Source organism: Petromyzon marinus, chromosome 7 (assembly GCF_048934315.1).
Source record: "Petromyzon marinus isolate PM22_M1 ecotype Great Lakes invasive population chromosome 7, UKy_Petmar_22M1.pri1.0, whole genome shotgun sequence".
In the NCBI taxonomy this organism is placed as follows: domain Eukaryota; kingdom Metazoa; phylum Chordata; class Hyperoartia; order Petromyzontiformes; family Petromyzontidae; genus Petromyzon; species Petromyzon marinus.
Window position 1 is genome coordinate 16815459 of NC_133673.1, and position 534904 is coordinate 17350362.

Genomic DNA, 534904 nt, shown 5'->3' on the forward strand with positions numbered 1-534904 from the left:
TAGCGGTGGTGCAGTGGTTAGCGGTAGTGCAGTGGTTAGCGGTGGTGCAGTGGTTAGCCGTGGTGCAGTGGTTCTCGGTGGTGCAGTGGTGCAGTGGTTAACGGTGGTGCAGTGGTTAGCAGTGGTGCAGTGGTTAGCGGTGGTGCAGTGGTTAGCGGTAGTGCAGTGGTTAGCGGTGGTGCAGTGGTTAGCCGTGGTGCAGTGGTTCTCGGTGGTGCAGTGGTGCAGTGGTTAACGGTGGTGTAGTGGTTAGCGGTGGTGCAGTGGTTAGCGGTGGTGCAGTGGTTAGCGGTGTGTAGTGGTTAGCGGTGGTGCAGTGGTTAGCGGTGGTGTAGTGGTTAGCGGTGGTGCAGTGGTTAGCGGTGGTGCAGTGGTTAGCGGTGTAGTGGTTAGCGGTGGTGCAGTGGTGCAGTGGTTAGCGGTGGTGTAGTGGTTAGCGGTGGTGCAGTGGTTAGCGGTGGTGCAGTGGTTAGCCGTGGTGCAGTGGTTAGCGGTGTAGTGGTTAGCGGTGGTGCAGTGGTTAGCGGTGGTGCAGTGGTTAGCGGTGGTGCAGTGGTTAGCGGTGGTACAGTGGTTAGCGGTGGTGTAGTGGTTAGCGGTGGTGTAGTGGTGGAGTGGTTAGCGGTAGTGCAGTGGTTAGCGGTAGTGCAGTGGTTATCGGTGGTGTGGTGGTGTAGTGGTGGAATGGTTAGCGGTAGTGCAGTGGTTAGCGGTGGTGCAGTGGTTAGCGGTAGTGCAGTGGTTAGCGGTGGTGCAGTGGTTAGCCGTGGTGCAGTGGTTCTCGGTGGTGCAGTGGTGCAGTGGTTAACGGTGGTGCAGTGGTTAGCAGTGGTGCAGTGGTTAGCGGTGGTGCAGTGGTTAGCGGTAGTGCAGTGGTTAGCGGTGGTGCAGTGGTTAGCCGTGGTGCAGTGGTTCTCGGTGGTGCAGTGGTGCAGTGGTTAACGGTGGTGTAGTGGTTAGCGGTGGTGCAGTGGTTAGCGGTGGTGCAGTGGTTAGCGGTGTGTAGTGGTTAGCGGTGGTGCAGTGGTTAGCGGTGGTGTAGTGGTTAGCGGTGGTGCAGTGGTTAGCGGACTGCGTTACGAACCCGGCTTCGATTCCCGCTCACGGTCAACAGCAGCGATCGATATCTGAACTTGTCTTAGGCCTCCTTTAGGTCGACTCAGCCTTAAATCGGAACCTGGTGTGGTGTGTCGGCATCAACACTGGGGAGACAGCCAACCGCGTGCCCGCCTTAATAGGTGCTCGCTAATTGCCTCAGCGGTCTCTTAACGGGTATACCCGGCCGGAGGCTTTGCCTTTATTTTGTCTGTCTGTCTGTATGTTTGAGTGTGTGTACGTCGTGTGTCTGTATGTTTGATTGTGTATACGTTGTGTGTCTGGATGTTGTGTGTCTGTATGTTTGAGTGTGTGTACGTTGTGTGTCTGTATGTTTGAGTGTGTGTACGTTGTGTGCCTGTATGTTTGAGTGTGTATGCGTTGTGTCTGTATGTTTGAGTGTGTATACGCTGTGTGTCTGTATATTTGAGTGTGTATATGTATGTTTGAGTGTGTGTATGTTGTGTGTCTATGTTTGAGTGTGTATATGTTGTGTGTCTGTATGTTTGAGTGTGTGTACGTTGTGTGTCTGTATGTTTGAGTGCGTATATGTTGTGTGTCTGTATGTTTGAGTGTGTATACGTTGTGTGTCTGTATGTTTGAGTGTGTGTACGTTGTGTGCCTGTATGTTTGAGTGTGTATACGCTGTGTGTCTGTATGTTTGAGTGTGTATATGTATGTTTGAGTGTGTGTATGTTGTGTGTCTATGTTTGAGTGTGTATATGTTGTGTGTCTGTATGTTTGAGTGTGTGTACGTTGTGTGTCTGTATGTTTGAGTGCGTATATGTTGTGTGTCTGTATGTTTGAGTGTGTATACGTTGCGTGTCTGTATGTTTGAGTGTGTATACGTTGTGTCTATGTTTGAGTGTGTATACGTTGTGTGTCTGTATGTTGTGTGTCTGTATGTTTGAGTGTGTATACGTTGTGTCTATGTTTGAGTGTGTATACGTTGTGTGTCTGTATGTTTGAGTGTGTGTACGTTGTGTGTTTGTATGTTGTGTCTGTATGTTTGTGTGTGTGTACGTTGTGTGTCTGTATGTTTGAGTGTGTATGTTTGAGTGTGTGTACGTTGTGTGTTTGTATGTTGTGTCTGTATGTTTGTGTGTGTATACGTTGTGTGTCTGTATGTTTGAGTGTGTATGTTTGAGTGTGTGTACGTTGTGTGTTTGTATGTTGTGTCTGTATGTTTGAGTGTGTGTACGTTGTGTCTGTATGTTTGAGTGTGTATACGTTGTGTGTCAGTATGTTTGAGTGTGTATATGTATGTTTGAGTGTGTGTATGTTGTGTGTCTATGTTTGAGTGTGTATATGTTCTCTTTGGTTCTATTGGGTAAAGTCACGTAGGTAAAAAATAAAATAACAAAAATCACGACGTTTCGGCCACAACACAAGCGGCCTTCATCAGGTGAAGGGACGAGATTGTCTGGAGGACAGCGCTGGAGTGAAAAAGGCCATGCTCAGATCACGACCTTTAAGCTGTGTGAGAAGAAACAAAGCGCCTTGACAAAGGAATTAGCATATAATTTAGCATTGAAATGGCTCATTGAAATAGCTAAGTTAAAGTATACACATCCGCACAGGCACCCCTTGAAATAGCTGAGTGATTAGCTTGTAACTGGTCACAGAAATAGCTATGTTAAAGTCAGAGCATATACATTCACCGAGGCACCTAGTACAAATCAAACAGGAGAATTTGGCGAAACACAACCACGCTCAGACCGCGGACCTTTAAACTGTGTGCGAGCAAACAAGGTGTGTTGTGGCCGAAACGTCGTGATTTGTGTTATTTATTTTTTTACCTACGTGACTTTACCCAATAGAACCAAAGAGTATGGATCCTAGCAGTCACGAAAGCTTTAAATCTAGAATTGTGTATATGTTGTGTGTCTGTATGTTTGAGTGTGTGTACGTTGTGTGTCCGTATGTTTGAGTGCGTATATGTTGTGTGTCTGTATGTTTGAGTGTGTATACGTTGTGTGTCTGTATGTTTGAGTGTGTACGTTGTGTGTCTGTATGGTGTGTCTGTATGTTTGAGTGTGTGTACGTTGTGTGTCTGTATGTTGTGTCTGTATGTTTGAGTGTGTATATGTTGTGTGTCTGTATGTTTGAGTGTGTATACGTTGTGTGTCTGTATGTTTGAGTGTGTGTATGTTGTGTGCCTGTATATGTTGTGTGTCTGTATGTTTGAGTGTGTGTATGTTTGAGTGTGCATACGTTGTGTCTGGTTTTTTATAGTGTGTATACGTTGTGTTCATTTTAGTTCCATTTATTTGGTATAGCCCTGTGAGCCATTCAGTTCTTGAATCGGGTGCAACCGCAACAAACAAAAACATGAACAAGAAAACATCTTAAAGTGATTATGTGACTGTGCAAACAGAAAATCCAGGGAAAAAAACATCAAAATATTCCTGAAGTAGCACCATACACCAACGCTGTGCGCAAAAATCCCAGTGGGATGCAAGTCAAACAACAACAACAACCACCACAGTACAACTAAGATTAAGGCCATCAGTCTAACTCCGTACTACAATAAACAAAAACATGGCCAAACAAAAAAAACTTTTCGAAATCACCAAAATAAAAGCCATGAATGCAATGTAACAGTGATCATAGGGACTGGACCGAATTTTTAACAATAAAATACATAAATAACATGTAACACCAAACCCTAGAGCCATATTTTAGGCCACTGAATAGCAGTGGCAGCTAGGGGTGGACAACTCCTCTAGAGCAGTTTTGAGTGAAGATCTCATAGGTAGTGATTCAAGTTCCAGTTTATTGGCAATAGCATTCCAGACCCTGGGGGCATCAATAGCAAAGGCCCTACCTCCGGTTTTTGTATGGCAATAGGGAATGTGAAGCTGGTAAATGAGCGAAGACCTGAGGTCAAATTTGTTCTTTGAAACAGAGAGGAGATCCAGTAGGTAGTCTGCGGATTTTTTTGTAAGTACATCGTGAATAAATAAGATCTGGTGCACAAGCCGTCGAACATTAAGAGATGTTAAGTTTGACCCAATGTAGAAATCACAGTGGTGAGTCCTATATGGGGAGTTCAATGCAAATCTTAAGGCCGAGTGATAGATGAAATCAAGCTTTCATACAGTACACAAAATTCAAAAACTAGTATCTTGCACTAAAGATGCATTACCTGAACTATCAACAGAAGGTGTATATCGGATTAATTGTTCATGTGGCAGCTGCTACATTGGGTAGACGGGACGTAACATCAGCGTAAGACTAAAAGAACATCAGAGAAATATTAAATTATCTCAAACACAACTGTCGGCAGTGGCAGAACATGCTTGTCAACAAGGACACTCAATTGATTTTGACAATGTTGCAGTGGTGTGTAAAACGAATTATTACTGGCAAAGACTAATTAGAGAATCCATTGAAATTGAGAGGAACAAGAATAACTTTAATCGCTCTGACAGCTACCGGCTTAGTGCGGCCTGGAAGCGTATCATTAAATAATACACATTACATTTAAAGAATTACTAATCTACAACTCATTACTAATCATAACCAATGACTGATTACTAATCGATTATATAATTACAATACCCCCCCTCCGCCTCTAATCAATGCACCTGATATGAGTTAAGTGATGACGTCACCCTGCTGCTCTATATACAAACCGGGAGCAAGCGAGGGCTTTACCATTCTGGCGAATTGCTTGATGATGCTGGATGTATTTACCAGCGAAACGTCGTACTCAAACTGTAAATGTGGATTAACTCTTCAACACACCGGTGGGCTGAAGTAGTGAATTATTTGTCTTTTGTCAACGTGACACTTTTTTTGCTGATTGGCCGTGTCGGGTGGTGGAGGGTTACGACACATTTATAAATAAACGCGATCTAACCCAAAAACCTTTATTATGAATAATATTGGTCGCGAAAGCCTACGTGTTAAACTGAAATCAAGCTTCTTCAGTACAGTATTTGGGGCTGATTTATACACGATGTCACAGTAGTCAAGTAGAGGCAGTATGGTAGCTTTTATCATTTTCAAACGGAACATTGGGGGGAAGCAGTGCTTGTGTCAATACATAAAACCAATTTTTATTTTTGTCTTTTTATCAATATAATCAATGTGATCTTCAAAATTCAGTTTTGAATCCAGGATGACCCCAAGATACTTATAGATCTTGACTTGCTCTATTTGATAATTATTCAAGGAATGTAATTGTGGAAAAATAACTTCCTGCTTTAGTCCCGGTGAGAAGCATAGCACCTTGGTTTTGGAGGTATTCAGGACTAGTGTAAGAGAAACTAGCTGATGTTGTAGTTTGTTGAAATCGCCCTGGAGCTTAGCAATCACGTCATCTGGAGAGCGGCCGGCAGTAATCAGTATCGTGTCGTCTGCAAAAAGATTTACCCTGGGATGATCCAGGTCAGTGCCCAAGTCATTGACATAAAGAGAAAACAAGAGGGGGCCGAGGATGGAACCCTGTGGAACCCCTTTTGTTATCTTAACACTGTTTGACCTCCAACCATCTGTGAATACAGTTTGGGTGCGAGAAAAGAGGTAATTTTTTAAACATTGTACTGTGTTTTCGGAAAAACCGAGGCAACTTAGTTTACTAAGCAGGGTGTTGTGGTCTACTGTATCAAAAACTTTGGACAGGTCAAGGAAAAGACAGGCACAGTACTGCTTATTATCAAGGCTATTGTAAATTTGATTCAAAGAGTCTAATGCAGCAGATGTGGTGCTGTATTTTTTTTGGAACCCAGATTCTTTTAGATGTAGTAGATTGTTGGTGGACAGGAAACTGCTAATTTGGTAGTTCAATAATTTTTCTAAAATTTTCATCAATGGGGACAAAATTGAGATAGGTCGGTAGTTATTGGGATCATCTTTAGGGCCCCCTTTGTGAAGTGGACGGACATAGGAATGTTTCCATTCTAGAGGAACTGATGCTTCTTTGATGGACAAGTTGAAAATATGGGCTATAGGTTTGTATATTAGGTGACCAACAGTTAGTAGAGCAAAGACGGGAAAACTATCTACTCTGGTAGAGGAGGACCCTTTGAGGTAGGACAGTTATTTCAGAACATTACTTTCGTGGATTGGTTGGAAACTAAATTCGTTTAATGTTTGGACAGGGGTGTAGGAATTTGCATGAGCAGGGGTGACTCCCAGTACATTATCAAAAAGATTACCAGCTTCAGAAAAATGAAGGTTAAAATTGCCAACTATTTTTTTGGGATCTGAAAAATATTCCCCATTTCGGTTAAGCTCAACGGGCAGATTGTCTGTTTTGGATGCCTTTTCGATAGATTTGATTGTTTTCCAAAAAATCCTGGCATTTCCATGTGATTCCAGGAGAGTGGAGGAAAAGTAGGCATTTTTTGCATGCCGTATTTTTTTGACGCATCTATTCCTTATAATCCTGTATTCTAGCCAGTCATTTACCAAATTACTTTTCTGAGCACATGCCCAAGCCTTGTCCCTAGTTTTCATGAGCTTTGTAATCAAAGGATCATACCATGGTGGGCGGTTGCCTTTAGTTTTAAATCTAACCAACGGAACATGTTTGTTAAGAATTTTGAGAAACGTGTACCTGAAAGTCTCCCAAGCCGTAGTCAGGTTGGGGATATCACAGACCTTATCAATATCCGAGTGAAGCACATCATTTGTAAATGCCTGAGTGCTGAAGTGCCTCAAAGAGTGCTTCTCAACAATTTTAGGGGGGGCTTTGGGTCTGGCTGATGATCTCACCCCAAAAATGAAGGAATGATCACTAAGGTTATTACCCAGAACACCCGTCAGTGCGAAATTGTGAGGGGCATTTGTCAATAGAACGTCAAGCCTGTATGTTTGATCAGTGGGGGAGAGGGCTGGAATGGGGTAAGGGGTGAGGGGGCGCCTAGGACCGGTTCACACATCACTCGCCACTGGTGTTAGCCGTGGCTGGGAATCGAACTCAGGTGGCCAAGTTCTTAGCGCAGTGCGCCGAACGTCGAGTCACCACCGCTCCCCGCCACTATCACCTGCGCGCTCCCAGATTGCGCGGTGTCCGCCTCGCTCGTCTCTCGCGGCGCGATAGGCGCGCGATGCCTCCCCGTAACGAGGGGATGTGGTGCCACAACAGCGAAGCCGCTCCGTCGAAACCGGGGCCGTCGCTGTGCTGCTGCGACCGAGAAGCCACCCGGCTCCCATCACAGCACTTCCCCCGCCCCCCCCCCCCCCACCTAAACACACACACACTCAAGTAGGGCCTCATGGGGAGGGGGGGGGGCACCTGCCCTGAGTTTTTTACCCGAGAGGCCCCCTCGTGAGGGTGCTCCACGGTTTCTCAGGGTCAGGGGATTGGCAGGCACCCCCCCCCCCCCCCCCCCAGGCCAAATGGCACTGCGGCGCCGTGGCTTAACTTAGAATTAAATGACCACGGCGAACTCACTGAGAACCGCAGTGAGGAGATGCCCAAGACACACACGGACCAGCAGACAGGTGGGGAGCGGGGCAGCGCGGGTTAAGCCTCTCTACCCATGATGCACCGCGGATTAACGGCCCTACCCATGATGCACCGCGGATTAACGGCCCTACCCATGATGCACCGCGGATTAACGGCCCTACCCATGATGCACCGCGTATGGGCGGTGCGAGGGCTTTGAAAGGAGCATAAAAAGGGACGCTTTGGGGAAGCACGGGGCCATTTTTATTTGACTGGAGATCAACAGGAGGGAGGGATCGCGGAGCCGTCACCTGACTGTTACTCGCACGTCCGTGAGACGGGGCAGAGAACAGCCAGATTCTGTTTACAGCATCGTCTATCCGCGACCTCCATCGCTGCGAGGTCGGACCGTAAGTACGAGAGAGGTAAGACAAAGGGACGAAATTCGGAGAGAAAATAGAGAGCAGACAGGTCGATTAAGTATCAGGCAGTAGCGAGATAGGTTAGACCTGTCCTGCTGGTCCGTACTGACACGCACAGTCTAGTTCGATACTCGCGGGGAATAAAACCACTAATAGGATAAAGCTGTGTCGTGGTCACTGCGAGTGCGAGGAGGGAGACGGAGTGTTTGGTGTTCGCATACCGGTACGAGTGTGTACAGAGTGTTTTGTGTTCGCGCGCATACGCGGCTGTTTGCAGCGAATAAGGGAGTAGAACGTGCTTAGTGTCCGTACCTGTACGATCGTTTACAGTATTGTTCAGCGCGCGCGTACCTACACGAATATCTTCGGCGGTGCCCAGCGCTCGCGTACCTGCGCAACAGCCTACAGTAGCGCTTTGCGCTCGCGCGCCTGTGTGACGGGGTGGCGGGCGCGCACTCGCGCGATTGTCTAATAGCGAATTAAGCGCCTGGCGTGCGCGAATACGCAGCTGTGTAAACAGCCAGTTAAATCGGAGCAAAGTAATCGCGGCGTGTTTGTTTTTGCTTAAGCGCGTGGAGCGTGGGTGGGAGGGAATCCCACGGGGGCGCGCCGCGCCTGTTTATTCACGTGCAGGACGGGGTTTTACTTTGCGAGCGCGCTCACCGCGACACGCCGCCGTTGAACAGGGTAGCGCATCGCAAGCGCAAAGCGTACGAGCCGCTAATTAAGCTACGCAAACGCGGTCGACATCCCAGGCAGAGGTACAGGGGGGCGAGACATTAGGAGTCCGTAGTCTGGACCTGACAGAGCAGCCGGGGGGTAGCGGTATGAATGGAACGGGGGAGTCGGTGGGCAACGGCCCCGACAATTCAGTGATGGCAGGGGACGGTAGCCCCCACAGGGACGAGAACCCGGGACCCTGGCAAGGGCCGCGGGGCTGCGAGACGCCGCCACGGTGGTTCCATTCGCCCGAAACACAGCAGCCCACCCTCCCCCGCTCTCGCTCACAGTTCCGCGATGTCCTCAGCGACCCGCCACCAACCACCCCCCCCCCCCCCAGAACATCATAAATGATGAAAAGCATTCATCTTCTCTGCGCGAGAATCCGGGACGAGATGCGATCATTGGCGGGGCCCCGAACACGGAGCGGCATTGCTGACTCGGCCGCTTCATCAATCCGCCCGTATCTGATTATTGTTGTTATTAAGTTCAAAGCCGCGCTCGTAATGAATGCGTCAATCGCGTAAAGCGACGCCTCTCATTTGGAGCGACCGCTTTGATGCCGGCGCGATCCCCGGGTTCCTTTCACCGTGCGCGTTTTGATCACTTCGCGGACACACAACTGTCGCCTGCCGGTAGCCCCACGTTGCCTCCCCGTGTCTCGGTGTATCTCTCCGTGTCTCGGTGTATCTCTCCGTGTCTCGGTGTGTCTCCCCGTGTCTCGGTGTGTCTCGGTGTATCTCCCCGTGTCTCGGTGTGTCTCCCCGTGTCTCGGTGTATCTCTCGGTGTCTCGATGTATATCTCGGTGTATCTCTCCGTGTCTCGGTGTATCTCTCCGTGTCTCGGTGTATCTCTCCGTGTCTCGGTGTGTCTCCCCGTGTCTCGGTGTGTCTCGGTGTATCTCCCCGTGTCTCGGTGTGTCTCCCCGTGTCTCGGTGTATCTCTCGGTGTCTCGATGTATATCTCGGTGTATCTCTCCGTGTCTCGGTGTGTCTCCCCGTGTCTCGGTGTGTATCCGTGTCTTGCTGTGTCTCTTTCCGTGTCTCGGTGTGTCTCCCCGTGTCTCGCTGTGTCTCCCCGTATCTCGCTGTGTCTCTTTCCGTGTCTCGGTGTGTCTCCCCGTGTCTCGCTGTGTCTCCCCGTATCTCGCTGTGTCTCTTTCCGTGTCTCGGTGTGTCTCCCATGTCTCGGTGTATCTCCCCGTGTCTCGCTGTCTCTCTCCGTGTCTCGCCGTGTCTCTTTCCGTGTCTCGGTGTGTCTCCCCGTGTCTCGCTGTGTCTCCCCGTATCTCGCTGTGTCTCTTCGTGTCTCGGCGTGTCTCTCTCCCCGCAGTTCACTTTCTCCGTCCGTGGCTCTCTGCACCTTCCAGTGACTTGCAGCTTCTCCCGAAGTCTCCTGCTCCTCATCTTCACTCGAAGTGTCTGTCTGTGCCTCCCCACATGTCCCAGCTGCCCCCCAGCAGTCCCCTGCCTCCCCCTCGTTAAGGCGTCCTTTCCTTCGCCGTGCCTCTACATGGCTTTGCCTCTGACCCCCCCCCTCCCCCCTATTTCTTACGGCTCCCTGCGCCTCTTCATGTCTCCCAGAGGGCTCCCATACGCCCAGTAGCTCCCTGTAACTCACTACCTGTAGCTTACGCTGCACCTGATGATGCCGACCCCCTGGCTCCTCATGGCTCCCTGGTTCTCATCATTCTCGGCCACCTGTCTCTCGGTTGCTTTCTGTAACGTTCTGCGTCGCATCGTGTCTCCCCAGAGCTCCCCTTGGCTCCCTGCGCCTCGTCTCGACTCTCCGTCCCTCCCCGCGGCTCCCCAAGGCCCCCAAGGCCGCGGTTCAGACACTGATTCAACATGAAGTTTCAGAAAAACGAAAGGAAATCGATGCGAGACGCAGCTTCTGTACCAGCAGCAATCGCCGCGGAGAATTCCCACGACGCGGGCAGCGAGGCAACTCCGGGGTGGAGTCGTCATCAACGCGGAGTCGAGCTTCTGGGTTCTAAGTGTGCAAGTATTGTTGTTTCATCGAGTCACCACCTCGCCACCACGTGGTGACTGCTCTCCATGCAGTCAGACCTCGAAGGCTAAGCAGGATTGAGGCGCGTTAGTACTTGCAATGGATACCACCACCGCTGCTTGCCAGCTGTTGTAGGCGTGGAGCTGCTGGATGTTGTTAGGAGATGGCAGTGCTGAGTGTCACCCCCTCGTGTTTATGCATGGCGGGTTTTCTCCGGATTCTCAGGTTTCCTCCCACAAGAAGTCAAACGCTCAATAATAATTGGAATTGGCCGTGAATCCCAATGTGGCAAGTGGCAAGGTCCTCCTAGAAAAAGGACACTTGAGGTTTTCCTGGATAAGTGACGGACAATCTTATTTAGTCTCGACTTTGACCGCTGCTTTGATTCCTGAACGTCCCACGCAGACCCCTGCAGTCCCTTCCTCCCTCACACCCCCGTGAGCCGTCGATTCCCCTGCCACCAGCCTCGCGGTTAATTAAGGCTCTGGGATGGAGCCCCGCGCGCAGATGGGATTCTGAATGATGAAGATGAATGGGCTCGTAATGAAGTGTCTGATAATATAATTCCTCCCCCTCCCTTCCCAATGGAGTCGTGGCTCTTAATGACAAATCTCGGAATTGGGGGGGGGGCGCTCTAATCCCACATGGGGAGGTGTCAAATCCTAAATGTCAATCTTGCGTGAGTCATATTCTACTATCCCCACGTGTCGTGCAACGTCATAAGGGAAGAGATGAGTCGTGGCATTTTTATAGTGACGCTTAAATCACCCAGCACCTCAAAGTAACTTCCATCGCATCTCCCCTCAACCATTCTTCTATGTCCTTCTACAGTCTAGCCAAGGAGACTACAGTGGCAGCTGTCCCTGTGCTGCAGCGGTCTGCAACCGGACAACTTTCTTGGCACGTGAGTCGCATGCGTGCCATTAGAACGGGAGGAACACGCGACGGGTAGTAACCACAGCCATATCGAGATGTATTTGTGGATGTGATGTGCCGGGGTGAGGAAACATTTTCTGGGTTTGTCGACCGGTTAAAATTGAATCATCGAGAGGAGGGGAATCTTTGTCGTATTATGTATCAAAATTAAATTAAATGCACCGCTGTAAGTGAACGCGAGCGTGGGAGTATGTGCACGCTTGGGTTTGCGCACCACTTATATCAATACGTACGTGTTGCACGAGACATTATCTGTTTCCCGCAGCGAGTAGCGGCTATTCGCGTTCAATCCGTCTTTCAACCACCCCGGGGGATCGTGCCATGCGTGTGCGACCACGCGCGCGTGCACACACTAAGGCAGAAGAAAATACACAAACACTCACAAATACACAAACACGCATGCGGCTTTCATTCCTCGTCGCGGTCATGGGGTCGCAATCTGAACGCCAACACAGACGCGTGCACCTTCTGCACTCCGTGCGTCACGCGCTGACATCCGAGGTTCTGGGATCTTGGTTCTGTCGCCTGAGATTTTACGACGTGTGATCTGAGATCCCTCTGCAATGTGATATCTGCGCTCTGTGGAGATGTGAGATCTCTACTTTGAGATATGTGCTCTGAGATTTGAGACGTGCTCTACGAACTGTGATCTGATATCCAAGCCCTCAGATCTGTACACTGATATGAGACCTGTGCCCTAAGATATGAGATCTGTGCCCTGCGCTATGTCGCTGAGACTCTGCTCCGCGTCTGAGCTCTTTGCTCTCGTCTCTATATCCTCTGTTGTTTGCTCCAGACGAGGAGAGGCGCAATCATTTACCGCGGAATCTTCACCCAATAACTGATCACGCTGTGATCTCGTTTTATTTTTAAACCCAGTTTTTTTCTACGGTAACGCGAGTACAAACACGTTTTCAATCGATACAGCTCTATTTCCAAGTAGCACCTTGCTGCTTACAGCCGTGGATGAATGTCAATCCCATTTGTTAGGGCCGAGGCGCGTGGGGCAATGAGCCCCGTCGGACACCCCCCCCCCCCCAGGAACGCAGGGGTCCCCACACGTCCACTCTGTTGGGGCGGGGGGTGGGGCGAGGGGTGCTGCCAGATGCTGGATGCGACGTCGGTGTGGGCCGGACCGTACGCGCCAATCACCGTGGGGCGCGGTGATGGAAACTGAAAGCCACCGGGAGCGCGGCTCCTGCCCTGCGTGGCTCGGAGTGAAACACTCGCCAACACCGCGGGGCGATGTGGACAGCAGGGGGCAGTGCAGCAAACCCCATCGCTGCACTGTACTTCTATGCTCCCCGTGGTCTATGCCCCGCACCTTCGCGACTGGTGAGTGAAAGTCAGCTCATTTGTAACGAAAATTTTTATTCGCCACATTTCATTCACAACACCTTGTAGGAGGACTCCTGATAGAAGGTGGACGTTCGAACAGCGGCCCTTCTGCAGAGCGGACATACCTACAGTGACCAGCGCGATGAAGAGCCCTCAAATAACCCTGTGAACGGCACACATGCTTACCATGGCCCAAGATTTTTCAACCTGCAGTTACCGAGACGCGCAATGACGAAGCATCCGGTACGGGGAGTGAAACGTCGGACATCGTGTCGGACAACACACGGTGTGACGCCAAACCCCATCGGACAACCCACACAGCACAACCGCGCGTTTGCTCAGCAACGATATGGCGAATGCGTTCCACTGCATGCGTAGAGACTGGGAAACTCGACAACACTGAGTCTGGGGTGCTCGGCGCTTCTCTTAGCGGTGGCGTTAATTTTTAATGTTGATCCTCTCTGGTTCTTTCGGATTTTTAAAGTTTGTTTTCCTTTCACAAAGCCGCCGAGTGCCCGACCAGGCGCGGTTCGCACACTTGGGGCGTTGGGGCGCCGCCCCACCAAGCGACTGGAGATGATAAATACTTTTCTATAAATAGTTTTGTTGTGTTTAAAAACATGAAAATATAATGATTCTTTAAACGTGAATTACCTAGTGAAGACAACATTTTAAGTTGTTCGTATTAGAAAGCGCTGCTGCAACACCACAGTCTGATTTGTGCCTCGGGGAGATTTCCCTTCGTCTGTTGCGTTTCAGCTTCGCTTTGTAGCCACGCCGTTGGAGACCCATTCAGGTGTCACAACGCGTGGTGGCACTGCAAATCGAGCAGCAGCTCACGGCCTCCACGCTCTCGGCTTTTGGCAGTGTCCAAGGGGTTGTGTCGTGTGGACTTGAGGCTCATGGGGACAGCATTAGAGTGCTTTGTTGTTATGTTTCGTATTGTTTATGAATGCCTCACCGTTGGTAGATAAGACAGTTGTGTATCACTTTCACGAGAAGGCCAATGACATGACGAGGTGCTTCTTAATTATACCACCATATTTTCAGAGGTCACTCACAACAGCCCCACCTAGTGGACATATCACGAGCCGCTACTGTGCCCGACTTTTAAGTTCAGAAGTGGCAAATGAAGTGTCTCTCCCACTGAGACGCAGCGATGTGTCTCGGCGACTTCTCCTTCTGCCTCTCCGAGGTCTGACGCACGGCGGCGAGGCCCCGCATGGCTGCCCGACCCCAAAAAAGCGACAACGCGATTGGAGGATGGAGGAGGCGGCGAATCGGAAGACCTGGCAAAGGTCCCAGGGATGGATTCCGGGCGGGGCTGCGGTGAATGTGTGGACCTAATGCTGTTGGGTGGTTGGATACTTGCTAATGTAATTTTAACTTTGATCATTACCTCTGTGTCGATAGTTCAATGTGCCATTGTATTGAGGGACTACTGCTGTGTGGTGGCATCTTGGCGTGGTCTCGGACTATGTTGTTGGTTTTGCTGCCTTTTCCCAATCTTGATACGTCGGACTTATATAATGAATTGATTGATTTTTATTTAGTGACTTCACCATTTTCTCCACTTTTTCACTCCTATCGTTTGATGTATTGTTTGCTGTTGCAGCTTACTGACCCGCTCATGCTAAACATTTGTGAAAAAGAGCTTCAGGGCTCATCGGATTCTTCCAGTCTAAATAAAGATTCTGAGACTTGGTGAGAGTTAGGGGCAGAGTCACTACCACTAGCTGGTTGGCTAGCTTGTGAGGATTAGAGCTAGCACTCGTGGCTGGTTGGATACTTGGGGGAGGTTCGGGGTAGAATCAGGACGCGTATCTGGTTGGCGAGTTGGTTTGGGTTATAATCATAGCTGGGTGTAGTGCTTGTGTGCACGAATGTGCCCCACGTCTTTAAATCAGCGCTCCCCACGTCACGTGTGGGGCGCGTGTAACAATCATCAGGCGCGTGCAGCATGTAACGACTTCATATGTATTTGAACGGAGCATTGCTGGTAAGGGTGGATCGGTGGCAGCCAGCAGTGAATTGACAAAATCCTGTGAATTATGATTATTATTGTGATTATGATTATTATTGTGATGATAAGATACCCCGAAACGCGTACCCGGGGTAAGTCGTGGAAAGCCACGACACACCCCGATCTGTCGGTCCACGTGGTAGAAAATTAACGCCCTTGCCAATGGACCAAGCCACCTGGCATTTACCGTCACGCCTTGGCTAGGCGAGACACGCGTCGCGGGGGGGGGGGGCTCCTTGCCGAGTCTCTGCCAATTAGCCGAATTATCGCGGCAGCGCGCTCGGTAAAGAGCCGCGTTAATTGGGGACGGTGACCGAAAATAATCATCACCTAGAATAATAATCACCTTCACGGGGAGACGGCGTTGGCCTCATCAGCGGTTCGGGATCTCCATTAACAGCTGGCGAGGCTCTGCGTCTTGCATCACGCACCTCGCACCCTGCATCACGCACCTCGCACCCTGCATCACGCACCCTGCACCTTGCATCACGCACCCAGCACCCTGCATCACGCACCCTGCACCAGGCACCCTGCATCACGCACCAGGCACCCTGTATCACGCACCCTGCATCACGCACCAGGCACCCTGCATCACGGACCCAGCACCCTGCATCACGCACCCAGCACCCTGTATCACGCACCAGGCACCCTGCACCACGGACCCAGCACCCTGCATCACGCACCCAGCACCCTGTATCACGCACCAGGCACCCTGCATCACGCACCCAGCACCCTGTATCACGCACCAGGCACCCTGCACCACGGACCCAGCACCCTGCATCACGCACCCTGCATCACGCACCCAGCACCCTGTATCACGCATCCAGCACCCTGTATCACGCACCAGGCACCCAGCATCACGCACCCAGCATCACGCACCCAGCACCCAGCATCACGCACCCAGAGCCCTGCATCACGCACCAGGCACCCTGCATCACGTACCAGGCACCCTGCATCACGCACCCAGAACCCTGCATCACGCACCCAGCACCCTGCATCACGCACCCAGCACCCTGCATCACGCACCCAGCACCCTGCATCACGTACCAGGCACCCTGTATCACGCACCCAGAGCCCTGCATCACGCACCAGGCACCCTGCATCACGCACCAGGCACCCTGCATCACGCACCAGGCACCCTGCATCACGCACCAGGCACCCTGCATCACGCACCCAGCACCCTGCATCAAGCACCCAGCACCCTGCATCACGCACCTAGCACCCTGCATCACGCACCCTGCATCACGCACCCAGCATCACGCACCAGGCACCCTGCATCACGCACCCAGCATCACGCACCAGGCACCCTGCATCACGCACCCAACACCCTGCATCACGCACCCGGCACCCTGCATCACGCACCCGGCACCCTGCATCACGCACCCAGCACCCTGCATCACGCACCAAACATCGCAGTAACTTGGAACACAGTCACGCATGGATTAGTCCAGGGGTGGGCAAATTTTTTGACTCGCGGGCCACAATGGGTTCTAAAATTTGACAGAGGGGCCGGGCCAGGAAACAGATGGATGGAGTGTTTGTGTGAACTAATATGACATGTAAAAATCATTACATGAAAGGATTTGGCCTTTAACAGGTAGCAAAGCATTTATTTGCAAGGCAATTTAACAGATTGCACGAACATGAACAATACAAAAACATGTCGTAACGTGACTGATCAAACATCATGAAAACATGTGAGGCCTGCGCCAAAACCAATGACCTCACTTGAACTTCTTTATTATCTACATTAACAGGTTAGGGCAGCCACGCAGGCTGTGTGTCGGAGATTTGGCTCCAACCTCGCTGCAGCAACACATCATCACTGTCAGTTTCAGTGGGAACAGTGTTGTTGATCTCCCATTTTTGCCAGTGCATCCAAGTCTGGAGTTATTTTGGTTGTGGCAATTCTCAGGATATATCTGAGGTGCTGATCCGTTAACTTTGATCTGTGACGGGCTTTGTTGGCGTTCATGACGCTGAATGTCTGCTCACACACATAAGTCGAGCCAAACAAAGTCAGCATCTTCTGTGCAGTCCTCCAGAGGTTTGGAAACGTGGCTCTGTTAAGTGAAGTAGAAAAGTCATCCAGTTTAACAGAGTTTAACTTCTCCTTTAGGACGGAGTCAGACTGAAGCTCTATCAGTTCCAACTGCAGCTCCTGTGGTGCTGCTTCAGAGTCTTGTGACAGGGGACAGGACACCAGCTGAAGTGACTGTTCAATGTTTTCGAAATCAGAGAGCCTAAAGCAGAATTCTACGTGCAGGTCCTCAAGTGATTTGCTGTATTTTTTTGCGTTTCGCGGTGCCTCTTCCTGCATGGCAAGAGTGGGGAAATGAGCGAAAGATTTGTTTGCAATTTGTCTGGAGAACAAAGTGAGCTTGGATTTGAAGGCTTTCACATGTTTGTACATGTCGTGAACAAACTGATCTTTCCCCTGCAGTTTCACATTCAGCTCATTCATGTGTAAAAATATGCCCACAGCAAACGCAAAGTCACTAAGCCAGTTCTTGTCGCTTAGCTCAGGGAATTCGTCAGATTTCCCCATCAACTCCAAAAATGCGATGTCCTCTTTCAGCTCCCACACTCGTTGTAACACTGTCCCCAAACTTAACCAGCGGACACGAGAGTGGTACAGCAAGTCCTGATGATCCGCATCAGTTTCCTCCAGGAACGTAAAGCTGATGGTGCTGAAGTCCCCTTGCTCGTATAAAGTTAACAAGTTTTACGGCTGGATTCATGACATGATTAAGCTGCAATAGAGACTTACACAGGGATTCCTGATGGATGATGCAGTGAAGAAAAATAAGATCCTGGTCAGGGTTTTCCTCTTTCACTTTATTCTGGATTCTTTTCAGCAGCCCAACATTTTTTCCAGTTAAATTTGGCGATCCATCCGCTGTGACATTGACAAGTTTACTCCAAGGTAGCTTCATTCTTTCGATGACAGCAGACACCTGGTTATACAAGTCCTCTCCCCGCGTTGTTCCTTTCAGGGACTCCATGGTCAAAAACTCCTCTTATCGCAAAACTGCCAATGCCTCGGATAAAAATGAGGAGCTGAGCAGTGTCTTTTACGTGCATACTTTCATCCAGTGCTAGTGAATATAACTCAAAGGAATCAGACTTTTTGTTTAATTGGCTGGCTATATTTTCATCAATCAGTTCCACACGGCGAGTCACAGTCCTGCGTGATAAACTTTTCAAATTTGCTTTTGATCTCCGGACACTAGATGTCTGCTGTCTGTACCATGCATTCTTTTACAAACTCGCCTTGGGAGAAAGGCTTGCTAGCCTTTGCTATTCCGAATGCCACAAAAAAACTTGCCTTGGTAGTTGACTCTTGAATCGCAGTTTGTCGGTGAAAAAAAATGTTGCTGAGTCTGTAAATTAGCCGCCAACCTCTGAGCCGTAGCCGCTCGTTCTTGCGTTGACTGCTTGCTAGCGTAGTTGGCATGCTTCGTAGCAAAGTGACGGCTGATGTTGTACTCCTTGAAAACTGCGACAGATTCTCGGCATATCAGGCATACAGCCTTCGATTGGACTTAAGTGAAAAAGTATTTTGTTGTCCACTCCGTGTTAAACACTCGGCACTCATTGTCCACTTTTCGTTTCCTTGATCCGCTCATTTTACAGAAGGGCTCACAGGGCAAAGCGAAAAAGTGAAGGGTGCACCGTATCTAACTCAGCAATGTAAACAAAGCCTGAAAATGGCGCTGACGGCCCGCAATGCATTGCGAGATCATGTGCCCTTTCGAGCCCTATACACCACACTCCCGGTCAAAGTGCGCCATCTAATGGGGAAATGGGGGCATTACAGGAGAAAAGTAAAATTTAATTTAATGATAATATTTGGACAAGTTAGGCGGGCCGGATTAAAAAGCCCAACGGGCCGTGTACGGCCTTGGGACCGTACTTTGCCCATGTCTGGATTAGTCGATAAATATCGATGGCGAAGCTTCACGATTGTTAATCTTAAGAATCGCGAGGGAAGAGTCCCGACGTGCTTTGCATTGTAGGCCTCTTTGTTTTATCAAAGCGGGAGAGGAGTGATAAAACAAAGAGGAGATTGCGAGCGCCGTGGGGGGGGGGGGGAGGTGGGCCGTGGTAACGAGGAGGAGCGTCCCGCGTGCGTCGAGGTGTTTAATCAGTGCGCATTCCCAGCTGCGGCACCGATCAGAGACACGGAAACTGACGGAGAGCATTGAGCGGCAGTTGCTGCTGCTGCTACTGCTGCAAAGGGCGCACAGAAGCACGGAGAGCCGCACGCCACCGTGGAAACGGAGCAACGGGATCGGTTCTAGTGCAGCAGTGGAGATTGGTGACGGCAGCATTGGACCGTGGGGGGAGGGGGGGTGGCGACGGGGTAGGCATGCGTTCATCCAGCAGTGGATAGACAGTGCCTGCTATGACGACACGTTGTATTTTAATGGGTCACCGTGACACATCCAGCCACTCGAGGCCGCTACATTAAACACAATGTTAAATAAACAATGTACTGTTGAGCCGAATAGAAACCACTGAATCGCGGCAATTGTATTCACGTTGGACTTCTTTCGCACCGTACGTAGCCAACCGTGATACTCGGAGGTGCGGGAGAAGGACAACAAACTTAAAACACACGAAACGAAATGCCACCGGAATCGCTGCACTCGACATCACCCGACGCTGCCCAGCTCTGCACTCTGCCCCGGTGCCGCCTGCCACACTCAGTGGCCACGACCCCCACCTACCCACCCGGCACTGACAGCCGGAACCTCACGGCCACCCCCCCCCCCTCCAAAACCGCACTCCCACATTCCGAACCCCACCCCCCATTCCACTCCCCGAACCCCGTCTCCTGCTCCTGCGCATCCCAACCCAGGCCCGTGCACACCGCGACTTGCACTCCCTGCACCCTCGTCTCCTGTACACCACCACACCGCGCACCACGAACCTCCTCCCCTAGCTGACACCCAGCACGTCACACCCTGCGCTGCGCTCCGCTCGTCACCACGCGCCTGCGACCCCGTCCCCTGCGCTCAAAAACCCACAGATGCCACCACTCCCTTCCAACGACAAAGGTTCCCCGTGTAGCCTTGGACAAACTGTTGGGGCAAGTGCTATTAGCGAGAATCTATAAAGGCCGGCACGGCACACGAGGAGGTGGGTTGCCAGCACCACGCCCGGCCGCCTTTGTCTCCCCAATGGCGATATTTACACATCGTACCATGTACTCATTTGAGACTGAGTTTACCTAAGAGAGGCCCAATGGCAGTTCAGAGAATCGCCACCACCGCCGTTGTTGTTGACCACGAGGGAGTGGTGGGGTCGCGCTCACCGCGACACCACCACTGCCACACCCCCCGCCCTCAGCTCCCAACACTCTCACCAAACCACGCGCCCCCCCCCCCGTCCTGTCGACTCTGGCCTCCTCGCCCTCCCGCCCGCCCGCCCGCGCGCAGACCAACGTCACCCGCGGCACAACAAAGACTCCCACGCGCCGAGCGCAGGAAGCGAGGGAGGGAGTAGCGAGAGGGAGCGTTCGGAGGGGGGCACAGCCAGTCGCGGGGGAAGAAGGGGGAGCTACTCGCGTCGTCTCAGCCTGGTAGTCGACCGCTTGCTTTTACTCTCCTGCCGCACCAGCGCTGTCGTGCGGGGCGCTCCCTCCCTCGACGAATTATCTTGCGCAGGGCGCTTCGTGGCCACTCGCGTGCGCAGGGTGCTTCCTGGTCAAGCGGCAGCGCAGGGAGCGTCCGTGGTCTCCCTCTCTCTCGTGCTGCAGGGCGCTCCGTGGTCTCTCTCCCTTTCGTGCTGCAGGGCGCTCCGTGGGCACTGCGTTCTCCAGGGAGCTCCGTTGGCCTCACGGTTGCGCAGGGCGTCCCTGTGGCCACTCGCTCTTGCAGGGGGAGCCTGGGCCCCGCGACTCCCGGCTGGCATCCAGGAATTCGCGAACCCTGGGACCGCGCGCGGGAGACGAGGCCGCGGGAGACGCGACGCGTCTTTATCCAGCGAGGTGCCGAGATGATATCCACATGCACACACGTGTATACACATGCGTATACACACACGTGTACACACATGCATGCACACACGTGTCCACGCATGCGTATACACACACGTGTACACACATGCATGCACACACGTGTCCACGCATGCGTATACACACACGTGTACACACATGCGTATACACACACGTGTACACACATGCGCATGCACACACGTGTCCATGCATGCAGACACGTGTCCACGCATGCGTATACACACACGTGTACACACATGCATGCACACACGTGTACACACATGCATGCACACACGTGTCCATGCATGCGTATACACATACGTGTACACACATAGGCTATACAAAAACAAAGACATGCACAAAGGGAGCACGTACGCATGTTCATGCGTGTCCATACACACACGTTTATACACGTGCACGCACACACGTGTACGCACACACCCCCGCATACAAAGACAAAGATCCCTGTATAGCCTTACCCAAACGAGACTGTTGGGACAAGTCCCGTATATGCACACATGAACGTATATACACAGTACGTGTACGCACAGACGTCTGTACATATACACCCACGCACGCACGTGTAAACAGGTACACACGCACGCACACACGCACGCACACACACGCACGTGTAAACAGGGACACACGCACGCATACATAATGAGCGCGATGCATTTGCAATTCACTGCGCGATGCCCTTGGTGGGTCCCACTTTGCTGGAGTTTACTGGAGCCGTGAGCTCTGCGAGATCAGTGCTGGGTCAGTGCTGGGTCAGTGCTGGATCAGTGCTGCGTAAGTGCTGGGTCAGTGCTGGAACAGTGCTGTATCAGTGCTGGATCAGTGCTGGGTCAGTGCTGGATCAGTGCTGGATCAGTGCTGTATCAGTGCTGGGTCAGTGCTGGGTCAGTGCTGGGTCAGTGCTGTATCAGTGCTGGATCAGTACTGGGTCAGTGTTGGGTCAGTGCTGGATCAGTGCTGGATCAGTGCTGGATGAGTGCTGTATCAGTGCTGGGTCAGTGCTGGGTCAGTGCTGGGTCAGTGCTGTATCAGTGCTGGGTCAGTGCTGGGTCAGTGCTGGATCAGTGCTGGATCAGTACTGGGTCAATGCTGGGTCAGTGCTGGATCAGTGCTGTATCAGTGCTGGATCAGTACTGGGTCAATGCTGGGTCAGTGCTGGATCAGTGCTGGGTCAGTGCTGGGTCAGTGCTGGATCAGTGCTGGATCAGTGCTGGATCAGTGCTGGGTCAGTGCTGGGTCAGTGCTGAAACTGTGCTGGATCAGTGCTGGGTCTGTACGGGATCAGTGATGGATCAGTACTGGGTCAATGCTGGGTCAGTGCTGGATCAGTGCTGGATGAGTGCTGGATGAGTGCTGGATCAGTGCTGGGTCAGTGCTGGATCAGTGCTGGATGAGTGCTGGGTCAGTGCTGGGTCAGTGCTGGGTCAGTGCTGGGTCAGTGCTGGGTCAGTGCTGGGTCAGTGCTGGATCAGTGCTGGGTCAGTGCTGGATCAGTGCTGGATCAGTGCTGGATCAGTGCTGGATCAGTGCTGGGTCAGTGCTGGGTCAGTGCTGGATCAGTGCTGTATCAGTGCTGGGTCAGTGCTGTATCAGTGCTGGATCAGTACTGGGTCAGTGCTGGGTCAGTGCTGGGTCAGTGCTGGGTCAGTGCTGGATGAGTGCTGGATGAGTGCTGGGTCAGTGCTGGGTCAGTGCTGGATCAGTGCTGGATCAGTGCTGGATCAGTGCTGGATCAGTGCTGGAACAGTGCTGGATCAGTGCTGGATCAGTGCTGGATCAGTGCTGGGTCAGTGCTGGATCAGTGCTGGATCAGTGCTGGATCAGTGCTGGATCAGTGCTGGATCAGTGCTGGGTCAGTTCTGGGTCTGTGCTGGATCAGTGCTGGATCAGTGCTGGGTCTTACGGGATCAGTGATGGATCAGTACTGGGTCAGTGTTGGGTCAGTGCTGGATCAGTGCTGGATGAGTGCTGGGTCAGTGCTGGATGAGTGCTGGGTCAGTGCTGGGTCAGTGCTGGATCAGTGCTGGAACAGTGCTGGGTCAGTGCTGGATCAGTGCTGGGTCAGTGCTGGATCAGTGCTGGGTCTGTACGGGATCAGTGCTGGATCAGTACTGGCCACAGCACCCCCTTGTGCGTCGTTTCGACCTCATTTGGTGCTCGCTAACGGCAATTGTCCCAAACAGAATGCAGACTGTACGGTAGGCCTTTGTTATTGTTGTTGTGTAAACGTGTGTGGCTGTGCAGGTCTACGAGCCTGTTGGTGTGTCTGTGTGTGTTTGCTCTGTGCGTGTCACTTGACACCCTGGCCACCCTTGCGAACGAGCTGTTCAAGGGATTGTCCAGTGGAAATATTTAAAAAAATACTCGGAGAGAGAAAACTTCATATCACAGCCCCAGCTCTCTCTCTCTCTCGCTCTCTGTGATAGATGAAGAGAGCGCGAAAGAGGGGCAGGTGAGAGGTGAGAGGGGAAGGTGAGAGGGGAGGTGAGGGGGGAGGTGAGAGGGGGAGGTGAGAGGGGGAGGTGAGAGGGGGAGGTGAGAGGGGGAGGTGGAGGTGAGAGGGGGAGGTGAGAGGGGAGGTGAGAGGGGGAGGTGAGAGGGGAGAGGGGGATGTGAGAGGGGGAGGTGAGAGGGGGAGGTGAGAGGGGGAGGTGAGAGGGGGAGGTGAGAGGGGAGAGGGGGATGTGAGAGGGGGAGGTGAGAGGGGGAGGTGAGAGGGGAGAGGGGGAGGTGAGAGGGGGAGGTGAGAGGGGAGGTGAGAGGGGGAGGTGAGAGGGGAGAGGGGGATGTGAGAGGGGGATGTGAGAGGGGGAGGTGAGAGGGGGATGTGAGAGGGGGAGGTGAGAGGGGGATGTGAGAGGGGGAGGTGAGAGGGGGAGGTGAGAGGGGGAGGTGAGAGGGGGAGGTGAGAGGGGGAGGTGAGAGGGGGAGGTGAGAGGGGGAGGTGAGAGGGGGAGGTGAGAGGGGGAGGTGAGAGGGGGAGGTGAGAGGGGGAGGTGAGAGGGGGAGGTGAGAGGGGGAGGTGAGAGGGGGAGGTGAGAGGGGGAGGTGAGAGGGGGAGGTGAGAGGGGGAGGTGAGAGGGGGAGGTGAGAGGGGAGAGGGGGAGGTTAGAGGGGGAGGTTAGAGGGGGAGGTTAGAGGGGGAGGTTAGAGGGGGAGGTGGAAGGGGGAGGTGAGAGGGGAGGTGAGAGGGGAGGTGAGGGGGGAGGTGAGAGGGGAGAGGGGTATGTGAGAGGGGGAGGTGAGAGGGGGAGGTGAGAGGGGGAGGTGAGAGGGGGAGGTGAGAAGGGAGAGGGGGAGGTGAGAAGGGAGAGGGGGAGGTGAGAGGGGGAGGTGAGAGGGGAGGTAAGAAGGGAGAGGGGGAGGTGAGAGGGGGGAGGTGAGAGGGGGAGGTGGCCTGGCTTGGAGTAGGAATTATAAGGCACTACCACTAGAGTATACGGTATGCCTATCCATACTAACCCTATATTATGAACCAATTTATGGGAATATAAAGCAGTTCACAACTCACGCGAGATGGATGTGTGGTTCCAAAATAACTCGGCGTTCCGTACTGTTCGAGCTGAGCATCAGCTCTCGTCAGGCGGTGGATGTGACCCCCTCCCCCGCTGCTCCTGCAGGGCACGGAGTGGAGACGCTGGCTCGGAGAGGCTCGCGGCGCCCATGGCGACCAAGACGCACGGGCCGCTGCTGAAGAAGCACAGCCAGACGGATCTGCTGAGTCGGCTCAAGACGCGCAAGATCCTCGGCGTGGGAGGCGAGGATGACGACGGAGAAATTCATCGCTCGAAGGTGAGTGGCGGTGATTCGTGGTGGCGACATTGGTGGAGGTGGTGGTTGGTCTACTCGACCTCAAAGGAGTGCCGGGTACGGCGTGTAAACATCGTTACTGGGAAGACAAAGGCGGTCGTGCGTGGTGCTGGCCACCCACCCCTTCGTGTACCGTTCCGGCCTTCATAGGTGCTCGCTAACAGCTCTGTATGGCTATAGGCGATGTGTATTATTGTGAGAATGGCTGTGCGTGCGTCAGACAGCGCCTGCGGACAATAGCGCGTGGATGGGTCGCGCAGTACGTAACGAACACAACACCGTTGATGGTGGTGGTGATGGTGAAGTGCTACTGATGAAGGGGAAGGGCTGGGGATGGTGGCGATGACTTTGATCGATACCCCGTGGCGGGGCGTGTTGGCCCGAGCTGACGCTGCTTCTGCTGAGGCACCGCGTGCTGCTGATGAGCTCCATTCAGCGCGAAACGCGCGCACGGGGAGACGCGGGTCGTGTTCGAGGTTGGGTCTCGCTCCTGTTGCTCGGCACTGCGACAGGTGCCTGGACCCTCCCGCCCTCCCCCTGTGCCCCACTCCCTCTCCCACGACCCACACCCCCCACGGGAGCGGTTCACCGAACCCATCGACTTGATGTGCAAAGCGCGCATCGCACGTGGCCGCGCCGGTGTCCGTGATGGATAAAGAGGCGGGGAGGGAGGGTGCGGGTAACACCACAGGCACGTAAACAGAGAGCAGCAATGTAAATAGATGACTCCATGACGTGATGGCCGATGGACGAGACTGGTAAGGGAATGGCAGGCAAAGGAGGGGCGCCTGCAGGGTCGTGAGTGACCACGGTCGCTGTGGCCACACCACGTGGTTAGCTCCTACAGGGTCGTGTGTGGCCACGGTCGCTGTAGCCACACCACGTGGTTAGCTCCTGCAGGGTCGTGTGTGGCCACGGTCGCTGTAGCCACACCACGTGGTTAGCTCCTACAGGGTCGTGTGTGACCACGGTCGCTGTGGCCACACCACGTGGTTAGCTCCTACAGGGTCGTGTGTCACCACGGTCGCTGTAGCCACACCACGTGGTTAGCTCCTACAGGGTCGTGTGTGACCACGGTCGCTGTAGCCACACCACGTGGTTAGCTCCTACAGGGTCGTGTGTGACCACGGTCGCTGTATCCACACCACGTGGTTAGCTCCTACAGGGTCGTGTGTGACCACGGTCGCTGTAGCCACACCACGTGGTTAGCTCCTACAGGGTCGTGTGTGACCACGGTCGCTGTGGCCACACCACGTGGTTAGCTCCTACAGGGTCGTGTGTGACCACGGTCGCTGTGGCCACACCACGTGGTTAGCTCCTACAGGGTCGTGTGTGGCCACGGTCGCTGTGGCCACACCACGTGGTTAGCTCCTACAGGGTCGTGTGTGACCACGGTCGCTGTGGCCACACCACGTGGTTAGCTCCTACAGGGTCGTGTGTGGCCACGGTCGCTGTAGCCACACCACGTGGTTAGCTCCTACAGGGTCGTGTGTGGCCACGGTCGCTGTGGCCACACACGACCCTGCAGGTGCCCCTAGCGACGCTCTCAACAGGCCGCCAGCCGGCGACCTCCCGTGCCTGCAGTGCCCTCACGCCGAGACGCGCGCGACCTTTGCACGCTGGCCACGGCAACTGAGGCGACAGACGAAGTCCACGAGGCACACAAAGCGGAGGACGGTTGACCGACGCGGCCACCGCGTGTGCGAGTTTGCGCGTGCCTTTGTGTGTACTTTCCGTGTGTACACGGGTGGTGCTCTCCGTGTGTACACGGGTGGTGCACACGTGTGTGTGTGTCGTAGTTTAAGTGTCTACGTGTGTTTGCACGCGTGGGTGTTTGTGGGTGCATGTTGGAGAGCGGTGGTGCAATGGTTAGCACAATGCGATACGAACCCAGCGATCCGATTTTGATTTCTGCTCACGGCCAACGTCAGTGACGAATATCTGAAAGAGTCCTGGGCCTCCCCTAAGTCGACTCGGCCTCAAATTAGTACTTGGTACGATGTGTAAACATTGCCACTCGGAAGATAAAAGCGGCCGGACGTGGTGCTGGCGACCCTTCCCTTCGTGTGCCCTGTCGGCCTTCATAGGCGCTGCTCTCTAACAGCACTTGCCCCTTCAGTCTGCTAAGGCTATACGCAGGAGCGTTGTGTGTGTGTGTTGTTACGCGTGCAGGTTCGAAGGGTCCAGCAGTTGGGTGACAATGGGGCTCACTGTGCGCCCCCATTGCAGTCGTCGCACGCTGCCAGTGGCTGTAATCGCGACCGTAATCGCAGCCATTGGCACAACATCGCGACCGGCAATGAGCCGTGGTGCGGTGGTGAGCGCACCGCGCTGTGATTCCGAACGTCGGAGTTCAATTCGCGGCCACGGCTGTAATCAGCGACGAGTGATGCTCCGAACCGGTCCTGCGTGTCCCCCCCTCCGACTCCATCGCCAGCCCGCGCGAGTGACCAACACGGTGAAGTATGGCTAAACAACCTCCGTGAGCGACACGGGCATGGGGTGGGCCTTCATCCAGCAGCGGGATCGACACGGGGCAGTGCTACAATGATTATGAAACTGGCACTGAAGCGGGGGGGAGGGGGGTTGGCATGTTTCCCTCGCCAAACCTCGCAGCTGCAGGTTGTTCCCGCCTCGCGTGGTGCGATCTGCCTCCTCGCCCTGCGCGCAGCCAAGAGGAGCACTCGGCAGACAGAGCTCGCAGTGTCTCCTCCCGCTGCCGCAGGTCTGTGAACTGGGAGCGAGTGGGGTGGGGGGAGCGCAGACGCCAGGCCTCACTCCAGTGAATTTGGCCGAGAGATTCCTCGCGCGTCAGACAAAGATCACCCGTGTAGCCTTGAACCCATCACTGGGACAAGTGCTGTTAGCCCAGAACCTAAAAAGTGGGGTGGCCAGCACCACGCCCGGCCGCCTTTGCCTCCCCTGTGGCAATGTTTACACACCGCCCCAGGTATTCATTTAATACTGAGTCGACCTATGGGAGACCCAGGACCGGTTCAAATATTCGAACGTAAAATAGAACTCCCCTACACTTCAGGGGTTTCCCCGGATTCTCCGCTTTTCCTGACCTTAACCCTCGGCTTTAAATCCAGAGCAGCAGCAGCATCATCATTATTATTATCATGGCCATTATCATTATTAAACTTTCACAAGAGACGGGCGATTTCATCAAGTGGCTCTCAGCTGCGTCCGCACAAGGGAATTGATTGATCGAGCGAGCGAGCCGCCGGACCGCTCCGTGCTCCGCGTGAAGGGTTCCCTCTCTCTCTCTCGCTGCGTGGACGTCTTCCAAATGTTTCACAATTCGACACCACGGCCACCACCACCAACGCAGCAGCAGCTGCGCATTTACCCCGGCCTCGCGCCCCGTGGTTTCCCGCGAGCCCGGGTTTCCCAACCCGCAACCGAGCTCCTCCGCGCGGCTCTTTCGTAACAGCGGTCTGCGTGACGCGTGCGCGCACACACACGAGCGTGTCTATACGCACACGTGTACGCGTGCACGCGTGCACGTGTGTGCCGTGCAATGACTCAATATCCTCCGGAACGCTGCTGCTAAGGCTGTGTCTGCAGTAAGGATTATCGGTGTAAGGCGCGCTACCACCAGAGTACAAGGTGCGTCTAGACGTGAGAGAATAGTACAGTACAACAGTAGATGTTGTTGTTGTGCTAGACATTGCCCCACAATCTAGCCCGGTATCAGCCTATAGCAACTTGTTCTATGAATATGATCCGCGAGATTTTGGGCGATTTCCCTTCTTCATTGCACATCACGCAGAAGAGCCATTTCCCGAAACGTCGCCGATGCTATACAAATATAATTGTATTTTAGGCCAGCGTTGTGGACAAGTGTGGCGAGTTGTTGATTATTCTAATGCGCCACTGCCAACGCAGCAGCAGCGTCACCAGATGATGCGCGTCATGTAGACAGTGGTCTGAAGAGATCGCGGGCACTTCGGGAGATGTGGGCCAACGTCGCCCTTTTGTGCTGTGCCGGATGTGTGGCGGCGGTGCCTGTAGCTCTTCCTTTGCATTTTAGAATCGTGTCGTGTGTTGTTCGCCACGACATCCGACGTTTCGCTGCACGTGCCGGGAGCTTCCTCGGTTCGGACAAGTTGCTCATAATCAGTTCCTGACGAGGTAGCTGTATTCGCACGTGGAGCGAAGCGTCGGACATCGTGCCAAACAATGCTTTGGAGGGAAAAATGTTCCTCAATTTTCTGTGATCCTTGGTAATATAAAAAAACGTAACGATGTCTGCACCACTAACAATGGGGGGAAATCGCCAAGGCAATCGATGGGTTCCGGCCGGTTCATCACCGGTTATAAATAAAGACGATCATCTCTGTGTCTATATTCGTCTCTCTCACAGTCTCGGGGCAGAGATCTCAATCAGCACTGCCCGAGGGAGTAAAAGTCGTTTTTCTCCTAAACTAACTATCTCTTTGATGGCCAAGAGCCCGCTCCTACGAAAATAACCAAATCCAACTCAATGGCACCAACCTTGTAGCAACATATTTATAGAAGGCAGACGTGTCGGGCAACGGCCCTTCTACAGAGCGGACACATCTGCACTGACCAGTCCGGTGAAGTATGGTTGAATCACACCCATCTGCACTGACCAGTGTGGTGAAGTATGGTTAAATCACACCCATCTGCACTGACCAATCTGGTGAAGTATGGTTAAATCACACCCATCTGCACTGACCAGTGTGGTGAAGTATGGTTAAATCACACCCATCTGTACTGACCAGTGTGGTGAAGTATGGTTAAATCACACCCATCTGCACTGACCAGTGTGGTGAAGTATGGCTAAATCACACCCATCTGCACTGACTAGTGTGGTGAAGTATGGTTAAATCACACCCATCTGCACTGACCAGTGTGGTGAAGTATGGTTAATTCACACCCATCTGCACTGACCAGTGTGGTGAAGTATGGTTAAATCACACCCATCTGCACTGACCAGTGTGGTGAAGTATGGTTAAATCACACCCATCTGCACTGACCAGTGTGGTGAAGTATGGTTAAATCACACCCATCTGTACTGACCAGTGTGGTGAAGTATGGTTAAATCACACCCATCTGCACTGACCAGTGTGGTGAAGTATGGCTAAATCACACCCATCTGCACTGACTAGTGTGGTGAAGTATGGTTAAATCACACCCATCTGCACTGACCAGTGTGGTGAAGTATGGTTAAATCACACCCATCTGCACTGACCAGTGTGGTGAAGTATGGTTAAATCACACCCATCTGCATTGACCAGTGTGGTGAAGTATGGTTAAATCACACCCATCTGCACTGACCAGTGTGGTGAAGTATGGTTAATTCACACCCATCTGCACTGACCAGTGTGGTGAAGTATGGTTAATTCACACCCATCTGCACTGACCAGTGTGGTGAAGTATGGTTAAATCACACCCATCTGCACTGACCAGTGTGGTGAAGTATGGTTAAATCACACCCATCTGCATTGACCAGTGTGGTGAAGTATGGTTAATTCACACCCATCTGCACTGACCAGTGTGGTGAAGTATGGTTAAATCACACCCATCTGCACTGACCAGTGTGGTGAAGTATGGTTAATTCACACCCATCTGCACTGACCAGTGTGGTGAAGTATGGTTAATTCACACCCATCTGCACTGACCAGTGTGGTGAAGTATGGTTAAATCACACCCATCTGCACTGACCAGTGTGGTGAAGTATGGTTAAATCACACCCATCTGCACTGACCAGTGTGGTGTTGTATGGTTAAATCTGCACTCTGTTTTTCTCGTGGTCCAATTCCTCGGTCCACTCTCGCAGGCGGGAACCCCCCGACAAGCCGTGCCCAGCGTGACGTGGCTGATGATACCGATGACGTCATCACGCTACTCCCCCATCACCTTCCGTCCAGCGGCACACGCGGGATTATTGGAGGAAGCGAGCCGATAGTCGGCAGATCTTTCCACTAATTTCTCCTTGGCTGGACGCCTGTGCCCAACATCTTTGTGCCACGTCCCCCGCGGTTCTCCGTGACTCCAGGCGGGGGCCTGGGTCGATCTCCAGCTCGGTTCCACGTGAACTATTCCCATAAACCGCGTGAACTCTGCGTGGGGTGGGGGAGGGAGCGGTGGCGCAGTGGTTAGCGCACTGTACGAGGAACCCTGGCCATGGCTGATATCGGTAATATCTGAACTGGGCTTGGGTATTCCCCCCCCCCCCCCACGCCGTCCCCCGCACTTTATCAACCTGCGCTGACCAGTGTGGTGAAGTATGGACGATCGTGTTAAGAGCTGTGAGAGGTTGCGTTGTGGGTAGCATGGGGCAGTGCAGTAGTCTTCTGTGCTCTCCGCCTTCACAACCAGCGCGCTGAAGTATGGTCAAATAACCCGGATGACTGACACGGCGTGAGAAGGCCTTCATCCAGCAGTGGATTGACAGAGGATGAACATGTTAGGTGTAACATTATTATTGCTGGAAACCCGACACGCTGTCTCAACACGTTTGATAGCCACGTGGAACGAATGGAACGCATCCGATAGGCCGTCTACCGAGGGAGATGGAGCGATTAAAGCAGTTCGTGAGCAGATCCTGGGGGTATTCATGACATCGCAGGATCGTGAGATGTGGCGGCTCCTTGGGGGTAGGACCTCATCTAGCAGTGGATTAGCCATGGCTGATGATGATGATGGTGATAATGAGCAACAGTTTCGTCTCATCCAACCACCACACTGCAACTGCAGGTCACAACTCACTTCGTCGTGTGTTAGTTTGTTGTCATTCCCCTGCACCTCCGATTTGCACGGTTGGCTACGTACGGTGCGAAAGAAGTTCAACATACTGTACAGACATACGTGTACTCACCCGCCCACTCACTCACCCACTCACTCACCACACTGCATGTCACAACAACCCAGCCACCCACTCACCCATCCACTCACCACACTGCATGTCACAACAACCCACCCAGCCACCCACTCACCCACTCACCACACTGCAGATCACAACAATGCACCCACCCACCCACTCACCACATTGCATGCCACAACACTTCTCTGCCCGCTTCTCCCCTCGCAATGCCTCACTTTAGAATCCCCATGATCATCATCATCCTCGTATAATAAATAACCTTTTTCAATTCTTGAGGCTGTTACAACTTTAATATCCGTGGCAAGAATTGGGTCGCGCGTCTCCTGTGCATCAAGCTGGGGGTCTAACAGGAGGAGAGAGAGCGCCGGGCGATGGGGGAGGGGAGATGGGAGGGGGGCGTTGGGGGAGGGAAGGGGGGGGGGCAATGGGGGTGCGATGGGGGAGCGGACATCAACAGCTGTTGCCACGATGGAATCTCGCTCTTGATTGCAACTGTCTGTCATCGTGCTGTTTGTTGCTGTCCGCTTGCCAGCTGTTGGTTTTTGTTGTTTTGGAATGTCCTCAACAACATCACCCCACGGCACGATCGTTAGGCTTGACATTGCAGAGAGCGCGCAGGCGAAAGGAAGCCTCTAGACAATGGGCGAGAGAGCAGCAGACCGGCGTGTGGACGAGGAGCCCTCGCCAGCTGTGGCGGAAGAGATTGAAGCGGATCAGCGTGGGCCGAGCCGAACACCAAAGTGATGGCGTGGTGCCCCATCCTGCGATCTGTGCCCGCGTTGTGAGTCACGGAGTGCTTATCGCCCTCGCTCCACGGACACAGAGGGACGACGAAGTCTAGACAAGCAAGAACAATCGTGCCTATGCAGGGATTCCGAAACGCGTTTTTGTTTGATTATGTAACCGCGTTGTTTCCCCAACATGCCTCTGTTCTCGGAAGTAATATTATGAAGTATGCGCTGTAATATCATTAGCCACGGTAACGGTAGCACTGAGGCCTTGCGCGCTGGGAACAGGGCGTCTGTAAACGCCGCGATGCACCGATGGGGCTCAAGTAGCGGCTGTGACCCGCACGTTTTTGGGGAAACCGATCGATCAATGTGGCCGGTTGCCTCCAGGGCAAGTGCCTACCCATAATAATGTCATCTGGTGAAGCACCGCCGCTCGCTCGCTCGCTCTCACAGAGAGAGACGGAGCGAGAGGGCACGACTCCGAGGCGCCAGGAGGAAGATCCGCAGATGAGGAGCGCTGAGAAGCCGCCACCGAATCCCCCCACAAAGCTCTGCTGTCCCCGATCATTATTGAGGGGTTCTCGACACAGCTCGATAGGAGTGAAGTTTCGTTTACATCGGATCAGCGGAACGAGTTATCGTGACCCCGCGTCGCAGACACAGACAGAGCGAACGCAGCAACGCTGCCCATCCGAACTGTGCCACGTGAACACGGTCCCCGTACCGCGTGAACACGGTCCCCGTGCCACGTGAACACGGTCCCCGTGCCACGTGAACACGGTCCCCGTGCCACGTGAACACGGATCCCCGTGCCACGTGAACACGGTCCCCGTGCCACGTGAACACGGTCCCCGTGCCACGTGAACACGGTCCCCGTGCCACGTGAACACGGATCCCCGTGCCACGTGAACACGGTCCCCGTGCCACGTGAACACGGTCCCCGTGCCACGTGAACACGGTCCCCGTGCCACGTGAACACGGATCCCCGTGCCACGTGAACACGGTCCCCGTGCCACGTGAACACGGTCCCCGTGCCACGTGAACACGGATCCCGTGCCACGTGAACACGGTCCCCGTGCCACGTGAACACGGTCTCCGTGCCACGTGAACACGGTCCCCGTGCCACGTGAACACGGTCCCCGTGCCACGTGAACACGGTCCCCGTGCCACGTGAACACGGTCTCCGTGCCACGTGAACACGGTCCCCGTGCCACGTGAACACGGTCCCCGTGCCACGTGAACACGGATCCCGTGCCACGTGAACACGGTCCTCGTGCCACGTGAACACGGTCCCCGTGCCACGTGAACACGGTCCCCGTGCCACGTGAACACGGTCCCCGTGCCACGTGAACACGGTCCCCGTGCCACGTGAACACGGTCCCCGTACCACGTGAACACGGTCCCCGTACCACGTGAACACGGTCCCCGTGCCACGTGAACACGGTCCCCGGCTGTCCTCATTCCAACTTGTCGTCGTTGAGCTCCAAGCGCATGACGCGTGTCGCTTTGTGGGATTTTTTCCACCTCCTGCGCAATCATCCGCGGGGTGGTGGCGCGTGACGTCCACCGGAGGTCACGCCGCAGACCGCGGGGTCATCCGAGGGTCGGGGAGCGCCTTCCCGCTGCTGCTCAGAGATTGCGCCGCTCCCACTGCCTCGGGAGCGGCGAGAGAGGCGATAGCGCCACGCACCCTGGTGGCGTGCGTGATGATGCCAGGGGCGTGGTGGTGGTGGTGGTGATGGTTGTGGCGGTGATGGTGGTTGTTGTGAGAATGTTGGTGACGTTGTCTTTGGTGGTTGTGACCGTGGTGGTTGTGGCCGTGGTGGTTGTGACTGTGGTGGTTGTGACTGTGGTGGTTGTGACCATGGTGGTTGTGACCGTGGTGGTTGTGACTGTGGTGGTTGTGACTGTGGTGGTTGTGACTGTGGTGGGTGTGACTGTGGTGGTTGTGAATGTGGTGATTGTGACTGTGGTGGTTGTGACTGGTAGTGATTGTGACTGGTAGTGATTGTGATTGTGACTGTAGTGATTGTGACTGTAGTGGTTGTGACTGTGGTGGTTGTGACTGTGGTGGTTGTGACTGTGGTGGTGATTGCGACTGTGGTGGCCGTGGTTGCGGTAATGGTAGCACACACTCATACTCCAGCATGGTGTATGGATCACGCAGAGGTTAACGTGTGATTCGAGAAGAAAAGAACCATGGACTTCAGCAATTTTAGGTGACCTAGCCACCACCTCGCCACCGTTGCACTTCGTCCAAAAATCCATGACTGAAAGCGTCCAGGGCGCAGCAAGGTGTTTGAGTTGAGAGGTGGGAACAGTTTGGGTCAAATGATGGGACATCTGGGTAACGTGGGGGACAAGAGGACGTTTTTGAGGCTGGGGGCTGGGTGACTTAAATCGTGACATTTCGCGAGCATTGCCCTCGGATTCCCCCAGCATTTCGCTACCCACCCCATAGACAGAACCATCGCCAAAACGAAAACTCGCACTGGGTGAGTCTGGCCTGGAGACACGAGCGGCAATATTTATCGTCAGTATTACCATTTTGATTTAAAGCTTTCGTGACTGCAGGGATTCATATTCTTGGTTCTTTCGGTAAAGTCACGTAGAAGGGAAGCAATAAAATAATAAAAGTAATACAATTTTATTGTTTTATATTTTTATTATTTTATTGTTTCCCTTCTACGTGACTTCACCGAAAGAACCAAGAATATAGTATTACCATTGTTGTTGTTGTGGTGTTTGTGGTAATACGAGTCGAGTAAATGTTCCAGGAAGTCTGTGGCGAGATGAGATTTACGCACAAATTGAGTCCATCCTCCCCCACCCCCGCCCCTCCCCGACCTCAATACCCCTCCCCGCGGGTTGTTGTTGGATGGTCACAGGGGTGGGGGTAACGAAGTTAGGGACAGGGCAGGGGTTGTAACCTCTTTTTTACTCAGGGCCAAATAGCATTTTATAATTAATGTGTCAGCGACCACACGTGAACAACGACAAAGATTACCCGTATAGCTTTAACAGATTGTTGGGGCAAGTGCGGTTATCAAGCACCACTGAAGGCTGGCACGAACACACGAGGGGGTCGGTGGCCAGCACCACACCCGGACGCCTTTGTCTCCCTAGTGGCGATTTCTACGCATCGCATCAGGTACTCGTTTAAGGCTGAGTCGACCTAGGTGAGGCCCAGTACCGGTTCACATGCTCGTCACCTGACATTGATCGTGAGTGGGAATCAAACTCGGGTGGTCGGATTTGTCCCCGAGTGCGCTAACCACTGCGCCACCGCTCCCCACACGTGAACACGGACGCGCCCACCTCGACAAGAACGTGCGCGTGCACTAAGGGTGAAGCGGCTCGTTCAGTGACAGAGGCGACCGAGAGAACGGGAATCGTAAACGTGGTGCCGCAGCCCAGCCCAACACCCCTCGAGGACCCGATTAGTACGACTAACATATTTTTTGCCGGCGTGGTGGGTAAATTGAGTTCGCGAGCCGTACCGAATTTCAAAGTGGTAGGCCCCGCGTGGCCGCAGGTCGTCTGAAATGAAGTCGCGGGCCGTGTGCAGCCTACGGGGCCGCAGGCTCCCCATCCCTGGCTTAAGGGAGAGGAGTTGGGGGGTGTAGGGGTGAGAACCGCCGAGCCTTGGCGTTCCTCCTTTGTTTGCTGAAGGACGGCGGCATTAGAAGTGTCTCCAGTGGCAGCGCGGGCCCACAGCAGACGTGCAGCCGCATGGCTCCAGTTCATCAGAGACGGCCTTGACACTTGAGGTGACATCGCTGGATGTGAACATGCTGGGTGTAGTACCGGCCCTAGAGGGGCCCGGTGAGAGCTGAATGATAGCGCTGGATGGCACCACACTTTGCGTGCACTGCCGATCCTACAGGACAGGGTGTGTGGGTGCCGGCCGAAGGATGAGGTTATGTGAGGCCATGGCACTCTGGTTGACTCGGAGGACACGTGACCGGTTAAGTCTACAAAGGGGCCCCAGGAGGGGGCTGGGGGTGGTCACGTGATTGGGACCCAGTTCCTTCCCGAGGATTCTGGAAGGTGGGCGTGGCCAAGGGCGGAGCCGGCCACGTCACAGAGAATATCAGCCGGGTCCCACTACACACTTAATAGGCTCATTTGCATAACGCGTTTTAAATAGATGAGAAAAACGCCCAAAATGTTATCCACGTCGTCTTATGGATGGACTATCCCCTGCCATTGTAATGTGGAGTTTACATCACCACGCTCGGAGATGAAGCCCGAGATGAGCGCTGCCCCTCTGACTTGACGCAGTCCCCACGTGGTGATGGGATTGCTCCACGCGCTCGCGTTAACCACGGAGAGCCCCCCTACAGTTTAATTGGCCTACTCTTCCACGATATCCAGACGTCTTGCTCGAGGAAGTGCCGTTAAATCGAATTCTATTCTCCTCTTTCGCATGATGGCAGCAGCTCAATGTCACTGTCGAGCTCTGCTGGCCACGAGAGGGCTTAGAGGGAGAGTTCGTGTCGTGTTCCTCCTCCTCCGTTAAAGGAGCACAGACCACAGTGGTTTCACTGTGCACTCCATAGTTTGACTTGCATGGCCACAACAGCACTTCTGTGACCGTGCCTTTCATTTCCTATTGAGGTTACGTAGAATAAAAGCAAAGTTTTTGCTTGTAAAATCAATCGGGCGTTTTTATATTAAAATTAACCTCGTTTGAAAAACATCCCGCTCGGGGCACGTATTGACAGGTCCGTGTAGCCTTAGAATGCCCGCGATTACCAGGCCACGCAGGAAATCCTTTTGTTCGAGTAATCGGTGCCAATTCTGTTGCCTCTCAGCGGCTCTGCCAATTTCCTCTCCGTTGAAGGAGAGTTTGTGCCTACCCCACCTTCCCCTCGCATCCTCGTCTTTTACAATTACACACTGAATTAATTAATTAGGTCACGATTGACTTAAGAAGTATACAAAACAAAAATTCACCTATATATGAGTGAATGGCTTAAAAAAACGAATGAGTGAATGAATGTTTGCACGATTAATTTGTGAATCAATGGATGAATGAATACATTAATAACTGAATTGATTACTAAATAGATGTATTTGTCTATGAACGAATGAACGTGCTAGTTCCAGAATGGATTGGTGATTGCATTCGTGAATGAATGCATTATTCAGCAAGTGAATGAATGACTAACTACATATACGAATGAATGGATGGATGACCTAACACGTTAATGAAGTGTTCATTTTATTATTGGGCTTGTTTACCCAGGAAATCCTCGCTGAGTCGCAAGACCCTTTTTCAGGATGGTCCTGCCCGTTTTTCGCAGGGGGGGGGTGAAGTTGCCGCCCTGTCTCATCCTCATTGCAGAACAGGCGGAGAGAGAACACACAGAGACTCCGCACGGAGAGACTCTGCACACAGAGACTCCGCACGGAGAGACTCCGCACGGAGAGACTCCGCACAGAGAGACTCCGCACGGAGAGACTCCACACGGAGAGACTCCACAAACAGAGACTCCATACGGAGAGACTCCATACGGAGAGACTCCACACACAGAGGCTTCACACGGAGAGACTCCGCACAGAGAGACTCCACACACAGAGACTCCACACGGAGAGACTCCACACACAGAGACTCCATACGGAGAGACTCCATACGGAGAGACTCCACACACAGAGGCTTCACACGGAGAGACTCCGCACAGAGAGACTCCACACACAGAGACTCCACACGGAGAGACTCCACACACAGAGACTCCACACGGAGAGACTCCATACGGAGAGACTCCACACGGAGAGACTCCGCACAGAGAGACTCCACACACAGAGACTCCACACACAGAGACTCCACACACAGAGACTCCGCACACAGAGACTTCAGACGGAGAGACTCCGCACACAGAGACTTCGCACGGAGAGACTCCACACACAGAGACTCCACACGGAGAGACTCCGCACGGAGAGACTCCACACACAGAGACTCCGCATGGAGAGACTCCGCACAGAGAGACTCCGCACACAGAGACTCCACACGGAGAGACTTCACACGGAGAGACTCCACACACAGAGACTCCGCACGGAGAGACTCCACACGGAGAGACTCCGCACAGAGAGACTCCACACACAGAGACTGCACACACAGAGACTCCACACACAGAGACTCCACACACAGAGACTCCACACACAGAGACTCCACACACAGAGACTCCGCACGGAGAGACTCCACACACAGAGACTTCGCACACAGAGATTCCACACGGAGAGACTCCACACACAGAGACTCCACACACAGAGACTCCACACACAGAGACTCCGAACGGAGAGACTTCGCACTGAGAGACTCCACACACAGAGACTCCACACGGAGAGACTTCGCACGGAGAGACTCCACACGGAGAGACTTCGCACGGAGAGACTCCACACGGAGAGACTTCGCACGGAGAGACTTCGCACGGAGAGACTCCACACGGAGAGACTCCGCACGGAGAGACTCCACACACAGAGACTCCGAACGGAGAGACTTCGCACTGAGAGACTCCACACACAGAGACTCCACACGGAGAGACTTCGCACGGAGAGACTCCGCACACAGAGACTCCGCACACAGAGACTCCGCACACAGAGACTCCGCACGGAGAGACTCCGCACGGAGAGACTTCGCACGGAGAGACTCCGCACACAGAGACTCCGCACACAGAGACTCCGCACGGAGAGACTCCGCACGGAGAGACTCCGCACGGAGAGACTCCGCACACAGAGACTCCGCACGGAGAGACTCCGCACACAGAGACTCCGCACACAGAGACTCCGCACACAGAGACTCCGCACACAGAGACTCCGCACGGAGAGACTCCGCACGGAGAGACTCCGCACGGAGAGACTCCGCACGGAGAGACTCCGCACGGAGAGACTCCGCACGGAGAGACTCCGCACGGAGAGACTCCGCACGGAGAGACTCCGCACGGAGAGACTCCGCACGGAGAGGCGCACAAGTCGGGCATCGGTGCCCAGGGCTTTCTTGCTTTCTTACCACTGCGTCACTACTGAATGAATGAGTGAATTGATTAGTGAATTAATTGATGCGAGCTGGTGTTGTGCGCGCCGCTGCTCTCGATCCTTTGCGTGGTTGAGTCGGCCTCTCTACTCTGTGAAGGAAGCGACGAATTGTTCACATGAATGAGTGAATAGAAATAACAACAATAATGATGATGATAGTTCCCAGAGACTCTAGGGGCTACGACGTGGAGTTTGTTGCCTCCCTCCTCCACGTGGGAGCGCGGGAGTCACTCCTGCAGGGGCCAAGAGCTCCTGGCCCCTGCCACCCACGATCTCCTCTCCCTGCGCCTTTTCTAAACCAGGCTCATCTCTGTATTCTGTTCCTCCGCTTGTCACTGACTGCCTCCTCCTCCTTCTCATACTATACGAGAACAACGTTTTTTTTCCTGACCCACTTCCTGCCTGGATTCCTGTCTGTCTGCCTGGCGAGAAAGTGCGCGTGCTCGATCGTGACGTCATCTGCATCCCACAGCGTTGGGCCACGTTCGTTCGTGCCTACGTCACGCCCCCCCCCACCCAACGTACACCCGAGCCGTGAATCATGCGCATAAGCTCGGGATACGCTTTCGGATTACCATATACCATTGCTACTGCATATTATACAAAAGATTTGCTGGCTGACTGGCTGGCGGAAGGGTCACGTGCGGGCTACTCGTCTCGCTACAAAATAAATATGCCGAGTCCGTCTCTACGGCGTCTTGAGACGCTGGCGCATTTGGACTCTAGAACTCCACATTGTACTCTATGGAATCCACTGTTGTATTGTAAGTGGACTTGTCTAGCCTCCCCGCAGAGCCGGATTGCGGGTGAATACGGCACCGAATCGAGTCTCGTGGAGCCGACTCGGGCTGCGCGGAGTTCGCAGCGGGCGCAACGGAGGGCAACGTAACTGCGCAGACATCGCTCTCATCCCTTCCACATCTGTCCCTCCACCGATAACAACAACAACGTACGTCCGAGTGACGCACCACAATCATCTGCATCCACCGCAATGTAAACAAGACGCGTACGTTATTGGCCGCGCAAGCTGGACATGAATTGTGGAAAAGCAAACACGTGCGTGTTTACTCTGTATGTATAAGCGAGGGCGAGCGAATGCGTGACCGCTTATCTCTGTGTGTGTGTGTGTGCCGAGCGTCATTATCGGTTCATCGGCCGTGTAAGTAACGCCGTGTGGGACGCTGCCCGGTCTATCGCTCGATACGACGAGTTCGGTCTTCTCGGCAGCAGCTTTGCCCTCTCTTTTCCATGATTTAGAAACGTGGAGCCCGTTACAGGAACACCTGCGCCGGCTTGAAACATTGAGAAGCTGGCCTGCCTGCGATCCGCTCTGGGCTCAACACCAATGGAGGAGCTCAGATTCTTGAAAGAACTGTACACAGGCCCATCAGTAAGCTTCCTGGCAGGCGAGGTGTGCGTTGCCTGTGGTCTCCTGTAGCCCGCAGTCCAGCCACCGCGTGCCCAAGTAGGCTTTGTTTGGGCGGATGGAGGGGATGCAGGGGCGCGTCACGGGCGAGAGAGGCGACAGACGCGGACGCCCTCTCCCCTGCAGGAGCCGTGATGCTGAACGCGTCTCCGTGAAGCTCAGAGAGTGGGGGGGGGCGTCGCGTGGAACGGTGGTTGGGGGGGGGCAGATCGAAGCCACAGGGGTCGGATGGCCCCGTACATCGACGCTGATGACTGTGATCGTGGCGACGGTGGATGCTGATGGCAGTGATGGTTGTGGTGGTGCTGGTGGTGATGGTGGCGCCACTACTAATGGTGGATTGCAATGCTAGCGCTGCTGGTGGCGGTGATGTTTCTCCATCGGGTTCTGCTTCTCCATTGGGTTCTGCTTGGCTCTGTTGATTGTGTAAATGATTGTGTGCGTCACGGTAGACGTGTAGGAAGTAAGTGTACTACCACCACCACCACCACCACACCGCCACCAGTACCTGCTAGAGACACGTGCAGGCTGCCTCGAGGTAGTCACCTGCAGTTGGCTGTCGTGGTTTTCGCTCTTTGTTAGTTTTACGTTTGCACCGCTGTCACCGCAGTATCACCTAACACACACACACACACACGTGTGTGTGTGTTAGGGATCCTGTGGAATCGAATCCTTCGTAACACAATTTCCACTGTCAATTACTGACCTTTACGTTTCGTGGACTGAATATAAATTGCAGCAATGTAGACTTGTAATGATGCGGCCTTTATTGGATGCTTCGTTATTTCATTCACAATCCGAGGGCCTCCCCACGCCGTGTCGGTCAAAGGGAATGTTTAGCGGCGCTTCACCACGCTGGTCAGTGTGGGTTGGGGCGCATGCACGACTTGAATTAAGGCTCCTGGCGTTAGCCGTGGCTGGGAATCGAACTCAGTTCGCCGGGGTTCAGAGCGCAATTCGCTCACCACTGCGCCTACACTCCCCTCTTGTGTAGTGGTGCATTCATAAATAATGCTACAAGACAATTCCGGGATATCTACATCTGTTGTATCCCGGGTGTCATTTGCTTGAGAGATAATTAGTCTCCATGGACTCTCACGGAGTTAAATGAAGGTCATACGCCGTAATTTTTTACGGCACGCGTTTAGGAGCCTTAATTCAATTTTTCGGAGAAAAAAAACCGCAATCACCTTTGCTGGCGAACGTTGATCAATCTGCGCGATGACGAACGAGTCACGGGTCATCGCCGGTCAGTGGCTTTATCGCCCAGCTGCCTGGGGCACCGTCGTGACGGGCTGATGGGCGCGCGTGCTAATGTCAGCGCGTTCCCCCCCACGCTGCGAACGTTATAATGAGGGAAGACTCCTCAGCAACGATGGGGACCCCCCCCCCCCCCCACCGTGTAGCCTACATAGACTGCTGGCGAAAGTGCAGCTAGTGAGCATCTGTGAGTGTAAGCGGGCACCTATGAATGCTGGCACAGAGCGCGAGCGGATGGTGTGGCCGGCACCACGCCCGGCCGCACTGGGGTGATCACGCCGCAACGGCTGCTCGTTGAAGGGGAGGTGCAGCACCGGTTCGGTTATTCGCCACTGATGTTGGTCGTGTCCACGCTTGGAACTCGGGTGGCCGGGTTCGTAGCACCATGCGCTAACCACTGCGCTACCCCTCCACCTCGGAGCGATCGCCAAACCCGATGCATGGAGTCGTTATACCGAGAGCCAATGGGAGCGCCTGACACATCCTACAATGACAACAAAAAACGTCCGCTGAGGGAGATGGAGCGATGAGGTCGCCTCGTGTGCAGGAGCGAGATGGATTTCTGCATCGCCGGACGGTGACGGCTTGGGGATTCCTTCATCTGGCAGTGGATAGAGCATTTCTATTGATGGCATACTGTACATTGTTAATATTTACTGGAAAAAGCCTCACTCTGAGTCTCAAGCCTCTTGTTTTCATGAGGTTCCTGCTACCCCGGGATGTTTTGTAAATGCCTTTTTTAAAAACTGAGAGGTTGGCTTCGTGTGGGAGGAAACCGGAATAGCCAGATAAATCCCATGACCGCGCAAAGCGAGGGGATAGCTCAAAGATCTGCGTGATCCACAAATCCTAGCGTGATCCACCAATCCTAGCGTGATCCACCAATCCTAGCGTGATCCACCAATCCTAGCGTGATCCACTAATCTTAGCGTGATCCACCAATCTTTGCGTGATCCACCCTACGTGATCCACCAATCCTAGCGTGATCCACCAATCCTAGCGTGATCCACCAATCTTAGCGTGATCCACCAATCCTAACGTGATCCACCAATCCTAGCGTGATCCACCAATCTTAGCGTAATCCACCAATCCTAGCGTGATCCACCAATCTTAGCGTAATCCACCAATCCTAGCATGATCCACCAATCTTAGCGTGATCCACCAATCCTAGCGTGATCCACCAATCCTAGCGTGATCCACCAATCTTAGCGTGATCCACCAATCCTAACGTGATCCACCAATCCTAACGTGATCCACCAATCCTAGCGTGATCCACCAATCTTAGCGTGATCCACCAATCCTAGCGTGATCCATCAATCCTAGCGTGATCCACCAATCCTAGCGTGATCCACCAATCCTAGCGTGATCCACCAATCTTAGCGTGATCCACCAATCCTAACGTGATCCACCAATCCTAACGTGATCCACCAATCCTAGCGTGATCCACCAATCCTAACGTGATCCACCAATCCTAGCGTGATCCACCAATCCTAACGTGATCCACCAATCCTAGCGTGATCCACCAATCCTAGCGTGATCCACCAATCCTAGCGTGATCCACCAATCCTAGCGTGATCCACCAATCCTAGCGTGATCCACCAATCCTAGCGTGATCCACCAATCCTAGCGTGATCCACCAATCCTAGCGTGATCCACCAATCCTAGCGTGATCCACCAATCCTAGCGTGATCCACCAATCTTAGCGTGATCCACCAATCCTAGCCTCCAAAGCGCTGGTTCACCACGGGCGCGCATCGCCACCGCCACGCCGAACGTCTCCGTGGTCACCGCGCGGTCCCCGACGGCTCCGCGCGGTGACCGTCAACTCGGGGGTGGGGGGAGGTGGTGGGGGCAGGGGTTAGGACTGTGGGGGTGGGGGGGGGTCATCACCAAACACTGGAAATGACCCTCTGTAACTCTTCCACTCACCGCGTTGTGTTTACATTTCCCGGTCTCGTTATGAGAGCCACGCTTCGCTATTATTCGAAGACCTTTGTGACAAAGCGGCGCTGTCGACATCACATCCATCATCATCATCATCACCGTCCGCTGCTGATGCTTCTGCTACCGTGACGGATGGCAGACGCCCGTGACAGATTTGTCAACGTCAACGTCACGGACTTGGCCTAGAAACGTGCCACGAACAGAAACGTCGCTGGACCAGACTCTCCACAACCCCCACCCCCTCCATTTCCGCCCCCCCCCCACTCCACTGTCCCCCTACGACCCCTTCAAAACTCATTTTCCCCTTTCTCCTGGGCAGTGATTTTCCAGCCGTCGGCTGTAAACTCGGAAATCAGTGTCCACTCCTTGCACGGGGTAGTTCACAGTTATTAGAGCCCTCTCAACGCTGAGGGTGGGTTTAGAGTATATGGATCTCAAGCAGAGAACCATATACTAACATGGAGAGCCATACACATTACTCACGCACAGACCCATACACTCATATGGAGACCTATATGACTTGACTGACACGATAAGACAGGGGCCTCGAGAGACGCACTGAGACACTGTGTAAATCCGCATTGTAATGCAATTATATTCACACGAGGGACCGCCCGCGGTCAATGCTAAGTGCTGCTAATGAGCACATGGTAACATTTGTACGGACGCACGCGTACACACACAAGGTCGCGCACGCGTGCACAAAGCCACAGATCCCCCGCGTAACCTTTAACAGACTGCCGAGGCAGTCGCGACAGAGACTACCCCCCACAGACAAACGAGGGGGTGGACGGGCGGTCAACACCACGCCCGACCGCCTGTGTCTCCCCAGAGCTTCTGTTTACACATCGCTCCAGGGACTTATTTCAGGCTGAGTCGACCTAAGGGAGGCCCAGAACCGGTTGAAATGTTCGCCAAGCGCAGTTGGCAGTTAGCACTCACGCACGCACACGTGACACACACCAAGAAGCCACCCCCTGTATAACATTTAGGCTGTGTTGTGTCGCGTTCTGTTCATACTTTCACACACTTGGGAAAGCTGTCACACATACTCACAGTGGGCACACCCACATGTGGCACACGTTTGACACGCTCTCTCTCATACACAACACTTCCGTATCACTTCATAGATATTTGGGACAAAGGCCTTTTGGGTCAAGTGCTGTTAACAAGCAGATTTGAAGGCCGGTGCGACACACGAGGGGATGGGTGGCCAGCACCACGCCCGGCCGCCTTTGTCTCCCGAGCGGCAATGTTTCACGTTGCGCCGGGTACTCCTTTAAGGCTGAGTCGACATCTGGGAGGCCCAGGACCGGTTCAGATACTGGTGTTGGCTGTGAGCGGGAACCGAACCGGAATCGCCGGGTTCGTAGCGCAGCGCGCCAACCCTTGCACTACTGCTCCCCACTGCCGCTCACACACAAACACAACAACAACACCCCTCGTTCCCCACTAAGTGGCGGGGATGTCACCACAGCACTCGTGCCATGCTAGGTGCACTTCGAGGCCACGTGAAGTGTCGAAGGCCCGCTGACAGGAGGTCACGGAACAGACCCAAAGAAGCCATGGGTTGACTGACTGAGATGACTGGCAGATGCACCAACTGTGCCCCCCACCGTGCCAACTTTAACACAAATACACACGCGCCCGCTCATCAGCTCATTACCCAGACGAGCACATTTGATTCTCTTATTCGGAGCGAGCAGCGGGAGCCGTGAATAGCGCCGCGTGCCATGACTCTGTTGGGTGAGGGCTGGGGGGGGATTTAGAGGCCCGGTGCCATTTGGCTTCTCCACGCGGCACGGGACGTGGATCCCAGCGGGCCCTGCTGCGTCTGTGGGGCTGACAGCGAGATGGCAGCGCCTGGGGACACGGGGTGGTCGCGGAGGGGTGGTGCCTCTATGATGGAGTTGGTGCTCCGCTAGAGGGAAGGTCGTGGTGGAGTAGAGGTGGAGAGGGGCTGTGGGACCGAGGGGGAGTTGGAGGTGGCAGAGCAGGATGGCCCTCTCATTATATGGGTGGTGGTCGTAGTTGGTGGTGGTGGTAGTGGTGGTGGTCGTATTGGTGGTGGACGTAGTGGTGGTGGACGTGGTGGTAGTGGTGGTCGTAGTGGTGGTGGTGGTAGTGGTGGTCGTAGTGGTGTTGGTAGTGGTGGTCGTAGTGGTGGTGGTCATGGTGGTGGTGGACGTAGTGGTGGTGGTCGTATTGGTGGTTGACGTAGTGGTGGAGGTAGTGATGGTCGTAGTGGTGGTGGTGGTCGTAATGGTGTTGGTAGTGGTGGTCGTAGTGGTGGTGGTCGTATTGGTGGTTGACGTAGTGGTGGAGGTAGTGATGGTCGTAGTGGTGGTGGTGGTCGTAATGGTGTTGGTAGTGGTGGTCGTAGTGGTGGTCGTAGTGGTTATATTGTTGGTGGTTATAGTGGTGGTGGCGATCGAGGGGTGGGGCCGATGAGGGCGAGTGGGGTGGGAAGGATGAAGGAGGAGGGCCTAGTGACTGTTTCTGGAGGTGATCATCAGTCGATGGTGGCTGTGGCTGTGTGGTTGCGCGGTCAGGTTGACACATGTTGCACAGCTGTGGTTTGCCCTGTGCTGCATCGGGGTTCGGGTTATGTAAGCGTTGGTGTTCGGGTTAGGGTTGGGATTATAATTCGTGTCTGGATGTTAAGGTTAGGATTAGATTTGTATTATGTTCGTTTTGGTTTAAGGGTTATAGTCAGGGGGAGTGTTGATTCTGGGATGAAGGCCGTGGCTCGTGTGGAAGTGTTGATGGAGTCGCTGCTGCTGCTGCTGGTGCCAATATCGCGGCTCCTCCACGTGCCGCCTGCAGGGCCACGTGGGTTCCCGCACCCGGCCCGCCAGGAAGCACCTGGGCAGTGGCAGGATTCGAATCTCTAGCCCTTCTCTGTCTCCTTTGCACGAACACAGTAACACACAAACACAGTAACACACAAACACAGTAACACACAAACACGGTAACACACAAAATAACACACAAACGCAGTAACACACAAACACAGTAACACACAAAAATAACACGCAAACACAGTAACACACAAACACAGTAACAAACACAGTAACACACAAAAATAACACACAAACACAGTAACACACAAACACATTAACACACAACCACAGTAACACTCAAACACAGTAACACACAAACACAGAAACACACAAACACAGTAACACTCAGTAACACACAGAAACAATACCACAAATACAGTAGCCCAAAGACAATAACTCACAAACACAGAGAGACACAGACACAATAACTCAAGCACAGGGACACACAGACACAATAACTCACAAGCACAGGGACACACAGACACAATAACTCACAAGCACAGGGACACACAGACACAATAACTCACAAGCACTGGGACACACAGACACAATAACTCACAAGCACAGGGACACACCGACACAATAACTCACAAGCACAGGGACACACAGACACAATAACTCACAAGCACAGGGACACACAGACACAATAACTCACAAGCACAGGAACACACAGACACAATAACTCACAAGCACTGGGACACACAGACACAATAACTCACAAGCACTGGGACACACAGACACAATAACTCACAAGCACAGGGACACACAGACACAATAACTCACAAGCACTGGGACACACCGACACAATAACTCACAAGCACAGGGACACACAGACACAATAACTCACAAGCACTAGGACACACAATAACTCACAAGCACAGGGACACACAGACACAATAACTCACAAGCACAGGGACACACAGACACAATAACTCACAAGGACAGGGACACACAGACACAATAACTCACAAGCACAGGGACACACAGACACAATAACTCACAAGCACAGGGACACACAGACACAATAACTCACAAGCACTGGGACACACAGACACAATAACTCACAAGCACAGGGACACACAGACACAATAACTCACAAGCACAGGGACACACAGACACAATAACTCACAAGCACTGGGACACACAGACACAATAACTCACAAGCACAGGGACACACAGACACAATAACTCACAAGCACAGGGACACACAGACACAATAACTCACAAGCACAGGGACACACAATAACTCACAAGCACTGGGACACACAGACACAATAACTCACAAGCACAGGGACACACAGACACAATAACTCACAAGCACAGGGACACACAGACACAATAACTCACAAGCACTGGGACACACAGACACAATAACTCACAAGCACAGGGACACACAATAACTCACAAGCACAGGGACACACAGACAATAACTCACAAGCACTAGGACACACAGACACAATAACTCACAAGCACTGGGACACACAGACACAATAACTCACAAGCACTGGGACACACCGACACAATAACTAACAAGCACAGGGACACACAGACACAATAACTCACAAGCACTGGGACACACAGACACACTAACTCACAAGCACTGGGACACACAATAACTCACAAGCACAGGGACACACCGACACAATAACTCACAAGCACAGGGACACACAGACACAATAACTCACAAGCACAGGGACACACAGACACAATAACTCACAAGCACTGGGACACACAGACACAATAACTCACAAGCACTGGGACACACAGACACAATAACTCACAAGCACTGGGACACACAGACACAATAACTCACAAGCACAGGGACACACAGACACAATAACTCACAAGCACTGGGACACACAGACACAATAACTCACAAGCACAGGGACACACAGACACAATAACTCACAAGCACAGGGACACACAGACACAATAACTCACAAGGACAGGGACACACAGACACAATAACTCACAAGCACAGGGACACACAGACACAATAACTCACAAGCACTGGGACACACAGACACAATAACTCACAAGCACTGGGACACACAGACACAATAACTCACAAGCACTGGGACACACAGACACAATAACTCACAAGCACTAGGACACACCGACACAATAACTCACAAGCACAGGGACACACAGACACAATAACTCACAAGCACAGGGACACACAGACACAATAACTCACAAGCACTGGGACACACAGACACAATAACTCACAAGCACAGGGACACACAGACACAATAACTCACAAGCACTGGGACACACAATAACTCACAAGCACAGGGACACACAGACACAATAACTCACAAGCACAGGGACACACAGACACAATAGCTCACAAGGACAGGGACACACCGACACAATAACTCACAAGCACAGTGACACACAGACACAATAACTCACAAGCACTGGGACACACAGACACAATAACTCACAAGCACTGGGACACACAATAACTCACAAGGACAGAGACACACAGACACAATAACTCACAAGCACTAGGACACACAATAACTCACAAGCACAGGGACACACAGACACAATAACTCACAAGCACTGGGACACACAGACACAATAACTCACAAGCACTGGGACACACAATAACTCACAAGCACAGGGACACACAGACACAATAACTCACAAGCACTGGGACACACAATAACTCACAAGCACAGGAACACACAGACACAATAACTCACAAGCACTGGGACACACCGACACAATAACTCACAATCACTGGGACACACAGACACAATAACTCACAAGTACTGGGACACACAGACACAATAACTCACAAGCACAGTGACACACAGACACAATAACTCACAAGCACTGGGACACACAGACACAATAACTCACAAGCACTAGGACACACAATAACTCACAAGCACAGGGACACACAGACACAATAACTCACAAGCACTGGGACACACCGACACAATAACTCACAATCACTGGGACACACAGACACAATAACTCACAAGTACTGGGACACACAGACACAATAACTCACAAGCACAGGGACACACAGACACACTAACTCACAAGCACTGGGACACACAATAACTCACAAGTACTGGGACACACCGACACAATAACTCACAAGCACTGGGACACACCGACACAATAACTCACAAGCACTGGGACACACAGACACAATAACTCACAAGCACAGGGACACACAGACACAATAACTCACAAGCACTGGGACACACAGACACAATAACTCACAAGCACTGGGACACACAGACACAATAACTCACAAGCACTGGGACACACAGACACAATAACTAACAAGCACTAGGACACACCGACACAATAACTCACAAGCACAGGGACACACAGACACAATAACTCACAAGCACTGGGACACACAGACACAATAACTCACAAGCACAGGGACACACACACACAATAACTCACAAGCACTGGGACACACAATAACTCACAAGCACAGGGACACACAGACACAATAACTCACAAGCACAGGGACACACAGACACAATAACTCACAAGGACAGGGACACACCGACACAATAACTCACAAGCACAGTGACACACAGACACAATAACTCACAAGCACTGGGACACACAGACACAATAACTCACAAGCACTGGGACACACAATAACTCACAAGGACAGAGACACACAGACACAATAACTCACAAGCACTAGGACACACAATAACTCACAAGCACAGGGACACACAGACACAATAACTCACAAGCACTGGGACACACAATAACTCACAAGCACAGGGACACACAGACACAATAACTCACAAGCACTGGGACACACAATAACTCACAAGCACAGGAACACACAGACACAATAACTCACAAGCACTGGGACACACCGACACAATAACTCACAATCACTGGGACACACAGACACAATAACTCACAAGTACTGGGACACACAGACACAATAACTCACAAGCACAGTGACACACAGACACAATAACTCACAAGCACTGGGACACACAGACACAATAACTCACAAGCACTAGGACACACAATAACTCACAAGCACAGGGACACACAGACACAATAACTCACAAGCACTGGGACACACCGACACAATAACTCACAATCACTGGGACACACAGACACAATAACTCACAAGTACTGGGACACACAGACACAATAACTCACAAGCACAGGGACACACAGACACACTAACTCACAAGCACTGGGACACACAATAACTCACAAGTACTGGGACACACAGACACAATAACTCACAAGCACAGGGACACACAGACACAATAACTCACAAGCACAGGGACACACAGACACAATAACTCACAAGCACAGGGACACACAGACACAATAACTCACAAGCACTGGGACACACCGACACAATAACTCACAAGCACTGGGACACACAGACACAATAACTCACAAGCACAGGGACACACAGACACAATAACTCACAAGCACAGGGACACACCGACACAATAACTCACAAGCACAGGGACACACAGACACAATAACTCACAAGCACTGGGACACACAATAACTCACAAGCACTGGGACACACAGACACGCGTCCTATTCCAATTGAGAGGAGTTCATGAAGATCGGTCCCGGTGTGTTCCCCGCGCCGCTACCTCCACCGCTACCACCGCCACCACCACCAGGGGTGACCGTCGGCATTGCCCGGTACAATGCGGGGGGATTGGGGGTGCGAGCCCCCCCCCCATCCCCCGCCCCCCGCGCGTGGCGGCACCGGGCGCGGGGTTTCCCAGGTGACGCCCCCGCGCCCGCCCCGCGTGCCGCTGCGTAATGACATCCTCGTTAATGAAGGGGGCTCCCACAGGAACCCCGTCCCGTAACCACGACCCCCTCTACCCCCTCTACCCCCACTGCAGCGGTGCCGGGTTTACAAGGCTCGTTCAGTTGTGTGCGTGTGAGACCGTGTGTCCGTATTGATACACCTAGCCTGGCACAAGCGCGGTGCTGTCGGCACGGGCTGCTGCTGCTGTTGTTGTGTGTGGGTGTTTGTGTTGTTGTTGTGTGTTTGTGTTGTTGTTGTTGTGTGTGGGTGTTTGTGTTGTTGGGTGTTTGTGTTGTTGTTGTTGTTGTGTGTGGGTGTTTGTGTTGTTGTGGGTGTTTGTGTTGTTGTTGTTTTTGTTGTTGTGTGTGGGTGTTTGTGTTGTTGTGTGTTTGTGTTGTTGTTGTGTGTAGGTGTTTGTGTTGTTGTGTGTTTGTGTTGTTGTTGTGTGTGGGTGTTTGTGTTGTTGTGTGTGGGTGTTTGTGTTGTTGTGTGTTTGTGGTGTTGTTGTGTGTGGGTGTTTGTGTTGTTGTGTGTGAGTGTTTGTGTTGTTGTGTGTGTTTGTGTTGTTGTTTTTGTTGTTGTGTGTGGGTGTTTGTGTTGTTGTGTGTGTTTATGTTGTTGTGTGTTTGTGTTGTTGTGTGCGGGTGTTTGTGTTGTTGTGTGCGGGTGTTTGTGTTGTTGTTGTGTGTGTTTGTGTTGTTGTGTGTGGGTGTTTGTGTTGTTGTGTGTGGGTGTTTGTGTTGTTGTGTGTTTTGTGTTGTTGTGTGTGGGTGTTTGTGTTGTTGTGTGTGGGTGTTTGTGTTGTTGTGTGTTGGTGTTTGTGTTGTTGTTGTGTGTTTTGTGTTGTTGTTGTGTGTTTTGTGTTTTTGCGTGTGTTTTTGTGTTGTTACGTGTGGGTGTTTTTGTGTTGTTATGTTTGGGTGTTTTTGTGTTGTTGTGTGGGTGTTTGTGTTGTGTGGGTCTTTGTGTTGTTGTGTGTTTGTGTTGTTGTGTGTGGGTTTGTGTTGTTGTTGTGTGTGGGTGTTTGTGTTGTTGTTGTGTATGGGTGTTTGTGTTGTTGTTGTGTGCGGGTGTTTGTGTTGTTGTTGTGTGCGGGTGTTTGTGTTGTTGTTGTTGTGTGCGGGTGTTTGTGTTGTTGTTGTGTGCGGGTGTTTGTGTTGTTGTGTGCGGGTGTTTGTGTTGTTGTTGTGTGCGGGTGTTTGTGTTGTTGTGTGTTTGCGTTGTTGTTGTGTGTGGGTGTTTGTGTTGTTGTTGTTGTGTGTGGGTGTTTGTGTTGTTGTTGTGTGTGGGTGTTTGTGTTGGTGTTGTGTGTGGGTGTTTGTGTTGTTGTGTGTTTGTGTTGTGTGTTTGTGTTATGTGTGTGTTTGTGTTGTTGTTGTGTGTGTGTGTTGTTGTGTGTGGGTGTTTGTGTTGTTGTTGTTGTGTGTGGGTGTTTGTGTTGTTGTTGTGTGTGTTTGTGTTGTTGTGTGTGTGTTGTTGTGTGTGGGTGTTTGTGTTGTTGTGTGTGTTTGTGTTGTTGTGTGTGGGTGTTTGTGTTGTTGTGTGTGTGTTTGTGTTGTTGTGTGTGTGTTGTTGTGTTTGTGTTGTGTGTGTGTGTTGTTGTGTGTGTGTGTTGTTGTTGTGTTTGTGTTGTGTGTGTGTTTGTGTTGTTGTTTTGTTTGTGTTGTTGTGTGTGTGTGTTTGTGTTGTTGTGTGTGTGTTGTGTGTGTGTTTGTGTTGTTGTGTGTGTGTGTTGTTGTGTGTGTGTTGTTGTGTGTGTGTTTGTGTTGTTGTTGTGTTTCTGTTGTTGTGTGTGGGTGTTTGTGTTGTTGTGTTTGTGTTGTTGTGTGTGTGTTTGTGTTGTTGTTGTGTTTGTGTTGTTGTGTGTGGGTGTTTGTGCGGTTGGCGAGCGCCTACGAGGGGGTGGTGTGGCGAGCACCACGCTGGCCGACTATTGCCTCCAGAAATCTGATTTTTCCACAACGCACCACCTGATTTTAAGGCTGAGTCGACCTAGTCTGCACATTTTAGGACTGGCGGCTCAAGTATTGATCGCTGTTCTTGGTCATGAGTCGGAATTCAACTTGGGGCGCCAGGTTCGGAGTGGAGTGCGCTCACCACGAAATCACAGCGGGGTGGTGGTAGGTTTACTAGGAATGGTCAGTGTGTGTGTGTGACACTGTGTGTGTGTGTGACACTGTGTGTGTGTGTGACACTTTGTGTGTGTGTGACACTGTGTGTGTGTGACACTGTGTGCTGGTGTGTGTGTGACACTGTGTGCTGGTGTGTGTGTGTGTGACACTGTGTGTGTGTGTGACGCTGTGTGCTGGCGTGTGTGTGTGACACTGTGTGTGTGTGACGCTGTGTGCTGGCGTGTGTGTGTGACACTGTGTGCTGGTGTGTGTGTGTGTGTGACACTGTGTGTGTGACACTGTGTGCTGGCGTGTGTGACACTGTGTGTGTGTGACACTGTGTGTGTGACGCTGTGTGCTGGCGTGTGTGTGTGACACTGTGTGCTGGTGTGTGTGTGTGTGTGACACTGTGTGTGTGTGACACTGTGTGCTGGTGTGTGTGTGTGTGTGACACTGTGTGCTGGTGTGTGTGTGACACTGTGTGTGTGTGACGCTGTGTGCTGGCGTGTGTGTGTGACACTGTGTGTGTGACGCTGTGTGCTGGCGTGTGTGTGTGACACTGTGTGTGTGTGACACTGTGTGTGTGTGACACTGTGTGCTGGTGTGTGTGTGTGTGACACTGTGTGTGTGTGACACTGTGTGCTGGCGTGTGTGTGACACTGTGTGTGTGACACTGTGTGCTGGTGTGTGTGTGTGTGTGACACTGTGTGTGTGTGACGCTGTGTGCTGGTGTGTGTGTGTGTGACACTGTGTGTGTGTGACGCTGTGTGCTGGTGTGTGTGTGTGACACCGTGTGCTGGCGTATGTGTGTGTGTGACACCGTGTGTGTGTGACACTGTGTGCTGGTGTGTGTGTGTGTGACACTGTGTGTGTGTGACACTGTGTGCTGGTGTGTGTGTGTGTGACACTGTGTGTGTGTGACGCTGTGTGCTGGTGTGTGTGTGTGACACCGTGTGCTGGCGTGTGTGTGTGTGTGACACCGTGTGTGTGTGACACTGTGTGCTGGCGTGTGTGTGTGTGACACTGTGTGTGTGTGACACTGTGTGCTGGTGTGTGTGTGTGTGTGACACTGTGTGTGTGTCACACACACACAGTGTCACACACACACGCCAGCACACAGTGTCACACACACACACACGCACAGACTGCCCTATATGACATCATAACAACAGTCTGGACCACTGGACGGGTTCCGCAGGATTGAAAGGATGCCCTGGTGGTCCCCCTTTTTAAGAAGGGGGACCACACAGACTGTAACAACTACAGGGGCATCTCACTCCTCAGTGTGCCGGAAAAGGTCCTGGCAAGGATTATTCTACATCGCCTTGCCAGGCACGCTGAGGAGAGGCTTGCGGAGCCCCAATGCGGTTTCAGGAAAGGGCGGTCCTGCACAGATGCCATATTTTCTGTTCGTCTGCTACAGCAGAGGTGTAGGGAATTCTAACAAGACCTACATCTCTGCTTTATTGACCTGGTCAAGGCCTATGATACCATCAGTAGGCCTGGGCTCTGGGTTGTTCTTCGTGCTTTTGGAGTACCTGACCCTCTGCTCACGATCATTAAGGACCTTCATGATGGTGAGCGGGCCCGGGTAAAACTACGTGGCCGGGAGTCAGAGCCATTCCCTGTACACCTTGGGGTGCGACAGGGATGTCCTCTGGCTCCAACATTATTTAACATCTATTTTGACCACGTAGTTTGGGAAGCCTTCAATAGCTGTACCGGGGGAATCTCCATATGGTACAGATATAATGGGAGGCTGATCGATGCCCGGGTGGGTCAAGGGATGGCTCCCTATTGCTCAACCACGTTATGTATGCTGATGATTTGGTAATAGCTGCTCATTCAGAGGAGGAGTTGGAGACGCTGCTGCTGAGACTGGAGCGTGCCACTAAGAGGTGGGGCCTTACCATCAGCCCCACCAAAACTAAGCACCTGCCTGGGTATTTTGTACCATCGGACACTCCACCCCCACAACTCCCAATCGGTGATGGGGCAGTTGTGGAGAGAGTGGAGAGTTTCCCATACCTGGGCAGTGTGCTTATGACTGGCTCCAGTTTAACAGCAGAGGTCTCACTCCGAATCAGTCGAGCAGCAATATATTTTCATCGTTTGCGTAACGCTGTGTGGAAGCTACCTGGTCTGTCGCTCCGCACTAAGCTTCAGGTCTTCTCGGCCACGGTCATTCCCTCCGTTCTCTACGCTTGCGAAACGTGGACCCCCCTAATGGAACATCTTCGCCGGTTAGAAACATTTAGGCTGGCCTGCCTACGATCCATCCTGGGTTTAACCAGACTGGATTGTGTGAGGAGCTCACAAATTCTTGAAAGATCTGGGCAAGGTCCCATCGGTGAGCTTCTCCGGCGGGGAAGGCTGCGATGGCTGGGTCATGTAGCCCGCATGCCCAGCCACCGCATGCCAAAACAGCTTTTGTTCGGCCGGATTGGGGGGGCTAAGCGGGCGCGGCACGGGCTAGAGAAGAGATGGAGTGATGTGGTACAGGAGGACGTGGAGCTGAGTGGACTTGCCGATGACTGGTACCAGCGGTGTCAAGATCGGCCTCTGTGGAGGAGGCTCGTGAAGGACGCTACTGGGCAGTTGGAGGCAGTCGCCCTCCAACAACAACGGAGGGCGGAGGAGCGACGCTCACAACAACGAGCGGAGCGCCGGGTGGCTAAAGCACAGCAGGTTGCCACAGTAGGGGGCACAGGTGGTGCATCAGCCAGTCATCTCAGTCAGTCGACCCGTGGCACCTGGGTCTGCCCCGTGACCTCCTGCCAGCGGGCGTTCGACACTTCACGTGGCCTCAGGGTGCACATAGCCTGGCACAAGCGTCGTGGTGACGTCACCACCACTTTGTGGCGAATGGCGGTTGTTGTTGTGTGTGACACTGTGTTGTGATGCGTGTGTGTGTGACACTGTGTTGTGAGGAGCGGTAGTGGAGCAGTTAGCACGCTACGAACCCGGCCACTCGGTTCTCTGAATCGGTCCTGAGCCCCCCTCCCTCTTCCGAGGTCGACTCAGCCTCAAATGAGTACCTGGCACGGTGTGCAAATATCGCCACGAGAGAGACAAAGGCGACCGGGCGTGGTGCTGGCCACCCACCCCTTTCATAGGTGCTCGCTAAAAGCGCTTTCCCCAAACGCCTGTTAAGGCTATACGGGGGATCTTTGTCTGTGTGTCCGTGACATTTTCGAGCGGCTCCGAGCAGGGAGGTAGAGGAAGGGGCCTCGTGGATCATCTCACGCACCCGCGCGCTCTGATTACATCGCGCGGGTGATGTTTGTTTATTTATTGCCATTAAACATCACCCCCCTCCCTCTCTCTCTGGGCTGCGTGCGTGGAGCGTCGCCGGTCGGAAGTGGCCATCGCCCGGACTCCCCCCCAACCCCGCCGCTCGGGACGTGAATCACGTGGGGCTGCTGAATGAATCTTCGTCTGCTGCTGTTGATATCTAAACGCGCGGAGATGGTGTGCCTCTGTAATGGAAGATTATTTAGCAATAGCCATGGTTGTGGGAGGGGGGGCGGGCGGGGTACGGGGGTGGGGGATGATATTTATTTTTTATGCACAGCGCTCTACTTGCCGATAACATAGCCCCCGCAGCCTATAACACCTGCTATGCATGGTGGTCCATCACTCCAGCATTGTCCAGCCGGTGTGGAAGTGGCGACTCCACATACATGGTTCCCAGAGGCAGCCTCCGCAGCAGTGAGCAGTGTTGACCATACCGTGCCGATGAGCCCGAATGAAGACGAAACCGGAATCTCGCAGTTGTCCATCGCTGCATCACTGCTGCTGTCAGCCGGTCGGTCACATTTGCTCACAATGATTGCGATTGGTGACCCAAGACAAAAGGGACCACGAGGGTACAAAGCGCCGTGCGCTTGCGTCTGCGCGTTGTCGCTGGAGACGCGAGGTGTTCCGGCAGCCTGCCACTCGGACACCGCTGCGTGGCGAGCGGCTGACACTTCACGTGCTCGGGCCCACCCGGGTGTGATTGGCCAAGGGCGAGCTTCACAGTACGACGCCGCTCTCAATGCCAAGGGAAAATCAGCTCTCTCTCCCCTCTCGGGTCAAACAAATCTGTGCCCAGAGAAGTTCAGCTGGGTCATAGGCGCAATATCAAGGATCAATAAATTATAATTGTAATTTGCATTGCAAGTGATCTACTCAATTGGTCACGGGGTTACGCAGTTGGGATGACACGGTACATTTTGTTGGCCCGTCCCCTTGCCACTCATCAGCAAGAAAGCCACAAACCAGCCAGCCATCAGCATCCCCAGGAGCTAGCAGCCTCCGCGGCGAGGTGCATTGTGGAAGTGTTGGTTGATGATAGGTAGATGGTTGCAGTTGCCAAGAAGACGTGTGAACTCCCTTGTAGCGTGCGCGATGTCTCTGCGGATGTTTTATGGCAGAATGTTCGCCAGAACAGGGAGCCAGGGGATTGGTGGTGGTTTCGATATTTAGGTTAAGACGCACACTGCGTTATTTAATTGTGCATCTTGCAGTTTTGTTAAGGAGCTGCCAGGACAGGCTGGAGCGCAGTGACTCTACCACTGACGAGATCAGTGAGAGGGCGGCAGGTCGCAGTCCGTCAGCTGAGATGCCCCAAGTCATTCCTGTAAGGTTCTGTAGCAGGACATCTCCTGATTTTGTATTCTATTCGCAAATCTATTTTATGTGGGGCTTGAAGGTCAGGCTTCTGTCCATGATAACCCACAGATAGCTTGGAGTGGGGTCATAGCGCACCGGGCGACTACAGAAGGACACATCAGGAGTGGAATCTACTGCGTGATTGTTCAGGTGGAAAGCGCTTGTGGTGGTTTTAGCAGGACTTGTTCTGAATATTGATAAAAGTTGCTGTGTAATGTAAATTATTATTTCTGTCTTCACTGGATGCTGCTGTGAATGACAATGACGATGCTTATGGTGAGTACAGTACTGCTACGAGTATTATAATAATTGTTTAGCTGCAAGAGCTGTGCCACGTTCATCTAGTGACGACCCCCTCTGGCAGTCCTCGGAGAGAGGTCGTGGCCAGGACCTTGTTGCCAAAGCTCGCTCGCTGCTCAGTGCCAGCGAGAGGAGCTGACAACCGCAATTAATTACGCGGAGGAAGCTCCGCTAGTAACTCATTAAGGCAGTGAGTGGGCCAGAGAATTACTTTGGGCAATTTTTTTTTCTTTCACGGAGGAGCGGGAGAGGCAATGTGAGGGGTTTACTGGAGCGGTAATGCCCCCCCCCCTAATGTGCAGCATCGCCTTCTCCTCTGTGTACCCCTCTGTGTACCCCTAATGTGCAGCCTTCTCCTCTGTGTAACCCAGTGCACCACTTGTCGTGCCGGAACGAGGACTCCGGCACCGCTATACCAATGGTTATTGTGCTGGCGTTTGGGGGATTCGTGCCCCCCAATTGAATAGCAGTGCCCCGGCCCGCCACCCCCACACACGCCGTGTGCCCCCCATTCAGAGCTAGCCCCTTGGGGTGGTCTCGGCTGGCCACCGCATGCTGGACATGAGTGTGGGAGGCCAAACGTGTGTTGTGTTTACTATCCACGTATACGCGAGTTAGTGTATGTATGTGTTAGTGTATTATGTGTTAGTGTATGTATGTGTTGGTGTATGTATGTGTTGGTGTATGTATGTGTTGGTGTATGTATGTGTTGGTGTATGTATGTGTTGGTGTATGTATGTGTTGGTGTATGTATGTGTTGGTGTATGTGTTAGTGTATGTATGTGTTAGTATATGTATGCGCCGGCTTGAAACGTCCGGGATGGGCTGCTTACGATCCATCCTGGGTTTAACCAGGCTGGATTGTGTATGTAGCGATCCTTGAAATATCTGTACACAGCCCCATCAATCAGTTCCTCCCGCAGGCGAGAGACAGCGTTGGCTGGCTCATGTAGCCGGCATGCGCATACACCGCATTCTGTTTGGTTGGATCGAGAGGGCTAAACTGGTGTGCACGGGCTCGAGAAGTAATGTTCTGTTGCGGTACAGAAGGAAGTGGAGCTGAGTGGACTTGCCGATCACTGGCACCAGCGGTGTCAAGATCGGCCTCTGTGGAAACTAAAGCGGTCGAGCGTGGTGCCTAGGAACGCCACTCCCTCGTGCGCAACGTCGGCCTTCATGGGTACTTGCCCCAACAGGAAATTTTTCCTTTACGGGAATCTTTGTATTTGTCTTTGTTGTACGTGTGCGTGTGTTTTTTTTTCCACGTGGGTATTTGCATGTCACTGTACGGGGAGTGATTGTGGAGCTGCTCGCTCGCTGCGCTCCGACAACGGCGGCAGAGCGCGGTGCCGGCCACCCACCCCCTCGTGTGCCGTGCCGGCCTTCATAGGTGCTGCTACTCGCTCACCGCACTTGCCCCAAGAATCCATTAAGGCTATACGGGGGATCTGTGTCTTTGTCGCTGCGTAGGAACGGGGACGTGTTTGTAGGGTTCACAGGAAAACACACGCAGAGAAACCTCGCCTGGGACTCGAGACCCGCGACCAGCAACTTCCTGCTCACTTCAGAGCTTTTCCGATTATTCATTAATTATAGCCAAACCATAGCCAATTACATTCGGATATATTTAACTTAAGTGTGTGTGTGAGGTTACCGGGAACAATGCATCATTTGCGAATAACAAACACTCAGCACATTTGTCACGAACAGTGGCCTGACAGAAAACATATATATGATCAAATCCGACGTTTCGAGAAACGGCCCTTCTTCTTTATAACAGAAAAAGGATAGTTGCCAGGAAAGTCACCTCTTGCATACATCTGTTGCTGTGAAGATGACGTGTTTTATGAGTGTGTGGAGACGTTTATTGCTTGGTGCTTGTGAACCACCGCCCACACAGGAGCAGAAGCATCACCACCACATTGTCGAGTTAATTGAGATGTTTTTTGGAGGAGGTTGCTGGGTGGCAGCATTCGCCCTCCCTCCCTCGCTCCGGCTCTGTTCGGACCCGCTCGGTGCCCCAGGCTCTCAATGTCCCCGGTCACGTGTATAGTCACACACACGCGTGTAGTGACACACACACACACGCGTGTGATGACACACACACACACGCGTGTGATGACACACACACACACACGCGTGTGATGACACACACACACACACGCGTGTGATGACACACACGCGTGTGGTGACACACGCACACGTATGGTCACACACACACACACACACGCGTGTGGTGACACACACACACGTATGGCCACACACACACACACGCGTATCGTCACACACACACGCGTGTGATGACACACACACGGGTGTGATGACACACACACGCGTATCGTCACACACACACGCGTGTGATGACACACACACACGCGTGTGATGACACACACACACACACGCGTGTGATGACACACACACACGCGTGTGATGACACACACACACACACGCGTAGTATGGCCAACCCACCGGCGATCCGCGCGATCTCGGAAGCTAAGCGGGCTTCATCCTGTTTACTGGTTGGATGGGTGACCACTTGCATACTAACAGATCCTCATCGGCGACTTCGGGGATATGTGCTGGGTAGGTAGAAGTTGGAAAAAAATACACCGTCGTACTGTACTGCTATGCTGCCCTCCATCAACAAATCTCACTGACCAGTATGGCGAAGTATGGTCAAATAACACCCACGACCCGCACGGCGTGGGGAGGCGCTCATCTAGCAGTGGATTTACGTGAACAATCGCACCTGGATCTATTTTGCAAGGGGGACCTATGATGTCACACACACACGTGCAGGGAACTTCTTAACGAGCTACACGTGGAACGAAACGTCGGACATCGCGCCGAGCAGCACGCGGCACGACTCTAAAACACACACAGCCGCACCGCGAAACCCACCCGCAGGGTCACGGCGAGTGGTCACGTCGCGACAAATCGTTGCGCAACGAACAGGACATTAAAGGCGATACAACTGTAAAAAACAGCCACAAAACCATCCCAATGGGCAGGCGCGGACCCAGACGAAGGCAAAACGCCAGCCGGCTTCACGGCCTGCGCCGAGGGCGTTGACCGCCGAGAGGAGGCGACGTAATTGCTCGTGACTGCGACATTGTTCGTATTTTCATGCGGAGATGAAAGCAAACCTTTACCTCCACCGAAAGGACACCTGCCAATGTGTGAGAACAGCTCACACACCCCCCACAACTCTCCCACCTTTCCTGCCCATCATCCTCCTCCGCTATCCCTCCCCTCGCACTGACTCTGAAGTGCAAATCTCACGGGGGGAGCTTCCCATCGCATCAAATGTTCCGGGCACGTATGGCTCGCAAATTAGTCAGCGATGAATTCCACTGCCGACTCATCGCCCCAAAGCGTCGGTGGGGGGGGGTTGAATGGGACTTAGCCCCCCCCCCCTCCTGAATTCTAAAAATGTATTGCCACGGGCATCGCAGCCTTTCCTCGTGCACGCCGTGGCTGAGAGCTCGAGCAGAATGCACGCTGGACAATAGCAGACCATTTCGCCACTCACGCTTATTTTGCATGAAAATGTTTGCCTAGATTTCGTTTCAAATTGACCGTGCCTTGCCCACCCCTGACGGTGCGTTAATAAACACGATGGAGGTGGTCCGAGTGGCTCCACGTGGGTTTTAACGGCCTCGTTGCGGACCTAGGTTCGAATCCGGGTCTCTGCCCCCCCCCCCCCCAACTGTGATCCCACCGGGTTCTAAGGTGGTGACCCCGTTGCGTAGCGCGGTCAGCATGGGCCACGCGGACCACGCCACAGAGAGTGTCACGGTGGCTGGGAGACGTTCACTTCCTCGCCTGGTGTACAGGAGGTCGTGGGCTCGATCCCGACCCTGACGCCTCTTGTATATTTTGAGTTGGCGTGTCTCTCCCCTTGGTCACGTGGATTTTTCTCCGGGTCCTCCGGTTTTTACCTCCACATGTAGACTCAATATGCGCTTAGAGTATGCTCTAAATTTCCACGTGATAAGCCACTTCGTTGAGCTATCATTTGTGGCCAGGTGGCTTCTGAAATAGAACAACATAGCTCAATGTGTCTCACCTGGTAAAAATAAAAACAAGTTTAGTTTTATAGTTATTAGGAGGGGGCCACCCGCTCCATTCCCCTCCCTCTTCACAGCCCGGCGCCTTTGCGCCAAGATCCGGACCGCGCGGCACCGTGCAGTTACATCGCCAGCACTCTCGATTGCTACGCCACGGCGGTGACCAATGGCTCCAAAAAGCCCATCACGTGAACTTGGTTTCCACTTAACTCGGCGCTCAGCCCTTACACGGGTCTATTTTTGGACTGAGAAGAAAAAAAAGTCTCCACCACGCATCGGTTGGGCTGCCGCGCGACGAGCGGCCCGCGTCTCACGCAGTGTGGAGAGGTGAGGCGCCACACTGCGATGGCAGGAAGCTCGCAAGGCGTTCTGCGGTGTCGTCTTCCGCGGTTGTCCTTTGCTTTCCGCGAGGGGTCCAGATACAAGAAAACGGGTTCCCCGACTCATGGCAGCGTGGCGCTGATAGCAGCTCATTAGGAGATAAGCATTTAAAAAGTAATTATATTTCGCAGCGTTATCGCGTGGCTGCGTCAGTATTTTACTGTAATTTGTTGTTATTATTCGTCTTTGTTTTCCCAAGAAACCCTCACTAATAATGAGTCTCAATTTTACTTTTCAGGAGGATCCTGAAAAGGAGTTTTTTTTTTTTTACAGAACGACGATTGCCGTGTGTTTCCCGGTTAAGTAAATCGCCCGTGTCAAGTGCACATTTGGGCCGTGACGGTGGCGCCACGTGGCCTTTGCTCATTTGTAATGACGTCACGGGATGTTTTACGTCCACTGTGACGCAGCCGACGCGATGTTATTCGCGGTTAATACACCCGCAGCATTAACCAGGACGGCCTGGGGTTCGCATTGCGAATTTATGCAACAAACCCTGACGGCGCTACCGCTGGGTGCTTGTATGTATGTTGAACTTCTTTCGCACCGTACGTAATCAATTATTGATCGGAGATGCCGGGGAAGGACAATAAACTAAACACAAAAATAAGTTCAAACGAAGTTATATTTCAATTGAGTATTGGTGTGGCTACTGGGTCGCGTCTGTACAAGAGCCTTGCCATAAAACCCATCTGCACTCGTGCCTATCTGTGTAAACGTCGCTGTGTGTGTGTGTGTTCTGTGTACACGTCGCTGTGTGTGTGTGTTCTGTGTACACGTCGCTGTGTGTGTGTGTGTTCTGTGTACACGTCGCTCTGTGTGTGTGTTCTGTGTACACGTCGCTGTGTGTGTGTGTTCTGTGTACACGTCGCTGTGTGTTCTGTGTACACGTCACTCTGTGTGTTCTGTGTACACGTCACTCTCTGTGTTCTGTGTACAGACTCGTGAATTGCGCGTTCAGTGCGTGCGCCATTCCCTCTTCGCTCACTTCACCCCTAGAGGGTGACGTTTACAACAACAACTTCACCCAGGAGGGGTGACGTTTACAACAACACCACACATCATGATGTTCGAACCGATCCTTGCCTCCTCCTGTGCCCTCCCTTCACCACCCCAGCCCACGACGGCCAGCGTGGGGAGGTATGGTCAAAAATCCCCCGTGATTCTGGAGACCTTAACCTTTGGTGGATTGAGAATGGCTGAACATGTAAATGGGGGTTGTGTTTGTCACAAAGTAGTCTGTCAACAAGATGCATTCCTGTGCCCCCCTTTCGCTATACTCATACCCTCCCACCTCGCCACCACTTATCTATGCAAACATCCCGAGATACGGTTGCATTAAATCGCTCTCCGCATCTCAGTGGCACGGCATGCGTGGTGTTAATGGCTGCTTTTGTGAGCTAATGCAATTGCGTGCAATGCCCCGTCGCTTATTTCAATATAAGATAGACCAGCCGGCACAAATGCCGACATCTATCATTGTATATCGTTATTTTGTCTTCTGCTGAGCCAGAAGTTTCACTGAATGCACGGGGGGGGGGGGGGATCAGCGTCTCGCTCTCTCTCTCCATCTCTCTCCGAGAGCCTCTCTCCACCGCGTCTTCTCGAGCCACGTCCTTGCCCCCGTGTCTCGCCCCACCGCACCCTCCCGATCTCCCCTCTGTCTCTCTCTCCTCCCTCGGCCCTGCTCCGGTGGCATCTGCACAGCGCTTCTGTCATCCCACTTCGTGAACTAAGCGGTTCATCATGAATATGGAGCTATGTGTGTGTGTGCCGTGTTGTGTTTGTGTTGTAACTGTCTGTGACGTGTTTTGTTTATTTATTTTTATTTTATTTTTTCACCTACGTGACTTTACCACAAGAACCAAAGAGTGTGTTTTGTATACTCTGTGTTGTGTGTATGTGGTAGTCTATGTTGTGGCCGTGTCGTGTATGTGTGTGGTAGTCTATGTTGTGGCTGTGTTGTGTATGTGTGTGGTAGTCTATGTTGTGGCTGTGTTGTGTATGTATGTGGTAGTCTATCTTGTGGCCGTGTTGTGTATGTGTGTGGTAGTCTATGTTGTGGCCGTGTTGTGTATGTGTGTGGTAGTCTATGTTGTGGCTGTTTTGTGTATGTATGTGGTAGTCTATGTTGTGGCTGTGTTGTGTATGTGTGTGGTAGTCTATGTTGTGGCTGTGTTGTGTATGTGTGTGGTAGTCTATGTTGTGGCTGTGTTGTGTATGTGTGTGGTAGTCTATGTTGTGGCTGTGTTGTGTATGTGTGTGGTAGTCTATGTTGTGGCCGTATTGTGTATGTGTGTGGTAGCCTATGTTGTGGCCGTGTTGTGTATGTGTGTGGTAGTCTATGTTGTGGCCGTGTTGTGTATGTGTGTGGTAGTCTATGTTGTGGCCGTGTTGTGTATGTGTGTGGCAGTCTATGTTGTGGCTGTGTTGTGTATGTGTGTGGTAGTCTATGTTGTGGCCGTGTTGTGTATGTGTGTGGTAGTCTATGTTGTGGCCGTGTTGTGTATGTGTGTGGTAGTCTATGTTGTGGCCGTGTTGTGTATGTGTGTGGTAGTCTATGGTGTGGCCGTGTTGGGTATGTGTGTGGCAGTCTATGTTGTGGCTGTGTTGTGTATGTGTGTGGTAGTCTATGTTGTGGCCGTGTTGTGTATGTGTGTGGTAGTCTATGTTGTGGCTGTGTTGTGTATGTGTGTGGTAGTCTATGTTGTGGCTGTGTTGTGTATGTGTGTGGTAGTCTATGTTGTGGCTGTGTTGTGTATGTGTGTGGCAGTCTATGTTGTGGCTGTGTTGTGTATGTGTGTGGTAGTCTATGTTGTGGCCGTGTTGTGTATGTGGTAGTCTATGTTGTGGCCGTGTTGTGTATGTGTGTGGTAGTCTATGGTGTGGCCGTGTTGTGGATGTGTGTGGTAGTCTATGTTGTGGCTGTGTTGTGTATGTGTGTGGTAGTCTATATTGTGCCGTGTTGTGTATGTGTGTGGTAGTCTATGTTCTGGCTGTGTTTTAGAGGCCGACGCGAAAGTTAAAAATTTACTTTCGGCCAAAGCCGAAAGTTTAACTTCACTTTCGACCGCGACCGAAACAGAAAGGTTTATAACCGAAGTTACTGGACACAAGATCTATGAAATATTTCATGATGCAATGCTACTTTAATTTAAAAGAAATCTAGAACTAATCATTCAGAGCCTGCAGTAAGAGTCGCTAAATATCAAATCTTTAGGTGTTACTTACTTAGTAATTATATCAAACCAAACGAATGTTGCAGTTAAGAAATACCAGTTTTTACTTATTCTCGCCCAGCAGGTTGATGCGCCTTGCTTGCATCAGAATCGACTTGAGTGAAGTAATCCCACACCGCATGATTAACTGCTCCGTTTATTAACTTTACATTTTTACTTCGCTCAGATTCGTAATTTCGTTATCACTAATTCGCTACGGAACTATTCACTAAGTGAATATCAATATTTGTCAGACTTCGAATCTCGGTATCAGCACGCGTGTCAACTTAAGCGAACGCAACACAAAAGCCAATGCGGGCAGACGGCTGGGAACAGACAACTCAGCACTTTGTTGTCCCGCCAAAGAGACTCCACGCACGAGCGTTATATTCTAAACATAGATCTTCCGTTGACGACCGAAAGTCAATATCAGTTTCGGCCGAAGCCGAAACGATGCCGAAAGTTCAAAATTGACTTTCGGGCAAAGCCGAAACGATGCCGAAAGTGGCCATTTGCCAACTTCCGGCGCCGAAACCGACACCGAATTTCGGTCGGCCTCTACTTTTGTGTTGTGCTGTTTGTGGTGTGCTGTTTGTGGTGTGCTGTTTGTGTTGTTACTGGCCGCTTTGTAGTTAAGGATTTGGGCGACGGTGATTTGTGAATAACTTTGGCGATAGCGCGTCTCCTGGCCCGACTACCCCCCTAGCGTTAGCCCCCTTACTCCGCATGCCTCTCCTGATACAGCGCCAGGCGTTACGCTGCACGTGACGTGTCATTTCGTTCCGTGTGCTCTTCGGCGTGATGTCCGACGTTACGCTGCACGTGCTAGGGGCTTTTTCAGGGCATTAATTCGGTTCATGAAGAAGCCAAAAAGAAATCGGAGAGTTGGATCATTTCATTGTCGCTGTTGCTCCTGCTGGCCGTGACGATGATGATGTTGTGAGTCGACCGATGCGAGTCCCCGCCTCCGGGACGTGTGGCTTGTCGGGCTGCCCGAGCGATGTTTTTGTCCCCACTACACGGACGGACACGTGACACGTGTAGTCATAGTGCAGTAGTGACACGTGTACTCATAGCGGCGTGTGCCGTGCCGACCTTCATAGGTGCTCGCTAACAGCACTTGCCCCAACAGCTTGTTAAAACTACACGGTGGGGGATCTTTGTGTGCGGGCAATCCCACACCGTCGCATCTCCTCCCGCATTGAAAGCCGTCGTTTGTCTCGCGTGGAAAAATGGCATCGCACCTCGTGCATTTTATGTTCCGGCGGGCTGTTGTTGTTAAAGATGTTGTTATTAAAGATGTTGTTGTTGATGATGTTGTTAAGGCCGCACGCCGGGGCGATGAATGTGGGGGACAGTTGAAGGCGATTTGCTCGCTCACGCCGCTCTGGCCTGCTGTGTGCCTCGAGTGCCCACACTTTACCCTAGCGCACCCAACCTGCTGGTGGACGCCTCTTCCGTGGTGACTGCCGCGCCGAGAGATCCAAGTGGTCTGGCGATAATAATTTATAGACTACGGTGTCTGCCGGTGTCGGCATGCGTGGGTAAACGCGTCTCGACGTCTCGCGATAAACCGCTCTGTGTGGTCTACCTCCCCGCCCCCCTCTCTGTGGCCGCAGATCAGCCAAGTTCTGGGCAACGAGCAGAAGTTTACGGTGCGGCAGCCTGTCGGACTCAGGTGAGAGGCGACGTGGTCGTGGGTTCGGTGGATTCCATCTCCCCCCCCCCGCACCATTGTGCATGCCCCCCCCTCCGTCCCTCGCACCTTCTCCTCAGGGCTGACCCCCGCCCTGCCCCTTCCCGTCACTTCCTCTGCACCCTGCACGCCTCGCTCGCCTCCTTCAAATCCTTCCTCCCAACCCCGCTTCCTCCCTCCAATTCCTTCCTCCCAACCTCGCCCCCCCTCACCACCTCACAGTCCCTGCCTCCTTCTTCATCTCCTGCCTTCCTCTCCTTCAACGTCTCTCTCCTCCCTGCCACTGCCCTCCGTTCTCACTACGTTCATCACCCCCCTCACTTCTCGCCCACACCGCCCCATCATCTCGCTTCATCTCCTCAAGGGAAACGAGCGTGGCTCTGCGCACGCGTTCACGCACGTGCACACGCGTTCACGCGCGTGCACACGCGTTCACGCGTACCAGCGCGCATCAGGGGGCAAAGATCTCCCATATAGCCTCCGAGAGAGTGTCGGGGAAAGTGTTGTTTGAGGGGGTGGGTTAGCACACACCACGCCCAGCCTCCCCAGTGTCGATGTTTACACACGGAACCAACTTCACTTTTCAGGATGGCTCGACCGAGGAGAGACCTAGGAGCGATTCAAATGTTCGCCACTGTTATTTGTCGTGAGCGCATTCGTAGCGCAGTGCGCTAACCACTACACTACCGGCTAACCACGATGCACACACAAGAAAGCAATCGGCAGGTGAAACTCGGATTTAAAATCCAGAGCCTCGGTGGTGTAACTGACACGGCCACGCCACGATCACCACCCCGAGAGAGAGTAAGACATAGACACTCAGACTCAGTTTTCAGTTTCATTTATTAGGAGGTATAACCCTGTGAGCCATGCGGCTCTTGACTCAGGTGCAACCGCAACAAACAAAAACATGAACAAGAAACATCTTTAAGTGACTACACGCAACAGAAAAATCCAGGAAAAAACAGCAAAGTCTTCAAGAAAAAACACCGCATTTCAACGCTGTGTGCAAAAATCCCAGTGGGATGCAAGTCAAATAATAACAACCTTAAGACAATTTATATTAAAGTTATCAGGCTAACTCTGTACTACAACAAACAAACATGGCTAAACCAAAACGCTTTCAAAATCACCAAACTAAAGCGATAAAAACAACTTAACAGTAATCATAGGAATTGTGATTAAAATTTAACAATAAACGATATACATAACATGTACGACCAAACTTTGCAGCCATAGCTGGCTGCATAAGTCACTCCATAACAGCAGGAGTATCAGTCGCAGTATGAAACATTTTCAATACACCTTTAAAGATTGGGGCTTCGATTCGCCCTCTCGGCTGTGTGCGTCCGCTCGGTTTGTGTACGTGTGGTGTGTACCTGTGGTGTGTACGTGTGGTGTGTACCTGTGGTGTGTACGTGTGGTGTGTACCTGTGGTGTGTACGTGTGGTGTGTACGTGTGGTGTGTACCTGTGGTGTGTACCTGTGGTGTGTGTAGGGGGGGAGCGGTAGTGTAGTGGTTAGCGCACTGCGCTACGTACCCGGCCACCCGAGTTCAATTCCCGCTCACGACCAATAACAGTGGCACATCTTTCAAACGGCCCCGCTGGATCGTCTCAGCCGTGAAGTTAGTAGCTATTGCAGTGTGTAAACACCGTCTCCTGTGTCGTGCCGGCCTTCATAGATTCTGGCACACATGGCTTGCCTTAACAACAGTGTTAAGGCAAAAAAACGGAGATCTTTGTCTTTGTGCACGTGTTTCTGACACGATCATTATGAATCCCATCAACCAGACAGCCACCTCGTTCAGTGATGCGATTCCGTTTAAAGGGAGCGCGTGTGTTTTATATTTAATGAGTTTAGTAACACCCAGCACCACCCTCCTATCGTCAGCGTGAATCATCAGCACTGACAAACCATCTCCACGCTCGGACTTAGAAATCCGCGGCAGTCTGCAGACAGCCGTGCTCATGAAAGTGAAGATAACGGCACCGCGGCTCTCGTTTCCCCAAGCGGCGCAGATTTTATTTATTTACTTATGTTACAGACGAAACCGAGGCCGTTTGAAATGCAATTTCCCGCAAATCTGTTTTATGGGCAACTTTTGCAAAGCTGTCGCTGCTGCCGCCCTCGCGATGCGCTTAAGAGATGCTGTCGGTTTGACGGTGGCACGAGTTGTTATGAAATCTCTGACGTAACTCGAGATTGTCACGGACCTGTCCATCTCGCCCAGAGCCCGTCCTCCCACCCGGCACTCCGAAGTGAAGCTTCTCTGTGGCTCACGCCGCACCGCGGTCCGTTTGGCCGCCGGGTTTCCAAATCGCCACCGCCGCGCTCACTACGGTGCAATGATAATGAAGCCCCTAATGAACTCTTATCGATATTAATGAAACCCGCAGCTGAGAGGAAATTACTGGGCGATAAATACCAAAGGAAAGCGGTCCGCAACCAAGGCGCATTGCACGCGACTGCTCCTCATCACCGTGACTATATACTGTATTTGTATGTGTGGTGCGTCTTTGTATCTATGCGTGGACTATATATATACAACATTTGTGGGCTATTCCCGGTTGCACGAGCAATATAAATGGGATGATGCTTATCCGAGAAACGAGAGATTTTCATTTTTGTCTCGTGTGGCTATAGACTCACACACACCACGATCGGAAAGAGCTGTCAATCACAGCCCCCTCCCTCCCCCCGTGACACCCCCCCCGACCCCCTCCACCTCTTCTGCCCCCCCCCCCCCCATCACGGATATTGCATCCGCTTGTCCATACAAAATATGAATCCGCATGGATGGTGATGCAGTGGTCAAAGGGCTCAGCTCCCCACAATTGTAAACATCTAAGTTCACATTCCGGGTGCGGGTGGGGGTGGTGGAGGGGACGACCCAGCTGGTTTTACCTCCAGCAGCAGCAGCGGACATGAGCGATCCACTGCTGGATGAACGCCTCCGAGAATCCGTCGCCACCACGGTCCTCTGTTGAATCAGTTTCATTCCAAAAGCTCAACAGGTATATCAACAGCACTGCCCTAAAGAGTAAGACATATATAATAGGTGACGTTTCGGACAATGACCCTTCTTTATACTATCTGTGACGTTCATACATTTAGGGCAGTGTTGTGCATTTCGGGCAGTGTTATGGACTAACAGTCGATATTTGTTAGTATCACGTTCTTGGAAGTCATCATCGTCATTTCATCATGTCATCAGTTGATGTTCTATTGATCAACTCGCCCCCGTCATGGGAATGTGGAATTTCGTACCAAATTGATCAGGGTTGCCAATGGCGATAACCGTCGCTCCACTCTCGCCAGGGCACCGACCTGAATCTTGATTAATCTCGGGAAACGCATCGCTCCCATCTCGACAGCTGTTGTCTGTTTCAGCTGGATGGGGGGCTGGTGGGGGGTGGGGGATTGAATGGGGGGCTGGGTGGGGGAGGAACCAGCCGAGATGATGCCGGCAGGGGCGCTTTGTTTCATCCTCCTGCACCACGCCAACCGTGCCCCGAGACTTACGGAGACAAGGAAGAACAATCATACCCACGCATGGGTTCGTTACGCTTTCCAACATGCGTTTGTCCTCGAAGCCGTTTAATAACGGCAGCGCTCACGCCCGTAGGAAGAGAGTGTGTGGGTAGGCCTCGATGAGACCACGGGGCTCAGATAGTTGCTTTTCCGTGGAGGGTGCATCCAAGCTGGTAGGGCTGGAATGCCCGGGCGGGTTCTTTTAGCGCTAGGTTTGTTTTTGTCTCCAACTTTTGTCCAGTCCTTTGATCAATGTGGCCGGTTTCCTCTCGGGAGAGTCCCTAATATCAGCACAACTCTATCCTAAAGGTTGATGTATATTGTATCACAGGCAGACAAGTGGCAGGGATCATTTCACGAATGCTTTCAACGCTGATCCATATTTATTTTGGGTTAGCCCACGCTTTCAGCAGTATCTGGAAAACGTTAAAAGGGAAATTAAATTACACTGCGCCATCACGCGATGCCTAATGTCTGTATAGCCCCTTGTTACGTGTGCATACAAGCAATAAACACGTTCAGAATCGCCAGATGAGACCTAGATGACGCTAAGGGCCATAGTCATCCTGGACTCTGCCCCGATGTTTATCAGCAGCCTTTGTTTATGCAGCCAAAGTCTCTGGAGAAAAGTCGCCTTTTTTGGTCGCATCAGCAGGGTGTGCAACCTGTTTTGGTCCAAAAAAAGGACCAAAAGGCTGTCAGATTGTATTGTTTCAAAAACGTAAATTTATTATTTGGGGAAATAAAAGTGGCCGGGCGAGGTTCTTGCCATACCACCCCTTAACGTCCCGTGCCCTACTTAATAGGTGCTCGCGAACAGCACTTGTCCCATCAGTCTGGTGAGACAATCCCTATGACCGATACAACACGGGGAAGCCTTCATCCAGCAGTGGATTGACAAAGGGACTCTTTGTTGTTATGATTATAAGGGGGGTTTGTCAGCTGCTACCCGCCAGGGTATGCGTGGTGGCGAGGATTCTAAAATCAACCACAACTCCCCCTCGTCCTCCTCGTTCCCACCTCCTCTCGGTCTCCTCCTCCTCCTCCTCCCTCCTCCTCTTTGCCTCCGCACAATCGCGCGAGCGTTCAATGCAACCCTGGACCACCCCGCGTGCCCCCCCCCCCCCAGTCAGCTCGGAACAACAACACCGCCTCCTCGCTCGTGCGGCTGGGCACATCTCGCTCAGTCTCGCCATCTGCTAAGGACGTTGCAATTGTGCCCAGATTCACTCTGCGTCGTTTGGCCGGCGAAACGCATCATTAGACCGGCGATAGACGGATTAGGGAGGTGGGGGGGGTGCTGGGCTGGCTGCCAAGGAGGTGGGGAGGGAGACAGGGGACTGTGTGTGCGGTCTGCGTGCTCGTGATGGAGGCGATTGCGTCCAATGGAGATAATCCGTTGCGTGAAAAGAGAAAGAACGAGTGTGGAGAAGCAGCGATTAATCGACGAAGTCGAAGAACCCCCCTAACATTTGAAGTCGACTATTAGCTGCGGTTGTTTAGTTGTACCGGCCCATCTCTTGGGGATCTTAGAGGCTAAGCAAGTTTGAGCCTGGTTAGTCCTTGGGTTGTGTGGGCACCACGCACAGCAGAGGGCAGGGAAGCAACATCCATTGTTATACTGTACTTCTATGCACTGACCGGTGCAGTAAAGTCAAACGACCCCCACGGCCGGTTGGGCGTGGGCAGGCCTTCATCCAGTTATGGACGGGTAAGAAGACCGTACACTAATTATGCTTCGTGCTGTGTACCTCCCAGCCGTGTTCTCGCGATGTACTGCATGTTGTTCGGCGTTTTGTCCGACGTGTCGCTCCACTAGCTTGGGAGCTTCCACACATTAGCTCACAACAGGGGCGCTCGCGGGCTTCACTGGCTCCATTTTCCACCCCGTTTCGATGGCTGGCCATGACCTGAAGGGCTCTCCTCTCTATCTCGAAGCCCCATTCATCGTCTCGTATGAAAGGGGACGAGAGCCTCTTGATGCTGTGCTCTTCTCCTTGCTGCCTACCCCGCGATATGGAATGCCCGCAGGATGTGATGGAGCCTTCTTTCAATGCCTCTTACCCCGTGTGGCTAAGTGATTAGCAGCGGCGCATACGAACACAAACTCAACACATTCACCAATGACGCTGCCTCTAAAAGGATATAAAGGTGACATTTCTGGCAATGGCCCTCAATCATTGCAGAGATGTATCTGTGTATAATAGAGACGCTACGAGCGCGGCGTCCTGATTTCAGTTTAACACGTAGGCTTTCGTGACCGATATCATCCATCTAACCCAATAAAAACCTCATCTCCTGATTTTAATTCCTTTCCACGGCTGCCACCAGCAGCGAGTGATGTGTCAACCAACCCTGAGCCCCCTTGGGATTCATTCAACCTTAAATGAGTATCTGGCGCACCGTGTATACATACATCATCAGCACTGGGGAGGCAAAGGTGGCCGGGCGTGGTCCTGGTCACACCTCACCTTTAGGTGCCACGCCGTTGTGAACACGTGCCCTCCAGCCTACACTGCCCGGCATGGTGAAGCGAGCACCATCGGCTGAGGCTGAATCCGCAATCAGCATCTGAACTCGCAACCTTCCACTTGGGAGCCGCTGGCCACCATCGCCGAGCCAGACGAACACAGATTGACGCTTCGTGTAAATTGATAGGCTTCTGATGTAAGTCAATAATCCCGCGTGGCCTCTCTCTCTCTGTCAGAGAGCCCATCATTGCCGTCAGCCCACGACGATTGTATCCGCTGCGAGGCAGCGATAGCGACGCAGCTGCTGCGTTTTTGGAGGCCCCGTGTATGGCCGCAACAAATAAAATCCATTTGACTTTTGTCGCAGGCGGGAAGAGAAGAAGGGCATTTTCACTACGCAATGTGGATTCCCATCGCCTTTCAATGCAACCGCAGTGGGTAGGTTGGCATCTCCGGGACAAGAGGGATGTGTATGTGTGTGTTAACTATTTAGTTCCGACGGTAGAGCAGGAGAGATGAAGACCTTGAGGCTGCACTTGAACACTACGACTCGTATGAACGAGTCCACACGACGTGAACGTGAAAGACAAATACATCCCACGTCGTCAGCTGACGAGTGACGCAACAGTCGACATCGACATGAGCCCCCGTGTAAGATCCCTCCACTTGGATCCACAAATTTGAGCCGGTGGTGACGTCACCGCGCACACTTGCGTGATGACGTCACCGGCATACCACAGCGTCGAGCCCGTTTCGTGCATTTGGCGGCCCGTGCAGGCAACACTAAACGCGGGACTGCCACTGATTGAATGTTGATGTGAACGACAAGCAATATTGCTGCTTTCGTTAATTTCTAATCTATTCGGTTGTTTAATTTTCATTCTTCGACTCTCCACACCCAACGTAGATTCACCGTCTGGGAAGTGACCCCCCCCCTCCCGCGACTCAGCAGCACTGAGGAGCGGGAGGGGGTCACAGGATACCTGAATCCCCTCTTCGTTGCCCGAAACGTTGCAAATCGGCGCGTCTTCAATAATCCCCCCGCTCCTCTGGATCTGTTCTCTGCCAGGATCATCTTTGCCGCGCAAACCCCTTTCAACCCCCCTCTCAACCCCCCTCTCAACCACCCCTCTCAACCCCCCCTCTCAACCCCCTCTCTCAACCCCCCTCTCAACCCCCCTCTCAAACCCCCCCTCTCAACCCCCCCTCTCAACCCCCCTCTCAACCCCCCCCTTTCAACCCCCCTCTCAACCCTCCCTCTCAACCCCCCCTCTCAACCCCCCCTCTCAACCCCCCTCTCAACCCCCCCTCTCAACCCCCCTCTCAACCCCCCCTCTCACCCCCCCCTCTCAACCCCCCCTCAAAACCCCCCTCTCAAACCCCCCTCTCAACCCCGCTCTCAACCCCCCTCTCAACCCCCCTCTCATCGCCCCCTCTCATCCCCCCTCTCAACCCCCCTCTCATCCCCCCCTCTCAACCCCCCTCTCAACCCCCCTCTCATTCCCCCTCTCAACCCCCCTCTCATCCCCCCCTCTCAACCCCCCCTCTCAACCCCCCTCTCAACCCCCCCTCAAAACCCCCCTCTCAACCCCCCCTCTCAACCCCCCTCTCAACCCCCGTCTCAACCCCCTCTCATCCCCCCCTCTCAACCCCCCTCTCAACCCCCCTCTCAACCCTCCCTCTCAACCCCCCTCTCAACCCCCCTCTCAACCCCCCTCTGTTTGGTGTTACATGTTATTTATGTAGTTTATTGTAAAAAAAAAATCGGTCACAGTCCTTGTGATCACTGTTACAATACATTTATGGCTTTATTTTGGTGATTTCGAAAAGTTTTTTGGTTTGGCCATGTTTGTTTGTTGTAGTACGGAGTTAGACTGATGGCCTTAATCTTAGTTGTCTTGTGGTTGTTGTTGACTTGCATCCCACTGGGATTTTTGCACACAGCGTTGGTGTACGGTGCTTTTTCAGGAATATTTTGCTGTTTTTTCCTGGATTTTCTGTTTGCACAGTCACATATAGTCACTTTAAGATGTTTTCGTGTTCATGTTTTTGTTTTTTGTTTGTTGCGGTTGCACCCGATTCAAGAGCCGAATGGCTCACAGGGCTATACCAAATAAATGAAAACTGAAACTGAACCTCCTTGCCTCGAGGGCGCCCGTTCCACGAGTGTTGTGGGAGGGGTGGTGTTGGTGATGACGGTGATGATGGTGATGATGGTGATGGTGGTGGTGGTGATGGTGTTGGTGATGATGGTGGTGATGGTGGTGATGATGGTGGTGACGGTGGTGGTGATGATGGTGGTGACGGTGGTGGTGATGATGATGGTGGTGATGGTGGTGGTGATGATGATGGTGGTGATTGTGTTGGTGATGGTGGTGGTGATGATGGTGATGGTGATGATGGTGGTGGTGATGGTAATGATGGTGATGATGGTGGTGATGATGGTGGTGATGGTGGTGGTGATGATGATGGTGGTGGTGGTGATGGTGGTTGTGATGATGGTGATGGTGGTGATGATGATGATGGTGGTTGTGATGATGGTGGTGGTGATGGTGGTTGTGATGATGGTGATGATGGTGATGATGGTGATGGTGGTGATGGTGGTTTTGGTGATGGTGGTGGTGATGATGGTGATGGTGGTGATGATGGTGATGGTGGTGGTAATGATGATGGTGATTGTGATGATGGTGGTGGTGGTGATGACGACTTCCCTGTGTCTCCCTCACGCTGTGCGCGTGTCTCTTGCAGAGCGTGGCAGGTGCTGTCCGCGCTGATGTTCACCTCGCTGGGCCTCGTGGTGAGTGGTGTTTGTGTGTATGGGCGTTTGTGTATATGGGTGTTTGTGTGTATGGGTGTTTGTGTGTATGGGCGTTTGTGTGTATGGGTGTTTGTGTGTATGGGTGTTTGTGTGTATGGGCGTTTGTGTGTATGGGCGTTTGTGTGTATGGGTGTTTGTGTGTATGGGTGTTTCTGTGCATGGGTGTTTGTGTGTTTGTGTGTATGGGTGTTTGTATGAATGGGTGTTTGTGTGTATGGGTGTTTGTGTGTATGGGTGTTTGTGTGTATGAAAGTTGACAATACGGTGCACAGCTGGTGCGTCTGCCAGTCATCTCAGTCACTCAACCCATGGCACCTGGGTCTCTTCCATGACCTCCTGCCAGCGGGCCTTTGACACTTCACGTGGCACATGCGCCGTAGTGATGTCACCACCACTTAGTGGTGAACGGTGGTTGTTGTTGTGTGTGTGTACACGCGTGCCAACACGTGCAGTGTAGTGGTGAGCACACTACGCTACGAACCCGGCGACCCATTTGCAGCTCACAGCCTACACCGGTGACGAATATATAAATATATATGGTCCCGGAGCCATCTCCCCTAAATCGACTCAGCCTCAAGTGAGAACCTGGTGCGATGTGTGAACATTGCCACGAGGGAGACAAAGGCGGCCGGGCGGTATACTGTCCACCCACCCCCTCTCACCGACCTCCACCTACGATCAAACAACTAACCCGAGCCCCCCCCACCCCCCGTGCCCCCCGTGCCCCCCCGTGGCCCCCGTGCCCCCTGTGTCCCCCCGTGCCCCCCGTGCCCCCCGTGCCCCCCGTGCCCCCTGTGCACCCGTGTCCCCTGTGCCCCCCGTACCCCCCCGTGCCCCCCGTGCCCCCCGTGCCCCCCGTGCCCCCCGTGCCCCCGTGTCCCCCCCTCTCCCTTGCGTCCCCAGTCCCTGGCGGCGCCCGAGGCGGCGTCCCAGGCGCTGTCCGGAGAGGAAGACGTGGGCAGCCGCATGGCCACGAGACTCTACGGGGGCGCCCTGCTGAGTGGGTCCCGCACACTCCGCCCGGTTCAACGTGCACACAGCAACGTGTACACACAACAACGTGTACACAACAACGTGTGCACACAGCAACGTGTACACAACAACTTGTACACGCGGAAACGTGTACACACCGCAACGTGTACATGCCGCAACGTGTACACAACAACGTGTACACACCGCAACGTGTACACTCGGCGACGTGTACCCTACACTGTGTACACACGCAATGGTGTTCCATCTGCACCGTGTACATTGTCCCCGTGCGCACGATAATCCGGCTCCCGCTCCGTGCCGTGAGTGTTCCTCACGTGCAAAGCAGCCTGCTTTGCTTGAAGATGGAGCTATGCACTTTTACATCTGGATTGAAAACTCATTCCTTTAAACTGCTTTCTTGTGGTTAAGTTTGCTGTTCTTCCCCCGCACGTCCGAATAGCATGGTTGACTACGTACGGTGCGAAAGAAGTTCTACATACATGCACGACGGCCCGAATTTAATGATGGATATTTTTTTTGTGCAATCGTTGATTAGCGGGCTGGCACCATGAACTCGCCACACTGGAGAACCCTGGCAATCCACGGGCGGCTAAACCCCCGCAAATTCAAAGCCACGATGATCGCAGCGTTGTCGGCTTAGCAACTCTGACCTCTGCGTGACTCGGCCGCCTCATTATTGAGTATTTTTAATCCATCCCCATTGCTATTCAAGTCTTGGCTCAAGACTTCCCCTCCGCCGATAGCAAATGCCGCCACCCCTAGAGCAATAGCTGCCGTGTCGGCCATGATGCAGCGTTATTCTTACTCACCCCTGCTCATCCTTTCACCTTCATCAATACCTTGTGTCCCCCCCCACGAACCCCCCACCTCCCTCCCCTCCTCTACAGCATCCTTGACATGCGTTTATAGCCGAACGTTTGACTGCATTATACAGTGAGGGAAACAAGTATTTGATCCCCTGATGATTTTGTACGTTTGCCCACTGACAAAGAAATGATCAGTCTATAATTTTAATGGTATGTTTATTTGAACAGTGAGAGACAGAATAACAACAACAAAATCCAGAAAAACGCATGTCAAAAATGTTATAAATTGATTTGCATTTTAATGAGGAAATAAGTATTTGACCCCTCTGCAAAACATGAATTAGTACTTGGTGGCAAAACCCTTGTTGGCAATCACAGAGGTCAGACGTTTCTTGTAGTTGGCCACCAGGTTTGCACACATCTCAGGAGGGATTTTGTCCCACTCCTCTTTGCAGATCTTCTCCAAGTCATTAAGGTTTCGAGGCTGACTTTTGGCAACTCGAACCTTCAGCTCCCTCCACAGATTTTCTATGGGATAAAGGTCTGGAGACTGGCTAGGCCACTCCAGGACCTTAATGTGCTTCTTCTTGAGCCACTCCTTTGTTGCCTTGGCTGTGTGTGTTTGGGCCATTCTCATGCTGGAATACCCATCCACGACCCATTTTCAATGCCCTGGCTGAGGGAAGGAGGTTCTCACCCAAGATTTGACGGTACATGGCCCCGTCCATTGTCCCTTTGATGCGGTGAAGTTGTTCTGTCCCCTTAGCAGAAAAACACCCCCAAAGCATAATGTTTCCACCTCCATGTTTGACGGTGGGGATGGTGTTCTTGGGGTCATAGGCAGCATTCCTCCTCCTCCAAACACGGCGAGTTGAGTTGATGCCAAAGAGCTCCATTTTGGTCTCATCTGACCACAGCACTTTCACCCAGTTATCCTCTGAATCATTCAGATGTTAATTGCAAACTCAGACGGGCATGTATATGTGCTTTCTTGAGCAGGGGGACCTTGCGGGCGCTGCAGGATTTCAGTCCTTCACGGCGTAGTGTGTTACCAATTGTTTTCTTGGTGACTATGGTCCCAGCTGCCTTGAGATCATTGACAAGATCTTCCCGTGTAGATCTGGGCTGATTCCTCACCGTTCTCATGATCATTGCAACTCCACGAGGTGAGATCTTGCATGGAGCCCCAGGCCGAGGGAGATTGACAGTTATTTTGTGTTTCGTCCATTTGCGAATAATCGCACCAACTGTTGTCACCTTCTCACCAAGCTGTTTGGCAATGGTATTGTAGCTCATTGCAGCCTTGTGTAGGTCTACAATCTTGTCCCTGACATCCTTGGAGAGCTCTTTGGTCTTGGCCATGGTGGAGAGTTTGGAATCTGATTGACTGATTGCTTCTGTGGACAGGTGTCTTTTATACAGGTAACAAGCTGAGATTAGGATCACTCCCTTTAAGATTGTGCTCCTAATCTCAGCTCGTTACCTGTATAAAAGACACCTGGGAGCCAAAAATCTTTCTGATTGAGAGGGGGTTAAATACTTATTTCCCTCATTAAAATGCAAATCAATTTATAACATTTTTGACATGCGTTTTTCTGGATTTTTTGTTGTTATTCTGTCTCTCACTGTTCAAATAAACCTACTATTAAAATTATAGACAAGTCATTTCTTTGTCAGTGGGCAAACGTACAAAATCAGCAGGGGATCAAATACTTTTTCCCACACTGTATACATCGATCATACAACAAAGATCCTCGTATAGCCTTTATATGCGTTTTGGGAAGTGCTGTGGGGCAGCGCTCATTAAGGCCGGCATGGCACACCAAGGGGTTGTGTGGTCAGCGCCACGGCCGACCGTCTTTGTCTCCCTAGGGCTGATGCTTTACACACCACGCTGGGTGCACGTTTAAGGCTGAGTTTACCTTAGGAAGTACACGAGCTGTCCTGAAATCACTCGCCATGGATGGTAGCCATGGTGAGGAATAAAATTCAGATGACTGGGTTCGTAGTGCAGCGCGCTAATCACCTTGCCACCGCTCCCCAGATGAATAGGGCCCGTTCCCATTGACTGCTAATGCTCCATTAGTCTCGACCACCGACAAAGAGAGGCAGAGGAATTCGTGTTCAAAGCGAATCAGTTGAACCCAGGGCTCGATCCTTCTCTGCGTATTCCCGGGTCTCTGGTCGACTGGAGTAGGTGACACGTGACTATAACAGTCGAAATATATCGGATGTGGTGTATCGGGTGGATGACTATTCTCCTACATTTTTAGGAGAATAATCATCTAGATTTAAAACTATTTTTTACTGCTTTTTGTGTTTAGTTTGTTGTCCTTCCCCCACGCCTCCTATTAGCATGGTTGGCTACATACGGTGGGAAAGAAGTTCAACATGCGGACATGATTTACCCCCCTCCCGCCCCTCCGTCGCTGTCTCCGCCTGCAGGCCTCTCTCTGACGTTCTGGAACTCCCTGTACACGTCAGACAAGGCCGTGATCCGCTGGAGCTTGCTCACCGAAGTCTGCTTCTACGCCATCCAGCTCGTGGGTACGTGGACCCCCGCACGCCGCGGAGCGCCCGGGCCCAGTCGGCTCCTCGCCCGAGAATGTCCGGGGAACGCCGCTCCTAGGCTGGATAGGAGTAGGGGCTCTGCCGCCCAAGGCACTACCACTAGAGCAGCAGGTACGCCTGTTCGTAATGATCCGATATTATTGTGCCCTGTACATCCATAATCCTATTGTACGGCAGAATCACGAGGGTAATACGAGGCGAGATGAATATGGTTGCGTGCAGAAATTATTCTGGGAAGGAGCGTTTTGTATTAAATTAAACAACCAGGCCAACGCAAAGACAAAGATCCCCCGTGTAGCCTTAACAGACTGTTGGGGCAAGTGCTGTTAGCGAGCACCTATGAAGGCCGGCATGGCAAACGTGGAGGCGGCTGGTCAACACCACGGCCGGCCACCTTTGTCTCCCCAATGCTGATGTATAGACACCGTACCAGTTACTCATGAAAGGCTGAGTCGACCTAGAGGATGCTCTCGTTACTGGTGTTGGCCATAAGTGGGAATCGAACTCGGGTCACCGGGTTTGTAGCACAGTGCACTAACCACTACGCGACCGCTCCCCAATCACGCACCCACCCACTCACATGCACACACTAATGTGCTAAGCACTGCACCCCGCACATACGAAAAGCCACACACAGGATTCCCACAAGTCGTTTAATTAAATGCGCTGGACCTGGAATGTAAAGTGTGGCTGCGAGCAATGTAGGGAGAGAGAAGAGGAGGCGGCGGGGGGAGAGCTATGGCCGCATTGTGTATGCCAGGGCACGCACACACCGCGTTACTTAACAGACGTCTCCGCGTGAATCACCAATTGCTGTAGCCGGCGCCACACATGGCGCTCTCTGCTTGCGGGGCAAGCGGCGGCTTCCCCTGAGCGCAGGGCCGGGACAGCGCCATGGCCGTCCGCCCCGGTTAATACAACAGGAGGATGAACCACACCTGGTTAATACAGCGGGTGGATTAACCACACCTGGTTAATACAGCGGGAGGATGAACCACACCTGGTTAATACAGCGGGAGAATTAACCACACCTGGTTAATACAGCGGGAGAATTAACCACACCTGGTTAATACAGCGGGAGAATTAACCCCACCTTTTTAATACAGCGGGAGGATGAACCACACCTGGTTAATACAGCGGGAGAATTAACCACACCTGGTTAATAAAGCGGGAGGATGAACCACACCTGGTTAATACAGCGGGTGGATTGACCACACCTGGTTAATACAGCGGGAAGATTAACCACATCTGGTTAATACAGCGGGAGGATTAACCACGACTGGTTAATAGAGCGGGTGGATTGACCACACCTGGTTAATACAGCGGGAGAATTAACCACACCTGGTTAATAAAGCGGGAGGATGAACCACACCTGGTTAATACAGCGGGTGGATTGACCACACCTGGTTAATACAGCGGGAGGATTAACCATACCTGGTTAATACAGCGGGTGGATTGACCACACCTGGTTAATACAGCGGGAAGATTAACCACATCTGGTTAATACAGCGGGAGGATTAACCACGACTGGTTAATAGAGCGGGTGGATTGACCACACCTGGTTAATACAGCGGGAGGATTAACCACACCTGGTTGGTCATCTACCGGTGGCCCACTAGAGTTCGGGTTTTCGGAATTACCAAGGTTAGGAAAATATTCGTTTATAATCCGCATGCTGGACCCCCACGAGGGCCCTGTCTCTCCTCTCACAGAAATTCGACGAATTATAATGCAAAGGCATAATATCTATTAAACAACAAAAGTCAAACAGCAATCATGGTCCGAGCATCTCATTGCAGGCCTCTTCCAAGGAAGGGTTTTGAAACGCGGCGAGGATTTTCTGGGTAAATGAAGGCCGAAACCGGGTTCATAAATAATCTAAGTAGGACTGCATCCAAACACACTGTATAAATAATGGGGGTCGTGTCCAACTGTGGGAGCCAGGGGGAGGGGAGCTGGAGAGGCACCCGAAGGCGATTCATTAGGAGCGCAGAGATTTGTGTTTATATTTTACGTCTGTCAGACTATGTGTCTGTCTGCCGATGTGTCTATCTGTCTATGTGTCTGTCTGTCTGTGTCCCTCTGTCTATGTGTCCCTCTGTCTATGTGTCTGTCTGTCTATGTGTCCCTCTGTCTGTGTCCCTCTGTCTATGTGTCCCTCTGTCGATGTGTCTGTCTGCCTATGTATCCATCTGTCTATATGTCTGTCTGTCTGTAGACTCCCAAGACCTCCTTAGCCAATCGCTCTGAGAGTTATCACACGAGCTGATCAATACCAATGCCCGCAACGGCGAAATTCTAGGACGAGATTGGCCATCGACAATCTATAACTCGAAAAAGTTGCCTTTATTTTCACAACAAAAGTGATAAATGACCTGTGCGCTGCTTCCCCCACTGCGGGGAGGGTGCGGTGGAGGAGGATGCCCGCGGGCTGCAGAGTCGCCGGGCTGGTCGCTCGTCTGCTTTGCAGGCGCAAGGGCAATCCGTGCAGGCTGTAGGCCAGGGAATCGACCCCCACCAAACACGTCTCTGCACATGATGAGAAACGCATCAGAGGCGTGCGAGCAAGCTAGAAGCAAATTACGAGTCGCGTCCCTGCACTGCCGTGTGGTGCTGTTTGTCACTGGCCCCTTGAGATGTTGGGCACAGCAACCGTGATTATGGAATAAAACACGCAAAGCCTCACTATTCAAATTAGCCAAATTCGAAACTCTCACATGCAACAGTACTCCACTGGGATGAATGTAACACACAAACACAGCAGCAGCAGCAATAGTCGCCGCCTACTGGCAGCAGACCAATGCCCCAAGCTCACGCTGGCAAATGAGACTCCCATCCTCGCCTCTTGAGTTCCCACCCTGGTTACACTCAACGAACCGAAAACTCTGAGGCAGCACGACGTGCGATTGTGTTCGTAGAATCTGCCCTGCCGAGATGCCCCGCGCGTCATGTCACCTGCCCGTGCCGCGCGTGCAAGGCACAAGGCCTTTATTTGGATCAACGAGAGATCTGAAACTGCGTTGCCCATGTGATTATAGGCAGGACTATGACAATAAGATACACGCTCTTACCGGGTTCATCCTTGTTAGGAAACATCAGTACAACAAAGACATCATTGCGTGCTGGGAGGACCGAGATTATGGTAACACTATCTCCAGGAGTGGCAGCCAAGGAATGTAACGCATCCGAGAGGACATCCATCCTGAAGATGGAGCAATTAACTCAGTCCGTGTGCGGGTGGATTCTTCATCGCAGAATCCTGAGAGGTGGCGGCGGTGGCTTGGGGAGATTCCAGCAGTGCATTGATCATGGCTCATGCTATTATAATCACAGAGCAGTCTAGAGAGCGCTATCGCGCTCCTATCACACCCACTCGCCTCTCATCTGTCTCACGCCGCCACCAGACAATCTCACGCAGTGACCGCTAACCTCGGCCTACCCATCCACCCGCACCTCATTACCTCTCGCGAGATGCCCCTGCTGCCGACTGACCGCAGGGGCTCCGCGTGACTGCCGACAGCGACGCCTCTGTCGGCACCGCACACTCTGAGCGCCGCTGCCGGGGGAAGGTGGAATCTCAAAATACGGGACGCACGTGGAGTTGGGACTCCTCGGAGCAAAGACTGGGGGCGGGGATGGTGGCGCCATGTGGAAGGGGGTGGCGCCGGTCTTCGTTCCGCTCGCTACAAACACTGATATTTGTGTGGCGGTGGTGGTGGTGGTTGGGAACTCGCTCACAAAGGGATTCGCGCAGCGAGGACGCCGGGAGATGCGCAGAACAGAACGGACCCTGCCTACAGAAGCGAGGGTGGTAGGTCAAAGTTAGGAACAATCGTGCATACTGTGTAACGCGTACCAACACGTTACACACTTTGTCTTTGTTGAGTGAGCAGTTGTGGAAGCCGACGGATAACTGTGCCAGGGCAAAACACAATCCCTTATTTCTAACAGATGACTTTCAGCGCAAAATGCGGCAGTATGTTTGCAAAGATTTCCTTTCGGCTCTGGGTTTCCTCTCCAAGTTGTGTCCACCGCTTTGATCAACGTGGTCGAATAGCAACCCAGCGTCATCCTGTAGTGTGGTTCACATTGGATCATATTCACGAGAGTTATCGTGACCCCCCCCCCCGCCCTCCTTAACGATACGAACGGACAGAGCTGATGCAGTAACCTGTCCAACCTTAGCCGCAAGGCATCAATACTCAGTCGGGGCCTACGCGGTCGTGGCCTGCGTGAACTGATTACGTTTCAAGTGTTCTTTGTTCAACGAGGTGAGCACTTAAGAGAGACACCAGGGTGAGCCTCATTTTGCAGAGTCACCCGTGAGGCATGAGTCCACCAGTCGGGGGTCATCATGATTGCTACTGCTGCTGCTGTGTGTGATCACAATTGGGTAATCTGCGGGCAAATTTCGAATTTCTCAAATGTTGGATCCCGACGCCTGCACGCAACGGCCTCTCCCTGGCGAGTGGCGCCACGGGGATTGACCGCGCGGCGCTCAGCGTCCACGAGGGCGGCGACGAGGAGGATCACTCGAACAGCGCACTGACAGCGCAGCGCACAGAGTCGTCATCAGCCATGATCTATCCACTGCTGGATGAAGGCCTTTTCCAAAGCCTACGCCTCTCAAGCAAGCACAGTAAATGACCAACGTTAATGTCGTATTAACAATGCAGGCAGAGTTACATATATCTTTAAAGTAAAACGTAAAATACCGTTTTGTTTGAATGAGCTGATGCTTGAATGATTGGCCAACGGTTTAATTATTGTCAGGGTTTCCAATGTGGAGCGCCTGGTGCGCTCTGCGTTAGGAGGCAGAAGAGTTGCATTGGCCGAGTCGCTGGCGCGGTGTCACGGTTCGCACAGCGGACTCGCAACGCAGAGACCGCAGGTTCGATTCCGTAACCCGGCACGGCAGCTGAAACTGTGGTGAAAGTTTCTTCACCGCCCCCCTCCCCCAAAGTCTATCGCACGGTTGTGTGTGGCGATTGGGGTAAGTTGTGTGTACGCCCACCTCTTCCAAGACGTCTTGTCAACGTAGGAAGAGTAGGCCAAATACCTTCTAGGACTCCCTCTAGTGGAGGACATTCCGCCCGCAGTGGCGTGAGCTGGCAGAGCTGCGCATTTTATTACTAAGTCGTTTAACCCCCCCACCACCACTCTCCATCCCCCACCGTGACCCCTCCCCCTTGCCCCCCCCCCCGCCCGCAGTGACGAGCATGACGCTGTGGGAACGAGGCTCGTGCCCAGCGAGTGCGCTCCTCTACTCGGCGCTGCGGGTAGCATTCCTCCTCGTCTCCCTGGTGTATTACTTCAAGATCGGGCGGAGGTGGCGCAAGTAGTTGAAGGGAGGCAAAGCTACCACCCTCTCCACGAAGCCCCCCACCCTCTCCAAAGCCCCCTACCCTCTAGCCCCCCACACTTCCAGTTCACTTGGTCTTGCCTTCTATGGAGAGCAGTGTGCGTCGTCTGTGTATAAATTCCCTGACCTACTCGAGCGATGGGTGGCATGGGATGTGTGATGAGTGTGGGTGTGATGTCTGAATGAGGGATGGAAATATACACACGCAGAGGCGCATGCACGTTTACACACGCTCACACTCACACACGCAATACACATACGGTACACTCATAAATAAACGTATATTCAGAAACACATAAACACACCTACACTCAAATAGAAGGCGAAGGCAAATATCGCCCGTATAGCCTGACTAGGCTGTTGGAGTGTGCGTGGGCAGGGGTGCGTGGGGTCCGTGTGCGTGGACAGGTGTGCATGGCAAGTGTTTGTGGGTAGGTATGTGTGACAGGTGTGCGTGGGTAGGTGTGTGTGACAGGTGTGCTTGGATAGGTGTTTGTGGGTATGTGTGCGTGACAGGTGTTTGTGGGCAGGTGTGCATGGTAAGTGTGGGTAGGTGTTTGTGGGTAGGTGTGTGACAGGTGTGCGTGGGTAGGTGTGTGTGACAGGTGTGCTTGGGTAGGTGTTTGTGGGTATGTGTGCGTGACAGGTGTTTGTGGGCAGGTGTGCATGGTAAGTGTTTGTGGGTAGGTGTTTGTGGCATGTGAGTGTGGCAGGTGTTTATGGGCAGGTGTGCATGGCAAGTGTTTGTGGGTATGTGTGCGTGGCAAGTGTTTGTGGGTATGTGTGCGTGGGCAGGTGTGCGGCTCTGCATGCGGACCGTGAGTCGCTGGTTTCCCCGTGCTCATTTTTAAACTCCTAGGTGTTCCGTTTTTCTCGTCTCGTGTTATTATGTTGTTCATGATGATTGTTATTATTGTTACTATATTATTACTGGATCGACGATTAAACAAAGGAAACGATTCGTGTGTGCGTGTGTGACGCGGACACGGCGAGGGGTTCACCTTTTCAGTTTTCCCGTGAGCTGCGAGCTTATTGAGGCGTTCTCCAGGGGTTGGTTAATAAAATAAAATCCTCGCTCAGTTTTGCTTTGTGGGGGGGGGGGGGGGGGGCACTGCTTTTGTCTCCGCGTGTTGTGTGTCTCGCAAATGTCACGGTAGTCACTCCGTGAGACATTCCGTGACAGCAGAGTGTCTCAGCTCGTCTCATTTGGAAGTCATGTGCGAGTCGTGGCATTTCCACGTTCCCATGATGTGGGACAAGCTGTACATTTGAGTGCAAGAGCGTTCCTTTACGATAGACTCGGTTCATCCCCCACAATAAACGCGATAAAAAATCGAATTCGCTTTCATTGTATCCCCCCCAACAGCATCAGAAAAAAAAAACGAATTCATAATCAACTCCGCGAACAATTTATTAACGATCTCCAGAGCTCCCTTACCGCAGGCGATTGAGCGAGACGGAACGAGAGGGATGAGGGAGGGCAGGCAGCGAGAAGATGTAAATTAGCTTTGTGAAGCAATTAAAGAGAGGCGGCGTCTCGAGTTGGGAGTGCTGGCTCATCACGATCCGAGGTTGCAATTAAACCAGGAGCTCGGGACTCCGCCACGCTACGAGTGTCGCCTCGCGCCACGGGATGGAGGAACGGCTCGAGTCCCCCGCTCCTGGGGAGGGCAGCGACGAGTCGAGTTGTCGTGGTGGTCGTGGCATGAGATGCTGCGAGAGTCTGGAAGGTTCTTCCTAGCGGGGCATCTCCGACAGAGCGAGGTGTGGCGCTCCACAGATTGCGAGGCACGGCCACTGCGGGTATCGTGGCTGTGCCGATATCCCCATCACTTGAAAGCATCGATATAGGAGGTACATAGCGACATTTTTAGATGTGGCTAAGAGACATCCACATGTTACATAAAAATAAAATCATGGAGGTATCAAGTCCACGTTTTCTCCCTTTAACTAAGTGACTCATGCTGAATATGCCGATTCTAATCGTGTGGTTGGCAATGTGCTCAGGGCCTAGATGTCACTGTCTAGGTCTGCTGCTAGCCAGGCGACAGGATTCGTTTACTCTTTGGTTCTTTCGGTAAAGTCACGTAGGTTAAAAAAATAGATCACGACGCTTCCATCGCAACACAAGCAATCGTCATCAGGTGGAACAACCACAGCAAGAAAAAACTGCTGAGGTTGGCCTACTTCAACTGCTGAAGTTGGCCTACTTCAGCAGTATGGAATCCTGCAGTCACGAAAGCTTCAAATCAATATAGAATTCGCTTAGTTTAAACGAGCAAGTTTAATGTTGCTGTTCCTCCAGCGTTGAAGGAGCGCAGACTACAGTGGCTCACTATCTGGTCCAGAGATTGGGTTGCATGGCCACAATCGCACTACTGCGACCTGTCTTTAATTTTACATTCATGAAGGCGAATATAATCGTTAGCGCAGTAGAACTCCGCTGTGAGGAGCGAACAGACGGATCCGATCTGTAACCTGGCCAATAACGATCGGGGACCATCCACGAGTTTGATTCGAAGCAACTTCCACGGTGCGCCTGCGGCCCTGGCAGAGACACGGAAGGGAAATGGTGACGAGTCCCTCCAGAGACACGGGAGGTGCCCACGCCCCAGGCCCCGGCTTCCTCCCCAGGGACCCCCAAAAGGTTTTTGGAAACTCCAAATGAGCCTCCCTCCTCGGCTGTTTCTGAGCCACCCTCTACGATCTGAGACCCGGGACAAACTGCGCAGCTCATCTCCCCTGCCCCCCACGTCTGTGCGTGGTTCAACTGCTTTTTGTGTTTAATTTGTTGTCCTTCCCCGCACCTCCGATTAGCGTGGTTGACTACGAAAGAAGTTAAACTTGCATAACAACTCGCGATTGCCCCAAATGCATGCAGCGAGGTCGGTACGCCCTGCATGTTTAATGAAAGTCTCCGGCGAGGCACCACCCCATTAATATTTGAGCATTCGCGGGATTTACACGGGGGCATGCATTATTTAAGTCACTACTCACAGCGCAGAGCAATCACATGTTGTACTGTACTTCCGTGCTCCCAAGTCTTTGCTCCCTAGACCTTCAGCACCCACCGGCTTGGTGCCAGTTGTGGCGGTGACGTGTGCCCAACGTAACCCCCACGACCCGCACGGCGTGGACACTTCGCTCGTCCGGCAGAGGAGTCACCAAAGGTTGCCCGCGAGCGTCACGCGCCGTGGACGCCTGCACGGCGCGACTCCGGTGCCCTCTGGCGGAGGTGAAGAGAAGATTCAGCAGCGGGAAAGCCACTTCAGAGATCCGGGTTGAACGAGAGCCGGAGATGAAATGCGTTGGTTAAGGCGATGATTCTGAGAAATGAGATTGTAAAGTGGGGAAATGACAGACGAGTGTCTGGAGAAAATCTAGGCCGTGAAGATGTGAGATCGCACATTTTTTAAAAGAGGCTGTAGAGATTCGAAATGAGATGGGAGGTAGAGCTGAGACGATATGCGTACGGGAAGATGGCAATCAGGGGGGTTGATGTTTCTGGGGAATGAGAAATGATGTTGTGAATGACAGACGCATGCACATGGGTAGGGACATCTTTCCATGCGTGAAGACGAACGTTCACGCGTCTTATAAATGCGGCTTTGGAGATAATGGATGAGTTCGTACTGCTGAGAGATGAGGCCATTGGCCGGCCGGGTGTCGCAGTGGTAAAGCTCCTGCCTCACAACACGAAGCGTCAGTGTTCGATTCCCGAATCGGGCTACATTCTGTCTGGAGTTTGTTCTCTCTCCCTATTCTGCATGGCTTTCCTCTGGGCCCTTCCGTTTCCTACCACAGTTACAAAACATACTGTACAATGTAACTGATCACACATCCCAACGATGAAACATTTCCGACGATCTACACAATTGGGATCACGCGGAGCAGTAGAAAAGTCGACCCCTCCTGCAAAAGTCTTGAGACTCAGAGTAGCTTTCCTGGGGAAACATGGGTAAGTTAAACATACCGTCAAAGTAAAGCTAAATGTGAAGATGAGAAATGGTGACCTCCAACCCCTGTGACCCGTTACCTGCGTGCGTGACCCGCAGGCAAGCCGCGAACACGACCTCGATAGGGGGGCCCTATCGAGGTCGTGTTCACGGCTTGCGGGTCGGGTAGATGCGGGAGACTCGAGTCCGTGGGGGGAGGGGGGGGGTCAGTCTTCTGCTGCGGAGCAGCGACGACAATTTCACGTTCAGGTGGTCAAGCCCGGATAACCGCGTCGGGAACAGCGGAGTCGTCGTGTATGCTCATGGCTGTGATGTCTCCTTCGTCTTTGTGGATCGGACATTTCGTCGTTAAATGTTGAACGGTCTGTTCTGGATGGCCGCAGTCGCACACGGGAGAGTGTTCAAGGTATCCGCGTCTGCCACGGCTTGTGCAGTGGATGCGATTTGGGATGGACCATGAGCAGCTTCGTGGAAGATGAAACCACAGGGAGCTTCTGCCTTGCCTCTTTCGCAAGGGGGGGGTCAGTGACCCCTGCTGTACACGCATGGGAATGCTGCCAAACCCATCGACCCATTCCTGGACACAATGTTCCGAACGCCACCCTTGCACTGGTAAGGGGCCGTCCATAAATGCCGTCACGCGATTTTGGACGATTTTTGACCCCCCACCCCCCCTAGTCACACGGCGTCACAAAAAGTCAGACCCCCCCCCTCAAATATGACGTCACAAAGCTCTGCCCCCCCCCAAATCAAACATGCGTCAAATCGCTTTAAACTATTGTCATTGTAGTGCGTATTTAATGTGGCGCTGCACTCTGATTTTGTAGAAAACATTTATGAAGTCTATTCAATTAATTAGAGCGTGTTTATATTTATTTAAAGTTGCGGATTTTGATGTGACGTCACATTTCTCCCCCCCACCCCTTCGTCACACATCGTCACAAATGTCTGACCCCCCCGCCCCAGGTGCGTGACGTCATTTATGGACGGCCCCTATAGTTGTAGCTCTCTGTCAAATCCACTGCTGGATGAGGGCCTTCCCACCACGCCGCATCGGTCGTAGAGGTCGAATGTCCATACTTCACCTCGCGCGGTCTGGTGAAGGCGGGGAGAATGGACGTGGGAGCAGAGGAGTGCAGTACAACACAACACGTGCTTTAGATGTTCTCTGCACTGCCCTCTGCTGATCACCACGTCGCGCTGTGCTCACCGACACAAACACTAACCAGGCTACAGGCTGCTTGGCTTACCACATCGGGTGCATTTCGTGTGAATTAGTCATAAATCACTCTATTTTTTTATTGGCACAATACGGTCACGTACACAATGTTTACTAAATGCTCATGACACTATGTTACACATATATGTGGCTTCTGAAGGCGGCTGGGTGTCCCTGATGTTTATACACAGCGCACCAGGTTACTCATTTAAGGCTGAGTCAACGTAGTAGAGGGCTAAGGGCCCGGTTCAAATATTCGCCACCGTTATTGGTCGCGAGTGGGACTCGAACTCGGTTCGCCGGGTTCGTGGCGCAGTGCGGCGCTGACCACTGCGCCACCGCTCCCCGCTGGGCGCACGCGAAGACCCGGAACTTATTTTTAGTTCCGGATGCGGCGTTCGTTTTTTCCGAGTCCGGGTCCGCGTCGCTGCTCGCCGTCCCTCGTCTCGTCCTCAGGATGTCTGAGCGCAAAGTTCTAAACGTAAGAACATCGTCAACATCACCACCCACATATCTTAACATCACCAACAACATCACTCAACATCACCACCAACATCACTCAACATGAAGCGGCACGAGCCGGCTTCGCTGAACCTTCGTTCGGAGTCGGCGGCCAGAGTTAGGCAAACCCGTGGGCTCCGCTAGGCGAGCAGGCCCTGTCAGGTTATAACAATTTAGAGAGTTAAACATGACAAACAAGTCACGCGTAGCAATTATAAACAACAACAACACCCAGTATTACCCTAATGTACCGCGACACTATGGTACAATAATTACACAGCATCAATACGACACGCGTTGTCCGCACACGCAGAGCGTTGGTAACACGACATTGACACGGACCCTCAATAAAACCGCTATCCGTGGACACCTCAGTGAATTGAAGGCGTTTCAATCGGAATGTTTAGCCAAATGCTTTACTGAGTAGCCTGTGGGAGGAAACTGGAGCACAGAAGGGGCCATGAACCAGCTTGCTGTGCTGCCCTCTCGCACATCCCTACGTAGCCCACCAACCCGGGCCTCCGAAACGCCGTATCCCATATGTACATATACGTGGATAGACTCGCCCCCGCCGTCGGAATGTGGAATTTCCGCCACTGCGTCAGGGCTGCAAACAGGCGACGAGCACCGCTTCAATGCTCATTTGAGCAGCAACATCGCCGTGGCTTTGACATGCAGAGTGTGGGTGCAGAGAAGCCCAAACATTACCGAGATCAAGTGTAACTTATACCATGTCAATACGGGTTTCGGCAATTGTGGCCATTGTTACATTCGTAGTCCTGTGTTTGGCTACTCCATGTTGATATTAGTCATTTTGATGTAACCATCAACTGCATCAGAACATCAACAGGCCGATGCACAAATCTCCATCATAGATGTCAAATTAAAGACAATACACGGAGTGCGATTTTGGCCTTGCGACCCAAACTGTGGCCCACTACGTGAACTCTCTCCTCAAAGCTTGCTCTTGGCCAGCACATTTAGTTCCTGAACATTGCCATCACACCCAAGACTAAAATAGTGTGAAAATAATGATAAAATGTTAATCCATAATACATGTTAAACTGATCAAATGTAAATGTATGTAAAACAAACATATTCTTGGTTCTTTCGGTAAAGTCACGTAGAAGGGAAACAAGGGCCTGGGTCACATCGCTGCAGACATAGCAATATCTAAAATCGCTGCAACCCTCAAAAACGCTAAGATGCCAGCTAGCAACCTCAGCAAAGATGAGCGTTTTGAATTATATAAATTAAAAAAGAGGGATGACATTGTCATCCTCTCAGCCGACAAGGGCAATGCCACTGTCATCATGGATAAAATAGAATATAACAACAAAATTCAATAATTACTCAACGATGGCAGCTATACAAAAGTAAAAAGAGATCCCACCAACAGCCTCGTCATACAAACCAACAAAATCATTTCTGATTCAACCGCATTAATTGATCAAACCAAACAGTTCTCGTTGAAACCTTCTGCTGCCAGGCCACCAAGATTATACGGCTTACCAAAAATACATAAAGTAGATACACCCCTTTGTCCCATCGTCTCTACGATCAACTCCCCCACCTACAAACTGGCTCGTTTTCTGTCTGAAATCCTGCGGCCTTTCACTGGAAAAACCACCTCTGCGGTACAAAATTCTACTCACCTGGTATCGACAATCACGGGTATTTCCCTGTCCCCAGACGACCTGCTTGTCAGTTTTGATGTAGTTTCCTTATTCACCAAATTCCTGTACCTGACACCATCACAATCATTGAAGACTTGGTTCATCAAGGACTAAACACTGAGGTACCCCCCCTGGTGAGACACTGCTTAACCAATACATACTTCACTTGGAATGGAACTTTCTACAAACAAACTGAGAGCACCCCAATGGGCTCCCCCCTATCTCTGGTTGTAGCCAACATTTTCATGGAGAAATTTGAGACTGACGCCATCCAGACTGCCACTGTGCGCCCAACCTCATGGAAGAGGTACGTGGGTGACACCTTTGTCATCTGGCCACATGGCCGGCCTGCTCTAGACCAATTCCTCGACCACATCAATTCCATACACCCAGCCATCAGATTTACCATGGAAGTCGAAAAAGATGGCAAGCTACCTTTTTTGGATGTCCTAATAAAAAAGAGACCTGATGGTTCAATGCGCCACTCTGTCTACAGGAAAGCTACCCATACGGATGCTTACCTGAAACCGGATTCCCACCACCAACCATCCCAGAAGAATTCCCTCATCAAGACTCTGCACCATAGAGCCCAATGCATATCCGACCAGGAACACATAGCCAGTGAACTCAAGCACGTACACCAAGCTCTTAAGGCTAATGGTTACTCCGACTACACAATCCGCAAAGCTATAACTCCAACCATGAAGAAGGACCCTCTTGAGGAGCCTTTCAAAACCATCACTTTACCCTACATTGCGGGGATCACAAAAAAGATCTCCAAAATTTTAAATAAACACAAGATCCAGGTCCGATTCAACACATTACATAAAATCCGTGATCTGGTTCTGTCTGTAAAAGATGTGATTCCGGACATACAGTACCCTGGCGTCTAAAAACTAAGTTGCCTCTGTGGTAGTAGTTACATTGGAGAAACCAAACGACATGTCTCGGACCGCATTCGTGAACACAAAGCAGACCTAAAACACGGTAGGACCAACACCTCGGCTGTGGCAGATCACTGTTATAATTCAGTAGGCTCACATGACATTGACTTCTCCAAGACAGAGGTTCTTTGCAAGCCATCTGGCCACCATAAGAGATTCGTTCATGAGGCTATCCACATATACAAACACAGAGGCAATTTCAACAGAGAAGATGGATTCTGGCTTAGCAATCTTTGGAAGGTTTTGATAAACCATTTCGGGTCTTAATTGATTGTTCACGCTTACGGTGGCTTTCAGACCGCATCCATTATTTTCGTCTCCCCCCCTCCTCTTTTCCGAACATAGATGGACTCGTCCATCTGAATAACTGCCAAATCGCTCTCCGTGGTGCTAACGTAAAAAAAAACCCGCCACTTTTTTCAAATTTTCATGCTGTGGTTTTCACACCTGATGATGATTGCTTGTGTTGCAGTCGAAACGTCGTGATAATTTTGTTTTATATTTTTATTATTTTATTGTTTCCCTTCTACGTGACTTTACCAAAAGAACCAAGAATATGAATCCCTGCAGTCACGAAAGCTTTAAATCAAAACAAACATTGTTTTTATCCTGGTAAGGTTGTGGACTATCCTTTGATTATCATAATGATTGTGTTCCAGCAAAACACCGAATGGACTGATTTTAGAACTAGTTCTGCATCTGGATCTTGATTTGGTGCCAGAACTAGAACAGACGTTCCAGGCTCAGGTTGGGGCTTTAGCTCGAACTGGAGTTGGAGCTCAGACCAGACGTGGTTGTGGTCCGTTATAATAACAATCAAAGCGGAATTATCTGTAAATAGTTGCATTGTCATTGCAATTCACTATGAATTATTCAATTACAAGTGTAATTGACCACAGGTCAAGCTAAACATGGGGCATGTTCAGTGCCAGACTATCCTAGTAGCACAAGTAGCTACTACACATGTAGCTACTACACAAGTAGCTACTACACAAGTGGCTACTACACATGTAGCTACTACACATGATGCTATGGGCCCCGCACTTTCATGGGCCCTGAGCAAAATGCTTTCAAGCTATCAATTCCGATTAATTGATTCTGCACTTGCTCTATTACTATAGTACTATACTGCCTTCAACTTTTATGAACGACTGGGTGTTTAAGGTTAGCGATATGTAGTATTATCTGGCTGTATAGCAAATGAAAAAATACAATCACTTTACTATGCAAGTAAAAAAATTGTGTTTTAATATTTATTTAGGGCCCCTTTATAAAATATGCTACAGGCCCCACACTCGCTTAATCCGGCACTGGGCATGTTGCTGAGGCTGGGGTTAGTGCTAAAGCCAGAGCATTTTGCTAAAGCTAAAAGTGAGGCGATCACTTAGAGTGAAGCATGATGCTGAAGCCAAGGACAATGTTAACTATAGATTGTTTTTCTTTAGCTTGTCTTTATATTAAATGCTATAGCTAGTTGCTTGAGCAAGTCCCAGTGCTAAGCTTTGGATATATCACAAGAGCGATAACTTGGGCTAGTAAGAAGAATAAAATGGTTAGCTAGAGCTGGACTCGTGAGAGGTGGCTACACGTAACCCTAGGCAGCTTACATTCTCAGGAGTTGAGCTGGCCGCGTCGCTCTCAATGACTCAGGAGTGTGTGTGTATGTGTGTGGCTCCTGCAGAAATACTACCCCCCCGACTTTGACCCGGCTAAAATCCCCAAGCTCAAGCTCCCCAAGGATCGTCAGTATGTGGTGCGGCTCATGGCACCGTTCAACATGAGGTGCGTGCACGTGGCTTGAGGTGGCTCTTGGACATCTAACGCCTAGCCGGTTCATTGATTAAAAGCATTTACTCCACTCAGGATGCATTCAACGAATTCTGCACGTAAGATCGATTACGGTTTGTATATCAATGCCAAAGCTATTTTACAGCCAGTGTGGTTGATGCCACCAACACCTCACTGTTGCTCTCTTCTGGTAGAGCCAATGGTTCGTGCAATGTCGACACGAATTACAGGTTGCAAGCATCGTTTTAAATAGCTTTAAATCCTTTATTGGTCACATACAAAGTGAAGCGTGTGGAACTCACTGTCTGTGCACATGAACAGGTCCACGAGTGTTACCATCTGAAAGACATATCTCAAAGATATTTATTTCACACCGGTTTTCGATTTGGTTTCTGCTGATTCGTAGGATTTTATAAAAAAAATGTTTCATGTGTGTGTATTTCTGTTCTTACAAGTACGTTGGTTTTCATTCCTTAATGTGCCATGAGATGCGGTTACAATGCAAAGTGCAATATAAGAATACATTATATTTTTTAAAAAAATTGCATGATTAACCTTCTTTGGTTCTTTCGGTAAAGTCACGTAGAATGAGAATAAAATAATAAAATTGTATTATTTCATTTTACGTGACTTTACCGAAAGAACCAAAGAAGATGAATCCTTGCAGTCACGAAAGCTTTAAATCGATACATGATTAACATTAAGGCCCAAAGAAGAACAGGGATTTAGAATGTGCGAACCCATCAGACATGAACATGGACTTGAAAGTTGCTGCACAAAGCAATGTGCAAGACAAACTAATTGATATCAATTGCTTGTGGTTGGTTTATGTTAAACTTTGCAGCCAGTATTGATTCTACCTACAGCACAGGAGCAAAAGAAGAATCGAACCGTGACCCTGAATCATTACATTTCTTAGCACGGTGAATAGCTACATTCGGAGAGGCTTTCATCTGCATGGTGAGGATTTGTAGGGGGTGCATTGTCTTGACTAAGCTGGCCCCTAGGGGAAATAACAATGATTTATCTTAGGTCATTATATTATTTAATGTTTGTACCCCACCCTCTAACGAGTAATGCATGCTACAACTGCGGCTGTTGCTGAAAATACATTTGACTTTAACGTGCACCCATTAGCGCTACTCGGCAAAAATTCATCTTTTAATTGTGGCCGTTGCATCCGGTGTTGCAGTTAGTGTAGATTTAATCACAGTGTAGCTAATTGTGGTTGCACTATTGGTTACGAAGCAACGATAGCTAAGATTGTATGTGTAAAGAATGATAATGCAGTAGTCCACACACTAAATTCTGAATATCAGCAACAGTGTCTGAGCCTGTCCAAAGTACTTTGTGATTTTGTAAACAGCAGCACTGGGGAAGAAAAGTGGTCAGCCGTGGTGCTGGTCATGCCACCTCATCTTGTGCCTTGCCTTCCTTCTTAGGTGATCACATAAAGCACTTGACCATGCCACCTGTAAGACTAAATAGCAATATCATTGTTTAAGAGTGTGTGTACATGTGTGTCAATGCTGGCACAATGGGTAGCTCAGATGGTGATTGGGCCAGTCAATTAACTCATAACACTTGGGTCTGTCATAGGGTCCTTTTGCCAGAGGACCTCTTACACTTCACGTGGCCTCAAAGTGCACATAGTCTGGCACAAGTGCTGGAGTAACATGACCGTCACTTCGTGGCGAATGGCGGCTGTTGTTGTCGTCGCCGTGCGTGCAGGTGTAAGACGTGTGGTGAATACATCTACAAGGGGAAGAAATTCAACGCGAGGAAGGAGACCGTGCTGACTGAGAATTACCTGGGCCTGCACATCTTCCGCTTCTACATCAAGTGCACTCGATGTGTGGCTGAGATCACCTTCAAGGTGTGCACAGCACTCGCTCATCCCCGTCAGGCCCACGGAAGGACAGGACTGAGTGAGGGAACAGCTTTACTGTGGGACACTGCTCTCACGATGCGACTGAAACTAGAACAACAAAGAGGGAACTCTCGCGCCCGCTGACCCAGTAAACAACGGCCATGACACGGTTACTTGGCCACCACGTTTGCTGTTTGTTATCTCTTCTGAGTTTTTTATGGTGTAACAATGCATATAATTTAGTGCTTCGACACGTGATGATTGTAAAGTCCCTGCCTGATGTTAAGGTCATCATTAATATTATATCAAATGTAAATGCTTCTCCAATGTTAAGGTAATTCAAGAAGTGTTTTCCCTGCAGCTTTCCCACTTGTGCCCTGCGACCTGATATAGTAAAAAAATCGTCCTTTAGTATTTAATTTTAAACTTTCACAACACGTTTTGTTACATTCTTCAGCTACTTTTCCAACCAAAGTTCTGGTCCTTTGAGTTTTTTCACAATTTTTGGCTTTTTTAACATTGGGCTCTGACCGATAAACTTATGGATACCATTATCGATTTCTTGCAATCTTGAAACCCATTCAGAGTGCGTAGTATTACAAAGACTCCTGCTATCTATAAACTTAGTGGCCCGTGCTTGTAATGCCTTCTTATGTGGCACCTCACCGAGAAACGATTGTCCCCATACATTCTCTCATGTATTTAACATTCTATTGATGGAGCTTAAACAAGTGATGGTGAAGTGGTTAACGCACTCTGCTACGAACTCAGCATCGAATGTTATCTGAACCTGGGCCCCCCACGAACCGTCAACAAGCTGCATTGACCAACATGGTGAAGTATGGGCAAACAACCCCCATGAGAGACCCAACTTGGGAAGACCTTCCCCCGGCAGTAAATTAACAATAGGATGTACATTGTAGGATATGTGTATTTGGTTCCAAAATAAGAAACCGAAACTGGGTAAAAACTTTCCGATCGCCCCGTATGAGGACTCATACAACCGTGGTTTGCGCTGCCGGTTTAACTTTGAGCACTCGCCCACCTCTTTGCCTTTCTGCCATCCGCAGACTGATCCGGAGAACACCGACTATGCCATCGAGCATGGTGCGACGCGCAACTTCCAGGCGGAGAAGCTGATCGAGGAGGAGGAGCAGAGGATTGTGAAAGAGCGAGAGGAGGAGGAGCTCAACAATCCCATGAAGGTGAGACGCGCGAGCTGCTTGCCCACGCGAGAAGGAAGATGCTGCAAGATGGCCACGTGGCGCGGAGTCACGGCGCTGAACTGGCACCACCGAGGTCCAGGGTTCGAATCGAGGCTGCAACCACCTTTGATTAAACTGGTTTCTTAAGTGCAATGAGATGATGGTTTCAAAGTGGTCCCCATCGACTGCACTTAATGATGTTAGCATTCCAGGTCTGAAAATTAAATATCAGTTTGTCATGCGATGGGCATTGCTCTCGTACGGAAAGAAGGGTGGGAAATTGCTGCTCTTTCTACTCAGTGGAGCAGTGGTCACTCGATGGGAGCTCAAAGGTAACTCTGTAGTATCCACTTCTGGATATTGCAGAGCTAAGGGTGAGATGCTCTGCTATTCTTCATCGCATGCAATGATGCCGATAGCACAATCGGAACAGAACTGGTAAAAAGAAGAGACAAAAGTGAAGCAAAGAGGAAAGCGACACAATGTATCTCGGTTGTTGAAAGCAGCCAGCTACAACTGAGATTTGCACTCCGCCAGGTCCTCGAGAACCGCACCAAGGACTCCAAGTGGGAGATGGACATTCTGGAGAACCTGGAGGAGCTGAAGGACCTGAACCAGCGGCAGGCGACCGTGGACTTTGAGGGGATGCTCGCCAGGCACACGGCACTCGAGGAGCTGGCACGGCAGAAGCAGCTGGAGCAGGAGGAGAGGGAGATACAGTGAGTGGGGATGGGGTGGAGGAGACGGTTGTGGGGAAGGTGGGGAGGGAGCGAGGGTAACACCTGTCTCCGTGCTGGGAATGTAATGCTGAAGTTCGTTGATTTCAGTGAATTCCTATGCACACGATGCATGCATTGAGTCGTGAATGGAAAAATCCATGATTTCACATTCTTGTATCATTTCATTATCAAGAGTCCCAAGTGGCATCAGCGTTTACTTGAACCATTCACGAACAAACTATCATCATCGTCATCATCAGCAGCAGCCACAATAAATCCAGTGATGTCACAATCCATCTATCTCCTACACTTGAGGTGATTTCATTGCATCACTTCCTTCATTGTTTTCTTGGGCACGTTTGTATATTTGTATGTATGTTCAACTTATTTTGCACCATACGTAGCCAACCTTGATAATTATCGGAGGTGTGGGGGAAGGACTCTCCAACATTCATCTTTACCCCTGATGTTTTAACAATTGGGGAGTTAGGCGCATGATTCGATGTGTGCATGCCTAGCACCACGACGCACGATTCAAATGCACTGATTGATCGTTACATCCCAACCGCTGACCGAGTCTACGGCCCCTCGTCGCGCAGGGAGATCATGAACGAGCGCAAGGGGAAGCGTCTGATCGACTCCGACTCCGACTCGGCGGAGGAGGAGGCAGAGTCTCGAAGAGCTCGCCTCTCGTCATCAGCAGCTCCGATGAGACCCACCGACATCCTCACGCAGGTCAGCCATGCCGTGTGGCGATATTCTATGTCCAAGCAAAAAAAAACACTTGACCAATATATACCAGTGGTCACTTGCATCTCTGAAATGTCTCGTGTACGTCCAAAATTATTGGACCTGGTGGCTCAATAAGTCAATGTTGGTTGGGGGTTGACCCAGCCCATCATCCCCCTGGGGTTAATAAAATGAGTGCCACTTTGTGGGGAAGTCAAAAGCGATTGTCCTATGGACATACTCGCAACCACCATGGGAATGTATACTTTCAGGGACAAGAGCACTGCCTCAATGTTCATTCGAGCAGGAAATAACTTAAGCTTCATTAATTGTGTAACTGACCATGTGTACGTGTTCAGTATTCATGACCAGGTGGGAGCCCAATGACAGCTAAAGTTTCTTGATTTAAAGTGGTCTAACACTACATTGCTTTATATTGGAGCTGGTTGGCTGTTCCAGAGGTCAGAGCAATCATCATGTGTGTGGAGCATTAACAAACTGTATTTGAACGGAGCAGGACTGTGGTGCTCGTGATCACACGGCACCCGACGACCCCGGGACACGTGATGACAGTAACGATGTGAATATTCTTGGGTCTTTCGGTAAAGTCACGTAGATATGTTAAAATAAAAAAAACAGAAAACTACGATGTTTCGATCACAACTCAAGCGGTCGTCGTGTTTTCCTGAAGACGACCGCTTGCATTCTTTGAACCTATTTACGTGACTTTACCAAAAGACCCAAGAATATGAATTCCTGCAGTCACGAAAGCTTTAAGTCAAGATTTAACGATGTGAAGTTAACGATGTCGGCGCACCTCGTCCGGTTGTCAGGGTGAAGAAGATCAACCGGCGGAAAAGAAGCGCAAGACGGAGACATGGGAGCGCAGCGTTGGCTCCATCGGCCAGGCGGGACTCAAGGGCCTGGTGGTCAGGAAACCGGCCGCGAAGGGCGCAGCAACAACGACAGCGGCAGCAGCAGCAGCTACTGCATTAGCTGCTCCGGAGACATTGGCAGGGAAGCAGCAAAGTGGAACCCACAGAGCAGCAGCTGGTGTGTTGAGACCGGTGGCTCCAGCAGCGGCGGCGGCGGCAGCAGCAGCAGCAGGGAGTAGCGGAGCAGGCCCAATGATAAACGGAGCTAGCGGGTTGAGCCTGCTGGGGGCATACTCGGACAGCAGCGGAGGGGGCAGCAGCAGTGACGAGGATTAGTGACCAAGTGCACACCTGTACGCACCACACACCTTAACGCAGCACACACACCTTGGCATCGCACACACACCTGTACAAAGTACAAAGATCCCCCATATAGCCTTAACAGATTGGAGGAATAAGTGCTGTTCGAGAGTACCTATAAAGGTCGTTTCAGCATACGAGTTAATGATTGACCAGAACCACGCCTTGCCGCCTTTGTCTCCCTCGCGGTGATATTTGCATATCATACCAGGTACTCATTTGAGGCTGAGTTGACACAGTACACACACCTGTACACAGTACACACGCTTGTAATCACCGCACACCTGCGTGCGACATGTCCGGTATGATTTAAAGCTTTCGTGACTGCAGTAATTCGTATTCTTGGTTCTTTCGATAAAGTCACGTTGAAGGGAAACAATAAAATAATAAAATATATATAAAACAATAAAACAATTATTTTATTGTTTCCCTTGAACGTGACTTTACCGAACAGACCTGTCGTCCCGACAGGTCTGTACCTTTCACCTGAAGACGGCCGCTTGCGTTGTGGTCGAAACGTCGTGAGAATTTTATTGTGTTATTTTATTATCTTATTCTCATTCTACGTGACTTTACCGAAAGAACCAAAGAAGATGTCCAGTATGGTTGCACACTGGGTCTCTTGTAAGGGGAATATCTCGGTTGATTCAAATAAAACGCGTGTTCATATGATTTTAGGAATTCAGCGCCCTCCAGTACTGCGTCGTTTCTCTATGCCGGTCTCTACTGGTGCCGTGCGTGTTTTCGTGGTGTACAGTTGTAAAAATAAGTAAACTTCACAAGATGTATGCTTTAGCTGAGCTGCTCGTGAGTAGAGGGATCTGCTGTTTGCAAGGACGATACATTTCTGTCCATACCAGCGATTTCCAATGAGCTTTAATCTAAATAAACTACAAACTATAATCATGAGGATGAACTGTGAATTGGAGACCTGATAACTGGTTTAAATTAAAACAAACGCTGAAGAATGAGGCTACCACTGCTGGATGTACCGTGATTGATTGTCGTTAAAGACCATGAGGTGGAGGCCTCCCGGCTAACATCAGTGGCCTCTCCGCATCGCTCCACAAACCCGCACTGACCAGCATGGTGAAGTATGGTCAAATAAAACCCCATTACCGAGACGCCCAATGCCTCTTCATTATTTTAAGAAAGTAACGGCTCGCTGACCAATGAATACATTTTAACACATTTATTTTATATCCCTTGCAACTCTTGTATCAGGATTTACCTTCAGCAAGAGCTGTACGGGGCTGAGCTCCGGAAAAATATTTCCACCCGCGCCCCACTGTCGAGCGACGAAATATCTATCCATGATACATGAATCCTTGTCTTTGAGTTAAGAATTGTTTAAGAGTGTCCCCGAGTGGCTCCGCGGAGGGTGGTGTGAGCGGTTAAACGTCTCTGAGTGTTGCAGTCAGGACACCTGCTGAGAAGCCACGTGTGTGTGTGTGCCCAGGTGACAGCCCATTGAGATTCATTGCCTCATTGGCGCGGGGGGGGGGGTGCACAGGTGGTGCAGGTGCGCGCTCAATGGTAATTAGGGGCCGTTCATTAATCTCGCGCGCTAAAGGGCAGCAGAGGAATCTCCAAGTTGGGGGGAATCGGGACGGTGATGGATGGCTGCATCGAGCGCGGCTTTGAATGACCTGTCAGTGGGAGGGGGGGTCAGTGGGAGGGGGGTCAGTGGGAGGGGGGGTCAGTAGGAGGGGTGGTCAGTAGGAGGGAGGTCAGTAGGCGGGGGGGTCTGTAGGAGGGGGGTCAGTGGGAGGGGGGTCAGTAGGAGGGGGGTCAGTGGGAGGGGGTCAGTAGGAGGGGGTGGTCAATAGGAGGGGGTCAGTGGGAGGGGGTGGTCAATAGGAGGGGGTCAGTGGGAGGGGGGTCAGTAGGAGGAGGGGTCAGAGACGGGCCCTGCTCCAGCGAGCCTCACCCTGCACTCCACCACCCTGCTCCACCCTGCACTCCACCACCCTGCTCCACCCTGCACTCCACCACCCTGCACTCCACCACCCTGCTCCACCCTGCACTCCACCACCCTGCTCCACCCTGCACTCCCCCACCCTGCTCCACCCTGCACTCCACCACCCTGCTCCACCCTGCACTCCCCCTAACCCCAACACCCCAACACCTCAGGCCAAGGCAGACATCGCCATGCACGCCCTCACGCTCGTCATGGCGACGATGACGATGGTGGTGGTGGTGGTGGACCGTGGAGGTGCCGTTGCTGTGCGGTCGTCAATATCGACACTCGCGAAGATGCCGGCGATTCTGCTGCAACTGTTGCTGCTGATGCTGAGAATGACTCGGGCAGCAGCGCCTCGCGGCACAGGTGGACTGACGCGGTGAGGGATCGCCGCGCTTTTAATTGGGGTCGCGTGGGGTCTCCGCGGAGAGGGGATCAGTGATGACCCAAGGCGACCCCGCTCCGACTCTCATCCCCGCATCCTCACCCTCATTACAACACCACCCCCTCCTCGCCCCCCTCCTCGCCCCCCTCCTCGCCCCCCTCCTCGCCCCCCTCCTCGCCCCCCTCCTCGCCCCCCTCCTCGCCCCCCTCCTCGCCCCCCTCCTCGCCCCCCTCCTCGCCCCCCTCCTCGCCCCCCTCCTCGCCCCCCTCCTCGCCCCCCTCCTCGCCCCCCTCCTCGCCCCCCTCCTCGCCCCCCTCCTCGCCCCCCTCCTCGCCCCCCTCCTCGCCCCCCTCCTCGCCCCCCTCCTCGCCCCCCTCCTCGCCCCCCTCCTCGCCCCCCTCCTCGCCCCCCTCCTCGCCCCCCTCCTCGCCCCCCTCCTCGCCCCCCTCCTCGCCCCCCTCCTCGCCCCCCTCCTCGCCCCCCTCCTCGCCCCCCTCCTCGCCCCCCTCCTCGCCCCCCTCCTCGCCCCCCTCCTCGCCCCCCTCCTCGCCCCCCTCCTCGCCCCCCTCCTCGCCCCCCTCCTCGCCCCCCTCCTCGCCCCCCTCCTCGCCCCCCTCCTCGCCCCCCTCCTCGCCCCCCTCCTCGCCCCCCTCCTCGCCCCCCTCCTCGCCCCCCTCCTCGCCCCCCTCCTCGCCCCCCTCCTCGCCCCCCTCCTCGCCCCCCTCCTCGCCCCCCTCCTCGCCCCCCTCCTCGCCCCCCTCCTCGCCCCCCTCCTCGCCCCCCTCCTCGCCCCCCTCCTCGCCCCCCTCCTCGCCCCCCTCCTCGCCCCCCTCCTCGCCCCCCTCCTCGCCCCCCTCCTCGCCCCCCTCCTCGCCCCCCTCCTCGCCCCCCTCCTCGCCCCCCTCCTCGCCCCCCTCCTCGCCCCCCTCCTCGCCCCCCTCCTCGCCCCCCTCCTCGCCCCCCTCCTCGCCCCCCTCCTCGCCCCCCTCCTCGCCCCCCTCCTCGCCCCCCTCCTCGCCCCCCTCCTCGCCCCCCTCCTCGCCCCCCTCCTCGCCCCCCTCCTCGCCCCCCTCCTCGCCCCCCTCCTCGCCCCCCTCCTCGCCCCCCTCCTCGCCCCCCTCCTCGCCCCCCTCCTCGCCCCCCTCCTCGCCCCCCTCCTCGCCCCCCTCCTCGCCCCCCTCCTCGCCCCCCTCCTCGCCCCCCTCCTCGCCCCCCTCCTCGCCCCCCTCCTCGCCCCCCTCCTCGCCCCCCTCCTCGCCCCCCTCCTCGCCCCCCTCCTCGCCCCCCTCCTCGCCCCCCTCCTCGCCCCCCTCCTCGCCCCCCTCCTCGCCCCCCTCCTCGCCCCCCTCCTCGCCCCCCTCCTCGCCCCCCTCCTCGCCCCCCTCCTCGCCCCCCTCCTCGCCCCCCTCCTCGCCCCCCTCCTCGCCCCCCTCCTCGCCCCCCTCCTCGCCCCCCTCCTCGCCCCCCTCCTCGCCCCCCTCCTCGCCCCCCTCCTCGCCCCCCTCCTCGCCCCCCTCCTCGCCCCCCTCCTCGCCCCCCTCCTCGCCCCCCTCCTCGCCCCCCTCCTCGCCCCCCTCCTCGCCCCCCTCCTCGCCCCCCTCCTCGCCCCCCTCCTCGCCCCCCTCCTCGCCCCCCTCCTCGCCCCCCTCCTCGCCCCCCTCCTCGCCCCCCTCCTCGCCCCCCTCCTCGCCCCCCTCCTCGCCCCCCTCCTCGCCCCCCTCCTCGCCCCCCTCCTCGCCCCCCTCCTCGCCCCCCTCCTCGCCCCCCTCCTCGCCCCCCTCCTCGCCCCCCTCCTCGCCCCCCTCCTCGCCCCCCTCCTCGCCCCCCTCCTCGCCCCCCTCCTCGCCCCCCTTTGGCGAGCAACCTAGCACGCAGGAGCCAGCACGCGCAAGGCAATTACCATTGTTTTAATTGTGATTGTTTTAATTGTGATTGTTTTAATTGTGATTTATTGTTTTAATTGTGGTTATTGTTTTAATTGTGATTGTTTTAATTGTGATTGTTTTAATTGTGATTTATTGTTTTAATTGTGGTTATTTTAATTGTGATTGTTTAATTGTGATTTATTGTTTTAATTGTGGTTGTTTTAATTGTGAATTATTGTTTTAATTGTGATTGTTTTAATTGTGATTGTTTAAATTGTGATTGTTTTAATTGTGATTTATTGTTTTAATTGTGGTTGTTTTAATTGTGATTGTTTTAATTGTGATTTATTGTTTCAATTGTGGTTGTTTTAATTGTGATTGTTTTAATTGTGATTTATTGTTTTAATTGTGGTTATTTTAATTGTGATTGTTTAATTGTGATTTATTGTTTTAATTGTGATTGTTTTAATTGTGATTGTTTTAATTGTGATTGTTTTAATTGTGATTTATTGTTTTAATTGTGGTTTATTGTTTTAATTGTGATTGTTTTAATTGTGATTGTTTTAATTGTGGTTATTGTTTTAATTGTGATTGTTTTAATTGTGATTGTTTTAATTGTGATTTATTATTTTAATTGTGGTTATTTTAATTGTGATTGTTTAATTGTGATTTATTGTTTTAATTGTGGTTGTTTTAATTGTGATTTATTGTTTTAATTGTGATTGTTTTAATTGTGATTGTTTTAATTGTGATTATTGTTTTAATTGTGATTTATTGTTTTAATTGTGGTTGTTTTAATTGTGATTGTTTTAATTGTGATTTATTGTTTCAATTGTGGTTGTTTTAATTGTGATTGTTTTAATTGTGATTTATTGTTTTAATTGTGGTTATTTTAATTGTGATTGTTTAATTGTGATTTATTGTTTTAATTGTGGTTGTTTTAATTGTGATTGTTTTAATTGTGATTTATTGTTTTAATTGTGGTTGTTTAAATTGTGATTGTTTTAATTGTGGTTTATTGTTTTAATTGTGATTGTTTTAATTGTGATTGTTTTAATTGTGATTTATTGTTTTAATTGTGGTTGTTTTAATTGTGATTGTTTTAATTGTGATTTATTGTTTTAATTGTGGTTGTTTTAATTGTGATGTATTGTTTTAATTGTGATGTATTGTTTTAATTGTGATTGTTTTAATTGTGATTTATTGTTTTAATTGTGATTCTTTTAATTGTGATTGTTTTAATTGTGATTTATTGTTTTAATTGTGGTTGTTTTAATTGTGATTGTTTTAATTGTGATTTATTGTTTTAATTGTGGTTGTTTTAATTGTGATTGTTTTAATTGTGATTTATTGTTTTAATTGTGGTTGTTTTAATTGTGATTGTTTTAATTGTGATTTATTGTTTTAATTGTGATTGTTTTAATTGTGATTGTTTTAATTGTGATTATTGTTTTAATTGTGATTTATTGTTTTAATTGTGGTTGTTTTAATTGTGATTGTTTTAATTGTGATTGTTTTCATTGTGATTTATTGTTTTAATTGTGGTTGTTTTAATTGTGATTGTTTTAATTGTGATTTATTGTTTTAATTGTGGTTGTTTTAATTGCGATTGTTTTAATTGTGATTTATTGTTTTAATTGTGGTTATTTTAATTGTAATTGTTTAATTGTGATTTATTGTTTTAATTGTGATTGTCTTAATTGTGATTTATTGTTTTATTTGTGATTGTTTTAATTGTGATTGTTTTAATTGTGATTGTTTTAATTGTGATTTATTGTTTTAATTGTGGTTGTTTTAATTGTGATTGTCTTAATTGTGATTTATTGTTTTAATTGTGGTTGTTTTAATTGTGATTGTTTTAGTTGTGGTTTATTGTTTTAATTGTGGTTGTTTTAATTGTGATTGTTTTAATTGTGATTTATTGTTTTAATTGTGATTGTTTTTATTGTGATTGTTTTAATTGTGATTTATTGTTTTAATTGTGGTTTTTTAATTGTGATTGTCTTAATTGTGATTGTTTTAATTGTGATTTATTGTTTTAATTGTGCTTGTTTTACTTGTGATTGTCTTAATTGTGGTTGTTTTAATTGCGATTTTTTTAAATTGTGATTGTCTTAATTGTGGTTGTTTTAATTGTGATTTTTTAATTGTGATTGATTGTTTTAATTGTGATTGTTTTAATTGTGATTGTTTTAATTGTGATTTATTGTTTTAATTGTGATTGTTTTAATTGTGATTGTCTTAATTGTGGTTGTTTTAATTGCGATTGTTTTAATTGTGATTGTCTTAATTGTGGTTGTTTTAATTGTGATTTATTGTTTTAATTGTGATTTATTGTTTTAATTGTGGTTGTTTTAATTGTGATTGTTTTAATTGCGATTTATTGTTTTATTTGTGATTGTTTTAATTGTGATTTATTGTTTTAATTGTGCTTGTTTTAATTGTGATTGTCTTAATTGTGGTTGTTTTAATTGCGATTTTTAAAATTGTGATTGTCTTAATTGTGGTTGTTTTAATTGTGATTGTTTTAATTGTGATTTATTGTTTTAATTGTGGTTGTTTTAATTGTGATTGTCTTAATTGTGATTGTTTACTTGTGATTGTTGTAATTGTGATTTATTGTTTTAATTGTGGTTGTTTTAATTGTGATTGTTTTAGTTGTGGTTTATTGTTTTAATTGTGGTTGTTTTAATTATGCTTGTTTTAATTGTGATTGTGATTGTTTTAATTGTAATTGTTTTAATTGTGATTGTTATAGTTGTGATTGTTTTAATTGTGATTGTTTTAATTGTGATTGTTTTAGTTGTGATTGTTTTCATTGTGATTGTTTTCATTGTGATTGTTTTCATTGTGATTGTTTTCGTTGTGATTGTTTTTATTGTGATTGTTTTCATTGTGATTGTTTTCATTGTGATTGTTTTCATTGTGATTGTTTTAGTTGTAATTGTTTTAATTGTGATTGTTTTAGTTGTGATTGTTTTCATTGTAATTGTTTTCATTGTGATTGTTTTCATTGTGATTGTTTTAGTTGTGATCGTTTTCGTTGTGATTGTTTTTATTGTGATTGTTTTCATTGTGATTGTTTTCATTGTGATTGTTTTCATTGTGATTGTTTTAGTTGTAATTGTTTTAATTGTGATTGTTTTAGTTGTGATTGTTTTCATTGTAATTGTTTTCATTGTGATTGTTTTCATTGTGATTGTTTTAGTTGTGATTGTTTTCGTTGTGATTGTTTTTATTGTGATTGTTTTCATTGTGATTGTTTTCATTGTGATTGTTTTCATTGTGATTGTTTTAGTTGTAATTGTTTTAATTGTGATTGTTTTAGTTGTGATTGTTTTCATTGTAATTGTTTTCATTGTGATTGTTTTCATTGTGATTGTTTTAGTTGTGATTGTTTTCGTTGTGATTGTTTTTATTGTGATTGTTTTCATTGTGATTGTTTTCATTGTGATTGTTTTAGTTGTAATTGTTTTAATTGTGATTGTTTTAGTTGTGATTGTTTTCATTGTAATTGTTTTCATTGTGATTGTTTTCATTGTGATTGTTTTCATTGTAATTGTTTTCATTGTGATTGTTTTCATTGTGATTGTTTTCATTGTGATTGTTTTCGTTGTGATTGTTTTCATTGTGATTGTTTTCATTGTGATTGTTTTCATTGTGATTGTTTTCGTTGTGATTGTTGTCATTGTGATTGTTTTCATTGTGATTGTTTTCATTGTGATTGTTTTAGTTGTGATTGTTTTCATTGTGATTGTTTTCATTGTGATTGTTTTAGTTGTGATTGTTTTCATTGTGATTGTTTTCATTGTGATTGTTTTCATTGTGATTGTTTTAATTGTGATTGTTTTAGTTGTAATTGTTTTAATTGTGATTGTTTTAGTTGTGATTGTTTTCATTGTAATTGTTTTCATTGTGATTGTTTTCATTGTGATTGTTTTCATTGTAATTGTTTTCATTGTGATTGTTTTCATTGTGATTGTTTTCATTGTGATTGTTTTCATTGTGATTGTTTTCGTTGTGATTGTTTTCATTGTGATTGTTTTCATTGTGATTGTTTTCATTGTGATTGTTTTCGTTGTGATTGTTTTCATTGTGATTGTTTTCATTGTGATTGTTTTCATTGTGATTGTTTTCGTTGTGATTGTTTTCATTGTGATTGTTTTCATTGTGATTGTTTTCATTGTGATTGTTTTTATTGTGATTGTTTTCATTGTGATTGTTTTCATTGTGATTGTTTTAGTTGTAATTGTTTTAATTGTGATTGTTTTAGTTGTGATTGTTTTCATTGTAATTGTTTTCATTGTGATTGTTTTCATTGTGATTGTTTTCATTGTAATTGTTTTCATTGTGATTGTTTTCATTGTGATTGTTTTCATTGTGATTGTTTTCATTGTGATTGTTTTCGTTGTGATTTTTTCATTGTGATTGTTTTCGTTGTGATTGTTTTCATTGTGATTGTTTTCGTTGTGATTGTTGTCATTGTGATTGTTTTCATTGTGATTGTTTTCATTGTGATTGTTTTAGTTGTGATTGTTTTCATTGTGATTGTTTTCATTGTGATTGTTTTCATTGTGATTGTTTTCATTGTGATTGTTTTAGTTGTAATTGTTTTAATTGTGATTGTTTTAGTTGTGATTGTTTTCATTGTAATTGTTTTCATTGTGATTGTTTTCATTGTGATTGTTTTCATTGTAATTGTTTTCATTGTGATTGTTTTCATTGTGATTGTTTTCATTGTGATTGTTTTCATTGTGATTGTTTTCGTTGTGATTGTTTTCATTGTGATTGTTTTCATTGTGATTGTTTTCATTGTGATTGTTTTCGTTGTGATTGTTTTCATTGTGATTGTTTTCATTGTGATTGTTTTAGTTGTGATTGTTTTCATTGTGATTGTTTTCATTGTGATTGTTTTTATTGTGATTGTTTTCATTGTGATTGTTTTAGTTGTGATTGTTTTAGATGTAATTGTTTTAGTTGTGATTGTTTTAGTTGTGATTGTTTTAGATGTAATTGTTTTCATTGTGATTGTTTTCATTGTGATTGTTTTCATTGTGATTGTTTTCATTGTGATTGTTTTCATTGTGATTGTTTTCATTGTGATTGTTTTAGTTGTGATTGTTTTCATTGTGATTGTTTTTATTGTGATTGTTTCAATTGTGATTGTTTTAGTTGTGATTGTTTTAGATGTAATTGTTTTAGTTGTGATTGTTTTAGTTGTGATTGTTTTAGATGTAATTGTTTTCATTGTGATTGTTTTCATTGTGATTGTTTTCATTGTGATTGTTTTCATTGTGATTGTTTTAGTTGTGATTGTTTTAGATGTAATTGTTTTAGTTGTGATTGTTTTTAGTTGTGATTGTTTTAGATGTAATTGTTTTCATTGTGATTGTTTTCATTGTGATTGTTTTCATTGTGATTGTTTTCATTGTGATTGTTTTCATTGTGATTGTTTTAGTTGTGATTGTTTTCATTGTGATTGTTTTCATTGTGATTGTTTTAGTTGTGATTGTTTTCATTGTGATTGTTTTCATTGTGATTGTTTTCATTGTGATTGTTTTCATTGTGATTGTTTTAGTTGTGATTGTTTTCATTGTGATTGTTTTCATTGTGATTGTTTTAGTTGTGATTGTTTTAGTTGTGATTGTTTTCATAGCAGCCTCTGCTTGCTGCTGCCCCCACGAGCGTCGCCATGGAAACCCGCGACTCAAGAGGCGGAGACAATGGGGGCTGCGGGGGAGGGGGGCGCGGGGTGGGGGGAGCGGAGGGGGCAGGGGAGGAGGTGGAACTACAACGGGAGGAAGTGTTGGGGGTGATGCATGGTGGCTGTGTGTGTAGAGGGGGGGGGGGGTGTACGGTGTGTGTAGGATGGCGTGGGGTGTATAGGAGGGGCTGTAGTGGAGGAGGGAGACGAGGAAGGGAGGTGCAGGGGGTAGAGTGAGTGGCGTGTCACAGGGGGGGGGGACAGTGAGTTGTGGTTGAGTGAGTGGAGTGACGGGGGGGGGCAGTGAGCTGTGGTTGAGTGAGTGGAGTGACACGGGGGGGGGGGGGTCAGTGAGCTGTGGTTGAGTGAGTGGAGTGACGGGGGGGCAGTGAGCTGTGGTTGAGTGAGTGGAGTGACGGGGGGGGCAGTGAGCTGTGGTTGAGTGAGTGGAGTGACGGGGGGGGGGGTCAGTGAGCTGTGGTTGAGTGAGTGGAGTGACGGGGGGGGGTCAGTGAGCTGTGGTTGAGTGAGTGGAGTGACGGGGGGGGCAGTGAGCTGTGGTTGAGTGAGTGGAGTGACGGGGGGGGGGCAGTGAGCTGTGGTTGAGTGAGTGGAGTGACACGGGGGGGGGGCAGTGAGCTGTGGTTGAGTGAGTGGAGTGACGGGGGGGGGCAGTGAGCTGTGGTTGAGTGAGTGGAGTGACGGGGGGGGGGGCAGTGAGCTGTGGTTGAGTGAGTGGAGTGACACGGGGGGAGGGGAGGGGCAGCAGCTCCTGTGCATGGCGGCACAGAAGCTGCTGCCTCTGCTGCGGGGTCACGTGCCAGCACCTCCGCGCGCAGAAGCCGCGTCACGGATGACGCGCGCAGTCGATGGCGCGCCGCGTGTCTGCCATGGCTTATGCAGTCCAAGCCAGTGGCTTAAGCGCTACGGTTTATGTAGGGGGTGTGTGAAGGCGGGAAGCACAGTGGTGGGAGCATTAACACTGAACCAGGCGCGTCCTAAAGGTGCCTTGTTGTGGCTGTACGAGCCTCGGGAAAGGACACTGAACCGTGCGATTGCGAGAAGAGGCCTCTGCGGTTCAATACTCGGTGCACGCGTCGACGACTTACTGGTAAATCAAAGGTGAACACTTGAAAGGGAAACAAAGGAATGAAGCCGACTAAAGTAATGTCTGCTGCGCGTTGTGACGTCACAGCGCACCGCGTGATGACAGACCAATCCTGATTAACTTGCCTCAAATATAAACATCGTTATGTTGGCCTGACGACGCAAGATTTTAATTATTCAATAAAACATTAACTCAAATTCTAAATGTAGAGTCGCTGTGAAGAATATTAATTACTTGAGAGATACGCAGACGACGGCATCCTGTTGCCTGATGATCTGACTGGTTTTTTTTAATATTCAGAATAAGAAGACGCTCCTTGGTATTAGTCTACAAAGCTAATATGGGGATGGACTAAAAAGTGTTCGTGTTGACAAGTGGAGATACTGGACGGAGTTCTACTCAGACAATTTGCAGGTGTGCAAATGCAGATAGGGATTTACTCATCATCCCCTCTGTGGTCGATACACTTTGTACCAAGTTGCAGGGGAAATCAACAGACAGCCCACGTCAAACGAACGTGGAATTTTCACCACTGGCTGTGAACAGGAGAGAAGCAGCAATGCCTCAATGCTCATTTGAGCAGCAGGAATTCACTTTACGTCAATTACAAAGATCCCCCGTATAGCCTCAACAGACTGTTGGGGCAAGTACTGTTACGAAGCACCACACCCGGCCGCCTTTGTCTCCCTCGTGTTAAATACATACACGAAGTGTCGGGCACGGTGACCCTGCCCCCGGTCTACGTAACCGCTAGAGCTCCTCCTCATCCCCCTGCTCCTCCTCATCCCCTCCTCATCCCCCTCCACCCCTTCATCCCTCTCCTACTCCTCTTCCTCATCCCGCTCTTTTTCATCCTCTACTCCTCCTGCTCCCTCTCCTCCTCCTCATCCCTCTCCTCCACTTTTTTACGATCAGAGGAAACAAGAAGATGCTCGGTGTAGTCGGCACTTTGCTTCGTTCATCATTTCGGTTTTTTGTTTTTTTTCAATGCTTGGCTTTATGTGCCCCCCCTCTTTAAATGAAAGATTGCACAAAATATTTAAAGCTCTGCTCCTTCTTCTTACTCCTTCCCTCTCTCTTTTTTCCCCTCTCTCTACCCCCTCTCTCTACCCCTCTACCCCCTCTCTCAACCCCCTCTCTCTACTTTTTTTCTTTTTTTTTACGATCAGAAGAAACAAGAAGATGCTCGGTGTAGTCGGCACTTTGCTCCGTTCATCATTTCGTTTTTTTATGTTTTTTAATGCTTTGCTTTATGTAACCCCCCCCCCCCCCCCCTTTTTAAGTGAAAGACCCAAAAAAATGTTTTTTTTCTTTCCCCTTCCCTCTCTCTCCACCCCCCTCTCTGCCCCCCCTCTCTGCCCCCCTCTCTGCCCCCCCTCTCTCTACCCCCCTCTCTCTCTACCCCCCTCTCTGCCTCTCCTCTCTCTCTACCCCCCTCTCCGCCCCCCCCCCCCCTCTCTCTCTGCCCCCTCTCGTCCTACTCCATTTGGCTCTCTCTCGCTCTCTCTCTTTTTTCTTTATAACTACGACAAGTGCACGCAGCCGTTCCCACAGTCAAACGGCCTCCGACGGGTAGCTAGATCTGCATGCAGAGCTCTCCGTCATCTGCCACCGAGCACACGGCCTCCTTCAGCGCCCACTGCTCCTTGAAGGCCGGCACGGCGTGGGTCAGCCGCGCGTGGCGGAACTCCAGCCACACCCTGGCTCCGACCAGAGCGCGGAAGATGCCCAGGCTGCTGGCTGGATGTTGCCCCTCCAGGGACACCTTCCTCGCCCTGTATATGGCGAGCTTGGCGTAGCCGAAGAGCACGTTGACCAGTCCCTGAAGATGTTGGGGTCCGTCGCCCTTCGGGTATCCCCCCCCTCTCTACCCCCTCACCCCTCTCTACCCCCTCACCCCTCTCGTCCTCATCTCTCTGATCCGCTTGCTCCTCCTGCACCGCAGGCGGCGCTCGCCCCATACAGCCCCGCGGGCGGAGAGAGGGGAGGGGAGAGTGAAGGGAGAGTGAGGGGGAGCGGGAGGGGAGAGGGAGGGGAGCGGGGAGGGGAGAGTGAAGGGAGAGGGAGGGGAGCGGGAATCGAAGGAGGGGAGAGTGAAGAGAGAGGGATCGAAGGAGGGGAGAGGAGAGCGAAGAGAGGGGAGAGAGAACAGAGGGGAGAGGGAATCGAGGGAGGGGAGAGTGAAGAGAGAGGGAGGGGAGAGGGAACAGAGGGAGGGGAGAGTGAAGAGAGAGGGAGGGGAGAGGGGACAGAGGGAGGCTTGACTGTAAGCGCGGCTCTCATTGGCGAGCCTCACCGCTGTATTGGGCACTGCAAGGCGGAGTCGCATTGGCAGCGGGGAGAGTAGGGACAGCAGGGAGTGCGCGGAGAGATCAGGGAGAGCGGAGGGAGATCAAGGGAGAGAGCAGCGGAGAGCCGGGTAGGGCGCATCTCGATTCCGATCTCAGGGCGATGATGACGGAGCGGACTCTGCCGTGCCGTCGGCGGCTGCGGCTGCGCTCTGGACGCGGGGAGCCGTGAGAGGAGCCAGGGCCGCCCTGCCGGTGAGGATGAGGAGGAGAGAGGATGAGGATGTGGGTGAGATGAGAGGAGGAGGAGAGAGGATGAGAGGTGGACGTAGAGGAGGAGGAGGTGGATGATGGGTATGGTGCTACTCGCTGTGCCGAGCCCGGATTGCGGAGCCGCGAGGCGGCGGCGATGGCAGCGGAGACCGCGACGCGGCGTGTTCGAGGGGTGAAGGCGGTGTGTGGAGCGTGTGTGTGGTGTTTGTGGTGTGTGTGGTGTGTGTGTGTGTGTGCTGTGTGTGCGGTGTGTGTGTGTGCTGTGTGTGCTCTGTGTGTGTGGTGTGTGTGTGGTGTGTGTGCCTGTGTGTGTGCTTGGTGTGTGTGTGTGGTGTGTGCGGTGTGTGTGCTGTGTGTGTGCTGTGTTTGTGGTGTGTGTGTGCGTGTGTGTGCTGTGTGTGTGTGCTGTGTGTGTGTGCTGTGTGTGTGTGGTGTGTGTGTGTGTGTGTGTGTGTTGTGCTGTGTGTGTGTGTGGTGTGTGTGGTGTGTGTGTGTGCTGTGTGTGTGTGGTGTGTGTGCTGTGTGTGTGCTTGGTGTGTGTATGTGTTGTGTGCTGTGTGTTATGCTGTGTGTTGTGCTGTGCTGTGTGTTGTGCTGTGTGTGCTGTGTGTGTGTGCTGTGTGTGTGTGGTGTGTGTGTGTGGTGTGTGTGTGGTGTGTGTGCTGTGTGTGTGTACTGTGTGTGTGCTGTGTGTGTGTGCTGTGTGTGTGTGCGTGTGTGGGGGATGAATTGAGAGGGTGTGTGTGCTGTGTGTGTGCTATGTGTGTGCTGTGTGTGCGCGTTCTGTGTGTGTGTGCTGTGTGTGTGGTGGTGTGTGTGCGCGTTCTGTGTGTGTGTGCTGTGTGTGTGCTTGGTGTGTGTGTGGTGTGCGTGCTGTGTGTGTGCTGTCTGTGCGTGCTGTGTGTGGGGTGTGCTGTCTGTGTTTGTGCTGAATGTGTGCTGTGTGTGTGTGGTGTGTGTGTGTGTGGTGTGTGTGTGTGTGTGCTGTGTGTGTGCTGTGTGTGTGCTGTGTGTGTGTGTGGATTGAGCGGTTGTGTCGTGGTTAGCGCGCTGCTCAACGAACCCGGCGGTCCGAGTTCGATTCCCGCACACGGCCACCCGTGCGAGTGACAATAATCTTCCTCGGTCTTGGGCCTCCCCTCGATAGACTCAGTCTCAAATGGGAAACAAAGGCGGTGGGGCGTGGTGCAGGCCACCCATCACCTCGTATGCTGAGCCGACCTTTATAGGTGCTCGCTAACAGCACTTTCCCCAAGTCTGTTAAGGCTGTGCGGGGGATCTTTGTCTTTGTGTGTAGATGGTGTGTATGTGTGCATATGTTCTCTAGTTCAGTGTACACATGCGAGTGAGTTGCATGTGTTTGCTGTGTGTGAGATCTGAGTGTACGTGTGCATGGGTATACTGTGTGCATGGGTATGGTGTGTGTATGAGTATGCTGTGTGTATGAGTATGAGTATGCTGTGTGTACGAGTATGAGTATGCTGTGTGTACGAGTATGAGTATCCTGTGTGTACGAGTATGAGTATGCTGTGTGTACGAGTATGAGTATGCTGTGTGTACGAGTATGAGTATGCTGTGTGTACGAGTATGAGTATGCTGTGTGTACGAGTATGAGTATGCTGTGTGTACGAGTATGAGTATCCTGTGTGTACAAGTATGATCATGCTGTGTGTATGAGTATGCTGTGTGTATGAGTATGCTGTGTGTATGCTGTGTGTATGAGTAAGCTGTGTGTATGAGTATGCTGTGTATACAGAGAGCTCTGGCCCACGATGGAGCAGTGACCCGAGGGGACTGCGCAGGTGCACCGCTGCACTTCACCGCTGCACTTCACCGCTGCACTTCACCGCTGCACTTCACCGCTGCAATTTGACCCTGAGCCTTAGCTTCCGCGCCACTTCACTGCTGCACTTGACGCATGACTGGCGCGTTACCTTTACACGTTAGTTCTGCACATTGCTGCTGCACATTGTTTGCTGCACGTTGCTGCTGCACATTTCTGCTGCACATTGCTGCTGCACATTGCTGCTGCACATTGCCCCTCGTTACCGCTGCGCTTGTGCCCCCCCCCCCCCCCCCCCCGCGGAGTGCGTCCTCCGTCAGCGCCGCCCGCTTCATTGTTTCATTCTCGACGTGCAGGAGCGAGGAGCGCGACATTCTATTCCATCATCTCCCTACAAGCTCCCACTCTCCTCCCCCTCCCCTCCCGCACGTCCTTCATCTCCTCTCGTCTTGCTCTCCCTTACCCCCCCCCCCCCGTGTCTCTCTATCTCTTCTTCTCTCTGTTATCTCCTCTCTCTCTCTCTGTTATCTCTCTCTCCTCGTTATCTCCTCTCTCTCTCGTTATCTCCTCCCTATCACCCCCCACCTCTCCCAGCTCTCTCCGTGCTCCTCTACTTTCTCCCCTATTTGCTTGTTCTCCCTCTCTTCAATCCCCACACTCTCTCTCTCTCATATCTCACTTTCCCCCACTCTCCCATTGCTGTGCCCCATCTCCTATCTCTCTCCCCATTCCTATCCCCTCTCTGTCTCTTAACCCCGACCTCCCCACCCCATCTCTGATGCTGTTACGCGTGGTCATAAATAGACTTTAGCACCAGAATCTATTTCTGGTTACCGGCATCCCCTCTCTCCCCCCCCCTCGCTCTCCCCCCCCCCTCTCTATCTCCCCCCCCCCTTCTCTCTCTCCCCCTCTCTCTCCCCCCTCTCTCTCCCCCCCCTCGCTCCCCCCCTCGCTCTCCCCCCTCTCTCCCCCTCTCTCTCCCCCCCCCCCTCTCCCCCCCCTCTCTCCCCCCCCCTCTCTCCCCCCCCTCTCTCTCCCCCCTCTCTCCCCCCCCTCTCTCCCCCCTCTCTCCCCTCCCCCCCTCTCTCCCCCTCTCTCCCCTCCCCTCTCTCCCCCTCCCTCCCCCCACCCTCCCCCTCTGCGTGATGGGTATCCTCCAGGGTTCTACAGTTTCCTCACAAATATACAGTACAGTACTGTGGTATAGATTTGCCAAAGATCCCGGTGTAGCAAGACCCTCCTGCGAAAAGAGTCCTTAGACTCGGCGAGGCTTTCCTGCACGTATTCCGTTCATGACGACACCATCATCGTCATCGTCATTAATCGACGTGGCTGGCGTCAGGCGCGAGATGTATAAGGCAATGGCGTGGTGTGGTCGTGGCTTAGGAGGTTGGAAGGGTTGGGGAGAGCAATGCCGAACGAATCCACCTCGAGACTCGCGTTGTGTCGTGCAAGGACACAGGTGGGAGGGAGGGAGAGGGGGGGGGGATGTCTACACGAGGGATTGTCCGGGACTGCCGGGTTGAGTCTCCATCGCTCACCGCGGGGTGCGAGTTGTCTGTGCCCCGCCACAACCGCGATGCCGTGGGTCGTGCCGTAGCCAATCGCTGCTAGCCCGAACCCCTGCCCAGCGCTGACCCCAGCGCTGACCCCTGCGCTGACCCCTGCGCTGACCCCTGCGCTGACCCCAGCGCTGACCCCTGCGCTGACCCCAGCGCTGACCCCAGCGCTGACCCCAGCGCTGACCCCAGCGCTGACCCCAGCGCTGACCCCAGCGCTGACCCCAGCGCTGACCCCAGTGCTAGCTCGACCGCTCGCCCAACCCTACCCCGAGCAGCCAGGCGCGTCCTGCCCTCTGAACCTCGACAGAGCCACAAGCAACACGATCACCTTAACACTTGCCCTAAAACATAACCCTATACGCTAGCCATAAAAGCTAACACTAGACATAACCTTCACCCTAACCACTATATCTAAACCTAACCCAGCCCGAACCCCTATCCACAGCATTAACCTCAGCCATAACTGCAAACCTATCACTCACGTTAACCCTGTGGTGCCACCCTAGAACCAGTATCATTACCGCAGCCTCTTGTGCCTCACCCTCCACCTGTGCCCACGAGCTCGAGCCCGGCGTGGTTGTCGCTTGGTGTCTTTGTGGTTGGCTGAGGTTGTGGCCGAGTGTGGTTTGTGCCCGAGTCTGACTGTGGTGGTGTGAGTGTCGTGTCCGCGTGTTTGTGTCTGGATGTGGTTGTATACCGAGGAGTGGTCGTGTGTTCAGCTTAACCCGTCGGCTTATGGATGGTAGTGTATCGGTTAGCGCGCCGCACAGCGAACCCTGCGATCTGAGTTCGATTCCCGCTCACGGCCAACACCAGTGACGATTGTTTGAACCGGTCCTAGGCCTCCGCTAGGTCGACTCGGCCTCAAATGAGTACCTGGTGCTGTGTGTAAACATCGCTAGTAGGGAGACGAAGGCGGTCGAGTGTGGTGCTGATCACCCCACCCATCGTGTGCCGTGCCGGCCTTTATAGGTGCTTGCAAACAGCACGACAGTCTGTTCAGGCTATACGGGGGACCTTCGTGTGAGTGTAATGTTTGACCTCGCTTGACTGTATCCGTTGTGTCCACGTGGTCGTGGATGAATGCGTGGTTGCGTTCGCGCATGGTCGAGGAGAGGTCGAGGAGAGGTAGCGAGGAGTGCTGGGGCTGTTGGATCCCAGGGGGAGGGAGGAGGCGGCACGGGGCGTGCTGCTGCTGATGATGATGATGCGCGCAACGCAGACTCATCCATCATCATGCCACCTCCACCCCGCACCCCATCCCCTCGTCCTCCTCTGCCCCCCCCCCCCCACTCCCCTCCTCCCCCTCTTGCGTCCTCATTGACATCTCAAATCTCTGCGTGACGACATCAAACACCATGATCATCACCATCACCATGATCATGATCATCATGATCATCATCAAACACCGTAACCATGATTATCAGCATCACCATGATCTTCATCACCATGATCTTCATCACCATGATCTTCATCACCATGATCATCATCGTGTCTCGTTCCCGTGTTCCACAACCACACGAACGAGACGACTGTCACGCGACTCTCACGCCTCACCCAGTAGCGGGGGAGGGGGGGGGGCGCTCATCGCGGCGGGCGCTTTTGCTTGATTTTCTTTTTCCCACCGTGAATCGTTTCGGTGACCGATCACAGAGAATAACGTCAACTATAAATACCGTCCACGTCAGAGACGGGGAGAGGGAGGGAGAGACAGAGAGGGAGGGAGAGACAGGGAGGGAGAGGGACCATCTGTCGCCACCTTCCCGTTGCCAGATGATGAAACAGTCATGCGGAACTGCGTGGTGAATGCGGTCAGTGAGGTCACTCGCAGTCTCCGTGTCTTCGCGTGTCTGTCCCTCTGTGTCTTCGTGGCACGAAGGAGAGAGAGGCGACCGGGCGTGGTTCATGACCACACCACCGTTGCGCTCGCTTGCACCACTTGCCCCAGGAGTGCGCGAATCTAAAACGGGGGCATCTGTTTATACATCGCCGCCGTGGAATAAATAAACACGAATGGCGTCTGTTTCATGGCAGGAATATTTTTATGTTTTATGAGAGAGGCAGTGGTGGGGAGGGAAGGGGGAGCCCGGGGAGGCGGTGATGGATTGCTTCATGTCCACTGTGGCCGTCTACTCGGGCGTGTACCGTCATTCATGTGCGTAGTATGTTGGACTTCTTTCGCACCGTACGTAGCCAACCGTGGAGATGCCATTGCCTCGCCAGTCTTGTGGTCTTGTCCATCGGCTACCATCCCTTTCGATCCAAGCCGGCTGCTCCCGCGAGAGTCAACACGACGCCTCTCACACGCGCACTTGTTCCGTGCTCCACGCCTTGCGCCCTCATTCCCAGCCTGTGCCTCTCCACGCTTCCCTTCGCACTTCGCAGTTTCTTTGCCGTCGCCCGTGTCGGTGTCCCGCGTCTCCCATCCACGTGCCGCATAGGGCAATGCGCACTGATTTAAACAAATGGTGAAATGTAAATAAATACAGTGCAAGAATGTACGGCCAAGTGTCAATGCACTGCAGGATGAATGCTGCCCCGCGCCTTGTCGGTCAAGGTATTTTATTTCACCATACTTCACCCCGCTGGTCAGTGCGGGTTGTTGAAGGGAGTCCTCGGGATCCGTTTAGATTTCACTCGCCACTGGTTGCTGATGTCAGCCGTGGCCAGGAATCAAAATCAGGTCGCAGGGTTCCGAGCGACGCAGTGCGCTAACCACTGTGCCACCGCTCCACCTCTGTGGAACATCACGCACACTGCATCCTGAACACGAAGAAGCTTGTCGAGAAATTGGATGCGAATATATTCTCCTGGGTGATGTGGGGGGGGTTGTAATGAGCAAAGTTGATGACCCATGGCTGTTCACAAATCGGGTTCGTGAGCCACAGAGAGACGGAGAGAGGAGTTTAACACGAGGCCCGTAGCCGGGATAGCTCCATTGACCCTGAGCTCCGTGGTTCACGCTGCCCTGCTCCTGCGTGATTCACGCTGCCCTGCTCCTGCGTGGTTCACGCTGCCCTGCTCCCTGCGTGGTTCACGCTGCCCTGCTCCTGCGTGATTCACGCTGCCCTGCTCCCTGCGTGGTTCACGCTACCCTGCTCCTGCGTGATTCACGCTGCCCTGCTCCTGCGTGATTCACGCTGCCCTGCTCCTGCGTGGTTCACGCTGCCCTGCTCCTGCGTGGTTCACGCTGCCCTGCTCCTGCGTGATTCACGCTGCCCTGCTCCTGCGTGGTTAACGCTGCCCTGCTCCCTGCGTGGTTCACGCTGCCCTGCTCCTGCGTGATTCACGCTGCCCTGCTCCTGCGTGATTCACGCTGCCCTGCTCCTGCGTGGTTCACGCTGCCCTGCTCCCTGCGTGGTTCACGCTGCCCTGCTCCTGCGTGGTTCACGCTGCCCTGCTCCCTGCGTGGTTCACGCTGCCCTGCTCCCTGCGTGGTTCACGCTGCCCTGCTCCCTGCGGTTATCAGATGTTGAGAGTATTCCTCGCGGGCTATGAAACCGCAGGACGTGTTTATATTTAAATAGCGGCTGCATCGCCACGGCTCAGCGCCAATCCAAACAAACTATCTCGCGAACTCCCAGAGCCTACGGAATGAGACTCCGGATTCCGGGCCTCGCGCATGGGAATAGCGGCAACGATCACGTCACATCGAGGACACCTTCCAGCCGATTTTGATTACACCAGATGAGAACTCAAGAAAAAGAGTCCACGATGGGTGCCATTTGCAAGCGTGACCTGTGCGTGAGTCTGCTGCCAGTAGCGGGTAATGAATGCTGCTGCTGCTGTGCATGATCCGAGTCGAGGAGTTTGCGGTGTAAGTTTAGAATTTGGTAAATTCGGACCCCGAGTCGGCCAAGGGAATCCGCCGTCTCCGCCACGGCTGTTCACAGCAACCCGAGGAGACGGAATTCGGAAGCTGCGATCGTAGTAACGTGGAGAACGCATCAACAGCCTCCAAGCGCTCACGAACCCAGGCTTCAATAAAGTCGCATATTCATCAATAATGGAGTGGGTTTAGAGAAAACGACCAGCCACAATAAGATGACGTGAAGAAAGTAAATTAAAATACGTTCGAAAGAGGGAAGCAGGCACTGAGACGCACCCTCGCAGTGGCGAGATGTTAACTCCCTCGCCTGATATGCAGGAGGTCGTGGGTTCGATCTCGACCCTGACGAATCCTGCTGTATATTTGGAGTTTGCCTGTTCTCCCCGCGGTCACGTGGATTTTTCCCCGGGTCCTCCGGGTTTCCTCCTCCACATTTATAATCAAGTTCGTGTTTGAGTACTTGTCTGTTTTAAATGTGATAAGCCACTTCATTTAGCTATAATTTGTGGCCTGGTCGCTTCTTGAAAAAGTAGCGACATAGCTCAGTGTGCTTTACCCTGGTAAAATAAAAAATATATAGTTTAGTTTAGTTCAAGTTGTTTCAAGCGACTCGGGACGATTATCATGTCAGACTGATGCGGACTTCACTCAGACCCCATTCAGCTAAGACGCTCTATTACGAAGACGACCGTAGCGCAAGACCGTCCATTCATCACCTGTGATCATCCATTAATCATCCATCAGTCGTAATCATGTACTCCGGTCATCATCATCAGTCATATTCGCCTCCGTGCCTGCTCGTTCTCTCTCTCTGTGTCACTGCCAGAGGGTGTCCACTGTGACCCACGTGAGTCCATCGAGCCACGAGCGCTCCGCTGACACTCAGAAAGGTCGTGAGTTCCAACCCCAGTCGGAGGTCCACTCAGCTCGTCAGTTTCCCGTGGTCAGTAAGACTGGCAGCTGTGGAATCGTCAACAGTAGTCATCATGTGGAAGGACTGGGCTCTTCCGTAGGCATGTAGACTTTCCACCATTGGCTCAGCGCCTCCAGTGGAGATGATGAGCGAACCCCCCCCTGCCCCCCCCCCCCCACTATATTACTGGTTTGAGCAGGGATCTAATTTTACCAGCGTGGTGTAGAGTAGTCACATAACCACCACCAGTGGGTAGGCCTTCATCCAGCAGTGGATTAACAGTCGGGCTGTGCATGACAGGCAATGGGTTACTGCAGTGCTTAGAGTCGGGGCTTTGCCAACTCGCGTGGATCACGGGGGGTGAGGAGGGGGGTGGGGGATAAGGGGGGGGGGATGTCGCGTCATCACTGTCACTGCTCCTGCTGGGAGAGTCGAGGAGTGGGAAGTCATCGCGCACCGCTCACTCCGTGTGGCCGTGCGGGGACCCCACTATCGGCCCACTGCCGGATGGAGGCCTCCCACGCTCTCACTGCGGGTTGGTGAAGGTGTGGGGGAGTGCCCACGACTGGCTTCGATTCATCACTCGCCGCTGATGTTCGCTCGCCCTGATTGAGAATCGAACCCAGGCGGCCGTCTTCATAGAGCTGCCCCCCCCCCACCCCTCTCCCTCCCCTTTGCCCGCTGCCTGTCTCATGAAAATTATAAATATCCCCGCCTTGGAACAGACGTCATCCGTGTGTATTTAGTCCACGGTGATGCATAAACAGATGCCTCCGCTTTAGCTCTGCCCCCTCTCTTGGAAGGGGGGCGAGTGGCGTTAGCGAGCACCTATTATGGTCGGCACAGCGGCACACGCGGAAGGTGGTGGTGGTGGCGAGCCCAGCGCCACCAGCCCTTGACCGTCTTTGTTTCCACAGCGCTCATGTCCATGACCAAGCCGTGTCACTAATGAATGTATGGGGGGTGGGGGGGGGCTAAAGATCCTTTTGATGGTAAGTCACGGATTTTAGGATATATACCGCGTAATCCCCGGATTATAAGACGCACCCTCAAGGACATTTGCTCTCGCTTCTCAGTTAAAGGGTGAAGGTGCAGCCCTGAAATTTCTCGCTCGCCACTTGTTGGCAGAAGGTGCCTTGTCCACCGAGTGAACTCCAGAGCGGTATTTGGCCTACTCTTCCACGCTTGCCAGGTCCTCTTGGAAGAGATGGGAGTACCCCACTTGTACCGCGGGGTGGACAGCGGCGGTCGTGGGGCGAGGGGGGAGTTTGAGAAACGTGTGCGCTGATTCCACTGCCGCGCCGGGACATGGCATCGAACCGGCGACCTCGGGATTGCAAGTCCAGTGGTGTGCTGACCATCCCACCGCCACTGTAGCAGTGTTCGTTGTAAATCAGACGAACGTTGCTGTCTGAAAAAAAATATCTATTTGCCGGGCTGAGCAAGGCGGGGGTGAGAGGAGGAGGAGGAGGAGGGCTGAATGTTTATCCCACTGTGAGGCTGTTACCAGAGGTCGCGTCTCGGTGTGAAGGACGTTTTGAGCCCTGGGACCTAAGCTGTCGCTGTTGTGGTGTCGATGGGGGCGGGGAACGATTGGCGGTGGGGGGGTTGGGGGGAGCCGCCAGGTGAATACCCATCGCGGGGCAAGGGGAGGGGTGGTTATCTCTGTGCCGTCTGCCTCCCGTGACCAAATCACCCCGGACACGGCCAGGCTTGTCGGTTCGGACGCTTCCTCGCTCCGTACGGCTGCTGATGTCGCTGCTGTCGAGCACCGCATTCATTTTACATCGAGGTGGTCGGGCCAGACGATTGCGCGTCAGGTGCATCGTCGCTGTGGTGATCACGATATGCCTCTCCTCTCTCGCGTTGTGAATCGGGCATCGAGTCTACGCTGTACGTCCCATGGTTCTGTTCTGCGCGGTGATCAGTCTCCACACATTAACCAGAGAGTTTTTATTTTTATTTTGCATTTGTGCATCATCATCATCATCAGCTGCCATGCTTCATGCAGTGGAAGAGTTTCAGGGGTTGTAGTCCATGAGCTTCAGGGTGAAGATCGAAGCCCAGCGATCTTCTGCTTTCCAAGGGTCGGGAGCTAAGTAAGATTGAGCCTGATTAGCACTTGGATGGGAGACTGGCTGAGGGATGCCAGAAGTCGTTGGCGGCTTGGGCTGTGACATATGCGCGGTGAATTTTACCATCAACACCACCGTCATCATGGGGCGTGGTGGTGCTGCACGCCCGCGGTCCAGCCCTTTGGAGGCAAGGGTCGGTGGATCACGTCGAGATTCGCGAAGCACCCAAAGTCGCCGGGCCACGTGCGAGGTGGCCAGGAAACGGCGATATGACGACAGCCAGTGGGTTCGTGAACCCATCTGTGCGGACGATGTCGGCGTCATCGTCTTGTGAAGGTGCTCGGGGTTCTCTTTGCTCGGCAGAGACGCGTCCCGTGGGGGTGGTGGGAGGGCGTAGGGGCGGGGTGTGGGAGCTGTGGTGGTTTGGGGGTAGCCAAGGGGTGGGCTACGGGGGGATTTGTTTTCGTAACATAACGGGGAGGAGGAGGAGGAGGGTGAGCCGGTAATTTTATGCGCCACCGCCGTGGGTGGTGTCGCCCCCGGCCCCCGCCGCTGCCTGAGGCGCGATGATCGCTCGGGCGATTGTGAGTTTGTGTGGAGAGGCTGCTGAGTCCAGCGGGGGGCAGGAGGCGGGTGATGGGGGGAGCATGGACGTGGGGGAGGGGGGGGATGCGTCCGATGTTCCCATTGTGTGCGTCACGTGGCTCACGGAAATTAATTGCCCGCAAGCTGAGAGGAGACGCTGAGACGCGGGGGGGGGGGGGCGTGTGGTCCCGGCCACACCACCCCCCTGGTGTGCCGTGCCGCACGAACCTGGCGACACGAGTTCGATGCACGCACACGGCCAACATCAGTGACCAATGTCTTAAGTCTAAACCGTCCTGCGCCTCCCCTAGGTCGACTCAGCATTAATTGAATGCCGAGTGCGGTGTGTAAACATCGGCATCAGCAGTGAACTGGAAACCCGATTACACTGCGGAGGAGCAGGACGGGAGGTGGGGGGCCGCGTGGCGGGCGAGTTGGGGCCCGCGCTGGGTTATTTGTGAGCCCGGGGCTCAGCTTCCTGAGCCGCTGCTTAGCCCTGGCTGCCTCCCTCCGGGTTTAATGCCCCACTTCCTCCCGCGCGAAATCAAACCGCGCGCCGCGCTCAAATTAGCGGAGGAGCAGGACGAGGAGGAGGGGGGGGGCGCGGATTTGTCCGATGCCCGGGGTTTGGCCACGGGGCGGCTGTGGGTGACGCCACGTGAGGCTCGCTGGGTGCACCTGTTAGTCATTTCAGACAGTTCGCCTATAACACCTGTGTCTGTCCCGTGACCTCTTGTCAGCGAATCTTCGACACTCCACGTGGTCTCAAAGTGCACCTAGCCTGGCACAAGCGCTTTGGTGACGTTACTGCCACTCAGTGGCGAATGGCGGCGGCTGTGGATGTCGTACCGTGTCTTACGCGATTCATGGTCCAGGATTTTCTGCGATCTGGACTGTACCACTTGCAGGGAATGTTCGAAGGGGGCTGTGAGCAGGTGAGCTGGCTGCAATGCCTCTTCCCTCATCGTCAGGGGCGCTTCTGCCAGGTCAACCTCCTTCGCCACGTCCCCCTACGGCGCCCCGCTTCTCGCCCATTACCGCTTCACGTGGGGGCGACACGCGGAGCGTTTGGGCGAGAGACGCGACGCAAGTGGTGGGAACGGGGAGGGGTCTCCCTGCTGAGCGCACCTGGGGCCCCCATCAGCACCCCCGCCAGGGATAGCTGCGGGGTCGTGATGGGAGGAAAGGGGGGGGTACCTTAGTCGGGTGGGGGGCAGCCGCTACCACCCACCGTGTTGGTGGAGCTCAGCTGCGGCTCGTAATGAATGGGTGACGGAGATCGTCTCCGTGTGGCGATTGCTCCAGCTGGTGTGGCGTTTCACGCGCGAACTGAGACGTGTATTGAACACGTGTGGGGCTTTCGGGACCAATAATAAGATTAATGATTGATGTTTTGGGTCAGATCGGGTAAGTACAATTTGTGTCGTACACCCTCCTCCACCTGACACGTACCAATCTATGTCTGGTTCATCGGCAGCAGCACACCGGCAATGTTGTTGGAGGGTGATCCACACAAGTTTAACCATTGAGTGCGGGTGTCTCGCTGGAAGTTTCAACCAGCATCATCAGGCCTCTCGCTGGAAGTCACAAACAGCATCATCAGGCGTCTCGCTGGAAGTCTCAACCAGCATCATCAGGCGTCTTGCTGGAAGTCACAACCAGCATCATCAGGCGTCTCGCTGGAAGTTACAACCAGCATCATCAGGCGTCTCGCTGGAAGTCACAACCAGCATCATCAGGCGTCTCGCTGGAAGTTACAGCCAGCATCATCAGGCCTCTCGCTGGAAGTCACAACCAGCATCATTAGGCGTCTTGCTGGAAGTCACAACCAGCATCATCAGGCGTCTTGCTGGAAGTCACAAACAGCATCATCAGGCGTCTCGCTGGAAGTCACAATCGGCATCATCAGGCATCTCGCTGGAAGTTACAACCAGCATCATCAAGCGTCTCGCTGGAAGTTACAGCCAGCATCATCAGGCGTCTTGCTGGAAGTTACAGCCAGCATCATCAGGCGTCTTGCTGGAAGTCACAACCAACATCATCAGGCATCTCGCTGGAAGTTACAGCCAGCATCATCAGGCGTCTCGCTGGAAGTTACAACCAGCATCATCAGGTGTCTCGCTGGAAGTTACAGCCAGCATCATCAGGCGTCTCGCTGGAAGTTACAACCAGCATCATCAGGCATCTCGCTGGAAGTCTCAACCAGCATCATCAGGTGTCTCTCCTGATGATGCGACCCGCAGTTTGCCGAAGCGATCTGACCCAAAATAAATCTCTTATCAATCGAGATGTGCTTTACTTGCCTGTCACATCTCCACTCCTCGGCCAATCACAGAGAGCGTCTGCCCTGTGGTCTGCGTGTAGGATTGGGTGGCTGGTGATTGCCCTTGAGTGGAGCGGTGCGTGTTTATTGGTGTGTGTTGGTGTGTCTGTTGGTGTGTGACCTCAGTGCACCTGCCCTGGCACAGGCCCAGTGATGATGTCACAATCACTGAGTAGTGAATGTCGGCTGTTGGTGTGTATGTTGGCACGTGCGTATCTGAATTCAGTCCTGGGCCTCCCCTAGGTCGACTCACCTTTACATGAGGGTGCAGTATCTAAACACCTGCAATGTGGAGACAGAGGTGACCGGGCGTGGTGCTGGCCACCCACTCCACCGTGCGCCGTGCCAGCCTTTGAAGGTGCTCGTCAGCAACAGCACTAGCGCCCAAAGCACGTTGAAGTTTTACAGGGGATCTTTCACTTTGCTGGTCTGTGTGTGTTTGGCGTGCGTGTATGCGTGTTTCCCTATGCGTGGGCTCCTATAATACACACATGTGTGTGTATGTTTATACACACACATGTGTGTATGTTTAACACGTAGGCTTTACCCTTCTGGCGAATTGCCCGATGATGCTGGATGTATTTACCAGCGAAACGTCGTACTCAAACTGTAAATGTTGTGGATTCACTCTTCAACACACCGGTGGGCTAAAGTAGTGAACTATTTGTCTTTTGTCAACGTGACACTTTTTTGCTGATTGGCCGTGTCGGGTGGTGGAGGGTTACGACACATTTATAAACAATGCGATCTAACCCAAAAACCTTTATTATGAACGTGTGTGTTTTGTTTATACACACACATGTGTGTGTGTGGTGTATGTGTATACACATGTGTGTGGGTGAGTATTGGGTCGCTGGTCAAGTTCAATTTGCAAAGGCAAATGAAGTCTCCTTGGAGAAGATGATTTCTCGTTTCACGCTGCACCGGAGTGCGGCGCCTCCATTTACTTCTCCGTGCATTCATTCCCCGTGAAGGGAGAGGCAGGGAGAGCGGCCGGGGAGAGGAGCGGGGAGATGTAAAGATTCGTCGCCCTGCCAGCCCGAGGCTCCCCTCCTCCCATCTCCCCCTCCTCCTCTGTTGCCTCGGAAAGGAATGCCATCTTAGACCTGACGTGGGGTTATTCGTGTTTCATGGCCTTGCCATACACACGTGTGTGTGTGTGCCGTCTAATGATGCTGGATGTGATTTCCACGTGTGTGTGTTTATACACACGTGTGTGTGTGTGTATATAAACACACGTGTGTGTGTGTTTATATACACACGTGTATGTGTATAAACACACACACGTGTGGGGTTCTTGGGGAGCAGTGGAGCAGCGCTGTGTTACAAACTCAGTGACCCCGAGATTCGTTTCCCGCTCATGACCAATGACAATGGTGATAATATGAACCTGTCCTGCGCTTCCCCTAGGTCGACTCAGCCTTTAACTAGAACCTCGAGCGGTGTGTAAACATCAGCACTGGGGAGACGACGGCGGTCAGGCGTGGTGCCGGCCACCCGCCCCCTCCTCGTGTGCGGCACCGACCTTTGGAGGTGCTCGCTAACAGCACTTGCCCCAATAGTTTATTAAGGATATCAGGGTGGTCCTTGTCGTTGAATTACACAGACAGGTAAATGCTGCCACAGTGATAGAATAGTTTGCACTCTGCACCTGCAATCCGGAAGGTCGCCGGTTCGATTCGATCCCCTGGCGTGGCAGGTGACACGACGGGCAGATTTATTAAACCCGAATATAAACTCCAAGGCCAAGGTGCAGCAGGGTGGGCAGACGGGGGGCAAGGGCTGATGGGCACCACGTGGCCCGAGGAGCCAGACGTAGTTGGCAGATTTAATTGGATTGGGTGCCGGAGCTCACTGAGCATGCGGCTCGCGTGCGCACGCGGCCCACCCCGCGAGTCCTCCACGCGAGATGGGACACTGCTTGGCTTCTCCCTTCACTGTACTCTCTGTTCTCTCTCCCTCTCCTAGCTCTGTCTCCTCTCGCAGTCCCCCTCTCTCTCTCTCACCTCTATATACTCTCCCTCACCTCTATATACTCTCCCTCTCTCTCACCTCTACAGTGAGGGAAACAAGTATTTGAACCCCTGCTGATTTTGTACGTTTGCCCACTGACAAACAAATGATCAGTCTATAATTTGAATGGTAGGTTTATTTGAACAGTGAGAGACAGAATAACAACAACAAAATCCAGAAAAACGCATGTCAAAAATGTTATAAATTGATTTGCATTTTAATGAGGGAAATAAGTATTTGACCCCCTCTCAATCATAAAGATTTCTGGCTCCCAGGTGTCTTTAATACAGGTAACAAGCTGAGATTAGTAGCACACTCTTAAAGGGAGTGCTCCTAATCTCAGTTTGTTACCTGTATAAAAGACACCTGTCCACAGAAGCAATCAATCAACCAATCAGATTCCAAACCGTCCACCATGGCCAAGACCAAAGAGCTCTCCAAGGATGTCAGGGACAAGATTGTAGACCTACACAAGGCTGGAATGGGCTACAAGACCATTGCCAAGCAGCTTGGTGAGAAGGTGACAACAGTTGGTGCGATTATTCGCAAATGGAAGAAACACAAAAGAACTGTCAATCTCCCTCGGCCTGGGGCTCCATGCAAGATCTCACCTCGTGGAGTTGCAATGATCATGAGGACAGTGAAGAATCAGCCCAGAACTACACGGGATGATCTTGTCAATGATCTCAAGTCGGCTGGGACCATAGTCACCATGAAAATAATTGGTAAAACACTACGCCGTGAAGGACTGAAATCCTGCAGCACCCGCAAGGTCCCCCTGCTCAAGAAAGCCAATGAACATCTGAATGATTCAGAGGACAACTGGGTGAAAGTGTTGTGGTCAGATGAGACCAAAATGGAGCTCTTTGGCATCAACTCAACTCGCCGTGTTTGGAGGAGGAGGAATGCTGCCTATGACCCCAAGAACACCATCCCCACCGTCAAACATGGAGGTGGAAACATTATGCTTTGGGGGTGTTTTTCTGTTAAGGGGACAGGACAACGTCACCACATCAAAGGGATGATGGACGGGGCCATGTACCGTCAAATCTTGGGTGAGAACCTCCTTCCCTCAGCCAGGGCATTGAAAATGGGTCGTGGATGGGTATTCCAGCATGATAAATACCCAAAACACACGGCCAAGACAACAAAGGAGTGGCTCAAGGAGAAGCACATTAAGGTCCTGGAGTGGCTTAGCCAGTCTCCAGACCTTAATCCCATAGAAAATCTGTGTAGGGAGGTGAAGGTTCGAGTTGCCAAACGTCAGCCTCGAAACCATAATGACTTGGAGAAGATCTGCAAAGAGGAGTGGGACAAAATCCCTCCTGAGATTTGTGCAAACCTGGTGGCCAACTACAAGAAACGTCTGACCTCTGTGAATGCCAACAAGGGTTTTGCCACCAAGTACTAAGTCATGTTTTGCAGAGGGGTCAAATACTTATTTCCCTCATTAAAATGCAAATCAATTTATAACATTTTTGACATGCGTTTTTCTGGATTTTGTTGTTGTTATTCTGTCTCTCACTGTTCAAATAAACCTACCATTAAAATTATAGACTGATAATTTCTTTGTCAGTGGGCAAACGTACAAAATCAGCAGGGGATCAAATACTTTTTTCCCTCACTGTATATACTCTCCCTCTCTCTCTCACCTCTATATACTCTCCCTCACCTCTATATACTCTCCCTCTCTCTCACCTCTATATACTCTCCCTCACCTCTATATACTCTCCCTCACCTCTATATACTCTCTCACCTCTATATACTCTCCCTCTCTCTCACCTCTATATACTCTCTCACCTCTATATACTCTCCCTCTCTCTCACCTCTATATACTCTCTCACCTCTATATACTCTCCCTCTCTCTCACCTCTATATACTCTCCCTCTCTCTCACCTCTATATACTCTCTCTCACCTCTATATACTCTCCCTCTCTCTCACCTCTATATACTCTCCCTCACCTCTATATACTCTCTCTCACCTCTATATACTCTCTCTCACCTCTATATACTCTCCCTCTCTCTCACCTCTATATACTCTCTCTCACCTCTATATACTCTCCCTCTCTCTCACCTCTATATACTCTCCCTCACTTCTATATACTCTCCCTCTCTCTCACCTCTATATACTCTCCCTCTCTCTCACCTCTATATACTCTCCCTCACCTCTATATACTCTCTCTCACCTCTATATACTCTCTCTCACCTCTATATACTCTCTCTCACCTCTATATACTCTCTCTCTCACCTCTATATACTCTCCCTCACCTCTATATACTCTCTCTCACCTCTATATACTCTCTCTCACCTCTATATACTCTCTCTCACCTCTATATACTCTCCCTCACCTCTATATACTCTCTCTCACCTCTATATACTCTCTCTCACCTCTATATACTCTCTCTCACCTCTATATACTCTCTCACCTCTATATACGCTCTATCTAACCTCTCTATATGCTCTCTCTCACCTCTATATACTCTCTCTCTCACAGTCTCAATCTCGCTCATCCACCAGTCTGCCTCTCTTACTCCATCTCACTCGGTATCATTTCCCCTCGCCCCCTCTCCTGCTCTCGTCCTTTCTGCCCTCCCATATCTCTCCCTGCTCTCTCTCTCTCTTTTGCCCTCTGCTCTCTATTCCCTCTCTCCTCTCACTTCCTCTGTGAGAAGGTGGTGGGGGGGCCTTTCCCCACACCTGCAAACCATCAGGTCGCATGCCCCATCGATGGATAGCGGATTCTAGCGCTGGCCAAGAGACGACCCAGCCATCACAGAACCACCACCACCAGCCCCGCTTTCCCCTGCCACCCTCCCCCTCAACAATCGCCGTGCACTCTCGCTCCCGCCCTCCTCCCTCCATATGAAAACTTCTTCCACTCTAGTGGAGACGCAACGCAGGAGATGGAGCTGAATCCGCGGGACGGATCTCATGATTCCGTCACGTGTCGCCCCGCGCTCACATTCAGCTGTGAAGAGGACTTCTTCCTGTTCCAGTCTGAACACAGAGGAATATGAATAGGGATAAATTATTAACGCCTTGCACACATCTCCCCCGTGAGCTGCTGAGTGTGATGGAGGGGCATGGTAGTGTTGGAGGGGGTGGTGTTGGAGGGGGTGGTGTTGGAAGGGGGGTGGTGGTGGTGATGGGGTGTTGGTATTAGAAAGGGTGGTGTTGGAGGGGATGTTGGTGGTCGGGGTGGTGCTGATGAGGGGGTGGCGGTGGTCATGGTGGGGATAGAGGAGAGAAGGCTTCTTTGGGCATGGGGATTGGAACTCATGCCATGTTTGTGCTCTCAGCTCTCGGGGGAGACACGGAGTCGTTTTGATAATTGCTGCTCAAAACGGCACCTTCCTTAATGCATTGTAAACAAAACAAATACCATGCTGATATAATTACAATGTGGAAACCACTGCACAATGAATCCGGCCACCCGAGTTTGAATCCTGGCCACGGCTACCATCAGTGGTGCGCGATATCTGAACCCATCCTGCGCCACTCTCCCAATGAACCAACGCGGCGAAGTATGGTCAGACAAACCCATGACTGACACGGAGTGTGAGTGCCTTCATCCAGCAGTGAATTTGCAAAGAGGCTGTAGATGGCGAATGTGATGATTATATCACATTCGGGGTGTCGCGGTGGCGAGATGTTACCTGCCTTGCCTGGTATACAAGAGGTCGTGGGTTTGATCCCGACCCTGACGCCTATTCTATATTTGGAGCTTGAACGTCTCTCTCCCCGTGATTCCGTTGAATTTTCTCCGGATCCTTCGGGTTTTCCCTCCACATTTAGAATCAACGTGCGTTTCGAGTCGTTGGCTGCTATAAATGTCCACGTGATAAGCCCCTTCATTGGGCTATGATTTGTGATAGCAAGGTCGTTTCTGAAAAAGAGCTACACAGCTCAGTGGGCTTCACCTAGTAAAATAAAAACTAGTTTAATTTAGTTTCATATACCGCTATAGCGCTGTGATATCATTTTGCTTTTGCAGACAACAGCTGCCCGAGGAGCGGGGCCAGCGACAGCCCTTCAGGGGTCTGCACCTCCTGTCCGCCCGGCTCGCCGCGATCGCCGGACAACAAAGCTCAGGTGAGCACGGGCAACACAAACAACCGCCCTTATTTATTTGATTCCATTTCATTCGGCGTATAAATGATAATAATCCGCCCGTGACCCGCCCCCCCCCCCCCCCCCCGGCGCCCGCCCGCCGAGGCCCGCGTCGGCCCGCGTCGTATTTGCTGAACGCGGCGGCGGGAGTGGGAATTCACAACGCCCCAAATCTCATCGTCACCGCGTTCGGTGACGCAAATTACGCAGGGAAGCGCCCATCCTCGCCAATTACCCGCGGCTGGCGAGCCCGCGGTGCGGCGGGTCGCTTATTATTATTATTATCACTGCCTCTGGGCTCTCTCGTTACGTTATTGGCGCTCGTTATTTATGTACTGCACACGCCTCGGGCGCGGGCTGTGCCCTGGGAGCTGTGTGCGTTGTTGTTGTTGTTGCGTTGTGTGTGGGAGGGGAGAGGGGGAGGCTGCGTAGGTTGGCAGTGGTGCAGCCACCTTGAATGACGTGGGGGTCCGGACACCACCTCCCTCCCCAACGTGTCTAGTGATGACTAAGATATACTCAATAGTGGGGGTAGCCGAAATATAGACTCACCCCCGCCATGGCAATGTGGACTTTCATCACTGACTTAGGGCTGTTAACAGGAGATGAGCACCAACAAGGGAATCTATTGGACTTTTGTTGGTTTTGGAATCCACGTGGTCCTCCCTTCAAGAAGGTGACATGGTCACTGATTGCACTGGCCACGGATTGTTTACGAGCGGTAGACTCAGTCGTCAGACAGTACCCAGAAGCTGCGTGGACTTCATAATAATCACGCTTCAGCAAACCGCGTTGAGGGACGAACCTCGTGGATCTGGTCTCCAATCTGGCCAAGAACCACCGGGAGCCATCGGTCAGTTTGACTCCACCAGCTAGCACGGTGCGACTGTGCCCACAGTAGGTGGCACTGGTGTAAAGCATGCGGGGAGTTGCCCCTGGGCCACGTGGACGGGGCACGGAGAAAATGCAGAGAGAGGGCAAGGCAGGGAAGGGCACCCTGCAAGTACGAAAAATCTCAAAAAGGGTCTGTGATGTCGTCTTCTAAAAAGTCCACTGCTTTCTAAAACATTTGGGGGACAACTGGCCCTTCCCCCCGCCCTCCCCCCTGCCCCTCCCCCCTGCACCCCCACGCCCGGGGCACCCCTGCCTTGCAGGAGGCACCACTGCACCCCACGAATGCGTGCAGTGTCACATTGCTGACGGGCCACCACTGCCAGGAGAAATGAGCGCTGAGCCACTCTCCACTGATTAAACTCGGTAATAGCGAGGGCAGGGGGAGCCGCGTTCACCCCCCACGCCCCCCTCCCGTCCTCCACGCTCTCCAGCCGACAGCAATCTATTTTGATTGCATCGCAGAGTGGCAGTTTGGGTAAAAAAAAACGTTTAGGGGAATTTCATCATAGCCGAGTGTTTGTATTAATGGCCTTTCTGCAATTAGGCGCCAATAGGTGTCCTCACAATAATTGCCGGTTTTAAGAAACGTAATGACAGCGCCGAGCAGAGTGCCATCGTGAAGCAGTCCCTGAGCCCAGGGCCAGCAAGCCCACGGGGCCATCACGACCTCCACTCATACCGAGACTCAGAAACACACGCAGAGAGAGAGAGAGAGTCGTAGACTCACACACACATCCATAGACTCGCACAGAGATCCATAAACTCGCACAGAGATCCATAGACGCACACCACCAGCGAGTCGCTACAGTCTAAAGTACCATGGACAGCGACCCCCCCACAAGCGGTGGGCTCGGCCAGGCTGTGGCTGTTGAGTGACACCGTGCCCCCCGGGGTGTCCGCATGGTTAGAGTAGAACACGCGGAGGAGTGGCAATGGAACGTGGTGGGGATTTTTTTTTACGAAGTATGGTGGAGCGTGGTTGATCGTGTTTGAGTATGAATAGAGCATGGTGGATGGAGCGTGCTATGGTACGGTAGAATACGATGGAGCGTCATGGAGCATGGTGGAGCGTGGTAGAATGCCCGGTCGATGCAAGCGCGTCTGTGAGGTTGTGAACTCGGGGAGTCACGGCTGCCACAGGGTTCATGGCACCGTGTGGCTGGAGCTACAGCCAATTCGCAGGGACAACCGCGAATCTTCGGTGAATTACAACAAATTCATCCACACATTGTGCAACGTTTGGAAACGTTAGGCTGTCAGACTGTACGTTCCGGATGTTACCAGACCAGCGTCATCGCCTGAAGTAAAGAAATGTTAAGTCTGACAGCAGCGGTCTGTCATGTATCCATGTGCGTATGCGGCGACACAGTATTACAAGAGATATGCGTGTGTAAGTGTACCTGCGTGTGTATCTGTGTGTGCCCGGTGTGATGTATAAACGTTACAATTGGGGAGTGAAAGGTGGCCTGGCGTGATTTTGGCCACATCACCCCCCCCCCCTTTGCTGTCGTTACCAAGTTGACTTCGTAATCGCCCAGCCATGGCTTTAACACAACGATCAGAATCGGTTTTACACGAAATAGTTCGCTTGTCACCGACCGCTATAATTGGCCACGGAATCGCGAGGAATCTCCAGAGAGGGGCCCCCGGGAAGGGACCCCCGGAGCGAGACTGTCCCAGCCCCAACGCTCCCTCAGGGTCCCAGAGGCGCGGCCCCTAATTGAACCCTCCGCTGGGCGGACCCCTCCCTCGATCCCTGTGAATCGGCGTGACCCCGCAGGCTGCTCAGGGTGGTGCGCTGACGCCGCCAATCGAGGATCAGTGTTCGGGTCCGAAAATGGAAGTGGCACGGAAATGCATGGGAAGCAGGGGGGATGTATCGAGATGGGGTTAGGTGTACAGTCACGACGATGAGGGTCAGGGATACATTTTTTTGATTAGAAATAGAGTAGGCTTAAGGTTAAGAGTGATCTAGTTAGGTTTGGGATAGTATTAGGGCTTGGGTAAGTGTGTGGCTTGAGATTGGGGAGGGGGGGTAATTGTAAAGGTTAGGAATAGAGTTAGGGGAAGGGGTGCAGTTAAGGCTATGGGTGGGAGTGGCTTTAGGCATCAGGCTATGAGTCTAATGAGGGCTCGCGTGAGTGTTGAAGGTGGGGAGAGGCAGGCGGTGTTGGGGTTGACGGTCGAAGCCATCTGCAGTCTGCGTCACTGCGTCTCGCCGCGTCACGGCTCCTCCCGACTGCTGCCCGGGTGAGCACGTGGGATCTCTCCGCCACCGTTCGTGTTTTGTTAATGGCAACACGACGTAACACAATTTAGTAGTCATTTTTATATTACTTTATAATAAATATATGTTAACTTTGAATCATATGTTCTTTTTTACTTTATGTGAACGAAAAGACACAAATTCGCACGTTTTCTCATTGAAAATAGCTACATTTCAAAATATCACTGTCCTGGTCACAAAATCAAAGTTTGTGGGGAATAATAGCCATTTTCTGTACTTTTGAGGCATAAGCAATTAGGAAATAACACTTACTATGAACAGAAAAAATGTGTCACACTGTAATTGCACCAACCCTTGGGGGAGGGGGCGGGGTGTGTGGTGGGGGGATGGGCCAGGGAGGGGGGGCGAGCGCGGATTCTCTGACAGGCGTCCTCCTGCGCCTCTTTAAAAGCTCCCTTCAGTGATCGGCCCCATGGAGCCCGCGCTGCTGCCACCGCCGCCGCCGCTGCCGCTGCTGCCGCGCGCCAACCCACGCGGCGTCGCGTAATTAATGACCGTCAGGTGTTCGCGTAATGAGTGCCCCTTGAAATTTGCGGGGCTATGCGCGCGGTGACATTTAATTTTCCGGAGCAGATGAGACCCGTGGTGGGGTGTGGGTGCCGTGTCGGTGGGGTGGGGGTGGGGTGGGGGGTGATGGAGGGGCTTCTCTTTGGAGCATTTTCCACGATGGCCTCACACAGCGCACGCCAGAGGGCCGCATTAGCTACCAGAGCTCATGCGGGTTCATGGCATGGGGGACCTTGAGGATGAGGACGCCGCCGTCATCGGTGGTGGTGGAAACCAAACGAGAGGGAGGTAGCTGATCTCCCGTCACGGCCCTGGCCGCAAAGGTAGAGATCCCCCGTGTAGCCTTAACAGACTGTTGGGGCAAGTGCCGTTAGCGAGCACCTATGAAGGCCGGCACGGCACACGAGGGGGTGGGTGGCTAGCACCAAGCCCGGCCGCCTTTGTATCCCACGCTGCACCAGATACTCATTTGAGACCGAGTTGACCTAGGAGAGATAATTGTCACCGGTGTTGGCCGTGAGTGGGAATCGAGCTCGGGTGGCCGTGTTCGTAGCGCAGTGTAGCGCTAACCACTACACTACTCCACCCCACTACCGCAACAATACCGCCGCAACAACACCACCGCAACAACACCACCGCAACAACACCGCCACGACGTGCAGCGACTTTCCCACCACTCCCCCCTGCGTGCACAGTTCCACTTAGCACCACCACTCCGTCTCCGAGAAGCAGCAGCAGCCATACACAGACCCACCACCATTACCGCCACAGAGACTCCCAGTGTTACCATCGAACACGACCATCACACTCAGAGACCTCCACCAGCACCAACACCCATACACAGCCTTCGAGCGCCACTATCAGCAACAAAAAGCAAGACCGCGCACACGCATCCTCGCAGCATCTTCACCATCTATTCCACAACCGGAATCACAACTACAAATACGACGACCAGTATCACCGCTACAAATACACCCCCTACCAGCCTCCGAGCCCCCCGCCACTCCATCTCCATCGCGAGCCGCAATTCGTGGTGCCGCTCTGGGACCTCGGATCGTGGCGCGCGGAGCCTCGCGCCCTCTTTAATATGGATATCTGTGCACGTGTTTACAGAGTTCCCCCTGGCCCAAGCGGACACAGGGATGGGATGGAGGGGGAGGGAAAGAGGGAGAGAGCGGGAGGAAGAGAGAGCGCAGAGAGAGAAAGGGGGGACGCTGCTCCGCCGCTGTTGAATTTTGATGATGAACCCCTCTTTTCTCTCTGAAATTTTCATTACCTCCAGGATTTGTGCCATGAATTGCGGATTACATTTGCGTCTCGTAGTGCTCTGGCTCGAGTTCAGATTGTGTTTGCATTATCATCTACTCATATTATTATTGCGCCACTGCGTGTGTGATTGTGTTCTCCTGCACGCGCGCACGCATGTGAGTGTGTGTTCCTTCCGTGTGTGTGTGTGCATGTGCCCCATCGCCCGCCCGCCCGTGTGCGACTAAGTGTGTGTTTAATATTGTTTAATGCTGAATCTGCCCGAGTGTTTGACTTTCATTTGTCGATGCCTGTCATGAAGTCTACTGCACCTTGGGTGTAATCTTTTCAAATTTAAATTTCTCCCCCACGGGCCAGAGGCGGCGCCGGGGTTAAAACGCTGGCGCCGTCACCACGGGACGCGATGTTGCTGCGGCTGCTGCGGCTGCTGCTGCTGCGGCTGCTGCTGCGGCTGCTGCTGCGGCTGCGGATGCTGCTGCAGCTGCTGCGGCTGCTGCTGCGGCTGCTGCGGATGCTGCTGCGGCTGCTGCGGCTGCTGCTGCTGCGGCTGCTGCTGCGGCTGCTGTGGCTGCTGCGGCTGCTGCGGCTGCGGCTGCTGCTGCGGCGGCTGCTGCTGCTGCGGCTACTGCTGCTGCGGCTGCTGCTGTGGCTGCGGCTGCTGCGGTTGCTGCTGCTGCTGCTGAGGCTTTTAACTTCGCGGGGTCAGCGTCATAAGAAGTCAGCAGATTACAAATATTCATTGGAAGGAGGTGGGGCGGGATAGAAGGTGAATGTTGTTGATACATTGAATGCATCTTCTTGGTTCTTTCGGTAAAGCCACGTAGAAGGGAAATAATAAAATCATAAAAATAAAACATAATAAAATAAAATTCTCACGACGTTTCGACCACAACACAAGTAGCCTTCCTCAGGTGAAGAAACAGAACTGTCGGAAAGACAGCGTTCCAATGAACACTGCTAAGCTTGTCAGAAATTAGCATGTAACTGGGAGATTAGCATGATATTAGTGTGAGGGATTAGCATGTAACTGGTCACTGATAGTTGGGTAGTTGCAGTTATTTAGTGTCAATATACTAAATGCATCTGTTGATATGTAAACTCTTACTTTAACATAGCTACTTCCGTGACCAATTACATGCTAATCCCTCCCACTAACATCATGCTAATCTCCCAGTTGCATGATAATTTCTGACTTTAACATCCTGCTAATCTATCACATTAACACAACTACTTCAATGCTAAATTATTCTGTTGATATGTAAACTCTTTTGTCAAGGCGCTCTGCTCCTCCCACCCAGCTTAAAATACGCTGCCAAGCTTAGCAGTGTTCATTGGAGCATTGTCTTTCCGACAGTTCTGTTTCTTCACCTGAGGAAGGCTATTTGTGTTGTGGCCAAAACGTCGTTAGAATTTTATTTTATTATGTTTAATTTTTATCATTTTATTATTTCCCTTCTACATGACTTTACCGAAAGAACGAAGAAGATGAATCCCTGCAGTCACGAAAGCTTAAAATCGAAACATTAAATGCAGTTTCAGTTACATCAGAATCTTGACTTATCCTGGAGGAACCTGATGAGCTATGAAGCTCCGTCCAGTCGAAGCGGGGTCAGCCAATTACGTCAACAAACAATACAAGAACGGATACGAGAGCAGGATAACAAAAACTGAAGCAAGTCACGCAAAAATAAATATGACTAGGGCATGGAAGTACAAATTGCACGCGAGATTAAAATATCGCTTCGACTCTCGTGGGGCAATCTAAGGGCAGAGTGCGTGGGGAAGCGCACCGCCTGCAGCGGCAGCAACGTCACTCGAAGGACGTCTCCCCTCTCCTTGAGCGGCTTTCTGACCCGCGGGCGGAATGACAGAGTGGGGCAGCGAGACTTCCGAATGGATTCTTCATCTCGTCACGGTTGTAATCATCTCGTGATTCACACGGCACATTGTATTATTACTACTACTACGAACAGAGACTTGTTTCGCATTATGAGCGTCTCTGCTTGTCGGAGCGACGAGACGCGTGGCAGGCGGAGCCCCCCCGGGTGAGGGATCTCGCTCCCGTGGTCCACGGCGACTCCGCGTCTATCGCGATGCCGCACCGACCCCGGGGAGCGGGGCGAGTGGAGTCTGGAGCGTGCAGTGAACATAATGACTCTCTCATCAAGACGATCCAACACGTTTACCATGTTCGTGTCAAGATGCGTTGCTGGTGGAGGAGTTTCCCGAGGAGAAACCGGCCACGTGAATCCAAAACGTTGCCCGAAACTTGCGGATGAAATCCAGCGCTTAAAAGCATTCGCCTTGACGGCCAAGACGATGACGCCTTGCGCCGTGACGTCTTCTATCTCGCGGTGCGGCTTGAAACGTAACATTATAGTCGCTCATTTTATTCGTCAGCAGATTTTGTGTCACAGAATCCGTGCATCTGCGTGCTTTTTCTTCCTGTGTGCATGTTGTGTTCCAGCCGTGGGGATGAATGAGCTCTGGGTTTTTTTTGACTGAAATTGTAATGAACGCCAGGAGGAACCCGGCTGCTGAATTAAACATCGGGCGCAGCCTCGCAGGCCGAGCCACTGGCTCGCCCACAGCAGTGCGCGCAACAAGGAAGAAAAACCATGCATATGGATGGGCTTTCGAACATCCAACATAATTCAGCGATTATAATGTTAATCACGAGGGTCTGGTCCATCAGCGCCCCCCTCCCCCGTCGGCCCGGAGAGAATGTGGAGTGGAGCTTCGTGTCAGGAGGATGCACGGAATATTGTTGGTGCCGCACAGGCATTATCTCCCAGTGCTTTGGCAAGTCTCAATCTCCCAATGCCTAAATACATCTCTTTTTTCCTCATGATATGTGTATATATATTCCATTGATGATATATAGTATGTCCTACTCCCAATGCCTACACATATCTATTATTTCCAAATGCTAAGCTATGTCTATACCTGGTAATTGAATACATATGTCTATCTCCCAATCTCGGGATAAATTTCCTCCTTGCAATGCCTGGCTGTGCCCGGCGTGCTGGTCATTCACGCTGCTGCACGCTACCTGGGGAAGCCTCGCTGAGTCTCAAGACATTTTCTCAGGAGGGTCCTGCCAAGTGTCCGCAGTAGGTGGGCGATGTTCCGAGGTGTAAATCCCAATTGAGTAATAGCCCGGTAATTTTTCAACTTTGGAATGTTTGGCAAATTCCGGTAACAGTGCATGATGGGAAACAGTGCTGTGCGTGTACGGTAAGCACACAGCGACTGCCGCCGCTGCTGCTGTCCGTGGTACTGACGCCCAGATGGAACCTGGGCACACTGGGCTCTAAGCTTCCCCGTGTAGCCTGGACAGACTTGTCGAGCTGTTAGCGAGTAACACTTGTAAAGGCCGATACGGCACACAAGGAGGTGGGTGGTAAGCACCGCGCCCGGCCGTCTTTGTCTCCCAATTGGCGATTTTTATTGCACACCGCGAAAGGTACTCATTTTAAGCTGTGTCGACTTAGGGGAGGCCCAGGACCGGTTAAGATCATCGTCACCGATAGCGTTGATCGTAAGCGGGAAATCGAAGTCGGGCTGCCGGGTTCGTAGCGCGGCGCGCTAACCACTGCGCCACCGCTCTCCACACGAGGCTCGTACACACGTACACAACACCCATACGCACGTGACTGCGTGCGAGCTGTCGTCCCTGTGTTCACACTGCAGCGCCGTTTAACGTGGCGAAGAGAGCCGTACACACGCAGCCGGTGATGGTTTAAAAAAATCATTTTCCTCCGTGCGCCTCGTCCAGAGTCTCGTGAGGTTTTTGCGGGGAACCGAAACCCGCATTGGAATTCAGCTTCTGGTGTCGTCGGGCCGTCCGTCTGTCGCTCAGCGTGCAGCAGCAGCAGCAGCTTCCCGCCAAGTCCCATTTCGGGCTCATCAACCGTCCAATAAGCCTCCTCTTCATAATAACAATAGTCGTGTAAAATATAATAATAATACTTCATAATAGCGCCTTGTCAAATCCATTACTGGGTGACTTCCTCCCAACGGAATGGCGGGTTGTTTGACCATACTTCACCGCGCTGGTCATTGCCGCTTGTCTATACGGGGGATCTTTGTCTTGTGTGTATATCGTGTGCCTGTGTGTGTGTATATATCGTGCACGTACGTTACACACACATAAACACACAACGTTCTGCACACTTTGACAGCTCTTTAAGGAATCGGCCCTTACTTATCTGCAGCGGGAATCTGGAAATTAACCTTATCAGCGTAGCGCAGGTGCGGTGGGAGATTGGGCCGCGTGGGCGGTGATGGCTGTAAGTGGAGGGTAACGAATCCGGTCTGGCCGCTCTTGATGCGTCTCAGTCGGCAGCAAGAAACCTGTGACCTGCTCGCGTCCCGGTTCGATCTCCTATCGAGCGCGTTCAGACCATGGCGAATCGCAATTCTTTACAATTAGTGTTGCGTTCAGTGCGGCGCTTGGACTCACACCGAGTCCAAACTAAAATCGTACACTCCTCTTGACCGTCAGCGTTCATCATCATGATTAACATCAGCAGCCATTACCAATCCACTGCTGGATGAAGGCGTGCCGAAGCCATCGCCATCTCACGTGGTCTTGAGGGTGTCACAGTTCACCCGGCACACGCACACGAGCTGATGCCAACGCTCCATCTCCTTGGTGGCCGTGCTCTGGGGCAAGTTCCCTCCCTTGGCCGCCACTCCATTGTCCATTTAAATCAGGGGTGGGGAACCTTTTTTTCTGCCAAGGGCCATTTGGATATTTATAACATCATTCGCGGGCCATGCAAAATTATCAACTTAAAATGTAGCTTGTTATATTTGGTCAAACATTTAATTAACTCACCCCTAATGTGATGGCTTGAACTGCTTCTCTTTGGCGAGGCGTGTGATGATGTTAGCTGGTATTGATGATGTTAGCTAGTATTGATGATGTTGCTACTCGCAACTGCTTTTCCAGGTTTGCTCCTAGATTTATTGAATTTCGAGTCCCGCCTGCGGTTGCCTTGGCAGGGCCACACCAAATGATTTCGCGGGCCTCATACGGCCCGCGGGCCGGACGTTCCCCACCCCTGGTCTAAACCATCGGCAATCATCCCTGCGAGCCCTTATCATGACCCTGACCATGACCCGGACCATGACCCGAGCCATAACTGCTAACACGAGACTTCACACTGAACCCGGATGTTGTCGCTGATCTTGACTCCGAGTATTTAACTCTTACAGCCACCCTGACTCGCAGCCTAACCCTAACCATCGCACTAACGCGGGCCCCAACCTTGACCCGAACCCTCACCCCGCTCCTCGCCATGTCCGTCCCGTTGCCGGTGTGAGCCGCTGGCTGCCGTGCGACGCGAGCGACGATGCGACGAGGATGACTGTGGGGGGCGAACGAGGAGGCGAGGACAGGCGTAGGGGAGTCACTTGACGGACGCGACAGTTTGTAATGTCACGGGCAATCTCATCGCCGTCAAACGGGACAATTGGGCCGTGGCGGGGGCCGTGCCGAGGCGAGGGTTGTGATTAGTTTTCGGCCCTTCTAATCGCGCCACTCCCTCCGCCCCCCCCCCCGCGTTGGCGCCGTCGCAGCCCCCTAATTAAATCGTGCGCCGCATGCGAATTTGCGTGAGCGCGGGGCGCGCGGCGTTCCCACCCGCAGCGCCAGCAGCACGAACGCCGCCGCTGCTGCTGCTGCGCGTTGGACCACAGCACGCCCCGACAACTCTTTGCGTGGTGATGGCGAGGACGTTCAGACGCCGACCTACATTGACTCCTTCACTACCCCAGTAACCATGCAGAACAATGGGGGGCGAGGGGGGGGGTAGAACATTCACACTGCACACAGAGGCGTGCCCAGGTCTGGAGTCGCACCCAGGTGATGTCGCTGTGAGGCCATGAGTGGAACCACCGCGTTGACACCCTGATGCCCAGGGTGGTCTGGATTGACTCCGTCGTTTATTCATTCACCCACTCACTCGTTCATTCTCTCAATCACCCACTCGTTTTTATTTGTTCACTCTTTCACTTATTTACGAATTCGTTAACTGTCCGTTCATTTATTATCGCATTCGTTAATTGCTTCATTCATCACTCGTTCATTCAAATTCACTCTATCATTCGTTCACGTATCGGTTCACAATAATTCACTCATGTATCCACTATTACCCTTATTAAAGCTTTCATGTGTTCCTTAATCCGCTCGCTTATTAATTTCGTTATTCCTACACTCAGTTACTCATTCGTGCATGCGCTCCTGTTGCCTACCCCGCGCCATGTGCCGCGTGTCTATTACCTCCCCTCCTCGTGCCACTGCTCCACATATCGCGCAGGGCTCCCCGCGTCGCGCTCGACTGGAGGTGGGAGGGGGAGGGGTGCAGCCCCCGGGGAGTCGGGAGAGTTAAAGCCCCGTGAACGTTTCAATTTCTGGGAGCATCGCCAGCATCGCCTCTCCTGTCCGCGTTCAATCCGGGAAACCCAGGGGCGCGGAGCGATGCGCGTTCAATAACAACAACGACGACGACGATGGTGAAACAAGACGCCGGAAAGCCAGTCCATTCGGCGAGAGCGCATGCGAGTGCGAATGTCGGCGAGGGGACACATCTCTGAGTGTGGGTTAGGGAGTGTATGTCGCTGTCACTGTGTCAGGGGCCAAGTGCGAGCGTCTGTGTGTCAAGGAGTCTGAGAGACAGTGTCTGTGTCTTGAGTGATGGTGTTGGTGTCATTGCCATGTCTTTCCTTGTCTCTCCCTTGTTTCTCGCCTTCTTCCTGTCTCTCCATCTCCCTCCGTCTCTCCCCTGCCTCTCCCCCGTCTCTGCCTGTCTCTCCCCGTCTCTCTGCACTCTCCTGCCTCCAGCTCCGCTTGCTGAGCTCTCTGTAAAATGGGCTTCTCACAAATCCTTTTTTTTTTTTTACAAATATTTGTCAGTTCGCGGCAGCTGCACATGTCAAGATTATGTTTCTCGTGTACCCGTTCTGAGCTGAATATGTTCACAGGGAGCTGTGGGTTCTTGAGTGAAATAAAACACATCTCGCTGGCCTAGAATTGTAAATGAATGCACGTAAAAAAGCCCTCCCAGATAACCTCCACTACCTCCAGCAGTACTGCGCGTGCAATGAGCGCAGAGCGTGGCAGCAGATGCCAGGGTGCTTGCTGTTTAATCATCAAACTTGGAAGGGGGACTATCACCGCCGATCGCGCGACGATTAATTATTCACCACTCGCGCTCCTCGTGACCCCCCCCCACTTACTTCATCCCAGGGTAAATATTTAAGATTCTTACAGAACTTTATTTTCAAACAAGACCGCCTGATTATGAAAGCCTCCGACGTGATTAATAATTTGAGGAAGGCAATTTTGCACGTGGTGTGGGAGTGTGGGGGCGAGGGTGTGGAGGGACCCTAGCTTTGCACAGATCCCTGCCCTTGATTGCTGTGATGCGAGGTGGCGGCTGCTGCTGCTGCTGCTGCGGCTGCTGCTGCTGCTGCGGCTGCTGCTGCTGCTGCGGCTGCTGCTGCTGCTGCGGCTGCTGCTGCTGCTGCGGCTGCTGCTGCTGCTGCGGCTGCTGCTGCTGCTGCGGCTGCTGCTGCTGCTGCGGCTGCTGCTGCTGCTGCGGCTGCTGCTGCTGCTGCGGCTGCTGCTGCTGCTGCGGCTGCTGCTGCTGCTGCGGCTGCTGCTGCTGCTGCGGCTGCTGCTGCTGCTGCGGCTGCTGCTGCTGCTGCGGCTGCTGCTGCTGCTGCGGCTGCGGCTGCTGCTGCTGCTGCGGCTGCTGCTGCTGCTGCGGCTGCTGCTGCTGCTGCGGCTGCTGCTGCTGCTGCGGCTGCTGCTGCTGCTGCGGCTGCTGCTGCTGCTGCGGCTGCTGCTGCTGCTGCGGCTGCTGCTGCTGCTGCGGCTGCTGCTGCTGCTGCGGCTGCTGCTGCTGCTGCGGCTGCTGCTGCTGCTGCGGCTGCTGCTGCTGCTGCGGCTGCTGCTGCTGCTGCGGCTGCTGCTGCTGCTGCGGCTGCTGCTGCTGCTGCGGCTGCTGCTGCTGCTGCGGCTGCTGCTGCTGCTGCGGCTGCTGCTGCTGCTGCGGCTGCTGCTGCTGCTGCGGCTGCTGCTGCTGCTGCTGCGGCTGCTGCTGCTGCTGCGGCTGCTGCTGCTGCTGCTGCGGCTGCTGCTGCTGCTGCTGCGGCTGCTGCTGCGGCTGCTGCTGCTGGGGCTGCTGCTGCTGCTGCTGGGGCTGCTGCTGCTGCTGCGGCTGCTGCTGCTGCTGCGGCTGCTGCTGCTGCTGCGGCTGCTGCTGCTGCTGGGGCTGCTGCTGCTGCTGCGGCTGCTGCTGCTGCTGCTGCTGCTGCGGCTGCGGCTGCTGCTGCTGCGGCTGCTGCTGCTGCGGCTGCTGCAGCTGTTGCGGATGCGGCTGCTGTTGCGGCTGCTGCTGCGGCTGCTGCTGATGCTGCTGCTGCTGATGCTGCTGCGGCTGCTGCGGCTGCGGCTGTTGCGGATGCGGCTGCTGCTGCTGCGACTGCTGTTGCTGCTGCTGCGGCTGCTGCTGCGGCTGCTCTGATTGCCTCCTCGCACCCCGAGGAGGGTCGCGAATCAAACCACGGAGCGGGGCGGGCCGCTCGGCGGCCACTTGGAGCCCGGGAGCGCGGCGGGCGGGTCGCGGAGATTCCATGGAGCACGGGCAATACTTTGGGCGAGCTGCAGCTACAGCGATAGCGATACTTGATGTGGTGTGCCGTGACAGCCCTGCGGTGGGGGGGGGGGGGGGGACGCGCCGGTCATGCCCATCGTTCACCTGCCACGGTTCCTTAGCATCACCATTGTCAGCAGCAATGATCGATCCACTGCTGGATGAAGGCCTCCCCAAATCATCGCCATCTGGGACTATCCTGTGATGCAACAATCCACCGACTATCAGCTGGGATTCGGGGTAATTTGTAATGGATCACTGGGGTGGAGAGGCAGTGCAGCAGTCCATGCACTCACGCCGTGAACGCGGAGACTTTGGGTCTCACCACGAGCGAGTGATACCTGGACCGGTCCAGGGCGCGCCGCCCACCCCCCTCCCCCCTCTTCATAAAATCCCATCGACCAGCAGGGTGAAGTATGGGCAAACAACTGCCATGGCTAACGGCGTGGGGAGGTCTCCATCCCGCAGTGGATGAACTGAGGGCTGCGTGCAGGTTTATTACTGTCAATGATTCGCCATCTCGTCAATGAATATCGATTCTCACGCTCGTGGTGCACGCATCCAATCTTGTGCATAATTGGTGATCATTTATAACCTGCGCAATTTACATGCACCACGTATTCTGCTGCTCCTCGCCCGGTCGCGATGTCGTCTCTCTGTCTCCGTCTCTTCCGCTGTCTCCCTCTGCCTCTCTTCCCTGCTGCTATCGGGCCCTACTCCGCAGCCAGTTTTGTCTCTCGTCAGCCGCTCCTATCGCGTGGCCTGCCCTGTCCCAGGCCCCTTTGGGCCAATGCGACGAACAAGCCGGAGAAAACGAGATGGCAAGGAGTCGATTGCTGACATCGAATTGCGACCCTGATCTTGACGATTCGTCCAATTGCTGCGTCGAGTGGAGGAGGGGGGTAGGGGAAGCAGGGGAGGGGTGAATCATCGTTACAAGCGCAGTAATTACCTAGCCGCTCGCTCAGGAGACCTGCTGCAGGGGAACTGGAGACGCGGTTGTTGTGGTTGTGTGATTTGGCCGAGGATAATTGCCCACATTTAGCATCGGGGTCATAAGACGGGGAGCGTGGAATTTGTTCGCTCGAGCCAATTATTTATCCTGCTCCTCCTCCGGCTCCTTCCCCTGCTCCTCCTTCCTGTGCCAGGTGAAACCCCACGCACGTGTCTGTTACTGCGCGAGTGAGTCTGTGAATCTGTGGGCGCGAGTGAGTCTGTGAATCTGTGGGCGCGTGTGAGTCTGTGTGAGTCTGGAGCGGCCACCCGACGGCTTCTGGGAGTCGCCAAACGGACTCCAGTTGTCCGTTCTGCAAAAAGCGGTGTGTGGGTCCCATACACCCAGAGAGGCCCACAGACATAGACTCAAACAGAGAGCCATAGACTCACACAGACCAATAGACTCGCACAGAGACCCATAGACTCGCACAGAGACCCACAGAGTCGCACAGGGACCCATAGAATCGCACAGAGACCCACCGACTTGCACAAAGACCCATAGACTCTCACAGAGAGCCACAGACTTGCACAGATACCCATAGACTCGCACAAAGACCCATAGACTCTCACAGAGAGCCACAGACTCGCACAGATACCCATAGACTCGCACAGAGAGCCACAGACTCGCACAGAGACCTATAGACTCGCACAGAGACCCATAGACTCGCACAGAGACCCATAGACTCGCACAGAGACCCATACTCGCACAGCCACCCGTCCACTCAGAGAGACTCAGAGCTCTCGTGGCCGCAGTGGCGGTGAAGAGCGCTCCCCTGGCGCGCGGCAGCAATCGGTAGGGAACGGAGATTGAATTCAACTCTCGGGAAATTCACCAAACTCGATTGACGGTTGTTGAATAAAGAGCGCAGCGCAGGCACAAGGAAACGTCACTATAATGCTACAGAGGCAGGATGATTGTGCGCGGTGCGGAGTGCACACGCGTGCTTTTGTGTGTGTGCTGGAGTGGTGGCGCCGTGGTTAGCGCAATGCGCCACGAACCCCAAGACCTGAGTCTGAATGGCGAAATGAACGGCGCTAACGCTAACAGCACTTGCCACGACAGTCTTGGTATAGACTATATGTGGTATAGTTGTCTGTTACTTGTCTGTGTATGGGGGGGAGCAGTAGCGCACTGGTTCACGCACTAAAATTTCCAGTTACAGCTCACATATGTGGAAATCATATTTCGACCAGTTATTGGCTTCCTATAGGGTTAACTCTGCTTTAAATTAGTACCTGGTGAGATGTGTAAGAATTATTACTGGGGAAGACAAAAGCGGCCGGGCGCGGGGCTGACCAAACTACACCCTCGTGTGCTGCGCCGACCTTCATAAGTACTCGCTAGCAGCACTTGTCCAAACAGTCCGCTAAGGCTCTACGGGGGACCTTTGTCTGTGTGCCTGTGTGTGGGGAGTGGTAGTGTAGCGGTTAGCGCGCTGCGCTATGAACCTGGCGACTCGGGTTCGATTCCCGCTCACGGCCAACACCAGTGACGATTATCTGAACTGGTCCCGGGCCTCCCCTAGGTCGACTCAGCCTCAAATGAGTACCTGGTGCGGTGTGTCAACATCGCCACTAGGGAGACAAAGGCGGTCGGGCGTGGTGCTGGCCACCCACCCCCTCGTGTACCGTTCCGGCCTTCATAGGTGCTCGCTAACAGCACTTGCCCCTACAGTCAGTTAAGGCTATATGGGGATCTTTGTATGTTTGTTGTGTAACTTCACTCGCCACACTCCGCGTGCACAGCCTATACTCGAAGCTGACACCAGCAGATTTAATTTCTCACGGGAGGGTTCAGGGGTTCGGGAGCAGGGGACGTCAACTGATGAATACAAATTATCACACGGCAGCAGGAGGTGGTGGCCGGGTTGCACGGAGGGCAGACACGGATCAACGGCACCGATGAGATTCCCTGGGTTTGAATCCGGGTTCCGGCGGTCCGTGATAAAAACTCTAAGCTCTCAAGTCGAGCGAGCTGATGGTCTCAGCCTGGTTACTAACGGGCCTATCAAAACAACCTCATTAAAATTAAATTGGTGTTAGCAGGTATTTATCGGTTTGACTCAAACCGGTATTTTGAAAAATATTGGTTTAGCAGGGGCAATGGGAAATCATAAAGAGAGGTCACTTGACGCGATCTCAGAACTAGTTTTGGGATACATGCTTCCGCGGTCTGCTCTCTGACATGGGGGTGATGCATTGCTCTATGAGACCTATGAATTGCTTATCCCTCTCGTAATGCCGACAGCAAACATTGAACAAACGTATGATAAAGAAATATACAGCTAAGTATATTTCAACGTATGCATTTCATACGGCAGAAATGCATGTGTTAGATGGCGCAGCGGTTAGCGCACTGCGCTACGAACCCATCGACCCAAGTTCGATTCCCGCTCACGGCCAATACCAGTGACAATTACCTGAACCGGTCCTGGGTCTCCCCTAGGTCGACTCAGCCTCAAGTGAGTACAGTACCTGGTGCTATGCATAAACATCGCCACTAGGAAGACAAAGGCGGTCGGGCGTGGTGCTGGCCACCCACCCCTTCGTGTGCGTGCCGTGCCGGCCTTTCTCGGTGGGAGGGGGGGGGCTGAGAGAGAGAGAGAGAGAGGCTTGGTGTGCACGTGTCTGCTGTGAGTCGTTTAACGGACGTGGAAAGACGTCACGAGGAAGGCGCACTCGGTGAAGCTAGGGGCTGTAGCTGTGCGTCTGGGGCTGTACATAATGACGGGCACTTCAACTCGTGCGGCAATGTTCACAGTTACGGGAGATGTCTCACTTAAGGTAAGTCGTGCAACTGGCCACAATCCCTGGTGGAGCTGTAAACATATCCCGAGCGGGCGGCGAACTGAGTTTGTTTCCTGCTTCGGGCCAACATCAGCGTCGAGTGATATCCGAACCGGAGCTGGGCATCTCCGAAGGCATGGGGGGAGGAGGAGTGGGGGCAGCAGTGGAGATTGAGCCACCTCGCCCTCACCAGGGTCGGCACCGTGCTCCTCTACTTAACGGCTGACCTGCTGACACCTCCAGTTTGTGTCGCCTCGGAGACGGGATCGTTACTTTGAAATTGGCAAAAGTGGGATCCGTTTGGCCACCCCCATGAGCCATCCCTAGCGCAGTCGTCAGCAGAGTCCGACCACGGGGGACTGCGTCCGCGTTGGAGACGAATCGCGTTCACTCCCTCCTCCCTCCTCCTCCCCCATCCTCCTCCCCCATCCTCCTCCTCGCCTTGCGGCCTCTCTTGGCCCTCGGTGCCCTCTCCGCGCGTCTCGATGGCTCGACAATGCAGTGGGATATTTGGCATGAGCGCGCAGTCCTCGGAAGAACCCAATTAGTGATGAATCTCCAGGCCCGGGGTGGCAGGCAGCCTCATTTGTATCGCATTTGACTTCTCATCCACGGCACTGATTGTATAAATGAACCAAAGGAGAACAATTAATTACTCGGACGGCATTATTTATGTATCGATTTAGTAACGAGAAACTCTCGCTTGAACTCTCTGCACCACTCAAACCAGATGCACCAAGCACCACGTGACCCACACGCACACACCCACGCACAGCATGAACCACATTCCTCACACACGTGACCCACACGCACACATCCACGCACAGTATGAACCACATTCCTCACACGTGAACCACACGCACACACACCCACGCACAGCATGAACCACATTCCTCACACACGTGACCCACACGCACACACCCACGCACAGCATGAACCACATTCCTCACACACGTGATCCACACGCACACACACCCACGCACAGCATGAACCACATTCCTCACACACGTGATCCACACGCACACACACCCACGCACAGCATGAACCACATTCCTCATACACGTGACCCACACGCACACACACCCACGCACAGCATGAACCACATTCCTCACACACGTGACCCACACGCACACACCCACGCACAGCATGAACCACATTCCTCACACACGTGACCCACACGCACACACCCACGCACAGCATGAACCACATTCCTCACACACGTGATCCACACGCACACACACCCACGCACAGCATGAACCACATTCCTCACACACGTGATCCACACGCACACACACCCACGCACAGCATGAACCACATTCCTCACACGTGAACCACACGCACACACCCACGCACAGCATGAACCACATTCCTCACACACGTGACCCACACGCACACACCCACGCACAGCATGAACCACATTCCTCACACACGTGACCCACACGCACACACACCCACGCACAGCATGAACCACATTCCTCACACACGTGACCCACACGCACACACCCACGCACAGCATGAACCACATTCCTCACACACGTGACCCACACGCACACACCCACGCACAGCATGAACCACATTCCTCACACACGTGATCCACACGCACACACACCCACGCACAGCATGAACCACATTCCTCACACACGTGATCCACACGCACACACACCCACGCACAGCATGAACCACATTCCTCACACACGTGAACCACGCACACACACCCACGCACAGCATGAACCACATTCCTCACACACGTGAACCACGCACACACACCCACGCACAGCATGAACCACATTCCTCACACGTGAACCGCTCGCACAGCCGCCGTGCTCCCCCAATCCTCACCGCGCCGCGCGGGAGCCATGGAGACGCGGTGGGGGAAGTGGAGGAGATGGAGGGACGCCGCTTTGCTGTGGCGCAAATTCCGTTTGGTTGTCGTTGTTTTCCCGAGAGACGACGTGGAACCAGATAGAATCGCAGCTCTGCTTTCCGAAACGCTGCTGTTCCCTCTTGTCTTGCTTCAGTGTTGACACTCACAATCCACGCCTCTCACAGCTGGCCTGGAACAACCACCCAGCCTGACTCAGAGCCCCTTCCGTCACAATTCACTGACGCTGCTTCGTCAGCTTCAATCGTTGTCGTCGTCGTCATCAGTTCTCATCACTCCGCTGCTGGATGACTGAAGTCCCAAGCCGTCGTCTTCTCTCACGCGGTCCTGCGATGTCACGATCCACGCAGCGACGTCACGATCCACCCAGCGACGTCACGATCCACGCAGCGACGTCACGATCCACGCAGCGACGTCACAATCCACGCCGCTGCTGCCATCCTCTCGGACGCGTTCCCTCCCTTGGCTCCCACTCAGTCGTTAGCCTCGACCACCGGACATCTCCCCCTCCAAACAAAACCACGTGCCATTTAGTGACTACTTCAGCCACCGCTGTGTTGGAGAGTAAACCCACAACATGTACAATTCGAGTACGACGTTTCGCTGATGATTACAACCAGCTTCATCAGGTGATAGCCAATATTTGTTTACGTGAGAAAGTTTACTTAATTGGCTGTGTGGGGTGGTGGCGGGTTTAACGGCGCAGTTATATTCATGTGAAATAGCCCAAAACCCTTGATTATAGAGAATATTTGTCGCGACAGCCGACTAAGTGTTAAACTGTATGGGTTGCTGCATTGTGGGACCGTGAAAGATGGCGGCGGCATGGGGGAGGCCTTCATCAATCAATCTTTATTTTACGTGCCAATATCGCCCTCAATAAAGTAGGCATCAGTGCACATTACAGCACCGCGGGAACGGTACAGGGGTCACTGAGCAACAGCAATGAAAAAGAAACCCGTCACGAGCTCAGCGGCTAACACCGGCTGAGCAAAGTAAATTGCAACCGTGAGCAGTGGATTTATCCAGCAGTGGATTTATCACGGCTGCTGATGACGGTGATAATGATTGTTGATGATTGTTGATGATTGATGATGATTGTTGATGATTGATGATGATGTTGACCAGCGAGCAGTCCCAAGAGAGACGCTTCTGCTAGGCAGGGTGAAGGCAGAGCGGGCGCTTTGAAGATTTAGAGGCGTGCACTGCGCCACCATCACACGCGGGGGCCGCGGTTCCGCCAAAATTGTGGCCTCCAGATCCCGGTGCGAAATCGCCATCCCAGGGATGGCGCGGTAATGAGCAACACCTGGCCATGGACGGAGCGGGAAGCATCGCTCCGTGAGGCAGCCTATGGGGTTTACAATCATCAGTGGCGTAGCTTGGTTTGCCTTGGGTCCTTGTTCAGGGAATGACATGCGGCTCTCCAATTGTTCCCCCTCTTTGTAGCCAGGCGCTTTGGCGGGGGGGGGGGGGGCTCTGGGCCCGTGGGCCCCTGCACATTGCACCACCTGCACATCCGCTTCGTGGCTACGCCCATGGCATCGCTCTGCTCACAGGAGACCACAGCAACACCCACGAAGCCACCACTCCGCCAGTTGAATCCTGGCACGTGGCAACTCCCACGTATTGCTCACGCTGGGGTTCGGCGCCGCGATTTGCAGGCCGCGCCGCGTGCCATCATCTCCCGGCGCTCGGAGTCCCCGTGTCGGCGCCGTGGGGTGAGCCGTTGGTGATTTCGCGGACTTGCTTCCCCAGGGGACGCAGTACATGGGTCTAATGTGCCTATAACAAGGCACATTAGACCCATGTAGCCCACATAGGAAGCTAGGGCAAGCGCGGTTAGCAAACGCCTATAAAAGCCGTAATGACGCACGAGGTGGTATGGACAGCACCACACCCAGCCGCCTTTGTCTCCCCAGTCTTAGTGTTTACACACAACGCAAGCTACTCCTTCAAGGCTGAGTCAACCGAGGGGGAGGCCCAGGACCCGTTCAGATATTCGTTACTGATGCCGGTCATGCAGAGTTCGCAGCGCAGCGCGCTCACCACTGCTGCACCACTCCACAAAATAACAATAGCATTGCCCAACAACAGCCGCGAATCACCACTACGTAGCGGTAATGTCAGCGCTTGTGCCAGGCTAGGTGCACTTTGAGGCAACGTGAAGTTGCGAATGCTCTTTCGCAGGAGGTCATAAGACAGAGACCCCCGAGTGGCGATGGGTCAACTGGCCCATGACGCAGCGCGCACCGTGCCACGTGTAGCTCACACGTCTCTACGAAGTGATGGGGCCCTGGCGGTGAAGTATGGGGCGAGCGGTGTCGACAGCCGTCCCAGCAGCACCTCCTCGCAGGTTCGCGAGGCCGGGACGCGCCAGCGCGCATCCATCACAGCCCCTGAACAGCCGCCAGACACGCGGGGGGGGGGGGGGGGGACCATCGCTCCATAAGCATCCCTCCCGCTCGGTCACGCACAGACGCGCACACATGCACAAACAAAGACAAAGGTCCCCCGTATAGCCTTAACAGACTGTTGGGGCAAGTGCTATTAGAGAGCACCTATGAAGGTCAGCACAGGCACACGAAGGGGTGGGTGGCCAGCACCACGCCCGGCCGCCTTTGTTTCCCCAGTGGCGATGTTTACACACCGCACCAGGTACTCATTTGAGTCGACCTAGGGGAGGCCCAGGACCGGTTCAGATAATCGTCACTGGTGCTGGTCGTGAGCGGGATTCAATCCCGGGTCGCCAGGCTCGTAGCGCTACACTACCGCTCCCCACGCACGCACGCACGCACACAAGCATGTACGCATACTCGCACATGCACATGCACGCGTGTGTTCTGCCCTGTAGCGTGACCTTGTGTGTGTGTGTGTGTTGGGGGGGGGGGGGGGTAAAATAAAGGTTGTTTCGCGCAGGCCTAAAGGCCCAACACCAAAGCGCCAGCCACAGACAGCCCCGCTGAACGTGTTCGAGATGCGAGTCGCGGTGTCCCGCGTCTTGCATGCAGCAAGGTTATCACGACTGCTCGGGGGTGGAAGACGCGATGGGAAGGAATTACAAAGTGGGGCAGTGCGAGGCAAGTTTAAAGGAGCCATACACAGCCTCTGAGAGGTGGGGTGAGGACAAGAGGCAATGTCCAAGTGCCCGCGAGGGTGGGGACACTCTCGCTGCTCGCCGCGAGAGGAGCGCCGCGCTCTGCGCGTGTCCATCCTGCATCTCCGCTCTCACCGCCGTGCGCACGCGAGGACGAGAGGCTGCCACGCTCACCGTTTGGTCATCCTCATGTTGTGCCAACTTGTTTGTCTTAACCATGACGATTTAGAAGGGGGGGGGGGTCCACTCAGCTCCACCCCCCGTCCACGCGGCGGCCTGTAAGGGGACTCTCCCTTGGAGAATCGCGGAGTCTCTGAGCCGGAGTCCCAAAAATATGGAACTGAGCGAGCTGGCGAACTGCGTTATCGGGCACTCACGTACAGTCCTTGAGCTTGGCCTGTAAGGGTGTCACCTCTGACGCACAGATATGCAGCCACATGTCCTGGGAAGAAGAATGTCTCACGATACCAGAAGAGAGGAGAACGACGTGTGCATGCATGGCCTTGAGCGGCGTGTTCATAAACAACTGACACACACCGGGACTGTTCATGCCCCAGGAAGACTTCGCAGGACAGCTGCCTCCAGAACAGGAGGATCGTGGGAGAATCAGGACAGATGGGAACCCCCATCCGGAAGAGGAGAGTGGCGGCGGTGTCGAAGATTTGGGTCGGTGGCGCAGCTATCGCGGGGGTGCGAATGCGGTGCAACTGCACCGGGACCCAGAAGTCGGAAGGACCCAGGATGAAGGCCTCCCCATGAGTCCTCGCCATCACTCGTCACGGTTTTGTGACGTACCAATCCACATAGCACCTGCCCACGAGCTGGTCTCATCGCTCCGTCTCCACGGTGGACGAACACCCAGACGCGATTCATACTTTGGCTGCCACTTCGCCACGATTCCAGAGGTCACTTTCACTGTCACGGTCGTGGGTTTTGAGCAGGGGAGGGGGCCCACCAACCCCCGCCCGCCCCCACCTCGCGGCCCTCTCCTTGGTCACGCCCCGTTGGTCGTCTCGGTGCAGCGGCCGCGCGATGCACGGCGTCGTCCATGCGATGAAGTCCCGAGCACGCGGTCGGCTCGATGCCCTTTGAAGTCGTCACGCGCCTCCTTACGGTCACGGGCGCCGCGGTGGATCTCACGGATTCTATTTGGGGCGTGTTCTCTTCTCCCCGATCGCTGCTCATCTTTAATTATTGCTCGATTTTAGGAAGGGTACAGATGATGGTCCCCACCGAGCCAACTCGCTGTGCTTCAGCCGTTTTACTTGCAGAGTCGCTCCTCCGCTCTCCGTTGTTGTTACTACCACACGCACACAAAATACAAAGATCCCCTATATAGCCTTACAGACTGTAGGGGCAAACGGTGTTAGCGTGCAACTATGAAGGCCGGCACGGCACAACACCCGGCCGCCTTTGTCTCCCCAGTGCTGATGTTTTACACACCGCTCCTGCTGCTCATTTAAGGCTGAGTCGACCTAGAGGAGGCCTTGGACCGATTCAAATATCGCCAACTTGTTTGTGGTGAGCGGAACGAAACTCGCACATACGCGCGCACACACATACCGCATCAAATGGTGTGTGTCAGTGCGTGGTGACGACGCCACATCGCTTGTGCCAGGCTAGGTGCACTTTGACGCCACGTGAAATGGCGAATGCTTCGCTGGCTGGAGATCACGCGCACACGCATACAGACATACAGACATCCACGCCAGAACACCCACGCGCACGCTCGCAGCCCACACGCACCGTGCCCGTGCCAGGCGAGTGTCACGGTGCAAGGCGGTGCTCGTCTCCGGAGTCAGCGAGGGGATTGTGCGGGGCGCGGGCGGGCGGGCGGGGCCGTGGGTTCTGGGATTGGGGGGCGGCGCTCTCTCGTTTACGAGGAGTTTGAACTTTCCGATATTTCGCCTGCGCAGCGGAGAACCGCTCTCGCGGACTACAGTACCACTTGCCAGTACCACGTGCTGGTACCACTAGCCAGTACCACGTGCTGGTACCACTAGCCAGCACCACGAGCCAGTACCACTGGCCAGTACCACGTGGCGGTTTGCCCTGAGTTAGTCCGCCCTATTGGCTCTGTGCCGCTCCACCTGCCCAGCCTCGGGCTCGACTCAAGCCCCCGGTCAACCTCGCCGGTCAGTCTCGTCTGGCTACGCCCCGTCCTGTTGTTGTTGTTTGTTTTTGATGGTTGTTGTTTGTTGTCAGACGGTAACTCCCCACAGCTGGGTAAGGCATTCTCATCCGGCCCCTCCTCTCCCCAGCTGAGAGTGTCTACATATGTGTGTGTCTACGTGTGTGTGTGTCTGCATGTGTGTGTGTCTACATGAGAGTGTGTGTCTACATGAGTGTGTCTACATGAGTGTGTCTACATGTGTGTGTGTCTACATGTGTGTGTCTACATGAGTGTGTGTGTCTACATGTGTGTGTCTACATGTGTGTGTGTGTCTACATGTGTGTGTCTACATGAGTGTGTGTGTCTACATGTGTGTGTCTACATGAGTGAGTGTGTCTACATGTGTGTGTGTGCTGGACTAGCGCTGCACGCCATTCCTGATTGCACACCGCCCGCCGGGGACAGCGGCGCTAATGACAATGAACATCGTCACACATGGGGAAGGGTTTCACGGTTTTGCTGTCCAGTTGTGTCGCATGTTGGGGGGCACGATGTCCGATCTTTAAAGTTCGCGAGGAAGCTCCCGGCACGTGGAGCGAAGCGTCGGACGTCGTGCGGATCCACGCGCGGCACGAGCCAAAGACCTCTCGTCTCGGATGGACGCGCGGCGCGGAGGCCGCGGTCAGGGGGCTCGCGAGGCGCCCCCGCGAGCCGCTCGCGATGTGCCGGCCAGCCTCTGTAGGCCACCGAACGGAGGCGTTGCGCGTCGTGTGTAACGGGCGAGAGTGATTCACGGGGGAGCTCGACTTGAGAGTCCGTCTCGGCTGTCGCCGGCTCGAAGGCGGCGAGCGCAGCGTCTCGCGTCAGCGGCCCGCGCCGTGCGGCAAATCGGAGGAATTCGAGAAGCCGTAATTGCATTTGACCGCGAACGAGAACAAACGCGGTCGGTCAATAGCGGAGCGGAGCGGGGCGGGCCTCGTTAGGAGGCCCGAGCCCTCCTGATGAAAGCGATCATCGACCGCGGCGAGGCGCGGCCTCTGCGCCTTTCCCTACCCGAGGCCGTCTCTCAACTTCTCTGCGCGTCTTTTCAAAATAACTTTTTTTCCCCGCATAGCGTCATCTGCGCTACAGTGGCGCGCGCCATCCTCCGCTCAATAAGACGCTCGTGACGGGCGCTGTAATGAGCGGTTGCTGCGCTGTCTGCCGTCAGCCGCAGGGGATTTGCATTGATTTGCGACGCACGGAGTTTGAGTTGAGCTCCGTGCGGTCGCGACTACGTGAAGGGGAGGGGGTTGGGGGGGTCGGTGCCGGGGGGGCACTGATGGGGCAACCCCCCCCCCGGCATCCCTGCAGCTTCACTCATTGGAGCGACTCCCTCACCCCGTGCTGTGTCACAGCCCCCCCTGGCTCCCGATCGAACCACGGATCCCAAGTGGCCCCGACCTCCCGCCTCCTCCTCCTCCTGCCCTCCGGTCACCCGTTTACAGCTCGGGCCGGTGATGCTTCAGCGCTGTTCGTCTAAGACCGCTCGTCAAGACGGTTCAGTCGTGTTGCTATTGTGACGTCACACGTCGTGCGCCGCGTGACGTCGTTTCCTCGTGCCTCCTCACGGCGCTGGCGGCGGTACTGTTCCCCCGAGCCCTTCGTTCCACCTCCTGAGAGTCACCCCCGCCCCAGGAACGGCAACGCGCTTTGCGGCCGGGCCCCATGGAAATCGCCGACACGCTCGGCAGTCGACCGCAGTGGGGTGGCTCCCTCCGCTTGGCGAGTGCCGGGCGAGAGAAGATGACACCCGGAAGCTTGGAGGGACGGACGAGGTCCGCCGTTGTCCTCCTCGTCGAAACGGGAGCGGCCACGTGAGGCGCGTCAGCCCGCGATCGCCGCTCCCCCCGCTCGGCCTCGTATTAATAGTTAAAGCCAGCACTGCAATTTTTTTTTTATCCAGAGACCTTTTCCAAGTGATGGAAGAGAGCGTCTTTGTGTGTGTGTGAGAGAGAGAGAGATTGGGGTAAGAGTGTATAAGGGTGGCGAGTGGGAGGATGGAGGGGCCAGGGCTCTAAATGTCACGGACGGTCGCTGTAAACAGTTTGCCGAGCAGCCAATTTTCCGCTGCCGGGTTTGTTGGGGTAGCCGTGTTTGCTAATTCGTCCACGGAACTCTCTCTTTACGAGTACGGAGCCTCCTATCCCGGCGTGCCAGCGTGCCCTGGAATATGCCAGCCGATGGCTGGGGGTAATTGAATTTAAGGCAATCTGCTTGTCCAAACTTGGCGATGAGTGTTTGTTCGCCGCTGGTTGAGGCCGGGGTTAGAGCGGTGAGGAATGGGAAAGCAGGGGGCTCGGCTAGGAGCGGGCGTGTATAATGGCCACGCTCCTCTGAGCCAGTTTGTAATTTGCGTTGAGAACATTCGATTGGAATTTAGGGACAAGCTGCGTGTGGCCGTGTGCTGGTGTGTTGCCGCTGCGTGACACCAGGGGAGCGATAAGTGAACCCACACCCTCGATCCATGCGGACTGCGCTACACGGACACCAGAGTCACGCATCACCGGCGTCACGTGATGACCGGTGTCATATAGGGGAATGATTTTAATTCGTAACGCGCTGCCGCACATCGCTCGCTCGCTCGCCCTCAAAGAGCGAGAACCATAGGCACGCTGGAAAGCGATCACGTGGTGAGCCGGCGCCAACAATTGCCCACGCTCTGCGGTCCTCTCTATATATTAAGATGTTATCGGCCACTTAATGGGCGTTATCGGCCACTTAATGGGTGTTAACGTGTGGGAGAAAACCCACACATGCCAGGGAGAAACTAAATCCCATGCAGACAGAAAAGGTGGAGTCCACATTTTTTTTTCTGTACTGCGCTGCTTTCTGACTGATGACCGATGATCACCGTTGACTCGCGATCACTGCTGTCTCCTGGGTGTGCAACTACAAGATAAGAGCTTCGTATTGATTGGGGCTCATCTCGGCTGCCTCTGCGGCGATGGTGGTGGAGTTATCACCATCAGTACAATCACATCGCCGTTGTCCACCTTCGAACTTGTCCTTGTACTGTGGTTGCTTATCCGTCTTCCGTTGAAATCCTCTTACATCAGGAGGAGGAGGATGTACCGGGGGAGGTTCAAGGTCCGCTCACCGTGGCGGCGCCTCATTTGTTTGTGGTTTGCGTGAATAAGGAGTGGCGGGGTGGAGGGCGATGGGGGGCTGGGGCGTGCGCTCGTTTAATTGAGTTGCGAAACCTTGCGGCGATGCAGGGGATTTGCGTCTGCTCAGAGAGCGAGAAGATAAATAAATAAATATTCCGCTGGAACAAAAATAGCCAGCTAATTAACTCTGCGCTCACGAGAGGCGCCCTCTGCCTTTGTGGAGCCCCTGGCTTAGGCTCCTGGCTCGACACGGGTAAAACAAATGTTTAAGAAATTTGTTTATTGTTATTTTTTGTCTCTGTGCAGTCGAGGTGGGGGGGGGGGGTAACCCTCACAGGCGGCTACTGCTGCCGCGATGGTTTAGCTTCTTGGTTCTCAAAGAGACGAGGAGATGAGACGCGGGGCGAGACCTCCGAGTGGAGCGGGCACTGCGAGGTCTTGGATGGCGGCGCTTTGTTTACTGACCCGGAGCACCGAGACTGTGGCGTGGCACGGGGTGGCACGGGGTGGCACGGGGCAGATCACGGTCAAGTGATGGTGGATTGAGTTGAAATGAGTTGGTGCAGGATGTATCGAGTTGACTCGGGGCCGATGAAGGTGGCCTCAGGTGGACTGAAGTGGGTCCATGTCGATTGATGTCAATCGGGTTTGATTATGGTGGAGTCACGTGGTTTGGGGTGGACTGTTGGCATCGCTTCGGGAGGAGGAAGTCCCCTGCCCTCTTGACCTTTTCTTAAGGATTAAAAAAATGTTTTATTAGAAAACGCTCCGGTCTCGAGTCTCCTCTTCAAGCGAACATGCTCAGTGGGCGCTACCTTGAATCCTTGGTAATAAATTGGCAGTGCTGGATATTCCATATTGCTGTGGCAATGCCAACTTTCTGTCTTGGGCAATAACGTCTCTCACAAATATACGTGGACGTGGTTTCCCCTCGGGATTGTGCGACTGTCCATAGCTGTTGCGACGGTCGCCCGCGTCAATGGTGATGATCGCGATGGTAATGTTGATGATGGCAATGATGATGATGATGGTGGTGAAGACGACGATGAGTGTTTACGATAGTGATGATGTTGATGATAGTGATTATGATTATGGTGACAATGACAGTGATGACGAAGACGATGACGGTGATGATGTCAGTGATGTTGATGATGATGGCAGTGATGATAATGGTGATGAAGATGTTTTAATAACCTGGGTGCCACCTCTTGGCAGTCCGAGTGACCTCGCTCTGGCGTCCGCGCGGAAGCAGATTTCCCACGCCTCGTGGCGGACAACGCTGCACGAGCCTCGTGATGCTATGCGGTCGCGAGATGCGAGATGTGGGCGATAGGAGGGGAGGTGAAGATGGGTGGTGGTGGTGGTGGTGGTAGTAGTGGTGGGGGTGCGCACCGGGCGCGTGTGTGTGATGCTGGAAAGGTCGCCGATGTTCCCCGTGTTTGTCCGCTCCGTTTGTTCATTATTAATGTCCGCCGGGCGCGCCTCGCTCGGCGCTGTCACCGCTCGCGCGCGACCCTCGACCCGGCGTCAGTCCGCGAGTCCGGCAGCGGTGTCGGCTCAGCGAGACGTTTTGGGGTTTTTTGTTTTGCGCCGCCGCGGAATTCGCACGGCCGCTTCGCGTGAGAGTGGTCGGGGTTGGCGAGAACGCGGTGGCGCCTCTCGCCAGAGAGGGAGAGAGAGGTGAGGGGGAGCGGCTCGTCGCTCGCGGCCAAATCTGACAGCTCCTCTTTACTTCCTCCTCCGATCCTACCTCCTCCTACCTCTCCTCCTCCTCAGCCATCTGCTCTCGGGCGTTCCACACTTTATCCGCGCTGCCAGCTGGCGTCAGCGGGAAACACGATCACGGTGGCCACGGGGACCATGCATGGGTTGACCTCCTGATCCCCTGCGTGTCCTTGAACCCCCTGTGTTGTCTCCTGACTGCACGGGGTCACATTTTGTGTGAGCCTATGGGTCTCTGTGGGATTCAATTGATCTCTGCGTGAGTCTATGGCTATCTGTGTAAATCTACGGCTCTCGGGTGTGAGTCTATGGCTCACTGTGTGAGTGTATGGCTCTCTCTGTGAGTCTATGGCTCTCTGTGTGAGTCTATGGCTCTCTGTGTGAGTCTATGGCTCTCTGTCTGAGTCTATGGCTCCCTGGTGTGAGTCTATGGCTCTCTGTGTAAGTCTACGGCTCTCTGGTGTGAGTCTATGGCTCTGTGTGTAAGTCTATGGCTCTCTGTGTGAGTCTATGGCTCTCTGGTGTGAGTCTATGGCTCTCTGTGTGAGTCTATGGCTCTCTGTGTGAGTCTATGGCTCTCTGTGTAAGTCTATGGCTCTCTGGTGTGAGTCTATGGCTCTCTGGTGTGAGTCTATGGCTCTCTGGTGTGAGTCTATGGCTCTCTGTGTAAGTCTACGGCTCTCTGGTGTGAGTCCATTAGTCTCCGTGTGTGCCTGTGGTGGGCCTCCAATCTCCAGAGCCCTTCTAATTGCATCTCCCCGCGTCTCTTCTCGACACAAGCCCGAGCCGCGTAATCCCGCCCACCCTCGGGGTCCCAGCGGAACGCGTAGCCCCCTGCCGAGTGTCGAGCGGCGTCAACGGCGGCGTGGGAGCAGCCACGCTCCTCTGCAGTGCTGCCGCTCAGCGGGGTTCACCCAGACCCTGCTCAGAGACACGATCGTCATCCTCCACGTGTGCTGTGTGAACACGTGCTAATATTGGGTAGATCCGGGGAGAAGATGTAAATTCATGGGTGTTGACTTAAATCAAAGGAGCGCTTTTAACCGAATTAGACCGTGGGGGTGAGTTCCAGCCAGCAGCATCGCATCTCAGCATATCACCACATCACCGCATCATCACATCACGACCATTACCACATCATCGCATCTCTGCATCACCGAGCCACCGAGCAGAGATTTCAAAAACACCGAAGCCGCCTGGGCAGAGACTCGCAACGTCTTCAGTCACTGGAGTCAGAATTAGTCACGTGTCATGACATTTGTGATTGGTATTTGACTGGCACCCCTCGAATTAATTGCTCATTTGTATCCAAATTACACGAGACGCGGTTAATTGGTCACTTGTGTCTACGTAGCATCACTCCACTAATTGGCCATTTGCAATTAATATTTTCCCTCTCTCTCTCTCCTCTGGGTCGCGGGACTTCCGCGATCAGAGGGACCCCTCCGGGCACCGCCGAGGTGACCTCTGCCCCCCTCATGTCCCGGATCGCAGTGGTTAGTGGACCACGCCACGAACCCGACGACCCGCGTTCGATTCCCGCTCACGGCTAACATAATCGGTGACGAATTTTTCAACCGGTTCTGGACCTCCCCCCTTTGTCGACTCGGCCTCAAATGAGTTCCTGGCGCGGCGTGTAAAGCGTCGACACCGGGGAGACAAACACGGGCGGCAGCGGTGCTAGCCGCCCCGCCCTCCCGTGCGCCGTGCCGGCCTTCATAGTCGACGCGGGCTGCACCACAGGAATTGGCGTTTTACAGAGCCGCGTCTGCATTCGGAAATGCGTCTCGAGTCTCACGGCGTCTCTAAAGTCGCCCCCGGGATTGGGGGGTGGGGCGTAGGGCTAGCTTGCATTGCTTTTATATGCAGTGCGCGAATTTACATTTTAAAGAGCAAGGCAGCTTGGACAGTAGTGCTCGTGCTGCGATTCTTTGGGAACCGGCCCGTGGGAGGGTGGGTGGGGAGTGGGGGGCACCCGCTCGCCAGCTACAACGAGCGGACCCCTTGCAGCACGAGGTTCCACTCCCAGCACGAGGTTCCACTCCCAGCACGAGGTTCCACTCCCAGCACGAGGTTCCACTACCAGCACGAGGTTCCACTCCCAGCACGAGGTTCCACTCCCAGCACGAGGTTCCACTCCCAGCACGAGGTTCCACTCCCAGCACGAGGTCCACTCCCAGCACGAGGTTCCACTCCCAGCACGAGGTTCCACTCCCAGCACGAGGTTCCACTCCCAGCAAGAGGTTCCACTCCCAGCAAGAGGTTCCACTCCCAGGACGAGGTTCCACTCCCAGCACGAGGTTCCACTCCCAGCACGAGGTTCCACTCCCAGCAAGAGGTTCCACTAACAGCACGAGGTTCCACTCCCAGCACGAGGTTCCACTCCCAGCACGAGGTTCCACTCCAGCACGAGGTTCCACTACCAGCACGAGGTTCCACTACCAGCACGAGGTTCCACTACCAGCACGAGGTTCCACTCCCAGCAAGAGGTTCCACTCCCAGCACGAGATTCCACTCACCGCAGGAGGTTCCACTCCCAGCACGAGGTTCCACTCCCAGCACGAGGTTCCACTACCAGCACGAGGTTCCACTACCAGCACGAGGTTCCACTCCCAGCAAGAGGTTCCACTCCCAGCACGAGATTCCACTCACCGCAGGAGGTTCCACTCCCAGCACGAGGTTCCACTACCAGCACGAGGTTCCACTCCCAGCACGAGGTTCCACTACCAGCACGAGGTTCCACTCCTAGCACGAGGTTCCACTCCCAGCACGAGATTCCACTCACCGCAGGAGGTTCCACTCCCAGCACGAGGTTCCATTCCTAGCACGAGGTTCCACTACCAGCATGAGGTTCCACTCCCAGCACGAGGTTCCACTCCCAGCATGAGGTTCCACTCCCAGCATGAGGATCCACTCCCAGCATGAGGTTACACTCCCAGCAAGAGGTTCCACTCCCAGCACGAGGTTCCGCTCCCAGCACGAGGTTACGCTCCCAGCACGAGGTTACACTCCCAGCAAGAGGTTCCACTCCCAGCAAGAGGTTCCACTCCCAGCAAGGGGTTCCACTCCCAGCACGGGGTTCCACTCCCAGCACGAGGTTCCACTCCCAACAAAAGGTTCCACTCCCACGCCACCTCTCGTCGAACGTTGCGGCATATCGATATCTAAGTTTTTATAGCGAAGCGAAGCGATTTTAATTTTTACCAGGTAAGGCCCACTGAGATATATTGCTCTTTTTCAGAAGCGACCTGGCCACAAATGGTAGCTCAACGAGAAGTGGCTTATCGCGTGGAAATTCATAGTAGCAGACGATTTACTCTCAACGCACGTTTCTAAATGTGGAGGGAAAAACCGGAGGACCCCGAGAAAAATCCACGTGAACACGCAAACTCCACGTACACAGCAGGCGAGGGAGTTCACGACTCGCCACCGTGCGCCGAGACCGCTGCTGCTTAGCGAATTCCATTCCGGAGGGGGCCCCGCGAGGGATCGGCCACGCGTTCCCCCCCATGCGGGCACGTGCTGGGTTCTCGTGATTCTGCGCTTAGAGGATGGACGCCAGGGCTCACGCCGGTCCCGGATAACACAGAAGCTGGGGCGGTCAATGTCCACATCACGGCCCGAGACGCGACGGCGGCGCGCTCTGATTTACCCGCGCCATCGCCGTCGTCATTAGCGCTGCTGCTGCTGTTGCTGCTGTTGTTATCATCATCGCTGCTGTTGTTATCATCATCGCTGCGGCTGTTATCATCATCGCTGCTGCTGTTGTTATCATAATCGCTGCTGGTGTTATCACTTATGTCCCGTGACGCAAAGGACGCGGCTGACTCCCAGACGTTCTAAGAACGGTGTGGGCGTGTGGGATGAGACTGCTGCATTAGTGTGGATGTTTGTCATCTTAAAGCCCTGATACGGTACAAGACATTAATTCCACATTCCTATGGCAGGACCTGGGAAATTCATAAGATCATTGCAGTTGACGAACTGACAATGCTATTCATTTAATGCCACCGTGGAAATAGGATGATGATGATGGGGTAGATCGATGCAAAAGCGAACATTTTAACTCGCGACCTTCAATTGTGCGGCAATAATTACAATGGAATTGGCAGCAGTAGCAGCGGTTTGACCGCTCAGCCACAGCACGTGCTGCGGTGTGCGTGCTTCAGAAATGTTGCGCGCCCTCCTCCCCTACTTCCACCTCGCCTCCTTCCCCCACCTCGTCCACCTCGTCCACCCCCTCCCCTGGCAACACGTGACGACGTAATGGCATCGTCTCTATGGCAACCAGGGCATCCTGGAACCCACCCCCGCGCCCCTCAACCCCCCCCCAGCCCCGCCCTCTGCCTCCCCCACTTTATCCTTTCAACCACTTCAAGTACATGACAACGCAATTTGTGTTGGGGAAAGTTTCATGACTCACAGTCATTTTTATATTTTCTAGGAAATTAATTTGTTTTTTTTTAATTTAAAAGTTCAGGCCTTGTTGCTTCCAATTAAGCAGTAAATTAGATATGTCTCGCGTTGTGAGGCGCGCTCCCGCTGCGTGTGAGTAATCGTTGTTCCTCGCAAGAGGGGAAGCATCCCTCGGGGCTGCCTTGGTAACCCGCTTGCTTCTTCCAGCCGATGGCCAGGAACAACGAGGCCACAGCATGCTGACGAATCCCGAAACATATGGAAACCGGTCCAGAGTTTTCTTGCCGAAGCTTAACTCAAAACTGGGTGGATGAAGGAGAGTAGTCTCCAAGCCAAGATGAGTTTGCGTCAATTTGGGTGCCTCTCGTTCGACTCTCGCTCTGACCATGTCCTTGCCAAGTCGTGGTCTCAGATGCCACTGTGTTCTGTCGCCTCCAGACGCGCGCTGCCTCGGAAGTGCCGTGTGAACATCTCACGACGACGATCATGATGATGATCATGATGATGATCATGATGATGATCATGATGACGATCACGATGACGATCACGATGACGATCATGATGACGATCATGATGATGATGATCATGATGATGATCATGATGCTCGCACAAATTCTGTTGGAAAACATTCGTTCAGGAGGTCGCACGATGACTGACTGATATGATTTTGCTTCAGCGCAGTGGGACAGTCCCTCGCGGCCGACATCTTCAGCCTCGAATCCCCGAACCGCATCGGGGTCCCGGCGCGGCGAGTTTGGGGTAGGAGCCTCGAGGCCCCGGTGGGACCAGGAGGGCAGCACGGAGCCAGTGGTGCGGACACTCGAGACGTCACTCGAAGTGCCAATTTAGTTCAACCCAGCACGGCATTGTTGAATCTAAAGACTCTTTTTCAAGAAGGTGCTGCTGTGTGCTGCTACACTGGGATATTTGGCCTAAGTTTATCAATGAGAGTTTGGCTTCATTAGAGAGGAAACCAGAGCACCCGCAGAAAAACGGGGTCTCGACGTTATGTATCATCATCATTATTACCAAGCCCTGGACTAGCCAATGCTGGATGAAGACCACGCAACGTTGTGGAATACAGAAAAAAATCATATTTTCTTAAATAATTAATCGTAGGAATGTTATGTGAATGAAGGATATATATGGATGCGTGTCCGTGCGTCTGCACTCTCTGCGCGCGCGTCTCTCGGTTTCTGCCGACAGATTTCACGGGCAGTAAAAACATTTTTGACATTTTAGAATGACGCGCACCGTATGAAATGTGGAAGACAGACGCCATTGTACACACACACACACAACCACAAAGACACAAGCACACACACAACAACAACAACAACCGCCATTTGCCACTAAATGGAGGTGACGTCACCACGACGCTTGTGCCAGGCTAGGTGCACCTTGAGGCCACGTGAAGTGTCGAACGCCCGCTGGCAGGAGGTCACGAAGCAGACCCAGGTGCCACGGGTCGACTTACTGAGATGACTGAGATGACTGGCTGATGCACCACCTGTGCCCCCTACTGTGCCAGCCTGCTGGGCTTTAGCCACCCGACGCTGCACTCGTTGTTCTGAGCGTCGCTCCTCCACCCTCCGTTGTTGTTGGAGGGCGACTGCCTCCAACTGCCCAGTAGCAGCGTCCTTCACGAGCCTCCTCCACAGAGGCCGATCTTGACACCGCTGGTACCAGTCATCGGCAAGTCCACTCAGCTCCACATCCTCCTATACCACATCACTCCATCTCTTCTCTAGCCCGTGCCGCGCCCGTTTAGTCCCATCGATCCGGCCGAACAAAAGCTGTTTAGGCATGCAGTGACTGGGCATGCGGGCTACATGGCCCAGCCAACGCAGCCTTGCCTGCGTCGGTTGGGCACAAGGTGTCTCATCTAAGGTGAGTCTACCTAGTGGAGACCTCATACCGGTTCAGGTATTTTGTCACTGACGTTGGCGACGTTGGCCGTGAGCAGGAATCAAACTATGATTGCTGAGCTCGCAGGACTGTGCGCTAACCATTGTACCACTGCTCCCCAGGCACACGCAGACAACGAATCACACAAGTGGTGCCCTGGGGTTGCGGGACTGCTGCTGGTGGTCGTAGCGTTGGTGGTGTTGTTGATCGTGAAGGTGCTAGTGGTTGTCGTGGTGGTGGTGGGGCGATGGTAGCAGTGAGATTTTGAGAGTAGTGGCGACAGTGGTGATGGCTCTGGTGTTGTTAATTTTGGTTGCAATGGTGGTGATGTTGTTGTTGGTTTTCATGGTCGTGGTGGTTCTGATTATAGTGGTGGAGCTGTTGGTCTAGGTGGTGGTGGTTCTGGTGGTAGTGGCGGTAGTTGTAGTAGTGGTGGGGCTCGTGGTTCTGGTGGTAGTGGTGATGGTTGTGTAACCCCCGTGAGCATTCACGACGAGTCGGCTCCCATCGTTAATGCAGATACCGCGCATCTATCAAACACCACGGTCCATAAATAATCTCACCGCCACCCTGACTCGGGCGCAAGACGCACGCGTCGGGTTGGTACATGTCTCTCACATGTTACATGTCTCTCACATGTTACATGTCTCTCACATGTTACATGTCTCTCACATGTTACATGTCTCTCACATGTTACATGTCTCTCACATGTTACATGTCTCTCACATGTTACATGTCTCTCACATGTTACATGTCTCTCACATGTTACATGTCTCATACATGGGAGTGAGCGAGTGATGCGGCACGGATATAGCTCAGTTTGTGCTTAGAGCGAGACCAGTCCTGACGGTGACGTTTTATTTTCAGCCTCCTAAAGGTTGTGGGTGATATTTCATTGCCATGGTTTTGTGAGCCCAGGACGACGATGAGCGTCTGCATCTGGAGGCTCTGAAGGGCGGACGAATCTGATTTTTTCTGACATCGAAATGTGACATCAGATATATATTTTTTCATCCGAAAACTAAAATATGTCAACGGTTGAGAGGGGTGGAGGGACGCTACGATTGAGCCGAGCTGGGAGCTGCGGCATAGACAGCGTGTAGCACCAGGGCTTTGTGGCGCTTGAGTCATCAGTTTTGTAATGTTATGATCATCGTCATCGGTTATTTATCTTCCGGTGTTTTACACTAAGTCAGTACAATGTATTACAAGCTGATAGAGCACAACTTTACGAGCATTTTTTTTTAAATCAAACCTACATCGTGTGTAATGCTCACGTAACGGGATACGTGTAAATGACGGGGCCTTACACTTTTTCCGAATTGTTCCTCTGGACAACCATCAAAACGTGGTCTTACAGTGATAAAAACCCAAATATACCCCAAGACACGTGGCTGCTCTTGTTTGCTTTATAGAGCTCAACGTGCAGTGCGTGTTGTCACGTGTTGCAAGTTGCGTTGTCACGCGTAGCACGTGGTCACGCGTAGCACGTGGTCACGCGTAGCACGTGGTCACGCGTAGCACGTGGTCACGCGTAGCACGTGGTCACGCGTAGCACGTGGTCACGCGTAGCACGTGGTCACGCGTAGCACGTGGTCACGCGTAGCACGTGGTCACGCGTAGCACGTGGTCACGCGTAGCACGTGGTCACGCGTAGCACGTGGTCACGCGTAGCACGTGGTCACGCGTAGCACGTGGTCACGCGTAGCACGTGGTCACGCGTAGCACGTGGTCACGCGTAGCACGTGGTCACGCGCTACTCGAGTCGTTTCACGCATCGAGCGTGCGGCATTGCGCAGCTCACCTGGGGCGCTGACTGTCATTTGTGATTTGGTTCAAGAAAAACTTTTTGATATTTTGTTTGTCGTTGTGATGAAAGCATGCCGAGCAGTGGCTGCCGGGTTTCTCACATACAGTGAGGGAAAAAAGTATTTGATCCCCTGCTGCTTTTGTACGTTTGCCCACTGACAAATAAATGACCAGTCTATAATTTTAATGGTAAATTTATTTGAACATTGAGAGACAGAATAACAACAAAATCCAGAAAAACGCATGTCAAAAATGTTATAAATTGATTTGCATTTTAATGAGGAAATAAGTATTTGACCCCTCTGCAAAACATTACTTAGTACTTGGTGGCAAGCCCTTGTTGGCAATCACAGAGGTCAGACGTTTCTTGTAGTTGGCCACCAGGTTTGCACACATCTCAGGAGGGATTTTGTCCCACTCCTCTTTGCAGATCTTCTCCAAGTCATTAAGGTTTCGAGGCTGACGTTTGGCAACTCGAACCTTCAGCTCCCTCCACAGATTTTCTATGGGATTAAGGTCTGGAGACTGGCTAGGCCACTCCTGGACCTTAATGTGCTTCTTCTTGAGCCACTCCTTTGTTGCCTTGGCCGTGTGTTTTGGGTCATTGTCATGCTGAAATACCCATCCATGACCCATTTTCAATGCCCTGGCTGAGGGATGGAGGTTCTCACCCAAGATTTGACGGTATATGGCCCCGTCCATCGTACTCTTTGGTTCTATTGGGTAAAGTCACGTAGGTGAAAATAAAATAACATGATGCGGTGAAGTTGTCCTGTCCCCTTAGCAGAAAAACACCCCTAAAGCATGTTTCCACCTCCATGTTTGACGGTGGGGATGATGTTCTTGGGGTCATAGGCAGCATTCCTCCTCCTCCAAACACGGCGAGTTGAGTTGATGCCAAAGAGCTCCATTTTGGTCTCATCTGACCACAACACTTTCACCCAGTTGTCCTCTGAATTATTCAGATGTTCATTGGCAAACTTCAGACGGGCATTTATATGTGCTTTCTTAAGCAGGGGGACCTTGCGGGCGCTGCAGGATTTCAGTCCTTCACGGCGTAGTGTGTTACCAATTGTTTTCTTGGTGACTATGGTCCCAGCTGCCTTGAGATAATTGACAAGATCCTCCCGTGTAGTTCTGGGCTGATTCCTCACCGTTCTCATGATCATTGCAACTCCACGAGGTGAGATCTTACATGGAGCCCTAGGCCGAGGGAGATTGACAGTTCTTTTGTGTTTCTTCCATTTGCGAATAACCGCACCAACTGTTGTCACCTTCTCACCAAGCTGCTTGGCAATGGTCTTGTAGCCCATTCCAGCCTTGTGTAGGTCTACAATCTTGTCCCTGACATCCTTGGAGAGCTCTTTGGTCTTGGCCATGGTGGAGAGTTTGGAATCTGATTGATTGATTGCTTCTGTGGACAGGTGTCTTTTATACAGGTAACAAGCTGAGATTAGGAGCACTACCTTTAAGAGTGTGCTCCTAATCTCAGCTCGTTACCTGTATAAAAGACACCTGGGAGCCAGAAATCTTTCTGATTGAGAGGGGGTCAAATACTTTTTTCCCTCATTAAAATGCAAATCAATTTATATCATTTTTGACATGCGTTTTTCTGGATTTTGTTGTTGTTATTCTCTCTCTCACTGTTCAAATAAACCTACCATTAAAATTATAGACTGATCATTTCTTTGTCAGTGGGCAAACGTACAAAATCGGCAGGGGATCAAATACTTTTTTCCCCTCACTGTAGAACATCGTCATGAGCAGCAGCAGCCATGATCGATCCACTGGTGGATGATGCCCTCCCCAAATTGTCGGCACCTTGTGCGGTCTTGGGATGGAAGCATCCCATCAACCTTCCGCACACGAGCCGATGGACCTCATTTGGGCCGTGTTCCCTCCTTTGGTTGCCACTCGGTCGTTCGTCTCGACACCCGCCCGTCTCCCCATCCCTCCCGGTCTCAACAACATCACGTCCGCCGTGAGCGAGGGAGTCGAACGTTATTCCGCGAGTCGATCGACGCACCGTCGCCCCCTGACTCTGCATCCCGCGGAGAGCTTAGTGAGATTCTCACCATCGTGCTGAAGCAAGGAAGACCTGGGGCGGTGGCTCTCCGACGTTGGGGGAGGGGGGTGGTAGTCATTGATGTTGGAGTATTTAATTTTTTCCCTGGGGGCGGGGGGCTGTGCTCGTGCCCGTGATTTGTCCGGGCGGTAGCAGCAGGTGCGGCAGCCAAGATAAAGCCTACGGGCGCACGTGCGAGCCTCTTGGCCTCTCTTGACAGATCACTTATTCCAGCTCTCTTCCGCCACGTCAAAGAAATTATCACGAGCCCGCCCTGTGCATTCCGTTCCTCGTTATCTGTCGCACAAATTGGATTTCTTTTTTACTCTCAAAAATGTGTTTAAGTAATTGGAATTGGGTGGGAAAAAAATAAAATCTGCTCTGTGATGGTGACACGTTTCGTACGGAGGAAGGTTCTGCTTTGTTTGCAGAGGGGGCTTCGCGGGCCCTGAGCGAAGATGCCCACAGGCTCGAATGGACAAGCGGCCAGCGACAAACAGCACCGCGCAACGGATTAGAGTGCGCAACACGCTTCCTGAACAGACGCGTGGGGCTCCCGTCTGTGCCATCCGTCCTGTGCTCGCGTCCCCGCCGCGCTCGCCTCCACTCATGCCCACGTCCACCCTGGCGCGGCCGCCGCCGCCTCGCAGTGCCACCGTGGGCAAGGCCACCGCTGCGCGAATCTGTTATCCTCTTAAGGGCTCGGCTGTCGAAATCGCGAAAGTTCGCGATCCCGAGGAAAATGTTTTGACAGAAACCACGGCGATGTCTCTACCATCGCGAACACCGGAGACGAACGTCGAGCAGGCCACGCGATTTCTCCAGCATGTGGCTCTAAATCGAGCTGGGCAGCAATCCAATTGCCTCGGTAACCGATGACTCATCGGATAACGTGAAAATAGTTCGGAAGGTGCAGAGCGGGGCTTGGCGATGCCATCAGCATCATCAGCCGCGTCACGCTGCGTGCCCAAGAGGCTCGTGGGCACGAGCTGGAGGATGTTGCATCCAGATATTCTCCAGCAATCGGTAGTTCATGGCTGCTGATGATACGGGTTTACGGATCGTGCATCTCGCTAGGATTTCCGTGATCACTCCTCTCGGCGTCAACTCCGATTATTCCCTCTCTCCCTCTCCTCAGGTCTCGGATAAAGCCGAGCAGAGCTCTCAGAGGAATCGGTGCTCACCACCACCCCCACCACCAACCCCACCACCACCTCCACCTCTTCCATGTGACAGGTGCCGCGTGCCAATCCCCACACGCCCCACCGCCACTGCCGATGCAGTGGGGCTCACGTCGAGTCGCAGGGGCGCGCGGTCGTACCAGGCTAGGTGCGTGCGTACCAGGCTAGGTGCGTGCGTTTTGTGTCGTCGCGGTTTAGCGGAACGTGGCCGGGCCCGCGGTCAGCGGAGCGATGCCTCGGGGGTTCCGTCCGAACCTCGTGGTTCTGAGGGCGCGGGAGCAGCGGCAGCTGCATCCACAGATTCGCGTTTGTTTCGTGGAACCCGACTCCGCCTCAAAGCTGTCGCGCTTGGACAGGAGAGCGCCGCCGCTTCTGCTGTGCAGTTGCGCGTCCCTTGCGGAGTAAAAAAACCACAACGAGATCGCACTCTGCCAAGAGTGCGAGTGGCGCGTGAAAGCGCGAGCGGTTTAGGAGCGGAGGAGTGGAACACTGCACGGGATGGGCTGTGCGTGTCGTGGTCTTGACGTGGACACCATTTTCGCGTCTTCACTTTGGCTGCGTTCCCCGTTGCCTGCCAGTCGCTGGGGCGAGGTCGCCCGCATGGGCAGATGCGGGCCGGGGCGGGGGCGGGCCGGGGCGGGTGGCACCGCGTGGCACCGCGTTTGCAGGGGCAGCGTTTGGGTGGCTCAATTGATCACGGGTTAATTGGTTTCGGTTCCAATGACGGCGGATTCTCTGATTCGATCAGAGCGCGGGCAACGGAATGTTGAAATGAGTGACTGCGAGCCGTGACACGGGGTGACTCCGCGGGAGATATATTCCGTGTTTCCATTAACCACAGGAATTGAGTTTGTACTCAAGCACCCCCCTCGCCCCCCACGCCCCCCACGCCACGTGTCTGGATGTTTGGCCAGCGCGAGGCGCCTGCCACGAGGGTGGTGGAGTTTTTTTTTCTTCTCCCGCTCGAATTTGCCGCGCAGTGCCGGGGCCCGAAGTCTTCGTCAGAATTTTAGCTCAATGAGCATCGCGGCTTTGGGGCTCATCTCTTGTTTACAGCTCTGCACAGATCCAGTGGTGGAAATTCCACATTCGTATGGCGGGGGTGAGTCGATATATCGACCACTGTTGACTTACCCACAACTCTCAAACCATCTGATTGCGAGTTGCTCACCCAACCGATCGGGCACCTGGCCAGAATGTTTTGAAAACTCAAACAAATAAATATATGATCGCGTTTGTGGGGGACGACCGACCCTCATCGATGTGGGTACTCTAAGTTGGAAAATCATGGAAGAGCCACCTTTTTTATTTTTTACAATTGAAGCTGCCCATCAACTGGCACCTCCGATTATAATCACGGGTGGCTACGCACGACGTTCAACATAGAGTATTCGGCTCTCAGGTTGTGGGAGACGGCCGGAGTGAGATTGGCGGTCCATGGGAGCGAGGGGAGGCTCCACGTGGCGCGCGATGGGACGCGTTGGCAGCTGCAGCGAGCCGAGATGGCGCCACACGCCCCACCTCGTCAGCTCCACCTCACGCCCCACCTCACGCCCCACCTCGTCAGCTCCACCTCATACCCCACCTCGTCAGCTCCACCACACGCCCCACCTCGTCAGCTCCGCCACACGCCCCACCTCGTCAGCTCCGCCACACGCCCCACCTCGTCAGCTCCGCGACGCGAAGCGGGCCTGAGCCTGGTTTGCGCTTGGATGAATACTCCAAGCCTGTAATACCTGGAGGTGCGGAATGCCAGAATTGTGTAGGTTTGGGCTATGAGATGGCCAGAAAATGTAGGTACAGAAATGGACGTTTGAATCAAACTGTGCAGAGCGTTAAGTAGTTAAACCCCCCCCCCCGTCATGCACGCGTGTGCTCTGTCTAAGTGCTCTGTCTGAGTCCTCCCACACGAAGACAAACGCCCATTCACGTTAATGGCCATCTCTTGAGACTCCTCAGTGAGGCGATTCGGTGATGTTATTTTCCACTGTGATGTTTCGCGGCTAACGTCAGTGGTGATGCCAGCATTGAAATGATGAGCACCTGATGAGTACACAGGAACTGGGGAGACAAAGGCGGCCGGGTGTAGTTTTGGCGACTCCATTCCCTTGTGGACCGTACAGGGCTTAACGGGTGCTCGCTAACAGCACTTGCACCAACAGTCTGATGATGACCGTGCAGGGCTGCCTTATTGTAGTGGCAGTGATGGTGGCACGTCTCTGTTGTTATTGTTCTAGATGCACCAGTAGAGACCGCTGTCATAGCGTCCACACTCTGCTCTCAGTCATCCTGCGCTTCGGAGCACGACAAGCAATCTGACTTTCATGTAGTAGCAGGAGTAATAACATGCCACGATCATATGTCTTGTGAGATTGTTGCTTTTATTGTCAAAGACTTTAAGACTATTCTCCCGAAAGAATAACATTAATATGAGCACAAGTTGAGAAGTTGTAACAATTTTTAATGAAACGCGTCACTCTTGTGTGTTCGCTACTCCCGCCTTCTAAGGTGTCGCTATCCGTTATTAAACATCTTCCAAACTCCTGCCACCAATTCATTCAAATTCAAAGTTTATTTGTTACTAGCGGAGAATTCCGTGTTGCCAGTTACCCAGCTAGTTTGGGTGCTAACAGCCCGCAGCAGCCACAAACAACAACAGCGTTCATAAGAGGAGCTCAGCAAGCAGCCAGCCAGGCCACTCGAGTCGTGGATGATGTCTATTCGTAGTATGATGGTGATGGGACAGTATATCGAAGAAAAGACCCCCGTATAGCCTTAACAGACTTTCGTGGCAAGTGCTGTTAGCGAGCACTGATGAAGTCCGACACGACACTCAAGGGGGGTGGGTGGCCAGCGCCATACCCGGCCGCCTTTGTCTCCCCAATGCTGATGTTTTACACACCGCACCAGGTACTCATTTGAGGCTGAGTCGACCTCGGGAAGGCTCAGGAACGATTCAGATAATCGTCGCTCGTGTTAGACGTGAGCGGGAATCGAACTGTGGTGGCTGGGTTCGTAAAGCGCAGCGCGCTAACCGCTCCACTGCCCCCCCCCCCCCCCCACCAAGTGCACTGTGATGATGTATCACGCATTGTGATGTATCACGCATTGTGATGATGCATCACGCATTGTGGTGATGTATCACGCATTGTGATGATGTATCACGCATTGAGATGATGTATCACGCATTGTGATGTATCACGCATTGTGATGTATCACGCATTGTGATGATGTATCACGCATTGTGGTCATGTATCACGCATTGTGATTATGTATCACGCATTGTGATGATGTATCACGCATTGTGGTGATGTATCACGCATTGTAGTGATGTATCACGCATTGTGATGGTTTATCATGCATTGTGATGAAGTATCACGCATTGCGATGGTGTATCACGCATTGTGATGATGTATCACGCATTGTGGTGATGTATCACGCATTGTGGTGATGTATCACGCATTGTGACGATGTATCACGCATTGTGGTGATGTATCACGCATTGTAGTGACGTATCACGCATTGTGATGATGTATCACGCATTGTGGTGATGTATCACGCATTGTGATGATGTATCACGCATTGAGATGATGTATCACGCATTGTGATGTATCACGCATTGTGATGTATCACGCATTGTGATGATGTATCACGCATTGTGGTGATGTATCACGCATTGTGATGATGTATCACGCATTGAGATGATGTATCACGCATTGTGATGATGTATCACGCATTGTGATGATGTATCACGCATTGTGGTGATGTATCACGCATTGTGGTGATGTATCACGCATTGTGATGGTTTATCATGCATTGTGATGAAGTATCACGCATTGTGATGGTGTATCACGCATTGTGATGATGTATCACGCATTGTGGTGATGTATCACGCATTGTGGTGATGTATCACGCATTATGACGATGTATCACGCAGTGTGGTGATGTATCACGCATTGTAGTGACGTATCACGCATTGTGATGATGTATCACGCATTGTGGTGACGTATCACGAATTGTGATGACGTATCACGCATCGTGGTGATGTATCACGCATTGTGATGATGTATCACGCATTGTGGTGATGTATCACGCATTGTGGTGGTGTATCACGCATTGTGATGGTGTATCACGCATTGTGATGGTGTATCACGCATTGTGGTGGTGTATCACGCATTGAGATGATGTATCACGCATTGTGATGATGTATCACGCATTGTGATGATGTATCACGAATTGTGGTGATGTATCACGCATTGTGGTTATGTATCACGCATTGTGGTGATGTGTCACGCATCGTGATGATGTGTCACGCATCGTGATGATGTGTCACGCATCGTAATGATGCATCACGCATCGTGATGAAGTATCACGCATCGTGGTGATGTATCACGCATCGTAGTGATGTACCACGCATCGTGATGATGTATCACGCATCGTGTTGATGTATCACGCATCGTGTTGATGTATCACGCATCGTGTTCATGTATCACGCATCGTGTTGATGTATCACGCATCGTGATGATGTATCACGCATTATGATGATGTATCACGCATTGTGGTGATGTATCACGCATCGTGATGATGTATCACGCATCGTGGTGATGTATCACGCATCGTGATGATGTATCACGCATCGTGATGATGTATCACGCATTGTGGTGATGTATCACGCATCGTGGTGATGTGTCACGCATCGTGGTGATGTATCACGCATCGTGATGGTGTATCACGCATCGTGATGGTGTATCACGCATCGTGATGGTGTATCACGCATCGTGGAGAAGTATCACGCATCGTGGTGATGTATCACGCATCGTGGTGATGTATCACGCATCGTGATGATGTATCACGCATTGTGATGATGTATCACGCATTGTGGTGATGTATCACGCATTGTGATGATGTATCACGGATTGTGATGATGTATCACGCATTGTGATGATATATCACGCATTGTGGTGATGTATCACGCATTGTGGTGATGTATCACGCATTGTGATGATGTATCACGGATTGTCATGATGTATCATGCATTGTGATGATGTATCACGCATTGTGGTGACGTATCACGCATTGTGATGGTGTATCACGCATTGTGATGACGTATCACGCATTGTGATGATATATCACGCATTGTGGTGATGTATCACGTATTGTGATGATTTATCACGCATTGTGATGATGTATCACGCATTGTGATGGTGTATCACGCATTATGATGATGTATCACGCATTGTGATGAAGTATCACGCATTGTGGTGACGTATCACGCATTGTGGTGATGTATCACGCATTGTGGTGATGTGTCACGCATCGTGATGATGTATCACGCATCGTGATGATGTGTCACGCATCGTGATGAAGTATCACGCATCGTGGTGATGTGTCACGCATCGTGATGATGTATCACGCATCGTGATGATGTATCACGCATCGTGGTGATGTATCACGCATCGTGGTGGTGTATCACGCATTGAGATGATGTATCACGCATTGTGATGATGTATCACGTATTGTGATGATGTATCACGGATTGTGGTGATGTATCACGCATTGTGGTGATGTATCACGCATTGTGATGATGTATCACGCATTGTGATGATGTATCACGCATTGTGATGATGTATCACGCATTGTCATGATGTATCACGTATTGTGATAATGTATTACGCGTTGTGATGATGTATCACGCGTTGTGATGATGTATCACGCATTGTGGTGATGTATCACGCATTGTCATAATGTATCACGCATTGTGATAATGTATCACGCATTGTAATGTATCACGCATTGTGAGAATGTATCACGCATTGTGATAATGTATCACGCGTTGTGATGATGTATCACGCATTGTGATGATGTATCACGCATTGTGATGTATCACGCATTGTGATAATGTATCACGCATTGTGATAATGTATCACGCATTGTGATAATGTATCACGCATTGTAATGATGTATCACGCATTGTGATGTATCACGCGTTGTGATGATGTATCACGCATTATGATGATGTATCACGCGTTGTGGTGATGTATCACGCATTGTGGTGATGTATCACGCATTGTGGTGATGTATCACGCATTGTGATGATGTATCACGCATTGTGATGATGTATCACGCATTGTGATGATGTATCACGCATTGTGATGATGTATCACGGACGTCCCGCTTCACTCGCCGCGATTCCTCGCTCGACAGCCAAGGGGCAGTGTCGCCCCATCCTCTCCCTCTGCAGCACGCACCCACACGCACACATCACAACACATCACACGCACCCCCACCCGTATCCCCCTCGTCACACACCCCCCGCCCCACCACCAGCAGCTGGAGGATCCTTAAAATCACAGCGGGCGAGTGCGAGTGGGGAGATGTTGGGTGAGCGCGCAGCGGAGACCCGGGGAGCTGCGCGGGGCTCTCGGCGTTTGGTGGGGCGAGTCGAGCGGCGAGTCGAGCGGGAGTCGAGCGGGAGTCCCGTAGCCCGAGTCGGGATCCGGGTCGCGGGATCTGAGCGGCGGAGACCGGGAGAGACCGGGAGCCGCGTATCGGAGTCACGGTGAGCCGTTACGTCTCAGCTTCGTGGCATGCTGATGGTGCTGATTAGGCTATTGCTGCTGCTGCTGCTGATAGTGATGCTTTGGTTGTGAACGAAGGGGGTAGCCCTATGAGGAGCGGGGGCGCCGCAGTTAGCGCACTGCGCTACGAACCCGGCAACCCGAGGTACGTTTCCGGGCCACGGCTAACATAAGTGGCGATACCATCATTGAAATGAGTACCATATGTGTGGTATATAAACAGCAGCACTGGGGATAGACAAGGGCGACCGGGTGCGGTGCTGGTAACACCACCCCGAAGTGCACCGTGCTGGCATTAATAGGTGCTCGCTAACAGCACTTGCCCCAACAGTCTCGTGAAGGATATCCGCGGGATCTTTGTCTTCCATGGAAGTCATGGCCGTTATGATGATGAGGATGATCACAATCATGATGATGAACATCACCATCATCACTGCTCGCTTTGAAAAATACAAATCCTTATGGCAGTGAGCAGGTGTGCTTGCAGGCAGTACAGCTGTCTCTGTGTGTGAATGAATGAATGAATTTGTCTTCACAAATAGGGTCCCGTTATCTCTTATCGTGGCCAATCGTCGCATTTTCTTTGCCTGTGGCTGGTGTCTGTGTGTATAGTGCAGTATAGTGCAGTGTCGTGCAGGCGAAATAGACAGTCTATGTCGACAGTATACCCTGTAGGCGGGTGTGCGTGCGTAGGGGGTCAGCGCTCTGCGCTAACACGCGCACAGCGCAGTCGCAGGTGTACACACAAAGACAAAGATCCCCCGTTCAGCCTTAAGATAATGTTGGCGCAAGTGGTGTTGGCGAGCACCTATTCAGACCAACGCGGCGCACAAGGGGGTGGTTGACCAGTACCACGCCCGGCCACCTTTGTCTCCCCAATGCTGATGTTTACATACCGCGCAAGGTTCTGATTTAAGGCTGAGTCGACCTATGAGAGGCCGAGCACCGGTTTAGATAATCGTCACCAATGTTGGGTCAGTGGGCTAACCACTACACTACCTCTCCCCACGTGTATGTATGTTGAACTTCTGTCGCACCGTACGTAGCCAAATGTGCTAATCGGAGGTGTACACTCGCAGACACGTGTACACACAAACACGTATACACACGGGTGAATGCGAATACTGCATTTGTACACATCGGTGTATGAGTATATGCAAGTGCACTCACAGGAGTACGCAAAGATCAACACACACACGGGTAAAACATACTCGTGTGCACCCTGGTGCACGCACACGTGTAGATAAAGATGACCACGCAGGTGCACGCACCAAGCATATGCACAGGGGAACAACACAAGTGTAGAGACAAATATCCCCCATACAGCCTTCGACAGACTGCTAGGGGAAATGCTGCGAGAGAGCACCTTTGAAAGCCGGCACACCAGGAGTTGGGTGGCCAGCACCACGCCCGGCCGCCTTTTTCTCCGCAGTGGCGATGCTTTGCACACCGCACCAGGTACTCATTTGAGGCTGAGTCGACCTCGGGAAGGACCTGGACCGGTTTGAATCATCGTCACCGGTGTTACGGGAATCGAATTCGGGTCGCCGTGTTCGTTGCGCAGTGCGCTAATCGCTACACCACCGCTCCCCATAACACACACCAATACCAACATAACCGCCATTCGTCACTAAGTGACTTCGGCGACACCACGGTGCCTGTGCCAGGCTAGGTTCACTTTGAGGCCACGTGAAGTGTCGAAGGCTCGCTGACAGGAGGTCTCGGGATAGACCCTGCAGGTGCCATGGGTTGTCTGACTGAGATGACTGGTGGATACGCCAGCTATGCCAACTTGCCGCATTTTAGCGCTCCGCTCGTTGTTGTGAGCGTCCCTCCTCTGCCCTCCGTTGTTGCTGGAGGGCGACTGCCTCCAACTACCCAGTAGCAGTAGCGTCCTTCACGAGCCTCCTCCACAGAGGCCGATCTTGACACCGCCGGCAAGTCCACTCAGCTCCACATCCTCCCGTACTGCATCAGTCCAACTCTTCTCCAGCCCGTGTTGTGCCCGTATAGCCCCCTCTTTGCGGCCAAACAGAAGCTGCTTGGGCATGCATTGGCTGGGCATGCGGGCAACATGACCCAGCCAATGCAGCCTTGCCTGCCGAAGGAACTCACTGATGGGAAAGTGTCGAGATCTTTAAAGGATTCGTCAGCTCCTGACACAATCCAGTCTGGTTAAGCCCAGGATGGATCGTCGGCATGCCAGCCTGAATGTTTATAACCGGCGCAGATGTTCTATTATAGGGGTTCACGTTTCAGAAGCTTTGTGCGGAGCGACGACCAGGTGTAGCTTCCACAGCATTGTGCAGCCGATAAAAAGATAATGCTCCCCGACTGATTGAGAGTGATACTTCTGCTGTCAAACCGGAACTGGTCATAAGCACACTACCCAGGTATGGGACACTCTCCACTCTCCACAACTGCTCCATCACCAATGGGGAGCCTAGGGGGTGTAGTGTTTGATGACACAAAAGACCCAGGCACGTGGCGCTGATGGTAAGGCCCCACCTCTTAGTGGCACACTCCAGGTTCAGCAGTAGCGCCTCCAACTGCTCCTCTGAGTGAGCGGCAATTACCAGATCATCGGCATACATAACATGGTTGACCAATAGGGAGCCATTTCTCGACCGCACCCGGGCATTGATCAGCCTCTCGTTATATCTGTACCAGATGGAAATTCCTACGGTAGAGCCATGGAAAGCTTCTAGAACTACATGATCAAAGATAACATTAAATAATGTGGGAGCCAGAGGGCATCCCTGTCGCACCCCAGGTGAACAGGGAATGGCTCCGACTTCTGGCCACGTAGCTTTACCCGGGACTGCCCACCATCATGAAGGCCTTTCATGATTGTGAGCAGAGAGTCAGGGACTCCGAAAGCACAAATAACTGCCCACAGCCCTGGCCTGTTGATGGTATCATAGACCTTGACTAGCTCAATAAAACAGCGATGTAGGTCTTGTTGGAATTCCCTACACTTCTCCTTTAGCAGACGGAAAGAGAATATGACATCCGTTCAGGACAGCCCTGGTCTGAAGCCACATTGGGGCTCCGCAAGCCTCTCCTCAGAGTGCCTGACAAGGTGATGTTGAATAACACTGTGTAACACATTTTTTTTGTTTCTGGGTAGTAAGTGTTATTTCCTAATTGCTTATGCCTCAAAAGTACAGAAAATAGCTATTATTCTACACACACTTTGCTTTTGTGACCAGGACAGTGATATTTTGAAATCTACCTATTTTCATTCACATAAAGTCATAGAAAAGTAACATATGATTCAAGATTAACATGTATTTATACTAAAGTCATACAAAAATTACTACAAAAGATTTAGACACCAAGGCGCACTACCATAGGCGGGACTAGCCACAGCGGACCGAATTCTCTGTGGGGAGGAACAACGTCAAGTGGTAGCCACTGGTGGACCCCCAGAAGGTGCTGATGCCACCACCGCACATCAAATTGGGCCTTGTGAAACAATTTGTCAGAGCTGTAGATAAGGGATCGGCAGCCTTCAAGTACCTTCAAGACGTCTTCCCTAAGCTGTCTGAGGCAAAGGTCAAAGCCGGTGTCTTCGTCGGACCAGAGATAAAGAAGATCCTGGAGTGCAATGAATTCCCCAAGAAGCTCACTAATAATGAGAAAGCGCCTTGGGACAGCTTTGTCGCAGTGGTTCGTGGCTTCCTGGGCCATCACAAGGTCGAAAACTCTGTGGAGCTGGTTGAGACTCTGGTGAAGAACTACGGCACAATGGGCAGTAGGATGTCCCTCAAAGTCCATATCCTTGATGCTCATCTTGATAAATTCAAGGAGAACATGGGAGCGTACTTGGAGGAGCAAGGCGAGTGCTTCCACCAGGATATAATGGACTTTGAATGCCGCTACCAAGGACAGTATAACGATAACATGATGGGAGACTGACTACATTTGGGGGCTGATTCGTGAAAGTGATTTACAGTATAATCGTTAATATCGAAAAGCTACTCACTTCTAAATCTTTTGTAATAATTTTGTATTACTTTGGTATAAATACATGTTAATTTTGATGCATATGTTGTTTTTTTCTTACTTTGTAAACGAAAACACACAAATTCGCCCGTTTTGTCATTGAAAATAGGTAAATTTCAAAATATCACTGTCCTGATCACAAAAGCAAAGTTTGTGGGGAATAATAGCCATTTTCTATACTTTTTAGGCATAAGCAATTATGAAATAACACTTCCTACCCAGAAACAAAAATTGTGTTACGTTGTGTAATCCTTGCCAGGACCTTCCCCGGCACACTTAGAAGAGAGATGCTCCTATAGTTGTTACAATCTGTGTGGTCCCCCCTCCTTCCAATGCTGCGGAACACGTCCTTTGGTCCAGACAGTTGTGATGATGTCATGGAGGGCAGTCTGCACACAGATGCCACTCTCCCTCAGCATTTAGCTTTGGAGATCGTCTCTGCCCGGCGCTTTTCCTTGTCTCCGACTTCGGATCGCCCCTCGCACTTCCTCCATAGATGGCACCTCAGCCAACCACTCAGAAGGGGTGGCTACCTCGGCCAACATTTGAGGCAAGGCAGCCCTAGAAGGGTCGTCTTCACCTTGCCCCATGATGTTGTCTGGCCTGAGGGAATTCCCCTCCCCCAAGACCTCGCAGAAATGTTCTGCAAACCTGCAGACCTGTTCCTGGGGGTCGGAGATCGGATTACCACTCTTTCCCTTAAGGATGGTGTAAGGTGAAGCGCTGCAAGTAACTTTTTTGATGGAATTAAATAGTGATTTGTGATTGCGGGCTACTGAGGCAGATTCCATCTCCTAAGTAACCCGCACCTACCGCTCAACCTTACAGCGCCATACGGCTCTCCAAATCTCCGAGTGAAGGCTGCGGTAAGCCTCCTCATTATCCGATGTTGGATGTTGTAGACGACAGGAGTGGGCCTGTCGTTTTCTCTCAACCAGCCGGGACACCTCCTCCTTCAGCCCAGGGTCTCTGGGGAGGTCTGGACCGCATACCCAATCCATCCGTTGCAGCTGCATGATCCACAGTCCTGAAACGGGGGCACGATGCTAACCCCAGCTGCAAGCGATGTTGAAATTCCTGCTCGCAACTATCCTCAGAAAGCTGAGACCAGGCCATTGTGGGTTTGAATGGGATCCTAGATGGACACCCACCACCGAAGTGGAAGAATGGCAGGCGCATCTTACAGATAACAAGTCGATGGTCATTGGGCAGATCAGCTCCACGGTAGGTCCTGGTGTCAAGGACATGGGCCCGCATCCACTGTTCCGTCACTATATAGTCCAGCAGATGTTCTTGCTTGGACCCGGCGTGCATCCATAATGTTGTGTGGATGCGCCAATGCCGGAACAGCGTGTTCGTAATTACAAGCCCATGGGCTGCACAGAAGTCTAGCAGCCTCCTTCCGTTATTATTGAGCTAATCTGGCCCATGCCTTCCGATCACTCCAACCCACTCAGGCATTAAAATCACCTAACAGGATGACTCAATCTCGAGGGGCCACTTTAGCTAGCACCTGGGACATGAGGTTATAGAAGGCTTCTGACTCATCGGCCTTGTCTGCATCCCTCCACTGGTGTTCATCTTCGGTGGGGGCATAGCAGCCATCACCATTCCTCGCCTCTTGTTGATAGGGAGGCGAGCCCACAGTAGCCTGGGACTAACAGCTTCCCACACCTCACCGCCATGCTCCCACACTCCCTTTATTATTTTGTTCAATAGAAGTGCCACTATACTCTTTGGTTCTATTCAGTAAAGTCACGTAGGTAAAAAATAAAACAACAAAAATCACGACGTTTTGGTCACAACACAAGCGGCCTTCATCAGGTGTAGGGACCAGACTGTCTCGAGGACAGCGCTGGAGTGAAACACAGCCACGCTCAGACCGCGACCTTTAAGCTGTGTGTAGGAAACAAGGTGCCTTGACAAAGGAATTAGCATAAAAATTAGCATTTAATAAGCGGACTTAGCATGATGAAAGGTAGGGAGGAGGTCGATCTGTGCAGGCTGGCAAGGGGGCAAGGTAGCATCCACATGCTGGTGGTGTGAAAAGGGGATTTTAAGAAGCTGCGAAAGTTTGGGGTACCACTACTTGAAAAATATACTGTACCGTTGAAAATTAGTTTAATGTTTGGTTAGATTTAGAACATCTTTCCAATGGTTGCTTGATTTGAAACCATCTTCTCGGTTGAAATTGTGTCTGTGTTTGTAGATCTGAATTGCCTCGTGAACAAATCTCTCATAAAAACCCGTGGGTTTGCAAAGAACCTTGGTATCGGAGAAAATTATATCGTGATCACCCACAGCGTTGTAACAGTGATCAGCTACGGCAGAAGAATTCGTTCTGCCGTGTTTCAAATCTGATTTGTGCTCGCGAATTCGGTCAGAGACATGTCGCTTCGTTTCCCCGATATAGCAGTCACCGCAGGTACAACTCAATTTGTAAACCCCGGGGTACTGTAAGTCAGGAATGACATTCTTCACGGATGGGATCAGATCACGAATTTTGTATACTGTATTGAACCGGACCTGGATCTTGTGTTTGTTTAGAATTTTGGAAATATTTTTAGTAACGCCTGCTATATATGGTAGTGTGATGGTTTTGACCGGAGTATCAAGTGGTTGTTTCTGTATGGAGGGAGAAACAGCTTGGCGGATGGTACGGTCAGAGTATCCATTCCTTTTGAGGGCCAGGTGTACATGTTTTAATTCACTGGTCAGGTGGTGTTGGTCCGAAATGCAATGAGCCCTATGGTATAGAGTTTTGATGAGAGAATTCTTCTGAGCTGGGTGGTGGTGGGAATCAGGCTTCAAGTAGGAATCCGTGTGGGTGGGTTACCTGTAGACAGAATGCCCCAACGAGCCATCAGGTCTCCTCTGAAACAGAACATCCAAGTATGGTAGCCTGCCATCCTTCTCCACTTCCATGGTGAATTTGATGGCGGGATGTCTGGAATTGATGTGGTGTAGGAAAAGGTTCAGAGCTGGGAGGCCATGTCGCTAAATGACGAAAGTGTCATCCACATATATCTTCCACAGGGAAGGTCTGAGGGTGGAAGTCTGGATGGCGTCTGATTCAAATTTCTCCATGAAAACATTGGCTATCACTGGTGACAAGGGGGAACCCATGGGAGTATCCTCATTTTGCTTGTAGAAGGAACCATTCCAAGTAAAGTAGGTGTTGGTGAGGCAGTGCCTGACCAGAGTAGGTACCTCGGGGTTTAGTCCATGTTGTACCAAATTTTCAATTATATCAATGGTATCAGATACCGGGACCTTGGTGAACAAGGAGACCACATCGAAGCTGACAAGGATATCGTATTCTTAGTTTTTTCGGTAAAGTCACGTTGAAGAGAAACAACAAAATAATAAAATATATATAAAACAATAAAAATTCTCACGACGTTTCGACGTCGAAACGTCGTGAGAATTTTTTATTGTTTTATATATATTTTGTTATTTTGTTGTTTCTCTTCAACGTGACTTTACCGAAAAAACTAAGAATATGAATTACTGCAGTCACGAAAGCTTTAAATCAAAATTTAAGGATATCGTAGTTTGCTGCCCCAAGTGGAGAAGAGCTGTCCACCTCGCATTATGACTGGAGCCAGAACCGGTCCACCGGACCTCCTGTATTCCACAAAGGTCCAGGCGGTAGCAGTCCATCTCCCGACAGAGGAGTGGCAGCCTCTCCTCTGCAACGAGAGTTCGAACATTCCACGTGGCCAATCTGAGTGCACTAACAGGTATTGTGTGCGTGGCAGTGTGCCACTCCTGGTGGTGGTTACGCACTACCACTCTCTGGGAGTCTACTCGCTGCCCCTACAATCCGGCCACGATGATTCCCTCTTGGATGATGTTGCGCTGTGATGTTGTGATCGAGGATTCGTTCATAATCTACCGAGAGGTTCACGGCTCATCCACTGGAAGACTCGAGTAGGTGGCACGTGACTGGTTGTGGCCGCAGCCATAGCGAGGGGTGTACTGGGTGCGGTGTGCCGGGTGCGGCAATGGTTTAAAGTCGCTGGCCAGGCTGTAATTACCCCTTGCAGGCGGCCGCGATGATGTTCAGCACTCGCTGATTTAAGTCCATAACTGACGAGAGCGACCATCGCAACCTGACATTATCTCTCCGAATACAGATGTGGGTTGATAATATTGGTGTTGCCATCAAACAACAACATCAATACACACGAGGTTCCCAGAGGCAGACTCGGCAGCAATCAGCCATGGGCACTGTGCTATACTGATGAGTGATAGGAAAAACGAAACCATATCACGGTTGTCTCTGTCTTGCTGCTGCCTGTCGGTTGGTCACATTTGCTCAATTTATTGATGGTCATGACTGAAGATAAAATTACCGTAATGCAACTCTTCGGCAGCTAGTGGTTTTGCTGAACGCTTATCGCAGGGAGCTCGCTGTATGCATGGTGCACGTGGGAATGTGTGTATATTTGTGTATATGTGTCTGTGTATATGTGTGTGTCTTTGTCTTGGTGGGGAGCGATAGTGTAGCGGTTAGCGCGCTGCGCTATGAACTTGGCGACCTGGGTTCGATTCCCGCTCACGGCCAACACCAGTGACGATTATCTGAACCGGTCCCAGGCCTCCCCTAGGTCGACTCAGCCTCAAATGAGTACCTGGTGCGGTGTGTAAACATCGCCACTAGGGAGACAAAGGCGGTCGGGCGTGGTGCTGGCCACCCACCCCCTCGTGTACTGTTCCGGCCTTCATAGGTGCTCGCTAACAGCACTTGCCCCTACAGTCTGTTAAGGCTATATGGGGGATCTTTGTTTATCTTTGTTGTCTTTGTCTTGTGTGTGCCTTTGTCTTTTTGTGTCGGTAGTGGGGAGCGGTGGTGTAGCGGTTAGCACGCTGTGCTACAAACCCGGCGACCCAGGATAGATTCCCGCTCACGGCCAACACCAGTGACGATTATCTGAACCGGATCTGCACCTCCCCTAGGTTGAGTACCTAGTGAGGTGTGTAAACATCGCCACTGGGGAGACAAAGGCGGCCGAGTGGTGCTGGCCACCCACCTCTTCGTGTCCTCTGCCGTCATTCGTATGTGCTGGCTAACAGCACTTGCCCCAACAGTCTGTTAAGGCTACACAGGGGATCTTAGTCTTTGCGTGTTGCTGTAATCGATCGTATTGAGTTGTTAATGTTTAATCTAACAGGCTGGGGAATTTATCCGAATTGTTTTCAGGAAACCCAGAAGCTCTGTGCAAAAATGACAACAACAACCACAACAACAATTTCAATTGAAATGGCGTCCGAATCAGAGCTGAACTTCTCACTCGATATTACCCAGGCCTCTGATAGCTTGGAGTGAGCACGACCAGTCAACAAGCAGCACCAATATTCAAACACGCATGACACAAGACGGAGTGATTTGGGTAGTGACACGTAGGGCCGCCTTTGTCTCCCCAGTGGTGACCGAGAGGAGCGAGTACACACGAAGGGAAACTCATGACGTTTCAGATACAAATTTTATCACTGATGGGGGCATGGCCAGAGATTGAGCCAGGCTGCTAGAATTGTCGCCTTGTGTGTGAGATTGGCCATGGCAAGAAATTGAACCGAGGTTACCGGTTTCATCAAGCAGTGTGCTAACCGCTGCGCTACCACTACCCTGCCCCACCCCATTACCCACATTCACTATTCTATACATCGACATATCTACGTGTGTGTGTTTATGTATTATTGTGATAGGGCTGCGTTCCAAGAATAAGAGGTGACTTCTAGTAGCTAGAATTTTTTTTAAAGATAAACGAATGAAAGAAAAAGGCAAATGAATCCCACCGAGCCAGTAAATCGATTGTGAGTGGAGCGCAGTGTGAGTGGAGCGGGGAGTGGAGTGGAGCGGGGAGTGGAGCGCAGTGTGAGTGGAGCGTGGTATTTATAGAGCAGCGGGGCTGCAAAGGAGCTAACATGAGCAGGGGGAAGTATGTACCGTGCAGACAGACATACCTGCCTGCACACCATGAAGTGCTGTGCTCGTTAATAATGATATGATGCTGTGCGTGGTGGAGTGATGATGCGATGGTGATCCGGCCACACGCGATGTTATTCGATCTGCCATTATGCGATGTGCGGCTGATGTGATGCGATGCTCCGTCCGTGATGTGTCCTGATGCGTAAGAGACAAATCAGAGATACAGGCCGGGTTGACAGGGTGTCTCGCAGCAAGAGGTCCTTGCGTTTTTTTTCCTGACTAGGGCGCCTTTCTGTGTGGAGTTTGTATGGTCTTCCCCTGCTCTGCCTGATTTTCCTCCGAATTCTCCGGTTTTCGACTATAGCTAATAATGGCCAAACATCCCAATGCTGAAAAATTACACTGCAAATCACTCAATTGGGATTACACAGCAGAACCTCCGATGAGCACGGCTGGTTACGTACGGTGCGAAAGAAGTTTAACATACTTACAACGTCACTCCGTACTGGGAACGCTTGGCAGGACCCTCTTGAAAAAATGTTTTTATTGAGACTCAGCGAGCACAAATATAATAATATACATCGAAAGGAGACGCGCGGGGTTGGGGTGGAGACCGACCGCCGGCCCTGGGTAAGAGCGGGGTGACGTGGGGGGAAGCGCCCCTCCCCCTCTCCTCACCCCCTCCCCCCCACGTCACCTGTGCAGGTGCGGCACCCCCACGGGTGATTCATTCCACTCGGAGGTGTCGGTCGTTCTCCTCGATCCGATCGCTCGGCCGAGACGATTGGTGGAGGCGGCGTGGGCGGCACGAGATGGAAGGCGGCAATCGCCGTTCCGGGCTCCCTGATTCGTGGAATAATGCGAACGGGGCGCGGCGGTGACGCGGCGCCTCGTGTCTTCGCCTCGCAGCAGACAAGTGGCGCTAATTGGCCCCGTGTTTAATGAACATCCTTGATTAATTCCGTCTGATGCGGAGCGCGGCTGTGCGCGCATGAAGCGTCGCGCGGTTTCGCGCGCTTTCATCATCCGCTGCGCTTTCACTCGGCGGCGGCAGCAGCAGCAGCCGCAACAGCAGCAACACGAGGAGCAACACGAGGAGCAACACTCGTAATAGCAAAAGCAGTCGTGGCAGCAATATCAATAGCGATAGTAGCAACTGCAGCATCAAATGACAGTGTCAACAACGGCACTATCAGCAGCAGCAGCTGTATTAGCATCATGCGTGTCAACAGCAGCGGCAATAGCAGCATTGGCGACAGCGGTGGGATCAACAACAGCCGTAGGGGTGACAGCAGCTGCATCATCGCCGACAGCATCAGCAGCAGTGTTGTCATCACGAGTATCAACAGCAGCAGCACAGAGGCATCATCAAAGTCAGCAGCATCAGTCGCATAAGCAGCAGTCGGTGTGTTGTGAATACGGCTGTACGTGGGGCCTCGTGGGGGGAGGGGGCAGCGAGAAGAAGGAGGGGGGGGGGGAGAGAAGGGGGTGGGTCAGATGAAAGGAGCCATCGCGTGGAAGGAGTCGGGGCTCGAGGAGGGAGGAGACGGAGGGAGGAGTACGTGGTGATGCCGGGCCAGCAGGAGAGAATCACGGGGAGTGGAGGGGCAGGGTGTGGGCGAGAGGGGTGCTGGAGTGTGTAATGAATGGTGATGGAGAAGATGATGATTATGGGAGTGGGCAGGGATGATTGGGGTCCCCGATAAGGAAGAGGAGGGGGGGGGGGTGAGCTATGAGTGACTGGTGGGTCCCGAATTCCCGACCCTCTCACACCGCCACCACTGGCTCACTGCACCAAAAACAAAGATCCCCCGTATATCCTTAACAGACGGTTGGGGCAAGTGCTGTTAGCGAGCAACACCGATGAAGGCCGGCACGGCGCACGAGGGGATGGGTGTCCGACACCACGTCCGGGCACACACCGCGCCAGGTACTACACCACCACTGCACGACCGCCACCACCACAACCCGCTTGCTCCTCGGCCACCACAACAACCGCGTCTCCGCCACACCGCTCGCTGCTCCGCTGGGCTTGGGGGCAACGTCACCGCTCCACCGCCGCGCGTGACAGGAGGCGGACATTGGCCGCTGGGTTTCGCGACGACCCCCGCGCTCTGCGGATTCATCCACAAGGCAGCCGCCGCCCTCGACTCTGCAGCAGCAGCAGCGTGCGGAGAGAGGCGCGCGCGAGCGGCACCGATGCCGATTACTGAGATTGTTTAAAATTAGGGCCCTGAGTGGAGGTGGCGGCGGTACACGAAATTAAATCACAACCGCCCCCTCACCCCTTTTCCCACCCCCCCCCCCCAAATCCTCCCCTCCGAGTCGACGCTCTTCGTTCAGGGCGTGCAGCGTCGCGGACCAGAGATTACGTAAATGGGCGAAAGTGAGGCGTGCAATTGCAGCATTACATCTGCTCGCGAGGCAGGGAGAGAGCCCCTGATGGGTGACCTCATTAACATCATCAGCCATGATCACTCCACTGTTGGATAAAGGCCGCCCCAAAGCCGTCACCATCCCTCACGATGTAAGAATCCACAGAGCGAGAATTCAGTCCACCAATAGACGCCCTCGCCGTCTCCCAAACGGCAGTGCTAACCGGCCGTGCGGCCATTGATGGGTCCCATTATACTGGTAGGAAACGTAGTGGACTGGAAGCCCAACCGGGATTAATTCACAGGAGGCAGGGGATTAATTGTGGATGTTTGTGGATGTCTGGCCACGTGGGAGGGGTGGGGCTGGGTGGGGGCTGGGTGGGGTTGGGTGGAGAGGGGAGGGTAGGGAGGGGCTGGGTGGGGAGGGGCTGGGTGGGGAGGGGAGGGGCTGGGTGGGGGGTGGGAAGGGTGGTGCTGGGTGGGGTGGGGCCTGGTGGGGAGGGGCTGGTCACCCCGTGGTGCCCTTATAAAACTCAATGTTTAACCTACTCACGCCGGCTTGTGCCCGCCCGCACAGTCGGGCATATTTGCGGAATACACCACGTGGTGCCGCCGTTGACGTTGGCCATTGACCGAGCAACCCAACGTTCCTACCAGCTCCCTCCACAGGAATGTGTTTACTGCTGCAGTGGCGGGGGTGCTACAAGAGCCCCCCCCCCCCCATGCCTCTCCCAGTGCCCACAGCTGGGATCGCACAGCCCCAGCGAAAGGCAGTGGGGTTTGCGACGTGACCGTGAGAAGGCAGTACAGCAACCCATCTGTGTGGAGTTTTGCACGGTATCCCTTCCTTGTGTGCGAGGTGGGGTTTTCTGCTATGGGGTTTCTCCTGTGAGATTTCTCCTGTGGGGTTTCTCCTGTGGGATTTCTCCGGTGGGGTTTCTCCTGTGGGGTTTCTCCTGTGGGGTTTCTCCTGTGGGGTTTCTCCTGTGGGGTTTCTCCTGTGGGGTTTCTCCTGTGGGGTTTCTCCTGTGGGGTTTCTCCTGTGGAGTTTCTCCTGTGGGGTTTCTCCTGTGGGGTTTCTCCTGTGGGGTTTCTCCTGTGGAGTTTCTCCTGTGGGGTTTCTCCTGTGGGGTTTCTCCTGTGGGGTTTCTCCAGTGGGGTTTCTCCTGTGGGGTTTCTCCAGTGGGGTTTCTCCTGTGGGGTTTCTCTTGTGGGGTTTCTCCTGTGGGGTTTCTCTTGTGGGGTTTCTCCGGTGGGGTTTCTCTTGTGGGGTTTCTCCTGTCGGGTTTCTCTTGTGGGGTTTCTCCTGTGGGGTTTCTCTTGTGGGGTTTCTCCTGTGGGGTTTCTCTTGTGGGGTTTCTTTTGTGGGGTTTCTCTTGTGGGGTTTCTCCTGTCGGGTTTCTCTTGTGGGGTTTCTCCTGTGGGGTTTCTCCTGTGGGGTTTCTGCTGTGGGGTTTCTCCGGTGGGGTTTCTCCGGTGGGGTTTCTCCGGTGGGGTTTCTCCTGTCTGGTTTCTTCTGTGGGGTTTCTCCGGTGGGGTTTCTGCTGTGGGGTTTCTCCGGTGGGGTTTCTGCTGTGGGGTTTCTCCTGTGGGGTTTCTGCTGTGGGGTTTCTCCGGTGGGGTTTCTCCGGTGGGGTTTCTCCTGTCTGGTTTCTTCTGTGGGGTTTCTCCGGTGGGGTTTCTCCGGTGGGGTTTCTGCTGTGGGGTTTCTCCGGTGGGGTTTCTGCTGTGGGGTTTCTTCTCTGGATTTTCTCCGGTGAGGTTGCTCCTGTGGGGTTTCTCCGGGTCCTTCAGTTTCCTCCTCCATCACGCAGTCAAACTCTCACCACCGATGCAGTCCATGGCCAAACCTCCCGATGCAGTGGGACCCTACCGCCACATCTCGACGCTTGGCCAGGCTCCCCCGGATGAAAGGCATCGTTATTCTTCATTATTCATCCGGTTCATTTATTTTTTAAGGCAGAGCGGGTGCCTGATGGACATGTTTCACCGGGAGGGGGTGCGGTGCGAGATGTTTACGTCTCTTTGTTCTGGATTGATTCCGCAGTGGAGTGCGTTTCGGTGTTGGTCTCATCTTATTTTTATAGAGAGCTCAAGGCACTCTCTCTAGCAGAATCTGAGTGATTTAGTTGACAGGGGCGTGCAAGGGCCGAGGAATGAGCGACCTTAACAAAGGGCACACGGGGGTCATGAAAGGGTGGGGGAGGGACGGGAAGGAGTGGAGGCAAGAGGAAGGGAATGAGCAATGGAGAAGGAATCACTGGGGTTGAATTAACCGCCGTGTTGTATTAAAATTGCAGCCCCTTTGTCAATCCACAGCTGGATGAAGGCCTCCCCATGCTGTGTTAGTTGTGGTGGGGGGGGGGGTTATTTGGCCCTACTTCACCGTGCTGGTCAGTGTGGGTAGGTGAAGAGAGATGGTCACAACCGGTTCAAGCATCACTCGCCGTGGATGTTAGCCACGGCCTGGAATCAAACTCGGGTAACTGGGTGCCTGGCGACGCGTTAACCACTGCGCGACTCTTCTACCCAGATCGCTGTGGATTCAAGTAAAACATAGTTTGGGAAATCGATGCAAGGGGTTAGGAAAAAAAGCCTTGATGAGAAGAATCTCACCCAAGGCGAGAACGAATGTCTCCGTCCTCTCTATTTCTCAAACAGCCGGGTGAGCGGAGCCCACCGAGGCTCGTGGTCGAGTTCTCAGCCGTGGCTCGGCTCGGCCTCGGCTCACAGAAAACCCTGAGCATGGTTGAGCGCAGGCCCAGAGCCGGCTAAAGTTAAACACGGAGGTTTTGTGTCATGGCTCACTAGAGTCAGAGCCGAGCCTGAGCCGAGCTGTGGCTCGGAACACACGTCCCAGCATCTCATCTATTGAGAAGGCCTGGCTCCAACAAAGCCATGCAGTCGTTACCAGCCACGATTTGTCCACTGCTGTATGGAGACTCCCAGACCGTCGCCGTCTCTCTCTCTTGCGAAGGAACATTCCATGCAACTCTCAAGCTGATCTCGATGCTCCATCTCCACGGTGGGCATCCTCGCGCAAGCTCCCTCCTCTGGCTACCACTCCTTCATTAGTCTCGACCGGGTGCGTGAGCCATCGGGGTTTGTCTTGTTCACGTACTTATATATTTCTTTAATATGACCTCTGGCATGCGGCCAGCGTCATCTGCGGCCGTCCTGCGCACGCCCCCCGGAGGCTCCCTGCGGGGTGGCCCACTGCCGGCCGCAGGCCGCATTCCAGCCGTGATAAAAACCGCAAAGACCACGCCGCTATCGACCCCCATGGATCCTGCCTGCCGTTTAATGGGGCATCGTGTGCCATTTTTCATCCCGCTAATGTGGGTGTCGCTATCTAAATGATTCCATTGAGCCGCCCCCTCAACCTCCCTCCCTCCCTGCCTCCTATTCCCCGGGCTGGTTTGGCGCGCTCTTCGGTAAGACGAGACGAGACGACCGCCCGGCAGTGAGACCACTCGGAATTCACCGAGAAAGCTTCGGGCTGAGGTCGCGCATGGGAGTGACCCATCCTTTAGAGGCAGGATGCGTCACCTGGACCCGAGCGCCGTCTGGGACAATGGTTTCGTATCACGCGAGATATTTCGCAGATCGGAGTGATGCTGAGGACGCCCATGTGCGGTCCGCGTCGTCCACGCTGATTGCGTGCGAGCGGCCACCTCGTGCGCGTGCTTGAGTCGAGGTCAAGTTGCGAAGAGGTCAGGATAAGCAACGTCTAGCAGAATTCCATCCTGTATCCCGACGTGGAAATACAAATAATATGCGTCAGTCTCTCGGCCTGTTGGGTTTCTACAAAAGTATTCTCCATCGGTTTCGACCACCTGGGTCTCATCAGCAGATGTTTTTTTTTTTTATCATCACCGTTCCACTTGTTTTGAGGCCACTGCAGCGCACAGGAGGACATTCATTGAGGGCACCACTTTCGTTAATGCGATGCTAAACTTTGCAGTGCAGTGCGGTGTGGTACCTTGCAGTGGCCTTGCCGTATTGGGTGCAGGAGGACGGATGCCACGTGGATTATAAACATGGACATTGACAGCGAATGTGGGACTCAAACCCAGGTGCTTCTTGCTGGGAGGCACAGGTGTCACCACGACGCTGCCGCCTCGCGAATCGGTGACAACCCGAGCGTCGTTTCACCGCGACCAGACCACGGCTCGAACTTGGTCGCGTCAGCTCGCCGGCTCTCCTCGCGCGGTTCGTTCCCGATCGGGGGTCCAGCCGCCACCTTTTGCCCTGAGAGCGTAAGCGGCGAGTTAATATTTAACTTAATTTAATCAATGCTATTTGCGTTTACGGCTGTCGTAGAAAACACATTAACACATTTACCACGATCCCTTTTTTTATTACCAATTAAAACTAAAACCGCGGAGACGAATCTCTGTACAATTATTAGTTATGCCTTGCATTTAAATCTGATTTTCTGGTCTTGGCGCTGGGCCAAGCAACATCTGATGATGACGCCCTCCCTCTCCCCGTCTCCCGCAGCTTGGCTGTGCACTGCCACACTCTCTGTGCGTGCTGCCTCCTGCACCGCTGAAAGACGTTGCACACGATGGCGAATGTTCATATTTGGTGAAAGATCAAGGCAGAGCCCTGAAGTTGCTCCGTCCAGCCACTAGGGCACTGACCGCGGCACCGCGGCGGCGGCAGCAGCATCCGTCACTTTTGGTAAAAATGAAATCACCGATACACTGTTCAGTTGCTGGTCATTCTACTGGGAGATGAAGGCCTCCGCCCTAGGTTTATTCGACCATACTTCGCCATGCTGGTCAGTGCGGGTTTGCGAACGCTGGCATCCATGAAAGGTTTGATGTCACGAGTCACTGATTTTAGCAGCGGCTGGAAATCGAACCACTGATTCCCGGCTGAACAACTTTCTGCGCAGCTTGGTCCGCGTGAACCGTACGGGCGGCATGCCTTCAGCCGTTCAACCGGGGTTGACGTGCCGGCATTTCTCATGAACCCGGTGGTTCGTGACCTCTCCGCCGACACCGGCTGTGATGCAGTGGGACGTGCATTCCTCCAGGAGCCTTCACACTCTGGTGAATGTTCGGCTCGCTGCCTTGCGCGAAACCGTGGGACATTGCTCAACGGCGGCTGCCGCCTCTTGAGATTTTATTTTCTTGTCGTTTTTTTAATGTTTCACAGGCAACATCCCCTCAGGGTGCAGCCGAGGCGATGTTTGCAAGGCCTGTCGATCACCACCTAAACAGCAGGCACGCTGCGAGGCATGGGACATCGCATCTACAATCCACGGCTCGTTATGCACTGTGGACACTCCCGTCATATTCGTAGCCTGGCACCTGGGCGCAAGCGGTGCACTCGACAGCGATGCGGCCGATGCAAGGGAATTACGCCATGACTGACAACAATTTCAAGCAAAGAGACTATTTTCTTTTGGAATCGGGTCTTTCGTTTTCTTTATTGCTCTTGTCGGTCCTACTTCAGGCTGTGCCGACAAATGAAATATCCAGCGTGGGGTAATGAACTATCCGTCAGGAAATACGATTCCTGTCACGCGCGCCCAGCTCGATTCTCGCTTCTTGCCCACGGGGGTCACGAGACCCGGGCCTCTCGCTCCTTCTCCATCCGCAGCGCTCTCCGTGAATCTCCGGGGAATGTCGGAGTGGCGCTGTAAAAATACTTAAAGGCGCGGGGTTCCTCGCGATGCGAGTGCTTTCTCCACTGGCTATTTGCCGAGCTGAGCCGGAACCAATCCGTGATGTACTGGCTCTAGAGAAGACATCTGAATCTGTCCAAGTATGCGCAAGGGGTAGGGTTAATCATTCCCTTCGTCTGCGCGCGTTTCGACCCGTTCGTTGCATATGACATGAGCGACACAACTCGTGTGCTGCAGTGGAAAACAAACCTGGCACCTCATGAGCAGCGCCGCTCTGACTCGGTACGGCTCATGCGCGACGTGGTTGTGTGATGGAACGGAGGTTTGCGTGTGCAGGGAAGGCAGGAGGGGCTCGGTGAAAGCCCGGGCGCTTTGGTCGTGTTGGCTGGGCCAAAGGCAGCTGCTGGGCCTGATTTCTGCCCAGCTCCACTCTGCTTTACATTGCCCCTCAGCTGCTCACTTTCCCTTGCGCAGGGCGAGGTGGGAAAGAACAACAAATGGCAGCCGTGGGTTGTGATGACTTCACACCAACTGCCCCATCGCACTGAGCCGAGGTTTAATTTCTCACTGAATACTCTCCGTGTCGCTGGAAGACTGGAGAATGTGGCACGTTATTAACCATAGCCACAGACTCGTCAAGAGAGGGGGGTATACTGAATGTGGTGTACCGGGTGCGAAATATTTCCGGGTTACCGGCCCGAACAGACTCGGCTGAAATGAAGCCCCCTGGTCGAAATGAAATCCCATCTCACGAACGCACGAAGCGTCCACGGAGATCGGAGAGGTTGTGGCCGCAAGCCAGCACCGAGATGCAGCTCCCGCCCCTCTCATGACGCAGGCATGCCCTCGCGGCTGGCACGGTCTCTGTCGGCATGAGTTGGCACGGCCGGCACGGTCCCCCCTGCAAACCCGAGCACAGGTGGTGGAGGGGACATGAATGGGGCCTCCCGCAATTGTGCTGTTGCCAGCGACCTCGTCCGTGTCGCGGCCCCGCGCCAGGCGCAGCCACTCCCACGCAGCGCTTGAAGAGCGCTCCCTTCTCGGAGGGCAGTGGGAGGCGCGGGCAAGCCGGCAGGGGATTGGCCCGCGCCACGGCACCACGCATCCCCGCGTAGCCGATTTCGAAAGACGAGAGCCACGTGCCCGCGCGGGGCGAGCGTGTACACTTCGTATCGTGTACACTTCGTAGCGTGTGCACTTCGTAGCGTGTACACTTCGTAGCGTGTACACTTCGTAGAGTGTGCACTTCGTAGCGTGTGCACTTCGTAGCGTGTACACTTCGTAGCGTGTGCACTTCGTAGCGTGTACACTTCGTAGCGTGTGCACTTAGCATGGGACGAGTGACTCGACGGAGACTGTTCGACGTGAGCGTGTCTGCCGCGCCGGAGGAGATCTCCGCCTCCGAGTGGCTGTGACGCGGCCGCTGTGGACCTCGCATGCGGCCCGGACACCCCCAACGCGCTGAGCTACGCCGAAGACCCGACTCCCACAAAGTGTTGGACTAAATTCTCGTGGGGGGTGGCGTCCACGTTCTTCTTCCTTTAACAAGGCGCTATGATCGCTGATAGTGCTGACCACGTGCTATTTTATACTATTATTACATTCGTTGTATATAGCGTCATTCATGCTAATTACATGCCACAAAGTTGTACGCTGAATTATATATAAGGGCCAAATCCTATTTATAGCAACTTCCAAGCAAATGGAAACCCTAAAAGAAAGTAAAAAATGAATAAACGAATTAAGAAATGCCATGGAAACAAAAAGGCACAAGAACAGTAATCCCAGCAGGAGCGCACGTTTAGCAGGCGCAGTGCTCAGGCAATAGCCAGGAGCTTTGAGGACGAACATCGCGGATCCGATCCATAATCTGACAAAGAACCACCGGGATCCATCGGCCAGTTGGACTCCCCCATCTCGCACAGTGTGGCCTTGCTAAGTGGCTCCGTCTGTCCGCTTGTTGTGGGAAAACTAAATGGGCTTTTCTGTAAATATTTACTTTGGCTCCGGTTCCCTCGACCCTCGGACACCCGTGGGAGCTGCTGGCCACGGAGCACGAGAGCGATAATGCGCAGCCTTCAATTACAATTTTTTAAACAGCGTCCCACGGGTCTGCGTGGGTGTGTGTGTTTGTATGGAGCGGTGGGACAGTGATTAGCGCACTGCGCACCGATCCCCAGCCACGGCCAACACCAGTGTCGATTATCTGAACTGCTTCTGGGCCTTCCCCTAGGCCGACTCAGCCTTAAATCAGTGCCTGGTGCAATTGATAAAACATCAGCACTGGGAAGACAAAGGAATAGTTTTGACCACGCCACTCCCCCCTGCTCCATTCCGGCCTTAATATAGGTGCTCACAGCACTTTATATTTGTATGGCTGCAGAGACATCGTAATCTTTGTTGCGTGTGATTGTGTGTGAGCGTGACTCAAGCCCACAGGCGCGGGTGGGTTATCGGGTGGCACGGCGGGGTTGGTGGGAGTGAGAGGAGGGGTGGTTGTGTGTGGGTGAGGGGCTGGAGTTACCGCAAGGTGCATGACAAAACGAGGGCCCATGGGAGCGTGGTTTTGTATTCACAGATGTAGCAGATCAGGCGAGCTGTGGCAACCTAGTCGCCACGAACCTCGCGCAAAGCTTTTATCCAGGCCACGACTCCGCGGGTATCTTACAAATAAAACAACTCTCGAAAACCGTCGCCGTGCAACTCCGCCGCAACGAAGGCGATCTGGGCGCGGCATTTGTGATGGCTCGGTGAGGGAGGGGAGACCCACGAGGCGGCCTGAAAATTCATCGCGACTGCCTCAATATTCCACGAGGGCCGCCTGACAAGTCAGGCGAGGAGACGCATTCCGATTGCCGCCCAGCTCACCGCTCCGTCTCGCGCCGCACGTTGCCCGGGACGACGTCTCCGGCGTAGCGCTCCGCGTGCCGTGAGCCCCGCGTCCTGAAGATCGTCAGAGAGCGGCTCCAGAGCGCAGCCGCGAAACGCCACGCGGCACCGCACAGATTGCCCAAATGTTTGAGAAGCCTGCCGCAATGTTTGCGTTACTCCTCGACTGTCGACGCCTTGTTTAGAGACGAAACTTAGCACCCTTCCAGTCGCCGCGCTCCCCCCCCCCCCCCGATTGTAATTAAAAGTTACACCGCGGGAGAGCTGTTCGGTTGGCTCGGCGGTTCGGAGCGCTGAGCGGGCACCCCTGGGAGACCCGGGTTCAAATCGAGGCACCCAGCCGCCTGTGCGCAACCCAGAGGTCACGACAAGGGATTTTTTTTTTCATGTAGCTCTGTAATATCCGCTTCCGTCGTCCAGGTGAGCGGCGGTTGGAGTGAACGAGGTCGCGTGTTTGATCGCCACGCCGGCCGAGGACGGGAGTCTCCGCCGCGCGCCCGGGATGATGGAACCGAAACGGATTAAATAAAAAGAAACTCATTAAAAACCCACGGCACATCTTTACACGGTATTTCTATAATTGCACACGGACTCCAAGGATGAGCATCGCTTCTCAGCAAGACTTCTTAGTGCCAAAATGTTCACTTCCAAGTTGGGTCGGGATGTGAAATGAAATCCTGAAAGCATCGCGGCAGCGAGAGAGATGTAATTACCCGGGCCTAACAGAAGCTTTTCAAAGACAAGAATGTGGAGGAGGGAGCGGTGCAAGTTTATTATCACGCGCGGCATGGACGAGGGGGGCGAGCACGTTCGCAGCTCGTTGCAGAGAAATTCGCGGTTCGATTCCAAGCGGCCGCCCTGGTTAACCCTGCGGAAGGATTTACCATCAAACAACGTTTACGCCGACGCCTGCCCTCGACAGTGAACGTTAAAGATCTCGCGACAAAGAGGCAGCCATTGCGTGCACGGTCAAATAACCGTTAAGAACCCAGACAGTGGTCGAGGGCCCTCATCCAGCAGTGGATTGACAACGAGCCATGCTCTTCCCGTGAGGCGTGAACGGACTGCGAGCGAATCACCGATCGTGCAGATATTAGCCAATCAAAAAAGGGGGCGTTCCACATTAGACTTTAGTCATCAATGAGATTACTCGACCCATGGATCGCTTGCCAATGAATCGACACGGCGATTAACCCTCGATGCATCGATACTCCATCGTGGCTTGTCGGAACGCCTCTGAGCAGAATCGATAGACGTCTCGAATGGGGTTTCGCAAGATCGTAATAACATGGGCAGATCGCTGATCCCTGGTGTCGTCGTTCGTCCGCTGTTGTCGTCTTAAAGCGCTGCCGAAGTCGACGTCCGAATCGCCTCTCCGTGTTGTTGCTCCGCTTTGGGAGCGACGCTGGCACCGCGTCCTGCACCCCCGCCCCGTCTTCATCGATCACCCTTCGCATTGGCCATCGTTAACATTCTGCAGTGCTCGGAGTAATAACGATAAATTACATTTGTAAAGTGGCTCATTTCATTCGTAGATCCCATTGTGCGCCCTGTATGGAAATCAGAAACGAAACAGAACCAGATGGAGAAACGGCTGGAACTAGGAGCCCATGGGCAGTTTAAAGTGGTGAGTTTTGAAGACAGATTTAAATATATCTAACGACTCCAATTGTCTTCTTATCGCAAAGGCGAAGCGTTCCAAAGCTTGGCAGCTGCGCTGGTAGAAAGAAATCCCGATCAGCCTAGGAAATGAGCCTTGACCTCGGAGTACTTAGAAGGCGATCCGAAGATATCAGGGACCGCGTTGGAGCGTCACCACCGATCAGTCGCTGAAGATATTGCGGGGATAACGCAGGAGTGCTGCCGTGTAGGGCAAAAGCGCAGGGTCGCTTGTCACTCCGTGTCAGTGAAGAGAACGGAGGGGGGGGGGGGTGTTTGACCATACTTCACCGCTGATGAACAGTGCTGGTTGGTGAAGGTGGGGCGAGTGGACAGTGTAATATCCGCCACTCAAGTGAACGACGGCGAGAAATCAAAGTCAAGTCACCGGGTTCACTGCGCCCCCAGTCTCTGGGATGTCACTTGCTTTGCATGTGCGGCACTGTGGTGAGTCTGGCGCGCGTGCTCTGTGCGTGTGTCCCCTAAGACACAGGTGTCCCTTGAGCAGCAGACGTCTCCTGTTCTCGGTCGACTCTCAGCCGGTTATAGACAATTTGTGCGGACATTGATCTGCTGGCTGCACCGAGGCTGGTCGCTCTGGTAGTGTCCACCCCGCGAGGTGACTGTGGACACACCATCAGGTCGCATCCCAGCACTGCCCCGGCAGTGCCGAGTATTGGCTGGTGGTACACGAGGTGGTAGTGCCGATACTTGCTGGTGCTACAAGAGTCTGCGCGGTTGTTTATTAATCTCCGCGCTTGTGCATGCAGCGCTCGTTTGCGTTGGGTCATTAATTTGTTAGAATATTCATTTCTATTTCTGTTTACTGGGTTCTTTATTCTTCGTTCAAGTCGCGGCTCATTTGCATATTTTAATTGCGGGGTGTGTGATGCCCTCAAACCCTGAGGGTGGGGTGGGTGGCATGTTCTCTGCACTCTCCCCCTCTTCAGGAACAACTGATCTACGCTGGAGCAGGGGGGCCGGGCGCACCCTCCCCACTGATGGCCACCATGAGTGCCCCCCCCTCCCACCCCCGTTAAGAGGCAGCTCCTCGTGGTGGCTGTGGAATCACTGCAGGTCACGTTGATGAGGCCTTTAAACGTTTCTGCAGAGGGCCCTCCAATGGGCTCGCACCACCACTGGTGGAGCCCCTGAGAGTCCCTGATAGGTGGAGCCTCTGTTAAGTGGAGCCTCTGATAGGCAGAGCCCCTGTAGGTGAAGCCCCTGTAGGTGGAGCCCCTGGGGAGATCGCGACGGGGCCGTTGGGGTGAGCGAAGGCGACGTCGTTCATTCGACGCGGGGTCCACTCCGTGCCCGACTCCGCAGGTGGTCTGCAGACTCGGAATCGGTGGCAATTATCGAGCAGCTGATGAGCCGCCCCTAACGACGAGGGGTTTGTTGATTTAATAATCACGGCGGCGCTGAATATTAAATCCTGGCCCCCCTGGAATGAGCAACGCTCCCTTCCAACGGTGCCTTGAAAGCAGACTTAGCCGTCTATCCCATCGTTTAGCTCATTAAAGAAAGGCCAAGTAATGTTTTTTTGTAAATTAGCGTCGACCGTAGGTAATCAGCCTGTGGCCAAATCCACCCGGGATTCGCCCCGGTCTTGCCAGACCTCCGGAGCGCTGCCCAGGACCTCCAAGCCTGGCGCCACCACCACGCATGCCACAGGCGCTATAGGCTGCTGCTGCGGAGGCGACATTGTGGGCAGTGAATTGGGCGGCACAGCAACGATCCACTCCTTTCATCAAGAGGCACTAAAACCAGCGCAGTGAAGTATGGTCGAAGAACCCATGCGACCAGCGTGGAGAGCGCCCTCATGCAGCAGTGGATTGGCCACGGGGGCTGTGCCCGTGCACCGCCACTAGACTCGCCCAGCGCCGCCGCGCGCCTTCGGATCTCGCGCACAGCCCCGGCAGCCCCCGTGGCTGCCGGGGGTCCATTGTTTAAGGTGTCAATTACGGGCTCGCGCGGGCTGCATCATTCACTCATTTAGCGCGTCAACTATGGACAAAGACGTCTACCTGCTGCGCAATTCGTCTTGTCAAAGATAGACACCACCCCCGCCTCCCACAGGCTCGTCCGCCTCGCAGCGCCGTAGCGACTCGTGACTCGTCCGCCGTACAGCGAAGGGAGCTCCGCTGGAGGTTGCAGATACTCGGTGTTGAGTAACGCGATTGCATTGGTCACTTTTGTTGGCGATTTAAACAAGTTGGGACCACTCAAGGTTGACGTCATCGCAGCTGCAAACCAACAAGGCCAACGTTTTACTGGGGTCCATGTGCGATGTGCTTGGGTTTGTCTTTCAGATCAAACGCCCATTACTGAATGCATCTCGCGATGTATCGAATGCGCACGCTGACATCACATCAATAATCGCGAATTATTTATTGACAATGTTACACTTGGGGGTGGGGGGGAGGGGTCGCGGGAGGTGGGGAGGAAACGTCTCAAAGTGGTCTATGACGTACAAGCGACGTTGGAAGGGGGGGGGGCAATTTCTCTCTCCTGGTGCGGCAGAATTGGCAGCGCCACTCGACGCGAGAGCGCCGCGGCCTCGTGCCGCCTCTCGCGTGGGGCCGTCTGCTCGCTAAGAGGGGGGGCGGCTTCGCGATTTGGACGCTCGCTTGGGACCGTCTGGCGGGCCGGGCGCCGGTCGAGGCAAACGGAGGCACGCGCTCCTGAAGACGGATTTAAAACGCGAGCCCTGGGACTGCGTTCATCCTTTGAGAAGACGGCGCGTCGTGGCTGCGGAATTCGTGCGGCTGCGTTTGTTTTGCAGACAAATGTGACGATGTCTGACGCTGGCTCTCCGCCGTGACTACGACTCTGATGCATTCCTCTATACGGTTCTGTATTGAGTTTTACACTTTTCAAACCAGTTTTATTGCATGCAGTGATTAGGATAATATCCGTCAGGTGTGACTTATTTAAAATAATACTAATTAATCGTATTAACAGAGAATAGCGTGACGACACAAGAAATCGATGCGTGTGTGAGTGGCACTACTTGAGCATGTTTGAACAAGACTGCGGAGATTGGAAACAAATAACGAAATGTGCAGAGGACAGCTACTGGCTGTCTGCCCGCCCATGGATCGTGATGATGAAGAATTGATCGTAATGGACAATGCACAGCCCTTGCCAATCCACTGCTAGATGAAGTGAAGGCCCCCCCCCCCCCGCCCTTGCCCCCTTGTTGTCCACGACACCTCCTGCACGTGTCCTGTGCGCGTGGTGGTGATTTCCCATCCAACCGCAAGCCAGGCTCAGCCCTGCTTAGCGTGCGAGTTGTGACGAAGGTGGGCGCCTTGCGGGTGGTTTGGTCAGCAGCTGCCAAGTTCAACGCCCGAAGTGGGTAGCTCGCCCTTGGCTTCTCACGTGAAGCAGTGCAGGGTGTCCGTAGTGGCCGCTTACAACATCCTGTTGGTGGCACGTGGTCGAATAAACATGACGACACAATGTGATCGCAACACGTTCGGCATAGAACGGCCGGGAGCGGTGGCGCAGTGGTTGGCGCCCTGCACCCATGAACCCGGAGACCTGGTGAAAGAAACCCACTTCGTTTCTGAGCGCGAGTTCTCTCAAATTGGCCGACCAACGGTGGCGCTGGACACGAGGAGACGAAGCAAAGGCTTTGGGCCCCAAGCGGATCAAGGGGGCGCAGAACCATGAACAACAATAGGGGGTGAACCAACACTCATCTATAACTCAGATGCTTATTGAACATAAAACGCTCGTAATTGCAATCCCGCGGCCAAACGTAATATTCGTTGTAATAATCCCATTGCCGTAATGATTCCGCGCACGTGTGTGATTCTCAAGCGTATCATCTTTATGGTCACGTGACGCTCCCCAGTGGGCGAGCAGTCACCACCACTGTGGCTCAGGTGCCTTGACTTGGCTCCGTGAGCCTCGGGGGCACTCCCCACTGAATCCAATCCTGGTAACGAGACCCCCACCCCGCGAGGGATGCTCCGGACCGCTGGGGCCGCCAACCTTGGCGGCCCGTGGGCCCTGCGGCTGGCCCTGATGGCCTCGCGGGCCCCCTGCGCGGGCTTGAATGGAGACCCCCCGCGCGCTTTGTTTCGCAAATTGAGGTTCGCGCGCGGAGCCCCCAGGTCACGCGCCGCGCCGCCGCTCATCTGTATGCCGGGTGATGTGCGGCTCACGTAGGGAGGAGGATGCAGAGGAGAGGCGAGAAGAGGAGGGAGAGGAGCGGCGGTGGTTGTCTGAATCAAGAGGAGCGGAGGAGAGAAGGATGCAGAGGAGAGGGAGGGAGAGGAGGGTGCAGAGGAGAGAAGGAATAGAAGATGATGAGTGAGAGGAGAGGATGTAGAGAGCACGTGGGGACTTGAGCGCAGCTGCAGTTTGTTTGCGTAGGGACATTGGTGGCTATAACAACACACGATGGAAACGCGTTCACTCATTCTGCGTGTGAGTAGTGCGCCTTTGTGTGTGTGGATCGGAAGCCGAGATCAATGTAAGCCGGGCTTGGTGCTGGCCACCCACCCCCTCGTGCCGTTCCGGCCTTAATAGTTGCTCGCTGACAGAACTTGCTACAACAGACTGGTAAAGGCTATAGGGGGGCGGACCGTCGTTTTTGTGTGTGGTGCGTATAGTAGTTGTGTGTGGTGCGTATAGTGGTTGTGGTTGTGTGTGTGTTTACCTGCTGTCGTTTTGTACGCGTACTGTGTGTTCAGTGAGTGTGGTGTATGTGTGGGTATCGTGAGCAGTCATGCAGAGTGATGTGTGAGTGCAGAGTGAATGAGGGCAGTGTGAGTGGTGAGTGCAGAGTGAGTGGTGGGAGTGTGGGGGTGAGTGGTGAGTGCAGAGTGAGTGGTGGGAGTGTGGGGGTGAGTGGTGAGTGGTGAGTGCAGAGTGAGTGGTGAGAGTGTGGGGGTGAGTGGTGAGTGTCGGGGTGAGTGGTGAGTGCAGAGTGAGTGGTGAGAGTGTGGGGGTGAGTGCAGAGTGAGTGGTGAGAGAGTGGGGGTGAGTGCAGAGTGAGTGGTGAGTGCAGGGTGAGCGGTGAGAGTGTGGAGGTGGGTGGTGAGTGCAGGGTGAGTGGTGAAGGCAGGGTGAGCGGTGAGTGCAGAATGAGTGGTGAGTGCAGGGTGAGTGGTGAGTGCAGAGTGAGTGGTGAGAGTGTGGGGGTGAGTGGTGAGCGCAGAGTGAGTGGTGAGTTCAGAGTGAGGTGTGGGGGTGAGTGGTGAGTGCAGAGTGAGTGGTGAGAGTTTGGGGGTGAGTGGTGAGTGCAGGGTGAGTGGTGAGTGCAAGAGTGAGTGGCGAGAGTGTGGGGGTGAGTGGTGAGTGCAGATTGAGAGTGTGGGGGTGAGAGGTGAGTGCAGAGTGAGTGGTGAGAGTCTGGGGGTGAGTGGTGAGTGCAGAGTGAGTGGTGAGAGTGTGGGGGTGAGTGGTTTGAGTGTGGGGGTGAGTGGTTAGTGCAGAGTGAGTGGTGGGAGTGTGGGGGTGAGTGGTGAGTGCAGGGTGAGTGGTGGGAGTGTGGGGGTGAGTGGTGAGTGCAGAGTGAGTGGTGGGAGTGTGGGGGTGAGTGCAAAGTGCAGAGTGAGTGGTGAGTGCAGAGTGAGTGGTGAGAGTGTGGGGGTGAGTGGTGAGTGCTGTGAGTGGAAGTCGCTCTGCGTGGCTCGCAGGTTCTGCTCGAAGAAGCCACGTGGGGACCCTCTGATTCCACACCATCCACTGGACTCGAACCTGCATCCCGAATACACTTGCAACAATCACAACGACACCATCACAACAACAATCACAACCCCCCGTCTCTGTAGCGACAAAAAAAAAACTGTCCAATTGTGGGGCCCTCTTTTGTGTGAGGCTCGGGGCAAATCTCCCTCCCGTCGGGGCAGGGGTCAGGGTTTAACCTGTGCTCATCGGGGTCACGGTTTAACCCGTGCTAGCTTATAACTGTGTCCGTGTGCCGGTTCAATCCCGTTAACATGTACTGGTTAACGGCGCGTTGGTTTAACCCTGGAGCCCTCAATTACCGAAGGCACCTTCCACGGCACTGTTGACTTGTCTCCAGCTGTGTGCACATGGCACTCGGGCAAACCCAGGGCGGGCTCTCTGCGCGCCATCATCACCAGTGCGCCACCATCATCATTATCACCAGCGCGCCATCACCAGCGCGCCAGCTGCGTGTGCCTGCTGGCTCGGCGTGGCACCACGTAGCACCCACCGTTCATTGACACATCGGTGGTTGTCTGAACGCGGAAACTCAATCGCAAGAATAGCCGTCAACTCAGCGGTGTCAGGTTTTCCCGCAGAGAAACGCGAGGGATGTGTGTACCTCTTGAGAATGAAGATGAACGTGTTTAGATCGAGTGGATGTCTCTGTGCGGGCCGCTGCTGGCGTCGCGAGCTGTGGACTGGCGCCTGCCGGGCTTGACAGTTTCCCTGCGTCCGGGTGCCGTTGCGTGCTGGCCGCTTAGTTAATCTCATCAATTATAAATTCCCCTTCGGATCTCGGAGCGTGATGCAGACAAAGAGAGAGAGAGACAGGACCGTGCCGATAGCAAATGTAATCTCAATACGCTCCTCGGTATTAAACACGTGGATTTGGCGATTGTAACCGTCTGCGATTTGGATGAAACTCGCCCGTCACGCGTGGCTCATTCCCACTGACACCTCATTCTGCGCGTTATACTTAACGCGTTTAAAAGCAGGAATTATTTTGTGTATCCCGTGATTTTTGCAAACAGCATTCATCCGCGATTGGACGCCGCTCCGTTTGCAGAGCGCATTGATCTGGGGACCCGCCGCGTGTGGGGGGTTCCCGGTCCGCTTGAGGAGTCGAGGCGTGCCGTGAACTGGGACCACAGTGACTGCTGCTCCTGTCAATGACGATGTCCGACCTTTCTCTAGACCTTCAGTTCAGTCCCTGAAGAAGCTTCCAGCACGCAAACCTAATCGTCGGACGTAGTTCCAAACAACACGCGGTACGACTGGGAGACGCAGCCACATCTCTGTGCTCACGAGTGAATGCAATTCTGTTGTTGCTGTGATTGGAGAAATACCAATGTCGAGGTCCGCTGGCCACAAGATGATCAGAAGTAGCGGTGGTTGCCTTGCTGAGGCCACAGAGGTCTCGTGGCTCCGGGAACCGGAGTGATTGACTCGGTAAATTTGACGCATGTTTTACTTCTAATGTGGAGCCAGGGGTCGGGTGATGTCAATAGCGGGGAGGGAACGGGGGGGGGGGGGGTTGGGCGAGGGCTTTCAACGTCACAGCCCTCACCTTCGCTGCCGCTTTCGCAGAAGCGAAAAAGACACGGCACTGAAAAAAGAAGAAATGATGATGACCCCGGCGATTCTCTCCCCGTGGGTGACAGTGCCGGGGCTCCCAGGCCCCGAACCTCCCAGCCCCCGAACCTCTACCCCCTCAGCCCTCGCGCGGAGGCGAGCGCGGTGGAGCTGTGAAATAATGAGGCGGTTGTGTGGGCCGAGGTCACGCGCCGAGGCTGCTGTGGAGGAGATGGCTCGTGGTGTTTGTGTGTGCGGTGTCCCGCGCGTGTGCGCAGTCCACACGCGCGCCTCTCACGCGCGTGCTCTCGTTGTTGAGACGTTTTGAGTTCGCGTTTGGCTCCCACAACATCGATGTGTTTGTCTACTCAGATGGTCTCCCTGCGCAGCAGCCACAGCCAGATATACTGCCTCCCTCTGCTCTTTGCCCATTGCCTCACTTCCTGCTCCCCTGCCTGCTCCTCCCTCACTGCTCGTGTAACGACGCCCGCCTCTCTCCCTGCCTCCACTGCCCTTCTGACTCCCTGCCCTCCTTCCCCTCTCCCTCGCTGGCCACGACGCTGCCTCCCTGCCTCGGGTGTCCCCTGCGTGTGGCGTCGCGGAGCGGTGGGAGCAGCGTCTGGCTCTGAGCCGATGCCGCACAATGAGAAGAAGGGAACGCCCGTCTCCCTGCATACCTGAGCGGGCGGGGGGAGGGGCCGCGGGATGGGGGAGGGGTTGGGGGGCAAGGTGCGGCTCTGGAATGCGCGTGACCGCTGCCAAGATTTCACTCCGCGCCACTTTCGCTCGCACGCAGCCGGGAAGCAGCGCGGTTTACAGTGTGGCACGGTGGGGGAGCAGGCGGTACACGGGGCAGCAGGCAGCGGTACACGGGGCAGCAGGTGGCACGTGGGACTAGTCAATCCGCGGTCCACGACTCGTCGTCGCCAACATCATCATCATCATCAGGAGCTGTCCCTGCACCGCCACCGCCAGCAGCCCTGCAGGTCGGTCACCGTCTCGCGCGCTCTTTCGAACGTTCGCCCCGGGGCAGAGCGGTTGGGCTTCCCCGTTTGTTGAACGCGGGCGGCGGTGTGGGGACGAGGGCAGCGCCGCGAGCTCAACGGGGCTGGGTCAAGCCTTGGTTATTTATAACCGACGAAGCGCCCCGTGCTGGAGGAGCGGTGGCGCAGTGATGAACCCACCGAGCTACTAACACCGGCGACCTTCGTGGTCAGTGGTGAGCGATATCAGAGCTGATGCTGGACGCACTCCTCGGTCTCCCTCGTCCTTAAACGTGTACCTGGTGGGATATAAAAAAAAAATATCAGTAGTGGCTCGACAAAGGTTGCCGGGCGTGGTTCTAACCACATCATCCGCGTGTTGTGTAGAACCTGCCGTGATAGGTGCGCGCTGACACCCAGCGCCCAACATCCTGGATGGATAGAGGGAGAGTCTTCCTCCTCATCCTGTACCAATCCGAACTGATCCAGCGTGCTGAAGTTTGGTGAACAATCCTCACGACTGACACCGCACGTTGCGGTGTATGGATGGGATCTTGACCCAGTGTGTGGAGGAGGGGTCGTGCCTCGGCAGCTCGGCCCCTTCCCCGGGGAGAAGAGCCTTGGGTTGATTCCCGGCTCGAGCTCCTCTGTGCGTGGATTGTTCTCCCCCCCCCTTCTCCAAGGGTTTCCTCTGGATTCTCCGGTTTCCTCCAATAGCTAAACCCCATAAATCTCACTTGTTTGGACCCTCTTGAAAAGCAGCCTTGAGACTCGGTGAGGCTTTCCTGGATTAACAAGCGTAATAAGTCACGAGGCAGCCGAGATGGAGATAAGTCGATGTTGAGTGACCTCTGCTGGCCACACATGTGTTTGTCGGATAATGCAGAATTCGTTTCGTGAACCCCCTCGGTGAGAGAGCGAGGGGGGGGGGGGCAACTCAGGAGGCGCGTGAAACCAACAGCACGCGGGCAGTCAGCCAGAACCGGCGCCAATAATTGTCCAAGCTCTCTGATCCTATGTGGTTTGGATGTTCGATCCCTCCAGAGTTACTCATGTGTGAGTGTCCGTCTCCACCGCTGTTGTTGAGAGCAGCGTGGGGCGCTGTCGCGAGCACGTGGTACCCACACTGCCTGTGGGGTGTTCTCAAGAGCACGTGGTACCCACACTGCCTGTGGGGCGGTGTGGAGAGCACGTGGTACTCACACTGCCTATGGGGCGCTGTCGAGAGCACGTGGTACCCACACTGCCTGTGGGGCGGTGTGGAGAGCACGTGGTACCCACACTGCCTGTGGGGCGGTGTGGAGAGCACGTGGTACCCACACTGCCTGTGGGGCGGTGTGGCGAGCACGTGGTACCCACACTGTCTGTGGGGCGGTGTGGAGAGCACGTGGTACCCACACTGCCTGTGGGGCGGTGTGGCGAGCACGTGGTACCCACACTGTCTGTGGGGCGTTGTGGAGAGCACGTGGTACCCACACTGCCTGTGGGGTGTTGTCAAGAGCACGTGGTACCCACACTGCCTGTGGGGCGCTGTCGCGAGCACGTGGTACCCACACTGTCTGTGGGGCGTTGTGGAGAGCACGTGGTACCCACACTGCCCGTGGGGCGTTGTGGAGAGCACGTGGTACCCACACTGCCTGTGGGGCGCTGTCGGTTGGACCCACACTGCCTGTGGGGCGTTGTCGAGACCACGTGGTACTCACATTGCCTGTGGGGCGCTGTCGAGAGCACGTGGTACCCACACTGTCTGTGGGGCGTTGTGGAGAGCACGTGGTACTCACACTGCCCGTGGGGCGTTGTGGAGAGCACGTGGTACCCACACTGCCCGTGGGGCGTTGTGGAGAGCACGTGGTACCCACACTGCCCGTGGGGCGCTGTCGTCCACTTCTCAAAGGGGGCTCTAAAGATGATCCCAATAACTACCGACCTATCTCAATTTTGTCCCCATTGATGAAAATTTTTGAAAAATGATTTAACTACCAAATTAGCAGTTTCCTGTCCACCAACAATCTACTACATCTAAAACAATCTGGGTTCCGACAAAAATACAGCACCACATCTGCTGCATTATACTCTATAAACCACATTTACAGTAACCTTGATAATAAGCAGTACTGTGCCTGTATTTTTCTTGACCTGTCCAAAGCTTTTGATACAGTAGACCACAACACCCTGCTTAGTAAACTAAGTTGCCTCGGTTTTTCCGAAAACAGTAAAATGGTTAAACAATTACCTCTTTTCTCGCACCAAAACTGTATTCACAGATGGTTCAAGGTCAAACAGTGTTAAGATCAAAAAAGGGATTCCACAGGGTTCCATCCTCGGCCCCCTCTTGTTCTCTCTTTATGTCAATGACTTGGGCACTGACCTGGATCATTCCAGGGTAAATCTTTTTGCAGATGACACGATACTGATTACTGCTAGCCGCTCTCCGGATGACGTGATTGCTCCAGGGTGATTGCAACAAACTACAACATCAGCTAGTTGCTCTTAAACTAGTCCTGAATACCTCCAAAACCAAGGTGCTATGCTTCTCACCGGGACTAAAGCAGGAAGTCATTTTTCCCCAATTACATTCCTTAAATAATTATCAAATAGAGCAAGTCAAGATCTATAAGTATCATGGGGTAATCCTGGATTAAAAACTGAATTTTGAAGATCACATTGATTATATTGGTAAAAAGACGAAAATAAAATTTGGTTTTCTGTATCGACACAAGCACTGCTTCCCCCCTATGTTCCGTTTGGAATTTATAAAAGCTACCATACTGCCTCTACTTGATTACTGTGATATCGTGTATAAATCAGCCCCAAGTGCTGTACTGAAGAAGCTTGATTCCATTTATCACTCGGCCTTAAGATTTGCATTGAACTGCCCATATAGGACTCACCACTGTGCTCTCTACATTGGGTCAAACTTAACATATCTTAATGTTTGACGGCTTGTGCACCAGATCTTACTTATTCACGATGTACTTACACAAAAATCCGCAGACTACCTGCTGGATCTCCTCTCTGTTTCAAAGAACAAATTTGACCTCAGGTCTTCGCTCATTTACCAGCTTCACATTCCCTATTGTCGTACAAAAACCGGAGGAAGGGCCTTTGCTATTGATGCCCCCAGGGTCTGGAATGCTATTGCCAATATACTGCAACTTGAATCACTACCTATGAGATCTTCACTCAAAACTGCTCTAGATGAGTTGTACACCCCTAGCTGCCACTGCTATTCAGTGGCCTAAAATAAAATAAAATGTTTCGCTCCGGATGACCGCTGCAAAGTATTATCTGTATTTTGTTTTAGTGTGCTGATCTTAAAGGTGCATTGAAAAATGTGATACTCCGACTGATGCTCCTGTTGTAGTGGAGTGACTCATGCAGCCAGCTATGGCTCTAGGGTTTGGTGTTCCATGTTATTTATGTAGTTTATTGTAAAAATTCGGTCACAGTCCCTATGATCACTGTTACATTGCATTTATGGCTTTATTTTGGTGATTTCGAAAACGTTTTTTGGTTTGGCCATGTTTTTGTTCATTGTAGTACGGAGTTAGACTGATGGCCTTAATCTTAGTTGTCTTGTGGTTGTTGTTGTTGTTTGACTTGCATCCCACTGGGATTTTTGCACACAGCGTTGGTGTACGGTGCTATTTCAGGAAATATTTTGATGTTTTTTTCCTGGATTTTCTGTTTGCACAGTCACATAATCACTATAAGATGTTTTCTTGTTCATGTTTTTTTGTTTTTTGTTTGTTGCGGTTGCACCCGATTCAAGAGCCGAATGGCGCACAGGGCTATACCAAATAAATGGAACTATGAACTATGAGAGCACGTGGCACCCACACTGCCTGTGGGGCGTTGCCACGTTGTGACCGTCAGCACTCAGCAGCGTAGTGTTTCAAGACTTAGAGTACAGTTTTGTGAGGAAGTCAACATCGATTGTCCAATGTCTAGGGCGTAGAATGTCCATCACTGGCTCAGGGCTGTAGACAGGATTTAGCACAGCCTCAATGCGCGTTTGAGCAGAAACTCGCATTGGTTGTGTTGACATTTGTAGATTTAACGTAGACCAAAGGCATCCTAACACTGACTGTCGTGGCTAGCACGCCCCACTCTGACCGGCCTGGCTCTGGACTATGATGGACGAGGCTCGGGGCGGCCGTTGATCCGGCAGCGCCCATTGGGCGCTGCCCATGGCAGTCACGCGGCGCCGCTAAACTCCGAGAAGCGAACACGCGGCCTCAAGAGCCGCCCGCTGCCTGTCCGGATGGCGGACAGAGAGGGCTGAGGGTTGTCCACGGCGATGGTTTGTGGATGAAGGGGGCTCGCGCGCTCGCGGTAGAGCGATCCCCGCGCGGGGTTGGCGTCTCTCCGGAGCGGGGAGCACTGCGGGCGGGGTGCCCATTTGCTTGCTTGGGGTAATTTGTGACTTTGGGGTAATTGTGACTGTCGGGTTTACGCGGCGCGTTTACTGACCGGCTCCGCTCGGCTGAGGAGAGTGTTTTTCTGTTCACGCGGAGAGCTCGACAACTGCCCGTGTCTCTGCTTTCCACGCGTTTCTGTCTCTCTGGGTGTTTGTCTCCCCCCCCCCCAAAAAAAAAACTTCCCGTGTCTCTGCTCATATCTCCCTGTTTCTATGGATGTCAGCTCCTCTGTAGCTTTTGGTGAAATCCCGTGCACGCTGGCTCTGCACGCTAACTCTGTGCACACAAACGTGTGAGCGGTGTCTCGTGCTCTGCAGGTGGCAGGGTGACCTAAGAGGTCAGGGGTCACAGGTGTGTGAGCTGGTGATGGCCATGAGAATGGTCCGTGGCAGCAGATTTAACAGCTACTTCCGAGATCCCTGGCAGTGACCTTATTCACACGCTGGGGGGCAGAACTGTGCCTCATCCTCTGCTCCAGGGAAATGTGCACTGCATGACAGTCAACCCACTTTTTGTTTTTAATTCTCAAAAGCTGGAATTTTTACTAAATGTAGTGAAAACTCAAACCCGACTCACTAAACGTGAGAACCCGATTTAGTCATTGGCAGCTGATACCCGGATTAGAACCCAGGCTCTTAGCGGTGCTGGCTCGTTGACTACTCCGGGCCAGCGGGCACGTTTTGGGTGGGAATTCTGACAGAAGCCGGCAGCCGTCACGGCGACCCCTCGGTGCGAGTCATCGATCGTGGAGGCAAACAGACACGTGGTGCTGTTCCCTGCACCGGCATCCTGCTGCTGCTGCAGCTGTTCTGCTCAATCACGCGAGCCTCTCCCTGGCTTCGTGAGCCACTGGACAATCCGGCGGGGTGGTGGCGGGTGCCAGCGATCCCGTGCTTTGGAGGCACGGGTTGGTGGATCGCACAGAGATTTGTGAAACTCCCAAAGCCCACGCGAACCCTCGCGTATTGCCCTTTCCGTGTCCCATGGGTCTCGCCCGCCACGGGGGTGGGGGGGCATGCGATGACTACGCACGGCACGCACGGCGCGGGCCGAGTTGTTAATAGCGAGAGACGAGACGCGAGACGGTGCGATTAGGGCAGGGCGGACCGGGAAGGGAAAATGATGATGAGTCGACGAAGTGTAGTATGAAGTGGATTAAAGAAAGAGTGGAGAGATGAGGAAGATGATGAGGGGAGAAGGGGAGAGAAAGATAGAGCAGCAGCAGGAGGAGGGACAATGAGGAGTGGGGTCAGAGGAGTGTATACAGAGTGGGGGGGGGGCTGTAATTTGAGCCATGACACCACGCGCTCTCACAACACCACGAGCTCTTCAATGTCCGTTGTGCGGTGAGCGCGGCGCTTCAGTAATTTCCCACAACATGGCCGGGCACCGACGCCGCGGCAAAATTTAAGTGGCAAACGTTGAGAAGCGGTTTGGCAGACGCAGCCCGAATGCCTCTCCGGCAGCGTCCATGAGCCCCCCCCCCCATCCCCTCCGTCTCAGCGGCGACACCACGGCCGCTTCCGCGCGGGACTTCGCGGATCGCGTTGCGCGCGCCATTGAGTTGCGTTTGACCCCCGGGTTATTGGCGTTGTAATCTCGGGGGAGACCGCGGGCCACGCTGTGTTTAGGAGGTCGGGCAATTTAATTTGTTTGCTCCCATCGCTCTTGGGCCGAGCGTAACGGCCAATTTCCAACCCACCGTCCCCGGGGCCTCGCCTCTGAAAGGCCGCGGCGCACCCCGCCTCGTCCGCACGAGGGCGGGCCGGCGACGAGGGCCGACGGCATTGGCAGTACAACCCGTGCCTCTCGTGGTGGTGGTGGTGGTGGTAGCTGTCACCTGCCTCTCGCCTGCCGTTCACCTCTCCCCACCGCCTACTCGTCGTGAATGTGAACCGATGTTTTTCTCGCGTCTCCTCATTTCCCCATCTCGTTTGTATCGTTCCTCTTGCTCCGTCTCGCAGTCGTTTCCACCCATCTCCATTACCTCGGAACGAGAAGCGAGCGTTTGTCAATCGCGCACAAATTTGGACAAATCGTAAGCGGTCAATTGTCGCGTGCACAAAGCACAACGTGTACGAATTTATTCTACACGACCACTGAAAGCGTCGCCCGGACGATCGGCGCTGGCTCAGCCGTCCGCCGTGAGCCTTGGCGTGAGGAGGGGGGGGGGGGCTGTGAGCCTGGGGTCTGGGCGAGACGGAGAGAGCCTCGAGCCGTCTCATGGGGCCGGGGCCCGGAGTCCCCCCCCCCGCCACCGGGACCGGGCGGCAGCCGCCACGCAGCTGCCGCCCGCTTCATGGAGCCCGCCCTGCCAGGCCCGGGTCGCCGAGCACGGCGCGCAGTCGCCATGGCAACCGAGGGCCTTCCATTGTCTGCTTCCCGAGGGATCAAAATATAAAAAATAAAGCAAATTAATTCTCGCTGCGCCATGCTCCCTGGGGCCGAGCGTTGAAGCGTTACCCGCCGGGTCACCGTGGTTCGGCACTGGGCAGGCCGGGCCAGCGTTCTGATTCGCTTGGCGTTTGAAAAGTAGCGGAGAGATCGTCACGTTTGTGCGTCGAGTCTGCGAAGTCGACCGATGGCACCACGAGTTGCTTAGTGTTATCAGTCATCTTGTTTACTATCGCTGCACTTGTGGACCCAGGCAAGTCTCACCGAGTCTCAAGACTCTTTTCAGGAGTTTCCTGCCAAGTTGCCGGAGTAGGGGCCTATGTTGCCGGGTCGCGAGCGGTCGCCGGCTCTCTGACCACCGTTCAGATTTATCTGCAACCTTTTCTATTCGGCGCAAATTCTCGCGGAATGCGCGACAGGCATCTCACACGTCAGGGCCGGAGGAGGAACGGCCGTGGGGGAGTCACGTGTAGCTTTTAGGCGCGTGATGAACAACGCCTCCGCGTGCGTAAAAGTGATCAATACCCGCGGCGGTCCTGTCCGCTCCTCGTCGCTCCGCCGTCGGTTCCCCTTTTTCCCTTCTCACGGACGGCGGCGATGCCGAGTGGCGCGGCGGAACGCGACGCGGGCGCTAACGCGCGGCCCGCGCCTCGCAGGCCGCCGCGATGGAGACTAATTAACGAGATGGGCCGGCTGCCCCCTTTGGCTCCGCGCGCTTTTTCGGGTCAACGTTCACCGCCGCCGTCTGCGAGTAATTGAATCACGCGCCCCCCCCACCCCCCCACGCTCTCCTCCACCCCGGCAGCTCCCACCGGACTACTCGGCCTATGGAGCAGTCTCCATGAGTCCAGCGACCAAGGGGAAGACCTGGAGCAGATGGTGGGACACTGTCAGGGCAGATCTATGCGTTTCTGCACGAGTCTATGGGTCTCCGTGTGAGTCTGTATCTCTGTGTGAGACTATGGATCTCTGTGTGAGTCTATGGATCTCTGTGTGAGTCTATGGATCTCTGTGTGAGTCTATGGATCTCTGTGTGAGTCTATGGATCTCTGTGTGAGTCTATGGATCTCTGTGTGAGTCTATGTATCGCTGTGTGAGACTATGGATCTCTGTGTGAGTATGGGTCTCTTTGAGTGAGACTATGGATCTCTATGTGAGTCTATGGATCTCTGTGTGAGTCTCTGTATATCTGCGTGAGACTATGGATCTCTGTATGAGTATGGGTCTCTTGGAGTGTAAGAGCAGATCGTGAGATACTGTCAGGGAAAAAATTGGAGATTAAAAAGAGGTTAATAGCTCATCGGATTCTTCCAGTATAAATAAATAATCTGATTCTGTTTGTGGCATCAACGATTGCAGCCACGATGCCATTTTCATTTTGACCTTGGAACACCCTGCGGAGACTACACGGGGGTTCTGTACTTTTGTCTCCGCTGCGAGCTGCGTCCCAAATTAGACGGAGCCGAACGTCTCGTCGGATGAGTGTCACGGTGTCACGACTGCTCCCGCGGGGGGGGGGGGGGGGGGACGCTCCGTGTGCGGCGAGGGGAGCGCCGCCTGTAACCTGTAACCTGTAGTCTGTAATCTGTGAACTGTAATCTGTGAACTGTAATCTGTAACCTATAATCTGTAATCTGTGAACTGTAATCTGTGAACTGTAATCTGTGAACTGTAATCTGTGAACTGTAATCTGTGAACTGTAATCTGTGAACTGTAATCTGTGAACTGTAATCTGTGAACTGTAATCTGTGAACTGTAATCTGTAATCTGTGAACTGTAATGTGTAATCTGTGAACTGTAATCTGTGAACTGTAATCTGTGAACTGTAATCTGTGAACTGTAATCTGTGAACTGTAATCTGTGAACTGTAATGTGTAATCTGTGAACTGTAATCTGTGAACTGTAATCTGTAATCTGTGAACTGTAATCCGTGAACTGTAATCTGTGAACTGTAATCTGCGAATTGTAATCTGTGAACTGTAATCTGTGAACTGTAATCTGTGAACTGTAATCTGTGATTTGGGGCTCCCCGGCGGCGCCGGCTGCGCTCCCAGACCTGCTCCAGGGGGACGATGGCGGTCGCTGACAGCCGCTGACTTCGTTTGGCGCGGGGAACCTGCACGGCACGCCGATCGCTGACCGCCGAGCGCCGAACACCGAGCTAGACCGACGATGGCCTTTATTCATAACCAGGCGAGAGCCCATTGTGAAGGAGCGGTGGCGCAATGGTTAGCGAACTGTGCCATGGACCTGCGTTGACGTGAACTCCATCCCATGTATCATTGCTCCTGGAGTTTTCGATTAGGAGAGATGGAAATTTCTCCATTTGAACAAATGCCATATGAGCAACGTTGGCGCAGCCCTTAAGAGCACCAAGCTAATGAGTCTGGTGACCTGAGTTCGATTTCTGGCCACGGCTAACATCAGTGCCGAGTGATACATCAACCCATCCTGGACCACATTGTTTGCGCCTGAAGAGCCGCGTTATGGTTGGACAGCCGGAAAATGTGTAGCGAGCTGACTCAGCGTGTAACCTAGGCTTTATGTGAAGAGGGTCTTCTCGTGAGTCTAGGTCTCCCTCTGAGTGCAGTCTAGATCTCCCCATTAGTACCGATCTCCTAATGAATCCAGTCCAGGTCTCCCCATGTCTCCACGTGAGTGCAGGCAGACCATGCAGGTCTCCCTGTGACTCCAAATCTCCGAGTGAATCCAGTCCGGTTCTCTCTGTGGAGTCTCTCCTGTGTCCTTGGCTGGGTCTCCCCCACCGCCCCTGTGTCCTCGCCACTGATTGTCGCTGGGAGCGCGGCGTTCACGGCTTTTTTCCGCAATTCTAAAAATCGCTGAATTGTCGTCGGCACCGCGGCGGCTGCTCCCTGTGAATCGTGTCATTTTTTTCTTTTACGTTTTCATAAAAGCGGCATAAGAGGAGAGTGCCGCGTTCACCAGGAATGTCACCTTGGCGTGGCGTCCCCACGTACACGCACACACACGGCGGCGCGGTGGTTAGCACACAGCGCGATGAACCCAACGAAGATCCAAATTCGATTCCCGCTCACGACCAACATCGGTGATGAAAATCTGAACTGGTTCTGGGCATCCCCTAGGTATACTGAGCCTTAAATGAGTAACCGGTGCAGTGTGTATAAAACATCAGCAATGAAGAAACAAAGGTGGCCAGGCCTGGTTCTGCCCACGCCACTCTCATGTGTGCCGTACCGACCGTCAATAGGCGCTACCTGTGTGGACTAAACGAGGTATTTTTGCCTGTGTGTGTGCCATCACTAACGGCCTCTACCACCTCCCTCTGCATACCGCCACACTGCCCTCCTTGGCACAGCGCGAGTGACAAGGGCCCTGGTGCAAGGATTGACCTCTCCCCCCACCTGACCAATGCCGCCCCCACGTCATAGCCCGGCGTCTGGGCCCCGTGCCGCCGTTGTGCCATCAACAAGAAACTAAGCCCCCATAGTGAATCACCCAGCATCACTGGAGAAGATAATACAAGGAGAATAAATATTCAAACATGTTCGTAAACAAATGGACTTGACATACAACACGTACAATATAGAGCACTAGTTCCACTGCTGGATGAAGTTTATCCTGAGGTCATCACCATCTCTCACCATGTAACATTCCACCCAGAACCTGCCCACGAGTTTATCTCATCACTCCGTCTCCTCACTGGACGTGCTCTCGGACGCGTTCCAGTCCTTGGCTGCCACTCTCAACATTCTGCTTGACCACTGGCCATCGTCCCTTCTAGCCGTGCCATGTCATGCCCAAGCCCCACATTCTTCCAGTCGAAATAAAGATTCAGATTTTGACTGCGTCACAGCTATAACGAATTTAACACAACACCGCGTCGCAGCAGCAACACCCATCACTCTCGTTCTCCCTCACCTGGCGAGGGAGAGAGCCTCGCTCCCACAGAACAGATGCCACTCTCTCCGATGCGTCGCTTCCCATGGAGCCGTGCGGCGATGGCGACATTTGTTTTTCATTGTTCAGCGGCTTTGCTGCTGTTGTTGTGTGCGAGTTGTTAACAACTGTTTGTCGCTGCACGCGGCAGCCGCGGACGGCCCCGCAAATGATTTATGCTTCGTCCTTCACGTGCTCGCTGGTGCAGTAATCGCGTTTTAATGAGCGCGACAGCAGCTTCAGCCAAACCTGTGTTCCCCTACCCGCTCGCTCGCAAGAGAGAGGGGAGCTTTGTAAACAGCGAGAGATGTGATGGTTTTTGTGATTTGCGCGGTAACGGTGCGCACGCGCGAGAGCCATCATTAAACCGTTTCTGCACCCAATTTGTGTAAATTCCAGCTCTGGGAATGAAATATCGGTTCGGCAGTCGTGCGACGGACACCTCGCTCATTTGTGGAGTGGGTGGGGAAAGGTGCTGGGCCCATGTTGTGTGTGGTTCAGAGGTCACTTGAAAAAGCAGCTATCTCAGAGGTAGCTTTGTGATATCTGCTTCCGCGTGCCATTCTCTAACAACGCGGAGGTTCGTGCACTGCTCTGTGAGATTTCCGAAGGGATTCTTCTTACATTATGACGTCGATAGCCGCGCGATCGGAATAACGTTGGGGAAACATGAAAAAATGTACAAAAAATGTTGTCGAATAAAATAAACTAAACAAAAGGACAATGAAAGGAAGATGGTAACAAAAATAAATGTCTGCGATGTCGGGGCTGCATTCTAAGCTCCAAGTTCAGGGTTCAATTACTGATCAGGGCGAGGAAAGACATGGGCTTACTAGATCTCACCATCGTTATCCACTATCGCCTCTGTCTGCCCAGCAGTTGAAGAGCGACACTCCAGCACAGCGAGTTGGTTGGTAGAATCGGGAGTGGTGGGGTGAAGTGTGGATACATCCACCCACGCATGTCTGGCCAGTGCAGATTATTCAAAAAAAAAACTCCGTCTAAGCAGAGCGCCTATCCCTCGAGCTCGCCTGTGGAGAGGCCACCCTTGCCCTTTGACCTTTTGTGAAAATCGATGACACCATGGGGGGAGGGAGGGGGGTTACTCGAAGTGCTGCGTGAAGATCGCGCTGCTGCTGCTGCGCCGCACGCACGAGAAGGGATTCTTACCCAGTTGCTAATTCTGGACGATGTGCGTGCACGCGTGTGTGTATCTGTGTGCGTGCACGCGTGTGTGTGTCTGTGTGTGCGTGTGTGTGTCTGCGTGTGTTGTGTGTGTGCCTGCGTTTATACATTCGTGTGTCTGTTGGGAGTAGTGGCACAGTGGGTAGCGCACTGCGCAATGAAACCCACTCACAGCCAACATCGGTAGAAGAATATCTGACCCGGTCCTGGTCCTCCTCTAGGTAGACTCTGTCATAATAGAGCACCTGGCGCAGCGTGTCAACATCGTAAATAGGGAGCCAAATACAACGGAGCGTGGTGCTGGCCACCCACCCCCTCGTGTGGGGTGAGTCAGCCTTAATAACTGCTGGCTGTATGACACTTGTCCTAACAGTTTGGTGTGGGTATACAGGGGGGTGGAGTCTTTGCGTGCGCGTTGTGCGAATTTCTTTTGGGACCCCTGCATGCCCCACGTCCGTTAACCAGAGAGCGGTCCTCGTGTGGTGCCGGTCAAGGCGCGGACTGTCCGCCGTGGGGTGGACACGCCGCCGCTCTTTACGTGGCGCGGCAGCACAGAGCGCTCAACGCCGCCTCTCGACGCGGCGATGCCGTGGCGCCTGCGACCAAAGCACCTGCAGCGTGGCCCGTCTGCTGCAAGCTAAATGGGATGGAGCCTGGGTAGTGCTTGGATGGACGACCGTGCGCTCCTCCCGTGGATGTGCCACGTGGCGGGCAGCAGAGGGCGGTGCGGCAAAAATCCATTCTCGTGCCAACCCAGCATGGTGAAATCTGGGAAAATATGGTGAAATACGGTGAAATACGGTGAAATATGGTGAAATACGGTGAAATACGGTGAAATACGGTGAAATATGGTGAAATACGGTGAAATACGGTGAAATATGGTGAAATACGGTGAAATGACCCGCACGACCCACAGTGCAGCAGCGGAGTGGCGCGGGGGCCACCGCGTGCGTGGCGATGGCTCCGCGCTGGCGCCGCACCACGCGGAGAAAGACGCGTGCAGAAAATGAGTGTTTCAGATTTATATGCAAGCCGTATGCAAATGTTACCTTGGGGCTAATGTAGCAGATGACACAGAACAAACGAGACGGAGCGGCCAGGACGGGCGTTGCAGACGAGACGGAACAAATGAGGCCAACGGGACGAATGATCGGGCCGCTCCGACTAAACAAAACAAACAGGGTCGCTTCCTCAATTCCATCGTGACCTCGAGCTGTAAGCGCCGAGTGCGAGGGCTTGGGTGGGGAAGTGATTCTCCCCGGGCCCAGCGATCCCGCGCGGTGTCGTGGTTCGCACACCCGCACTTTCAAATCCACAGGTCGCCAGTTGTATTCCATCTCGCGGAGCCAGCGGTGGAAGTTACCCATTCCTATGGTGGGGCAAGTGTAACCATAGAACGTCCACTGTTGATTTCGCCACATATTGGAAGGTATTTTGTCGATCTCCGGAGGGATGAAGGGCCGAGTCAACCCCAAACCAGGATTTTTACTTGCAACCTTCCAATCGCTCGCTCGACCACAGAGCCACGAGGTCGGATCAGCGTGGAGGGGTAGGCTGAGTACCGTCTCTCGGGGCCCTCCTTGGTGGCAGCGCTGCACCTTTACCTCTTCCCCTTCATGTTTGGGTAAAGCGTGGGAGGGCTGCGCACCGGACTGATCCGGGGCTACGAGCGGAACTCAACGTCTGCCGGGACGAGCCGGAAAGGCAGAGGAGGGGTCACTTATGAGTGAGCGCTGACAGATGGGCGCCCCTCCCTACCCGCTTCATTCCGGGAGGTCAGGCTCTCCCCTTGCATCACCTTCCCCGCCGGCTCCGTGCACCCACGTGACCGCAAGTAGCGGTGCAGCCAGGAGTGCGAGACCCCTCACGCCTCGAGAGACAAAGGCAGCGGTGGCTTTTACTGTACTGATGACGACTCGCTTGGATGAATCCGCGATTACACGGTTGTCTCATTTCCATCCTTACGCTGCTGCCTCAAACGTCGCAGCCACGGCTTTTCACTCTTTGGGTTGGTGGTCTAGACAAGGCCGAGCGCAGCGATGCCACGTGGCTTGCGAGGCGTGATGGGCGGGCAGAGTCGCCCCATTGCCTTTCCCGGTCAGCTGCGGAACCTCTCGCGCAGTTGTCCCCCAATCACTCAGAAATGAACACGATTTTTACTTGAGAGCGGAAATACAAAAACCGCCTTTATTTGGTGTCGGATGCGTCGTACTGGCTCCACGCCGATTTGTGATCGTCAGAACCTCGCTGCCGGCTACTGCTGCTGCTGCGGTCGCCTTGCTCGGGATGCACTCGTGGACTCGGCGACGAGCGACAGGCTCAGCGTCGATTCCGCGCCGGCGGTCGATCGCCTCGCTCACGATGCACGCGCCAAATCGTGCGTCTGAGAATCTATTATTTACAATGAATTCAATGACGTGGCAATGCTTTGGTAATGATATGGTAAATTATATGATCATGTAACATTCACTTTGCCAGTGCGAAGTGCTGCACAAGCAACCCGGTAACAACGAGACAGTTTAATTGATTCTTGATTGGATGGCAACCCTGAATCATGGCAATTGAATAGGCTGCCTTAAGAGAGAAGGGGGAGGGTGGGGTGGTGTTGAATAATTAATACTGAAGGCGTATCTACCTAAACACACACACAGTGGACGTTACAGTTCCCACTTCATTCGAAAGAGTACGCAAATTGTGCTACTGCACACATGAAAAATCACGCCGCAAATTACTCGGTTGAGATGGACAGCAATTGTCGCCCCCTGCCGCAATAACCTGGCAGGACCCTCTTTAAAAATAGTCATGAGACTCCGCGAGCGGAATAGCTCTTTCAATAATCACAGCAGCGTGACTCCCCACCCAGAGTAGCGAATGTTTGGGGGGTCACGACCCCTGGCGAAGCCGGCGGTGAACGACCGCGGGGCCTCGTGAACCGCGGATTCCGTTCGCTCGTTCGTTCTCACGCCGGCCCTGGCAGAGGGAAGGAACCGATGGCGCCCGCAGGCACCCACACCCACCCATGTCCAGCCACAACCCCCTCCGTGCAAAACTCCACGAGTGGAAGCGACTGTCGCCGCAGAGCCTCGGAGGTCGCGGCGCAGCGACTGGGCTGCCACGCCTGGAACTGAATTCATCTCCCGCGATTGAATTAGCGGCGACAGCAGCAGGGAGCAGTGGTGCGAGGTGGCGGGGGGAGCAGGGTGGAGAGGATCGAGGGGGGTGGATCGCAGAGGAGGGGGTGGATGAAGGTGGAGGAGGGGGTAGAGTACGCGCAGAGTGAGTGCAACGTGCAGCGTACGTCTCCCTCATCGAGTCTCGTTACCGGCGACCAGACGTGCCCCCCCCCCCCACCCGAGTCGGCACGTGCCCCCCCCCCCACCCTCGTCACGAGTCAACACGTGTCCCCCCCACCCTCGTCACGAGTCAACACGTGCCCCCCCACCCTAGTCACGAGTCAACACGTGCCCCCCCCCCCCCCCCATCGTCACAAGTAAAATTGTATGCAAATTATATGCTAATATTTGTATAGAGTCGGTACGTGTCCTGGCTGTCCCAGTATCCTCTCTTGTTGAGGAGGTAGCTTCTTAGGGCATTAAAGATCTCGGAAGTTGTCAGTGGCAAAGATAATAAGAACAGTGATCGACCTCTCGCGTCCATGAGTTTACACGGAGCTCCCCCTCTTCTGGTGTTGTCGATTATTGTTACTCTTGCCATGACGTGCCCAGTGTTGTATAATATCGGAGGAGGCCACGCGTCCTGGGTGCGTGAACTCCCATTGTCTAATTCGTGCCACCCGTAGTCCCGAATCCCTCCAGGGCGCCACGACGCCGCTGCCCGCAGACGGAGCGGCGAGCGGAGCGAGGGGGCGCCCCCGGCAGATCGCCTCACACTGTCGGGCGAGGGGAGGGAGGCCGTGGGGTAGCGGGCTGCGTGGGGGTCGTGAGTTACGCTCCCCCAGGGGCCGTAAACATCGCAGCCCCGCGCGCGTCAGGGGCGGCGCCGCGTAATTTACGCGACAATTACAAACGATAATTTAGCCGTTCATAACCCACACCTCTACCGCTTGGGGTATTGGTACAGCTCCCTAGTTTTGCCATTAGCTTGTAATTTATCGCACGCCGGGATGGGTGAGCCGCCGGTTTCCGCGGTTGTGATGGCGCTGAGACGAGAGGGCGGTGGTTGTGGTGCTTGGCGGTCCGAAATTGGCCGAGCCCGCCCCATGAGTTCAGGCGAGAGTGCGTGATGGACGACTTGCCCGGGGCTCCCGTATCACACTCGCCCTCCCGCCCACCCGCTCGCCTCACAGGGGAAAACCGTCGATCCCGTGCGGGGGCGCGGCGTGCGCTGTGGATAAGGCCCCTCGCCGCACCCGCCGGTCGCCATGCCCAATCTACCCCGGCCGGCGTGCGACCCGCTCGGTGAAGCATCAGGAACGAGCAGCGGGTGCGGTGCAGCGGGCGCGGTGGAGTGGACGCGGAGAGGCACGGGGAAGCGTCCGTGCGTTTATTTCCACTGCGAGTCGCTCCACGAGGGGAGCACGTGGATTGCGTGTACATTGGGTTTTCACTGCGTAATATTAAACTAATCAAAAAGAAAATTGCAGCACCACCATTCTTGCGGAGAGGAGCAGAAAAGCAGCAACCCCCCCCCGCACCCCATTCCCAGATGTGCCCCTAAGTGGGCGTCTACAGCAACAACCAGGAGTCATTTGCAATAAACGTGAGCCACGGTCAATCCACTGCTAGATGAAGGCCTCCTCATATCGTTGCCTTTCCCCACCGTACCGTGATGCCACACGCTGCGGCGAATGAGCCGATGCTGGGTTCCCGCTCGGCAGGAGATGATGGGGCGATGTGGTGATGTGGCGATGGGGCGATGGGTGCTTCTGGTGTGCCAAGTCGGCACGGCGTCCATTGTTGCTGACAACCGTTGTGCACCATTAGGAGGGTTTGTGCACGATGAGAACAAAGTGTGCTCAATTTTGTGAACTTAATCAGTTGTGATCATTGTTCGTTAATTCGGTTTTCTTGAAATGTACTTATTTTAATTGAATGATTCTGAGTAATTTGCTAATCGTGTTGTTTCTCTCTCCTTCAGGGCCACGGTCGCCGATGCATATTTAATGACGCGACCGTCGGATGGCAGAACATTGCTGTGAACATCACCGCTGCCACCATCGCTCGCACAGTGGCTCCATCTACATCACCTGACTCCCATCGCCACCGGCACGCCACCGCAGCTACCTCGCCTGACTGCCGCACCGGAACGGCGACTCCACAGGAATCGGCAACTGCCGTCGTCGCTGGCAGCACCGTGACGCCGAAGTGTTGATGTTGTTCGGCCGAAAAACATGAAGACAAACTCGGCACACATCACCTGAGCACGACAGATCAAATCAGCCCAATCGGCCTGGGTCACTCTCACTCTCAACTCCACACTCACCTCTCGCTCACCTCGACACTCGCCACCATCCCCACTGCCTCCCTCGCTCAAACTCACGCGTACCCAAGAGAGGTGAACTTCACCGTCCACCACCCGCCCGACATCATCGCGAACGCACTCACCCCTTTACGACCGCCCTCGCTCACCTCCCCCGCCCGTTCCCCACGCTCACGTCCGGCGCGGAGATGGAGCCGAGCAGCGGGCCGCACGGGCCCCGGGGTCCGATCTGATCCACGCGTCTCCACAGCTCTGCCTGCTCGCCCCCACCATGCTGGGCCTGTGCCGCCGGCGGGCCCGCATCCTGCTCGCCACGGCAACGCTCCTCTTCGTGCCCATGGTCACGTGGCTGTACCTCTTCACAGGGAGCTTCGAAGGTTTGTGAGGAGGAGCCCCCCTCCCTCTCCTTCCTTGCTCCCTTCACCACGTTCTCATCTGCCCCTACGGGACATCTTTGAAAAAGAGTTTTATAGCTCATCGGATTCCTCCAGTCTAAATACATATTCTGATTCTGACACCTCAACTAAAGCACCACGGGACAGCTCTCCCACGCTTCTCAGGGATGTGCTGCGTGTCGTTTGGCAAGATGTCCGACGTTTCGCTCCATGTACTGGAGCACCTTCAGGAACTGAAACGAGAGGGTCACCTCCCACAGATTAGGGCCCATCCATTTAGTACGTACGCAGAAATCTGTCAAAACTTGACCCCCCCCCTCCCTGTACGCACGCGGACTTTTTACACCCCCCCCCCCCCACCTGCGTACGTACTCAATGAATAGCCCCTAAGCATTGCCGGCTGCTGCTGTAGCTGTTGCTGCTGCTGTTACCGGATCATGATGCTGATTGGCTCAGCTCTCAGACAAATCGAAACCAGCTTTGGCCAAGCTACATCAGACAGCTGAGCTAATGTCAAGCAGCAGCGGTAGCTGCAGCAGCAGTAGCAGCCCGCAACGCTCTCCTGACCAAGCTCCCAGGACGTGGAGCAAAAAACTTCGGACATCGTGCCGATATTTTGGTGGCGGTTCCCGGAGGAGACTTCCCACGTGACTCTCCGTGCCGCGTGCCGCTCGCAGCACCGCCACTCTCCGCGGGGCCTTAATCAGCGGGCTGCTAACGCTCCGCACACTCTGCCAATTAAGCACCGCTCGCACAATGTAATCTCCTTGAGTGGAACGGGAACCAGACTGCCGTGGTAATTCCCCCTCGAGCAGCCCGCGCGGAGGCGGACGTGCGGGGATAGGTTGTCGCCGTCGGCCCGCAGCCAGGCCTCGGCGCGAGGTGATTAGCGCGAAACGCAATCGCATTCGATCGCCTCCCTCGCCCTCTCTCGAGGCGAGATAAGTGCGGAGGTAATTATCGGTCGGGAGAGGAGCTCACGAGGCAGAGGGCCGCAGGGTTCGGCACCGGCGCTGTCGGCAGGGTCTGCCGTGCCGGTCGTGGGCCCCTCGCCACCGGCGTTCACTCGGCAGACATACGAGGCCGTTGTTCGTAAGCCGTGCATGCCACACTCGGAATTTACCACCCATAGAGTTCTTCATCGTCATCATTGTCGGCATCCCTCCTGATCAGGACTAGGATCCTCCCGCTACTGTCATCAAACTGCCTCGTTCATTCATTTAATTTGATAATAGCACTGGACTTATGATTAACAAATTAATTGAATATTATCACAACCTCACGTCATGGACTCATGTCCACTGCGAGTCATTCATTGCCAGCAGCTGGATTCACAACTTATACATTGATGTAGAGCTGCTTTTCAAGTCATATCCCTAGGGCAGATGAAGAACATGAAACCAGTGGGGCACTCCTTTGTGGGTTGCTTGGTCTAGAGGGACTGGAACCCAGCATAGACACCTTGTACATCTATTGTGGAAGTACACGTTCAGAGCTGCCATCATAATGTTGCTGCGTGGCAATTCTACAATTGCGGATGCATTTCAGACGCTTGAAGCACGTGGGTGCCATCATGAAGGGGCTTGTTTCCTTGGGAACAGCATGTCCATTGGTCAGGCCCGTGATTCGGATAGAAATAACTTGTCCACCTTTCTTGATAAGAGAGATAAATGCTCGTGTAACATCGCGGTGTGTCGGACGTGCTCGGACTGACTTTTGCGTCCTCGCTACGATGGTGGTGATGGTGCATTCAGCTTCAAGTCTGGGTCAAACTGTTGACTTATTCTAAATGATCTTCAAAATGGACAGCCCGCAGGCAGTCGGTGGTGTAGTGTGGATGGCTCGGTCTTCGTGCAAGACCCAAGCCATCCATACAGTAGCTCCCCCACCCCTACTGGAGGCTGCGGTCGAGGCTTCCCATCGCGAGAAGAGTGAGGGCCTTGGTTTCAGCTACCGTTGTCCTGCGGCGCAGAGCGGTGGTCCTCCGCAACCTCGGCCCAAGCCCCGCCGTTTCCACTCCAACGCAGACATCCGAGCGCTTTTAAGGAATGTTAGAACGGTGGCTGAGCTGCAGGGAACGAATTCCATGTTTTAGATTATTTAAACGCACACCTTGAACGCTCGTGACAAAGATGAGCGGACGATTTTAAGTCTGAAAACGTGGGGCGCCGGCTGAGATAAGGAGCTCAAATTTCAAAGTGCTGTGATTTTGTTCCCACTTCTGAGAGCACGAGTTATTTTAGTCTTGCGACCCATTTACATCTCAATACACGGCTCCCCGGCGGGCGGCGATACACCCGGAGCGCCACCCGCTCCTCCTCCTTCTGCTGCTGCGGAGAGATAATAATTCTCATTTGTTAGAAGCAATACGAAGGCGACGCACGTGCTCTCTCGCGCTCTGCTCGCGCATTCGAGCGGCGCGTTCGAGCGGCGCGGAGGGAGCGACGTGAAGCTGGCGCGCGGCCTCCGTGACGGGCGCCGCTCCTCGCGCCCCCTCCGGGACCGCCCGGCGCCCTCGTACACTCCCCGTTATCGTGCCGTGACACCGACAGACTCCCCCGACCTCACCGGGTGGCCGGCGCGATTGGGGACAATCAGGGATTAAGGAGCGGGCGAACCGTGGCCGTCGCGCGACCGCCTGGCAGCGCGGCCCGCGGAGGCGTTGCGCGCTGATTGCCTCTATTCATCCGCGGTACGGGGGGTGGGCGTAGGCGGGAGGGCGCCGTCGGCAAAGCGGGAGTTTAATCCGCTCCGGCCATGTGCTCCGGCCACGCGCCGCGGTGCCGGCGCCGGCCCGCTGGCCCGTGGCAGCTCTCGCGTCTACGCCAACGAACGCTCATTTGTAGAATTTTGAGCGACCTCTGCATGGGCCGGGAATTCTAAAACATTCGTCGATAACGCAGCAGCAGTAAAATGAAAACATGCACAACAGTCGACGTTCCATGGAATGACACTTCCCCTCCTACTAAATATCCATATCATGTATGTACGTTGAACTTATTCCGCACCATATGAAGCCAACATCTTCCAACGCAATATTTAGAGGATTCTGGATGAAGCGTGTGGCGGTGACGGTGATGGTAGGGACAGTGGTGGTGATGGCGGCAGTGGAGGAGGGCCCTCGCCAGTAGCTGTGGTATTTTAGTCCGGCTGCGCGCCGCTGCCATTTAGTAATGCTCACTCACACAGTGTGGAGCAGGGAGCGTGGAGCAGGGAGCGTGGAGCAGGGAGCGTGGAGCAGGGAGCATGGAGCAGGGAGCGGGGAGCAGGGAGCGTGGAGCAGGGAGCGTGGAGCAGGGAGCGTGGACCAGAGAGCGTGGAGCAGGGAGCGTGGAGCAGGGAGCGTGGAGCAGGGAGCGTGGAGCAGGGAGCGTGGAGCAGGGAGCGTGGACCAGAGAGCGTGGACTAGAGAGCGTGGAGCAGGGTGTACAGCTGGGGCTGTGGAATTGTTCTGGCTGCTTTGCGTAAATTTTGTTCATTAAGACAAATCGTGTTTCCACTGCTCAAAACCACAGCAGAGGAATGAGAAGAGAGTGTCTACATTGCTATCCGATGAGCTCTGGATTTCTTTCAGCACAGGTCAAAGGTGCATTGGGAATTTCCGAGCAATTCCTGGCGCGTGCTGAGCGTGCCGCGTGTGCAGGGATCGATTTTAACCGACGGGTGAACCGGCGCATCGCCGCTTCGCGCGCCCGACAGGCGACGCCGACTCGGCCTTCGTTAATGACTGTAGGCAAAATTAGACAAACCAAGAGAGCGGCGCCGTCAGTAACGTGCGAACGATCAAACCGGGAGGGATTCTCGGCGGGGGCGGGGGGGGCGTGGGGTTCGGGTTGCGCCACCTGTCCGGGGTGTCCCCAGATCGCCCTTCTTGTTGTCGTAGCCGTCTCTTCGCGCAACCCGTGGGGCGTAGTCTGCGGCATGGATACCGTGGAAGAGAAATGAGCGGATGCACGTGAGGAAGGTTGCCTGCATAAAACAACTAAGGAGCGCACGTCGTGAAAACCGTGGCTTATGAACAACGCGTACGCGAGACGGGCGTGGACAATTAGTGACCTAGGTTGTGGGCGCACAGGAACCGGTACTCTTGGTTGAAGGGGGCGCTATTCCATACAGGTGGAGAATAACGGCGTTATGTTTCCTAGGGTACGAGTCCCGATTGTTGTGAGCCGCATCCCGGTGTTTTGGTGGCTGAAGCGGTGGCTGGTTCACAACCTTGCGGGTCGGCAGCTCCAGCGGCACCGGCCTCGCTCCGGCGTCCCTCGCCACCCGGGGACGCGGCGAGCGCCCGCCGTCGCGGCGTGAGCGCGGGAGATGCTTTACGAGCGCTCGTAAAGAAGACGCAAATAAATAGAGGACATTGATGGGCCAGCGTGAAGCGCTGGGACGCTTTCATCGCTTCCGGGGGGTTTTCTAAACGAAGGCGACGATGAATGCTGCACTGCTCGGACCGAGATCGTGTAAATTGAGATTTCTCATCCATTGTTTGTGGTGATCATTGCATTGGGATTCACTGTTATGTATGGTCACCATCATTGAGCATTGTCTAACGATGATGAATGCCATGAACCATCGCTCTGGGATCGTGATCGCAGATGCGGCTGCAGCAGCGCGGTGAATGAACGGAACTCGCACGAACTACCGCCTCGGGTGTTTGTTCAGGAGGCGCTGCGAGGCTCCGCCACTGCCTAATGAGCAAAAGCAGAGGGACGTCAGGATGGGCGCTCTGCACGTGAGCTGTAGCAGAGGCGCAGCTTTAACCGTGGCACACGGAGCGGACGCAGAGTCGAGGGCTCTGTGATGCGATCGCCGGCTCTCTCCTCTTACAGAACGATGTCGCACATCCACCCCGACTGATTAGCCGCCCACAGATCCACCCATGTGTCAGTCCTCAGGGAGATGGATGTGCGATATTGTACTGTCCGCTATCTTCCCATATGCAAAAATTACTCTGCCCAAGCTAACATCCCAAACCAGGACCCTCTTCAGAATAAGCCTTAAGGCTCGGTTGGGTTTTAATTGTATGATCGAATAATAATATTTGCAGATCCTGCAAAATCTCGTCGAGTCTCAATACTGTGTTTGCATGTGGCATGAACGAAGACGGCACTGATGGGCTCACCAACGTCTCCTCGGCGTCCCCTTGTCTGCCTCGCGCACAGGCGGGGCCCTGGCCTGGGCCCAGTCGAACGTCCTGCAGCACGCCGGCAATCCCCGTGCGGTGCAGGCGGCGCAGGGGGGGGCGGGCACGGGCGTCCTAGGCGCTCCGGGGGGGGGCCCGTCCCCCGCGATGGGAGGAGGCGCCGACGGCGAGGGCCCCGGCGGCTCGGGAGGGGGGCGGCACCACGGCAGCCGGCGGGCGCTGGAGCTGTGGGCGCGCGAGGTGGAGGAGGAGAACCGGCAGCTGCGCCGCAGACTCGGGCTGGGCGCCGGCGGTGGCGCCGGCAACCGCACCCGCTTCTCCCCCCCCGCATCGTCGTCCGGCGAGGACGCGGCTAAAGCCGGGATGGGCGCCGGAGGCGGCGCGGCGGGCAACAGCAGCGAGTGCGCGAAGCACCCGGCCGTGCAGAAGTGCGAGGTGAGCGCGGTCCCGGGGCGGCCCGGTTGGGGTCCATCGCGGGGGTGGTGCGACGCGGGCGTGCGTGCGTGCGGGTATTGTTTTGCATGAACGTTGCCCGCACACTGAGACGGCGGAGGGACCCGGGGATGGGCGACGTTGGCAAGGAATTAAACCCACGTGCGCGCACAATGCCGCCCGTGATGCACCACGCCACCAACGCCGCCCTCTTACCGCACTCCTCCCCCTCGCTCCTCCTCCCCCCGCTCCCCCGCCACTTCCTCCACTATCCCCTTCGACCCCGCAGGTGATCCACATCGCCATCGTTTGTGCCGGCCACAACGCGAGCCGAGACGTCGTCACCCTCGTCAAGTCCATCCTCTTCCACCGGTCAGGCCCCACCACGCCGCACCCCACACCGCACCCCACACCGCACCGCAGCGCATAGACGCTTGCCGAACAAAAGCCTGCCGTGCAATATATTTACCATCAAGAGCAGCCAGTGTCTATCCACTGCTGGATGAAGGCCCCCTCGCGCCACCGCCATCCTTCGTGGCCCAGTGCCACTACCGGTCTCACCGCTCCTTCTCCACGGCGGGCGTCCTCTGGGAAGCATTCTCCGCCCCCCCCGCCGTGCGAGTGCTCGGTGGGAGGGCGTTCGGGGCGATTCGGTGGCGAGCGGCGTGGAACGCAAGATTGGAAAATTAAAACGATTGGCTAATGGGTGGCGACGCGCGGCGAGGAGGGGCTCGTGTGGGTTCGCGGTCACCCCCTCCCCGCGCCAACGCGGCTCAGCAAGGGGTGAGCGGAACGATTACGAACATCGTGTCGTGCACGCTCGCGAGTAAATGTGAACGTGCGTGCTATTTATGAGTCCCGCCGCATCCTTAATGAACACGAATTAAGATGCTTGCGGAGGTGCGATCGCGCTCAAATGCAATGTAAATCTAGATCGTATCGCGTTGCACAAATTGCTTTTTGTCGCATTATTTATTTCCTCTGCAGCTGTCTTAATATACGGAGACTGGTGCCCGCTGTAGGCAGGTGCGTGATGTCTAAAACATGCAACACTTCCTGTGAACACAAGTCCTGAGCCTCAACCACACAAGTCCTGAGCCTCAACCGTTCACTTCAGAAGAAGCCTCGACAAGGCCGAGAGCAATGTGCACGTCACGTGACGTACACGCAATCTGCTTGTGCGAGCTGCTGTCGCGCGTCACCCAGAGATGACCCCGCTTTTTGGGGTCATCGGCTCAAGTGTTCCTCTCCTTCAGCCACTCGCTCAGAGGCTGCCCCTGCCGTCCACTGTTCTACATGGGGCACCTTTCCGCACATGCGTCTGTCGTGCTTGTGTGTGTGTCTGTGTGTGTAGCGGTTAACACGAACCTGGCAACCAGAGTTCGATTCCCGCTATCGGCTAACATCTGTGACGAATATCTGAACCGGTCCAGCCTTAAATGGGGCAGGCATGGTGCTGGCCACTCACCCCCTCGTGTGTCACGCCTGACTTCATAGGTGCTCGCGAACAGCACTTGGCCCAACAGCCTGTGTGGGCTACACGAAGATTATTTGTCTTTTGTGAGTGTATGTGCTGCCTGTGTGCATGTACGTCTGGTGCCTTCGTGCGTATGGCTGTGTGTGCGGTCTCTGTGCGTTAACGTAGGCGTGTGTTCGTGCGTGCCTGTGCATGTGCACGTGTGCAGGAGGAATCCTCTGCATTTCCACTTCATCGTGGACCACACGGCTCAGCACATCCTCAGCACGCTCTTCAAGATGTGGATGGTGCCATCACTCCGCATCGACTTTTATGGGGCCGACGAGCTCAAGGTTACTGCGCAGTCACAGCAGCCGCAGCAACGCAGAAGCCGCGGCGACGCAGCAGCCGCTGCAATGCAGCAGCCGTGTGTGCGTACGTGTATCCGATCGTGCGTACGTGTGTGTGTGCATGCATGCGTATGCAGTCCGAGGTGTCGTGGATCCCCAATAAGCACTACTCCGGTATCTATGGCTTGATGAAGTTGGTGCTCACGCAGGCCTTGCCACCCTCGCTCGAGAAGATCATCGTCCTCGACACCGACATCACCTTCGCCACCGACATCGCCGAACTCTGGGCCATCTTTCACAAGTTCAAAGGTCAGCCTTTCATTGCCCTCCCGACATACGACCCCCATAGCACAAACTGCCCATGAAAATCGTGAAAGAGACAAAGAGACAGAGATGGAGAGACGGGGAGAATTAATTAGCAGCGTTGACGTATTATCCCGGTGATTGCGGGCCATGCTTCATCCCAAAGAGCGGTCAGTTTTTGACCCCGAACCTTTCGGTAAAATTGGATCTTGGAATGCGGTCATTGGAGCAATCGATCGCATGCGAAGGTCTGCGGCTCGCTACCGCGGCTCGGCACCGCATCGGGCGAGCGAGTGGAGGTGCAGGAGCACACGGCTCTCCGCCCTCTCCCCCAACCTCCCTGCCATTGTCGTCACTGTCGCGTGGACGGCAGCCGGATTCTCATGGACTGCTCCTTCGTTGCTCCGGGCATAATAATTAGCATAACAAGCGTTAGTCTGAGCGCATTGCACTCCCGCGTGTGCGTGTCTTTGTCTTGTGTGTGCGTGTGTGGGTATGAGTTTAAGTGTCCGTGTGTGTCTGCACATCTGCGTGTGTATTTGTATATGTCTGTGAATGTATACATATGTCTCTGTGTGTACAGATATGTGTAAGTGTGTGCGTGTACAGGTCCATCTGTCTGCGCGGAGAGCTCTTGGGTAGTGATTCACACCATCACAACTGTGCTCACCACTGGTGGTAATTGGTATGTGAACCTCACCTGGGGTGCCAGGTGAGGTTCACATACCAATTACTTTAATGGGCAGCCTTAACAGGCGCTCTCAAACAGCCCAGGTCCCCGGCGGCCCGCGCACCGACTACGCGAGTGACCCTTGCCCTTGCGTGGCCCCCACGGGGCGCATGCCGTGCAGGTCAGCAGGTGATTGGGCTGGTGGAGAATCAGAGCGACTGGTACCTGGGCAACCTGTGGAAGAATCACAAGCCCTGGCCAGCACTGGGGCGAGGCTTCAACACAGGTAACAACAACGCAGCTCACCTGTGACATGTACTGCTCACCTGTTAGATGCACAGCCCACCTGTGAGATGCACTCCTCACCTGTGAGATGCACAGCTCACCAGTGAGATGCACTGCTCACCTGTTAGATGCACAGCCCACCTGTGACATGCACTGCTCACCTGTGAGATGCACTGCTCACCAGTGAGATGCACAGCTCACCTGTGAGATGCACAGCTCACCTGTGAGATGCACTGCTCACCTGTGAGATGCACAGCTCACCAGTGAGATGCACAGCTCACCTGTGAGATGCACAGCTCACCAGTGAGATGCACAGCTCACCTGTGAGATGTACAGCTCACCAGTGAGATGCACAGCTCACCTGTGAGATGCACTGCTCACCAGTGATATGCACAGCTCACCAGTGAGATGCACTGCTCACCTGTGAGATGCACAGCTCACCTGTGAGATGCACTGCTCACCAGTGAGATGCACTGCTCACCTGTGAGATGCACTGCTCACCTGTGAGATGCACAGCTCACCTGTGAGATGCACAGCTCACCTGTGAGATGCACTGCTCACCTGTGAGATGCACAGCTCACCTGTGAGATACACTGCTCACCTGTGAGATGCACTGCTCACCTGTGAGATGCACAGCTCACACCGTGCCAGTTGGCGTGATGACACAAATGTAACAAACCCTGGAAAGTGCGAGAGGCACTCATTTGGAGACGGACAGAGGACCGTGTGGAACAAAGAACAAAGGCAAACTCGAGACTGTGAGTGGGCATGGGCAGGACGTGTCGCTAGAAGGGATGTGGCTGGTTACCTCCCATAGCATTGTAACTGGTTACTGGCCAAATAAAGATTCCAATGCTGATTTTTTTCCCTCCAAATTACTAAATTTTAATAACAGGACCCTCTATACCAGTCTTGAGACTCTGAGGCTTTCCTGAATGAACAATAATTGTAATGCAATAAAAGAGACAACCCACAACAGACAGGGATTCATTTCTCGCTGAATATTTTATTTTCTAGGTCACGAGCAGGCCTAGGGACTGGAGCAGGCCTAGGAACTGGGGCAGGCCTAGGAACAGGCGCGCATAGGCGAGAGACTCGGCCTCAATCAGGTGGCATAGCCAGTGCCAATTCTTTTCTGAGTCGCTGACCCGGACCAGCCCAGCTAAAATTATTCCCCGGGAACAGCGGCTGCCTGGAGAGGGGAAGCAGTGCCACTGCAGTAAACGGAATCCGGCAAACGAAGCCGCGGGCAAAGAGCTCAGGGCCGCGGTGTTTCCTCGCCACTCCCCCATCCCCGGAAGGGCACAGCAGTGGCCTTGGGACGAGGCAAAGGGAGTGAGAGTGGCAATCGCAGGCCATTCATACGGCGCGATGAGAGGACGCTATCACCGCGGGCACGGACACGTCCTTGGTGACGCCACTGGATGTAGTTGTTATTTAATCACGGAGTGAGGCTTGCGTTTGTGTGTGCATGCGTTTGTGTGTGTGCATGTGATGTGGGCCGTGTAGATGGAAATGGGGGAGGGGGCGGGCGAGGTGGAGAAGGGGGGGGGGCCGTCAAATTATTCCAGCCGGTGCGCTCAGCTCCCGTGACCCCGCGAGCAATTCCGGCAGAGATTTCCAGGAGAGACGAATGACCACATTAGCAGCGGCGTGGTTTGATTTATCCCCGCTCCTACCACCACGAGCTCCCAATCAAGCCTCTCGTTAACAGGCGCCGCCATCTCTCACCTGAGACTAATTAACTCTTTAAACAGAGCGCCCACGTGGCGGTACATCGGAGGGGAAGGCCAGAGGAACGGCCTCCGCCGTCAAGCTTCCATAATTGTCTCCAGCGTCAGAGGACCGAGTGAAAGGAACCAAATGGGGTGATCATTATTTTATTTCACTGTCTATTTCCCGCAGCGCAGCTCCCCGTTTCAGAGAACCGGTCCCTGGAACCGGATATCACAGAGCTACTTCTGAATTCCCATCAAGTGACTCCTTATCCACACTAAGGTGTGGCGCCCTCCCACCCGCCCCGCTGCAGATAAATATTGGTCGCATGACGGTCAAGTCGATTATTATAACTCGCTCCACGTGATACCCTGGTTCAATTGCAGGCAGCGGTTGAAACCCGGAGCAGAACCCGAGGTGTCAACGTTGCCGGCTCGGCGCCTCCAACCCCCGAGATGCCCAATGGCGCCGAACAGGAGGTCGTTTATTTGCCACGCGGCAGGAAACTGAGCCATCGCTTAACCGTGCCCGGCTTAAACAAGGTTCCGCTCTTGTACTCGTAACAACGTAGAGAGTTTTTAAGTGAGGAGATGGCAGTGTTCGTACAAAGGTGGCGGCGGTGTGTGCCTTGCGCGTGGCGCTGCCAGGCGTGATCCTGCTACTGTTTGAGCGGCTGCGTCAGATGAAGTGGGATCAGATGTGGAGACTCACGGCGGAGCGCGAGCTCATGGGCATGCTGTCCACGTCGCTCGCCGACCAGGTGAGATGCCGCTCAGGCCACACAACGCACGCCGCTCTTGCCACACCACACGCACCGAGCGAACGCCGCAGCTGTCTGTCTGCGCCCGTCCATGTCTCACTACGCACGTGTGTCCCCACGTCAGGACATCTTCAACGCGGTGATTAAGCAGAACCCGGTGCTCGTGCACCAGCTGCCCTGCTTCTGGAACGTGCAGCTCTCAGACCACACGCGCTCTGAGCAGTGCTACAAGGAGGTGTCGGACCTCAAGGTGACGCACGGACGCCCGCGCACGCACGTACTCACCTGCACATGACACACACGTGCGCACATAGACACGCACACATAGACACACACAAACGCACGTACGCACACACACGCAGATACAGACACGCACAAAAATAAAAGATCCTCTGTGTAGCCTTAACAGACTGTTGGGGCAAGTGCTGTTAGCGAGCAGCTATGCAGGGCGGCACACAAGGTGGTGGGTGGCCAGCACCACACCAGGTCGCCTTTGTCTGCCCAGTGTTAACGTTTACACACCACACCAGGTACTCATTTGGGGCTGAGTCGACCTAGCAGAGTCCCCAAACCGGTTCGGATATTCACCACTGATGTTTTCCCCAAGAAGTGGATGATGATGATTGTTGATGATGACAACAATAACGACGACGATGATGGTGCAGGTGATTCACTGGAACTCACCCAAGAAGCTGCGAGTGAAGAACAAGCACGTGGAGTTCTTCCGCAACCTCTACCTCACGTTCCTCGAGTACGACGGCAACCTCCTGCGCCGGGAGCTCTTCGGCTGCGCCAGCGACGGCGACGCTGAGAGCGAAGCGGTAAGCCTCGGGGTCACGGTGGGGTCCCTGTCGCGGGTCGGAGTCGCGGCCTGCCCTGCGGACTCGGCCGTGAGCGTGAATGTGGTCGAACGTAGTGGGCGTTATGGGTGGGTGAGAATGATGAGTGTACAGATGAGCATGGTGTGTGTAGGTATGGGTGTGTGTGGTGGGTGAGCATGGCGAGCGTAGTGGGTGAGCATGGTGGTTGAGCGTGGTGGGTGAGCGTGGTGGTTGAGCGCGTGGTGGGTGAGCATGGCGAGCGTAGTGGGTGAGCGTGGAGGTTTAGCGTGGTGGGTGAGCATGGTGAGCGTGGTGGTTGAGCATGGTGGGTGAGCGTGGTGGGTGAGCATGGTGAGCGTGGTGGTTGAGCGTGGTGGGTGAGCGTGGTGGGTGAGCGTGGTGGGTGAGCGAGTGTCGCCCACCCCACTCCGCTCGACTGTCTCTTCTCACAAAGGCGCAGGTGGCGTCCTCAGCCTGCACCTTTGACTACGCATAACATCAACCGCACAAAGGCGGCACCGCCACGGAACGCAAGCGCGGACCTCATTACCACTTTAAAGTGCTACTGACGACTAAAGAACCCTTTGCAAAAAAATTACGTTTCAGACATTTACATGTAAATCTCACCGTTATTTAAACACGCCGGGGAAACACTCCAATTAGGGCGCGCGCCCTGGATTTGTCTACACCGAGCGCGCTTTCATGTCCAGCTCGCGCGAGCAATCGCCCGTCCGTCCACGCGGTGCCTTCAAAGCCTCGCTCGCCCACTCACCCACTCACCAACCAATCATCCAGCTGCCCCCTCGCTCGCACACCACTCGCCCACCCACTCGCCGACCAGTTTTACACATTCACCATGAACGGTCAGTCAATCGAGCTGCTGTCGGTAACGGTGGTGGTGCTGATGATGGTGGTGCTCAGGGCCGTGGTGGTGGTTGTTGTTGGTGGTAGAGCTCTGGGGTGTAGTGGTGGCTTTGTGGTGGACACGAGGTTGTGGAGACGTTGGTTCACGAGTGAAGACCCCCCCCCCTCCACCTGGTGTCTCCGCTCACTCAACCGCAAGTCTCAACATTGCCGCCCGATCCCATTCCCTGCTAACGCCGTGGCCCTAAACGGAAAAATAAATACACGACAGGGGACATGTTGAACGTTGGTCCTTCTTGACAGCAGAGAGGAGGGTCATCGCTCGAAACATCGCCCATTGATTTCCTCTCCTTCAGTGCCACCGAGTTATTGCCGAATGAGTTGGGATTGTGGTTTTAGTGCACCACTGCCAATGCAGCGTCCCGCAGAATCGCAATGAGATCGGTGCCCAGCAAATGAGTCGTGTTTGACGACTTCGCCAATTCCTCCAATGGCCAGGGGCTCGTTCCACTTGGGCCGGGGGATGGGGGGGCCCTGCTCAGAGGCGCGTGACCCAGGGGTCCTGTGGCTCAGGGGAGTGATCGACCTGTGTAGGCCATGCGGCCGCAAGAGGCCCAACCGCGCTCACCGCCCCCCGCTTGGCACGCGCGCAAGTGGGGTGCAGGGTCGCTCGCCTCTCGTTCAGTTCCCCTTTACATAATGCTCGTAAAGAGCTCATAATCTTTATTACGCTTATTTGATCATTTAGTGTGTAACTAATACTCTTATGCGGCGACAGAAGCTCATTTCATGCTAATCTCCCTAATCTCTCTTTCCCCAATCTACCCCATTAACACAACTGACGTGCTTGCGTCCGGGGATGGAATTCCTTTCCAGCTCAGACCCCGTTTGCTTGCCCATCGCCACGTAGCTGCTCTGTTGTAGCTGCTCTCTCGCTGGTTTCAGCAGTTCCACTGCTGGATAATTTTTTTCCGCCTGAGGACGACCGCTTGTGTTGCGATTGAAACGTCGTGATATGTAATTTTTTGTTTTATTTTTCTACCTACGTAACTTTACCGAAAGAACCAAAGAGTACCGTGTAACTATTTTGGATTTGTGTTGATGTGCGTGGTGATTGTGTGTTGAGTTGCGTATTGATGTGCTCGTGCATGCGAGCAGCTGCAGAAGAAGCTCTCGGAGCTGGACGAGGACGACCTGTGCTACGACTTCCGGCGCGAGCGCCTCACGGTGCACCGCACGCACCTCTACTTCCTGCACCACGAATACGTGCCCAGCGCTGACGGCACCGACGTCACGCTCGTCGCACAGCTCTCCATGGATCGGTGAGCACGCCGCTCACCCCCACGCTCACCGCCGCGCTCACCGCCGCGCTCACCGCCGCGCTCACCGCCGCGCACACCGCCGCACTCGCCACTACGCGATGCGCAGGCTGCAGATGCTGGAGACGATTTGCCGCCACTGGGAGGGCCCCATCAGCCTGGCGCTCTACATGTCGGACGGCGAGGCGCAGCACTTCCTGCGCTACGCGCAGGCCTCCGAGATCCTGTCACGCCGCGACAACATCGGCTACCACGTGGTGTACAAGGAGGGCCAATTCTACCCGGTGAACCTCCTGCGCAACGTGGCCATGGGCCAGGTGAACACGCCCTACGTCTTCCTCTCCGACATCGACTTCATCCCCATGGATGGCCTCTACGACTACATTCGGTGCGTGTGCCTCCCCCCCCCCACTCGACCCCTCCCCCACCCCCTCACCACACCAATAACAACACAACCGCCATTTGCCACTAAGTGACGGTGACGTCGCCACGGCGCCTGTGCTAGGCCAGGTGCACTTTGAAACCGGGTGAAGTGTCGAAGGCTCGCTGCAAGGAGGTCACGGGACAGACCCAGGTGCCATGAGATGACCCCCTACACTGCCAACTTGCTGCATTTTATCCACCCATCACTCCACTCGTTGTTGTGAGCGTTGCTCCTCTGCCCTCCGTTGTTGTTGGAGGGTGACTACCTCCAACTGCTCAGTAGTGTCCTTCATCGAGGATGATCTTGACACTGCTGGTACCAGTCGTGGTTGACCAATAGGGAGCCATCCCTCGACCGCACCTGGGCATCCATCAGCCTCCCACCAGATGAAAATTCCTCCGGTACAGCCATGGAAAGCTTCTCGAATTACTTAGTCAAAGATGATGTTAAATCATGTGGGAGCCAGAGGACATCCCTGTCACACCCCAAGTTGAACAGGGAATGGCTACGACTCCTAGCCACGTAGCTTTACCCAGACCTGCTCACCATCATGAAGGCCCTTAATGATTGTGAACAGAGTCAGGGACTCCAAAAGCACGAAGAACTGCCCACAGCCCTGGCCTGTTGATAGTATCATAGGCCTTGACCAGGTCAATAAAGCAGAGATGTAGGCCTTGGTGCAATTCCCTACACTCACACAAGCACGCACGCAGCCTCTTTCGCACACGCGCGCGCACTCACACACCCACGCACGCACCTGCTCACGCATTTGAGACTCGTTTTGCCCACTTCATAACAGGACATTTTATGAACACGATGCTAATTTTAGTAACGAGATGTTAATTTTGATAAAGCGATGCTAGAGCATGAAACGAGATGCTAATTTTAAGAACGGACAATAACGTTGACTGGGCGCGCCCGACCTCATGACCCTGTGACCCCGTGACCACGCGACCATGTGACCGTGACCCCGTGACCTTACGACCCTGTGACCCTTTGACCCCATCACCATGCGACCCCAGGAGGTCGATCCAGCAGCTGGACATGGCAAGCAGCAAGAAGGCGCTGATCGTGCCGGCGTTCGAGACGCTGCGTTACCGCTTCTCCTTCCCCAAGTCCAAGGCGGAGCTGCTCTCCATGCTCGACATGGGCACACTTTACACCTTCCGGTGCGTGCAGTGCGCGCACGACGGCGCCAAGGTTGCATTTCACAAGACTTGGAACTTAGCACCAACGCCGCAACAATGCCATGGTGGAGGCACGGTTTGCGCCGTCCGTGTCTGCCGGCGCACCGCTGATAAATGCGAATGCCTTGCCCAACAAATGAGCTGCGGATAATGTCTCTGTCTTGATTATCTCTCCCCGCGGGGCCAGACAAATTAATACCCCTCATCCCAGCTTCCTACGCCGTACCGATAGGGTCCACGTCCCTCCCTCCAGGCCTCGATTGTTCGATGTTCGCGAGTGACGGGGGGGGGGGGGGGCACGCGGTCACGGCGCTGGAGGCGGGCGCCGGCGAGGAGACGATCCGTGGCACTGCCCCCGCTCCTACTCCTAGACCCATCCCAGTCCTCACACACGGCACAAAACAGCCACACGTGTTGTGGTTTGGCCAGGACGGTCCAGGTGGTTCCACAAAGTCCCCCCCCCCCACAAAGCATTTGCGAGACTTTGCGGCGGTGTGCGACGGCGCAGGTACCACGTGTGGACTCGGGGCCACGCGCCCACCAACTACGCGCGCTGGCGCACGGCCACCACGCCGTACCGCGTCGAGTGGGAGGCCGACTTCGAGCCGTACGTGGTGGTGCGCAGCGACTGCCCCGAGTACGACCGCCGCTTCGTGGGCTTCGGCTGGAACAAGGTGGCGCACGTCATGGAGCTCGACGCGCAGGTGCGGTGGTGGGGGGCGGGAGGGGCAGCGGCACAACAAACGCACACGGCCGCTACTTGCCGCACGTTCGATTGAGAACAAGAGACACGGACCGTCCTGCCGTAGCTGTGCCCTCTGACCCCAGATGCTTTCCGACCCCGCGCGCCCTCTGACCCTGTGCATCCTGCGACCCCACGCCCCCCCCCCCCGCCCGGCAGGAGTACGAGTTTGTGGTGCTGCCAAATGCGTTCATGATCCACATGCCGCACGCGCCCAGCTTCGACATCGCCAAGTTCCGCTCGAGCCAGCAGTACCGTGCATGCCTCAAGACGCTCAAGGAGGAGTTCCAGCAAGACATGTCGCGCAAGTACGGCTACGCCGCCCTCAAGTACCTCACCGCCGAGAAGAACAGCTAGGAGGCGCGTGCTGTGCGGCGCCGGCGCCCGTGGCGACCGCGTCCACGGTAACGAGGCCCGCACCAGTCATCCCCGCCACTCGGCCACGGTGATTTCAAAGCGGCTGGCGGATTTCCTGGCCGCGAAGCCGGGAGCGTCGTCTGCGTTCAGCGGGGGCGGTGAGCGACACGGTCAGCCGCTCGGCCTGGCCGGTGCCCAGTCGGTGCCCAACCGGTGCCCCCCGGTGGTTCCAGCGTGAGACCCCTTGCCGCGTAACGACCGGAGGCGTGGGCGACGCTGCAGTTGGAGTAACCGGGCCGCACGCTACGCGCCGCCACCACGGCCTCCTCCCACTCCTCACGCGTCTCGGCAACGTCTGATCCAAGTTGACTCTGCCGAGCGAGCGGCACGCCTGCTTGCGATTGGCTGCAAGAAATTCTCCTGCCCCCCCCCCCACAAACTCGGCTCTCTGGGGGCCACCGCCTGAGCCGCGGCGACGAAGGAGCGGTGCCCCTCGTCTCGAAACCGAGCAAGAGGCGTCGCAGACGTCCCTGCGACGCCGAATACTTGAACCGTTTGGGGGGCACAGCCCCCCTCCCCTTTGGACCCTGGAGTTGTATGCGCCCCCCTCACCCCCAGTGTGCGTGATGTCCTTGCTGTTACTTTTACATCCTCGAGCTTCTTCTGAGTGGTGCCACGGCACCTACTACTGGCCACCGTTGTGGCTCTTGTGTGTGTGTACATACGTGTGTGGTACGTGTGTGTGCGTTCTTGTGTGTGTACGTATGTGTACGCTCGTGCATGCGTGAACGCGTGCGTGTGTGCGCTCGTGCGTGAACGCGTGCGTGTGTGCGCTCGTGCGTGAACGCGTGCGTGCGTGAACGCGTGCGTGTGTTCAGCTACTGTTGTGACGCGCTCGTTGCGTGGCCGCTGTTCCCGCGAGCGGCGAGCTGTTTCGGTGACGATCCGGCGCGAATTCACGCGACACGGCAACGCGACCGCATCCCGACGTGCTGACCAGCGGAACCCACTCGCCACCACTACCACGACCGCTATTACCACCGCCCCCACCACCACCATCACCACCGCCGCCACCCAAAACTCTCACCGCAGCACGGATCGACCTCCGGTGAGGAGCGCCGAGTGCGTTTTGTTTCGCTTCCCCCTCGTGGCTCGCGCCGCGCGAGTGTTTCGTGTTCTCGCGTCGAGCCCCGAGTGGGCACGTGGAACCGGGAGGGAGTGGGGGAGAGAGCATCGGGGTCGCTCCACTCGTGCCGAGCGTCGGCATTAAAGTCGATCGCGGTGGAGACGGAGAGAGGGGGGTGGTGGAGGGGCGGAGAAGTGCGGTCACGGCGAGACACGGAGAGGGGAGCGAGGAGCATGCGCCGGCATTGGCCGAATTGGCACTTGCGCGGTAAGGATAAAGACGAGGGGTTCCTGGCCGGCGCTCTTTGCGCCGCCAAAAAAACCCGGAAAAGCTACCTCGTGCGCGTGACGATGTGACATCACCTGGGAGCGACTGGAACACAACCGTAACGGGAGTCGTCATCCGTGCGGTGCCCGCGCCGTGCCGCGCCTCCCCCCCGGAGCGGCGCCGGCATCGCGTGCTCGCGGACATTTCCGGAGCGAATTGCCACGGCGCGGGCGAGGGAGGCGAGACCCCCCCCGCCCCCGCGCGTCGAGTCACTGGTTCGATTAATCATCACACTTTGGAGGTCACGACGATTAAATTTGTGTTTTTTTGTCAAGCCGCCGCGAGACAGAAACGAGGGGGAGAGACGGCGGCATGGCGTCGTTTGTCGTACGCACGAGGTGCGTTCGCTACATCGCTCTGGGTGAAACGTCGACTGCAGACTTTGTTATTTCGGGATCGTTTGCATTAACCGTGAATCTCGACGTGAACGCAGGAGAGGGTCGGTTCGGTTCGACTCGGCGCGACGTAGCACCGTTGGCTCGAGACTCGCGTTCCAATTGTCTGTCCCTCACACGCAGTAGCGATTTGATGAATTGTCGTCGCGGTTCAAAGCCGCGACTCGAGGACACTCTGGGATTTCGCTGCTACGGCAGCAGCAGCGGCAGCAGCACGGTGCGCGTGAACTAGCGGCGGGTCTCTCGCGAGTGGCAGCGCGGCCGCTTGTCCTGTGAGGCCGGGCCCCGGTGTCACTGCGGCCTGAGCCGCCTTCCGTGCTGGTGTGGGAACAGCGGAACCTCCAATTAGCACGGCTAGCAAGATCGGCTACGTACGGTGCGAAAGAAGTTCAACATACATACTGGCCGGCGGGAAGCCTCCGGTTCGGGTCGTTAGCGGCGTAGCTGTTAAGCACGCAGGCGGTGCAACTGCGCCGGTACCCACGGCCTGAATGAGGCTCAGGCGCCAGGCTACAAAGGGTGGTTCCAGTGCGTGGTTCCGGTGCGTGGTTCCAATGTGTAGTTCCGGTGAGAGTGTGGTTTCAATCTGTGTTTCTGGGTACGTGGTTCTGGTGCGTGTTTCCGGTGCGTCGTTCTAGTGAATGGTTCTGGTCTGAGACTAACAGACACACACAGACCAACACACATACACAGACCAACACAGACACACACACAGACCAACACAGACACACACACAGACTAACACAGACACACACAGACCAACACACACACAGACTAACACACAGACTAACTCAGACCAACACAGACACACACACAGACCGACGCAGACACATACACAGACACACACACGCGGACCGATACACACACAGACACACACAGACTGACACACACACAGACCAACACAGACGCACACACGCGGACCGACACACACACACAGACTGACACACAGACACACACTGACTGACACACAGACACACACACAGACCAACACAGACACACACACGCGGACCGACACACACACAGACTGACACACAGACTGACACACAGACACACACACAGACCAACACAGACACACACGCGGACCGACACACACAGACACACACGCGGACCGACACACACACAGACACACAGGCTGACACACAGACACACACAGACTGACACACAGACACACACACAGACCAACACAGACACACACACGCGGACCGACACACACACACACAGACCAACACAGACACACACACACAGACACACAGACGCACAGGCTGAGAGATTGGAGGAGGAAGAGGCGGCGTTGGAAATAATAACCGGAACGAAGAGCCAGATGTAAATTCCACCATCCTCGTCCCCGGACCGTGGAGTGATCTCCCAGCCCGTGGTGAGGCTTGCGATGGCGATGATTTAGAGATCCCTGCGTGTGTCCGGGTCGCTGCTAAGACTGGAAGGCAGTGGCACCGCTGTCCTTGTGGCGAGGCGTCGTCTCGATGTGGTGTGCCGGGTGCGGACAAATCTTGTTTTCAGGGCGCCGACGTCAGGAGAGCGACTCGGCTGAACGAAGCCCGGGTTTATTATTAATTCTTGTAATGTGCAAATTAATATATAATATTTATATCGGAGAGACGCCGTGAGAGCCGATGGATGAGGTATGAGTACACAGAACCAGGGGGTGCGGGGGGTGCCCCCAGGGAGAGCGGCTGGATGAGCAGGGGGGGTTACCAGGACGACTCCCATCGCCCCTCGAATCGGGGGCCAGGGAGGCGCCCATCCAGACCGGGACTCGTGCGAGGGCAAAGCCACCGTGCTGTGGATGGGTTCGGGCTCATGCCGCGTCTCTCACGGTCACGTCGCGCGATGTGTGTGGATTCGTGATGGGTTGTGGTTGTGCTGTGGATGGGCGCTCCTCCATCGTAGACGTCTGAAATGTTCACCACCGATTCAGGGCTGGCACGGGAGAATAGCGCCGGCCCTCACGGCGGTGAGGAATGGTTTGTCCCACACACGGTGTGCCTACCGGCGAACTGGTGGAGTGGGATTGTACCACTCCCTCTTGGGGGCGTGCGTGGACAGAATGTACGAACACTCCTTGGCAGAGTGTGCTGAGCTTGTAAGTCGTTGGGATGTTCTACTTTCTCTGGAGGGATGTGCCGAACTTCTGTGGTGTCAGAATGTTCCACTCTCTCAGCGGGAGGGGGGGGGTGTTTAGTACACACAGCTCATTATTTATCTGTAGCGACCTTTGTCTCCACACTGAGCAGACGGCTGGGCCGTGCCATCCTCGTGACGGGCATTGCTCCGCGCTCTCGTCGGCTGCGTGGAAGCTCCGGACTCCGATCCCCCACCCGCCCCTCCCCCTCTTGTGTGGTTGTGTCCCCCACCCGCCCCTCCCCCTCTTGTGTGGTTGTGTCCCCCACCCGCCCCTCCCCCTCTTGTGTGGTTGTGTGCCGCACCCGCCCCTCCCCCTCTTGTGTGGTTGTGTGCCGCACCCGCCCCTCCCCCTCTTGTATGGTTGTGTCCCCCACCCGCCCCTCCCCCTCTTGTGTGGTTGTGTCCCCCACCCGCCCCTCCCCCTCTTGTATGGTTGTGTGCCGCACCCGCCCCTCCCCCTCTTGTGTGGTTGTGTCCCCCACCCGCCCCTCCCCCTCTTGTGTGGTTGTGTCCCCCACCCCCACGACCCCTCCTCGCCGCCGCTCGCTCTGTCTTGTAATGATGATGGTGGTGATGATGATGGTGGTGATGGTGGTGATTGCTGTACATATTCCTGAGCGTGGAGGGCAGAGAGCTGACGCGTCGTGACTCTGTAGGGAATGGACACGGAACAAGTTGTACAGAGTAAAATAGAGATATTTTTGATTAACTGTAATTCATCAAAAATAAAAGTGGCGACGTCATTGCTCTTTGTGTGACGTGTCCGGTGAGTGCGGCACTGACCGCGGGTTCGACCCGTCCCCAATGCCCATATCGGACCTTGCGAGTCGTGGAGTCGTGAGACTTCTGGGATTCCTCAAGAGTTTGACAAGTTGGCACTCATTGCTCCGCTCCCGGTCGCCTTCAGTCGCCATGAGCCCACTTCGCCCGGCTCCCCATTCCCTCCCCTCGCTCGTCACCTCAGTCAACCCATGACGTTTGGGTCTGCCCTATCGCCTCCTGCCAACAGGGAGCCTTCGACACTTCACTCGGGAGCCTCAAAGTGCACGTAGCCTGGCACAAGTACCGTGGTGACGTCACCGTTACTTAGTAACGAATTGCGGCTGGCGTGCGTGTGCTGTGTGTGTGGGTGCGTGTGCTATGTGTATGGGTGCGTGTGCTATGTGTGTGGGTGCGTGTGCTGTGTGTGTGGGTGCGTGTGCTATGCGTGTGGGTGCGTGTGCTATGTGTGTGGGTGTGTGCTGTGGGTATGTGTGGGTGCGTGTGCTGTGTATGGGTGTGTGTGCTATGTGTGTGGGTGTGTGTGCTATGTGTGTGTGTGCTATGTGTGTGGGTGTGTGTGCTGTGGGTGTGTGCTGTGGGTATGTGTGTGGGTGCGTGTGCTGTGTGTGGGTGCGTGTGCTATGTGTGTGGGTGTGTGTGTGCTATGTGTGTGGGTGTGTGTGCTATGCATCGGTTAAATGGGTCATGTCGCCCGCATGCCTAGCCACCGCATGCCCAAGCAGCTTGTGTTTGGCCAATGACCGGTACCAGCGGTGTCAAGATCGGCCTCTGTGGAGGAGGCTCGTGAAGAACGCTACTGAGCAGTTGGAGGCAGTCGCCCTCCAACAACAGCGGACGGCAGCGGAGCGACGCTCACAACAACGAGCGGAGCGCCGGGCCGCTAATATGCAAAAAGTTGGCACAGTAAGGGGTGCATCTACTTGTCGTCTCAGTCAGTCAACCCATGGCACCTGCGTCTGTCCCGTGACCTATCAGCGAGCCTTCGACACTTCACGTGGGCTCAAAGTGCACCTGGCCTGTCACAGGCGCCGTGGTGACGTCGTCGTTACGTAGTGGCGTTGTCGGCTGTTGTTGTGCTATGCGTGTTAGCGCTACGCAGTGCAATGAACCCTGCCATCCGAGTTCGATTCCCGCTCAGACCAACACCAGTGATGATAATTATCTGAACCGCTCCTGGGCCTCCCCTGGCCACCCACTCCATCGACTACCGCGTCCAACCCTCAGGTGCGACTCGCTAGCAACACTTTCCCCAAAAGTATGTTGAGGCTATCGAGGGGATCTTTGTCTTTAGTGTTATGCCACACCACCCCATCGTGCGCCTCGCTAGCCTTCGTATTTGCTAACAGCTCTTGCCACGACATCTTGTGTAGGCTGCACGGAGGATCTTTGTCTTTGCCATTACGCTGGCGTACCTGTAGTGAATGCATGCGGAGCGGTGGCGCAGTGCGCCGAGGCAGCCGGGGCTCGTCAAGGTTCCCGCCTGGGGTGTGCCCAGACGGGAACCGCCACGCCGCGTGATTAGTGACAGTCACCCCCCCCCCCCCCCGGGGTCCTCTGGCTTCCAGCCCCCCGCCTCACGCACCACATTCGGCGTCTGTGTCAGACACCGAACTGCAGCGGCCGATGGCGGCTGTCTGCGTGAGTGGCGCGGCGCGTCTCGCCGTGTTTGTTACTGGCCCTGTGCGTGATTGCTCCATGTTTTGAATGACTCAGACACGACGAGGTCGGCATTATTGTGGATAATTGAGAAGATTATTCTCAGAGCGCGGGGCGATCATCAGGCAGGCGCTGCTGCGTTTCACAGATGATTGCCACTACCGCTGCTGTGTAATCCTAATTGAGTAATTTGCGGGCCATTTTCAATTCTGGTAGATTTGGACATTGACGCCGGCACACAACGACGCCACGGCATTTTTAGCGTCAACTGTGAATCACACGGCGCGTAGTTGTTTCACCTGTTTTAACCAGGGCGGCCTGCCAAATTCCAACCGCGAAACTCTGCAACAAGCGGATATCTCAGCTGAATGAACTGTGTGTGCATGTGTGCGCGTAAGTGTTCAAAGACAAAGAGGGGATCGGTAGTGTAGTGGTTAGCGCGCTCCGCTACGAAACCAGCGGCCGAGTTCGATTCCCGCTCACGGCCAACACCGGTGACAAATATTTTAACCTGTCCTGGGCCTCTCCTAGGTGGACTGAGCCTCAAATGAGTACCTAATGCGGTGTGTAAACATCGCCACTAGGGAGACAAAGGCGGAAGGGCGTGGTGCTGGCCACCCACCCCCTCGTGTGTCGGCCTTCATAGGTGCTCGCTAACAGCACTTGCCCAAACAGCCTGTTTAGGCTATACGAGAGATCTTTGTCTTTGTGAGTGTTCACGTGGGGATTGTGTAATGTTGGGAGAGGTGGCGTAGTGGTTGTCAAAACCGACGAACCGAGTTCGATTCCCGTCCGTGATCAACATTGCTGACGAGCATCTGAACCGGTCCTGGGTATCGCCACGACCGCTGATCACCACCGTGGTGAAGTATAATCAAACCGTGACGTGTCGTGACGAGGCAGCAGTGATCACAGTGCACGCGGTGGGTGCAGGTGAGCGCGTGTCACCATCACGGGGGGGTTCGTTCCGCCAGACTTCTCCCGTCTCGCGATGCCCCTCCACCCCACCCCCTCCACCCAACACGGGCGATCAGCAGACGCGAGGAAATTGCTCGCGATTGGACAGGGGGAGCCATTTCCCAGAGGATGGGTATAGAGGAATAAGATTGTAGAAGATTGCGGTAAAACACCGAGATTTTCGCGTTCAATTCTGACATCGCGTCCAGCCCCCACGGGAGGGAGGGGATGCAGGAAGGGAGAGGGAAGGAGGGGAGGGAGGGGAGGGAGGGGAGGGAGGCGGACACGTGCTGTCCAATAAAGTATTAAAGCTTTCGTGACTGCTGTCCAGTTAACGCACCGCCCGCCCCGCCTCCTGCGCCCCCACCGCCTCCTCCCGCAGCCCAGGTGGGCTATTAACCAGTGCGCCCTGATACCCCAGGCCCCCACCCTCCCAACCGCTCCCGCCCCCCGTCCAATTTCTCCCCCTTCGTAGCCCGGCGCCTGGAGTGGTGCTGTCTCATTTCGGGTACGGATTGGCGATGACGGAGGAGATGGCGTCGTGATGGGATAGAGGCGGTGTGGGAGATGGAGGAGTGGAGAGATGGAGGATGAGATGTGGGGGGTGGAGGTAGAGGAGCGAGGGGGATGGAGGAGTGAGAAGATGTTGGAGATGGAAGTGATGAAGGCGAGGTGAACATGGTGAAGGGCATGGAGGAGATGTAGGAAAGAGATGAGAGAGATGTGGGAGCTGCATGAGACGGGGGAGATGGAGGGGTGGAGTGATGGAGGAGGAAGGTGGGGACGATGGAGGCTGGCGAAGAGACGCTTACACCATCACTCAGTCACATTACCTTCGGGGTTTCATTCAATGTGCCTATATTCCAGCTGCGAGCGGGAATAGCATGTCCACTTGACTGGCATGCGACGCGCGTCTCTCCGCACTACGGCCTGTGGTGAAGAGGCCACTTTAGGGGATCTCAGAAGTCGTTCTATGATATCTCCTTCTGCGAGCTCTTCTCTGACACTGGCCGATGCGTGCACTGCTATGCGAGGTTGAGCGCAAAACGGAGTACCGACTCCAGTCGTCTGCTCACACCAACACCAACACCACCAACCAATACCAACACCACCAACACCACCAACCAATACCACCACCACCAACACCACCAACCAATACCACCAACACTAAAGACTGCACCACTTCATCGGGGCTAGCGTCGAGAGCTGCGGAGTTTCCCGGTCAACATCCAACAACAACCGCCTTTCGCCACTATGTGGCGGTGACGTCACCACGACGCTTGTGCCAGGCTATGTGCACCTTGAGGCCACGTGAAGTGTCGAACGCCCGCTGGCAGGAGGTCACGGGGCAGACCCAGGTGCCACGGGTCGACTGACTGAGATGACTGGCTGATGCACCACCTGTGTCCCCTACTGTGTCAACCTGATGTGCTTTAGCCACCCGGCGCTCCGCTCGTTGTTGTGAGCGTCGCTCCTCCGCCCTCCGTTGTTGTTGGAGGGCGACTGCCTCCAACTGCCCAGTAGCGTCCTTCACGAGCCTCCTCCACAGAGGCCGATTTTGACACCGCTGGTACCAATCATCGGCAAGTCCACTCAGCTCCACGTCCTTCTGTACCACATCACTCCATCTATTCTCTAGCCCGTGCCGCGTCCGCTTTGCCCCCTCAATCTGGCCGAACAAAAGCTGTTTCGGCATGCAGTGGCTGGGCATGCGGGCTACATGACCCAGCCAACGCAGCCTTGCCTGCCGGAGGAGCTCACCGATGGGACCTTGCCCAGATCTTTCAAGGATTTGTGAGCTCCTCACACAATCCAACCTGGTTAAACCCAGGATGGATCGTAGGTAGGCTAGCCTAAATGTTTCTAACCGGCGACGATGTTCCATTAAGGGGGTCCACGTTTCGCAAGCGTAGAGAAGGCAGGGAATGACCGTGGCCGAGAAGACCTGAAGCTTAGTGCGGAGCGACAGACCAGGTAGCTTCCACACAGCGTTACGCAACCGATGAAAAGATATTGCCGCTCGACTGATTCGGAGTGAGACCTCTGCTGTTAAACTGGAGCCGGTCATAAGCACACTGCCCAGGTATGGGAAACTCTCCACTCTCTACACAACTGCCCCATCACCGATTGGGAGTTATGGGGATGGAGTGTCCGATGGTACAAAATACCCAGGCAGGTGCTTAGTTTTGGTGGGGCTGATGGTAAGGCCCCATCTCTTAGTGGCACGCTCCAGTCTCAGCAGCAGCGTCTCCAACTCCACACACACACCCCCACACCTACACACACACGCTCGGCTTGAAGCGAGCTGCTGTCCAGGAGGGCGGCAGTGACGCCCCCGTTCGAGACGCGCAGACGGATAGAGATCACGCAGAGTCGCTCCTACGCGAGAATTCACACTCGTTGCGTTTGGCTGCGACCCAGCGCAGTTGGCTTTGTGAGCTTCGTGTGCGCTAAGTTGCCGCAGAGTCGATTCTCCTCTGAACAAAACGAGCAGAGGCTCCCTGAATGTGCTGGCTTGCCAGCTTGTGCTCGTGTTCCCGGAGCCGCGTCCCGGATTAAATGAGACGGATGATGGCGCGGATAGAGACCGACAGCGACAGCCGCGCCTCCTGCTCCTCCTCGCCTCCTCCCCGCGTCCTCCTCCACGCCTCCTCCTCCTCGCCTCCTCCCCGCGTCCTCCTCGTTGCTCGGCTCCCCCTTCACCCCCCCCACCACACCTTATGTCCTCTCCTCTTCACTCGTACCCCCCCCCCCCCCCCCCCAATATTCTACTCTCCCACCACACTGCGGGCCGCTGTTATCCCCTCTTACCTCGCCCTCCCCTTTCCTTTCACACACCGCGCAGCGCCTGCTCCCACCCCGCCCCCCTCTCTCCCCGCTCCCCTCTCCCCCTCTCCTCACTTCCCTCCCCACGCGTTCGCGACCCCTGCGTCGCACGCGTTCATCGCGCATGGCCGCACAGGAGGTGGCGGGGAATAGGGAGGGAGAGAGCTTGGGAGGGAGGAAGAGAGTAGGGGGAGGCAAGTGGTAGGGAGTGGGGGGCGAGGGAGCAGGTGGGGGGGGGGGCGAGGCAGTAACGGAACGGGGGGTGGAGGGAGCAGGGAAGGGAGTGACGTGGGGCTCCGTCACCCACCCCGAGGCTCCCACCCGCTCCGCTCTGTCTCGGTTAATGACTCTCTCCTCGCGCCCTCATGGAACCCAGCTGCTGGGGACCTTAACACCTCCCCCCCATCCCCCGACCACCGGGACCTCGCGTCTCTTCCCCAGGACCCCCGGTCCCCACGTGCCCCCTCCGTGTTAACCTGCTCACCACGAGCGGTCGTGTTGCATCGGCTGGCTGGCGAGTGGGTCAGGGTGCGTGGGCCAGGGCTGATACGCGTGGCTGATCTTCCCGCTTTGTTGGTTTGGCCGCGCGTGGCACGGCGCTCATGTGCACAGCGCACGAAGCGGTGGCCCCATTTGCGCTATGAACCCGGTCGAGCCGAGTTCGATCGCCAGCCACGGCTAACGTCAGTGGCGAGTGACATCCGAACCGTTACCAATCATAATAATGATATACAGCCCTGTGTCAATCCCCCGCTGGATGAGAGTCTCCCTACGCCGGGTCTGGCATGGGGCTTGTTTGACCATACTTCACCACGCTGGTCAGTGCGGGCTGGCGAAGAGAGTGCCCAGCGCAGGTTCACGGCACCGCCTACCCCTCAATCATTCCTCGCTGAGCCTCATGACCTCATTCGCAGTCACTTTTCATAAACGATCAGCGCATCATCATTCACCGTTTCTGACATCGGAAATCCGTAACAATCGTTACGTTTCGGCGAAAGGCCCCTTATTTGCAGCACATAATTTTCCATGCGCTATGAAGGAGGGTAATTCCCCAAAACGTCGCCTCTTCCATGCGTTTCATTTGGAGGCCCCGCCATGTTTTATTGTTGTTATCGTTGTTATTGTTGTGATTGTTGTTATTGTTGTGATTGTTGTGACTGTTGTTATTGCACCCCGGTCTGCACGGGGATTCGGCGACGACAGTGAACTTCAGTTGAGCGGCTCCACACAAGAGCGATCACTGCGCAACCGGTTGCAGAGACGTCCGCACACAACTCCGTTGCATGCGACCGAGTTGCGCGATCGATTGCTCAGGCGAGGAGCCGACCCAAGAGGCGCGACCCCCGGGGATAATCAAATGGTTGATGCGGTACCGGGAAGACAAACAGGGACGTGAGGAGGAGATGGAAGGGGGGTGGTCTCGCAGGCTCAGCCACGTGGTGGGAGCCATTCAGAGCCCCCCCTTTACCCCGCGGGGGGGGGGGTCCTGTGAGCCCCCCCCCCTCCCGTGGTGATTGCTCTGGTTGTGTTTAAAGGTGCGGAGACGCCAGACCTCGGGGGGCGCAGAGCCGCGGACTCCCCGGTGATGAAAGGAATTGTAACCGCGGTGAGAGCAAAACACGTGGAGAGAGAGAGAGAGACACACGGAGAGACATACAGAGAGACACATACAAAACTACATTGACACACATACACACCGATACAGAGATACACGGAGACATATCCACAGGTACAAAGGTACACGGAGACACATACACACAGATACAGAGAGACACGTTCACAGACACACGTGCAAATACAGACACAGGGATACACATGTATACTCAAGACACATTCCCCGTAAAGCCTTAACAGACTTTGGGGAAAGTGTTGTTAGCGAGTAGCACCAATGGAGGCAAGCACCGCACACGAGGGAGTGGGTGGCCAGCACCACACCCGGCACAGCGCTGGGTCACGTATCCGTAGTCCATCATTGACGGTCCCACACGTGAGTTGAGCTCTGGTCGAGACCCCCCCTCCCTGGGATGAGGGTTAAAGATTCAGAGGCGCTGGACATCGCAGGCGAGCGGGAATAAGGCAGCGGCCAGAACCGGCACAGCCAGCAATCGCCCAAGCTCTGTGGCCTTATGTTTTGGTGACACGTTTGGCGCAGTGGTCCTTCGCCGACTGTGTGAGATGCATGAATGTGGCGCTCTACTGGGATGTCTGTCCGACTCGACAACGAGTCTCTGTTATACAATGCGTGCGGGGAAACCGAAGCACCCGAAGAAGAAAAAACCCCGCGCGGCGTGCAAGGGAGGTGGTGGTGAGAGGGGGGGGACATAACTCGCCACCACGCAGATGGAATCAAGCGGAGGTTTATCCACTGGCTGCACTGCCATCTCCTGGCTAGCTGGGGTATGGGGACCTCGACGCCCACAGGTAGGTAGGGGGTGTGAGGACGCCTGCGTGATCCAACAACCCTCGCTGCCTCCACCGTGCAGAATCACACCCAGTGAGATGGGTACCCCATTGAGATGGGGACCCCAGTGAGATGGTAACCCCAGTGAGATGGTAACCCCAGTGAGATGGGGACCCCAGTGAGATGGTAACCCCAGTGAGATGGGGACCCCAGTGAGATGGGGACCCCAATGAGATGGTAACCCCAGTGAGATGGTGACCCCAGTGAGATGAGGACCTCAGTGAGATGGGGACCCCAGTGAGATGGTAACCCCAGTGAGATGGGGACCCCAGTGAGATGGGGACCCCAGTGAGATGGACCCCAGTGAGATGGGGACCCCAGTGAGATGGTAACCCCAGTGAGATGGTGACCCCAGTGAGATGGGAACTCCCGTGAGATGGGTACCCCAGTGAGATGGGTACCCCAGTGAGATGGGGATCCCAGTGAGATGGTAACCCCAGTGAGATGGTGACCCCAGTGAGATGGGAACTCCCGTGAGATGGGTACCCCAGTGAGATGGGTACCCCAGTGAGATGGGGATCCCAGTGAGATGGTAACCCCAGTGAGATGGTGACCCCAGTGAGATGAGGACCTCAGTGAGATGGGGACCCCAGTGAGATGGTAACCCCAGTGAGATGGGGACCCCAGTGAGATGGGGACCCCAGTGAGATGGACCCCAGTGAGATGGGGACCCCAGTGAGATGGTAACCCCAGTGAGATGGGGACCCCAGTGAGATGGGGACCCCAGTGAGATGGGGACCCCAGTGATATGGACCCCAGTGAGATGGTAACCCCAGTGAGATGGTAAACCTGGTTCAGTGTGGGGCTGGCGCCACCTCCCGGTCGCGGTGAGGATGAAAAGTTGGGCGGGCGAAACGGCGGAGTCGGAGCAGGGTGAGGGGCAGGGGTGAGGGGCAGGGGTGAGGGGCAGGGGTGAGGGGCAGGGGTGAGGGGCAGGGGTGAGGGGCAGGGGTGAGGGGCAGGGGTGAGGGGCAGGGGTGAGAGGCAGGGGTGAGTCAGCGCTCGACGAGTGCCGTTGACGCGTATGGTTGCGGCCATCCATTGAGTAGGTGCGCAAAAATCTGTCAAAACTTGACCCCTCCGCCCCTCCCTGTGCGCACGCGGACTTTTTACCCCCCCCACCTACCTACGTACGTACGCTTGACGCACTCCCCCGAATCCTATAGAACGGCCAATATTTAATCCACGCAGAAACGATCAAGGATTAATCATATTAACGTGTTTCAGCAAACAGAAAGTCCACTGCCGGACTATCTAACTCATGTGAAGGCCAATGTAGACAAATTATTATCGAGGCTTCACCCCCACTCCCGTGTCCTATGCATACATTGTCAGTCGACCCCCCCATACGCAAGCGGTACTGATTTGGGTTAACCCCCCCTCCCCCTCCATACGTACGTACTGAATGGATGACTCCTTAGGGGTAGGGATGGTTTTATCCGCCTCTCTCCTTGGTGAAACATCACCGTTTGATGTTTTGTTCGTTTGTCAACCATGCGGTCGCATGCACACCGACATTGTTACACAGTCACCGAGCACTTAACGTGACGAATACCCCCCGAGTAGCCGTCACCAGTCTGTTGGGGCAAGTGCTGTTAGCGAGCACCTATTAAGGCCAGCACGGCGCACGAGGGGTGATGTAACAAGAACTACGCCTCGCCACTTTTGTCTCTCCAACTCATTTACACTTGTTATATACACACACATACACAAAATACATCCCCCATATACACACACACATACACAAAATACATCCCCCATATAGGTTATTGGGTGCAGTGCACGCACATATTGAGGAGCGGCACGGCACACGAGGGGTTAGGTGGCCAACACCACGCCCGGCCGCCTTTGTCTCCCTAGTCCTTATATTTACAAACCCCACCAGGTACGGTGCTCATTTAAGGCTGAGTCGACCTAGGGGAGGCTCCAGGACCTGTTCCAATATTCGCCATTGTTATTGGTCGCGAGCAGGATTTGACCTCGTGTCGCCGGGATCGTGGTGCGGTGACAACGGTGTACACACACACACCTCAAATCCGCTCTCACGCATCTCAACGCCCACTCACCCACAATCACCATCATAATCACCATCACTATTACCATCACAATCACCACCACAATCACCATCACAATCACCATCACAATTACCATCACAATCACCATCAACGCTCACGGGGCACGGCACCCGGCGCGTCACCCTCGCTCGCCCGCCTGCAGACGGAGCGCGGCTGGCAGCCGGGAGCCAGGCGCGGCCTGCGTCACGAGCTGACAGCTCCGCGTGGAGGAGGGAGTGCCCTGACGGTCAAGATTAAAGGATCGCTCGCGAGGCACAGGGAGAGTTTCCCACGCCGGGGGAGGAGGAGGAGGGGAGTGACGTGCCCCCCCCCCTCCTACTCGGAGTGTTTGTGACAAAGTCGCGCTCTGCGTTCGCGGTGCTCAAGACGCCCGGCTGAAGTGTAATTTCCCAATTCCCCTCTCTGAGCTGCCATTGAGAGAAGTCTGAGGTCGGCGATGCGAGGCGATGGGCGAGGGCGCGCGTGCCACGCGGGGGGGGGTCCCTGCAATAGCACCGCGCCCGCGGCGTCGTTTCATCCCTTTGACCCCGGACCGTGCTCTATCGTCACAACATAAACGTGGACTGGCGTGGTGAAAACGAAAACCGTCGTGCCAATGTACCTAAAGAAGAACGTTGTTTAGTTGGTGTGCATACTATTATATATAATGTGTGTGTGTGTGACCTGCTGTGTTACACAGCGATTAGAAACGCGGGCATTGGCAAAATGGAATAATATATATGCTTAGTTCTTTCGGTAAAGTCACGTTGAAGGGAAACAATAAAATAGTAAAATATATATAAAACAATAAAAATTCTCACGACGTTTCGACCATAACACAAACGGTCGTCATCAGGTGTGTCGGTTTGCATATAGGCAGTGAACTCAAGCTCTTAAGGCTAATGGTTACTCCGACTATACAATCCGCAAAGCTATCACTCAAACCATGAAGAAGGACCCTCTTGAGGAGCCTTTCAAAACCATCACTTTACCCTACATTGCGGGGATCACAAAAAAGATCTCCAAAATCTTGAATAAACACAAGATCCAGGTCCGTTTCAACACATTACATAAAATCCGTGATCTGGTTCCGTCTGTAAAAGATGTGATTCCGGACATACAATACCCTGGTGTCTACAAACTAAGTTGCCTCTGTGGTAGTAGTTACATTGGAGAAACCAAACGCCATGTCTCGGACCGCATTCGTGAACACAAAGCAGACCTTAAACACGGTAGGACCAACACCTCGGCCGTGGCAGATCATTGTTAAAATTCAGTAGGCTCACATGACATTGACTTTTCCAAGACAGAGGTTTTTTGTAAGCCATCTGGCTACCATGAGAGATTCGTTCATGAGGCTATCCACATATACAAGCACAGAGACAATTTCAACCGGGAAGATGGATTCTGGCTTAGCAATCATTGGAAAGATTTGATAAACCATTTCAGGTCTTAATTGATTGTTCACGCTTACAGTGGCTTTCAGACAGCATACATTAATTTTTGGTCTCCCCCCTCCTCTTTTCAGAACATAGATGGACTAATCCTTCTAAATAAACTGCCAAATCGCTGCGCGTGGCGCTAACGTTTTTTTATAAATAAATAAATACACCGTTTACAAATAAATAAATTTATGCAAACCGACACACCTGATGACGACCGTTTGTGTTATGGTCGAAATGTGAGAATTTTTATTGTTTTATATATATTATTATTTTATTGTTTCCCTTCAACGTGACTTTACCGAAAGAACTAAGAATATGAATGACTGCAGTCACGAAAGCTTTAAATCAAAAAATGGAATAAACTTAGAAGAGTGTGCAAAGAAGCGTGGAGCACTGCGTAGAATCGCACTCCGAGGCAGAAAGAAAAACGCACGGAGCATAGCGCGTGCGCAATCTAAGCGCCTTCAACGAGACCCTCGATAAACTGATACAACAAGCTATTGACTGTTAATATGAGTGAGCTTCGGTAGGACGTGTGGCTAGGAGAGATGATGAACGGTGGTCGAGACTAGGGGAATGGAACGCGATCTGGCAGACGTCCTCTGCGACGGGAGAACGATAATCTCGTGTGCAGAGCAGGGAGGTGCTGGATTCATTGGAACATCGCAAGGCCGTGAGAGAAAGCGTTCTTTCGGGGGAGACCTTCATTCAGCAGTGGATAGATCATGCTTGATGAGGCGGAAAGCAAGGCATGTTATGCGGCCTGACACTGGTGGACGTGCGAGTTGGCGCGGTCAGCAGTGGCATCAGCGGACTGGAGCCATGAAGATGATTCTATTGATGATAAGCATGTTAGTCGCGGTGGTAATGATGGCTAAGCATGAGTTTGGTGGTGGCGGTGATGAGAGTGGCGTTGGTGGTGGTGATGATGATGGTGGTGGTGTGAGTGGTGGTGACGATGATGATGATGGTGGTGGTGGTGGTGATGTGAGTGGTGGTGACGATGATGATGGTGGTGGTGGTGGTGATGTGAGTGGTGGTGACGGTGATTATGGTGGTGGTGTTGTGAGTGGTGGTGACGATGATGGTGGTGGTGGCTGCTCTGATCCTGCTCCGTGCCGACGGCGACGATTTGCGCTTAAACCTCGCGCGCGCTTAGCCCCCTGATGCCCAACTCCCCCGCCGCCCCCACCCCAGCACAACGAATCCACCGACCCAGGCCGTCGTCCTCGCGTGAAGAGCCTCAATGGGAAACTCATCGCTGCCTCTGGAGGCCCGATTCAGGAGCCATTGCCTCTCCAGGGCTCGGGCTATCGCCTCCATTGCAGGCTGAGCAAACATCGCCGCTCCAAGTGACGGCTCTGGGGGGCTCTGGGGGGTGGGGAGTGGAGGTTGGGGTGGGGGCTAGCGGGTGATGATGGTGGGGGGGGGGGGTGATGGGGGCGCGTCCTGCCCACCGCTGTTCAAACACGCGGCGGCCTCACTCCACTGCCCCTCTATGCTAAGTGCTGTCAGAGCACGGCCCGACACAATGGCTCATGTTGACGCTCACATCTGGCCTCTGTAAACAGGCAGGGGTGGGGTGGGGGCGGTGGCTGTGGGGGGGGTCTCGGCCGCAGACGCCGCGAGGCGCGGTGCTCAAACAGCGGTGACGCGCGCGGCATCTCGAGTTTAATCGAGCGGCGAGTGTCGATGAATCGGCTTGGCGTTGATTGAAGACCCACTCGTCCACTGTGGACACGCCGAGGATGGATTGATTCATTAGCTCACGATACACGCATTGGATCGTGCGTGAAGTAGAATATTATATTCATTTCATATCAGTCATCGTCAGCTACGGTTTATCCACTGTTGGATGAAGAACGACCCCACGTCGTCTCCATATCTCACTGTCCCAGGTAGCCAAAATCCATCCTGCTCCAGCGCGAGCTGAACTCATTGCTTCATCTCCTCGGTGGATGTCCTCGCGGCACGATCTTACACCGCAGGTTGCCACTCCGTTCCTCGTCTCATTTATCGTCGTCACCATCGTTCCTTTAAGCCCATAACGTCTCCTGCCTGAGTCCAACTTACCCCGTGTAAACAGTCATAACATCTCCTGCCTGAGTCCAACTTACCCCATGTAAACAGTCATAACATCTCCTGCCTAAGTCCAACTTACCCCGTGTAAACAGTCATAACGTCTCCTGCCTGAGTCCAACTTACCCCGTGTAAACAGTCATAACCTCTCCTGCCTAAGTCCAACTTACCCCGTGTAAACAGTCATAACCTCTCCTGCCTAAGTCCAACTTACCCCGTGTAAACAGTCATAACGTCTCCAGCCTGAGTCCAACTTACCCCGTGTAAACAGTCAAAATGTTGTCTCCAACTCGCGCTTGTCCTGTGACCCATGCGCCCCTCTGTGTCTCGGTGTGATTACAATCTCTCCATGCTCCCTCCATCCTCTCTCCATGCTCTCTCCTCTTCCCCGATTATGTGTGATATGTGTTGTTGGTCTCTCAGTAGCGTGCAGCAGCTGCGGCAGGGACCCTGTTTTGTCGCGAGCGGACCCACGTGTCGCGAACAGACGTGTCGCGAATAGACGTGTCGCGAACAGGCGTGTCCAGCAAAATGAAGCTCATTTCAGGTGCGTGGTGATGCTGCTGCGACTGCAGTGTTGGCCGTGGTGCGCAAACACAGTGAGCAACAACAACTCGACACACTCGTCAATATAACGCGACGTTTCGGGCAATCACCCTTCTTCATGTACCATGTGCCACGGAGAAGGGCCATTCTCTCTATTTCCCTTTCAAGACCATGGTGTCATTGACGATCAGAGTCATTGTTGGGCGCGTGTTTTCCCATCCACGTCACAGCGGGTGACACGCATTGATTGACATGTTTTCTCTGTTTCACCGTAAGACGTAAGGCGTGCAATGAGTTCACGTCATGCCGCTGTTGCCACGAGATGCCGCTATATATGCTACGACAGAAAATAATGGTTTCATGAATGAATGTTGAACTTCGGTCGCACCGTACGTAGCCAACCGTTCTAATGAGTGAATGTGATTGCGAACCTGAAGTTGGGCTATGCTAGACACCCTCACTCTAGACACCCTCACTCTAGACACCCTCCCTCTCGATACCCTCACTCTAGACACCCTCAGCCTAGACACCCTCACTATAGACACCCTCACTCTAGACACCCTCACCCTAGACACCCTCACCCTAGACACCCTCACCCTAGACACCCTCACTCTAGACACCCTCACCCTAGACACCCTCACTCTAGACACCCTCACTCTAGACACCCTAACCTTAGACACCCTCACTCTAGACACTCTCACCCTGGACACCCTCACTCTAGACACCTTTACTCTAGACACCCTCACTCTAGACACCCTCACTCTAGACACCCTCACCCTAGACACCTTCACTCTAGACACCCTCACCCTAGACACCCTCACTCTAGACACCCTCACTCTAGACACCCTCACCTTAGACACCCTCACTCTAGACACTCTCACCCTAGACACCCTCACCCTAGACACCTTCACTCTAGACACCTTCACTCTAGACACCCTCACTCTAGACACCCTCACCCTAGACACCCTCACTCTAGACACCCTCACTCTAGACACCCTCACTCTAGACACCCTCACTCTAGACACCCTCACCCTAGACACCCTCACTCTAGACACCCTTACTCTAGATACCCTAACCCTATACACCCTCACTCTAGACACCCTCACCCTAGACACCCTCACCCTAGACACCCTCACTCTAGACACCTTCACTCTAGACACCCTCACCCTAGACACCCTCACCCTAGACACCCTCACCCTAGACACCCTCACTCTAGACACCCTCACTCTAGACACCTTCACTCTAGACACCCTCACCCTAGACACCCTCACCCTAGACACCCTCACTCTAGACACCCTCACTCTAGACACCCTCACCCTAGACACCCTCACTCTAGACACCCTCACCCTAGACACCCTCACTCTAGACACCTTCACTCTAGACACCCTCACCCTAGACACCCTCACCCTAGACACCCTCACTCTAGACACCCTCACTCTAGACACCCTCACCCTAGACACCCCCACTCTAGACACCCTCACTCTAGACACCCTCACCCTAGACACCCTCACTCTAGACACCCTCACTCTAGACACCCTCACTCTAGACACCTTCACTCTAGACACCCTCACTCTAGACACCCTCACTCTAGACACCCTCACCCTAGACACCCTCACTCTAGACACCTTCACTCTAGACACCCTCACCCTAGACACCCTCACCCTAGACACCCTCACTCTAGACACCCTCACTCTAGACACCCTCACCCTAGACACCCCCACTCTAGACACCCTCACTGTAGACACCCTCACCCTAGACACCCTCACTCTAGACACCCTCACCCTAGACACCCTCACCCTAGACACCTTCACTCTAGACACCCTCACTCTAGACACCCTCACCCTAGACACCCCCACTCTAGACACCCTCACTCTAGACACCCTCACTCTAGACACCTTCACTCTAGACACCCTCACCCTAGACACCCTCACCCTAGACACCCTCACCCTAGACACCCTCACCCTAGACACCCTCACCCTAGACACCCTCAGCCTAGACACCCTTACTCTAGACACCCTCACCCTAGACACCCTCACTCTAGACACCCCCACTCTAGACACCCTCACCCTAGACACCCTCACTCTAGACAACCTCACTCTAGACACCCTCACTCTAGACACCCTCACTCTAGACACCCTCACTCTAGACACCCTCACCCTAGACACCCTCACTCTAGACACCTTCACTTTAGACACCCTCACCCTAGACACCCTCACCCTAGACACCCTCACTCTAGACACCCTCACTCTAGACACCCTCACCCTAGACACCCCCACTCTAGACACCCTCACTCTAGACACCCTCACCCTAGACACCCTCACTCTAGACACCCTCACTCTAGACATCCTCACTCTAGACACCCTCACCCTAGACACCCTCACTCTAGACACCTTCACTCTAGACACCCTCACCCTAGACACCCTCACCCTAGACACCCTCACCCTAGACACCCTCACCCTAGACACCCTCACCCTAGACACCCTTAGCCTAGACACCCTCTACACACCGAATCGGGTGTCTGGGGCCCACTCCTCCACCGGAATCCCGAACCCCACAGTGCCGCAAAGTCCCCACCTGGCTACATTTATATATTTATTCATAAACAAACGTTTCGTAGCGTTTCACTTACGGTGCCTACCAGGTTCCGATTAACTCGTTCGCTGATTGGAGTAGACCCCCCAACCAACATCGTCTCCACCCCACGCCCGTGTCTCTCTCGCCCTACGTGTGCGCGCCTGTGTGTGTGTACTAGGAGCGACGCTCACAACAACGAGCGGAGCGCCAGGCTTGCAGAACGCTTCAAGTTGGCACAGTGAAGAGCGCGAGTGCACCTGCCAGTGATCTCAGTCACCCCCATCACACCTGGGTCTGGTCTGTAACCTCCCGTCAGCGGGGCTTCGATACTCCACGTTACTTGAAGCCCCGAACAAGCGCCGTGGTGAAGTCCCCGTCACTGAGTGGTGGTGGTGGTGGTTGTTTGCTTTTCTCTCCCTCGCTCTCAGTGTGGACACTCGTACAGTGGACACTCTGACCCTTCGGACATGGGGGGTTGTTTGACCATACTTCACCAGGCTGGTCAGTGCGGGCTGGTAGGCAATCATACACTAGGTCAAGTCATCCTGTCCCCCGTCACGCTACGAAGAGGCCACGCGTCAAATCAGTCACTTTAATTTCACTTCCTCTGCACAATAGAACCATCATCATAATCTAACGTTGACATAATAATCATCATCATCATCATCTCCCTCTAGAGGCACGGGGAGAGGCGAGACGCGTACAAAAATGATCGTGGCCACTGCCACAGTAACGTCTGTAAAATCTAAAGCTAACAGCAACATTCATCAACTTCACGATCACAACAACAATAACAACAACAGTGGTGGTGGTGGTGGTGGCGGTGATCACTCCGATAATTAATAAAAATTTGTGACGCGAGACTAGGAGAGGAGGAGCCGCGATCTCGTGTCGAGTCTAAAACTCTTGAGTGAAGAGTCGCCACCTCCCCACGCAGCGTATAAAACGATACACAACACAATCGGGCAGCAGCGAGTATCAAAACGGGACGGTTGGTGACCGGTCAGTATGCCACGGACGGGTGGGGAGGAGGTGTTTGGGGATGGGGGGGGCATGTCGAGTGGGGGGTGCGCGATAGTCACTAAAGTGCATCAAGGAGAGACCAATTAACTACCGTAATTAGCCAGCCCCTTCCCCACCCTGTCAATCAACCCCTCGGTGGAAGGGGGCGACTTTGTCAGCAGGCCCCCCACTTTCCCAAGACGCCCCAGCAACCCCCACCCCCCTTGCCGAGCCCCCCACTCTCTCACGCCCCCCAACTCCTTCATCCCCCCTTACCGAGCCCCCCACTCTCTCACGCCCCCGAAATCCCCCACCCCCCTTGCCGAGCCCCCCACTCTCTCACGCCCCCCAACTCCCCCACCCCCCTTGCCGAGCCCCCCACTCTCTCACGCCCCCCAACTCCCCCACCTCTCGCCCCCTTCGCCGCGACTCAAGGAGCGTGACGAGCAGCGGGGGCGGGACGCGACGAGGTGAGGGAGAAGTGAGGGTGAGGCGAGGATGGGGACACACGGAGGAGCACGTGGCTCCGCAGGGTCCCTGCAGCAGGAAAAGTGCTTTTGTTTCAACGCGAGGGCAGCCTGCCTCGTCTGACTGACTGACAGTCTGACTGACTGTCTGTCCGTCTGTCTAACCGGCTGTGTGTCTGTTTATAGACCCGCTACACCTCAATGTTGGAGCCCACTTTGGCCAGGAGTCGGTGGCCCCAAAATGTCTTAAAATGGATAGCCCCCTGATGTCTGGAGTCGGTGGTCCCCGGTGTTTGGAGTCATCATCCCCGAGGGTCAGAGTCGGCATTGCCCGTGTCTGGCGGCCCGGGGTCTCGGCGCCGCTCACACGGGCTTCACGAACTGGTAGACGAGCCTCTGGGAGATCTCCGTCTTGCGGATGATGCCCTTCTTGTAGTACTGGCGGATGGAGCGGCTCAGCTTGTCGTAGTTCATGGCGGGGCGGTTCTTCCTGATGCCCCACAGTCGAGCCACCTCCACCGAGTCCTCGATCTTGAAGATGGCTGAGAGAGCGTGGGGGAGACGGGGGGGGGGGGGGCATGATATTATGAGGAGTGATGATTGATGTTGGGGTGAGGATGGGAGAGGGGGACCCGGAGAGTGGGGCGTGGAATGGTGGAGGGGGGTGGAGACCGTTGTGTTAGAGCTAATTAACATGGTTGGATATGTCAGCATCGTGGCCCATGCTACAACCTCTCCTGGACAGAGACCTCATCTCGTTACAGGAATGCGATTTGTCGCTGTTGTTCTGCGAGTGATAAAAAAAGGTGTGGAAAATCGATGGAACGGAAAACTAAATAATAAGACGATCATGAGACCTCCTTTGCCAGTAACAAGATATAGTCATAGGTTATTACCCTTTTAGCTGGCACGTACGCCTTTTGGCGTCATCTGGTCCAACACCAGTGGAGACTAGGCTCTAAGAAAAGCCGTCTCGGGTGTGGACCAATCAAATTCAAGGACAGTGCATATCATTATCAGAGTTGTCTCTTTTCGTTTGCATTTTTTGACTGCTTGTGTTGTGGTTATTGCAAACATGATCCCTTGTATAAAGGTGTCAGTTTTTGTGCCAGCTAAAAGGGTAAAAACCTATTACAATAAGACGATCATTGTCACGATCATTGTCACGATCATTGTCACGATCATTGTCACGATCATTGTCACGATCATTGTGACGATCAGCCCTTCTGTCGGGTGAGGCTCTCCGCATGCAGCAGAGTTGGTAACGCAGCGCGCGGGCTGGTGAAGTGCGGGGCGGGGGGGGTGGGGTATGGGGGGGCAGACGAGGTTCAGATACTGCTCGCCACTGCTGTTAGCCGTGGCTGGGAATCGAACGCAGTTTGCCGGGGTTCGTGGCGCAGTACAATATCCATTGCGACATCGCCCCCTCCACCGCCAGCTGAAGATATACCCCTTGCTAAGACACAGACAAATATTTACAAGTGCTTAACGTTCTCCCCCCACCCACCCGAGAATCAATAGGCGTAAGGGGAAGTGAATGAGAAGCAGACAGATAATGTTACTCGCCGAGCCGCGTCTGATCCACACTGGAACCCAGCGAGGGCTGTGCTCTGAGAGCTGCTACATCGCGGCGTCTCGATGCGAGAACCGCGTCTCACAACGCACCCAGAGCACGTGGTCCATTGCACGGAAAGAGAGAGGCACGTGTAGGCAGAGGAGAAGACGAAAGTCTGGAGCATGGACTGGAACAGGGGAAGGGAGTCTATGGATCTCTATGTGAGTTTGTGAGTCTCTATGTGAGCTTATCTATGGGTCTCTATGTGAGTCCACCTATGGGTCTCGAAATGAGTTTATCTCTGCGTCTCTATGTGAGTATATGAGTCTCTATGTGAGTCCCCCTATGGGTCTCTATGTAAGTTTATCTATGGATCTCTATGTGAGTTTATCTCTGGGCCTCTATGTGAGTTTATCTCTGGGCCTCTATGTGAGTTTATCTCATGGCCTCTATGTGAGTTTATCTCTGGGCCTCTATGTGAGTTTATCTCTGGGCCTCTATGTGAGTTTATCTCTGAGCCTCTATGTGAGTTTATCTGTGGGCCTCTATGTGAGTTTATCTATGGGTCTCTATGTGAGTTTATCTCTGCGCCTTTATGTGAGTTTAACTCTGGGCCTCTATGTGAGTTTATCTCTTGGCCTCTATGTGAGTTTATCTCTGGGCCTCTATGTGAGTTTATCTCTGGGCCTCTATGTGAGTTTATCTCTGGGCCTCTATGTGAGTTTATCTCTGGGCCTCTATGTGAGTTTATCTCTGGGCCTCTATGTGAGTTTATCTCTGGGCCTCTATGTGAGTTTATCTCTGGGCCTCTATGTGAGTTTATCTCTGGGCCTCTATGTGAGTTTATCTCTGGGCCTCTATGTGAGTTTATCTCTGGGCCTCTATGTGAGTTTATCTCTGGGCCTCTATGTGAGTTTATCTCTGGGCCTCTATGTGAGTTTATCTCTGGGCCTCTATGTGAGTTTATCTCTGGGCCTCTATGTGAGTTTATCTCTGGGCCTCTATGTGAGTTTATCTCTGGGCCTCTATGTGAGTTTATCTATGGGTCTCTATGTGAGTTTATCTCTGGGCCTTTATGTGAGTTTATCTCTGGGCCTCTATGTGAGTTTATCTCCTGGCCTCTATGTGAGTTTATCTCTGGGCCTCTATGTGAGTTTATCTCTGGGCCTCTATGTGAGTTTATCTCTGGGCCTCTATGTGAGTTTATCTCTGGGCCTCTATGTGAGTTTATCTCTGGGCCTCTATGTGAGTTTATCTCTGGGCCTCTATGTGAGTTTATCTCTGGGCCTCTATGTGAGTTTATCTCTGGGCCTCTATGTGAGTTTATCTCTGGGCCTCTATGTGAGTTTATCTCTGGGCCTCTATGTGAGTTTATCTATGGGCCTCTATGTGAGTTTCTCTCTGGGCCTCTATGTGAGTTTATCGCTGGGCCTCTATGTGAGTTTATCGCTGGGCCTCTATGTAAGTTTATCTCTGGGCCTCTATGTGAGTTTATCTATGGGTCTCTATGTGAGTTTATCTCTGGGCCTCTATGTGAGTTTATCTCTGGGTCTCTATGTGAGTTTATCTCTGGGCCTCTGTGTGAGTTTATCTCTGGGCCTCTATGTGAGTTTATCTATGGGCCTCTATGTGAGTTTATCTCTGGGCCTCTATGTGAGTTTATCTCTGGGTCTCTATGTGAGTTTATCTCTGGGCCTCTATGTGAGTTTATCTATGGGCCTCTATGTGAGTTTATCTCTGGGCCTCTATGTGAGTTTATCTCTGGGCCTCTATGTGAGTTTATCTCTGGGCCTCTATGTGAGTTTATCTCTGGGCCTCTATCTGAGTTTATCTCTGGACCTCTATGTGAGTTTATCTCTGGGCCTCTATGTGAGTTTATCTCTGGACCTCTATGTGAGTTTATCTCTGGGCCTCTATGTGAGTTTATCTCTGGGCCTCTATGTGAGTTTATCTATGGGTCTCTATGTGAGTTTATCTCTGGGCCTTTATGTGAGTTTATCTCTGGGCCTCTATGTGAGTTTATCTCCTGGCCTCTATGTGAGTTTATCTCTGGGCCTCTATGTGAGTTTATCTTTGGGCCTCTATGTGAGTTTATCTCTGGGCCTCTATGTGAGTTTATCTCTGGGCCTCTATGTGAGTTTATCTCTGGGCCTCTATGTGAGTTTATCTCTGGGCCTCTATGTGAGTTTATCTCTGGGCCTCTATGTGAGTTTATCTCTGGGCCTCTATGTGAGTTTATCTCTGGGCCTCTATGTGAGTTTATCTCTGGGCCTCTATGTGAGTTTATTTATGGACCTCTATGTGAGTTTCTCTCTGGGCCTCTATGTGAGTTTATCTCTGGGCCTCTATGTGAGTTTATCTCTGGGCCTCTATGTAAGTTTATCTCTGGGCCTCTATGTGAGTTTATCTATGGGTCTCTATGTGAGTTTATCTCTGGGCCTCTATGTGAGTTTATCTCTGGGCCTCTATGTGAGTGTATCTATGGGTCTCTATGTGAGTTTATCTCTGGGCCTCTATGTGAGTTTATCTCTGGGTCTCTATGTGAGTTTATCTCTGGGCCTCTGTGTGAGTTTATCTCTGGGCCTCTATGTGAGTTTATCTATGGGCCTCTATGTGAGTTTCTCTCTGGGCCTCTATGTGAGTTTATCGCTGGGCCTCTATGTGAGTTTATCGCTGGGCCTCTATGTAAGTTTATCTCTGGGCCTCTATGTGAGTTTATCTATGGGTCTCTATGTGAGTTTATCTCTGGGCCTCTATGTGAGTTTATCTCTGGGTCTCTATGTGAGTTTATCTCTGGGCCTCTGTGTGAGTTTATCTCTGGGCCTCTATGTGAGTTTATCTATGGGCCTCTATGTGAGTTTATCTCTGGGCCTCTATGTGAGTTTATCTCTGGGTCTCTATGTGAGTTTATCTCTGGGCCTCTATGTGAGTTTATCTATGGGCCTCTATGTGAGTTTATCTCTGGGCCTCTATGTGAGTTTATCTCTGGGCCTCTATGTGAGTTTATCTCTGGGCCTCTATGTGAGTTTATCTCTGGGCCTCTATGTGAGTTTATCTCTGGACCTCTATGTGAGTTTATCTCTGGGCCTCTATGTGAGTTTATCTCTGGGCCTCTATGTGAGTTTATCTCTGGACCTCTATGTGAGTTTATCTCTGGGCCTCTATGTGAGTTTATCTCTGGGCCTCTATGTGAGTTTATCTCTGGGCCTCTATGTGAGTTTATCTCTGGGCCTCTATGTGAGTTTATCTATGGGTCTCTATGTGAGTTTATCTCTGGGCCTTTATGTGAGTTTATCTCTGGGCCTCTATGTGAGTTTATCTCCTGGCCTCTATGTGAGTTTATCTCTGGGCCTCTATGTGAGTTTATCTCTGGGCCTCTATGTGAGTTTATCTCTGGGCCTCTATGTGAGTTTATCTCTGGGCCTCTATGTGAGTTTATCTCTGGGCCTCTATGTGAGTTTATCTCTGGGCCTCTATGTGAGTTTATCTCTGGGCCTCTATGTGAGTTTATCTCTGGGCCTCTATGTGAGTTTATCTCTGGGCCTCTATGTGAGTTTATTTATGGACCTCTATGTGAGTTTCTCTCTGGGCCTCTATGTGAGTTTATCTCTGGGCCTCTATGTGAGTTTATCTCTGGGCCTCTATGTAAGTTTATCTCTGGGCCTCTATGTGAGTTTATCTATGGGTCTCTATGTGAGTTTATCTCTGGGCCTCTATGTGAGTTTATCTCTGGGCCTCTATGTGAGTGTATCTATGGGTCTCTATGTGAGTTTATCTCTGGGCCTCTATGTGAGTTTATCTCTGGGTCTCTATGTGAGTTTATCTCTGGGCCTCTGTGTGAGTTTATCTCTGGGCCTCTATGTGAGTTTATCTATGGGCCTCTATGTGAGTTTATCTCTGGGCCTCTATGTGAGTTTATCTCTGGGTCTCTATGTGAGTTTATCTCTGGGCCTCTATGTGAGTTTATCTATGGGCCTCTGTGAGTTTATCTCTGGGCCTCTGTGTGAGTTTATCTCTGGGCCTCTATGTGAGTTTATCTCTGGGTCTCTATGTGAGTTTATCTCTGGGCCTCTATGTGAGTTTATCTATGGGCCTCTGTGTGAGTTTATCTATGGGTCTCTATGTGAGTTTATACAATGCAACGCAATCTGTATTTAGACGGCGTCTGGTTCATGGTCTGTGATGATTGGACACGGCGAGGGGTCAGGGGTCGGCACCTTTCTCGCGGTCGATCCAACGAATGCAGTGGCTGTAGGCCTCGGGCTGCAGCAGCAGCTCCTTGAGGAACTGCCAAAGGTGAATGCTCGCTGCAACACATCAACATCATCTCTATCGTCAACATCATCACCATCATCAGCATTATCATTGCCAACACCATCATCAACATCACCATTCTCAAAAACATCACCATCATCATCACAATCATTATATTATCACCACCATTACATCATCCTCACCACCACAAAATCATTACTGCAATTACTACTCTTTGGTTCTTTCGGTAAAGTCACGTAGGTATTTTATTTTATTTTCTACCTACGTGACTTTACCGAAAGAACCAAAGAGTACAGATTCCTGCAGCCACGAAAGCTTCAAATCAAGACTACAATTATTATCATTGCCATTATCACCATCCACATCATCAACATCATTATCGCTATTATCACCCCGGTAGGTGAGTGAGTGGGGGGGTATGGGGGTGTTGTTGAGAGATGCCCACAAGTCCCCCCTCCCCCTAGACCCCCACACCCGGCAGCTGAGACTCGCGCACAGATCCCGAGCTCTCCTGCTCCCCATCTCCCCATCTCCCTATCTCCCCATCTCCCTATCTCCCAAGCTCCCTATCTCCCCAGCTCCCTATCTCCCCATCTCCCTATCTCCCAAGCTCCCTATCTCCCCAGCTCCCCATCTCCCTATCTCCCCATCTCCCTATCTCCCAAGCTCCCTAGGTCCCATCTCACTATGTCCCCATCCCCTATCTTCCCATCTCCCTATCTCCCCATTTCCCTATTTCCCCATCTCCCTAGCTCTATATCTTCCCATCTCCAAAGCTCCCCATCTCCCTAGCTCTCTATCTCCCCATCTCCTTAGCTCTCTATCTCCCCATCTCCCTAGCTCCCCATCTCCCTATCTCCCTAGCTCCCTAGCTCTCTAGGTCCCCATCTCCCCATCTCCCTATCTCGCCATCTCCCTAGCTCCCCATCTCCCTAGCTCTCTATCTTTCCATCTCCCTAGCTCTCTATCTCCCCATCTCCCCATCTCGCTAGCTCCGCATCTCCCTAGCTCTCTATCTTTCCATCTCCCTAGCTCTATCTCCCCATCTCCCTAGCTCCGCATCTCCCTATCTTTCCATCTCCCTAGCTCTCTATCTCCCCATCTCCATAACTCTCTATCTCCCCATCTCTCTATCTCCCCATCTCCCTAGCTCTCTATCTTCCCATCTCCCTAGCTCTTTATCTCCCCATCTCCATAGCTCTCTATCTCCCCAGCTCCCTAGCTCCCCATCTCCCTAGCTCTCTATCCCCCCATCTCCCTAACTCTCTATCTCCCCATCTCCCTAGCTCTCTATCTCCCCATCTGCCTAGCTCCCATCTCCCTAGCTCTCTATCTCCCCATCTCCCTAGCTCTCTATCTCCCCATCTCCCTAGCTCTCTATCTCCCTAGCTCTCTAGCTCCACATCTCCCTAGCTCTCTATCTTCCCATCTCCCCAGCTCCGCAGATCCCCATCTCCCTAGCTCCCCATCTCCCTAGCTCTCTATCTCCCCATCTCCCTAGCTCTCTATCTCCCCATCTCCCTAGCTCTCTATCTCCCTAGCTCTCTAGCTCCACATCTCCCTAGCTCTCTATCTTCCCATCTCCCAAGCTCCCCATCTCCCTAGCTCCCCATCTCCCCAGCTCCCCATCTCCCCAGCTCCGCAGATCCCCATCTCCCTAGCTCCCCATCTCCCTATTTCTCTATCTCCCTAGCTCTCTAGGTCCCCATCTCCCCAGCTCCGCAGATGCCCCCGACACTCCTCGCGGCGCCTCTCCCGTGACCACAAATCCCGCGCGCAAACACGGGGCGGGGCTGGAGGTCGAGGCTCATTTCGGGAATCCCATGAGGCTGGGGGGGGGGTCACGGTCAGCTGCTCGTGCCCCCCCCCCCCCGGTGTCGAACAGATCGCAAAGAGAAGTCAACGTCACAGTCACGGAGACCCCGGAAGTAGTCAGTTTTAAAGCAAGGGTTAAGGATTAGGGTAGAGTTATAGTAGGGTTAGGATAGGTTTGAGGTTATGGTAGTTCTAGGGTATGCAGGGTAGACGGGCATAGGGCTGGGTTGAGGGCTTCCAAGAGAGGGGAGGTCAGGGAGAGTGATTGGCTGCGAATTATTTTTCCAAAATAAAAATGTACTTTAGCGCTTGTCCCTCAATCCCCATCTCTCTCCCCGTCTCCCTCCCCATCACCCCCCCCCCCGTCTCCCTCCCCATCTCCTTCCCCCGTCTCCCTCCCCATCTCCTTCCCCCGTCTCCCTCCCCCGTCTCCCGCGCGGTCGCACCGGTGTGGTTGGGAGTGATCATCGCGGGGCTGGGCAGCGCGCGACCCAAGTCGAGGGGGGGTCCCATCCCAGGTCCCCCAGGGAAGCCGCCCTCCTCGCCTGGGCACAGAAGAGCAGGCAGGAGTCAGTACAGCGAGTCGGTCACTGATCTACCAGCACGTCTCCACTGAGTCTCAAGACTATGCTATTCAGGAGGGCCCTACACATTCCCGCACCTCCGATTAGCACGGTTGGTTGCGTACGGTGCGAAATAAGTTAAACGTAGAAGCATACCACGATCTCTCTGCGCGTGTGATTTCTAATTTATAAATGGGTGTTTGGCTTCATGTAAAAGATTTCCCGGAGAAAACCCCAACACTGACATCAGTGAGGGGCAGAGTGCCATCTGTAACCCAGCCACGTGCCCCACTCGCTCAGTTTGATCGCTTTTGGTGGGGAGAAGAGAGTAATAATTACGTGATGCCATCCTCTCTGCCACAAGGTGCTGCACCCACTGCTTAATTTATTAGCAAATATCTCCTCCGAGCGGCTGGTAGGGTGGAGTAGGTAGCACGTAACGAGTAGCAGAAGCGATAGCGAGATGCATCGTGGACGTGGTGTGCCGCGTAGGGATACTTTCCAGTTCGCCGACCCAAACAAACTCCACCGAAACTAAGCCCTGGAGTGCACGGCTATGTATTTATCTCTGGGAAGACAAATGCGGTCGGTTGGGGGGGGTGATCTCTTTCTGCTCACCATGGGGTTGTGCATCTGGGTCCCAGGTGCCCCCCGCGGAGAGGGGGTTCCCAGCTCCGCCGCCCCCGAGGCTTTGGGGGGACTCGCCCCCCGGCAGGTCAGCCAGCCCCTGGAGGCCCAGGTCGGCGTCTGAGGGCCCCAGCTCCTCCGCCAAGTAGTCAAAAGTGCCTGCGGAGTCGGGGGGCACCAGGGGGTCAGGCATGCTCTATGCCCACTTTTCCGTTTTTTGTTCCACTTGCTTCGGTCACGACCATGTTTCTGATCTATGACAGAGCGGCGAGCACGCGTTGACTGCCGCGATTTACTTCCGCGGACAAACGCACATGGGAAGAAATTACAGACCCCATGCGTGTGTACGAGTCTTCTTGTTTGAATTGATAAGTGAACATTTCACCGTTATGTCGGGAATCCACATCTAGACCAGGGGAGGAGGGCAAGGGGAGGTGAGTGAGGGGGGTGGATGCGCAGACCCATGACTGGGGTCACCGCGCGGGAGAAGGAATGTCAACTCTCAGGGTCAAGTGGGGCCAGCTGTGGTTTGGTGACTTGGAACTGGGTCCCGTGCTCGCGGCTCCAGGTTGAGGAGGCAACAAACTCCACCTCGGGTTTTAATTCTCAGGTGATGATGTGTACAGGTAGCGTCATTCATTATTGCGTTAATAGATGATGCTGATGCCGATGATGATCCTGATTATGTCGATGATGATGATGATGTTGACCCAGTGCTAGGCTCCACCAGACCACGTCCCCCTGGGAGATGTGTGGGCCGCAAGCGCCCTTCCGCTGGGGACATTCCCGAGGATTAAGTCATAGCCAGCGTCTATGGATCTCTATGCATGCCTATAAGTCTCTGTGTGAGTCTATGGTACTCTAAGTCTGGATGTCTACGCGAGTCTATGTATCTCTATGCGAGTCTATGGGTCTTTATGCGAGTCTATGTATCTCTGTGGGAGTCTATGGGTCTCTATGCGAGTCTATGGGTCTCTGCGAGTCTGTGTATCTCTGTGGGAGTCTATGGGTCTCTATGCGAGTCTATGGGTCTCTATGCGAGTCTATGTATCTCTGTGGGAGTCTATGGGTCTCTATGCGAGTCTATGTGTCTGTGAGAAAGCGCTGACGGTGAAGCTATCGCCAGCACAGAGCAGTTCCTCAGTAGCTTCACCTGCACGCGCCATCAGCTGAAACTCCACAACCCGGCTTGGAGCCATTGACCGGCCCTGGATAACAAACCAAGAGGAATCTGATTGGGCCCCTACCCCGAGTCCCACTGCCTCCCTCGCCCCTACTTCCCCCGTCTCCCTCTCACCTGGAGCTCCCGTCGACAGGTACATCTGCCCCGGGGAGGAGTTGAATCGCGCGGCTGAAATTCACGGACAGACGAAGGAATCAGGTCAGAGGTGCAGCCCTCGTTTTGAGATGAACGAGCAGAGAAACGGACACGTTACAGACACGTACAGACGCGTTACAGACACGTAGAGACACGTACAGACACGTTACAGGCACGTACAGACACGTTACAGACGCGTACAGACACGTTACAGGCACGTACAGACACGTACAGACACGTAAAGACACGTACGGACAGACACATTACAGACACGTTACAGACACGTACAGACGTTACAGACACGTACAGATGCGTTACAGACACGTTACAGACACGTTACAGACAAGTTACAGACACGTTACAGACAAGTTACAGACACGTTACAGACAAGTTACAGACACGTACAGACGCGTTACAGACGCGTTACAGACACGTTACAGACACGTACAGACACGTTACAGACGCGTACAGACACGTTACAGGCACGTACAGACACGTAAAGACACGTACATACACTTAGAGACACATTACAGACACGTTACAGACACGTCGTTACAGATGCGTTACAGACACGTACAGACACGTTACAGACGCGTACAGACACGTTACAGGCACGTACAGACACGTAGAGACACGTACAGACACGTTACAGACACGTAAAGACACGTACAGACACTTACAGACACATTACAGATACGTTACAGACACGTACAGACACGTTACAGACACGTACAGATGCGTTACAGACACGTTACAGACACGTTACAGACGCGTTACAGACACGTTACAGACAAGTTACAGACACGTTACAGACACGTACAAACGCGTTACAGACGCGTTACAGACACGTTACAGACACGTTACATACACGTTACAGACGCGTTACCCACTCGCATGGACACGTGCACGCACAGAAACACACGGACATGGGCACATCAGGGCCGCCCAGAGGATTTGTTCATCCCTGATCAAAAAAATTAGGTCGATTGTATGGGGAGGGAGGGGGGCGTCTTTGTGCGAGACGTGGGTAAATGCCCCCCCCCTTTTGCGCCCCCCCGCCCCTCCCCCATCTGGTGACCCTGCGCACACTTCAACCATGGAGCGGTCCGATACCGCTCACTTAGAAACCCGAGCCAAGTGACCCCACACCCCAATCCCTCCATGGGCTCCTCGGTGCGCCGCACACCCAGGCACCGAATCCAGGCTGAACAAACACACACCTGAACCCCCACTCCCAGACACCTGAACCCCCACTCCCAGACACCTGAACCCCCACTCCCAGACACCTGAACCCCCACTCCCAGACACCTGAACCCCCACTCCCAGACACCTGAACCCCCACTCCCAGACACCTGAACCCCCACTCCCAGACACCTGAACCCCCACTCCCAGACACCTGAACCCCCACTCCCAGACACCTGAACCCCCACTCCCAGACACCTGAACCCCCACTCCCAGACACCTGAACCCCCACTCCCAGACACCTGCACCCCCACTCCCAGACACCTGAACCCCCACTCCCAGACACCTGAACCCCCACTCCCAGACACCTGAACCCCCACTCCCAGACACCTGAACCCCCACTCCCAGACACCTGCACCCCCACTCCCAGACACCTGAACCCCCACTCCCAGACACCTGAACCCCCACTCCCAGACACCTGAACCCCCACTCCCAGACACCTGAACCCCCACTCCCAGACACCTGAACCCCCACTCCCAGATACCTGAACCCCCACTCCCAGACACCTGAACCCCCACTCCCAGACACCTGAACCCCCACTCCCAGACACCTGAACCCCCACTTCCAGACACCTGAACCCCCACTCCCAGATACCTGAACCCCCACTCCCAGACACCTGAACCCCCACTCCCAGACACCTGAACCCCCACTACCAGACACCTGAACCCCCACTCCCAGACACCTGAACCCCCACTCCCAGACACCTGAACCCCCACTCCCAGACACCTGAACCCCAACTCCCAGACACCTGAACCCCCACTCCCAGACACCTGAACCCCCACTCTCAGACACCAGGTCCACACTGCACACCCAGCACACACACTGCACACCCAACACACACACTGCACACCCAACACACACACTGCACACCCAACACACACACTGCACACTCAACACACACACTGCACACTCAACACACACAGACTGCACACTCAACACACACACTACACACTCAACACACATACTGCACATCCAACACACACACTGCACACTCAACACACACACTGCACACTCAACACACAGACTGCACACTCTGCACATACACTGCACACTCAACACACACACTGCACACTCAACACACTGCACACTCAACACACAGACTGCACACTCAACACACACACTGCACACTCAACACACACACTGCACACTCAACACAGACTGCACACTCAACACACACACACTGCACACTCAACACACACACTGCACACTCAACACACACAGACTGCACACTCAACACACACACTGCGCACTCAACACACACTACGCACTCAACACACACACTGCACACCCAACACACACACTGCACACTCAACACACAGACTGCACCACCGAAACACACACACTGCACACTCAACACACACACTGCACACCCAACACACACAGACTGCACACCCAACACACACTGCACACTCAACACACAAAGACTGCACACTCAACACACACACTGCACACCCAACACACACACACTGCACACTCAACACACACAGACTGCACACTCAACACACACAGACTGCACACTCAACACACACACTGCACACTCAACACACACACTGCACACCCAACACACACACTGCACACTCAACACACAGACTGCACACCCAACACACACACTGCACACTCAACACACAGACTGCACACTCAACACACACAGACTGCACACTCAACACACAGACTGCACCCCAACACACACACTGCACACTCAACACACTCAACACACACACTGCACACCCAACACACACACTGCAAACTCAACACACAGACTGCACACTCAACACACACTGCACACTCAACACACACAGACTGCACACTCAACACACACACTGCACACTCAACACACATACTGCACACTCAACACACACACTGCACACTCAACACAGACTGCACACTCAACACACACACACTGCACACTCAACACACACACTGCACACTCAACACACTACACACTCAACACAGACTGCACACTCAACACACACACTACACACTCAACACACACACTGCACACTCAACACACACACACTGCACAATCAACACACACACTGCACACTCAACACACAGACTGCACACTCAACACACACACTGCACACTCAACACAGACTGCACACTCAACACACACACACTACACACTCAACACAGACTGCACACTCAACACACACACTACACACTCAACACACACACTGCACACTCAACACAAACACTGCACACCCAACACACACACTGCACACCCAACACACACACTACACACTCAACACACAAGACACACTGCACACCCAACACACACACTACACACTCAACACACACACTACACACTCAACACACACACTATACACTCAACACACAGACTGCACACTCAACACACTGCACACTCAACACACACACTGCACACTCAACACACACTAAACACACACACTGCACACTCAACACACAGACTGCACTCTCAACAAACGCACTACACACTCAACACAGACTGCACACTTAACACACACTACACACTCAACACACACACTGCACACTCAACACACTCAACACACACACTGCACACTCAATACACACACTGCACACTCAACACACACACTGCACACTCAACACACACACTGCACACTCAACACAGACTGCACACTCAACACACACACACTACACACTCAACACAGACTGCACACTCAACACACACACTACACACTCAACACACACACTGCACACTCAACACACACACTGCACACCCAACACACACACTGCACACCCAACACACACACTACACACTCAACACACAAGACACACTGCACACCCAACACACACACTACACACTCAACACACACACTACACACTCAACACACACACTATACACTCAACACACAGACTGCACACTCAACACACTGCACACTCAACACACACACTGCACACTCAACACACACTAAACACACACACTGCACACTCAACACACAGACTGCACTCTCAACAAACGCACTACACACTCAACACAGACTGCACACTTAACACACACTACACACTCAACACACACACTGCACACTCAACACACACAACACACACACTGCACACTCAACACACACACTGCACACTCAACACACACACTGCACACACAACACACACACTGCACACTCAACACACACACTGCACACTCAACACACACACTGCACACTCAATACACACACTGCACACTCAACACACAGACTGCACACTCAACACACACATTGCACACTCAACACACATACTGCACACTCAACACACACACTGCACACTCAACACAGACTGCACACTCAACACACACACACTGCACACTCAACACACACACTGCACACTCAACACACTACACACTCAACACAGACTGCACACTCAACACACACACTACACACTCAACACACACACTGCACACTCAACACACACACACTGCACAATCAACACACACACTGCACACTCAACACACAGACTGCACACTCAACACACACACTGCACACTCAACACAGACTGCACACTCAACACACACACACTACACACTCAACACAGACTGCACACTCAACACACACACTACACACTCAACACACACACTGCACACTCAACACACACACTGCACACCCAACACACACACTGCACACCCAACACACACACTACACACTCAACACACAACACACACACTGCACACCCAACACACACACTACACACTCAACACACACACTACACACTCAACACACACACTATACACTCAACACACAGACTGCACACTCAACACACACACTGCACACTCAACACACACACTGCACACTCAACACACACTAAACACACACACTGCACACTCAACACACAGACTGCACTCTCAACAAACGCACTACACACTCAACACAGACTGCACACTTAACACACACTACACACTCAACACACACACTGCACACTCAACACACACAACACACACACTGCACACTAAACACACACACTGCACACTCAACACACACACTGCACACTCAACACACACAACACACACACTGCACACTAAACACACACACTGCACACTCAACACACACACTGCACACTCAACACACACACTGCACACTCAACACACAGACTGCACACTCAACACACACACTGCACACTCAACACACACACTGCACACTAAACACACACACTGCACACTCAACACACACTACACACTCAACACACACACTGCACACTCAACACACACAACACACAGACTGCACACTCAACACACACACTGCACACTCAACACACATACTGCACACTCAACACACACACTGCACACTCAACACAGACTGCACACTCAACACACACACACTGCACACTCAACACACACACTGCACACTCAACACACACACTGCACACTCAACACACAGACTGCACGCCCTTCCCTATCGGCCCCCCTCAAACACCCATCCCGTGCCCCCCTGAGCCCCCCCCTCCACCGCGCACCCGAGCGCCACACGTCGAGGTGCGCGTGGAGAAGTTCCCCGGCGCGGGACGCCCGCAGGCGGAAATCTTCCTCGCTGAGCAGGCAGAGGCTCGCGCCGTCCATACGCAGGAAGTCGAGGCACAGGGGCCCCAGGCCGTACTGGTGCACGCTCCACGCCAGCCACTTGTCCACGTGGCGACACGACCACGACTCGGGGTCTGCGGTGGACAAGGCGAGGGGGCGGAGTGGGGGGGTGAGAGACAACACGGATAAGCGGGACGCGCGGGTGTACGTGAGAGAGAGCAGGGGGCGAGTGTGGAAGACGTCAGAGGTGAGTTGATTCCGGGGCCACGTTGCTTAGGTGTAGGGGAGTCAGTGATGGCTTTGGCCACGGCAACATCATCATGAGTCCTTGATCAGCGATGGGAGATGCGAAGACCGGTGATGATGGGAGATGTGTGTGGATCACGCAATAGGACAATGCGACGAGATACATATGAAGGTTAAGCGATGGGAAATGTGTGGTTATCTCTCGATGGGCGATGTCTGTGTGTGTGTCACGTGGGGGGGGGGGGGGGTTGCTGTGGAGTCGCGCGCCGCACGCGCCGCGCGCGCTCCCCGTGAAGGATTCGGCGCGCGACTCCGCGGGGTTCAAAATCGATCATCGATCATCGGTGCTCGGCAGCAGCTGGCGAAGGGCATCCCCCTACCCCCTTGCGTTTGTCCCTCTCATCACCCCCCTCTGCCCGCTCCCCGCAGAGGAGGAGGAGATTGATTTGTATTCAGATAGCTATGAAGAAGAGTAGACGGGTGTGAGGAGGTAGAGGACGTGGCGGGGTATGATGATGATGACCAAGAGGAGGAGTATGATGATGACGATGACCAGAAGGAGGGGTATGATGATGATGATGACCAGGAGGAGGGGTATGATGATGCTGACCAAGAGGAGGGGTATGGCGATGATGATCAAGTGTATGAGGTGGAGGGGGATGATGTTGATGGATGCAAGGCGCATAGGCCCGCGCGTGTCGGCGCCTCTCCATCCCAGCCCAGATCTTTGCGCCGCCAGCGGAAAATGACACTCGCCCCCCCTCGCCCCTCCCCCCACCTCCTCGTTAGCGCTGAGAGGCCGCGAGAGGGGAGAGGCGGGGGGTCTGGAGTGTCCCACCTGCCCACGAGGCCGACCCCGCGCCTCCACATGTCCCCTCCAGAGGCCATAGTGGACACGTGTTCTCACGAGAGGCCCTCACGGCGCGCTCACAGACGCGCGCCGTGCGTAACCACCGCCCTCCCCTTCCTCCCCGTCCTCCTCTCCTCCCCTCTACGCCTTTCTCAGTCGCGTAGTGCGGTAGGCATGGGCCGCCCTGGTGCAAGAAATTAGATCCCGCAACCCCGCCGCCCTCCCTCTTCAATGTCGCTCCTCTCCGTAGCCCTGCGTCTCTGGCTCCCTCCGTCCCGTGGGTCCGGTGCAGTTGCACCGCCTGCGCACTCGATAGCTATGCCACTGCGCCTCCCCTCTCCCGTTCACTCTCCCTCCTCTATCCCCCCCCATCACTCTTCTCTCCCCCGCTGCCTTCGCTCTTCATCTCCATCTCGCCCTGCCTCTCTCTCTCCCTCGCTCTCATCTCTCGCTCTCTCTACCCCCTCCCCTCCCTCTCCCCTCTCCTCGAGTCTCGCTCCGCTGCCCGTGAGGGTTCTCCTCTGCCGCAGCCCTCGCTCCCTCTCCACTCTCGTGTATTACACTTGTTTCTCTTTTGTGCGCCCAAATGTAGCTGCCTTTGTTGCTTGATTCGCTCAGCCCGTGGAGTGACCTCCCGCTCTCGAGAGCGAGCGGCGCGGCTCTCGCACAGAGCAGCAGCCGCCGCCGCTGGCTCTCTCCATCCAGTGAAGGAGTTGCTGGAATATTGGGTGCGGAAATGTTTTAACTTTTTTGGCGCGGGGTGGGGGGGGCGTGAGTTTCTCCGACGGAATGCGATCAAAGGGCAGCGCTGCGTGCTCGGGTCAGGTCATGGATTGCAGGTGGCGGGCCGGTGTGTGGGTGGGTGTGGGTGGGCGAGTGGTGAAGGGTTAGGGTCACGGTGAGGTTTTGGGCTAGGGTTAGAATTGCGGTCAGGGTTATAGTCAGGATTAGGGTTGAGGTTGGGCAAGGTTAAAGGGGTCAGTGTTTGGGTTAGAGTTGAGGTCAAGATCAGGATTAGGGTGAGGAACCCTGGAGAAACCCCACCACGCATGAGGGGATGCCACTCAGAGCTCCTCCGCTACGCAGACGGCATCGGGAGCCTACTTGCTGTACCGCCATCTCCTATAACCGCCGCCTCACAGCCCAGCGAGTTCGCGAGTGTCACACAGATCTCAGTGATCCACAAGCCACCGCCTCCCAGGTGCTGGGTCACAGGCGTGTGTCACCGCCGCGCCCCCGGGACAGGCTGTGGGTGAGTAGCTGTGAGTAGCGGTAAGTAGCGGTAAGTAGCGGGATGCCCGTGCCAAGGATTGTAGCCCGTGACTCCCCCTGAGCCTGTGGTCTTGGTGGGTCGTGGTCTTATTCGTCCTCTTCTTCGTCGTATTTCCTGTCCAACCCATATCGTCTCTTCCCAATATTCTGCACAGGCCACCGCTTCTGGTGTTGGCATTGTGGTGCTGCAGGGGATCCCAGCAGATGATCCATGGTTTTCTTCTCCTGACAAGCACATTGTTCGGTTGCGCAGAATCCCCGTGATATCATGAGAGAGTTGCATCTGCCGAAACACACTCTCGGCCTGTTTAGGCTCCGCCATGTGAGCCATTTGGAATTGGAGCCAGATGCGAGCTCCTCACGGGGGATGATTCCTCTCTGACTTTGTTCGTGGTGACAGGTCATGTGACAATGCTGTTTGCCCTGTGGATATACTCGCCCCGCTATATGAATGTGGAATGTCCATCACTGCGGACTATAAACATGAATTGAGACGCTAAAGTAAACAAGAGGTGAGTGACCACTGAGACTTGATTTTGACAGCTCGTAAGCCTTGCTAGAGACGGGTCACAGGTCAACTCAGAGACCACGAGCCTCTTCGATCAAATAAACGTGAAGCGGCGTTTGTCTCTATTGGGAGACCCTAAGCCAGTCGTAAAAATTCCACATTGATATGGCAGAGTAGAACGCTTATGACGATATCACTTGCAGTGGCCCCGGTCTCCTCTGTTGTCAGAAGCTAAGCAGGCTGGAGCCTGGGTAGCACCTGGCCGGGTCCCCAACCGGGTGCCACAGGCAGCTGCGGGGCTGTGCTACGCGAGGCGGCCGCCAAAGGTTCAGCTAAAGCCGATGTTGTGTCAAGTGGATGTTTGACCATAATTCGCAACTGTGGCCTGTGTGGGCTGGTGAAGGAAGCGATGGGCCAACACCAGTCCAGACATCGCTCGCCATCACCGGGAATCGAACCAACATCGCTCGCCATCACCGGGAATCGAACCAACGTCGCTCGCCATCACCGGGAAATCGAACCGTCGCCGAGTTCACAGCGCTGAGCCGCCGCTCCGACCGTGCCACGCAGACTTTCAAAGCTCAGAGGCCGATAGTGTGCGCCTGGCCCGCACTGACCGGCGTGGTGAAGTATGCTTAAACAACTCCCGTGGCCGACACGGCGTCGCGAGACCCTCATCCAGCAGTGGAGTAACGAATGCCGCTGAGTTCGTGGTGTTACCCGACAAACGACTGAACACTGCGACACAGCGAGGCGAGGTTAATGCTGGCGAGTCGTGGGGGGCCGGGGGGGAGGCGGAGCGGGGTGGGGATCTACGGAGATGTCTTAATTAGCGCTTAGAGATGAGATCATCATGTTGGCACAGCACATCCATCTCGCCTTCTCTTGACCCCACATCTAACGCTCTATATACCTGTTTATTAGATTGTCGGAATCCAGGTTGCCACAATGTACTACCATTGTTATAGACAGGCGCACCTTGTACTTGTCTAGTGGTAGTGCCTTACGCCAATAAGCCCAACTCCAAGGCAGCCGAGCTGCAGCGCTCCGGAATATTCTTGAGTGAGAAATTAAGCCACGGGTAAGCTGCGGTGTTGGTGACGTCATCGAAGCGCCCCCCCCCCACCCCCCACTCCGCCCCCCCCCCCCCCAAACTTAGACTTGGAAGCCAATCCGCTTAGACGAACTCGCCGCTAGGAAAAGCAAACAGCGCCGAAGAGTGTACTCGCGGACTCGGTTCACCGGACGCGCCCGCCTGATTCCACACAAGCCCCCATCCTTCACGCCGGGCTTACGGGGCTAGCGATGGCGTGGTCATTGTCATCGCGGTGATGCGCTGTGGAAAATAACTCTGAGTGGAATTGCAGTCAACGTTTCCAGCTGTGGCGCGCGGCGAATGCCTCCGCAGTGCCGTGCACCCGACTGGGTTGCAGCGGCCAGCGCCTCGCGTGGGTACGAGGCGACGGAATGGATGCTCGGAAGTAGTTCTGCGAGGTCAAGTCCGACCCGTCGTGCGGACTATCGACATTTGTGGCCTCGGTCAAAATCTCCTGCAACTGGGCCTGCTGCACGCATTGTCGCTCGCCAAGTGGCCCAACCACTCATCCAGCACATTAAGGAACATAAATCCACGCTCTTACACGTTGATCATCGTAACCAGAGTGTTCATCTATTCAACCTATCAACACCCACACATCGTAACCAGTGTTCATCTATTCAACCTATCAACACCCACACATCGTAACCAGAGTGTTCATCTATTCAACCTATCAACACCCACACATCGTAACTAGAGTGTTCATCTATTCAACCTATCAACACCCACACATCGTAACAAGAATGTTAATCTATTCAACCTATCAACACCCACACATCGTAACCAGAATGTTAATCTATTCAACCTATCAACACCCACACATCATAACCAGAGTGTTCATCTTTTCAACCTATCAACACCCACACTTCGTAACCAGAGTGGTCATCTATTCAACCTATCAACACCCACAGATCATAACGTGTTCATCTATTCAACCTATCAACACCCCACCAAGTCCCCAGAGTCGTGTTTCAGGAGGGTCCTGCGTTGTTGAGACGTTTGGCCATTTCCACTCGTGCGTGATTTGATCGGTATAATCTGGCAGAAAATCGGAGTGATCCCGAGAAAACCCACAAACCTCACAGGTGAAGTGAAGAATCCATTGCTGTACATTCTGATCACCACGTGCTAACCAGGCTCAAAGCTCGTGTTGGGGATGAGTGGTCGACACAGAACCAACGGAGAGATTCGCGCCGCGCGTGGCTTCTGACCTGCGGGTACGTGGAGGAGCGAGCAGGCCACCTCGATGTCCTTGACCACCTCGCGGATGATGAGCGCCTGCATGTGTCCCATGCTCTTGTCCAGCTCTCCGAGGTCCAGCAGCGAAGCCGCCGAGTCGTGCAGCCCAAGCGACTGCGCTTCCAGCGGCTTTGCGGGGCCCCGGGGGTCCTCGTGCATGAGGCCCTGCGGGGACGCGAGCTGCAGCTGGGGGGAGTCGTGGGACCCCAACGACCCCTGCAGCGCCGGCGGGGGGCATTGGAGGCCCCCGCGGAGGCCTGGCGAGGAGGCCCCCCCTCCGTAGGGCCCGTCGTGGAGCGGAGCGGGGGACTCGGCGGGGTCGTGGAGGCCCTGGCTGCAGGAGAAGGGCCCCCCGTGGTGCAGGAATGCCTCCATGTCGGCGAGGCCCGCGGGGTCTCCGCGCGCCACCAGCCCCTTGAGCTCCTCCTGCGGGCAGTGGAGGCGCCAGGCGTTAGCGAGCGCAGCAAACGCGTAGGGCTCCAATAAGCTCAAGGGGAACTCTTCCGCACCCATGGAAACAAAACTATGGGTACAATGAGCATGAGCTCAACATTATCTATCATTTTGCAATATCGTTCTTGTCATAGTAATGTGGAATTTTCACTCAATACAGTCTCGCCGGGCAGGGCTGTGTGCGGTGGAGGAGAGTAAATGTCAGCACCCCTCTCCACCCATGCCCCGCTACGCGAGCAGGGCAATCGCAACACCGCTCGATGGATTCCGAATTGTGTTCGCGGAGTGAGAGTGATTTCTGCTGCCTTCCCGTGTGAACGCGATCGCCGTTGTAGACGATTGATACGCGGCGAGATTTTTCAAAAATTCGGACAAAAAAGCGACATTCGCCAACGACCCGTGAAACCGGGTCCTGCCACTTTCACCATCGTCACCACCAGTCACGACCAATCCACTGCTGGATGAAAGCTCTCACCGCAATTTGCCACTATTCCACTGTCACGTGACTTAGACTCCATAGCTTCCAGTCTACATTGCTGCGCACTTACGTGACCAACTTAGATCAATTAGTGGCACGAGTCTCAGGTCGCATCACAGGGGTTCCCCGTGGGGGTCCACGGGGGTCCATCGCGATGGGGAGGGGAGTCCGAGGGGGTCCACAGGGGTCCGCATACCTGAAGCGACGAGAGGGGCGCGGGGTCCGGGTACAGAGATCCCGGGTCGTCGCTGTCGCCGTTCATGAGACGTGGCGGAGTTGTGGGGGGGGGGGGGGCGGTGGTGGCGGGGGGGGGGGCTTCTGTCCTCGCTGGGAAGGAGGGGGCCGCCCGGGGGGGGCACTTGGCCCGGTTGGGGCCCAGAAGAGCACGTCAGGTCACTGTGGGGGTCACTGTGGGTGAACAGCAAAAGCGTTAAGTTAACGGCTCACATCGGACGCGTCTATCACAGAACACTGCGAGTATCATAATTCACAACTACTTATGATAATCAATAAACAAAAGCGGAATAACGTACATCTTTTAGTCGAGCCAAGGATCGAAAATTTTAAATGATCCTCCACGCCGTGTCGGTCATGGGGGTTATTTGCCCATACTTCAACACGCTGGCAAATGCGGGTTGCTAAGGAGTAGTGGCTCATGACCGATTCAGATATCAACAGGCCACTGATCTTAACCGTGGCTGAGAATCGAACTCTACATTCATGGCCACGCGCGCTAGCAATAAGCGCCGTGCGCCGCTATAAGGAATTGTGGCTTTAACAACGATGGTGACCAAACATCATAACCACCACCATCATCATCATCGCCACCATCATCATCGTCCCACGCGTGAGGTCGCGACACAGGAGCGGAGCCTCACCGGGGTCTCGCAGCGAAGCCCACGTGAGAAGGTGTCCAGCCGGAGGTGTTTCTGGTTGAGAAGATCCCACGGGTGGAGATGTCTTTGAGTGAAGAGATCCCGCAGATGCTTTTTGGTGAGATTATCACTCGAGTGAAGGTCTCTCCGCCGGAGATCTATTGAGATGAGAAAATGCCAGATATAGCGGTCTCTAGATGAGAAGGCGCAACAGCTGGGTGATTCTGTGGTTGAGATCGTCTCCCAGCTATGGACGTTTCTGGATGAGGCACGGAGTGACCTTCAACTGACGACGTCTTGGACCGTCAACTGGTGGGTGGGGGGTGTGGAGGTGTCTGGATAGAGCTGAGGTCGCACAACTGTCGCCCTCTAGTTGATGATAACGCCCCGAGCACTGGAGGCGTTTTTTGGAGGAGGAGGTCCGCCAGTAGTCGGTGTCTCGGAGGCCGTGGGCTCGAGTGAACGGGAGTCGGGGCACGGGCGCCCTACTCCTCCTGTTGCTGCACTCGAGAGCGTGGTGGGGGCGGATCAATAGCGAGCCCGTCAACTCCTCTCGCGCAAACTTGACGCTCGGCTCAGGCACGGCACCTGTTTGTCATTTTGCTGAAATAACTTTTTTTGGGGGCTCAGCTCTGAGTGCCGTTTGTATTGATTCCGTGCATGACGCCCCAGCGGACAGATTACACACGGGCTGTGCTGCGGGCACTTCAAACAGCGCCACTCCACATCGCCACGGCTGTAATCTCGCCCTATTATTGTCCCCGACGCGGCTAATGTAAGGAGCCGCGAGAGTCCCGCCGTCCGGGGAACCTTGCCGCTCCACGCAAAGCCAAATGAAATATCGCCTCTGTGTCAACACGCGCGCTCCCAGGCTCCGGACGGCGTGGGGAAGTCGTGAATCGCTGCTCTCGGGCCGACGAGACCGAAGAGAGCGAGATGCTGCGTCGGGCGAGGGGGTTGTTGGTCTAGCGGAGTGACCCCCTCTGGGGGAGGCGCACTCGTGCCGCAGGTAGCCCCCCCCCCCTTCCCTCCACGAGAAAATCCACCACCTCCCCCCCACCTCCTATTCTCACCTCCCTCCTTACCTGTCCCCCAGCCCCCTGCGATGTGAAGTTTAAAGAGTAAATGTCGCGGGAGTGAATGCGTCACTGATGTCAAGACGCGTGTCGGGTCAGTGCAGCAGCGCTCGGCTGCGAGAATTCCCCCCCTCTCCTGCACTCATCAACTGCAGCCCCCTTCCCCTCCAGACCCCAGACCCCCCACGCCCCCCGCTGTGTAGATGCAGCTGGATACAAGAGCACAGGGATGCTGCTGCTGCTGCCACAGTGGTGTCATGGACAGCACGCTGGACTTGCTATCCAGAGGTCGCCTGGTCGATCCGCTGACGCGCCAGTTGAGACATTGGTGCCAGTTTCTTGAATCCTCACCGCTGCTTGTCCGCCCATGAATGGGAACCACCGCTGTTGGTCTATCGGCAGGTCGCGTGTGATGAGGTAGAGTGTGGGCACTCCCGCCTCTTCCAACAACACGTCTCATCTACCTGAAAGAGTCGGCCGAATTCCATCTGGTGCCCGAAAATAAGCAACTGCGAAACGAGGGAAAATATACCACGCGATAACGTTGGCCGCCATGCGGTTTGTACGTCAGCGCGTGCCGGTCAGCGCATTAGTTCCTTACGTCATTACATCCACGGACACGGTGTCGTGATTAGCGCACTGTGCTAGGAACCCAGCGATCCGAGTTCCAGTATTAGTGGCGAATATCTGAACCGAACCTGGAACTCCCTGAGGTCTACTAATCCCTAAATGAATATTCCGTGTGTAAACATCACCACTGGGAAGACAAAGGCGGCCAGGCTTGGTGTGTGCCTACTTACTCCCATGTGTGCTGTTCTGGCCTTAATAGGTGCTCGCTAACAGCACTTGGCCCAACAGTCTGTTAAAAGCGAAATGGGGAATATTGTCTGTTTGTTTTCTCTGTATGTATGCGTGTGTAGAAGTGTGTATGTGTGCGTATTTGCATTTGAGTGCGTGTGTGTGCGTGTACGTACATATGTCTACGTGTGTGTATATTTGTATAAGCCTGCATGTCTATATTTGTGTATGCATGCATAAATGCGTATGCATGAGTGCTATTGTGTGTATGAGTGTATTTATATCTTTGTCAGTGTATGAGTGGGTGTGTCCATCTGTATGTGTGCGTGTGTGGTTATGTTTGCGCGTGTGTACATGTGTTTAAGTGTGTGTCTATACGTCTGTATATATAGTGGGGAGCGGTAGTGTAGCGGTTAGCGCGCTGCGCTATGAACCTGGCGCCCCGGGTTCCATTTACGCTCACGGCCAACACCAGTGACGATTATCTGAACCGGTCCCGGGCCTCCCCTAGGTTGACTCAGCCTCAAATGAGTACCTGGTGAGATGTATAAACTTCGCCACTAGGGAGACAAAGGCGGCCGGGCGTGGTGTTGTCCACCCACCCCCCTCGTGTACCGTGCCGGCCTTTATAGGTGCTCGCTAAAAGCACTTGCCCCTACAGTCTGTTAAGGCTTTACGGGGGATCTTTGTCTATATATTTGTATATTTATTACGTTTCTGTAACCTCTGCACTTAGTGGGGAGCGGTGGTGCAGTGGTTAGCGCTGTGCGCTACGGACCCAGAGTTTGATTCCCGCTCTCAGCCAACATCAGTCACGAGTGTCTGAGCTGGTCCTCCGCCTCGCATAGGTCGACTCAGTCTTAAATTAAGACTCGCTGCTTTGTGTTGCGTTTTGACCAAGGATGGACTGTGCGTTATAAATTATTATTATTATTGTTATAGTAATTATAAGAATTAGTATTATTGTTAGTATTATAATTATTGTTATGTTTGTTAAACGTCAGCACTGGAAAGACAACGGCGGCCGCGCGTGGTGCTGCCACCCACCGCCCCATCTGCTGTGCCAGCCTCCATCGGTGCTCACGGACAGCACTTTCCCCAAAAGCCTGTTAAAGGCTCCACGGGGAGGGGATCGTTGTCTTTGTAACGTTATTGTTGTTGTTGTCGTGTGGAGTTCACCGCTACCGTGACACGAGGGGTCCCTGACCCCCCCCCCCCGTCCGCTCCCCCACCCCCCGCGTGTCGCTGCTGTTTGAGCCGCCGCGACCCCGGCTCGGGGTCACGGCGGCTCCACTCTGTCCCCAAACACAGCAAAGACGATGAGCAAGCACAGCGCGCACGCACCGGCCCTTCCTGTTCGCCCAGATTCTCGGGGACCCTCGCGTGTATCTAGGGGGTCTATCGGAGGTCCCTCGTGAGTCTCCAGGGGCTTTATTGGATGTTCCTCGGAAGTCTGTTGAGGTTCTGGTGGGAATCTCTCGCGGGTTGTCTCGGCGATTCACTCGGTGGGATGAGGAGGAGTCGAGGGGTAGTCAGGAGTCTTAACGGTCCGGATGACTCCCCCATCTCCCACCTCGTTTCCCCCCCACCACCGCAACACAGGGCTACGCGTGGTGCTACTCGCACAGGTACACGTGGTGGGTACACGCAGGTGGCGTAGTTGCACAGTGACGTGTCCGTGTCGTATGTACATCCACTGCTGGATGAGTTGCCGGGTTTGATTGACCATACTTCACCAGGCTGGGTCGAGTACACGTGATTTATTCACGCAAATCGTTGCACGTGGAACACTCACGCGGGTGGAGTATAAACCTCGAGGTACACGTGTACAGAACCACAACCCATGCGGTGTGTTTTGTTCACTCGTGTACACGCGGTGTGTTCACACATTCACGTGTCATAGTGTGCGAGTGTATTCACACGCCCATGTACACGCGGTGTGTTCACACATTCACGTGTCATAGTGTGCGAGTGTATTCACACGCCCGTGTACACGAGCTGTATTCACACATTTACGTGTAATAGTGTACGAGTGTATTTACACGTCAGTGTACACGCGGTGTAATTCACTCTTCTCGCCGTGCTGAGAGCGACCTCCAACGAATGAAGTCGGAATGAGAAGCGAGGAGAGGTGAGGATGATAGGGGGTGAAGAGGAGAGGTGAGGAGGGTTATGAAGTTGCGGTGAGAAACAGGGGGCGTGGTGAGGGGTAGGGGTATTGGTAAAGCTGGGTTCTCATTGGCTGGTGTTGTTCGACTTAGACACGGCTACGTTTCGATTTAAAGCTTTCGTGACTGCAATGATTCATCTTCTTTGGTTCTTTCGGTAAAGTCACGTAGAATGATAATAAAATAATAAATTGATAAAATAAAATAACACAATAATATTCTCACGACGTTTCGGCCACAACACAAGCGGCCTTCATCAGGTGAAGGGGGCGAGACTGTCTGGTAGGACAGCGCTGGAGTGAAAGAGCCACGTTCAGATACGGCCTTTAAGCTGTGTGAGAGGAACAAAGCGCCTTGACAAAGGAATTAGCATATAATTTAGCATTGAAATGGCTGAATGATTAGCTTGTGACTGGTCACAGAAATAGCTATGTTAAAAGTTAAAGCATACACACCCGCAGAGGCACCAATTGTTAAAGGAATTAGCATAGAATTTAGCATTGAAATAGCTAAGTTACGGCATACACATCTTGACAATGGAATTAGCATAGAATTTAGCATTGAGATAGCTGAGTGATTAACTTGTACCTGCTGCAGAAATAGAGCTTGTACCTCTGCAGAAATAGCTACGTTAAAGTCAGAGCATACACATTCACCGAGGCCCTTAGTACAAATCAAACAGGAGAATTTAGCATTGAAATAACTAGGCGAATCCAGCATTGAAACAACTGAGTGATTAGCTAGTGACTGGTCACAGAAATGACTACACATCTGAGCTATTCACAGTACTATATAGTGAACCAATAAAAACTAAAATATAAATTATCTTCATGTTATCAATAAACTCTATATTCTCCAATCAGCTAAGCTACCAACAATAAGTCGTTATATATCACAATGCTATATGGCGAAAAAATGGGTGGATTCTTACCCTCAAATTTCAGTACCACGGATAGCTACGGGCCCCGTTCAGACGGACGAGTTCGTCCATGGTCGGAACAGAGGAGGGGGAAAGAGACAGCTGCGAGGCCCTAGTATGCTCCATGTTGTAAAACTATACCATTAACCGTGGTGTGAGAGGTATTAAGAGGCAATGCTGGCGAAAGAGCTGCGGTCTGAAGGTCATCGTAAAAATACAATTAATTAAGAACAGAAATGATTTAAAACATCTTTCCAGTGGTTACTAAGCCAGTGGTTACTAATCATTCAGCCATTTCAATGCTAAATTATATGCTAATTCCTTTGTCAAGGCGCTTTGTTCCTCTCACACAGCTTAAAGGCCGTATCTGAACGTGGCTCTTTCACTCCAGCGCTGTCCTACCAGACAGTCTCGCCCCCTTCACCTAATGAAGGCCGCTTGTGTTGTGGCCGAAACGTCGTGAGAATATTATTGTTATTTTATTTTATCAATTTATTATTTTATTATCATTCTACGTGACTTTACCGAAAGAACCAAAGAAGAAAACGGCTACGTTGTGGTTGCGCCTGTGTGGTTGTGACCACAACTACGAGGGATCGGCGTACGGCTCTGACCCGACACCCGCACCAGGGCAGCGGGACCCTGGCTCCTCTGCGGATGACCAAGGTGGCAGAGCAGCCGCCCAGAGGCAGTGGCACCCACAAGGCCCGCGGTAAGAGCGGCTCCAGCGAGAGCACCGCTCTGGCCACTACCGCCTGCCACGCGAGGTGGCATCACCGCATCGGGCCATGATGGCATCACCACCTTGAGGGGTTTGGTTGGCCCCCGTGGTTCGGGCTAAAGGTGGGGATGAGGCTGCCTGCCGTGGTTTACATTACCCCAATGGGATTTCATACAAAAAAAACAGCATCGCCCCCTACTGGAGAACTTGAGACTCAGAGTTGGGGGGTGACCTGGCCGAGAGGTATCGCGCTCGCCGCTTGTTGGAGAGATTCACGGCTTGATTACAGCGGCCGCGCTGATTAATACTGCGCGTGCATTAACGCTGACCTATTCTACGCTACATCTGCGTCAAGGAGGACGTTAAAAGATCCCCTGACATTATGCGCAAGAGTAGGCCATTGTGTGCCGGCGTCATGGCCCAAATTAGAAAAAAAACACCCGCAAATGACTAAATTGAAATGACACGGGAGTAATTATCGCACCGAGCTGTGAAAACTCGACAGGACCCTTCACCTCACATGCGATGAAAGCAATGCGTTCATGAACGTATCGCTAACGTCGAGGTCTGCTGGCCATGAGAGGGCTCCAGGAGAGAGAGAGTCGTTTTGCTGTTCCTCCTCCGTTGAAGGAGCGCAGATGACAGTGGTTTACCACGTGGTGCATCGTTTGTGTTGTATGGCCACAGTCGCACTCCTGTGGCTTGTATCTTTCATTTCACATTCATGGAGATAGGCGCAGGAGCTTGCCGATGTCCTGATGCAGTTGGCGGAGCGAACCGAGTGTCTTCGAGGAGGCATTGTCAAAGCCATGGGGTGCGATGTTTTGGTCCCGAATGAGGTGGGTTTTTTTTGTATTTTCTGGACGCTGGCCTTGTTTCACTCTGTTCGCCAGCGTCCTTTGAAATCTGGGTGAGATTCAAGGATGATGAGAGCATCGCGATCCCAGACGGGGGATCGGGACTTGAGTCGGTGTCGAGATGCATTGTGGAGGTGTTGGTTGACGATGGGTCGGTGGTTGCAGTTGGCAAGAAAACGTGCGAACTCCCCTGTAGTGTGCGCGATGTCTCTGCGGATATTTGGCGGCAGAATGCTCGCCAGAACCGGGCGCCGGGGGTTGCCATCGGTTTCACGACGCACCTGCAGAAATACCCCTGAGACGCAGTGAGGCTTTCCTGGGTAAACACGCGGAATGATACTACATGGGGTGAGGCCGGTGTACAGGGTGAGGCTACTCTGCTCGCCCATCACAGGGAGCTCATCCTCACCCTGGTGCGAATCTCAGCAGAGCGAATACCCCCCCCCCCTCTCTCTCCCCCCCTCTCCCTCCCCCTCTCCCCCCTCTCTCCACCCCTCCCTCCCCCTCTCTCCCCCCCCCTCTCTCCACCCCTCTCTCCCCCCCCTCTCTCTCTCCCCCCCCCTCCCCCCTCTCTCTCTCCCCCTCTCTCCCCGGGGCACCGCAGAAGCAGCTGCGCGGCGCCCCCTGCTGGGCGCGGAGAGGAAATTCAACGCGAGATTCATCAGGTGAGAGGTCAGGTAGGCGAGGGATCAGGTGAGGGTCAAATTATTGTGAATAATAATCTTTATTTCGACTGCAGGAGGAGGAATCCGATGAGCTATGAAGCTTTTTCACATGTCCAGTAGGGGCGGGTCAGAAAGTTACAACAACAAAAAATAGGTGCGCTTTGAGGCCACGTGAAGTGTCGAAAGCCAACTGACAGGAGATCACAAAACAGACCAAAGTGCTATGAGTTGACTGACTGAGATGACTGGCAGATGCACCAGCTGTGCCCCCTACTGTGCCAACTTGCTGTGTTCACCAGGCGCTGCGCTCGTTTTGGTGAGCGCCGATCCTCTGCTGCTCGAAGGCGACTTTCCAGCTGCCCAGCAGCGTCCCTCACAAACCTCCACAGAGGGCGATCTTGACACTGCTGATACCACTCATAGGCTGCCCCTCCCACTCAAACCCCTGCCCCTCCCACACCTGCCCGTCCCACACCTGTCACTCACACACCTGCCCCTCCCACCCCTGTCACTCACACATCTGCCCCTCCCACTCAACACACCTGCCCCTCCCACATCTGTCACTCACCTGTCGTCAAATTATCGCGAGGCGAGATCTCGCGCTGTGAGGGTGTAAACGGAGCGCGAGGCAGGTCAGGAGTTGTGTGCTCAACTTTAACACCATCGACATCATCATCTACAACATCATCTACAACATCAACATCGAACTTTCCAGAGGTAACCACGAGCGTCGTGGTACGACTCAGGTACGCGCGTGTTTTCGTTCGTGAGTGTGTACATGTGTGTGTGTGTGAACATGTGTGTGAGTGCGTGTGTTTGTATGTTAGTATAGTGGGGAGCGGTAGTGTAGCGGTTAGCGCGCTGCGCTATGAACCTGGCGACCCGGGTTCGATTCCCACTCACGGCCAACACCAGTGGCGATTATCTGAACCGGTCCTGGGCCTCCCCTAGGTCGACTCAGCCTCAAATGAGTACCTGGTGCAGTGTGTAAACATTGCCACTGGTGCTGGCCACCCACCCCCTCGTGTACCGTTCCGGCCTTCATAGGTGCTCGCTAACAGCACTTGCCCCTACAGTCTGTTAAGGCTATACGGGGGATCTTTGTCTTTGTGTTAGTATGTACGTGTGTGCCAAAGTGAGTGCGTGTGTGTATGGCTGTGAGCGTGTCAATGCGCCTGTATGGGTAAATGAGAGTTTTTTGTGTGGATGTGCATGAAACCGAGTTTGATTCCTGCTCACGGCCAACGATTATCTGAACCGGAGACAAAGGCGGCCGGTCGTGATGCTGGCCACTCACCCCCTCGTGTACTGTGCCAGCCTAGATAGGTGCTCGTTAACTGCACTTGCCCCAACAATACGTTAAAGGCTATACGGGGGGACTTTGTCTTTGTGCGTTTGTGTGCGTGGGCGCGTGTACAAATGCGCCATAAACGATCGACCCCGGAGTCACGTACCACCCCTACCCGCAAGGTTGATACTCCGATCTTAAAGTACAGACTCCATCTCTCTTAGCCCTTCGAGAGCATCGTTGCAATGGCCATCACGAACATTCACGCAGTAATTATATTGAATACATCATTAGAACTGCGTTGGCAGGGACGATGGGCACGCGGATCTCCCAAATAAAGAAGCTTAAGCAACAAGTGTTTGGGTAACGTGCTGTCTTCAGATGCGTGAGAGAGAGAGAGGAGGGGACAGAGAAAGCGAGAGACTTGCGTCTCACGATATCTGATTACTCTGTGGAGGCGAGATGTGAACACTGCGGGCCCATCTGTGGGGCCCTGGGTCTGTGTGCATGACACCACCGGGATCGTGTTCCTGTGCGTCCCACGGTCTCCGTGGAGATGTGGGACAGCCGTCCACCCCAACCCGCCGCGCGTCGCGATTCCCGATGCTAAAGTCCGCGCCGCGTGGCCGACGCGCCTCTCCCACCCCTCCACCGCACCCGTGCCTCGGGAGACGATGACATGATGCTGATGACGGTGATGGCGCTTATGTTGAGATATTCATGAGATGATCGAGTTCTGATGCTGGTAATGATAAGATGATGTCTCGAATGATGATATGGTGATGATGTGATGAGATTATGATGATAATTGGGAGTCTGGGGCTGTAATTTGATCCCTTGCATGGAGGTGGTGGGGGTTGGTGGATCACGCTAAGATTGTAGTGTGTGTCAGACTCCCCGCATCACCCCCCCCCCTACAGAGCTACGAGGTGGACAGTAGATTGCAGAAGAGCAAATAAGTTGCTGGCATACACAGGCGGAGTTCTGAGACCTCATTCGCTGGTCGTGTGGCTTTCAAAAAGATGTTTCCGCGTATTTCCCATTCCTTGAAACAAAACAAACACGACTCGCCTGGCAAAACAATGCAACGAAGGACCCTCCTGAGTCATGGGACCCAGTGAGGTATGTTCTGAATGAAGGAACCGGTATATTGTTATAAACCACACGGAACGCTTCCTCGTCGAATCTCAGAAGCAGACTTCAGCCTGGATATTGATTGTACGGATGACCACTATGCATACCACACGCTTCGCCACGCACTTGCATGCTACTTGCATGGCTCATACGTCTAAGGCAGAGGGCAGTGCAGCAAAATTCATTGTTACACTGTAATCTGCTGCCATGTCACCAACTCACACTAACCAGCTCGGTGAAGTATGGCCAAATAACCCCAAGGACCTACACCGTGTGGAGAGGCCCTCCATTTAGCAGTTGATTAACAACAGGACTATGCATGGGCTAATCACAATCATCAACAGCCATGATTACTCCACTGCTGGACGAAAGCCTCCCCATATACTTGCACTCTTACAATTGTTCAGACGTGGCGGTGCAGGACCCTCTTAATGGACGGGCCTAGGACTCGGCCTAGTGGTCGGCAGGCACGCCGCGTGTACTGGGGCTGTGCCTCCATCATCCTCTAGCTCCATCTCTCTCGACGCGGATGCCTTCGTGTTGTGTACCCAGTGCTGTGCACACGCGCATCGCTCCAGCGCTTCATCCACTACAGCAACACGAGCTCGCAATACAGAGAAGTGGGCAGCATCGCATGCACCAAAGCTGTCAGCCTTATCCAGACCACCTGCTCAAAAGAACCGAACGTGTGGCGGCGTCGTCCAAACTGTTGCGATGGCCACATTCTCTCAACCGTTCGAGTCGGCGGTCAAAGTGACCACACGGCCACGCGTTTAATTCTTGCGAGCCGGCTGTCTGGACAAGGCTTTTATCGCATTGCGTTCGCAGAACCCGTGGCCGCCGAATGTCCTCCACGCCCCTCCGCACGGCCCCTGAGCACGGCGCCATGCAGAGCGACGAGTCCGAGGATGAGTACGACGCCACCGAGATGAAGCGCCTGGTCAACGACCACGACGCCGGTGCGGGCGTCCTCTCCGAGCCGCAAAAGAGGCGGCGTTCTCGCCGGGGTCCGGACGAGGCGCCGTGCGCGGCCTGCACGTGGACGCGCGCCCTGGGGCTGTGCGCGGGCGTCCTCGTGCTGTGCGTCGCGGCGGCCTCGTTCGCCTACCTCTCGGGCGACTCCGGCCACACCGTGGTGGACGTGAAGCTGCCGGACGGCGTGGCGCTGCGCGGCCTCCACAGCACCTTCGCCTACGCCTTCCTCGGCATCCCCTACGCCGCGGCGCCCGTGCGGCGCTGGGAGCCGCCCCGCAGCGTGCAGGGGGCCCTCTGGAACGGGACGTACGCGGCCACGGCCTACGGGTCGCCCTGCGCGCAGCGGGGCCCCGCGGGCGAGGTGCTGGGCCGAGAGGACTGCCTCTACCTGAACGTGTGGACCCCCACCCTGGGTGGCGCTGCGCGGCTCCCCGTGATCGTGTGGCTGCACGGGGGCCACCTGACGAGGGGCAGCGGCCACGAGGAGGGCTTGGCGCCCGGGGAGGAGACGGCGGCGCAAACCAACGCCGTCTTCGTCAGCCTCAACTACCGCCTGGGCGCGCTCGGCTTCCTGGCTCTCAAGGAGCTGTCGGACGAGAACCTGGAACACACTTCGGGTACGCGGGTCTGGGGGTCATGGCCTGGGGGTCTCCGTTTAGGGGTCTGGGTTTGCTCTCTTGTAGAAGATAGGGTGCCAGGCCACGTGTCTGTGTCACTAACACGTGGCGCCTGGCCACTGCGCTCTCTATGTCAAATTAAGTGCATTCAATGTCCACTACTTCTGTGCAACCCTTCATGCCTGCACCTGTGCTGCCCCCGTGGCTCCTTGTCCCGCATCTCCCTGCCCCCACGCAGGTAACTACGGCCTTATGGACCAACTGAAGGCGCTCAGGTGGGTACAGAAAAACATCGAGGTCTTCGGCGGAGACACCGGCAACGTGACGCTGCTGGGATACGAGGCGGGTGCGTGACCCCCCACAGTGCCACCAGAAGCCCACCCCCCCCCCCCCCGATTATATCAAATCCCCTTTCTTCTGCCAGTGGCTGCACTTGAGAGAGACTCGGTCTCATTATGCCACCACTCCCCCGCTCTCTCACCTGGAGCCCCCCTCGCCAGGTACACAGGGTACCTCTGCCGCCCCCCACGGGGGAGGAGTTGAACCTCCCCCTGCTGCCCCCCACCCCAACCTAAGATCAGATGGTGGAATGAGAGTGTCACGACAGATCTTTGAGGTCGCTGTGCATCCATCTCCTCCTCAGTGGCGGCGAGTGACATCTCACCCGGTTTTTGGTGACTCCCCCTCCCCCCCCCCCAGGTGCGGTGTGCGCCCTGGCTCTGGCCTCGTCTCCCGCCGCCCGCGGCCTCTTCTCGCGAGTCGTGGCCATGAGCGCCTCGTGCCGCATGCTGCAGCCCAGCCTACGTGAGGCCGAGGAGCGTGGCCGCTCCGTCTACAACGGCACGAGCTGCGGCGACGGGGACCTCGCGTGCCTGCGTGACGCCGAGCTCACCAGCCTCCTCGCGGTACCGCCCTGGGCCGGGAGCGGGGGGGGCGGCGGGGGTCTGGTGTGGTCGAGGTGGAGATGGTGGCGTGAGTGGTGTGGCTGGTGTGGTGGGGTGAGTGGTGTGGCTGGTGTGATGGGGTGAGTGGTGTGGCTGGTGTGGTGGGGTGAGTGGTGAGTGGTGTGGTGGGGTGAGTGGTGTGGTGGAGTGAGTGGTGTGGTGGGGTGAGTGGTGATAGAAGAGTTACAGGGGAGCGATGGAACGGCGCCGAGAGGGAATCGTTGAGCGCTGGTTCAGCACATTAACACAACTGCTGAATTTCAGCAAATCGTCGCGTACGCGTTTGCAATTCGGCCACGTACATTACTCGATGCCACGCAAGTTTACGCACCTCACGTGGCATTGACAAGTGGAATATCTGGTCTGGGCACATCGGCCATAAAGAATTTGCTGACGGTGCACGAAGAGTTACAAAGAGCGCGACTCGAGACGCGAGCTCCGGGCAGAGGAGGGGCAGAATGCGCGTAATCTCCATGTGACGCTCGGCACGCCAACACGGGGGTCACCGGGGGTCCTACAGCGAGTGAATGTCTGGGGGTACGTGTGCAGTGAAGTTGTATGTGCCATGCAGCCCTTCATTGGTGCTCGCGAACAGCACTTGCCCCAACAGTCTGTTAAGGCTATACGAGGGATCTTTGTCTTCGTGAAAACCTGTGCACGTGACCCGCACCACCCGTGCGGAGTAGAAGCACCCCTGTACCACCTGCCATTGCCACTCCATCATTCCGCATGGCCTCACAAGGTGCACCACGCCTGGCACGTGCTCTGAACGCCGCCCGCTCCTGTTCCTACCGCGTAGGCATCCCCATTCGAGGACTACGCCGCATGGGAGGACTCGCGTCTCGCCTCGGATTTCCCGGCCCCCAAAAGCGAGGAGGAGCCCCCCTTTTTCCCAGCCGTAGTGGACGGGTGCCTCGTGCCCACGCCGCTGGCGCAGGGCATCTCGAGGGTGAACGTCTCCCTGGTGCTGGGTAACACGCAGCAGGAGGTGGCCATCAGGTGAGAGAAGGGACAGAGAGAGAGAGAGACAAAGGTCCATTAGCATTGATACTCACGCTCGCGATGTACAAATACAACCCCCCCCCCCTCCCGTCCCCTACGAGGGATACCAGGGGGACTGTGTAGATTGTAGTATCGCAAGAAGGTTGATGACCTAAAGGTGTAGAGGTTTGAGAGACTATCCAAGATGCTGTCCACGTGCTTTCATGCCCCCCAAGAACATTCCTCACCTACGCGGCCAAACGTCTCAACGCAGGAGCCTCCTGATAAGCAGTCACGAGACTCGGGCTTAGAGTCGTAAAATGCGGCTCTACACACGCGCGGCCCTTTTATCAAACCACTGCTGGATGAGGGCCTCCCCCGCGCCATGTGCGTCGTGGGGGTTACTTGACCATACTTCACCACGCTGGCCAGTGCCGGTTGGTGAATGTGGGGGGCGCAGCCCCCACCTCGTGGCCCCGCGAGCTCTGAGACCGCCGGGTCACGCGCGGTGGTCAACCATCCAACCACCATCCAGGCTCAACCCTGCTTAGCTTACCAGATCGGGTGGGATTGGGCGTATTCTGGTCAGGTTGGGTCCGATGACGTGCGATGTCACGTTTAGGTTACTGGAGGGAACAGAACTGTAAACAAACGACCATCAATTGACACGGGGAGGCATAGACGAGATACAAATTCAATCGCTGCTCTGAATCAAGAGTGAGGCAACTCTTCTGAACGCACACACACATGCACGCAGACACGCACGCACACACGCACGCAGACACGCATGCAGACACGCACGCACACACGCACGCAGACACGCACACACACGCACGCAGACACGCACACACACGCACGCACACACATACTAACCATTTAGATCACATGCACTGGTGCGGATCGAACTCATTTGATCAGAAATTATATGGCAAGCCACGTTTCAGGCATGGACCCTTCACAGCACATGTAGTAAATATGTTGTACTTTGTGGCAGTGTGTTATTGACGAATGCGATGTGCTAGTGTTGTCTGTGCCAGGGCAGTGCCACAAAACATTGTTGAATCGATCGGAACAACGATCAATAGAACACAGATCAGGCAGTACGATCACTGCGAGTCTGATCGGAACACAGATGCTCGGCTATTGGGAACAGCTGGCTCGGATAGTGCAGGGGCGTGTGGGCGTGTGTGTACGTACATCTGTCTAAACATCACCACTAGGGAGACAAAGGCGGCCGGGCGTGGTGCTGGCCACCCACCCCCTCGTGTGCCGTTCCGGCCTTCATAGGTGCTACACGCTAACAGCACTTGCCCCTACAGTCTGTGAAGGCTACACGGGGAATCTTTATTGTTGATGTTGTGTCTTTGTGTGTGCGTGTTCGCTGTTTCTGTAGACCACCCTACCCCGAGATGGATCGGTGGACGGCGGAGAATTTCAGCTCCACCCTGATGGGTGAGCAGGGGTGCGGGGGCTAAACCCCGGGGTGGCTCACGGTGTGCGCGGAATGGAGGTGGGGGAATTGAAGAGACGCGATGTTAAAAACTATTTTAAAAACAATCGCCACCCGGGCGAACACGCCTGGCCTCTAGGGTCGGGGCAAGGGTGCGAGGGTGGGAATGGGGCATTGTCATGGTAGCGGCGTGGTGTGCCGAGAGGGTGTGGAGGGGAGGGGAGTAGAGGGGAGGGGGTGTGGAGGGGAGGGAGTGTGGAGGAGAGGGGAGTAGAGGGGAGGGGGTGTGGAGGGGAGGGAGTGTGGAGGTGAGGGAGTGTGGAGGAGAGGGGAGTAGAGGGGAGGGGGTGTGGAGGGGAGGGGAGTAGAGGGGAGGGGGTGTGGAGGGGAGGGAGTGTGGAGGGGAAGGGGGTATGGAGGCGAGGGAGTGTGGAGGGGAGGGGTGTGGAGGGGTTTGGAGGGGAGGGGGTGTGGAAGAGAGGGGGGTGGAGGGGAGGAGAGTAGAGGGGAGGGGGAGGGGAAGAAGTGTGGAGGAGAGGGGGTGTGGAGGGGGAGGGAGTGTGGAGGGGAGGGGTGTCGAGGAGAGGGAGTGTGGAGGGGGAGGGTGGAGGGGAGGGGGTTTGGATGGGAGGAGAGTAGAGGGGGTGTGGAGGCGAGGGAGTGTGGAGGGGAGGGAGTGTGGAGGAGAGGGGGTGTGGAGGGGAGGGAGTGTGGAGGGGATGGAGTGTGGAGGAGAGGGAGTGTGAAGGGGAGGGAGTGTGGAGGGGAGGGGGTGTGGAGGAGAGGGGGTGTGGAGGGGAGGGGGTGTGGGGGAGAGGTATGCCCCAGGGTAGTACTGCTGCGGTTTGACGTTTGGTTTTGGGGGACTGCTAGCCCTGACCAAAACCACCCTGTACCCCCGTACCTCTGGGCCCCTCTGTCCCCTTGTACACTGCCCCATACCTGCCGACCCCCATTTCCCCTGGCCACGCCTGTGAGCCTCTTACACTTGCATCTTGAATCTTGACCTAAAGCTTTCGTGACTGCAGGAATTCATATTCTTTGGGTCTTTCGGTAAAGTCACGTAGATAGGTTCAAAGAAAATAACGAAATACTACGACGTTTCGATCGCAACACAAGCGGTCGCCATCATGAAAAGGGAGTTAGCCTCTAAAGGCAAACTGTTTATAAAGGTTTAAAATGGGCGTAGCCCAAGTGTCAGCAGCATGGGCGGGGTAGCTCATGTTAATGGCAGGGATTAAAAACGGTGTGCTCCAGCATGTAGGGCGGTGCTAGATGGTAGTAGTGGGTAATGATGGTACTGGTGGTGGGCTTCCACCAATCAAGGACTACTGCTAGCGGTGATGGTAGTAGTGGGTAATGATGGTGCTGGTGGTGGGTTTCCACCAATTAAAGGGCTGCCAGGTCTAGAGTGGAAACATTACAGCCGGTTATGACTTAAACTGGTTGATAATGTCCTTCCAGTGATTGCTGAGTTTGTACCCATCTTCTTGGTTGAAATTGTGTCTATGTCTGTATATAGAATGGGTTCATGAACGAATCTTTGTTGATAGCCAGTGGGTTTGCAAAGTACCTTCGTCTTAGAGAAATCTATTTCGTGTGAGCCAATCGCATTAAAACAATGATCAGCCACGGCTGAGGTATTGGTCCTACCGTGTTTCAGATCTACCTTATGTTCACGAACACGGTCTGAGACATGTCGCTTAGTTTCCCCAATGTAACTACTGCCGCAGACACAGCTGAGTTTGTAGACGCCGGGGTATTGCATGTCAGGGATCACATCCTTCACAGATGGGATCAGATCACGAATTGTATGTACTGTGTTAAACCGAACCTGGATCTTGTGCTTGCTCATGATTTTGGAAATCTTTTTGGTGACCCCTGCTATGTATGGCAAGGTGATGGTTTTGATTGGGTCCTCGGATGGTTCTTTCCCAACGGTTGGGGTGATAGCTTTACAGATTGTGTAGTCTGAATATCCATTCATCTTGAGAGCTTGGTGTACGGGCTCCACTTCACTGGCTAGGTGGTGATGGTCGGAAATACATCGAGCTCTATGGTTTAGAGTTTTGATGAGGGAATTATTCTGGGAAGGATGGTGGTGGGAGTCAGGTTTTAGATATGCATCCGTATGGGTGGCTTTCCTGTAGACAGTGTCCCATTGAGCCATCTGGTCTCTTTTCGATTAGAACATCCAAGAATGGTAGCTTGCTGTCCTTTTCCACCTCCATGGTGAATTTGATGGCTGGGTGTATGGAATTGATGTGGTTGAGGAATTGGTTCAGAGCTGGTCGGCCATGTGGCCAGATGACGAACGTGTCATCTACGTACCTCTTCCACAAGAACGGACGTAGAGTGGATGCCTGGATGGCATCTGTCTCAAATTTTTCCATGAAAACATTGGCTACAACTGGAGATAAGGGAGAACCCATTGGGATGAAAACCCACCACCAGCACCATCACTGCCCATTACACCATCTAGCACCGCCATATATGCTTGGGAACACCTTTTTAATCCCTTACATTAACATTAGCTACCCTTGCCCATGCTGCTGACACTTGGGCTACGCCAATTCTAAACCTTTATAAACAGTTTGCCTTTAGAGGCTAACCCCCTTTCCCTGATGACGATTGCTTGTGTTGCGATCGACGTGACTTTACTGAAAGACCCAAAGAATACTTGCATCTTGGTTTAAACGACATCTGTCTCCGTATCTACATGTCATGTGTCCCATGTGTCTCTGTATCCTGCATACCCTTACCCCGATGTCTCTGTGTCCCCTACGTGCATGTCTCGCCTGTGTCTGTCTCCCCGTGTCCCCCGTGTCTGTCTCCCCGTGTCCCTCGATGCTCTAACCTCATGTCCTTGCGTCCCCTACACGTCCCCGTACCCAGAGAGGATTGAGAACCTGGACCCAGGGCGGCTGTCCCAGCTGCTGCAGCTCTACCCCTCGGACTGCCCCCCGCCCTGCCCCGGAAAGCAGTACTGCACCGCGGTCAGCGACCTCAAGGTCACGTGTCCGCTCGATGACCTCGCCAACGCGACCCGGAGCAGGCAGTGGGTCGCTGGTGAGGGGTGTGCGTTTCCCTGTGTACACAGCAACGCGTGTCAGTGTGAGTGTGTGCGCAACACTGTGTACTAGAGTGGGGAGCCGTTGCGCAGAGGTAAGAGTGCTGCGTTACGAACCCGGCAAACACCCGGGTTTGACGCCCACTCAAGGCCACCAACACCAGTCACGATTATCTAAACCAGTCCTGGGCCTCTCATAGGTCGACTCAGCCTCAAATAAGTACTTGGTGTGATGCGTAAACATCAGCCCTCGGGATACAAAGGCGGCGGGGCGGTGTGTTAGCCACCCACCCCCTCGTGTGCTGTGCCGGTCTTGCATGACTGTGTACAAGCAGCGGGTGCGTGTCCCATCTTCACAGCGATAGCCAGGACGGGGCACGGGGACACTGCGCGTGGAGACACAAATGCGACACGGGGCAGGCGGATGGGACGAGGGATGTGAAGCGTGGAGATGGAACCCCCCCCCCACCCCTCCCCATCTTCCCTGCAGGCTCGCCCTCCCCCCGTGTGTACCGCTACGTGGCTGCGTTTGTCCCCGAGTGGGGTGCCGAGGCGTCGCAGCGGCCCCTGTTCGCGGCGCGGGGCACAGACGCACGCGCTTTCCTCGGCACCCTGAGCGCCGGGGGGGCCAAAATCCACGACCGCGAGTGGGGGTTCACGCGGCTCGTGCGCTACTACCTGATGCGCTTCATCTCCACAGGTGAGACTCCCCGCACGAGCCGCTTTGGCGACCCTGACCCCGCACGACAGACTGGTGGGACAAGCGCTGTTAGCGAGTATCACCCACGAAGTCCGGCACGGTGCACGAGGGGGTAGTGTGACCAACGCCACACCCGGCCGCTTTGGTTTTCTCAGTGGTGATGTTTACAGGCCAGCCAGATACTTGGTTATGGTCAAGTCCACCAAGAGAAGACCCTCTTGTACCCCGTGTACCCCACGTGTACTCTCATGTAGCTCACATGTACCCTACGTGTACCCTACGTGTACCTCACTTGTACCCCACGTGTACCCCACGTGTACCCTACGTGTACCCCACGTGTACCCTACATGTACCCTACGTGTACCCCACGCGTACCTCACTTGTACCCCACGTGTACCCTACGTGTACCCCACGTGTACCCTACGTGTACTCTCATGTAGCTCACGTGTACCCTACGTGTACCCTACGTGTACCCCACGTGTACCCCACGTGTACCCTACGTGTACCCTACGTGTACCCCACGTGTACCCTACGTGTACCCTACGTGTACCCCACGTGTACCTCACTTGTACCCCACGTGTACCCTACGTGTACCCCACGTGTACCCTACGTGTACTCTCATGTAGCTCACGTGTACCCTACGTGTACCCTACGTGTACCCCATGTGTACCCTACGTGTACCCTACGTGTACTCTCATGTAGCTCACGTGTACCCCACGTGTACCCCACGTGTACCCTACGTGTACCCCACGTGTACTTCCCGTGTGCAGGCTACATGCCGGATCAGTGGCCCGAGTGGCCGGGCGCCGCGCTGCTCTCGGATGAATTCACTCCGCGCCACGTCTCCGTGAATGAGTGCTGCGAATTCTGGAGGCAGAGCTCCGAGCAGGGTCCAGCGAGAAAATAACGAGGTGCGGATACCTGTGTGACGACACACCTGTACATCTGTGTGATTATGCAGCTTCACACAACAGTGCTCCCGTGTGATTACACACCTGTACATCTGTGTGATTATGCAGCTTCACACAACAGTGCTCCCGTGTGATTACACACCTGTACATCTGTGTGATTATGCAGCTTCACACAACAGTGCTCCCGTGTGATTACACACCTGTACATCTGTGTGATTATGCAGCTTCACACAACAGTGCTCCCGTGTGATTACACACCTGTACATCTGTGTGATTATGCAGCTTCACACAACAGTGCTCCCGTGTGATTACACACCTGTACATCTGTGTGATTATGCAGCTTCACACAACAGTGCTCCCGTGTGATTACACACCTGTACATCTGTGTGATTATGCAACTTCACACAACAGTGCTCCCGTGTGATTACACACCTGTACATCTGTGTGATTATGCAGCTTCACACAACAGTGCTCCCGTGTGATTACACACCTGTACATCTGTGTGATTATGCAGCTTCACACAACAGTGCTCCCGTGTGATTACACACCTGTACATCTGTGTGATTATGCAGCTTCACACAACAGTGCTCCCGTGTGATTACACACCTGTACATCTGTGTGATTATGCAACTTCACACAACAGTGCTCCCGTGTGATTACACACCTGTACATCTGTGTGATTATGCAGCTTCACACAACAGTGCTCCCGTGTGATTACACACCTGTACATCTGTGTGATTATGCAACTTCACACAACAGTGCTCCCGTGTGATTACACACCTGTACATCTGTGTGATTATGTAACTTCACACAACAGTGCTCCCGTGTGATTACACACCTGTACAGACATCTGCACATTACACACGTGAATGTTCATGTTGTATGTGCACGTGTCGCTAACACGGCTAATGATTGCTCTCCCCCTCCCCACCCTACGCCTCCTCCCCCCACCACCCCAACCTGTGCGTGCAGACCCTGCGTGCCGTGGGGCTCCCCAGTCATTGCGCCCCCCTCTACCCCCAGAGCACCTTGCACGCCAGGGGCAATTGGGGAGGCGGGTGGGGGTCGGTGGCTAGGAGCGGATGAGTCCCCCGGTAGAGGTGGGGGGGGGGGGGTCCTGCACCTCCCTCTTCTCACCCTGGAAAGGGGGGCATGCGGCTCCGGGGTTACAAACTCTGGTCTCGGGGTCATGGTCGGGGGGACTTGGGGTCATGGGCAGCGATGTCAGGATCACGGGGAATGGTCAGGTCAATTGAGGTGTCTCTAATTAACCTGGACTATAATGGGCGGGCTGAAGACACTTTATTCTATGATGATGTGATGATGATGGTGGTGGTGATGATGTTGGTGGTGGTGGTGATGATTGGATTTTTTATTTAATGATTTTTTTACGTTACCCGAGGGATTCACTCTGGGGGCGGGGTGGGGGTGTCGGCAAGACTCAAATAAAAGCCCTCACTGGATGTTGATGATGATGGTGGTGATTTTGGTGGTCATGGTAGTGATGGTAATGGCGATTTTCAAGATGGAGATGATGGTCGTGGTGCTGTTGATGGTGGTGGTTATGATGATAGTGTTATGGTGCTGATTTTGATGCTGATTTATATGATGGTAGTATTGCTGATTTTGATGACGATCTTGATTTTGATGATTGTGGTGATTCATATGATGGTAGTGATTATGATTGTGATTTTTTTTGATGACGTAGATGATGGTGCTTTGATGGTGACTATAATGTTGGTGGTGAGTTTGATCTCAGTTGTCATGATGGTATTGATGACGTGGTGAAATATGGTCCAACAACTCCCGACGACTGGCGCAGGTTGAGAGGGCTCTCATACAGCAGTGGATTGACGAGGCTTGTACGCGTGCATGGAGATGCGTGGGGAAGCGGTTGGTCCAGTGCCGGGGTTGAGCTGGTGGAACCTAGCATTAGATTTGAGCAAAAATGGGAAAAACTACATACTGTACAAGTGTGCGCACGTGTCCACCACACTGATTTGAGAAGTCCCGGCGAGGCATCTCCAGGATCCAGGCTCGAGAATCCCGGCTCTACAATCCACACCATGTACTCAAAGGGTCCATTAAATCTGCTGTGTGCAGCTGCTGGGATAATTGAGCAGGCGTCCAGCAGTGGATCTAGCATGGTGACGACACCAGACTTTCCCCGTGTCGGTACCGCCTGCACCTGACACCGGATGAACCATGGCACCAGTTCTTATGAACGACGACACTAAAATATGAGACGCAGCAATGTAGGTGGCAACCTCGCTTCGGTTCCCAGCCACGGCTGAGATCAGTGACGAGTGGCATCCCAACCTGCCCCGGGCTCCGACTTGACCCACCTGCACACTGACCGGCGTGGTGAAGTATGGTTAAACAACAGGAGGCGACGCGACAGCGGGGGAGCACGCGAGGGAGGAGGGGAGAGAGGGAGGGATGGGGATACGTTGTGGAAGGCTCTCCTGTTCTCGCCTATTGCAGCAGCAGCATATTTAGACGATCCGCGCCGAGGCCTGCTACTCTGTTTTAACGAGGTCGTGGAAGAGATTGAAGGAGGCGATGCAGCGAGAGTGAAGGAGAGCGAGGGGAGGTGAGCGGGATTGGAGGAAGGATTTAGGCAGAGGGGGAGGGGGGAGACGGACATCGTGGTAGGGGGTGGGGCCGTGGGACAGATTCTAGGAGGAGGAGGGGTTAGGGACGAGTTGGGGAGGGGATAAGGAGGGGTTATGAAAGAGGCCTGGGAAGGGGTAGGGAGGGGTTCGTGATGTGTGGTGGGGGGTCTGGCATCGCGTCTCGTGGCCTAGGAGACCGGGGTCGCGTCGCAGGCGGAAACGCGAGCGACCGCTCGGGGCTCCGGGGACACCGATCCAGAGCACGACCCTCGCTGCAGCCCGAGGCGCTCTGCACCGACAGCAGCGACTCCCGGATCCATCCCGGGATTCCCGACCCGCTCCACGAGCCGACGTCAGCTGAGACCCCCGTGCTCTCCACTCAAGGATTTCCAGATTTCACTCAAAGTATCGTACCACTCCGGAACACGGCGTTCTCCCCGCCCTGCCAGGGTCCAGGGACTCCTCGACTGATCCGTGTGCCCCCCCCCCCCCCGACTCCTCGCCCCGACCTTCCACACCCCCCCCCCATCCCCACCGGGATGTGCCCCCCACGGCGCGGCTCCTAAAGGCTGAGCGAGGACCCCCCCCCTTGCCCATCACCACCGTGGAGCCATGGTGAGTCCGAGTTGAGTCGCAGAGACTGCAGAGATTGATGAGTTGGGTTGATGGAGTTGATGGAGATGTAACGATGAGTTGGGTTGATGGAGTTGATGGAGATGTAACGATGAGTTGGGTTGATGGAGTTGGTGGAGATGTAACGATGAGTTGGGTTGATGGAGTTGATGGAGATGTAACGATGAGTTGGGTTGATGGAGTTGGTGGAGATGTAACTATGAGTTGGGTTGATGGAGTTGGTGGAGATGTAACGATGAGTTGGGTTGATGGAGTTGATGGAGATGTAACGATGAGTTGGGTTGATGGAGTTGGTGGAGATGTAACGATGAGTTGGGTTGATGGAGTTGATGGAGATGTAACGATGAGTTGGGTTGATGGAGTTGGTGGAGATGTAACGATGAGTTGGGTTGATGGAGTTGATGGAGATGTAATGATGAGTTGGGTTGATGGAGTTGGTGGAGATGTAACGATGAGTTGGGTTGATGGAGTTGATGGAGATGTAACGATGAGTTGGGTTGATGGAGTTGATGGAGATGTAACGATGAGTTGGGTTGATGGAGTTGGTGGAGATGTAACGATGAGTTGGGTTGATGGAGTTGATGGAGATGTAATGATGAGTTGGGTTAATGGAGTTGGTGGAGATGTAACGATGAGTTGGGTTGATGGAGTTGGTGGAGATGTAACGATGAGTTGGGTTGATGGAGTTGATGGAGATGTAACGATGACACTTGAATTTGGAGCTTTCGTGACTGCAGGAATTATTCTTTGTTCTTTTTTTCGGTAAAGTCACGTAGAAATAATAAAATAACATAATAGTGTACGACGTTTCGATTGCAACACAAGCAATCATCATCAGGTACAGAAGAGCTAAATTTACGAGAGAGAGGAGACACATAACCGCAGATATATGCAGACATACAACAGGGGATACAGAGAGAGAGAAACGTGGGAGCACACTAAATCAAATAGGTTTTAGCAAGATTTGGAAACCATATAACGCAACACAGACGGTCGGTCAAAACACAATTAACGCAAGGTCAGGTTGATTACGTTATTTTAGCAATCTTTGAAATAGCGTAATCAACCTGACCTTGCGTTCATTGTGTTTTGACCGTCTGTGTTGCGTTATATGGCTTCCAAATCTTGCTAAAACCTGTTTGATTTAGTGTGCTCCCACGTTTCTCTCTCTCTGTATCCCCTGTTGTATCTGTCTGTATATATATCTGCGGTTATGTCTCCTCTCTCTCGTAAATTTAACTCTTCTGTACCTCATGATGATTGCCTGTGTTGCAATCGAAACGTCGTACACTATTATGTTATTTTATTATTTCTACGTGACTTTACCGAAGAAAACAAAGAATGTAACGATGAGTTGGGTTGATGGAGTTGGTGGAGATGTAACGATGAGTTGGGTTGATGGAGTTGGTGGAGATGTAACGATGAGTTGGGTTGATGGAGTTGATGGAGATGTACCGATGAGTTGGGTTGATGGAGTTGGTGGAGATGTAACGATGAGTTGGGTTGATGGAGTTGATGGAGATGTAACGATGAGTTGGGTTGATGGAGTTGGTGGAGATGTAACAATGAGTTGGGTTGATGGAGTTGATGGAGATGTAACGATGAGTTGGGTTGATGGAGTTGGTGGAGATGTAACGATGAAGGGGGGGTGCGTTTTCGAGGGCGCAAAGGGTGGCGGCAGTAGTAACACGCATGCCTCTCAGCAGTAGTAACACGCATGCCTCTCAGCAGTAGTAACACGCATGCCTCTCAGCAGTAGTAACACGCATGCCTCTCAGCAGTAGTAACACGCATGCCTCTCAGCAAGAAGCCCCGAGGTTCGATCCCGACGCGGTCGTCTCTCTGTGTGGAGTGTGTGTGTGTGGGGTGTGTGTGTGTGGGGTGTATGTGGGGCGTGTGTGTGTGTGCTGAGGGAGGGTGGCGTTTGTGCACAGACTGCCCTACATGACATCTTAACAACAGTCTGGACCACTGGACGGGTTCCGCAGGATTGGAAGGAAGCTCAGGTGGTCCCCTTCTTTAAGAAGGGGGACCGCACAGACTGTAACAACTACACGGGCATCTTACTCCTCAGTGTGCCGGGAAAGGTTCTGGCAAGGATTATTCAACATCGCCTTGCTAGGCACGCTGAGGAGAGGCGTGCGGAGCCCCAATGCGGTTTTAGGAAATGGCGGTCCTGCACAGATGCCATATCTTCTGTCCGTTTGCTACAGCAGAGGTGTAGGGAATTCTAACAAGACCTATATCTCTGCTTTATTGACCTGGTCAAGGCCTATGATACCATCAGTAGGCCTGGGCTCTGGGTTGTTCTTCGTGCTTTCGGAGTCCCTGACCCTCTGCTCACGATCATTAAGGACCTTCATGATGGTGAGTGGGCCCGGGTAAAACTACGTGGCCGGGAGTCAGAGCCATTCCCTGTACATCTTGGGGTGCGACAGGGATGTCCTCTGGCTCCCACATTATTTAACATCTATTTTGACCACGTAGTTCGTGAAGCCTTCAATAGCTGTACCAGGGGAATTTCCATTTGGTACAGATATAATGGGAGGCTGATCGATGCCCGGGTGCGGTCAAGGGATGGCTCCCTATTGGTATGTATGACGATGATTTGGTAATTGCTGCTAATTCAGAGGAGTTGGAGACGCTGCTGCTGAAACTGGAGCGTGCCACTAAGAGGTGGGGCCTTACCATCAGCCCCACCAAAACTAAGCACCTGCCTGGATTTTTTGTAACATCGGACACTCCACCCCCACAACTCCCAATCAGTGATGGGACAGTTGTGGAGAGAGTAGAGAGTTTCCCATACCTGGGAAGTATGCGTATGACCGGCTCCAGTTTAACAGCAGAGGTCTCACTCCGAATCAGTCGAGCGGCAATATATTTTCATCGGTTGCGTAACGCTGTGTGGAAGCTACCTGGTCTGTTGCTCCGCACTAAGCTTCAGGTCTTCTCGGCCACGGTCATTCCCTTCCTTCTCTACGCTTGCGAAACGTGGACCCCCCTAATGGAGCATATTCGCCGGTTAGAAACATTTAGGCTAGCCTGCCTACGATCCATCCTGGGTTTAACCAGGCTGCATTGTGTGAGGAGCTCACAAATCCTTGAAAGATCTGGGCAAAGTCCCATCGGTGAGCTCCTCCGGCAGGCAAGGCTGCGTTTGCTGGGTCATGTAGCCCGCATGCCCAGCCACCGCATGCCTAAACAGCTTTTGTTCGGCCGGATAGAGGGGGCTAAACGGGCGCGGCACGGACTAGAGAAGAGATGGAGTGATGTGGTACGGGAAGACGTGGAGCTGAGTGGACTTGCCGATGACTGGTACCAGCAGTGTCAAGATCGGCCTCTGTGGAGGAGGCTCGTGAAGGACGCTACTGGGCAGTTGGAGGCAGTCGCCCTCCAACAATAACGGAGGGCGGAGGAGCGACGCTCACAACGAGCGGAGCGCCGGGTGGATAAAGCACAGCAAGTTGGCACAGTAGGGGGCACAGGTGGTGCATCAGCCGGTCATCTCGGTTATCTCAGTCAGTCGACCCGTGGCACCTGGGTCTGCCCCCTGACCTCCTGCTAGCAGGCGTTCGACACTTCACGTGGCCTCAAGATGCACATGGCCTGGCACAAACGTCGTGGTGACGTCGCCGCCACTTAGTGGCGAATGGCGGTTGTTGTTATATCTCTGTTCTGTGTGGGTTTCCAGTTTCCTCCCAGAATCCTACAAAATGGCATTAGAATTGGCTCAAAACTTGGCAGGACCCTCCTGAAAAAGACTTGAAACTGAATATCTCCTGGGCAAGGAGATCCAGCGGTGTTGTGTGGGGAGCGGTGGCGCAGTCGTAAGCGTGCTGCACTACCAACCCGTCGATCCGACATTGATTCCCCGCTCACAGCCATCATCAATGACCAATATCTAAACCGGTCATGGACCTCCCTCCCCTATGTCGACTCAGCCGTAAATTAGCACCAGGAGCACCAAGCCGGGCGTGGTGCGGGCCACACCGCCTCCTCGTCGCGCGCAGTGCCAACGTCCATAGCGGCTACTCGCTTGCAGCACTTACCGCAGTATGTACTGTCGTCTGTAAGAAGCTACACGGGGGACCTTTGTCTGTGTCTGTGCCGGGAGAGCAGCACTATGAGGACGCCTATGAGAGCTTCATGCGGCAGCATCTCAAGCACTACGGCTACTATCGCGGTGAGTTCGCTGCCACTCCCACAGCACTCACCACCATCGTCAACACTCACCATCATCAACACTCACCATCATCAACACTCACCATCAACACTCACTCAACACTCACCACCATCGTCAACACTCACCATCATCAACACTCACCATCAACACTCACCATCGTCAACACTCACCCCACCATCATAATCAACACCCACATTCATCAACACTCGCGCACGCCCGTGCCTCGCACTCATCCCAGCATTAACCCACAACGCCAAATCATGACCCCCCCCCCCCCCGTATCCCGAACCCGGCCCACACCTCGGAGCAACTCCACCATTACCCCGGCAGCACGGCAGCACAAACCCTCGCCCCTAATCCCCAAATCGAAGCCAACCCTCTACCATCCCCCCAAAACAACAAACTCAAGCCCTGCAGCACCCACACTAATCGGAGCACGCGAGTGGCTTAATTCACTTAACTCACGTTAATTGATGTTGCCGTGGTAACACGTGCGGGCCTCCACCCCCCCCCCCCCTCCACAGGACGGAGCGAGGACGAGGAGGAGGCGAGGGGGGTCCCGCTCAGAGGTGGCCTTGGGGGGCCCAATTCTGGCCCCCCACGCAGCTCCACCTTCCCCGGCTCCCTCGCCGATCGCAGCAACGAGGAGGGGACTCGGCCCCCAGGTGGGGGGCGGGGGGGGGTGTGGTAGTGGGGGGGAGGGACACGGATCTAACTAATGAGTGACCACATGTTACGATGCTGGACCATGACCGTGACCCGAGGCCTGACCGTAACCACCGCTTACATTCAGCCGGGCTGCCTGGGCTGGTGACAGGACAATGTTACTACACACGGCACACCACGTCCAGTATGCGTGCCTCTCGCTGTGGCTACGAGTTACGTACCGGCTTCATTCTACCACCGATCCGAGCACAAGATGCTTCAAAAATATGTTAACACTTCAGAGAATTTGCAACAATACCACACGAAATGTGCCGCCTCCGGGCTCTGGAGACCTCCTGGAGAAGATTCCGGGCACGTGTTGATGGCGAACAAGTGGAGATTCTTTGACTTTTTTAAGCTATTAACATACGTTTGTTACCATGTTACAGTGTATTATCCGTTGTTTTTCCATTAAGAATGGAAGTCCCATACAAGTGTTGAAAAATAAATGAAGCACCCTATATATTTCTGTGAGATATGAAGCCCTGACCCACAACCACAGCATCCCAAATGATACCGCGATCCCTTGTCACACTCGTCTCAACCGCATCTCTGACCTCCTGACCCTGACCCCCCGCCCCCCGCCTCACCAGGCCGCCCCTCTGCGGGCCCTCGTCCGCCGGCCCCCCCGCCGTGGCGAAGCACGCAGCTGGTGCTGGAGGAGGGCGCCGGCGCCCCACGGCTGCGGGAGCCTCTGCAGGGCCCCGCGCCCAGCGCCTCGGCGCTGCCCGCGCACGCCCCGCGCTGGCCGCTCGACTGCCAGGTTGTGCCCGAGCGCGTCACCCACATAGGTGTGCGGCGGGGCACCGGGCTCACGGGGGGTCACAGAGAGGTCGGGGTCAGTGGGGTCATGGAGGTCAGGAGGGTAAGGGGACCGATGTGGGAGAAGTTAGGGACGTGGAGGGTCATAAGGTCGTGAAGGCTGCAGGGTCACGTGGTGCAGATATCAGGTCATCTGGGGCTTGCGGTACCCAGGAGCGGCACCACCACCAGGCTCACCTCGCCCTGGCCACCAGGGTCAGAGCATGGTAACCCCTGCCAGGGAGATCACGCGCCTGTTGTTGATGTTATTGTTCTTGTCGATTGTTGTGTGTTTGTGTTTACATGCTGCTTGTTATGTTGGTTGTTGTTAACGGTGGCGTGGCTGCACGGTGACCCCAGACTGGGACCCCTCCGAGCCCGAGCCGCTGTACGAGGCCACGGGGCGTGAGCACGAGCCACTGTGCGTGGGCGACGAAAGCGGAGAGGTGGTGTTCGAGATCGAGAAAGGTGAGCGGGTGGGTCGATGTACAAGTGACTCCGCGTCCCGCCGTGACTCCGTGTCCCCTCCCGTTACTCCGTGCCCCCCCATGACTTCACGTACCCCCCGTGACTCTGCGTCCCCCCGTGACTTCACGTCCCCCCGTGTCTCTCTCCGTGTAGCCTCCTCTGAGCGCTGCTTCGTGTCGGCGCGGATTGGGGGCCGCCGGGGCCCGCTAGTGCCGCCCCCCGCGGCCACGCGTGGGGAGGACGACTCCACCCTCCTGTTCGAGTCCCGCTTCGAGAGCGGCAACCTCCAGAAGGCCGTGAGAGTGTGAGGAGCCCACGGGGGAGAGGAGTGCGAGAGCGCGACAGAGGAGTGAGAGCGTGAGAGAGAGAGAACGTGAGCGAGCGGCGGTGATGGCTCAGACCATTAACGTCATCACTATCACCATCATCATCACCACAACCACCATCCAATTAGAATCAGAATCCGATGAGCTGTGGAGTTCCAACACGAGCGCTCTCCCCCTCCCCCCCCACTAGCGGCGAGTGGGAGTACGAGCTCACGCTGCGCTCGGACCTCTACACAGACAAGCATACGCAGTGGTTCTACTTCCGCGTGGGCAACACGCGCGCCGCCCCGCGCCGCTACCGCTTCACCATCACCAACCTGGGCAAGCCGCGCAGCCTCTACGGCGCCGGCCTGCGCCCACTTCTCTACTCAGAGCGCGACGCCGCGGGGCCGCTCGCCCTCGGCTGGCGCCGCGCTGGCTCCGAGGTCCGCTACTACCGCACGCGGACCGCGGCGGCGGGCGTCGCGGAGACGCGGGCGCGCTACTCGCTCACGTGGACGTTCTCGTTCCCGCACGAGGGCGACGAGTGCTACTGGGCGCACTGCTACCCCTACACGTACTCGCGTCTCGCCGCGCGCCTGGCGCGCATCGCCGCCGACCCGCGCGCCGCGCGCTTCTGCCGCACGCGCGTGCTGTGCCGCTCCCTCGCGGGCAACCCCGTGCCCGTGCTCACCATCACGTCCCCCGCGCCTCCTCCTCCTCGCCTCCTCGACGGCCCCGAGCGGGGGGCCCGCGACGACGGCGCCGAGGAGGAGGAGGGGGGGGGGGGCTCCGCCGAGCGCGGGGCCCGCGCGGCGCTCCTGGGCCGGGCCAAGCGCGCGGTGGTGGTGACGGCGCGCGTTCACCCCGGGGAGAGCAACTCCTCGTGGGTGATGGAAGGGCTGCTCGATTTCCTGCTGGGCGACTCGGCAGACGCGCGGCTCCTGCGCGACACCTTCGTGTTCAAGGTGGTGCCCATGCTCAACCCGGACGGGGTGCTCGTGGGCAACTACCGCTGCTCGCTCTCGGGGCGCGACCTCAACCGCAACTACCGCACCGCGCTGCGCGACGCCTTCCCCCCCGTGTGGCACCTGCGCGCCATGGTCCGCAGGTGCGGCGCCTCACCCGTCGCTATCGTCGCCACCGTCAACATCATCGTCATCACCACCGTCGTCAACACCGTCATTACCGTCACCACCGTCATCATCAAGTTTGCTATCATAATCATCATGATCACTGTCACTGTCACCATTATCATCGTCGCCGTTATACCATGACTGCCGGTTCTCCATCGTGTTTGGGTTGTGCCCCCCGCTGCCCCCGCCCTCCCAGGCTGCTGGAGAAGCGCGAGGTGGTGATGTTCTGCGACCTTCACGGCCACAGCCGCAGGAGCAACGTGTTCGTGTACGGGTGCGAGGGCGCGGCGGGTTCCGGGCACGGCCCCCGGGGGGGCCAGAGCGGCCGAGTCTTCCCGCTCATGATGAGCAAGAACATCCCCGACAAGGCAAGGAGCCCTCTTCGCTCTTCGCCGGCCGGCTCGCTCGCTTCCCACGTCCACCTCTTCGCTTATCTGCGTATATCTCAGCTTCTTCTCTCTGTGCCCGCTTGTCTTTTCCGCGACCGGACGTCGTGTCTCTATGAACTGACCGGACGTCGTGTCTCTACGATCTGACCGGAAGTCGTGTCTCTACGATCTGACTGGAAGTCGTGTCTCTACAATCTGACCAGAAGTCGTGTCTCTACAATCTGACCGGACGTCGTGTCTCCACGATCTGACTGGAAGTCGTGTCTCTACAATCTGACCAGAAGTCGTGTCTCTACAATCTGACCGGACGTCGTGTCTCCACGATCTGACTGGAAGTCGTGTCTCTACAATCTGACCAGAAGTCGTGTCTCTACAATCTGACCGGACGTCGTGTCTCTACAATCTGACTGGAAGTCGTGTCTCTACAATCTGACTTGAAGTCGTGTTTCTACAATCTGACTGGAAGTCGTGTCTCCACGATCTGACTGGAAGTCGTGTCTCTACAATCTGACTGGACGTCGTGTCTCTACGATCTGACCGGAAGTCGTGTCTCTATAATCTGACCGGACGTCGTGTCTCTATGATCTGACTGAAAGTCGTGTCTCTACAATCTGACCGGACGTCGTGTCTCTACGATCTGACCGGAAGTCGTGTCTCTACGATCTGACTGGACGTCGTGTCTCTACGATCTGACTGGAAGTCGTGTCTCTACAATCTGACCAGAAGTCGTGTCTCTACAATCTGACCGGACGTCGTGTCTCTACGATCTGACCGGAAGTCGTGTCTCCACGATCTGACTGGAAGTCGTGTCTCTACAATCTGACCGGACGTCGTGTCTCTACGATCTGACCGGAAGTCGTGTCTCTACAATCTGACCGGACGTCGTGTCTCTATGATCTGACTGAAAGTCGTGTCTCTACAATCTGACCGGACGTCGTGTCTCTACGATCTGACCGGAAGTCGTGTCTCTACGGTCTGACTGGACGTCGTGTCTCTACGATCTGATTGGAAGTCGTGTCTCTACGATCTGACTGGACGTCGTGTTTTCTACGATCTGACCGGAAGTCGTGTCTCTACAATCTGACTGGAAGTCGTGTCTCTACAATCTGACCGGAAGTCGTGTCTCTACAATCTGACTGGAAGTCGTGTCTTTACAATCTGACCGGAAGTCGTGTCTCTACGATCTGACCGGAAGTCGTGTCTCTACAATCTGACTGGACGTCGTGTCTCTACGATCTGACCGGAAGTCGTGTCTCTACAATCTGACCGGAAGTCGTGTCTTTACGATCTGACTGGACGTCGTGTCTCCCGCACAGTTCTCCTACGAGAGCTGCCGCTTCAAGGTACAGAAGAGCAAGGAAGGCACGAGCCGCGTGTTCATGTGGAGGATGGGCATCGCCAACAGCTTCACCCTAGAGACCACCTTCGCCGGCTCCACGCTAGGTGCCCCCACCCCCTCCTCGCCCCCCCCCCCATAACACACCACAGAAGTTCCCACTGTTCCAAGACCCCCCCACCCCTAACCCTGGCCCCTCCACTGCCCCCGTGCCCGCAGGGGAGCGCAAGGGCACGCACTTCAGCGTAGAGGACCTGAAGTCGGTGGGGTACCAGCTGTGCGACACGCTGCTCGACTACTGCGACCCCGACCAGGCCAAGGTGATAGCTCGCGGCACGGCTCCCTGGGTCTTCCCAGATCCGCACGAGCAACTGCTTAATGTAGAGGGGAAGGAGATGAGGCTAGTTGATGATGTTGCGGTGATGATGATGATATATAATGCAGTAATGATGATCATGGGTGCTGCAGGTCGAGCTGTGTGAGAGGGAGGTGATGGAGCGGCTCCGTGCTCAGGCCACAGAGCGGATGCGCAACCTCGGCAAAGACGGGGGGGGGCCCTGGGGGCTGGGCCTTTCCGACATGGAGTCCAGGTGAGGATGGACACAGGTGAGGGGAAGGGGGATACAGGTGAGGGGGGGCACAGGTTGAGGTAGGGTGCACAGGTGAGGGCTGGCACAGGTGAGGAGACACAGGGATACGGAGACACGGGGACATGGGAACACGGAGACAGATGCAGAGACTCGTAGAATGTGACGATGCGTAACGATGTGAGGAGCGGTAGTGCAGTGGCCGAGAGTGTGCCGTGCCGGCCTTCGTAGGTGCTCGCTCACAGCACTTGCTCCTACAGTCTAAGGCTATATGGGGGATCTTTGTCTTTGTCAGCGAGAGTGGCTCAGACAGCTCGCAGTCAGATGGGCTGCCCACACACCTGCTGGCGCTGCTGCCTAAGGTACCTGCCTTGCCTCACCTGCAGGGCATGACTCACCTACCTCATCCTCACCTACCCTAACCTCATCTACCCTCATCTCACCTCCCCTCACCTCACCTACCCTAACCTCACCTACCTCATCACCTACCCTAACCTCACCTACCCTCACCTCACCTACCTCATCACCTACCCTATCTTCAACTACCTTAACGTGGTGGAAGTGATAGTGATGATGACTGTGGTAGTTATGATGGTCATGGTGATGATGATAGTTACGACGACATGCAGATGCGCGTCAAGCGGCGGCGCCTCAAGTCGCGTAAGGAGCGGAACCGCACTCGCCTGGGCCTGCTGCAGGCCGTGGGAGCCGTGGGGGCCCTGGGCTCCGGCTTCCCTCCTAACGCCGGGCCCCGGCGGGTCGGGCCCCGGCGGGGCACGACCCGGCCGAGCGGAAGGGCCCTCGTGGAGGCTGCGGCCGAGGCGGCTGGGGAGCCCGTCGGCCGAAAAGAGGCAGACAAGGTAGGGTCCGAGCGGGAGCGATCGTCGGGTCCGGTCGCCGAGAGAGCCGCGATGCCAAATCCTAAAAGCGCAGTGTCACCAAACGAACGTCAACTCGTGGCTCGATTGACCTACGGTCATTAAACGTCACCCGGACATGCGCCAAGCATTACGCGGAGGGAACCGGTGCACTTGAGGACGCGCGGTGACGTCGGGTCGAGCCGTAGAGTTGTCTGTAAATTGATGGGAGCCCCACGCGGCTCTGTGGGGCGGGCCGAGCGGTGGGGCGGTCGCCAGAGTTCGGCACCGCTCGGCTCCGTTCCATGGCCTCGCTTGCACGTTCCATCACGGGGAACGCCGAGATTACGAACGCCCCGCGGTCCTCGCAACCCGTGCGCTCTGCGGAGAAGTTGGCACGACCAGCGGTCGAGGGGGGTGCGGCCGGACTGAGGTGCGCGTGGCTTCGTGCGTGCAGGTGCACACGCAGCGCTACCGCAGGAGCGGCCCAGCCACCACCGTCACGGCCGCCGTTGGGGGCGCCCGGGGCGGGGCTGTGGCTGCGACCGTAACCCAGGTGCCGCTCCGCACGCCGCTCCCGGCTCATGCTTGCACGTCACTCCCACAGGCAAACACCTCGTGTGTGTGCCTCCCCGAGGTCAACTCGGCCTCAAATTAGTATCCACTGTGGTATGTACGTGTGTGCAGTGCGATGCGTTTGCTGCTGTGTGTGATGCGTGGTATTGGCCACCCACCCCCTCGTGTGCCGTGTCGGCCTTAATCGGCGCTGCTCGCTAACAGCACTTGCCCCAACAGTCTAGTAAAAGCTACCCGGGGGATCTTTGTCTTTGACGCATCGCAGGGCCCCCCCGGTGCACAGACGAGCATCCCCCTGGCGTATGTGGGGAGCGACCCCCTCGCCGGCGTCTCCACCCGCGCCCTGGACGCTACCGGTAGGGTCGCGGGCCGTGTAGCGGGGCCGCGGGGCCCAGACCGGTGGTGTAGTGAACGAGCGTGCAGGCGGTGCGACTGTACCGGGGCCAGTGGGCCGGGAGGGGTGAGAACCCAAGGGGATGAGTCTCGTTCGCAAGAGTGACCCGGGTCACCACAATAAGGCAAACACAAATCAAATACAGCAATGGATAAAATAGAAAGCAAGACAAAAACAACTGCGTCGCGTGAAGAAATACAAAATATCGGATGAGGAATTAATTTGATGCAGGCTCCGGACGATGAAGTGGAAGGAAGGGGGAGACGAGCACTGGGAGCAGCGATAGAGCCGAGCCAGTGAACTGAGAGGGGACAGGGAGTGGGTGAATGTGCGTGTGGGTGGGCGAGCTGGTGGTTTAGTGAGTGGATGAGTGATTGAATGGGTGGGTGAGCTGATGGTTGTGGGTGAGTGGTCGGGTGAGTGGGATGGTGACTGGGTGAGTGGGTTATTTAGCGAGTGGGATGGTGAGAGGGTTATTTAGTAAGTCAGTAAGTGGGTGGTAGGTGAGTGGGTGCTTGAGGGGGTAATCGCATACCGAATCTCAATGAAATGAAATTGTAGAGGAGTAGGAGGGCCTCGTGTAAATACTTGCACGAGTGCCCATGCCCCCCCACTGGCTGGGAATGCGGCGGCGATGGAGGCCGCGGTGAAGTCGTCTCTGTGAGCGACCGTCTCCGATTGTTTCTACAGCGTCCGCCCAGACGCAGGCCGCCACGCCGACCCTTGACCCCGGCCACGGTGACTTCTGCCCCACGCACGGCACCTTGGCCACCCAGTACCTGAGCGGCCTGCTGGAGGAGGGCTGGGGTGAGAGCCTCAAACCGTGTCGCCCCAAACGTCGCCGATTGTTCATTCAGAGAAATACTTTTTTTTCGTATGAAGGCAACACGCGGTGGTGTTGTGATTGACAAATGCGTCGTGTTGTTATCCTGCTCGTGCACCACTGCCAACGCAGAAGCTTCAGCCCGTGATTGGTTCGGGCTGAAGGCGGTGTTTGGACGATGATCGTCGTGAAGCGAGTGGCCCACGATCGTGTGTGCGTGTGTGAGCATGCGTGTGAGCGTGTGTGAGCATCCGTGTGTGCGTGTGTGAGCATCCGTGTGTGCGTGTGTGGCTCAAGCGCTGTTTTAATGGCGGTTGTCGTTGTGTGAGCGTGTGGTTGGAGTTGCCCGCTTTGTAAGCGGCCTCTCTTCTTGGACTCCCCCCAGGCCTGCAGTGGGAGGGCAGCGGCCTGAGCCTGCGTCACGTGACTCGTCACATGGCGCCGTCATCGCGTCGACGCATGCTGCTGGGGGGGCAGCTGGTCCTGCCCGTCTCCATGACGACCGCGTTGCCCCCGACTCCCCGCCGCCCCCCCCGCACGGCCATCAGGCAGCACCCACTGTCCTTTGATCCCTGGCTGGAGGAGGCCGGCGGCTTCCCGTCCTCCGGTGAGCGTCGCTCCTCACGGTGGAACCGGGTGGTGGGGGATGGGGGGCATATTTATTCGAGGGACCCGGGAGGGGGGCCCCGCGGAGAGTGGGCGAGGGGGGTCCCACGCGGCCTCGCTGAGCGCTCGCTGCCTCCACAGGACGGCTGCAGAGGAGCAGGGAGCCGCTGTCTCTCCTGCCGGCCACGCAGCGACCCGCCTCCGTGCGGTGAGTGACGTGTGTACGCGTGCGTGTGTCCGTGGGGTAACGTGGGTGTGTGTGTACGCGTGTGTGTGTCCGTGGGTGAACGTGGGTGTGTGTACGCGTGTGTGTGTCCGCGGGTGAACGTGGGTGTGTGTGTACTCGTGCGTGTGTCCGTGGGTGAACGTGGGTGTGTGTGTACGCGTGCGTGTGTCCGTGGGTGAACGTGGGTGTGTGTGTACGCGTGTGTGTGTCCGTGGGTGAACGTGGGTGTGTGTGTACGCGTGTGTGTGTCCGTGGGTGAACGTGGGTGTGTGTGTACGCGGGTGGGTGCGCTTAGCGCGCTGGCTTCGAACCCGCGAGCCGAGTTCGATTCCCGCTCATGGCCAACACTAGTGATGAATATCTGAAACGGTCCTGGGCATCTCCTAGGTCGCCTCAGCCTCAGATGAGTACCTGATGCGGTATGTAAAACTTGCATCTAGGGAGACAAAGGTGTCCGTCCAAGCGTGGTGTGGGCCACCCATCCCCTCGTGTGCCATGCCGGTCTTAATAGAAACATTAGTGGAAGGCGCCTGACAAATAAATGTAAATTATTCTGACTAATTTGTTTGGAACTGCTTTTTCTGTTTAGCTGATTGTCTTTCCACCACACCTCTGATGAGCACGTTTGCCTATGTACGGTGCGAAAGAAGTTCAACATGCATACTTAGGTGCTCGCTAACAGCACTTGCCCTTGGGATCTTTGTCTTTATAACAAGTGCTCCCAAACACCACTTTCCCAAGTCTGCGTAAGCTATACTGGGGAATCTTTCTCTGCCTTTGTGTTTCTGCGTGCGTGCCTATGTGTGTCCATGTGTACACACACACGTTAGTGCACGCGTGTGTGTGTACCTGCGCGAATTTGTATGACCGGGCCTCCCCTAGTTCAACTCCGCCTTAAATACCGAGTAACTACCGCACAGCGAGTAATGGGTTGTACGCACCCCCCCCCCCACGCCCCCACCGTACCTATCCCTCTACCCTCCACATCGCCACAGGATGGGCCCCCTATCGCGCACCCCCAGGCCGCTGGGTGCCATCGGCTCGGGTGATGCCGGAACCCCCGAGCGGGGGCGGAAGCAGCAGCAGTCAAAGGAGCCAGCGGCGGAGAGAGCGTTCGCCGGGAGGCTGAGCCCCACGGCTACGAGGGAGCCGGGCCGGGGGGCCCTCGTCACCGTCACCGGGGCCCCGGGCCTCTCCGGAGAGGCCGGGCAGCGTGCTCCGCGCGGGGCAACGGGAGCGCCCGCGGGAGACACGGAGGAGCCGTGGTGGTATGCCGCCGCCTCGTCGCGCGCCGCATTCTCATCGCTATCACGTCGCTCGCCCACGCACGGAATCTTCACCCGAGTCTCAAGACTTTTATTCGAGGGGGTCCTGCCGATTGTCCGCAGTAGGGGGGCGCTTTCAGCAACGTCGCTGTCTCCTGCGGAGACGCGGCAGGACCCCAATAACTCGGCTGAGTGACCTGCAGGACGGTTCTCAGCGCTGAGACGTTTGTCTAACACCTGCGACAGATGAGGAAGGAAACCCACGCAGAACAGGGGGAGAATATACAGACTCAACACAGAGGGGCTCCTTCCTATATGAGGAAGCCACTGGAACTATGCACTTTTAAATCTAAATTGAAAACTAATTTCTTTAGAACTGCTTTTTATGTTTAGTTTCGTGTCCTTCCCCCGCACCTCCAATTAGCATGGTTGGCTACGTACAGTGCAAAACAAATTCAACATACGTACAGAGGCGCCCGATTCTGAAATCGAACCCAGGCCCTTGTTAGTGTGAGGCTGTGCGAGCAAGCGTCACTGCTGCGCTACTACCGCCGTGCCGCCTGTGTCGGCGTCACGCGCGGTGGCCATGGCAGTGCAGGAAGAGCGTCGCGTGTGTTGCGTGAGGGTGCTGTGAGAGCGCTGGTTGTGGGTGAGGGTTGAGAGTTGGGTGAGAGGTGAGGGTTGTGGGTGAGGGTTGAGAGTTGGGTGAGAGGTGAGTGTTGTGGGTGAGGGTTGAGAGTTGGGTGAGAGGTGAGGGTTGTGGGTGAGGGTTGAGAGTTGGGTGAGAGGTGAGGGTTGTGGGTGAGGGTTGAGAGTTGGGTGAGAGGTGAGGGTTGTGGGTGAGGGTTGTGGGTGAGAGGTGAGGGTTGTGGGTGAGGGTTATGGGTGAGAGGTGAGAGTTGTGGGTGAGGGTTGTGGGTGAGGGTTGTGGGTGAGGGTTGTGGGTAAGGGTTGTGGGTGAGGGTTGTGGGTGAGGGTTGTGGGTGAGGGTTGTGGGTGAGGGTTGTGGCTGACGGGTTGAGAGTTGGGTGAGAGGTAAGGGTTGTGGGTGAGGGTTGTGGGTGAGGGTTGTGGGTGAGGGTTGAGAGTTGGGTGAGAGGTGAGGGTTGTGGGTGAGGGTTGTGGGTGAGAGGTGAGGGTTGTGGGTAAGGGTTGTGGGTGAGGGTTGTGGGTGAGGGTTGTGGGTAAGGGTTGTGGGTGAGGGTTGTGGGTGAGGGTTGTGGGTAAGGGTTGTGGGTGAGGGTTGTGGGTAAGGGTTGTGGGTGAGGGTTGTGGGTGAGGGTTGTGGGTAAGGGTTGTGGGTGAGGGTTGTGGGTGAGGGTTGTGGGTGAGGGTTGTGGGTGAGGGTTGTGGGTAAGGGTTGTGGGTGAGGGTTGTGGGTAAGGGTTGTGGGTGAGGGTTGTGGGTGAGGGTTGTGGGTGAGGGTTGTGGGTGAGGGTTGTTCCCGCCGTGTGCTGCAGGGTGGACCGGACGGACGGCACGGCAGCAGAACCACGGCCACATGGATGCAGCTCGTGACTGGAGCCACGCCGCCCTCCAACCCCCCCACCCTCTAACCCCCCCTCAAACCCCCCCACCCTCTAATCCCCCCATCCTCTAACCCCCCACCCTCTAACCCCCCCCCCCTAACCCCCCACCCTCTAACCCCCTCACATCCCCTCGCCCGGTGCTGTGGCTCATCAGCGCCGTCATGGCTGAAGGTGAACGTGTCGCACGGCGATCATCGCTCCTGGGATGGCCGTGACGGCAGAACGTTGCACCCACACGGAGTCCGCGCCGGAGGAGACGCACGACGCCGGCGCCTCCTTGCCCCTCGGCCGCGCCTCCTTGCCCCTCGGCCGCTGAGCTCGACCGCGATGGTTCGAGTCCCGCTACAGTAGCGGGAGAATCCGAAAAGCGCCGAGCGAATGTTACGGCCGCGTGACGTCGTTGGCGAGGGTTAGGCCGTCGTGAGTGACCATCTCAGCCTGAGGCCCCGCAAGACGACAACCAAAAGACTGAACTGTGGAACACTGCGGCCTCTGAGGGGCCAGCGATGTAACTTCTGTACTTCTGAGCGTGTCATCGACGGAGTTAGTACGACAGAGTTAGTACGACAGAGTTAGTGCGACAGAGTTAGTACGACTGAGCTAGCACGACTGAGCTAGTACGACTGAGTTAGTACGACAGAGTTAGTACGACTGAGTTAGTACGACTGAGCTAGCACGACTGAGCTAGTACGACTGAGTTAGTACGACTGAGCTAGCACGACTGAGCTAGTACGACTGAGTTAGTACGACAGAGTTAGTACGACTGAGTTAGTACGACTGAGTTAGTACGACAGAGTTAGTACGACAGAGTTAGTACGACTGAGTTAGTACGACTGAGTTATTACGACAGAGTTAGTACGACAGAGTTAGTACGACTGAGTTATTACGACAGAGTTAGTACGACTGAGTTAGTACGACTGAGTTAGTAGGACTGAGTTAGTACGACAGAGTTAGTTCGACTGAGTTAGTTCGCGTGCAGTCCCGAGTCGTGGTGACGTCAGCGGTGGTGAGGGCTGCCGCGGTCGAGGAGGCTCCGGCCGTGGCAGTGAGGACCCAGCGAGCGTCTCGAGTTTGGGCCACAGAGGAAGTTGAAGATTAAAGTGAAACTGGCCGGGAGTGTTAATCGGATAACGTTTCCAAGTTTTAATCAGCTAAAAGTTGACGGTGCTGTTCTGTTTATGAAATTAAGGGAATCGTTTGCAATTATTAAAAAACAACCCCGTCAATGCGAAGGTGTTTGTCTGCGCTGATGATATTTCTTGTTGTTTGAACGCACGGCTGCAGCGGGCTCGCAGCAACGCACACGGAGCGCAGCGCCGCTCTTGGTCACAACTCCTCAAAGTAACCACATTTTCATTCTGTGCCAAGACATTACTGAAAGGTGAACGTTTGCTATTCTTCTTAAAGCAATTAATGGTTAAATTCTAGAAAGTGTTGCACGTTGCAAGCTACGCTGCTTGCGCGTGGCCACGCGTCACGGCGCTGGTCACGCGTCACGGCGCTGGTCACGTGCTGTGGCGCTGGCCACGTGCTGTGGCACTCTCACGAAGCGGACGGCGGCGTGGCATGAACCCAGAGCCGTCCCGAGGGTACGGCAAATCGAGGCGGCCACCCTGGGCCCCGTGCTTTGGGGAGCACCGCGCTTCGACGTCACGGAGAGTTCTTTGTGAGCCTCGGTGTCGAGTGGCGACCGCGCCACCGCTGGGCCACGTGAACGTTCTGAACATGAACTCTGCTGTCAGGCCTCGTGCCGAACACTGGAAGTGCACAATCGGTGAACCGAGTAATTCGCCTCCTGCTGAGAATACAACTAAAACCAAACAGCAGACGAACCCCGTTACCGGTGACGTACGTGGCCACCTGCAACATCGCCAGGGTAATACCGTGGTGATGATGATGGTGTCACCACGTAGCGCGACTCGCGAGGAGGAACCACAGACGAGCGGTGAAGGCAGCCGCGCGACGAGCCGGCGCCAACAACTGCCCACGTTCTGTGCTCCTCTACATGTTAAGGTGTAACCGGGCAATTGCTGAGTGTTTATACGTGGGGAGGGGTCGGAGAATCCCCCGCGAGGGGGAACCGCTCTCTCCCAGGGCTGAACCGCCGCCGCCTCCTCGACGCCCACGCGAGAAAAGAGACTTCCACGACCCGAGTGTGTGCCGTGATCTACCAAGCCTCGCTGCCGCCCAGTTCGATAGACGCGCGCGTGTGCTGTGTGCGATGCAGCTCTCTGTGTCGAAGACAAAGATCGCTCCCCCCTAGTATCGCCTTGACAGACGTTTGCGGCAAGTGCTGTTAGCGAGGAGCACCGATGAAAGCCGGCAAGGCACATGGTTGCCCCTCCTTCTCCCTCGTGGCGATGTTTACACACCACCACACCAGTGACGCATTTCAAGTTCAGTCAACCGCTAAAACACGTTCCTTCGGAGTGGGCAGGTAGGAACTTGGTCGGACAGCGCATTCGTGCGATCCGTGTTGGATACTGTCGTCGTGTTGGAGGTTGTAGCTGTAACTATTGCATCTGATGATGATTCTTGATTTATTGCTGATGTTGGTCTTTAAGTTCATGCAGCTGCTGCTGCAGGTCGCGCCTGTGCTGTGACGCCGCCTCCTGCGTGTGCTACGTGTGCCAATCCACCTGACCTGGTCCTTGAACGGCCACGATGCCGTCGTGATCGCGCACCACGATGCACGATGTTGAGCAGGGCGTAGCCCCCGCAGTCGGAGTCGTTCGGTTGCTGCGGCACAAGCATCGTGGCGATCGCCACCGGCGTGCTCACCGGATCGGCCACCACCGCGCTGGCCAAGGCTGCGATGCTCTTGGCGTTGCGTGACTGCCCCCGCGCAGCCATTGAGTCTAACAGCATGGCAGTCGACCTTCGTGGGCACGTGGCGTTGACGATGACCAAGATCTGCCAGTGCGGCTGCTCGTGAGAAACTCCAATTGATGAAATTCCAGATATGCACGACAGACAGACAATCCCTGGTGGGCAGTGTGGAACCTTTCGATTTAAAGGTTTCGTGACTGCAATGATTCATCTTCTTTGATGATGATCAAATTTGAGGGCGCTTTGTTCCTCTCACACAGCTTAAAGGCCGTATCTGAACGTGGCTCTTTCACTCCAGCGCTGTCCTACCAGACAGTCTCGCCCCCTTCACCTGATGAAGGCCGCTTGTGTTGTTGCCGAAACGTCGTGAGAATATTATTGTGTTATTTTATTTTATCAATTTATTATTTTATTATCATTCTACGTGACTTTACCGAAAGAACCAAAGAAAAAGTGTGGAACCTGCATAACCATAACGGTCCCAGCATTCACCAGCCCCTCGTGGTGTGAGGGGTAGCACCGGAGCCTTTGCAGTGCGTACCCCGGGTTCGAATCCCGCGATAAATTTTTTAACGTCGTTATATTAATGTATGACGTCACGAAATACGTGATGACGTCACCACACTTAATTGTGTCGCGCAATTATTCATACTACGCGATGACGTCTTTACCCACGCTGACACGTCCACGTGTGCAGTGCAGTCACTTTCCCAGTGCTAGACACCTCGAGGGTCTCCTTCATAAGTGAGAAATGAGAGACGCAGTCAACGGAGGAGGAACAGAAAAACGACACGAACTCTCTGCGAGAAGCCCTCTCGTCGTGTCCAGCAGAGCTGCACGTTGGCATTGAGCTCCTGACGACGTTGCCAAGACACTCACATCGCACGCGCGATGTCACCACGAGATGACATCATCACGCTACGTGTAGCCTTGGGACGCCTCCAATGTTCGATGGCTGAGTGGGGAGCACGCGAGGCTGACAATTAGCGAGTCCCGAGTTCAACTCCAACTTTTACAAGTTTATTTTTTTTACGACCGATTCTTAAAATACACGCTGAACGATTTTCATGAATATTTTATTAAACATTTTTTTTTACAAATCTGCAATGACAATGTTGAGAAAAGACGATTATATATAAACCAGAACATTCAGAGCATCTATTACACCCACATAGTCTAATGGAAAAGAAAGCTGCCTCTTATGTTGGGAACCTGGGTTCAAATTCAAGGTTTTATTTTAAACAATTAATGTTGCGCGATGATGTCATCACGATTGTTTAAAACAGCCACGTGCGCGCAGTGCAATCACTACACGCACAAAGTACCGTGTGTCTGTGTGAGGCCTCGGTGGCGCAAGGCGATGCGCAGACAACCCTGGAGCCCTCAGACGACGGGTTCGAATCCCGGCGAGCGGCAAATATCCACGAACACAAAGGCTGCACGACCACAAGGTGATAATGCGTTTGTATATCTGTGCCTCGTCTCTATGTGCAATAATACTGCGTGAGTGCTTCTCTGTATAGGTGTGGGCGCAAGAGGACAGAGGACAGAAGATTGTAGTCGAAGGCGTGGACCACCACCTGGAAGGAGACCTGGAAGGGCGAGGAGAAGATGCATGGAAGAGAAAAATGAAGTAAATTTTTTGTAAATGTCACCAATACATTTTGACCAATAGGGGGCGCTTCCACCGCTAGGGGCGCTGTTCACTAGGGGGCGCTGTTCTATGCAGATCCCCATTGAAAATGTCAGTTTATTCCAATTAGACGCATTTACGCCGGTTCTTCGGGGTATTGCAGCTGCACGCTGTGGTTTTTATGCACAATCTCGGTGGAAACTCCACACGCAAGGAAAAGTGACATTTACAATGACCCACGCAGACATAGTTTCAGTGGAATTTGGCATTAAAACTGATATTTCTACAACAAAATACGACCACGAACACGGTTTGCCTGAGAAAACTTCCGTTAAATATTATAAAACCGGCTACATCTGGCTGTTTATATCTTAAAAAAAAACATAAAACAGCTAAGTATCGTCAAAAAATCGCAAAAACCCCCCACCACGAATTGTAAAATGCACTCATCCAGCAGTGGATTTACGATATTACTGCACAGTGACCAGTAAGGGATTATGAATGTTACTGACTCCACGCAGCTCTTTAAAAATCACGAGGGTTACCGGTAATAACCTCTTTCACGTCAACATTGGCCGTAAGCAAACAACCATGGCGTCTAAAAGGCAAGAGTCAACTTTAAGTCCTCAACAACAATTACGAACATCACAGTGAGTGAGCAAACACGAGGAGACCACCCTCCTCTCCCCGTCTCTCCCCTCTCGTCTCGCTCTCCTCCCCGTGCTCTCCCCCCTCTCACCTTGCTCCACTCCGCTCGCCCGTGGCTCCTCCACTTCAGCGGCCGAGGCATCCTGGCCCAGACCCCAGCCCAAGCTCCACCCCACCGGTGTCTCCACTCCCTCTCTGTGGAGCCGCCTCTCCCCGCGACTCTCTCCACGGAGCGGCGCCCCTCTCCCAGTGCGCGCGGCATTTCCCCTCCTGCCCCCCTCGCGTGCCACGAGCAGCAACAAAGCCCCGCTCCGATGTCTCCCCTCGCTGCCAGGACAATCACGCCGCCCCGCGTCTGTTCGCCGCCTCGAGACGCAGTCGTTGCACGCCCGCGGGACGCTGCCCGAACTCCACACGGGCGCTGGGCCGAGGGATTCCTCGCTGCGAGTGTCGCCCTCCAGTGGCGTGGGGGACGCGGAGCCCCTGAGTTGAGGGCGAGCGGTTGGCTCCCTGACCCTGGTGCACACAGCGCAGCACTCAGCCCGTGTGTGACTGCCTCTGTGAGAGCCCCGTGCCGTCTGATTGTGGAAATAAACCCTGGCCGTGGTCACCCGAGGGATCACCCGAGAGATCACCCGAGGGGTCACCCGAGGGATCACCCGAGAGATCACCCGAGGGGTCACCCGAGGGGTCACTTGGGGCGTCTGTTCACCTCTCTCGCCTGATTGTCTATGACGAGGTTCACGCGCGACAGTCGCCGCTCCTCATTCCGCGTGAGAAATTCACCACCAAACCGCGGGGCTGCGTGGCTACCAAGGGGACGTGAAATATCTCAAAAGCTAAGCTGTAATCATACTCTTTGGTTCTATTCGGTAAAGTCACGTAGGTAAAAAAATAAAATAACAAAAATCACGACGTTTCGGCCACAACACAAGTGGCCTTCATCAGGTGAAGGGACCGTGCTGTCATGAGGACAGCGTTGGAGTGAAATCAGCGTTGGAGTGAAATCCAACGCTGTCCTCATGACAGCACGGTCCCTTCACCTGATGAAGGCCACTTGTGTTGTGGCCGAAACGTCGTGATTTTTGTTATTTATTTTTTTACCTACGTGACTTTACCGAATAGAACCAAAGACTATGGATCCTTGCAGTCAAGAAAGCTTCAAATCTAGAATTAAGCTGTAATCAGCCTGGATAGTGCTCGGATGGACGACTACCACGCATCACACGTGTTAGAGGCTGTCCGTCTATGCTCCCCACCAACCTGTACTGATCAGTGAGGTGAAGTATGGTCAAACAACAGCCACGACCGACACGGAGTGGACAGGCCTTCATCCAGTCAGACCGCGAGGGGCGCAACTCCGCCCGAGTGGACACGAGCAGCCCCAGGCCAGCGTCGCGCCTCCCCCGACTCTCCCATTCACTCCGCACCCCGCCAGCAAAGCGTCACTCGGCGCGGATCCAACACAAACATCGCCCACTGGGAGGCGGCAACTCACGCTTGAGACGGCTCCAGGTGCAGGGTCTCCAGGCTCCATGTGCAGGGTGTCCAGGTGCAGGGTGTTCAGGTGCAGGGTAGCCAGTCTCCATGTGCAGGGTGTCCAGGTGCAGGGTGTCCAGGTGCAGGGTCGCCAGTCTCCATGTGCAGGGTGTCCAGGTGCAGAGTGTCCAGGTGCAGGGTAGCCAGGTGCAGGGTCTCCAGTCTCCATGTGCAGGGTCTCCAGGTGCAGGGTGTCCAGGTGCAGGGTCTCCAGGCTCCATGTGCAGGGTCTCCAGGCTCCATGTGCAGGGTCGCCAGGCTCCATGTGCAGGGTCTCCAGGCTCCGTGTGCAGGGTCTCCAGGCTCCATGTGCAGAGTCTCCAGGCTCCATGTGCAGAGTCTCCAGGCTCCACGTGCAGGGGCTCCAGGCTCCATGTGCAGGGTCTCCAGGCTTCATCTGCAGAGTCACCAGGCTCCATGTGCATAATCTCCAGGCTCCATGTGCAGGGTCTCCGGGCTCCATGTGCAGGGTCTCCGGACTTCATGTGCAGGGTCTCCGGACTTCAGGTGCAGAGTCTCCATGTGCAGGGTCTCGATGTTCTATATGCACGGAGCTGTGAACTCTATGGCGCCCCACAGCGTCTGTATTTGAATCGCCCATCTCATTGGCTGCACATAGCGGTGTCTGTCCTATAATTTGCTTACTCGCCACCCCTTCACCTTCACGTCCCAGAGACACCACAACCCAGAGTCTGTCTGTGTCTGTCGATACTCTGCGGTCCCGGGAACCTTCCACAATCTACGTAACCTCTCACCCCAACCTGGAATAGAACCGAGACCCCAGAGCTTTTTAGTCGTGCTCGACCTGTGTGGGGAAGCTGTTGAAATAACTCACCTGGCCAGTTTTGCGGGTTCCTTACCTGTGCACGACAGGACCACGTGTGTGCCTGTACACAGAGCGGTCGTACAGCCAACACCAGTGACGACACCGGTTCAAATGATCGTCACTGGTGTTGGCCGTGAGCGGGAATCGAACTCGGGTTGCCAGGTCCGAAGCGCAGTGCGCTTACTGCCGTGCATAAGGTACACACATAAGGTTATCACAAAACACACACGTGGCCTTACGTCACCACGTAGGATGGACTAGACTCGTCTCGCATTGAGTTTCAGACGTAGGGTTAGAAGTTACGGAGATTGTGTGAAGTTTCCCCGGACCGCAGAGTATCTGCACAACCGGTTAGACTCCGGGCTGTGGCGTCTGCGGGACGTGTCCAGGTGAAGGCGTCGCGTGCAGATAAATCATAAAACAGTCACCACATGCGTAGCCACTGCGATAGGAGATTTAAACAGAGGTGATGCGGGACGCCATGGAAATTCAATTAAGAGACAAGACAGCCAGAGCCACACAGTCCCGTGCGTACAGCCCCTAGAGCCTGGACACCCTGCACCTGGACACCCTGCATCTGGAGACCCTGCACCTGGAGACCCTGCACCTGGAGACTGGCGACCCTGCACCTGGCTACCCTGCACCTGGACACCCTGCACCTGGACACCCTGCACCTGGAGACCCTGCACATGGAGCCTGGAAACCCTGCACATGGAGCCTGGAGACCCTGCACCTGGACACCCTGCACCTGGACACCCTGCACCTGGAGACCCTGCACATGGAGACTGGAGACCCTGCACCTGGCTACCCTGCACCTGGACACTCTGCACCTGGACACCCTGCACATGGAGACTGGCGACCCTGCACCTGGCACCCTGCACCTGGCACCCTGCACCTGGACACCCTGCACATGGAGCCTAGAGACCCTGCACCTGAACACCCTGCACCTGGACACCCTGCACATGGAGACTGGCGACCCTGCACCTGGCACCCTGCACCTGGACACCCTGCACATGGAGACTGGCTACCCTGCACCTGAACACCCTGCACCTGGACACCCTGCACATGGAGCCTGGAGACCCTGCACCTGGAGCCGTCTCAAGCGTGAGTTGCCGCCTCCCAGTGGGCGATGTTTGTGTTGGATCCGCGCCGAGTGACGCTTTGCTGGCGGGGTGCGGAGTGAATGGGAGAGTCGGGGGAGGCGCGACGCTGGCCTGGGGCTGCTCGTGTCCACTCGGGCGGAGTTGCGCCCCTCGCGGTCTTACTGGATGAAGGCCTGTCCACTCCGTGTCGGTCGTGGCTGTTGTTTGACCATACTTCACCTCATTGATCAGTACAGGTTGGTGGGGAGCATAGACGGAGAGCCTCTAACACGTGTGATGCGTGGTAGTCGTCCATCCGAGCACTATGCAGGCTGAAGCCCACTTCGCTTTTGAAATGTCGTCGTGTTAATTTTACTATACAGAAATATATTATAACGTTGCCTTGTAAACAGACGCCCCAAGCGACCCCTCGGGTGACCACGGCCAGGGTTTATTTCCACAATCAGACGGCACGGGCCTCTCACCGAGGCGGTCACACACGGGCTGAGTGCTTCGCTGTTTGCACCAGGGTCAGGGAGCCAACCGCTCGCCCTCAACTCAGGGGCTCCGCGTCCCCCACGCCACTGGAGGGCGACACTCGCAGCGAGGAATCCCTCGGCCCAGCGCCCGTGTGGAGTTCGGGCAGCGTCCCGCGGGCGTGCGGCGACTGCGTCTCGAGGCGGCGAACAGACGCGGGGCGGCGCGATTGTCCTGGCAGCGAGGGGAGACATCGGAGCGGGGCTTTGTTGCCGCTCGTGGCACGCGAGGGGGGCAGGAGGGGAAATGCCGCGCGCACAGGGAGAGGGGCGCCGCTCTGTGGAGAGAGTCGCGGGGAGAGGCGGCTCCACAGAGAGGGAGTGGAGACACCGGTGGGGTGGAGCTTGGGCTGGACCAGGATGCCTCGGGCCGCTGAAGTGGAGGAGCTACGGGCGAGCGGAGTGGAGCAAGGTGAGAGGGAGGAGAGCACGGGGAGGAGAGCGAGACGAGAGGGGAGAGACGGGGAGAGGAGGGTGGTCTCCTCGTGTTTGTTCACCGCTGTGATGTTCGTAATCCGAGTTCACGATGACCTATATCGTTCAGTGGGCCTCACCTGGTCAAATTAAAAATAGTTCTCTTTTTAGTTTAAAGTTGCTTCTTGCCTTTTAGACCCCATGGTTGTTTGCTGATGGTGAACGTTGCTGTGAAAGCATGGGTTGTGAAGAGTTGCCGTGTAGTCAGTAATGTTCATAACCCATTACTGGTTCCTCTCCGTGTGGGTATTTGTGGTTAATATTTGGCGATACTTCACTGTTTTGCGTTTTGTAATATTCCACCGAATTTTTCTCAGATGAATCGTGTTTGTGGTCGTATTCTGTTGTAGACACAACAGTTTTAGTGTCAAATTCCATTAAAGGCATGTCTGCGTGGTCATTGTAAACGTCACTTTTACTGTGTTTTCCTTCCGTGTGGAGTTTCCACCGAGATGCTGCATCAAAGGACAGGGTACAGCTGCAATACCCCCAACAACCGGCGTAAATGCGTTTATTTGCAGTAAACTGGCACTTTTAATGGGGATCTGCATAGAACAGCGCCCCTAGCGGTGGAGCAGCGCCCCCTAGTGGTCAAAATGTATTGGTGACATTTACAAAAACAATTTCATTTGTCTGTTTCCAGGTCTCCGTCTCAGGTTGTCCACCGCCTTCTACTCCAATCTCCTGCCCGCACCCACACTGAGAAGCACTCACGCAGTATTATTGTACACAGAGACGAGGCATAAGATATACAACGCATCACTCATCCTTGTCGTGAGGCCTTTATTCGTGGATATTCGCCGCGCGCCAGGATTCGAACCCATCCTTTGCGGACTCCAGGGTGGCTGCGCAGCAGCCTTGAGCCACCGAGGCATCACACAGACGCACCCTGCTTTGTGTATTACATCGTCGTCTTTTTTAATATCGTCATTGCAGTTAAATTTTTAATGTATAAAAAAATCTATGAAATAAAAAAATCGCTTAGCGTGGTTTTGTTTTAAGATTCGGCAAGTTCAAAAAAGAAAGTTGGATTTGAACCCGGGACTCAAAAATTAAGCAGCCTCACATACTCTCCACTCGCCCACAGAGTGCCGTTGACACCACAGGGCTACACGTGGTGTTCGTGATTTCACTGCAGGCATGTGAGTGATAGTCATCTCGTTACATTAATGGCATGGCAGGTATCATGGCAATGTGATAGGAGCTCACTGACAATATCGCGACGAAGAGGGCTTGAAGGCAAGAGAGTTCGTGCAGTTTTGCTGTTCCTCAATCGAAAGAGGGCAGACCAGTGGTTCACGAGACGGTCCAGTTTGGGTTGCATGGCCACGATAGCACTCCAGTGGCTTGTCTTTAATTGTCCACACATGAAGATGTGTGCATCCGCCTGCTGATGTTCTGATGCAGTTGATGGTTCCATCAGTGTCTTCAAGGAGGAATGGTCCAAGGCAGGATGTGCGATGTTCCGAGCCTCGAATTAAAAGTTCATTCCGGTCGTCCGCGTTGTTCCACTGTTTGCACAGCAGCGTGCTTCTGGACTTGGGTGAGATTCTAGGATGATGATCGCAGCAGCAGCAGCGCGGTGCAGTGTTGCTAGGCGATGAAGTTAACTGAACGACCTCGTTACCCGATGGACAAGCATCGTGGCCAAGACGAGTCTGGGATTTGATCTCCATCAAGCGGCTTCAAAGGAAGCCGTGCCTATCCACCGCACCACGTGGGCCTGGTAGTTAATATTATGGATGTTTTTGAAACTGATTATGCAAAATGTGCTGCCCTGAGTTTTTGATCCGCATGCATCGCTGATCTTAACCAAGAAGGGGTGGGTTTGAACCAGACCTGGGTGACGCACGGACACTCACGCACTCTGCTTGGCCACCATGAGGTTCTGATTACGATCACGGCCACTTGCATCCACGGCTTTGTTTATGTCCAATATTATGTAATTGTGCATTTAAACTCCGACCCATACCTAACAGAGCAGGTTCTTACCGATTGCGTCTGGCAGTTTCACAAGCGTTGGTTCAAGCAATCCTGACTCTTATTCTATGGGTCTTTCGGTAAAGTCACGTCGATAGAAAAAAATAATAAAAATATCACGTTTCGATCGCAAGTGTTGCGATCAATTGCTTGTGTTGCGATCGATTCGTCGTGATATTTTTATGATTTTTTTTATATCTACGTGACTTTACCAAAAGACCCCAAAGAATAGGAATTCCTGCAGTCACGAAAGCTTTAAGTGAAGATTTAATCCTGACTCTGCTCTTTCCTTCCATACTCCACGTCCTACCATGCCGATAGGGTACCCCGGATACAGAACCCCCGATACGGAATCCCGATACCGACGTGGATTTTCCAAGTCCTGCTGTGTATCGCTAGTTCTAAACATAGCCAGTGTTATTGCACACTTCAATTCAAACAGAGTTGCATCGATCCAGCCGGACTCAACGTGAGGATGAAACACATTTTTGGGCAAAAATGTAAAAGATTGAGTTTCTCTAAAAAAAAGGTAATATTTTTCATAAAAAAATTATGGGTAAAATTATATTGATCTATTAATAGCGAATAATTAACGTGATGTTGAAAACAGAGTTTAATATTAAAATTATGGTTAAAGTGAATGTGAGTACTTGTGATGTACTCTGCTTCAGGTGCACTCTTAATGAGGTGGCTGTTTAACTTTTGACTGAACACAGACTGAACATTGATGGTTTAGTTTGTCAGATTTTCTGAAAAATGTAGAAATATTTCACAAAAGCTCAAGAGATGAGATTGATGCATGTGCCCTAAACGATCGTTACACACCGCACCAGGTACTCATTTGATACCGAGTCAACCTAGGGGAAACCGAGGACTGGTTCAGATAATCGTCACCAGTGTTCAACGTGAGTGGAAATCTAACTCTAATCGGTGGATCCATAGCGCAGCGCGTTACACAGCCACATCACACATACAGCGAGATGGCAAGACACCTTTTAATGTTTATTCATGATACCTTAAACTCCACGCAACAGGCAGAAATCAGTCATACGGGACGCACTGGGCTTGTCTTAATTACAAAATAACAACAAAAGCAAGATGCTTCATTTTAGTCTCAACTGCGTGGTCCGTTGTTCGATACAAAATGTCTCCCTGCTGACGTTACTTTGCCCCAGATTTAACGGCCGATGCCAGACCCCCTCTGGCAAAACAGCACGGTGACACGAAAGCCCGCCACAGCCCAGCAGTAGCGAGATGTTGCTCACTCCAAATACATGAAGTCTGAATTCAGCACGGCCTTGCGGAAGAACAGGCTCGATCCACGCTTCAGTTGTCCCTGCAGGGCCCAGGGCACACGTACATAGACAGGCAATCACGTCACCACTTCCACGCACACGTGATTACACGGTGACAATCATGAATCACTGCCTCAACTCGACCATAATGCACAAACACCACCTCCACCACGCATTCTGCAAACTCGCATACAGGTAGTAAAATGCTCTGGCACTCTCATCACAGATCATGTCTGTCCCGGTCAGCACGGCGGGCACGGGAAGAGGGCGGCATGGCAGGCACGGGAGCAGGAGGCTCACCTGAGTGCTGAGGCTGCTCCAGCATGCCAGCCAATTGGAGTAGGGCGGAGCGTAGGGCAGGGAGCCCCCGGCAAGCCTGCGGGTGGCACATGGGCATGTTGTGTCACGCAGAGAGACGTCCACTTAGAGACCTCGGAATCTCACAGCATCACAAAATCAGGGTTACACAACCTCGTCACCTCACAACCCGGCAATATTATAAGCACATGGGCATCATAATCTCATGACCTCAGGATGCCATTATAAAATAAACCTCGAAAACTCACCTCAAACTCTCACAACCACAATGCTCTCACAACTTCACAACCTCACAACCCCGTGCCCTTGGGAGCCTCACAACAAGCATTTTACACGAGTACACAATCACATGACCTTGTGAGCTCACGATCTTGTAAAGACGCCCTCGCCAGCACACGGGTGCCCCGGCCTGGCCGCCCCCTCCACTCACCCGCAGTTGTTGACGGCCATGAGGTTGGCCACCAGCACAAAGGGGTAGGTCACGATGCTGGCGAAGAACTGCAAAAAGCAAACGAGGGAGAGAAATCACGCATGCACGTGGACTCCGTGACGCTTTCTAACGCGAGTTTGTCCTCGGCAGTATTGAACAGGCGACGATAACAGTCGCACTCGCGCCAGGCGAGTGCGGAGCGGTTCGCCTGCAGGCCGCGGATGGGGCTCGGGTATCGGCTCAGCCAGGGAGGGTGCAGGCACCACCATTAGATCCGTTGCCCGAGCTCTCTCTCGGGCAAGTCGCTAATCGCATCACAACTTTACACTCAAGTGACCGTGCCCTCCTCTGTTATAGGCGGACGGGGCTAAAGCATAAACGCCAGAACCCCCCACCCCCTTCCAAAGGCTCAAAACGTCAAGCGGCCAGCAACAAACAGCGGTTGTAATAAAAAGGCGTTGTACTCACCCCGGTGATGGCTTGGGTGTAGCCCTTCACCTCCTTGGCCTGCGGGTGCTGCACAGAAACGGCGGGTGTCACGTCACCATCGCAGGAACCCGTCGGAGGAGATCTTCACTGCGACTTCTCATGGGGTGTGGATGAGGTGTGCATGGCGTGATGGGTGAGGCATTCGTGGCCGTGGCAGGTGAGGCGTTCATGGCGTGGCGGGCGAGGGGCAGTGTTGAGTAAACGAGGTGGTGGGTAGCCTGAGATGTGATTCGGTGCCAGGTGGAATGGGATGTGCATAACTGTGGCAAGTTAGGTCCACGTGGCAGGCAGGTGAGTAAGTAGGTAACAATTAACTCCGCTAAGTAACGTAACGCATGCTGCCCACAAAAACCTTGACAGCATGTATGTATAGTGTATAGTGTCATCATGGACTCGTGAGTGTTGTTATGGTGTCACCTACCCACAGACGGCCACACAATCAACTTAGTATTCACTCTCTTTGCCCAGGTAATCCGCCTACACTTAAGAAAAAGCCTCTACCCTCCTGGGCAACGAGACTGTGTGGGTGATCGCATTATTCCAGGAACACCCCACAATTGTCACAATTCAGGGCCATCACACATTAATTTAATAATCTATTTTAATTGATAAATCAATGTATTGTTACACACCTACATAAAGACTCTCACACAAGTGGCTGTGGCAGAGGCTGGGAAGTGAGTGGTTGTACGTGACTCACGGTGCCGTCCAGAGCGTAGGTGTTGATGAGGTGAGCCAGGATGTTGCAGAGCCACAGGGAGATGATGTCTCCCAGCAAGCGAGGAACGAGGCCCCTGGAACCGGGAGAGCGGACGTGGTGATACAAGCGAGCGGCAGAGATTCGTGGTTCGAACCAGGCAGGCTACCCTGGTTATTACTGTAGGTGTATTATTAACTGTAATATACCGCACGCCATCTGCTTCACAGTGGACATTACTGATCACTTGAGTTCATTCGAAAGGTGTAGGCCATTGCGTGCCAGCGCCATGGTTCAAATATGCCGAACTCGGAAAATTACTCTGCGTATTATTAAAAAGCGAATGTGCAGAGAAACATTGCCCCCGAATGCAAAACGCCTAGAGACTGCGCCTGTGAAACATAGCAGTGCCTCCTTCGTGATAGCCTTGTGCTCCAAGAATTGTCCAAATACCTGATGTTAATTATGTGCTGCGTATAACCGTGACCTGTGATCTACACGAGCTCTGTTAAATCCACGTGCTCCACGAGGCCCATGCCGCGCGTGTCCCATGGGCTCTGTATGCTCCACGTGCCTCACGCTTCACGTGCGCTCCGCTTAAACCACTCACGCAAAGAAGCCCATGATACCCTCCTCCCTCCACATGACTCCGAGGGAATTGAAGACACCGCTGAAGGAAGACACAAGCACGTTCACGTGAATCATAAACCCCCCGGCTCCCTGGCCGAACGGCGAGTGTTCATGTCACAGTGACGATGTAAGGATGGGTGCGGAGCGGATCACTCACGTGTACTTCACCTCCCTCCCGATGAACTGCACCATGCAGCGCATGGAGATTACTGAAGCGACAATTCACAGCGGTGAGCATTAGACCGAAGGGCCTTATTTTATGTTTCTTATTGGGCTTGTTAAGCCAGGAAAGCCTCACCGAGCCAGAGCTCTTCTCCAGGAGGCTCTTACCAAGTTTTCACAAAAGGGGGCTATGTTGCTGCTGCTGCCGTGTGGAATCCCAGTTGAGAAATGTGCAGTGTATATTTTCAGCATTGGAATGTTTGGCCAACACCAGTTACATTGTATGGGTTTCAGCTACAGGAAGAACCCAGAAACATGAGAGAACATACAAACTCCACACAGAAAGGTTCCCGATTTGGGAATCAAACAAGTCACCCGTTCAGTCACCTATTCAGTTGCCCACTCGCTCACCTCTAAGTCACTCTACGACCCAGTCAGTCACTCACCGTGAAAAGGATGGGACACGATTGTTGCGGTGCACCTGGCTACCATCTCCCGGGAGGTCTGTGGCGAGAAACAAGGACACAGATGTCCATCGCCATGGCACAAACCACGGCCCACGCAGCAATGCCGCTCCCACACCGTCACTCTCCACTACCCTCCATGTCACTCTCCATTACCCTCCGCGTTACCCTCTCCACCACCCTCAGTGTTACCCTCTGTGTTACCCTCTCCATCACTCTCCACGTTACCCTCCACTCTACCTGCTTCACGACCTCTTCCAGAGACTTCTCCTTCGGTTCTGAGTTGCCGTCTTCTGTTACTTCAGCCTAGAGGATGTTGACATAAGCAGAGTCAGAAGAGGTTATTGCATAAACCTAAAACAACACAAGGGGCTGTAAAGGCTCTTAACAGCCAGTTGTTTCAGAGGGAGGAAATTGTCTTCCTACCGAAAGAGCATAAGAGTACAAGTGAAAAATCGAAGTGGTTTGCTAATCAAATGAGCTTTGACACGTTGGTCCTTCAGTTTACAGCCATGAGCCATAAGGAAAATTCTTATGACAAGGCAAAGTCTATCCATAGGACAATGGCTGTTCACTTCCCCACAAGGTGGTCATTACTTTATTGACCCTAGTGGGATGATAGGTCGAGTTAGCGTCTCAGCATGATTTGAATCCAGAACCCTCCGCTTGCAAGCTGTTCGCTCGAGCAACTTGGCAACAAGTCAACTCAACTCTCATTTCACATGAATTGCCCATTACCGAATGAATGTGTTAATTATATCTAAAATTAAATAGATGAGTATTTTTTTCTATTTTACATTCATCAAAGCTCTACACTGGTCCATGATATACAAAAGCTATCTTAACACATCAAGAGGGGAGGCAGCTTCTTCTTTCCCTCCTGCCCTGGGTACATTCATGCTTGCTTAGCATCTATATTCGTCCACTGGAGGGTCACAATGCCAACATTTAGCCACAGCAAATATGCTCCGTAAACTTCGAACCCGAAGTCTTTCTCTCAACAGAGATTAGTAAACTAAGCATCACGTCACGCAAGTCTGGTTTACCGCCGCGTGAAACGAGACTGCCCTACCCTCCCACCACCATCACATCACGCACCATCAGCCCGTGTGCACATGCATTCCTATCTCAGCGCCAGTATTGACATTTGCCTTTAGACTAAGGTCAGCAAAATCACAAATGGAAAATAAAATAATCACCCAAAAGCGACTGCGTTGCACGATAAAAAAACATCGTGAACTCATTTGCACTGCCCGCAAGTGAGTTTCACTCAAGTGTTCTCTGAAGCCATGAGCCAGATTCACGACATAGACATCGATTTACTGCTGCTACTTAATTAATATCCATAGGACAGAAGAGGAAGTAAATCACTGCAAGGACAGAATTTGCAGAATTACATTGCAGCAGGCAACACCATCCTAACTGGATACAGGCAAGACCATCCCAAAAGCAGCTGTAGTTAGTACAGGGGTGTAAGGTACGAGCAGCGTACAGGGTTAAGAGTAACAACGTTCCGACTGGCGCGAGACCAAGAGAGGGAAGTTCTTTAACGTACCTCGTCCTCCGCGTATTTCTGTGGGACGAAATAATACCGTCAATTTAAGTCACATTTATAAAACTCTTCAGCTTGCCAAATAGCGTGTAACGACACAGCGAGACATGGACGAACATCGATGCATACGTTCACGATGCACGCGTCAAACTGTAGGTGTAAGGATCAATATTTAGTTTTTCCTACATATGGTATATAATGGCTTCACGTGATCCCATACAGCCACTCGAGGCAGGTGTATATAGAATTGTTTACAATTATATCTATGACCCGAAATAGCAAGCTGTATTATTTATTATTTACAAAGAGGTAACTCGTTACCTACTTACCAACAGCAATTTGTCAACCCGGTCAAGTATGGTCAAACCCCCGTAATTGACACTGTGGAATGGGCTTTATCCAGCAGCTGCTTGGAAGCGAATAATCAAATAATATATTGTTTAAATGCATGCCTATACAGGTCACCATACATAAATGGAGACTACCTGTACGCAGACAATAACCGGTACTGCTATTTTACTGCAAGCTAATGACAGGAGGTACGAAAACAATTTGCTTGCATAATGTGCATACATAATGCTCGTTGATTACCATATGAAAAACCCAACCGGCAATGGATACCCATTGTAATCTATATGTATTCATGAATCCACCCCCTTCGCACGAGAAGTGCTCACAAGTGACGTCATCACATCTATCGCCCTATTTAAGGAACAAAACAGGATTTTTCCACAAATCTGGCTGTCGCCTGATGACGCTAGTTGTAATTATTGCCGAAACGTCGTACTCAAGATTGTAAATGTTGTAGATTTGCTGTCCAACACACCGGTGTGCTGTACCAGTAATTAATTGGCATGTTCTGTTTATGTAACAAACCTTACTAATTGGCTGTGTCGGGTGGTGGCGAGTTTAACGACACATTTAAATTTACGCAATCTAACCCAAAAAATATATATTATGGATATTAATCATGATAGCCTACATGTTAAACTGGCAATAAAAATACTGGAAAGGAAGTTGCAAGAAAATGAAAGAAAAATATAACAGGGAACTTCCTTAATACTGTACCAGCCCCCTATCCGTGTACAAGGAGCTTGGTTGATTTTCCAAACCATATAGTTTATCATCGATGTGAAACCCTGCAAACCCACCGGCTACCTTTAGAGATTTGTTCATGAAGCCATCCAGATATATAAACACAGACACAACTTCAACCGAGAAGATGGGTACAAACTGAGTAATCATTGGAAGGACGTTATTAACCAGATAAAGTCTTAACTGACTGTGATGTTTCCATCCTACCTGCCTATGTCAGCTGTTATTTCCGACTCTCTGTGCCTCTCTCTTAGATCTCTCCCCCAGTGACTCAAGTGCTGCTGCAGCGTCCCACTTTCTGCCCCCCCCCTTCCCCACCCCCCCCTTCTCGGTCCCCCTACAGCCGATCTCTCCCCCAGTGACTCAAGTGCTGTTGCAGAGTCAGAGTCCCACTTTCTGCCCCCCCCCCCCCTTCTCTCTCCCCCCTACAGCCAATCTCTTGGATTGCACTCTCATGCTCACATGTCCTTTGGATTGCACTCATGCTCACATGCCCTTTGGATTGCACTCTCATGCTCACATGTCCTTTGAATTGCACTCTCATGCTCACATGTCCTTTGGATTGCACTCTCATGCTCACATGTCCTTTGGATTGCACTTTCATGCTCACATGTCCTACAGTCCATCTCTCACAATCGCTGGCCCCACCCTCTTGCCCGATGCGGCAACCCCCCCTCCCTCCCCCCTCTCGGGTCAATATAATGCCTCGTCCACAGCAGTCTGATTCTCTCACCTGAAGACGGTCGCTTGTTGTTGCAATCGAAACGTCGTGATCTATTATTCTTTCTACCTACGTGACTTTACCGAAAGAACCAGAGTATGGAAACCCATGCACTTTCACCCTAAGGCTCTGCCATGCAAGAGATCTGCCCAGGTTTGGTGGTGGTCGTGCACTCAACTGTGTCCGAAATCATCCAGGCTCTATACATTTCTTATCTAATACATTTATAGCAGTCGAATACTTTGAACTTATATTTATAAATGTGGAGGAAAAACCAGAGGACCCGGAGAAAAATCCATGTGATCACAGGGAGAACATACAAACTCCGATATACAGGCGTGACGGTCGGGATCAAACTCACGACGTCCTCTATACCAAGCGAGATAATTAATATCTCGCCACCATGGCGGTCACATTCACTGCAAGCATTTTAGCCACACCAATTGGGTACTAGAGGGGAATATTTTCAACCTGGCAACAACACTGTTTCGAAATGTAGCACGCGCAGTCCCTTCTGTCACTGCAAGGGCCTCTTGCAGATAAGCAAGTGGGGGGGGGGGTGAGATGGCGTGTGTGTACAAGTGTAGGTGGTGATGTGAGCACCACTGCCCATGCGCACCTGCAGCACAAAGCTGTGTGTGGAAGACGCGAGCATGGTGGTGCAGAGGCGTGGTGCCAGACCCCGGAAGAGACCCAGCTTGCCGTCCACCTTGGTGATGTGCCGTGCTGCGAGACGGGGCAAGCCAAGGTGGTGTCACTCATCTCTTTTTTCCTGACTAGAATGAACCCTGTCACGCAAGTTACAGCTCCAGAGTTGATTGGTAGCGTTAAACAATCTCATGCGTCTAAAAGTCATGTTGACATTTAACGTTATACAACCAACTGCACTGTTTTGGGCCTACGATCAAATTACCCAGAATTATATCGATCTGGGAGGCTACACGAATTAAGCCTGGGTTGTGCTTGGATATGGCGGCCACCATGCATAATAGGTGTTACAGGCTGTCGGGCGTGGGCAGTGTATATATTGCATTAGTTATTGTACATCTATGCTCCCCGTGTTCACCAACCCACACTGATCAGCACAGTGAAGTTAGCGTAAAATAACCTCCATAACCCGCACAGGTGTGGGGAGACTTCATCCAGCAGTAGACTGACAAAACGTCCATGTATTTTGGCCAAGGGTCGTGTGGTTGCTGCCAAGTGCTGGGCTTACACACACACACAGAGCAGGGCCAAGATGTGCCAGTGTTGATGACAGTGCCAATGCTGGTGCCGGTCTCACCGTAGCCAAAGAGGCCTGGCAACTGCAGCACGTGGCGCCCAAACATGTTCCGTCCCCACAATGGGGCGAGCGGCTCATGGCCCACCTGGAGGGTGGCGGGAGGAGGCACGTGATTCACACACAGCAGCAGAAGCAGCGGCAACATCGCCCCCTGCTGTCAACACTTAGCAAGAACCCTCATAAAGATTCAGCCGGGGTTTCCTGGGTAAACAAAGAGTATCATTTTTGATTTAAAGCTTTCGTGACTGCAATGATTCATCTTCTTTGGTTCTTTCGGTAAAGTCACGTAGAATGAGAATAAAATAATAAATTGCTAAAATAAAATAACACAATAATATTCTCACGACGTTTCGGCCACAACACAAGCGGCCTTGTTTCGGCCGCTTGTGTTGTGGCCGAAACGTCGTGAGAATATTATTGTGTTATTTTATTTTATCAATTTATTATTTTATTCTCATTCTACGTGACTTTACCGAAAGAACCAAAGAAGAAAAAAAAAAAGAGTATCATTGTTATTTGGCCAAGAAAACTGTCCCCACAAATGAGGATAAATTTAAGTGGTCTCAGGTAAATCATGATCCCTAAATTCTAACTCATGAAATGTATCCTTCAATAATATTATTCCAGCCTAAACATGAAAAGACGTGGCGGGACATATTTCAACTAAAAGCCTCCGTCTGTTTGTAAAAAACAAAACTGCGGAGACCGTAGTCAGTCCTCGAGCGTCGAGGCTTTAAGCAATCGGACAAACAAGTCGAGGATCTGACCCAGATCTCAGGAGAGATGGCCAGGGGTCTAGTCGAGGTTGAGGTCAAGAGTGACCCAGGGGTCTGGAGTCGGGCCAGGCGTGGGGTCACGACACGAGGAGTCATTATGAGACCCCCAGAGCTCGTGCGTTGGGTAGGAGTAGAGGTCAAGATGAAGGTCATGATTAAGGTTAGGGTCAGGCCGACCTCGGGGTCGTGATGCGAGGAGACACTGGAAACCGGGATCAGAGAACAAGCCGACTGGGGGGTTCAATGTCACTGCGGTGACCCAACCTAGGCCGGTTCTGACACGACACAGCCAAATCCGGCCGGGGAAGTAAAGCGACCACCGCGGTCACGGCACGGGCGGCCAGGCGAGGCCGGAGCCGGCGCAGCCCACGGGGAGAGAGAGGAGATAAGAGCGCCATCAATCACGGTGGTCACCCCCAACCTCGGCCTCCCGGCTCCGCGGGCCGGAAGTGCGCCCTCCTCGGCACGTCGTCTATCCTAGCATCGGTGTCTGGCCGGGCCTTGCCTTGCTGGGGGCGCACAATCGGGATTCCCCCGCGGTTTCACCGGGGTCCCCGGGCCTCCACCCGGTATCCCCCAAAGGAGATGGAGTCCGCCCGGCCTCACCTGGATGAGCACCTTCACGTAGAACATAGGGTGCGAGGCGGCCGTGAGCGCCGCGCCGATCGCCGCCTGTGACCACCTGTCTCCCGCCATGGCTGCGTCGTCCCCGCTGCTGCTCCCCCTCCTCCTCTTCGTCTCTCCGCGCCGCGGTGACGTCTCCAGCCGCGGGGCGGAGCCCGGCCAGGCTCTCTCCGCTGCTGGATGAGTGGCGTGCGGATGATGAGCAGCGGCGCCTTTAATAATTCGCCGTACAATCAATTATTAGCGATATGCTTATTAATTTTACGGCGTAGATGTGGCCACAAGTAATGGCCACGAATCGTGGGGTTGATGGCTTTGCGCGATATTCTGAAACTTGTGCCGCCGACTCCAAATCCAAGGTGGGAGAATATCATTCTCAAGAGAAGTCGAATGGATACACTTGCCCTGTTTCGCCTTGCCCCTGGCTGATATCGTCCTGATATGGACGAATCACAGAGGTGGGTTTTTATTGTGGCTTCATGGTGGATAATTATCTGCAACGCCGCCTGCTGAAAGGTTACAGCTGTTTTTGAGCCGATTGCTATTTACTTCAATTGTTGTGCCTTCATCGTTTTGTAATTTTGGTGATCCAGGTCACTCTTGGAAATTAGACTCATAATCGTCTGTCGAACTCTCACCTGGTTAAACAAAATTAACTTGACTTGGCGGTTATGTTTAAGCTTTGGTGAAGCTAAAGACACCTTGTAGAATGCATGTTCTGTTTGTAATGCCCGGTAGTTTTGTCAGATTGTCAAGCAGCCCCGTGAATGTCCATTCCACACTCACGCTCGCCGTCGAGTGAACGTAAACCCTGAGAGGTCCAATTGATGATGGCACAGCAGCAACACCCTCGTGAATCCCACCCAGAGCGCTCTTAAAATGTGCTCACTGCCCCAGCCTTTTATCCATTCTCACACAATGCAGAGCATGCCACATTTTCAGCACACGTGTTCCCCCGATTCAAGAGCCGAATGGCTCACAGGGCTATACCAAATAAATGAACTATGAACTATAAATGAACTAACTATACACATAACCGAGATTACTCATTATTGCGTTGGCTTTGGTGTATTTTTCATTTAATGATATATTGGTATTTGGAATATTGACTACATTTATCTGCTGCAGATCAAGAGTTGCCCTCCATTACCCGGTCACTAGACCGCGTGCGATTCCACGTGCGGGAGGAATAGCTCCAAAAGCTCAGCCACACGAGACGGATTCACAGAAGTATTTGCCATACAGCCATCTTCTTTACTGCCATTTCGAAGTCGCGGGGGGTTTTGTAGCTTCACAAATCTCTACGCGATCCACCAACCCTCACCTCCAAATCCCTGGATGAGCGCCACCACGCCCAGGCACGATGGCCCAAGTCGCGGGTTTTGTCCGATTCGTGGTGGTCTCTCTTTCTTCGATGGTTGCTGCCTTGCACCCTTTCCACGTTTGCCTTATACGGTCCGAATCGTGAATATCGCTTCCACTCGACCAATTAAAAAGTGTCAATTTGAGATATAATTACATCTCAAATTTACACTCAACACCACCCATATTTAATTAATTACACTATGTAACACGATTTTTGTTCCTGGGTAGTATTATTTTCAAAATGCAGACGTTTTCTCATTGAAAATAGGTTAATTTTAAAATCACTGTCCTGGTTACAAAATCAAAGTTTGTGGAGAATAATAGCAATTTTCTGTACTTTTTTATGCATAAACAATTAGGAAATAACATTTACTTGCCAGGAACAAAAACATCAATTTGTTAGTGTTATTATTCATGGAGTAGATTATTAACTTTGCTTTTGTGTCCTGGTCACAAAAGCAAAGTTTGTGGAGAATAGCCACTTTCTGTACTTTTGAAGCATGAACAATTGGAAAATAACACTTATGACCCGCGAACAAAAAATATATACTTTTGTTAGTGTTATTACTCGAAGCTTCCAACTCTCCCCCAGCTCCCTCGACCAGCCCACCTAATTTCACGTCTCCAGACCGACCGCCTCTCACGCTCAGACTGCTTTTTGTGTTTACTGAAGTTTGTTGTCCTTCCCCCGCACCTTCGATTAGCATGGTTGACTACGTACGATGCGAAAGAAGTTCCTACAGTGCTGTACATACATCTCACGCCCTCTGCTGCCCTGTGTCACGCACCAAGCGTTCACGCTGGCAATACTTCATTCTCCTGGTTACTACTCCTGCAGCAGTCCACCGACTCACAGACACGAACATGTACACATTGCTGGTACACTCCCTGACGTACGAGAGAAGTGTAACAAGACTGGCGCTGTGTAATTAAGGCACTTTATTGTTTCGTGTCTTGCCAAAATAAAAACACTCGGGACGGAGTGATGAAGTGATGACGAGAAACATTGGTGGGGGTCTTTGTGGGGGACGATGGGACTCACAGACCTAGGGTCGATACCCCAGAGAGACAGCCCCAGCCACTGATGGACCTTTAACACACACAACTCTGTCTACAGCAAGCAAAATTATAACACTGATAATGACATTGAATGAAATAATGCTCAGCAGTAGACTGACTGAACTGGGAGCACATGAACCAGGGAACAAATGCAGAGGAGATCAAATCATATCGATTCTAAATGAGGGCTTGGGCAGGGCATCACATAGATGGAATGATCAAGGCCTATGGTCAAGACTTTTGATGGAATGGCAGCCAAAGGAAATAATTTGCCCAAGAGGATGACCACTGCAGAGATGACATCAATTCACGTTCAGGATGGACATGGACGATGTACTCTCTATTTGTGTCTGTATGTTTATATGTGTGCGTGTGTGTGTGCATACATGAGTGTAAAAAGCTAAATAAAAAACAGGAATCAGCACTGTAACGTCGCGCTCGGCACGTTTACCACAGCGTATGTATGCAGCTCAAAACAAACTGCGAATTGGGCAGCATGAAGTTGGTGAACGCACAGAGGCACTGCAATTTGGGAACCCGTGCAGGAACAATGGCAGACAACCAAGCCAAATAATATTTCGGCATCCAGGACACCACATCCATCATAACTCTCGCTATGGGCTGCATTGGATACCAGTCACGTGCCGACTACTGGAGCCTGCCAGTGACCCAGAAACATATTCATTGGGAGTTTAAGCCCTGCTAATGACGATGACAAATAGCTCTCCTATGCATTTTTGGGTTGTATCGCATGTTGTTCGGCATGTCTGACGTTTCGCAGCACATGCCGAGACCTTCCTCGGAAACAGAACTAAAGCTCTGAAGCTCCCAGAACGTGAAATGAAACGGACATTGTGCCGACCAAGACGCGGTACGACCCGAAGACGCACCGGTTGATAGGGTGGTGGCGCAGTGGTAACACTTGTTCCTCACAGCAAGAAGGGCCTGGGTTTGATTTCCAACTCGAGCACTTTTCTGCGTGGACTCTGTATCTTCTTCTGTTCTGCATTGGTTTCCTCTGGGTTCTCAATGTAACAGGTAATGGCCAAACATCCCAATGCTAAAAAAAACTTCCTTTCAAATTGCTCAATTAGGATTGCACATACCAACATCGCCACCTATGCAGAAAACTTGGCAGGGCCCTCCTGAAAAAAAATTCTTCAGATTCAGCAAGACTTTCCTGGGTAAACAAGCATAGAGATTATAATAACAAAAATAATAATGCGTGCCCGGATTCCATGTCTCTGCCCGCCGGCAGGCCGCTATGCCAGGCCTCTAGGCCAGGCTGCTACGCCAGGCCGCTATGCTAGGCCGTTAGGCCAGGTTGCTGGCGAGCAGCACCGGGTAGGAGCTGCCGATGCGGTTGCCCTGGCGATGGCACTCGAGGCGCACACTGTACTCGTCGAGGCGCATGGCGTAGGTGGAGGAGCGCTCGCGCGACAGCAGGAAGCACACCGTGTAGACCGCCATCTCAAACTCTGGCGACACGCCGATGAACGAGCTGCCCATGGGCTTCACCACCCCCTTCCAGCTGAACTGCAGCGTCAACAGGTGGTCCTGGTCATCCGGCTGTGGAGGGGTGGGGAAGGAAGGGGGAGGGAGTGGGGTGCAGGAAGGTTAATGGGTTACTTTGATACCTCTCCTGCACAATTAACTCCGATGCCTCAGCTTCATGGCCCACCTTGATATCTCACATCGCATGGCTTTGACCAGTTGTTACAATTTGTGCCTCACCTGCATGTAATATCTGCACAGCTCACCTTTGTTCTCACCTACACAGCTCACCTTCATACCTCCTCACCTGCGCAGAACCTTAGCCATAACCTTATTTCTCTATGTTTGCACAAGTGCTCTGTGCAAGGGGCCTCCTGCGTCAAAGACCCCTATGTGTGGAACACCCTTGATGTTGTAGGGGACCCCGTGTACGTAGGGGACCCCCTGTACATAGGGGACCCCCCTCTGCGTACCCGGCTGCTGCGTTGGGCCTTGTATCCTTTGTAGTCCACGTGGCCGTGTTTCTCCTGCAGGTAGAACTGCACCCAGTTGTGGAAGCCCAGGATGTTGGCACCACGCCGTGTCTCCCCCACGAACACGTGCTCGAAGCCTGACGAGTCCCCGCTACACGTACATACACACGCACCGGCGCGCACATGAGCACACACGCGAGCTTGTGCATATGCACCGGCACAACGACAAAGATCCCGAAGTGTAGCTTTAGTTAACTTTTGGGGTAACTGCAGTTAGTGAGTAGCACCTATGAAGGCCAGCACGCCACACGAAGGGATGGGTGGGTGGCCAACACCATGCCTGGCCGCTTTTGTCTGCCCAGTGCTGACGTTTACACATTGCACTAGACACTCATTTAAGGCTGAGTCGACCTAGGGAAGGCCCAGGACCAGTTCAGATATTTGCAACTGTTATTGGTCTCAATCAGGACTTGAACTCAGGTCGCCGGGATAATAGTGCAGCGCGCTAACCAAGCATGTACACATGCGAGCAGACATACAAACTTTTGGGGAAAGTGCCATTAGCGGGCACCTATTAAGGCCAGTCATTGTCTCACTACCATTGAAGTGAGCCGTGGCTGATAACTTAACTCATCAGGTCACTGGGTTCATGGCACAGTGTGCTAACCAGTGTTCCACCGATCCCTCAACCCAATTTGCATCAGTCATAAATAATGGGTTCTGAAGCACGTGACACCATGCACGCGTCCCGAGCTTAAATATCGATTTTAACCCGGGATTAATTTCAGCCGGTTCTGTTTGGGTCGGCAATTTGGAATATATTTCTGCACCCGACACAGCTCATCCACTATACCTCTCGTCATGGCCGTGGCTACTATTAGTCCTGTGGATACCGAGTGAGGGATGAAGGAGTGATGGTAGGCGGGGAGATAAGCACGGTACCGGTAGTTATCGCGAGAGTAGAGCTGGAACCAGATGGAGTAGAGCTGCCGCTTGAACCCCTCGGGGCTACGGTCAGCGAGACCCCTCTCCGCCAGGAACTTGTGCGCAATCTGACGGGGACACAGGGACACAGTGACATGGGGATACACAGACATTAGGGCATGGGAACAGGTGAACACAAGGACATGGGGAAAAGGGGACATAGGAAAACAGAAGCATGGGGACACAGGGAGAGAGGGACAGAGGAACATGAAGACATGGAGACAAGAGGAGATTGGACCATGAGGACAAGAGGGCATGGTGACATGGGGACACAGAGATATTGGGTCATGAGGATAGAGTGACATGGGGACAGGTGGACACGGGGAAATAGGGTCAGGAGCACGTGGGTGCACGTGTACATGACTGTGCGTGACCGCACCTGCATGACGCCGGTCTGCGTGACTGCATCCAGGAAGTGCCGGTTCTCAGCCTCCTCCTCCGCCGTCACCGTCTCCGCGATGCCCGTGGACGACTCGTAGTTGTCCAGCAGTGACAGGAACACTGCCACACACAACCACCACAACCACAACCGCAATAATCATCGCAACCACAACCGCACACTGCCAAATGCAAGCAATGTCTAAGAGGCAGCATAAAATGGGGGGGTGGGAGAGGGTAGGAGGGAGGAGGAGAGGGGAGGAGGAGGAATAATTAGGGAGAGGAGTTAGGATCAGATGGAGCAGTGGGTTCTGGATAGAGGCCGACCGAAACTGAATTTCTGGTTTCGGCCTCAAAACGAAACCAGACCGAAAGTTAAAAATTGACTTTCGGCCAAAACCGAAAGTAAACCAAAAGTTAAGTTTTTGGCTTCGGCCGAAACAGAAACTATGCCGAAAGAAGCCAATTTACCAACTTTCGGCGCCGAAACCGATACCGAATTTGGGGTCGGCTTCTAGACGCGTCACAGACTCGCGTGCACGGACACCCAAGCCCCCTCCTGCTGTGTGAAACCCATGTGGAGGAGGAGGTGGGGTGGGATGGGGTGGTGGGAGGGTTGAATTGGACCATTGGAGGGGTGGGTGGGTTGGTGTGTGTGTAGCTGGTGGGCGGATGAGTGAGTGAGTGAGTGTGCGTGCGCACGTATGCACACTGTTGGCATCAGCACGCTGCTATAATCTGCTCAGTGTGCTGTGCGTGCGCCCGCGTGTGTGTGTGTGGTACGTGCCTCGAGCTTCCTGTGAGAGCCCAGCCTCTGAGCCGCTCAAACAAAAGTGCTCCTGGTGGACTGCTGCTGCGAGTGCTGGCTACACACGTGCTGCTTGCTGCTGCTGCTGCGTGTGCTGAGAGTGCTGCCAACGTGTGTGCTGCTTGCTGCTGCGTGTGCTGGCTACGCGTGTGCTGGCTACGCGTGTGCTGCTGCGTGTGCTGGCTACGTGTGTGCTGCTTGCTGCTGCGTGTGCTGGCTACGCGTGTGCTGCTGCGTGTGCTGGCTACGCGTGTGCTGCTGCGTGTGCTGGCTACGTGTGTGCTGCTTGCTGCTGCTGTGAGTGCTGGCTACGCGTGTGCTGCTTGGTTCTGCTGCTGCTCGCTAGTTTGGTGGTTTTGGGGAAGTAATTTTTTTCTCATTCTTCTCCGTCGTCTGTCTTATTCCCCCCCACCACCACCACCACCACCACACCCCTCTCACCCCCATCCTTGCTTGAGTGTGCATGCGTGCGCTGCTTGCGATCGCCGGAGAGAGTGAGGAGCGTCTGCCATCAACCACCGCCGCCGCCGCTGCACGGAGTCGCATGCGCGCGTGTGTAGTTTAGAGGTCAACCGAAACTGAATTTCTGGTTTCAGCCGAAAACAAAACCAGACCGAAAGTAAAAAATTGACTTTCGGCCGAAACCGAAAGTAAACTGAAAGTTGTAAATTGACTTTCGGCCGAAACTGAAACTATGCGGAAAGAGGCCATTTGCCAACTTTCGGCGCCGAAACCGAATTTCAGTCAGCCTCTAGTTGGGAATCAGGAAGAATTGAGAATCAAATGAAGGAACTAAATGAAGAGGATGGGGACCAAGGACAGGAGGACCAGGGGTAAAAGGGGGGATCAGGGAGACCCACGTCTGAACGTCTCGATGCCGTGCAAGCGTCCCTCGTCCACGAATTTGAAAAGCGGCCTTACAGCGCAGTCCCTGGCAGAGTTACTCCCCGTGGGCACATAGCCTGCGCGTCCCTACCGCACAACCACAACAAAACCACAGTGTAACCACACAGCCACGGTACAACCACGTTCACAGTACAACCACAGTACCACAGAGCAGCCATTAAACACAACAACAACTCAGCTGCCACACCCAACCACGCCACGGTGTTGGCTGGGGTCCCTGCTGCACCTGGAGGTCGATGGCGTAGTCTCTCCCTGGCTTGAGGCGGTTCACATCCGCGTCCCACAGCGCACTCATCACCTCCTGCAGCTCGCGCTCGCTCGCTCCAGTGCTGCGGGGACACGTGGTTACACAGACACACGTGCGAACACGTGGTTACACAAACGCACGTGCGAACACGTGGTTACACAAACGCACGTGCGAACACGTGGTTACACAAACGCACGTGCGAACACGTGGTTACACAAACACACGTGCGAACACGTGGTTACACAAACACGTGCGAACACGTGGTTACACAAACACACGTGCGAACACGTGGTTACACAAACACGTGCGAATACGTGGTTACACAAACACGTGCGAATACGTGCTTATACGAACACGTATGGGCACGGGAATACACAGGTACAGCAACAATGGCCGCCATTCGCCACTAAGTGGTGGTGACATCACCACGGTGCTTGTGCCAAGTCAGATGCACTCCGATGTTACGTGAAGTTTCAATTTTCAGTTTCATTTATTAGGTATAGCCCTATGAGCCATGCGGCTCTTGAATCGGGTGCAACCGCAACAAACAAAAACATGAACAAGAACCATCTTGAAGTGACTACGCGCAACAGAAAAATCCAGGAAAAAACAGCAAAGTTTCGAAGGCTCGCTGACAAGAGGTCACGGGACAGGATCAGGTTCCATGGGTTTACCGACTGAGATGAGATGCACCAACTATGCCCCCTAATCTGCCAACTTCCTGCATTTTAGCCGCCCAGACCTCCGCTCATTTTTCTGAGCGTCGCTCCTCTACCCTCCGTTGTAGCTGGAGGGCGCCTGCCTCTGAATGCCCAGTAGCGTCCTCCATGAGCCTCTTCCACAGAGGCCGATCTTGACACCGCTGGTACCAGTCTTCGGCAAGTCCACTCAGCTCCACATCCTCCTGTACCGCATCAATCTGCAGCCCGTGCCGTGCCCCTTTAGCTCCCTCTATCCAGCCAAACAGAAGTTGCTTGGGCATGCGGTGGCTGTGCATGCGGGCTACATGACCCAGGCACAAAGACAAAGACACACAAACAGAGATGTAGGCACACAAACAAAGATGTAGGCACACACAGCGCCTCCTGTTACACGAGAAGATATGGCTCATGTAGCTGGAGGCCATGGTTCAGTCAGCGCCGCCGTGTACCTGTACATTCACCTGCCCTGTACTTTATGTAGAGCCACTGATAATATGACACACGAGCCCTACAGTGTCACCGCATGCACGCACAGCACCGAGATAGAGATAGCAGCGACACAACGATAGCGGCGCGCCGTGACAATTACACACCTGGCGGTTGTAAAACACTCGGGGCAATGTAGAAGCAGGGCAATTTGAGGAGACAACAGCGGAGACAAAGAGGCACGTCCTTTGCACACAATCGTAACACAGAGACGGGACACGTAAGAATGGATACTTTTCTCTTATTAAACAAATGTCGTGAATTGCACACATTGTTTTTTTCAGTTTATTTATTTTTGGTATAGCCCTGTGAGCCATTGGCTCTTGAATCGGGTGCACAACAAACAAAAATACGAACAAGAAAAACATCTTAAAGTGACTATGTGACCGTGCAAACAGAAAATCCATGAAAAAAACAGCGTACACCAACGCTGTGTGCAAAAAAAATCCCAGTGGGATGCAAGTCAAACAACAATAACCACAAGAAAACTTAGATTAAGGCCATCAGTCTACAACAAAACAAACATGTCCAAACCAAAAAACTTTTCGAAATCACCCAAAAAATAAAGCCATAATTGCAACGCAACAGTGATCACAGGGACTGTGACCGAATTTTTACAATAAACTACATAAATAACATGTAACACCAAATCCTAGAGCCAAAGCTGGCTGCATGAGTTACTCCACAACAACAGAAGCATCAGTCAGAGTATCAAATTTTTCAATGCACCTATCTCAAACCTCGGCCATTACATAACTCTGAGCCCAAACCCGACTCTAACCCTAATGCTAGGCCATTGGTTTATAACCAACTAGTTTTACTACCCGGCTTCGCCCGACACTTGGATTATTTTCTTGGATCAATACACGGCCTACGCGGAGGGTGGGGGGGTTATGCGTGACGTCAGCAGGTACCCTGCGTAACGCTGCCGCATGCGGTGACATCACAGATGTGACGTCACCGCTCACTTGCCGTGCAAAATATATCCATTATTGCGCCCCCCCCCACCCAAAATACAAAAGTCTATTTTTATACTTTTTGCATTGTGTACAGTCTGGAAGCTACCCACATGCCAAATTTCAAGTTTGTTGCATGTTGGGAAGTATGCTAAACATTTCGAACAGACACATTCACAAACTTCCCTTTTATATATAGATGATGATGATAAAACGAATACCTGCAACCATGGCTTTATTTCAGTCGGGATTGTCTGGATCGGCAACTGGAAAATAGTTCCGTGGCCGGCACACCAGATCCAGTAGACCACTCGCTATGGCTGTGGCTACTACTCGTCATGTGTCACCCACTCCACTCTACCAGCGACAACATAATTCATCTGCAGCAGCCATGGTCAATTCACTGTTGGATGAAGGTCTCCCCAAGCTATCACCACACGTCATGATCCTGAGACTCGATAATTCACCCAGCCCCTACACACGTGCTGATTTACATTGCTCCATCTTTTGTGGGTGTCCTCTCGGACGCATTCATATTTCCCTACGTTTCTGTAGCCCTGAGAATATTGTGAAAAATGTATCGGGTCGTGGTGGTTCATCGACCATACTTCACCACGTAGGTCAGTGCGGGTGGGTGTAGGTGAGGAGCACGGGCGTGGGAGCGTAGAGTGAGATGGTGACTGGCGAGGAATCCTGACGGGAGAAGAATAATCCACGCTCTTTGTCTTGCAGGTTAAGTTACTCTCCCTCCGCTCCTTCTCATTTGTATTGTGTACCACCCCACTTGTACGTTTGGACATGCACCGTCTTCTCTGGCCCAGAATTGATTTTAATTGATTAATCGTTACATGCCTCATGGAGGGGCAGGTGAGGGGGGGCAGGTAGCGACCCACCCAGGGGCTTTGGAATGTGGGTCCTAGTGTCGCCCTGCTGGCCCCTCCCTCACCTGCCAGGTCGATGCAACCGTACTTCACCTGGTCTCAGTATGTGCCAAGAGATTAGGACAATGCGTGCCCAGAACGGCTGTGTGTATAGTAGAGTACAGTAGAACCTCGGAGATCGAATGCATCAGCACTCGAACAAGTCGGTGTTCGAACGATATTTCCGAACATTTTTTGCCACGGAAACCGAACGAAATTCGGAGGTCGAACGGCAATCGCGACTTGAAAGAACCTGTACGGCTGAGACGCGTATGGCCAGTGTGCACGACGCTTTCCCAGACAAAGGTTTTGCCATGTGAGAGGCTCAGCTAACGCGTAGCTCTCACCCAGTGCAGACCCGCAAAACATCGTTCCTTAACTTTTTCGTTAATTTCCTTTATTTCAGTGTTTTTTGGTGTTTATCCATAAACAATGTCTCCTAAGAAGGTCAGTGGTAGTGATAAGCCAAAAAGGAAAATTCTATCGTGAGAACCACGATAGAATTAAGAAAATAGATCATTGCAAAGGCAGAGAGAGGTGTCCGCGTGACCGAGAGTTCCAAACATTACGGTATGCCGAAATCGACGATCTGCACGATACTGAAAAATAAAGAAGCCATTAAACAAGCTAATGTAGCCAAAGGAGTGTCATCTCTATCTAAACAAAGAACTAAGGCCATTGAGGAGGTTGAGAAATTGCTGTTGATTTGGATCAACGAAAAACAGTTGGCGAGTGATATCATTTCAGAGGCTATGATATTGTGAAAAGGTCGAGCAGTTGCATTCAGACATCCTCGAAAACACACCAGGAGCGAGTGATGATGCAGGTCCTAGTGACATTTTCAAGGCTAGCCGAGGCTGGTTTGATAAATTTAAAAAGAGAAGTGGCATACATAGTGTCGTAAGGCATGGGGAGGGTGCCAGTGCTAATAAAGAAGGTGCCAAGAATTTTGTTGGGGAATTTAAAGAGTTCGTGGAGGGTGAGGGCTTTATTCCCCAACACGTTTTCAACTGTGATGAGACAGGCCCTCTTTTTAAAAAAAATGCCAAGGAGGACCTACATCACCCAGGAGGAGAAGGTCTTGCCGGGGCATAAGCCTAAGAAGGATAGGCTAACTCTGTTGCTGTGTGGGAATGCTAGTAGGGACTTTAAGGTCAAGCCCCGACTTGTTTACCATTCCGAAAACCCCAGGGTGTTCAAGAAAAATAGTGTTATAAAGAACAAGCTGAATGTGATGTGGAGGGCCAACAGTAAAGCCTGGGTAACCAGGCAATGTTTTATTGAGTGGGTTCATGAGGTGTTTGGGCCTAGTGTTAAAAAATACCTCCAGGAGAAGCAGTTGCCACTTAGGGTCCTCCTCCTCATGGACAATGCACCTGCTCACCCTCCAGGCTTGGACGACTCCTCTCATCCAGCCCATGGACCAGCAGGTCATTTCCAACTTCAAGAAGCTCTACACCAAAGCACTTTTTCAAAGGTGCTTTGAAGTCACCTCTGATACTGAGTTAACACTCGGAGAGTTCTGGAAGAACCATTTTAACATTTTGCACTGTCTAAGTCTCATCAACAAAGCCTGGGGAGAAGTGTCTTCCAGAACACTGAACTCTGCCTGGAGGAAGTTGTGACCAGACTGTGTAGCAGAGAGGGATGTTGAAGGCTTTGAGCCTTGAGACTGAGCCTGTGGTCGAGAACATTGTGTCTCTAGGCAAGTCCATGGGCTTGGACGTTGATGATGATGTTGAGGAGTTGGTGGAGGACCACAGCACAGAGCTCACCACTGAGGAACTCCAAGACCTTCAGAAGTAGCAGCAACAGATGGTAGTTGAGGAAATGTCTTCAGAGGAGGAGGAAGGGATGATGCCCCTAGTTCAGTGATAAAATAAATGTGTGCCAAATGGGTTGAGTTACAGAATTTTGTAGAAAATATCACCCAGATAAGGCAGTAGCCAACCGAGTGAGCAATCTTTTAATGATAATGCAATGTGTCATTTTCGAAACATCCACAGACGGAGGCAGAAACAAACCTCTTTAGATAAGTTTCTAGTCAGAAAGAGCTCAAGTGACTCACAGTTAGTGGCAGACAAGAGGCACAAAAGAAAAAGAATCCCAGAAAGGCAGTTACCCGACGTTATTATGGAAGGGGACTCCCCTTCCAAACAATAACACCACCATCTTCCACTCAAGCCATAAACTCTCCTTACTACAGGTAAAGTGAAGTTCAATGTTCATTTATTTCATTTATTCCATATATTTATTCCATTTTTTTGTGTATCTTGTTTTTTTGTATGGTTTTATGCATGTAATTACTGTAAAATTTGTGTAAAAATGCTTTATGAGAGATTTTTTGTGTCTGGAACCAATTAATGTCATTTACATGAATTCTTATGGGGAAAATGAATTCGGTGTTCGAACAAATCGGTGTTCGAATGGCCTTCTGGAACGAATTAAGTTCGATCTCCGGGGTACCACTGTAATCATAATTTGGCGTCATGGAGAAGGGTTGAGTCATCCATTACAAGGCTCAGTCAGGAGGGTCTTGCTACGACTAAACACTGGGGGATGTTTGGGCCTGTAAGATTAGGATTTTTAGCGAATTATTTAAAATTATGCGTGTTTTCTTTCCTTCGTGTGGGAGGAAGCCAGAGCAGCCAGAGATTACGAGCAGATAACAACGCTCTGCACATAAGGGTTCTCGAACCCACGTGGCTATACTTCCATCGTCCTGCCCACCTTAGTGGGCAGGACGATGGGAGTTTCACAAATCTAGGCGTGATCCACCAACGCTGACCTACAAAGCGCTGCTGCATGCGTCACAAGAGTTTCGTCACCAAACATTTTTTATTTGTGAGCCAGTTCCATTACTGTTAAATAAAAATGTTCTCCAGAATCGCTCCAACTCGGCACGCCACGGCATTTACAGCGGTAACTCAGCTCCCCGCGGTTGTAATGGGGCTGGGAGTATAAATAGTTAACTCATTACAAAAGCCGAAAGAGAACAAAACGGAACACACAGGGCCGAAAACACGAGCCACGTGGTGCTGGAGGCGCTGCCAAGAGATAAACTTGATGGGTGCGAGTGTATGTGAGCCTGTGTGAGTTGGTGAGTGAGTGTCTGTGTGAGTTAGTGAGAGTCTGTGTGAGTTGGTGTCTGTGTGAGTGTGTGAGGTGGTGAGTGAGAGTCTGTGTGAGTTGGTGAGTGTCTGTGTGAGTGTGTGAGTTGGTGAGCGAGTGTGTGAGTTGGTGAGCGAGAGTGTGAGTTGGTGAGTGAGTGTGTGAGTTAGTGAGAGTCTGTGTGAGTTGGTGAGTGTCTGTGTGAGTGTGTGAGGTGGTGAGTGAGAGTCTGTGTGAGTGTGTGAGTTGGTGAGTGTCTGTGTGAGTGTGTGAGTTGGTGAGCGAGTGTGTGAGTTGGTGAGCGAGAGAATGAGTTGGTGAGCAAGAGTGTGAGTTGGTGTCTGTGTGAGTTGGTGAGCGAGTGTCTGTGTGAGTTGGTGAGTGAGAATCTGTGTGAGTTGGTGAGTGTCTGTGTGAGTTGGTGAGTCAGTGTGTGAGAATCTGTGCGAGGTTCTATGTGAGATTTGTTTGAGTGGAGTGTGTATGTGATAAAAAAAATAATTAATCTGTGTTGAGAAAATGGTGAGGTGTATGTTTGTATGTACGGTAGTGTTCATGTGCGTATATATTGGGTGCTGTGTCTGTTATGTGTTTATTACCTTTGTGTGTGTGTTGTGTACGCGTGTCTTGTGTGTACACGTGTATTGTACAATACACAGGTGTGTGTTGTGTGTACACTGTACTGAACACGTGTTGCATTGGCAGGAAGCGCAGTGGTGTGTGGGGGGGGTAGCCATTCGCTGTGCCCCCAGTTCGTATCGATGACGACCCCCCACAAACCAAACCACCTGGCCATGCGCCTTGGTCAATGTGCACGCACACTGTACACAGCACGATGGGAGCCAGCCAGGCCCCCGTCCAGCAGCGGATTGAGAATGGATAACGTTACACTCCGTCTCTGACCCTGCCTGCTGCACTCCACGCTGCCACGGCCGCGTTACTGAGGGTGGTAACTCGGCTCTCGTTATCTCATGAGGCAACAAGGTAACACGTTGCTTATTGAGGGCCCCACTAGGGGTTCATCTGGGCCCGAGGTTAACGGGACACGGCCCCACCCCCCTCTAACCACCCATTATCCATCAATCCCTCTCCATCCTCCCTCATCCATGACTCCCCTCTCCATCCATTGATACCCCCTTACCTCTCTTGCCCTGATCTCCTACAGCACCCATTTATCCCTCTCGCCATCTCTCACTCCTGCCCTACATCACTCAACTCTCGGGCCCCCTACTCTCGCGTCACGTCTCCCTCCACTAGGAATGTGCCCCCCCCCGTTACGCAACGCCTCTCTCCTCTTCAGCCCCGGATTCCGAAATGCGCAGTGACCGGAGCGAGCGGAGGGAGCGCGGGGGCGAGGGATGAGAGGAGAGAGGAGTGGAGGGGGGCTATCCAGCCCGCCTCTCACTCGCTCTGTGCTCACCTCGCCATGTCGCGATGGGGCTTCGTGCGGGCAGGGCGCGCTAGGACTCGAATTCGAGGAGGAGGAGGTGGAAGAGCGAGCGTGGAGTAGAAGAGGCGACCGCTTCTGTTTAGTGGGGAAACGCAACCCCCCTCCTCCCCCCTGGGTGGGGGCGTGGCCCGCACAGCGGCGCGCGCCGTTACGCGGTGGGGGCGTGTGGCCAGCACCACGCCCGGCCGCCTTTGTCTCCCTGGTCCTGATGTTTATAAAGACAACACAAAGCCATAGCTTCCCCCCTCATACAACTTTCTATCAGGCTGTTGGGGCAAAGTTATGTTGGCGAGTAGCACCGATGAAGACCGCCACGGCACAGGCGGGGGTGGGTGGCCATCACCACACCCGGCCGCCTTTGTCTCCCCGGTGCTGATCCGCTTGTTATTTCCTATGGCCGCTGATGTCGATGCTGAGCGAGATAACCGCGTCAGCAGCAGCAGCAGCGCAGTGTGTCCCTGTGACGTCTCCGTTGTAGTTGTGGATCGGGCATTGCTTCGTTCTGTGTTGTACGGTCGGTTCTGGATGGCCACAGTCGCACCTTGACCACTGCAGAGTTTTTAATTTCCCGTTTGTGTGTCAGGTATCTGCACCTGCCATGGTTTGTGCGGATGCGGTTTAGGGTGGACGATCATCTTCGTGGAAGATCAAACCCAGGGATCTTGGTTTGGCTCTTTCGGTGCTGATAGTTACAGACATTACACAAAGACACAAACAAAGGCAAACATGTCCCGCATAGCCTTGACTAGACTGTTGGGGCACGGCACACGATGGGTTGGCGTGGCCAGAACGATGCCTGACCACCTTTGTCTCCCCAATTCTGATGTTTACACACCGCATTAGGTACTGTACTCATTTTAAGGCTGAGTCGACCTCGGGGAGGCCCAGGACCATTTCAGATATTCATCGCCGATGTTGTCCGTGAGCCCGAATCGAACTCGGACTGGTCGGGTTCGTAGTGCAGTTCGCTAACCACTGCGCCACCGCTCCCCCTACACAACAGCCAGGCTGAGAGCCAACAGTGCCGCTCTTGACACACACATGGCCACGTCATACAGCCAGCGGGCACACGCGGAACCGCTATCGAAACAGACACAGAGCCCGCACTCTGCACTATGACACAGCAGCCGACACACACACAGCTGTACAGTACACACTACACGGCCACACAACCAGGTTGGGTTAAGCGCTGTCAGCGAGCACCTATTAACGCCCGGTGATTATAAAGCACCACGCCTGGCAGGCAGCCTCTGTCTCCTTAGTGCTGATTTCAATAATTTTCGTACACTGCAAAGTATACTCGTTGAAAGGCTAATTCAAAACTGAGTAAACCTAGAGGAGGCACAACCCTTTACGTGGGATACATGAATGCAGTGTGAAGGAGCCGTATGGTTATCCACTTTGTCATCCAGATGTTGGCAACACGATGTGATGATGAACGTTCACCTTCCGTTCCTCGCTTAATCTCTCACCTCTTCTCCATTGCCCATTTTCTTCATCTTCCCTCCCCTAGAGCCCTTTCGTCATCCCGACGTGCCCTCTAGCGCTGTCACTCATTCCTTGTCGTATGTCCCTGTCATATAGAAGTCATTCTATTCCATCATCGTTTTGTAGGTTACGTCCAGCGCGTTGAGTGAAGGCGCTCTATAAATTCGATTATCGCGATATTGGTTTTCCTAAGCTTTCTAATTGAATCTCGCTAGTTTAATTATTGTACCGTACTGTGTTGTGACTCGCTGTTCTCCTCCCGGCACGAATAGAGATTTACTGAAATGCTCTGCAACTGCAATTCACTCGCTGTAGAGCCTACCACGCCGTCCCCCAAGCAGCACTAGGACACTCTGACCATGCAATGATCCACCTGATTCCTGCATACAGGCAGAAACTAAAACTCTGTAAACCTGCTGTGAGGACATCTAAACAGTGGACCAGTGAGGCTGTGGAAGATTTGCGGGCGTGCTTAGACTGTACTGACTGGGATATGTTCACGACTGCTACCAATAGTCTGGATGAACTCACAGAGGCTGTGATGTCCTACATCAGCTTCTGTGAGGACTGCTGTATCCCAACACGTACCCGGGTGAACTTTAACAACAACAAGCCCTGGTTCTCAGCAAAGCTCAGAAGGTTGAGGTTGGAGAAGGAGGAAGCGTTTAGGAGTGGGGATAGAGACAGATTCAAGGAGTCGAAGAACAGGTTTAGCAAAGCGGTGAGAGAGGCTAAACGACTGTACTCAGAGAGACTAAAACACCAGTTCTCTACTAACGACGCTGCTTCTGTCTGGAGAGGGCTCAGGCAGATCACCAACTACAAACCCAGAGCCCCCCACACCACTAACGACTCCCGCCTAGCCAACGACCTGAACGAGTTCTACTGTAGATTCCAAAGGCAATTGGACTGTCCTGAACCACCCCTTCCCACCCAAGAGGCCCCATCCCCCACCCATACTACAGAGACGACTCTCTCCTTTCAGGAGGGAGAAGTTAATAGACTTTTCAAGAGGCAGAATCCACGCAAAGCAGCCGGGCCGGACTCTGTCTCTCCAGCCACCCTCAGGCACTGCGCTGACCAGCTGTCTCCGGTGTTCACCAAGATCTTTAACACCTCCCTGGAGACATGCCATGTACCAGCCTGTCTCAAGTCCTCCACCATCATCCCTGTGCCTAAAAAGCTAAGGCCAACAGGACTAAATGATTACAGACCGGTCGCCCTTACATCTGTGGTAATGAAGTATTTTGAGCGCCTGGTCCTGGCACACCTCAAAGCCATCACAGACCCTCTCCTGGACCCCCTTCAGTTTGCCTACAGAGCCAACAGGTCTGTGGACGACGCAGTTAACATGGCCCTCCACTTCACCCTACAGCATCTGGACGCCCCAGCATCCTACGCCAGGATCCTGTTTGTGGACTTCAGCTCTGCCTTCAACACCATCATCCCTGCCCTGCTTCAGGACAAGCTCTTCCAGCTGAACGTGCCCTACTCCACCTGCAGGTGGATCACAGACTTCCTGTCTGACAGGAAGCAGTGCGTTAAGCTGGGAACACAAGTCTCTGACTCCAGGTCCATCAGCACCGGAACTCCTCAGGGCTGCGTCCTTTCCCCACTGCTCTTCTCCCTGTATACCAACAGCTGCACCTCCAATCATCTGTCCGTCAAACTTTTGAAGTTTGCGGACGACACCACCCTCATTGGGCTAATCTCTGGTGGGGATGAGTCTGACTATAGGTGGGAAGCTGACAACCTGGTGACCTGGTGTAGCCAGAACAACTTAGAGCTAAATGCTCTAAAGACAGTTGAGATGGTTGTGGACTTCAGGAAGAATACAGCCCCACTCACCCCCATCACCCTGTTAGACTCCCCAGTCAAAATTGTAGAGTCCTTCCGCTTCCTGGGCACTATTCTCTCCCGGGACCTCAAGTGGGAACTGGACATCAGCTCCCTCACCAAGAGAGCTCAACAGAGGATGTACTTTCTACGGCAGCTGAAGAAATTCAACCTGCCAAAGACAATGATGGTGCAATTCTATACAGTGATCATTGAATCCATCCTCACCTCCTCCATAACCGTCTGGTACGCTGCTGCCACTGCCAAGGACAAGGGCAGACTGCAGCGTATCATCCACACTGCCGAGAAGGTAATTGCCTGCAATCTACCAACCCTCGAGGACCTGCACACGACAAGGACCATGAGGCGAGCGAGGAAGATTGTGGCCGATTCCTCCCACCCTGGACACCCTCTGTTTCAGCTACTCCCCTCCGGCAGAAGGCTTCGGTCCATCAGGACCAAAACCTCACGCCATAAAAACAGTTTCTTCCCATCTGCTGCTGGCCTGTTAAACAAGGCCAAGGGCTTACACTGATTTTAACATTTTATCTACATAATGACACCTTGCCGATATTAACTATGTTAACCTATTTTTATTTTTAAATTATATCTTAAAGCTATTTTATATTCGATATTTATTCAATTTGATATACTTCAGCCCCTTGGTGTTAGTTAGACTTTTAACCCTTATTATTATAGTAAGACTTGTTTAAAACTTATTTAAGATTTTAGATTCCTATATGTTGAATGTATGCACCATCCTGCCAAAGTAAATTCCGTGTCGGTGTGAACTTTCATGGCGAATAAAACCCTTTCTGATTCTGATTCTGTAAGTCCGCCGTGAAACTCATCACACGCCCGGCGCTGGTTTACACTCGCCAGCGCCTATAGCGGCGATCGCTGTCAAGTCGCACGATAACAATACAATTATTACAAAGGGCCACAAGTTCAAAATTATTGTTGGTGAATGTGATTGCCCTTTGTGATTAAATATATGTTTAGTTTTGGAATAAAATGACATTTAACAAATAAAGAGAAACAATAATCACTATTTGACGCTATTTTGCGATTATCGTGGATGATATCGTATGGTAGTGGGATATCGTCGTATCGCCACGTCGCGGCGGGGAACACTTCGCACGTAGCGCCGCCGCGTGGACACGGCGCGGAACAGCATCTGCAGCAGCAGCATCTGTGGCCGCAGCAGCAGCATCTGTGGCCGCAGCAGCAGCATCTGTGGCCGCAGCAGCAGCATCTGTGGCCGCAGCAGCAGCATCTGTGGCCACAGCAGCAGCATCTGTGGCCACAGCAGCAGCATCTGTGGCCGCAGCAGCAGCAGCATCTGTGGCCACAGCAGCAGCAGCATCTGTGGCCACAGCAGCAGCAGCATCTGTGGCCACAGCAGCAGCAGCATCTGTGGCCACAGCAGCAGCAGCATCTGTGGCCACAGCAGCAGCAGCAGCATCTGTGGCCACAGCAGCAGCAGCAGCATCTGTGGCCACAGCAGCAGCAGCATCTGTGGCCACAGCAGCAGCAGCATCTGTGGCCACAGCAGCAGCAGCATCTGTGGCCACAGCAGCAGCAGCATCTGTGGCCACAGCAGCAGCAGCATCTGTGGCCACAGCAGCAGCAGCAGCATCTGTGGCCACAGCAGCAGCAGCATCTGTGGCCACAGCAGCAGCAGCATCTGTGGCCACAGCAGCAGCAGCATCTGTGGCCACAGCAGCAGCAGCATCTGTGGCCACAGCAGCAGCAGCATCTGTGGCCACAGCAGCAGCAGCATCTGTGGCCGCAGCAGCAGCAGCATCTGTGGCCACAGCAGCAGCAGCATCTGTGGCCGCAGCAGCAGCATCTGTGGCCGCAGCAGCAGCTGTCAGTGGCGTTGTCCGAGTCGCGGCTGGCGCGCAGTGATAACTCTCGTGCCTCACAGCAAGAAAGTTCCCGACTCGGCTGCCTCTCTACGTGTTCAGTGTGTATGTCCCCCCCCCCCTGTCTTGCATGGGTTTTCTCCGGGTTCTCCGATTTCTGCCCATAGTTGAAAAACAGAACACACTGTAACCCGCATTGGCCCAAAAACATCCCAATGCTGAAAATTTACCAGCAAATAATTAAATTGGGTTTACACACAGCAACAGCATCGCCACCTACAGCAACAACGTGGCAGACCCCTCCTGGAAAAGAGTCGAGACTAAGTAAGGCTTTCCTGGGTAGAGAAGCATAAATAATTAATTACGTAACTATAGTAGAGTTAGCATGGCCAAGCAGCTTATGTGTGGCCGGATAGCGGTGGCTAAATGGGAGCGGCACGGGCTGGAGAGTTGTGGTAAGAGAGGAAGTGGAGCTGAGTGGACTTGCCGATGACTGGTACCAGCGGTGTCAAGATCGACCTTTGTGGAGGAGAAGGCTCGTGAAGGACGCTACTGGGCAGTTGGAGGCAGTAGGTGGGTGGAGCGACGCTCACAACAACGGGTGAAGCGCCGGGTGGATAAAACGCAGCAAGTTGGCCAGCCATCTCAGTCTGTAAACCTAATACATCTGGGTTAGTGACCTGCAAGTCAATATTCGACATTCACGTGGTCTCAAAATGCACCTAGCCTGGCACAAGCGTTGTGGTAACGACACCGCCAGTTGGTGGTGAATGTCGGATGTTGTTATTGTATCTGCGTGTATTTGATGTGTTACTTTGTTGTCGCGTTAATTTGTGTAGAGGGAATGTCTGTGCCAATAATCGTCCTCATCATCCCCATCATCGCGCGGTGCCCTAATCTCTCTGCCATGTGCGCTCCTGCGATGACTGTCCCTGGTCAGCCCGTCACACTGTGTCCAGATGGAGAGGGAGCTATTCATAGATTCATACACACACTGAGATGCACTCATACAGACAGTAGCTTATAAAACAGTCTTAGACATACACACTAAGAATACACATATACATAGACAAAGATTCCCCGTAAACTCTACACAATTTTTTGAGCGCCTATGAAGACTAACAAGGCACATATACTGATATACTGTATACGCAGAATCACTGGCGGAGCCAGTGGGGGGGGGGGGGGGGGTGGCACGTTCCCCCTCCCCAATGATCCCATCGAAATCCTTAATTTCGATCGGATCATTGGGGTTTATTAGTAATAAATCGGCATTTTGCGACCCCCACTGCCACTGTATAGCATATTATTATGTGCCAGGGATTCTATGAGATCATAGGACAATAGTCTGAGTCCATAATTGGTAATAAGCAACGGCAAAGCAGTTATAAGTGACTCACAGAATTGTGCGCAGTTGCGTATACAGTACATGACTTCCCTGAAGGCAAACACCTTCAGCGAGTGCGATGCCGATCACACACGGTTCGAATTCGACCCTCGATCGATGTCTGTGCATCGCCGCACACGAGTCGAATAAAAAGTAAGTCCTTACTTACTAACAACTCCTCTATCATTTTTCATTGCTGGAGGGGTTGCCCCCCACATTTACGTGTTGTCAATCAACAGGTCCCCCGAATAGCCTTAACAAACTGTTGGGGCAAGTGCTGTTAGCGATGAAGACCGGCACAGCACACGAGGGGGTGGGTGGCCAGCACTATGCCCGACCGCCTTTGTCTTCCTCATGGCGATGTTTACACACCACACCAGGTACTCAGTTTGAGGCTGAGTCGACCTCGGGGAGGTTCAGGATCGGTTCAGATAATTGTCACTCATGGTGGCAATGAGCGGGAATCGAACACGGGTCGTCGGGTTCAGTAGCGCAGGGTGCGAACCACTACACTACCACTCCCCATATATAGTCATATCTACACAGATACACATACTGTATCTACATAGACATATCTAAATAAACGTACACATATATACATACGCGCATAGGGACAATAATACTCTTATATAAGCGCACAACTTTATCTATGTGATGAACGCTGCACTTTCCGTCGTTTTCATGTAGGGGGCGCTGCAAACCCACGCGCCCCCTGCATGAACGACGGAGGCGCAGGGACAGACGTTCGATCACGTTAGAATCTATGTGCAGACGGTGGTCTTCTCGCACAGCCAGCTCGATGTCACCTTATCTCGATCCCGCAATCCCAAACAGGTGAAAGTCCGCATCGAACCAAACCCCCAGCAAGGCCATCTACTTAACGAGAGAAAATTCACACGAAATGTCGTCTTCAATTAAGTCTTCCAGATGTAAAATGATATAAGCTTTAATTAAGAAATAAAGTATCTAATTCAAAACATAATGCAATTCAAAGATGTTTCATTTTAAAACTTCAAAATGGAGCATCGGGTACTTGCGTGAATGCGTCGTTCGTGTGCAATTTGTTTTGTGACTTTCCTGGCCGAAGGCCGTAAATGTTTGTGAGGGGTGCCGCAGGCGCCCCCAAACAACCCCTAGTCATTGTAATAAAGAACGATGATTCTGCACGTCCTTTGAACGTAATCGACTGTCCATCCCTCCAGCCAGTCAGCAAAACTTGTTTTCTGATGTGGTTCATTAAGTACTTATTTTTCCTGCACCTCTGACGCGTTCTATTCCGATGTTGCTGCTGCTCCGAGCGGATCACTTCCATCGTGTTGTTGTTCTTGTTCTGATGTATCCACGGATCTATCTTGCAGACTATCCGGGTAACTGGATAAATGGGACTTTCCGTGTGACAAGTACACATTGAGGTGGAGCGATGACATTAGCTCGTGTGCAAGATGCTCGGTGGAGATCGCTAGCGACTTAGAAAGCATTCATACAGCAGCGGATTGACCATGATGACACGTGCATAGTACACAAAGACAGATTTTTGGGGCAAGTGCTGTTAGCGAGCAACTATGAAGGCTGGATCGGCACCCGAAGGGTACGTGGCGATGCTTACACATCGCACCATGTTCTCATTCTAGGCTGAGTCAACCTAGCGGAGGCCCATGACCGGTTAAAATAATTGTCACGAGGTGTTGGCCGTGAACGGGAATCAAACTCGGGTAGCCGGGTTCGTAGCGCAGCGCGCTAACCGCTGTGCCACCGCTCCCAATAGAGTACACACGGCAGGGATACCGCAAGGGTCGCTCCGCGCGACACGTGGGCACAAGCTGCTCGCACACAACCTCCGGCACCCCCTGCGTGGCAGTGGTACAACCAAACCCCCCGCGAGCCATGCATCGCTATAGGAAGCCTGGACCGTGCCACTACAATAACGGGGGAAGGAACACATGCGCACCACTCTCCCCTGTGTATTACGACTGCGCTCAGGAACGCGCAGAGCCATAGACCAGCCACCCCCCTCCTCCAGCCTTCGCTTATCGCTCACACCCAACCAGACTCCTCCCTTCCTGGGCCTCCGCGGCCGTCTACCCACCCCTCGCCCCCCAATTAGACTTTACCATCACCCCACTTCCTCCCCAAGATCCTTTAGCACCCCCTCTGGATGCAGCCAGAGAAATCTCCTCACTGTCACGCATAGGCCCCACACGGCTGAGAGTGTGTGCTGGCGTTCATGGGGAGCGGTGGTGGAGCGGGTTGCGTGTGCGAGTGCGCAATGGCGATTCTGGCAGATTTGGGGGCCGATGGCTCCCTAAATGACAATCAATTCCCTCACCCCCATCCATCCGTGTGCCCTTCACTCAACTGAGGATCCACTCGCGCTAAAAGCAGTCATGGGGGCAATGTCGTTAATGCCGCCACCACACATCTCTCGCCATCGCTCCCTTCCTTATGCCAGATCCCGCAGTAGTGTGTGCATGAGTGTGCGTGACAATGGGTGCCGTGGACACTTGCGTGTGAGTGCGCACGCGTGTATGTGGGTGTAACAGTGCGTGAGAATGCGTGCGTAACAGCGCTTGCGTGCGTGAAAGTTGCTGACAGCGAGTGTGCGTGAGTTTGTGAGAGCGGTAATGTAGCGGTTAGCAAGGTTGCTCGCTACACGGCTCTTGCCCCAAGAGTCTGTTCAAGGCTATAAGGGACATCTTTGTCTTTGCTGTGCGTGAGAGTGAGAGCGCGCGTGCGCGTGACGCGGAGCGCACGGCCCGCGTGCCGTCCCCTCTGCTGACATCACCGCCCCCACTCAGCAGAGGAGACGGAGACTTTCGCCGCACGCACAGCGCCCAGCCGCCCCACAGCGCGCTGCAGGATCGCACATCTACCCTCCAGGTGAGCGCTCCCCTCTCCTCCTGACCCCCCTCCCGAGCGTCTCCGAGATGGACCCCCCCCCCCAGACCCCCCCCCCACACCCCCTAAATCTGAACTCTCACCGTTCCGCGCGATCCAGGGGACCCCGCTAGCTGAACGCGCTTACTGCGTCACTCAAAGTTTCGACCGCGGCGGCCCAGGGGTCCGCACGGGGTCCGTCACGGGGGTTCGGTCCCGCGGTAGGCCCCAGGGTTATTTGGGGTCTTTGCGCAAAGTCATGCGACTCCGCCTGCTGCAGCGGCAATGGGGAGCGCTGCTGAAGAGAGGGGAGAGAGGGCAGGGCGGTGGCAGCAGGGGAGAGGGGCAGGGCGTGGGAGCGAGTGGCGCAGGGAGAGGCTGTAATGCGGGGCCGTGCTTGGCGGCAGAGGGCGCGGGGGGAGGCGCAGGGAACCTCGCGATGCGGGACTGGGCCGGACTGCCCACCCACCCCCGAGGGCACGCGACCTGAGGTTGTGGCCTCATTCAGACGTCGCGGCCCCCTCCGCTGGTTTCTCGGAACCCCTGACTAGGACCCGCTGTAGAGGAGGCGTCGCCTTGCTGTCATTCGAGCTCCACTCCGCGCCTGCCCGTACAGAGTTTCAACCAACGCGTTTCTGCGAGGTGGCTACGAGATGGCAAGGCGGCTATGGATTCTTAAACCTATCTGTGCGGAGCTTTGAGCGTCACCACCCCCTCCTCCGGTTTACTTCTACGTGCCAGGCAATGATGAATGGCGTTGGTCAAACATCGCAATGTCACATGATCTTGCAAAAAAAAGTCTGGAGAAGACTCGTGGAGGCCATCGTAGATCTATGTGGCGTTGCTTCTATTATTAATTACTGAGTTTTATATCGCGGTGGCGGGGTGGAGACGTGGGCAGGAATTTGTCGAGCGAGGAGTCGGCTGGAACCTCCTGCGGGAGTTGCGCCCAACTTGGCAGCCGCGTCGGGCGGGCGCAAATTCCGCGCCGCGGGGGAGGGGCGGGGTGGAGGGGGTGGGGAATGCGGGCGGGGCGGGGGAGGGGTGCGACGCGGCGTCGCTCTTAATCGATAACGGCTGGGGGGACGATACTTGGGTCAACACGGGTCGCCATGGAGTCCCATCGCGTGCAGCTCACGGAATACGCAGGGACGAGCAGGAGACCCGAACCCGGGAGAGCGAGGGGCGGGGGAGGCGTGGTTGGGGGGAGAGAATCGAGGGTGGCTGGCTGCGCCCAAATGAGGCCGCGCGGCGCGTTGGGGGCCGACTCCGCGTGGCTTGGCGATGGAAGTCCACGGCGGTGTCCTCGAGACGGAATCGCCCGCGTCAGGGGAAAGTTGAGGAGCTCGGCACAGGGGGTTGAGTGATACTCCACGACCCTTGGTGCAGGTTATTGTTTTGACCTTGACCACAACCCTGACCTTGACCACAACCCTGACCTTGACCCTAATCCTCCCCGATCATAATCTTATCCCGACCCGAAACTCAGTAACCCCGACCATGACACCGCCCATAACCCTGGCTCAATTCTAACCCCGATTGTGACCACCCTCCCGATACAAATTCTGACTCAGACTCGTAAGCCATGACACATGAAACCTCACCCTGACCAGAACTAATACCCCCCTGCTGCTAAACCCTGATTGTCCATAACTCTGTCCTCTGGTGCTATTCGAGCCTCGAGCAACCAGACACAATCGAATAATCGCCACCGCCGTCACGAGGAGCCGAGGGCCCTGGGGATCTGGGCCGAATAAGGAAACGGACTCCGTGAGCCCCGCGAATCCGAGAGGAGTGGGGCTCGGGGGATATAAATAGCAGCGTGACACGTGGGTGGTGATGGTGACGATATTATCCATTGAATGTGCTGCTGCTGATAATGTCTGATTATGATGGTGAGACGGATTATGATAGTGATGCTGATTATTTGGGGAGCGGTGGCAAAGTGGTTAGCACAGTGCGCTATGAATCCAGCGACTTTGTTCGATTCCCGATCACGACCAACATCAGTGGCGAGGGTTATCTGAACTGGTGCTGAACCACTCCCCCCACCCTCCTCTACCATCTGGCACTGACCAACGTGGTGATGGTCAAACAATTCCCATGGAAGCCATGGCGCGGGAAGACTTAAACTCGCCTTGGATTGTCGGTTAATTGGTAATGATACACTTTGGTATCGCTTCAACGATGCCGGTGTTGCCGGTGGTGCTGTTGATGATGCTGGTGATGATGGCGCAGACAATTACGATCTGCTATTAGTGATTATGAAAGAGTTGTCGGTACTGATGTTGAGAGTGATGATTCTATAAAGCCGCTGATAATGATCGTGATGTAACCGTGGGTGAACTTGCCTGGCACGACCGTTCTCCGCTCCATCCCGCACCGCCTCCATCTCCCACCCCCTCCCCATTTGTCTCCCCCACCCCGCGCGGGTCGTCCCGAGTGAACGCGTGAATGAGCCGATGGCTGATGGCGCGGAGAGACGCGGCGACATCACCCCGCCCAGGATGGCGGGGGGGGGCTGGGGGAGGGGTAGGGGGGATCTTTTGAGCAGTATTGGTGGGGTTGAGGATGGTGCGGGGGGCCCTGGGTGTGTTCCTTTTTTGAGCGCGGCACCGCCAACCGCGTGTCACTGCACGAGGGATCCTAGCCGCGCTGATCGGTTGCTAGAGGGGCGCCGCTGAACTCATCGATCCGGCAGCAATTCGTGTCTAATTTTAGCACTGCGCACATTCACTCACGTCTGTCACGACCAAGGGCGCCTTGCTTACAGTGCCAGAACAGACTGAGATGTGTGAGTTCACGTTGTGGCTGCCCGCCAAATATATTTGACACTAATATTCTGCCCTCGGTAAATGGGGGTTCTCCAACCCGCGCTCTGCAGTCTACCTTTCGCCTAAAGTCTAAACCCTGCCGTCTTACTCGAGCCTAGAGTCTAAACCCTGCCGTCTTACTCGAGCTTAGAGTCGTCTATACTCTACAGCCCAACTCTAGCTTCGAGTCTAAACTCTGCAGTCGTACTCTAGCTTAGATTCTAAATTGGGTGTTCCGTACAGGGTGTTCTGTGCAGGGTGTTGGGACGCGGTGGCAATGTAGACGCAGGGTAACCGGCCCCGAAACGAGTTCTCCGCCTTGTGAGACCTGAAGCCGAAACCCATCCACGTGTACTCATTGACCTGCGCTCATGAGTCAGTCACTGGTGCTCATCTACTGTTTACTGGAAATACCACATTCCTATGGCGGTGCCGGGGATATCCATAGAACGACCACGGTCGTTCACGAGGGTGGTTGACTAACCTGTGCTCAGGGAGAAGCTAAAGGAGTCCCCAGTCATGATCTCTTCTGCGCCCGACCTCCCTCACCAGGGTTCAAACCCGAAGCCTGTTGGTTTGTCCGTGAGGCGCCAGGCCGGCCACGTGACGCAGTCCCAAATGGAGGCGCGGGTGAGGGAGGAGTTGCAGGGAGTGGGGGGTCGTGTACGCGTGCAGCACAGCGTCTCTGTAAATCCACTGCTGGATAAGGGCCTCCCAATGCCGTGCGGATCGTAGCGGTTCATCGACCATACTTCACCACGTAGGTCAGTGCGGGTTGGTGTAGGTGTAGAGCACGGGCGTGGGAGCGTACAGGAAGGTGGCGACTGTCCTTGGTCTTGCTGGTCAAGTCATTCTCCCTGTGCTCCGTCTCGTTTGTATTGTTTGTATGGTAATGTTTGTTTGTATTGTTTGTGTACCGCCTCGTCTGTTCGGTCGCACCGTCTTCTCTGGCTACGCCTCTTCACATGGAATCGTTTTTTTTTTTTAACCCGATACATCAAGGAGAGCCGCACTGAGTCACAGAACTACTTTTTCAGAAAGATCTTGCCTTGGGGTTTTATTTGTGAGATGTTTTTAAGATGTTTATATTTGCAAAAAATGTTCAGTAAATTGATAAGTCGTGTTTCTTATACAACACGTCGGGAGTAAACGGGGGTACCTGGAGAAAACCCACACCTTGTGCGAGGGGGCAACACGCTATCCCGGTACAGATGTAAACAGATGACGATGAAGCCACTGGCTCTACTGCATTCTCCTGGCGAGCCAGGGTACGGCTCCTGCTCGACGATCAAACCAACCCTCACTGCTGCCTCCAACACTGCCGGGCTCCAAGCAGCTACGTGCAGCAGCGGCCTTAGCCATCCGGCTGAGGCCGGGTCGTGTGAACAACCTCGGCCGTCCTCACAACAGATGGAGGAGCTCTCTCTAGGAGATGAGAGGAGAGGCTAGCGTGAGATTGAGTTGTTTGGCCCAGGCGAGTTGCATTGTATGGAAGGACACCGGGGGAAACCCACGCAGAACAGAGGGAGAACATACAAACTCCAAAGATAAAGATGCCCCACATAGCCTTCAACAAACTATTGAGACAAGTGCTGATGTTTACACGCCACTGCCAGGTACTGATTTGAACGCCGAGTCGACCTAGGGAAAGCCCAGGATCAGTTCAGATATTCATCACTAATATTCAGATATTCATCACTAATATTCAGATATGCATCACTAATATTCAGATATGCATCACTAATATTCAGATATTCATCACTAATATTGGGTCGTGAGCAGGAATCGGACTCAGGTGGCCGGGTTCATAGCGCAGTGCAACGCTAACTGCTGCAGTACAACACTAACTGCTGCAGTACCACTCCCCATACAAACTCCACACTCTCACATTCTCACACTCTCATTGTGTAGGACATGGGGGAGAACTTGGAAACTCCACACAGAAAGGCGACCGCCCGAACCCAGGGGTTCTTGATGCGAGGCGCCAGTGATACTGCTGCGCCACCAAATACCAAAGGACAAATTCACACCATGGTGGCTTCGCATCTGTCGTGACCTCTCTCCCAGGTGCTGAACTCACCTGGTGACGTCACCAAGCGAGACCGCGTGCCGCCGAGCATCTCTGTCGCCATGGAAACCCCCGCCTCTGAGGGAGACCCGTCACCGCTGCGCGAGCCTGATCTCCCGGTCGCCACGGCGACCGGACACGGGAGCCTCCACGAAGGGGATTTCGCATCCCCCCTGCCCTTGGGGGGCCCTGGCTCCTGGCAGGGCCCCCCATCCTCCATGGACCCCCAGGAGTCGTGGCAGCAGCTGAGTGATGTGGGGGTGGAGCCGAGCGACCACTCATCCTCCAACTCCGACATCGTCCACGTGGAGACGGAGGAGCTCAGCGATGGCACTGAGACAGGTGAGTGTGTGGAGACAGGTGTGTGTAGAGGCAGGTGTGTGTGTGGAGACAAGTGTGTGTGTGTGGAGACAGGTGTGTGTGGAGACAGGTGAGGGTGTGTAGAGACAGGTGAGTGTGGAGACAGGTGAGTGTGTGTGGAGACAGGTGAGTGTGTGTAGAGACAGGTGAGTGTGTGTGGAGATAGGTGTGTGTGTATGTGTGGAGACAGGTGAGTGTGTGTAGAGACAGGTGAGTGGAGACAGGAGCTCAGCGATGGCACTGAGACAGGTGAGTGTGTGGAGACAGGTGTGTGTAGAGGCAGGTGTGTGTGTGGAGACAAGTGTGTGTGTGTGGAGACAGGTGTGTGTGGAGACAGGTGAGGGTGTGTAGAGACAGGTGAGTGTGGAGACAGGTGAGTGTGTGTGGAGACAGGTGAGTGTGTGTAGAGACAGGTGAGTGTGTGTGGAGATAGGTGTGTGTGTATGTGTGGAGACAGGTGAGTGTGTGTAGAGACAGGTGAGTGGAGACAGGTGAGTGTGTGTGTGAAGACAGGTGAGTGTGTGTGTGGAGACAGGTGAGTGTGTGTGTGAAGACAGGTGAGTGTGTGTGTGGAGACAGGTGAGTGTGTGTGTGAAGACAGGTGAGTGTGTGTGTGGAGACAGGTGAGTGTGTGTGTGAAGACAGGTGAGTGTGTGGAAAAAGGTGAGTGTGTGTGTGAAGACAGGTGAGTGTGTGTATGTGTGAAGACAGGTGAGTGTGTGTGTGGAGACAGGTGAGTGTGTGTGTGGAGACAGGTGAGTATGTGTGTGGAGACAGGTGAGTGTGTGTGTATGTGGAGACAGGTGAGTGTGTGTGTGGAGATAGGTGAGTGTGTGTGTGAAGACAGGTGAGTATGTGTGTGAAGACAGGGGAGTGTGTGTGGAGAAAGGTGAGTGTGTGTGTGTGAAGACAGGTGAGTGTGTGTATGTGTGAAGACAGGTGAGTGTGTGTGTGGAGACAGGTGAGTGTGTGTGTGGAGACACGTGAGTGTATGTGTATGTGGAGACAAGTGAGTGTGTGTGTGTGGAGACAGGTGTGTATGTGTGAAGACAGGTAAGTGTGTGGGTGTGTGTGTGGAGACAGGTGTGTGTAGAGACAGGTGAGTTTTTGTAGAGACAGGTGTGTGTATGTATGTGTGAAGACAGGCGTGTGTGTGTGTAGAGACAGGTGAGTGTGTGTGTGGAGACAGGTGAGTGTGTGTGTGTGGAGACAGGTGAGTGTATGTGTGGAGACAGGTGAGTGTGTGTGTGTAGAGACAGGTGTGTGTGTATGTGTGAAGACAGGTGAGTGTATGTGTGGAGACAGGTGAGTGTGTGTATGTGTGAAGACATGTGAGTGTGTATGAAGACAGGTGAGTGTGTGTATAGAGACAGGTGTGTGTGTGTATGTGTGAAGACAGGTAAGTGTGTGTGTGGAGACAGGTGAGTGTGTGTGTGGAGACAGGTGAGTGTGTGTAGAGACAGGTGAGTGAGTGTGTGTGTTTGGAGACAGGTGAGTGTGTGTGTAGAGACAGTTGAGTGAGTGAGTGTGTTTGTGGAGACAGGTGAGTGTGGAGACAGGTGAGTGTGTGTGAAGACAGGTAAGTGTGTGTGTGGAGACAGGTGAGTGTGTGTATGTGTGAAGACAGGTGTGTGTGTGTATGTGTGAAGACAGGTGTGTGTGTACGTGTGAAGACAGGTGAGTGTGTGTGGAGACAGGTGAGTGTGTGTAGAGACAGGTGTGTGTATGTGTGAAGACAGGTGAGTGTGTGTGGAGACAGGTGTGTGTATATATGTGTGAAGACAGGTTAGTGTGTGTGTAGAGACAGGTGAGTGTGTGTGTGGAGACAGGTGAGTGTGTGTGTGTAGAGACAGGTGTGTGTGTGTGTGTATGTGTGAAGACAGGTAAGTGTGTGTGTGGAGACAGGTGAGTGTGTGTATGTGTGAAGACAGGTGTGTGTGTGTGTATGTGTGAAGACAGGTGAGCGTGTGTGTGGAGACAGGTGAGTGTGTGTAGAGACAGGTGTGTGTGTATGTGTGGAGACAGGTGAGTGTGTGTATGTGTGAAGACAGGTGTGTGTGTATGTTTTAAGACAGGTAAGTGTGTGTGTGGAGACAGGTGAGTGTGTGTAGAGACAGGTGTGTGTGTATGTGTGAAGACAGGTGAGTGTGTGTGGAGGCAGGTGTGTGTATGTATGTGTGGAGACAGGTGAGTGTGTGTGTGTAGAGACAGGTGTGTGTGTGTAGAGACAGGTGTGTGTGTATGTGTGAAGACAGGTGAGTGTGTCTGTGGAGACAGGTAAGTGTGTGTGTGGAGACAGGTGTGTGTGTGTATGTGTCAAGACAGGTACGTGTGTGTGTGGAGACAGGCGAGTGTGTGTGTGTGGAGACAGGTGAGTGTGTGTGTGTGGAGACAGGTGAGTGTGTGTGTAGAGACAGGTGAGTGTGTGTGTGGAGACACGTGAGTGTGTGTGTAGAGACAGGTGAGTGAGTGTGTGTGTGGAGACAGGTGAGTGTGTGTGTGTAGAGACAGGTGAGTGTGTGTGTTTGTGGAGACAGGTAAGTGTGTGGAGATAGGTGAGTGTGTGTGTAAAGACAGGTGAGTGTGTGTGTGGAGACAGGTGAGTGTATGTATATGTGAAGACAGGTGAGTGTGTGTGTGTGTGTGTAAAGACAGGTGAGTGTGTTTGTGGAGACAGGTGAGTGTGTGTGTGTGGAGACAGGTGAGTGTGTGTGTGTAGAGACAGGTGTGTGTGTGTGTATGTGTGAAGACAGGTGAGTTTGTGTGTGGAGACAGGTGAGTGTGTGTTTGTGTGAAGACAGGTGAGTGTGTGTGAAGACAGGTGAGTGTGTGTGAAGACAGGTAAGTTTGTGTGTGGAGACAGGTGTGTGTGTGTGGAGACAGGTGAGTGTGTGTAGAGACAGGTGAGTGTGTGTGTGGAGACACGTGAGTGTGTGTAGAGACAGGTGAGTGAGTGTGTGTGTGTGGAGACAGGTGAGTGTGTGTGTGTGTGTAGAGACAGGTGAGTGTGTGTGTGAAGACAGGTGAGTGTGTGTGTAGAGACAGGTGAGTGTGTGGAGACAGGTGAGTGTGTGTGTGGAAACAGGTGAGTGTGTTTGTGGAGACAGGTGAGTGTGTGGAGACAGGTGAGTGTGTGTGTGTAAAGACAGGTGAGTGTGTGTGTGGAGACAGGTGAGTGTGTGTAGAGACAGGTGAGTGAGTGTGTGTGTGTGTGGAGACAGGTGAGTGTGTGTGTAGAGACAGGTGAGTGTGTGTGTGGAAACAGGTGAGTGTGTTTGTGGAGACAGGTAAGTGTGTGGAGATAGGTGAGTGTGTGTGTGTAAAGACAGGTGAGTGTGTGTGTGGAGACAGGTGAGTGTATGTATATGTGAAGACAGGTGAGTGTGTGTGTGTGTGTAAAGACAGGTGAGTGTGTGTGTGGAGACAGGTGAGTGTGTGTTTGTGTGAAGACAGGTGAGTGTGTGTGAAGACAGGTGAGTGTGTGTGAAGACAGGTAAGTTTGTGTGTGGAGACAGGTGTGTGTGGAGACAGGTGAGTGTGTGTAGAGACGGGTGAGTGTGTGTGTGGAGACACGTGAGTGTGTGTAGAGACAGGTGAGTGAGTGTGTGTGGAGACAGGTGAGTGTGTGTGTGTGTAGAGACAGGTGAGTGTGTGTGTGAAGACAGGTGAGTGTGTGTGTAGAGACAGGTGAGTGTGTGGAGACAGGTGAGTGTGTGTGTGGAAACAGGTGAGTGTGTTTGTGGAGACAGGTGAGTGTGTGGAGACAGGTGAGTGTGTGTGTGTAAAGACTGGTGAGTGTGTGTGTGGAGACAGGTGAGTGTGTGTAGAGACAGGTGAGTGAGTGTGTGTGGAGACAGGTGAGTGTGTGTGTAGAGACAGGCGAGTGAGTGAGTGTGTTTGTGGAGACAGGTGAGTGTGTGTGTAGAGACAGGTGAGTGTGTGTGTGGAGACAGGCGAGTGAGTGAGTGTGTTTGTGGAGACAGGTGAGTGTGTGTGTAGAGACAGGTGAGTGTGTGTGTGTGGAGACGAGTGTGTGTGTGTGGAGACAGGTGAGTGTGTGTGTGTGGAGACAGGTGAGTGTGTGTGTGTGGAGACAGGTGAGTGTGTGTGTGTGGAGACAGGTGAGTGTGTGTGTGTAGCGACAGGTGTGTGTGTGTAGAGGCAGGTGTGTGTGTGTGTAGAGGCAGGTATGTGTGTGGAGACAGGTGAGTGTGTGTGTAGAGACAGGTGAGTGAGTGTGTGTGTGTGGAGAAAGGTGAGTGTGTGGAGGCAGGTGAGTGTGTGTAGAGACAGGTGAGTGAGTGTGTGTGTGTGTGGAGACAGGTGAGTGTGTGTGTGGAGACAGGCGAGTGAATGCGTTTGTGGAGACAGGTGAGTGTGTGTGTAGAGACAGGTGAGAGTGTGTGTGTGTAGAGGCAGGTGAGTGTGTGTGTGTGTGGAGACAGGTGAGTGTGTGTGTAGAGACAGGTGTGTGTAGAGTCAGGTGAGTGTGTGTGTGTGGAGACAGGTGAGTGTGTGTGTGTGTAGCGACAGGTGTGTGTGTGTAGAGGCAGGTGAGTGTGTGTGTGGAGACAGGTGAGTGTGTGTGTGTGCTGCTGCTTCTGCAGCGCTGTGTAGTTGCACCCGCGGAGCAAGGCGGCTTGTGACTGGGAGACCTTGGGTGGACGGAGTAGGCACAGCTTACCACACACATTGAGGCCAGCTTGCAGACTGGTGCAGCACCTGTAGACTTGTGTTCAGACACGACGCGGTCTGGAGTGTACACGTGGGCGAGTTAGCGGGCGAGCGAGTGGGTGGCTGAGCGGGTGAGCGAGTGGGTGAGTGGAGTGGATGGCTGAGCGGGCGAGTCTAAAACACGGCTTCATAACGAGAGCGTTCAAACTGGACCGACGCCGCTCCCGCCGTGGATGCCGAGTGAGCCAGCGACAGGCGTCTACGCGGGGGGTAGGGCCCGCGCCACGTGAGCCCGTCGGAGGAACCCCGCGGCCGTACCGGCCACGCACAGGCAATGGAGGCATGTTGCGGATGTTGACCGCTTTGTCCAAATCTATCCAAGGCCGAGGCCACTGCGTTCCCCGGTTACAGCAAAACATGCGGCAAAACAATTCGAACTTGCAAGGTCATGCATCGGTACGGCGCAACGAGCGTAAAAAACGTGACAGGTCGTGTACGGATGCGTCGCGCACGACGTGCTTTGGCGGTGAAACGGCGCCGAGGTTGGTAGGATTTGATGGCCCTGACCCGGGCCGTGGCGCCATGGGCCCTGTCTCGTTTCGCGCAGAGGAGGCGGCCGTGTCGGCGCTGGGAGCGGCGGAGCTGGGGGCGACCCCGGGGTTGGCGCACACGCAGTGGATGGAGACCGGGCAGATCCCCTTCGGCAGCCTAGACCTGAGCAAGGACCTCAACAGACTCGCCCAGGTCCAGGAGATGATGAAGAGAATCAACGTGGTCCCACTTCCGGATGATGAGCAGGAGGAGGAGGAGGAGGTTAAACCAGTGCCAGAGGTTAAGCCAGCACCAGAGGTTAAACCAGTGCCAGTTGTTAAGCCAGTACCTGAGGTTAAACCAGTGCCAGTGGCTAAGCCAATTCCAGAAATTAAACCAGTACCAGAGGTTAAGCCAGTTCCAGTGGTAAAGCCAGTACCAGAGGTTAAACCAGTTCCAGAAGTTAAACCTGTACCAGAGGTTAAGCCAGTACCTGAGGTTAAACCAATCCCGGAAGTTAAACCAGCGCCAGTGGTTAAGCCAATTCCAGAAATTAAACCGGTACCAGAAGTTAAACCAGCGCCAGTGGCTAAGCCAATTCCAGAAATTAAACCAGTACCAGAGGTTAAGCCAGTTCCAGTGGTAAAGCCAGTACCAGAGGTTAAACCAGTTTCAGAAGTTAAACCTGTACCAGAGGTTAAACCAGTACCAGAATTTAAACCTGTACCAGAGGTTAAGCCCAAGCCAGGGTTTGCACCTCTGTCCGAGTTTAAATCTTCAGAAGCCGAGTTCTCTCTGGCAGCGGAGGAGGTGAAGCCTCGGCCGGCGGTGGAGCCGGTGCCAGGATCCAGGCCGGAGCCTGGAGCCGGGCCGGAGCCTGGAGCCAGAGCCAAGGCGGAGAGCGCTGCGCCGTCGTCGCACGCGGCCGAGAGCAACCTCCTGCTGTACGGCGGCGCCGCCGTGGCCGCCGTGGCCGTCATCGTGGGGCTCATTCTCGCCGTGAGACGCGCGTTCGAGTGACCCCCGCGACCGGGACGCTCGCCGCCTGCGCTCGAACCCGCTGCCTCCGCCCAAATGCCCGCCCGCCCGTTTTTGTCTCTCCCCCCCTCCAACGCACGCACGCGCTTTAAACACCAGCATGGGGAGAAGGGGGACGGGGCGAGTGGTATTAGTGCGGAAGACGAGAACCCTACCCCTAATCTCCCATTCACTCGCACCAGCCCCCTATAGTCAACCCCCTAGCGCTCAAGCCTAACTCGCCAGCCCCTAGTCCGGCTCTCCACCTCACGCAAGCCAACTTGCGTGAGCCTGACCTTAGCCGCAATAGCCAATCACTCGCTCCGTCCCCACCGAGCTCTAACCGACCTATCGATCGCCCTTCAGCCGTTCCTCTCACTCTAACCCGACCCCTACATCGCACTTGGGGACAGAACTCTCGTCGTCGTTTGTCTGCTTCACAGCGTGGGCGTTCACGGGCAATAAACATTGCCGCTGCTGCCAATTCGAAACAATTTGGATGTTGACGAGCGCGGTGAGGGGCGAGTCTCTTTCCCACGACATTCGAAGAGCACATCGAGTATGGCAACGCCTGTCAGTGGCCAGAGACGTTCTTCTGGTCGGCACGTTGACAACCTGATAAGGGCCTCTCACGGTTATGCCGATGCTCTTCTGGTGGCAGAGGAGCGATGAGCCGAGTTGATGGCACGCGTGGCGACTAAACACAAAACTGCGAACACCACGAGAGAGATTCACCTCCCGAGTCACTGCGCGCGGCCGCGTCGCGTCGTGCCAACGCCGTGCGAACGTGAGCACCGAGGTGGTCACGTTGGGGCGAGGGTGGCGTCGGCGTCGAGGCTCGCGATCGCCCGCAGCACCCCGCTCACTGGGGCGGGGGTACCCCACGTCTAACGGGGTCTCCCCGAGACTGCACAGTCTGCGGTTTCACCCCGACCCTGGGCGAGGGGGGAGCGGGGGTGTGCGAGGGCCCCCCCGGAGCAAACCCCACCGTGCGATGCCGAGGGGCCAGAGTTCGCCCCGCGGCCCGAGCCGCTCGGCCCCGATGCGGACTGCGCACGCCCAGGGCTGGGCCGAGATAGACCCTGAACCAGGGAGGGGTACGGGGGGTGTCCTCGTTCAGCCCCGGGGTGGTAGGTGGGGGCAAGAACGATCCGTGTAGGCGCTGCGGCCCAGCCCTACACCCAAGCTCATCGTGGCCAGTGGGGGCCATCACGGGCGCGGCCTGGAGCAGCAGGGCGCACACCTGGTCGCGGGAAGGGTTACAGGTGTGAGTTATGCACGGGGGATCAACACCCCCCCTCCTCCCCTGCTAGCTAAACCCGAGCGGATCTCCCCGCGCGTCCCCGAGCGTTGCTCATCGTGCTGCCGTGGTACGCTGACACAGGCACGCACACGCATATATAGGTATACACAGCTGTGTACGCATACACATATACACACGTAGATATGTATACACACGTATACGCACATAGAGATGCACATATACACAGACACAATAGAGGCGCATGCACATAAGTGAGAAATACATGCACACAGACGTCTACATATACACAGATATATTCACAGGCACATGGATCAACGTATACATACACGTATACACATGAAGTACACGTGCGCAGTTGGGGTGGGCGATAGCGGGTGGCGGGGGGGCTGGGAATCCCCTCGCCCTCCCCCCTCAATTCCTGCCCCACCCCTGACCCTCCGACTGCCCTCGACTCTCGAGCGATCTCCGCATCCCAGGTCGCCTCCTCGCATCTCGACCCCCACCCACGTTGTGCGGTCCCACTGGCTTCTCGCGGGTCTAGTTTTAATATTCTCATGATTTTTTTAGTTTTCTCTCATTATTCTGTGCAAGTTGTATTCTCGTTCTGCTCTCGGCGTTAGATCGTTAGGCGAAAACGCTTCCAGTAAACAGTGGCACACCGCTTCGTGTTCGAGAGAAGAGACCGCGGAAGGTGACTAAAGGTCACAGCGAGACAGACACGTGATGCTGACAAGGAGAGATACAGACACGGCGAGACAGACACGTGATGCTGACAAGGAGAGATACACGGTGAGACAGAGACACGTGATGCTGACAAGGAGAGAGACACGGCGAGACAGAGACACGTGATACTGACAAGGAGAGATACACGGCGAGACAGAGACACGTGATGCTGACAAGGAGAGAGACACGGCGAGACAGACACGTGATGCTGACAAGGAGAGAGACACGGCGAGACAGAGACACGTGATGCTGACAAGGAGAGATACACGGCGAGACAGAGACACGTGATGCTGACAAGGAGAGAGACACGGCGAGACAGAGACACATGATGCTGACAAGGAGAGATACAGACAGCGAGACAGACACGTGATGCTGACAAGGAGAGATACACGGCGAGACAGAGACACGTGATGCTGACAAAGAGAGAGACACGGCGAGACAGAGACACGTGATGCTGACAAGGAGAGAGACACGGCGAGACAGAGACACGTGATGCTGACAAGGAGAGATATACGGCGAGACAGAGACACGTGATACTGACAAGGAGAGATACAGACAGCGAGACAGACACGTGATGCTGACAAAGAGAGAGACACGGCGAGACAGAGACATGTGATGCTGACAAGGAGAGAGATACGGAAACGCAGAGACACGTGATGCTGATAAGGAGAGATACGGGGAGAGACAATGTGAGGGGGGTCCTCAATAAACTGGGGGTGGGCCCCTTACGTAGGTAGAGACGGCACTGTGTGTATGTGGGGGGGGGGGGGGGGGGGGGGGCGGTGGCGCAGTGGTTAGCGCAATGTGCTGCGAACATGGCGACTTGAGTTCGATTTCCGCTCACAGCCAAATTCGGTGACGAATATCCGAACATGTCCTGGGCCTCAAAAGGAGGTGGCCATATGTAAGTACCTGGTGCGGTGTGTGAACACCAGCACTGGGGAGACAAAGGCGGTCGGACGTGGCGCTGGCAACTCCTCCCCTCGTGGCGTCGTTGCGGCCCCTTATAGGTGCTCGCTAACAGCACAGCCCTTGCCCCAACAGTCTGGTAAAGGCTATGGGGGAGGGGGGGGGTCTTTGTCTTTAGTATGAGTGAATAAGTGCAAGCATAGCACAGTGGGCAGCACAGGTGGTCATCTCGGTCAGTCAGCCCATGCCACGCACCTGGCTGGGTCTCTCCCGTGACCTGCCAGCAGCGAGAGCCTTGCACACTGCACGTGATAGCCTCAACGTGCACCTATCCTGGCACAAGCGTTGTGGTAACGTAACCGCCACTTAGTGGGTAAATGACGGCCGCTATGTGTACACGGTGTGTGTGTTTGTGTGCTTGGTTGCACGCTCGGTGTGTGTGCTTGGTTGCACGCTCCGCTGTAATAAAATTGCTGCTCCCAACTCCACGCGGGTCACCCCCGACTCGAGTCGTCGTCTACCACGAGGGGGCGCCACGACCCCACAGCGCCCCGGGTCTCTCCGCGCCCGGGACCCCGAGACCCTGGGGCCGCGGACACAACCAGGCTCGGATGTACGGTGATCGGGGCGCTCTGTCCAAATCACCCGAATCTTGTAAGCTAAGCAGGCTCGAGCCGGGACAGTGCCTGGGTGTGCGACCACCCTACCCCAGATGCTGTCCTATCGGCTTTCAGCAGAGGGCAGCCGTGCATCTGTCGGCGGGGCACAGCATGCAGGGTATGCGCGCGTCCCCAAGGTCAGATTGAAGGCGCACCGCGATGAAAAAGATGACAAGGACTCAGAATCACGGCCACTACCGAAAAGGCACTGAACGGACCACGTCGAGTGCGCAAAAAAGCATGGGGAGAGATGCGTGATTGTGTAAAGCGCCTGCATTGACGTGGTCTGTGCCGTATAACAAAGACATTAATCCAATCTTATTTATATAGAGCGCCTTCACTCAAGGCGCTTGACATAGCGTACACAACGATGACAGAATAGAATGGTTTAGTTGACAGGGGCGTGCAAGGTATTGAGGAATGAGTGACAGTGATAGAGGGCACCCAGGGATCACGAAAGAGTAGGGGAGGCACGGGAAGGAGTGGCGAGGGGAGGCAAGAGAAAAATAATGGACCATAGATAAGAGGTGAAGCTTTAACAGAGGAACGGAAGAATTTTATTGTTTTATATTTTTATTATTTTCTTGTTTCACTTCTACGTGACTTTACCGAAAGAACTAAGAATATGAATGGAAGGATGTTGAGGAGGGGGGCTGCTTGATGTGGAGGGGAAGGTTACGCCGGTGGAGGGGTGCAAGGAGGAAGAAGATCCGAACACGGAATTGGGCACGGAGGAGGAGGAGAGACACAGACAGAGAGAGAAGATTGTGAACGAACAGGAACGAGGGGGGGCATAGACGGAGATGAGAGAGGCGAGTTCAGGTGGAGCGAGGCCATGGAGAGATGTAGAGACGAATGTGAAGGTATTCTAACAGCGGTAGAGTAAACGACAAGCCAGTGGAGTTGACGGGACGAGAGGCGAAGTGTAAGAATTAAATGGGAGATTCAAAATAACTTTTAATTTGTTGAAGATGATTGGGAGCAGTAGCCGGGACACTGAGAGAATGGCAGACGGTTAAACGTCAGAGAACGAACCAGGAGTGTGGGTTACAGCACCAATTAACTGGACACACGAGATTACAAATTGACACGAGGCAAAATTCGCAGTACAAATTAAAAAGAGAGCAAAGGGATGTGGATCAGAGGCCAGACGAAGGAAGTTCAATGGCAGCGTTGGAACTGCCAAGGAGCTCGAGTGAGGCTTGACACGCCCACACGGCGAGACGAGACGACGGCCCGTGGTCAAGACTGAACATGGAGTGGCAGCCAATGAGTGGAACGAGTCTCAGAGGACCTCCACCGAGGAGATTGAGCGATAAGATCAACCCGTGCGCAGGCGCTATAGGTAGATTACGTCGCCAAATCGCGAGAGATGGTGGCAGCCTGAGAAAGCCTTCATCCAGCAGTGGTTTAATAAAGGTTGATGATGATACAATATCATCGGTTGTGGTCGATCCACTGCTGGACGAAGACTTCCCCAAGCCGTCGTTACCTCTCACGGTCTGCCTCTTCCAAGACGTCTGGCGGGCGTGGAGGAGAAGGCCACAAGCAGTCGTCCTAGAGAGGGGCTCTCTGATGCTCGCTCCGCGCCATTCCGCCAGCAGTGGCGTGAGCGAGCAATTGCAGGGCTGCGCCCTCTTATTATAAACAACGTCAACCAGCTAACGATACAGTCACCATAGCAGCAACCAGACATCAACTACACGACAATAAAACCAACAGCAGCAGTGGCAACTCCCGTATTAAGAAGCCACGCAGACGCCGACTCACTTGCCCCGGGGTCTCGAGAAGGAGATGAGGTACCGCTCTCAAGGGGGTCTGGGGAGGCGGGGGGGGGAGACGGGGGCAGCCCCCGCATTCCCGCCTGTGAAACGCGAGGCGAGAAAAGGACATTCCTCGTCCGACCAGAGCGAGAGGAGATGGAGCGAGGGGAGACGCGGGGAGGAGACGGGGGAGACGGGGGGAGGCGAGGCGCAGCCAAGGGTGGCCGCGGTGAAACACAAACCCCTGAAGGGTCCAGGAGCGAGGCAAGGGACTCCCTCCTTCACCACTCAAACACCGCAACGTCACCACCAACATCACTCACTCACGCTAACTGCACCACTAACAGCACCGCTTACGATGCCACCATCACGAGTACAGCAACAAGCAGTACAACTGCCGACCACACTAACACCACCACTGTGCTGAGACAGACGAGAGCATGTGATGGGACGCGCGTGATGGGAGGCACGTGATGGTGGTATTTGATGTTGATATTTGGGGGAGGTGTGAGGATGATATGCGATGCTACATGAATATTTCCGTGCCTTCGAAAAATACTGTTTAAACACTTTGCCAACACGACCACGATCACCATGAACGCCTTTAACGCGAACAACACTACCACCCGCACCATTGACACAACACCACTCACCACCACTATGAACAACACGAGCAACACCGCCGTCATTAGAAAGATCCCCCATATAGCCTTAACAAACTTTTGGGACAAATACTGTACCACCAACCCCAACACCACCACTACCAATCACCTCCCTTTAACACCAGATTCACCTCTCAACACCTCCCCTAACCAACCACCACGTGCTGTACATGTAAGTATGTGTCGGACTTATTTCGCACCGTACGCAGCCACAGAGCTCCTCATTCGAAATCCCCCCCCCCCCCGTCTTCTCCCCCCCCCCCATGCCCCCTCCCTCGCCCTCGTTAAGTCGTCACGGCGGCGCATTCCGCCCCGCGCCCCCGCGAGATGAATGCAGCAGCGGCGGCTGTGCGGTGTTTGCGTTACCGCGGGGCACGCGCGCCCGGCTCCCGGCCGCGGTAACGGCGATAGAGGGGGGGGGGTTGGGGCGGGGGGCCGATTCGCGTTGCCAAGTGCCGCGTCTCGCCCTGGCATCACCGCGAACTGTGCGCGTGCAGTGTGCGGTGCGTGCGGTGCGTGCGTTGTGCGGTGCGTGCAGTGTGCGGTGCGTGCGATGCGTGCGTTGTGTGGTGTGCGGTGTGTGTGGTGTACGCGTGGTGCGTGTGCGCGTGTGCGGTGTATGCGTGGTGCGGTGTGCGGTGCGTGCGTTGTGCGGTGCGTGCGGTGTGCGGTGTGTGCGGTGTACGCGTGGTGCGTGTGCGGTTCGTGTGGTGTACGCGTGGTGCGTATGCGGTGTGCGGTGCGTGCGGTACGTATGGTGTGTGCGGTGTGTGCGGTGTGTGGTGCGTGGGGGGTGTGGTGTGCGTGTAGTGTCCCCATTGCACAGGTGCGCAAAGGAATTTCCCCCACCCCATCACATACTGCCTCTGACATACTCAATCAAATACTCGCATCATATACCGCCATCACATCATATTATATTCACCCCATGCCACTCATCCATCACATGCCGTCATAGACCGAATCACATTAATCCATCGTGCATTACGCATCGCATACCGCCAGTCACGTACATTCCACGTCACACAACCCCGTCGCAAGCCACCATCACCACTGCACACTCCCATAGACATATTTCGCCATCACAGCACAACTCCATCACACCCGCTCCCCGCCATCGCATACCCCCCACAATAAACCACCAACGCATACCTCCATCACATACCTCAATCAAAAAACCCCATCCTACACCACCATATACTCCCCATCACATACTCCAAACGGCCTCCCCACTATGCCCCCCTTCCCCCGCCATATAAATATAAATCGCTGTTGTCGCTTTTCTCTAAAGGTCGCGGGCGCGCGCGGCACCGCGCGCCATCAATTACTGGGACCGCGCGCCCGTGGCTTTGTGAGCTCCGCTCCACTGGCAGCCTCCTTTATTTAACCAGGTGAGAGTCTGGGGAGAGAGCGCGAGAGAGAGAGAGGCTCAGTGACCGCGACTCGCGTGTGTTTTGGCAAATGTCCCTTTTTTAGTCAAATTCTTTTTTGGGGGGATGGGGGGGGGGCGAGATCGTCGTCTGCACTTCCATCAGCTGCCACTCGGCAGCTCGCAAGGGCTGAGCGATGCGTCGAGGGGATTTTGTCGGTGCCACTATTTGGGTGCTGCTCGGATTAATCATGCGCCGAATCCACCGTCTCGGTTATTCACGCGCTTCCTCTCCATTCCCATGCTGTGTAGCACGTTCATGTTTTTTTCCAAGCCGACATTCGCTATTTCTATTGTTCGCTATGCGATTGTACCCTGCTTTAACGACGTTATTATCATGTGTTATAATTTATTATACCAATCCAGGAAGGTATTGGCGTCTGGGCTTGAAAGAGGGCAGGCAGCTGACAGCACGGATGTTCCGGTGGTGAGAATAGCGTTACTTTAATTAATGTCAATCAGCCGTGAGCAGCGCTCTTAAGAGCAACGCCACGGAGTCTTTAACGTTCGCCGTACAGGCTGGGCGGCGCACACTTTGATAAAGACGAAGATTGAGGCGGAATAATATCTGGAGCCATCGGCCCTCTCTGCCTCATCCTCTTTCCTGGACCCCAATCACCTGGCCCCCTTCACCTGGGCCATCTACCCCCGCCCGCTCCACCCCTCCCCCACCTCGCGCTCCGACACGCGTCGTCGCCAGCGCGAGTGGCAGGCGCCGTCACGGAGGGGGGGGGGGGGGGGGGGCGCGTGCCGGGCGTTGCCCACGGAGATGGAGCCGGGAAATCGGCTCGTGCCCAGGAGCGAGATTAATTGTTGCTTCGAGACACGGCGAGCGAGGGATTCACAAGGTAATAAAAGTGCAGTGGATAGACCATGGCTGATTATGTTGATGAGATGACGGTGTCGATAACACGCGGCATATTACAACGATATTGCTCAGTACCAACGTGCATATCTGAGCCGTGCATCGTCCGATCTCGTCATACCTTCGAAGCTAAGCAGCGTCAGCCTGGATGGCCCTCGCTTGGCGTGGCGGGCTCCTGTCAGGGTCGCCTGCGTGGGACTGCGTCCTACGCGCTGGTCAATAACCCACAGGGACAATGCGGCGTGTGGTGAGGAGGCCTTCATCCAGCAGTGGATTTACAGATGGATGTAAATCATAATTATTACTATACAACCCACCAGTCAGCAGAGCGTATACATTAGACACAGTCGCTGTACCACCCCCCCTCCACCCACAGTAAATCTAACGGGGGTCCGTGACCCATTCCCCCATCCCTTCTCCCCTCCCCCACGCCCCCCAAAGCGGGCGGGAGGGGGTCACTATGTTGACCAGTGCGTAAGATTGGTAAACGTGCGAAGACGGGACCGTGGAGACGAGAGGGGGGGTCGTGACACAGCCCACCCCCGTGTCTTCCTCCTCCACTCGCGCCTTCCCACTCCCACCCTGGAACCCCCGTAGGACGCGAGGAGTCGGCGGGGTGATGGGGGTGGGGAGGAGGGGGGTACCCCGCTCCCGGGACCCCGGCAGCTGCAGGCGGCACACAATGGCCGTGATCCGCGGCACGTGGGCGGCGCGCGCTGATGGATGGCCACCCAGACGCGGCGCGCCCGCGGGGCCCGAGGCGCGATTGTCCGGCCCCATAATGGGCCCCATAATGGGCCCCATAATGCCCGCCGCCGCGATTATCATCGTCAGAATTATCATCGGCAGCAGCAACAATAGCAGACTCGGCCGTGTTATCATCGTTAAGAGAAACATGCTCGTCAACCGCAGCCGCAACACTAGCAGCACCATCGTCTCCAACAGCCCAGTGTCATCGTGATCGTCATCATCATCGTTAGCAGCGGCAGTCAGCGCGAACCATCATCAGCATCAGCAGCTGCAGGTTGATCAGAAGCAACGTTAGGAGCAGAAGCATCACCATGAACTGCTGCAGTAGAATCAGCAGCAGCCTGGCGCTCATGAGTTGGCGTGCGTGGTTGCTGCGCGATGGCTCAATAAAGCCGACGGACGACCCTGGGGCCCGTGGGTGATGGACACAGACAGACGTGTCGCCATTCCCTGTGCCGCGGGGGCGGGGGTGGACGACTGCGGGAGGGGTGAGGGGGAGGGGTGAGGGGGCAGGGGGGAGGGGGCAGTGGGGAGGGCGGTCTCGAATCCGTGCCGCTTTGTGTTCCTGGGTCCCGCAGAACAGCGCGCATGAATTAATAACCCACCCCCAACACACCCTCCCCTCAACCCCCCACTCACCCTCCCCTCAACCCCCCACGCACCCTCCCCTCAACCCCCCACTCACCCTCCCCTCAACCCCCCACGCACCCTCCCCTCAATCCCCCACTCACCCTCCCCTCAACCCCCAACACACCCTCCCCTCAACCCCCCACTCACCCTCCCCTCAACCCCCCACGCACCCTTCCCTCAACCCCCCACTCACCCTCCCCTCAACCCCCAACACACCCTCCCCTCAACCCCCCACTCACCCTCCCCTCAACCCCCCACGCACCCTCCCCTCAACCCCCCACTCACCCTCCCCTCAACCCCCCACGCACCCTCCCCTCAACCCCCCACGCACCCTCCCCTCAACCCCCCACTCACCCTCCCCTCAACCCCCACGCACCCTCCCCTTAACCCCCCACGCACCCTCCCCTCAACCCCCCACGCACCCTCTCCTCACCCTCCCCTCAACCCCCCACGCACCCTCCCCTCAACCCCCCACTCACCCTCCCCTCAACCCCCACGCACCCACCCCTCAACCCCCCACGCACCCTCCCCTCAACCCCCCACGCACCCACCCCTCAACCCCCCACGCACCCTCCCCTCAACCCCCCAATCACCCTCCCCTCAACCCCCCACGCACCCTCCCCTCAACCCCCCACGCACCCACCCCTCAACCCCCACGCACCCTCCCCTCACCCTCCCCTCAACCCCCCACGCACCCTCCCCTCAACCCCCCACGCATCCTCCCCTCGACCCCCCACGCACCCTCCCCTCAACCCCCCACGCGCCCTCCCCTCAATCCCCCAGGCTCCCTCCTCTCAAACCCCCACACACTCTCCCCTCAACCACCCACGCACCCTCCCATCAATCCCACACTCACCCTCCCCTCAACCCCCACTCACCCTCCCCTCAACCCCCCACTCACCCTCCCCTCAAACCCCCACACACTCTCCCCTCAACCCCCCACGCACCCTCCCATCAATCCCACACTCACCCTCCCCTCAACCCCCCACGCACCCTCCCCTCAAACCCCCACACACTCTCCCCTCAACCCCCCACGCACCCTCCCATCAATCCCACACTCACCCTCCCCTCAACCCCCCACGCACCCTCCCCTCAAACCCCCACACACTCTCCCCTCAACCCCCCATGCACCCTCCCATCAATCCCACACTCACCCTCCCCTCAACCCCCACTCACCCTCCCCTCAACCCCCCACTCACCCTCCCCTCAACCCCCCACGCACCCTCCCCTCAACCCCCCACGTATCCTCCCCTCGACCCCCCACGCACCCTCCCGTCAACCCCCCACGCACCCTCCCCTCAATCCCCCAGGCTCCCTCCCCTCAAACCCCCACACACTCTCCCCTCAACCCCCCACGCACCCTCCCATCAATCCCACACTCACCCTCCCCTCAACCCCCACTCACCCTCCCCTCAACCCCCCACTCACCCTCCCCTCAAACCCCCACACACTCTCCCCTCAACCCCCACTCACCCTCCCCTCAACCCCCCACTCACACCTCCCCTAAACCCCCCACGCACCCTCCCCTCAATCCCCCAGGCTCCCTCCGCTCAACCCCCCACGCACCCTCCCTTCAACCCCCCACTCACCCTCCCCTCAACCCCCCACGCACCCTCCCCTCAACCCCCCACGGACTCTCCCCTCAAACCCCCACGCACCCTCCCATCAATCCCCCACTCACCCTCCCCTCAACCCCCCACGCACCCTCCCCTCAAGCCCTCACACATCAATCCCTCACCCCTCCACTCACCCTCCCCTCAACCCCTTACACTCACCCTCAACTCACCCTCCCCTCAACCCCCCACTCACCCTCCCCTCAACCCCCCACGCACCCTCCCTTCAACCCCCCACGCACCCACCCCTCAACCCCCCACTCACCCTCCCCTCAATCCCACATTCACCCTCCCCTCAACCCCCCACGCACCCTCCCTTCAACCCCCCACTCACCCTCCCCTCAACCCCTTACACTCACCCTCAACTCACCCTCCCCTCAACCCCCTACTCACCCTCCCCTCAACCCCCCACTCACCCTCCCCTCAACCCCCCACGCACCCTCCCTTCAACCCCCCACACACCCTCCCCTCAACCCCCCACTCACCCTCCCCTCAACCCCCCACGCACCCTCCCTTCAACCCCCCACACACCCTCCCCTCAACCCCCCACTCACCCTCCCCTCAAGCCTCCACTCACCCTCCCCTCAACCCCTCACACTCACCCTCCCCTCACACCCCCACTCACCCTCCCCTCAACCCCTCACACTCACCCTCCCCTCACACCCCCACTCACCCTCCCCTCAACCCCTCACACTCACCCTCCCCTCGAGAGCAATGAGACGAGGAAATCTCGCAGAGAATGGCCCGCGGAAGCAGATATCGTAGATATACTTTGACCTTCAAGTGATTCCTGGTCTCCACTGTAGCCCAATTAAGTGCATAATCAACTCAGTCTGTGTGGGTCTGTGGCTGTCAGTGCGGGTCTGTGTGTCTCTGTGTGAGTGTATGGGTCTCTATGTGAGTGCATGGATATCAATGCGAATCTATGTCTCTGTGTATGAGTCTCTACGCTAGTCTATGGTTTCTATATAGGTGTATGGGTTTCTGTGAGAGTATAGGGCCTCTATGCTACTCTACAGATCTCTGTGGGAGTGTATGGGTCTATGTATGTATGTTGCACTTCTTTCGCACCGTACGTAACCAAATGTGCCACTCGAAGGTTGCTAGTCTATGCATCTCCATGCGAGTCTATGGGGTCTGTGAGTGTGGGTCTCTATGCGAGTCTATGGGTTTCTGTGTGAATCTATGGGTTCGTGTGTGAGTGTGTAACTCGCTGGTTACCGGGATGAGACCCTCATCCTGGTAATCACAGGCAGTGGCTCAACGCCTCCGACCTCTGAGTCACCCATTGAAACCCCCTTTTAGGGACCAGGTCAGGGGTTCTGGCTTCATCTCCTCGGGGCCCGGGGGAGGGGGCGAGTGGGGGGGGGAATGGGGGGCACCTTTGCGGGGGGGAACTGGGGGGCGAGGGAGTGGCAGACCTCTCCGCATGTGCGAACCTCTCTATTGTGTCGGGGTTTATGTTTGATTCGCAACACAAACACGATTAGGGGTTCGCGAGGGGGCGCGGGGAGACAGGGACTCGCGGAGCTGGGGGCTTGGGGGAGTGGGGGGGCATCACCATGGTTACCGGCAAAGGAGTGCAGAGCCGGGCGCGCGAGACGCACCACCCCCCCCTCTTCCCCTCCCGGGATCCCCAGTCGCGTGCGCGCGTGTGGGTGTAGGAGTGTGTGGGCGTGTGTGTGTGTGTCGGACTGTAGGAGTGTGTGGGACTGTGTGTGTGTCGGACTGTAGGAGTGTGTGGGCGTGTGTGTGTGTCGGACTGTAGGAGTGTGTGGGCGTGTGTGTGTGTCGGACTGTAGGAGTGTGTGGGCGTGTGTGTGTGTCGGACTGTAGGAGTGTGTGGGCGTGTGTGTGTGTCGGACTGTAGGAGTGTGTGGGCGTGTGTGTGTGTCGGACTGTAGGAGTGTGTGGGACTGTGGGAGTATGTGTGGGAGTGTGTGTCTATGTGGGAGTGTGTATGGGGGTGTGTGGAACTGCAGGAGTGTGTGGGACTGTGGCAGTGTGTGTGTATGTGGGAGTGTGTGTGGGAGTGTATGTGTGAGTGTGTATTGGAGTGTGTGGGACTGTGGGAGTGTTTGGGAGTGAGTGGGACTGTGGGATTGTGGCGGGAGCGGTGGCGCAGCGGTTAGCGCTCTGCATTGCGGATCGGATTACCAGGGTTCGATTCCCACTCACGGCCACCAACAGCAGTGACGATTACCTGAACCTGCCCTGGCCCTCCTCTATGGTCGAATCAGCCCCCAATGAGTGCCTGGTGCGGTGTGTAAACATCACCGCTAAGGTGACAAAGGCGGTCGGGCGTGCTCCTGGCTACACACCCCCTCGTGTACCGTGCCGGCCTTTCATAGGTGCTCGCTAACAGCATCTGCCAGAACAGTCTGTTGAAGACTACATGGGAGATCGTTGTGTGTGTGCGTGTGAGAGTGTATGGATGGGTGTGAAGGCGTGTGTACACGTGTCTTTGTGTATACACGTGTCTTTGTGCGTACATGTGTCTTTGTGTATACACTTGTCTTTGTGTGTACACGTGTCTTTGTGCGTACACGTGTCTTTGTGCGTACACGTGTCTTTGTATGGTGGTGGGGAGTTGCATTGTCGCGGTTTGTGCGCTGCGCTCCAAACCCGGCGGATCCGAGTTCGATTCCCACTCACGGCCACCAACACCGGTGACGATTATCTGAACCGGTCCTGACCCTCCCCTAGGTTGAATCAGCCTCAAATGAGTACCTGGTGAGATGTATGAATACCGGTACTAGCCACCTTGGGAGACAAAGGTGGCCGGGCGTGGTGCTGACCACCCACCCTCTCGTGTGCTGTGCCGGCCTTCATAGGTGCTCCCTAACAGCATTTAGCCCAAAAGTTTGTTAAGGCTATGCGGGAGCTATTTGTCCATGTGTATCAGTGTTACAGTGTGCGTAATTGTGTGTCAATATCTGTGCGTATGTGTTTAAATGTATTCCATTGTGTGAATGTCAGTATATTTGTACTCGGACGTTTGTCTGTCAGTGTATGCATGTCAGTGTATGTAGAGGGAGACACCAGGCAGGGTACCCGGGAGACCCCAAAGGGAGGATCACCAGGGAGGGTAGGGAGGAGGGGGCCCCGTTTGAATTGGGGAGGTCACCACGCCGCGCTTAGTGCAAATCGGGGCCTTGCGACCCCAGAGTCGAGGGGAGAGGGGGTGCGGGGCGACCGTGGTGGTGTTGGGGTAGAGAGGGGCAAGGAGGGGTGAGGGGTCACAGGGAGCTGTAAATCTCTGACCCCCCCCCCCCTGTATGGCGATGGGACATCACGACCCATCGCTGCGAGCCTCCACACGAACTCATCTGCTCCATAGACGAGCACGCAGCCTCAGCAACATAATCGAACTCCATCCACAGCGCTACCATGGAGCACGTAGCCAGACCTGGTACCTGCCACTTTAAAGTTGAACGCCGGGGCACGGGCTAGAGATGCTCCGGCGGGCTCCAGACACTGCCCCGAGGGAGTCCGTCCCTGAAGCAGCGCTGATTTACGTGGCGTGTATGGGGAGGGTGGCCCCCACTCTAGAGGGGTCTGAGTGAGCGGCCACCGCCTCGGAGCTGTCCCCCTCCCCCCACCTCACCGTCCACCCCCCTCTACCCCCCGTAGAGTTGAGACCGCGACTGTGCAGGGAGCGAGACAAAAGATGGTTTCTACAAATCTCTCACCATCCCTCACGCACCGCGTCCTCATACCCATCCCTCGCACGCCGACACGTGCACACACGCAGTTGTTGTCAAGCCACTGCTGGATCACGCCGTCTCCACGCCGCGCTTGTCCGGGGGTCGTTTGACCATACTTCACCACGCTGGTCAGTGCGGGTTGGTGAAGGCGGGGAGCATAGGCGCCGATCGAATACACGGTGGTGGTGGTCGCCCATCCAAGCACTATCCAGGCTCGGCCCCGCTTAGCTCCCTGAGATTTGACGAGACCGGGCGCATTCCGCGTGATTTCGTTGTACGCCCATTCTTAAACACGTCCTCGCAGCCATTCACAAACACGCGCAGAGCCATTCTCACATCCACCTCCTCCCCTCCCCCGTCCATGCCCCCTTCCCGCCCTCCCCTGACAGCCACAGGCAGGTGCGCTCTGTGTACCTGTGTATACCCCCCCCGCTACGCCTCCCTCCCCCATCGCCAATTCTCCCTCGGCCGCGCCACCTCCGATCCCTCGCTCTCCTTTATTCGACCCGGGTGAGAAGGAGACCTGCCCGGGTTAGCGATGTCCCAGGCTCTGAGTTTTAGCCGCGGAAAGAGGCGAAGGACTGGGGGTCGGGGGGCAGTGCTCAGACCGCCCCTCCCCCACACAGGTTAAGATTTCGCGTTGTGGTGTGGCCACCTCGGCCCGCCGCGTTTCTATCTCCAGCGCAGATGTTTACACACCGCGGCAAGTCGCCATTTGAGGCCGACGACCAGCACGCACGCTCCTGCTCCCCAGCCACCCCATCGTCCGTGTTGACCGATCGCCAGATGCGCGGGGGTGATGGTGGCACAGCGGAGCGTCAGGCGAATCGGGTGTGAGGGGGGGGTGTCAGAGTCCGCGGTTCCGGGGTCTTGGGGTGTCCAGGGGTCTTGGCCTTGGAGTTCAATTTGGGGTCCCATCCGTGGTCCTACCAGGGTCCTGTATGGGTCTCTGGTTGCCGCCACTGTGGGTTCTATGGGAGCAGCAACAACAACAACAATTATTAGTTGTGGGAGTTACGCAATCCCCCGCCCCCCCTGTCCCTCCCCCAGCATCCACCACCACCCGCGCGCGGCACCTGCCTCGTGTTTGCTCTGCGCGCGCGCGCCCATTGTGGCGAGACTCATTCATTTAATTATTACATTATTTACCTTTACCTGCATCCCCCCCCCCCTACCCCCTCATCCCTCCTCCACGAGCCCCCCCCTGCCTCCTGCACCCAGGGAGGAAACGGGAGAGGGAAGGGATGCCCGAGCAGTACAAATAATAACAGCAATCGCCATCATCATCGTCACAGATGCAGCTATACATAAGGATGGTTTTCTTCTTATGAATGTACATTAAGTGGTAGATTGCTTGACCAAATGGTATATATGTGTGGGAGTGGAATTTACGTGCCCGCATAGAGAAAACGCGGACTGTCACTGCCCGTGCAGGGCAGTTTGACGCGCGTTGTTTGCTGTGATCCACCAATCCCTGTGCGCATGTGCACGGCAGCCCCTCGCGATCACGAACCGTGAAGACCGTGGCCAGGGCCACCCTGTTGTACATGGGGGGCGTGCCACGTGTGTGTTGTACATGGGGGGCGTGCCACGTGTGTGTTGCTGTGCGTGTAGCGTTGGCCACCCACCACCTCGTGTGCCGTGCCGGTCTTCATAGGTGCTACTCACTCACAGATATTGCCCCTAAAGACGCCTGCTGTGCAGGCTACACGGGGGACCTTTGTCTTTGTGGTGTTAGCCCAGCCCAAGACGCAGCTGGAGGATCAGTTTCATGGTCTCCGGGCCCAAGAGACCCTCACCTGGCGACCGCTTCCCCTGGGGCAGGCGGAGAATGCTGTGGGCGCCCTGGGGGCCACCTCGTCCTTAGCCCGCCAACTCCATGGGGAGGGGGCGGGGCTAGGAGTCGCCGACGAATCGGCAGAGAGCTCGGGAGGCGGCCGCATCGAAACCCCTCCGCCCGCTTTGTTCTCTACTCGGAGTTTAATCTTTATATAATTATCATCATTTATATCATCATCGTCGTCTTTGATAAACCTCATCTATTGTTCAGATGTATCCAGGAACTGCGTGTACACGCTATTCTATTCCCGAAGAAGCTCCCTACACGTTCAGCGAAACGTCAGACATCGTGTCGCATGCACCACGACACGCGACATCGGGAGTTCAGTTCCATGTATTTGGTATAGCCCTGTGAGCCATTCGGCTCTTGAATCGGGTGCAATCGCAACAAACAAAAAACAAAACATGAACAAGAAAACATCTTAAAGTGACTATGTGACTGTGTAAACAGAAAATCCAGGAAAAAAAACATCAAAATATTCCAGAAAAAGCACCATACACCAACGCTGTGTGCAAAAATCCCAGTGGGATGCAAGTCAAACAACAACAACAACCACAAGACAACTTAGATTAAGGCCATCAGTCTAACTCCGTACTACAACAAACAAAACATGGCCAAACCAAAAACGTTTTCGAAATCACCAAAACAAAGTCGCAAATGAAATGTAACAGTGATCATAGGGACTGTGACCGAATTGTTAACAATAAACTACATAAATAACATGTAACACCAAACCCTAGAGCCATAGCTGGCTGCATGAGTCACTCCACAACAACAGGAGCATCAGTCGGAGTATCAAATTTTTCAATGCACCTTTAAGATCAGCACACTAAAACAAAATACAGATAATACTTTGCAGCGGTCATCCGGAGCGAAACATTTTATTTTATTTTAGGCCACTGAATAGCAGTGGCAGCTAGGGGTGTACAACTCCTCTATAGCAGTTTTGAGTGAAGATCTCATAGGTAGTGATTCAAGTTGCAGTTTATTGTCAAAAACATTCCAGACCCTGGGGGCATCAATAGCAAAGGCCCTTCCTCCAGTTTTTGTACGGCAATAGGGAATGTGAAGCTGGTAAATGAGCGACGCAGCAGCAGCAGCGCGAGACCCCCGCCTGGTCGCTCTGTCGACCCCCCGCCCCGCCTCCCGAGTCCCCCAGAGTCCTCCCGAGGACTCCTCGCGCGCCATCAAAGCGCCCTTCTCCCCGCCCCTCAGACCGCCCCCACCCACCCCTGTATCCTCGGCCCCGCTCCTTGTCCGTTGAGCGCCGCTGTCACAACACGGAGGAGCCCGGGGGGGGGGGGGGGCAGGGCCGCGATTCAGGAGCGACGGCGCAGCGCGCGGAACGGCAGCGAGGCGGGCAGGAGGGCGAGGCGCCTCCACGGTGCGGGCTGAGCACCACCGAGTGTCGTGCACCGCGCGCACCGCACGGTGTGTGCTCACCACCGCCACCGCACGGCGTGTGCTCACCACCACCGCACGGCGTGTGCTCACCACCACCACCGTACGGCGTGTGCTCACCACCACCACCGTACGGCGTGTGCTCACCACCACCACCGCCACCACCAGCACACAGGGGGGTGGTGGACTCTGTGGGCGGCAGGGTGCCAGCGCCGTGCTAACACTTCGGCCTCACGGCGAGAAGGGACCAGGGTTCCGATTCCCCACTAGGGCGCCTCTCTGTGTGTTGAGTTTTGTATGTTCTCTCTCCCCCTGTCCTACATCGGTTTACTCAGGGTTCTCTGCTTTCTCCCATAGCTAAACACACACAAAATGTCACCGGAATTGGCCAACATCACAATGTTTTTAAAACAAATAACCTGCAAATTACTCAATTTGGATTACACACAACAGCAACATCGTCCCCCTCCTGCCAAAACTTGTCACGACTCTCCTGAAAATGAGTCTTGCTACTCAGTAAGGTTGTCCTGGATAACAACACAAGCACACAAAAATAACAACACGATACTCACCATGCCGTCTGTACACAAAGCAGAGTGTACACACCGCGCTCACGTTTCTCTGCCCTGCGGTCTAATTCAACCTCGTCACTCCTCTTCCTCCTCCTAATCGACACCCCCCACCCCGCACATCGCCTCCTCGTCCCCAACCGAGATCTCTGTCCCCTGTGCCGCCCCGAGTCAGTGGACTCGTGAGCAAAGAGCTGCCAGTTCCCGGATCTCAAAGATCGACACCGTCGCTGGGAATTTACCGCTCGTCAGGCGATAAAAGCAGAGGCCGCTCCGGGCTGATGAAGCAGAGCTCGGACTGTCGATGATCAGACAATGCACCTCGACTGGGAGTGGCGGCCCCGCCTCGGGGGAGTACAAACAACATTCAGGAGTCTGCATTGTTAAAGTGAGCTCATCTAAAGCACGGAAGCTTGCACGTTGGGAATTATTCTGCGAGAGGCAGTGGAACGCATGGACTAGAGAGCACGCGCAGCTTAGAGACATCGTAGGGAACGTCGTGGCCATGAGGGACGACACTGAAGGGCACACGCCCGAGAGGACGTCCACCACGGAGTTTGGAGCAATGAAACCAGTGCGGGTGCGAGGGAGACAGGCAGACGGCTGCAATACGGCTTGGAACCTTGACTGAGCGGATAAATATGACCCCAAGAAAACGCCGTTCCCACTGAGCAACCAGGGCCCCGTGAACTAAGCGAATACCAAGGCTCTCTCGAGAGGGCCCTGCCAAAGTCTTCATAGCAGCGGGGCGATATTGCTGCTGTGCGTCATCGTCATTTAGTAATTTTGCAACGTTGGGATGTGATTTGGCCAATGCCTGCGACATAGTGTGTGTTTTGTTTTTAACTATGCCAAGACACCAGAGAAGCAGGTGAAACGCATGCAATACAGGGAGAGAAAACACAAACTCCACACAGAGAGGCACCGGAATCGGGATCCAAACCCAGAACCCTTCTTGCCATGAGACCCGAATCATATGACTGCGCCACGACCGCGCCACCCCACTGCTCCAGTGGCTGAGCAAGATCCACTCCCTCACTCGAGGGAACGGTGGCTCAGTGGCTCCCGCACTGACCCATGGATGCGGCCACCTGAGATCGATTCCCGCTCACAGCCAACAACAGTGACGAATATTTAAACCAGTCTTGGGCCTCCCCCGATCTTGACTACGAACTGGCGCGGCGTATAAACATTAGTGTTAGGGGATACAAAGGCGGCCGGGCTTAGTTTTGGCCACATCACCCCCTCAAGTTCCGTGCGGGCCTTATTATGTGCTCGTGAACAGCACTTTCCCTAACAGCTTATTAAAGGCCATACGGGGGATCGATGTCTTTGTGTGCGTGTATGTACGCGTGTGTGTTTGCCGTCATCACAAGAGGGCGGGGGGGGGGGGGTTGTTGATGTCAACTTCACTTTCTCTGCGACATTGAGGGAGGGATGTTGCGACGCGCGCGCAGACGCCCTCGGTCACGCGCGTCCGCGCCTCGCGCCGCGGGACATGAAAGGGCACGCGCACAGGTGTGCAGGGTTGGGGGGGCGAGGGGGAGGTAGGAAGAAGAGGAGGCGGGAGGGAGGCGCGTGCCACACCTCTCCGTCACGCACCGGTGCGAGGCGCGTGCCACCTGCCCGACCTCACCTGCGCAACCTCACCCGCGCGATCCCCTCGTCTGCGCAGCGTCACCTGTACAACATCTCCCGCCAAGACTTACCTGTGGCGATAACCTCGCCCATCCAAACTCACAACCTCACCCGCCGCCCAGACTCACCAAACCAAACCGCCTGGACGGTCTCACCTGCTTTCTCGAGCACCACCTGTAACCTCACCCTGGTGGACATAGCCTCACCTGTATGAATTGCACTTGTATTCACCTGCACCTCCTCACTTGCGCCTCCTCACATGGCCAGCCTCACCTTCGTGGTCTCACTTGGCCACCTGGCCGCTGTCATCTGGCCCTCTCACCTGGCCGCGTGCCTTTATGAATCAGAGGGCAATGGTTGGAGAGCAAATACTTTGGGTGGAATTGAGACGCGGGTTCCCATAGCAGCAGTAATTCTTAAACACAGTTATTAACTAAAATGCAATTGAAACCGTGGCTTGTAGTATCGTGCGGTGTGTGGAGCATTGTGCTGTGTTTATGCTTGATTGTGTGTGTGTAGTATTGTGCGCAGTGTTTGCCACCCACCCCCTCGTGTGCCGTGCCGGCCTTCTCAGGTGCTCGCTAACAGCACTTGCCCCAACAGTCTGTTCAGCCTATGCGGGAGATCTTGGTGTAGTTCGTATTGTGTGCGCGGTATAGCATTGTGTGGGGTGTTTATAGAATTGTGTGTGGGGTAGAGTATTTTGTAAATAAGTCACTGGGGCAGGGTCCACACAATGGTATATTGTTACGTGTATGGTGCTTAAGAAGATGTCTGTGCGTATTTGTATTTTACGTATTTTTGTGGGGGAGCGGTGGTGCAGTGGTTAGCGCATTACACTACGAACCCGGAGATTCGAGTTCGATTGCCGTTCACAACCAATAAGAGTGACGAATTTCTTATCCGATCCTGGGTCTCCCCGCGGTCGACTGAGCCGACCCGGTGCAGTGCTTAAAAATCTCCACTTCGGTAGACAAAGGCGGCCGGGTGTGGTTCTGGCAACCTCTACCCCCACGTGTGCCGTTCCGGCCTTCACAAGTGCTCGGTAACAGCACTTGTCCCAAACAGCCTGTCCAGGCTATACAGGGTGGGGGGGGGGGGGGTATTCGTCTTCGTGGTGTGTGTGTGTGTGCACTGTGTGTTCACGACTGCGGGGGCTGTCGCGGGCGTGCTTTGGATGGGTGTTCGGGTCGTACCGCGTGGCGTTTGGCAAGGTGTCCGACGTTTTACACTACGTGCTGGGAGCTTGCCACGTACGTGTGTACGTGTGTGTGCGCGCGGGGCAGGGGTCTGCGTTGCACCCCACCCCCCTCCTCTGTGGGGGCAGGACCCCTCGTTCGCAGCCGAGACGTTTCAGGGCCGCCGCGAGAGCGCCCAGGTGAGATAGCAGCTCGCACACCTGCCGCGTGTGGACCCAGCGAGGCCTGGGCAAACAGCGACGCGTGGATACAGCCACGCAAACACGGCTGCGCGTGCGTGTGTATGTCAGTGTGCCTGTGTTCGCGTCGGTGTGTGTGTGTTTGTCGGTGGGGAGCGGTGACACGGTGGTTAGCGTGCTATGCTACGATCCCGGCAACCCAAGTTGGTTTCCTGCTCACGGCCAATGTCAGTGACGAACTTTTGAACCGGTCCTGCAGTCTCCCCTAGGTCGTCTCAGCCTCAAATAAGCACCTGGTCCGATGTGTAAAATATCTGCACTGGGGAAACAAAGGTGGCCGGGCGTGGTTCTGACCACACCACCCTTCTCGTGCTCAAGCGTGTGATTACGTGCGCGCGTGTGTATGAGTGTGTGAATGAGTGTGCGTACAAAGGTTGTGCGTGCGCCGGCCTTTATAGGTGGTCGCTAACAGCACTTGTCCCTTCAGTCTGGTAAGGCTATGCAGAGGATCTTTGTCTTTGTCTACGGCAGTGAAGGTGTGAGCGCGTGGGTGACAGTGCAAGTGAAAGTGTGCGTGAGAGTATCGGCGAATCACAACAGCAAGGAAGAGGTTGGGCGAATGTGCGAGTGAGCGATTTACATTGTGACTGCGCGTGTGTCAGTGAGTGAGTTTCATTGCGAGAGACTGGGTGATTGAATGTATGCGTGAGTGATTTAGATTCTGCGTCTATGAATGAGTGTGTCAATTGCAATGTGAGTGTGAAAATGAGTGAGGAGTTATGATGTAATTGAGCGGGTGGAGTGCTTGAGTGACTATTTAGTGAGAGTGAGAATGACCATGTCTGATGATACTTACACTACTGTGCACACGTATACACGTACACACCTATAAGACAAAGACCCCCGTATAGTCTTTAACAGACTGTTAGGGCAAGTGCTGTTAGTGAGTAGCACCTATGAAGGCCGGCACGGCACACTAGGTGGTGGGTGGCCAGCACCACGCCCGACCACATTTGTCTCACCGGTAACGGTGTTTACACACCGCACCAGGTACTCATTTGAGACTGAGTCGACCTAGGGGAGGTCCAGGACCGGTTCAATTTATCGTCACTGGTGTTGGCTGCGAGTCGGAATCGAACTCGGGTCGCCGTATGCGTCGCGCAGAGCGCTGCCACTGATGTGTCCACCTGGACACACTTATACTGGACATCTGTGGGGAAAAAAAAACTTTATAGCTGATACACATGCACACCTGTTGACTGTAGACTTATTAATTTACTGAATAATTCATCAATTGACTGATTTGTCACTATTTGATTGACTCATTCATCGATTCATTAATGGATTGGATGATTTATCATTGCTTGAGTGACTGATTTACTGATTAATAGCTTCATTGATTGGCTAACCCATTGGTTGAGTGGTCAGTTGATTGAATGACTGGTTGATTGACGAATTGGATCGGACAGGAACGGCGAGGCTGCGAGGCGTGGGGTCTCTGTCCGTCAAGTAATTGGTGATGGTGAGGCCGGGCCGAACCCCCTCCCCATCACCGCCCCCCCCCCTACTCCAGGAGAACTCCGCTTTTGTGTGAATCACAAAGGCGCGTCCCGAGACTCAGAGCAGAGACGCCGAGAGGGATAAAAAGATCTCTCCTCCTGCTCCCTCCTCCTGCTCCCTCCTCCTGCTCCCTCCTCCTGCTCCCTCCTCCTGCTCCCTCCTCCTGCTCCCTCCTCCTGCTCCTTCCTCCTACTCCCTCCTCCTGCTCCCTCCTCCTGCTCCCTCCTCCTGCTCCCTCCTCCTGCTCCTTCCTCCTGCTCCCTCCTCCTGCTCCCTCCTCCTGCTCCCTCCTCCTGCTCCCTCCTCCTGCTCCCTCCTCCTGCTCCCTCCTCCTGCTCCTTCCTCCTGCTCCCTCCTCTTGCTCCCTCCTCCTGCTCCCTGCTCCTTCCTCCTGCTCCCTCCTCCTGCTCCCTCCTCCTGCTCCTTCCTCCTGCTCCCTCCTCCTGCTCCTTCCTCCTGCTCCCTCCTCCTGCTCCCTCCTCCTGCTCCCTCCTCCTGCTCCCTGCTCCTTCCTCCTGCTCCCTCCTCCTGCTCCCTCCTCCTGCTCCCTCCTCCTGCTCCCTCCACGTCGTCCTCTAGCTCCCTCTCTCTCCTTCCTCTTTCATTCTCATTCATTCTCTTTCCTCCTTGACCCAATGTCGTGCCCCCCTCCTTTCTCCACTGTTCTCTTTACTCCTCCTGCCTGCTCCTTCGTTTCTCCACTCTCCTTCAGCCTCACGCCGGAGTCGAATATGCGACCACGACTCTCACTCACTCTCCCCATCACCCTGACTCCCTCACTTACATCCCCCCATCTCCGTGTGGAGCGTAACCCGACCTCTGCGAATCTCTGCGCCAGAAAGGCGAGCCCAGTAATCGACTGGGGGGCGAGAGGGGTGGGCAGAGAGGTGATGTATGGTGAGAATGAGGGGTGGAGTGAGGGGGGCTGGTGATGTATGCTAAACCCTGGGGGGGGCGGTGGTGTTTATGATGGAGGAGGGTAGGGGGCAGAGGAGGGCGGGTGGGAATAGGGCCCCCTCGCTCTGCTGTGAGTGTGGGGAGTGGTCGTGGGTCGTACGCTGCGCTACAATCCCGGCGACGAGGGTTCGATTCCCGCGCACGGCCAACATCAGTGACGATTATCTGAACCGGTCCCAGGCCTCCCCTATGTCGACTCCGTCTCAAAATTAGTACTGGGTGCGGTGTGGAAACATCGCCACAAGGGAGATAAAGGCGGCCGGGCGTGGTGCTGGTCACCCACCCCCTCGTGTGCCGTGACGGCCTTGACAGGTCCTCGCTAACACTTGTCCCAACAGTCTGTCAAGGCTATACCCCCGGGGGGGTCTTTATCTTTGTTTGGGGAGCTACAAACCCAGCGACCCAAATTAGTTTCACGCTCACGGCCAAATCCAGTGACGATTATCTGAGCCGGTTCTGAGCCTCCCCGAGGTCGACTCAGCCTCAGTATGTAAACATCGCCACTGGCGAGACAAAGACGGTCGAGTATAGTATGTATGCCTTTATAGCTGCTCGCTAACATCACTTGCCCCAAAATTATGTTCAGGTTATACGTGGGATCTTTGTGTACGAGTGTGTGCATGAGTGTGTATGTTGAGCGTGCCCCAAATGAGTACCTGGTGCGGTGTGTAAACATCGCCACTCGGGAGACGATGGTTGTGGGGCGTGGAACTGACCATCCACCCCTCGCGTGACCTGTCTACCTTCATAGGCAATCGCTCGCATCACTTGCCCCAAAACTACGTTAAGGCCATACGGGGAATCTTTGTATTTGTGTGTACCCGGAGAGATCCTCTGACTGGTCCCCGATCTATTCCCGGCACGACTGAGTCTGGGACTGTAGCGGGAGTCTGCCTGGGCGAGAGGAGGGGTGGTGGGGGAGGGGGTTTGGGGGGTGGGGGCACGGCTCCGAGTCTTGCTGGTGAGCGGCAATTAGCGCTTAATGACAGGGCACGCGGCAGTGGGGGAGGGAGAGGGGTGGGAGGGGGGAGGGGTGGTGGAGCCGCGGGGGCTCTGGGTGCTGGAAGCGCAACAATTATATGGGACGCAGTGACGGGGTGGAGGGGGGGGGGCAGACGGGGGGGGAGGGCAGCGAGGACAATGGCCCCTGTCTCTGCACCACCCCCCACGACCCCGCCCTTCCCCTCCTACCCCCGCCCAATTATCTCAGTGCCGGTGGGTTTACTAACGAGGGGGGAGGGGGCTGTCATTCACGTGCGGAGGGGGGGTGGAGACAGCGCCCCCCGCGGACTCATTCAGCCACTGCCCCCCCCCCCCCCACTTTCCCCTCACGCCCGCCCTTTAGCAAAAAAATTACACAAATTGCGCGTTTAGAATTCTCAATTAGAGGGGCGGGCGGAGGGGGTGGGGGCGATTTGTGGGCGGGTGTAATCTTGGCTCATCGATCGCTCTGGGCGCACAGTCTGCGTCTCCGCTTGACTCGAATTGAGCGACGATTGAAATCTGTTCCATCCTCACCCACCCCGTATCGTCATCCTCACCCAAGTTTCAAGTTCATTATAGTAGGTAAAGCCCTGTGAGCCATGTGGCTCTTGACTCGGGTGCAACCGCAACAAACAAAAACATGAACACAGAACATCTTAAAGTGACGACACGCCACATAAAAATCAGGGAAAAACAGCAAAATCTTCCAGGAAAAAAGTCATCGTCTAACAAGGCTGTGTGCAACAATCCCGATGGGATTTAAGTAAAAAAATGATAACCAAAAGACAATTTGGATTTAAGTTATTAGGCTAACTCAGTACTTCAACAAACAGACATGGCTTAACCATACGTTTTTGAAATCACCAAAATAAAACTATCAAAGCAATGTAACAACAGTGATCATAGGAACTGTGATTAAAATTGAACAATAAATGATATACATAACATGTACTAAAAAAAACTTTACAGCCATAGCCACTATCATGAGTTACTCCATAAAAGCAGGAATATCAGCAGTAGTATCGTACTATATAAATGCACCTTTAAATATCAGCACACTGTGATCAAACACTTAAAAGTCATACTTTTCAGGCCACTCAGCATAGCAATGGCAGCGGGGGGTATACAGCTCCTCAAGAGCAGTTTTGAGTACTGATCCCACAGGTAGTGATCCAAGTTTCAGTTTATTGGCGATAGCATTCCAGACCCTTGGGGCATCAACAGCAAAGGTCCTTCCTCCAGTATTTGTACGGCAATAAGGAATGTGAAGCTGGTTAATGAGCGAAGACCTTAGGTCACATTTGTTCTTCGAAACAGTGAGGCGATCCAGCAGGTAGTCTGAAGATTTTTTTTGTAACTACATCGTGAATAAATAAGATCTTATGCACAAGCCGTCGATCATTGAGAGATGGTAAGTTTGACCCAATGGAGAGATCGCAGTGGTGGGTCCTACAGTGAGGGAAAAAAGTATTTGATCCCCTGCTGATTTTGTACGTTTGCCCACTGACAAAGAAATGATCAGTCTATAATTTTAATGGTAGGTTTATTTGAACAGTGAGAGACAGAATAACAACAACAAAATCCAGAAAACGCATGTCAAAAATGTTAACAATTGATTTGCATTTTAATGAGGGAAATAAGTATTTGACCCCCTCTCAATCAGAAAGATTTCTGGCTCCCAGGTGTCCTTCATACAGGTAACAAGCTGAGATTAGGAGCACTCTCTTTAAGAGTGTGCTCCTAATCTCAGCTCGTTACCTGTAAAAAAGACACCTGTCCACAAAAGCAATAAATCAATCAGATTCCAAACTCTCCACCATGGCCAAGACCAAAGAGTTCTCCAAGAATGTCAGAGACAAGATTGTAGACCTACACAAGGCTGGAATGGGCTACAAGCCCATTGCCAAGCAGCTTGGTGAGGTGACAACAGTTGGTGCGTTTCTTCACAAATGGAAAAAACACAAAAGAACTGTCAATCTATTCTAGATTTAAAGCTTTCGTGACTGCTAGGATCCATACTCTTTGGTTCTATTGGGTAAAGTCACGTAGGTGAAAATAAAATAACAAAAAATCACGACGTTTCGGCCACAACACAAGCGGCCTTCATCAGGTGAAGGGACGAGACTGTCTGGAGGACAGCGCTGGAGTGGAAGAAGCCACGCTTAGATCACGACCTTTAAGCCTGGGGCTCCATGCAAGATCTCACCTCGTGGAGTTGCAATGATCATGAGAACGGTGAGGAATCAGCCCAGAACTACACGGGAGGATCTTGTCAATGATCTCAAGGCAGCTGGGACCATAGTCACCAAGAAAACAATTGGTAACATACTACGCCGTGAAGGACTGAAATCCTGCAGCGCCCGCAAGGTCCCTCTGCTCAAGAAAGCACATATACATGCCCGTCTGAAGTTTGCCAATGAACATCTGAATGATTCAGAGGACAACTGGGTGAAATTGTTGTGGTCAGATGAGTCCAAAATGGAGCTCTTTGGCATCAACTCAACTCGCCGTGTTTGGAGGAGGAGGAATGCTGCCTATGACCCCAAGAACACCATCCCCACCGTCAAATATGGAGGTGGAAACATTATGCTTTGGGGGTGTTTTTCTGCTAAGGGGACAGGACAACTTCACCGCATCAAAGGGACGATGGACGGGGCCATGTCCCGTCAAATCTTGGGTGAGAACCTCCTTCCCTCAGCCAGGGCATTGAAAATGGGTCGTGGATGGGTATTCCAGCATGACAATGACCCAAAACACACGGCTAAGGCAACAAAGGAGTGGCTGAAGAAGAAGCACATTAAGGTCCTGGAGTGGCCTAGTCAGTCTCCAGACCTTAATCCCATAGAAAATCTGTGGAGGGAGCTGAAGGTTCGAGTTGCCAAACGTCAGCCTCGAAACCTTAATGACTTGGAGAAGATCTGCAAAGAGGAGTGGGACAAAATCCCTCCTGAGATGTGTGCAAACCTGGTGGCCAACTACAAGAAATGTCTGACCTCTGTAATTGCCAACAAGGGTTTTGCCACCAATCACAGAGGGGTCAAATACTTATTTCCCTCATTAAAATGCAAATCAATTTGTAACATTTTTGACATGTTTTTCTGGATTTTTTTGTTGTTATTCTGTCTCTCACTGTTCAAATAAACCTACCATTAAAATTATAGCCTGATTATTTTTTTGTCAGTGGGCATACGTATAAAATCAGCAGGGGATCAAATACTTTTTTCCCTCACTGTATATGGGCAGTTCAATGCAAATCTTAAGGCCGAATGATGAATTGGGTCAAGCTTCTTCAGTACACTACTCGGGGCTGATTTATATACGACTAGCGGGAAATATCCGGCGTTGCCCGGGCAAAAAGATACACACACACATTGACTTACACACACACACAGACATTGACCCACACACATAGAAACACATCGACTTACACACACATGGACTCACACACATACATAGACTTACACACACACACATCGACTTACACACACATACAGACTCACACATCGCCCTACACACACACATATGGACTTACACACACATATCGACTAAGGCACACACATGGACTTACAACACACATGGACCCACCCACACACATCGACTTATACACACATACAGACTCACACATCGCCCTACACACACACATATGGACTTACAGACACATATGGACTAACACACACAGGCATGGACTCACACACACATTTACCGACATACATAGACTCACACATACACATCGACTTTGATTACATTGACCAATATAGTCAATGTGATCTTGAAAATGGAGTTTTTAATCAAAGATGACCCCATCATCCTCACCCACCCCGTCTCGTCATCCTCACCGACCCCGTCTCACCATCCTCACCCCGTCTCACCACCCTCACCCCGTCTCACCACCCTCACCCCGTCTCACCATCCTCACCCCGTCTCACCACCCTCACCCCGTCTCACCATCCTCACCCCGTCTCACCATCCTCACCCCGTCTCACCACCCTCACCCCGTCTCACCATCCTCACCCCGTCTCACCATCCTCACCCCGTCTCACCACCCTCACCCCGTCTCACCATCCTCACCCCGTCTCACCACCCTCACCCCGTCTCACCACGCTCACCCCGTCTCGCCACCCTCACCCCGTCTCACCATCCTCACCCCGTCTCACCATCCTCACCCCGTCTCACCACCCTCACCCCGTCTCACCACGCTCACCCCGTCTCACCCCGTCTCACCACCCTCACCCCGTCTCACCATCCTCACCCCGTCTCACCATCCTCACCCCGTCTCACCACCCTCACCCCGTCTCACCACGCTCACCCCGTCTCGCCACCCTCACCCCGTCTCACCATCCTCACCCCGTCTCACCATCCTCACCCCGTCTCACCACCCTCCCCCCGTCTCACCACGCTCACCCCGTCTCACCACCCTCACCCCGTCTCACCACCCTCACCCCGTCTCACCATCCTCACCCCGTCTCACCATCCTCACCCCGTCTCGCCACCCTCACCCCGTCTCACCATCCTCACCCCGTCTCACCATCCTCACCCCGTCTCACCACCCTCACCCCGTCTCACCACCCTCACCCCGTCTCACCATCCTCACCCCGTCTCACCATCCTCACCCCGTCTCGCCACCCTCACCCCGTCTCACCATCCTCACCCCGTCTCACCATCCTCACCCCGTCTCACCACCCTCACCCCGTCTCACCACGCTCACCCCGTCTCACCCCGTCTCACCACCCTCACCCCGTCTCACCATCCTCACCCCGTCTCACCATCCTCACCCCGTCTCACCACCCTCACCCCGTCTCACCACCCTCACCCCGTCTGACCACGCTCACCCCGTCTCGCCACCCTCACCCGTCTCACCATCCTCACCCCGTCTCACCATCCTCACCCCGTCTCACCACCCTCCCCCCGTCTCACCACGCTCACCCCGTCTCACCACCCTCACCCCGTCTCACCATCCTCACCCCGTCTCACCATCCTCACCCCGTCTCGCCATCCTCACCCCGTCTCGCCATTCTCACCCCGCCTCACCACCCTCACCCCGTCTCGCCACCCTCACCCCGTCTCACCATCCTCACCCCGTCTCACCATCCTCACCCCGTCTCGCCATCCTCACCCCGTCTCGCCATTCTCACCCCGTCTCACCATCCTCACCCCGTCTCGCCATCCTCACCCCGTCTCGCCACCCTCACCCCGTCTCACCATCCTCACCCACCCCGTCTCTCGCCATTACGGGCTGGTAAGGGCTCTCCGCCTCCACGACTTGTGACGACTCGTGTGGGGAAGTATGGTCAAGCAGACGCGGCGTGGGACACCTTCATCCAGCAGTGGTGTGAGAGCGCCACACGTAAAAGACAGAGAGTGACGGAGAGAGCCGTGTGGACTCAGCAATTTCCAGGCAAGGCTCCCTCTCACACAGCCATCACCACACAGCGCTTGTGAACCAATTATTTACAGAAACGTCTATTGAAGCGGCAGGCTCTGCTCCGGTTTCACTTGGTTTGTGACTCGTCAGCAGCGTGCTGTCTGCTAAACAAGTTCCCCTCCTGTAAAACATCACCGCAGGATGTCCCTCGGCTGACAGAGTTAATAATAATATTTTTTTCTTCTTTGGTTCTTTCGGTAAAGTCACGTAGAATGAGAATAAAATAATAAATTGATAAAATAAAGCGGCCTTCATCAAAGAAAAGATGAAGGCCGCTTGTGTTGTGGCCGAAACGTCGTGAGAATATTAGTGTTATTTTATTTTATCAATTTATTATTTTATTCTCATTCTACGTGACTTTACCGAAAGAACCAAAGAAGATGAATCCTTGCAGTCACGAAAGCTTTAAATCGAAAAATAATACATTTTATTTGTGAGCGCTTTTCTGAATACTCAAAGACACTTTACATAAAATCATAAAAGCAGCAAAAACAACATCAAATGGTAAAAACACTAAAAACACATCAAACTTAGCTAAACATTAAAATACATTTTAAAAAGGTGAGTTTTAGTCAATGATTTGAACGCTGGAAGGTCGGTGCAGTCACGGATTTGTTTTGGGAGAGAGTTCCAAAGTGAGGGGGCAGCTATAGAGAAGGCTCTGTCGCCCCAGGTTCGATGCTTGGTCCTGAGAGGTGGAGTCCGGAGGTTGGCGACAGATGAGCAAAGGCTACGGGATGGGTTGTGGCGGTGGAGCAGGTCAGTGAGGTAGGAAGGGGCCTGGTTATGAAGGGCTTTATGTGTGAGGAGGATTTTGAATTGAATTCGTTGTGGGACCGGGAGTTAATGGAGGTTCTGGAGGACAGGGGTAATGTGGTCACCGGTGCGGGTGTGAGTGAGCAGACGAGCAGCAGAGTTCTGGATATACTGGAGTTTATTTAATGTTTTCGTTGAGGTGCCGTATAGGATGCTGTTGCAGTAATCGATTCTGGAGGTGATGAAGGCGTGGATGAGGGTTTCTGCAGCGGAGAAAGAGAGTGATGGGCGAAGTCTGGAGATGTTTTTGAGGTGAAAAAAGGCAGTTCTGGTGATTTGTTTTATGTGGTGTTCAAAGGAAAGGTTATTGTCAAAAATGACTCCAAGGTTGCGACTTTGAAGGGATGGAGACAGGGTGTAGGTGTCCACAGTGACGGAGAAACTGCGAATGGATTTAGCTCAGGCAGACCCGGGGAGCAACAGCTCAGGTAGACCCAGGGAGCAGCAGCTCAGGCAGGCCCAGGGAGCAGCAGCTCAGGTAGACCCGGGGAGCAGCAGCTCAGGCAGGCCCAGGGAGCAGCAGCTCAGGCAAACCCGGGGAGCAGCAGCTCAGGTAGACCCAGGGAGCAGCAGCTCAGGTAGACCCAGGGAGCAGCAGCTCAGGCAGGCCCAGGGAGCAGCAGCTCAGGTAGACCCAGGGAGCAGCAGCTCAGGTAGACCCAGGGAGCAGCAGCTCAGGCAGGCCCAGGGAGCAGCAGCTCAGGTAGACCCAGGGAGCAGCAGCTCAGGTAGACCCAGGGAGCAGCAGCTCAGGCAGGCCCAGGGAGCAGCAGCTCAGGTAGACGCAGGGAGCAGCAGCTCAGGCAGACCCAGGGAGCAGCAGCTCAGGCAGGCCCAGAGAAAGAGTTGAATGTTCGTTCACGTTCCTGCTTCCAGGCGAAGAGAGCCGTGCGTGTTTGGGGTTGCAGTACTCAACCCGCCAGCACCACGCACGGTTAGATTGACTACCAATTCATGAGCGGTAGCAGCCATCGTCTATCCACTGCTGGATTAACCCCCGACCCCCCAGCGCTATCGGTCTAGTGCTTGCTTCCAGCCATCATCTCCATTGAACTGATCTTGATTTCTTGGCTCCGTCTCTGGGGGAGTCGTCTGCCTCTGTCGCCCGCCGTGTCCATCCGTCATCACCCCTCAGGGTGACTTGCCCGAGCCCAGCTCCGTTCAGTCGTCGGACACTGAACAACAAAACGCGAAAAAGCAAGGCTGGGGGGGGGGAGGGTTGGCGTGCATCAGAGGACACGCGCGGGTTCGAGACGTCGTGGGTTACATCGCGGCCATGGGGGTTGATGGCCGAGGGCCAACATTGCCGGGGGCCCCACTCGGAACCCCGTGGAGATGGAGCGACGAAATCAGCCCGTGGAGTTTAGGTGGATTGCGACATCGCAGGATCGTGAGAGATGGCGACGCGACGGCTTGGGGTGGCCTTCATCCAACAGTGGATTGATCATGGCTGACAACGATTATGATGATGGAGTTGCTGTGGTTAGAAATTGCGAGTGGGGATGAAGAGATGGGGGGTTGGGAGTTCAGGATGGAGAGACGGGGTGAGGATGAAGAGACGGGGGGGGGGGGGGATGAAGAGAAAGGGGTGAGGATGATGAGAGGGGAGGTGAGGATGGGTTTTGGGACCGCCCCTGACGAAATCTCTTAGTGACGACTCCAAATACATCCTCACTACCCACCCCGCGCGCGCAATGTGCTGGTGAGGACAGAATTGATGCGGATGACTGGTGATGATATCCTTGACACAGCCATGCCCTGACCACCCAGCCATGTCACAACCAGACCATGCCCTCGGTCCAGCCCTGCCCGTGGCCCCTGGCCCGTACGTTTCGTGTCGCGCTGTTTGTCCACCGCTCTAATTTAATTTCCCAGTTTCCACGTCCCCGCCGCGCGCTATTTGTTTAACGCCTCCCTCACTCATCACGACACCGGGGCACCTGCGGGGGGTGGGGGTGGAGGGGCGTGGGGGTCGGAGGAGCTGGGGGGGGTTGGAAGGTGGGGAGCGGGGGTTGGGGGGGGGAAGTGGGCGGGGGGAGAGCCCCCGAGGCCTCATTGTGCCGAGCCGCACAAAGGCTGTGGACACACCGCGCGCACACGTGACTCGCACAGGTGACTCGGCGCCTATTGCGACAGCGGCGGCGCGCGTGGGGGGAGGGAGAGGAAAGTGGACAGGGGGGGGGTATCAGGGGAGGGGTGGGGGGTCGTGTTTCTGACGTTGTCGCTGTGTTCACAATCAGCCCGGCGCGTGCGCCTTTGTGTCCGTGGTTTACCTGTGTCGTGTGCGTGTCGTTTTCGTTTAGCTGTGGACACTTGGCCTACCCCTGTTACCCGCCTTATCCACGTGCCATAATGTGTGTACATGCAGTTCACCTGTATACCCGCGACTTGCCTGCGTACACGTGGCTTATATGTGTACGCGTGTGTCACATGCACCTGCTGTGGATGCCTCCCTGCTCTCCCTGGCGATCCGCGTCCTCTCCCCCTCGTCGTCACGTCCCGTGTATCCGCTATGATTGTGTTTGTGTTGCGGGTGTGGTGCTGCCCCACTCAATGTCAATCACCCCTGTCTCTGTATTGGCTCTATCTGGAGACCAAGGTCACCGCCGTGGCCTCACCTGGTGACACTCCCGCCTGCTGCAGATCACCCAGGCGGTGGTGGCCACGCCGCACGTGGCTGCCTGTAGCCCGGCCTGTGGCGGCAGCAGCAGCGAGGGTTCGTGGATCACGGCACACAGATGTTGTTGTGAAACTCCCTTCCCGTGGTCGTCCAAGAGGTGCCCGTACCCTAGCTCGCCAGAAGGCAGTATAGCAAGTGGACTAATCGACATGTGTTTCAATCTGCACGGGGATAGAGTGTTGTCCCCTCGCGCAAGGCGTGGGTTGGAAACATCTTCAAACAACACCCAATGAGTCAGTGGCAGCACCCTCCTGAAAACGACTCGGCGTGGCTCTCCTGGATGCGTACATGGCCAATATTCGCCCAATCCCGTGAGAGCTCGGAGGCTAAGCAGGCTTGAGCCTGGATAGGGCTTGCATGGGTGACAGCACCATGCATAACAGATGATACAGGCTGTGCGGGGATTAGGTGGCGAATAGCAGGGGGCAAGGGCAGCAGCATCCTTTGTTGTGCTGTACGTATATGCACACGAGTTGTGTTTTCTCCACACCTTCACCAACCCACACAGACCTGCGCGGCGAAGTATGGCCAATTAACCCCCGCGGTCCGCACGTTGTGGCGAGGTCATCATTCAGCAGTGGATTGACACAAGGGCCGTGAGTGTACATGTACTCACCTATGTACATCTGGTTCACCTGTGTACACGTGGATGAATGTACACATGTTTCACCTGTGACACGTGGGGGAGTGTACACGCAGGTGAGTGTACACGTGTCTCACCTGTGTACACGTGGGTGAGTGTACACGTGTCTCACCTGTGTTCACGTGGGGGAGTGTACACAACACGCGTCCCCTCGCATCCTTTGTGTCGTGGGATTAACCCCCCCCACCACCACTCGTTAATTTTTCACGACCCCCGTCACGCGCCCGTGTTTGTGTTCCGAGTCCGCGTTCTCGCCTCTCGCTGTCCAATGCGTGTGGGATTCAACGGGGAACCTCAGCACTCACCTCGTGCGTGCTGTGTGCAGTTCTGTACGTGTGTACAAGTGTGAACGTGTGCGTGGTGTGCGCATGTGTGTACGTGTGTTTATGGGCGCTCGCTAACAGCACTTGCCCGAGGGGAATATTTGTATTTGTACATATATTACGTGTGTACAGGTGTGTACGTGTGAGGTGTGTGTACAGGAGTTATGCACGCGCGCGCACACGTACGCATCAACACGCCCACACCGTTCGTGTGTGTGTGTACACGCGCGTGCGCCCGGCGGCAGGAGTTTTGCCTCCTGCAGAATCGAGGATGAATCCTGAGAGCGGAGCCGTTAATTAACGGCGCTAATTGGAGAGTAATTACCGGCCACGAGGAGGAAGAGGGCGTCGGCAGCAGAGGGGGGGGGGGGGGGGTGCGACGCGGGGGGGGGGGGCACTGCAGGGTTCTATGCCCCCACTCCCAGCTTCCTGTTGCCTCTTCTACAATCCCTCATGCCCTTACCCAGTAGCCATGCCAGGACCCAGCCATACCCTGACCCAGCAGCCATGCCCTGACTCAATCATACCCTGACCCAGCAAACATGCCCTGACCCAATCATACCCTGACCCAGCAGCCATGCCCTGACCCAATCATACCCTGACCCAGCAGCCATGCCCTGACACAGCCCTGCCTTGACCCAGCCATGCCTCGCTATCCGCTCACTGCTCAATGTTCCTCCCGCCAGCTCGCTGTGACTGGTGGGGCAAGCCCGCTTTTAAAATTATGATTGGTGGATCACCATGAGGAGTTTGCAGAGCAGCACAGAAATTTAATCCATCTGTGCAGCGCTGTGTTGTCTGCTCGTGTGCGCGGTGGGGTTTTTTTCAGATACTCAGATTTCAACCGACACCGATCCAAATAAATATTCAGTCGAACAGAGCTGGCTAGACATCTCAACAGGAAGCGCCTGAAAAGGAGCCTTGGGAGTCCCTGCGCGTTTGGCGTCGCCTGTTTCTTAGCAGAATGACGCGGCTCCGTGTCTTCGTGGCTCCCGTGCGGGGACTCTCAGGGGATCAAGGGGGAGAGAAAAGTGAGGTTCGCTGCTTGCAGGGCACGGGAACCTCAGCTCCGGCTCTCTGGGCACGCCGCTTCTCCAGAGTATCTCAGCCAGAGGACCTGGGGGTGCAGGGGGAGGCCAAGGGGGCGGACACAGCCTCGTCGCCTCGTGGCTGCATCAGATCGTCCGTGACTACAGAGACTCCGGGATGGGAAGAGGGCTCGCTCGGGGGCTCTGCCAGAAGGGATCCCGAGGAAGGGGGTTTGCTTGGGGCTCTGCCAGAAGGGATCCCTACGCGATGTCTCGGCGTGTGCTCCCACACCTGCTTTGACCGGACTGGGAGCGATGCTGTGGGAGACAAGGGGATGGGGATTGAGAGCGGCCGCTCTGGGTCACGGTAGGGGTTCGGGTGGGGGTCTCGGTGGGGTCAGGACGCCTCCCGGCTCGCGCCGCCTGACAGCGCGCTCCTTTGTGACTCATGCGTCGCTTCGTGACGATGATCGTGATGATGGCGATGCCGCTGACAAGATCCAGATCTTAGAATTACTTGGTGCGTGCAAGTGTGCGTCTGCGTGCGTCTGTGTCAGCGTGTGTGTTTGTATCAGTCATCTGTGCATATGTCTGTGTGTCGTTGTGTATGTCTGCGTGTTGCGGTTTGGGGAGCGCTGCACTATGAATCCGGCGACCTGAGTTTGATTCTCGCTCACGACCAATAACAGTGGAAATATTTGAATCGGTCCTGGACCTCCCCTAGGTCGATTCAGCCTCAAATGAGTACCTGGTTCGATATGTAAACATAGCCACTGTGGAGACAAAGGCGGCCGGGCGTGGCGCTGGCCATCCACCCCCTCGTGTGCAGTTCCAGTCTTTATAGCTGCTCGCTAATAGCACTTGCCCCAACAGTCTATTAAGGCTATCTTTGTTTTTGTATTTTTGTCCGTGTGTGTGTCTGTGTGTGTGTCCGTATGTGTGTCCGTGTGTGTGTGTGTTCGTGTGTGTGTGTCCGCGCACGCTCCGTGTCACTGGGCACAACACGACCATTGTGCGTCTTGCAGATGCGAGGAGGAGTGGAGGGGGGCGCGCCCAGAGGCGACCCCCCCTCCTCATTTAATCACGCGCGGCCACGTGACCATTTTAATGATGGTGTAGACGAGGGAGCGGGGACGAGGGGAGGGGGTGTGGTGGGGTGCGAGCTGGAGGAGTGGCGAGGAAAGGGGGGGGGGAGATCTTCTCTCTTGGGCCCTCTCGGCCCTTCAACCCCGGTGACTGCGACCCTGTGCACGCGTGTGCACGTGTACAGACCCTGTGCACGCGTGTGCACGTGTACAGACCCTGTGCACGCGTGTGCACGTGTGCACGTGTACCGACCCTGTGCACGCGTGTGCACGTGTGCACGTGTACAGACTCTGTGCACGCGTGTGCACGTGTGCACGTGTACAGACCCTGTGTGTATCCATGGGGAGCGGTCGTGTAGTGGTTAGCCAGCTATGAACTCGGTAACCTGAGATCGATTCCCGCTCATGGCCAACACCAGTGACGATTATCTGAACTGGTCCTGGGCCTCCCCTAGGTCGACTGAGACTCAAATGAGTACTTGGTGCGAAGTGTAAACATCGCCACTAGGGAGAGACAAAGGCGGCCGGGCGTGGTGCTGGCCACCCGCCCCCTTGTGTACCGTGTCATTCTTCATCGGTGTTCGCTAACAGCACATGCCCCAACGGTCTGTTTCAGGCTATATGGGGAATGTTTGTCTCCGTATGTGAATCTGTGTGGGCCTATGCATGCATGACTGTATATGCATGTATGTGTGCACATGTCTGTGTCTTCATATCTGAATGTGTATCTGTGTTTATCTCTGCCTTTCTGTGTGCGTGCCTGTGTGCCTGTGTGTGCCTGTGTGTGTCTGTGTGTCTGTGTGTATCTGTGTGTCTGTGTGTATCTGTGTGTCTCTGTGTGCCTGTATGTCTCTGTGTGTGTCTGTGTGTCTCTGTGCGTCTGTGTGTGTCTGTGTGTCTCTGTGTGCCTGCGTGTGTCTGTGTGTCTGTGTGTATCTGTGTGTCTGTGTGTATCTGTGTGTTTGTGTGTGTATCTGTGTGTCTGTGTGTATCTGCATGTCTGTGTGTCTCTGTGTGTCTGTGTGTATCTGTGTGCCTGCGTATCTCTGTGTGTCTGTGTGTATCTGTGTGTATGTGTGTATCTGTGTGTCTGTGTGCCTGCGTGTCTCTGTGTGTCTGTGTGTGTCTGTGTGTATCTGTGTCTCTGCGTGTCTATGTGTCTCTGCGTGTCTGTGTGCGAGATGTTGCGTGATTTATTATTAAATCGCAGAGACCTCGTTCACTCACAGAGACCTCGTTCACTCACAGAGTTCTCAATAGAGTTTATGAGATAAAATAGTCAAGTACATGAGGCAGCTCGGGGCCGGCACGGTGCTATCCTCGCCGCAGTATAGTTTTTTTTTTATAAATGCATATACACAAAATATAGAGATTCATATACACACACACACGCACGTAAAGGCAAAGATCCCCGTATCACCGTATCCGACTGCCTTGGTGCTCTTAGCGAGCACCTTAGAACATGCCAGCACGGTGTGACTAGAAACACGTCCGACCGCGTTATATTATCTTTCAGGGCTGACTCGACCTCGGGGAGACTCGAGAGAGGTGAATGTCACGACGTGATTCTGATGCTCGTTCCCTGGTGGGAACTGCGCCACATTCAACACCCCCCCCTCCCCCCAGTGTAGCTTTGGCTTAAGCGGTGCTCGCTAACGGAACCGACCCCTGCATTCATAAACACGCGCACACACAAAGATCCCCCCTATAGCCTTAATACACTTTTGGGGCAAGTGCTGTTAGCGAGTACCTTTGAAGGCCGACGCGGCATACGAGGGGGTGGGTGGCCAGAACCACGCCCGGCCGCATTTGTTTCCCTCGTGGCGATGTTTACACACCGCACCAAGTACTCATTTGAGATTGAGTCGACCTACGGGAGGCCCAGGACCGGTTCAAATAATTTTAACTGGTGTTGGCCCTGAGCAAGATTTGAAATCGGGCCGTCGGGTTCGTAGCGCAGCGCGCTAATCGCTGCACTACCCGCTCGCCACACGCATACACTTACACACACACACCTAGGCACACACGCATGCATTCATAACAACCGTCGTTCGCCACCAAGTGGCGGTGACATTACCACGGCGTTTGTGCCAGGCTAGGTGCACCTTGAGGCCACGTGAAGTGTCGAAGTCTCTCTGCTGGCAGCAGGTTACGGGACAGACCCAGGTTTTAAGGGTTGACTGACTGAGATAACTGGCAGATACCACCATCTGTGTTCCCCACTTTGCCAACTCGCTCAATGTTATCCACCCAACCTCCGCTTGTTGTTGTCAGCGTCACACGCGCAGGAAACGCGCTCCCGGGCAAACGGGGCACGCGTTGGGAGCGACCTCACACGTGTGCCACCCCGATGTTCGTGTTCATGGACATGACGGCGATTATCAGTGTCACAGACATCGGGGGTGAGGGGTGCAAGGTAGATATTGGAACTCGGGAGTCCATGGGGGTCCGTGGGGGTCCGTGGGAGGCCCTCCTCCCGGGTCACAGCATTGCCAAGGTGGCGACCGCTTCACGACTCCTGGTCTCTGATCCCCCGCTGCTCGGCGTTCCAAGTCTCGACGAGTAACATAACTATTAGACAATCACGTGACTGGTTGAAGAGTCGCTCAGGAATTCACGCTCTCTCACACACGCTCTCTCTCGCGCTTTCTCGAGTCCACAGTCAGACTCGTTAACCGTCTCTCCCATCCCCCCCTCCGCTTCGTCACACTCGTTATTCACTCATCGTCTCTGTGTAGGTGATCATTTAACTCAGCGGGGAACAGGGAATGGTGGGGGAGGGAGCACCTCCTGGACTCATCATCCGCGCTCTCTGCAAGGGAACTCCACGTTCGCTCCCATCCCGCCGTGTCTCTGTCCCTCTCCCGTCTGTATCTCTCTCTCTCGAGTCTCAGAACCAGGCGGCAAAGTCTGCAGCCAGGCCGTGGTCGTCGGGGCTGAGCGAGCCGCACGCCATCTCGGAGGAGGAGGCGCCGGACGAGGAGAGCGGGGAGGCGACGGACGACGAGGAGCAGCAGAGCTCGAGCGCAGAGAGCGCTGCGCAGTCTCCGCCGTGGCCGGGCATTGCGGCGCGAAGCGCGGCGCACGCGGCTCCGTCCCCGCGCTCCAGGAGGTGCTGCAGGGCGTGGATGTACTCCACGGCGGAGCGCAGCGTCTCCACTTTGCTCATCTTCTTGGCCGCTCCGGCTCCCGGGACGCGCTCCCGCAGCGCCGCGAAGCCCATGTTGACGAGGCGGACGCGGTTCCTCTCCCGCTCGTTGCGCCGCGCCACGGACGCGGGCGCCGGGAGCCCCAAGCATCCCACCAGCCCCCCCGAGGGGTGCCGCCTCTTCACCCGTAACAGCTCGGGTGACGAAGCGCGGTGGTGGTTGTTGTGATGGCGATGGTGGTTGTGGTGATGGTGGTGGTTGTGGTGCTTCTTGCTCCCAGAGCGCCCCTTGCCGCTGCTGCTGCTGCTGCCGGAGCCCGGGTTTCGCGCCGACGTCGCGGCGGGAGACGCGGGGGACGCGAGCGCGGGATGCGGGGAGCCCGGAGCCATGAGGCTCATCATGGGTCCCGCGGGCGCGAACGCGCAGGGAGGAGCCACCTGCACGGACATCTCTGGAGGTGGACTCGGAGGTGAACTCGAAGGTGGACTCGGAGGTTACCAGTGGGAAACGGGGACCGTCGGGTTGGACAGCAGCCAACCTGTGCTGCTGTCAGAGTAGCTGGAACAACGCGGCGAGGTTTTCTTGCCCTCTTCACCTGGCCGGGCCGCCGGTGCTGTCCGCGTGGATCGCTGCTGCTGCCGGGTGCCTCTCGACTCGGCTCCTATGCAGCAGGTGGCTTCTCTGTCTCGGTGTCGCAGAATCTCCCTCTGCTTGTCCTTATGCTTCGCTCTATTCGGGTGGCTTGTCTCACTCTCTCACTCTGTCTCTGTCTCACCCTGTCTCTGTCGCTCTCTCTGTCTCACTCTGTCCCTCTCTGTCTCTGTCTCTCTCTCTGTCTCACCCTGTCTCTGTCTCTCTCTGTCTCTCTCTCTGTCTCACTCTGTCTCTGTCTCTCTCTGTGTCTCTCTGTCTCTCTCTCTGTCTCACTCTATCTCTGTCTCTGTCTCACTGTCTCTCTCTGTGTCTCTCTGTCTCACTCTGTCTCTCTCTGTGTCTCTGTCTCCGTCTCTCGCGCATTAAGTGGCGCACGGTCCCCGGGGCGAGGTTTTGAGCGCGAGGGGCTCAACCCCCCCCCCCTCGTCCCGGCGCACCCCCCCGCCTCTACCCCTCCGCTCCCCCTCCCACCACCCGGGCCACACCCGCCCGCTTTGTGTCGCCTATTGACACTGGGGCCGCACGCGCGCGCCAGGCGCGTGCCACTCGAGTGCGGACAAACAGCGAGGGGAGGGGGCGGTCGGGGGAGTGGGGAGGGCGGGGGAGTCGGGGGAGCGCGCGGCGCGTGCACGAGGAGCAGGGGGTGGGGGCTAGCGGGGGCGGCGGAGCGGCCTCGTTGAGCCCGCGGTGATGGTGGAGGCAGTGATGATGATGACGATGATGATGATATTAATGATCATGATGGTGGCGATTGTGTTAATGATGATAGTGACAATGAAAGTTCTTATAATGACGGTGGTGATGATGATAGAAGTGATGATGGAGATGGTGATGATGGTAATGGTGACGATGACAGTGGTGATCTTGATAGTGATTGATGATAGTGGTGATTTTAACACGTAGGCTTTCGCGACCAATATCATCCATAATATAGTTTTTTTATTATTATGGATGATAGTGGTGATGATAGTGATGATGTAGTTTTAATGACAGTTTTGATGTTAGTGGTGATAACAATAAATCATGATAACGATGATAGCGGTGATGATGACGAGAATGTCGACGTGTATTATGAAGACACTCCTGGTTTCATGGTCACGCCGATGTTTATGAGATTGCGCTTTGCGCCCTCTCGAGTATCACGCACTAGGCGCTCCATAATCCGCGATTCTCCGCGACAATGGCCATGCCTGGGTCTGGCTGCAAGAGCCCCCGAGCCGACGGCAACCTCAGAAGCCGGAGAGTGGCGTCGGCGTTCACGCGGGCGCCACGCAGCGCGACACACGGAGGCCGCACTCGGGGCGATTATTTTACATTCGCTGTCGCCCGTCGCAAAGTGAATGCTTTGTCAGACTGTGTAAGTTGTGAGCGTGTGCACGTGTGTGTGTGTGCACGTGTGTGTAGTGCGGAGTGGTAGTGTAGCGGTTAGCGCGCTGCGCTATGAACCTGGCGACCCGGGTTCGATTCCCGCTCACGCCCAACATCAGTGACGATTATCTGAACCGGTCCTGGGCCTCCCCTAGGTCGACTCAGCCTCAAATGAGTACCTAGTGCGGTGGATAAAAACATTGCCACTGAGACAAAGGCGGTCGGGCGTGGTGCTGGCCACCCACCCCCTCGTGTACCGTTCCGGCCTTCATAGGTGCTCGCTAACAGCACTTGCCCCTACAGTCTGTTAAGGCTATACGGGGGATCTTTGTCTTTGTCTTTGTAGTGGGGAGTAGTAGTGTAGCGGTTAGCGCGCTGCGCTATGAACCCAGCCTTAAATTAGTACTTGGTGCGGAGTGTCGTGCCGGCCCTCGCAAACAGCATTTGCTCACAGCACTTGATCCAAGAGTATATGTAGGCTACACAGGAGATCTTTGTCTTTGTGTATGCGTGTGTATGAATGCATCGGCTGCATAACGCTGTGTAGAAGCTGTCTGGGTCTTCTCAGCCACAGTTATAACATGCCCTCTCTTATCTATGCTTGCGCAAGGTGGACCCATTTAAAATAACATCTGCGTCGGTTTGAAACATTCAGGCGGACCTGTCTACGATCCATCCTGCTTTAAACCAGACTAGATTGTGCGAGAAGCTCGCAGGTCCTTGAAAGGCTGCGCACAGTCCCGCATACCCAATCCGCGTCTGTTTCGCCGTATAGATGGGGCTAATGGGTGCGAAAAGGGCTAGAGAAGAGATGGACTGATACGGTTTAGAAGAATGTGCAACTGAGTGGAATTGCCGATGACTGGTACCATCAATGTCAAGATCGGTAGAGGAGGTTCGTAAAGGACGCTGTTGGGGAGTTGTCGACAGTCGCCAACCAACAACAATGGTGGTCAAAGGAAAGCGAGTTGGCACGTAAAGTTGGCCACAGATGGTGCATCTGTCAGTCATCTCAGTCAACCGTACCCCTAACTCTAGCTCTACCCCTAACCCTACTCTTAAATCCCACCTCTAACTCTACCCTAACCCTACCCCGAACTCAAACCCTACCCCTAACTCAACCCCCGCCCCCCCCGACTCGAACCATAACCTCTCCATCTCCTGCGCGCCACTGCTGCCCCCTGCTGACGAGGTCGCCGATTTATTCCGCGCCTCTGGGGTCTCGCGGCGTCAACTCTCCAAGTCGATCCCGTGAGAGGGGGGTGGAACGGGGGCGTGAATCACCCTCGACATGGCGCTTTGGGCCGGGTCGAGGGGAAAGATGCGGAGAGGAGACGCGAGGGGGCGCGCGGCGACCCACGAAGCGATCGGACAGCAGCGCGAGTAACTCCTAGAGCAGCTGATAAAATATCGCTTGCGTTAACTATCAGAGCGATTAAGCAATCCCATTAACTATAACACCATCAATGAAACAGCGGTAAGTGATTATCAAAGCGATTAAGCCATCGCGAGCGGGACAGGGACAGTGACACCGATCGCGGTGCTGTTGCTGCTGCCACCCAAGCGACGCGACGACCCCCACACAGACCAGCGTGGGGAAGTATGGTCAAACAACCGCCACGGCCGACGCGGCGTGGGGAGGGCCTTTCTCCAGCAGCGTGCGATTCCATTTCGCATTCTCAGTGACCCGACCGGGAACATTCCATCATCTCTCTGGGTCGATGTGCGACAGGGTTAAGGCAACTCTTCTGGATGCATCTCCCAACTCTCAGACGTCTCTTCAGATCTATCTCATACGTCTCATATGCTCTGCATGCGTCTCTCCTACCTCTCTCATATCTCGTATCGCTCTTATACACAGATCTCTCTCTCTCTTCTATCTAGTAGAGTCAGAGGCTCACAATCGGAAAGTTCGCGAGATTCATCCTGGCTGAGGAGATTGGCTCACCCAATCATCCCTCTGGGGGTCGATAAAACAAGAAGTTCTACTTTGTGGGGAAGTCAACAGTGGGAGTCTTATGGGCTAACTCGCACCCGCCATATGAATGTGTAATGTTCATCATTGGCTCACGGCTGGTTGTGGAGAGGCGGGGTGCGGGCGAAGAGCGCTCAGTCGCGCCAGATCGTGCCCGCCCCGAGTGGCCGAACTTTGTCAATTTTTACGAAGTTTACTTATTTATAATCTTTACTTATTTAACCACGAGAGCCACACTCCTTGAGTCTTAGGACTCGTTTGAATTTTTAAAGAAGTTTTCAGCCAATGAGTGAAGAGTCGTGTTTATTATTCACGTGAGGAGGAAACCTGAGAACTCGGAGAAAACTCCACGTCTTGCGCAAGGGGGCAACACTCCATCCCCGCACAGATGCAAACAGATGGCGATGAGTCAACTTGCTGTACTGCCTTCTGCTGGTGAGCCACGGTACGACACCGTGTCGACGACCACGAGAAGGGAGTTCACAACAACTGGGTGCGGTGATCCACTAACCCTCGCTGCTGTTTTGATGCGGTTGGCGGTTCCACCAGAGTCGTCGAGGAGGATGAGGAATAAAGCCACGATGTTGGGCATTGTTTGGGTCTTGGACGAGGTGTTTGTTCTGACGGGCCGCGTGATCTGTGGTCAACGGCCGCGTGATGCGCGTTCTGGACGCGACGCGAGTGTTGGACGCCAGGGCTCTGCGTGAGGGCGGCGTCTCCTGCGTGCGCTTGGGGTAGAAATCGGCGTCAGTGGCCAGAGGGATGAGGGAGGAGAACGACTGTGAATTCAGATGCGCGTAGTGAACAACGGGGGTGTGGGAACCCTGGCGCCGGAGTGAGCGGCGCTGCGGGCCCCTGACGCCACGGCCAGAGCTGTGAGCGCATGCGGCCGGTTTGGTCGTACACAACAGCAGCAACAATAGCAGCAACAACAGCAGCAACAATAGTAGCAACACAGATACAATGCGAGCGTGGGGTTTTCTGAATCCGGGCACAATCAGTAGCTACATGGACGCACGGTCCACGCGATCCGATCATCGAACCCAGTGTTCAATATTCAGCCGGAATGTTCAAGGGCAACGCCACTCCTCGGAAAGAAAACGCGCCACGACGCATCGGTGTCTCATTGTTTAACATAATACCACGCGGACGACAATGCCGAGTTCACGCATCTACTGTCTCTGAACCCGTTCATAGGAAGTTAATGATGCAAATTTCACATTCTTATAACAGGGGGGCCAGTCCTTTAACAACCACTCGACTTCCTTAAAAAGTGGTATTCATCTTTTATCAGCCACGGAGATCGGATGGAAATGATTAGAAACCAAACGAGTTTGAGTCTCGAAAACCATGCGGTCTGAATGTGGAGTCTCTCAATCCTCGCAGTCACAGAACCATCCCTGCACCCACACCGAGCTGCTCTCACCACCGCTCACATCAAGGGGATGCGGGGGTCAAACCCCCGGCCCTGGTCCCCCGTTGGCAGAGTGAGGCAACCCCTCGGTCAGAGTCCTTGGTGATGACTGGGACCCCTCGGTCAGAGCCACGGGGGGAGTCGCGAGTAGATTCAACCCCCGCCCCCCGTGGAGGAGTCACGCGGACGCCGCTCACGCGCTGTGGCGTAATCACAAAGAGAGAGTTCACAGCGAACCGATCCCAACATCAGCGGCGCATATCACATCACAACGCAATCAACCACCCATGACCAACATCCACATCATCCACCACCCATCGTGCATCGCCCACCACCACCACCACCACCATTTATCGCCACCAACATCACCGTGACCCATCGCGCACGATCGCCACCATCTCTCGTTACCCACAGCAAGCACAGGCGCCGCGCATTGTTGGCTCGCAGTGATTTTTGTCAGGGAAACACAATGGGGGAACGCGCCCCCCTCCCCCCGGCCTCATCTAACCCCAGCTTCCTCCATCCACGGGCAGTAATTGAAGGCGGGCAGAGTTCTGTTTGGGAAGATATAGAGGCGCCTGAGAGACGGCTGGAGTGGTAAACTGAGCGTGGATCGTGCGAAGCGACTTTTCCAAAGCGCCCAGAGTGCGACGCGTGACCCGTGGAGCAGCAACGCGGGCACTGACGAAGAGGACGGATCACAAAACTAAAAAGTGCGCAAAAAATCACGGAGAGAGGCACGCTTGGGAGTGGGGGACATAAAGAGAACGCGGGAACACGCGCGCAAAAAGCAACGCCATCAGTAAAACAGTGAAGGGAAGTGCGTGGGTTTGTGCAGACAAAGCGTCGCTGGAGGGACGATGGCTGTGGTCGAAGCTACTGGCAGAGTGACAGCCAAAGGAGGGAAACGCATCCCAGAGGGACATCCGCCGCGGAGATGGAGCGACGGCAAAGGTTGTGCGCAGGTGTCGGGTGAATTGTTTCATCGTGAGACCGTGAGAGATAAACTAAACTAAACATTTTTTCTTATTTTACCAGGAAAGGCCCACTGAGCTACATAGCTCTTTTCCGAAGCGACCTGGCCACACATGATAGCTCAACGAAGTGGCTTATCATATGGGCATTTATAGCAGCCAAATACTCTAAACGTAAGTTTCTAAATGTGGAGTGGAACACCGCAGGACCCGGAGAAAAATCCACGCGACCACGGGGAAAGAGAGAGACACGCAAACTCAAAATATACAGCAGGCGTCAGGGTTGGGATCGCACCCACGACCTCCTGTATACCAGGCGAGGTAGTTGACATCTCGACACCGGCAGACCTTCACCCATCACATCACCATCACTCAACACCCCAACCATCACCCCCCGTGGGCGTCGCCCCCTCTCGCGCTCTGATTGGCCGTGCCTGCACCCCAAGCGAGGTTTGTTGTTCCACGGGTCCCATAAAAGTTGGACCGCGGGAGCGCTCGACGCGAATCGCAGAGAGAGATCGAGAGTGACAGGGAGATAGCGAGAGAGAGACAGGGAGATAGCGAGAGTGAAAGGGAAGAGCGAGACGGGGAGACTTCTGGATAAATCGAGAAAGAGAGCTGACATCGGTCACTGAGGACGCGAAGACTCAGAGATGGACGCGGGCACGAAGACCCACAACGGCGCGGGTTCCAAGCATTCGGAGTCGGTGAGTGACCCCCCCACTCCCCCCAGACCCTGCCCCTAACAGCAGTCACATTGCACACACGCGCATTCGTGAATGCGATGAGTGAAAGCAGAAAACTATGGAAGTTTCCGAAGGGAGGCATCACGACTATCCACATCTCTCCCCATCGCCACCGTCACCACCCGAAACCCCATCGGAATCCCTCCCGCAAGCCCCAACATTTTGATGGCTCTGCTTTAAAAATGGGCCATTTCCCCGAAACTTCGAATCTAAAGCTTTTTTAAACCTTGTTGATTTGTGTTCTTATTGACGTCACTTCAACACTGCCAACGGATGATGAAGTTTCAGAAGTCAGAAGTTTACTTCACGAGTGAAGCCCATTGAGTTAAGAAGATTTTTTTAAGGGTCCGACTCGGCCGGCAGACAACATCAACACATTCTACAATTAGAGATTGTAAAATAAAACTTAAATAATAATATAAATGACGTTGTAAATTTAATTTACACATCCACCTTAGCGATTTGAAAAGAGTCAGTTTACATGAGGACAGAGATGGTAGAATTGAGATGCTAAGAGACGAAACTGGGTGGTTCCACAACTTTCAGATTTTGGAAAAATGAGAGTGCACCTGTCCGTAATAAAGAACCTCCGTGTCCCAATAAAAGTATCATCATCAATACCACCACCAACTACCACAACCACCACTACCACCGCCGCCACCATCAACAACATTCACCCCTCTTACCCAAACGTTTAAAAATTACACTTGTGAGGTTGCTTCTCTCACCAAAGACAAACTCAGACAAAAGACAAAGATCTCCCGTGTAGCCTTAACAGACTGCTGGGGCAAGTGCTGTTAGCGAGCACCTATGAAGGCTGGCACGACACACTAATGGGTGGGTGGCCAAAACCACGGCCAGTCGCCTTTGTCTCCCCAGTGGCGATGTTTACACATCTCACCATGTACTTACTTGAGGCTGAGTCGGCTTATGGGAGGTCCAGGACCGATTCACATAATCGTCACTGGTGTTGGCCGTGAGCGGGAAACGAACTCGGGTCGCCGGGTTCGTAACGCGGTGCGCTAACCGTTCCACTTCCGCTCCTCCCCACTATCATCAGCATTAGCGTCCCCACACTCTCATCATCCTCCCCACGTAATCGTCATGACCATCATCATCATCGTCGCGACTGAATTATCGTCAACGTCAACTCGGCGTTATCACGGCCGGGTGTTGACTCCATCCTAACTCCAAAACACGTGGAGCCGTGCGTGCGTGTAGCCTTCGGTATCCACCAACCTGGGCGTCATGAACACCTCCAGGATACAACGTACAAGTCGGGCCGTAAAACCCAGCCACACTCATAACTGTAACTGACAATCTGATTCTCGATCGATTATGATTGGACTCATTCTCGTCACTCGAACGAGTAGTACTGTAGTAGTCGTAGTCGTCGTGAAGGACATTTGTACCCCTGAAGGAAACGTCGCGCGCTGTTTGTTGCGGGCTGCTTGATGCTTGGGCCCTTTTTGGTTCTTGAGCTTAGAAACCGCGATTACAGAAACCCACGCAGAACAATGGTCTTACTGGCAGCCAGGGGGCCCTGGGGGTAGCCAAGGGGCCCTGCGGGCAGCCAGGGGACCCTGGGACCGCCTCGGGACCCTGGAGCCACCAGGAAGCCATGGGGGCAGCCAAGGGGCCCTGGGGGCTGCCAGGGGGCAGCCAGGGGGCTCTGGGGGCAGCTAAGGGGTCATGGGGCAGCCAGGGGGTAGTCAGGGGGCCCTGAGGGCAGCAAGGCGCCCTGGGGGCAGCCAGGGGGCCCTGGGGGCAGCCAAGGGGCCCTGGGGGTAGCCAGGGGGCCCTGGGGGCAGCCAAGGGGCCCTGGGGGCAGCTGGGGGGCAGCCAGGGGGCCCTGGGGGCAGCCAAGGGGCCCCGGGGGTAGCCAGGGTGCCCTGAGGGAAGCCAGGGGGCAACCAGGGGGCCCTGGGGGCAGTCAGGGGGCCCTGGGGGCAGCCAGGGGGCCTTGGGGGCAGCCAAGGGGTCATGGGGCAGCTAGGGGGTAGCCAGGGGGCCTTGGGGGTAGCCAAGGCGCCCTAGGGGCAGCCAGGGGGCAGTGGGGGTTGCCAGGGGGCCCTGGGGGCAGCCAAGGGGCCCTGAGGGCAGCCGGGGGGCAGCCAGGGGAACCTGGGGGCAGCCAAGGGGCCCTGGGGGTAGCCAGAGCGCCCTAGGGGCAGCCAAGGGGGGCCCTGGGGGCAGCCAGGGGGCCCTGGGGGCAGCCAGGGGGCCCTGGGGGCAGCAAAGGGGCCCTGGGGGCCCCAGGAAGCCATGAGGGCAGCCAAGGGGCCCTGGGGGGAGCCAGGGGCCGCTGGGGGCAGCCAAGGGGCCCTGGGGGCAGCCAGAGGGCAGCCAGGGGGCCCTGGGGGCAGCCAGGTGTTCTGTTTAAACATCGCAACGAGGTGACGTCCGTGACCTAAATTGGTGAGAATTCATAAAGTGCGAGGCAGAAGGTGTAGGGTTTGTGGGAGGAGAGTGGGGGGGGGCACATATTCTCGTTTTAATCTCTCAGATTCATTCCTTCGCGCTGTTTAGTGCCCCCCCCACCTCCCGGTGAAATTCAGAGTTGCTCAACTTGTAGGGCAAGTCCTGTTAGCGAGCACCTACCCCCAACCCTACCCCAATCCCACCACCATACCCCCAACCCTAGCCCAATCCCACAAGCATACCACCAACCCTCCCTACCTTTAAACCTAACGCTAACCTAAACCCTATCCTAAACACTAAGTGAAACCCCAACCCTAACCCAACCCCTAACCCCACCCAGAGCTCAAGAATGTGCTTAACCCTAACTCTAACCATACCCCTATTCTCCGAGTCTAACCCTAAGCCCTCACCTCTCTTCTTCTGGACTGCAGCTACCTGGAGGGTCTATTCCGAGCCCTAACCTCTCCACTGTCCCCACGCAGGAGTCCATGTACCTGGCTGAGAGCAGCGACGATGGGGGGCCCATCGAGATCCTCTTCGCCGTGAGGGAGGAAGTGGGGGCCCTGGCCAGGGCCTTGCGCGTGTTCGAGGTAAGGCCCGGGGGAACGGGGGGAGGGGGGTGGGGGTAGAGGGGGGGGGGGTCTGGGTGATCGGGTGATAGAAGGTGGGGGGGTAGTTGGTTTCAGTGTTAACTGAAACACTCACAACCCCACCGCGACACTCAAGGGCATAGACCCCTGCGGGCAGCTGTTGCAGGGCCGTGGGGGCAGAAGCTGTTAGCGAGCACCTATTAAAGCCTGCACGGCGCATGAACTACGGTTGTCCTGCCAGCTGCACCACTCGGTCGTCTCTGTCTTCCCAGTACTGACACACGGACCTATGTGGTATGCCTAACGTATACATTATAAGGTCGCACTCATTTCACACAAAGTGCTTGCCACAAATGAACCACAATACCTTGCTGATCTTGCAAATGAGCATAAACCATCAACTCCGGTCATCCTCGTAGCGGCTTTTGGCTAGTCATCGGACAAAGATGGTCACTGCATCGCGCGCTTTCAGATGCGCTTCTGCGGCCGTCTGGAACGCTCTTGCTTCCGATATGATGAAGCCAATGGGGCTACGCAATTTTGAATCTAGATTGAAAACTATCTTTTTTAGAACTTCTTTTTTGTTTAGTTTGTTGTCCTTTCCTCCCATTAGCACGGTTAACTACGTACTGTGCGAAAGAAGTTCAACACACATACATACACACAGACATACATATATACAGACGTACAGACACGCACAGCATTTCCGCTCCTACTCTGAAACCACAGCGGGTGCCGTGTCCGTGAAACGCAGCGGCATCTTCCTGGGCGATGGCCTCGCTCTCATGAACGTTAGGGCGATCCCCAACTTCCTCAGTCGTTGTTTATGCTGTTATCAACTGCTGATGTTGTTATCAACTGTTGATGTTATTATCAACTGTTGATGTTGTGAGCCGTCACCTGGCTCGTTATCTCCGCGATAAGCCCGTTGCCGCGTGTGCCTCACGTGGTCTTCGCGTCACGATGAACTGTGCGGTTCACTCCGGGAACAAATCACTCGACGTAAACCAAAATCACCCCACATGAACCCGACCACTTGAGGTCTGGGACGCTATCAACGTTGAGCCGTTCGTGCTCGGCGAACAAAGCAAACCACTGCAGCCTAACGGAGGAGGAGGAGGAACAGTAACACGACACCAACTCTCTCTCCTGAAGCCATCTCGTTGTGGCGCGCAGAGCTGGACATTGGCATTTAGCTTCCAAACATTGCTACCATCACACGCAAGGATAGAGACTACCACCACCACCACCACCACGAGGGGTCGCCAGGTGTTGTAGGCGCGGGGCTGCGAGGCATGGCCAGGAGTTGGCAGCGCTGAGCGTCTCTCCTCGTATAGAGCGCAGTTGGTTCTCTCCGTCATGTCCAGAGTTTGTCGCCGACAGGTCTCATTGTCTCATAGCCGACAGGTCTCATGGTCTCATAGCCGACAGGTCTCATGGTCTCATAGCCGACAAGTTTCATAGTCTCATAGCCGACAGGTCTCATGGTCTCATAGCCGACAGGTCTCATGGTCTCATAGCCGACAGGTCTCATGGTCTCATAGCCGACAGGTCTCATGGTCTCATAGCCGACAGGTCTCATGGTCTCATAGCCGACAGGTCTCATGGTCTCATATCCGACAAGTTTCATAGTCTCATAGCCGACAAGTTTCATAGTCTCATAGCCGACAGGTCTCATGGTCTCATAGCCGACAAGTTTCATAGTCTCATAGCCGACAGGTCTCATGGTCTCATAGCCGACAGGACTCATGGTCTCATAGCCGACAGGTCTCATGGTCTCATAGCCGACAGGTCTCATGGTCTCATAGCCGACAGGTCTCATGGTCTCATAGCCGACAGGTTTCATAGTCTCATAGCCGACAGGTCTCATGGTCTCATAGCCGACAGGTCTCATGGTCTCATAGCAGGTGGACAGCCTCGGGGGCGAGGTGGGGACGAATTAATGTTTTGAACGCCTAAACTCACGCACGAATGGAATAAGCCAAACATCCTGACGAACAGCAGCCTCCTGCCAAAGAGCGGTGAGACTCCTAGAAACAAGTCTTCTAACACAGTGGGGATCCCCCTCCCCTTGCCCCCAAGCCCGCTGCCCGCTGCCCCCAAGCTCGCTGCCCCCTGTTTACTGCGGCCGAGATTCAACCCAGAGGGCACCGCCCCCGGGGTTTGTGACGCAACTCCCCTCTCGCTATTGCGCAAAGTTTGGGATCAGGGAATGCTCGGGTGTCGGGTTGGGTTTTGCAACACCCTCCTCCTCATCATCCTCCTCATCCTCCTTTTCCACCCTCCCTCATCATCAAAGTCCAATACATTGTCTGCACGCTTATGCAATGCAGTCTCACTGTTTTTCGTCTCTTTTTTGTCTGTAGTCGATCTCACAACCATCCTTTGTTAAAAACTAATTCTGGATGTTGATTCTCATCATGACGGTAATGATTCCCGGTATCACGCAAACGAGTCCATACACATACCGTGAGAGTAAATGTATTGTAATCGATATTATATAATACTCGCTTAATCCGGCGGTTCTCACGCCCGCCCCCCCGTTCCGTTATTAAATAACTAAAAACAACAACACACAGAGGTCACGTGGACATGCCTCTGATAAAAATTGGAGTTAGTAAGTCACGTGTTTCACGTCGTACATTATGGTGGTTTATGTTAGTGAGTCACGTGTTTCACGTTGTGTATTATGGTGGTTTATGTTAGTAAGTCACGTGTTTCACGTCGTGCATTATGGAGGTTTATGTTAGTAAGTCACGTGTTTCACGTTGTGTATTATGGTGGTTTATGTTAGTGAGTCACGTGTTTCACGTTGTGTATTATGGTGGTTTATGTTAGTAAGTCACGTGTTTCACGTTGTGTATTATGGTGGTTTATGTTAATACGTCACGTGTTTCACGTTGTGTATTATGGTGGTTTATGTTAGTAAGTCACGTGTTTCACGTTGTGTATTATGGTGGTTTATGTTAGTGAGTCACGTGTTTCACGTCGTGCATTATGGTGGTTTATGTTAGTAAGTCACGTGTTTCACGTTGTGTATTATGGTGGTGTATGTTAGTAAGTCACGTGTTTCACGTTGTGTATTATGGTGGTGTATGTTAGTAAATCACGTGTTTCACGTTGTGTATTATGGTGGTGTATGTTAGTAAGTCACGTGTTTCACGTTGTGTATTATGGTGGTGTATGTTAGTGAGTCACGTGTTTCACGTTGTGTATTATGGTGGTGTATGTTAGTGAGTCACGTGTTTCACGTTGTGTATTATGGTGGTGTATGTTAGTAAGTCACGTGTTTCACGTTGTGTATTATGGTGGTGTATGTTAGTGAGTCACGTGTTTTACGTTGTGTATTATGGTGGTTTATGTCAGTAAGTCACGTGTTTCACGTCGTGTATTATGGTGGTTTATGTCAGTAAGTCACGTGTTTCACGTTGTGTATTATGGAGGTGTATGTTAATACGTCACGTGTTTCACGTTGTGCAACATGGAGGAGTATGTAGTAAGTCACGTGTTTCACGTTGTGTATTATGGTGGTGTATGTTAGTAAGTCACGTGTTTCACGTTGTGTATTATGGTGGTTTATGTTAGTAAGTCACGTGTTTCACATCGTGCATTATGGTGGTGTATGTTAGTAAGTCACGTGTTTCACGTCGTGCATTATGGTGGTTTATGTTAGTGAGTCACGTGTTTCACGTTGTGTATTATGGTGGTTTATGTTAGTAAGTCACGTGTTTTACGCCGTGCATTATGGAAGAGTATATTAGTAAGTCACGCGTTTCACGTTCTGTATTATGGAGGTGTATGTTAATACGTCACGTGTTTTACGTTGTGTATTATGGTGGTGTATGTTAGTAAGTCACGTGTTTCACGTTGTGTATTATGGTGGTTTATGTTAATACGTCACGTGTTTCACGTTGTGTATTATGGTGGTGTATGTTAGTAAGTCACGTGTTTTACGTCGTGTATTATGGTGGTTTATGTTAGTAAGTCACGCGTTTCACGTTGTGTATTATGGTGGTTTATGTTAATACGTCACGTGTTTCACGTTGTGTATTATGGCGGTGTATGTTAGTAAGTCACGTGTTTCACGTCGTGTATTATGGAGGTGTATGTTAGTAAGTCACGTGTTTCACGTTGTGTATTATGGTGGTGTATGTTAGTAAGTCACGTGTTTCACGTTGTGTATTATGGTGGTTTATGTCAGTAAGTCACGTGTTTCACGTCGTGTATTATGGTGGTTTATGTCAGTAAGTCACGTGTTTCACGTCGTGTATTATGGAGGTGTATGTTAGTAAGTCACGTGTTTCACGTCGTGTATTATGGTGGTTTATGTTAGTAAGTCACGTGTTTCACGTTGTGTATTATGGTGGTTTATGTTAGTAAATCACGTGTTTCACGTCGTGTATTATGGTGGTTTATGTCAGTAAGTCACGTGTTTCACGTTGTGCATTATGGTGGTTTATTTTAGTAAGTCACGTGTTTCACGTTGTGTATTATGGTGGTTTATGTTAGTAAATCACGTGTTTCACGTCGTGTATTATGGTGGTTTATGTTAGGAAGTCACGTGTTTCACGTTGTGTATTATGGTGGTTTATGTTAGTAAGTCACGTGTTTCACGTTGTGTATTATGGTGGTGTATGTTAGTGAGTCACGTGTTTCACGTCGTGTATTATGGTGGTTTATGTTAGTAAGTCACGTGTTTCACGTTGTGTATTATGGTGGTGTATGTTAGTAAGTCACGTGTTTCACGTCGTGCATTATGGTGGTTTATGTTAGTGAGTCACGTGTTTCATGTTGTGTATTATGGTGGTTTATGTTAGTAAATCACGTGTTTCACGTCGTGTATTATGGTGGTTTATGTCAGTAAGTCACGTGTTTCACGTTGTGCATTATGGTGGTTTATGTTAGTAAGTCACGTGTTTCACGTTGTGTATTATGGTGGTGTATGTTAGTGAGTCACGTGTTTCACGTCGTGTATTATGGTGGTTTATGTTAGTAAGTCACGTGTTTCACGTTGTGTATTATGGTGGTGTATGTTAGTAAGTCACGTGTTTCACGTCGTGCATTATGGTGGTTTATGTTAGTGAGTCACGTGTTTCACGTTGTGTATTATGGTGGTTTATGTTAGTAAGTCACGTGTTTCATGTTGTGTATTATGGTGGTTTATGTTAGTAAGTCACGTGTTTCACGTCGTGCATTCGTGTGTTTGACGCCAAAGCGTGGCGCTCACGTTCCCGTGGCGCACACAGAACGAGATCCTAGCCAGGGAGTCGGTGGCCCTGCGCCGGGGAGTTCCCGACGCGGGACGCGAGGGGGCGCCGCCCCGCGGGGTCTCGGGTCTGGGCTCCGGAGGCCTGCAGCACGAACCGCGAACAATACGAGCGGGCAGCTGATATGTATCAACTCATCTTCTTGATTCTTTCGCTAAAGTCACGTAGAATGAGAATAAAACAATAAAACAAAATAAGACAATAAAATTCTCACGACGTTTCGGCCACAACACAAGTAGCCTTCTTCAGGTGAAGGAACAGAGCTGTCGGGACGACAGCGCTGTCGTTTGTTTTATTCTCATCCTACGTGACTTTACCGAAAGAACCAAGAAGATGAATCCTTGCAGTCACGAAAGCTTTAAATCGAAATGTATCAACTCATTCACACATCTGTCCCTCCCTGTAAAAACATACAAATATCGTATGCGCACTTACCGCCTACCACGCGGACGTCTGTGAGTGTATGGCTGAGTTCATCCTATTAAACATCCTATTAAACATCCTATTAAACATCATATTTAACACGCCATGCAGGCCGTGCCCATGCTGCACTGCGCTCACCAGTGCTGGTCGGTAAAGTCCGAACTGAAGAGACTCGACCATTGTCACCTGCACCCCCTCAACGTCCACCCCACCCCGATTCCAATCTGTTCCTGAAGAAGCTCCAGGTACTAATTTAAAGCTGAGTCGACCTAGGGGAGGATCAGCACCGGTTTAGATATTATCCAATGTCGATGTTTCCCGTAATAAAAAATCGAGCGCAAGTGGCCGAGTTTCGTCTCGCAGCAGCGCTAGCCGCTCTGCCACCGCTCCCCAATCAAACAAATACAAAGATCCCCCGCATAGCCTTAACAGACTGTTGGGACAAGTGCTGTTAGCGAGCGCACCTATGAAGGGCGGCAGGGCACAGGAGGGGGTGGTGGTCAACACCGCCCCCAACCGCCTTTGGATCACAAGTGACGATATTTACACACCACACCAGGTACCCATCCGAGTACACACCGACAAGGAGAGGCCCAGAACCGGTTAAGACATTCGCCGCTGTTGTTTATCGTGAGCGGGAATCGAAGTCGGGTCACCGGGTTCATAGCGCAGTGCGCTAATCATTGCGCCACTGCTCTCCACTCACAAGCGCACTCTTCAATGACAGCCGCCATTCGGCGCTAAGTCGTGGTTGATATCACAACGGATCTTGTGCCAGTATAGGTGCCCTTTTGAGGCCACGGTAGGTGGCAAAAGTTCGCGGGTAGAAAGTCACGGAAGAGGCCTATACGTGTTACTAATGACCAGACCGGGGTGACTGGCAGATGCACCACAGAAACCCTGCACTGTTGACACGACACACACATCCCGCACGCCGCACACGGACAGATAAAATACAGAGACAGAGCCAAACTCTCAAGGAAAGTGCTGGAATGGAAGTGAAGTGTGGAAGGCCCGCTGATAGGAGGTGACGAGACAGACCCAGGTCCCATGGGTTGCCTGACTGGCACCACCTGTGCTTCCCATTGTATCGGCTAGCTGCGTTTAATACGCCCGACGCTCCGGTCGTTGTTGTGAGCGTCGCTCCTCTACCCTACACTGCTGTTGGAGGGCGACTGCCTCCAACTGTCAAGTAGCGTTCTCTACGAGCCTCCCCCATCGAGGCCGCTGTTGATGGCACTGGTACCAATCGTTAGCAAATCTAACCAGCTCCAAGTAATCCCTCACCGCGTCGGCACATTCATTCTCGAGCCGTTGCCACCCACGCTTAGCTCCCTCTATCCGGCCATACAGAAGCTGCTTGGGCATGCGGTGGCTGTGAATGCGGGCTACATGCCCCAAGCAAGGCAACCTCGCCTGCTGGAGGATCTTTCCCGGATCTGTAAGCTCCTCACAGACAAGTCAGCCCGAATGTTTCAAACCGGAGCAGCATCGAGAAGGGAGGGCACGACTGTGGCCGGAAAGACCCGAAGCTTCGTATGGAGCGACAGAGCCAGATATCTTCCACACAGCGTTACGCAGCCGATGAAGTGAAACCTCTGCTCCAATTCCGGATCTGGTCATGAGCACACTGCCGAGGTACACGGGAACTGTGTACGGACACGGACACAAGCGCACATGGCGCACGGTGCACCGTGTGCATGGCTCTTTGACATTCTAATTTATCCTCTGCCTTTAAGAGGTTTTTCGGGTCACAAAGAGCCCCGTCTCTGATCGCTGTGACTGGGATCGCGTCAATTGCGAGATGCACGCTAAACAATGCAAGGCAATTAAAGGCAATTAAGGCAATTAGACGCCCACGCGCGTGCAGTGGTGACGTCAACATTGTACCTGTCGGACGCTCCCTGAGAGACGTGCGGCCGTAGCGGCAAAGCGCCCCTCAAACGCCCCCTTACAGACCCCAAACAGAGTCCTAATAAACCCCTACAAACAGTACAATCGTGCTATATGACGTGGATTCATAGAGCGTCTAAATGCGACCACATCTCCAGAAGTTCTAGGAAAGAGTGACAGAAGTCGCATAGGCAGGGAATCGACAGCAGCGAGGCTGAGGGAAGGAAGCTTTAGATTATGGGAGCAGCAGAGGAAAATGAGCGACTCCCCACTGAGCGAAGCTTGACTGGGAGCTTGGACAGAGAGCGTCGGTTTACTGGAGTGGAGTTTGTGCGGAGGGGAGTAGCGAGAGATGCTAGGACAGAGGTCAGAGAGTGCGGAGGGGAGTAGAGAGATATTGAGAGGGGAGAGGTTGGAAGGGGCGATTCCATGAAGGATCTCAAAGATGATGCAGAATTAGAGTGGGAGCCAGTGGAGCGATCCGAGAATTGTGGAGACGCGGGTGAGAAGTCTGTCGGCGACATGCTGGGTTATCTGGAGATGATGGGTTGGGGAAGCCATAGAGGAGATGGTTGCAGTGGTCGAGTCGAGATGTGGATTCAATGGAATATGCATCGCTGTTGGTCATCAGAATATGATTATAGTAGACATAACTGGAAATTATATTTCAAAGAGGGAGGAGATACATTGAGACGAGCGGGCCAAGCACCGAGGATGGACCCCTGCGGGACGCACCCCAACTCCCAATGGACCCCCACTAGGCCCCAACACCAGATACACACCACGTGTTGCCGGGACCCGTTCTCGTATCTCCCCGCCTGTCCGCGTGTGCCTCCCCCCTCCCCGTCTCTCCCACCACCTCTGCCCCTGCCAGGAGAAGGGATTGAACCTGCGCCACATCGAGTCTCGCCCGTGCCGCCACGCGCCCGACCAGTGGGAGTTCTACGCGAGCGTGAGCGGCGAGCGGCCCGGGGCCCTGGACGCGCTGCTGCTCGAGCTTCGCTCTCAGTCCGCGGGCTCCGTGCTGCAGCTGTCGCGCAACAAGCGCAAGGACGCGGGTGGGAGCACGCAGCCCCCCAATACCATCCCATCCATCATTCCTGCGATACTCATCATGACCATCGTGTGGTCCAGGTCCTGGTCCTCCCTTGCCATCTACCCTCCCTTCCCATTTACCCCCTCCCACCTTCTCCCTCACAACTACCCCTTCTCCCCTCTCGGCTACCCCATCCTCCCCTCCCAACTACCCCTTGACCTTTGATAACCTGAGGCCGACGGAAGAGGGCACGGTACATCGCCATCGCATCGCTACCTCATCATCTCACCACCGCGTCAATCCCATTAACAGAGTCGATACGAAATGAGCGGCATGTCTGAAATGTGCCAGGCTGTGTGTGCGTCTGTGCGTGTCTCTGTGTCCCAGTGTGTGTGCGTCAGTCTATGTCTTTGTCTTGGCTGTATGTGTCCGTGTGTGCGTGTGACAGCTGTAGTGTATTGGGTAACGCGTTGCGCTCCGAACCCGGTCACCCGAGTTTGACTCCCGCTCACAGCCAACACCAGTGACGAATATCTGAACAGGTCCTGGGCTTTCCCGAGGTCAACTCAGCCTCATATGAGGACCTGGTGGGGTGTGTAAACATCAGCGCCGGGAGAGACAAAGATGGCCGGGCGTGGTTTTGGCCTCACCACCCCCTCGTGTTCCGTGCTGGTCTTAATAGGTGCTCGCTAACATCACTTGTCCAACTGCCTGGTGAAAGCTAAACGGGAGGTCTTTGTCTTTTATCTGAATTTGTGCGCTGGAAGCGAATTGACGTCACCCAATCCACGCTGTCAAACATTTCGGGTGGCTCGAGTGGAGGAGAGAGGGCGGGTAGGCACGAGTTGAGAGGGAGGGGAGGCAGGGGGGGACTTGGGGTTGGGGGGAGCAGAGACCTGGTATCGGGAACGCTGGCGGCAGCACAAATGCCAACACCAGCCCCCTCCTCGACCACATATACAGAGCGCACTCCACACACGCAGCGCACACCACACACGCAGCGCACTCCACACGCAGTGCACACCACACACAGAGCGAACACCACACAGAGCGCACACCACACATGCAGCGCACACCACACACGCAGCGCACACCACACAGAGCGCACACCACACCACACAGAGCGCACACCACACACACAGAGCGCACACCACACACAGAGCGCACACCACACACGAGGGCTAGGGGGCGAGAGGGCCTGGGGCGGCGCAGGGGTGACAGAGGGCCATGGCACTCTGGATGAACCCGGAGGGCCTGGTAGTGATGTTTACACATAGCACCAGGTACTCATTTAAAGCTGAGTCTACCTAGGGGAGACTCAGTCTACCAGAACTAGAAACACCACACAAGGACACACAAGGACACAAGCTACTGAACAAAGCCCATGTGACAGAGGGCCATGCGCACCAACCCGGATACCTGCCTGAGTTCAGTGGCGTGGCACATGGGAACCGTGTCTGCTGCGTTCGTATCTCCCTCCACCAACCCGCTCTGAACCAGCGTGGATGAGTCGTTGACATGGGGTCACACGCCTCGCTCAGTGAGTCCCGTCAGTTGTTTTGCTCGAGTGGAGCGATGTTGCGACGTGTGATCGTAATTGCGTCATTTGCGGGTATTTTTCTTTTTAAAACGTAGACCATGGCCGACTTTTCTCCGATTTCTGGCTCCTAACTCCCCTAGTGATGGCGATGCGATGGTTCCGCATGTGGTGATGGGTCTTCCATTGTGTGATGCGATGATGGATCGTTGTGTGGTGATGATGGGACTCCATTGACTCTCCGGTTTCCCCCCTCCTCACCCTACCCCTCAGTTCCATGGTTCCCGCGAACCATTAGGGACCTGGATCGATTCGCGAACCAGATCTTGAGCTACGGGGCCGAGCTGGATTCAGACCACCCCGTGAGTCGCACTGATACGTTCACACACAGATACAAATACAAAGACTCCCCGCATACCTTACCATACTTTGGGGCAAGTGCCGTTAGCGAGGAGCACAAATGAAGGCCGGCACTGCACACGAGCGGGTGGGTGACCGACACCACGCCCGGCCGCCTTTGTCACCCCAGTGGCAATGTTTACGCATCTCACCAGGTACTCATTTAAGGCTGAGTCTATCTAGGGGAAGCCAAGGACCGGTTTAGATAATCGTCACTGATGTTAGCCTTGAGCGGGAATCGAACTCGGGTCGCGGGGTTCGTAGTGCAGCGCGCTAACCACTGCGCCACCGCTCCCCACACATCAACACACATCAACAAACTTTAACACACACACATCAATACAAACCAACACACACCTAGCACGCACCCACCCGACAACAACAATGGCACTGCGCTTGGGCAGTGCTGTACTACACGAAGCGAAAGCACGCACCACATGCATTGTTTTCGCTGTCTTAATGGCTTACAGATGTCTGTCCATACACTGCTAGATGAAGGCTTCTCAATGCCACATCGGTCCTTATGGGGTTTGCTTGACCATACTTCACCACGCTGGTCAGTGTGGTGGGTTGGTGAAGGCTGTTGAAATATCGCTCGCCACTGATGTCAGGCCGCATGATTCATTCATACCGCATGTCGCTTATTACTGTGCCACAACTCCACCCCACCATTGCCCTACAATAGAAACATACAATCTACTAACGTTTCGGGCAGTCACCCTTTGTTAGACTAGCGGACCTCACTACGGATTGGAAACGTTTTCGATCTTGGGCAGTGTAGTGACCAACGTGGGTGCGTGTTGAGTGTCGAGACGCGACCCCATGGACACAGAACGCAGACGGAGCGAAGATGCAATCAGCCCGTGGCGTGCAAGACGCTGTGTGGACTGTGACATCTCAGAACCGAGAGAGGGCGACAGCTTGGGGAGGTCTTCATCCAGCAGTGGATTGATCATGGCTGCTGATAATGATGTTGAACCCAACATCTTCGCTCCCACCCCCCTCCCCCAAAGAGTGGCCGTGCCAAGTGGCTCAGCGCTGCCACTCTGCTCGTGATTGCTGCTGTCACCGCTACTACCGCTGCAGTAATTGCTGTTGCTGTTGCTGATGCCGTGCTCGCTTCTGCTCTGATTGTATTGACTCGGAAACTCGGGGCTGTGCCCGCCTTGAGCCGTGATTTGGTCGTGCGGGGTAGAGGCGACAAGGGGGTAAGAGGGGAGGTGTGCGGCTGAGGGGGGGGGTCAATACTGGAGCGGTGTTCGTGATGAAAGGGGGGAGGGGGGGGGGCTCGCGGCCCCCACCTGATGAAGCGCGCCGCTCTTGAGCAGCTGCGCCTCGCGCTGCGGGACTTGGGGGTGCCAGGTATAGGGGTGGGTGGGGGGTGAAGGGTGTATGTGGATAACACTGGGTGGGGGTCGCTCTCCTCGGGCCCCGCTAAAGGGGGTACCTCCCATCCTCTTTCCCCACTCTATGCCCCCCCTCCTCCCCGTGCGCGCAGGGGTTCACGGACCCCGTTTACCGCGCGCGCCGCAAGGAGTTCGCCGACATCGCCTTCAACTACCGGCAGTAAGAGTCACGCACGTACCAGTCGGGACCTCTCCCGTGAGCCGGTACCTCCCCCACTCCCCCCGTGAGCTGTAACGTGACCCCAGACGCCGGACGCTGAAGACAGAAGTCAGTGGGACGCACCACACGACCCAGGACTCGAACTCGGGTCTCACCCTCGGCGCGCGCGGGCAGCAGCTGCCGCGCACGCGGCCTCAATCACAGCTCAATTAGGGAGCGAGCGGCGGCTCATTAGTGCACAGACACAAAGACAAAGATCCCCCTTGTAGCCTTGACAGACTCAAGCAATTATTAAGACACGGCACACGAGGGGGTGGGTTGCCAGAACCATACCCGACCGCTTTTGTTTCCCCAGTGGCGATGTTTACACACCGCACCAGATACTCATTTAAGGCTAAGTCGACCTAGGGAAGGTCCAGGACCGGTTCAGATAATCGTCACAGTAGTTCCTCGTTAGCGGGAATGGAACCCGGGTTGTTGGGTTCGTAGCGCAGGGCACTAACGGCTACGGTACTGCTCCCACACACTGCACCACACACATCCTGCAGAAATACCCTGTGTACACACCCTCACTTTGCACGCCACCTTACTGCAGTGTGCACCCTCGCAGCACACACGGACACTGATCGCCTACTCCTCCATGCACACTCCACTCCCCTCTTTCCCTCGCACCAACGGCGAGCAGTCTCCCTCTCTATGCCGTGGGGGGTACGTGGGGGAGCAGTGCAAGCTCATCTGAGTCACCAATCCTTACAGACCCCCCCCCCTTCCTCTCCCGCCCCCCCTACCCCCTACACCCGTACGGTCCAGCAATTTCCCCGCTCATTCAGCAAAGGGCGGCGATTATGTTTAATTGGCGCAGTGAGCGGAGAGGCGGCATCGCAGCATGGGGGCGAGACGCGGCCTTTGTCTCAAGATCCTTCTTCTTAATCTCCGCTCAAATTGCATGTTTATCCCGAGGAGAGAAGGGGTTCGAACGCAGGGGACAAGCGGGGTCTGGAAAGGGGAGAGGGGGGGCAGCTTCGCGGGCTCCATGGACCCCGCGGGTCCTTTACGGGGCGCACACCACTCCATTCGTTGAACCCCTGCAGGTCTTTTTAAAATGGGGGGCAGGAGCAGATAAGCTCGGGAAAGGGGGGCATAGAGATTCACGAGCCAAGTTGTGTGCCAAGTTCCCACGACCATCGGATAGCAGGACTCAAGCCGCGCTGCAGCTCCATCAACGACGGCCCAGCACGGGTCGTGGAAACGTGGCACGTTCATCTCGGTCGGGAGTGCCGAGTCCATCGGCCGATGTTGGTGTCTCACCTCCCCCCATCTCCTTCTCCCCCTCATATCCCATGCCCCCCCCCCACTCCCCACAGTGGGCAGGAAATTCCACGTGTGACCTACACGAAGACCGAGGTGGCCACGTGGGGCAAGGTGTTCCGCGAGCTCAAGAAGCTCTACCCGACCCACGCGTGCCGCGAGCACAACCACGTGTTCCCCCTGCTGGAGCAGCACTGCGGGTACAGCGAGGGCAACATCCCGCAGCTCGAGGAGGTGTCCCGATTCCTGCTGGGTACGTGTGGCAGGGCGGCCACAATCACAGCAACCCTCTCTCCATCACCTCCGACTCCGCTGTCTTTTCAAATGCCTGACGCTCGTCTTTAAATCTCTTCATGGCTTTGCCCCAACTCATCTCGCCTCACTCATCTGCTTCCATGTTCCCTCCTCTCGTCTTCTTCATTACCAATCTTCTCTTTCCGTCACTGTACCTCCCTATGCCCAATCACAATTCTGACCTTTCTCCCTCCTTGCACCCCTCCACTGGAGCAAACTTTCCCTGGACATTAAATAACACTGCCCACAGACTCAACATTGCCCATAGACTCAACATGAAGCAGCCCCTCCTGAACCTCTGTCCGTTCCTCTTCCTCGAAACCTCACCTCTTGTCACCGCCCATTCTCTATTTCTTGCCTGCCGTCGCCCCTCCATCCCTTTACGTGCCTCCCCTGCCCTTTAATGACCCCCGTGTGCCCTCTGTTACGGTCGCGCATTCCTCGGCCATTGCATGCCCCTGACATCTAAATGACTCACATTTTGTTCCCTTTTAAACTGTGTTATCGAGCGCCTTAAGGTAAGGCGCTCGATATACATAGTTTGTTGTCCTTCCCCGCAGCTCTGATTAGCACGGTTGACTACGCACGGGACAAAATAAGTTCAACATAGATATGTACCACAAGATGAGATGAGAGCACAACTGCCGATCGAGCAGCCAGTGGCTCAACAGGCTGCATCATGCTGAGCTTCTGAGATCAGAAAAGCTCGGGCGCCATTCAGGGCGATTGATCAGAGGTATAGTGAGGGGGGGGGGGGCTCACAAATCTGTAAATGGAGATCAGCGACCGCATTTCTATAAGTGTCCACCTCTTCATCATCATCACCAAGACAACCATCGTCTATCCACTGCTGGATGAAGGCCTACCCGCGCGCCGTCACCATCTCTCACGGTCACGTGCTGCTACCGTCCATCTCACTATCTCCTCTCTGCCCCCGTGAGCACCTCGCTCCGCGACTCCCCGTGAGGCTCCGCGACTTCTCTACGACTGTGCTTTTCTGCGACCACCCATCGTGACCTCCCAGTTGACCCCACCCCCCGACCTCCCCTTTTCCAGCACCACCGCTTTTGCGAGTGAAACCCTGCCCGTGACCTTTCGCCCCGCCACCCCTCGCCTTCCCCGTGAATCCTGTAACCAGCGACCCTCGCCGTGCCTCCAGTGACCTCGTGACCCCCGCCGTGCATCTCCTCCGCACCTCCCGCTATCCCCCAATACGCCCTCCCCGTACCCCCCCCCCCCCCAGGCTGCACGGGGTTCCGTCTGCGGCCCGTGGCAGGGCTGCTGTCGTCTCGAGATTTCCTCGCTGGACTCGGATTCCGCGTGTTCCACTCCACGCAGTACATCCGCCACGCGAGCCGGCCCATGTACACACCCGAGCCGTGAGCCATGCACTCACCACTCACCGCTCTCTCACCATATATCATAAACACCCCACCTCGCCAGATAAGCTGCAGACTTGCCAATTATTCGCCAGTTACTCAATTGGGAAACACGTGGCAACCTCGCCCCAAAACGTAACAGGATCGGCCTGGACGAAAGTCCTGCGGCTCAGTGAAGCTTTCCAGGAAATACAAATGTCATAAACACACAAGAGAAAAGTATTTGTATAGTTAGACCATCATTCCCACATCAACGATAACAATAGCAGCGCTTCATATAACGTGCACACCGCGTCACGGACAAACGCCCGTGATGCGCGAAGCCTCATTCGCTACCGTTCGCCGAGCTGCGCATTCCTTGGTAGAGGGTGCGTGCGTGGGTAGAGGGGGGTGCGTGCGTGGGTAGAGGGGGGTGCGTGCGTGGGTAGAGGGAGGTGCGTGGGTAGAGGGGGGTGCGTGCGCGGGTAGAGGGTGCGTGCGTGGGTAGAGGGGGATGCGTGCGTGGGTTGAGGGTGCGTGCGTGGATAGAGGGGGGTGCGTGCGTGGGTAGAGGGGGGTGCGTGCATGGGTAGAGGGTGCGTGCGTGGGTAGAGGGTGCGTGGGTAGAGGGTGCGTGTGGATTGGATAATGCGGGAGTGGTGAGAAGCGTATTCACGGCAATATGCACTTGAGTAAGGATCAATATTGCTCCGGAGAAATCCTGCGCATGCAACTGAACGCGTAATATAAGACATCAATTCCAGACATTCTCAATCCACCGACGGATAAAGTTCTCCTCCCCCCGTCGAGTCGGTCATCGGAGTTGTTTTGGCCATAGTTCAGCACCCTGGTCAGCGAGAGGTTGATTTTGCTGATTTTTAGCCGTTTGCCAGAAAATGAAATTGGGCTGACGGGTTCCGAGCGCAGCGCGTTAACCACTGCACCACTCCTGCATTCATAACCACACACGCGCCCGTGTACATCCACCGCAGTGTTTACATTAAAGTTGAGGTGTAGGCACCCCCAAACAATGTGCGCCTGCTCCCCCGTGTGTGTGTGGCGCTTGTTGCTGTTGTTAGTGTTTGTTGAAGGGGGGCAAGGTGGTTGTGTGGGTAGGGGGTCATAGGGGGCACAGGGGGCATGGGTTAGGGGGAGGGAGGATGTTCGGACCTGATCGCATCTCCGCGCGAGATGCGATTAACGGACGCGGCACTGTTCTGGGCTGTGACGCGCGCGCCGCGCAAACAGAGAGAGCTCTTATCGCGGCGGGACCAGATGCACGCGCGCACGCGCGGGACACGGGGCACGCGCGCGCACAGATGTGTCGCGGGCACGCATACCACACGTACACACACACGTGTGCAGATGTGTCACGTGTGCAGATGTGTCACGTGCACACACGCACGTGTATGCACGAACGCACCTCCACAAGCACGCGCATACACAGCAGCCTCATGTGCGCAAATGAACAAACACGCGCGCGCACACACGGGCACGCGCGCCTATCTCGGAGCCGTGGTTTGCACAGCTGCGCGGAGGTGAATTAGCGACCCCCACCCACCACTCCGCTTGCTCACACCGGGGCCTCTGAGGGGTGCGTGGTGCCCAACCCCTAATAATAGAAACAACGAAGACGGTGGGGGTGGTGGTGATGAATGTGATGTTGTTGAGATGGAGATGTATGTATGTTGAACTTCTTTCGCAACCGTAATAATCGGTGGTGTTGGTGACCGATGGAGATGCTGATGGAGATGGTAGCTGATAGAGATGTTGATGATAACGGACACAACCCGGATCTGCATGAGTCGCGCCGCAGAGACAACGGTCGGCGATGCGAGCCACGCGCGACTCACGCTGCGGGCGACGGGACTCGGGAGGCGGGGGGCGTCTGGGAAGGGAGGCCGGGGGGCGGGGGATGAGTGGTGGGGGGCGGAGGCAGAGGCCGCTGCAGACGCAAATGGCAATGGAAAATGTCACGTCTCCCCAACCCCGTGTTGCCTCGTCTCCACGTCCCCCCCCCACCCCCCCTTGTAGAGACATATGCCACGAGCTGTTGGGTCACGTGCCTCTGTTCGCGGACCCCAGCTTCGCCCAGTTCTCCCAGGTGAGAGTGCGTTTGTGTGTGCGTACAGGTGCACACCAGTATGTGTTTGTGTACAGGTACGCACGTGTGAGTAGAGATGCACACGAGTGTGTGTGTGCACACAGGTACGCAGCTGTGTGTACCGGTGCACACAAATGTGTGCCTACAAGGTACGCACTTCTGTGTATACAGGTACTCATTGTTGTGGCCTGTGTCCGTATCTCTGTGACAGGCTTGGCCTACCTACGATCCATCCTGGGTTTAACCTGGCTGGAACATGTGAGGAGCTCATAGATTCTTAAAACATCCGGAAACAATCCCCATCATCTGTGAGCTCTTCCGGCAGGTGAAGCCGCATTGGCTGGGTCATGTACCCTGCATGCTCAGCCATCGCATGCCCAAGCAGCTTCTGTTTGGCCGAATAGAGGGGGCTAAACAGGTGTCGACCGGGCTCGGGTTTCAACAGTAGACGGGTTAAAACAACTCACAAGGGGAAGAGTACTGGGTGGATAAAACTGAAACTTGGCTGTAGGGGGTACAGATGGTGTGTCTGCCTCCTATCACTCCTAACACGTGGGTCTGTCCCGTGACCCTCTTGCATGCAAGTCTGAGCCACTTCACATGGCCCCAAAGTGCGCTTCGTCCGAACCGAGGAGACGTCACCGCCACACAGCAGAGATTGTTTGTGTCCTTCTCCTCCACAGGAGATCGGTCTGGCGTCACTGGGCGCTCCGGACGAGTTCATAGAGAAGCTGGCAACAGTGAGTCCTCCCAGTCGCCTCAGCCCACCCTCACCCTAACTCACCTCGACTCACCATCAACGCACCATCTCCTATACTCACCCCGCCTCTCTCTCCCTACCCACTCCTCCCCCCTCCCCTCCCACTTCACGAACCCTTCCTTCACTTACACCTGTGAACCTCATCCTTTCTAGATTTGAAGCTTTCGTGACTGCAAGGAGCCATACTCTTTGGTTCCATTCGGTAAAGTCACGTAGGTAAAAAATAAAACAACAAAAATCACAACATGGACTACACTCCGATACACCTGCGCTGGTTAGACACTGCCTCACCAATACATACTTTACTTGGAATGGCACCTTCTACAAACAAAATGAGGGTACCCCCATGGGTTCTCCCTTATCACCAGTGATAGCCAATGTTTTCATGGATAAATTTGAATCAGACGCCATCTAGACTTCCACCCTCAGAGCTTCCCTGTGGAAGAGATATGTGGATGACACTTTCGTCATTTGGCCACATTGCCTCCCAGCTTTGAACCTTTTCCTACACCACATCAATTCCAGGCACCCCGCCATCAAATTCACCATGGAAGTGGAGAAAGATGGCAAGCTACCATTCTTGGATGTTCTGTTTGAGAGGAGACCTGATGGCTCATTGGGGCATTCTGTCTACAGGAAAACCCACCCACACAGATTCCTACTTTAAGCCTGATTCCCACCACCACCCAGCTCAAAATAATTATCTCATCAAAACGTTATTCCACAGGGCTCATTGCATTTCCGACCAACACCACCTGACCAGTGAATTGAAACATGTACACCTGGCCCTCAAGAGAAACGGATACTCTGACCGTACCATCCGCCAAGCTGTTTCTCCCTCCATACAGAAATAACCACTTGATACTCCGGTCAAAACCATCACACTACCATATATAGCAGGCGTTACTAAAAAGATCTCCAAAATTCTAAACAAATACAAGATCCTGGTCCGGTTCAATAGAGTACACAAAATCCGTGACCTGATCCCATCCGTGAAGGATGTCATCCCTGACTTACAGTACCCCGGAGTTTACAAATTGAGTTGTACCTGCGGTGATTGCTATATCGGGGAGACGAAACGACATATCTCTGACCGAATTCGCGAGCACAAATCAGATCTGAAACACGGCAGAACGAATTAATCTGCTGTGGCTGATCATTGTTACAACGCAATGGGTGATCATGAGATTGTCTTCTCCGATACCAAGGTTCTCTGTAAACCTACAGGTTATCACCAGAGATTTGTCCACGAAGCCATTCAGATATACAAACACAGACATAACTTCAACCGAGAGGATAGTTTCAAATTAAGCAACCATTGGAAAGACGTTTTAAATCATACCAAACGTCAACTAATTTCTAACAGCAATTTCAAGTAATGGTATACCAAGCATATTCATTCCGAACTTTCTATTAAACCCTTTTTTCTACTCTCCCCTGACAGCCCATTCTTGCCGATCTTTAATTTTTTCCGTTTCTATTGCACACACAGTGACCCATCCTCCGCACCCTCTACACAAAAACATGCTAATCCCCCAGCTAATTTTCTGACTTTAACACCCTGCTGCTTCAACACTTTAACACAGCTATTTTTGATATGTAAACTCCTTTGTCAAGGCGCCCTGCTCCTCCCACCGAGCTTAAAAGACGCTGCGAATCTTAGCAGCGTTCATTGAAGTGCTGTCGTCCCGACAGTTCTGTTCCTTCACCTGAAGAAGGCCACGTGCGTTGTGGCCGAAACGTCGTGATCTTTGTTGTTTGATTTTTTACCTACGTGGCTTTACCGAATAGAACCAAAGATTATATAACCTCATCCTTCTCCATTCTCACCTGTGCGCTACCACCACCCACCTGTGCACTACCACCAGCCACATGTGTGCCACCCACCTGTGCACTACCGGACCCACCCCTGTGCCCCTCTACCCCAGCTCTACTGGTTCACGGTGGAGTTCGGGCTCTGCAAGCAGGAGGGGCACGTGAAGGCGTACGGGGCGGGGCTTCTCTCCTCCTTCGGGGAGCTCGAGGTGAGTGGCGCCTTGCCGCGGTGCACTGCCGACGCGCTTCCTAGGGGCGTGCAGGCCGCGCCGGTCTGTGGCTCGGAGCGCGAGGTACGTGGGGCGGGGTAGAGGTGGTGAAGCCACGATGCACCCTCTCCTTCCTGCCACGCCGTCTAGGCGGGTCCTGTGTAAGGGAGGCAGCAGGAATTAAGGATGAAGAAAAAAGAGGGGGGGGGATAAAGAGGAAGGAGGAGGAATGAGGATGAAGTAACACCTGTTGTGTTGCCAGAAAAAAAGGGGAAACCCTATTATCATAAGGAGGAGGAGGAAGCAGCAGTTGGTGTCTCTAGGGACTCCCCCGGGCCCCCCGCTAGACCAGGAGTGGGTAACCTCCCCACCTCACCCGCTCCCCCCGGGCCGTGTGCGTGCACAGCACTGCGTGTCGGGCAAGCCGGAGTTGCGGCCCTTCGAGCCCACCAAGGCTGCCTGCCAGGAGTACCCCATCACCGAGTTCCAGCCCGTTTATTTCGTGGCCGAGAGCTTCGAGGACGCCAAGGACAAGATGCGGTACGGCCAGGGCGCAGCGGTCAGGGGTTGGGAGTCAGCGGATTGGGATTGGGGGTTAAGGGTTGGAAGTTTAGGATTTGGGTTACGAGCTAGGTTTAGGGGTTTGTATGTATGTTGAACTTCTTTCCTACCGTACGTAGCCAACCGTGCTAATCGGAGGTGCGGGGGAAGGACAAACTAAATATAAAAAAAACAGTTCTAAAGAAATGAGTTTGAAATAAGGGTGTGGGGTTGAGGAGTTAAGGTTATGGGTTAGGAGTTAGAAGGGTTATACGGATACCATTATCTCTCCGGGGTCGATAAAACGAGCACCACTTTATGGTTGCCCTGTGCTTGACTCGCTCTCACCATGGGAATGTCGAATTTCCACCTCTGGCTCAAGATCTCATTGATTGTTGTGTGCACACGCAGGAAGTTCGCTGCCACCATCCCACGCCCGTTCTCCGTGAACTACAACCCCTACACGCAGGGCATGGAGGTGCTAGACTCCCTGGAAAAGCTGCGCCAACTCGCCAGCCACGTGCGCGGTGCGGGTGCTCACCTCACCTGTCCCCCACACGCTCACCTATGCCCCTCACCTTCATCCACACACATCCCGACGCTTACCTGTGCACCTCACCTCATTCATACACCTTCCTACGCTTACCTGTCCTCATCTTCATCCACTCACCTCCATATTCATGCCTCCATTACCCACACACACGCCTGTGCCAATGCCTTCATATATACGCCTCACATCTCAACACCTGCGCTCACACCTTCGCTCACATGTTCATCACTCTGCCAAGCACACCTCCATTACCCACACACCTGCGGCGCCCACACCTTCCTCCGCCCCCCTCACGCTTCCATTGTCCCACTCCCACGCGGGCTTCTCGCCTCCCCCTTGAATTCACCGGCACGCGTGATGTCACGCGTGTAGCCCAGGTATACACGTGACGTCACCTGCGCGTAGTTGTGAAAGTTGCTCGTGACGTCATCCTGTGTAAGGTTGGTGTACCGTCGTGTGTGTGTGCGTGTGACGCAGTAACGATTATCTGAACCGGTCCTGGGCCTCCCCTAGGTCGACTTAGCCTCAAATGACTACCTGTTGCGGTGTTTAAACATCGCCACGAGAATACAAAGGCGCCGGGCGTGGTGCTAGCCACCCACCCCCTCGTGTACCGTTGCACCCTTCAAAGGTGTTCGCTAACAGCACTTTCCCCAAAACTATGTTAAGACTATACGGTGGATCTTTGTCTTTGTGTGTGTGGTACAGGGGGGCTGGACGTGATCTGTGACGCTCTTCAGAAGCTGCACACCTAGTGGAGAGTCGGGCAGCCCCCCACCTCCATCCCCCGGGCACCTCGCCGCGCTTCTCTACTCCTATCAACCCGTGGATGCCCTCTCTACCCCTCTCTGCCCTTCTTTCCTTATCAATCCCTGCCTACCACTCTGCTGCCCTCTATGCTCCGTTCTACTTCCCCACTGCCCCCCTCTGCCCCTCGCTATCCTACGTCACGACCTCTCCTCCGTCGTCACGCCGAGCTCCGCTGTCTCCACAAATGAGATGCGCCGTGCTTTGATCTGAGCGCGAGCTCGGGACCCACTACCCCCCACCTCTCCCTCCCATTCCCCTCCCCCTGGGCCAATTGTCATGCAAAGAGGGGCGGGGGCGGCACCGGGGCCCTTCACCACCTGGGGCCCAGGGAGGGGAGGGGCAGCTTTGGAGGAGACGGCGTGGTGAACGAAGGGGCGGGGCCGGGGGATGACTCGCACATTCACCTGCGCCAAGGAGGCTCAGTCGCATTCGAGAGGTGTCAGGAGACGGGGGCATGAAAGTGGATTTCCGATTTTTAAATATGGGCGGGGGGTGGAGGATTGCAGGTTTGGGTCATTGGGGTCGGGGGTCCCAATGACCCCAACCTCCCCGAACCCACACCGCGAGATGATTCTGCGCGACTCGTGCAGCCTCGATTAACTCAGCAATTAAGTTATTAATATTTAATTAATTGATGAATTACTCAATAATTGATTAATTACAGGCGCGTGATGGCCCATATGTCGGGGCCAGAGCACCGCAAGTGGATGAGTTGGGATCCGGCGCGCGTGCGTGCGGATCGGCGCGACGCGATGATGATGACGACTAAAATGTGAATGGTGCTGTTAATGATTGTGGTGATCTAGAGCATGATTGTAGATTGTATTTGTTCGCGCAATAAGTAAATAAACAGTCTTCTTCCTCTTGAGACGCATGCGTAGAGGCTGTGTACACGACGCGGGGGGGGGGGGGGGGGGCTGGGTGGTTGAGTAAGTAGATGAGTTGCTCGGTGGGTGACTGGTTTCTTGGATGCTTGAATAATGGCTCGGTTGGTGAGTTTTGTGAGTGTGCATATGGTGGACTCGATTCGGTAGATGAGCGTGGACTGAGAGCGATGCGAGTCTGAGAGTATCGTTTATTAGTGGTCTGGTGGTGATAGTCTGAGTACTGGAGAGTAGCTAGCTGGTCGATGTCTAATACTGGTGTGAATGTCTAGGTGAGTGTTTCAGTTTCAGTTTATTTATTTTTTTGGTATAGCCCTGTGAGCCATTCGGCTCTTGAATCGGGTGCAACCACAACAAACAAAAAAAACACGAACAAGAAAAACATCTTAAAGTGACTATGTAACTGTGCAAACAGAAAATCCATGAAAAAACACGGCAAAATATTCCTGAAAAAAGCACGGTACACCAACGCTGTGTGCAAAAAATCCCAGTGGGATGCAAGTCAAACAACAACAACCACAAGAAAAATTAGATTAAGGCCATCAGTCTAACTCCGTACTACAACAAAACAAACATGTCCAAACCAAAAAACGTTTCGAAATCAACAAAAAATAAAGCCATAATTGCAACGTAACAGTGATCACAGGGACTGTGACCGAATTTTTACAATAAACTACATAAATATCATGCAACACCAAATCCTAGAGCCATAGCTGGCTGCATGAGTTACTCCACAACAACAGAAGCATCAGTTGGAGTATCAATTTTTTCAATGCACCTTTAAGATCAGCACGCTAAGTCAAAATATAGAATCGGAGAATCGGATTGAGGGTCTGGTGGCAAGAATGGGAGAGTCTGGTTGATGAGCGAGTCTGGTGGTGAGAGTCTGGTCGAGGTGACTGTCTGCTCGAGTGGCCGAGAGAGTAAATTACTTCCCAGGTCCCACTGCGTCGCCTCCCGTGACGCACGCGTCCTCCTCGCGCGGGGGAAGAAGAGGAGGAGCAGGAGATGGGAGCGGGGTCCGCTATTCACACGGAACGCTGAACGGAGGGAGGGAGCCGGGGGGTTATGGGGATCTGGGGTGGGGGGGATAGTGGGAGGGGGTCGCGGTGCGAGGGTTTATAAGGGAGGTCCCGAGACCCCGGGCGCCTGAAGCCACCGCCGCCGTGACGATGCCGAGCCCCGACTCCCCGCCGCTGTCGCGTCCGTTCCGCCGCGCGGGCTCCGAGCTCGGCAGCCGCGCAGAGAGCATCTCGGTGAGGCAGCGACTCCCTCGCATCCACCGCACCACCGCCCCTGCAGGCGCAAGCACCGCGCCACCCATCACTCACACACACAGATTCGATGTTTAAACCACCAGGTGAGACACCAGCTGAGAATTAACCATGCAATATCGTTGTTGTGATATCAGCTTAAGCAGGGGTGTACAAGCACAAATAACACAAACTAAACTCGTTCGTCAGTATAACTACGCAAAAATGATATACGCACATTCTGTATATATAAAATATGCGACGTTTCGGGCAATGAATGTGTGTATGTTGAACTTATTTCGCACCGTATATTTCCAACCGTGCTAGTCGGAGGTAAAATAAAAATAGCAATGGCTATTGTTTTTAGAGCAGAGAGATTCTAAACCTGCGACGGTGAGGCGGTGTCTCCACCACAAAGGTACAACCACAGCGCCACCGCTCTCTCTCTCTCACACACCTCCTTGATGTAAACCAGGTAAGAACCCTCCACTCACGCCGCCGCTTCACCTGCCCGACTCTGCCCGGTTCTGTCATCTCTTCACGTGCTCCCGTTCACGTGCTCCCGTTCACGTGCTCCCGTTCACGTGCTCCCGTTCACGTGTACGCGTTCACGTGCTCCCGTTCACGCGCTCCCGTTCACTTGCTCCCGTTCACGTACACGCGTACAGCGGCGGTGCAGGGCGCACTTGGTGTGCACTGCGGGGAGCGCCCTGGTCCATGGGCTCCCCAGCCCTGACCTCGACTCGAACCCTCACCACAGCCCTGGCCACTGTCCTGACCCAAACCATTGACTACAACCCCGACCATTATCCTGACGTTAACCTTAACCATAGCTCTGATTCTCATTCTCTGACCCTGACCTATATATTTGATCATTAGTGGTGTTATCATTGTTTATCCAGGAAATATTCACTGCGTCTCAAGACTCCTTTTAAGGAGGGCCCTGCTAATATATCGTAGTAGGGGGCGGTGTCGCTGCTGCTACTACTACTGTGTGCAATCCCAATTGAGTAATGTGCAGGTAATGTTTCAGCGTTCGGATGTTTAGCCAATACCAGTTACAGATATTAACCTCGCCTGGTATACAGGAAGTCGTGGGTTCCATCCCGACCATATTCCCCCCCTGGTCGCGTGGGGTTTTCTCCGGGTTCTCCGGTTTTTCTCTCTACATTAAAAAAACACGCGTTTAGAGTATTTGGCAGCTATACATTTCTACGTTATGAGCCACTTTGTTGAGCTATCAATTGTGGCCATGTACCTTCTGAAACATATATATCGCTCAGTGGGGCTTACCTGGTAAAATTTCAATAATTTGTTGAGTTTGTTTTATATGTTTATTTTAGCTATTGGAGAAAAAGAGAGAATCCGGAGGAAAGCCATGCAGAACAGGGGGAAAGAACATACAAACTGTAAATACAGAGGGGCCCGAGGCGGGATTGGAGCCCAGTAACTTATTGCTGTGAGGGACAGGTGTTACCCACTCCGCCACCTTGATCCAGATCCAACCATCCTAAACCCAACAGCATCCGAACTCCAAGTGAAACTAGAACCATCCTGCCAACACACGACTCGACACCACCCGACTCCTGCCAACACCCGACCCTTGCGATCGAGGAGGCGTGAAGGCGAAGGAGCAGCGATATATCTTGGACCCCCGGGTCCTCCGTGCGGAACGCCGTCTGGATTCGACGGTCCCTTTTCTCCGTTCCTCTCCCTGCCTTATCCAATACCCCCCTCCCCTATCCCCAGAGCCCCCCCTACACGGGTCGCCGTCAGAGTCTCATCTCAGACGCGCGCAAGGAGCGGGAGGCCGGGGGTGGACGGGAGGAGGCAAGCGGCGAGGGGCGCGAGGAGGAGGGGGGCTCGGCAGTTCCCGGAGGGGGCGCGCGCGCCACACTCACGCTGCTATGCGCGCTCCGAGGGGGGCGAGGGCTCTCCCGAGCCATCAAAGTTTTCGAGGTACAAAGACAAAGATGCACCGTATAGCCTTTAACAGACTGCTGAGGCAAGTACTGTTAGCGAACACCGATGAAGGCCGCCAACGGCGCTCAGTCTCCCGAGTGCCGATGTTTACACACCACGCCGAGTTTTTTTATTTGAGGCTGAGTCGACTTACGGGAGGCCCAGGACCGGCTCATATATTCGTCACCGACACTGTGTTTCTTTTTTGCTCCACCCACCTGTGTTCGTCTACGTATGTGCGTGTACCCGCACGTGTGTACCCACGTGTGCGTGTGTATCCACGTGTGTACCCACGTGTGCGTGTGTACCCACGTGTGCGTGTGTACCCATGTGTGTTGTACTCACGTGCGTGAGTGTGTACCCACGTGCGTGTTCCCACGTGCGTGCGTGTGTACCCACGTGCGTGAGTGTAAATCCACGTGCGTACCCACGTGCGTGTGTACCCACGTGCGTGCGCGTGTACCCACGTGCGTGCGCGTGTACCCACGTGCGTGAGTGTGTGTACCCACGTGCGTGTGTGTACCTACGTGCGTGCGTGTACCAACGTGCGTGCGCGTGTACCCACGTGCGTGCGCGTGTACCCACGTGCGTGTGTACCTACGTGCGTGCGTGTACCAACGTGCGTGTGCCCCGCGTGTCCCCCGCGCAGACGTTCGAGGCGCACGTGCTGCACGTGGAGTCGCGGCGCTCGCGCCGGGACGCCGGGGGGCCGGGGGGGGCGGCGGCGGGGTGGGGGCTCGAGCTGCTCGTGCGCTGCGAAGCGCGCGCCTGTGACGTCACAGCGCTCGTGGGGGCCTTGAGGCGCGTGGCCGAGCACGTGCGCACGGGCCGTGAGGACAAGGGTGAGGGGGGTGAGGGGGGTGAGGGGGGTGAGGGGGATGAGGGGGGTGAGGAGAGTGAGGGGGTGAGGAGGGTGAGGAGGGTGAGGGGGGTGAGGGGGGGGGGTCATTGGGGGGGAGGGGTTAAGTGATGAGGGTAACGGATCGGTGGTCGAGGGCTGTAGGTGCTGGGATCGAAGGGAGGGGCGGGGGGCATACAGCGTCGTGATAGTCGCTCATCCAGGAGAGCCACATGGAGTCGCGTGACTCTTCTTCTTCTTCTTCAGGAGGATCCTGCCGACGCTAGATTGGGGTTTTATGTACGATATATTGGTATTATCATTATCATACACGTAGGAGGGGACAACCGGAACACCTTTAATAAAAACGAGCGTGCGAGGCGGCAACGCTCTATCTCGTAAATGGCGTGGGGGGGGGGATCAGACGGAGGGATCCCGGTAGTTGAGGTTACGGGGGGGGGGGGAGATTGGAGGAGGGGGGGCCTCGTCTCTCACCAACAGTGACGCGTGCGCGCGCGTGCACAGGGCCGTGGTTCCCGCGCAAACTGCAGGAGCTGGACAGGTGCAACCACCTGGTGACCAAGTTCGAGCCCGAGCTGGACCACGACCACCCGGTACGCGGGAGGAGGGGGGGGGCACGGGGGGATACGAGGGAGGGGGGACGCAGACCCCATCTCTCGTTCCCCCGTTTACAGTGGCTGGGGGTTCACTCGGCACGACAAACCGATCCTTGACTCGCGCCAAATCCTTGAAGCGCCGAGGTCCCTGCGCCTCTTGGGCCACGAGGCGACGACTCTTCGCTGATGATGGGAGCAAGGGGTCCGTGGGGTCTCCTTTGGCTATGGTGGGTCCCTGTCGGGTCCGTGAGGGGGTCGCCTCTCTGATCTTCACAGGGATTCACGGACCCCGCGTACAAACAGCGGCGCCGAGAAATAGCGGACATCGCCTTCGCCTACAAGACGTGAGCACGTGTACCTCGCACTGTGCCCGCACTCACCCCTCACTCACCCCGCACTCACCCCTCACTCACCCCGCACTCACCCCTCACTCACCCCCTACTCACCCCGCACTCACCCCTCACTCACCGCGCACTCACCCCGCACTCACCCCTCACTCACCCCGCACTCACCCCGCACTCACCCCTCACTCACCCCGCACTCGCCCCTCACTCACCCCGCACTCACCCCGCACTCACCCCTCACTCACCCCCTACTCACCCCGCACTCACCCCTCACTCACCCCGCACTCACCCCTCACTCACCCCGCACTCACCCCGCACTCACCCCTCACTCACCCCGCACTCACCCCTCACTCACCCCACACTCACCCCGCACTCTCCCCGCACTCACCCCGCACTCACCCCGCACTCACCCCGCACTCACCCCTTGGTGCCACCACAATCAGCTCACGGAAGGCCGCGCGTCACGTGGACACGCGGCTCGCCAGCTCCCCGTGCGAGGTGCTGAGAGGATGTTTGAGGAAGCGTCTCTGCCCAGGGCTTCATTTCACTCCATGTCCCATTGAATATCCTACGGGGATCGCTGCCAGGCTGGAGTAGGTGGCACGACGCTCGCTGGTGAGATGTCGGCTGGCTGTGATATTTCTTGATGTCCTCTGTTATGTCCGAGGTGAGCTGATGATGGAGCGGTGTCTCCCCCGCCGCAGAATTGACCCCCCCCATCTCCCCCGCCCATCTCTCTCCCCCACCCCCACAGAGGGGAGCTCATTCCGCGGGTTCACTACACGCAGGAGGAAATAGCCACGTGGTGAGTGAGCGACATGGGCACAGCGAGGAGGCGGCACGGGGAAAGAAAGGGGGGAGGAAAGGAGATGTTTGAATTGAAAAACTAAATTCCATTCAGTACCTCAAGAAGCTCCCGGTACGAGCAGCGAACCGTCGGGCGTAGTTCCGAACAACAGGCGGTACAACTCGCAAGCACATCTGAGAGCCATAATAGTGGTGATGCTGAGTTGTGATTATTATACACGTGGGGAGGAAATCGGAGCACCAGCAAAAAAACCCTGGCGTGACAGAGGGAACACTCCATCCCCGTACAGATAGAAATAGATGGTGATTAGTCCACTTGAGTAACGCCTTCTCCTGGCGAGCCAGGGTACGGCACCTTGTGTGCGGTGATCCACCAACCTCCACAGCGCTGGGTCACAGGCAGCCGCGTGCAGCAGCGTAGCCACCACCACCACCCGGCTGAATGACGATAACGGCGATGCTTACCCCCACCCCCACTGGCTCCCCCTGCTCCCCCCAGGGGGGAGGTGTACCGCAAGCTGGCCGGGCTGTACCCGACACACGCGTGTAAGGAGCACGTGGACGCCTTCCGTCTCTTGGAGCAGCACTGCGGCTACAGCGAGGACGCGATCCCACAACTCGAGGACGTGTCCACGTTCCTTCTGGGTGCGGGAGTCGGGGGTGGGGGTGCAGGTCTCGGGCCCCCGGTGCAGGGCGACTGTGGGGATAGATAGGCTGGGGATGTTGTGCGGGTTGGGTTGCGGAGGTGTCTGGATGGAATGTCCCGGGTGGTTAAATTGAATATTTGTCTGCTCCTGTGTGGATGAGTGAATAGGTAAGTGAGTGGGTATGTGGGTGGATGGGTAGGTGGGTGTGTTTGAATGTCTTGAGTGAGTGAATGAGTGGTCAAGTGAGTTTCCAGATGAGTGGTTCCCTGGTTAAATTATGAAAGGCGCAGTTGGGTCATAAAGAGGCGGGTGTTTGTACCGCAGCTACGCTCGCGAACCGACTCACATGCCGGAATACCTGTCCGCTCCTCTCCCCACCCCCCGACTGTCCCTACCCCTCGCCCCCCAGAGCGCACAGGGTTCCAGCTGCGCCCCGCGGCAGGGTTGCTGTCGGCGCGAGACTTCCTGGCGAGTCTCGCGTTCCGCGTGTTCCAGTGCACGCAGTACATCCGCCACGCGTCCTCACCCATGCACTCCCCCGAGCCGTGAGGACACTCACCACACGCGCACTCACTCACAACGCACACAACTCGCGTGCATTGCGATGACTGTGACCCCCCCCCCCCTATCCCGCGTGCATCTGCGCCATGTGCTCACAGCGACTGCTGTCACGAACTGCTCGGTCACGTGCCCATGCTGGCGGACAGCACCTTTGCGCAATTCTCACAGGTGAGCGGGGTGAGCGAGGTGAGCGTGGTTGGGCGGGTGAGAGGGGTGAGGGGGAGCCGAGTGAACGGAGTGAGGGGGGTAAGGTGGAGTGAGGGGTGAGCACGGAGAGACCGCTAACACCCCCCTCCCCCCGTGTAGAACATCGGACTGGCGTCTCTGGGAGCGAGTGATGAAGACATCGAGAAACTGGCGACGGTGAGGAACGGAACCCCGCCCCTCGCAATTCAGTGCCACCACCGCCGACCTGTGCGCTGCCACCACCTACCTGTGCACTACCACCACCCACCTGTGCACTACCGGACCCACCCCTGTGCCCCTCTACCCCAGCTCTACTGGTTCACGGTGGAGTTCGGGCTCTGCAAGCAGGAGGGGCACGTGAAGGCGTACGGGGCGGGGCTTCTCTCCTCCTTCGGGGAGCTCATGGTGAGTGTAGTGCCTCACTCACTATCCTTCTCACCTGCTCTGTCACTGCTCACCTGTCACAGAAAACAACCCTTCGATTAATCGATGCCCCTCTTCACTGCACCCCCACTCCCCCCTCCCCCAGTTTGCGCTGTCCGGAGAGCCCGAGTACCGCGCATTCGAGGCGGAGGCAGCGGCGCTGCAGCCGTACCAGGACCAGACCTACCAGCCCGTGTACTTCGTGTCAGACAGCCTGGAGGACGCCAAGGACAAGCTCAGGTGTGGTTGGACACCCGAGTCACACCTTAGCCACAGCATCCGACTGTCAAGCACAGCAAAGTAACTAAGTAGCTGAGCACACAATTCACTTGCTTCCCGCGGCTTCACATTCGTATAAACAAAAGTGAGCGGGCTTGGGCTGCAGGACACGCCATGGCGAGGAGGGGTCATGGCCAAAGGTCAAGACTATTAGCGGAGTAGCAGCCAAGGGGATGACCGCGCAGGAGAGTGGGACCACCAGGGAGATGGAGCGATTAAATTAGTTCCCGTAGAGGTGCAGCTGTGGAGTATCCCAATTGAGTTATTTGCAGGGAATTACTCAGCATTGAGGTGTTTGGCCAATACCAGTTACAAGTTGTATGTTGTTGTTAGCTATGGGAGAAACCCGAACCCAGAGCAAACCCCTGCACTACAGGACGGCGGGGGGGAAACATACACATTCCACGGAGGTGCTCGAGGCTGGTTCGAACCTAGGTGCTTCTTGCTGCGATACCCTAGCACCACTAGCACCACCACCCTGTCACCCAAATCAAGATCGTAGCTATTGATGCTTGTGTTGTAAGGTTGCTCGCGAACAGAACTTCCCCCCAAGTGTGCTAAAGGCTACATGGGGGGGGGGGGTACCTGTTTTTGCCGTGGAGCAGGCAGTACGCGCAGGGCTTGCGCCGCCCCGTGGCTCTGCGCTTCGACCCCATCACGCGCTCCGTGCATGCCCTCGACTCCACGCGCTCCCTGCGCACGGCCGTCGACGCCCTCCAGGAGCAAGTGTCTGTGCTCTCCTGCGCGCTCTCCAGGATGGCCTAGCGCCCCCCGCCCTCCTCCTTAGTCCCCGAGGGGGGTGAGATCCACCCAGTTCCCCGCCTTCGCTACCGAAAGCTGCACCCCCATAAGAGGCAGCTCTTGGATGTCACGTGTGTGTGTCTACTGTGCGACAGCTGTGAAATCTGGCAGAGGATAGAACGCGTTGGCGAGGTGTGGTGGTGGTGGTGGCTGCAGTATCAACGTCTTTGGCCACGAGATCTTCATCTTAATGAGAGCTGCCAAAAGGGAGGTCAGTCTGGTGGTGCAGGGTAGCGGGGAAGCACCCCCACCCCACTCGCCCAGCCTGCTGAATGCGTGAGAAAGCAGTCCCCTATGTTTGTGGACATGTGGACCGACTCGATACTTCGCTTGTAGACGTGCTCAATAAGCTGGTGGACGGTGGACATGTCCTCTGGGTCTGTGTACACGCGACAGGCGTTTTCTAAACGGATAGAAGTCTGACAAATTGGAGACGTGGGCATCTATCTAATGGGTAAAAAGGTGTCCTTTAAGTGAAACATCTAGGCAGATGTGCTCTGGGCTGATGGAACAACTTTCCTGGGCTGATGAACACGTAGACGTGTCTTATAGGTGAGTGAACATAGGGACATGCGTCCCCGTTGTCAGGGTTCTCGTATTAGGGGCCACTGCGTCAGGGCGAGTTTGTGATTAGGATCGTGAATGTCCGAATTGGCCTCAAGTCTCCCTTGCTGTGTGACCGCATTGTCTGGCTCTGTCTCTGCGTGTTTTGCCGCTGTCTTCTCGTGTCTCGCTGTCTCCCTGCATCATTAAACGAGTCTCCCCGCCCTCCGTGAGTCTGTCTCCGTGTGTTTGGTGCCACTGTGCGTTCAAGAGGCATAAGTGGAGAGTGGAGAGCTCGGCAGAGACGCAGCGGTAAGATCCGAGAGACATTGGCCAGGAAAATGGCTCGATGGTACCACCCACAGTGACAAATGCTAACAAGTATTCTATCGAAGCATTCAATATCTCGATCACAAATGTGTGATAGCAAGGTTGCCGTGGTAGCTCTTTATGACTGAAGGGTACCATCGTGTGATCGTGGGGAAAAAAGTGATGTGAAACACCTACCAGTGGTGGAGACTCACCCCTGCCACAGGAATGTGGAGTTTCCACCACGAGGCAATCATCAGCAAGAGATGAGCACGGCCTCAATACTTTCGAGCAGGAAACCAATTTGAATTTGTAAAAGTTACAAATAGAGCCAAATACGCTTTCACTGAATGCGCCTCATCGCCAATTTGGATGCTCGTGCAGTGCGCTGCCCAAGGTGGCGTGAACACCCCGAACTTAACACGCCGTGCAAACTTTCTGCTTCAATTTTATTTTCTATTTACTATCGCAACATCTTTGCACCTTCATTTACTGCGCGTTAGAGACCTTCAATTACAATAAAACATTAAAAAATATTAAACACAACCTGCAGTGCTGGAGAAAAAAATTGCAATGGCAGGTGCTTTATGTTTTGAATCCACCTCGGAGGTACAACTGCTCGCCACGCCGCTGTGTATTGCACATTGGGCCGCCTCACGAATACCCCCCCCCCCCCATCTGCATGCATAGCTATGCAACATGTGCTAAGCAATGAGAGATGGCGACACGCACGCACACACACATTGTGCTTGGGGCTCTAGTGCCACCGCCGCATATACCTAGGGAACAATGATGTGAATGTGCGCTTGTGTTTATGTCAAACAAAGCAATTCTACCGAGAATGCTCAACCCAGCCGCAGTGTTGGCTATGCAGCGTTGGCTACGCAGCGTTTCCAACGTGTCGACGTCCTCTTTGTGTGTATGCAGTGCAGCCCCTGAAGTAGCCTTGAATTAAACGCTCAGTTCACACTCTCCGTGTATTCTGTACATTCACATTACACACGCACGCGCCCCGGTGCACAAGCCCTCGCACGCCCTCATGAACTCGGTTTCCCCAGGGACTCTCTCCGTAAGCGACAGAGCTCGTGTCGCAGCGACTCCACCTCGGCCTTCGCTTCCGCCAACGCCAAGTTGGTGGCCGCGAGCCGCCGCTTCAGATCTTCCGCCTCGTCGTCTTCATCTCCGGCGGAATGGGCCCGACTCCCCACCGCCTCGCGAGTCTCATCTGGCCTCCCCTGCCCAGATTCCATCTCGCCATCGCGATCCGTCTTTCCGTTCCCCCTTCCTTCCTTCAATCGACGGGCGGCGGCATCTTGAGTGCCATCGTGGCCCCCCAGGCTCTGCTCTGAGGCTGTGCAGAGCAGGCAGGCGTGACTACTGCTGGGCCCCCCTCCTGGCCCCCCTGTAGCACATACACACACAGCAGTAGGGCACATGCAGTCGTCACGACAGTTAGGATGCAATTATTATTATTATTGTTTATCCAAGTCTCAAGTCTCTTTTTCAAGATGGTCCTATCAAGTTTTTTTTGCAGCAGGGGGCGATGTTGCTGCTGTGTGTGATCCCGACTGAGTAAATTGCAAGTAATCATTCAGCAGCAATAGGATGTTTGGCCAACACCAGTTACACTGTATGTCTTTTTTAAGCTACGGGAGGAATTCAGAAAACCCAGAGGTACTCCTACACAGAACAGGGGGAGAACGTACAAGCTCCACACTGAAAAGCACTTAATTTGGGAATCGAACCCAAGGCCTTCTTGCTTTGAGGCCTAAGTCAAGTCATTTGTAATGATGCACGTTAAAGCAGCTGTGATAACAGCAGTGCGAGTCCAATAATTGTTAATTTATGATCAAACCAATGTTGAGGTGGCGCTCATTTCCTGTATACAGCCTCACGTCAGTGGCAGAAGTTCCACATTCTTATGAAGGGTGCGAGTCTATCTATAGGATCACCATCGATCTCCCCATAATGCGGTATTCATTTTAACAACCCCTGCGTGATGATGGGCTGAGTAAACCCCCCCAATCAGGATTTGTACTCGCAAGCTTCAGATTGTGAACAGCTCGCCCGAGCGCTTAACCATCTGACCGGTTATTTGTATAACAAAGCGGTCAAAGTAACTGTGATTACGATAGTGGTGGCGGTGTACGGTGCGTGACAGTGAAGTCCGCCTGCACAGATGCTGGTACCCGAGATGCAGAAGACACCGTCGGGGCCGCGTTGGATGGACACGTGCGAGACGGCAACTTTCACGGGCAAGGGGCCTGGGGAGGCCACATTCATAGATGGGCTGTCATCCTGGAAACGACAACGAGGGGGATCTTCACTTGTTTTGGGAGCGTGGATATTTGACAAGGTCCTTGTCTCTTTATGTACAATTGCAATTATCACCGCAAATATAACTTTATGTTTCTGTGGTTTAATTTCAATGTTGCTTGAAAATTAAATTGTCTGAGCCAAATTATATTACTGGGAATATATTGTTAAATATTAAGTAGGTATCTGCACTGTGTTCGCGGTTGTTTAGGCTCTAATTTAATTTGGTTGATTTTGCACCGATTTCTATTTGCTTGATTGTTCTACTAGTATTCCTTGTCATTCTGGTCACTCTTGCAAATGAGACACTCCTGTTCTCTCAAGTTTCTACATAAGTAAACAAAATAATCTTGAAACGTAAACATCTCCTGTACTAATAGATGAATGCCCACTTGCAGGTTGGTGCTGCAGCAGTGAAGTGCGGTGAGGTCAATGGCTGCGGAGGCACTGGCTAGTGTCAGAGCCAGATTCACACAGATGGGGGCGTGGTCTCACGGAGGGGGGCGTGTCCTCACTGAGGGGGGCGTGTTAGACACGTCCCCCTCAGTGAGGCAGATGTGATAGCTGCCTCCCCTGGTGCTTTTTCATTGCAGTTTCATGACGAGACTAGCGAGCCTAAATATCTTTATTTACATACGTGAAATAAGTTACCTGGAGTATGGAAGGCGAGGACATGAAATGAAGGGGTCTACAAACATTACATTGGTGACATACTGAGATAGTAACAGGCACGTGCTTATTGTCCACGCTCCATCCAGTTACTAAGCGGTTGCGCAATCAGAGGGGAGGCTGAGCTCGTCGCTGCCTCACCTCTCGTCTCTTCCTGTATTTGCAGTGGAGCTCCGCAAGTTTGGCGATTTTGACTATAAAATGATTGGAATCGTACAGAAATGACATTTATAACACAGATCAGTGGAAAAATCTTTATATTTATTTTATTATTCTTTTTTTTACTTTTCGCAACAGCTATTTTCATTGGAGTTTGACAGGTGAGGCTTGCCTCCCCTGCTTCCCCTGACCGCACGTCCCTGTGCTGCAGTGCCTTGCACCTCACAGGGGGAGCTGTCATCAGGGGGTCCCCTAAGAACGAAAAGGAAACTCCAGCTGGACATTGGAATGATTGAGATGAGAGTTCCCATCTGGTTAAATAAAACAAGCTTAAAACTCAAACTTTAATGCCCAGTATCTCAAATGTCCAGCTGGAGTTTCCTTTTCTCTCTTAGGGGACCTCATAATGACAGCTGCCCCCTGTGAGCCACAAGGCATTTTATTTAATCAGGTAAAAACTGGAGGGATCAGGAGAGTGTCATTTGCAAGACTGACCTTAAATGACAAGAGCAATAACAAAACAACAAGCACAGCAGTGAAGGAAACGTAAATCAGCCAAACAGGAATTAGAGTAAAAACAATGTTGTTCTTTGTTATTCAAATTAAATAATTAGTGGTGTAATGTTTCAAAATAAAAAAAAATCTGGACCATGACTTCCGGCACACACAGCCTACTCTTTTTAGAATGTCACGGGATATATAACAAGCAGCGAACACGCTACCACTTGGCCATTTCACCGACAGAAATAATAATAACAATCATCATGCGCTGACCCTGATGGTGATGCTGCAGTCACAGATGCTCAGCACCAACGGCAGAACCTCGGTTGGGATGAGCTCATCCTCCATGAAGTAGCCCAAATTGGAGAGATAGGACGTGGACAGAGACGCAGACACGGCCCGCACATGGCACTGCAGGAGGTCTCGCACGGGGACGGGGAGGTTGCGGGGGCCGGTGGCCGGAGACATCGCGGAGAGCAAGAGGGCCTCGCTGTCGTCAGCGAGCCGGCTCTCCAGGCGCAGCGTGATCTGAGGGGGCTCCCCGGGTCCCCGCGTGCCTCCCGACGCGCTTCGTGCCCCCGAGCCTGAACGAACACCGCAGCAGCAGTCAATGAAAGCGTGCACGGTAACCAATGTCGTCCACAGTCGAGCCGGGCCATTCAATTGAGAAATCGATTTATCTACCAATTTTTCTGGTTAATTACTTGACTATCCCCAGCAGGCCACCTGGATTCGAACCCAGGATTCAGTGGTGCCGGCTCAGCGCTCCCGACATCTGAGCCGCCTGGCGACCTCGTTGAATGGAGTTTAATCATCCCAGGTCATGGCCACAGCTATAGGAGTGTGGAACAGGGCACTGGTTGCGCTGCAATTTATTACAGAATATCTAAAGCACACAACAAGCCTCCTTCACGAATCTGTCCATCCACAAAATTCATGTAACAGCCACCACCACACTCCCCGCCACACACACTCACTGGCACTGCGGGCGCTCAGGTACTGTTTGGCGCTGACGTTGCCCAGCTGTTCGCAGCGAACGCCGCGGAGCTGCAGAGCAACAGTAGAGCGGCCCTCCAGCGCGTCCACGCTGCACTCCAGCGCTTGCACGTGCAGCAACATCACCGAGGCCTGCGGTGCCAGGCACAGGGCATGCGGCGTGCCCGCGAGTGAGGGCGTGCACGACCGTGTGTTGGGCAGGGGCCGCTCCGTGCACGCAAACGTAGGTGTGTAAGGAGGCATGCAGGTATCTGTGGCGATTGCATTACATTGCGATTTAACATTTAGTTATTGTTGTGACGCGGGCCACTTTTGCAAACGAGATAGTCCTGGTCTCTTGGGTCTGTATGTAGAACTTCTTTTGCACCGTATGCACCCAATCGTGCTAATTGGAGGTGAGAAATCGGAGGTCCCACATGGTTAAACAAATCAAACTTGAATGTGTACCACATCAAAAATGTCAACAAGTTAGTAATTTCCTGCAACAAAGGGAATTATGTTATGCTCATCTGCCATTCACAGCCCTAAGCCAGTGGTGGTAACTCCACGTTGCCATGGCGGGGGCGTGTCTACCCATAGGACAATCATCGTTCACTTCCCCACGAATTGGTACTCGTGTTATCGTACCCACAGGACGAAAGGCCGAGTCAACCCCTAACCGGGATTCAAACTCGCAACCTTCCGTACGAGTCGCCACGAGGGTTGTAAAAGGAAGGGGCAGCTCGTTACCAGGTCCCTGATGGGGTCGCCTTCGTTCCACGAGGTGGAGCTGCTGGGCTCCGGGGACGGTCGCTCCAGGGCTCCATCGGCGCTCTCTGCTGGGCTCTGGGGGTGCCCCCCCCCATCGGTCAATCCGCCCAACGTTTTATCTGCAACCGCCGCATACAAGGAAATCTCTCTCAATGTTTGTGTCTTCTGAGTCGGCGTAGCCTGGAGAAAGGGTGAGAGGGGATGAAACACTGGGTGGCAGGGTGCCGGAGTGGTAACACTTGTGCCGCACAGCAAGACGGAGCCTTGGTTCAATTCCTGACTCGGGTACATTTGTGTGTGGAATGGGTACGTTCTTCCCTGCTCTGCATGGGTTTCCTATCGGTTCTGCGGTTTCCTCTGATAGCTAAAAAAAGACAATCTAACTGTTATTAGCCAAACATCCAAATTATGAAGAGCTACTTGCAAATTACTCAATTGGGATTTCACTTAGCAACACCGCCACCAACTGAAAAAAACTTGGCAGGACTCTCCTGCAGAGTTATGAGACTCAGTGAGGCTTTCTCGGGTAAATGAGCATGGCAGAGAGTTATAAATAGAATAAATAGAACACAAAGCGGAAGAGGAAGGAGTGTATGAGCCCAGGAGACAAGGACTCAGCCGAAGGCTACAGAGGAAAGCCTCCACCACCTCGTGCAGGCGTGTCCATGTGTAAGACGATGAAGTTGTCCGAGCCATCGCTGTCCACCGAGATGGAGTCCTCCTCCATGCCCTCGCCACACTCTCCGCTTAGCTTGCTCATGGACATGCTCGGCTCCATGTGTTGTCTGCCTGTGCTTTCTCTGTGCATACAAACAAAGATACCCCGTATAGCCCTTAACAGATTGCTGGGGCAATTCCTGTGAGCGAGCATCTGTGAAGGCTGGCACGGCACAAGAGGAGGTGGTGGGTGGCCAACACCACACCAGGCCGCCTTTATCTTCCTAGTCGCGATGTTTAACACATTGCACCAGGTGCTAATTCGAGGCTGAGTCGACCTAGGGGAGGCCCAGGACCAGTTCAGATAATTGTCACTGGTGTTGGCCGTGTGCGGGAACCGAACTCGAGTCGCCGAGATCATAGTAGTGTGCTCACCACTGCACCACCACTCTCTGCGCACACATGCCATGTACATCAGCACGTATGACAGCACAGCCTAAAAAAACTATTGGTTGTAAAAATTACCATTTAATCGCATACCATTTCAATTAAACTACTTTGATTCCAAGTAAGCATTTGCCAATTACATGCACTGACAGTGTCAGAGTTTATTTGACAAGGTAAGAAGTTGGGCCTACATGGGATACTTTACAAGGCCAACTGGGTCATGATGGCCATACAAGTAAAATGGAGACATAACACAAGGCAAATTATGTATTTCAAGTGACTGTTTAGATGTACGGTGCCATAAGGTAATGAGAGACGTACACCAGAACGAACAACATCACGAGAATAAAATACACACCAATATAAATTGACTGCAAGTAAAGTTTTGATTTAAAGCTTTCGTGACTTCAGGGATTTATATTCTTGGTTCTTTCGGTAAAGTCACGTAGAAGGGAAACAATAAAATAATAAAACAATAAAATTATCACGACGTTTCGACTGCAACACAAACAATCATCATCAGGTGTGAAAACCACAGCAAGAAAATTAGAAAAAAGTGGCCTTTTTTTAACATTAGCACCACGGAGAGCGATTTGGCAGTTATTCAGATGGCCGAGTCCATCTATGTTCAGAAAAAGGAGGGGGGAGACAAAAATAATGGATGCGGTCTGAAAGCCACCGTAAGCGTGAACAATCAATTAAGACCCGAAATGGTTTATCAAATCCTTCCAATGATTGCTAAGCCAGAGTCCATCTTCTCGGTTGAAATTGTCTCTGTGTTTGTATATGTGGATAGCCTCATGAACGAATTTCTCATGGTAGCCAGATGGCTTGCAAAGAAAATCTGTCTTGGAGAAGTCAATGTCATGTGAGCCTACTGAATTATAACAGTGATCTGCCACGGCCGAGGTGTTGGTCCTACTGTGTTTTAGGCCTGCTTTGGTATCGACAATCACGGGTATTGCCCTGTCCCCAGACGACCTGCTTGTCAGTTTTGATGTTGTTTCCTTATTCACCAAAGTTCCTGTACCTGACACCATCGCAATCATTGAAGACTTGGTTCATCAAGGACTAAACACTGAGGTACCCTCCTTGGTGAGACACTGCTTAACCAATACATACTTCACTTGGAATGGAACTTTCTACAAACAAACTGAGGGCACCCCAATGGGCTCCCCCCTATCTCTGGTTGTAGTCAACATTTTCATGGAAAAATTTGAGACTGACGCCATCCAGACTGCCACTCTGCGCCCAACCTCATGGAACACAAAGCAGACCTAAAACATGGTAGGACCAACATCTCGGCCGTGGCAGATCACTGTTATAATTCAGTAGGCTCACATGCCATTGACTTCTCCAAGACAGAGGTTATTTGCAAGCCATCTGGCTACCATGAAAGAGTCGTTCATGAGGCTATCCACATATACAAACACAGGGACAATTTCAACCGAGAAGATGGATTCTGGCTTAGCAATCATTGGAAGGATTTGATAAACCATTTTGGGTCTTAATTGATTGTTCACACTTACGGAGGCTTTCAGACCGCATCCATTATTTTCGTCTCCCCCCCTCCTCTTTTCCGAACATAGATGGACTCGTCCATCTGAATAACTGCCAAATCGCTCTCCGTGGTGCTAACGTTAAAAAAACCGCCACTTTTTTCAAAATTTCTTGCTGTGGTTTTCACACCTGATGATGATTGTTTGTGTTGCAGTCGAAACGTCGTGAGAATTTTATTGTTTTATATTTTTATTATTTTATTGTTTCCCTTCTACGTGACTTTACCGAAAGAACCAAGAATATGCAAGTCTTCAAAGGGGAGGTTAACGTATTAACAAAAACAAAACCACAAGGGAAACACTGACGGGTCTGTGGACTCGAGTTAATTATTACAGCAATGGTTGCATTCAAATAGATTCTGGGTCAGCGGATTGAAGGAATGCAAGGTCAATGGAGGTCGTCAAGATTTGAGTGTGTGTATGTGTGCAGGTGGCATGGATCCTGGCACAAGCACAGTGGTGATGTCTCAAGTGACGAATGGCAGCAGTTGTTGTTGTGCATGTGGCTGAGCAGGCAAAAGCAAACACAATTATATCATGAATCATAATTGTTCTTTGGGTTAGGCCACGTAATGATCCGATCAAATGTGTGCCATTAAGACTCTTCCACATGTACAAGCATCTAACTTTATTTCAGCTCATCGGTAAACTGAAGAACAATTCTCAAAAAAAACATTTTAACTAAGCGACACATCAGGACAAGATCCAGGAAGTCATTCCAGGGTTGTTAGGGTGACACGGATTGTGGCCAGATTATCATGCGGCCTAATCCAATAATCAATTATGAATCACAGGATTGTCTGCGAAAACCTACGCGTTCAGTGAACAATGATATCTTACCGGCTTGTGGAGAGGCCAATCTTCTGCATGGTGGAGTTCAGCGCCACCTTGGTGATGATGAAGGCGTCCTTGGTTTTGTCCTTGGTGATGGTTAAGGCATTCACAATGTCGGTCTGCAGGCGCTGAGAGGTGGCCAGCTCCTCCACACTCTGACTACACGACGGGCTGTTCCTGGCCAGATGTACGCTGGTGCTATTGTGGGCATGGAGAGGATCCGTCTCGCTCGACATACCCCCGTCAACCTCTTCGGGTGTCGGGGAGCACAAGAGGTCCGGCGCATCGCAGAACGTGCGGTCTCCTGCCCTCTCGCCACTGGCACCGGAACCGGCGTCGCTCTTTCCCCGGCTTCTGAAGCCACCGTTTCCCGGCGAGATATCGGACCCTGACAAGCTGGTGCTCTCAGAGGTGTGGCCCTTGCTGCTGGGCGCCGGCTCCGGGGCAGGCAACAGAAGCAGTGCCACCTCCGCGCTGGGCACCAACACAGCGAGACTCATGCTCCCGTGCTGTGGCGGCACCCCCGTCATGCTCAGGTGGTCTTCTCGCACCTGCTCCTGCAGACATAGCAAGGCCTGCTGAAGGCGCAGCAAGAATACGTACTGCAGATGGCTGATTTGGGCGCTGACGTGCGCCGGGCTGTACATCAACACGTGAAGATCCGCCTGTGGGAATGTGCCGGCACCCTCTTCCGTGCTCGGGCTGGATCCCCCCGACTCTGGAGAGCTCCCATCCTCCCCCGGGCGTCTTCGCGGTCGCTCCGTCGCGCCGCGCTCTCGGGCGGCGGCGGTGACCTGCCCTCCGGCGGACACGCCAGTGCTTTGCGGGGCGTCGCAAGAGTTCAGTAGGGGGCGGCAGAGCCACAGGGTGACGGGGAAAGAGTCGACGCACCCCAGCGGGCGTCCTCGCCCCTCGTAGTCCACCCAGAACTGCGACAGGTGCATGGCCCACACGTCGCCGGATGCGTGGGTCTTGAGCGCGTCGCGGGTTAGGTCTGCCGCCACGTCGTCCCGCTCGATGCGGTACAGCTTGGTGTCCATCCCTTCTGCATGGCGCCAAAACATGGGACTCACGCTGTGCATGCTTTCCGCCGATTTGGGAAAGCTAGTGAAGTCGCCGTGGTAAAAGTTCGACTCTTGGAATCGCGTGAGGATATGTTTGAGATCGGAGCGCTGGCAATTGAGGCCGTGGCGTACATTGGTAGTGACCATGTCGGAGATCTGAAGGGAGATTGCGTGCGGTCGCCCGGGCTGCTCTACAACCTTTTCCGCTGGAAGGACAACCTAAACGACGACACAGGAAAGAAGATGTATTACCCAGGAAAGCCTCACTGAGTCTCAAGACTCTCAGGAGGGTGCCGTCAAGTTTCCGCAGTAGCGAGCAATATTTCTGCTATGTCATCTTAACTAAGTAATTTGCAAGAAATGTTTCAGCATTGGGATGTTTGTGTGTGTTTTTTAGCTATGGGCGGAAACCGGAAACCCGAGGAAACCCATTCAGAACAGGAGGAGAAAATAAAAAAAAAACTCTACACAGAAAGGCGCTCGAGTCTGGAATCTAACCCAGCGCCCCGGCCCCTTCCTGCTACGAGGCACAAGCAAGCGCCACCGTGCCACCCTGCCACATAAGTGGCACCATCATTCGGGGTCGTGTTGGGATCACCTTGAGCATGAGGCCATCCACACGGATGTCGATGTGCTCCGGAGGGTGCACCTGCTCCGCACCCTGCAGGGCCTTGAAGTGCTCCAGGCTCTGGTTGACGTCCAGCATGAAGCGGTTCATCCACAGGATGCTGCGTGCGTCCATGGTGAACTGCAGGGCGTTCAGCTGCACATATAGGTTGGAACTGGGAACTGAAAACATTTGCATAGTCTTTAGTACAGAAAAAACACTGAGAAGTGTGCAAACAAAGCATGGCAAGCATGTTCTGCAGTGGCAGAACATGCTTGTCAACAAGGACACTCAATTGATTTTGATAACGTTGAAGTGTTGTGTAAAACGAATTATTACTGGCAAAGACTAATAAGAGAATCCATTGAAATTGAGAGAAATAGAAATAACTTTAATCGTTCTGATAGCTATAGGCTTAGTGCGGCTTGGAAGCGTATTATTAAATAATACATATTACAATTCCTTATAGGAGAAACACATATTAATTAACGGATTACTAATGTAGCATATAATCACAATAACACACATTACAGCTAATTACTAATCTACAACTCATTACTAATCATAACCATTGACTGATTACCAATTGATTATATAATTACAATACCCCTCTCCGCCTCAAATCACTGCACCTGAATGAGTTAAATGATGACGTCACCCTGCTGCTCTATTTAAGACCGGGAGCAAGTGAGGGCTTTACCATTCTGGCGAATTGCCCGATGATGCTGGATGTAATTGCCAGCGAAACGTCGTACTCAAATTTTAAATGTTGATTCACTCTTCAACACACCGGTGGGCTAAAGTAGTGAACTATTTGTCCTTTGTAAACGTGACACATTTTTTACTGTTTGGCCGTGTCGGGTGGTGGAGGGTTACGACACATTTATAAATAACGCGATCTAACCCAAAAACCTCAATTATGAATGATTATTACATTAGTTTGGAGAGGCCTTCATCCTGCAGTGGATTGACCATGGCCAATCATGAATGTTGTATACAATGTACAAGCACATACAAAAATGTACATGAACACAGCGCAATATTTCGTGTAAAGGTGTGTCCAGTTGTCTTCTTTACAGTGTATGAACAAGTTGCACAAACGCATCACTTTCTAACCGGTACACCACAGTGCCATGCAGAGCTGAGCGAGAGCTGAGCGAGAGTGACATGGTGGTGCACAGGCAAAGGCAGAAGCTTACTGGGAAACTGCCTCTCCTCCGGGAAGTAGTAGTCGGTAAATTCCATGTGGATGGCCGACATCTCGGGTGGCAGAAATAGCGCCTTTTTATTACAGGAGAGCAGCTTTTGAGGGGTGCCCTGTCTCATGTCAGCCGTGGATACCTGCAAATACGCACGTCGAGAAATATTGTTTGAAACAAAAACATTCATCAAATACCACAAGGGTGAGGGCTTATCTACACACACTCCACTGGCACCAATGCACACAACAGGCAGGGTCTTCAAATACAATTCTTTCCATGAAAGATGAGAAAAACCAGCGCAGCAGAATGTGCCAATTGGGAACGAATTGAAATAGCAGCACGCACAGGGGTGCTATTCACAAACAGCAGGAGGGCCCTACTCCCATTGTGCCTTGCGTGCACGTTATGTGACCACCACCTTGCAGGTACGGTGCTCTCAGCCGTGTCTCATCCACCAACTCAATGGAAATGAACGTCTGGCCCTATTATTGTTTAGGCCTGCTTGGATGGCCATACAGTCAACTTTTGAGATGATGGACTCGACGATAATATGTTCTAGACAAGGTTGAGACCATTGTACATAAAACGTGATGGTCGCAGGACACGCACGCATGATGGGATACGTGCCTTCCTGCTGTTTGTGAGCAGGACATGTTTACATGGTGTTAGATCTACACAGGGGGAGATTGCACGTGTGGACGCAGGGGTCCATGGTCAGGTGGGAACGTAGTGCACCCTGGCCAACGGTGTAAGCGTTGGTTGCACAGTAAGTACGCAACCATTCACTTGCATGGGGACTCGATGAATTGTCATGATTTCAAGTCACGATCTGATTAAGCAATTTACATTTTTTTGCCGAGTTTGTGTCGTCTCGTTTGTATTGTCTGGTGTTCTGCCTTCCTTATTCTACCGGAGCATGGGGAATACCTGATACACGTCGATATCCTCCACCCGCAGCACGAGGCAGCTTGACAGGAGCTTGGTGTTTGACGGCTGCGCTGCAGAAGCTGAAGCGCCCATGCCTCTGCTCACTCCCTCCACTTTGTGGTCATCTGTGCCATTGCACGGTCAATACCAACACAGAAACGCACTCATCAGCAAAGTGTCCGAAACCCACGTCTTGCTGTGGCGAGGATCCAACATAGACAACAAGTTGCATAGTTTACGTGCCAAGTTCGATAAGCCGAGTATCAGGATAAAGGTATCATCGTGGCCAAAGCGACTGATGCCACCACTGCTCGCTGCCAACCTTTTCTGCCCTCTGCCAGATCCTGCAGTTGTTGCGGTTACCACAAGTGAGCACATATTACGGCCCTGGGCATCAATAGCACAAGCGTTAGCACTGCGCCACTCTGTCGCCCAAAGTTTTGGGGACAATTCATCAAGGTAACCCTACAACCCCTGTTACATCACTGTGTATGTAGGGCGGTGTTTGGATTAGGGATCAGGGTAGCATTGTTGGGGTCTCACTTGAGATGGAGAAGTCTGACAGGGACCTGGTGGTGCAGAGTTTCGGGGGCACGGTGCCCATGTCTCCAGCTGCGACCTTTAGCTGTGCCACTTGACTCCTGAATTCCTCCAGCAGACCCGACGCCCACTTCATGCGCGCTTCTGTTGACTCGTTGTAGTGCTGCCAGTGTTCGCACGGTTGACCTGCAGGCCACATACCCGCGGTTATACCCGGTCCGGTTGCGACATCACTTTTCACGACACATTGATAAATATATTTTTATTTTATTCTGCTTGCTTAGGCAGAAAGGCTTCTTCGGGTCTCAAGGGTCTTTATCGGGAGGCTCCTGCTAAGTTTTCACAGGAGGGGGTGACAACTGATCTGTGTTTCCCAATCAAGTAATTTGCGGGTAACATGTAAAATATGTTAAAGTAGAACCATGAAGCCGGCACATAATTGCTTTGTCTTCTTCAACTAATGTCACAGGGTCTTTAACGTCCACTGAAGAATAAACGGCAATATATTTTACAGTTAATACACCCGCAGCATTAGCCAGGGCTGCCTACCAGAATCCAACCACAAACCTCTGCAACAAGCGGCAACTGCATTACCGCTGGACCATGACAGCACAGCGGTGACATGTGTATATATATTAATGTCATGATATATATACTATCGCAATATCCATATCCTATACTATTGTAAAAGCAGTTCTCATTTCCACTCATATATATTTTCTGTATGATCCAGTTAAGATAAATTGCTTAAGTTCAACTACAGTGCAATCAACAGAAGCCTGCCAAAAGTCTTATCATCATTGCACAATCCAGAATGCTCAATGCAAAGCTGTCACCTACACAATAATTAAATTACGACTACTACAATGACTTAAAAGAACAGCCAGTGTCAAATGCACCAGAAATATTTGTGCACAGCACTCATTTAATGGGTTACAAACGCTGAAGGTGCTGCCCTGCAATTGCTTTCTTATTCCACTGCTGGCAGGAGGGCCTGGAAAAGAGAGTAACAACTATTCATTTTTAACGTACATTTTTGTGTTTGTCATGTCATATTTGGGGATCATAAATCCTTGAAAATACTATAAAATTGGCGATAATCACAACACCCCGCTATTCGACAAAGCGGACGAGGTGATTATCGTGGCACCTTTCACCGTACGGCACGTCACAGTATTGTCGTGTCGCGGCAACCATAATACCCGCACCATACCGACTGCTGGAAACTTGTCGCTAGGCACACTCACCGGCCCTGTGGTAGGGGTAGTAGTCCAGGGTGAGGCGGTGGATCGTTAGCTGCATGGCCCCACCGGGAACCCGACGCTTGGTTGGCTCTTCACACACAGCAATGCACAGTACAACAACAATAATTATTATTACTACGCTTTTTCATCCAGAAAATCCCCACAGTCTCAAGAAAATTTTCAGGAGGGTCCTGCAAAGTTTTTGCAGGCGGGGAATGCTGGTGTTGTGTGTAATCCAAATTGAGTCATTTTTAGGTCACTTCAGAGTTTGGGTGTTTGGCCAACACCGGTTAACATTGTGTGTCTTAGCTTCGGGAGGAAACCATTTCTAAAATGGAGTCAGAGTCTCCAGCTCATCTCCTGTTTACAACCCTGAGCCAGTGGGGGAAATTCCACAATCCTTTTGAGGTTGCTAGCCTGTCCATGAGATAATTACCGTTGACTTCCACACAAAGTGGTACCCAACCAGGCTTTGAATTTGAGCATTCCGATTGGGAGCACCTTGTTCTACCGCTGAGCCACCTCGGCAAAATGATTTATTCATGCAAATAACATGGCAATTATACACTATTAAACAAAATAATGAAGTGTACATTTCAATTATTTCATATTCTAAAGTTAAAGCAGCCTTTATTATCAGTTCATGCACAAGTGGGATGGAAGGTAGCAGCACTGGACCTTGTGGGATGGCGACGGCGCTGGAAGCCCTTCATCCAGCAGTGGATAGACAATGTCCGACAATGATGAAAGTCACAGCCTTAATTACAAACTGTGCTGAATTGTGATAAAGTGTGTACTCCAGTGAAAGGCAAGTTAATGGGGAATCTTGCTCTTAGCATAGGTGCAGTGTGGGCGTGCACAGCACAGGGGCCGCACACGACGGCTGCCCCACCTTGGTTGACCGTACAGTTGTCGTCACACAGGTGCAGGTCAAGTCGCTTGATGACTGAGTGATACGACGGCTCTTTGACGTCGTGGCGCTCGAAGAAACAGCTGATCGCCTCCTTGTACCCTTTGGGGTCAGGCTGCTCCGACACCTGGGTGTTTGACTGACTGCCGGGCGACAGGTTTGCTGGCGTCTGTACGCACACGTGTTTACAAAGACAAAGATCCCACGTGTAGCTTTTAACAGGATTTTGGGGCAAGTGCTATTCGGGAGCACGGTCCTCGAGGGGGTTGGGTGGCCAGTACAACGCCCAGCTGCCTTTGACTCCCGATGCTTAGACACTGCACCAGGTACACATTTAAAGGCTGAGCAGAGATTACGCAGGCCCAGGAATGGCTGAGATAATTGTCATAGATGTCAGCCCTGGCCTGGAAATTACCAGAGGTTGCCAGGTTTCTTGCGAAGTGCACTTAGCACTGCACCACCACTTCGCCCACTAATTACTATACCATGTGTACACACAACACCGCAGGCACTCAATGCGACTGGATGCATAAAATAAACATCATCTATTATTTATACTTACATCTTGAGCCAGACAACACTTTAGGATGACGTGTTTTAAATTTTTTCATCTTAACTTCCGACCGCTTTAAGTGACGATAATATATTTTCACCTCACGTTGTATTACGCACCAGGTCCTTTGTGCATTCAGAAATATTTTCATACAGCATCTTTACTGAATTAAAGCATTTAAACATGTACTGTGTAGGTGTTCGCGGTTGTGCTGTGTATTGTTTGGCACAATGCCAGATGTTTTGGTCCACATGCTGGGAGCTTGTTCAGAAACTGAGATGAGAAGCTCCCAGTGCCTGGAGCGAAAGGTCAGACATCGTGCCAAACAACCCAGAAGTATAGCAGAGCGACATTTAAATGTATTCTTAAACCTTTGACTCGTTAAATGCATTCAGCGCTGCACATTACCTGAACACGATGAGAAGCGAGGCTCTTCTGCTGCTGCGTAGACTTCTCGATGCTTTCTGCGAGCGACTGAGCATACTTAACCACGGCCTTGAGCTGCGAGTCAGTGAGCACCCACAGCAGGTCATCCAGCAGTAGAGTCAGCTTGGAGGAGATCACATTGCAATCTGTCAACTGCAAAAAGACAGAGGAAAGCCACAGGCCATCCACAATGCAAGGAGAGAGGAAAGACACGAGGCATCCAAAGTGCAAAGAGAGAAGACACAGGTCATCTACAGGCTAACTGCATGGGCTGAGTGCACTCTACATGAGCTACTGTGGGCGTGCAAAGGCCACGGAGGGGATCAGCTGAGCGTTGCTTACGGTGCGCTTGAGCACGATGCGCAGGCGCGCTTGGTTGGTGATGAGTCGCAGCGGCGTGGCAGCAGCCTCTTGCTCCTCCGAGTGGATGGCGTCAACCTCGATCCGCAACGTCTGCCACTCGGCCTCCTTAAACGTCAGCACCTGCACGATCCGCAATGCACACCATTTACTCAAGCCATTCATTTCCAATACACGCCAATCCATTTTGGAGACCCTCCTAAATTAATGGGGAGATGGTATAGACAACATTACACGTTCATTCAAAGCCTCTAATCCAGTGGTTCTCAACCTTTTTCGTTTGGCAGCCCCCCAATCCAAACCACTGATCCCTGCCACCTCCACACACCCCCAGTCTCAAAAACACAATGAAGGTTACAATCCCACAATACCCAAATCACAGTTTCACACCTCTAGTCAACGTGTTCCTCATACATGTTTAAAACTTCTCCCGCATGGTGTTCATGCCGCAGCCTTCGCCTTCCCTAAATAGTTTTCGTGCTCCCCAAGATTTGCACGCTACACAGGTTGAGAATAGCGGCTCTAATGCCTCGAATGAATGTTATATATTAGTTATTCAACTCACTCCCCTGTGGGACACGGAACCACTGTTTGCACTGCTAGCTCTTGATAAGAGAGTAAGGGGGCCATTAGAAGTCACTGGGGCATCAAGAAATGCATTTTATGGCGAACATGAAGCTTTTTCATAATAAAGGTTTTTGGCTTAGATCACGTTATTTATAAATGTGTCGCAACCCTCCACCACCCGACACGGCCAATCAGTAAAAAAAGTGTCACGTTTTGGCATTTCAAGGTGTAAGTCTCACAGCCAGAAACAGACCATTCAGCAATGCCAGGACAACAGTTACTTGAGCGGTGGAGCTAAATTCGTGTAATTCCATCACCGCCTCCAGACCCGATATGGAGATGACCGCCACTCAACCATCACCGCAATTTGAAACAATGATAATCTGCAAGAACACTGCAATGTACATCCTCACCCACCATATATATAGTGGAGCTATCTTACAGCATAGGCATAAGCAAAATATTGAGGTGGTTGCAATTTTCTAAAGGGCCCTGAGTAATCTAACAGACAAAAATATTTTCCCGGCATTTTTTTTCTCAATTAATCACACTGGGCTAGAAGGCTCAAACGCGCATCACCTGTCCGCGGTTGGGGTCAAGAATGCGTGTGAAGCGCAGGTCACTGCCCTCCCAGTTGGGGTTCACACTGTAGACACGGAGCTGCGACAGCTGGAATGAGGCGTTGAAGGCCTGGGCTCGGACGTGGACCACGATGGAGCTCACTGACAGGGACATGCCCTCAACCACCTTCTCTGCAAACCCGTACTCACTGCAGATACGCATGCACACACCCCAGCAAACACTTTTACTAACCAACACCTACTGCGCAGCACATTCATCAGATACTCATGCCTGGCACATTGAATTAATTACCAGATGATTAATTGTACATTATAACCTCTCAAAGCCGGACAATCTATAATTCAGGATGAGCCGGAAAAGCTACTCAAATTTAACAAGTAAAACAAATAAAACTAATTGCACGGAAGGAAGAAGTGTTCTGCCATCCATCCGAGTGCATGAGAAAAGCTCTGTACTTAATCACGTGTAGTAAATTCAAGATGCGCTTATCAACAAGTGCCAGTAAGTGCAAGACACTATGCCCAATGATTGCGGGAGGCAGGGCGTCGTAGTGGTAACACTCGGGCCTCATGACAAGAAGGGTCTGGATCCAATTACCAACCTTAATGTATGAAGTTTGTATGCTTTCCCCCTGTTTTGCAACAGCTTCATAGCTCATCAGATTCCTCCAGGATAAATATTCAAATTCGGTTTACTGGTTTCTTCCCATTGCTAAAAACACACACAATGTAAATGGTATTGGCCAAATATCCCAATGCAGAAAATGTACTTACAAATTACTCAATTGTGATTAAACACAGTGGCAACATCACCCCCCTATTGTAAAGACTTGGTGGAACCCTCCTGGAAAAGGGTCTTCATAGTTCATAGTTCCATTTATTTGGTATAGCCCTGTGAGCCATTCGGCTCTTGAATCGGGTACAACCGCAACAAACAAAAAACATGAATAAGAAAACATCTTAAAGTGACTATGTGACTGTGCAAACAGAAAATCCAGGAAAAAAACATCAAAATATTCCTGAAATAGCACCGTACACCAACGCTGTGCGCAAAAATCCCAGTGAGATGCAAGACTCTGAGGCTTTCCTGGGTAAACAAGTAGAGTAATAATGCTCTAATAATAATCAAAAGCAGTCACACATGACAGGCTAGCCAGCACTATAACTCACCTTTGCCCTGAGATGGTGGCGATGGGCGAGGGTCCGTTTGGCCGCCTTGGCTCCTCGCAAGTCATCATCTCCACCTCGACTTTGTCGAGGAACTATAGGAAAACGAGCAGCATAGTTTTAATCTTCTGTAAACACAGCAGCGTGGTTTGGGCCACAGGGTGGTGGCGCAGTAGTAACACTTGCGTCTCACATTAAGAAGGTACCTGAATTCAATATTCGACTCGGGCACATTTCTATTTAGAGTTTGTATGCTGTCCCCCTGTTCTGCATGGGTTTTTTTTTATCCAGATTTCTCTTATTTCCTCCCATAAATAATAAACATATAATGTAACTGGTATTATCCAAACATCACAATGCTGAAAAAGTACCTGCAAATTACACAATTGGGATTGCATGCAGCAGCAACATCACACCCCTACTGCAAAAACTTGGCAGTAGGGAGAAGAGTCACCAACACGTAGACCTGGATCCAAGCCGGGGTCCTGTCCGTTGTAGCTACTCCCAGTGTGATTAGTGTAGGTAGCCTGGTGGTCCACCACCATAGTGTGTAGTTAGCCTGGTGGTCCACCACCATAGTGTGTAGTTAGCCTGGTGGTCCACCACCATAGTGTGTAGTTAGACTGGTGCTCCACCACCATAGTGTGTAGTTAGCCTGGTGGTCCACAACCATAGGGTGTAGTTAGCCTGGTGGTCCACAACCATAGGGTGTAGTTAGCCTGGTGGTCCACCAGCATAGGTTGTTATCTGGTGAAGGAGCAGTTACCCCTTTGTGTTTGTATCAATAAATGTGTTGCCTCCAAAGAGTACGTTTGCGACTTAGTTGAATTCACTAGTTGAATTCACTACACATCCATTACAAAGCGCAGTTCACAGATGATAAATAATTTACCAGAGAAATTGGATGCGTCTTCAGCTTTGTCCATTGGATCTGCAAAAAACAGGCACGGTCAGCACATGTTGCAGATCCGTGGGTATCAGTGCCTGTTGCATGTGTAGCGAGAGCGTCATCGATTCCTTAACGCGTAAAGTTAGTAAACGTACCCCAAAATGGTTACCAAATAGACAATCGAAGTTGCAAAAATGTCAATAAACAATTTACCAAGCATTAAACATAAACTAATGCAGGAATCGCACTTGAATATGCATCCCACTCTCGTCGCAAAAGTCATTAGATTTGACTCCGGTCACTTTCACAACATGTTGATTGTAAAATCAGAAAAGTGGAAACCAACAAAAACTTCAATAGTGTGTGAGGTTATGCTAGTGTGTGTGTGCTTGTGTGCATTGTGTACAACAATAGTGTAATAGCACACTGTGCTACGAACCCGACAATGAGTTTGAATCCTTCTCACGGCCATCATCAGTGGCGCATATCTTAACCGGTCCTGAACCTCCCCTTGGTCAACTCAGACTAAAATGAGTACCTTGTTCAGTGTGCAAATATCAGCATTGGGCAGATAAACACGGCAGGGCTTGCTGCTAACCATGCCACCCCCTCATTGGTGCACTGTGCCAGCCTACATAAGTGCTCACAAATAGCACTTGCCCCAACAGCCTGTGTAGGGAAGGCCACAATTTCCCAACTCTTTGATATGGTGGTCTAAACAACATGGTCACATTCAGTTATTTTGCACTGGTGGTCTGGAAGAGGCTGAGGTATTTTTTATCCAATGCAGACCTTTGTGTTGCTAGATCAAGCTTGCATAGACTACATGGGGGATCGTTGTCTCGTGTGTGCGTGTAAACTTTACCCGCACAGCGGCACGGTTGCAGAAGACGCGTGTGATTGCCAGCCACGTGGGCAGGTCCAGAACGTCCTGTATCACCGACTCATCGAGCTCCAGGTTGCTGAGGTGACCCTCACCCTTGAGCGTGCTCACATTGATCTTGTCTGGCGACAGGTTTTTGGCAAACCTTCCCAAATCCCACACGGACGTCAGGAACACACGGTCAGATAATTGATGACTGTATAGTGTCACTAGTCAAAGTTATTTCCTGCTCTTTAAGGCAGTGCTCATCTGTTCTTTAAAGCCCTAAGCCAGGGGTAGAAATTCTGCTATGCTATGGTGAAGGTGGTCAAGTCTATCTAGAGGACAAGAGCTGTTAACTAAGGTATGATGAATTTCCCAACGACTGTCACAATGCCTTCATTACATGAATGATGATACAATTCAAATATATTCATGACCATTCTAGAGCAATGGCCAATTTTATTTTTGCTTTACACGTGGCACATTTCTGGCACAAATTTGCCACTCAAAGCGCCAATGGTATTATCAGTAGTCATCAAGATGTAAGACTTTCACTTGGCACAACAAATCTGAAAATCCTCCCTTCTTAAATTAAAATATATTGGCACAAAATGCATTACAATTAACAGACGGGCGTTGCAGCCTTTGCTCTTATACACAAGGGGTGAGAGTCAGTGCTGAACACAATGGATAAAAGTAGATCACATCACTACTCACCCTGTTTAGCGTTTGTTAAACATTGACTGTTATTCTCTCCTTATAAACAATCCAGCTAGGTGGCTCAGCAGTACAGTAGTAGAGCCAACAGCTCGCAATCAGAAGGTTGCAAGTTCAAATCTTGTTTGGGTGTTGACTCAGCCCATCAACCTTCCAGGGTGAATAAAATACTTACCACTATGGATATTCAGCAGTAGTCGTATGGACAGATTCAACCCTACCATAGCAATGTCAAACTTACACTACTGGCTCAGAGCTGTAAAGAGATAATGTCCACCACCTCAATGCTCATTTGAGCAGGACATCACTTGGACTTTTAAACAAGGTCACACGACTGGATTAGAAGGAAGTGCGAGACTTGTGGGCCTGATGGAAATGCCAAAGTCTCAAACACAACTCCCATCGCTCGCACCCCATCATCTAACACCTGACCAATCCAGCAGCAGAAAACACGAGCAGGTGAGCAGGATTACTATGCCTCGTTTCAATAAGGGGTGAGCACCACTCACACTGTGATGGGCTGGCAGTAGCCATTTCCTGGTGGCCGTTAATGAGGAATTGCATCCAGGTTATTTATAGTCATGGCGCTCAGCTCCAAAGGGTAGTGGGACTTCAAGATGGAACTTGTAAGGGGGGCACTGTGAAGTGCAACCGCGTCGGTTTGCGGCGTATCGCCGTACCATGGCAAAGCCTGCACTATCAAACAAGAGACATCCAATGCAGCAGAGCCCTGCCCCCTCCAACTTAACCCTTGGTCAGACGTCAGTTTTACAGCACCACAATGGTATACAGTGGTACCAGGTCGCACCCTTTACGTAGCCGAGGTGACCACATTGTTGAAATACTGACATGGCAGTCACCACCAGTAACGCCTGAAGGTCCACGGCATAGACGCCAGAACTCCGCGGCACAGGTAGAGACTGAAGAGGCGTGCCGAAAGTAGCCCTGTATCCTAACAACTAAAACATCTTCAGCATTTCCCTTAGGCATAACACTGAGAAAAACATTGTTAAAGATATGAGTTTAATGGTACCAAATAAGCTTATGGAATAGAACGTCTTAAACTGGTTACCATGAACACAGGTTGTATTCTCGATTACATCTCAAAAACTGATATTAGCTCCCCCTCACATTCATTGTGAGGAATCAACGGCCAATATGGTGAATATTTGTCCAAAAACAAGTCTTGCTTTACATCTGGACATGTTCGGCCCCCCAAAAGCCACCCGCTCGTCATCGAGACACCCTGTGTGGACCAAAGTGGAACTCGTCGGTGGATTCAAGGTGGCGTAAGGAACGGTCCTCATCGCTGACCCCACCAATCACCTTCCTGGCTTCGATCTGCGGTGCCGGTCATGGGCCCTGCTCAGAGCCGACCTTAACACCTGAGGCCAACGTGACCACAAGCCGCTCTGTGGATGTGGTTGGCGACAGACTACGTCGCATATTGTTGACATTGCCCCCTGAGTAGACCGCTTGTGTTGCGATCGAAGCGTCGTGGTTTTTGTGTTTATTTCTTATTTTCTTTTTATTACTGAAAGAACCAAAATAAGTCTACATTATAGACTGCCAGTACGCTCACTCAGGTTCAGTTTAATAACCATTGCTACAGGCTACATTATAGACTGCCAGTACGGTCACTTTCATTATTTTATATATATTTTCTATCTACGTGACTTTACCGAAAGAACCAAACAATACAGTACGTGTATTTAAAAACTCATTCAATACTGTAACAGTAATGATAAATAGTATGCAGTTATAAAACAAATAATGCGGGGACTATATAACACGTAATATACTTCACTTTCATGATTTGAGTTAATATTTAGCAGTGGTTAAAATAACTAAATTCCGCACCGTCGTTTAGTGGTACAATAACACAAACGTGATTGTACTGCACCTCGGTCATACCGTGTAATTTTCCCCTTAATTTCTGTGGAACACTTTATATGAACCACTCTATTTGGCACATGTAAACCTCATTAAAAATACATGCTCATTTTCGACGGGGACCTGGTTACCTCATAGAAACCTGGTTATTTATGTCTGCACCGCCCATACACTTAATAGTTAATGGTACAAATACGGACAAGGCACCCTACGTGTACATAATGCAAGAGGGCTCTGGAGCGAGGCAGTATACTTACTACACGTGTATCCACACCTGCACAGGTGTCAAAACCTGGGTCCGTGTCTCACCTGTACACGAGCCTCTGGACAGTCTCAGGACCACACGCTCACACACGTACAGCAGCGCCCGTATCTCTAGGTATGAATCTCAGGACCACACACTTTCTCCGACTCAAATCTCGGGTCCATTGTCACACCTAGACCCGTGTCTCGGGAACAGTGTTTCGCGTTGACCCGAGTCTCGGACCAGTGTCTCACCTAGACCCGTGTCTCGGGAACAGTGTTTCGCGTGGACCCGAGTCTCGGGCCAGTGTCTCACCTAGACCCGTGTCTCGGGACCCGGTCTCACCTGGACAGATGTTTCAGAATCTGCTTCTTAATGAGCGCCGCCATTGTGCGCGGAGGAGTCGGTCTCACTGCGAGACGCGCCACGCGTCTCCTCTCAGGGCCATGCCCGTGCGGTTCGCGGCTCCAGCAGCAGCAGCTCGCTTCACCTCCCCCAAAACCATGAGCAGCAGCAGCGGCACAGAGGGAGCTACACCGCCACCCGCGGTCGTCTCGTGTGGCTGAGGCGGCGCGACCCCAACAGACACGCGCGACACCCACAATCCCCCTCCACCACTTCCGGGGCATCCGGTACACATCCCATTGGAGGGGCTAGGGGGAGCTCGGGGGAGGGGGTTTTGGGGGGGGATCCCCCAATTTGAGGGGGGAGGAGAGAGGGAGGTGGTGGAGGAAAAGGGGGAACCCACGGGGGAGGGAGAGCACCCCTCAGTCACGAAATACAATACGGGGGGCCAATTGTCACCCACAAACGGAGAGGTGTGCAGAGACGAGGGACAAAAATGCAGACACAGGGGTAAAAGGGAGACAGAGACATATAGGACATGGAGACACATGGATAGGAAGAACCCGAGATACACAATGAAACGATGAGACAGGAAAACAGAGCCAGACAGGGGGACATGCAGACAGTCACAGACAGGGTTACAGACAGACACATGGACAAAGACAGTGGGCCACACGAACAGAGACGCACACATGAGCAGACGTAAGGCACAGACAGGGATCCAGAGCCAGGCAGAGGGACATTAAGACCAGTACAGAGAGAGAGTAGGGATGCATAATTGCAGACCCCTTTGTCCACACATTTGACATTTTAGCATTGTCCAGAATTGACCAGTCACATCAGGGCCCACACATCTGGACATGAAGAGACAGACATGGCGACACAAGACACGGAAACGTAGACACGCAGCTCCCAATCAACTCCACCACTCCGTAACGTTGCATGTGCAAAGTTTTCATCGAAGAATGTCTAAAATTAAATATGCATCAAGAAACGTTACTCATTTACAATATCACAAGAATGAAAAGCCTCAGATGCCCCAACTGTGGTTTAGTGGTCCATGCAATAATTGCTGAAGCTCCAATTTTTTGCATAAAACAGATTAACCCAAAGCACAACTCGCAATCTCACGAATGAGAGTCAAATGCAGGTTAATCGCTGTAATTCTTCACATTTTACAGCCGTTTTAGGAAAGTTTAAATTTAGAATGTCATAGGTCTAAGCTGGTCCAAAAAATTATGTTGAGTGTTGACAGTGGTCTCCAGGTCAAAATAAGTTGGGAACTGGTCCATGACGGACGGCGACCAAATGAACATTTTCGCAGGTGGCAGACAATAGCCGCGCTGGGTGCACCTCCAATTAGCCATATGCCTCTCCCCCCTCAATGCAGAGCCCTTATTTAGTCCTGAATTGTATTCAAATCTGACAGATCAAGCAATGTGATGGCACGACGGACACAGGAAAAATTGTCTACTGGAGTTGAGTGGAGCTAGACAGGTTGACATGTTGGGACATCGTGGTGCATAGATCAAGATCTCACGGCCAAAGCCATTGGCGTCACCACTTTGTGAACTCTCTCCTTTTCACCAGATCCTGCAGCTGCTGCAGTCGATACGCGACCTCCAAGATCTGCCCTGACAGTATCCCACAATTTTGTATATAGGCAACGTTTCAATTCGGTCCTATTACAACTGCCAGTTCAGCAGCAGTGAGTTTCCAGCATCCTTCGTATGTCAGTCGGTAACCGACTGCCAGAAACTCCTCCTGGCCAGTTACATGGCACAGTGACATGGCCCAGCGCAAACACGTGCAGATTGCTGCCGGTTCGAATGCAGACCACCCCGGTAAAAAACGCATGTGTATTAACCATACAATGTGCCGTCAGTTTCACGCGCGTTAAAATCTTAATTTATATATTTCCTATGTAACCACACTGTCAAAATTACACCTACCAAGTAGTACACAAGCCTTAATATTCCCTCTTGCTCTAAAAATGGATTGCCTGGAATATTACGCTTACTACAATTTATATTTTACAGCTAGGTGGGTGACAAAGATGATTGCATGAAGGCAAGTATAATGTCGTTTTACCAAATCACGCCACCTCAAATATTTCCCACAAACTTAATGTATTCGTTAAATACGCATCCAAAACAAGTTACTTCTTTGTTTTATTGTATGTAAAAACTTAAAAACGAGAAAGACAGATGTCACGAATGCCAACATGTAATGTTTCGACTTAAAGCTTTCGTGACTGCAGGAATTCATACTCTTTGGGTCTCAGTAAATACAGCAGGTGGACTGCTGCGGCAGCAGTCCGCCTGCTGTGTTTTTTTACCTGAAGACGATTGCTTGTGTTGCGATCGAAACGTCGTGATTTTTTATTATTTTTCTATCTACGTGACTTTATTGAAAGACCCAAAGAGTATGTAATGTTTCCTTAATAACACGTCCTGGGATAAACACTGCTTCAGGCCAAGCCGTGTCAGTGCACTGAGTAGCCACTCTGCTTCCCCCATTGTGAGCAATAGCTGGCACTCATGTGGGAGGTCACTTGTCCATGGGGCGGCCCAGTCCGGGGCGAGCGGGCAGCATGCGCGGACGCGGGGGGCCCATCATGGGCCCCGGGAGCATTGTCATGTGGCCACCCATTGGGGGACGCATTCCTGCAAAGGTCACAAGCGGAAAAACACAATGGCTTTATATAGCATCGAAATACAACTGCATCTCATGACGCTGTACAGAGAACAGTGGGAAGATTACACATTTCGAAGCAGTCAGTCATAGACATAGAAAAAAAGGTCTAAGGACTGGACTTGGAAAGGGGCAAGGGAGTCAACACCACACAGATGGCTGGGTCAGGAAATTCCAGACTGTGAGCAGCAGAGAATAAGAGGTCACTCCCAGGTGCAAAGTGTTCATATGCCATATATATTTACATATTTATAGCACATTAAGTATTGATTTTGTATCAACTGCAGGGTTTCCATTTCTAAATGATATTCTTTTTAAACCAATATACTCCACGGATAATATTTAAAAACTGTAAATTTGAAGCTACTGTAAGTAAGCGTACAAATATTTGCTCTAATTCTTGAATAAAACAACTCAAGGAAAACAAAATGTACATCCACTGTGGTGGGTACTTCATGCCAACATTTCAAGTGGAACACAATAAAGGTTTTTAGAGGATTTATATGAAATCTAATTATTTGAACGATTTGCCATTGACACATGGCTATTTAATAATTTAGCCTTTTTTCATGACATGTGTATGTATGATGAACTTATTTCACACTGTACATGTCCAACGGTTCTAATTGGATGTGCGTTTAGTTTCAGTTACTTTAGAATGCAAAAAGCAATTTTACGATATTCCATGGCTTTCATCTTACCCGGTCCAACTTGCATCATACCGTGGGGCGGCGCCAACAAAGGCATCATGGGGGGCCCTCCGATGGGTGCTGCCAGTAGTGGTGGTCGGCCAGGCCCTCCTGAACCCATGTGGAACAAAGCAAGTATAAAAATATTCACTCATATCAAACTTATAGTATCCATGCACCAGGGTACACAACATTTTGTCCTGAGAAGGCAAATGAGGAAATTCACTTTTTGGCACATAAAAATTTAGCAAACACTTTTAATTCAAGTGTGGTCTTCTATACAAGACCACGCGTTGAGAATTTATTCTCTCAGACTTTCGCCACACGCTACCGAGGGCATCCTCAGTAGTGTGTGGTGAAAGCATGTGGAAGATATTCTCAACACGCAGCCCAACCTGAAAGAACACAGTTGGAGGAAATTAACTTGCCGAGGCTTGGGGGAGGCGGAATCATGGACCCTCCAGCTGCAGAAGGACCAGATCCCATCTTGCCTTGCTGGAACGCAGCAGCTATACACGTGCACGTAAAGAGAACATCTCCTATGTATCCTACATAATACTGTTGAGGCAATTTCTGTTTGCAAATGCTTGTGAAGACAAAATACTAGAATAATAAAACTTATATTAAAAAAAACAGTCAGTGGTCTTTAGGTCAGCAGTGCTCAGCTTGAGAATCAAATAAAACCATTAGTGCAATTAATATGTGCATTCTTACACTGCAAGGCTATCAGAAAGATGCTGTATTTCAGTTTGCAGTAGTTTTACAGGGAGTGATGTGAATGTTTAATCCCAGTTGAGTATTTTGCAGGCAATTTTTCTAAAATTTCGACCACAGAATGGCCTAATAATTTCAAATGAGATCATAGGTTCTTTAATAGCCACTATAAACCAGCCTTTGCATATTCTTGGTTCTTTCGGTAAAGTCACGCAGAAGGGAAATAAAAAAAAACAAATTCTCACGACGTTTCAAATGCAACACAAGCAATCATCATCAGGTGTGAAGACCACAGCAAGAATTTTTTTTTTTAATTTTGAAAGAACCAAGAATATGAATCCCTGCAGTCACAAAAGCTTTAAATCGAGCCTTTGCATATTTTAGGGTTAATATGCACCCGCAGTACTAACGAGGGAGGCGTGCCAAATTTGAATTGCGAACCGCTGCAAGAAATGACGAACGCATTACCACCGAGCCATGTCACCAAAGGCAATGCAGTTACATTCTCAGCGTGTACCCTGCGATTGCTCTGCATGGGAAACCAAAGCTGCAGCTAGCGAGCCAAATCCAACGGATCCCGGTAACCGTTTAACTGGACAAAGGGAAGTTGTGTTCATTTTGGCTGACAGGATGCGCATACTCGTTTGGTCGATGAGATTCTGCGCCTGCTCCTCCATCCACTTCTGGTAGTAGTCCTTCACATTTTCCTTGTGCTTGCGACCGCCACAGTGCGTCTTGCGCACTGAGGGCTGACAGCACAGATCTCGCGTTGTTACATGCAGCACACAAGTTCGCGCACAAACACGTTATGATTTTACTCCTGCATAAGATGTCTGCGGTTGTGTTGTATAGCTCTCCGCGTGGTGCTCGGCATGTCCAACGTTTCACTCCATGTTCTGGGAGCTTCATGAATGAAACTCATTTCAGCAACAGTTATGAATTCAGTGCCCAGAGCTTTTTTTAAATTTAAGTTCTGAACCGAAATCAGTGTATTGAAGGTTTCAACACGTGGTGTGAAACGTTGCACAAAATGCCTAATACGAGATACTACCCAAAAACGTATCGCCCAGCAATACCGCAAATGTATTGACACCAAACCCGTGCAGCTTGTTAAAGACGCAGGCTGCGCTTATTCAATAAGCATAACAGAGCACTGCGGTCTGCAGCTGGAAACTCACCGAGTCGTGCGTTAGGTACGTGTCACAATAGTCGCAGTAGTACCTAGAAGGGGGGGGGGGGGGCACACACGAGATAAGTCAAAATCGCAGTGACCCCACAATACGCAGACACTGAAAGAGGACACATGAACCAAGTTACCCGTGCCAGCTTCACGACAATGGTCAGTGCCGTTACACGCCCTCACGGAAGACGCTGAACTACAAAAGACACCCACTACAGGGATGAGACAGGCCTCAGAGACAAGTCAATCTAACAGCGAAGGCAGATTCTAGACACGGAATCGGCTGCGTCATTATCATCAGCCATGATCAATCCACTGCTGGTTGAAGGTCTCCCAAAGCCGCCATCCCTCATGTTCCTACGATGTAACAATCCACCCAGCACACGAGCCGATTTCATTGCCGAATCTCCTGGTATGTCTCTTGTACATTTGTTTTAGACGTGAACACTCGTATTACAAAACGCCCTCCTTGTATTGGACAGCCGATTGTTGCGAGGGGAAGACGGAGTGATATATCAGCTGGTTTGCAGGTGATAGGTGGATTATTTATTAGATGGCAGAATAACTTTATCCAGAAGCCGACAGCCAGAGGCCGATGATGATGAGGCCTTCATCAAGCAGCAGAAATACATAGGCCGATGATGGGGAGGCCTTCATCAAGCAGCGGATAGACAACGGCTGATGGCGATGGGGAAGCCTTCATCTAGCAGCGAGTAGACCACGACTAATAATGATGAGGCCTTCATCTAGCAGCGGATAGACCAAAGCTGATGGTGCTCAGGAGCGACTCACTTCGGCATGCTGACGCCTCCCCGCACAGGCCCAGACTGACGTCATTCGTGCGCGCCGCCGCCGCGCTCTTATAGCGATGACGGCGGTCACGTGGCAGCACCCTGGTTAATGTGAAGATCGATCACCATGGCAATGCAACGCCATTACCCTGGCTACCGTTACCGTGGCAATGCGGCAGCAGCGTTGCTGTGGTTACCCTCACCATGGCGGTGACACAATTACAGCGTCACCGATTATCGTTGTCTCTGGTTAACTAAATTTAAATCAAAATTTAAATTAATAACCTTCAATACTCAAGGTGTCACCCTCACGGTGTCACCCTCACAGTCATTCCCCAGTAAAGATGTAACATTGGCCCAACGTTGACGTGTGGATGTAACCGTTGGCCAAACCGTTGGTTCAACGTTCCACGTTTACCTGGCCTCAGTGTGTCCCCCACGGTCACCCTCCGATTAGCACGGTTGGCTATGCACGTTGCGAAGTAAGTTCAATATACATAGATACCCTCAGAGTGTCACCATGACTCATATAACACTCTAGTGGTGTTACCAACACTGCACCAGTGTTGATTATGCGGGGAAACGCAAGCTCTGAGCTCATGATGAAGGACGGGCGCTCACTTGGCCCTAAGCAGAGGAAATCGCGATGCAAAAGTGCAGACCAGTACGCAATACACTTCAAAACAACATACAGACAGGGGATTTGGCGTGTGAGACTAAGACACAAACACTCAACGGAGTAACAATTATTATTCGTGTGCTAATCACACATCCTCTTACACCCAGTGAACATCGAACGTTAGTCCAACAGTTCAGTTCAGTTTCAGTTTATTTATTAGGTATAGCCCTGTCAGCCATTCGGCTCTTGAATTGGGTGCAACCGCAACAAACAAAAACATGAACAAGAAAACATCTTAAAGTGACGACGCGCAACGGAACAAATCCAGGAAAAAACAGCAAAGTCTTCCAGAAAAAAGAGAGACACGGGGAGACACGGTTCCAACCACATGTCAACGTTGGGCCTAAGTTGGTATGTTTACCGGGGAGCGCCCTTTTACCTGGGACATCAACCCTCGGGTATGGCGAGGGTCTAGCGGCTGCGGCCGTGGTATTTGCAGACATGTTGTTAGGCATCTCAGTGTTGAATGACTACGGGTGGACAACAACAATGATTACTCATGAACAGAAATGCAGCAATTTGGCCGCATCTATCTCAGAGGTCGTGGAACCAAACACGCGAACAATTTTATTTTCGGATTTCTGGAAATTCCGCCTCTATCACCGCGTAGAACGTGCGCTTGCTATGGTAGAACTTTCTCCACCTGGCTGGTTACTTTCTGATGTACGGATAACCTAAGGAGGACATGTCACCATAACCCTTGGGAGGACATCTGGCTATTCTACCATCTAGGCACCACCTTAACCCCTCGCGAATCCGGCTAAAGAAGACAAGCGGAATTGGCTTCCCTCGTGTCGAATCTGCCGTGCGTGATTCCAAACGATGGAATATACCAGGGGTAGATTTGATACAAGATTCCACCAAAAGGGGGCAGAATGATGGCCGCGATTTTCTGTAATGATTACACATTTAACATCTGAAGAAACGTGTTGCATCAGCAATTTGCTGCGATGTCTCCAACGCCGTGCAGTAAGGATGTTGTTAATGGGTGGATGTGTTAATGAGTGGATGTGTTAATGAGTGGATGTGTAAATGAGTGGATGTGTTAATGGGTGGATGTGTTAATGAGTGGATGTGTAAATGCGTGGATATGTTAATGGGTGGATGTGTTAATGGGTGGATGTGTTCATGGGTGGATGTGTAAATGGGTGGATGTGTTATCGAGTGGATGTGTTATGAGTGGATGTGTTAATGAGTGGATGTGTTAATCGGTGGATGTGTTCATGAGAACTCGTAGAGTGCTCCCCCCCCCTTACGGTGCATCAGCACTGACGTCAACTTCTCCCGAAGTTCCTTCCATCTTCTCTCCTTCTCTCCTCATTTGCTCCACCCTCCCTCCTCCCCTGCTCTCGTCTTCTCATCGCGATTTGATCATATTTTACACGTTCTCTGACTATCCCATCTTCCCCATCTTCTCACCTCATCTCCTCTCCTGTTCTCTCCCACCTCCCCCTCCTCTTCCCTTCCCTCATCGTTTCTCCTCCCCCTCCCCTCTTCATCTCCCCTGCCGCTGTCTCTCCGCGTTAATCACGCGTCGTGGTCTCGGATCCCCGGGGCTTGGGGCCACGTTCCCCGTCTCTAATCCGAGCTCTGCTCAAACGAATCTCGTAATGAAGCCCGCGGCACGGAGGCGCAATGGCCACGGACGCCCTAACCGCCTTTACTGCCATGGAGACGGCGCCGCGGTGGAGGAGGAGGTGGAGGAGGAGGAGGTGGAGGAGGTGGAGGAGGAGGCTGCCGCCTTCACACGGCGAGGAGACGAGACCGGGCTCACAGGTCACAGAGGACCGACGGAGCGGCCCCCTGAGCCCCCGAGTCATGGGGCCAAGTCCCCGAGTCCCCCAATCTGTTTGTCGAGTACTTCAATCAAGCATCTGACTCCCTAAGTCCTTATCCCGGCTCTCAGTCAGATTCATGAGGATTGCAGTCAGATATCTGAGTCCTTCAGTCAGACCCCCGAGTTCCCCTCAGTTCATTATTCCGCCTCCCTGAATTCCCGAAGTGAAAGGCCAAGTCCCACCTGAGTTCCTCATCCCTACCTCCGGCAGCAGCTGTGGACCCTGGTTTGAAGCGGCGGGAGGATTCAAGGGAGGTTTTCCTCGACTGATGGAGCGACATCGCAGGTAACCTTCACTCAAGTACTCTTATCAAGAACTTTCTCAGGAAGGTGCGTCATTACGCACGTGCGTTATCAATTCACTACTTAATCAGTCAAGTACGTTGTCAGTCACTAGAAATGTATTTTTAATCTGCCTCTGCTTGCTGCGATTTGTTTTCTTTTCTTGCAATAAATATATTGTGCTCCAACCGAGGTTTTCATAAATACGAACGTCACTTGCCCTGGTGAAAGTGTATCGCAGCCATGAGCAATGTAGCTCCACACAGATATCACGTGTGAGAGAGAATATCGTCAGCTTATGGTCAAGAATAATAACGGAGTGGCAGCCAAGGGATGAAAGGCGTTTAGAGGTCAACCACCTGGTGATGTAAATATGAAATGAGCTCGTGTCCAGGTACAGGGTGGGTTGTTGCATCGCGGGATCGTGAGAGGTTGCCACGACTTGTGGGGGGGGGGGGGGGGTGCTTCATCCAGTAATAGATTGACCATGGTTTAGGATTATGATGATAATGATAGCGGAATGCCGGCAGTGGTCACTTGGCTGATGATAATCGGAATGCTTAGAGTTAAAATAAGTGAGCAGAGTTGATGAGTTTCAGTGTGGATGTCTTGGATATTATTATTTGCTTTAAAACCACCCTCGTTCTACACCGACATTCCTTTGCGTTCATGCTATTTTACGAGTTAAATCACCCAACTGTGTGGGAAACTTGTCATAAAACTCCGCAGAGGCATCACAGCGGTCCATCACAGCGGACGCGATGCACGAGTGTTCACATTTCATTGAATTGATGGGCAGGTTGTTTTCTCGCAAGCGCTTCGAGGCAAGTGGCGAGTTTTAGTTTGCAGTCCAAACTAGAGAAATGTGGTCTTCCAGCAGCCCTGTGCAGTGGGGGGTTTGTTGAGTTGTCCAAACTCTGCTCGATGGGTGACCAGGCATATGCAGAAGTGTAACCGCGAATATGAACCGCGATGCAAGAGCATAGTCAGGGCAGGCGATGCCTTGAAACGCTGGTACGCTACACCCGTACTTCTCGCAACACCAGACACGTGGCACTCGATACGGCACTATTCAAAACGGTTCCTATTCCTACACCACGATGATTCCACACAGGGAACACGACGACGGTGAACATTGGCCACTGCAGGACGAACATGTTTCAAAATACCTTGACTTCTATCGAAGTTTACATTTCGACCAATGTGCACAGAAATAAAGTCACCGTAGTCGAATATAAGGACAAATTCTGCTTTGAGGGAAAACTGAACGGAGGCCCCCTGTCCAACTTCCTCTCCTCTTTGTAACCTCACGACCGAGGCCCCTCCAGCCTGTGGGCTCCGGCGCAGCTACACCTCCTGCACACTCACTCGACAGCTACGCCACTGCCCGACAGGCAACGCGTTCGCGTAGAGAAGCCAGCAGTGGAAAGCGAGTCCCGATCTTGTGCTCCACCGCTGCGCGCTCTCTCGTCAGGGAGTGACATCGCGGCCCGAGCTCCCCTCGGCCACTGGAGACTTGAGAGATAGAGAGAGGGCCTGCGTCACCGGCTCTCCTGAGGCCATGGAGAGGCCTCCACACTCCCCGGCCGAACGGACCGCCAGTCTTAACACGCATCTCAGTCCGTCAGGAACTCCTGAAGCGCCGTGGCGACACCAGCACGCAGGCCGTCCCTCTGCGCTGCTCCCAGGTGGCTGCACGCCAACACCAATGCAGTGCGCCATCGCGCTGCACGCTGGAAAGGAGGACCCGGTGTTCTGTGGAACGCCAGGCCACGGTGAGCTCGCCGGCCTGCTGTGTTCATCGGTGAAGAACTCGGGCCACATGCCCAGAAAGGATGACCAGCTGGTCGAAAGCTGCGGGCATCACACGTCTTCGCCAGAGAGCTCCCTGCTGGAGCAGGCACTGGGCAGTGCCAGTGCCCTGGAGCAGGTGCAGGCGCTGGTAGTGGGAGAGGTGTTCAGCGACATCGCTGCCACCTGCAAGCTCCTGTCCATCCCAGCAGGTCACCCACCAAACATTTGTATTTATTTACTATAGCGCCCTTGACGATAGCATCGTCACAGAGCGCTTCACATGTAAACATAACATCATTACACCGTTAACATTTGAGATACACAAAATAATACAATGTATACAATATTCAACGTATGTAAAAGAGGTTATAAAATACACATTTCGCCTAATATTAAAAAACCGAAACACCTTCCTTTTTCGGATGGTGTTCAAGCTGTACTCCACTTAAACACAGCGTCGACTGGCACGCTGCACAATCAATACCCTGCACACGCTTCACAATCAACACTCTGCACAATGCACCATCAGCACCCTGCACGCTGCACGATCAACACCCTACACGCTGCACTACGAACACCCTACACCCTGCACCATGAACACGATGCTCGCTGCACGATGAACACCCTCCTGGCTACACCATGAACGCCCTACTTATGCTGCACAATAAACACCCTACTTGCTGCACGATAAACATCCTGCATGCTGCATCGTGAACACCCTACATCCTGCACCATGAACACCCTACTCGCTGCACGATAAACATCCTGCATGCTGCATCGTGAACACCCTACATCCTGCACCATGAACACCCTACTCGCTGCACGATAAACATCCTGCATGCTGCATCGTGAACACCCTACATCCTGCACCATGAACACCCTACTCGCTGCACGATTAACATCCTGCATGCTGCATCGTGAACACCCTACATCCTGCACCATGAACACCCTACTCGCTGCACGATAAACATCCTGCATGCTGCATAGTGAACACCCTACATCCTGCACCATGAACACCCTACTTGCTGCACGATAAACATCCTGCATGCTGCATAGTGAACACCCTACATCCTGCACCATGAACACCCTACTCGCTGCACGATAAACATCCTGCATGCTGCATCGTGAACACCCTACATCCTGCACCATCAGCACCCTACTCACTGCATGAACCGGACTGATAATCTTGGTACTCGGACTACGAACCCACAAACCTAGGCTACGAATCCATACAGCTGGACTACAAACCGGGTTTCTTAGATCTAATTGACAGATAATAATAATCACGACAAGAATAATTTAGGACATTTGGTATTCGCACCGTCATTGTAAGAGCTCAAGGCTATCACGAAGGTAGGCACTGTTCTCATTACAGAAGTCGTTTCACACCAGAGGCGATGTTGTTACTGTGTAATCCCGACTGAGTAATTTGCAGTTAATTTGTCAGCATGAGGATGTTTGGCCAATACCAGTGGCATTGTATGTGATTTTAAGCTATGGGATGAATGTGAAGAACCCGGAGGAAACAGATCGGAGAGAACAAGCAAACTCCACGCACACACACACGCACTCACCACAGACAGATAGCCCCCGTGTAGCCTTTAACAGACTGTTGGGGCAAGAGCTGTTAAGCGGACACCTATGAAGACTGGCATGGCATATGAGGGGGTGAATGATCATCACAACGCCCGGTCCCGACACACTCACCCTCACTCACCAACTGACACACTCACAGACCCACAAAGACAAAGAGACAGAGAGCCTCCGTCTGGCCTTAACAAACTGTTGAGTGGCGATGTTCACACATCGCACAGAGTACTCATTTGAGGCTGAGTCTACCTAAAGGAGGCCCAAGACCGCTTAAGATATTCGTCACTGGTGTTAGCCACTCACGCACACCCTCACTCTGCAGAACAGCGGGAGAACATAGAAACCCTACACAAAAAAGCGCCCGAGTCGAGAATCGAACCTATTTGTTTCTTGCCGTGAGGCTCGAGGTGTTGTTACCGCAGCGCCGCACCGCTACCTCATCCATGGCATGGTGCGTGGGTGCGGTGGCTGTTGCTGCAGACCCGCTGAGATGGAGCGGCGTGGAGGCGTCTCGCTGGCTGGCGTGGGCCGAGCGCCACTACTCGCTTCCCCGGCTGGGCGCCGCCTTCTCGGGGCTACGGGGCGCCCAGCTCTGCCTCCTGGGCGAGGGCGACTTCAGGGCGCGCGCGCCCGCGGGCGGGGAGCTGCTCCATGCGCACCTGGACATCTGGAAGACAGGTGCGCGCGACACCAACCGGCTCGGTTGTACGTACCGCATGGAGAGGAAACAACCCCATCTGGGAGTAAAGGTCGCAGCTGTCTTCTTCTGCTTCTCCGTATGGCTGACGTTGATTTAGGGCAACAGCTGTCATTTTACCTTGGGCTGATTGAGCAAGATGATTGTGTCAGGAATAGTGAGTCGTTGTGATGCCTCCTTTTTCGTATTTGTGAATCGGGCATTAAGTTGTTTTATGTTCCATGGTTCTGTTCGGGGTGGTGACCACAGTCTCTGCACACTGACCAGAGGATAGTTTTTCATTTTTCATTTGCGCATCTCTGTGTGCGTTTGTAGCTGCCAAGCTCCAGGATGCTTCTGCCCACGACTCTAACCTGGCACGACACGGCGCGGGGCTCAACAGGGAACCTCACGCCGACGATCGCGACCTCCGTGACCCCGCGCAGGACAACATCGGCACCGGTGGCCTGGGAGGAGGAAAGCGCTGCTCCGTTTCGGGTTTTTCGCTTTGTGGTGACGCGTGCAGGTGACTGATAACTGGAGTGCGGAGCACATGTGGAACGCACCAGTGCCCTGGGCCTCACACAAAGACCCCCCCCCCCCCCCCAATGGGCCTGTTTTTGTCACTAATGAATAAGGGAGTCCCATGTGGCATTCTGCTCCGAGCTCCAGTCGCCAGCCTCCAGGAATCTCGGGGTGGCTCTGTCTGGTGGAGGAAGCTGATGTAGCCAATGCCTCCCCACAGGTTGTTGATAAATCCACCTGCACGCATCACCGAGGTGGAGACTGTTTCTTGCTTTCTGATGTGCAACCGTGTGCTGCTGCGAAAATAAAAAATAAAATGTAACTTAATTTACCCTGGCACGGGCCGCAAGCACCTCACCACCATCGTACGTTATTTTCATGACACGGGTTTACCCAGGAGAAGCCTCACTCTGTCTCGACACTCTTTTTAGGAAAATCCTGTTGTGTTTTCAAAGTAGGGGGCAACAATTGCTTTGTTTTTGCAATTTAGCGCTTTGCGAGGCTATTTTAAAAATGCGGACTATGGCTCCAGCACAGAATGCGCTACTCTTCACTGGATGATGTCACAGGATCTCTAACGTCTGCTGTCTTGTTTGGCTAATGCACCCACAGTATTGACCAGGGCGCCCCGCTGGATTCGAACCGCAAATCTCTGCAGCGACGAGCGGCGAACGCGTGCCCACTCGGCTTTGTCACGGCCCACTTACGCTGCCTCCTCGTACCCAAATGTACTCACGAGACTCTGGAAATAGCCCTCTGTTGTGGTTGCGGTCAAATATTTGTGGCTTGTTGTCATTGCACCACTCACTGTCAACCAGGCAGTAATGGCTCATTTGTGGTGTTAAATGTATTTTGCTGAAAGCTACGTATGCAATATTTATCAAAGTGTAATTTATTCAGAAATGACTTTAAACGAATGGCTTTAAACTATCCATATGTATGAAACACGGTAGTATTTTGAGGCTTGAACAAATATAGCATACATTAAATCCAACCAAATATATGTTGTATATGACATGTGTTATTAATTATTGGTTTTAACACTTGTTTACCCAGGAAATCCTCTCAATGCTCTTATTCAGGAGGATCCTGCCAGGTTTTTGCAGTACGTGCGATGTTGCTGTTGTGCGAAATTCCAATTGAGTAATTTGCAGGTTATTTTTCAGCATTGGGATGTTTTTTGGTAAACATCAGTTGCAATGCATGGGGGGGGGTTACTATGGGAGGAAACCGGAGAACCCAGAGGAAATCCTTGGAGAACAGGGGGAGAGAACACACAGACTCCACACAGAGAGGCCACCCGAGTTGGGAATCTAACCCAGGGGCTTATTGCCATTAAGGGCACGAGTGTTACCACTGCTGCCAAAATGTTGGTCACTCGTCAATACAAAAAAAACATTTTCAGTTAAGAGCTGATTAAGACTAAAAGCCTATTTTCTAAGGAAGACCGCAATATGGCAAATCTCCCTGGGCTGTGCGCTTCCGTCGTTCCGTCTGACTAATGAACGCGTAACTTGTGTTAACAGAACAAGCAGCCGGAGGCACAGGTTACACGTGGGACGCGAGCCACAAGTGCGCAGGTGAGCACAATCGCACCACGATCGTCACACATTGACGATTATGTATCTTCGGCAATCAGTTGCCTTTGTCATTTTTTTTTATTTCCGTACTTTCTCAGGAGTGCCTCAATGTCAGATAGGGCATCGTCACACAATGGCCAACTCCAGGGTTGGTGGCGCTCCCCAGAGGGAGCGCGTTTACCGCTCGTTGCAGAGGTTCGCGGTTCATATTTGGCAGGTCACCCTGGTTAATACAGTGGTGCATTAACCTTAAAATACTACGCACTGAATGATTCAGTCGACGTTACATATCTCGTGACGTCAATCGAAATGAGGAGTAAGTCGACGGTTGTGTGTCGGTATTAAGGTTAACATTTTCCGAATTTGAAAAAAATACACCGCAAATTACTAAATTTGGGTGACACAGCAGCAATCATCGCGACGCCAGAGCAACTGAGCTGAACAAACACAATCAGGTCGACCGACGTCCAGAGGGTCACAGCTGACACCATCTGGCCCCTCACCTGTGTTCCAGCCCCGCTGGGCAGCACCCACACGGAGGGCCCCCCACCCACCCGAGCCCCCGAGCTGCCCCGGGCACAGCCCCCGGTTCCCCCACAGCCCATCCACCTGTGGCAGTTCCTGTGGGAGCTGCTTCTCAACCCGCGCGACGGCAGCCGCCTCATCCGCTGGCTGAATCGTGACAAAGGTGCAGTGTGGTACCACTCGCCGACTCCTACGCACGTACAACGTTCCTCACACCTCTCTCACTCCTGCACCCTCCACCCCAGACCCATACACTGGCTCTGTTTTTCCTCCGACACGGGACACGCGTGTTCTCAGTTTCCGTGTCATGCTGTGAGGACAGTTCAGGGGCTTTGGGGAGTTGGGACATCTCGAGCATCCATGGAGATGTCCCAACCGCTCCTGTGGTATAACAACACAATTATTATTGCATTTAACCGGCACCGCTCAAATGCCTTCACAACTCACAGCGCCTTACACCACATCTCACCACCAACATTAGAAAGGCACCCCCAGTGGCAGTTGTCCATCTGGTATAAGGTGACTCAGCGCCTGGCCGGCAAGCGTGCATGAGTCTGCCAGGAGTGGGTGATGATTGCTACAGGTCATCGCAATGAATTAGTCTGTCAATGTGTTTATTTTAAAATGTGGACAATTACACCGGCCCACAATGGTCTATTTATTTAAAAAGATACCACAATCTTTAACGTCCACCGCCAAGGAGACGGTGCATATTCATGGTCGATACACTTGCAAAATTATCCAGGACTGCCTGATGGATTCGAATGACGAACAAGCGCTGAACATGCTCCCGCTGGGCCCCGTCACCGCTCCACGGAGCGGTTTGTGGCACAAGCAGGCACCATTTCGGTTTCAGCCGAGCGGTGATGAAATCTGGTGAATGTCATGAGGATAGCCGTGGCTAAAACTCCCCTCGTCCTGTCACCACCGTAAAGGGGCGGTGAAACGGCCGCAGTGGATTGTGCAGGAACTCGGCCTTTGTTGTTTTTGTTGTTTAGGAATTTTCAAGATCGAGGACTCGGTGGAGGTGGCTCGACTGTGGGGCATCAGGAAGAACCGCCCCGCCATGAACTATGACAAGCTGAGCCGCTCCATCCGCCAGTACTACAAGAAGGGCATCATCCGCAAGACAGAGATCTCCCAGAGGCTCGTCTACCAGTTCGTGCACCCGCTCTAGGCCCTGGCGTGCAGCTGCCGGTGTCCCCCACCCGGCCCGGCACGCCGAGGTTCGGTGTCCGCCGCGGCGTCAAGCGGAGCGCCTGCAGTACCGGGGGTGGTCCGTGACATCGTCAGACGTGGTCAATCCACTGCTAGATGAAGGCCTCCTCCAGGCACTTGCCGCCACCACCACCAGTCACGATCCTGTAGTATAATTGACCTGATAATCCGCCCTAAAGCCTCCACACGAGCATATTTTATATTTTTATTTTATGACATTGTTCATTATAATTCACATTGACCAGCAAATCATCTCTCATTTATCACTTTAATATACTCAAGAAATTGTATTTTATATTCATTTATCACATTTCTTATAGATTTAATGGTAAAGTTACAGCAAAAACCAAGCACATGGACGAGTCTATGGCATTACTCACGTAACTACTCGACGTGTTGCTTCAATCTACGGTGATCACGAACTACAGAGCACGGCTGCACGGGGGGGGGGGGGGGGGGGGGTCGAGGTGACCGGGACCACAGACGGTCACAGAGAAAATGTCGCCATGGGGTTGTGGAAGAGACGAGCACAGTTCAGTGGAACACTCTCATGCTCACCACACTCTGGCGGGTCAGAATGGTCGTCACAATGAGAAGATTTCTAATTGAGAATGCCCTGCCCGACTTACGAAATCCCAAAACTTGAATCCTCACACGATAACAAACCCCGACCCTAGAACAAGCCCTGAACCTAAGACGTGAACTTCATCACACGAACCATGACCCCAATGCACAAACCCTTAGCCAATAACACAAATCCCACTCCTGCAGTGTCTGCGACCCCGACAGTGCGAGCCACTTCACTGCCCGTGTAGCCAGACGCCGGCCACCCAACTCGACGGCAAGAACCCTAAAACCAGAACCACAACAACCCGGGACCATCGAACACGAACCCATTGCACATTCACTATCAATAAATAACGCTAGAACGAGAACGCAAACAGCAGTGACCTCCGTATATTCCATCCAGTTCCCTATTCCAGCCGCAGGGAGTGTCGTGCACCCCTCTGCCCCGACGCCGACTCGGCCCAGAGCGGCTGCAGAAACTGAACGCAAATCGCACGTCCATGAAGCGGCCTCTGAAGCAAAGAGTGTGGACTGGGCACTGAGAAGTGTGCGGCTGCATACACGCATGGACTAAAGTGTAAGTGACTTTTCCATGGAAAAACAAATAAAACGTGTTGGGAGGGTGAAAGCGCACGGAACGGTTTTCGACAGGCGCTTCCAGGGCAGAGGCCCCTTGGCCGCGCGTCACCGCCACACACGCAACGCGAACCTACACCCACGGCCGACCACGGCCATTCTGTCGGTAAACGATGGGAAATCCCATCGCAGCAGGAAGGTGCGCGAGGGCTGGAAACGGTTCGACAACGTCCACACAGCACAGAACCCAACGCGTGCGTTCATAACGCCATGGTCTTGAAAGGAAAAATTATGCACAACAGGCGACGTTCCTTCTTTATCTGTGTGCCATTAAGGGCGATTGCATGAAACGTCGCATGTTGTATTATTCATTTTAAGGCCAGTCTTATTCACCATTTAGGGTGTTGCTATACGTGCTTGTGCACTACTGCTAACGCTGCATCACCAAATATATATATAAATATATAAACACAAAGGTATGTTGTTTACAAACAGTAGGAGCACCCGACTCCGATAGTGCCTTGCGTGCATATCACGTGACCAGCACATTGCATGCGCAATGCGCTCAGCCTTGCCCAGACCACCCACTCAAGGGCTGCATGTTTGGGTGTATTGCCATTGAAAGCAATATGGCTGTAACTCAGAGTTGAACAATGGGGCCACCCCAACATGCAGCGGGTACTGCACATGCAATGTGGGGGTCACGTGACGTGCACGCAGGACACGATGGGAGTCGGGCCCTCCTGCTGTTTGAGCGGCACCGCTGTGCGTGTCGCTATTTATTATTGGGGGGAGGTTGGGTGGGGTCAACGTAATCGTGCAGTACGGCAAGTTGGTTTTTGCCAGCGAATAGAGTTGTCTCGTCGCCTCCCCACTTGCTCTTGAGGGCCTCCCGGTTGTGACACGGACGGGAATTCCCAATGTCAATGTGGAAAGCCAGGGAGGTGAGCACAAGCAATGTTCAGAGTATTTACTGCTCGTGCCACCAAAGCTTTGTGCTGCTCCTCCAGCGTTTAAGGCCCGGATCCACTTTCTCTGCTTGTGCTGGACGGAGGCCTTTGCCGTGTAACCTAGTCCCATGTCCCTATGTAGGCCACAGACACACACTTTGGAAGCTGGAAGCGTCCTACAAAGCGAATGGTCCCTGCCGGTTCCTGGGAAGATCACGGACAGGCTCTGCGAAGTTCGCCCCCCCCCCCCACCCCACTTTGTCACGGATAAGAGTCGTCGTACTTCAGAAGAGTTGCACCAAAGGTTCACAACGACTGCTGCTGACTTGAGCGTTGAGCCTGCTGCTCGTGAGCTACTCTGCATTGAACGGTTCAATCACCACGACGATCGGGGCTCGTGTCTCCTTGTGAAAGGGAGACGCGCAGGCCCCAAACCGCAGGGATGGCTGTCGTCTCTTAGCCAGAGCCAAACCTGCCACGGGGAGTGGACACAGATGGCACCCACGTTGGCCGTGTCCCTGCTCCCCGTGACACTTGGCCTATCCCCAACAGAACGTCCACGACTTCGGGGGGCTACGCCGAGGTCCTGACAATGGGAGGCATGGACCCGCAGGGAGGAATGACGTGCCGGAGAGCAGGGGTGGTACTTCACGAGCGGGTGTGGGGACCCATCTGGTGGCACGCGCCCACGTCTCGCGATTCCTAAGTCGCTTTCCCCACCGCGCGTCATCAGAGCGCTGGTACGTCCACCGCTTCCACCACGTATGGTCGACGTGGTTCGGTGGACCTCACGCCACGCGGAACTTCCCCTGGCGGAGGCCCCTTCTGCCAGCAGGGGCGCGAGCCGGTGGTTGCAGCGGCTGCACCTTTATCCCCGAGGGGGTTAGGATCTCGCGGGACTGGAAGTGCAGAGGGTGTGCGCACGGCGCGCACGCTCGAGACAAGAAGCACCATGGACGTCATGCAGCACACGTCACAAGCCACGCACCATTCATGCACACGAAGAACGGGGGGGGGGGGAGGGGGGGGCTCCAACGTTGGCCGCATGTGCGGAGTCGCCTGCACAGCGAGCGGCGGTGCCTCAACGTCCGGCGCCTCCTCCCAGCTACTGGGCAAATAAACTCCTCGATTTCAGCGACCCGATATTAAATTACCTCAGCTACATTTTGTACAGGTGAATAGGCTGTGACTATGGCAGTATTTAAGTCCTGGACAAACCAGCACGGAAGGGGCAGTGGTGCGGCCACTGTGCGTGCGGGCGTATGTTCCATTGCACAGATGTGTGGTGTGTGTACATGTTCACGGTCGTGTTTATCCCCTTCAGGTCAGCGTGTACGTACAACCACGCATGGACATGCACTCCAAGTGTATACATCCGTGCACGTCCACACGCGCGCACGCACACTGCACACACACTGCACGCGGGGCTTTGCGAGTTAAGCATGTGCACGCCCAGCTCATGGATCCGTGCGGGCCGCCGGCACGGACACCACTGGGCGTGGCACCACCGCGGCGGTGTCCGTGCGTCGCTTGGAGGGGCTTCAGATGTCCTCCACGTAGTTGGCAGGAAAGAGACCGACCGTCCCATCGTCCATGCGGCCCTTGCACCAGCCCTGCTCATCCTCCTCCTCCAGCTTGGTCAGCTCGTCGCCTGCGCAGGTGCACAAATACAAAGATACCCAGTGTAGCCTTTAACAGACCATAGGGGCAAGTGCTGTTCGCGAGGACCAGCACAGCACACAAGGGGGTGGGTGGCCAGCTCCATGCCCGACCGCATTTTTCTGCCCGTTGATGATGTGTACACACCACACCAGGTACTCGTTTTTTCAAGGCCGAGTCGACCTAGGGGAAGTCCAGGACCGGTTCAGATATTAGCACCGTTATTAGTGGTGAGCGGGAATTGAACTGGGTTCGTGGATTTGTAGCGCGGTGCAGCACTAGCCACGACACGACCACTTACCACTACACGACTACCATAGTAGTAGTAGTAGTGGAGGTAGTGGTTTTGGTAGGAGTGGAGGTAGTGGTAGTAGTGGTGTTGGTAGTATTGGTGTTGGTAGTGTTAGTATTGGTGTTGGTAGCAGTAATGTTGGTAGTGGTGTTGGTAGTAGTGGTATTGGTAGTAGTGGTGTTGGTAGTAGTAGAGGTAGTAGTAGTGGTAGCAGTAGTGGTAGTGGTGGTGCTGGTGATGCCGGCGTCCCGCACCGGCTTTGAAGCTGAGCTCGTCCTGCTCCTGGCCCTGGTAGTCGTAGAGGGCACGGATTCGGCCCCCGCCATTCCCGGAGCCGGCCGAGCACCCCCCGTCCGCCTCATCGAAGGGGTTCTTATCCCCGTTGCTGCGTCCCCCAGTAGAACCCCCCCTTGCGACCGGCGTGTCGTCATCGGACCAGTCCGCCGGGCCGGATGCCTCGCTCGTGCTCGCGCTGAGACTCGCGGCGCGTGAGACAAAGACAAAGATCTCACTTATAGCCTCGACAGACTGTTGGGGCAAGTGCTGCTAGCTCGTAGCACCTATTAAGGTCGGCACAGTACACGAGAGGATAGGTGGCCGCCTTTGTCTCCCCAGTGACAATGTACACACCGAACCAGGTACTCCTTTAAGGCCGAGTCGACCTAGGGGAGACCCAAAACAGGTTCAGATAATCGTCACTGGTGTTGCCGTGAGCAGGAATCGAACTTAGGTTGCCGGGTGTGTAGTACAACAACATCCGCCATTTGCCTCTAAGTAGCGGTGACGTCACCACGGCGCCTGTGCCAGGCCAGGTGCACTTTGAGGCCACGTGAAATGTCAAAGGCTTGCTGACAAACGACGCGACATACTCAGGGGTACCATGGCTTGACTGACGGAGATGACTCGCAGATGCACCAGCTGTGCCCCCTACTGTCTCACCTTGCTGCATTTTAGCCGCCTGGCGCATCGTAGCACACATATACACACGCGCGCATATGCACGTGATTTAGTTGTGCAACGTGCAGTGAGTGATGGCACAGGGAAGCGAGATTAACTTGTGGGATCTTGGACAAGGTTTATGAATTTTTAAAAAATGTAAGGCAACTAGATTAGTCTGAGTTTGATGTGTATGGCTGTAGTTGCACGTGTCTCCGCAACATATAGGTAATATAACGGTGGCGCGTGTGTCTTTCCGTGCTCAGTGTGAGTAGTGGGTGTACATCTATGGTTGGTGTGGTTGGTATGTGTGCAATTGCTCTTTGCTGTGCTGAGTGTGCTTGTTGGTTGTTGTTGTCAGTGTCGCACTCTGCGCTGGGCGTCTCCGCTCTGGGTGTCTCTGCGCTGCACTCACCGTGCCGAGCCTCCGTGGGCGCTGGGCGACTCCGTGGCGCCCTGTGCCACCCCCCCCTCAGCCATCTTGCGTGGCCCCCCCTTCTCCTTGCGGTTCGTGGTCTGTGGAGCGTCCGGCGAGTACTCCTGCCACCCACAAACACGCGTCCGTGTTTGCAATCCCGTCGCTCTCTTTTTCTCGGATTTTATTTTTTTACGAACAACAGGCACCACCACGCCAACGGTTCGCACACCGGATTCACCGTCCAGAGATAGCACTTTCGGCTATATCTTCCAGAGCGTAGGGCAAAATCTCAAACGTCGTGCTGGACGGTGCGGCGGCGCAACCCCAAGGTGCGCGCCAGAGCTCTTTCCCCAGATTATGATCCGAGTGGGGTAACTATCAATAGATGACCATGGATTTGCTTCACCGAGTCGACCGTTGGTAGCGGCGATGTCACCGCTCAAATCAGCCAAACGGTGGCGGAACCACAGGTGGATTACATCGTCCGCCCGATTGCCGAACGCAAGCGGGTGTGGGCACGGTGTGTCACTACGGCTCGGAGGGATGCCGGCCAGCGGCAAATATGAATGATGGAACAAGCCCCGGGGTTGTGCCCTATGAGGAGACGGAGTGATACAACGAGTTGGCACGACGGGGATCGTAAATTGTTGGTGGCTGCTTGGCAAGGCCCTCATCCGGCAGTGGATCGAGCGTGGCCGCTGACGATTGTGGCGGCGGAGTGGACTCGTCTCACCTCGAACGCGGGCCAGTTCGTGGCCATGCCGGTGCCGTGATTTGCCGCGAACCACTTGAGGTCGTCCTGCTCGTCCGCCGTTAGAATCGACTGCCGGAAATCCCGGTAGACGTTAGCGTAGCTGGGAAACACGAGGCACAAACAACACTACTACACACAACTACACTACAACACACCACTGCACACAACTACACGCAACACAAACACCACCACTACATAAAACACAAACAACACCACTACACAGAACTACACTTTAAACAACACCACTAAACACAACACCACTGTGCGGGCTCCTGGCCTCGCGCCCCAACCTCACATCCCCGCGAAGGGATCCAACAGTCGCTCGGTGGTTGTGTCCACAGCTCGACAGCCTGCACTGCCCAGCTTTAGGCTGGACTGTGAGGCTGGCTGGAAGCTGTGCTGCCTGGATGTAGGCTGCGCTGCCTATTTGCCAACAGGCTGCAGGCTGTGCTGTGTCGGTGGGCTCCTGGAGGCCCAGGTGTAGGATGCCGCATGCGGCCCCATAACTCCACCGTCCACTTGGTTTTCACCTCCATCCCAATAACTGTAGGCTAAGTCCACTCACTACTCTATCAATGAAACACACGGCGTGTGCGTCACAATACATGCGCAGCAGGGCGGCGACGTTGCAATAGTAATGTTTAAAATGATTGCATCCCTCCGTTTCTGTGGCGACCAAAAAACTCCGCCTGTCGTGAGGCCACAGAGCAGACTGCCCGGGGGCCGGCCGAGCCGAGGCCGAGCTCTCACCTGCAATTGGTGGACAGGTCGAGGTGGCGCTGGATGTCCATGAGCACCTCCTTGAGGAAGGAGAGGCGCTTGAGCTCCAGCTGCTGACACGTCTCGAACACGGCCTCCATGTTCTCCGTGTACTGTGGCGTGTGCCGGCCCATCTCCTCCAGCCCCTTATCATAGCGCTCCTTTGCCTGTGAATGGAGAGCCCTCATCATCATCGTCGTCGCATCCTCATTTGACTACCGCAACTACCTGTAGACGAGTGCCAAGTTGTTGTGTGTTGTTATTGTCGGCCGGTAACTCCCCACTGCTGGGGAAAGGTATTTTCCTGTGTTCCCTCCTCTCCCCAGCGACTCCTAGCCCGGTCGTGACCTCCCAACTCCGGTATCATGTCGTCTCTCTGCTGCTGTCCCTTCCGCCATCTCCCTTTCCCTCTCTTCCCGGCACTCAATCTTCACTCCATAGCGAGTTTTGCTTCTCATCTCTCATCAACAGTTCCCATGATGAGTCCTGTTGCATAATCCTACTCGATGTCCTCTGCTTTAACAGCAGCAGCCACATCAGTGACCCCTGCCTATTTACTGACTTATCATTCCTTCAGCTGTCCCTTCCCCCTCGGCTCCAAACTTCAGGTCATTCACAATTTTACTGCCAAACTCCTCCGCAATACTCTCCACCGGCTCCCCATCCACTCCCGGAACAACTACAAAATCGCACTCACCATCTTCAAGATCTTCCATACTCACCAATGCCAAACTCTCCCCACTCATCTCACTTACTGCCCTCCACTCCGGCAACCGAGGCTTTGTGTCGAAGCTCAGTGGGAGGTCTCTCATTCTCCTTTGCCGTCCCGTGCTGTAAACTCTGCCCCTGTTCAAGTCCAGGATCAAAACCGTTCTGTTCTCCCCTGCCTCACATAGAGACCCAAAGAGGGACTCACACAGATATCCACAGTTTCCCTACCCCCTGTTCAAGTCCAGGTTCAAGACCTTTCCCTGCTGCACAACATGACCAGCTGCCTTCTCTCTCTCTCTCTAACTAAAGACCGTGTCCCCAGGGTGCCTGCATCGTGCTGTGCGAGCGCAGCATCTGGAGACGCAGGCGCGTTAGGTGCCGCTGTGTGAAGCCAAGTCACGGCTACGTTTCCCACTCCATATTTTCCAGTGTGCAACATCACACGTCCCGTGCTTTAACGTTACTGACATTTGTGCATCCTTATAAAGGATAGTGTATCATATTAATGGACAAGGAAGTAACAATTACTGTCCTTCAGGACATCTAGTAACCTTGAGCACTATTCACTGTTCACGCTCCTATTTTATTATACACCCACGCCACACACCACACACACGCAGCACACACACCGCACACACACAGCACACACCCACACCACACCCACACCACACACCCGCCATTGGCCACGAAGTGACGGTAACGTCACCACGGCGCCTGTGCCAGGCCAGGTGCACTTTGAGGCCACGTGATATGTGGAAGGCTCGCTGCTGGAAAGAGGTTACGGGAAAGACTGAAGTGCCATGGATTGAATGACTGGGATGACTGGCAGATGCACCACCTATGCCCCCTACTGTGCCAAATTGCTGTGTTTTAGACTCCCGGTGCTCTGCTCGTTGTTGTAAGCATCGCTCATCCGCCCTCCGCTGTTGCTGGAGGGCGACTGCATTCAACTACCCAGTAGCAACCTGCGCGAGCCTCTTCCATAGAGGCCAATCTTGACACTGCTGGTACACCACACCGCGTACAGCCCACCGCAGAGTTAATGGCGAGATAACAAGATAACGAGTCTCTGGATACTGAGAACTGCACGGGCGATGGGTGGACGGGCAAACGTCTAAACTGCTCGGTAGTCATGGGGATAAGAGACGTCGTCTTGAAATCGAGAATTCTACTTTCAAAAGACAACATGAGACAAGTGTCAGGGGATTAAGTCACACGGCATCAGCAGACACACGGATGTTTGCTCATCCTGGTGTGGCTCCTTCACGCACGCACAAGTTCACACGATATACTTTCTCAGCTCTGCGCTAAATGCCTCGCGTATGGTACTCGGTTTGAACGTTCTGCACATTCAGAATGATTTCACAGCAACAATGCCCAATGCGTCCTCTACAGAGCACATGGGTGGTGACCATCATCCCTCCATTCATTAATTCATTCATTCTGCACCACGACCTCACTACCTCATGGCTAGGCACCAACTATCATCCCAAACGTTATTGCTGTAATTGAGCCAATGTTAATGAGAGGCAATATGCGCAAAACTGTATCGTGCTTCCACATCGGCCCAGGAGCTTTCCAGACCGATATCATCGAGCAGCATAATTTAATCAAACAAAACCCTGGACCGGTTTCCACTTCACGGATCTCACCAGCAGGTGATGCCGGTCAGTTTGATGCAAGATTAGGCGCCAATCGTGCCCTTTCTCCCCGCCGTTACCCACGCTGTGCCCCACACCTTCTGAGTGTCTTGTCGACACTTCTCAACTTTGTCCGAGAGCTTCTTCGCCTGGTCGGGCGGCGCGGCGGGGTCGCTCTTGGTGGAGGTCTCGCGGCTCACGGCCAAACGCTCTTCCTTGCACGCCAGATGGTAAGCCTTCTTGAGCACCTCCAGCTGCGCCGTGAACCGGATAGGGTATGCACGCACAGAGTGTGTACACACCGAGTACACACACACACATGGGGTACACACACACACACACACGGGGTACACACACAATACTAGTACGTGCGTTCTGTATCGCCTCTAGTGAGTGGTGCGAGTTCACTGCAGCCATGAGAAAGGGAGGCCGCAGGACTTCACCCACAATTATTTTAATCTCAAAGGCATGATTTATTTCCGAACCTCCTTGAGCTTCTTGGCCCAGGGCTTCTGCGCCTTCCGGAAGCCGTCCTCCGCCTCCTTGGTCTCCTTGAAGCCACCGATGAGCTGCTTGTGGAAAGTGTCCTTCTGCCAGTTCTTGATTTTCTCCAGGTCCTCGTTGTTGATCTGGTTTCTCATCTCGTGGTGGAGGTCACTTACCCTGTCGGCCTCCGTCATCAGGGCCTGCCACGCACGCTCCATGGAGCCGTACTGCGGGCCTACACAACGACCACAACAGCGGCGGCCGCCACCACCAGCGCCATTCGCCACCGATACCACTTTCTCCTGCACACCCGAGCCATGCCAATACGGCATGGGTGGTGTTTTTCCACCGGCGTTTCACTGAGATGAGCCGGACAAGCCGAAACCGCACCTACAGGCGTCTCTACTCGTTCACTGCGTGTGACGTCAGTCAGTACACTGTGAGGACGCGGTGTTGCCTATAGGCATCTACTCTAACCGGGCGACCCGAGTTCGATTCCCACTCACGGTCAATACCAGTAACGAATATCTGAACTGGTTCTCGACTTCCGCTACGTTGACTCAGCTTCAAATGAGTACCTGGTGCGGTGTGTAGTAAACATCCCCTCTGGGGAAACAAAGGTAGTCGAGCTTGGTGCTGGCCGCCCACCCCCTCGTGTACCATGCAGGCCTTCATAGGTGCTCACTAACAGCATTTGGCCCAACAGTCTGTTAAGGCTAGACGGGGGATTTGTCTTTGCTGGTGTAGGGAGTCCTGTCGTGCCCTGGTGTGAGAGAGAGATGTGTGTGAAGATGATGACGATGGTTCATTCACGCCATGGCGGCGTCTCAAGAGCGCTTTACACGCGGCACACAACTCGAGAGCAGCTCAATGCGTCAGAAAGGGTGCCCCCTACTTGCAGCAGCTGGCATGCCTACAGGCATAGTTTGCCAGTAGGAGGCGATGATTGCTTGTGTGTATGATACTCATTGAGTAGATTTTCAAATGGGAAAATTTCTACCTCGACGCCAGCACACGATGGCCTACCCTTGAAAATGACAGAAGGGGATATTTAACGTCTCCTGGGAAGCAGGTGGCACGTAGCAATGTTACGGTTATCAAACACCACAGTGATAACCAGGGCTGCCGCCGGATTCGAACCGCCATGGGACTTTGTGGCGCATCTCACCACGCTCGATCAGCGTTTTCCACTTCTTGGTCCAGTCGGTGAGCTGCTGGGAGTAGACCTTCTCAATCTTGGCCCGCTCCTGGATGCAGGCCATGAGGTCGTTGCAGAGCCGGTATCCGTCGTCGATGCGTCTCACCGTCCGCTTGTAGTTCCCCACCTGTCAGGGTGGGGCGTGATGGAGGAGACCGGTGATGGAATGGCAGCCACAGGAGTCAGAATTATAATCTTTATTTAGGCTGGAGGAATCCGATGAGCTAGGAATCTCTTTTTAGCAGATGTCCAGCGATCGTTCCCAAGAGCACAGCTGCCGTGGAGACGGAGCAATGAGATTGGTCCGCGTGCAGAAGGAGTAGGGTGGATGGTAGTGGCACTGGACCATGAGTGAGGTGGCCATGTCGTGGGCAGGCCTTCTTCCATTATGTGATGTGTACACGCGTGTGTACACGTCTGTGTGTGTACCCTGCACCTCCCAGAAGCTCTCGCTTGATGTCTCCACGCCCGCGCAGTCATCGTAAGTCACAGACATCGTGCACTGGGTCACAGCTCACACCTCGTGCCGCACTGCACACCACACAAAGACACAGATTGACCGTATAGCCTTTAACAGACTGTTGGGGAAAGTGCTGTTAGCAAACACCGATGTATGTATATGTATGTTGAACTTCTAATCGGAGGTGCGAATACCTATGAAGGCCGGCACGGCCCATAAGGGGTTGGGTGGTCAGCACCACGCGTGGCCACCTTTGGCTCCCTCATGCCAATATTTACACATCGCACGAGGTACTAATTTGAGGCCCACGACTGGTTAATATAATCATCAGTAGTGTTGGCCGTGAGCGGGACTCTAATTTCCGACGCTGGGTTCGTGGCACGGCACCCTAGCCACTACACTACCGCTCCCCACCTGCACCAACAACAGCCACTACCAAGTGGCTGTTGTTGGTGCAAGTGATGGTGACGTCACCATAGCACTTGTGCCAGGCTCGTTGGACTTTGAGACCAAGTGAAGCTCGCTCCTGGCAGGAGGTCATGGGATGGACCGAGGTGCCAATGGGTTGAAGGACTTAGATGACTGACAGATGCACCACCTGTGCCGCCTAATGTCCCAACTCGATGTGTTATATCTGCCCAGCACTCTGCTCGTCGTTATAAGCGCCGCTCCTCTTCCCTTCGCTGTTGTTGGAGGGTGACTACCTCCAACTGCCCAGTAGCATCCTTACCAGCCGTGCCAATCTTGACATGGCTGATATCAGTCATCGGCAAGTCCACTCAGCTTCACATCCTGTACCTATCAGCCCATCTGTTCTAACCTATTCCACACCAGTTTAGTCCTATTTATCCAGCCAAACAGAATCTGATTGGGAATCCGGTGGCTGAGCATGCAGGCTACACGACACAGCCAACGCAGCATGCTGGATGAGCTCATCAATAGGAAGTGTCCAGATCTTTCAAAGTATTTACACAATCCAGCCTGGTTAAATCCAAGATGGATCGCAGACAAGCTAGCCTGAATGTTTCAAACTGGCACAGATGTTCCATTCGAGGGGTCCACGTTTCACAAGCCTACGGCTTCATATGCAGTCACAGGCCAGGTCGTGTAATTCAGCTGATGATAAGATGCCATTCGCCTGATTTGGAGTGAGACCTTTGCTGAAAAACTGGACCTGGTTATAAGCACATTGCCCAGGTATAAAAACAGCGCCACTCTCTCCACAACTACTCCATCATTCATGGGAAGTTGAGGGGGTGGAGTATTTTATGACATAAAATACCTAGGCAGGTGCTTAGTGTTTGTGGGGCTGATGGTATGCTCCAGGTTTAGCAGCAGTTGGTTAAATTCATTTTCAGAGTGAGCAGCAATTACCAGATCATCAGCATACATTATATGGTTGATCAATAGGGAGCCATGCCTTTACCGCGCACATGCATCGATCTGCCTCCCATTATATCTGCACCAGATGGAAATTCCTCCGGTACAGCCATGGAAAGTTTTTTGAACAGTCTCGAAAAATATATTAAATAACGTAGGAGCCAGAGGACATCCCTGTCACGCCCCAAGCTGAATAGGGAATGGTTCTGACTCCAGGCCACGCAGCTTTACCCGGGCCTGGCCACCATTGTGAAGGTCCTTAATGATTGTGAGCAGGTCAAGGACCCTGAAAGCATGAAGCATGACCCATAGCCCTGGCCTATTGCTGATATCATAGGCCTTGACCAGATTAATAAAGCAGAGATGTAGGTCCTTTAAAATGTCTCTACACCTCTGGTGTAGCAGACAGACACACATCAAACAATATGCACACACATCAAACAATATGCACACACATCACACAGACGTGCACACATGGCATGCTTACAAAAGTCAAGATTTGGCATCTTTCTCATCATTCACATAAACTCGAAGCACCCAGTGACAAATGTGTGAGATACACACCACCACACACCTCTCTTATCACCATATAAACACACATCCCTCACATTACTGAAGGCACCACCATTGGACGAGTACAAGGTACGACGCCTATCCATAACCGTACGCGATTGTACCCGATGTTTAAGTACCGTCCTTCAAAGCATCTGGTTACCCTGAGCACTATTCACGCACGTGTTAGGCACGCCACCACCCACAGCACCACACTCACGACCGCACACACACCACTGCACAATCGCCACAGCAGACTCGCTACGGAACACTCACAACCACAGAATCACCATCGCACACGGCGCGATCCCCACTGCACCAGCACCCCACTGCAACATCACGAGGACATTCTCAGGCGAGAGGGATGTGACGAGACGACATTATTCATGGGACCGCGTTTCAGGCTGAAATTACACAGCGACTGTACAAAACATCACCATCACGTCACCGCACACACATCATCATCACATCGCACACACATCACGTCACACACATCACCAATCGCCGTCACGATCGCTGCAACCCCTGCACGCACCCTGCCGCTGTGGCCGCGCTGCACTGAATGCTAACGAGGAGCGGCAGCGGCAGCAGCGCTGCTCACAGCGCCGTGGGTCAAGCGCAGGGCGAGCGCCCTGCCGCATCGCGTTCAACTACATCCCATGCCTACATCACGCACAACACTCACATTACCCACACAATACATACACAGTATAACATGCATCGCACGTGTGTGTGTCCCATTATTACCCCTGTGTGTCTCAATGTTACCCCTGTGTGTGTATCCCATTGTTACCCCTGTGTGTGTCTCAATGTTACCCCTGTGCGTGTTTCCCATTGTTACCCCTGTGTGTGTTTCCCATTGTTACCCCTGTGTGTGTCTCAATGTTACCCCTGTGTGTGTATCCCATTGTTACCCCTGTGTGAGTCTCAATGTTACCCCTGTGTGAGTCTCAATGTTACCCCTGTGTGAGTCTCAATGTTACCCCTGTGTGTGTGAGTCTCAATGTTACCCCTGCGTGTGTGTCTCAATGTTACCCCTGTGTGAGTCACAATGTTACCCCTGTGTGAGTCTCAATGTTACCCCTGTGTGTGTCTCAATGTTACTCCTGCGTGTGTCTCAATGTTACCCCTGTGTGAGTCTCAATGTTACCCCTGTGTGAGTCTCAATGTTACCCCTGTGTGAGTCTCAATGTTACCCCTGTGTGAGTCTCAATGTTACCCCTGTGTGTGTGTGAGTCTCAATGTTACCCCTGTGTGAGTCTCAATGTTACCCCTGTGTGTGTCTCAATGTTACCCCTGTGTGAGTCTCAATGTTACCCCTGTATGTGTATCCCATTGTTACCCCTGTGTGTGTATCCCATTGTTACCCCTGTGTGAGTCTCAATGTTACCCCTGTGTGTGTATCCCATTGTTACCCCTGTGTGTGTGTGTCTCAATGTTACCCCTGTGTGTGTGTGAGTCGCAGTGTTACCCCTGTGTGTGTCTCAATGTTACCCCTGTGTGTGTCGCAGTGTTACCCCTGTGTGTGTCTCAATGTTACCCCTGTGTGTGTGTGTGTCTCAATGTTACCCCTGTGTGTGAGTCTCAATGTTACCCCTGTGTGTGTGTGAGTCGCAGTGTTACCCCTGTGTGTGTGTCTCAATGTTACCCCTGTGTGTGTGCGAGTCTCAATGTTACCCCTGTGTGTGTGTGAGTCTCAATGTTACCCCTGTGTGTGTGTGAGTCGCAGTGTTACCCCTGTGTTAATCACGGATGATATGGATCACGTGACCGCATCACCACATCGGCGCGCCACGTGAGTGAGCACATCACCGCATGGGTCCCTCACTCCTCGTCAGTGCCTCTTCACACAACCACAGCACAGCACGAGGGGCCACGCGTGGCCACCTCTGCACAGCCCCCGCCCTGACCCACTCCGCACAAGCGCGCTGGGTGTTGGACTCTCATGGGGTTGAGACTGGGGTGGTTACAAATGGCTGTTTGCGTTACTGGTAACCGCATTAAAGGAACGAAAATAAACGGTTAACGGATTTCGTTCATGGCAGGTGCCACGGTGGTGCATTGGTGAGCGGCACACCGAGCTCGCCGTGCAGGCAGAGGTCGCCGCTTAGACTCCATCTCCCGGCGCGGCAGCTGAAACAATGGGACAGGTTCCTGAACCCCCTCCACTGCCTGCGTCCACCCAGCAGTGTAAATGGGTGCAACGCAGTTAGTCGATCGGCAGATCGCGTGTGGTGGGGTAAAGTGTGGGTATTCCCACCACTTTCCAACATGTTTGGTCAACGTGGAGGAGTAGGCCAAATGGCGACGTGAGCAAGCGATTTGCACGGCCGCGCTTTTGCCTTTTAACAGAGAACGATGGTTCAAATGCCCAGCGCGGGGTGACTCAGCCCTATCGCCGTGGCGTTTGTGCGTTCCCGCGTGCCTATTGGTGCATTCATCACTAAACATTCCGCTTGAATCGGTTACCGGTTCCTCACTCCTGTAACCGGTAACCGATTGCGAAAATCGGTTACCGTTTGCCGTGTGTGGTGGGGAAGTCAGGGAGGGGGCCGAGGTGGCGAAGGGGGGGTTCAAAGGAAAGGAGGGGTCAAACAGAGGTCAGGGAGAAGGTCAAAGGAAGAGGGTCAGAGGGAGGGATGAGAGCTGTGCAGGGAGAGGGGAGGAGGCGAGTGAGAGGGGAGCTGGAAGGGAGGGGGGAGCTGGAAAGGAGGGGGGAGCTGGAAGGGAGGGGGGAGCTGGAAGGGAGGGGGGAGCCGGGAGGGGAGTCCTGCAGGGAGCAGTGCAGGGCTCCATCCCACGTGCAGGGCTCCATCCCACGTGCAGGGCTCCCTTGCGTTGTTCTCTGGGCACCACGCCGCGCGCGTGTTTGTCTCACCATTGGCCTCTGCGTCTCCTGAAACCACCGATTTACAGCTACACCGCAAATCTTAGACCGACTTCAAACTCTCGGACCTTCATCAGCAGAACCCGATATATGTGCTATGAAAAGGGCTATGGCCCGAACCGTTGCCTTTTTACTGTATATACGTTTCCTTTTCAGGCCACAGTGTAATTGACTAATGTGTTGTTTTGTTGTTGCGTGTGCTCATCAGCAGGGCGTGGCCTGTTAAATAAATGCTGCCAAGTTATCCGGCCTCGCTCAGTGGTGTACAGCAACACGGCTGACAGGATAACGTGGTTGGGTCTGCAACTCTTGCCTCGGTTGCTATTATTTACAGACAGCACGCTGCAGTCTGAGACTGCTGTACACGCACAGCTATACCTGCACACAGGGACAGAGAGCATGCTGCACACCGTGAAACTACATTCTACTGCTTCGATTATGTACACAGCATTCTGCACAGTTTCCTGCTGTGAAACAGCGCACTGCACTCAGCACGCTGCTCCCCAACAGCTGGTCGCACAGAGAGCTTTGTGAAGAGAGCTCTGCTGCACTCCGTCCGACTGCGTGAATGTTGGGGTGGATGGGCGCTCTCCGCTGTTTACGCAACAGCAGCAACAGCAGCTGATGGTTACGATTATCATCATCTTGGGTGACATTTGCAGCGGGGGCTCATACACAGCATGACAGTCGACACTACAGTCTGCACCCACTCGTGAGACTCCCCCAGCTCATGGTGCCGCACCAACACACATTACATGACTTGGGGCAGGTACTGTCAGCTGCACCCACACACACGCACATGCGAAGCTGCACAATGCCCGCGGGGAGCGAAGTGCGCCGCTATCCGCGCTCCGTCTCCGCTGTGGAGGTCCCCGCAGATTGTTTGTGCTTGGATCGACGCGCGAAGATAGCGGCACCGCGCGCGGCGAGATGGCGGGGCAGCACGAAGGGAGACAGACAGACGAAGAGAGAGACACACACACGCCACATGCAGGGGATGCAGTTGCACAGACACGGAGAGAACAACACGGATCACATGCCGGGATGAAAACAAATAGAGGACAGCGCCGCGGTGCGCCCGCCCCACTCGCTCCATCTCCCCCGCCTGGGAGGGGGGTTGATGGGGCTCGCTGGGAGCGGCTCCCCGCATCTCCTCCACTCACCCGGGTGCGAGGCGGCTCCGCTCTTCTCCGCCTCGGCCAAAGGGGCGCGCGGGGAGAGATGGAGAGAGAGAGAGAGACAGAGAGGTGGAGACGAAGAGGGAGCCAATGGGGACGGGAGGTGCGCGCCAGATGGAGGAGCTTGGGGAGGGATACGAGTGAAGGACGCGGCGCGGGGGTGGAGGCGTGTCCTAGTGAAGCTCAGCACCATCCACTTCCTGGGTCACCCTCCATCTGCCCAGCCCTGGGATTAGTAGGGAGACTTTCCCTCCCTCCATCCCCCCTCCCTCCCCCTCTCCCTCCCCCTCTCCCTCCATCCTCCCTCTCCACCCCCTCAACCTCTCCACCCCCACCTTTCTCCCTTCTCTTCCTCCATCCCTCCCGCTCCCTCTCTCCATCATTCTCTCCATCCATCCCTCCCTCAATCCATCCCTCCCTACATCCCTCCCTCGCCTCCATTCCTCCCTCCACACCTCTCTTCCTCCCTATCTCCCTCCCTCCCTCTCTCACTCCCTCTATCCCTCCAGCCAATCCTTCAGGGTGAGGGATTGGCTAGAGGGCGAGGGGCTGGCTGGAGGGCGAGGGGCTGGCTGGAGGGTGAAGGGTTGGCTGGAGCGAGTGTTGATTTCGCAATGCGTGCCACGCGACAGAGCCGCTCTCTGTACCATTCACGTTGATGAGACAGCTGCCGGCTCTGTCTGACATCGAGATACAAGCACAGAACAAGTATTTGTACACATTCATAAACCTGTGACTATGGATCATGCGATCTGGTCGGTGATGTACGAATTAATGGGTAGCATTGGTGACCCGAAAAAGGGAATCCATATTCGTGAGTGTGCAATGCGCTTCAATCAACAAAGCCGACACTTGGCGTCTGGGCTGTGCGCTTCAATTACCTCCATCACCCTCCTTGCGACTGTTTTGGCGCACAGGCGGCGCTCTGAAACGCTCAAGGCAACAACTCAACCGATGCCGTGAAATTCCCTCCACGGTGTTTATGTCATGCTCATGACCACACCGCTGACGTCCCTGTCCTTCATGACTGACACTTTACATCATTAGACCTCCTTTGCCAGTACCAAAATGTAATAATAGGGTTTTTCCCCTTTTTCTGGCAACAAAACTGAAACCTTTTTACAAGGATTACCTCCACTCACCTGGGTGAATGGACTGTATTCACAGATGGTTGGAGGTCAAAGTGTTAAGATAACAAAAGGGGTTCCACAGGGTTCCATCCTCGGCCCCCTCTTGTTCTCTCTTTATGTCAATGACTTGGGCACTGACCTAGATCATTCCAGGGTAAATCTTTTTGCAGATGACACGATACTGATTACTGCTGGCCGCTCTCCGCATGACGTGATTGCTAATCTCCAGGGTGATTTCAACAAACTACAACATCAGCTAGTTGATTCTAGATTTGAAGCTTTCGTGACTGCAAGGATCCATACTCTTTGGTTCTATTCGGTAAAGTCACGTAGGAAAAAAATAAAATAACAAAAATCACGACGTTTCGGCCACAACACAAGTGGCCTTCATCAGGTGAAGGGACCGTGCTGTCATGAGGACAGCGTTGGAGTGAAAACAGCCAAGCCCAGGTCGCGTCCTTTAAGCTGTGTGGGAGGAAGCAAAACGCTTTGACAAAGGAATTAGCATACAAATTAGCATGATGTACGTTGGAGGTGCATGGGCCATGATGGACCAGGAGCGGGTGGGGACCATGACGGACCAGCAGCGGGGGGGGGGGGGGGGAGTAGAGTGAGTGAGTGCAGTGAGTGAGTGGAGTGAGTGAGTGGAGTGAGTAGGTGGAGTGAGTGAGTGGAGTGAGTGAGTGGAGTGAGTGGAGTGAGTGAGTGGAGTGAGTGGAGTGAGGGAGTGGACTGAGTGAGTGGAGAGAAATAAGCAGCTGTGAAAGTTTGGGATACCACTACTTGAAAAAAAAAATACTGTACCATTGAAAATTAGTTTAATGTTTGGTTTGATTTAGAACATCTTTCCAGTGATTACTTAATTTGAAACCATCCTCTCGGTTGAAATTGTGTCTGTGTTTGTAAATCTGAATTGCCTCGTGGACAAATCTCTGATAAAAACCCGTGGGTTTGCAGAGAACCTTGGTATCGGAGAAAACTATATCGTGATCACCCACAGCGTTGTAACAGTTGTCAGCTACGGCAGAATAATTCGTTCTGCCGTGTTTCAAATCTGATTTGTGCTCGCGAATTCGGTCAGAGACATGTCGCTTCGTCTCCCCGATATAGCAATCACCACAAGTGCAGCTCAATTTGTAAACTCCACTCACTCACTCCACTCACTCACTCACTCCACTCACCCCACTCACTCACTCTACTCCCCCCCCCCCCCCCCCGCTGCTGGTCCGTAACATTGCATTTATGGCTTTTATTTTGGTGATTTCAAAAAGTTTTTTTTTGTTTGGCCATGTTTTTGTTTATTGTAGTACGGAGTTAGACTGATGGCCTTAATCTTAGTTGTCTTGTGGTTGTTGTTGACTTGCATCCCACTAAAATTTTTGCACACAGCGTTGGTGTACGGTGCTATTTCAGGAATATTTTGATGTTTTTTCCTAGATTTTCTGTTTGCACAGTCACATAATCACTTTAAGATGTTTTCTTGTTCATGTTTTTAGTTTGTTGCGGTTGCACCCGATTCAAGAGCCGAATGGCTCACAGGGCTATACCAAATAAATGAAACGATGAACTATGTCTGCATTAACCACAATACATGCAGTCAAAATGCAAACAAAAAACATACTATGAAAATATATCATCTGGTCGAGCACCAATTGGGTCGAAGCTCAAAAGAAAGCCGTCCCTTGGTGTGGACCAATCAGTTTCAAGGACAATGCATATATTATCATAGTATATTTTTTGTTTGCATTTTGACTGCAGGTATTGTGGTTAATGCAGACATTAATCCTTGTAAAAAGGTTTCAGTTTTGTTGCCAGAAAAAAGGGGAACAACCCTATTATGACTGACACTTTGTATCGCGTCCCTTGATTTCTCACGTCATATACATAATTATCAATCATTATAATTGAGCATATTTGGTATTGGCTCCTTCCTTTCGCTCAAGGTAATCAATCAAGCCGACGCTCACAGCCTGCAG

At 53.5% G+C, this 534904-nt stretch overlaps 18 protein-coding genes and 1 long non-coding RNA gene across 42 annotated transcripts; 10 read left to right on the forward strand and 9 right to left on the reverse strand.

Annotated features, from left to right (window-relative positions):
- The first annotated feature begins 7692 nt into the window (after positions 1-7692).
- On the forward strand, positions 7693-87610 carry LOC116940056 (tumor protein p53-inducible protein 11-like). 7 transcript variants are annotated; one of them, XM_032949336.2, is made up of 11 exons: positions 7717-7920; positions 10391-10638; positions 11480-11552; positions 12626-12919; positions 20745-20940; positions 24585-24756; positions 68020-68078; positions 76850-76898; positions 77823-77919; positions 81164-81265; positions 86501-87610. In XM_032949336.2, exons 2-11 carry the CDS (start codon positions 10486-10488, stop codon positions 86629-86631), a joined length of 1326 nt encoding a protein of 441 aa, XP_032805227.1. In that variant the 5' UTR covers positions 7717-7920; positions 10391-10485; the 3' UTR covers positions 86632-87610. The 7 variants fall into 7 exon arrangements, 6 of the variants coding, with proteins under 6 accessions (XP_032805230.1, XP_032805232.1, XP_032805227.1 ...); XM_032949340.2 differs by lacking the exon at positions 10391-10638; XR_012941188.1 differs by lacking the exons at positions 68020-68078; positions 76850-76898; positions 77823-77919; positions 81164-81265; positions 86501-87610 and adding exons at positions 26947-28386; positions 30584-31903 and having other exon boundaries at positions 7693-7920.
- A 4578-nt stretch (positions 87611-92188) lies between these two features.
- On the forward strand, positions 92189-102611 carry YJU2 (YJU2 splicing factor homolog). Its single transcript, XM_032949343.2, has 7 exons — positions 92189-92307; positions 96629-96729; positions 98467-98611; positions 99676-99810; positions 100348-100529; positions 101129-101264; positions 102092-102611. The coding sequence occupies exons 1-7, from the start codon at positions 92284-92286 to the stop codon at positions 102467-102469; spliced, it is 1101 nt and encodes a 366-aa protein (XP_032805234.1). The 5' UTR covers positions 92189-92283; the 3' UTR covers positions 102470-102611.
- Positions 102612-116047: 13436 nt separating this feature from the next.
- LOC116940058 (xylosyl- and glucuronyltransferase LARGE1-like) lies at positions 116048-252660 on the forward strand. 9 transcript variants are annotated; one of them, XM_076065474.1, is made up of 17 exons: positions 116048-116061; positions 135157-135254; positions 175975-176072; positions 230358-231076; positions 236257-236672; positions 236959-237041; positions 238355-238478; positions 238613-238784; positions 239630-239734; positions 242097-242209; positions 242334-242459; positions 242875-243030; positions 245053-245216; positions 245323-245601; positions 246660-246806; positions 247333-247528; positions 247726-252660. In XM_076065474.1, exons 4-17 carry the CDS (start codon positions 230971-230973, stop codon positions 247921-247923), a joined length of 2385 nt encoding a protein of 794 aa, XP_075921589.1. In that variant the 5' UTR covers positions 116048-116061; positions 135157-135254; positions 175975-176072; positions 230358-230970; the 3' UTR covers positions 247924-252660. The 9 variants fall into 9 exon arrangements, with proteins under 9 accessions (XP_075921589.1, XP_032805235.2, XP_075921588.1 ...); XM_076065473.1 differs by lacking the exon at positions 116048-116061 and adding an exon at positions 117635-117881; XM_032949344.2 differs by lacking the exon at positions 175975-176072.
- Positions 252661-270716: 18056 nt separating this feature from the next.
- LOC116940059 (SAM pointed domain-containing Ets transcription factor-like) lies at positions 270717-278973 on the reverse strand. Its single transcript, XM_032949349.2, has 3 exons — positions 278855-278973; positions 276536-276625; positions 270717-271305 (listed from the first exon to the last, which is right to left on the reverse strand). Exons 1-3 carry the CDS (start codon positions 278919-278921, stop codon positions 271127-271129), a joined length of 336 nt encoding a protein of 111 aa, XP_032805240.1. The 5' UTR covers positions 278922-278973; the 3' UTR covers positions 270717-271126.
- A 3969-nt stretch (positions 278974-282942) lies between these two features.
- Positions 282943-292380, reverse strand: LOC142924044 (SAM pointed domain-containing Ets transcription factor-like). Its single transcript, XM_076065497.1, has 3 exons — positions 291840-292380; positions 286593-286790; positions 282943-282980 (listed from the first exon to the last, which is right to left on the reverse strand). Exons 1-3 carry the CDS (start codon positions 292378-292380, stop codon positions 282943-282945), a joined length of 777 nt encoding a protein of 258 aa, XP_075921612.1.
- An 8417-nt stretch (positions 292381-300797) lies between these two features.
- On the forward strand, positions 300798-314416 carry LOC116940060 (carboxylesterase 1E-like). Of its 3 annotated transcripts, none has more exons than XM_076065478.1 (10): positions 300798-300877; positions 304128-304891; positions 305130-305237; positions 305591-305796; positions 306635-306834; positions 308210-308268; positions 311162-311335; positions 311827-312036; positions 312807-312947; positions 313920-314416. In XM_076065478.1, the coding sequence occupies exons 2-9, from the start codon at positions 304144-304146 to the stop codon at positions 312941-312943; spliced, it is 1842 nt and encodes a 613-aa protein (XP_075921593.1). In that variant the 5' UTR covers positions 300798-300877; positions 304128-304143; the 3' UTR covers positions 312944-312947; positions 313920-314416. The 3 variants fall into 3 exon arrangements, with proteins under 3 accessions (XP_075921593.1, XP_032805241.1, XP_032805242.1); XM_032949350.2 differs by lacking the exon at positions 300798-300877 and adding an exon at positions 300905-301623; XM_032949351.2 differs by lacking the exon at positions 300798-300877 and adding an exon at positions 300905-301594.
- Positions 314417-315691: 1275 nt separating this feature from the next.
- LOC116940061 (cytosolic carboxypeptidase 2-like) lies at positions 315692-333613 on the forward strand. Its single transcript, XM_032949352.2, has 20 exons — positions 315692-316177; positions 320315-320378; positions 320903-321043; positions 321677-321874; positions 322245-322352; positions 322506-322656; positions 322869-323768; positions 323990-324161; positions 325499-325625; positions 325738-325838; positions 325987-326108; positions 326401-326467; positions 326735-326965; positions 327420-327518; positions 327804-327894; positions 328623-328739; positions 329141-329362; positions 329503-329569; positions 330583-330855; positions 332313-333613. The coding sequence occupies exons 1-20, from the start codon at positions 316175-316177 to the stop codon at positions 332368-332370; spliced, it is 3312 nt and encodes a 1103-aa protein (XP_032805243.2). The 5' UTR covers positions 315692-316174; the 3' UTR covers positions 332371-333613.
- A 1916-nt stretch (positions 333614-335529) lies between these two features.
- Positions 335530-340463, reverse strand: LOC116940062 (uncharacterized). The gene is made up of 3 exons (XM_032949353.2): positions 338990-340463; positions 337583-338007; positions 335530-336802 (listed from the first exon to the last, which is right to left on the reverse strand). Exons 1-2 carry the CDS (start codon positions 339491-339493, stop codon positions 337831-337833), a joined length of 681 nt encoding a protein of 226 aa, XP_032805244.2. The 5' UTR covers positions 339494-340463; the 3' UTR covers positions 335530-336802; positions 337583-337830.
- A 12-nt stretch (positions 340464-340475) lies between these two features.
- On the forward strand, positions 340476-343443 carry LOC142924042 (uncharacterized). Its single transcript, XR_012941189.1, has 3 exons — positions 340476-340960; positions 341468-341886; positions 342592-343443. It is a non-coding gene; the product is annotated as an uncharacterized LOC142924042 (long non-coding RNA).
- A 1462-nt stretch (positions 343444-344905) lies between these two features.
- LOC116940064 (mitochondrial carrier homolog 2) lies at positions 344906-355909 on the reverse strand. 2 transcript variants are annotated; one of them, XM_032949357.2, is made up of 14 exons: positions 355791-355909; positions 354449-354642; positions 353067-353151; positions 352401-352507; positions 349969-349986; positions 348654-348719; positions 348396-348453; positions 347945-347996; positions 347768-347827; positions 347161-347254; positions 346440-346487; positions 345972-346039; positions 345524-345599; positions 344906-345264 (listed from the first exon to the last, which is right to left on the reverse strand). In XM_032949357.2, the coding sequence occupies exons 2-14, from the start codon at positions 354536-354538 to the stop codon at positions 345190-345192; spliced, it is 897 nt and encodes a 298-aa protein (XP_032805248.1). In that variant the 5' UTR covers positions 354539-354642; positions 355791-355909; the 3' UTR covers positions 344906-345189. The 2 variants fall into 2 exon arrangements, with proteins under 2 accessions (XP_032805248.1, XP_032805249.1); XM_032949358.2 differs by lacking the exon at positions 355791-355909 and having other exon boundaries at positions 346440-346478; positions 354449-354896.
- An 846-nt stretch (positions 355910-356755) lies between these two features.
- Positions 356756-369923, reverse strand: LOC116940063 (poly(U)-specific endoribonuclease-A-like). Of its 2 annotated transcripts, XM_032949355.2 has the most exons (8): positions 369775-369923; positions 363475-363553; positions 362160-362262; positions 361888-361999; positions 360221-360342; positions 359800-359909; positions 358858-359008; positions 356756-358459 (listed from the first exon to the last, which is right to left on the reverse strand). In XM_032949355.2, exons 3-8 carry the CDS (start codon positions 362226-362228, stop codon positions 358205-358207), a joined length of 819 nt encoding a protein of 272 aa, XP_032805246.2. In that variant the 5' UTR covers positions 362229-362262; positions 363475-363553; positions 369775-369923; the 3' UTR covers positions 356756-358204. The 2 variants fall into 2 exon arrangements, with proteins under 2 accessions (XP_032805246.2, XP_032805247.1); XM_032949356.2 differs by lacking the exon at positions 363475-363553 and having other exon boundaries at positions 369775-369919.
- Positions 369924-379110: 9187 nt separating this feature from the next.
- On the forward strand, positions 379111-394099 carry LOC116940065 (uncharacterized). The gene is made up of 3 exons (XM_032949359.2): positions 379111-379260; positions 384138-384480; positions 389780-394099. The coding sequence occupies exons 2-3, from the start codon at positions 384201-384203 to the stop codon at positions 390721-390723; spliced, it is 1224 nt and encodes a 407-aa protein (XP_032805250.2). The 5' UTR covers positions 379111-379260; positions 384138-384200; the 3' UTR covers positions 390724-394099.
- A 35166-nt stretch (positions 394100-429265) lies between these two features.
- Positions 429266-432377, reverse strand: ASCL1 (achaete-scute family bHLH transcription factor 1). Its single transcript, XM_032949360.2, has one exon. It carries the CDS (start codon positions 431614-431616, stop codon positions 430909-430911), a length of 708 nt encoding a protein of 235 aa, XP_032805251.1. The 5' UTR covers positions 431617-432377; the 3' UTR covers positions 429266-430908.
- A 5650-nt stretch (positions 432378-438027) lies between these two features.
- On the forward strand, positions 438028-464046 carry PAH (phenylalanine hydroxylase). The gene is made up of 13 exons (XM_032949361.2): positions 438028-438259; positions 441202-441309; positions 449767-449950; positions 451739-451827; positions 453363-453430; positions 454795-454991; positions 456276-456411; positions 458425-458494; positions 459178-459234; positions 461183-461278; positions 461685-461818; positions 462230-462345; positions 463077-464046. Exons 1-13 carry the CDS (start codon positions 438206-438208, stop codon positions 463121-463123), a joined length of 1356 nt encoding a protein of 451 aa, XP_032805252.1. The 5' UTR covers positions 438028-438205; the 3' UTR covers positions 463124-464046.
- A 1125-nt stretch (positions 464047-465171) lies between these two features.
- Positions 465172-473548, forward strand: TH (tyrosine hydroxylase). The gene is made up of 13 exons (XM_032949364.2): positions 465172-465318; positions 467065-467274; positions 467927-468119; positions 468641-468729; positions 469009-469076; positions 469831-469881; positions 470383-470528; positions 470940-471075; positions 471190-471259; positions 471398-471454; positions 471587-471682; positions 471807-471940; positions 472585-473548. The coding sequence occupies exons 1-13, from the start codon at positions 465235-465237 to the stop codon at positions 472742-472744; spliced, it is 1494 nt and encodes a 497-aa protein (XP_032805255.2). The 5' UTR covers positions 465172-465234; the 3' UTR covers positions 472745-473548.
- Positions 473549-474064: 516 nt separating this feature from the next.
- Positions 474065-497913, reverse strand: LOC116940069 (bridge-like lipid transfer protein family member 3B). Of its 2 annotated transcripts, XM_032949362.2 has the most exons (20): positions 497622-497913; positions 494423-494585; positions 493561-493599; positions 492672-492763; positions 491500-491689; positions 490336-490476; positions 489976-490146; positions 488997-489183; positions 488108-488194; positions 486864-487046; positions 486321-486445; positions 485391-485532; positions 484183-484373; positions 482527-483803; positions 479672-479823; positions 479003-479142; positions 478255-478405; positions 477551-477861; positions 475822-475930; positions 474065-475034 (listed from the first exon to the last, which is right to left on the reverse strand). In XM_032949362.2, the coding sequence occupies exons 1-20, from the start codon at positions 497903-497905 to the stop codon at positions 474670-474672; spliced, it is 4500 nt and encodes a 1499-aa protein (XP_032805253.1). In that variant the 5' UTR covers positions 497906-497913; the 3' UTR covers positions 474065-474669. The 2 variants fall into 2 exon arrangements, with proteins under 2 accessions (XP_032805253.1, XP_032805254.1); XM_032949363.2 differs by lacking the exons at positions 493561-493599; positions 494423-494585; positions 497622-497913 and adding an exon at positions 492104-492213 and having other exon boundaries at positions 492672-492762.
- A 1866-nt stretch (positions 497914-499779) lies between these two features.
- Positions 499780-503795, reverse strand: SNRPC (small nuclear ribonucleoprotein polypeptide C). Its single transcript, XM_032949366.2, has 6 exons — positions 503691-503795; positions 502897-502939; positions 502359-502467; positions 501433-501513; positions 501017-501115; positions 499780-500287 (listed from the first exon to the last, which is right to left on the reverse strand). The coding sequence occupies exons 1-6, from the start codon at positions 503696-503698 to the stop codon at positions 500172-500174; spliced, it is 456 nt and encodes a 151-aa protein (XP_032805257.1). The 5' UTR covers positions 503699-503795; the 3' UTR covers positions 499780-500171.
- A 168-nt stretch (positions 503796-503963) lies between these two features.
- Positions 503964-514312, forward strand: LOC116940113 (uncharacterized). The gene is made up of 7 exons (XM_076065479.1): positions 503964-506491; positions 507962-508490; positions 510352-510549; positions 510884-511073; positions 512599-512652; positions 513167-513340; positions 514176-514312. The coding sequence occupies exons 2-6, from the start codon at positions 508049-508051 to the stop codon at positions 513333-513335; spliced, it is 1053 nt and encodes a 350-aa protein (XP_075921594.1). The 5' UTR covers positions 503964-506491; positions 507962-508048; the 3' UTR covers positions 513336-513340; positions 514176-514312.
- Positions 514313-514586: 274 nt separating this feature from the next.
- LOC116940071 (protein kinase C and casein kinase substrate in neurons protein 1) lies at positions 514587-532002 on the reverse strand. 5 transcript variants are annotated; one of them, XM_032949367.2, is made up of 10 exons: positions 531784-532002; positions 525778-525872; positions 525312-525468; positions 524143-524378; positions 523756-523911; positions 521298-521473; positions 520527-520647; positions 519791-519915; positions 518694-518917; positions 514587-518139 (listed from the first exon to the last, which is right to left on the reverse strand). In XM_032949367.2, exons 2-10 carry the CDS (start codon positions 525835-525837, stop codon positions 518030-518032), a joined length of 1365 nt encoding a protein of 454 aa, XP_032805258.1. In that variant the 5' UTR covers positions 525838-525872; positions 531784-532002; the 3' UTR covers positions 514587-518029. The 5 variants fall into 5 exon arrangements, with proteins under 5 accessions (XP_032805258.1, XP_032805262.1, XP_032805260.1 ...); XM_032949371.2 differs by having other exon boundaries at positions 518694-518911; positions 531784-532001; XM_032949369.2 differs by lacking the exon at positions 531784-532002 and adding an exon at positions 528269-528885.
- Positions 532003-534904: the final 2902 nt, after the last annotated feature.

Excerpts from the sequence above, each read along its gene's own strand:
- LOC116940065 (XM_032949359.2), top strand. The coding sequence starts at position 384,201 with ATGGAAACCCCCGCCTCTGAGGGAGACCCGTCACCGCTGCGCGAGCCT. Across the intron at positions 384,481-389,779 it reads CAGCGATGGCACTGAGACAG|AGGAGGCGGCCGTGTCGGCG; the intron begins GTGAGTGTGTGG and ends CGTTTCGCGCAG.
- LOC116940062 (XM_032949353.2), bottom strand. The coding sequence starts at position 339,493 with ATGGAGCCCGGAGACCCTGCACATGGAGCCTGGAGATTATGCACATGG. Across the intron at positions 338,008-338,989 it reads CACCTGGAGCCGTCTCAAGC|GGTCAGGGAGCCAACCGCTC; the intron begins GTGAGTTGCCGC and ends TGTGTGCACCAG.
- LOC116940056 (XM_032949336.2), top strand. The coding sequence starts at position 10,486 with ATGAAGTTTCAGAAAAACGAAAGGAAATCGATGCGAGACGCAGCTTCT. Across the intron at positions 10,639-11,479 it reads AGCTTCTGGGTTCTAAGTGT|TCTAGCCAAGGAGACTACAG; the intron begins GCAAGTATTGTT and ends GTCCTTCTACAG. Across the intron at positions 68,079-76,849 it reads CGGCAGCCTGTCGGACTCAG|AGCGTGGCAGGTGCTGTCCG; the intron begins GTGAGAGGCGAC and ends TGTCTCTTGCAG.
- ASCL1 (XM_032949360.2), bottom strand. The coding sequence starts at position 431,616 with ATGTCCGTGCAGGTGGCTCCTCCCTGCGCGTTCGCGCCCGCGGGACCC.
- LOC116940058 (XM_076065474.1), top strand. The coding sequence starts at position 230,971 with ATGCTGGGCCTGTGCCGCCGGCGGGCCCGCATCCTGCTCGCCACGGCA. Across the intron at positions 243,031-245,052 it reads GCGACGCTGAGAGCGAAGCG|CTGCAGAAGAAGCTCTCGGA; the intron begins GTAAGCCTCGGG and ends GCATGCGAGCAG. Across the intron at positions 246,807-247,332 it reads GGCACACTTTACACCTTCCG|GTACCACGTGTGGACTCGGG; the intron begins GTGCGTGCAGTG and ends GCGACGGCGCAG.
- LOC142924044 (XM_076065497.1), bottom strand. The coding sequence starts at position 292,380 with ATGGGTGCGGAAGAGTTCCCCTTGAGCTTATTGGAGCCCTACGCGTTT. Across the intron at positions 286,791-291,839 it reads GCTCCTCCACGTACCCGCAG|ACCCCGAGTCGTGGTCGTGT; the intron begins GTCAGAAGCCAC and ends TGTCCACCGCAG. Across the intron at positions 282,981-286,592 it reads CCTCGACGTGTGGCGCTCGG|TGTGTGTGCTGGGTGTGCAG; the intron begins GTGCGCGGTGGA and ends TTGGGTGTGCAG.
- LOC116940060 (XM_076065478.1), top strand. The coding sequence starts at position 304,144 with ATGTCCTCCACGCCCCTCCGCACGGCCCCTGAGCACGGCGCCATGCAG. Across the intron at positions 308,269-311,161 it reads TTTCAGCTCCACCCTGATGG|AGAGGATTGAGAACCTGGAC; the intron begins GTGAGCAGGGGT and ends CCCCGTACCCAG. Across the intron at positions 311,336-311,826 it reads GAGCAGGCAGTGGGTCGCTG|GCTCGCCCTCCCCCCGTGTG; the intron begins GTGAGGGGTGTG and ends TCTTCCCTGCAG.
- PAH (XM_032949361.2), top strand. The coding sequence starts at position 438,206 with ATGGACGCGGGCACGAAGACCCACAACGGCGCGGGTTCCAAGCATTCG. Across the intron at positions 459,235-461,182 it reads TCATAGAGAAGCTGGCAACA|CTCTACTGGTTCACGGTGGA; the intron begins GTGAGTCCTCCC and ends CCTCTACCCCAG. Across the intron at positions 462,346-463,076 it reads ACTCGCCAGCCACGTGCGCG|GGGGGCTGGACGTGATCTGT; the intron begins GTGCGGGTGCTC and ends TGTGTGGTACAG.
- LOC116940059 (XM_032949349.2), bottom strand. The coding sequence starts at position 278,921 with ATGGGACCCCCCCTCGACTTGGGTCGCGCGCTGCCCAGCCCCGCGATG. Across the intron at positions 276,626-278,854 it reads GATCACTCCCAACCACACCG|CGAGCATTCACCTTTGGCAG; the intron begins GTGCGACCGCGC and ends GATGTGTTGCAG. Across the intron at positions 271,306-276,535 it reads TTGGATCGACCGCGAGAAAG|CCATCTTCAAGATCGAGGAC; the intron begins GTGCCGACCCCT and ends ACGCTCTCTCAG.
- SNRPC (XM_032949366.2), bottom strand. Across the intron at positions 501,514-502,358 it reads GAATCTCATCGACCAAACGA|CTGCTGCGTTCCAGCAAGGC; the intron begins GTATGCGCATCC and ends GCACGTGTATAG. Across the intron at positions 500,288-501,016 it reads TATGATGCAAGTTGGACCGG|GAATGCGTCCCCCAATGGGT; the intron begins GTAAGATGAAAG and ends TGACCTTTGCAG.
- LOC116940113 (XM_076065479.1), top strand. The coding sequence starts at position 508,049 with ATGGAGAGGCCTCCACACTCCCCGGCCGAACGGACCGCCAGTCTTAAC. Across the intron at positions 510,550-510,883 it reads CCTGGACATCTGGAAGACAG|CTGCCAAGCTCCAGGATGCT; the intron begins GTGCGCGCGACA and ends GTGCGTTTGTAG. Across the intron at positions 511,074-512,598 it reads CTTTGTGGTGACGCGTGCAG|AACAAGCAGCCGGAGGCACA; the intron begins GTGACTGATAAC and ends TTGTGTTAACAG.
- YJU2 (XM_032949343.2), top strand. The coding sequence starts at position 92,284 with ATGTCTGAGCGCAAAGTTCTAAAC. Across the intron at positions 98,612-99,675 it reads TGGCTGAGATCACCTTCAAG|ACTGATCCGGAGAACACCGA; the intron begins GTGTGCACAGCA and ends TGCCATCCGCAG. Across the intron at positions 101,265-102,091 it reads CCACCGACATCCTCACGCAG|GGTGAAGAAGATCAACCGGC; the intron begins GTCAGCCATGCC and ends TCCGGTTGTCAG.
- TH (XM_032949364.2), top strand. The coding sequence starts at position 465,235 with ATGCCGAGCCCCGACTCCCCGCCGCTGTCGCGTCCGTTCCGCCGCGCG. Across the intron at positions 465,319-467,064 it reads GCCGCGCAGAGAGCATCTCG|AGCCCCCCCTACACGGGTCG; the intron begins GTGAGGCAGCGA and ends CCCTATCCCCAG. Across the intron at positions 471,260-471,397 it reads CCTTTGCGCAATTCTCACAG|AACATCGGACTGGCGTCTCT; the intron begins GTGAGCGGGGTG and ends CCCCCCGTGTAG.
- LOC116940061 (XM_032949352.2), top strand. Across the intron at positions 326,109-326,400 it reads CTTTCCGACATGGAGTCCAG|CGAGAGTGGCTCAGACAGCT; the intron begins GTGAGGATGGAC and ends TGTCTTTGTCAG. Across the intron at positions 329,363-329,502 it reads CGGCGGCTTCCCGTCCTCCG|GACGGCTGCAGAGGAGCAGG; the intron begins GTGAGCGTCGCT and ends CTGCCTCCACAG.
- LOC116940064 (XM_032949357.2), bottom strand. The coding sequence starts at position 354,538 with ATGGCGGGAGACAGGTGGTCACAGGCGGCGATCGGCGCGGCGCTCACG. Across the intron at positions 353,152-354,448 it reads ACGTGAAGGTGCTCATCCAG|GTGGGCCATGAGCCGCTCGC; the intron begins GTGAGGCCGGGC and ends GCCACCCTCCAG. Across the intron at positions 346,488-347,160 it reads CCTACGCTCTGGACGGCACC|CACCCGCAGGCCAAGGAGGT; the intron begins GTGAGTCACGTA and ends GTTTCTGTGCAG.
- LOC116940071 (XM_032949367.2), bottom strand. The coding sequence starts at position 525,837 with ATGTCTGTGACTTACGATGACTGCGCGGGCGTGGAGACATCAAGCGAG. Across the intron at positions 524,379-525,311 it reads GAAAACGCTGATCGAGCGTG|GCCCGCAGTACGGCTCCATG; the intron begins GTGAGATGCGCC and ends GTCGTTGTGTAG. Across the intron at positions 523,912-524,142 it reads GGGCCAAGAAGCTCAAGGAG|CTGGAGGTGCTCAAGAAGGC; the intron begins GTTCGGAAATAA and ends TTCACGGCGCAG.
- LOC116940069 (XM_032949362.2), bottom strand. The coding sequence starts at position 497,905 with ATGCCCCGGAAGTGGTGGAGGGGGATTGTGGGTGTCGCGCGTGTCTGT. Across the intron at positions 490,147-490,335 it reads GCATCGTGCTCAAGCGCACC|TTGACAGATTGCAATGTGAT; the intron begins GTAAGCAACGCT and ends GTCTTTTTGCAG. Across the intron at positions 489,184-489,975 it reads TCGCTTCTCATCGTGTTCAG|ACGCCAGCAAACCTGTCGCC; the intron begins GTAATGTGCAGC and ends GTGTGCGTACAG.
- LOC116940063 (XM_032949356.2), bottom strand. Across the intron at positions 362,000-362,159 it reads ACTACGCCATCGACCTCCAG|GGACGCGCAGGCTATGTGCC; the intron begins GTGCAGCAGGGA and ends GTTGTGCGGTAG. Across the intron at positions 359,009-359,799 it reads TACTCTCGCGATAACTACCG|CGGGGACTCGTCAGGCTTCG; the intron begins GTACCGTGCTTA and ends ATGTACGTGTAG.